The sequence below is a fragment of the Drosophila melanogaster genome, chromosome 3R (assembly GCF_000001215.4).
Source record: "Drosophila melanogaster chromosome 3R".
Classification (NCBI taxonomy): Eukaryota; Metazoa; Arthropoda; class Insecta; order Diptera; family Drosophilidae; genus Drosophila; species Drosophila melanogaster.
The window spans coordinates 7,718,191-8,266,256 of record NT_033777.3 but is presented as its reverse complement, the minus strand read 5'-3'; the positions used below and the strand labels follow the sequence as shown (position 1 = coordinate 8,266,256).

The window sequence follows — 548,066 nt, the reverse complement described above, 5'->3', positions numbered from 1 at the left end:
CAGCGAGCAAAATGACATCCTTGCTGCGAGGAATGCGTCCGGCTGGAATCCTGCCTGGCGACTCCTGCAACGTGATCTTTTGATAATTTCGATACAACGTCTGCTCCATGTTGATTGAGAAGGGTCCAGTGCTCTGGCACTCTGGGCAGGAACCGGGCTTTATCTCCGTATTTTGCGACTGAACGAAGGGACCCAGCACATAGCCGCACTTAACGCAGTCGTACTTGATCACGGATAGCTGGGGAAGAACTCCGGTGGTGGCAGTTACCACGCCCAAAGTGCGAACCAACTGGTTCAGATGCAGTTTTCTGAATGTGCGCAGCTCCTCGATCAGCGGCAGCTCCGAGATGCGCACGTGAATCTCTGTGGTGACACGTTCGTAAGTGGGGAAAATGGAGAGCACCATGTCCTTAGCCACTTTATCGAAAATCTCGAGCATTTGAAAGGGAGCCTCGGGCAGGAAATAGGCCAATACGTGTTCCTTGTTGGCCAGATCAGTGTAGGAGACGACGAACGAAGACATGTTCTGCTCGCACATCCGACGTATGCGATCACGATAGGTGTATGCGCCCCTTTCATCCACAAAAGTTCTCAAAAAGGATTGAAAGCGATTGGCGATTTCCGTGCGTGGTCCTAGCATACTGACCCACTCTTTAGTTGAGTGTCCCTTGGTATCCTCCAGGTTTTCAATAGACTCCACCATCTCGGTGTCCTCTACCTCGCCAACAGCTGCCTTCTCGCCAGCTCGTCTCTTGGCCCGGGGTCCAACGTCGTCCTCATCATCGGACTGACCGAAACCCAGATCACGATCGTCGCGGTGGATTCCGGCGGCCCGGTCGCGTCGACGCATCTCCGACTCGGCGGCAAAGCGATCGCCCTGGGACATCTCCGAGAAGTCATCCTCGTCGTCCAGCAGCGCCGGATCGTAGTGATCCAGCTCAGGCATGGGCCGGTAATCGTTCTCCATGTTGTCCCCGAACAGCTCCTCGCCATCCTCCTCCTCGGCCTCATCGCGAACGGTCTGATCTCCCAGGATCTCGTCCTCGTTCTCGAACGGCTCAAAGTCGCCAACCGGCGACGTCATTGCTGCCCGCAGATCGCGGCGTTCGGCGGCATCGCTGGGCGTATTTGGCGGTGGTGAACTGGGATTGTCCATTACGTGCGTCTGTTGTGCTTAGCGTTTATCTGTAATATGTTTTGTTTTGTACCGCCGATCTTGTTGTGACGACGCGTGCGAAAATGCGCGGGAAAATGTTTGCTAATCGAGCCAACTCAGGGCTGCGGTCTAGTTCCGATAAGCAGTGCTGTTAACGTCTGGGTCATACAGTGGACACCCGCTTCTGCATACATGTTTATAAGAACACCCGACTGTAACAACTTTCCTTGTGTCAATAAAATATCACCGAGTTTAAAGAGCTTACAAAAAATTTTAAATATATATATTACACCATTCAATTTAAAAAGTTTACAAGGCACTGAATGTAGGCTTTAATACAAAGAATGTGTCAATAAAATATCACACAGTTATTAAATATTTATAATTCCATTGAAATAGAAATGCTTACAATAACTAGTTGTGAGCATTAACACAAACAATGTAAGTCAAGCTTAAAGCTATGTGTCAAAATAATAGACAATTATTCTCAATATGTTGCTGTAGGAAATAGTAATAATAAAGTAAAATAAATGTTTTCTCTTAAGCAACCAAAACTTTACTGCCCTGAAATACAGCTCTAACTGGAAAGCAAATTGAACTAGTTCCGCAACAACTGATTCAAAATTACACAGAAGCCCTTCCCGCCTCTTCTAGCTTCACTTTGTACCCAGCCCTCGACGCATGAATTATATTTGCTTGTGAAATTGCCCAACTTATTTTTATAATCAAAATGGTCCTGGCATCTTTGTCCACTGGTGTGATTGCTGTAAGTATGCCAGCTTAAAATAATGGATTGGTATAGTAACACATCGTACTACCGGCCACAGCGCATTATGCATGGCGAGGTTGTGGATGCCCCGGTTCTCCAGATCCTGGCAATCAAGAAGATTAACAGCGCAGCGGACTCAGAGCGCTATCGCATCCTAATCTCCGACGGCAAGTACTTTAACAGCTATGCGATGCTGGCCAGTCAGCTGAACGTGATGCAGCACAATGGAGAATTAGAGGAGTTCACCATTGTCCAGCTAGATAAATATGTGACCTCACTGGTAGGCAAGGACGGAGCCGGAAAGTAAGTACGCTGTAAAACAGACTTTCGACAGTATAGTAACATATGTTTTCCTTTTAGACGCGTTCTCATCATTTCCGAACTAACTGTGGTGAATCCTGGCGCCGAGGTTAAGTCCAAAATTGGCGAACCCGTTACGTATGAAAATGCAGCCAAGCAGGATCTGGCGCCTAAGCCAGCAGTAACATCTAATTCCAAGCCAATTGCCAAAAAGGAACCGAGCCACAACAACAATAATAACATAGTAATGAATTCCTCTATTAATAGTGGAATGACACATCCCATTTCTAGCCTAAGTCCCTACCAAAATAAGTGGGTGATTAAGGCTCGCGTGACCTCAAAATCCGGCATTCGCACCTGGAGCAATGCCCGCGGCGAGGGCAAGTTGTTCAGCATGGATTTAATGGACGAATCGGGCGAAATTCGGGCCACTGCCTTCAAGGAACAGTGCGATAAGTTCTACGACCTCATTCAAGTGGATAGCGTGTACTATATATCAAAGTGTCAATTGAAACCGGCAAACAAGCAGTACTCTTCGCTGAACAACGCCTACGAGATGACTTTTTCCGGTGAAACAGTTGTCCAGCTTTGTGAGGATACCGACGATGATCCCATACCGGAAATTAAGTACAACCTTGTTCCTATTTCCGATGTGTCGGGTATGGAAAATAAAGCAGCGGTAGACACAATAGGAATTTGCAAGGAGGTGGGCGAGTTGCAATCATTCGTAGCTCGCACCACAAACAAGGAATTCAAGAAACGGGACATAACCCTAGTGGACATGAGTAACTCGGCCATCAGCTTGACCCTTTGGGGGGATGATGCCGTTAACTTTGACGGTCATGTGCAGCCTGTGATCCTGGTCAAGGGAACACGCATTAACGAGTTCAATGGCGGAAAGTCCTTGAGCCTCGGCGGTGGCTCAATCATGAAGATTAACCCCGATATACCCGAGGCACATAAGCTGCGCGGCTGGTTCGACAATGGAGGTGGTGACAGTGTCGCCAATATGGTTTCGGCGCGAACGGGCGGAGGAAGCTTCTCTACTGAATGGATGACGCTTAAGGATGCGCGGGCTCGCAATCTCGGCAGCGGCGACAAGCCTGATTACTTCCAGTGCAAGGCAGTGGTGCACATTGTCAAACAGGAAAATGCTTTCTACCGAGCCTGCCCTCAGAGCGACTGCAACAAGAAGGTTGTCGATGAGGGCAACGACCAGTTCCGCTGCGAGAAATGTAACGCACTGTTTCCCAACTTTAAGTACCGACTGCTGATCAACGTATGTATTTGCTGTGAAACATTTAGCTTTCTAACTTTAAATACAATTTCATTAACTGATATCAATACCTTTTTTTTAGATGAGCATCGGGGACTGGACTTCCAACCGTTGGGTCAGCAGTTTTAACGAGGTCGGTGAACAGCTTCTCGGGCACACTTCGCAGGAAGTGGGTGAGGCCCTTGAGAACGACCCTGCCAAAGCCGAGCAGATTTTCTCAGCACTCAACTTCACTTCACACATCTTTAAGCTGCGCTGCAAGAACGAGGTTTACGGGGACATGACTCGCAACAAGCTCACTGTGCAGTCTGTAGCCCCTATCAATCACAAGGAGTACAATAAGCACTTGCTCAAGGAGCTGCAGGAGCTAACCGGCATTGGCTCATCAAACTGAGTTCCATGCGCAGTGCGCCAAAACACGTTTCCCATAAATTAGGAATAGGCTATACATTTATTCATTACATTACATACGTTATTTCCAAATATTGTGAATGGGTTGTTATTCAGCTACGCTTCCCTTAATTAAAATAAAATTAAAAGCATTGGAGAAAGTGGAAGTAAATTGGTTTCGATTCTGAAACATGTAATATTAGCTGAGTACATATAAATAATATAAAATAACCGCCTGGTCTTGATAATATTGTTTTTTTTATTTCGTATTATCCATATGCTATCATCCCATTCTGTATTCCATACATTATATTCCACAAGTATGTATGTACTTATAAAGCTTTTTGCTGTTTGGAGCTTAAAAATAATTGAAATTGCTAGCCGACTACTATTCTCTATTCTCTCACGCTCTCATGTAGCGTTAATAAAATTTGCTCTTCTGGCTTGTTTCCGTTGTTCGTCATTCACAACAAAGCACAGAGTACTGGCCATTACGATTGAAAATAACAAAATTACAAATTCTAGAAATTATAAACGTCTTAAAATGAACTCTAACGCAATTATAGTAAGTATTCGTTACGTGGATTTTTATTAAATCAATTAAGATACCAAAGACACGATACGATTTTTTGGCACACTATTTTTTCGCCGTATCTCTAGAGGTGACTCCAGCCTCTCTCGAATTTTTATTCCAGAGCGAGAGAGAGCGGAAAGTTCTAGCAAAGACACTAGAATAATTTGAATATTCTAGTGTTTTTGGTTCTAGTGTCTTTGCAGATACACTATTCTGAGAGGGATATTTTTCCGTTATTCAGCCCATTTGCAGCTTAAACACCGGATTTAATCTTTCATCCATAAAAGCCCGTGTGCTATGGAAATCAGAGATAACGCAATGGAGTAATGGCAACAAAGGTGGAATAGTTTTTATTATGCATTTATTGGATGAGTCTGGTGAAATAACAGGACTTGTGTTTGCTGACTATGACAATGGACTTTACGGCCAGATTCAAACAGGCCTGGTATACCTTATCTCTGGGTTTGAGGTGGAGAAGGCGATAAGTTCCTATAAAGTTTCAGACAACCCTAATCAATTATTTTTTTGTGCAAATACTGTCCTAGAACTCAGTGCTTGTGACCGCATTCCCCGAGAAAAGTATAGTTTCCTGCCGTTATTAAAGGTTTCTTCAAAAAGAGACCAAGAACCCGTCGACGCAATTGGAATCTGCGCGGAGGTTGGAATGCTGGAAAATAGAGGAGGTTGCTTTATTCGGGAACTCTTACTTGTAGATCCTGATTTCCATCCTGTCATATTAAATCTGTGGCAAAAGGAAGCCGTGAACTTTGTGGGTCAACGTGATGATGTTATCGTGGTCAAAGGGGCGCGTGCCCAGCTTCACAATAATGAAATGAAGCTCAACGCCAGCTGGTACACGAATATGCAGATCAATCCAGATATTCCTGACGCCACTGGCATGTTGGAATGGTACAATAACCAATAATGAACTCTGCAATATTACTGGGATCTACGATAAATTGATAGGTGTGCAATATCAATATATTAAAATTTTAATATTCTTAAACGTTAAGAAGAAACAAATAACTTTTATTATCCATATATCAAATGTATCCATATAAAACAAAGTTTTTGAACATTTTTAAACAAACGACGTTTAATTTGCGGGAAATACTTGTACAATAAATAAATAGTAGAACGTACTAAAAATAAGTGCCCAACTCAAAATGTACTTACTGATGGGACTTAACTAGATATTATCCACCTAATGGCTAGGAAGAGACTAAGTGTAAGGGGCGCTCTGCAGTACAGGAGCTGCCCACAGGAAGTGATGATACTTAACAGAGAAAAAATCATAATAATATCAGTTCCCTAGTGTCCTCTATTTTGCGATCAAAATAATCTTAATCATATATATTATCCATTTTCTTTAATAGATATGGAGAAAATTATTTTGACTCTGTGATACAATATGTTGAAGCGCCACAAATAGGCGTCCTTGAATCGGTATACATATGATCCGGGAATAGTTTTTCTCAGTGATGAGTGTGAAAACCGCTGACTTTAGCAAAGGACTTGACTACGTACGGCTAGTCGACCAGAGGCGCTCGATCGTGAACTCTTAACCTAGATCTCAGATAGCGTTGGGATAGGCCTAGTTAAGCCTAGTTGGATAGCTGCTGCTCTGCCTCCGCGGGCACCACGTGCTCATGGTCCTCCTTGGGCATGCTGCGCTGCTCCTCCACCCTCAGCTCCGCCTTCTTGGCTTGCTCCTGGCGCCGGGCCACGCCCTCCATCGACTCTCTCAGCGAATCGATGTCCAGCGCATTCTCGTCTTTGTCTCCACCCTGCTCGTGCCTCTGACCGCCAGCGTACTTGGAGAAATAGGTGAGCGACTTCATCAGCTGATAGCTCTTTGAGATGGGAATGTTGGAGTCGTAGACGCTCGTGCTAGAGCTGCAGTCGACGTAGAACCACCAGTTGCACTTTAAGATCGTCTGGTCGAAGAGTGTGTTCTCCGGGCAAAGGAACGACTTCCGCACCATGCCGTCATCGGTTAGGGCGCATACGTGGAATACCTGTCATGGATTGTGTTTAACAAGTGGATATAATTCACGGCATCAAAGCACATCAAATGCGTGTAGCTTACCATGCAGCCAAGGTCGGTGTCAGCGTAGAGACCGGGGAAGTGCTTTTGCTTAGCGCAGGAGAAGCTTGTAGGTGGCAGGTCCACCTTGGATTTGAAGTTGTCGTCAAAGTTCTTATCGTAGCCCACTGGATAGTACTCTTTAGGGGCATTCATTACCTAATATAAATTAGTAAACAATTATTTATATTGAATGGTAATTGCAAAACGCCTTATGTACATATATTATGTATCAACGATATACGCACCTTGGACACCTTGTGCTCCGCCAGCGACTTTTGTGGGCGCGGTGTAGTGGTTGTCGTTGTGGTCGTCGTGGTCGTAGTCCTCACAGTGGAGGTGCGCATAAACTCTTCCCTTAGCTTGGCCGCCAGTTGGGCCCGGTGTTCGGCCTTTAGCTGCTGCTCCCGGACGTAAATGGCGTGCTTGATAGTGTCCACTGTTACGTTAGCAGCGGCGGCCAGCTCTTCAACGGTAACATCCTTTAGGTCGAACTTGGGCTCCTCGAACTGAAGGTAATTCGGGTGACTGGACACCGTTCGGTGCTCCTTACCGACATTGGCGATCCTGGCGATGGATTGGGGCATCGCTTGGAACACCGGCACGGCTACTGGTTGGGACACCACCGGGTTGGCCACGTGAAAAGTGCGATTTGAGTGCTATCCAGATGGGGGTGAATTAATATTAAATATTTAATTCTTATTGGTTAAGTTAATAGGTAGTAACTTACCGGCTGATCTATGGAGCTTACTAGCTTGTTGTTGACACTGACCCGAGGCTCTGGGGTGTCCACGGCTACCCGTCTCTCCGCAGGCGTCGAACTCGGAGCAGAGGGCTGTGTGGCGGCCAGTTGCTTCTGGGGAATGGGTCGGAAGGCAGGAACACCCAATGGTAATGGACGAGCCTCGGTCATTAGCTGTTGCTGTTGTTGTTGTTGTTGCTGCAAAAGCAGCAGCTGTTTCAGCTTTAACTGTTGCTGCAACTGCTGTTGCTGCAGTTTTTGCTGCTGAAGTTGAAGTTGCTGCTGCTGTTGCACCTGCTGCAGGTTGTACGGCGCTGCTCCGGTGGACCGTGAACTTATCCGTTTCTCTGGCAATGGATGTTGCACGGGTGGATTGACCTTCGGTAGAGATGTTAGATAATGAGATATTTTAAAATGCAAGCAGACCGTCTAAACTGACCTGTTGCTGGGTGGATGGAAGTACGCCCACCAAGTCGGGAGGCGCTCCGTTTTTGTAGCTAATAGCCCGTCGGCGGTCACTCTCCGTGTTGCCCAGCGATTCCGGAAAGCCCAGCTCGTCGCCCAGACTGAAACCTGTAAGCAGCAAAGGTTTGGGTTAGGTCGGGCCTACGACGGCCCCATCAATCACTTCAATCGTGGTCGAGGGTTGGGCAATGATGTGTTAATTAATGGCTTTTGTTTTACCCTTCACGTGGCTGTTGTAAGGGTCTTATCGAAGTCTTATATCTATGTGGCTTTTATGTACACAGAGCCTAGTAGGATTTATCTATAAGGGGGGGTCAGCGAATGATACACATCTGACCAAAATAATAGCGTATCAAACACTTATTGCTTACATGTTCTCATTACTAAATTGCCAAACTATCATTTAAATTAATAATTTCATTTATAAACTATAATTAAGTTGAAGGCCGCAGCTGCTAATGCTCGTTAAACTATCATTAAGATCCGAACTTAATTGGTTTCAATACAAGATATAAAATAAATACTTTTTCGTTTAAAGCTGCAACAAACTACAAAAAGTGCATATTTATGTCCGATGCGTTTTGTGCTCTTTGGAATCATTAAAGTCCGATCAAACTTGAATCCTAGCAACCCCCCATTCTACGCCCTTGCCAATTGAACTACAGGTCAATCTTCAAGCCGTTTTCTTGTTGGGCTACTCCGCTCAAACGCTCTACTTTATCACAATTGAGTTCATAAATGTGCGGCTGCCACTGACATTGGCATTAATGCATAATGACTTACTTAATCGCTATTCGCTATGCGTTTGAGTTCAGATCGAGTTCGATTACTTGACCAATTAGCTGCACTTGAAATTTGAGGATTAAAAGCCTTGGAATCACTACGTAATCTACGTCTACACCTTGAACTATTTCGGGGCCGTATGTACACTGAGAAAATGAGGGTGAAGGATGATAGGGATGGTGCGAATGGGTTGACAGAACAGTTGAGGAGATTTACCTAAACCGAAATGGGCCTTAAGGCCACCCAAATTTCGCACACGAAACAGTCCAGACTTTTTGAAGTTACAATCGAGAATGAAACCGAAATCGGACGATAAAACACACGTCCCGCAAGCCAATCCTATAAATAAAGAATAGAAAAAGCAAACACAGAATAGGATAGTTCTTTGGTATAATACAATAGTAATGTTACAAATTAGTACATCAAGGGATTAATATTATGTTGAGATCGTTTTGGGTAAGGTATTCTGAGGATTGGGGGGATACGGGAGAGGGCGGAGAAGCTTCTGTGTTGTTTTCTCTATGCAACATTAAACCGCAACCAAAAACTAAAAAAATGTTGGATTAATAACTAAAAGTAGTATTGCTGTGTTAGAAAGGGTGTGGCATTAAATTCGACTTAAATTAATACAATAAAAGTTTTATCACTTTCAAGCGTGAAGTCTTCAAATAAAAATCGGCGCAAAGTTTTAAAGTTATCCCGCATCGAATCGCATTGATTGATGTGCGGATTGACTGATTATATCTCACATAGACATCCGATTCGGCACGTGGAATCCGAGGTATGTGTTTTTTATTATCTTCCATCTGCCAACATAAGGTGTGACCGCAGAATGACCCAGATTGAAGCAGAGAAGATGCCGCAATCGAACCGAAGACATACTAGTAATAAAACCAAGCCGTTAGCATTCTCATCGCGATCTCAACGTGGCCATAATCGATTAACTATGCCGTGAGCAGACCCATTATGGACCGACAAATGGCACTTCCTTATGATTGGGGTCCACAAAACAATTGAGCTCCATAAGTGCCATAGGTTACGCATTAGCTGGGGTTACCCAAGTTATAAAGAGATCGCCCCCAATGACCTGAACCAAGTTGTAGACTTCAATCCGAGCTGGTGAGCCAAATTGCGCGTCTTGGGTTCAAATTAAATTGTTAGCATGTCAAGTGGGACATGAAATACGTGTTTCGAATGAATTCTTTCAAAATTCCCTCGCCACTCGGCATGTCGACCATCCATATTCATGGAGCAGCATTTGAAACCGATTCTAAGGCGGCTAATGGCAAGCCATTATGTGCGAGTGGCACATGTTGCCAATTGTGGTAATCGTTTTAGATGATACACAGGCAAAAATTATGGCTAAAACTATCTTAAAGTTAATTTAATTTCAATTAATACAACTTTGTAATGGGTAAGGAATGTAAAGTTGTGAGAGTTAACTCTTATCCATAAATTAAAATTAATTTGGAGTATAAGGCTACAAAGTACATTAAAGTTGTGAGGCCTAACCAGACTGTTGATAAATTATGAAAGCATACATTTGAGCATTTTTTCTCAGTGTAGAGCCGCTACGGGTCGGATCAGAGTCCGGTCCAACACTTTGGCTTGTGGGTTCAAGGAAAATGGAGCTGGTTTTATAACCGCCCGCCTAATGGAGTGTCAGCATGGCAAGGCAATGTTTGGCCATCTCCGCGGGATCAGATTGCGCACCCGATGTGCTCACTTCCTCGTCTTCGTCAGAGTTATCATCATTATCATCATCATCAGATATACAACTCTACCACTCGAAACCCACAATCGATTGTCCCCCGAATGGTGTTGGTAATGGAACTGGATAGCCTTTTTGCACGCAAATTTGCATTACGCATTCGCCGTGTGGGCGAGCAGTTATTTTAATTGCACCTACGAATGGCCTGCACGACGACAAATTTGAGAAGGGAAACCAGCAATTAGCTAGGGAAAACTATGCAAATAGCCCGGCATGCCGGAGAGCAATATGAAATATGAAATTTATTTCAAATTGTCAGTGGGGGACATCCAGCGACATTTGCAGTTAGTCACAGGCGATCGACAAGCGCTTTCTCTCATCTCGGGTATGAAATGCGAGTTGCGGCTGCTTTACGACTTGTCGTGGCTGCCCGGCATCAAGTGGCCAAATAGAAATCCAAACTAAACAAATAATGAGGCATAAATATGCACGTGGGGCAGTGTTGGCATAGACCAGCCATTGACCATCGGCAGCAAATGTTTAGTTACTTTCCTCGAAGTCCACATCCCGCATCCCATATCTCCCTGATCAGTACAGCCCATCTAGTTAGCACCTCGAACCGCGAAAGTGGGTCATCTGGTCTCAAAAACATTGATATTAATTGCTCACTCGGATGCCAAGACAGAAACCGAAACTGAAACAAAACCATAAACTGGCTGGCCGCGCTCAGTGTTAATTCAATTTGATGATCTCCCTTGGCAGAGGCAAATGCAAATATCTTGTATAAATTATCAAACATCTGCGCCTAGGCCGTCCATTCATTATGGCCGAACCTTAACCCAAACCTTTGAGGTTTCAGACAACGCCTCTCTAAGTGGCTTCCCTTTTAATATTCTGCACTCATATTTAAGGCTTAACATTCCATTGTTGGCAAAACGTTTTACGGTCAATCTTTTTATCTCATCGTCAATGATTTTTTTCGCGAAGGCTCTTTTGGGCGACCACCTTTCGCTTTTTTTCGCTGACATACTGGGCACAACTTTCCATTTCTCCTTAATTTACTTAGCTTACAGGCTTCATACCTTTTGTTCTCATTGTCATGGACAGGAAATCGTTAGTTTAAGTGCTATTAATGACCTTGCCGAGGTGCTACAAGTACCCGATTTAAATGGCGGAGAATGTCTTGAATTTACTAGCATCATAGATGGGCTCTCGTACCTTGTTCTATGCCATGGAGGAAAAATCAAAATGTAATTTCGGGAACTTTACGATCTGCCCCTGACCTTGCCCCTGTGACTCGAATAAGCCGTCCGAATGAAGCCATTATCGCACAGCTTCGGGGGAGATTGTTTCGGATTGGCTTGGATTGTCCAAATGGTCTTTGACAAAGTGTCAGACCCAAAACACGGCTTGCTAATCCCCTTTGCCGGTTAATTATGCTAATTGAACGATGGTCTTGACAGTGAGCGATAGGCCGAGGAAAAAAGAGCCCCGACAGACAAAACTTATGACAAAGACACTTTAAGCCATCGAATTAAATTGCAATTTGAGCGTGTGTGCGTGTGGGCCAAACAATCAACTAGTCACAAAGGTGTGGAATGGAATGCAATACTTTGGATGCCCAGAGATCAGTGCAGCATCTCAGAGGCGAAGGTCTTACGTGAGCGGGTTGCGTGCTCCGAAATAAGGCCCCAACACACTTGACGGGCCGAGAAACACAGTGTTGATATTATGTGAAGATGGGCCCAGACAATAGAAGCGATAATCATGCCTTAATTTATTCCTAATTGCGAACAAAACGTACAAAAGTCTGCAGAGGGCAAGTCGAAAAAGGGAAAGGACACGTCCCTTGTGTGGGAATATGCCCAAACGGAAGTCTCGTTGTGCACTGCCCAAAAAATTTGGAGCTAAAATTATGAGATGTAAAAAACTAGAAAGCTCTTTAAATTGATATTATTTATCACTAAAAAGTTAATATATAAAATGTGCTTTAGAATTTATGGGGCATGTTTTTGCAAGTGCACAGATGCCAGTTCGCCTTTCACTTTGCAAAATACCAGCTCCGAAGAGCCTTTTACTTATTGACCAATGGTATGACAATGCAATTTCTTTTTCTTATTATTTTTTAGTACTTTTAGCCCCTGTGGCATTTGCAACAATGCATTTTAGCCATTCCCAAAGGTTTGGCTAAGAAAAACATTTAACTGCAACGGCTAATTGCCGTTGAAAGTGTGTACATTTTGCCAGAAAACATTTATAATATTTTATGTTTACCTGTCCCACGGGGCGTATACTCACTAACGTATTGGCTATTAGCTGTCAGTTTTGACCAGGAAGGGTCTTCACACCGAAGTCAAGTGTTTCGGCCCAGAAGTATTGCATAAAGCTCACAGACATCGGTCCGAATGTGGGTTATATAAAAACACAGAAAAAGCAACAGCATCAGAAACAACTGAAGATGCCTCCAAAGCGCTGCGTCATTGACCACAAAACAGATATTGAGTTTGAGCCAAACACGAGCGAAAAGAAAAGAAAACAATAAAGAGAAACATCTGCGGCCAACGCATCTCAATAAGTTCGGGTACAAATCAGCGTTATATTGATGATTCATTGTTCACGATTGCTGAAGCCATCAATGGGGACATCAAAAGATTTGGGCAGGGCAATGTCGGTACATATTTATGCGATGCGTGTAAGCATTAGTTCCTCCTGCCCATGGATAGTTTCTTTTTGGCCAAGCAAAGGTCAGAAAACACACCATAAACTTTATGCAAAGTGGGCAGCGAAAATTGTCTGAACCAAAAGCCAGCAATCGCCGTGTTTTTAGACCACTATTGCTCTGATCTTGACCGATATTCTTGCCCAAGACGGTCCTAGCCATATTGAGGTGAGATTGGAACATCGTTACACTCAATCAAATAAAACAGGTTGAATTGTAGTCCGAAGGTTACACGAGGCTAGTTTATGTTTGCAATTTGCAAATTGATTAATTGGCGAATGGTCGATAAATGGATATAAAGCTGCCCTAAATGAATGCACCTTCAACCCAAATATACATACATGTGTATGTGTTCTTAATGAGCTGCGGATTACTTCAGGTCAAGAATGCTCCATGGTACCATGACTAACCTAAAACCAATCCGGTTTCCTCGGCAAGGTTTTTGCATCAAGCGAACCGATTGAGGCGCAGACAATGAACACAAACTCAATCCATACAAAAAAGCGATGCCAATAAACTGCAGCCGCGGATCGGTGGCTAAATATGCATAAACAAATCTATAGATAAGATTGTTACAATGGCTATTTGCCTATTATGGCGCACTTTTTGCTTTGACTTATGTTGATTGGACTTTAAGTGGATGGATGTCCAAATTTTGACGCCAAATTGTCTACCTTACTGTAAAATGTTTATTAGTAAAGACTATGGTTCTGTTTGCGTTTCTCGTTGGACTTGGGTAATTATCGGCCACTAAAATTGGGCAACAAGAGAATCTCCACAACCAGTTATGTGTCTGCAGTCTAGTATTACAGCATATCCATGTGTCATAAGACGCCCCATAAAGTATAACTGCTGTCTTAAGTCTAAAGACTTAAGACACAAACTCGGCAGCGAAAAAAGTTCGTCGCCTAAGTTATTTTAATTTCAGCCTGCTGCCAACCCGAATTAAATAATTGTTATCCGACACCCGTGAAAAGCAATTAAGCCCCAGCCACAGCAACAACAGAAACAGCAATTGTTTGGTAAAATGGAAACGGGAAAAATGAAAACTGCATTTTACTCACTTGCCGCCTGCATGATCAGAAAGCCAATCACAAAAAAGTTCATTTTTGCCACTTTTTTCTCTGTCGAATTTTGCTTGAAAATTTCTTTCTTCGGAAATTACGATGATTAGTTATTTTCGTCGGATGCGAGTAATTTTTCTTTGCTATTTTCCACGTACATATACACTCACTGTGAGGGGGGTAAACGCAAAATGAGGAAAACACAATAAAATTTTATTATCGTTGTGCTCGCGACTCGTGCCGCAGATCGGAAGCGGATAGTTGATTTAATTAAATTTAATGAACTTATTATTTTTATCAATTATTTCAGCATTGCGACTGGAGGAAAGCAATGAAATGTGCGTAAATTGAACGAAAATACAGAAAATGTAAAAAAACCAAAATAAAACCGGTAGACACAAGAAACGCAAATGAGCGGGGCAAACACTCTCACTCTCTCTTTCGGCGGTAAAAGTGAAGATGGGCGGACGGAGGCGGTGACGCGACTGAGATGCGCCGATAATCGCGCTACGCGTGCGTAGGCGCCGGCAGAGGCGGTAACGGTGGCAGAAGCGGCGGCAGAGGCAGCGACAGAGCGCCAGCGACTGGCTGGAATATTTCATTTTCACGACTAGCAGTAAAACCTACCCTACCTGTGAACAGCTATTCCAAACATTAATTCCTATTTTCAACTGTTATTTAAGTGAAATATATGGCATATGCAAGCGCATTTTGATGTTTTTAAGTGTAAATTTTATTGCGAATAATTTTTTGTTGCTTTTTTTCATCTAACAATCAATGTGGAGGCAATCTGTATAGTTCGATAACTTACTTTAATAAAAGGTATACACGGAATTTGAAGCAATTTTATAAATTAAAGCAAAATCACATTTTTATGTTAGATAATGAAAAGGTATTTTACTGATCTGAGTGAAACATTATTAATATTATTCAATATCAAACTAAGTTTTCACTGTATTACCATTTGTCACAAAATTTCATTACACTTTGCTAAAAAGGTAATTAAGAAAAAGCGGAATTAACGTCTTGTGGCGCCATGATTTCTTGACTCAAACGCTGGTGATTTATTTAGCGACACATGAAACGATATTCCAGTCCGGCACTTGGCTCCTTCGCTGCTCTCTTGAGCATAACAACAACTTTCCAATTGCCAGCGCTTTGGTTTTGGTTTGTTGGTCAGCGCTCCATAATTTCCTCGACTGTCTGTCTTTTTCGTCTATTGTCACTGTCAACTTAAGGCGGCTGCGCACATGCCAACTACCAACCACGCCCCCAAAAGCAAACACACCGCGATAACGAACAACACTGCGACCGCACGTTCGGCGGCAACAACTAAAACAACAACAGTTCTGCTTCGTTTTGAAACTGGCAGTATAGGTAAAAGTTGTTTTCGATACGTTTTAATTTCGTTAGCTCTTTTGGCCGCTATAATTTTTTTCCAGAAATTAGCGCAAAACCGATTTACACGCACATACGCTCACAGTCACTTAGCGCTGGCCAAATCAATGTTAACGCGAATTAGCCTCCTGATTTAATTTTGTAATTTTTACCACAGCCCAATAGATGGAGACGGGTCTGATAATATTGCCTTGGCTACACAAAATATTTGGACTGTGTTGCTAAAGCAAAACTAGCGAAGTTAGCGACTTACAACCTGCGAGTATCGCGATCACCTGGCCAGGTGCAAAACTAAACTTGTTGCTCTGGCGCGCGGCCAACGACTGAAAGCCGAAGCAGAAACTGAAACATAGGCGCAATCCGAAACTGAATCGAAGTTGCAATCGCGGTAAGCCGAAGATACGCCAAACAAACTTTTGGCCCTCTCTTCCGCTCTCTCCGTTTACTCAGTTACTTGGCAGCACTGGATGGGCGGATAACTGTAAAAGATATAACGGATATCATGCTGAAAAATGAAAACTAATTTAATCATTAGGATTTCAGTCCAGATTACAGGATTATTCTTTTTGGGGTGGGTGTAGGTTCGAGTCTTTCATACATGGTGTGACAAACATTTGCGGCAGTTCGTTTATCCACTTCGTGAGCACTATAAAAGAAGATCCAGGTGGTACTTTATACAAAACCATTACACTCTAAAGCTCACCGTATTTGGAACCGCTTATCACTGGACATGCTGAGTGCAGGGATTTTAAATTCATAGCTCCGGAATTGTGCAGATTGTACCAGAACACCGCTGATCCCTTCTTGGGCGTAACGGTAATATTAATCATCGGGAAGATTGTGGCGCCACCCGAGTCAACTTCTCCCAGCTGGAAAGGCTTCAAGCTAATACCAAGGATTCTGCGACAAACTGGACTGACTTACGTAGAACAAAACAGTTGCTATACGATCCCCTTGCTTTGGCCTGGTCTAAAAATATATGACAATAATACATATACAAAATAGTTTTAAATTATCCAAAACTCATACCGTATTCGTATATTCATGAAAGTCGTAGTGCAACATGTAGTGCCCACCTAAGCCGTAATTAATCAGCGAAAATGGATCGCTCATCTCCATACTGAATCCGGTCATATCGGTTACGCGCTCATTGAGTGTTTTAGCATCCACTATATATGAGTCCTTGGACGTTCTCACCTCAGACTTCTGGCCTGAATCAGTAAGGGATAATCCGAAATTACTCGAGTTTAGCATCCCATCAATTTCGGTGTCGTAAATCACATCGTGAAAGACCACCATGTACGGATCTAAGCCCAGCTCCTCCATTTTTAGAGGGGCAATCCGCGTGAATGGCGTCGTGGTGGTGTTGTAGCGACAGTGGAGTCGACTTGGTTTTTGGACCACAACAGCGCAGTTCTGCTTGGTCGACAACTCCTCCTTGAAGTGTATGACTTCATTGCTGGCGATTATTCCCTCTGGCTTGTTCTCGAAATGGTAAAAGGCGTCAGTAAGTTGCTTGTTCTTCGCCAAAAGAAGGCCCCACGCCTTGTGCACTCGGTATTTGTCGAATTTATTTTCAAAACGAATCAAAGAAAGGTTATACCAAGCCTCGGCAAGATCGTCCTCTCGTTTTTGAACGCTAAACTCACCAAGGGCTAAACAATCGTAAGCTGTCAGTCCTGTTCTGGAAGTCAGCAATCATGGTCAGCAATCATGGTATACTTTAGGATGGATCTCCTAACTTACCCTGGCTGCGAGTACCCTGCTAAGTTACCAGCTGCCAGTTCTTCTGGCTTCAAATCGTAAAAGGACATCAAGTCATGGATTCCGCGACACGCCTGCTGCAAATCCGACGAGGTTGGTAGCATCTTTCTCATCAGTCGGGCATTTTCAATGTGCCCTACAAACAATTATTTAAAGCTTATTCTTTAACTTAACTAGATATTGACAGTACCTAAAGCATTATTCTCGACCTTAATGGCATATTGATACCATTTTCTCCAACTCGTGTGTAGGCGATGTATTAGTCGAAAGCTGTTCAATGGATTTCCCAAGTACGATTCATAATCACTCTTCATTTCCATGTTCTCTCTACTCATATCTATTAGGGATCTTGATGAAACACGTGAATATAGAATTATTCATGGAGGAATAGCACCTTAGTCCTACCTTTCCATTAAATTGAATTTCATTTTCAGTGTTTTCACATAGCCCTTTAAATTGTCTACCAGTTCATCCTCCACCTCTAGGAGTTTCATCAGTTCCATTGTTGAGGCAGCATAGGATTTCTTTGGGTTCGATTTGACAAATCCTTGGCAGTTAATAAAACAAGCACTCAGAAAGCCAATAAGCGTTAAGTTTTTTAAGATGTACATTTCGCTTGTGGGACGTATTGGCAAATGACTTTACAACTTGGTAATGATAACATTGAAAATAAGAAATTTGTCGCGGCCTAATTAAATTAGCAATGCTATATCTCTGTACGCATTCAGAAAATCTAATAAAGCCAAAATATTAAAGGACGATAGATAAATAGGTAGATAGATAGATAGGAGATAGAAAAACGGTAACTTTATTAAAACGCACTAAACTGAAAAAATTTTCATAGAAAATGGGTTAAATTTCTACTTCCTTTGTATGCCCTATATCAAGCTTGACTAATTATGTTACACCATACCCGCTTATCGTAAAATTATTAGCCTGATATTAATTAATGACCTAAAACCAAAACAACTAGCAGCTGGTATCTAGGAAGGTTCCTTAAATCCAGCGTAAGTTAATGAAGAAAAATAACATCAGTGAAATAAGCCTTTCAGACTTTCAGACCAGCACTATCAGCTCAGGATTGTTATTCTCCATAGCATCGAGTTCTGCTTAAGAAATAGGTAAAAGATCATAATGATTTCAACGCCTCCATGGCACAACTCACTGAAGATAAGTTTTTCCATTGCTCATAAAACGTGGATATCATCCAGAAAAGGGAAAACAAATTTAATTTAAATTTAATTCCATTACAGATTACAGAATTATTCTTTTTGGGGTGGGCGTAGGTTCGAGTCTTTCATACATGGTGTGACAAACATTTGCGGCAGTTCGTTTATCCACTTCGTGAGCACTATAAAAGAAGATCCAGGTGGTACTTTATACAAAACCATTACACTCTAAAGCTCACCGTATTTCGAACCGCTTATCACTGGACAAGCTGTGTGCAAAGTTTTCGAATTTACAGCTCCTGAGTTGTGAAGATTGTACCAGAAAACCGCTGATCCCTTCTTGGGCATAACCGTAATATTAAGCATCGGGAAAACTGTGGCGCCACCCGAGTCAACTTCTCTCAGCTGGAAAGGGTTCAAGCTAATACCAAGGATTCTGCGACAAACTGGACTGACTTACGTAGAACAAAACAGTAGCTATACGATCCCCTTGCTTAAGCCTGGTCTGAAAATGAATGGCAATAATACTTCTAAAAGTAATAGTTTAGTCCAAAAATAATACCGTATTCGTATATTCATGAAAGTCATGGTGCAATATGAAGTGCCCACCTAAGCCGTAATTAATCAGCGAAAATGGATCGCTCATCTCCATACTGAGTCCGGTCATATCGGTTACGCGCTCATTGAGTGTTTTAGCATCTACTATATGTGAGTCCTTGGACGTTCTCACCTCAGACTTCAGACCAGAAACAGACTCGGATAATCCAAAATCACTCGAGTTTAGCATCCCATCAATTTCGGTGTCGTAAATCACATCGTGAAAGACCACCATGTACGGATCTAAGCCCAGCTCCTCCATTTTTAGAGGGGCAATCCGCGTGAAGGGAGTCGTGGAGGTGTTGTAGCGACAGTGGAGTTTTTTACTTGGTTTTTGGACCACAGCAGTGCAGTTTTGCGTAGTCGCCAACACACCCTCAAAGTGTATAACTTCATTACTGGCGACTATTCCCTCAGGCTTGTTCTCGAAATGTTGAAAGGCTTCAGTAAGTTGCTTATTCTTCGCCAGGAGAAGTGCCCATGCCTTGTGCACTTGGTATTTTTCGATTATATTATCAAAACGAGTCAAAGAAAGGTTATACCAAGCCTCGGCAAGATCATCCTTTTGATTTTGGACGCCAAACTCGCCAAGGGCTAAACAATCGTAAGCTGTCAGTCCTGTTCTGGAAGTCAGCAATCATGGTCAGCAATCATGGTATACTTTAGGATGGATCTCCTAACTTACCCTGGCTGCGAGTACCCTGCTAAGTTACCAGCTGCCAGTTCTTCTGGCTTCAAATCGTAAAAGTACATCAAGTCATGGATTCCGCGACACGCCTGCTGCAAATCCGACGAGGTTGGTAGCATCTTTCTCATCAGTCGGGCATTTTCAATGTGCCCTACAAACAATTATTTAAAGCTTATTCTTTAACTTAACTAGATATTGACAGTACCTAAAGCATTATTCTCGACCTTAATGGCATATTGATACCATTTTCTCCAACTCGTGTGTAGGCGATGTATTAGTCGAAAGCTGTTCAACGGATTTCCCAAGTACGATTCATAATCACTCTTCATTTCCATGTTCTCTCTACTCATATCTATTAGGGATCTTGATGAAACACGTGAATATAGAATTATTCATGGAGGAATAGCACCTTAGTCCTACCTTTCCATTAAATTGAATTTCATTTTCAGTGTTTTCACATAGCCCTTTAAATTGTCTACCAGTTCATCCTCCACCTCTAGGAGTTTCATCAGTTCCATTGTTGAGGCAGCATAAGATTTCTTTGGGTTCGAATTGACAAATCCTTGGCAGTTAATAAAACAAGCACTCAGAAAGCCAATAAACGTTAATTTTTTTAAGATGTACATTTCACTTTTGAGATGTATTGGCAAATGAATTTACAACATGGTAATGATAACATTGACAATAAGAAATTTGTCGCGGTCTAATTAAATTAGCAATGCTTTATCACTGCCAGCTCATGATTGTTATGCGATAGTGGATTTTTGTCTAACACATGTTTAAAAAAAAAAAGAACATGTTAAAGCCTGGCTCAGCGTATTACTGTCAGTTTTCCAGTTTCATTTGATAAAGAATATAACGACAATTCTCATTTTATATAAAATGTGTCAAATAAAAAAATATATAGAAATAAAGCGGATTCATTTAATATCACACAGACTGTATGTATGTATCTATTAACTAGACCCTGAGGCCGTTGCACGGGTAAGGCGGTACTTTTGCACTGCGTAGTGCGCTCCCTCCTCGGAGGTCAACTGATCCACGTACTCCTCCTTCACGAATCGATTGCTCACCGCATTGAGCGAGTCCTTGATAAAGCCAAAATGCACGATGGCATTTGGAACAAAATTCAGCTCCAGGAGCGTCTCACCGGAGGGCAGCACCTTCTTCGGTGGAATGGTGAAGAGATGGAATTGCTCACCTGGCTGAACCAAAAACTCCCGAACAAAATCCTCCACCTTGGAAAGGGGCTCGTGCGGCTTAAACATGCCCTGGAGCACGAAGCGATCGGGAAACTGAATGCGCAGCACACAGTCCTTGTACTGGTTAAGCTTAGCCAGCATGGCCTTTTGGCGCTCCAATTCCCTTAGCTTTGCTGTCAGCAAGGGAGCGTCGTCATCTCCGCTCGACGTACGCTTTAAATCACGGAGTACCATCTTCAAATCGTTGACGGTCAAGTCGAAAAATGAGTCCGGCAGGTCATTCGCATTTTTCTTGGATTCGTCCAAGGAAAAGAGTACAGCCTGGCGTGGCCCAATTATTTTCACCACTGGTGGAGCCCTGCCTGGATTCTCTTCGACTTCGTTTTCTGCCTGCTTCTGCTCGGGAGGGTGGTTCATTAAGTATCCGGAACCATTGCCCCAGTCATATTTAGGTGGTTCTGGCTGAGGCTGCTGCTCTTGATTGGATTCCCCTAAGGGCTTGGCTGGTTCGCTACCGCTGGCCTTTTCTTCAGGAGCCGTGCGTTTCAAATTCTTGATCATGTTGCTGGTAAGAGCAAATCCACCTCCTCCTCCGCTGCCACCAGCTGCCATTGCAGAGCGGGAGGTACTGGGCTGGTCGTCATTGTCCACCCGAGGCTTGACAGCGGGAGCTTTATACACATTTGCCTGGGTCTTAAGGTCCTCGGGTTTTTTGTCGATAAGACGCATCATGGCACGACCCTCGAGGATTCCTAGGGACTTAAGAGTGGTCTGTCGCATCTGCTCATGTCCTATGACCTCGCTGCGCATGTAGATGATGACGGGGCTTTCGTAAGCCTTTACATGTGTTTCGCAAAGCTTCTCGACCACCAGCCATATGGTGTCGTTGGGCGAGAAGTCCCCTTGCTGGCGGGAACCGTCGTTCAATTGGACGCAGACAAGAACGTTACTCAGTGTGCGCCGCTTTTCTGTTTGCTCCATCTCCAGGACACAGTTGTTAGGCAGGCCACTAAAACGGAACTGTTGCGTCAATCCGACCACCTTGTTGTGAAACTTGAGGCAGTGCTCCTCCGCATCGTAGCCGTGCTTGAAGCAGGCCGTCTCCAGAATCTCCAACAGCGTCATGTTCGCCGTCACGTTCACATTCTGCCGCCGACCATTGGGCAGCAGGACTGTTACGCGCTTGTCCATCGGATTGGCCACTTCCCTACAAGGATACGTATCTGTATGGCAGCTACGAGGTAGAGGCAAAAAAGACTCACCTCTATAGACTTTTAAAGAAGAGACTACGTTCCGGAACTTGCCGGTTGGAATTGGGGTTGTGGGTGTACGTCTATCGATATACCTTAAATTTGTTTACTGCTTTGCGTGACTTTCGCTTTTCCTATTTTCATTAGAGATGCGCACCGTGATTGATATCGGTTAGCAAGAGTTTAATTTCTAAATTTTTAACTTTTACGTTTATAACCGCCCAGTATAATTACTTGAAATATATTATAGTATAAAAATTAGCAAATTACCGATCGTCAATATAACTCATTAAATTCGAAGCCACTTATCGATAGACTTCTGTTCCTTATATCCCAATCGATAGGAGCAGCCTGTGTATCGGAGTATTATTGATTGCAGCAGGAAGAAGCAAAAGAAAGGCGCAGCTAGCTAAATCAAAACTATTCAAAACGGAATTTGCAATAAAACTAAATTATAATTCAGTAATACGACTGTCAGAGGACATGCTCTAAGTTCCGGGGAAGTCCCCATCTAGTGAGTTTCAGCATTTTGAGTGACGCCCTGCGTGGGAAACTTTTTGATTACCGCCGATCCAGCAAGAGACACTTCGAGAAGTCCATTTAAACTATATAGCCATTATGACCAATTTAGAGAAGCAGCACGAGATGGTGAAGCGTAGCCTGGTGCAGTTTATCAGCGGCCACATTCCGGGTGCCGACTTTAGTGTTGTGGACGAAATCGTGCTTTCGTACATTATTTCGATTTTGGAGGAGGCATCCCAGGATCCATGCTTCGATGTTGAGGGCTTTGTGGAGATGATGGGAGCCTACTTCGAGGAGTTTTCAACCATTGACCAGGGCATCATCTGTGACTGGATCTACAAGCTGGCCAATGAGCTTACCGATATGGAGAAAACCCAGGAAAACCCAGACGCCGTCAACTTATCGCTAAAGTACGTTTTCATTCTCATTCCTATGCCAGAAACATTTAATATAAAATATTTTTACAGCTCCCTGAGCCTCTCCAGCATTATTCCGGAGTCCAAGCTGCGTGCTCGCAACTCGTCAACTTCCGAAAAAGACGAGCTCTCATCGAACAGCAGCAGCAGTGGCGGCTGTGGCGGCAACAAGCGTTCCCAACATCTTTCGGAGACTAGCGATGGAGGTTCCACCGACAGCTCCAGCTCCACTTGCGACTACTTCCTGGACGAGACTGAGGTGCTCCAGGAAATGTTTCCGGATTCGGCAATAGCCGAGGTAAGTATTAGTTTATGGTGAAATTTAAAGAATTTTGTAATACTGTGTAATGAATTTAAATCCATTTCTAGATCAAACACTGCATCGCAATTTCCAAGGGGGACATCGATAGCGCCACCCAGATTCTCTTGCATCGTCAAGAGACGAACCAGTGTATTACTGACAAGTCGCATACTACTTATATGAAGAAGAATGTAATCGTCGACGATAATGAACTCAAGAATCGTATTATCGCTAGGTAAGTGTACACCTTAAAAAGCAAATAAACATAGCAGTATATTGAAGTGGATATCAACTTAAAATAGCCAAACGTAAAATATTATTTTTTTGACCCCATCTAGGTACTCCTATGTTGACAAGAATGCCACCCAGCGCGAGTACAAGCCGGTGGTACCGAAGATGGAGCCTCGCAAGCTGGTTCGCTACCGGGACAATAAGATCGTATCGCTTAAGGGCGAGCGGTACACCGAGATTAAGCGTGACGAAGATGCTGAGTTAAAAAAACCCAAGAAGCAGATTCAACCGTAACTAAAGAGGAACAAAACCCTCTTCAAGTATTTTATCAAAAAGCAAATTAATACACACCCCAATAACTTATCCGCACCCACGAAAACGATCTTCGCCAGTAGCAGTAGCTGCAGATCCAACGTCACCAACAACAGCAGCCATCCCGAAATCGAGCACAGTGTGTGCAATCATATGCATATTGTTGGGCTGAGCGCCGCCAAAAGCCATGTCAGCACCTATTCCAGCTTCACCACACCAGTGATCCCCGCCAAGCTTAGCCAATGTTTAGACGCTTCCCAAGACGATGACGATGAGCAGCGAGAGTTTAGAGACAAAGACGAGACACCGAGCACAGCGAATCGGTTCCCATATCCGAGTGAGTATGGTGCAGAGTTTGTGGCATCTGCCGGCATGTTGGTCATACTGTTGCTAGTTGGCCATTGCCACAGGACCTTGAGCCCTCATCGCGCCAATGCCCATGACAAAGACACAAAGACTTTACATACCAAATTAGTTGATAGTTATGCTTTAGGACTACTCGCTTATGCAAATTTTGAGAGCCCATCCATCGCGGCCGCCTGCTTATGAGTCTCGATGCTGGGAGCAGGCGGTTCAGACGGATCTGGACATGGATCTGTTTCCGTTGCCAGTCGTCAATTATGACGACTGGGGTCGCGCCTGCGCTGTGACTTTTCCTTAGTTCCTTACGCAAGCGAATTCAAATCGAACCGTATCTGTGAAAATCGTGAATCTCAAACTCTTGAATGTCCTCGAACAGTATTGTTAAACATACTTCAGTCCCTAGGATCAGACGCAGGTGCGACACCAAAACCGAATTTGGCGCTCAAATAGACTTATTTAGACGTTTTTAGGTACTCGAATTGATAAATTTTGTTGGCCGTGTGCGTGTTTTTGAAAAGCGCAGCTGCACAAGTAACTTGCCATATCTGTTTAAGATCTGTTAACCCATTTTGTATCGTGTAACTCGTTTTGTTTTTCTCTGGTCCAAGCTAACTAGCAAGAGTAAACTAGCAACAATGCCACCAAAGCCACATGCAACACAAACTAGTCCTCACCGCCCACTGAGATATCTGGAACCCATAACAATTCGGCTACTGCTCGGTGTAAGACAGCAATACTAACAATAATATAAACGTATTCACCATATGAACTAATCGAATAATCAACTATTTATACAGCGTAGCCTACCCCAAATCCTTCCCAATGATTGTAATGATTGTAACCTACAATATCTCGGCAGTCCCACGCCCTATTCATGTTAGATGTAAGCAACCGAAATATTTTTCGGCAGTTATTACTTTTACACTTTTTGTTTGAAACAAAAGATATTTACCCATTTTATATTTTTTTTGTAACTCAGAATTTAGCTTAAGTTTTTAATCCTGACCACCGCTTAAATTTACGTATCGAACTGCATTTAAGCACATGAGTTTTTTATATTTTTATTCAGCACCACGCTACAAATGTTTCAACCATCACATATTCGTATTTATGTTTACCTTGTTTTGGTTTGATATGCACTTCTTTTATTTTAGTTTTATTTTATATATATTAATATTATTTTTTGTGATAATTTAAAAAAGGCAAAACACTCGAATTAAACTTTTAAAATAATTAAATAAACTACTATCAATATTTAACGCATAAACATTAGAGTTTTGAACATGTGCCTAATGTTTGAAATTTGTATTCTATATTTAATGTGTTGGTACTTTTGGTAAGTAGTATAATTTAGAAATTAACTATAATTCAGAGATTCAACAGAATTATGAAAATTAGCTAAAAAGGCTTTAAGACTAGCTATATAGGCGGCACTGTTCCGATGAACTGGTTCGGTTCGTTGGCCGTACATATAAGAATTCTCAGTAGAGCAATATGGCGTTGACTTCGCGTCTGGTCACATTACTGGCATAGGTTTTTTTCGCACAACTCATAATTGTCGTGAAAATCCAGGTTTTGGCCCAAAATGACCACAATCGCGGATTTATTCACAAAGTATAATTGCACAAATTGCCAGGATGATATTCAGGGCATTCGAGTGCACTGCGCGGAGTGCGAAAACTTCGATTTGTGTCTGCAAGTAAGTAACTCACACATACACGCCGTCGAGCGACGCACGTATACATGTTGCAGTAGGGTGGTTCGCTCTTTTTGAGGTTCTAGATACTTGTATATAGATTTGTAAATAATAAAAATCAGTTATTTTAACAAAATATTCTTGAATCACCCTCTTTGGATGGTCAAACTAATGGCCATATGGCCTCAATCCTCTAAATTAACGTCACCCAGATCTTGACAAGAAAAATATTTGCTTTAACTTTTTGTTAATTTAAAGGAAATTTGTTTATTGATTTTGGTAAATAGGTAGACTATCGTAGTTAATTTAATTAAAAATTACTTCCTTACGAATTAGCAGTGTCATTTTTATTTAGTTAAATGCCATAAATTAAAAAGAAAAAAATGTCAAAATAAGTGTCTGAATCTTGTATTAAAAAAAGGCCTGACAAAGCGTAAATTTAGGGAATATGAAATATGTTTCTGTTTTAATTTCCTAATCAAATTATTTTTATCGAGGAACTATTTACACGTTTTCTTTGTCAACATAATCGACCCACCCTGTTACACCCACACTCGTACAATCTAGAGATGCGTCGCCAATTTGGAACCAAAAACTGACTCATCTAGACATTCAAATAATACATACACACAACCGGCAATTTCACCATATTGATTAAAAAACAGCTGACTCTGTATTTATATTGTATTGTTTATTTTTTGCGCAGTGCTTTGCCGCAGGTGCGGAGATCGGCGCCCATCAAAACAACCACTCCTACCAGTTCATGGACACCGGCACTTCCATATTGAGTGTATTTCGTGGAAAGGGGGCGTGGACGGCACGAGAGGAAATCCGCCTGTTGGATGCAATCGAGCAGTACGGCTTTGGAAACTGGGAGGACATTAGCAAGCACATTGAGACGAAGTCAGCGGAGGATGCCAAAGAGGAGTACGTGAATAAGTTTGTAAATGGCACGATTGGAAGGGCCACTTGGACGCCGGCCCAGAGCCAGAGACCCCGCCTTATCGATCACACTGGAGACGACGACGCTGGTCCTCTGGGCACCAATGCTCTCTCTACCTTGCCTCCACTGGAAATCAACTCCGATGAGGCCATGCAGCTGGGCTACATGCCCAACAGGGACAGCTTTGAGCGGGAGTACGATCCCACGGCAGAGCAACTGATCTCGAACATCTCATTAAGCTCCGAGGATACGGAGGTGGATGTGATGCTTAAGCTGGCCCACGTTGACATATACACCCGCCGACTCAGAGAGCGTGCTCGCAGGAAACGGATGGTCAGGGACTATCAATTAGTATCAAATTTCTTCCGAAACAGAAATTACGCTCAGCAACAAGGACTCACCAAGGAGCAGCGCGAGTTTCGGGACAGATTTCGGGTCTACGCCCAGTTCTACACGTGTAACGAGTATGAGCGGCTATTGGGATCACTGGAGCGCGAAAAGGAACTGCGCATTCGACAGTCAGAGCTGTACCGATACCGGTATAATGGCCTGACCAAAATCGCGGAATGCACACATTTCGAGCAGCACGCCGCAACAGCGACGCACCGCTCTACAGGACCATATGGCCATGGCAAGACCGTAAGTTTAAGGCTCCGCAACAGGGGTGCCGAAATCGAACTAACCATTAAATATTTTATTTGGTCTTGAAAATCCGAACTTTTTGGAACTTTGTTATTTTTTTTTTTATTATTAAAATCCAAACATTACCTTTTCTTTCGATTGTTTCACAAAAATTAAAAGAGGTGTTAGGTGACCGGAACCGGTAGCTTTATAATTTTATCAACAATGAGTAGATTAACTTAAATTGAAAGAAAACAAATGATTTAAGTTGAATGTATAGATAAAAGTTTGGATAAATCGATTTGGAATACTTAATACAGAATATTAAATGGTCAAATTGGCTAGTTTCGATTTCATTCCCCTTGGAGTAAGCTTTTCCCACTGAGAATGCATGACGAGTTGAATATCGTGTGTTCTGCCTTGCTTTAACCGTCGTCCTTACCTGAACTGACCCAACTCTTACAATCGCTTTTCCGTCTTGTCTCACGATATTCAGCTCCACTGCATAATAAACGCGCCAAACAACGAGCGTTCGAATGGTTCTATAAGACAATGTTTAACCACAGGACCACACGCATACCTCCAATGGAAGTCATCGGCCGCCAAGCTCTTCCTTGCACTCCCCACAACCGAATCTCAGAAAGGTGTAAGTATTTTGGCAAAAAATTGCAATTACCTTAGAACTTGAATAATTCGGTTTTTCGTTTATTTAGCGAAATGTCAAGCGGCGGCGAGGCAAGTTCAAATTCAATCGCACCAAGAAACACGCTCCACATCGCCGACCCGACCTGCTCCGGCGCATTATTGCCCAGCAAAAACTACTTGGATAGCTGTCGGGGATCGTCGGCAGCTACGATGCTGCAGACGACGGGAATGGTAATGGGGGTAACAGTGGACTCGGGAGCGACGACGGGAGTGACTTCCACGGCTACGACGATGGCGAATCTGCCAACGAACTCGGCGAAGGGAAGCCAACAACATCTGCAGCCGCTGCAGCAGCATCCTCAGCTCCTGCAAAGCGGCAACCAGCACAAAATGCAAAACGAGGCCGCCGGCGGAGGCAGTGATCAGGTGCCCAGCATGAGCCTGAAATTGCGCACCCAGCTGGAGGAACTAAAACATCTGCCACAGCCGCCGGGCAGTGAACTGCTCAGTCACAACGAGCTGGATCTGTGCAAGAAGCATAATATTACGCCCACCACCTACCTCTCGGTTAAGACTGTCTGCTTGAGCGGAGCACCATCGTTGGGTAGTCCTATGGAGACTTCGCTGCGCAAGTTCTTTATCAAGTGCGGCTGGCTGAGCCACTGAACATCTTCCAACTTCCCGCTCCCCTTCGATTAAGAGCCACATGCATTTCCAAGGACTTCACTTTATTTTTGTATTAGTTAGAATAGGTTAAAGACATTTTTATACTGTTCAACTGTCGTTGGCATTTTCATCAAGGTAAAAACTACAAAACTGAAAATCAATTTACTTGTATCAAGTCAAGCTCAATTACAATAAGTGTTGTTCCTTTGTGTGAGATGTCGGGATTCAGATATTGTGTATTAACTAAGCTTAAGTAGGGGACCCAACCAATTGAATATGTATGATATGAATTGTAAATGAAGTAATAAATGTAATAGTGAATGTACAACAAGGACGCGACTTGTTTCTCGGATCTCACAGCTGGGAGACCGCTTTGGACTGAATGCCGCTAGGATATGTAAGAAGTAAGGTATTGAGTAAGCCTCTGATAGCGATAATACCGCGTTGAGTATTTATATTCGTATATTATTTCTTATGGTAGCTAGTTTTCTAGGCAAGATTCTGAACAATGCATTTGAACGTAATTCATTAAAGCCCATGAGAGCATGATAATCAATGTACTAGGCTGAGGAATGGAAAACAATGCTGGAAAAAATATATAAATATCTAATATGTTAACACATATGGAATGTTTTATAAATTAGCGAAGATTAAAACTTGTTAAATGAAAATGCGGTTATCTAATGACATTCTTCGGTATTATAAACTTAACAAAATCACTCATTCAGTTCAAGAAACCCACTAGTTATTTATCCTAGCTTATGTTCGTCCAATGCGGCACCCTAAAGCATGCACTCTGTAACCGTATACCTACAAAAATATATCATATATTTAAACAAATTTATTCTCTTTACCATTATAACTAAAAACGATGTGATGCTCGGATACACTGCATCACTTATTCCGGAGAAAGTAGCGATACAAAGTGTTCTTTTGTCCGCTGGCGGTTGTGGCAGTTGCTGGGGCTCCACTGGCGATAGCTGCGCTTGTAGCGGCACCGGTCCCATTCGTTTGCTCAACAGCCGCCACCAGGGAGCTGCGCCACGATGCGATCAACTCCGTCTGCAGCTCCACGGGTAGCTCTTTGAACACCTCGGCATCCACACCCGCTGGACAAACTATATTCGTTAGGGCATCACACGTGGCCGTACTACTACTGCTGGTGACCACCGCTGTCGTGGTGGGTGAGGGAAATGGCAAGGTTGTTGTGCTGGGTGCGCTCATGGCTATGGAGTCGTCCATGGGAGAAGGAAGCGGCGAGGATGCCGTAGAACTAGCATTTGAGCTCAAGCGACTGGCAGTGCGCGTCGTAACAAAGCGTAGACTGCCGTCGATCCGTTGCAGCAACGTGTTTGGTGGCTGGACGGTGCGGAAGCGAGGCGCAGGCGCGGACGTAGAGGTAGAAGGCGTGGTGCTCATGGGAAAGTCTTTCTCGCTATCCCGCGAGTTGAGGCGCAGATCACAGACACGCAGTTTGCTGGGCGAAGCTACTTCGGCGGCGGAATCTCCCACATCCGCCGCCAAGCGGCTGCGCTTAGAAACAAGTAATCGGCCAATGCGACTCTTTTTCGGCGAGGGTTCCACCTCAGTCTCAGAGAAGTCGCTGAAATCCGAATTGGTGGCCGCTGATTCGGAACCATTATCAAGTAGCATGGGCACAGGTGATGCAGTAGTGGCTCTTCTCCTATAGAACTGATCGCTGGGTTTGAATGTTGTTGGCGAGGAGCGGAAGGCGCACTCGTCTGATGTGGGACTCTCCGCTGTGGGACTTGTGAGACTCGTATTTGTCAGTGAGGTGATAGACTGCACCTCCAGATCCGCCTTTTTGATCAGGAAATTAGCAATTGATGAGGAGCCAACCTTGCGCTCCTGGAACTTGGAGAATGCGAGGCCTAGTAGAGTGATGTTGAAGGGCTTGCTCATATCAACAATTCGCTCAAAAAGTCGCATCACAATCTTGAGGAGTTTATCCTGGGCGCCATCCGCCAGTTGTACCTTGCTCACACCAGTTTCTCCTGGACACATGGAGGTCTTAAAAAGGGAGGGTAGAATGTTGGCCTGTTTGGTCTCACGGTGGCTGCTCTTCTTTTGCGAGTCGAACTTGCGCAACACGACCTTGATGGCAATGGGAACGCGTCCATCCTCTGCAACCTGGGGAATCAAAATGTGTTCGTAAGTTGGCTGTTACTGAACTTATAGATGACTGTCAACTTACTTGCTCCACCAGCCGCTTGAGCAGCATGCGAAACCTTTCCTCCACATCGGTACGCACGGATATTGGCTTACAGGCATCTTCCATTCCAATGGTCTTGGGTTTTCCGCTGGGACGGACTAAGCTCGTGTCACGGCCAAAGGCCAGATCTCGCAGTCGGGTGGCAGTTTCAAATCCAAATTTCTTCCGCATTACGTCCATGTCGCACTGCTGCAGCTGCTCGACGGATGACATACCCGCCTCCAGGAGAAGGCACTGCGTCTTCTGCCCAATCCCAGTGACTCGCTTTAGGTCGCCCAGTTCCCGCATGAACTGCTCTGCATAGGTGGAAACAAGAACGGTCTGCTGATTTGGCTCATGACTACTGCCGACTAGCTTGGCCAGTAGCTTGTTATAGGCGATTCCAGCGCAGCAGGTAATTCCCAGCCGGAGCTTGAGCTCCTCCCTGATTTCCTGGGCGATCCGAGTGCCGATGGCCAGCCGCTGGGCACAGCCACAATCGCAATTTGACAAGGGAGTACCATCCGCCGGATACGTATGACCCACCGGTGGTCTCAACAGGGCCTCAGCAACGTGAGCCTGTCGCAGTTCTACAAGTGCAGTCACATCCATAAAGTTCTCATCGAAGCCTAGCTTCTCCACTAGGGGAGTGTAGTTAAGCAGGAGGTCAAAGATTCTTTGCGACATCTGCCGATAAGGGGCGAGGTCTTCTCCATTGACAAGAACCAAATCGGGACAGATGCGCTGTGCCTCTGCAATAAGCATCAATTTTGTCACTCCTTTGGCCCGCGCCACATAGTTGCAGGTGACCACGATGTTCTTCTGCTGAATGCCCAGGGCCTTCGACCGCAACGTTGGATCCCGAATCTCCTCCACCTGAGCGTAGAAGTAGTCCATGTCCAGGTGGATAATGGTGCGCTGATGCGCCTCGCTCTTACCGAGTACGCTAGCGAAGTCCATAACGGTTCTAAGCGCCTGAAATTGCGAAAGTTCATTAAATAGGATTCATAGAATTGGTCATAATACGGTAATGGGCTAGGGGATACCCTGTAAATAATTGGCCAACATAAATATCCTTTGTACCATTCTGCAATTAAGATTTTAAAGTGTACAGATATAGATAAATATACCAATACTTTTTACAAAACTGTAACTGACAAAATGTAACGGTTAAATAGGAGACGAATACTAAGATTAGTCCAGCAAACCCTCATTTTTACAGGGTATTCTGATGCAAGTTAGGTGGCTGGCGGTGAAACAAAAGAGAGAGAGAGAGAGCATGTGGATGTGAAATTTGTTACTTTGCTGCTGCCACTGTTGCTCCCCGTTTCTTCTTCTTCCACTGGCGCCGCCGACTTTCTAATCAAACATTGCGAAAAACATTCGAGCCAAGCGCAAACGCGCACACACACAACCCAGGAATGAGTGCCGGCTAAACAATTACAACGAACCACAACAAAATATTGCACATAGTTGTCTGTTTGGCGATGACGCATTAGTTTGTGGTCAAAAAAACGACGAATTTCGTACGCCACGGTAAGCCTAACCCTTTCTTGGTTTATCGCTCCCCTTAACTTACCGGTGTATCTAAATAAGACGATTTAAAGACGAAATGCACGGAACTGCAGTAAAATATTACTTTTAATTTTAGGTTTATATTTACCTTGAAATATAGAGATGGGAACACAACGATGACAATGTTGGAATCGATAAGCAATTGGCGGAAATCAAGATGGCAACTCTCAATATATTAGAGATTATGGCTGGCAGCCCCGGACTCGTGTAAAATATTAGGATGGCAACACCCAACATGTGTAGAAGTCTGTTTGGCAACTCAACAAAAGAGACCATTTCCGCAAAAGTACGTTATTTTCAAATTGCCATCAAGGTAATGAATAGATTTGGACAATACATTTGAAAAACGTTTATTTTCATGTAATATTTTTTTATTAAAATGGATACATTTATGAATATAGACTCATATAGCAATATAGCAATGAAATACAATACTGGGTAATATAATTACCTTTTCACGTTTTGTCCAAATTTAAAATTGTGTTTTTTCTAACTTTTATGCTTGGAAGTGTTTTTATATGATTGAAAACCCGAACGTTTTAGGTATACATATATATGATAGACGTATATTGTAAAAGGGCATGCTATATTCATTGAAAAATATGTCACAGGTCCAAGGAGATGTTTCCGACCATATAAAGTATATAAAGTGTGGGTCAGAATCGGGAACTATAAAAGCTAGAAGGTTAAGATTAGGCATTTAGATGTTATTTGTTGCAACGGCCATTCTAACGCCCACAAACCGCCCAGAACTGTCACGCCCACACTTTTGAATGTTAGGATTTTTAAGATTTTACTTTTTTTTTGCCCATAAACATGCGCAGGCATTAAAACTATGACAGTCGATGATGTCGAATATACCGTTCACTATTGTTTGGAAATATTCCTTTAATGAAAATTCACCATTTTTTCATATAATATTGAAAGTCCATATAAGTTAAATATAATCTAAAATATTACATTTCTACACTTGGTTTTTCATGAAAGAAATCACTTCGAAAAAATTAGGAAAATTGTCAAGCTAGCATTTTTAAGTCTAAAATTTCTAAAATTTCACAATAATGTTGAAAAATGGGCAACAATTGACCATGAGAAATTATTAAAATTACATTACTTTAAACAATTCAAGAGTATTGTTTTAAAATAAGGTACACATGTTCAAAGTGGTTTTTTACGCTACGCAAATATATCTGGAGTATCTTGTTTATTAGATAAGTGTGCTAATTAAAACACAAATTAAGCAAATTTTGATCACTGTTACAGTGCTGAGTGTTTGATTGTTAACATTCTAAAGCATTCGTAATCATCGGTCGACTGCATCAATAAAATCATGTCAGTTTAAAAATGATTTGAATATGAAACAGGAATGTACGTAGTACATGCTTAGAAGCCAGTCGGTTTCTATTTTAGGGATATAAAAAGGTGGAACATATAGCAGAGTGCAACACAATCTACTACGATAAAGTTCTTCGCTATCTGCGCTCTTTTGATCCTCGCCCTGGCATCCGTCCAAGGTGATCCCAAGCTCAGATATCCCGGAGTTAAAAGTAATAAAGGACCTATTCAATAAAATAAAGTGCATTATTCAGATTCAGTAAAAATCAGTCGAAATGAGATTCTTTGCGGTCTGCTCTTTTTTACTCCTGACAGTGGTCGTCGGAATGGCGAATCCAAAGCCTTTAACCCCGAAGACGATAAAAGTTGTCCAGTGAACTGGCTGTTTAAATTATAGCTTATAGTCTTAGAAGTTGAATTTACTTAATGCCAATTAGCACCGACAACAACGTTTGTTAACCTGTTTTGATTAATATGCATTGTCATCAACATTCTGCTTAATATAATAATTGAGCCAGTTGTGTTAAAATAATTTCGAAATGGGAAACAGAAATTACGAATACTGGCCTTAGTATGAAGTTTCAGTCTTAAGAATAAGGTTAGAGTGTATAAAATAATAACGAATCCCTTTCAATTTCTGGTGCAACATGTGAAAGTTTTAATCATTTAATGTTGCCTAATAAGAGCAATTAGCAACTTTGAAATCTCAACATCGCATGTCAGCGCAATTGTGGTCATTACGATAATTTAACGAGTGCCCAGCCGTGATTTTTAATGATATTCATGAGTTTTATATTGGCGTAGTCTTCAGCAAGATAAAGGCGCGTAACAAAAAAGAGGGAAAATAATATAATAAAATAAAAGCACCACCCCAGGTGGGTGGGTCTTCAATGGAGAAGGGGGATTTGGGGCGTGGACTTGGCGGTGTGGTCACGCGCTTTCATGCCCGCCAAGAATGTGGGGCAGCTCGGCTTTGTGGTACGAGTATTGCCTGTGGTGTTGTATGAAATGCGCTCGGAATTTGCCAGCAGCAGAACTGAACAAAAAATAAGAAAAATATATATGTATGTATATCGGACAGACCTTGTTGTCCACTCCTCCTAACTCCATCCACCTCCTTCCTCCTGGCAGATCCCTGCCTCGTCCTGCGCCTGTGATAATCGCCCCGCTGGCTGCCTGACAGGCAAACAATGCTGTGAATTTGATTAAAATCAGCCAGCGTGTGCGTCTCCACTTGGCCGCTCCTCGAGCTCCTCCAGTTCTTTTCGTCCGGCTCGGACTTGTGTCGTTATTGGAGCACTAGCAGCCACATGTAGCAGTATTAAGACCGACCCATGACCATCTCGTTTGTTGCCCCACCTGGCTGCAGGCGGTGCTGCGGTGGTTTCACTAATTGCGAATCGCCAAATTTGGCCTGGGAAAGTCGCCCCTCACCCTGGATATATGGATACTTTCTAATAGCTCAGACTGAATTTGGATTGCAATGCATAACCATCATTAGTGGGCTGGGAAGATGGGGCAGTCTGGGGGCAGGAAAATGCATTTCTTTATGCGCTGCTGTGGCTGCTAATGAGCTACAGCAGCCTGGGCGACAATTGGGCCGCTTTTCCTGCACTTTTTCATTGAGAAAAACAGCAGGCTAGAAGGAAGTTAAATATTTAACATTAATTTCAAAAATCATTAAAATTGTAAATGAAGCGCGCTTGAGTCTAAAACGAGTGAAGAAAAGTTTCACTTCGTTTGGTTATAAAGTAGTTTAAGGAATTTTATATTCTGTTTTGGCTGTGTGCAGTGCCAGTTTTTTTTTTTCTCTGGCATCTTGTGCATTTCAAATGAGGCTAAAAGCTAATTAGATGCCAGGAATCAGGCCCACACCCCGCAGCGAAATCCATCGTCCTTTCCTTCAGTTTCGTTGGTGCGCTAAATTTTTCCCCTGGACTGCACACAGGAGGCTCTTCAGATGAATGGTCGGGTGGTGGGGTTTCCTTCTGGACAGAGCCAAGAGTCTCCACCAGGATCATCCACACGGCGAAGCGAAACGGATGTTCTCGCGCAGCGTTGGCTCCGGTCCTGATTTCCCACCCACCCAGTTCATCCGCTTTCCCACACCCACCCAGTCAGGTCATTGTGAATCTCGCTTTTTCCTGCCAGGATGGGTGTGTGTAAATGTATGTGTGTGTGTGAGCGAGATGGCGAGGGGGCAGCAAAATGTTAATAAATCTTATTTTTATCATTTGGCTATAAATACTGAATTTTTAGCTCCGGCCATGCTCAATTTATGGCCATTATTTATGTCGGAAAAGCGAAAACCTCAAACATGTTGCCACACTTTTTGCCCCCTGCCTCCACCGCCGCTTCAGGATCCTTTTTGGCCTGCATTGTGCATCCATTTTATTTGCCGTTTTGGCCAAGAGAAAGAAATATACACAAGCCATATTATTGCAATTTTCCAGTTGCTCCGCCCACGCCGCAGTTTCAAGGAAGCGCAGGCGAGCGAAAGGCAAGAAACCAAACCAAACCGAATGAAATATGAAAAATTGCATTACACCTTAATAAACACCTCACCTGGCGAGCAACTCGGCAGAGTGGGAGTGGGCTTGGAGCTGCTCGAGCTGCATCTGACGGCCTGGTATGGGGCTATATACATATCTCCCCAATCGCGAGCGTAGCTCCAGCTTTTGCAGCTGTGTGCGCTCCAAAGTTTGGCCATAATGAAGATTGTCTGCGGCTTAAGTGGACGCACGTTGCTCAGCCGCTGGATAGCTGGGCACTACACAGATGGATGGCAAGACAGGCACAGTTGATGGACACTAAGAAAAATTGCCAATTCGTGATTTAAACAGATAAAAATCATGAAAATATAATATAATACAATTTATGGAAATATTTGAAGCAGTTAAAGCTTAGTATTCTATCTTCCAAGTTGCTGTGTGAAAAAAAAAACACTTAAAAGTTGGGTTTTATATTTTTTTCCATGTGTATTGAATCTGTACTTCGATGGCCATGGGAAGCAGGTCCTTTCCCCAATCGACGAAGGGAACCCCGAGGGGCAAGGCTGCGATCGCGATCACTTAGGCGCTCATCTGGCATAAAATTGTTAGAAACGCCCCGTGTGTGTGCGCCCCTGGGTAAATTGCCTCCTTCTCCATGATCCTCCTCGATTTCTGGCCATAACGTTTTTGCCATTAAATTAATAAATTAATGCGATCGTGCAACAGTCGATCATGTGGCGGCCAGTTGCCAGTTGCCAGTTGCCAGTTAACATTTCCCCCGCCGCCTGCCTGTCCATTCTTCGATATCCATTTGGCTTGTCAGAATTTCCAAAATCTCAATACAACAGCTCATTCGTCGGTAATCACAAATTTCTGAGCTCTTCTCCTAAGCCAACAGTGTTTCCAAAAGCCTTAAAATGTATAGAAATTGAAAAGACTTATAATGAAATAATTTAAAAAAAAATGTTAAAGTGTTATATGATTTAATGGAGTTCCAAAAAACATACAACCCAGACATATTTGGAGCTTATGTATACATATATTTTAAAGATTTCTTAGACTTATAAAAAGTTTTTTTTTTTTTTTCAAAAGTAGCATACCACTGTGCTGGCAAATGTTCCTGTGCCTCGAGTTTGATTCTCCAAACTGGCGTTGCACACTGCACCCTCGGATTCTGTGGTCGTGATCGAAAAAGTGGGTGTTGCTAAGTGTTTTTTGGGGGCCTGAATGTTGGATGCTGGATACTTGATGCTGGATGCTGGATGGTGGATGCAGCAGACGCAATGGCTGGAGAACCAGTCTGCCATTTTACAGCGCGGCATCATTAACAACTGCAACTGCAACGTGGCGGGGCGTGGTGGGGAAATAATTGCATGGACGGAACTCGAGGCCGTTCCCTGGTTGCAAGTTGCAAGTTGCTGGTTGCCAGTTGCTCCATCGCGGATCGCTGTGTTGCTCTGTTAATTTTACAGCCATGTCTGATATTGCTAAATGGCTGTGAGTGGATTCGTTTAAGCACCAATTTTATTACCAACAAGCATCACGTTGCATCTCTCTCTCCGCTTTTGGCGCAGTTTCGGTCCAATGGGGCATGCCTCTCGGTTGGGGCTCCTTCGCTGGCTTAAACCGACTCCTTCCGTGGCCGCTGCAAGTGAAGAGATCCAATCAGGTTGCGCCTTTTTGCTTCAGTTGCTGGCTGGAGCAAAAACCGAAAGCAACAGAAATAAGTAAGGAACAACCTCCACTTGTGGCCACTATGAGCTGGCAGTTGTTATTGCAGTTGTTATGGTTTTGGTTCGCTGTTTTTTCCGCTGCATATTTTGCATTTGGTTGGAGACTGGGCGAAAAAAAAAAACCAACAAAATAAGCTCCAACCAGAGAGGAAGAAACAAATACGCCCCTGCAGCTGCCATTAATCGTTAATCACTGTGGCATTGCACTCAAATTATATATTTATTATAAGCGAAACAAATTTCTCATTTTGAATGCTACTTAAGGGACTTCAGTGATTGCATGTGATAAGAAACATCTAATTTTTTTGACTAAAACGTTATTAAGAATTAAATCTGAAATAAAATTGATATGAGTGCTAAGATGAATATCTTAAACACTTTGTTTGATTTGATGTTTCGAATGAACAAGTAACTAGGTTCTTTAATTTATTCAGAATTAGTATGTCACCTGATAAGCGTTACTTACAATCAGTATGGGTCAAGTGTTGTATAAACTATAGCTGATGCTACAACTGAGATATGTCAGCAGCTGGACTTAATATTGTAGATAGATCTTGAGTGTCTTGAGTGTTCGGCAGGTATTTGTCGCGTCTTGTCAATCGTCGGCTCACATTACACTTGATTGCTGATTGGCTTTCGTTTGCGGGTTCAGCTGAATTCCCCGTTTGATCCCCTTTATGGGTTAACTAACTTACTCGTTGGAGAAACAAATTACGGCTCATTGTGCGCCAGGGATCAGAGATCAGGTTACGTTGGGAAACGGGGATTCCTCCGGCCAGGACAATGGACCACCCGGCTGGGCTTTGTTTCTGCTGCCTGGGCTTTGGATATATATTTTTTAAAGCCAGTCACGTGCCATCGACGACGACACTTTTGACATATCCGGCGGACCACACGCGCCGCTGCCAACCCTGTACCATATATACTCTGGCTAAGTGGAGACCCCATCCTCTCCAGATCCTGCGGGCAAGTGTCAGGCTAAAAATTAGCGCATCACGTGCGCCTTCGGGGCCGCAAATGTCCTTCGAGCTGCCAGCGTTATCCTTATCGGCAGCGCTATCGATTTCGTTTAATATGTTAATCTGTGCCAAGGCGAGTGGTGGTGTCCCCACCCCATGTCCTAACCTTGGACCTCCCGCTCCTGCATCGCAAGCCACTGCATTGTTATCTGCTAGCCTGTTCATTAGCAGAGGGTATCATTAAAAAGTAGAGAAGAAAATCTCAGCATTTTCGGAGTATTTTTCCAATGCAGCTATCGGAGGCTTCTTTGCGTTTTTATTGAGCAGGCATAAAAATTATTTGTCCTGATCCGATTGGAGTCCATCCACTTAATGGCCAACGAAACGAGCAGCCGGAGAGCATCGAATAAAAATCAACGGTAAAGGCTTTAAACGGCCATAAGAACTGCGTCCACTTATCGCTGGACGAGATGGAGACGGTTTATCTGTGGAGCAGGAGCTAATTACTCCCCTGGATTGGCCTTTCTCCGCCACATTTCTCCGCATCTCTATCGGTTTTATGCCCGCGTTAATTACCTGCCCGGAGATTTCTCACCGCTTACACTTTATTTTTATGGCATTTCCCGGTAAGAGCCGCGTGAAAAGTTCTCCGCACTCGATCGAAATGACTGTGTAACCTTTGACCTTTTTTTAATGCTCTCCATTCTCACAGTAGGTGATTCACGATGCCCATGTCCTCGCCAAAGGCTTGGGAATTCCTCCAAGGATTAGGGGTGGAAATCCTGAAAGTTTATCCGGCGAGGGGAAATTATGATGCCAGTTGAAATCTTATAGAGATTTATGATCTTTTAATGCTTGCGGTGAGTACATAGTTGTTGGACAAATCCCCCCGGTTCAATAAAGTCGACTGTATTTTTCTAAAAATAAACAGATAGAAATGCTAATAGTTAATTTAGTACGATATATATTTATATTTCTTATTAAAATCTTATAATATTTGGCATATTTTCCATGCCTCGTTTTTTTGCCCTTATTTTTTACACTGTTCCAGTCATTCATCTATGAATTGATTGCTCATTTATAAGGCGTCTCCCCTCCAAGCGATGGGCTGTCAAGGGAAATGCAGGAAAACTGCTCGGATGGGCATATTGTGGCAGTCAGTTAGGCAATTTCCCATACGCACACGCCCGTCACAACGGCCACACCCAGGAGCAGCAGAAGTAGCATCACCATCAACTCCACCACCACCACCGCCACCACCCAGTAGTGTCCTTCGGGCTGCAGTTGCCACCACCCAAATCCAGTTACAATTGCAGCATCCAAGGAGCTGCGGCCGAGGCTAACTGAGGGCTAAGCGGATATTCATTACACGAACCGCACGCCGGCACGCGTTACCGCTTTGGACGCTTTAGCACCCTCTTGTCCTTGCCGCGAGTCCTTGCTCCCAGGTCCTTGGACGAGCTTACACTTTACATATGTCACGGATATCCCCGTGGGAGGGTTTTGCGCCGTTTGACTTTTGAGCGGAGTCAGGCCGCTGATCCTGTTTGCTGTAAATAATGCGATTAACGGCATCACGCAGGCCAGCTCTTGATCCTGATTTCGTTGTGTTTGGCGGCGGGGGTGCGTTGGGCCAGCTCCTTGTTAATGAGCCACCGAAGGAACTGCGCTCCAGCGAGAGTTTCCCGGATTAGTGCTACAAATTCGCGCCTAAGCATGGTGTGAAATATGAAAACGTACACTGTGAGAAATTATATCTCTAATCCATCGATTAATGACTATTAAATAAAACAACAAATAACAATAAGCTTCGTATTCATATTCTAACAACGAAGCCACACAATCAAATTTCGAATATGTCTTTATTAACTTGTTTTAAAAAACAAAACACCTTGAAATTTCCTTATTTATAAGTGGTTATTTTTAGTGCATATTTCAACTCATTCCGTTTGGGGGAAAATGAAAAATTATTGCTTTGGTTTCATTTTCGACTGAATTTGGGGTATGGGTTCGTCATTGTCTATCGCCATTAAAGTGTCTTTAGTGCTCCACGACGTATGCCATTCACTGGCTTGGAAGTAATTTTTATTAACTCTGCCAAAAGTGCACAAAATAATCGCATTAACGCCGATCCAGCCCCACACCCCCTAGTTAGCCACGTGTGAGCTGGCTAACCGGCTGAATGACTAACTGAGTGACTGACTGGATGACTGGATGACTGCATGACTGAATGGCCGGATGACTGGTGGACTGGCTGACTGGCTGACTGGCTGGCTGGATGACAGACTGACTGCCAGGTCGCAGTGTCATTGTCGTGCTGTGGCTCAAAAGGTTGGGAAACGCCGGCGGTTGGCATCTGGAGATTTTCCTTGCACTTTTGTCTTTGGGCGTGTCGCCGCCAAAAGGCGTTTTGCCATTTTTGGAAAATCTCATTTTCCAGCCAGGCGCAGTCGGGTCGAGAGCCAAGTGTGCGAAAATTTGATAAACGCCGACCCCCAAAAGGCGCATGATTTATGGATCGGCATCGACAACAGCAAACGGCAAATGGCATCGGTGTGCAGGAAGAACCAGCCCGAATCTCGACCCAATCCAATCCAATCCAATTCACAGACCATAGCCCGTAACCCATAACCTGGCTCTAAGTCGAAATCAGAACGGGGCGAAGGATGGTGGGGGTGTGGCCGCGGTTTGGCAGCATAAAGTGCTAAAAAACGCTCAATAAAACCACACATAAAAATTGACTAAATACAAAACATGACAGACGGCGTGCGAGTATTAATAATAATGCGTTCGGCCGACGGCCCAGTACGCTTTTGGCCTTCTCTTTTTATTTATTTTTTTTTTTTATATCCTTTAGTTGCTGCTGCTGCCTCCGTTGTTTATAAAGTGCAAAAAACGTTGTACTCTTTTTCACATTCACATTCGATAAAAATCGCATGATCATAAATTTACACTTTGCACAGCCTCCGCGGCAACGCCCACCCCGAAAAAAAGGGGGAGAATTTCGAATGCACATCGATAGGGGGTGGCGGGGTGGTGCATGCTCGTCGAGGGGGCGGTGGCGTGCGGAGAGGAGTGGGAGGGACAGGGATATACACGCAATGGCAGGGAGAATCTGGCGGCCCATGGGACGCATGAACGATTGGTAAATTGTTGTGGTCAGGATTGGCCTGGCTCGATTCGGAATCGTGAATCGGTTCGCATTGCCTTCTCAGGGGTCCTCCACGTTATGGTTTGTGGCAATTGCAATCAGTAGGTTCCTAGGGTTCGAGAAGGTATCGAATAGTTGCTACCGTAGAGGGAACAAAAGCGAGGATCGAAGGTTGAAGCTGGTGGAACGAAAAAAAAACAGTTTACAAAAAAGATCCAATTTTAGATCATTGAAATGAAATTGACACATGTTTTTTTATAAAAGTCAACTGACGTATGGCTATTAGCAGCTATGTCCATTGTAATTCGTAACAATATAAATAATTTTACACATCTGTGAGTATTTGTTGATTGTATTCGGATGATTCCAGCATACCCTGGCTCACACCCTTTCGAAAACGAGAGAATTGAGGGATAAAAATGCATTTATTGCCTTTCGATTTTTTACAAATCGTTGAAATATTTTTCACAGAAAAGCCGCGTGCGCTTTACATTTCAAATGCGAAATTTTTGGGCGTGTGTGGGCGTTTGCTGCCACGCCCACTTAGCGCGCGGTGTGAAGTTATTTAATTGCCAAGCGATTTGTGCGCGTTTCGCGGGCGATTTGTGACGCGTTTTCGTTCGCATTCAATCGATGATGCTCTATCGCCCCCTCTCTTTCTTTCTTGCCCCATCTCGCTGTCTCTCTCGCACAGCTTCTGTCTGTCTCTCTCCGCCTCTTTGCCTGCCTTATCGCCTTGACCAAATCTACTGCTGGCGCATAATTAATGAGCTGCACATAATTTGCATATTTCTAATTTAATCAAACTGATTTGATTCGCATGCCCAGTAATAACAAGAACAACAATAACAAGTATCCAAAATGCAACAATAACATCGAGAACAACAACAAGAACAACAACAACAACGTGGTGCCTTTGTGTGATGCATGTGCATGTCGCTGCAACATTATAAATAAATCAAAATACAATTTCTCAGAAATTGCGATGCCCTATCAAAAGCCAGCGAGGAGAGTACCCCCAAACATAAACACGGGCAAAATTTCCACCCGAAACATGTTGATACGTACATATGTGTATGTAGATAGCCCCAATCCTTGCGTTGGTGGGGGGGGGGGGGTGGCGTAGCAAGTCGGGGCTATAATGCCTGCATATAAACAAAGTAAGTATGTAGGCTTGTGGCAAGGTCTACGCAAATGCAAACGCCACATATCCACGGCCTCGAAGCAAACATGCAAGATGTGCCAGCAAAGGAAGGCGGAAAATTCGATGTTCAACCAGGTCTAGCCACTCACTACTCCACTCCACTTCCCCTTCTTGACCAACTTCCAGGCAGAGTACTAACTAGTCTTGGGCCAACAGCAGCCCCACAGCCAGAGAGCACTCCACATGTCCTCCTGTGCATGCCGTGCAATTATTTTGAATTAAATTCGTATTTTGTCCGAATCTTGTAAGTGCATCTTGTTCGCTTGGACCGGTGAGCTCTTCTCTGCACTGAGAGAAATGCTCTCAGTTCGCTATTTGTGTGTCACATTATTTTTAAAGTAATGCCCATATATTACTTCGCATCTCTACCTTTTCGGAGCTCTGGTTTGTAAACTGTTGCTATCCTTTCGCTGCTAAAATGTTATATTCAAAATATATAGCGCATTACTAAATGATACGATAATGACCATACCCTTGAACATAGTGAAAAATACAATACTTTAATCAGCGATGGGAAAATATATGATTAGTGATTAGCCTGATTACAGGTTTATAAGCTTTCATTTATCATTTTTTTAATACCTATGTAAATTTTCTTATCGGTCAAGTAGGTCTAGAAACCAAAAGAGCGATTTATTATTTAAATTTTCATCTATTGCTATCACATTTTTTGTATTGGCAACTTATATCTAACTTCGGCACGCTCCCCTCAAGTGATAAGTACAGGGTAGCAGATGATAGCTGCAAACAAGTAGGTAAGCAACAGCAAAGACTAGCGCTATATTGACATCCAATTGGCGCTTATTTGGCTTACGGAACAGCTTGGCTACATCTCACGTCTATTCACTGGAGCTTTGCTGTTTTGAGAAACGGAGAAAGGATAAGCGAGTAAGCCAAAGTGTCGACCAGGCTCATACTTCGGAGTCCTGCTCGTCGAGGCGACGGCCACTGTTCCTGGTCGTTGAAGTGTTTTGCCCAAGGGTACGAGATCTCCTCCAATGGCGAAACCTTCGCAGACAGCCCTCTTCCTCAAGGATGTGGTAGAGATTCATCAGCAGAATAATCATCACCACCAGGAGCGTAACAAATGCAAGGATATCTCTAAGAGTCCAGTAGGGGTGTATGCCAGTCACTCCCGGCGGATCCATCTTCTGAGCCTCCGCTTGGCCTTCATTCGGTGGCCAATCGATGTCCACTCGGCTACTCTTGTTTAGGACACGGTTTTGGGGCCTCGCCTGCAGATGAACTCCTCTATCGGTGAAGTAGAGAAACATCTTGCGGTATAAGCCGGATGACCAGGGGTTGTCATGAAGCCCCAGCTCTGAGAGATCTGGGTGCTCTTCATGGAGCTTCTGGTAGTTAATGGTATTCAGGCGGTTGCCCTCCACGTACAGGCCCTTCAGAACCGACAGGCTTCTGAGTATCGCGACATCGAGGGTTAGCATCAGATTGTGAGACAAATCCAAATAGCTGAGACGCGATGAGAGGATTGGCGACTCCGGAGGCAAGCGAACCAACTGATTGTTCGCCAAATTCAGAAACTTCAAACTGGGCAAAATCAACAGCTCCTGGGTGCCGGAAGCATCCAATCCGCTTCCATGCTGGGGCAATGCTTCGATCCTATTTTTGGACAGATCCAGCCTTTGCAGATTCCACATTCCCCTGAGAAGGGCGGCCGTATCATTTCCATTCAACAAATTACCATGCAAATCCATCTCAATCACAGAGCTCTTGTTTCCCACTTGCAGATGATTCAGCTCATTGTTCCCCGCCTGCAGTTTGATAAAGCCTCCGTTGATGACTAAACTGCTAAGACTACTCCCCTCCAGAACTAAATTCTGCACATTGGTAAGGTTTAGCGTCATCACCTCCAATTCAGCAGCATGTCCCAAGTCGAGCAGTCGAAGATTGGGTAGAGAGCCTAGTACATCTGGCATTAAAATTCTCAATGGGTTGCCATTGAGTAACAGGGTTTGTAGCTTCTTATTTTTAGCAAAGATGTTTTGTGGCAAAGTTGTGAGCTCATTCCTGCTTAAGTCCAGATGGACTAGCTCCATCAGAGGATCAAGTGTGCTAGACAGGATTTCAGCTATCGCATTCCCTTGCAGACCCAGTAATCTTAGTTTGGATAAGCCCTGGAAGGCGGCTACGTGAACCGTGTGGATGAAGTTCTGACTTAGCTGCAGGATCTCCAAACGAGGCACTGCATTAAAGATCTGATCCCGGAGGACGCCAAGACTAGTGCCCTGCATCTGCAGGGAGGTTAGATTTTCCACTGGCCTCAGACTCTCCTTGCTAATGTGGTAGGTGGCACAGTTGCGGATAACCAAGGTGCGAAGACCAGGTGTAAGTTGCAGAACCAGCCATGTGATCGATTGCCGGCTGCAGTTTCTCAAGTGCAATTCCCGGAGCTGAAGAGCCGGAGTCGCAGAGTATGCCACTGGCCGATCACTTAAGCTGCAGAAGGAATCCGGGCAACTGGCACTGAGATTAAAGCGTCCGGAGGCATCGTACACGGCAAGTGCATCGCTTACCGTTAAGCCGCAAATACCGAGTAAAATGTACTTGTAAAAATGCATGTTATTCCGTATCACTTTGCTCGCGCTTTGTTCGACTGCAAATATTGCACTAGCCCCGATCGAAGCGGCAACAGCATCATGTTCTTATCATCTGGATTTGTGGACCAGCGGGTGGAGCTTTACTCACTGCTGATAGTGGGTAATTTAAATACCCATGGGAGCTTTGCCGAGAGCAACAAAGTAAAGCTTTCGCCTCGTTCAGTTAGTTGATAAGGCAATTCAGAATCAATTCCGTCATATTTCAGATACATATACTGAGATGTTTCAACCTACGTTTACAAACCATTGGGGAAATGCTTGTGTTCAAAATAGATGTGGCCCTGGAAAATAAAATGTAATAATTGATGTTTAAATTTGATGCATTTCAATTATTCGTTATAGTAGTATATATTGTATATATATATCATTCAGCATGTAGGCACATCCAAATGAGTAGCCGGTTATTTAAATGTGCATGGTAGGAAAAACTCAAGAGATTCTTTATTATTATTTAAGGAAAAGTTTAAATATATACATGTTAAGTAGAATGATTATATTACAGGATAATTTCATCATCAGATTCGTTTGAAAACATTTCGATTATGGCAGGTACCGATGATGATTGCGTGAACTGGTTTCTTCCTCTCAAACGAATGAGTTTCACGATTAGAAAAGAGTTTACGAACAAGGAAACAATCAGGGAAACTAGCATCAGTACGTTCCATACATTCCATTGATAAGTGTCGTTGCTTAAAGGATTAACTTTGGTATCTATGGTTTGGTTTGTGTCGGCGCTTATACTCGTAGGAAAATCTCTGGCATCTGGTATGCACGGCTTACAAGTTGGAGTCGTGTTGTTTGATTGACTGTATTGCGTTTTCTCTAAGACGTTTACTCCAATTTCATTGAAGAACTTTGTAATATTTTTATAGCCCTTAGGCTGGAATTTATTATCGTACAGAGCAACCTCTTTCAGACTTGGATGAGGTTTCCAGGGTGTAAGTTCAAAATTGTTAATATAATTTCCCTCCAAATGCAAACTTTGAAGATTGAAAGCTTCGTCAATGCCAACCTTTGCGGGAGCATATATTCTATTGTACGAAGCGTCCAAATGAGTAAGCCTTTCCCATGGAATTGGCGAATCGAAGTGCAGACGCGTCAGGCGATTTGCCGATAGGTTCATATACATAAGATTGGGAAGTATGAAGAGCTCGCTCGTATTGTCGCTTCCGGCGGCTGCGTATATCCCTATGATATTCTCGGATAGATCCAGTCGTTGCAGTCGCCACATGCCCGTTAGAAGTTTGGGAATATCGGTAGCGGTCAGTAAATTGCTATGCAAATCCAGTTCGATAACAGAGCTTTTGTCGGGTAATTTAATCTCGGTTATATGGTTTTTCCTCGCCTGGAGTTTATGGACACTGCCCAAAATGTCCAGGCGCTGCACACCGCTGTTGTCGAGGATCAAGGTATGTGCACCGGGCAATGAAAGATCCGGCAGCGGTCCACAGTTGCTCATGTCCAAAAGGCGTAGGTTACTTAGAGATTTTAGAGACGTAGGCGCTATCCATGTCAAGGGATTCCCATTGAGTAGCAGCATCTCTAGCTTGGGAACGCCTGTAAAAATGTTTTCGTGAAGAGTTTCGATTCTATTGCCACTTAGGTCGAGATGCAGAAGTTCTGGTAGGTTTTGAAATACATCCCATGGCAAACCTTGAATACCATTCCCCGGCAGAGACAGCAGCCAGAGCTGAGCTAGGCCTTTAAAGCATTCATTGGATAGTCTCGTTATGTTGTTCCCCCCCAGCATAAGGATCTTCATGTTTGGCCACTTCGAGAAGTGTTCGTCGTGCAGCCCCAAAAGATTTCCACGTCGCAATTGAAGGCTTGTTAGGTACGGCAGTTGATTCAGGTCGTTCATGGTGAAGTCCGGACTGTCGCAGTTCTCCAGCTCCAGGGTGCGCAGATTGGGCATAAGTTTGAGTACCTTCTTTTCGCAGGAGTCCATGTGGAACTCGGTTAGTTTGGTAGCCTTCTTATCGCTAAACGTCCGGCTCCGACCAAGTAAATGGCAATAGGAATCATTGCAGTAGTCCTCCAAGTCTGGGCGGCCTAAAGCGGATACACTTGCAAGCAGGGCGATGATTATTAGGTACATAGTTGCTTTTCATAACAACTACAACTACTATAACTTTTGAAACCTAACCGCGTTTACAATCTGTTGATATATAGGTAGTACCTGTACTTGCTAAAGATGGAACGAGTCAGCTGTTCGCCCGTATCTATTCATATCGATTACGCAGAAGACACATTAGAAGATCGATTAGATTATCGATTATCGCCGGGCTGTTGAATTTTAAATTAGATTAAACATTTTCTAGTGATTTTAAAATATTTGTTTGTTCCTTTAAAACATTTTTAACCATTCACTATGCTTTTCAATATTGTTACCGGTGGCTAGCTGAATATTTCTATATATATTCTTAAGGAACACCCAACTTATGAGTTTATAAAAAGTGACATAATTAAAACTTCTTAATAAACTTTATGGGACAATTATTTGATGAAAATGTGAAGCCTCTGTGTCTACAGTATTATCTTTCAATACCCAGTGAATACGCCAAATGCCAGGAACATCTTCGCTTATCGGGGACAACAGACCAACATGTTCCACATAAAAAGAAGTTTCTTAGCTTCGCAAATAAAAGATAGCCAAGGGGGGGTGAGATCCTTTAATTCCCTGCATAATTCCAAGTCAGACAAGCGTTAAAAACATTTCATTATAACGCTACACAATCGGAATATTTAATGATTTAATCGGCCAAACGAATCGGGGACAACACCTAAGAAAGGACGAGGAGTCTCGATAAACTGCTTCAAATTCACAGATTTTAAATTTCAAATCGCTGCCACACGGCACAAAACAAGCGAACATGTAAAAAGCAGCCAGGTTCTGGCCAAGATCTGAGCCCCATACCCATACCCATAGCCATACCTCAACCATACCATTCCATTCCATTCTCAACGTTGGCTCGATATAATGGCGCGAGTTTCATGTTTACAGAAAAGATTATGCAGCCCCAAACAAGCGAGGGAAAAGCAGCAAGAACCAAAAGATACAAACGTGCAGAGGTTGCAGGCAACGCGGGATTTGCAGACCTTTGGATGCAACCTGAACACCGAGAACTGAAACTGGAGTTCTAATTAAACAATTCGTAGAATTTCGCGTTAATTGCGAGAAAACGACTTGAACGTGCTCGGCGGATTGGCCAAGGCTCTGGGACTCCGTTCCTCCCCCAATCTCCTTTTGGTTTCCACCATCACTCCACTCCACTTACTCCTCCTTTCCCATTCCCCATTTTAGGTGACACGTTCTGGGAAAGTAATACTGGCAAAGCTACACCCAAAAAAGAGTGTTTTTTTTGCAAATTTAGGATCAAGCTTAAGCCTACGGAGTACGGAGGACACCATTGTAAACTATTTAAAAATAATACTAATACTTATTAACTTAATTATATTTCCCGTAGGTATTAGAAGGTGTATCTTCGATTCCCAAATGAACTACTGTTTGGTTTTGTGTTTTTTTTTCTGAGTGCTGTGGGAAAGCTTTGCACTCCGTCTAGATCTGGTGTCATTTCACATGTGTGCCTTCATTTGACGAGGATGAGCTCTGTTATTAACACGCCTACCGGCATTACCCCTTGGAAGCCTCCTCACCAAAATGGCACAATGCTCTGGACTTTTTACACATGTGAGAAGGCTGGCCAACTTGGAGAGAAAACTCAATTCAAATTATCGCCAAACAAGATCGACAGATGTTCAACGGGCACAACAACAGAAATGCCGAGGTGACGGGGACTGGGATGCGGAAGGGACTAAGGGGCCAAGGGAGCTGGAAGATGAAGGGAGGTCAATGAGGTGCACCGACCGATCGGCCAGATCGATCTTCCTGCAGTCAAAGAAAAAAAAATAAAAAAGAATGCAGAGCATAAAGCCCGAAGCCAGAGTCAAAAGCAGTCGCACGTCTCGCTGAGCAAATAACGCCCCAAAATGAAATAACACAAGGCAGAGAACTAAACCCTTTAATCTAAACCACTTTGGGCCATGGCAGTGCAGATCCCGATCCCGATCCCTCGAGCCGATCCGATCAACAACGCCACGCATATTTCGCATAACCCAGGCACACCTTTTCACCAAAGTCCCAAGTCCAGCCGAAAATGCCACGCAGAGGAGTAGGGGATAGCCCCGAAAAATGAGAATATAAAACAGAAATCGAATCGAACAACAAAGAACATACAGACGAGAGGTATAGTGGTATTGTAAATCCATAGGAAGAGGCACTCCGTTGCGAAGGGCAGAGTGGTTAGGAGCCATGCTACCGTCATCATCATCGCCAGCACTCCATTCTTCTGGTCGATCATCCGCACTCGTCATCGTGCCCGTCATCGTGTCCACATCCCAGGGTTCGGGTTCTTATCGCGGCCGATTAATCTGCCATCACTGTCGCTGATAAGGCCGCCAAATGGACGACCCTCCAGACCAGACCGCAGCTCCTCGCAGCCTGAATCCTCTTCAGAACCGTGGCTGAGCCCAGCCACGAAACCCACCATAAGCCACAGCCGCATCATTGTTAGCCCAGTGCGCAGTGGCAGCCAACACTCATGTTTAAATTATGATGGCTTCTAGCTTGCGCCCCATCCCCCGACCGACCATCCGTCAAATCGAATGTGGGCATATGGGTTACCCTACCCGCCCTGCTCCTCCGATCGTGTCAGAAGTCATGCTGCTGACATGGCTGACGACCCATTGACAAATGCACTGATTGAGGACTCGATCTTCCAGCCGATGAACAATTGCCAATGGCTCGCCAAGAAGTTCAGCAAATGGTAAAGGGTGCATTCGAAGAAATACTCTGGTCTGCCAGGGTGGATCATAGATTAAATCTTAAGTGGTACACAAATGCGAAAATACAACTATTAAAGCAGTTTTGAACAGTGTTCACACATTTACTTCACCGTCAAATGTAAGTATAAGTATTAGTTTGAAACTGATAATATTTATCTTATTTAGAAAAGATCAGTACATCAGTACAACCAGAAAAGTATTTTCATTAACCTGACACATATTTGAGTAAGTTAAAAAGATTTTGTGTTGGCACGGATTAAACTACTTATGATTTAATCATTATTATTATTCAGAATGTAAATGAAAACAGATTATCGCAAGCAAAGCACTGAATAGTAGAGTTAATTGTAAAGTTGGGGAGGATAGAGGAGAGCTATCTGCAATATCTAATCGGCGCCATCTACACGGGTTCATCCTGGCGTATGCGTAATGCGCGTTTGTCACTGGCAGCTGATGATGATGTTGATGATCTGTCCTTCGTTTTTCCCCCGCAAACACGAACACGAACAAAAACCTCTGAATCCGATTCGACTGAGTTTCGCTTTATTTAAACACAATCGCTGATGCATAATTAATTAAAAGGCTTTTCAATGTGATTTTTTCCACCGTGAATGTTTTGTTTACTTTTTGCTCGCTGTCTTCTTTTGACAACACGCCCCAAAAACGGTGGCCGCTTGTTGGTTGGCTGATTCCGATGCCGATTCGAAATCTGGGATCTGGTTCTGGTTATTCAGTCGCCGGGTTGTGGGCCCTTATCTTGTAAATTGAATTATGAAATCGTCAACTTGAAACCGAACTGAATGCAACCGAAAGCCCACGGAGGCTGCTCCTTTTCGTCCATGAATGCCGGGGAATCAGTTAAGGGAGCATGACGACGACGACAACTACAACTACGACGACGGGTAGCAGCTGCCCAATGACCAACCATCCAACCAAGCAACCATCCAGCTATCCAACCAACTCCCCGTCCTCGTCCTGTGCGAGTGAGTGAGCAAACAAAACGGGCATTTAACATAATCATATCATATCGTAGTAGGCATCACATCGCTGCCGAGCTGGAACCACTTAAGTTGGGCCAGGACGATGACGACGATGAGGATGAGCATGATTCGGACCATTTGCATATGTCTTTTGGCCCATTGCCACGCCCCCTGTGGCTTGTTTGCTCGGCAGCAGGAATGAGCAGCATTTAGAAGCTATCTGCCTTTCATTGCTTTATTTGCCCGTGCTGGCCTGCTTTTGACTTCTCCGCTGGAAGGCGCTAATCTGACCATCCTGTCCAAGTTTTTCAAACAGAACCTGGTCAAAACGTCAACAAGCTCAACAAATAAATACACAGGTCAGGTTACATATTTGACTGCTAACAGGACTAACAACTTCATGGGAAACTTTCAATGATTTTTGAAAAGAAAATCAGAAAACGCTTTCGTTTGTCCTAATCACAGCGACCGCATCTGCAAGCTGCTGGGCAGTCCGGGTTTTGGTAATTGAGAATATAATTACACGAATTACGACGCAGTCGCCGTGTTTATCTGACCGTCAGCATCTGCCTTTCATCTCGATGCCTCAGTTGCCTGGAGTTGACAGGGCCAAGTGCGTTTCGCTGCCGATGGGCTCTATTGTGGGTTCACGTCGCGGTCCCCAAGGCGATGTCCATGGCAGCCGGGCCAGCTGGAGTGTGGACTGTGGAATGGACCGGGCCACGCCGACTAAGCCAAGAACTCGTGTCGAGCATGTGGCCACTTTCACAGCGCCGGGCAATTGACAAACACAACTCATATTTACACACACAAGAAGGGATGTCGGACAATTGTCACTTCCCAAAGCAATTACGTTACAATTTAAGCGTGTAAACAAAAAATTACAAAGTTGTTAGGCCAAAATGGCAACAATTCTGCCAGTCATCGCAAGCCGCCAACGATTGGGAATTGGGAACAAAGTTGGTGGCATTGTGTTGGAAACGAAATTAAAGAGCGCAGCCTGGAAAGAAACTTATGTTTGAATAGATTATCTATCCGGGTTGAGCTTAAGAAACTGTATAACATTATTATATATAAAAGCGAGAGTTCTAAAGCCAATCTCTCCTTATAGCTTGTGTATTAATGCCCCTTCCCACCAATCAATTACGTTCGCACCCAACCAGCCAGAAATAATTGGTGCATGCCCCAGGTAGTGGCAGGTAAGCCCGCTTAAATCGACTGGCAGTGCGCCACACATCATCAAACATTTTATTGGTCAATTGGGCGACAGTTCGGAGTTGGCTCAGTCCGTCGTCAGCCGAACCCCTCGGAATCGAACCCTGAACACCAAAACACCAAAACACCTAACACCTAGTTGTAACCCCTCGCAAGTGTTACCGTTCCAATAAATATTTGTTTACGCACAAATAGACTTGTAGAGCATGTTAGAAATTCCTTTGGATGGGGGGAGTAGAGTAAGTGAAGCGAAACCGCAGAGGTTGTCCTGTTGAATGCACTGAAAGAAACAATCTGCATGTTGCATATATGACCTTAAGCTAAAAATGTAAGTGTGCGAAGGCTTTTAAGGACTTATTCCTATGATGTTCTTAGTGTGCTTTATAAGACCTATGGCTTCTTATTTCTTTTCAGTGCATATGCGTATGCCTTATCAATATTAGATAATCGATTCTGATTCTTGTGTTTGCCCTGAACGCCTCGGCCTGCTTGTTTGTCTTCGATTCGTTGGGTGTTTGCTGGACTATGCCACAAAGCCATAATGCCCACGTAAAAACGAAACCAAATACACCGAAAAATGTTTGCTTTATTTATCGCAGTAGCATCGTTTCGAAATTCAATTTAATTGGATGCCGCAGAATTGCTGGAAGTGGGACCCCTATAGCTTGCCCATATATGTATATAGTCATAATTCGGGGCCTCAACTTCCTGCTTCTGAATCTTATCGCTGCGATCATTTCTGGTTCGCACCTATTCAAATGATCTGGTCGAATCGGCAGAAAAATCAGCCACAGGAGCAGCTGATTGACTATAATCTCTGGGTCTCTGGTCGACCAAATACACACGCAAACACACAAAAAAAAATTAGAGAAGAGGAAACAAAAAGTGGAGTCGCTTTTTGTCTGGGTTATCAACCGGGTTTTTGTCGCCACCATCTCGCTTCCGAGGACCATCCGCCCATCACGTGTCTAATTTCTCGCTGTCCAAATAGTCCTCAGGAGAGAATCCATTGTGGCTCGCCTGGTTTTTGCCTTGGTTTGAGCTCCTCCAGTTGTCGGTTGGCCGATTGGTTTTATCTTGATGCTGGCGCGCAAAAATGTTTACAATTTTGCTGCTCATTTTTTGTTTTTTTTTTTTTTGCAGCTCACAATGGCAGGCGAAATTAAAAAGGTTTCCACTCGCTGGCCCGGTTCGGGACTCATTTTTCATCTTGGCCACTCAATTGTGCACGGGCCACATGCCAAAAGGATGAACTGGGCACCTTGGTGAAAGGAAGACTTATTTACTGGAACTGCAGCCTGAATGGGAATTCAGCTAAAGGTGTTGCACGAAACTATTAATGTTGTCCCAACAAAAGTCAAATAGTCGAAACTTTTTTATTCGATTTCCGTCATATCTCGACCACTGTGCTCTGGACCAGCAATCAGCGTTTTGTGTCAACTAACAAATAAATATCACGCATGGCCAAAAGCGGCAATCAAAGTCCATCAACTGGCATCGCGTTGGCAGATGCCAAGCCGTCGATAAGCAAAGACACAAGCATATCCTTTGGCAGTGAGCGAGTCGCCACGTTTCGATCGGTTGGCGATAAAGTGCCTGGCATTGTTTTTTAACCTCAATCAGAGCTGGTTTTGAATGCGTTTTTGGATGGAAACTAAGGCAGGTCTATCATAGGCCATGTTCGATGCCGAAGCGCAGTCATAATTATTTCATTATGGCCCATATGTTTCATCAGACCCCATTGGCCACGACTTCTGTTAACTGTTTGCTGACGATTTGGTCCCCTTACTGGCTGCGTTTTCTGTGTCTCTGGTTTTAGGGCCTTATCGATTGGACGCCATCTTAATTGTTTGTTGTTAAACACGCAGCTCGCTGCTTGGCCACGGATCTTCGAGCCCCATTCCCATTTCGAATCCGAATCCGTTTTGGAACACCAATACGGAATTCGGTTTCTGATTTAGGTGCCCCACTCCCTCGCAGCGAATAGAGTTTTCTGCTTATTGATTTTTCATTCGAAATTCGTCGTCAGCCATTTGATTTATGGTTATCCACTTAATTTGTTAGAGATGCTGTCCAGATACCCCAGACCCGATCTCCGTACCGCTAATTCGCCGAAGATCGTCGTTCGGATGTCGTATTTATGGTCTCCGGCTTATCGCTGGGAAGATTTTAGAATACATCTATGGGTCTGTGGCCAGTCTGCCTGCCCTCCGTTGAACTGAACTACTTTGCTCGGGCGATCTTAAACTGCGTTAAATGCTTCTGGGTGGGGCCCACAAAATGGGGTTTCTCTGCTGATTTGCATAAATAGTTTGTTGCCCTATGGAGCTGCGAGAATGCTTAATGGTTAAAATCATTGTTTTCTTCAGAAAATGGGGCTTGAAGTTTTTGAGCTTGATATTTTTTAACCTAGTCAATCAGTATGCTAATAATTTATGAAGTGGTAACTTTTAATTGTAATCAATAATATACAGCACGATGGACATCAAAGATATTTTCCTGGAAAAATAAAACAGGTATTTGGACAAACCCACATATTTGTTGTCGGTCTCCGAGGAGTTAATTTGCCAAACTTCTGTTCCCGCCCCGGAATTTACGTGCCTCCTCCACAATGGAGTCACCATTTGAATGCAGCAATTAGGAACTGTTGCCAAACAGTGGCCCACGACTGACCCATCCTCCTTCGCTCACCGGCCAGGTGTGTGGTCACAATAGATGACGTTGACCACTACCACGCCGGGGTCCTGACCCAAACGCTCACCCCCTTTCCTTTCGATCGAGTCCTACACTCAGACAATGGCAATTGTGACCGGCTGAGAATGTTGTCATATGTCGCCTCCGTCGCTGTCGTCGCACATCGGTGTGTTTCATGTAAACAAATAACAAATTAAATGAAAATTTAAATAAAGGAGAAGCAGGAGCAGCCCGACGATTTATGTGCCGGTTGCAGGATAAGCCCGAAATCGACTCGACTTGAGGGTATGGAATGGGAAACCCTCTGGCTATGCCGTCAGTCCTTGGCCTTGGTTGTTTTTGTGGTTGATGGAGGCGAAACCCCGCTGATCGAATCAAATGAAGGGAACACACACAGATATATGTACGGGTGGCAAAAAGGACAATCGAAGGCGGCTAGGATTCGCTTTGCCTTGCTTTGCTCTGCTTTGGCCCATGCCCAGAGGGTTGGTCTGTGTTGCCCTCGTCCTTGGTCCTTGGTCCTGGCTCCTCGATTCCGGCAAGGCGGGTGGCAATCGTCCCGTAATTGGGATTTGTATTGAGTTATTATTTATTGCCCCTCGTCTTCTCGTCTTCGGTCGAGTCAAAATAGAGAAATTATCGGCAACAACTTTGCGTGTTGAATTGATTGATTTGCTTTCCTGGGGTCCAAATCCAAACTGCAGTTTTCATTTGTATCTGTATCTAGTGATGAGGAGTATTTTTGCGGTAGTTCCTTGACAGTATAGTCTTTAGGTTTTTTTTTTTTATTTTTTCAGTGTGATTAATATTTTTGAATTCACATATTTCGATAAATAATGAAATCAATATTTTTATGCAATGATTATTTTATTTTCCCATCACTATCCTTGCTTGTGTCTGAAACCCTCGGAATTTGTGGAACGGTATGGGTGTGCGGCATGCGGGTCCTTTGCATGTCAATAGGTGCTAAAAATTGACTTTCGAGCAACGCCCAGACGAAACCTGCTTGAAACTTAATTAACAAGCCTCCGCCGCAGATACAGATACATGTACTGTATCTTTGGCAACAGAAGCCAGGCCCCATCAAAAGATAAACCCCTGACAATCACTCAAAGCTGGAAGGGGTTATGGAGGGGGGCATGGGTTAGGATCCGAGGATTTCGATGTGGAGGGGCATGCAAAATGCAGCTGCAGCCAGCGGCCGTGGCTGCATTTACATACTTACAAGGAAGCCACAGCCAGTCGAATGATATATAAAAACACAAGAAATTTGACATGAACTGTGGAGATTTCAACGCAAAGATAGCGCCAAAAAGATGCCACCGAAACAGAGGGAGAGAGAGAACGAGAGAGATGGAGAGAGCGGGACAAGGAGCTTGGCTGGGCTCCTTGAATAATGGCGGCCTCAATCAGGACCGAACCCAAGCAATTGTAAGAAAAACTCAAGAAGAGCAGACGAGTGGAGTGGAGTGGATTCTTTGGGCCTGAGAAAGGTCTTCTGCTGCCCTTCGTCATTGTGGTTTTCTGGCTGAGACAAAGATGACGCGATTGCTAGATTTGATAAGCAAAATCATTTGTGATAAAATAAATAATTGAGTTCGTTTGCATATCTTGGGAAAGCATCGCTCACCGTCCCCCAGCAAACGCACCAAAATCAACGTATTTACCCAATGTACAGGGGATATGAATGTTAAGGGAAGGCCTCTAATAAATTCATAGGCACACTCATAACTTCATACCAATTGTGTCACAGATTAGAGACGGAGCCCCTTCTGGACAGACTTCAATCAAATCGGACGGCTATCGGTAGCTACTATCTTTCGGATCCCGATCCCCACCTTAAAGTTAAGGCCCCCTACCATAAGGCGCACCTCCAATTGCGATAAAGCGTTAAAATTAATTATCGAGTGCCAGCAGCAGCGCAGCTCAGTGCGTTGTGCTGTCAAATCTTTATCGCATAATTGATTTCATAGCTACTGCGTTTGCTTTCGGCGCTGCTTTCCTCAAATTACATGCCACAACGGCCCTTTTTTTTTTTTATTTTACTTTGCTTTTTATTTATTGAATCTTCTTGTATAAGAACTAACAATAAGTTTAAAAATCTTAACTATAACAAGTATTTTTTGAACAGTTGTATTATTTTTCCAACTGTTCTATGTTTAAACGGCCCTAATAATTTATTCGCTGGGTTGGTAGGTCCTTTCGCCGGAGACGGGAACGGCTGCTGAGCTGGATTAGACCTCGCGCTAGGTGGTTGGGGTGCGTGTGAAGCTTGCTATGGTATTTTTCCTTAAGTTCCGTGATTGCGTTGGTAACTGATGGGATATTTAAGTCTCTTTGGATGTTTTCACTCCGAACGTACCACGGTGCCCCAGTGATGGTTCTCAGAATCTTTGATTGTGCTCGCTGAATGATGTCAATATTGCTGTTGCTGGCATTGCCCCATAACTGTGAGCCATAGGTCCAGATTGGTTTCAATATAGAATTGTAGAGCAAGACCTTGTGATCTAGGCTGAGCGGAGAACCAGAGTTGATGAGCCAGTGTAAGTTGTTGGCTTTGAGTTTAAGTTGGGTTTTTTTTGGCTTCAATGTGCCTGCGCCATGTGAGTCTTCTGTCTAGGTGTACTCCTAGGTACGTTACCTCGTCTGCTTTCGGGAGTGGTATGCTGTTCAACAAGAGCGGAGGACAGTCTTGTCTGTTTAGCGTAAACGTCACGTGCTTGCATTTTTGCTCGTTTACTTTTATTCGCCAGTCAGAGAGCCACTTCTCAATGTCGATGAGGTACAGTGCCAACTGTGCTGTAGCTTGGATACAGCCCTGCCAACCCAAAATTTTCGATGGGCCAAGCAATTGGGGTAAGAAAAAAACCGAGGAAAAAAAAAACAATAACAAAATAAGTTGAGACGAGAAGAACAACAAACGGCAGCCACAAATCAACATCGCGATAAGAAACTGTGATTTTTATTTTTTGAAAAACTGATTTTTGATTTCCTGTACAATTTTGATTAAAAACGTGTGGCTGTCTCTGTCTTCGCGCCTGTCATGTCGTCTCAACTTTGTTTTTTTTTTTTTTGGTTTTCGGTGGGGAACCTTCTTCGCTGACTGTGAATGAACGGCTGAAAGACAAATTGAAAACAAAGTCTAATCAGTTGAGCAATTGAGCAATTTTATATACCCCTTACTTAGCGGATTAGATGGGGGTTACACGTATGACTAGTTCTGGTATTATTCGTTATCCAAGACATCGACTTCGAATGCCCATGCTACTTATAGGAATAACTACAGATTGTGTAGTAGCATTACGAATACTTATATATTATTTTAGAGAATTAGGTAGACTACTAAATATTGATAGTTAGAAACTTACCAATCATCAGCATGCTAATTATCTTTAAGCTTTATACTCCAATTCCAGGGTAGCGTCTAGTCATCCAAAACACCATCCATGCTGAAGGGCTTCTTATAATTTTCTTTGTTGCTTCTGGTGGCATTGTTAAGAGCGCGTTTGGAAATCTAATCACTGACAAGCTATGGCTGCCTGTATTCGATAGATAGTTGCTGATGGCACACACTTGAGGGGATGGATAGTGAGGGGGGAGTGGATCCAAATTGATTCGGACCGAGTTGGGAAATATTTGGAGATTTGGCAGCCGATACGGCTTATGCAAGGTGCGAGGTAGGAAAGTTACCGATGGATTGTTACTGCGATATGGTCTCTGTTCGCCCCCAAGACAGTGCAATATCCTTAAGCCATACACTTCCGACTCACACCTCCAACCAAAAAGGACCACCATGTGTCGTAGCCACTCCTGTTCATTCCTGCGGCCTTTTGTGTCTGGCGTAATTAAAACTTAAAACGCTTTTTGTTTTGCAAGCAGCAGTTGAACCATTGTTCGCCAAACCGAAAAGTTCACAACCCACCACCGCCCACTAACCCCTATTCTGCATGTCTCGACCACAAGAAAAAAAAGGTGGAAATAAGGGGAGAAAGAAAAGTATCTCAAGTGTGCTCATTGTGAAAATTCCAATAGAGAGCGTGCGACTTCGCCGGCATTAAAAAAAACCCTGATTGTTGTCAGCGAACTTTACCAGCCGGCAGGAGTTCATTCAGGAACAGTAACTGAATCAGGACCAAAGGAGCGGGATGCAGTCCTCGAGGTTCTCCGGTTCAAGTGGGCCACGGAGCACGTGCCCGGGCACGGAGAGTCACTTCAAGTGTGCCAATATGTTGCACCTTCGATTCGGGGCACATGCCACCACACGCATCGCATGTGCACCTTTGCATATTTCTCATAACTAAAAAGCTAACTTTTTTTCTTGTAGAAAAAGTACATTGGTTTTTAGTAGTAGTTCTATGAAGCCTTCATCAATTGATTTTTACTTACGCAGGATAACTAATCAAATGCGAAACTGTCAATGCAAATCGGGAATGTAAAGTTGTACCTATTGGATTTTGATTTAATAACATATTTTTGAGTTGGCCTACCTGTAGCTCCGTGCACCTGTAATTCCGACGCATAAATCATCAATGCAACTGCAGCAGGCCAAATAGAAATCGACCAAAATAGGCGCCCGCAGAGATGTACGATTTTCCCTGGCCTACGCCCTCGTTTCCCTTCGACCAACTCGGTATATGTTCTACCTTAGATTCCGAAATTTACCTGAGCCTGTGACGAAATATTTAGTCGAAAATATTGTCCCTAATGCTGGCGCCAGACAAGTCTTATGCTGATGATGATGACAGACTTAGGCACCGTACACAAAACAAATCCAACCTGTCACACTAACGACTTCTGCGAAGACAATGGACCCGGCCTTCTGCGTCCTGGCCAACTACTTCCCCCTCTCCACCAAGGTCTGCAGTCTGCTGCTTTTGGCTTTGTCTATAAGCCAAAAGTGTTGCACTAGTTTCGAAGGGATTTCACCTGAGAGACAAAGGGAACCGGGGATCTGGAGGGCTTTGTTTTCTCATCCATTCCCCGATTCAGCTCCTCGGCTGCTGTGTGGAAATTGTGCATGCATTTTATGGTGCAATTCCTTTGTCCTGCCGGCGAAGGCAGGCCAATATTTTTATTGCCCATGTAGTATATATATATGTACATAGTATCGACGTTCGAGGCGAACAAATAGCTGCCTACAGCCGCTAAGAGTTATGACCCGGCGCCTAGGAGCTCATCTCCCGAACAAAGGGCTGTGAAAGGCACTTTCCGCCTGGGATGGTACTAAATGGGATGGGTTGGTACATATGATCGTGCTTTGAAGATCTTCGATTGAAAGTAGTAGTAGCAAGCAGTTCAATTTTGTAGGGGCCTACTCTCCACGTGAGTCAAATATTAAAAGCAATATTTCGTAGCAACTAATAAATATAGAACAAACAAATTAGATGTCTATAGACTGACGGGAATGAAACTGGTATTTTAAAAATGTTGATAAGCAAGATACAAGTTACGTAGGCAGAATTACATTGCATGACACTATGCTATTTGAACAACATTGTACAGAGATTTACAATGTGCTATTTAAAGATAGCTTGGACCTATAAATATCCAAAATAATTCCGCGCTTATACAGTTTTAAATTCTATTACAACCTAGTAAAACAATGAAGCAGTTTCTATTTTGTGTACTAATAATGCTGATCGGCAAAACTTGCGTAAGAGATTAAAGCCAAAATTATTTTCCATACTATTTGACACTTGATTTTCAGGCATTGATTCCGAGAACCTATGAAACGCGTTTCATTTCGATTACCTCAAATGGCACCAACTTGTTCGATTTCAGCCAAATTAGGTTTTTGGGCCGAGAACGCATGGCAAATGGCACTTTCGAATTGAAGGAGGATCTGGATAATGAATCATTTTCAGTCGTCGGTGAAACTTTCATCGATTCTGTGGGCGATGGCGAGTATAAGCAGCTTCCGTTTACCGCTCCCAAACAATCCGTCTGCACGGCATTGAAGGCCTATTGGTCGTACTTTGAGCCGAGTATAAAGTACGGAGTTAAGACGGACTTTCCCGCTCATACCCATCCATGTCCCCTACCAAAGGGAATATACTATATAAAGGATGTAGTTCTCAAAAACGACAATTGGCCAGTCATAATGCCGCGAGGTTATCTAAAGGCCGTGGCCAATCTTTTCAAAAATGACGAATATGGCGGCAGTCTAGAAATTGTTTCACAAATTAGCGACTTGTCTTAGCCAAGAAATAAACGACAAAATGTAATAATATAACTTATCTACGGACTACCAATTACTATTATATTATAAGGAATTCCACTGAACTAGTATGTGTATGTTTTGTATATAAAGATTTTTATGCGTAGATTAATATCACTATACTTTGGAAAACCAAGAAAATTTGAAACATATTTCCGATGGATTTCCTTTCTTCGAGATTTCCAAGTGCCAAAAACACTTACCACAATGGGTCCACGATTCTGGAAACCCCCTTTTGAGAGTGCCAAAAGATTAGCATATCTCATAGTATCCATCTGCACTCGCAGACAATTTGGCTCGAATTGAAATCTGAAGATCATAGCTAAAATAGCCGCCAACACCTCTTAAATCCATCGATCGATTCAGCTGCATTGATAGGAAAATTCTGGCCAATGATTTCCAGCGAAATCTGATACGACCTGGAGCGATTTTCTGGGCTAAGATTGCGATTGCGATTATTTGTCTCCGATACGGAGATCAACCTCAAAGGATCTCCGGCAAGGATGATGTGCACATTTTTGGTCTAATCCTTGCTCTTCGCTTCGTTTCGTTTCGTTTTGCCTCGGCCAACGCCCAGCACAGACGTGGGAATCGGAATCGAGAATTGCCGTCGCCGCTGTGGCTTTATGCTAATGATCGGTTCTGGGCCAGAAACTAGACCAAAACGAGCAGGACCGCAGCGCTAAAACCACTCATGGCTCATTGTCCGGCGATTGTTTCGTCAAAACGAAACCAGAAAACAAGAGGAAGCCGAGCCTAAATATTGCAAATCTGGCCGGGGCGACTGGGCCATTGTTTTGGCCTGGTTTTTCATCGTAGAGTGTTTGGCAGAGTGGCGAGTGCGAAAATAAAAATCTCTTAATCGGCACTGGCGACAGCATTCAATGAGTTCTGCACTGCCTCCGGCTGAAGAGGAGAGGACTGGCCGGCCAGGCAAACTGGCACTTGAAACATGACAATATCAATTTGTACGTACAATGGCCTAATCTGATAATCAGTGCAAACATGTCCTTTGTGTCCATTGTGCGTGGAACAATGCAAACGGCATAGTTGTGCGCCAGGATTAGGTGCCAAAGCCAGACAAAGTGCAACCAAAAAATAAAAAAATAAAAAAAACAGAAAAGAAGAGAAGCACGGAAATGTTTGTATTTGGCAAACAGCCCGGCTGAAGTTCGAGTTCATTACGCGGCTATATCAAATGATTAATGGACATTTTATGGTAAACTCCCTGGCCCCGGCGATCCCCACAAGACGAGCGATCATAAGAAGGCAGACAAGTAAAAAGCAGCAGCGAGTCCCGAGATGATCGCTGCATGTAAAATGAACTCGGGACTCCGAACTCCGGCTTGTCAATCAAACTGCGAAGGCATACAACATAAAAATGATCGACAACAGTGACACTTTGGGCGGCAGGAATGTCGCGGATAAGCATCAATACAAACACACCGAGATGTGGGTGAGGGCAGGGGAAAATAAGGTTCATTTATCATCGCACAGATTGGGGAAAGGGAAGGGGCATCCGAATGGGAACTACAACGCCAGGATGGTAGGTGTGGCCTATGCCCAGCATGAATTAATCATCGCTCAAATCAAATTGAAATCACGGCAGCTCATGGAAAATAATAAAAAAAAAATATCATAACAAATGCTGAAGACAGGCATTAATGAGCCAGGACAGTCCTGGCCATTAGATATGCGAGTGTATCTGCAATGGAGGGGTTGACTTGACTTTCGCCGAGATACACCGCAAATTGACTTGTTTGGCCGGGTTGAACTCAACTCCCCACAAATTAGCTGCTCAATTGGGTAATAAAACCAAATGTGCCAATTGTGAGTGCACAAACTTTTCCCTTGGCGAGAACTTCGCTTGTAAGTGCGCCCGAAAACAATTGTGCAATTGCATTAATTGCATTGTCGAATGAAAACAAAAGCCACAGGACATCGCCTCAAATGGCTCGTCCATATGCTGGGATTTGTTGGGATTTCTCTTTTAGGGTTCTGGATTTTGTGTTTTGGTTTTTTTTGGTGGTTAGAGATAGCGTCCACTCAATTATGTCATATCGGCGATACTAAATGGACTTTTAACTTGCTTTGATTGTATAATTTGGCCCGCTCTTCTCGGCTTACCTTTTATGGCCGGCCATTAAAAGGGCCAACGAGCTTGCTCAGATTTATCAGCGTGCACGCCATAAAGTAACAAATAAATTTAAATACTAATAATAATAAAAAGTAATACACGCACCACACTCACACATACGCACGTATATCCGACTTCCTTGGTGGCGGTGGCATCCTCGAAAAGGATACACCATGCCCTCCTGTACGCAGGACAAAGCACATTTATGGCCAGCAATTAAATGGGGCTGCCATTTGTTTTATTATAACAGCGAGCGGCATTCAACATCGCCATCATCAGGAGCAAAGCAAAGCAAAGCAGCATCGGCATCAGCGATAAGGCTCCGTTTTATTATTATCCTTTATGCTTTTCGTGTGCTTTTTTTTTCGTCCTTTTGGGGTCTGGGCGTTCCCCCTTGGGGGGCGTGGCCTGGGCTGGGGGCAACACACATTAGAATAGGCAAAGCCAAAATAAGGCAGCTTAAATAATAACGTTACATGGACATTTTAATGCACTATCCTTTTTCTCTAATCAATGAAGTCCTTGTTAGCCATTTAAAAATACATTTAAAAGTCTTGTTAAAATGGTTTACGTTTCAATGTGCCTCAAAACATTTACCCATTACTTTTCTATAAAATTTTCTATTGAATATTTGTATCAAATTACAATGTTTTCTTTGCTAATATGATAACCGAAGTACTCAACTTTTGGCAGTGCATCGGAAGACAAGGCCATAAAAAGTCGCAATGCGCCATAAAAACAGTTAAAGCCAAGACAAAAGTCGCACACACAAATGCGATTTGGGAGTCGTTAAAAGCGCGCATGTGTGTGTGTGTGCGCCGAGTCCTGTACAAATTAAGCCTTTCTACGCAAACAAACGAGGCGCACATCCTTGTCGGGCACACATATATATATATGTATATAGAATATATAACAAAATAAAGCGCCACCGATGAGATCTCTGGTTACCCCCCTTAACCCACCCACGCCCCCTGAGCATGTGCAAAGTAGGTTGCTCAAATCGCGCACAACATAAAACATTTTTAATGCCAAAGAGTAGCAAGCAAAAAAAAAAACAAGGAAACCAGAAGAGCAGACAATAAAAAAAGGCTCACAAAACGAGCATAAAAATGGCAGCTGGCAAAAGAAAATGGCCGCCCCGTGAAGCCCCCATTTTCCTCCAACTCCACTCCCCCGAAAGTCAAACACCCCCGCCATCCAATTGGCGGTCATACGTACAGGATATTGTGTAAAAAGGATTAATGGGCCCCTTTTCTCTCTTTGTTTTAATTGCATTTGAGGTTAAGGGGAACAGGGGATTTGGCCAAAGGGGAATGGGCCCAAACGAAATGTAAAATGCCCAAAAGCGACGGAAAATAAATGTATATATATTACTAGCAGAGGCGTGGGGAATTACATAGGGGTATTATATTGATTAAAAATATCGAATAATGCCTGATAAATATATCCCATTACATTTATGTACATACTGTATTATTATTATATTTAATATTTGTGTTTAACTAGCCCCTTCGCACTACGCCTATGCTCGCTGGGCAAGCGGTGAATAAAATATATATTTGATGCCATAAAAATGTCACAGACGCCTTGAGTTATGCAGCTCGACTGTGGCTTATGTGGCGCCTACAGCCAAATCCCATTCCCGAATCCATTTCCCATCCTTTGTGCCATGCCCATTGCCATTGCCACTTCTTTTTGGCCCACAAAAGACCGGAGCGTAACCCTTTTGTTTTGCACGGATTTAATTTATATACGAATGCGAACGAATTTATGGCTATATTATATTATTGTATTATGTAAGATCCTCCCTTTGGTAGTTAAGATTTCGGATTTCGTAATTTGGAATGTGAGAGTGGTTATCTTATATTTGCGCCTTCAGATTTTGAATGGTAATTAAAGCTAATATATATGTTAACACTTAAACTAAAATGTTTTAAAGTACTTGATACAGTATCTTCTTAATTCAATTGTGCTCCACTTGAATTAAGCATATTCTCTGCCAGTTTGCCCGACCTCCCTTATTTGTTGGCCCAACACCTAACTAACTGGGCCCAAATCAGCGATTCATCTGTGCCCACGCTCCCATCGCCGCCATTGCATGCCCAGCCACTCTCTGTTTTTTTTTTTTTTTTTAGCGTTTTCCCATAATTTGTGTTCATTTTATGCGGAGCCTGTGTGTGTGTCTCTTAGTTAAACATCTCTCATTTATATGCCCCCTGAAACGGGCTTTAACTAAGCGCGGTAGCAGTTTAGCTGTCCGCACACGCAAATTTTCCAGGCGCACACCTGCGGTTTCAGCCAAACTGGGAAGCTGCTTCCGTGGTGGGGAGACTGTGTCCCCGGATCAACGGGGGGAGCAGCTCTTTAATTTATGGCGCTTGTCATATTTTGTTAGACACGGCGATTAATTAAAGTGCAGGGCCCGAGGTCCCTGCCAAAAACAAAAAAAAAAATTCCTTGGCGAAGCCATGGGCTAATTGAAAACTTCGCCTGGAGATGGAAGCCAGAAGGTAACCGCTTATTAAAACAGGCAAAAGCAAATAAAAACACGAGCAAAGGAGACCAACTCAAGTGGCGCTGTTTGAGTAGTTGGCTAATAAATATCCCCTGTCAGTCACACAGTCAGTCAGTTGGTCGGTTGGTCGGTTGGTCGGTTGGTCGGTGGGTAAGATACATATGCCAGCATCCAGGCAGCCACTCAATGGCCAAGTCATCGATATTAGCCCGATTCCGCGTAACCTCCAATCCAAAAAAAAAAACGCCAATCATCGCAGGAGCGGCCCTGAGTGGCAGTCGAGCGACCGTAAAACCACGAAACGTATATATATTTAAAAAGTAAATTGAATTTAGTGCCAGTCATCCAGCGAAATGCACTTCTCCCACCCCTGCCCTTCGTCCAAGAAAAGGGAGGCGTGGCAGGAGACAGCTCAAGTGCACATGACATGCTAATTAAAAGACAGCAGCAGAACAGCCGCCTATGGAAAAGGGTTTTGATATTGGGCACAGGTACACTGAGGTACTTCCAGCCTTATCCGTCTCACGCTGAATGCAATTTGTCAACCGCAATTATAGTGCAGTTGAGCGATGACATCGTGAGTTACAAGGGTCAGTGAAAGAAAGTCATTTATACACTTTCGCAAATAAATAGTAAACCAAAGATGGTTTTTCAGTGTCATCAGTTGTATTTCCAATCATGCAATTTCCTTTGTAGATATAATTCAATATAAATGTATTAATAACAACCAAGATTCTTTGAAACATTCTTTTTTGATTACTTTTTTTATGGAAGTAAGCTCAAGTTGTCGTGACTGGTATCATTTTGATCGCCCATCTCCAGCCCGTTCACCCAATGGGGAATTGTGACTCGTATTTCCCTTCTTTGAGGCCATCTCTAGGGCTCCAACCGGCTGCCCACGCACTTCTCGGTAATCCGCTCCAGTTGCGCTCTCTCATTGCCGGCCAGACCGATTTGATATGCCATATAATTACATAGCTTATTGTCATACGCCTATTCAGCTTATTATCCAAGGAGAAGGCGCGCGCCTTATGCTTAACTGATCGATTTCGGTGATCGGTGCGCGATAATCTAAGCGGGGGAGAACGGCAGAGTTCCAGCTTATTGATCTCCATTGAGAGGCTGGCCAACCTACCTTTAAATTTGATCTGGCTTTGTTTTTGTTTGCCCGGCGCACCGTCGATTGTCACTCGATCGTAGGCGAGAGTTTCCGATCAACAGGCGGCGGTGCGGCCCCAGATTTTGATCGACGGCAGCAGGCCAAACTTAGACCCCTCAACCAGGCGACTCGCACAGGTAAGTCGAAAATCGAGAATCGAGACGAGAGTCAAGAGTCGAGAGCCGAGTTGCCGGGCCAAGATGGATCGTTGACGAAGCCACACAGCGTGTTGATTTATTCCCCACAGACATAGACGCGGTAACTGAGCTGACGAACTACATACTTATATGGGTGTATATAGTGTAGCTTTATGTATATGCTCCTAGCATATTATGGCTCTTTGGCGTAGAACAAATAATAAACCACACCAGGATGACGATTATAAAGTGGAATGACTTAAAAGCGAATGAAAAATGCCCTTATGGAAGTATTGAATGCTGGAAAGTTTGGGTTTCACTTCCAAGAATTACTACGAAGTATATGTTTGTTAAATACCATTCTAGAGAAAGAGGTAAACATTAAACCATAGAATGCTTAGTTTATTCAATGAGCAATCTACTATTTTCATTCGAGAATTTCTTGAACAATCAGATATCAACACCTCTCTTTGCGCTTCTCACTGTGTTTAGCTAACGACGAGAAGCAATTGAAAATTCCTCTTGGAACTCGCCATAACTCACTCTGAATGACTTATTTCGACGGTGTAGCGCCTTGATAAGTAAATATTATGGCATCCTGGGCATTACATTATTCCAACACCCTCTTCAACACGTATATAAGCCTCTTGTACGTATTCATCAGGCGCAGCTAGTTTCGTATGCAGCTCAGGATTGTCGCTTGCTCCTCGTCGCTGTCACTGTCGACATCGTTGATCATTGCCAATGGGCCATGGAAGAGGTGAAGACCACAGGAACAACAAAGGTAAAACCACCAACAGGAACAGCGGCACCAATTGTCAATTCTGATGATGATGATGATGTTGTTCCTTCGAACAGTCGGTTCTTGCACTGAAAGAAATAGGTGTGTCGCTTTAAAAAGCTAGCCCGACTTTAGCATATACATATAAGAAATACCAATAAAAGTTATGATTCACTTTCCTTACTTATTTTGGACTCATTTAATTGGAACTGACACTTGCATTTCGTGCAGTGCATATATGGCCTGCTATTGCCTCTGCGATGGTTTCGTTGATCGCGACTGCAGTTCAGGGCGCGACAAGAATAATTACAAATGTCACATGAAATCAGAAGGCATCATAAATCAAATCAAATTATAATTAAGCATATTTGATCAGTTTGCTCGCCATGGTCCGCAGTATCTGAATGTGTCCGCGCTTATCGGGGAACTCTGGTAATGGTAAATGGTAAATGGTAGCGGAGTTCGGTTCCTTGGACTCCTTCGATTGCCAACCTCCATCTCCATCTCCTTATCTGAGATGCCTGTGTGTGTTATGGGCCTAGTTTCGTTTTGTACGAGTAACTCTGTTTCGTTATTGAATCATTTCTACTTATTTGGCATAAGTAATTGAATTTGTGCTTATTTATGCTGGCACTGATGATGTCGATGATGAGGCGGTCAGGATAATCGCTGGCAATTCATTAATTTCCAAGGCAACGCGCGTGGCTCACACAGTGGAAATTGGCTAAAAGTGAAACTGGTCGGTACAGTAACCCGGCGTTAGTCCCGTCAAGTGCTCACTGTACAATCGTTCCACATTTGCCTTTAATATCATAAACATCACCATTCATTTGTCTCTGACTCATGCGACTTGTTCCAGTTTGTGGGTCGGCTTATGGAGCTCAATGTGTTTGTTTTGACGCCATATCTTATAATTCGATTAATAAAATCCATGTACGCGTATGAGTGTAATTATTTTGTCATTGATTTCGATTGGCGTATTTAAGCCTGCGGCCGCCGGTTTAAGCCAATTTCGGCTCGTTGTTATGTTTATGACCGAAGCCATAAATTGCACAATTTATCAGGGGCGAAATAAAAGCAAATGAAATAAATACAAACGCTGCTCATATGTTTCAACCGGCGAAGAAGGCAGAATATTTATGTTTAGATTTAAGCATTTGCAAAACGAAAAGTCATAAATTACTTCCGCAGCAGCAAGGATGCGCCCAAGGATGCCACAGCCCCTTCTCCACGCCAAAAAGGAACCACTACAATCCTCATGAAAAATCTTCATTTTACGATTTTTGGCGCACGAGGAGAAGGTGGAGAAGGAGATAGAGACGGAGACGGAGAAGGAAGCAGAAAACCAAACACACATATCAAGGAAGAAAGCCAAGGCTTTCCTACGCCTGCCGAGATAAAACGTTGGCATAGAAATCAGTGGCATGTATCTTATGGATACAGCAGCCATTTTTATTGTGGATTCACTTCGGGGGAGTGGGCCAGAATGAAGATGGAGCTGCCTTCAGCCTCGGCCACGGCCTCTGAGGTGGGCACAATTGTAGTCGCTGGGGTTGCCTCAACATTAAAATAAATATGTACAAATGCTTAGATAAATAGATACGCCAGCCAAGTGATGTGACTCCTGCAAAGGATGACAGCCAAAATGGTGCAAAAGGAGAAACTCCAGTCAACTGGGCCATGGGCGTAGTTAAAATGCTTCAAGGGGTGGGGTTAGATAATTTAGATATGCCAGATAAGAAATCCAACGTTTAACTTTCAGCTTAAGTTGTTCAAAAAAAAGTACAGCAAGTTACACATGCTAGAATCTAGTGCAATTTATGATGGAATTGGAAATAAAATCATACAATTAAATTTAAATGATATATTTTTCTTCTTAAAATATGATCATATGATAGCGCTAACGATTTCGGAAAAAGGACGTTTAAAAGAAGTAACAATTGTCTTTTTCAACTCACAAAAAAAATCTAAAAATGTTATTCATCCTATTTTTTACTTTCTTGGTGGGCATAAGGTCCCCCCAGCAGCCGACCATGAAAAAGAGGGGTCCGAAAAGCAGAAGAACAGAGGCACTGCTCATACACACAACATTTATATTTCAGCGGAGAAAGCTCGTATATTATCATAAAACAAGTTGCTGGATGCCATGGGCGGGGTGAGGGGATCGCCGAGGGACGGGGATGAGAAGACAGGGGTGGACGATTGTTGGTTTGTGGGAAGAAGGGGGTGGCGTGTGATGCGCAAAAGTCGGGTCGTAAATCTTTGCGATAACATTTTATGCGAAACATTTCTTTTTCTGGTCCAGAGGGAGCAGCAGCGGCAACAACAACACCAATAGCAACAAAAACAACAGCAAGGACACCCACGCCAAAGGAAGAAGGGGGCGGTGGGCGGCGGACAGTGGGTGGGTAGTTGGTGGTTGCGGGTGGTTTCTGGGTGACTCTCGGGCGCTGCGTTTAACATTGGCAATCGCACGGAAAATGGCGCGTACAGTGTGCTTCTGCCTCGGCTTCTGCTCCATTCTCCTCATCCCCATTCCCCTCCTGCCTTTTTTGTCCTGGCAAAACGAAAAATCCGAAAGAAAACGCCGCAGCTGAAAACAACAAAAATACCAACAAAACTTTTGGGCCGTGACTTGTGGGCCAGGTTAAAGGCAACATTATTTTTTTTTTTGCTCGTTGGGGTTGCACGGATAAAATGGAAGTGGGGGCCGAAAATGGGGCAGGATGCGCCTGCCACGTTTTATTGTTTTTGTTGTATTGCCCCGAATGCGAAGTGGGTGGCTTAGGATCTACTGCTACGCTCTAATGTTTGAAGAATTTATGGCTTTCAGAGATGTATCTATGTATGTGTGGCAAGGGAATACGGCTAAGAAATGGTGGCATATCGAAAGATTTTCTGTGCACAAAGTACTATACTTTAAGACTAGTCATTCTCATGTTTCACGTGTTGACTACCATAAAGATTGGCAGCTCCACATTAACCACAAAGTCACAAAGACAAAAAAGATTATTGAAATTTAAGATGTTAATCAAAATATAAAATACAAAACCATTTACACCATTCTTTTATTTTAAACCAAAAAATATTGATCTTGAATAATAAGTAAGTCTAAGCATTTGGTAGGTTCTCTATAAAGATATGATATTTTGCTTCAAAATGTATAGCTATCAGATATATACTTTAATTTAAATGCGGGTAATAAAAAACAATCTTTTGTGAAATACCAATATTTTATTCAGATTCTGAATCATATTACTTAGCGGTTATTTTTAACTAACTATGTCGAGTGTTTTGAACCAACAATCAACAATAACAAGAAGACATCAAAACAGGTATGTATGTCAAAATGTTAGGGGTCTGCAGGTCCGTGAAACTCAATGCTCCGGAGGGGAATCCTTTTGACAGGATCCCCAAGGACAATGGGATACGCAACATCAAAGCCGCGCGACTGCACCACAAGGAGACCCGATGATGTGACAGTTTTTCATCAATTCCCCTCCACAAACACAAATGGAAAATAATGAAAATATGTAGAGCTCGAAGCGAAATTGTTTTTTTGTTTGTTGTTCATGGATGTCGTGGATGTTTAAGTGCCCGAAATCAGTGCAAGAAATGTTTTTTGTTATCGCTGCATTTTGTCAAACATGAAAGGCACTTTTCACGATTTTCCCCCTTCTGACAGGTGCAGACATTTTGCGCTATTGTTAGGTTGCGGTCGCATAAAAAAGGCACAGAAAGGATTTTCCCAATAAACAGGATTATCATAATTTTCATGGAAATGAGCGCTCCCAGGAAGACACTAACGTAATGGCTCATAATTTTAATTTTGGCCAGACAAATTTCTCACAATTAAAATCGCATCAGGTTAGAGGAAAACTTTCTCACAGTCCTTCGACCGCTGCTCGATCATAAAAATTGCAATAAAATTATGCGCCTAATTTTTGCATAACAACATTCCGAGCCCAAAGTGTCACAACAAATCACAACAAGCGCAGTTTGGGGGTGTATGTATGCCACAGGATATAGTGTGGTGCTGCAGTAACCCTTAACGATGCACAAATTGCTCGCAGGACCTGCGTCCTTTATGGACAATAAAATGCCCAAATCGATTCGTTGCGGTAGCTACTACAATATATCCTCTTCCTATTCCCGACTTCCCCTTCCAGCCGCGGGTACTTCTTTTCTAATTAGCTTGTCTGTCGATTGGTGTTGCTGTTGCTGCTGCTGCGTGTTGCTGCCGTGAAATTGCTGCGGTTTGTTCAAATAATTGCGCATGCAAATTTCTATTAGTCACACGTGGCCTCCGCATTTTGTGTGCGGAACCTGCATCCATTTATGGATTTTACACTGCACAAAATATGGAAATACGAAGTGTTTCTTGCAAATTCCATCCCAATATTATAAAGCGTACTATTTTCACTTATCTAGATGTATAAATCTCATAGTTAAGAAACTTATTTTTACATCTATATTTTCATTGGTATTTCTTATAATATCGGACTTAAAAGAAACGTATTTTCATTGTTGTGCACGTGTAAATCGCATCCTCTGTGGCCCCTTGGAAAACGTCGTTCAATGCATGTTCTATCTTCGATCGGCTGCCTGTCTGCTGTGACTTTTATAATTATTTGCCAGCCAGCCGAGGATGAGAATTTGATGTAATTTGGTTTTGATTCGTTGGTCGTCTCTCTCTTGTGTGCGAGATACATGACATATCTTGTATCTCGGCGCTGGCAATCTTATCTCAATTGTGGACCAGGCAATTCCCCCAGCGCCACCGCTTAAGCCACCACCCACTTTTGGAAGCTGGAAGCATAGGAAGCTTGGAAGCCCAGCACACGTTTGCCGTTTGTCGTTTGCCTTTTGGTAATTTAATAGAACGATGCAATCGCCGATACGAGAATGAGAATCCCAGATTGCCGGGGGAATTTTTTGTGGGGCGGGGAAGGAAAAATCGGATTCAGAACGAGCCCGAGCCTTCGCAGGATTTGTCAGGCCTTAATACCAGTCATCCTCCCCCTTTTCCATATACATAGTTAAATATCCTTTCTGCTGGGGGGTTGCTGCTGCAGGCGAGGGTTGCTGGTGGGATTTTCGGTTTTCGGACTCGGATTTCTCTGAGATTTTCGTGTTTATCGGTGGAATAAAATCTCGACGGCCACTTTTTGCGGCTTTTGCGTTCGCTGCCTGCCAATTGTTGTCAGTTTAATATTTTAACACAATTATTAAATTATTATTTGCTCTTTTTGTTGCCGGTATTAACGCTAAATAGGGGAAATGCAGCTGTGCTCCCTGTGCTCTTTAAATCTGGCAAATCATTTGATTTGATTGTGATTTTTGTCGCAAAAATTATGTGTAGTTATCGGCATATTTTAGCTGTTAGCTTAATAGTTTATAAATGTTATTGATAGCTTTTATTAGAATTTTAATTGATTGTAAAGAAATATTTATTATTTGTAGGTAGCATAAATAAATATATTTTTAATATTAATGGCATTCGGTACAATTGGTATTTATTAAATTGATATATTTATGTTTTCAGATTAAATAAATGTTTAGTTGCTTAACTGTAAGTTTATTTTATACAATATGAAATAATTCACTATTGCAATTCGCTGAATCTATTTATTTAAGTTTATTGAAATTGCACATTTTGACACAAAACGGACTGATTGCTGTTGGGGCATCAGCATATTGTTAATGTTGCCTGGTTCTCCCCATTTTGTTATCAATGAAACCCACACAGAAGCAGTTAAAATGAAGTCAAGCGACAATTTTCATTAAAATTTTCGCATTGTTTCGCTTTTTGTGGCTTGTGTGAATGAGCGAGCAATAATAATGAAAAAGGCGAGCTTATGAAACAAACGGCATTTCAATCAGCAGCAAACTCAATGACAACTCTGGCTGATTGCTAGCAGCTCCCCCCTTTACTTAACCCTTTATAAAGCCCCCTCTTTACCGCCATTTCGCCACCCACCTGTGCAGATTGAACAGGTGAAATGTTAATCTGCATGCGCTGCACGCTTTGTCGGCCAAAGTTGAGCCAAAAAGAAATTGAGGAAAAAAAGTTTGATAAATGACAAAGGAGTGTGTTGATTGGTGAGTACAAGCGAGGGGGCTCGGTTGGCAGGGGCGGAAGGACATATCGCACAAATGCAATTATCATGGCAAACAAAGGCGACAGGTTCACCTAGCCAGCTGATAAAGGACGTCAAAAGGATGCGCCGCAATTGAAATTGAAATCAAATAAGCCAAAGAAAGGATTGCACTGCCAGCAGCAGCAGCAACAGCAGAAACAACAACAGCAAAACAGCAGCAACATCTCCTGCAGGATAATTTCTCTGAATGACCAGCACTGCTTGCACTGCTTGCTTTCTGCTCTGGCTGTCGCTAGAGCGAGACCAACACAGTGCTTGCTAGCATGCCATCCCTCTCTACGACTCGCCATTTTTGATTTGGGCGGCGTTTCGTTTGACACATCATTGACTCTCTCATTGGCCATGCGCAGTTCTCTCTCTCCCTCTCTAATTCTCTTGTTGCAGATGTTTGTTGTTGTCGCGAAAATAGTTTTTCACCCCGCTCCGCTGTCTATCCTTTTGATTTTCGTATTTTGCGAGAAAACTTGGCCTGGCTTTTGTTGTTTGCCATAATTTTTTGTCACACAGCTGTCACACGCACACTCACAAGCACACACGCACACATATGCGCACAGACTGCGGGAAGCTTGGTTAATTTTCTCTTTTGCAAAAGTTCAGTGAACGTCAAAAATATTTGCATTGCACCAACACATGCACATACATCTAGCCCCGTGTATGTGTGACACCTTTTTTGGACAAAGATTTTTCTTACATTTTCTTGAGCTTGAGAAAGTTAAAGATGAGCTTTATGGATATACTTGAAATATTAAGAAAAATGATTTATGATTATCTTTTTTGAGCTGTTTTGAAAAATTTTATAAGGTTTCTGAGAGTTTTTGTTAGTTCTGCATTTTTGTTCAATTAAATTCATAAAAAAAATGTTGCAAACTCAAAGCAAAAGTTATTAAACTTTTTTTTTGAAATTGTTATATATCCTCACATTTGGTCTTGAGGTTATTGCCACAAATGTGGACCCTTCTCTTTAAACCTGAAGCCCGCAACATATTTGCATCTCTGATAAGTTTTTGTGCGGGTTTTTATGCGGGCTGTGGACTTTTTGGGACTAAAACACACACTCATACTGACACACACACACGGACACAATTGCTGTGTTTACATTTTGATGGCCTTTTGCAAAATATTTGTATCAATTCATTTTTCACAGCCTTTGGTTATGTTTTTTAGTTTTTCCTTTTCGGTAAACGTGTTAATTGCTTCATTTGCGAAAAAGTTGAGAAAACTATTCGCCTCTTATTGGGTGTCAATAGTTTTCCATTTATTTTTGTGACGATGCCTCGATGAAATCTAAGCATTTATCGACGGTTTGGGTCTCATTAAAATAGCAATTTAATTTTGTCGATGTAGTGTTGATTCGATTCGATTTAGTGCAGGCAGTAAAAACTAAAACCAGCCATTAAAACTAAGCACAGTCTAAGAGGCACTTTCAGATACAAATCGAACCGCAATTGGAATGCGGCGAACTACTTAAAATGAACTCATTAGCAAGTAAAACAATTCGTCAGATAGCGGCAAATAAAATACGGTTAAAGAAAGTCTTCAGGACACTGAGAATAATATTTTACCATCTTTTAAATAACTAAGAAAATATGAACTAACAAAATTAGATTAAGATATCAAGTTGTATTAATTTTATGGAACTTGTTTATTATTCTCAGTTTATCAGATGGAATATCAACCCTAATGGATTGTACCCTTTTTAAATTTCTTTCAGTGTGCTAATCGGGGGCAAAAAAAAGAGGGGGCGGCTGTTAGCTGTTAACTGTTGGTCAGGGGCCGCCGCTGGCCAAGTGAAATTAGGCAAAAGACAAGCGAGGGCCATTAAAATCAAAGTCAATAGCCGACGACGCGTCAACTCTTTGGCTGGCTGGCTGGCTGGCTGCCTGGCTGCTGTGGCAAATTCTCGGGAAAAGCCATAAAATTAAAAAAAATAAACAATCCAGAGTGACAAATGAAGTAACTCCAAAATCATGCTCGAAAGCAGAGCGGAGTGTGGCTCATGCGATACTCGCATTTCGTTTACCGAAAATCTCAGCCAAATCAAATCATTTGTATGCGCCACGCAAGACCAAAACACTCATACGAAAAGTGAGGAAAAAAACCTGGGACAACCAGCAAATAATCGTAAAGTGACGGCATCGTAAACGTTGAGCGCAGGAGACTGGACTGGAAGACCAAACCCCAAGACATCGAGACTGACCATTAACCATTAAGCATTAAAGAAGCGCCGCAGACGCTCCGAAAAGTGCCCAAAAAACAACACAGTAACAAAGGCCATGAAAATGAACGCGTGCGATGGAAAAAAATCTATAAAAAACAAATCCGTAAAAATAATCCCGTAATCCCAACTCAAAGTAGGAATTACGAGGAAGATGGCCAAATCGGTTGAATTAAACGAATAATTGGAGCGAATAAGTGATGGGTACTTGAAGGTTTGATTACTTGAATTAGTCAAAGTAAAATAATGGTCGTAATTTGCATCTTCGTAATATCCTTCTATATATTTATTACATTGTAAATATATAAATTTGTAATGAAATACATATTTAAATAAGCAGTCAAAGTATATTTTGCTCCTTCTTCAAACTGAATACCGATTTATGAGTTAGTTAACATTCATCAGGCTTCCTAATTAAAAGAAAACAGGAATATAGTAATCGTTAGATGAAAATCAAGCGCGTTGGAAACTTGAACTCCACCTACAAGATAATAAATGTTTTTAAAAGGCATATGTTGTTCAGTTTAAATAGCAATATCTTTCAAATATTCAACTTATTTATAACTGCAACCAAATAAATTATACAAGTCTGACCAAAAATTCGCAACTATCTGAATGTTTTCGGTCCATCAAAAGACTGGCACAAGTCGCTAAAGATTTGTGTGTTTTCGTTGTTATCCCACTCATTAGCCGTCTCGAATTTCGGATTTCCAATGAGTGTATCAGCCGAGTGTTTTCTAATGGATGCTCAGATTTACCGAAAACGCAGACCATATAAACGCCCACAATTATGATATAAACAAAAACAGGAGCAAAACCAACAGATGGCGGCCAACAAGGACTCGTCTTCTGATCATCTCGAATCTACAGAAATCCCCGACAAAGCCAAGGAGTCGGAGCAAGATCAGATGATCGGTCCTGCAATCAGGGTTATACATATATGCGAAGTGCCGTCCCTCTCCACTTGGACCGATTTTATCAGCGAGCATCTATCTCTGGCTCTTTCAAGCAGAGTGTGTGACACAATATGACATCAAATTACTTGCCGCTTGCAGATCCGAACCCCGTACCCCTACCCCTCAAAACATTCCACCCCACCCCTCGCATGACCATCCCCTTTACCGTTCTTTTCCCGCACGCCCCGTCGCACACGATCGCCTATCTGATCGCAGCAATCGCAAAAACGGAGGACAGAGAGAGAGAGAGAGAGAGAGACAAACGTAAGCTCTCTTGTTCTGGTGCACAGCCAGAAAAATAGTTTAATGCATTTCCTAGCATTTCAGTGTGATGATTTTTCCATTCCGTTGGCCATCCAAGATAGACCCAGGCACTATCAACATTTCTTTTGATCTCTACTTTTCGCTGAGTGTACACTTGGCTATTGTTGTTCCGGCCCTACGTGGTCTGTGCCCCTTTTCCTTCCTCTACCCGTCCCGCTGCTCGTCCAGCCTCTTGGCCTGGGATCTGGATGGCGAAATGCGTAAGCGCTTATCGTCCTTATCGCCATCGTCTCATCAGCTCGAGTGGACGGCCATCAGTTGAGATTTTTTCAGCACTCTTCCCCGCCCCTGGTGTACGTATTTTTTTAAGTAATTTGCAAGCGGGAATCTGGATCCGTATCTCTATCTGCGACATCGCAGTGTTCATCATAAAGATGGTGTCTCATCTGAACTCATCGGCTTTCGGCTTTCGGCTTTCGGCTTTCGGTTCGTTTGTAGGTGTTGAAAAGATAGCTGCTACGAACAGGCTGATTGCTTAACGGCCCAGAGGATAGAGTATTGAGGATAGAGGATACCCATACCCCATATATCCTGCTCCCTGCCTGGCTGGCTGGGAAATCGTAAAATTATCCTGGCAGACACGTCGTAATTTCGCCCAGGGAATCGGCCATGTTAACCTTGACGCTCCGCTTCGATCGAACACAATGCGCAGGCTAACAATAAGTTTGCACAGGTGCTTAGCCAAGCTTTCTTTAGCAGGAACAGGAGCACTAGCTCCAACAGGACACACAAACACATGGGCGAACGTGCGGCGGAAGCCGACATCCTGACGGCCAGACATCGTCCTCGTGCCCGCCGTGGAAAAGCGGAAAACTCGCATGCATATGTATGAATCTGAAGAGTCGACGAGCGTCGGCCCTGCCCAGCTATTTGCCAAGCGTATTGGCCAGGACAAAGCCAGCCAGATGGACGAAGGACGATGGTCGATGGACGCAGGACGGGGGCAGACAAAGCTCCATGAATTGGCAAAAAATGAACGAAAGGACGAAAGCCCCCTGCCCAGACGATGGGCAAACAATGGAGGCGCTTCAGGAGCGAACTCATCGTCACCAGAAATGGGCCCGGGTCAAGAAGAAAAATGAGAGATAAGCAAAAATAGTTCTCTAACTCTGGAGGAAATATTATTTAATATTTCCAATAATGTTTAACACATAATATATAAGTTTAATAATGTTGTTTTTGGCCCAAAAAGGAACTGATTTCATTCCGCTCCCTTTTCGAACGTGCTTGAATCGTATGAGACAGCAGACTTGGGCAGTTGCAGGGACCTTAGGCGAGGCCTAGACAGATCCATTGTTTGTGGCACTGCGTCCTGCCGCTCCCCCCCCCCCCTTTACCCGATCACCCCACCAGCACATTCTGCATACGTGCCTGGGCATTTGTTGGGCTGCTAAACTGCAACTTTTTGAGGGTTGCCCTGGCCGAAATGGAAAGCTCTGCTCCGAGTGAAAGTTGAAAATCTCGTCATTGCATTTCGCCGTGGAAAATAGTTTATAAGTTACTTTTCCATAACAGTTCGCATAAATTGAAATGCACTTATGTCTCGTGCCCCACCACCCCCCCCCCCCCACCGGCTAAATTTTCCGCTAAAACACTTAATGGGAAAACAGATTTACACTACCAGGCCACAAATCACTTTCGTTCCGCAGCTGCCATTGCCGAATGTCCTGGCCAGGATACAAAATGCACACGGGTAGCCAGCGGCCAGAAGATATATGTACCAGCAAAGTCGAGTGCAGGACATTTGCATAATTGACCCATGCAGGATTCGCGCACCAACTGATTTCATTTACGATGCAAGTGCCCCAGCTGGATCCTTGCCCCTTGATCCCCCCCTCTCGCTCTCTTCACCACCAGCTACGTATCCATGGCCATGTCCTGGCCAACGTATGCTCGAGCTTTTGCCCATTTAGGCAATTTACATTTATAGCCTGGCGCATGAGGTGCTTACGAGCTGCACAGGATGTGCCGCCATTGGCGGTGTGTACTGCAGTTGGTAACAGTTGTTGGCCAAAGGGGGCTAGGGGGGATTGGCTGATCCAGGGGCGGAGTAACCGAAGGGGGCTCGTGAAATTTACACCCGTTGCGGTTTTGCATCCAGCCAATTTTAGCTGCCGTCGTGTTTCGTTGCTGGCAGCCAAGTTTATTATGAAATTAGAACGCACGGTCGGGATTGGCCAAAAGGGGTAGAGTAAGCGTCATTGTAGGGGGGCCCTTCCATGGAGGGCGGGGTGTTGTAGTTGGCAAATGAGTGGGGGCTATAGGGCCCATACAGGCTCTGGCTGCATTGCAGTCAAAAACTGGCACATGACATATGAACTCAGTTCCGACATTGTTGCTGTTATGTTGTCGCTTTGTTGTTATAGTTATTAAATTATATACTCAGCCTATAACAAAATCAACAGCATTGCAAGTCTTAGAGGGGAAAACACAAGGGCGGGCTGAGGATATTGTGCAGTGGCGAAAATGTTTGGCGATTATTGCCAAGGGAGATGAACGTACACAAATTGCGGAAATTGACAACAAACGCATGGTTTTGTTGTGGATAAAGAAGTCATAAAAACAATACAAGTTTTATATTGACGGTGTACCAATTGCACCAAAGCCCATTAACAACATTAAAATAATAGCATGTTATGGAAATATGACATGATCTTATGTCTTGCAGGTAGAAATAAACACTTTGATTAAATTCTTCTGGCCACATTAGTTATTAAAAAATTGAATTATAGCCTTTCATATGTTCCAAGCAAACATGGCTGGCGTTCTTTAGTTAATTGTGCCGAATCGAGCTAAAAACTACATATGTATTTGGCCCCAATAATTTGCACAATATGCGGAATCACAGCGCGTTAACGAGGGCCATATAATTACAACTGGCGATTTAAATAGAATTTTTATTGTATCTAAAAGTGTGTCTGCCACTGATACTGATTCTGGTTCGGACTGCCCTGATGATGCGGCTGCTCTACTTCAGTCTGTTTATGCAACATGCAGTCGCGTACACTCGCACAAACTAGTACGGATTTTGCCAGAATCCGGCGACCGTTTTGGAACTAAATCAGAATTTATGCTTTGTTTAAATGCTGTAAAAATGTCGCTGATTTCTATCGCATGACAATAATTATAACAACAACCGAGCAGAGTAATAATAACTGTCTATACCAAACCGAGGCATTCATATATACGCATACATATGCAGATAGAGACTGTGCTCGTATTTAAACCAATTTTATGAAGCATTTAATTGTTGCTGCTTATGAACTAACCCGAACAGCAAATAGCCGAAACCACAGCAATAGACGTACAAGCTTAACAACCTGAGCGCCGGCCAAATTAAAAATGGTAACAAAAGGTTAACGTAAATTGTTAAAACTAAATTATACATATAAACAAAACATTTTTATGCGATTAAAATCGGAATTACACGCAACGTGCGTCAGCCTTTAAAAAAAGAGATCTACGTGGGAGGGGGGCAGACATGGTCTATAGTTCGGGCATGACGTTGGCCATGTCTGCCTCTCCATCTGTATATACGAATATATGTGTATGAATATATACCTCCCGATTCATGTACATAATACCCCCTTTGTCTGCTTGACGGCGTTCCACTGGAGGCTTCAGTGTCGGAAAAGTTGCGCACGTGCTGGAAAAGTCTGCATTCGAGGGAAAATTCTAAAACTCAACGCACATGTATACGCGGTACCAAAGTGTTGGGGGGTTACCTGGCATAGGTAAGTCCAAAATCTTCCACCCATAAAAAGGTATTAAGCGGCAAAGGTATAATGTTTGAATATTTTCACTTTAAATATACAACTGTAAGGTTGCATTTAAAAAAACAGAAGCAATTACTTTTGCAAGAGCTATATAATTTATTGCCCTGTTTGATAAATTATAAGTATATTTATTTCACAAGCATATATCTGTTAACTGCGCTCTTCAGCGGTATCTCATCAATTTGAAAATACTGAAATCCTTATCGAAAGGTGCCACCTGTATCTGCTATAACTTCCTCAACCAATTGGGGCTGATGTGTACTTATCATCTGCCGATTAACAGTTGAGTTCACAGTACTTGACAGGCAGACGTGACAATCCATCCATTTTTAAAGCCCATAAGTAGACATGACTGGGGGAATCTTATCGTGAAGCCCAAAAACCCATTGAGATTTCCCTAGCATTCCACGTTGTCCCCAAAGTGCTCAAATTGCTGAGCAAGTGATTTATATCAGTTTAAATATAAATCGTAGTTTTAATTAGCCCAAAAATTAACTTGTACTCTTAGACTCCTATGGCTTATGCTTGTGAATACAGATCAGTATGCATTTGTTGATTAAAATTAGGACTGATTTTCGAACATCTGCCCATCTAGAAAAGAAATCTAATTAATTTGATAATGAACCAAAATGTTGACACTCACTTCTAGAAAGAAATTACCCCGCTTTCAAAATGTGATTGATCAAGTGCGTTTGTTTAATCTGAGGATACAGATCCAGATGCAGTGCCAATTCCATCTGATCGAAGATCTCTCGAAAGCGACGGCTTATTTTCCTATCCATGGTTTTCGGTATCCGTATCCTTTGCACCATAGATTGCTTGGCAGATTGTTTGTGTTGTTCAGTCGGTGACACCAGCACCAATGTTTCTTGTTTGTTTTTCTTTTCTGTATTTTGGTTTTGTTTCTGTTTTTTTTTTTTTTAGTTGTTCTGTGGTTCGTCGCTCGTGTTTGGTGTTCGCACCGTTGGTTGATCTGATTTTGGTTACAGGTTTCTTATTTTGGCAGCCGCTCGTTGTCTTCTGGGTTTCGGGTTGGATTTTTATCTTTATCTCAAATTATGTATCTGTAACTATCAACAGCGCTATCTTATGACCACAGGTATTTACATACATAAACTGCTGCTTAGGTAGTCAGCCCAGGGGCTTTGACAAACGGTTTATTTTAGATTCGTATCGCGACAATATGAACTTATGAAATGCCTCTCGCCCAGCGATCACAAAAATATATTCAAAAATATTCATGTGGAATTAAGTCGGCCTGGGAAACTTTTAAGTTACCAGTTGTCTTTCTCGAACTCTTTTTAAGCACTTCCCCGCTGGAAACCCTCGAATCAGCATCCTTTTTGCCAGTTCACAGGTGCAGCCCCACTTTTAACCCTTTGCGCCAAAAACGATTCATTTTAATGCGAAAATCAATGCGGGGGCAGTAAACAGTATTTAGTCCTTAACTGAAATCTTTTTGATCACAAAAACACGAAGCAGTTGAAGTCAGTATGTAAGTCTAAAGGATATGCTAAAAAATCAATAAAGTCAAATTTTATATGTTCTTATATGTAAGGTAAATATCCAAAAAGCTTTAAATAATCCAAGTTGCAAAAATTCGACACATCAAAGTACAAGTTATGGAAGTTTGACTGTGGCAAAAACTGGCTCACGTATTTGAGACTTTCTTCTTGTTCGCTAGTTTGTATGAGTTGTGTGCATTTGTGCGAGCTGTTTATGCGTACCAGATGTACAATACAAGGGCGGCCCCAAAGGAGCCAACTTGCCGCGAAAATATATGAGCTCCATATTAATAATTTGCATCTAGATATGAGCAAACTATCTTTCGCAGTTCGCATAGTTCGTGTACTTCTCTTAATTTCCAGCTGCTAATTTATGCAAATTTCCCTCTAGTCCTAGTGCCGCCCCACTCGCACACGCACAAGGCGGTTGGCAGCAGGCGTATATAACTCAAAAATCGCCAGACAAATCTGCACACATGTTAAGGCCCATAAATAAAGCACATAATCGCAAACGGAACGATCGATGATTGTTGTCACTGCTTGACAGCGGGCGTGGGAAAGGGACGGGGATAGGGAGTACGAGTGGCAGCCTGCGTGAGAGGGGGATGGGGATGGGAGGGAGCTGAGAGCGCAGCGAACAGACAAGCAAAACGCTGGATTGTCTGGCTATGTGTGTGCGTCAAGTGCAGAGAGGCGTGCCGCTGAGAGATTATTGAACGATGCACTCGAGCGGAGCAAACAAAAACAGGAACAACAAAAATAGCGGACTGCAGTCCACCACAACAACAACAACAACCGGTTACCTGCCCTGCACACACAAAAAAACACGCCCCTCTCACGTTCGGTAAGAGAAAGTGTGACAGGCATATTGTTAGGCCAAGCAACGCTGTATAGCTGCCTCCCTCTCACCCGCAGCGAGCACTGCTTGACAGCGCGACCATCTTGTATGTGCCAGCATACTAGCGCACGCACACTCACACACACACGCACACACGTAGGCTGGGCCTCATGCAAACGGGTTTCTGCGGTGCGCTGCGCATGTATTGGTAGTGCGAGAGCAAGCAGCGCCAGTCTTTCCTGTTTTACGCTCGTGTTCGTTCAGTTCGATTTCAACTGTTGACGTGTTTGCAAGCGTGTTATCGGCGTGCGTCCGCTAGTTTCGTTCGTATTTTGCTATCGATTTTCGTCTCGCCGCGACAATAACAAAGAAAGCTCGAAAAACGCGTCGGCAAAAATACACAAAAAGCGATCAAAGTGTACCAAAAATTAACAACAAATCAAATTATTGTAAAAAAAAACCCCAGTAAAAACAAGCAGAGTGATTGAAACAGTGTGCTTAAAATGTAAGATCAAAAATTTGTGATATCAGTGATCATTCAAAAACAAATTGAGATCTATGATAATCAAAAGTTTTTAACGCTAGCCGCGCGCAAAATTCATTATCCTTATCGAGCGATCAGCCTTTGCAACCAATAGTATGAATATAATAAAAAAGTGCTGACACACGCATACCAAAAATCTGGCACTTGCGCTTATCAATTTATTGCTATCAACTAAAGCGCACGGTAGAGGAAAACAAAAATACAAGAAGACATTTAATGAAAAGTGTCTGCTTCTCATTTTTTTTCATTTTTTTTTTTGTCATATTTTTTCACTTCATTATCGCTGCTTCTGCTGCCGATAGATAGATAAATTGATTGAGTTTTCAAGTCAAAAGGCCCTGGTTATTTACTTTTCTTCCACCATCGGGAGGTAACAAATTATGTTGCCTTATCGCCGTTCTTTTCGTAGCGCAATTGTCAATTGAACGATAGGCATCTGGGCACCTTAAAGATACAGTCCACCGAAAAAACTCGGGTCCAACTTGGCTTGTATTATTAATAATTTCTCGAAGCCATAAGCAAACAATGAAGGCAAATAGAAAACAAAAAATACAGAACTCCCGTTGATAATAATCGTTTGGAAAAGAAATCAACGAGTGCAATGCACACAGCTCGCTATACAAACATATATGCTATCTATTGCTGATAAGCCCAAAAATTCCCCAAAAATTCGGCTACCTGTCTAAATCAATATAGAAGTGTTGTCGTTGTCTCTGCGATATGACTCTTTCGCCTGTCTGCAAGAAACCCCCGACAGATGCCAGTTAGCAATTGAAGCTCTTCGATAAACCTTTAAATCGCGTCTAATTGGGCCCACACACAAAAGTCTGGAAAAGATCTGGGAATACAAAGACACCTGCTCTTCGGGCGCCCGCTTTTGACAGCCCGCAGATCCGAAATCCACAGGATCTATTGTTCTTCGGTGTGTAAACATTGTGACAATGCAATTGTTGGGACTACATGTTTATTAGGTCCCCTGGGCGGGATCTTTGTCATCAATCAATCCGATGAATGCGAAAATACTATACTATACTATACCATACGGTTGCCTTTTCATAGTTTTAGTCAGTTTATTTCCCAAACTACACTACACAGAACGTGGAATACAAAAGTCCAATCGTAAATCAACTCGTGGTTATCCTGTATAACTGTACCGCAACCATAAAGCCATAAAAACAATTGAACAAAAAATGTAAAGCTCGCGATAAGGGAGAGTGAGTGATAACGCCGGCTACCGTTAAAATCTTATCAACAGCAGACACCCAACTTCAGTTGCTAAAGTTGTTCAACATTTTCTTGACTTTCACAGATAGAGAAAGAGTTGAGTTGTTGAGTTGAGTGTTCTTTGTATATGAAAAATGCATAGCTATCACTAAACAAAGAGCTAAATAAAAAGCGAAGACCACCCGACCGCAGAGGGATACAGAACCGTCAGATTCCTGCCCCCCGGTAGAACAGAAAAACATTCAAGATTATACTCGAAATGGATATGACCTCAACAGCGGAGGCTGCCGCTCGCAGCTGGTACGATAGTCCGCGTTTAGGCGGCGGCGGCTCCTCGGGCGGTGGCAATGGGGGCGGCGTCTCGCCCCAAACGAACGGCCTTGGCAGCGCCGGTAGCAGCCTGGCCCACAGCCACCACAGCCTCTCCAGCGGCGCCAGCTCGGCGGGCAGCAGCGTGGGCGTGGGCTCTGCTCTTGGCGGCGGCGGCGGATCCGGACTGGACACCAGCGACATGAGCGCCTTCTACGCGCTGGAGAGCAACGGACACCACCGGCGCTACTATCCCAGCTATCATCAGCACAGTAAGTGTAAAACTTGAAAAACTTAGTTGACAGGCTTTGGGATGGAAAATTCATTGGGGCAGCTGGACGGTTCAGTTGGGATCTGTTAACAAATGGAATTCCATTGAAACGATACTCTTTAAAGTAATCTCATACGAAGGAAATAGAGCATTTCGAATATCGTAGCTGGAATGCCAATTTAAATGAACTGATTACACAGTAAAATTTATACTACACATCCGCTACCACTCAAAACTACGAAAATTAGACGTTATTGGTGTCATGAATTAAGTTCCAGCTGTAAATACTTTCCATAAAATAATTCAGTATTCAGATATTAGGTATTATTTTTCTTAAACCATTCCGGTTATACTTCAAAATACTTTCTTATGATTCTTCGCAATTAATAATAATGTCATATGTAAAATCGATTTATCTCTTCTTAACTCACACATAAAAATTATTGTTTAAGCAGAAACCAACTGAACGTTTGAGAAATCAATGAAAGTTTTCTAAATATATATATTTTAACAAGATTTGGGGGAAATGCCGCAGACCTTAACTACCATTTCGATTTATGCTGTGTTTAAGTAATTTCTTCCATTTTTTTTTTTTTTTTGGTTTCGTTACCCCTTGAACATTTGTTCTAATGTCATTTCTAATGCGTTTTTAATGAATGTATTTTGGCGGGGGTGTGCTCCTCTGATAGTTGCCGCTCTGGTTGGTATTTTACGGAGTGCGTGGGCGTGCATTACCACCCACCACGAACAGCCCACCGCCCACAAATCGATTGCTTCGCGCCTTTTTTGTGTTGTCGAGTGAGCGTTTCCTGTGGGGCGCCATCGAAATGGCTCGATGAAAATCGCCGTTGTCCTGCAGCTAGATTGTATCCCTGGAACATGAAATTAGGCGTCCAGATAAGGACTGAATCAATTGGTTCGAGGCAGAAAACAATGGAACTAGAAAAATACCACTAAAGGCACTACTTAAAACATATCTCACAGACTAATATTAAAAAGTATTTATCATTTATGTGCCTGACCGCAATTCTTGAAATTTAACATAACAAAACGAAAGTTTTAAAAATTGGTCATCTTTTCCCCCGCATTTTTTATAACTCTATTAGGGTGTACCATTTAAAGTTTCTGCCCGGCAACTGAGAATATAAACTCTAACTTTTCTTCTAATTGCCTGAAATTTGTTCCTCGGCCCAAAAGAAAATGATCTGCGCTCATTAGGCACCCAAAAAACTAAAAAGACGACATTATTATTATTATTATTTTTCTTTTTTTTACCAAAGCTCAGGTGTCTGTCTGTGTGTGTGAGAAATTCACACGCCTCCAAAAAAATTCCAGTTCCGCTAAGTTAATTTTCAATTTGAGCCACCGTTGGCTCTGCTTTCTGTTTTCAGTGTTCGGCGCTCAGTTTTCAGTTTTCTGGGCTGCGACGACGACTGTGACTGTGCTGTCACTTTTGACAGTTGATGCCCCAAACCATTTTCACTTGGCACTTAGCCTGGCCCAAGCCCATTGTTGTTGCAGCTTTTGGGCTTTGGTTTTATATATATTTTGGGTTTTTTTTTATTTCGGTTTTATTGCGCTTTGCATTTTGACAGTTCCACGTAAACGCAGCGAACACCCAAACGTGACATGCATCAATGCGGCATGGTCGCTGAATTTATTTCCTGCTCTTGGAGTGTGCAAAATTTTAATTTAAAATCCCGTGTGCAGTCGGTAGTATTGCCCCTGGAATGTCTGGCTAAGTGAGGCTGTGCAACTGCAAAGTGATCAATCAGATCGGTTGAAGGAGCTGAACGATCATTCGATCCAAACCGAACCGACCCGATCCGATGCGATGCGATCCTTTTGCATTTATGTTTAATTCATGTTATTCATATGCCGACTTTATTGATGCTTGATTTGATCCATCCAGCGATCCCCCAGTTGCCGCTGTAATTCATTCATGCACTCCGCGTCTGTGGGATTGTGGGATTCTGGGATTGCGGATTGGGGATTCAAATCGCTTGACAGACAGTTTGTCTGGGGAGTGGAGTGGCATGCTCGCATTCATAACGAACGGGCACCTGTGGCGAGCGTTGATTTTAAAATTCATTAGTCTGCATATGTCACATCTCAGGGGCGGTTGAAGAGAGGGGGTCCAAGGGGGCGAAGCCGTACCAAAAGCCCCCTTGTCAGTCGCCCAATTTAGTTGTCAATTATGAGGGGCTGGAACTTTACCGGCTGTCATTAGTGGCAAATTAAGCAACTAGGTTGGCGCATTAGTTTTTTGGCTTAAACGCAGAGGCCAATGCAGTTTTAATGGCCCAAAACAGCACACACACTTAAGAGCTCACATGCTCGTGAGTCGGAAATTTTTATGATAGCCCAAGCCATAAAAACCAACGACAACAAATGTGAAATTTAAATTTCAAAAGCAAACATGCCGAAAATTTTGGCAATAACTTTTGTCTTGTGACTCCAGTGTGTGTATGTATATGTGGTTTTGTGTTTATCTGCGCTTTTGTTTTATTTTTCTACATTTTTTCATCTTGACTCGCTTTTTTCACAAACATTTGCGATGATAAATATACATACACACAAACTCTTGTTTTGGTAGTTCTTTTTTGTTTTGGTATTTCACTATTTATCTAAGCCATGATTATACACTGGAGACAAAGCGGTATTTGGGTGATGGAAATAAAGAAGGAATTTGCTATATAATTTAAATATTAAATACTGTGAGCAGCCATTAAGATAATCAGCTTTCGATTAGAACTTAAATACCAGCTGTGAAATACATTGTTATTTTAGATAAATTATGAGCTATTCTCCTAATTCTAAACGTGAATGCTTCAATTTTGAAGACATTTCACCGAATTTATGAGGTTTCAATTAAGCCATTAAAATAACTACTTGAAATTAGAGCATCCACAGTTCGTTGCGTCATTTTTGCTATCTCTCTTATGTCTCGTAAATCCGACGGCTGTTAGAGCTTGAGCATAAAATTTATTTTTAATTACCCCAGTCGAGCTTTTGAATATTTTTGCCTGCAATTCGAACTGCCCGATTGTATAGCCATTGCACTCGCACCAAGTGAGTGAGCGATATAGGTATATAGATGCCCCGATAGAGATAGCGATATCTGCGGTCCAAGTTTTTGACAATATTTGTGTGTGTGGTGCATTTTCATTTGTTGTTGGCAACTTTTTTGGCTTATCGGCCGGGCAAAATCGGGCAAATGAAAACTTTTTGCTGGCCGCCCGTTTGTTGGGGCTTCTGTTCATAATTTTTAGCTTTAGCTTTGGCTTCGGATTCAGATTCAGATTCAGATTCAGATTCAGTATTCAGGTTCAACGTCAGCTCGAAAGTTCCCACAGCCACTTAACGCAAATGTCACGCACAGTGGGCTGCCGTTACAAAGGATATCAAATGCGATGCGGGCCCATTGAGTCCGACTTTTGTTCCGTTTCGTTCCTTTCCTTTTCTTGCCTGCAGTTCAGTTGAAAAGCCTCACTCGACGCAGTTCAGCTCGAAACTAGCCTGGCTAGGCTGGCTACCAGGTGTTGCACTTGAAGCGCTGTCCACTCATAAATTTTCATGTGGCCAGGCCCGAAAGCGAACAAAAAAAGTTTTCCAAGAAATTGCCATGGCTTTGGCCTGGGCTTTTGGTGGGGCTGGGCCGTAATAGTTGTTGTAATTTACCGACTGCAAGCACACGGCTTATGGGTTATATAGCGAATATAGCTAGGCATATAGCGATATGGCGATATAGCGTGCCTGGACAGAATCTCGGCGGCAAATCTTAATCCCGGTGCGCAGGTTTTCAGCGAATTGTGTGCGAGTGGATGGCCTATAAAAGTGAGTTATGGTATTGCAATTGAACAGCTGGGCCACCGCTGCGTATGATTGATGTGCACTTTTTGGGTGGCTTACTTGGGCAGCCCTTCTTCTCGACATTTAATTCGCCTTGATTAAAGTGTCTTGCCAAATCATGCCACATTAATTATGACCCAAATTCCTGGAAGCATTCCTTCTTGCCCAGTGCAGCCAGTACAAGTGGTACATCGTACGATCCATTGAGCGGCAAAGTTGAATTGCTGTTTTGTGTTATACATATTGCTCGTTGCATTGACAGTGGCCGGTCATTCATTCCACCGCACATGTTGCTGCTGTGCTTTCGCTGCTGCTGCTGATGCTGCTGCTGCTGCTACTACTGCTGCTGGCGCGATGTTTTAATTAGTCGTGGCACAGCGAACTGTCTTTGCTTAATTAAATGACATAATTATAAGAATGTGCCGGGGGGAGAGAACGGCAGAGCCCAGCCTACGCCAAAATGCCACATGCAACACGTGATGTTGCTGTCGTTGACATTGCCTTGCGATGCTTCAATTAATTTGCACTGCAGCAACAGTTCTTGCAGTTGTTGCTGTGGATGTTGCTCTTGGCTGCTTTGCATGCCGCAGTGCCAAAGGTGCCGCCACAATGTGCATTGTCCGCTGCAGCGGCTACGGCAGCAACTGCATCAGCAGCATTCCCATTGGCAACACGTTTCGCATTCTAATTTGACGTTCGCCGGACTGCGGCTAGTTTGCCTAGTGTGAACAGCTGTCCTTCAATCACTATCAATGTCGCCTGATGTTGCAATGTTGCCGTTGCCGTGTTGCTGCATCAATCTGGCCAAGATGGCGACTGCCAGTTGTGCTCCTTTAATGCTCGCCGCCTGCTTCTGGCGAACTGGGCCGGAAGTCTTGGCTGCCGAGAATCCAGGGCCTGTCATTTGTCAGCCGCGATTTCCAGGAACGCAACACATATATATGTATATATAGCGATGAATACGAATATGGTTATGTATATCTTCTGATGTGGCATCATCAATAAGACGGCTACCGGGCCTCGTTATTAATTTGTTAAATCAAAAAACAGCTCCACTGCGATTTATATCAGGAGGCGAGACAAAAGCTTACGCACGGCAGCAACATGTTGCTGTTGCTGCTGTTGTTGTGATTTGTCTAACACAGCGAGCGGTCAGTTGGCCATACAAAGAGTCCCGGACAGCGGCATTCATTAATTTTGCAGCACCAGCAGCAACAGGAGTCGCAGATGCAACAGCAGCGGCAGCAACATGTTGCCCGTTTGGGGCTTTTTAAGCACCCTCGGCACGATTTGTGAATGCAATTACAATATTGAATATTAGCGCATTGTTGCTGCCCCCGCTGTCAATGCAGCAGCAGCAGTAGGAGCAACTGCAGCAACTGCTGCAACGACGGCGGCAACATTTGTGTGCTGCTGCTGATAAATTGTAGCTAATACATTTGTGCAGCCGTGTTTGGCTTGTGGTCCCATTGCAGTGTCAAGTTTACAAATGACTTTGCGACATTTGCCTGTGCCGATCTTTAGCGCTGATCTCGCCGGGATAAGCAAATCAAACTCGAACTGGCATTCTGGTCGTATTAATCAGACAGAGTCATTGTACTCCCCGGGCAAATTGCTTCCTAGAAAGGCAAGGTTTACCTATCGAAATAGAACAATCTTACCGAGAACTCCGATATTGGACCACCTGTAATGGGCTCTAACAAATGACGTCGCTCTAATTAACATTTGTCAATGTTTGCCCTGTTCGCAGAGCAGTCGAAATTTGTGCGACAAACCAGTTTGAGAGAATCGAAAAATAAACCATAAGAGCAATAAACTGAAAAAAAAAAGAAAACAACTGATTCCCTTGGCCAGATCACAGAAATATGTGTCGCAAGAGACGCCGCCAAAAATTTGTTGCCAATGCGCGTGCAGCATTCAAGATCCGAAGGAGCAACATCACGATTCTCGATTCGTTTGCAGCCTTTTTTGGGGGGCCCAAAAACTGTTTAGCATAATTTTTAGCCGGGGCATCCTCTCATCGCCATCGCCATCATCTTTTGTTGGCGGCGCGTGTGTTTAATAAAATATTTTATTAATATGCGAATATGCCAGCAGTAGTGGACACAACAGCAGCAGCATCATGAGCAACAGCAACTTGGATACAAGAGTCCCAGACGCGAGGTCGCATCAATTGAATTTCTTGAGCTTGCGAGACTTATGAATTTATGCAACGTTTTGCCCGCTTCAGTTGCGCTTTTTTCACTTTTCTGACCCATTGTCTTTGTGTGGCTCGCTTTGTGGCCTGCTGGCTGTTTGGCCCTTTGTTGTGATAAATGTCAACGCGTTCTTATTTATGACATGTGAAGCAGCGCCCGCCGGTGGTCCAATCCCAGCAGCAGAAGCAGCAAAAATCACCGGAAAAAAGTTGGAGCCAACGGCAAACAGCAAAAGCAACTTGTCAGCGAAGAACTGCAAAACACTTCGCGCAATCACTTCAAACGCTGCCTTTGAGTGACCAAATTTGGTTTTGTCATATAAAAACTTGTCAATTTTAATGATTTCGCTGACGCTTCGAACTGTCATAAGTGCGCCCGCAGGCATTTCTGGACAGGATTCGCGCATCCTTTTTGGCTGACTATGTGTAAATGGGGTGTTCGCTCATTAGCCCGAAGTCGGCGAAAAAGCCAAACTGTCAAGCGGTTTGCCTGACTGGCTGACAGGCTGCCGTTGCATTTGCATAAGTTGCAGTTGCAGTTGAAGTTGAAATTAAAGTTAAAGTTGGCTTTGCGTGGCCAGGATTCCAGTTCAATGCACGCGCCTTTTTGTGCCGCTGCAGCCGCATTATTAGCATTTTTTGTATATATATTTTTTTATTATTTTTGTCGCTCACCCACCACCACCAGCAACTGCAAATGGCCACAAAAATGGCGCACTTCAGACCCAGCCCAACTTGCAACTCCCATTGCAGCGCTTGTTGTTGTCAACGTGTTTTCCCATTTCCCTGCCTTTATTTTGTTGTATTTGTTTTTTGTGGCAACCACATTGTGGCACGTATGCAAAAGCTGGGCCAGGCCACGTAATTCACACGTTGGCCCAAACAAGCTGGTTAACTGGTTAGCTCTCATTGTTTTTCCTCTTTGGTACTCCTTTTTTCTTTTATTTTCGAGAGAAATTCCCGTCTCATCGCAGCAGCTCGGGCCTGGTAATACGTCAATTATAAAGCAATTAATAAGCCAGAGAATTCCTCAAAAACAAAAAAAGATGTGTAATAAAAAAACATATATTTTCCAGGGCGGTGCGTTGTGCAACGGCATAACTTACAAGACGCTGCTGGTGCTCCAGCTACTTGAGTTATTAAACGCATTATCATAAATACAATTGACAACTTATGACTAATGATAAGCTGGCATGCAACGCTGATCCGGGGGCTGCAAATAAAGTGTTAATAATATAGATGGCAGCGGCGGTGCAGTTTGCGCTTAATAATGCAGCGTGCCTCTGTCAGTCACTCACTCACTCACTGGGCCATTCCGTCAGTCAGTCAGTCAGTCAGTCAGTCCGTCAGTCTATCAGGCAGTCAGCCAGTCCTGCGGGCAATCTTGCAGTCAGTCAGTCGGAGTCACGCAACTGCAGAAAGCAAAGAAATAATTAAAACAAACAAGCGCGCAAAATGCTAAGCAGTCGAGAGACCCAAGTTTCAGCTTCAATTTTCAGCTTCAAGTTCGGCTACTGTTGGAGGTGCACTGGAAAAAAAAAATGAATACCGTACAGCAAGAGTACCACATATATGGCAAGAAACTTCAAACAGCTTAGTTGGTTCGAAACTCGCTCATAAAAACTATTTTCACATATTAAATTTAGATTGCTTGGTGAGATCAATTTTCTTTAATGGTTCATGGTTCTCAGATACCATTTCTTTTTCCTGTGCACATCTATAACTATCAAGGTGTCTTCGAGCAGCCAAAACTGACCTACCTGCCGAGCTCTCGATCTCGCTGGCGGTGGTGGCTGAAACTGGAATCCGTTATAGTTTATGGCCCGTTGTTGGTTGTTGGTTGCTGCTTAGTTGTTGCTGCCACCGCTGCATGCTTAAACAATTTCCAATTTTGGAGCAGGTGTAACAGCGCCGCCGAGAGACACTTGACCGCATTTTGGAGCCACGCGCCTACAACAGCAACATCAAATCGCCCGTTGAGCAGGTGAAAAGAAAAGTCCTTGTTTCTCGAGGGTAGCTCTGGCTATAAATTAAGCCACCGCCTGCAGACATTGTGCCATCGAGGGGTCACGAAGGAGGGCTCCTTCTGAGCGGCAGGATTGCCTCGTCCTGGCGGTTCGTATGATTGATTGTTGCTGGTCCTTGCTGGCAGGAAGCAGCTGAATCAGCTGAATCGTCAGAATCGTAAGAATAATCGAGTGAAATCCACTAACAAGTCACACAAGTTGTTCGACAAACGGTTAAAGAGTCTCGTTTCACTCATTTGCGGATTTGATTTCCATCGATTGATAAGAACGCCCAGCATCTCGCACCCCTAATCCAATCCCATCCCATTCAATCCTTTTCTGCCGGCATTGGTGTGAATTTAATTTACCAAAGAGACAGAAAACGGAAAATCCTTTTTTGGCCTTATCTAGATGGGCCGCCAGAACCACCCTGCTCTGCTTTGTTGTCCTTTCACATTGAAATTTAAATGATGCGATGGCCGAAATGATAACTTGGCCGGCAGCTGATGCATTTTACTAATTGAAGCCATTTCATCTCTCTGGTTTTCTCTTCGGTTTTCTGGTCTTCAGGCTTCAAGCTTCAGGCTTCACCTGTTTGGCTGTCATCTTCAAATGTCCAACACGTCCGGCTAAGTGCACACGAACCAGCCTACGTACATATATATATATATATATATCCGTATATATATATCTGTACACTCAGATACATTAATTATGTCATTCACGTCGTCGTCAAGCGTCAGCTTCGATTGCAATTAAAAGGCGCTTTAAGCCGGGGATTTCGGTTTCGGAATACGGTTTTTGGATCTGGCTTAGATGGACAGGCGCTGAGAGCGTTGAGCGCTGTCAAACGCTTTTAAAACGCCATAGAAATGTCCAAGAGAGAGAGAGAGAGATAGGAGAACGGGCCAAAAGAGAGCGGCGGCTTTTAAGGCTTTGATCTGTCAGTTTGAAGAAATCAAGCGCAGGCCAAAAGCTTCAAAATGTTGTTTTTTAACCGCTTTTGTGGCTCTTGCTGTTTTTGTTGCTGTGTAGAACGTGTCAGCCTGGTTTTTTGTTTTTTTTTTTTTGGTGTTTTATTTTTTTGCCTGGAGACGACCAAGGGCAGCGTTTTCCACCAGCACGAGCTTTGCATACCGCCAGGTCAACAACAACAATAACATTGGCAGCAAAAAAAATGTCGTTCTTTTTGTTTCAAGTTTGCAACTTTAATTGCTGTGTACTCAGCTTGATTTATTAGCGAATTGTTTTATACGAGCAACAGCAACAGTAAACACAAAAAAGAAGATTAAGAAACGAGTAATCTGTGAGTCATATATACTCGTATATGTGTAATACATTACATACGTTCACATATAACTTGGGATTAACATTAACAGCCCACTGATATCGCCAACACCATCGGCTGGCAAATTGAAAGTTTCGCCATGCCAATTAAAGTGCGCATCGGACATTGATTTGGCAACGGGCTGAAAGATGCAACCATCCTCCGACTATATAATTTGGCATGACCAATGGTATTATTTCACTCGATCTTGGCAAATTACATACAAGCGATTCGAACCGAATCGATCCGATGACGACTTCATATATGGAGGATCTTTGTGTCGTTGGTGCAAAAGTGTGAACTGGGCACAGCAGATCGGGAAAAGCAATAACCACATTTGATTGAGGCATTGCACTGGGAAAAGTCTGGCCAAGATGCCAAACATGTTGCAGTCGTTCCGGTGGTGATGCGTCTGCTTCTGATGCTGCTGCTTCAGCTAATTTCTATAATCAGGCACACGTACATATAATATCGCCACTAAAGCACTGTTATTAGGATAATCAAATGGATATTATCGCAGCCAGCGATCCGGCCAAAGCAGCGATCCAACGATCGGGTTTGGTTATGTTTGCCATCCACCGATCAATAAATACCCTGCCTTGAGGTGGCAGCTACCACTTTGCGGGATAATTTCAGACATCGAGTTGCATAATAATTGGGTCTAAGCAACTAATTATGCTGCTCTTGATTTTTGATTGCAATGCGGAAAATGCAATAGTAAAATCACTTAGTTATGATTTTTTTTTTGATGTTAGAGCATTGCCTATTCTTCCAACCCATCGTTATTTAAAGTTTCCCTCACGCTGTTCCTTTCGACTCTCGTCTTGATTTGGCCTAATCCATCTTGGCGTACAATGAACTGACCTACTGTTGGCCAACCAGCCTGGACCGCTGATGTTGCTGCCGTAGATGTTGCTGCTCCTGCTGCGGCTGCTGCATAATCAAAAATAATTTCACATACAAACAAGCCCCGAGGGCAAGCGACTTGCGACTCTTTGGGGAGCTGCAGCCAATATTAATGATAATAATAAGAATAAGTGCGCCCCAAACAATTGCAACGTGCCTGCCCCCTTTGGGTAGTGCCCCATGCCTACCCCCTCCACCCCTGGAAACTACAAAAAACACCCGCTGCGAGGATATGGGGATCTGTCGGATCCGTCGATCCCAAGCGTTCGGTTGGGCGACTGGGATAGGATAGGCTCGGATCGGATCGATGGAGTAACCGGCAGCATTGGCGCACATAAATCTCACTTGGTGTCTGCTAAATTATACACTGCCAGACATTTAGGCTACACTTTTAGCCCGGCCAAAAGCCGAGGTGAGCCGGCCCGAGCCGTTGATCGATCTTTTTAGCTCTGGGACAAAAGTTTAACGCGATTGTTTATGATACAAATTAAACAATTTATGACAATGCAGAAGTCCCAGTCGCAGTTGCAGTCGCAGCCCCGCAGCACCCTTTGCTCCACCATTTTGGCCAGCTCTTTGGTCTTGGCCATATGCAAAGTTGGCCCGAAGGCCGCGAGCAATGAATGGTGGTTCATTGGCTGAGCGTTGCAGTGGTGGTCAGAGGTTCTGAGGCGGCTCCTTCTCTCTCTTCGCTGGCTGGTGTTTCATAAATTATAACGCAGCTTTTCCGCAAATTTGCGCGGCAGCCACAGAGGATGAAAAAAGGAGAAAATAAAAAAGAAAAACACCTCAAAATCAACGTCATTTATTACGAATTTTGATCGCTTCTGGACGCGGCTTAGTCGGTTAATCTTCGTTATAAATTTGGGCCATAATTGATTTAATGCAGCATTTAACTTAACGCAGCGAGAGTTTATTAAATTCTTAATCCCTTTTCCCTTTCTTTTCAGCATCCCGCATGCCCTCCACCCATGCCTCGCCTCAAGTGTGCCGGCCGCACTTCCACACCCCGCTGAGTCCCTGGCTGACCAGCGAGCACAAGTCCTTCGCCCCCGCCAGCGCCTGGAGCATGGGTCAGTTCGCCTGCCCGCAGGAGCCGCAGGTGGAGCACAAGCTGGGCCAGATGGGCCAGAGCCACCAGACGACGGCCGCCGGCCAGCATTCGTTCCCCTTCCCGCCGACGCCGCCAAAGGACTCCACGCCCGACTCCGTGCAAACCGGTCCATCCGAGTACCAGGTGAGTGGAACCGACATTTTATCGATACGCCTAGCGGCACAATCGAGCGATCGGCGATTATTTCGATTACAAAAGCTCCTTAATGGGAATACAGCAGATATGCACGAATTATATTGATGACTTTTATCGTCATCATTAAATTTGAATATATATTGATATTACATTATTTTTGAACACTCAACAGAGGCATGAAATATTTTGCTGTTGATAAGAGTGCATTAAAGATTTGAGCTTAACAAGCATTTAGGTTTAATGAAACCTCAACTTGGTATACTTAAAAGCAATTTCGATCTCTTGCAGGCCGTGATGAACGCGTTTATGCACCAGCAGGCCACGGGCTCTACCTCACTAACGGACGCCAGCTGTGCGTTGGATATCAAGCCGTCGATCCAGAACGGCAGTGCGAGCGGATCCTCCGGCAGCGGCACCACCCACACGTCGACGCCCAAGCAGCGCGAAGGTACAGCCAGCACCACTAATTCCAGCTCCAACTCTAGCAGCAGTCAGCAGCAGCAACAACAGCAGCAACAGCAGCAGCAGCAGCAACAGCAAAGTAGCAGCAACACCACCGCCAGCAGCAACACATCCGCCTCGTCCTCCGCCGCAGCAGCTTCCCTGTCTGCCGCCGTAGCCGCCTCGGCAGCCACATCCTCGAACGGACTGTTCGACGGAACGGCGCAGGCGTACAGCAGCGGGGGAAGTGGCGGTGGCGGCGGCGGTGGCAGCGGCAGCGGTGGCTACGACACCAGCAGCTATGCCTCCTATCACCATGCGGCGGCGCATCATCAAGCGGCTGCGGTGGCGGCAGCGAATATGTTCCAAAGTTCCTCGGTGGCCGCGGCTGCAGTGCGTCACAGTATGGCCGCGGCGCAGGCGCACCACCACCATCATCACCACCACAGTGGACACCATCACAGTGGCAGCTCGTCCGGATTGCACGGGCTGGGTGGCTCGGTGGGCGGTACCGCCGGCATGGGCAGCATGAGCGGCAACAGCGGCGGAGCGGGATCGCTGAGCGGTCACAGTGGCGCCGGGAGCAATGCGGGCAGCAATTGCCTGGACGTCAAGCCCGTGCGGACCAAGCCGCGGACTAGTGCTGGTAAGCAAGACAAAAGCTTATAGACATTATGCGATCTCGGTGTGGGTGAATAATCATTGTTACTCGCCATCGATTGTTTAACCATTCAATTATTATTACGTCAGTGTTGTGTGCACTGAGGCTGCCTACAAATATGCATCATGTTTATTAAAATTACAATCTATTCAGTTTGTGAAACAAAATGCCTTGATTAAGCATAAGATAAGCCCTTTGTATGCAGTCTCAAAGTGAACCACTTATTGTTTAGTTTTCACTTTAGTTTTAGTTATAATTTTGAATAACCCTTCCATTCCTGCCACCAACACCACCTCCGCTTACTTTGATTGCCATTGCTCTTTCACACGCTCACGTGGGAAGCCCGAATGTGAATCCGCGTCCGAACTCTTCACCACTTAACTCCTGCTCTAAAAACCGAGGGGGGGAAACCGCCAACCCATTCACCGTTCCCCGTACCCCATTTTCCAACCCATTCCCCACTTGACATGTGCTCGGGAGCAGCATGCTGGCCACATTCCCGCCACTTGAGCATGTTTCCTGCCTTCGCTGGCCGCGTAAAAATATGCAGAAAGATCCCAGGGCAAGAGCCCTTCCTCCTCGGCCGTTGCGTATACGCGGTGTATTCGCTTGCCATGAAATCAGCACATTACAATGACAACAACGGCAACAACAATAGCTGCAACTGCGGCAGCAACTTCAATGCTATTGTCAACGCTTTGCTCGGCTCCACTGGCTCATGATGTTGCTGCTGCTGTTGTGGTTGTTAATTACTTCATGTTGCTGGTGCCTCTGTTGCCTCTGCTGCTGCTGCTGTTTGAAAAGACCCACCACACAAACAAGCATACACATTCATTCGCATTCGCTGCGGAAGTTGCAGGCTGCTGCACCTGCTTTAGCGTTGCGTTTTTGCATGGCCCGACAGCAGCAACAACAACGACATCTTTATAGCTGGCACTTGGGCCGTGCGTGAGGGTCGGTCCGCTGCTGCCGCAGCCAACCCCCAAAAACAAGCAGCAAAACCAGCTAAGGAAAACCAGCTGGCAAAGGCACACACAACAGCAACATTAGTCACAGCAGCGATATTAGCCATACTAGCAATATATGCCGCAGCAACAACTCTGTTACCAACTTCTGTTTAGGACGAAGTATGCGAGGCAGCCACTTTTGGACTGAAAATTAACGTTGATATGGAGAAAGCATGTTAATTGGCTTGCAGCAGCAAAGGACAATTATCTGTTGTTGCAGTAGGCAAAGAATTATGAAACCAGCTAAGTAGCAAACGACAGCCTTTTGCCACAAGGCAGCCACATAGCAATCGTGCAACATTTGCAATCTAAAGCACAGCAGCAACACCAACTGTTGACGCCGTCTAACCTCTGTCAAGGGCAAATTGTTAGGCACTTGCCGCACACTTTTCGCACCACCATCGCAATTGTTCGTTTGTTACAACACAAAGAGCACACCTTGCTTTCCAGCTGTACCCACCAAATGCAAATAGATCCGTAGCCATATGAGCCATATAATCATGACTGTATAACAGCCGCAAATGAGGAAGGCAAAGGTACAAAAAAAAAAAAAAAAAAAACAGAAATACCTGAACAGGCAGAAGAAGATGCCTGACAAAACGCTTGCAGATTTTATTTTATTTCATTCTCTTGGCTCGGCGACAGTATGTTTTTTTTTTTTTTTTTGTATTTTCCCTTTAGCCTGGCCTTAACTAACCAAGAGAGATGAAACGGGCTAAAAAAAAAAAAAAAAATGAGAAAAAACATTGTCTGCCTTCGTTAGTCCCGGCAGCATCTTGTTGCCTGTATTTATTTATCGTTTATCGCATCGCTGGCGATAAGTTTTTCGGGCGCAAGAACATGTGTTGTGGCTTTTGTGGCTCGTTGCCACTGCAACTTGGCCAGGGAATTGATTGGATGCCATTTGGGCTTTTGTCAGGTGAAAATAAAAAATGTTGTGAATGAGCTTTAAGTAATTGATATGGGTACGGACACTGGACACTCGCAGCTCGCTGCTCGCTGCTCACTGCTCGCAACCTTCATCTTTCGATTATGGGTTATGGGATATGGAATCCCCCGATCCGCAGATTCCCAGATCCTCTTGCATACCTCACTTCACTCAATCAGGGGGTTTTAAGCCCCGAACAGCGAGCATTGTTCCTTTGTCCGCGCTTTGACAGCTGTGGTCTCAAAATGAGGCGCTTGCCATTTATTTGCGGCATGCACCCCAATCCCCTGCAAACCCTATAAGCCCCTAACCCCCTAACCCCCTAAACCCCCTAAACCCCCTAACCACTAAACCAACGCAATTTATAACCCCTTTTCGATTCAGGCAGCGTGCCGATTATTCATACTAGGCGCATACTTTTCATTTTGCCCTGCCACTTTTGTTCAATTTAATTAATTTCATTAATTCGTTCTTCTTTTCGAGTATTTTATGCATTTTCATTTTGAAATTTTTAAAAAATTTTCAAAATAAACAACAGCAGCAACAACAACTATTTACTCACACATCCATGTGTCTTTTGTCTTGCTCACCAGTAATTGTCTCTATCTTAACTATCCTAACCAGCCCATAAATCTGTATATTAATCCAAACAACTAATTAAAAGGGAGATTCTCAGGATCTCTGTCTATGTGCTCTGTGCTGCTGCCCACATGCATGAAAAGTCCAACAAATTAACGAGAAAAAGGTACAACACATAAATTCTAGACAATTATGGCCCACTGACGCCAAATGTCAAATCAAGCAGCAACAGTTAGTTGGACCTTTAGACCTCGAACGACGATGGCCAAGAGAAGAAGGCTGCCAAATCAGGCCCTAAAAACAGGTTCAGTTTCGGTTTCAGTTTCAGTTTGGGCTCGGATTCGGGATTGGGATTGGGTTCGAGTCACTTTTTTTCCCTCTTATTTTTGGGACCCAGACAATGTCACACCGTAAAAAACAAACGCAGACGAAGAAATACCAAAGTGTGCACAAATTTCCAGGAAATTACAGCCAGATGACTGGGCCCATGGACCACAGAAGATGATGTAAGTGGTGGGGGTAGGTACGAGCATAGGTGGAAAACAGTTATAAGCAGGCTACTAAATCATAGGCCAACCTGCTACGTGTCTTACTGGAAAATGAAAATAAAAAAAAAGTATATAAATAAAAAAATACGGGAGAGGGACAAGCCACAAGAGTGGAGGCAAATTGAAACCAAAACAAAGCCGAGGGAAAATCTAAAACAAATGCCTGTTGGCCATAAAACACAGTCACACACTGCTATAAATAGAAATCGAATCAAAATGTAGTTAAAACCAAGAATTCCCAGTGCGCGTGCGCAGCAGCCAACTTCGTTTCGGGACTTTTATTCCCTTTCAATTTCGGCCAACTTGGCTACTTCTGCTGCTGCTGCTGCTGCTGCTGCCTTTTTGTGTTGTCAAAAGTGGGCACACAGGGTAAAAACATCATTAACACGTTTGATTTATTAACTGCCGAGTGGTTATTCCGATTGGCTGAGGAGCCCCGCAACTTTCCGGGAAGCTGGAAACCCCATAGAAAACCTCCAACAATGGCAAGCCAACCACACTTTATGGCTTAATATGCAACTTGCATGGGGGAGTTCTCCTTTTATGCTAAATGCGCTAACCTTCCGTTGTTCTGCTTTATGACAAACTAATAAATGCATAAAGTTTTCAATTTTCAACTGCTTCTGTTCGAGGCGCAAACCGAAGACAGATGTTGGCATAAATATGCATGACTGGGGCAGGTGAAAATTTATGGCTAGTGAATGATAAAAAAAATGCATAGGAAACGCACAGAAATTCGCAATTTCCCGCTTCTCGAAAGACAAACACCAGAACTTTTCTTCTCCCTGCCATAATTTATGCAATTTTAATTCAGTGGGTGTTGCTCCACTGATTGGCGGCACTTTTGTGCCGTTAAAGAATAAAAACGAAAAAGGAAAACACGCCCTGCGGCAATTAAAAAGTGCCATAAAAACCAAACAAAAATCCACGAAAAATAAACCAAGGCAGCACAAACTTGCGATTAAATGAAAACAAATGAACTGTTTATTTAACGCGCCGGGAGCAGTTCACGAAAAAAAAAACAGACCAAAGAGATTACTTTACCACATGCTGTCGTGGAGTTGGGGAAAAACACGCAGAGCGCTTTATTTAATTTCTTTGAAAGCTCGGAAACAAAATGCTTGGCATGCCAAAGAGACAGGACGCCACAGGACTCCGCAGGACACGTGTGACAATAGCTGCGTGAACTAAATCACGTGAGGCAAACCGCCCGAAAAATGATATTAAAGCCCGGTTCTGTCATCAAAACGCAACTGGAATTCCCCTAATGGCATTTCAGCAGGCGACCGGTTGACAAACGCACTTAATGAGATCCTAACCTTTTGAGTTTTCTGGTTTTTTTTTCTTGTTGGTTTTTTTTTTTTGGTTTTGGGCGCGCCTTTGGCCAGTGGCTAATATTCAATAAAAAGTTATGCTCATGTGGCCATGTAAAAAGGTTGGTTTAATTAATTACGCCAGAGCTACCAAAAAGTAGCGTTAAATCTTTCAGTTTTCTTTTTGGCATAGCTAATGGGGGCTTTTCGGGGGAGTGACTTTATGACTAAATTTCAATTTCAAAACAAGCGCACAAACAACAAAGACACGAAGCATTAAACGCAAAAACAAACCGAAATAATGAAGCCCATTTAGTGGCGTCATTAAATGAGTGAATGGGGGAAAAGTTGGGGGTGTTCCAAAGAGAAAACTCTGGCCCCAAAGAAGACAAGACAACTGTAATATGGAACGTTAATAACGCGTTACATTTGCAACTTCATCTTGCTCTCTCGGGTCAAATCAACTCTGCTTACAAATTATGACTAAACTTATTCAAATGAGGCTGACTTACAGTTAGCCCTAGGGTGCAAACGAGAGGTCTAGCTTCGGTTAGAAAGAGAGGGAGTCGCACCGAACTGCAGTCACTAGAACGGAGCCGCTGTCGCTGCTTAATTAAAATGTGTAAAGTCAGCAGAGGCAATGCGGGAAAGAGACGGAAGCAGGCCCCGCGAAAGAGACGGGGCTACACAGCCGACCCCAGCGAATCCATCATTTCCGCTTCCATGCGTTTGCCCAGCAACCCAAAAAAAAAAAGAATGAGTAAAACCAAGAAAAAACTAAGGAAAAATACAGCACAACCAAGCAACATGCACACAAAAAACAAAAGACATCAAAATGACTGAGAAACAGCTGAAAAATGTTGCCCTCTACTACTACTAAGTTGTTGTTGTTGCTGCCGCTGCTGTGCATCATGTCGTTGTCGCGCGCTTTGGGTTAACATTAACCCATACAAATGTGCGGAGGACAGTCCCCCAAGAAAGTTCGCCAACACAATCGCCCAAGAATGCGACACGGAGAAAAAAAATATCCCATTTAAGACATTTTTTTCAGGTCACATTGTACACAACACCATTAATGCCTGCAACTAATACTTTGATTACAATCCGAGTTTGCTGCAAAGTAATATGTGCAATTCTCCATTTAGACTGTATTTATTGTAACAAATCGTTAAAAATATAAGAGCAATTTTAGTCTTGCGAACGCCATCAACTAATTTTGTGTAATTTTTGCAGAGGGACGCGAGTGTGTGAATTGTGGCGCCACATCGACGCCACTGTGGCGACGCGATGGAACGGGACACTATCTGTGCAACGCCTGTGGCCTGTACTACAAAATGAACGGCCAGAACCGACCCCTGATCAAGCCAAAGCGAAGACTGGTAAGTTAAATAGTTAAATAGTAGATAAACGGATATATGCGACCCGCTGGGCCAAGCATCCACACATTCGATCAAATTAACTAATAAATTCAGCAACTGTATTGGGGAATGGGGCGCAGTTCCTGGGAAATCGCTGCACATGAGCATCAATCTCTGGCCACGTTTCTGTCGCCAAAGGCCATAAAAAGCAGCGTGAAAGTTCTCAAATGTCATAATACGATTCCGGGAACCAGAAACTCTTTACGTTTCCCTGATTGGAGCTGTTTTGGAGCGGTTGTAGGGGTATGGGTATGGGAAAAATGCTTTCGATTTGGATGCTGGCTGATAACGATCGAGGTGCATCATCATTATCACTTAGCGCACTAAAAACATAATCAGACAGCAGCCGGAGTTTGTGTGTGGGTTAGGGGCTACGATTTTTTATCGAGCTGGATCATCAAGAAACTATGAAAATATATGTAACCTTGTCGCGGTCAGGTTCGTTCTTCGTTTTCTTGTCGTTTTATTTCGTTGGCGCCAGTACGCAACGAAACGAAAGACTTAGGCAACGAACGCGAAGAGCCTAACCACACGAAAAATTGGTCTATTAAAGATGCGTAAAAAGGCAGGCAACAACCATAACAACACGGCCACAAACAAACAAACTGTTAAACACTGCCTTCGCGTGGCTCGGCGTTGATTTTTTATTGGCATTTAAATCGTATGCGTTTTGATTGCATAACATTAACATAAATAAACCATTATTATCCCCGCTGATCCCCGCTGACGTAGGGAATTCCCAAGAAATTCACAGCTGGATCCCATCTGAATCCCAGCCATCCGACCAGATCCACTCGCAGATCAACGAGTGTTTGGCCATTCGACTTTTTCGTTGACAAAATATGCAACAAATTAAAATTTATGTGGCACTCAGCTGACTTATGGACCGAATATCGCTCCACTCACTCCTTTCACTACGGTCGCACAGGATGCGGCCCATCAACTTCAAATGTCCTTAGCTGCTTGAAATGCAATTCAATTGTGTTTGCCGGCCTTCGGCGAGGGCTGACCATTGAAATCACAGTGAATTGGCCCCGAAACTCTTTGGGTGGCAATTGTATTGATCTTCGGACGAGAGGCGAGGGTCAAGTTGTGCTTGGATTTCGCTTGTGCTTTTGCTTTTGCTGTCGATTTTTGCATACGATGCGCTGATGCGCTGCTGCGCTGCTGCACCTGCAGCTAAAAGGGGGCGGGGAACCGGTCCTCATTGTCTGCTTTGGGGCCGCCTTTAATTAAATTTCCGAATTGTATGAAAACAGTCAACAAGTCGTTACTCTTTGAGCGCAAAACACTGCAAAATTCTCATTTTCTGTGCTGTGTTGGATTGTGTTTGGTTTTATATATGTATGTAGCTCTTCGAACCTCGAGCGCTTGGAAACAGAACAATGCAAATTTTTAATTTATGTATTTTAGCCCGCAACTCAGTTTCAGTTTCGGTTTCAGTTTTCTGCTTTCAGTTGCCGGCCCCGTTCGCTTACATATGTTTTTCCAGTTGTTCCGCCGTTGTTCTGCTGCTCCTTTGTTGTTGCTCTGAACTCTGGCTAAGCAGCCCGCTGGCGTCGCAATAATTGCATTTAATTATAAGGCCCGAAAACTTTTAAAAGCGTTAAAGTTTCGTTTTGTTTTCGCTTTTAGCCGCCAGGCTGCCCCTGCCCTTACTCTGCTGCCATTCAATAGTAGCCAAGCCTTTACATTTGCAGCCTTGAGCGGCATTTGTCACATTTGTCAGATATTGCAGATCGAAATGGTAGGAAAACATATATATTTTCTTACAAATATCAACAGATATTGGTCGAACATAAATATGATCACCTACCTTAATTTCCTACCATCGTTTCCAATTACTACACCTCAAAAACACTCAGTGTCTATAGCTAATTGCCAATCCATGTTTAAAAGCCGCAAATCCGCAAAGAACACTAAACTTTAGCTGGGGTCAATCACAGTCAACAGGCAGCTGCTCATCTCGCCGATCGTGACTTATATAATCAGTGGGGCTTCGAGGGGGACCGAAAAGGGGCGAGACTCGGCGCTTGCATTTTGCATAATATTTATGCCTCAGTTGCTGCCAGCTTAATTTATGCGAATTTTCACACAGTAAATTGAACAAAACGACGGCCACGTCATGGCAAAAAAAAAGGAAACAAAAACAAAATAACAACAAAGTTAAAAATTATTTATTCTTACGCTTATTACATTGGCTTATGTCACATTTGCATGTCTCTGCTTTGAGCGTTACCAAGAAAAGCGCTGTCGATTGCCATTTGGAAATAGTTAGCAACAATAAACCCATCAACACTTGACACAATCGTTTATGAATGCATTTGGAGAATAGAGCTTAATTAATTAATAATCTGCGGGCGTATATCAACGCTAACAGCTCAACAGCCAGCGGTTAAAGCCATAAACCAGGCTTAAACGATCGCAGCGGGCCAACGGATTTGGTGGCCAACCCACTGAGAAGCTGAGAAAGAGAGAGCCACAGTGAAAACGAAAGAGACGTATAGAGAGAGGGGGAAAACTAATTAACACATTTTGGGGCCAGCTGTGGCATCTCGGGTTCCCCGTGGGAAAATCGAATCGATTGTAGGCTGTGACGCTCAAAAATTAAATGCACAAGGGCAGACGATCGATAATCGAACGACTGACAAATCAAAACTAAAGCAGATCGAAGGGAACAAAATAAAATCACGAAAAAGGAGGCAAGCTGGCAAAAAAAAAGTTCAATGTACGTTACTCCTTTTGGCCTCTTCATCATGATGATCATCGAACGCAGCCAACGGGGCGTATACGCAATCGCGGGCATTAAGCTTGTTTTGCTCGGCGATTTTTTTTTTTTTTTTTTTTTTTTGGTTATTCTTATGTGGGGCGCTAGGAGATCTTGTTAAGTGGGGGCCTAATGTTATTAAAATGCACTTGGGGCCACAAAAGCGAGCTGACGAACCTGATCGGCGAAAAAAAGGGAATGCAGCCGCGCAGATCAATTAAAAATTAACGATACGAAGCGCAACGTAACGCAAAAACGGGGCGTGCCAATAATAATAATGAAAGAGGCTCAAACCAGGGCTCAAATGTTGCTGCAGCCCAGCCAAAGGGTTGCCCTCCGATGATTAAGGCCAAGCCAGTCTTTTGTCTTGTCTTTTTACCTCTCATTTTGTATCAGCTCTTTTTATATATTATGTTTTTTTTTCGTTGTTGATATTTTAGTAAGCTTGTTAAGCGGGAATTCAGCAGCTTTTGAGCTGCTTTCGCTTTTGCTCGCCCTCTCTTTCTATCGACAAAATTTATGGTGACTGTTTAATATGCAAATGCATAATTCTGCACAGGTTACAGCACAAGCCGACAGCACCCCCACCAGAAAAGGGTTGCTTGTGCATTTTCTAACCCTTTTCTCTTTTATTTACAGACAATGAACACGCAGTTAGCTAGGTTGAGCGGTACAGGGGCAGAAGGGCGAGGGGGTGGTGCGCGTGTCTAGCGCACATTCATTTTGGACAGCCACTGACCACGAGGCTCCACCTTGCCTCTTGGCCGGCTCCATAATTTATTTTAGTTCGCGCTGCCCCCATTCAATGGCCAGTGACAAATATTAATGACGATTTTCATGCCTTCCAATGGGAGTTAAGGTTACTGAAGGCGAGATGGGGGGGTTGTCTATTGCAACTTTAGTTCGCTTTATATGCAAGTCACTGCACTAAAAGAAAATTCTGACTTTTTTAAGGTTTTTCTAAGCATTTAAGTATCTATCATCATATCATATATTCTGTATAAGATATTTTAGTTTTCAGTTAGTTTAAAGCCCTCTACTTTTACTGCCAATACCCGCCAATTTCTCCGCGTTTAGGGTCAAACTCTGGTAGCCACTGTTGCTGCTTAAAATTCACAACAAAGGCCCGTTGACATTTTAGCACTTGCATGGGACGAAACTCGAATGTTCGTCCGTTTGTTTGTAAACCTCCCCAGTAAAAGCCTCAGTCTGGATCGTAAAATTCATTGAGCAGCATTAATGAGCGACATTAATGGCTTGTTCTGTTTGCTGGCCATATAACATTTTATTGATTTTTTATAACCAACTCCTCTCTGCAGGGGCAGGTGTGATTTTTAGCAACAGTTTCGTGCCAGGTCGCAGCTTGAGCATGGAAATGAGTTAAGCTGATGTTTTAATTAGTCAAATTAGCTGCAGGGAAAGCCACAAACCGAACTGAGTCACGCCCACTTGCCGCCCCTCAAACAGGAACCATATAGTCCGTAGTATAAATACGTAGAGAAGTAACTGAAAAGGAAAACGGAGACCATAAAATTTGAATTTTTAAATTAAATTTCACAGTCAGAGATATGCGCTCACCGTTCTGAATGTAACTGCCATGTGCCAGACGCAAACTCAACAAACCCCATTTTGTTCGCCCACTTTTTTCTACCGCCCCATCCGATGTACAGCATCAGATATAGAAATTTTCTGCCCCGCTATCTTTAGTTATCTTCCCTTGATATATACTATACATACGTATATATGTGTAAATGTGAGTGGGTGGCTCCAAAACAACCCCCAGATTGAGGGGGCAGCCATGCGCTGTGAGCCAAGTTAAGGGTAGACTGAAAAGCGACTGGGAAAAATTTAATGAATGTTTTGTTAGATAACACAGATACAGATACATCCAAGTGGTGGGGCAGAAGATACTGAAAGGCGAGCTGCAGAGATGCCCCAAGTGAAAGATGTTACACTGAGATACGGATATAACATCCACTGGGCAGAAACTCGTCCCTCCTCCTCCTTAACACCCCAAAGCTCCAACGTTTCCCCACTTTTTCACCAGCATCTTGACTGTGTCCCGTTTCGTATCTCAGATGGCAAAGGGCATTGCCACTGAACGGCGACTCAAAAAGAGAGCGCACAAAAGCTGCGCAATAAATAGCAGTGTAGAGGGGGAGAATCTATTTACTCGGTATATATTTACTTAGCCTTAGCCACTCGTTAACCCCCCTCTTCGCCGAAATCCTCAGAAATCTTTAGCCCTGTGTTTCACTTACAATTAAATATTTAAATGCCTGTGTTTGTGTGGGGGTCTGTTTTGTGTGTGAAATGAAAACGAAATTTGCATAACATCACAAAAGCAAAGAAAAATGTCAGCGATAAGAAGACGAGTCGACCATTTTGTGAGCTTTATTTTCAAAAAATATAAATCACACAAAGCGCAGCAAAAGGTGTCAAATGTTCGGACGCCGCCAGAAGAGCGACAGGGAGCGATATTAAAGCTAAGAAAGAGACAGCGAATACCGGGGAGTATAACAATGCAAACGCATTTTGTCATGCATTGATAAATCACAATTTATGGCCACAACACTGAAAACCACAATGCCAACGGAAAAACAACAGAGGTCACAATTGTAGCAATTTAAAGTCAGTTGTTTTTCAATACTATGGAAATTTATTAAATTGAAAATAAGTTTCATAAATAAAAAATAGTTCGTATTGCAATAGTTTTGAAACTTAGATAATTTCAAGCTTGAAAACGAAAAAAATACCTTTTTGAGATATCCTTTTCTTGTTATAAAGATATTAGTATTTTAATTATTGCATTTTTCTGGTGTGTAATTTTTATACTTTTTATGTTGCGGCACATGAAACATTCCTTGTGTGCCTCTTGCTTTTGTTTATTAATCGGAAGCGCCATCTTGTTTCGGGTGTTTGCTGTCGCTGTTGTTGCTGTTGTTGTTTTGGCGCTTGCGCTTTTTGCATTTCAATTAAACCCCAAACGCCTGTCAATGTCTGACAGTTTGTCAATTTTCCCATCAAAACCCCCGCCCCCGAGAAGTCAATTATGCCCCTCTCGCTCGCACTTTGCATGCAGGCGATGTGACATTGATTTATGCGATTTGCCAGTCCATTGTTGGGTCCGTGATTGTTGTACTTACTGTACCTTATGTTGTGTTACGTTGCATTGCATTACGTCAGTGCACAGAATCAAAGTGACACTGTTGGCCAACAGAAGTTGGTAAAGTTTAAACGCACACCCACCGAATGGGAATGGAATGCCAAGGTGTGATCCTGTTTTTTTTTTTTTTGCTCCTCGAACTGTTTTGTTGCATTGTCATGTTAACAACTTAATTTATATACGCTTAAGCATTTCGGCCAAGTTGTCGTCCCGGCTGCGAGAGAGACAGCCGCATAATTACCACAAAACTTCCAGTTTATCTCACACCCATCGCTCCCCTCGTAGGCGTTGAAATTAATTTTGAATCTCTCACTTTTCGCATTTTGGCCCGGCATTTCGGACCGCGTGCGCTGTCTGCAGAAATTGTTACAAGCTCGTTAACACAAGACAGTGCCACCAAAAAAAAAAAAAAAATGCAGACACCACCAGTTCAGCACAGCCCAGCTCAACTCAGCTCAACTCGGCTCAGCTCGGCTCCCTTGCCATATGACCTCTGATTTATGTTAATCGCCAAATCGGGAACAGGTGAGACACACAGATCAGAGCGGAGCAGAGCAGAGCACAGCCAAACAAAACTGATCGAAATCGAGATCAAGCTGCAGATCGAAGTCGTATTCAAACTCTGCGGAGACGAAGGCGATTCCCTTGTGGCAGAGGCAACAATTAAAAATCAAAGTCAAACATGATCAACGCCAGTTTAAGGCCTCGTAGCCATGTGTTGTACCAGCAGCATGAACAAGCCAAACTGGAAGGCTGCACCGAGCGAAATTTACAGGGTTCTTCAGAAAATCTATAAAATATATGTAGAATTTCAATCAAATTTGTACACAATCTATATATATATAGTATATTTAACTTTTCAAATATTTCCTTATACGGAAGAAACTTTCCAGTGCATTTATAGAGGGGGCCATGCCATAACGAAGACCAAAACGCAGACAAAGTCTGTACTACAGAAATGGGGGGAGGGATCAGGAAGGAACAGAGGCTGGGGTTTGGGGGCTCTCGATTCTTGGCTCTTGGCTCTTGGTGCTCGATTCTCGATTCTTGATTCTCTGGGCTCGTTGCTCGATTCTCGGTTCTTGTAGCCAATTCGTGGAAATTTAAGCGTGGCACAGACATGATCCCAGCTTGTTGTTGCTGTTGTTGCTGCTGTTTTTTTTTGGGCAGTTTTGTAAAAATTGTCATTTTAATGAATTGATGCTGCTGTTAACCCAAGTCGAACGCAAGGCAGCCACAATTCTGTGTCTCCGTCTCCGGAGTTTCAGACTTCTTTGGGCTCAAAACTCTTTCCTTTTTTTTATTTATTTTTTGTTGTTGTTTTGTTTTTTGGTATGCCATCTAAAAAATGTTGTTGGCCAGTGTGTTTAGCAACTTTGTTTTGGAAGGAGACAGAATCGTGGGGAGGGGCCACAGATTCTTGTTCGTGTGGCTGACTTTTGTGCGTTAGTTTTGGCGCTGTTCAATTAGCCGTCGTTGTTGCTGAAACATTAGCATAATACTTCTTAAAGATATGAAAAATACATACAAATAACTATAGTTTCGCCACTATCTAACCCTTTTTTGTATAATTCTTCCTCTATTTACAGACCCTGCAATCGCTGCAGAGTGCGGCCAAAAGGGCGGGCACATCCTGCGCCAACTGCAAGACCACAACCACAACCCTTTGGCGACGCAATGCCAGCGGTGAACCCGTGTGCAACGCCTGCGGATTGTACTATAAGCTTCACAATGTAAGTATCTGCAAAGTACTATATGCTTACAGTATGAAAATAGATACATATACATATGTATATAACATACATACCATACAAAGCATGGTTAGGGAAAAGAAATTAGAGATTTCCGTTAGGGTTCAGATAAAATCAAAGCTATAAATTCACTATTTTCTTTCTAACATAAAGATTTGGTTTGATATGAAGCAGATTTATCAGTGTATATCAGCTCTATTAGCCTGCGAAAGCATCTCAACTCGCACCCCACTATATATTGATTTTCAATCTGTGCGATTTAACGCCACATTTAACATCGAAGTCGGACACTCTCTTCGCGAGTGTTTGGTGGACAGGAAGCGCACGCACCCGGGGATTAAATGTGACTAAAATGAAGTGTCTGGAAAACAGGGCCGCCCCCTTTTCCGTTTTCCGGCCACCCCGGGGGGTTGACTGCCGTTTAGCTTCCACATTTGTTGCCGCAGCAGGTTGCTGTATTGTTACCCTCATGATGATGAATGCCCGATGATTATTTAAAGATGCCAGTTAGCCACCACCCACACAACGCCCAGCAACTTGGTATCGCGCGATAAGCGTCTGGTGTTTGGCTGTGAAAATGCGATAAGCTTTCACCCGATTTCCCAGTTATGGACAACGCGTGGCAGGATGCTAGAAGATCTCCCCTTAACAGAGTTAATTTATGTAATCGACTACCCGGCTAACTGCATTCAATTGAATCATATTTAGACCAGCCATCCCCCCTCAGAATCTCTTATTAAATATTCATTAGCCACGCTTTTCAGGGGATAAGCTCAAGTTTTTCCCCCACCTCAAGGTTTTCCTTCCTTTTTTCGGTTGGTGTCGTTTTTTGGGGTTTGTTTTTCATTTTCCTGTTTTTTTTTTTTTTTTTTTTTGTTTCGTGGCCTGCAGTCAAGTTTTAATGGGTTTTGCGGTTGAACTTTTGGCACATTTACATGTCAGTGGCCCTTAAGTGATGGGCCACCTGTCTGGCCCACTGTATGCCGCACAGTGGCTGTGTGGCAAATTAATTAAGTTGCGGCCGCAACTTGTGGCCACTTGCAAGCAAAGCGGCTGCATTTCGATGGCAATCAGCAAAGGCGAAATATTTTTAATTGAGCCCGTCCATAAAAGGCAAATATCAAAGAGCGAGCATGGCACACACTCGCACATTTGCTCTATTTTCCGTAATCTGATTTACACAAAGTAAAAACTTTTCCGACATACGAGAAAATGCACTTTGGGTGGCTGAAAAGGCGAAATTTATTTTTGCAAAAATTTTCCTTCAATTGGACAGTGGCCCATCTCGATAAGATGCCAATCAGCTCGCATTTTTGCCATTGCCATTCTGCCATCTCTGTCTGCCCAAGCGTGTAGCTCTCTCTCTCTCTCTCTCTTTCCCCACCTCATTCGCTGTCTCTTTCACTGGTTTTTATGCTAGTGGCTTTGGTTGCTTTTCTGGCTTTCAGTTCATTTCAATTCAATTCGTTTGTCATTTCGAGCTGTGCCGCCTGTGTGGGCCTCTAACCAAAGTGATTGGCACATTTTATGGAAATGTTGCAGGCACTTGGCATAGCAGTAGTACAGTGGGGCTTGACTAAGGGGCTTAGAAAATAACCAGAGCACAGTTTAACACTCGACTGCTATAATCATCCATTGGATTAAAAGTACGTCTACCATTTATTTGATCTCTTTAGCAAAATACAATAGTTTCCTTTGGCAACCGGTGGTACAAATATAAATTATAAACGTTATATGCTGCTCTATAAAAACCCACCCACCACTGTAATCTAGAAAACACTCGGTTATGTATCAGCATTTTCCTCATTTCTGGATATGCACTTGCCACACAAATCTTGATTTGTTATCTTCCATCTGCGCGTGTCTGCTTGGGATTTCCTTGAAATCGAAGTGGTATACGTATCTTTGGGAATCAGCATGTTAATTAACGGCAAATGAGACAATTGTTGGTCAGGTCAAATAGTCCAAGTCCTTTGTGACCTGCTGGGCAATATCCTGCGGCGAAGTGGCAATGAAGAAAATATGTTAGAAATCATAAAGGTGACCTAACGGTGACTGGCGCCGCTCTGGTGTCGCCTGTCTCCGGATTTCTAGCTATCTCTTGTTATCCTCCGGATCGGATCTCGGGTGTATCTCCCCCACATGGGTGTGGTCTGTGGGTGGGCTGATGCACTGGCTCCATCCTCCCGGCGGCTGTCAAGTTGCCAGTCAGCTGCAGCGGCGCGTGTTCGCTCCACGCTCGATTTAGATTTTATGCATAAAAAAGTTAATCTGCTGAGCTGATGTGGCTGTTGCTGCTGCGATGTGATGTGCTCCCCTTTGGTGTGGGGGGCTTTCCTCTGAATTCCTTAATGAGCTAGGCCTGGGCATTAACAACTTTATGCTTTGTTGCTGCATATCAATTAAAGCTCAAGAGATTCGCAGCTGCCGTCGAGTTGCTAATTGCCGCAATTTGCGCTAAACGCTAGAGAGACTATCAATTACGTGGGCTGCCCTGAGATCCTCCCATCTCCTCTAAATACCACGGGGTTTCTTTAGTTTTGTATATATTGTACATATTGTACTGTAAGTGATATGTTTTTGTCGTCGAATCAACCCTCCGACGAATCTCGGCTCTTCAAAGTGCTCGCTCGGCAATTTAACAATTTCAGTATTTGCTTTTTTGAGGGCACAATCAAAAAAGAGGCACCAACAATGTCGTAATTCACGCCCAGGTAGCCCTTGGTCCTTTGTAATGTTACTGTTTTTTTTTTTTTCTTTTGGATGGTGGCTTCCCCTTCGGCTTTTGTTGCTAATGTTGCTGCTGCCACTGCTGGGAATGGGTAACCCAATATTGTAATTGTAGCGCAATGAAGCGCATGCTGCCGCTTAGATGTTCGCAAGTGATAAGGAGTTGCATATGAAGAGAGCCCAACAATGGCCAAGGGAATCGCTCTGCTGCTGCAGCACAGCAGCAGCAACAAACGCTTCAAGTAAAAATATACTAAACAGAGAAAAAAAAGGGAAAAAACATTACCCGGGTGCCGTTGGGAGCGCTATCAGCGCCAACTAATCGCATTCGCAAATGTCGCTTATCTGATCGTGTAGAAATGCTTGTAATACTTCATTTTCACTTCCCGGTTGCACTCACTCACACAAAAGCATAGGAGAGAGACACACACACACACACACATGCAACCACCCCTGTCTCACACAGACAGCGTGTGCAGCTAGCGGCATTTCCGGTCGATGAATTTGCATAAATTTGACCCATTTTAGTGGTCAGCCGCTGACTATTTTCGCCCTCTTTTCGGCTCTCTTTTTTTTTATTGATTTTCCACCAGCACGAAGAAAAATAAAAACGTTAAAAAAACTAAATCATAAGCATATTAATTTAAAAATCAAAACCATAAAAGTGACTTAAAGGAGTCAATTTCTTAATATGAAGTATTTATCGATTTGGGTGATATATTTTTCCATTGCACTAAAGCCAATCTAAATTAAATATTTTCCCCTTATTTTTCCAGGTCAATCGTCCACTCACCATGAAAAAGGAGGGCATTCAGACGCGTAATCGCAAGCTGAGCTCCAAGTCCAAAAAGAAGAAGGGTCTCGGTGGTGGCTGCCTGCCAATCGGTGGCCACCTGGGCATGGGCGACTTCAAGCCGCTGGATCCCTCGAAGGGATTCGGCGGTGGCTTCTCTGCCTCCATGGGTAAGCATCTTTAAAGAGCCGCACTCAGTGCCCTTGGAGTTGAAGTAAATAACTTTGGTTTTTTTTCCCATTTTCTTCGCTCATTTTAGCACAACATGGACACCTCTCGAGCGGACTGCATCCGGCACATGCGCACATGCACGGCAGCTGGTACACCGGCGGCATGGGCGCTTTGGGAGCCTCGAGCGGACTCCAGGGCGGCTTCTCCACCGCCGGCTCTCTCAGCGGAGCGGTGGTGCCCCACTCGCAGCCGTACCACTTGGGTCTCAGTTCGATGGTGAGTAGAAGAGAATTCTTATAAGAGTGACAGCTTTGTGGGGAAAGCTTTTCGCACAGAGAAAAATGAAGGAACTAATAAAAGGCTAAGCAACAAGTAAACTATTCAAATTCAAACTAGTTAATATTCAAATTCAAGCTAGCTAGTATTCTATCATGAATGCTTAGGCACTTAAAGCCATTCAGACTAGACTAGACTTTTTCATAATTAAGAAGACTTTTTCTCTGTGCAAACTTATATGTGGATTTTAACTGCTGAGTTTTACTAACCTTCCACCTGGACCTTTCTCCTCCTTCCTCCTTCAGGGCACCTGGCGCACTGACTACACGTGATGGAGCGGGAACAACCTGAACAACAATCTGTTCAGTTAGAGCCGCAAACTTGCCCCCACGCCGGAATCGACTTTTTCGAGTGGCAAATAGATCGGGACAAAACTAATCAAGACAACAAGAAGTAAACTGACAAAACACAATGCCAAACTGAGGACTCCTTGGCCAGCAATTGACAGTGGCACCGAACCCTTGACATCCCAGCGAAAATAATAATAATAATTCGATGGAGTGTGGGTGGTGTGCCAACTGGACGAACGCTGGCTATTCCTAATTGTAAACATTGCGTGCAATTTTTAATTATTTAAGCTTTGTCGCTGTTGTTGCTGCTGATGTTGTTGGCGAGGCAAGAGCCAAAAGGCGAGAGCCGGCAGCAATAACAAAAGCCCCATTAAAATTAATTAAAGGGCTGCACATTACTTTTATTTTATTTTTCCTTTATGGCTTTTCTGTGAGTGTTTGTATAGTGTTTCCTTATGTTTCATATTTCGCTTAATTAATTTAATTTCTCGCCGCAAATTCAGCGTATTTAATTGTGCTTTATGAACTGCCATAAAACAGAATGAGGGAATGTGAGGGGAATTTTCATAAATATTTATTGTGTACATATAACGGAAAACGAGAATCAAGCACACAGAGAACTAAAATTATTATATACAATAAACAAAAACAGTTACAATGCACGTCCAAAAGTAAACATTTTTGTATAAATTAATAAAAAAAAGAAAAGAACGTAGAAGTAAGTGAAGTTGCTTGTCCTAATTCGCAAAATGCAATTGAAAATTGCACAAATACTTTAGAGCGTATGTCTACTGTAAACTAGTTAAATTATTAGACTCTAAACAAAACAGACGTGATAAACAAAAAGTAAAATCTATATATACATAAATACATACATAAACATAACAAATTTCACTAGAGCGCGCCATAAGCAATTGTAAAATAAATAATAACAAAACTAAAACAGTTAAGAAGAAGGAATATCTTTTTGATGTAAAGCAAAGGCCGCCGTCAACTTTTAAAACTAAAAACACACACTTAAATGTTCAATGTTAATGCCTAAGTCTTAAAACTATACACACATAAACATTTGAAAGCCGTACATAGACTTAAAGGTAATGTAATAAATTTAATTAAATTAAATGTTAAAGGCAATTTGTAAAATACATTTGTTAGCAATTTTTGTATAATTATAGTAAAAACCAGAGATGAAAAAAAGCACAAAAAAAAGAAGATAGAATTAAACATAAAAGTAATACCCTAAGTTGTGTGTATAAAGCCAGATTAGTCCTAACCTAATTTATGTATGTTTATAAACAGAATACGATATGTAAAACTATATATATAAATATGATGTATTATGTGCTAAGTGTAAACGATAAATGTATTGTAATTTGGCCATATTGATAGTTGAATATATATAAATCAAAGCAAAACTAATGTTTATTTAAAATCGAAACAAAAAATGGAAAGTTGTATTAAATTTAATGGCAATCACCAGAAAAATACACAAAAAAAAATCACAAAAATAAATAAAAATAATTTATGAAGAAAAAAATATATATAAAAATACAGAAAAAAAACACAAAAACGATTCTAATTGAGGAACGGTAACTGAAGGCTCCGCCGATGATTAATTGCTTTCAGATGAGTGGACAGAAAATGAAAATTGGTTTGGTAATAAATCCAATAAGCAGCCATCGAAACCCGGCCCGCAATGATGTCTCTATAATGGCCATTTATGCTTATGAATTGCTCTTTAAATTTCGATGCGTCTTTGCTACACAAGAAACGTGCCTTGGATTCCTCAATTTTTGATACTCTTGGCCTATGTTGGTCATTTGTTATGCAGCATTTGTTGCTGGCCATTGAACGCATGAATTATGACTTGTTTGGAGGCGTGAAATGGCATGTTCGTAGCGCAGTTGTTGCTGTTTTGGTTATGTGCCATAAGAACCCAGTTCGTTGCCTAAGTCTTTTGTTTTACACCGATGACGAGGCCAGAATGATGGGCCAGAAAAACTCACAAGCCGACGCGTGTTAGCCAGCCATTAATCCGGCATCCAGTCGAGCAAAATGCAATGATGACCCCATTTGGGACTTTTTCGCTCGGCATCCGCTTCCGCTGCACCTTGCCAAGGTTTTTGTTTCGACTTATTTCGTTATCAGTTTTCCCAATTGCAAACAATAAAATAAATGCGAACCTATCGACTCAGTATATCTCTGGGCATTACAATAATTGGGACAGCAATTAGGCGCACGGAATGGCCACGCAGTCAAGCAGGTCCGATCCGTTCAGTTATTGAAATATATATCCATGGTGGGACAGTCCGTAAATGGAGTGTAAATGAAGGTAGAGCGTGTTTGGCACTTGGTATACGCACTAAATTTGTAAATAAAACATATATAGAGATTTCTATTTTATCTACCTTTAGCTACTTTAACATAATCTGTAAATAACTTAGTACTATGTCAGATATGCGATTTTAACGGATGATCAAAGAAGTAAACCAATAAAAATCAGGCTTAATAACGCTTTTCTGCCTTACAAGACCGAAACGCACTGTACCTATATGGATCTGATTCGTCAGCATCACATGAGCTTAACGTACTGGGCCCTGTCCTCTGTCATTATAACAAAGTTAACCGAAAACAAAGTAAAATAAAAAAAGGAAAACCTAATTGCTATATAATTACAAAATAATTGAAACAAAATAAGTCATTCGAGCCGGTGCCTTGGAAATTACCCCAACCCGAACGGCAAGCAGACACATGCAAAAGTGTCGCACATGTCACGGGTCAATTGTAATGGTAACCCAAACTGTTAGTCTAATTCCAATACCAATTTCAAGCGAGTCCATCAGACGAAAAAATACGGTGATCAATGCATAAGCAATGACCAGCCATATAAATCAGTTAATCAGCATCGCAGATAAGCGTGGCAGTGGGCATATGTTCAGCCAATGGGAAACCAATTCACACACCGATACACACTCGCCACGGGATGATAATGGGGCACGCCACCTGAAACCAGTTGTGGAACATGCAACAAACGACATAAATAAACCGCACTAAATATGAACGTAAATCAATGGGTCTGTCTATGGGATTGGGCTGCGGACTGATATAGGGATTGCGTTGTTGTTGGGGCTATGAATGTGGATGGGGTAGGTCTATTAGGGTAAGCTCTTCTCTCTGTTGGTCCCATTAAACATTTGTGGGGATCCATGCATTAACTAATTAGTAAATGTCAAACAACAGCAAATTGAATTTATGATTAAATGCTGGGATAGCTTACTTTTAAAAAGGGCAGTAAGTCTATGAAACTGGAAAGATGATCCATTTGTTCTTGTCTTATTGTAAAATGGTGAATATTTCATTCCTTGCACAATAAAAAAGATAATATTTTCTAGCTTAACCTCTCTACTTATTTAGTCTTCTCTGAACTATCAATTAGAGTGCATTAATTCCAGCAAATCAGTGATTAAATAGTTGAATAGAAATCGAATTTGCCTGAGTGCTTCTGGTTTCCATCGGACTCCTCGCACTCAAGACAGCAGCAAATATTTGGTCATGCATTAACTAATTAGTGACAACGAGGCCGAGGAGCCAGGGAACAATGCTCCTCCGACCACGTCCTCGACCACTTCCTCATTGTCCTGGCAGTCGGAGGTCCTCCTTCTCCCTTCTGTGGATTTCGTAATTCCGTTTGTGTTTCAGTTTCAGTTCGTGCGTTTCGGCTGCGTGTTTATCTGATTGGAAATGTGCACCCAACAATGGCGACACACAAAACACAAACACACACAAAACACTTCTTTAGATGATTAGCTGCGATAGCCAGGTTATGGCTTCAACCATTCGATTCGATTTAAATGAATTTTAATACCGATCCAAGAGGAGCGAGCCTCGATTGCAATTCAATTTAGATGGTAACAAACATTATAATCTGTGAGGGCGACTTCCATTAGCCGTATTTATCATTGGACACCAGCGCATCAATGGGGATTCGGTTTTGGTTTGGGTTGGGCTTTGGATTTTGGGTTTGGGTGCTCGGTCAAGTCGGCTGTTAAATGTAATTGGTTCTCGCGCTGGTTGGCTGCTCCTGGCATTCTGGGTTTCTGGCCTTCTGGCTTTCTGGCCATTCCAATAATTTTACAAAAGCTGCCACAGTTTCAATTAAATTTCCGTTATCACACGCTCACAAACAGTTGCATCCCATTGGCAGAGCTGGCGCTTAGTTAAACGATTGTTCGGCTGTGATAGCACCTACAACTCATTGCCCTAATTAGAATTATTCTAATGAAATTAAATTGCACAAATTGCATTGAGCGAGGAGCGGTGCGGGGTGGGAATTAATTATAGAAATTGCCATATGCCCGGCCATATGCAGCTCTGTCATAATTTGTTTTACATTCGCACAATCAACTGATTAACGTAATGAGTTTCTGCCTCTCGCTGGCCGAACGAACAATTCCATTCCACTGCATTTCTCAGCTAATTTGATTAAATTAGGCACGGATGCCACTGGAACAGAAACTGCAACTGCAACCGTAACTGCATCTCGTTTTGGCCCATGCAATGTCATCACATGTCCAGCACCCAACTCCAAACATGGCCAATGGTCCAGTGGTGCTGTGGCTCTGAGCCTGGTCATATCAAATGCTTAATGGCAACGGCCCATGTCAATTCGTGGCATATTAAATAGGAAAATTGGCATTGGCAATTGCAACAGATATTAGTTACCTCGTTGCCTTCAATGGGAGGATCAGGGCAGGCAGGATATTGCTAGACTGTATAGGTAGGCCTATGAGTGCCACGGAATCACAATACAGGCTACAAGCTTAGCGGTTGCCACAGTGGATGCAAGTCGAGATGGACATTAAATATTTACATTTTTAGTTGTAAACCAATCCTTATGAATTTAATTTTATAACTAAATGGAATATTATGAATATTAGAAAAAAGAAGCTGGATCAAAGAATGGTAGATAAGAAAGTAGTTATTTTAATTGCTTCCGTTGATGCAAATGAGCTGAATTCACGGTTTAATCGGCTTAATTCGAACTCATTAGGAAGGAATAGGTTGTTCAGATCCTTCGGGTTGAGAACATTTTGCACCACTGTCCAGAACCGGCGCTATCTGGGAGTGCGATCAATTTGTCGCTTGATTGTGTGCGTTTTGCATGGCACATGCAATGAGCCTTGCCTTTTTAGCCCTGCTAAAATCCAAAGTCTTGGCCAGTGCTTGCAGTTGGTCCGCCAGATGGAGTAGGAGATGACGATGGAGGCTGTGGAGAGGTTAACTGGCCTTTGGGTTAGTTGTTGACAACCAGCCAGTGGCCATATTTGTGTATTATTGTTAAACAAACGCACAAAACACAAAAGCCCACAAAACGCACAAAAAGCCAAACGAGGCAATGCGATGCTAAGAAGAGCCTGGCAAATATGACAAAGGCACATAAATTCGGAAGCTCTGCGAGTGGCAGGGATTCTATAAATAAGATGAACACGAAAACCGAGGGAAAAACATGCAACATGTTGCCCGTCTGTCTGACCAAGATGCGGTGAAAATTTGTGTCGTCATCCCGGCCAAAAGTGTCAAATTTCACGCAACATGATGCGCTAAATGTGGCCTGAAACTGGCTCCTCTGTTAGCAACTCCTTGGCAATACCTTTGCCTCTTCTGGCTGCAGCTCCACACAGTTGCATGTTTATTGTAAATATTATGAAATGTTGATACCTGCGATTGCTGGTCTTCTGGTCTTCTGTTCTTCTGGCCAGGCTTCTGCCTCGGGAGAATTTATTGATGCTGCACGATAAATGCGCTTTGAGCATGGCCAAGAAGCTGTCCAGCGAACACGGAGGCATAAATTTCCATTTCCCGAGAATTATGCTACAGCGAATTATTGTTCCCGACATAATATCTTGTGTAATTACTCCAGGCAAGGTGATAACCTGGCAACACTTCATAGCCAATTGCGGATAAAGTTGGCTGACTTCGATTTTTTTGGCTTAACTTTCGTCATCATCAGGGGCCAAACAACATCATCGTGTGGCTCTGACAGCCGATAAGTGGTTCGATCTGGTCACGGTCTCCAATACTGATCGCAACTTCAACCCTGGAGGACCGGCCAAAACAATGCATAGTTCTCTCCTTGCTTCATTTTTTTCTTTTTTTTTTACTTTTTTTGGCTTATTCGGACCGTGGACAACATTAACCTGTTAACCCAAACTGACGGCAAACGGCGACGGGCCAAGTCCCCAAGCGAAGTCCCGGGATCCTGAGCTCGGCCTGGTGTCGCCTACTTTTGTGGCCAGGTCCCGGATCGCCGGCCGTTTGGTCGATGGCCCGACTTAGCTGAATGCAGTGCATGAATAATGCGCGCCCACAGCTCAATAAATTTTCACTCTTTTCGCCACAGCCCCAACTTCAGTTTATTCGCAGTCCGAGTTCCAGTCTTAGTACCAAAACCGAAAGCCGAAAAAATTCACACATCTTGTGCAGGTCCACTTCCCCGTTCCCCGTCTATCTGGATTCCCCTCTCTGCACTCAACAAAACATTTTAACTTAAATAAACTTCTAGCATTAAAGTATAGAGTCAATGTTATAGCATTCTCAAAAGTCAGAGCATTTGAGACTCCTGAAATCATAGGATTGTTCACATATACACTCCATAAGTAATGAGAAATATATTCATACAGGGGTTTTTATATTTCTCGCAGTTTATCAAAGGACTGGTCACAGTGCCCGGCACTCGACGCCACAGCAGGGAGGAGCTCCTCCATGCTCCAGCTGGGATGATTCATTTGCTGGCCACAGAAAAATTCTCAACAACAACAAAAAAAAAAAAACGAACAAAAATAATAAGAAGCCAGTGCAGGGAAACACGGATCCAAAGGAGGATAGCGGGGAAAGATTGTTACGAGAACCATTTAAAGGAATTCTCTCGAGTTAGAAGTACGAGACACGATCAGGGGCAGGGATCAGGAATCAAGAATCGGGAATCGGGGACCACGGTCATGGCCAAAACAAAAAGATACAACCGAGCATTAAAAGACCTTAGCAGACTGCTTGGGGTCTGCCACCACCTAACCCGACGCCTCCTCCTCCACCTTAGACGAGTATTCCTCTTCCTCCGATGCAGTTGCATTTCGCGATTCCATTTCCTTTTCGCATGATTTCTCGGTGTGCGCGCCCACAATTGTCGAGAGATTAGAGATGCTGTAATTCCATGGCCTGCGATGCCGATTGGCCTGGCTTACTCGTTTCTGGGATGGAGGCAACTACAGCACCAGCATCTACGATGGCAACAGCTCCAACAACGCCAACACCAGCCACCACGACGACGGCGAAGATGATGATGATGCGGCTGATTCGGGCTTATCACGTTCACGGGAGACTGGAAGACGCTTCACAGGTTTACACGAACCTGGAAATTGGGATATCCACGAAGAACTGCAAAGTATATGTAGATTGACTTCTTGAGTAGCTTTTCTTTTATTGTCAATTAAAATGATATTTTTATTATGAGAAGATTTATTGGCAAAAAAATGTCCATTTAACACTGAAAAGTTATAATTTTCTTTTTTGTAATCCGATATCAAATACTAAAACGATTTCATTCAATAACCAGATCATCTTATAGCCCAGTCTGAAAACGGAAACACCATAATAAAAAACTTTGACGTTCACCCAATGAATCTGAAAGCTTATTTCAATAATAGTTTTTTACGATTACCGAAATTTAATCTATGAGCCGTCCATCAAGAAATTAAGTATGGTAATTTACATAATGAGATTCAGAGTGTCCAAAACAGACGATCAATGAATATTTTGGATCTATTTATAGAAACTAGTTTTCCGGTTTCATGATGGATGGAAGCTTTCGTAAACTCATCGGTCCTGTGGCGCAATGGATAACGCGTCTGACTACGGATCAGAAGATTCCAGGTTCGACTCCTGGCAGGATCGGAACTATACCTTTTTACAATTTTTGGGTTAAATTAGCTTTTTTCTGGTACTGAAGTAATTGAATTCAATTAATTGATAGAAAATATAACTAAGGGCCTATGTTGCTTTTTAATTTAAGTTGTTGTTCTTATTTAAATAAATAAAAATATCGTGTTCAATTAATTAACATCGGTCCTGTGGCGCAATGGATAACGCGTCTGACTACGGATCAGAAGATTCCAGGTTCGACTCCTGGCAGGATCGGGATAAATTATCTTTTTGTGATTAAAATAAGTGCGCGTATATTTTTCGTTACTTATCGGTGGTATATCGGATATGTAATAGATGTTAAAGAATTTAATTTTTATATTTCCCCCTAATTTTATCCATAGATAATCTTCTGTTAATTATTGCAAAAAAGTAATTTCCGTTTTTTTTCAGTGGTCCTGTGGCGCAATGGATAACGCGTCTGACTACGGATCAGAAGATTCCAGGTTCGACTCCTGGCAGGATCGAGTGAGTTGTTAATTTTTGTTTCGTAATTTTAAATTTTTTTTTATTTTTGTATTTTTTAAATTTTTATTAGTCATAGTTTATCGTTTTTTATCCATTTTACCTATTCGTTTTTCTTTCATATAGATCATTTGTTATTTATTTTAATTAATAAAAAATAGTTTTTTCCATTACGAATCAACGGTCCTGTGGCGCAATGGATAACGCGTCTGACTACGGATCAGAAGATTCCAGGTTCGACTCCTGGCAGGATCGTCTATTTTTGGCCTTTTTTGCCCTTTTTAAGTTACGCAACACGTTACCTACCGTATAACTTATAACTTATAACGTGCACATATGTAGATTTTCCTATATTTTTAAGATCATTAGACTAATGTTATTTTTTTCAAATCATGCATATCATAATACCTAATTACCCTATTAACAACAGGTGTTTGGCACAGAAGGTTTCATCGGTCCTGTGGCGCAATGGATAACGCGTCTGACTACGGATCAGAAGATTCCAGGTTCGACTCCTGGCAGGATCGGAATTAAATTTTTTATTGTTTCTTTATTGAAATCAACGGATTATTTAGAAAAATACAGAACTAAATATTTATTTTAGAAAAATGAAACAGCAACCGTTTTATAATTAAACGTTAAATTTCTTCACTCATACATAATTGTACCTATTTTTCAAGCTAACGAATACAATTTTACATTTACATTTATCTTTTTAGCTTGTTTTAAACAAACACAACACATTAACCGAATATGATAAATATTTTAAAATTCTATAATCTCAACCACAACTCTCTTCTTTATTAATCATCGGAGTCTCTCACTGTTTCGCCTTGTGTTCAAGTAGCTATTTTGTCTCATGTTGATCAATGCCTCCGTGGCGCAATTGGTTAGCGCGTTCGGCTGTTAACCGAAAGGTTGGTGGTTCGAGTCCACCCGGGGGCGACTTAAGTATATATTTTGAATACAATATTTTTCTTTGTTATTTCAGCATTTATGAAAATGGAATAGATGGATAACGTATTTTTACATGATTTTATTAGCTTATTGTTTCTAAATCTTCAACTTCTCCGACGTGTAAACCCCCAAGTTGCTGATGCACAAGATCTGCGGCTGTGGTGTCTGCGAGTCTGCGTCTGCATCTGTGTCTGCGTCTAACAATGGCCACACTGCAGCGCGCCTAAACCAACCTCGAGTCTGAGGCTTAGTTACTTAGTTAGTGATCCAGGTGGGGGATCTCTGGCTAGCTATTCTGCCGCTCCCGCGCCACCTTCAGCCAGCTGTATCCCCTTGGTGCATTGCATAAGAGAAATATTTGTGCAATTTGATTTCGCAGAATTGCGAATTCACTGGAATGAATTCCCTTTGCCCCCCGCCCATTTGGGATGGCGGCTTATGCGCATTATGATTATGATGATACCTTTTGCCGCTCTTTGTTTGCTTGTGCCGTTTGTCGTAACTTGTGTTGTTTTCGCCTTGTTTGCTGGTTTGTTAGTCGCTCGCCGCGATTATGGTTGAAATTCTATGCACTTTTTTCGCAGTCCGCCGTCCGCAGGCCCCCGGAGTCATGATCTGAGGGCAACTGAGGGAAATTCTGTGGAAAAGCATTTTCTTTCTTTTCTTTGCCAAGGGAGCGAACCGCAGGCTGGCGAGATCAACATGGTCCGATTGTGTTTGCAATCATTACGAACGACCACGACCAAGAAAGCGGATCAGTTTTGATTGGTCGGTGCACAGTTCGAGCAATTTGTTAAGTTCACCCTACTTACTGTCCCTATTTATTTGCCCCACTCCAACAAAACTGAGTCTTTAATTAGCAGACTCTGCAAGACCAAGGGCACTGGCAAACACTTTAAACTTAAATTTGGTTCGCACATAAACAGTTGGCGATTTTCAAGTTATAATTCCACTCAATCTAAAAGTTGCCCTGTACTTGTCATTTAAATGCAAGTCTAGGACATTCAAGGTCTCCTAAACACCCACTCACCCTCTCTGCTACCCCTCCCCCTGTTTTTATTCTATAGTCCACTACTTTAGGCGACAATTTTTGGTGTGTGTGTGTGTGTGTGTGTGTGGAAAAACACGCCCCTGTGCCACACGAAACTGAAAATGAAATGAAATGGAAAACGCGGAGAGGCCAAAAACGAGAACTGACCAGAGAACTGGACCCTGGGCAAGCTGCTAGGAAAATGAGACGCTTATCTAAATCTTCATAGTTGGCTAAGCGCGGCACAACCCTCCCCCCTCACCTCTCCACCCCCTCTTGGTGTTTTTTGTATTTGGTTCCCTTTCGTTCGTTTTTAATTGCAGCTGAAACGTGAGCGAAATGTAACCAAAAATGCAATTGTGGTAGGAAACCGGGACTGCAACGTTTCCTTCTGCGTTCTTTATGGTTTTTAGTTTTTTGGTCATTCCTATGGCTAGTTAATCGCGCGCATTCGTGCAGCATTCCTTTGGTTCGGTACTTCCCCTCTTACCAAAAATCCATCCCTAATGAAGAAGGTTCCCCGTTTTCTCTTTCGATCCGTCCAGTTGCTGGAGGCCGGACATTTGTCATCGAAACATGTAATTATGCCACTTTGCGTCGAGTTACGAGGCAAACCATTTACAATATGCACATCTAACGCGGGGAAAATGGTTAAAACCTAATAGGGAGGTCTTTAAGCCGAACCAAAAGATCTTGACCACATTAGAAATTTGTTTACCAGCTTGCTACTGCATTCCAATAGAATGCTTCGTGGAAAAAGTGTTTAATTATGAGGGGGAATAAATTTGTACATTGCCGGATTGTTTAGGATAAGTAGATGGCATTATATTTCTCTTAGCTAACTTATATTAGAGAGTTTAATATAATTAATATTACTTAGATCAGAAGCAAGCACTTTTTCTCGAACTCCAACTCCTTCAGGTATTAATAACAAATATTAGCATGTTACTTAATCATACCTACCATCTAAAATATTTGTAATGCCCGGAAGAGGCATCTCTCCCACATCCAAGGCACTTGGCAACATGTTGCAGGCAAATGGGACTGCATAATTGTCGCCTCACGTGCAACTCGGGCATTTCAGTTTTTTTTTTTATAATAATATTAAAGCATTTCAGGGTTTCAGCACCCAAAAAGCTGTCATTCGCCAAACACACAAACTCCGCACATGTCAATTAAGTGGGCGAGTGAACCCGAACCCAAAGGCGACATGCGAGTTGCAGCCAGATCTGCAAAGAGCCCACAATGACAATGGCCTCAATTAGGCCGGTAATAAGCCATAAAAGCACCCAAGCTCCCTCTCCCTCTTCTGGCCTCATAAAAACACCTCCTACTCAGATCATCACGCGATGGCCGTCATTATAAGTGACCCGTACTTCTAGGTTTATAACTTTTCAAGTTTATAGTTTCCCGGCCGTATTCTGATCTCCTGGCCAAGTCAATTACACAGCTGAATGGGCTGAGAAAAAAATCCAATTGCCAAAAGTCCGGCAGCATAAATCCGGAAAAATACAACAAAATCCCTGAAATTGATGTGCGATATATGTGTTTGTGTGTGGGTGGTCAGGATGGAATCTCGAGGCGAGTGTCCAGCTTTCGGTTTCAGCGATAAACAAACATAAAAAGTAAACGTCATTCGCATCGCTTCTTCACAGTTCAATTCCTATTTACACAACAACAACTAGAGGAGAAGCAATAGCAGAAGGAAAGATATATCCCGCTGAGGAAGATATATAGAGTGGAGCTTCCATAATCTACACCCACTCTCAAAATGGAGGTTTAATTAGTTTGGGATTTTCATTTATATTCAAGAATTTCTCGTAATATTAAATCTGTTTCAAGAGAAACAATGCAAATGGAATTTAAAAATAATTATATTGACATTTTTAATTTTAAAACACAGCAGAGCATTTAAATCATTTAGTTCTAATCATTAGCGAAGCTCAGTAACTAAGTTTGAGATAAGGCAATTTGAATTTTGCTTTTACACATGTACAAATGAGTATTTCCCATCTAATCATCCGTGCTAGTGAAGCTCTACTGTATTTGCTATGCATTCTGCGCCTGGACAAAATTGTATTTTATTGCCAGGGATTAGACGCAACCCTTTCGCTGCTGGCCTGGTCACTGATAAAGGCCAGCGGTCAGGTCAAGTGGAAGGGTTCGACTTGCAGCGAAAAGCCAATGGAAAGCAATTTATTTACACGTGCCCTGGCTGCGAGGATTCCTGCGGCTTAACCCCTTATATTTGAGCTGATTTGATTCGATTTTTTATGCCCGTCCATAAAGTTTGACAACGCTAAGAATCAATTTTGGCCGAGGCGAACGTTGTTTATGACCAAACCGGATTTAAGCCACAATTAAGTGTGCATGTGGGTAATGTAAGTCAAGTGGTTATCGCATGGCAAACACTCATCTCTATTCCGATCGTCCACTAATTAATGCCGGCAATTAAAACCACATTTAGATGACAATCGCCGTGAATAATTGTGCAATATTTGCAAAATTTATTGATGAGCACACATCTGTTTATTGTTATTGGTTATATACTTTTTACTGCCATTCCCGTTCCATAGCACGCAGCAAAAAAAAAAAAAGAAATAAAAATCCAAATAGAAACCACCCAGGGAAACGAAATCGAAATCGAATGCGGATCAATTGCCCAAAAGATCAATTGGCAATTGACAAAGCGATCGCTGAGTCGAGATCCGATTAGATCAATTCATCCCACTTCGGGTTGCATTCGAGTGTAAGTGTGTGTACATGTCCACTGGGCCATTAAATCTCTGTACAAATTTCAAATGTGTTGCGGTTTTCGCCATTCAAGCGCAAAACGAGAAATGCATTAATCCGCCTAGGATTGTGGAGTTTTTCGATACTATTTGTTTTTTCTGAGTTTGCCGAGGGTTTTGCGTTTAGGGCTTGCCTTTCGGCTTAGTTCCATTGTAGATCAATGGCTGGGTTTAATTCAATTATCCCGCGCCGATCGCTTTCCCATTCCCATGGCTATTGCCACATTTGAGCCTTGCACCTTGCACTTTCGGTTTCTGGGTTTAATGTTTCCTGGTTTTTCTGCTTTTTTGGCGGTTTTTGTGTGTTTCTACTGTGTCGTTGTTTTTTTTTTTTTTTTTGGGGAATACTCGGCACGCGCTGCATTTTTACTGCTTCATCCTGGCCACAGGTTATCCAGGCAGGTGCAATTCCCTGCCAGTCGAATTTTGAGCACCTAAGAAATGTGTAATTCATGTTTCCGCTGAGGGCAAACATCTTTGACGAGGGGAGCAGCAGAATACATTCGAGGTGGATTTTAATTGTGTGTTTATGTTGGGTATAAATTTAGAAAACAGCCCCAAAAGAGGTCTCGAATATAGTAATTCAACAAGGAATTCCCTTCTTTTGTACTTCATACGATGGCAGGGGCAACGATAAGGTAGGGAAAAGGTTTGAAATCTTGTATTAATAGCAACAAAATGTAACTTTTACATTGATCATTTTCATAATTCAAATATATAATATTTCAATCCTTTGATTAGCGTAGTTCTGTACTCAACATTGAGTCATTAAGCGAAGTTGTGAGTGTACTTATTATAATCGTAATAATATATATATTATTAATATTTTAAAAAAATAAATCTTGTTATTTTGTGAAATCCTGTGGCACAATTCCTAAGACACGTGTAGATGGCGGATGCTCCGCAGGCGTGCGGATGTTTTGAGCCAGCCCTAGACATGGCCAGAAACGCGCCCGCTGATTGGCCAAAAGGCGGAGCCAGTGCCGCGGCATCGAAAGCGAGTTGTGCGCATAAATTATGGCATTAAGCTAGCGTCTGGGATTGGTGCAAGGGGCAGGCGATTCCGGAATCCAGTTGCACCAGAGCACCAGCCTCCGCAGCCTCCAGTCCAAGCAGGTTTTTCGTTCCATCCTGTTTGGGAGGGAAAAACTGTTCCCAGCTAGCGTTCAAATTAGTTGGCCCAAAGCCAAATGCTGAATCTGAATCTTTTGGCCGAGACGCGGGCAAAGATCGAATACTGCGGCTGACATGTTTATTACGAAACGACGGGGAGACATAAATCGGAGCCTTTCGTCAGTGCAAATTCAATTAAAGTTGACATTTTCCAATGAACCCAATGCAAATTGCCGGCCCATGACAAACGTCAGGCGTCAATCAGGCGGCGGCAGCAGCAGGATATTTATGGGCAAATGCATTATTTATCTAGCTGCTCCTCCGCTCGCCAGCTAGCTGAAATTTATTATATTTTATAATGTAACAAATGGCTCGACCACCCGATCGGTCCTCGTAATCGTACGTGAGTCTCGGCCAAGGAATATCCGTCCAACAGCAATCGAATCGAAGACCCGGAGTGGAGTTCGAAAGCCGAAAGTGCATTCAACTTGCTCTGCATCGAAATCGGCGATAACGAAAGCAATTTGTTAACCGCCAGCCAGCAAAGGGAAAGGAAATCCCACCAAAGTATGTGAAAATATTAACAACGTTTTGAAACAAGTCGAAGATAATGGACAGAGGACGAGAACTGGTTACTCTCTCTCTCTTTGGTGAAAGGAATGAATATTTAAAGATTAAAATTTTGTAGATTTTATTCTTATATGCATTATGCTCATGATATATGTACATATTGATCCACTTAATTTATTATCTCCAACATCGTTTCGGTTCGAAAGTAATACATTTATTTTGTTGCCATCAATTTCCCATTTAAGCCATACAATATATTTCCAATACCCCAAAATTGTTAGAGTGCGGAGAATGTAAAATGCTGAAAACATTAAAGTAGCCTAAAGCAGCTTGATTAATTTTATGAGCGATCAGCCGTTAAGTTCAGCGCACATGAAATTCGCGATACTAATCTAGCATTAAGCATACGCCCAGTTAACGTTAACGTGCGCTTATAAGTTATAACCCAACCCCAAATAAGCCGTGTCCAAAGCCGCAGCCCATTCCCAAAAGGTAAATACTCATTAGTGAAATTTCTTATCAAAATGTGGTTTCGTTTTAGGTTTTTGTTTATGCATTTCTTTTGGTCTTAACGCTGACGGCGTTTGCGAGTTGATCTTGATGCAATTAATAAACGGCGTTGGCCATGCATTTTATGGTCTTGGATATCCGGAAGCAGGCAATAAAGGGTTCGAAATCGGGATCGCGGCCAGATCGCGATTATGATTTCGGGCTGAACCCCGAGCGCAGTTAAAACCCAACTAAACCGAAGCGAATTGGGACCACCAGCGCTCCGGGGGCAATTGCCAATTGCATTCATCAACATGACAGCTACTCGTCCGAATCCGCGACCGAAACGGAGTCCTCTACCTTATCCAATACCCCTTTTGCAGAACGAAGGTATGCTCCTTGGTAGCTGGACCTTTGGTAAATTGACAGCCGGCGGTGCTCAATTTGAATGCAAACCACAAAATTGGATAATTTCCCAGTGACAATCGAACGGCTGCTCCTGGCTCCTGCAACCCATTCCTGATATATGCGCCGAGCGAAAAGTTTCCCAGGAGCACTTGCCGGTGACCCCACAGAGTGCTCGCTCCTCCATCCGCATCGTTGTGGCCAAACAAAAGACAATGGCTCCTCTGTGGGGCGAAGGCTCGTATGCAAAATAAATTTCACTTCCGAAACTGAATCTCAATCCGAATGAGAATGCGAACGCGGAGTGTCCTGCTCCCAGCCGGTTGTTTCATGGCTTGTTTTACATATGTCCGCACCTAAGCCAGAGACGCAAGACCACGACGGCGGATGGAGCTGCTCACCCACCATTATATCATTACACTGATATTAAAATGTTTCGATTATAGCCAAGTGGAACAGCTATTTGAAAAAATGTTCCAATTTACTATTTACGAAAAACCATAAGCTAATGATCTATTTTCATGTTTCTTTCTCGCAATAAAGAAGTAAATTAGCACAAGTGAGCTTACATTCGAAATTGATGTCCAACTGCAGTAGTTTTTTCTCCCCGTGCAGTTTCATCTTGGAGCCCTCTGGGGGACACTCGACAATGGGCCAAATGGCTGGCTCGAAAAGGCAAAATGCAGGCAACTCGTAAATCCGCATCGATTGCTTCGCCAGAAATCCATACTGAATTGATTGCATTTGGAGCAGGATCCACGAGCGAGAAAATAGGGGGCGCGGTGGCGGTGGTCCCTGCTCAAAATGTTGCAATTAATTTTTGCACAATGCTCTTTGTGCTATTTAGTTCTCGATTTTGCAGCATTATGGCAGCGACTCTTCGTTGTCTCCGCTTAATTGCCCCCGAAAAAGAAAAAAAAAAAAAAAAGAAAGGATCGCTGACAAAAAGGCGAGGAAAAAGGCAGAACTTCCACTCCAACGCAAAACAGTAGCTGAGCTCAGATCCAGAGAGAGCGAAAGAAATAAGGATGGAAAAAGGCAGAGGACGATGAAGACTCCTTTTGGGTTCTTTTTTTGGGCCCCTTTGATTTGCATATATTTTGGTTTTAATTAGTTAACAAGCTGCTTTCGTTTGTTGCGATTGCATGTTGAACCACGACGCGTATCGTAGATGCTGCAGGTCCCTTCTTTCTCCACCGTACGAAATCCCCCCCAAATTGCATGCATAAGGAGCGGACAACAACAACAGCAACGTATAAAATCAAACACGATTTTTAGCAGTTTTCAATTCCCGGAAATCTTGTACGATATGTAGCACCATACAACTGCGGATTGTGCTGATTGTTGTTGCTCGCTGCCGTTGAGCTGGCCGTTTTAGCCAGTTTTCAATTCCCTATCCTTGGCCAAAGAGCCTGGCTCGAGTTGGCGCGCGATACGATTTCGATTCCGATTCGCCAGTATCGTGCAAATGTTTCATTATTTAACTGATTTCAGTTGGCCAGCCAAGCGGCCAAGCGGCCAAAGAGCCAAGTCAGCGCTAACAGCTGGGCCCAAGAGCAAAAGGCAATCGAAGAAGAACTGGCGGACTGGCGACAACTTCGGATTGGAATACCAACGAAAATTCCAAGATGTTGTCATCAATTAAGCTGCCTCGTATGCAAGTGTAGGCCTTTTCACACCTGAGAGAACTTTATTAGGCCGGGCCTAAAAAAAATGAAAAGAAAAACAGCAACCTCATACATTGGCAGGAGGATGCGTAAATTATGGTCTAGGCCGTCGAGGCTAAGAAGGCAAATGGCGCTGGCCAATAAAATGCCAGATAAATCAAGCCAGAGGTGGAAATCGGCAGTACGGAGTTTAGTGAATTCAACAGAAATGAGCCGGCTACGAGACTTATTTGCATTCGCCCTCTTGTCAGCCAAGTTGTCGTCGCGTTTTGGCCTTCTTACCCTTGCCACCTCCGCGGAAACTTACCATCTCCCGACTCGGCTACTGACAGTCTGCAAGAAAATAAAGCAAAATAAGAGCCAAACATGAAAACTGTTGCCCACGAGTCTGGCGAGTACGCGGTAGAGCCTCACCATCAGCATCAGCCCCCAATCCAATCCAGCCAGACAGCCTTTTGTTCCATCTTGTTAAGACCTGAACTTTATGCCAGCTTCGGGTTATTGTTTCTGGGCAGGGGTCCAATGCCACAGTTCCAGGAACTTTTCAGGTGGCACAGCATGTTCGGGCCAGACACACTTTTGGTGGCCTCGTGCAGCAACCATTGTGGGGGTCTTCAATTAAAATATATTTAAGAACAATTTGGTTAGAAAATGGCGATCGATTGAAGGTTGACTTACTTTAATGGCACTCTGCTAAACTATTTGGTATAGGAGATAACACATATTGAGCTACCTTTTTCTAGTGAAAAGCTATCATCTCAGAAATCAATCACTGAATCTCCACCGACTCGCAGGAACCCCAAGAGAGTGTAATCCACATATTAATAAATTATCTTGAATATATAAATTAGGTATTTCTGCGTAAATTTATGGTCAACACGCCGCCTAGTTTATTTTTTGTCAATGTGATTTGCTCATTCTTTTCTCTATTTTTTTTTATTTCATTTTCATCATTAATTTTTTGTTTTTTTTTGCATTTTTTGACTTGACGGCTTTTCATCAAAGGAGTCACGATGATGGCAACTGTGGCGCATACAAATGAATGGATCTGGCTCGATGGGGTCTGCGAAAATATAAAAAACAGCTACAACAAATTTAAATGTTGTTTGGGAATGTTTTATTTGTCATTATATAATCAGCACAAGTCGCACAAATCGCTGAAAATTAAGCAGAAAGAACTAAGCACCGTCTGCCTTTGTGGCATCAGCAAGAATATCATTTTTATTTTACACGTCGAATACAGTGGGGTTCATAAAGTTAAAGCGAATAGAGTCACAAGCCATTTATTCGAAAGACTTCCACTTGTCTAACCAATTGATTCTGCAATAATTAATCAGCATAAAAAAGTCGATTCAATTTGCTATCGCTGACAACTTCAGATCAGATAAACCCACTTGCAATTAAAGACCAGTCAACTAATCAGTTAATGAATACGTCAATTCAATGACAAACAACGAACCATTTGTTTCATCACTTCTATGTATAGTATATCAATTAGTTGTTTTAAAGCTATGAACCGCACTGTCCATTTGTCTTTACGATTTTATACGACATCTAAGCACAGGGCATATGCGTAATGTTCGCAAATGTTTTCGGCTTGTTGTTGATGCTCGTTTATAGTTTTGGTATGAAAATTTACGAGCACATCGTTAGCGGTATATTTTTCTTTTTTTTTCGGAGATTCGCCTCGAGTTGTGGCCGAATGTTTGGCTTGTGGCAAATGGCTGCGAAGCGAGATGCTTATCGCTGGCCCTGTTAATACCCCGCATTTAAAAGTGTAATTAACGCAATTTGAAATATGAGGCGAGCGACAAAACGAAAGACTTAGGAAACGAACGCGCAATGTGTGCGGCAGGAAGATTGCTACGTATTCGGACTTCCAAAGGAAGCAGGAAGCTACAGAGACATGGGGCATGCAAGCATTTGAGCATGACTCACTCAATCGCACGGCTCGTGCTTGACGCGTATTCCTGGAAGTCGGAGCCCTTGTCCACCTGCTCCCCTCCTCCGTGGCTATCCTCCGGTAGCAGTGACTTGATTCTGCACACAGAATTTCTAATTAGCCAAGGGCCATGGCACCTCGTTTTCCAATATTTATGCGTTCATAGGGCTGTCTGCATCTATCAATTGTTAGCCTGCAACGTCTGCATTTGGGTGGCCGACTAATGCTGGTCGTCTTGACTCTATAAATTACATTCGAACAAGTGTTTGGAATATTTGATGCTTTCAATCGCCGCAATCTCAGTTATTTGTAATTTATGAGACTCACTTGGGGTTTTGTAATGTTTTTATAATTTGTCTTTATTGGTTTTTCATTTATTTTTCGTTTTATTGCTGTTGTTTGTATGCCTTGCTCGTTATCAGTTTTCAAAATTTGGTTATTGTAGTTTATAATTTGCATTGCTGTTTCATATAAATTATCATAATTAACTAGGTGAATGTTAATGAGTATAGGAAAAGCGTGACAAGGCTTAAGAATCGCAATTCGGTTTTTTGGCTGCAGCTAGAAAACCTCAACAATTTTTTTTTTGCATATTTTACAATCAATCATGGAATTTCTTTAACTATGGCTTTCACTTGCTTAATTGAATTTACATTCATATTGTTTTAATATATATTTATAGTTTAAAACGTCTTTATAATTTATGCTTTTCCGCTGCTTTCGCATTCCAGTTTTCGCTAAGCAAAAATTCCAGTTGAAAATAATCCGCATCGAAGCATATAAGCGAAATGTAAAATATATAATGAATACAAAAACAATAAAATTAAAATATGTGTGAGATATAGTGCCTAAGTGTGTGAGTGTAGAGGGTACGGAGTTGTGTGTATGTCGGTGTTCGTTATCTAACGACTTTGGCTTTTCGAATGTTGAATTAACCACTGCAGCGTGATGTCAATGTTGTCCTTCTCCTTGCAGGAAATACTATAACAGCAGATTTCACGGTCCTGTATGCTCGATAGATTCCTGCAATTTATTTTAAATGATTAATTTATAATTTTTAAATAGTTTTAACAATTTTAAGGCGCTCACATTCGTTCGATGAGTCCGGTTTCATCGAGAGCGCCTGGAAGATCTCGTTTATTGCCCAGCACGAGAACTGGAATGCCGGCGAGCTGCGGTTTGTCCAACAGTGAGTGCAGCTCGTTCCTCGAGGCCTCTAATTTGTCCAGATCGGCTGCGTCCACCATGTAGCTGTTGATTAATACATTACAGTGTTACTTGACTACCGATTGTTGCTTAAGTATCATTATTGCTTACACAATCGCATTAACGCCGCGACAATAGCGCTCCCACATGGATCGGAATCGAGGTTGGCCTCCGATGTCCCACACCTTGATAGTCACATTGCCTCTGGTGATCTTGCGCATGTTGAATCCAACTGTGGGTATCATGTCCTCAGCGAATTGGCCGGACTACAAGAAACAAAAATAATTAGTAAGTAATCGTGTCTTAAATAAAATACAACTTTTATATTAGCAAAGAACAAAGCCTAGAAGTATGCAATCCAAAATAATGTAAAACTCGTGTAAAAAATTGATTTTTTACACATGACAGCATCCAAAACCTTAAAAAATTTGTTATTCTTTTTGAAAATGCTCTTAAATAAATAACTATTGTAATATCTTAAAGTATTGATCAAACAATGTCTTTTGGTACTAAATTTAATTCAACATACAACACTTAAATTGATAATTGATTCTAACCCATAAATCTTTGTTCTGTATCAGCATCAATCACCTTACATATGCATTCAATAAGAGAATCGAAAGCTCCTAAAATGGCAAGATGTTACTTCTGTGACTTAGTTTAAATTAAAAAGGTATACTATAGGTTAGCAGTCGCTAGTGAAATGGGAAAAGTGACTAATTGGCGCCACCCACAAGTTTGTTTTCATTCCGAACCTGAACATTACACTAATGCACGAATCTGAATGCAAACACGGAATTGGAGTCTAATAGCAGTGATAAGCAGGGGAATATTTCCGTTTCGGGAGCACTTGAACAAACAAATTTCCCGTAGATGCGGGCAGACATTTGAATCGAATTCACATGACTCATAATAAGTCAGGCGGTCACAAAGGCAGTAGTTACTCCACCTCCCGCAACGACTGGCAAGTGTATGCAACTATCTACGAGTTCCAGTAAATGGTAACTTGAGATCGTCGCATTATCAGCGTGCAGAAATGTGTGAAAAAAACCAGGGAGGCGGTACGGGAATACGGGGTCAGGGGTTGAAGTGCTGATAATGGCGTCATTGTGCGGAGAAACATGCGTATATATGGGCTATATGTAGGTTTATTGATTACAGCGGCAGGAACGGTAAACTTTACCACTAAAAGGAAACGGTTAGCACAGCGTTAATTACGGATGCAGTGAAAGAAACTGGGAGTACGAAAAGATAAGAAATAAACAATGTTAGAGTGGGGGAATCAAGCTAAGACCAATTCCTTTGTCACTGGGGGTTTGTAATGCTTTTTAAGTAGTAGCTGATCCCCCGGCTTTCCGTGAACCCCCTCCCCACCCACACAACAGACAACCACACACAAAAAAAACCACCCTCTCACCCATACACCCACACGAATTCGCACACACCCACTGCGAAAATACTCACTGCAATAACATTGACGAACGTCGTCTTCCCGGAGAACTGCAGCCCCACTAGCGTGAGTTCCATCTCCTCTTTCCAGAAGATGCTCTTGAACCACTCGAGGATCCTGTTGATGAGGGCCAACATCCTGGGGCAGGTGTGTTTCTGGTCGGGATCTGCTTGAAATTCGCGAAAAAAGGTTTCCTTTTCCAAAGAGCGTAAATGTTGTCGTGAAAAAACAACTGGGCAGGTCAGTGTGGCCAAGTGCGCGGTAGTGTACTTAGTAGTATTCGTAGTGAATGGTAATCGTTTATTTCAGCATGTATCCAATTAAGAGAAAATAAAATTCATATGGTATATATATATTAAGTACAAATAAATAATATTATGTCTTCGGGTTTCATCGGGAATATTATTAATAAATTGCATTTAAAATATATGTGAAATCGCTACTGGACAATATTTACTGTACTTGCTATCGATAACGTGTAACCGATTTCCGTATAGTTCGCTGTGACTGGCAATTAAGGCAGAAGAAGTTAGTAAACAAAATGGTAAGATGATGTGAAAATTTTATTAATTTTAATTAAATGAATAATACATGTATATTTTCAGGCGCGCAATGCAGAGAAGGCAATGTAAGTAACCCGGATATACGTATAACATAAGATTTCCAGCACTCATCCGCTTATTTTCGACAGGACAACTTTGGCACGTTGGCGGGCCGCAAAAGAAGTGGAATCTGGTGAAAAGGAACGCCGGCCCTATTTGGCCTCCGAGTGCCACGATTTGCCCAGATGTGAGAAGTTCCGCCTGGAGATAATACGCGACATATCGAAGAAGGTGGCCCAGATACAGAATGGTACCTATTTCGGTTTATTTATTTCTCCCTAACAATATACACTAATAGCGACCACTTATAGCTGGCTTGGGAGAATTCCGGATTCGCGATCTGAACGATGAAATCAACAAGTTATTGCGTGAGAAACGGCATTGGGAAAATCAGATATCCTCATTGGGTGGCCCCCACTATAGACGCTATGGTCCCAAGATGTTCGATGCGGAGGGCCGTGAAGTTCCCGGCAATCGAGGCTACAAATACTTTGGAGCCGCCAAGGATCTGCCGGGTGTTCGCGAGCTCTTTGAACAGGATCCTCCGCCGCCACCCAGGAAATCACGCGCTGAACTAATGAAGGACATAGATGCCGAATACTACGGCTATCGAGATGACGAAGATGGTGTTCTGATCCCTCTGGAGGAACGCATCGAACGAGCGGCCATTCAGAAGGCCGTGCAGGAATGGCGGGAGAAAATGGCCAGAGATGGTCGCATAATCGATGACGAAGAGGAGGATGAAATATATCCCCTTTCGGGACCAGCACGCGAAGCCATCGAGGATGCCAAGGCTCGAGCCGCCGTGGAGGATCCTCATGGCCTATTGGCATCCAAGTTCACCGCTCACGTTCCCGTGCCGACGCAACAAGATGTACAGGAAGCACTGCTGCGCCAGCGGAAACGGGAACTGCTGGAGAAATACGCCGGTGGCACTAACTAAGCTCAATAAACATTCTAAACTCTTAGTTTGATACATTTAAATCGCGTGTTCTTTTAACACGGCATGTTTTGGGTTATGATCATCTATAATTGGAATAGATAAATAGTTAAACAATTTTTGGCAAGGCACTTCAATGCGCTCTAGTCTCTTATAACTAGAAAATGTAGAATGAATCAGTATTGAAATTGATCGAAATTTCGGCGTCCGCCGCCACGTCCGCCTCCAAAACGACCACCTCTTCCTCCAAAACCGCCACCTTCAGCAGCGCGCTTGTCCTTCATGGCTTTAAAGCGTCTAGCCATGTTGTGCAGTTCGTCGGGCACTTCCTGCTCCGCCTCCTGCAGTATCTCAATTAGTTCCTTGGCCATAGCCCAATCCTCGCGCGTAAAAAAGCTTATTGATGTGCCCTGTCGGCCAGCACGTCCGGTGCGACCAACACGGTGCACATACTCCTCGATGTTGTGCGGAAAATCATAGTTGATGACATGTCTTTGTGGATGAAAAAATAATGACTAATGGGTTCCTCGACTCGAAAAATTTGCTTACGTGATATCCTCAATGTCCAGGCCACGTGATGCCACATCGGTAGCAACCAGAATGCGCACGACGCCGGACTTAATATCGGCAATAGCCTGCTCACGATCCATCTGATCGCGATTACCATGAATGCACTGGGTCATGAAACCATCCAGCGTAAGTTCACTGGATAGGTCGTCAGCACGAACCTTGCGTCCACAAAATATGATGATCTTGTCCGTACTGGACATGTTCTTAACGAAAGATGTAATGGTGTTGAATTTGTCCATGTCATCCTCCATCAATTTAATAATTTGTTTCACCGAGTGCGTGGCTGCCAGATCGAGCGATCCGACACACACCTGGATGGGATTCTTCATATAGCTCTGCGCTAAACGACGTACTCCTGGTGGCCAAGTGGCCGACGTCATTATGGTCTGACGGTCCGGACGTATGTCTAGCATCACCTTCCGGATCTGCGGCTCGAAACCCATGTCCAGCATGCGATCTGCCTCGTCAAGCACCAGATAAGTGATGGTGCTTACATCAATGACATTGGCCATTATCAAATCGTTCAGGCGTCCCGGAGTGCAGATAATGATCTCCGCACCGCGCTCCAAGTCGGATATCTGCATGTTGCGATTGCCACCGCCGTACACGCAAACCCTGCAAATTGTGTTATTTTGGTTAAAAAGGGAACTCACTTCATGTTCGATTAGGATAATTACGCTTTCATGCCACGAAAGGAGTACTTCTTGACCTCCATTTCGATTTGCAGAGCCAACTCCCGAGTGGGTGCCAGCACCAGAACGTTAGCTCCGCCCCTCGTGCCCCTGGGCGTGCTCTGGTACTCGGTGTGAATCATTCCGGGCAAAAGGAAGGCTAGTGTTTTGCCAGTGCCTGTTTGGGCGATACCGATCATGTCATGACCTTGGAGGAGAATGGGCCACGCCTGCGATTGGATGGGCGAGGGCTTGGAGAAGCCCATTTTGGTAATCTCCTCAAGCATATCTGGATATTCGGCAAAGCATTGCTCGAAGGTCCAAACTGGATTTGGAATAGGCGGTGACGTTTCCCCCTCCTTTGGCTCGAAAACATAAGAAACTGTTATCTTGTTGTTCTCCTCGCGAATGCGCTCAATCTCCGATTTTGTCAGATTGGCCACTTCAGGAGCCTCCTTGTAAAAGTTCTTTGTTAGCGGTGGACACTTGGACCACCGTGCCGCAGTAGCTGCTATCTGTAAGGATACATCGTTTAGAACGTATAATATCTAATTTTTCTTTTGTACTCACCGAAGCTTTATTCAGGGCTTCCCAATCAATGATGCCCGTAAGATCCCCATTGTCCTTATTGGACTCAGAAGAAGTGGGATTGAACTCGTAGCTATTCCCCTTGTATCTGTCGTATCCGCCTCCGTCATATCTTTCATTGGAACCGTGGTCCCTATTATCGCGATCCTGTCCCCTATCACCCGAATTAGTGACCTGCTTGCGAACGTGATTGATAGCATCGATGACGTTGCTCTGGATGCTACCAGTTATCTTGACTATTAAGTCGCACTTGTCCAATTTGACGCGGACATTGAAGTCGTTCTGGATCCGGGATATATTGGAGCCCCCTCTTCCAATAACTTTTCCGACCATCTCGGAAGCGATGCTCAAGGATTCGCTAAAGTCTCCTCCTCCTCCCCCGGCACTGTCGCGACTATCACGATGCCCTGCTCCGTAATTATCCCGATTGTCGCGACGTCCACCGCCATAATCATTGCGTTTAGCGCGATAGCCTCGTCCTTCTCCGCCGTAGTCATTTCGATCTCCTTTGTATGCACGTGAGTTACCATCTCGCCGGATACTCCTTTCGTACTTATTATTCGGCTTGGAGTACTCCTGATGCACCGCCGGCTTCTCGACATAGTTTGGATCGTCCCAATCGAGATCCGACATATTGGAACCCTTTATTTTGGTGAGATTCGTTGGAAAAAAAACAACAGCACACGTGAAAACGCTGATTTTGCAATTCGCTGACACCGCGTGCGTTTGTGTGTGTGCTATAAACTAACGCTTCTGTCTACGCTCTTAGAAGAGAGTTGTATCGCAACCAGGGAAGATTATCGATTAAATTTGAGCATGTGGTTAATCGTCCTGGAAATCATAAAAACAAACTTAAATTTAAACCTGTGCCTACCATATCTGCTTTTCATCAAGATCAGCTTATCATAAATGTAATTTAATTTTACTATATCCAATGCAGCCTTTAGCAGTAAATGTTAATGAATTATAAAATTCAAATGACAAATATATACAAAAAAAAAATTACTATATTCACAATTCGATATACCCAGTTACTTTGTTATCGATGTTTCCAAGTTTCACCGGCAGGGCTGGCTGCGCTCCAGGGCTACAAAGCAGTGCTTTTATGTTCCATATATTCAAAATATATAACAGTTTTCAACATTTTGGCGGTCCTGTTAAAAAAATGCAAAGGAAAACAGCAGTTGGTTTGGTTACTATTATAATTTCCTTTTACTTAGCATTCGCGTTACACTGCTCAGGTGTAGCTTAGCTTAATAGACTTACGATCTAATACGAAATGAATCATAATCCTCTCACACACTCGCTTCATATAAATAATTAAAACTAGAAAACACAAACTTTTTTCACTTTCAAGAAGTAACTAAACTATTAGAGTGGCTATAGCGGATTGATAAAACTTAGAACAGTTTTGATAAGATCTTTGCTGTGCATATGGCGGGGTTTATAATATTGTTGGGGGAATTGGGTTGGGTTCGATTTGTGTGGCAAGTCAGCAGAAATAGTTGCAGTGCATTTTGGATTTCATTGTTCTATGTGAAGTTTAATATAGTTTACGTGTGTATATATATGTAGGTAGGTAAGTTAAGAATCGCTTACAACTAAATTTAAACTAAATTAACATGTACGAGGTTTTCTTTCTCTTAAACAATTTCTCCAGTTGCTTGTTTTGGATTATTTTAGTGGTTTTCGCTTTGTGGTTGGTTGGTTCAGGGGCGAAAAGGAAATACATTACAAAAGCTCTTAAAAGGTATTGCAAGTACATAGTTTAAGCTGCAATTGGTATTTCTTTCCCTTGTGTTTTGTTTTAGGTACGTTTGTATGTACAGATATTGAACGTTTTTATTTACACGTTGCAGAGGTGGCTTCAGAAACCATTTAGCATCACCTTGTTTAATAGGAAGTATCAGCCCTCTCGCCGTTTCTGACTTAATAAAATCTAAATTTTTTCAGCCAGGTAAAAAATTCCTTAGTTTCAGTAAACAAGTAGTTATAAAATACATCAAAACTTGATCATTTTCTACTAGTCTTCGAAAAACGTACAGCTTTATCAATTTTAGTTTTGATCATAAAGAATGCGGCAATTGGGTGCACATTTTCTTTCTTTTCACTGCTGCTACTTGACGGCGGCTTTCCGCAGGCACCTTATCTCAGTCCCTCGTCAAATTGCTAGCCACATGGTTAATCCTGCTATCCGGTGCCTCCTCGCAGACGGGCGTCGATGGCACCGAAAGCCAGGGCATGGTGTTTGGGATGGGTGACGCAGGCGCATAGCTGGACTCCAGATCCAATCGCAGTTTGGCGGGCGAATTCCGCTTGAACAGAGCCAACTGCCGCGTGGGTGACAGCAGATTTGGCTTGCTGATTGCGCGGGGTGATACGGATGAGCTGGTGGACTGCAGCAGTGAGCAGATGCCACTGCTGCTGCTTGTGGAGCTGGGTGAATCTAGTTCTGAAACCGACGACGCTGCCGCCGAAGTGCTGGGCGCCTCGTCATCCGGGGTAATTGGCGGCGAGGTCAATCTGGATGAGCAGTTACTACCCGCCAGGCTGCCGGAGCCGCTGTCCACATCATCGTAATCAAACCCATCCTCGTCCATAGCCTCGCTATCCGACTTGGATTTACCCCGTTCCCGCTGTTCCCGCTTCTCCTCCTCCTCTGGCTGCTCCACCAGTTGACTAGATTGGGTGCTTAATCCCACAGAAGATGACGAAGGATTGCTAGGACTATTCAGGTGCGGGGTTGCGGGCGCCAGGACTCCGCTCTTGCGCAAATTCTGCTCCAGCTCCAGCAGCTGGCCCATGAAGTTCAGATTGGGCGAGATGATCGGCCGGGCCACTTTCACCAGCTTGTAGGCCTCCAGCAGGGAGAGCGACTTGTACCGCATGACGTAGGCGATGGCAATGGTGGCGCTCCGCGAAATCCCCGCGTGGCAGTGCAGCAGCACTCGGGAACCCGTTTTCCGTGCATCTTCTGCAAAATATCAAGGGGAAAAGGTGCGTTTTAGTCGGCTGATAAAGATGGTAAAAAGTTTATTGCTCGAAAAATATGCTACAATACAATTGGGGGCTCTTAATGATTATGAGCTACTATCTTATCATAGAACACCCTTGCTTGATGATTTTTTTTCTAGCTATTGTGATGTAAGAAATTTAATAATAAAATACAAGTATTATATATTCCCTTGATCACGATTGAGCTGACTTGATCGTTAAGATCAGTTCTTTAGTTTAGAATTGTCTTTTTTTTAGCTTCTTATTTTAGCTATTTTTAGGCCTTGTTTTGCATCTCTAGCGACGGAGAAACTTTTCGAATTTCGAGTGTCGAACGTGGAAGCTTCGATGATGTTGCCGCTGTGTTGATATCGCCCTGTCGATACTTTCAGTGTATTTGTGCCTGCGCTGTGGGCTTTTCGCCGCCTCTCGCTCTTCGAGTTCGCTCTCCCACTCTCTCGCTCGGCAACTCAACTGTGTGAATTTTGCTGATATGAGTCATCATCAACGCCAGAGGCAACAGCAATAGCAACAACAACAAAGTGGTGAGGCTTATTGACAGAACATTTTTATACCCTCACGAGTGCACACTCGCACACTTGCACAGACGCAAGCACACACACACACACGTGGGCACATTAACTCATAATTTACGTTGTTATTTTTGGCCAAAGATAAGCGGCAGAAGGAAGAGAAAGAGAGTCCAGAAGAATCCGCAGCATACGGCGCACTTTTTTCCAAGGCTCACCATACTTAATGTACAGTATCGACTCACCAAAGTGGATGTGTTGTAATACAAAAGAATATAACTGGAGATCGCTTCTTTTTTTTATAAATATATATAATAATATTGTTGTATTTTATACATAGAAACTTTATACTTTTTTTTATATAGAAATTTATCAGCCTGGATGGGAACATTGGTTTTTGATTATAGAAGTATGACTGTAACCATATTAAGCCACCATCGAAAAATAAGCTTTATATCTTATCGCACAGGAATTGGTTGTGGTGTGATTTTGGGTTTGGTGGTGAGCAAAAAAAAAAAAATGGGTGGCTTCCGAGAGGGGTTTTTATAGGGGGAATGGTGCAGCCTTTCCTAATCGATGCGATGCTTACTCATAATACAAACAAGGCAACACACTTGTCTGATTTCCAAACAGCTGATAACCAGCCAGTCGGGCAGAAGCCTTGTTAGTCACCAGGCAGGCGCCTACCCTTGCCACCCCCTCCCCCCCCTCCCATCATCCCAACCGAACCCCGTTTTCGCGCAGTGCACTCTGCACACCCCCATTATAAAATAAACTCCTCTTCTTATCATGTAGCCAGGAGGTGATATCAGCGATAAATCTGGAAGGCGCGTGTAACTCACTACAAATTGCAACCATATTGGCTGCTCGTCAGTCATCACTATACAATATATATAATAACCGCCCGTGACCCACCCCTTTTTCCACTATTTTAGCTAAAGTGGTTAGATAGCAGTGCGCTTTTGATTTATCAATGAACAGTGGGGGCACAAAGTGGACTCCGATAAGGAGACCTTCCCTACTTCGATTTCACAAATTTCGACTACAACTATGAATTGCAGTTTACACAGTAACCAGTCAAGTGACATTAAATCGAGTTAACCGTGTTATCGGTACGATTGTGATGATATAGCAACGATAAGCGCGTCCGGGGAAAATCCATCATAAATAAATAATTAACTACCATTCAAAGATAACCGTAGAAAACAGAGGTTCTGGGTGCTCAAGTACCCAAAGAACGGACGTCAGAGTCTCCAAAATGGATTCTTGCCTCACAAGACAAGCTAGATGAAGCAACCAAAATGAGTAATTTGTCATGGTTTCGACTTAGAAATGGGGTTTACAAAACTATCATACTGAAATCCATAAAAGATTTTCTTAAGCTAGATAGTTTGTTAAACGTAGATATGATGATATTGGAATCATTGACCATCATTCTGTGAGTTTACCAGTGGCAGAATCAAAATTGGCAAATAAAGAGGATGAACAATCTGTAGGCTGGCCAAAAATAGACCTACCGATCGGATCGAATAAAGGGATGGAGGAGGCCAAAACGACAGACGAATAGATAAAGAGAGATGGCCATTAAGCGTACAATGGCAGACAATTGGTCACCGTCCCCGTTCCGTTCCGTTCTGTTCCGTGCCTTTCAGCTGAGTTCCATTCACACGGCGCTCATAAATCCTCTTAGTTAATGACCCCGTCGCTCAGACAGTTAAAATCGCGCATAAAACGCGCCGTAAACGCGCCTGCCACATGACTCATATCATATGTGGGCTAGAACGGTCCAAGATATTATAATGCATAATGACAGGGGGACTAATTCTAAGGAGTTTCGCAAAAACTAGCCACAACTAGCACTAGTTAATGATGAATGAATTTCGCAAAAGTCTAGTTTGAGTCACTATGAAGTTGTTCGGGCTAATTGGACTGGGGTTCAATTTAAGAACTGAGAACTAGAAGTGTTGAGAAATCAAATAAAGTTCATTTTTAGGAAAAACTAGTTTACAATTTTGTAAAATGCTGTATCATTTATAGCATCATATAACTGTTTTCTTTAAACTAGTCATCATGGGTATATGTGCGTAAAGAAAGCCAACAAATAATCTGTTTGTTTATCTTTTTCCGTAATTTTTGCATTTTTCTGTTTAAGTTTCGATCCCAGAGAACGGAACTCAAAGCGGACGCTTTGATCGATTATTGGGAAGCCGGGCTTTGGTAATTGTTTATTGTTCGTGACAAATATGCGGCCATATATGCTGTGGGGAATTACTAATCGCCAATAGAGCCTTGCATGCGTATGACTAAACAACTTAGTTCACCGGAGCACATATTCCGCCGATGACTGTGAATGACTGATGGATCCCGTCGTGTCGTGCCTATAATGGGGCAGTACACGTTGCCACCATTCCAAAGGGCTGAGAGTCGTGACTCCATTTCGGGGGCGATGCGTAATGCCAACTTTGGGTAGTCGTAGTCACCGAATTCTTACACCAATGAATGTATGATTAAGTGCAACAGTAGCGATGTCTCTTTTTTTTCTTCATTTTACTGTCCGGCCCCCGGGTGCGTCATCTGATGATTTCGGCTCAGAAGTGGGCCAAGTGGCAGACGACTGTCTGACAGCTGGGATGCCAGGGCGATGGTATGGGATCAAATGGGGTTATATGGTGGATGGTATCGCCGTCTCGCCAGCCAACGACGATGACGACTTGTCGCGTCGTTTTCGGTTCTTGTTCTCAATGTCCGCTTGCCCAATGCATCATTTCACTTTTTCTCGTGATGATTAAGTCCCGGATCTCGGACCCAAGGGTCAACCAAATGTGTTCGAGGGCGCGAAACTCTCGCAACTCCCTCTGAGTCATGGCCAGAAACAGAAACGGCAACAGAATCGGAATCAGAATCGAAAACAGAAACAACCTTTGAGCAGGAGGAACATGATATATGAATGAGCTGTTTTATGTTTTACAGCAATGTTCAGGGAAATAGCACAAGAGCCAAGGATGCATAGTTGGTAATAACACAAGGAAATGTCCTTAAGGATCATAAGAAAACAATTAAACTAAGAATATTTTTAAAAATATAGTAAATTTTACTTGAATGGCATTTAACACTTCTAATTACCTAATAAAGTAACCATTTTTCAACACTCAGTTTGTTATGAACTTCTTTAGCTTGATGTTATTTTTATACTGCTGGCTGCTTTAACCAAAGCACGTTGTCAAGCAACAAGTAGTTTTGTTTATGTTCGAAATATTTAATTACTTTCGGCGACCGTTTATCATTAAGAATACTCCGCTTACTCATACGGATTTCTGATTCAGCCAGAAAGAGACGGCCGTATGCCGACCGAAAGAGACAGCCGCAGTGTGAGTCTGAGTGCGGCAGGTGCCAGTGCCAGGACACTTAAATGGCGATAAGACCCCGCTGAATCATCGAAAACAAAGAGAGTGGGATCTCAACTTGACCTTCAACTTGGCGAATCTCGACTTTGACGTGTCGAGTCATACGGAAACAACAAAGCCCCCCTAACAAGACAGCCTGCACTTTGAAGTCGCCTTCAACTTAAGCGGGTCGGGTCGGGGTGAATAGTGGGTAGTGAGTGAGTGAGTGAGGGAGGCAGGTAGATGGATCAGGGCTCTCCTCGGGTGATTCACGAAGAGCATGCGCAGCGGCAATAACAACAAACGGAATGTTTCATAAACAAATTGCGCGCAAATCAAACACTTGGAAAATACAGAGTGCGCGGGCGCAAAAGTCTCAAAAGGAAGGTATTGATGAATAAGTACACAATGAGTTGTTTTTGTATACCCTCCCATTGACGAGACTTTTTCGTTGAAGTAATAACGATCCCATCTTACGATCTTAAAAGTGATATTCTAAATAATTCATGTGTATATTAATCATATTTTTTTCTCTGTAGAGAAAAACGAGGAAGTGTGGGCCTCGGGTTCCCTTTTAAAATGATTAAGAGCCTTATACATTCGATACAACAATAAAAAGAACGAAGCCGCAACGCAAATTTCAAATTTGAAATTCCTGTGCGAATATTTTCATTTTTTTTCGCTTGGTCGATTTTTGCATTTTAAAAATAGCCGGCTGACGAATATTGAAATTATGCGCACGGGGGCCAACAAAAATGTCACCTCGGGTTTTTGGTTGTTGTTTCGGTTAATTCTTTTTTGTTTGTTGTCTGCCAACGGATTCTCGATTACTCATTAGCCGAAGGATTTTGATTTTTTTTGGGTTCTCTCATTTTATACTGAGTACTTTTTGGCTGAGTTACTTGGGACAACGATATTGACTTTTTATATTAGAACAATCTATTTTCTAAACTCTCGGTATATATTTGAACATATGCATTCATAGTTTTATCTAATCAGCTGTCCAATTGTATATATGTATGTATATAGAATGTGACTATCGCCAAATGTTCTCGAGGGGCCTCAGCTTTCAGTTTGCTTAGCTGCTTCTACGACCGTGTGTCCACAACCCGTAATTGTACTTCGAATGCCCCGTAAACGTAACCTGTAACCGTATATATACAAATCTATATATGTACATATGTGTGTTTGTATGCTCCGTTGTAGATTAAGTTAGTTCGCCAAAGAGGCCTCTCCGTCGTTGGCAGATAAAAGTTGACGGCTTGATAACTTGATAGCTTGGCGCGCAAATAATATGGGTACAGTCAGTACAGACATCGCGGCGATAAGTTGACAAATTGGATGGCAATCGTAGGAAAGGATGTGGAATCGGCTAGAAAGCCCCTAGATAATAGATAATAGATAATAGATCGAGCATTGCTGTGAGAGATCTCTATTTCGAATTTAAACCTTGCTATTATGTTTATTTACCTCAGCATCTGGTATTCTTGGCCAATTTAAGCGGAACGTTTGTTTATAATTATGGCCTTGTGTTTAAAAATGTCAGATACCTTGAAGGAAGTAAGATTTTACCTCTTTTTCTTGGTTTATGAAACAAAACATTGCATACATATGTACAGAAATAGATGCAAATTTCATTTGTTATTAGTAAATTGGTCTTTAATTTTTTAGTTCTTAACTTTTTGGGATATCTGAAAAATCCTTGTAACGCTTAAATCTCCATTACAAGTAAAATAGAGCGAATACTACCGATTGAAATACCGCTCAATTTCCTGACAATTGAGGCTTTGATTGCTTTCTAGGCCAAGTGGCTCGGTTTGGTTTATCGTTCATGTTAATGACACAGCATAATGACATTAGCATTATCCGACAACTACAACTACAACAACAATTGGGGCCTCGAACTCTACCGTCGCCTAATGAGCCTCTGCCGGTGCCGCTGCCACTGCCGCTGCCTCTGCCGGCGTTGAGTTCATTTTAAGCTCTGCTTCAAAATAGCGGTGCTTCCTCTTTCCCCACATCCCCCAACACCCCGCCACCCCCGCGCACACAAAGTGCTGTTATAATGAATGGAAAACGAAAAGCAGCGGAACAATGAGAAATCATAAGTTGTACGGTAGAAGAGGAAGCTCACTAAGAAGGGGATCAGCATATATTCAGGCGAAATAAAACAATAATAATAGGCATAAGGTGACGACGGCAAACCAAAAACGAATGCGCAAAAGGCCGGGGCAAATACACACAAACTCACAAACACAAACAGAGAAGCGAAATCATGACTCATGCACTCAGTACAAAATTGTACGTATACTTTTCCCTGCTTCTTCTTTCCCGCCGCCGCCGCCACCTCCTTTTGCTTCTTCTTTCTCTTGTCCGTCTCCCCACCCACCGTTACTTCGTGCCTGAGTACTAATGTGTTGCTGCGCGGGTGTGAGTGAGCGAGAGAGGTAGAGCATTTATAAAAATAATACTTAAGCATGTATAAAAGCGGCGAAGTTAAGGAGCAACAATTAATAGAAGCACACTTTAAAATTTTTTTAAAGCTTTAATCCCATTTTAAAAATTTGTTACTTAGATTTCTTTCTGTGTAGCGGTCAAAAGAAGTCTGAACCAAGGATTCTGATCCGACAGATGCAAATAAAATAAAGAGCGCAGGCAAGCGAGAGAGGAAGCGATATTAACCAGCTGTTGCTGCGCCCCGCACCTGAAATCCACAACAACAACAACGACCATAAAACACCAACAGCCGAGGCCGCACGCACAAGGATAACCCACTAAAAGAAGAAAAAACCAAATCGATGACTCATGAACAGGAACCGAAATGTTTACAAAAATAGAACATATGCCAAAACGAAACAGCGCCGGAGGAAAAGAGAGGGGTGAGAAGTGCCGTTGGCGGCGCAATAAATAGCAACAATAAGAAGCCAACAGAAAAATCGATGCGGCTGTACCGTTCACCCAACCATCCATCCATCCACCCACCCACCACCACCTATCGCCCACCCACTCTCTCGCCATCTCGCTCTCTGTGTTCCACATTGCATTGTGAACGAACAACGAAACGTAATGGCGATGAGTCATCATCGAGCCAGGGCACAGTGGTGGCCAAAAATACATTAACACTCGGGCAGCGCAGGAGGCGCGTCGACGACACAACCCTTATCAGAAAGGACGTTTGCGGTTGGCTGGTTGGGTTAGCTAGCCTTGTTGTTGGTGCTGCAATCTGCATAAAGTTTCCATTGCCCGTGCAAACTTGTCTGCACCGACAAAAACGGCTATAGTTGTGGCTCCTATTATCATATTCTACCGAGTTTACTCTATGATAAACTTTTATCTACAAAGATCGACCTTCGCAAGGCTATAGCTTTCAAGTAACTCAGGCGTTTCGTTAAGATTAGACAGAATATTATACCATCTTACGTTTTAAAAAATATTGAAGCACCAAATCTCAGGTGGAACTAAATGAGTAGGTGTGAACTAAAAGAGTAATTTTTTTTCAAATCCTTATTTCTATCAGTTATGTTTTTCAGTGTGGCCAAAGTCGCAACACAGTTACGGCAGCAACAACAATGCGACGACGACGCCGCTGCCGCCATGCTGTCTGCCAACGCCAACACGCAACAGCAACAACAATGCGACGACCAAGAAGAAGAAGGGACAGAGGACGGAAGGAGCGAAGGAGGCGATGAAGAGAGGCGAATGGATAAGCGTAGGAGAAGTCACAACAAAAACTTTTTGAGGTGGAAGGAGCATTGCTCCTTATCAACGCACCCCAATTGCCTCCATGGGAGCGAGGGAGTTGGATAGATATGTACATGTATTCCACGTTGGAAATTACTTTGACTTGAGCTTTGCTTTGAAATTTTTTACGGTTTACTCCAAATTAGCTATTAACTTAAGATTATAACAAAGATTAAAATGGCACATTGAGCCTTTTAACTTTATTTTATGAAGAAGGATTATTGCTGATTTTAAAATAAAATAACTTTATTTAACCTGTAATTCAATTTATAATATGAATAAGGTCTAGGATCCATTTCATACACATAGTTTCTTTTACGAATTTGGCCTGTTCATTCAAGGTACTGAAATATAATCCAACAAATACTCATATTTACTTAAAATAGGGTCAAAGGCATTTAAAATTAAGCATATGCTTTGAAAACCGAGTACGATACAATCCGTGGCTGTGTAGAACAATAATATCACTTTTTAGAGACGTCTAGTTTGGAGGTCGTCGGTCGCTCATACCCGCCCACACTTTTTTTCTCGCGCTTGTTTTAAATGAAATATTTGCACTACTTAAACCACAGACGCTACAAAAAACATTAATAATACCTAGAAACAAAAGCAGCAATAAGAACGACAAAGCTCGTGCACACGTGCCAAGACATTAGCTTGGATGAAAAAAAATATATATACATACATATGTGTATAAAAAAAGCAAAACAAAAATACTTGATGAACAGCTTTGGACATAGAAAATGGAAATGGAAAAATGCGATTGACGTCAGCATTATATTCCACGGCTAAAGTTCTCTCCTCGTTCCCACCTCGTGCCCCCTTTTTTGCGTCTCAGTGAAGCAGGCGGCTACATATTATTATTTTCATTTAAAATTAACAATTTGTATAGTGCGCTTGGTTGTGTGGAAAAAGCGCTGAGGGCAGCACGAAATGCCAAGAGCACACACACAACACAACAAGCCAAAAAAAAGGGGCAAACCAAAAAGTCAATAACGAATTTTCCAAGCAGATCCAAAGAAGAAAGGCGACTGGAAGCCAGACGAAAACCGTTATGCAAAATCCACAAATGAGCCCGCTGACCGCGGAAAAAGCCGCCAGGCATCCAATAACAAGTCACGTTTAGCAATTGGCAATCGCAAATCGCCAAGATGATGACTAAGCGTAACACGGATTCTCCGACTGAATTCGGGGAGCTCTAGCTTCCTCAGAATTTAATATTATTTTTCCAAGATTAGGCTGACATTATAGGAGGCTAATCTCTGTCAAATATTTGGAATCTTTCACGACCATGCGCGTTTTTTTTTTAAATGAGCTAAAAGCATTTGCATCTTCCTAGAACTTTTCTATGGAAAATACTGTTTCTAAAGTAATACTTCTTGTTGGCTAAGTAAAAAAAAAACGTAGCTTTCAGCGTTCATATTACTTGTATCTTTGGAATACATATTATAAATATACAAATTGTTTTTATGGTGATAGTCTGATGTGGTTATGGTTAAACCATGATCGTGGCTCAGATTTTCCCGGGAAACTTACCGATAAAGTCGTAGGCCTCCTGGAAGTACTGCTTGATGTTCTGATGTGGCGTATCGCTGGCAGGTATTTGCATGTACTTGAGGCCCTGCAGATGGCTCTCATTGGGACTTTGGCAGGTAACGTTCAGCACACAGTTGGCGCCCACGCTGCTGGGATCGTCGGCGTCGCGTCCATTGCCCAGCAATAGATGCGGGAAAACGGGCGAGGCGGGGTGTGTTTCTATATCTGCAAAGATACATGCGGATCGGATTGGATTGGATCATTAATTTTTATGAGTAAATAATGGAAAAGTTCTTGCTGCCCTCAAACGCCGTACAAAAAGTGACCATTGTCGGGGATCTCTCTCTCTCTCTCTCTCTCTCACTCGCACTATAAAGCGATGGAAGTTTGCCAATTCGCGATGTCATGCAACAAAAGAGTCTGGGCATATGATCATTGCGATGGGGATGGGGATGGGGATGGGGATGGGGATGGGCATGCCCTGTTTTCTGTATCTATTGTTGTACACAACGTCTAAATTTTGCTACAACAAATTGTTTATTTTTTGTTCACCCCTCTACCCCTACCCTCCTTCTCTTTCACCTACTCCACCACCGCGGAGCGTTTTCGTTTCGTTTCGATTGGATTCGTCTGCTGGGGCCTCTGTTGCTGTTGCATGAGTCATGCCACACACAGAGGCATAGTCTCAGTTCAGTTGGGTTCAGTTTTATTGGCAGTGGGCGAAGCCAAAGGTGGGGGTGGGCAAGGGGGAAGCGACAGGGTGGTCAGCGGGCCGAGGGGTGGCTTCACATTGCCTCATGGCCGTCCCCGAGTTCGTAGCACTCTCAATGAGCCGCGCAATTGTTTTTCCTTCCCTCTCTATGTGTATCTATAATTGTGCACCGTCTAACTACACTCCGAAAAACCAAATTTCACCTTATAAAACTACCATTAAGAGAAAAACTACCCTGGAACTTCTTTCGATGGCGTTTTCGTACAACTCCCCTGTGCAAGAATCGAACTTCTTCTCTAAATGTTACTTTGGAATTGAAATTACACACATTTGGTTCGAACTTTTTTTTGCCAATGTAATGTTTAGATAAAAGTGCTGTCCCAGGGACCAGCATGCCCTGCGGTTTTGGCCATAGACACCCCTCCCCCTTCCCACCTCATCGACTCCCTTCCATCGATTATTTGTCATTTGGCTTGCGTGTTAATTGATAGCACTGAGAGCCATGGCAACGCAACTTCGTGTTTTTCATTTATATTTATTTATTTGGGCTGGCTGCACTTTGTGGGTCACACGGAAATCACTTGCATTAGTCATCGGCAGCACGTTGGAACTTTACTTTACACGTAAAGATGATTGTCATTGCGGCATTTACGCCAGCAAGCCCCTTCTGATAGCACTACATATACAAAAATATACACAAAGTACACAGTAATGTATTAAGAATGCAATTAAAAGATTTCATAAATAATTCCACAGTGACTCAGCTGTCGATTCGATAAACAGGAATCGCTAGTGTTTTACTAACAAACATTGTAATGACGGTGGTCTATAGATCCCCAAACAGAAATCGATCGGTAATTTGTAAGCGCAGGGAATTGCCAATATCGTAAAAAAATATATTATTACATTTTGGAAGTTTCCTTTGTATTGGTGGTGAATAACGATTGATTATAACTGTGACCTATTGTGAGTCATTGCCACCCCTATATCTTATTCACTTTTTTTTTTTACAGATATGTGAAATAATTTTAAATAACTGTTTCATTAGAAACACTTGTCTCCAAATGTTGCATTGGAAATATATTGACCGATAATGTATATTCAAATCAAATGATTTTTAGCATTAGTATAGGCCTGAGATTATGATTGAACTAAAAATTATTTTTAGTTTTTCATCTATAATAATTCATTACTATATGGAAGATACTGAAGCCCATCACGATGTGATCACACCTTTGTCAGGTGGAAAAGCGGTATACATGTACATATGTACATGCATACATACATATGTAAGTATGTATAAGTTGAGGGTTACCCCACTCAAAGCCGAGATTTAGTACGATGCCCAACGTGAGTAACTGAGTAATATGCAAAAGTTTGACATTGAAAATTTCTCTGTATGACAATCGTTGTTGTTGCTACCTTTGTTATTATTGTTTTGCATATGTTTTGCTGCTTTCGCATACTTTTCATACACATGTATGTACATATACGTACACCACATTTCGTAACGTGCAAAAATACGAGTTAAATGTGCGAGCAAGAGAGCGCTACAGAGCGAGCGATTTATCTCACAGCACGTGCCAAAGCAAAAACAAAACTGTTTGTTTTTAATGTTAAAGCAGAGCTCACAAGTGCGAGAAAGAGATGGGGCGAAATGACGGAAAGATTGTATGACAATCTGAGACAATTTATCGCCATGTTGTACTATCAGAACGGTCAGTTTGTAGAGGGGGTGCTGAACTTGGACCAAGTAGGAAATGAAATGCAATGGTAAGCACAAGCAGCACTATTCATACATATGTACATGCAAATATGCAACAGTAGAACAATCGAGCGATTTCCCGATCGGCTGGCGATATGGTGCCCCTTGAGTTCCGTTCTTGATCGCAATGCTTTGTAACTTCCTAACTAGCACAGTTATTGTGATCAGCTTTAGATTGCAATCTATGCAATCTACTATGAGTGATTAGTGTTTGATTATTTGATTATTTTATCATATCTCTAACAGTTTTCAAGATGCAATGCTCTACGTTTGCATGTGGAAATATTAGGTTTTTAACTTCTTGCATACCAAAATACATGACGATTCACGACTTTTCACATAATTGCCAAAAATTTCTAACCGACTCACAGAGAGTATTGTTTGAAACCCGTCTTCGGGTCGCATACCTTTGCGCTGGGTTCCCCATTTAGCCGACTTTCACTTACCGTAGACCGCCGGACTGGAGCAGCTGCGGGTTAGCGCCGGCGTCCGTCCGCCGCCGTTCATTGCCGTTGATGATGACGTCGTCGATGTCACTTCGTCACATGCCAGATTCTCCCTGGACCGCTTGTTGGGATAGTCCTTCTGATTGGCTGCCGAGGGAAGGAGACGAAGACCAGAAAATACGCATTAATGCGGTGATTTAAAAACTGATTTTAATTGGCGGTTAGCGATTTGCTTAATTTTATAACCCATGATGTCAGCACGGACCGTGTATGGACCGCAGTGCGAAAAACTTGTCGCGCCAGGTTCCCCGTTCAAAAAAACCGCAAAAATATTTCGTTTCGATTGCCGCCTGCCAAAACTGACGTAAGACATTTATTTCGGCTCTAGAGTTTTTTTTTCTTCTTTTTCGCCTGATTACGAGCGAATGCAAAGCCAAAGTTTTCCACATTCGCTCGCAGCTCACAAGTCGCTTATCACAGTGAGCAGGCATAATTAGAGAACGCTTTGTAAGCTAGCCCGATACCAATTTGATAGTATATTATAGTAAAACACAATCCAGATTATTCATTTATAGGTAAGTCTGAACAAAAGCTGTCAATAACAAATAGTTGAAAACTTTTTTAGTACGGCAATCTTGGGTTTTTAATGCTGGTATATTTATGTTCTTAGCATCATTCTGATTTCTTCGAATATTATTAAAATTAATCTTGTAGTAAATATTTGTTTTTAAAAACTTCAAGTACGATTTTCCCCCTACACTAAACTTTAATTTTAAGCCATGTTCCTTGATTGAAGGGTATCATTTCAGCCGTCCGTCAAAAGAAAAAACTTGATAAGATAACCAATGCTACAGTTTGTATTATGTTTTCAAAGTGGTCTTAGGAGTTCGGACTGTGCTGACTTGATCAAATCGACTTTATCAGCCTTGCCAGAAAGTATAGTCTCTTTTATGCTGAAAAGCAAAACAACTTCGAGCAAACTACTGGGGTACAAAATTGCTGTTATCAGCCAAGCGACCTCAAAAGCCAAAAAACAACACAGAAAAAAGCAACAGCCTCAAAAAAAGTACAACCAACTTTTCACCGCGGCAGGAAACGTTGGTTATGTTTTTTTTTTGTCGCTGTTGTTGTTGTTTGCGGCTAGTAAAACAAGTAAAATCGCATGCCAATAGTGCATTGCAAACCTCCAGGGGCGTCTGGGTCTGGAGTGTGTGGGTTTCGAAGGGGGCCTATGGTGTGGGAAACGGGGGGAGTGGTGTGAAGTAGAGTAGAAAATAGGAAAGTGCTAATTAGTATACAGTGGCTTGTTTACTTTTGGAAATGAGCTATGCATCAGCTTTCTGTTCACTATTTTGTCCAACTTTTGGGTTGCGATTCGCCATTATGTTTACTGTTATTAGTAATTCGCTGTTTATTGTCTAAAAAAAACTTGGCAACAAGGTAGTAAATCTTTCACTTTAAGATGATATTAATTTTAAGTGATTTATAAAGCGATTGTAATGCTTCAACTTATATTATATTTAATAAATTTCAACTATTCTGTAAATGTTTTGGAACTTTGACTCAACGAGGGCACCCCTTTTTAGTTTCGCCCCTGGCCCTTGCAACTAACCCTTCCTGCTCTTCCGCTCTTTCTTACCGACTCCCAACTTCAGTTTTGAGTTGTTGCCGCGGCTGTTGCTTTTTCTCCTTCTGCTCCCCTTTTGGCCTCCTCCTTCGCACGCTTCTCCCTTCTTCTGTTGTTGTTGTGCCGATGAATTCGTACTCGAAAGGTCGTTTCAAAGCGGGTTTTTCAGCGTTGCCAGGCCGCTTGAGAAACCTGCTTTGCTTTACATTTTTTCTGTTGTTTTATTTTTTTTATTTGTACTCGTATTTTGTTGGACTGACTGATTTTTTTTTTCATTTATCCAGCCAACAGAAACGAATCGAAACGCTTCTTTTGCTTTTATTTTTGAAAGACACGCGAATTGTGAGTCACGTATGGAGCGAAAAAAAGTAACTGACTCTGAGTCTGATCTCTCTCGAGTTCGTTTCTTTTTGCTTGTTTTTGCTTTTGTAGAAATGAAATGGAGACGCTTACGTGTGCTCCCCCTCTCTTTCGCGCCCCAGCAAAAGTAAACAGCATGCCGAGCGGTAAAAATCAAGAGAGCAAGAGAGAGGGATTAATACGTTCTCCCTGTCCCGCTCTTTTGATTGGTTTGAGTGTAATCTTAAATTGTACGATTTTTCTTATTGCTTATTTCTGTTGATTTGATTCTTTTTTTCGCTTCTTTTTGTACTTACCACCAATGCGATTGTTGTTGTTGGTATTTTGGATTGGCATAAATAACAGAAGACACGGCGCTTCTCGCTTTATCCGCATTTTCATTTCACTTTGTATATGACTCACGCTGTCGCCGTCTCCGTCGCACTCACAGCGTCCGTTGTGGCTGTTGTTGTTGCGTGCTGTTGACGTTGCCGTTGTAGTGTTGTTGCTATTATTGTTGCTGCTGCTCTGCGTTTCTCGATTCACACACATATGCACGCGCTCACACTACACACATACACATGGGGGCCTTTGGTTGTTTTAAAATTGATATATGTATATTTTATTTGTTGCTTTCTGCCCGTATAATAATCTATATTATTTAAGTATGATTTTCGGTAGGAGGGCTTTATTAGATAATCCCCGAGCCACTTGTTGAGCCACTTCCCGTTATAAAGTGTGTTGCAACCAAAAGTCGGGGGCCCAGAAATCGAGTTTTATTTCCACTTGTAGCACGCACACTTATTTTTAATTCATTAATCGAAAAACGCGCGGGTTGTAGATCTCGTTTTTATATTTTATTTTAGTATTAATTGTTTGCTTCCTCTTCTCACGATTCGTGTTAAAATTATTGTATCCAATGATAAATGTTTTTACCAGAAATATTCTAGTTTTAATTTCCTACTGTTTTCGCGCGGAGCTTAGTTATTTTTCGAACTCGTTGTGCAAAGATGTAGACACAACCGTTCGAAGCGGTATTCAAAAGGCGAATGAATGACCGAATGAATGAGCGCAAGACGAATGAACGGGCGCAAAACAAATTTGATAACCGAATTTGATAAAGACGCGATTAGTGTGACCAGAGGCTACTACAGTTAAAAAAGGCTAACAAGCTGAAACTTTACTCTACGCTCACCAAATTCACCAACACTGAAGACTTTGCGGTTGAATTTGAAATTAAAGTATATATAATAGCCACAATTGTTGACAAATGAAGTTAAAATAAGCTATTACATACTTTGACCTATGATCATAATACAATTTTTATTTATTTATTTTTTATTTATTACACGTTAAAGGTTAATTATTTTCGAAACATGCTGACATTTGACTTTGTATAATTGCTTTTGACATGCTGTATATATACTAATTTTCTTTTATCTCGGGCTCAAACCTTTTGTTAGTTTATATTGATGAATTCCATTTATTCATTATAATTTTTATGAATATAGCAATGCTCGTTATAAACCTCTTTAAATTCTTCGTTGTCAAAACATTTTATTTGTCACTACAGAGATGCGCTCATGTCTACCCAAGTGCCTCAGCAAACCAATCCCAACCAAACCCGTCAAACCCCACCTGAATCTCCGCAACCCAGTAACATGGAACAAATGTTTGCTCGCTTCGAAGGAATGGTCGAAAGGATGATGGAGAAGATGTTCTCGCAAATGACGCAGCTTGTTGCTTCCATCCTCAACGCAAAAGTATGCAAAGCCTAAAAATAGTTATTTGGAATGCTAACGGCCTGCAGAGGAGCAGAGCCGAGGTGGAACACCTCCTAAAAACAGATGCCATCGATGTACTACTGGTATCAGAAACCCACTTTTGTCCCAGATCCCATTTTAGCATTAGCGGCTACGATGTCATCCCTGCCAACCATCCATCTGGCAGAGCGCGCGGAGGAGCAGCCATGCTCATCAGGAGTGGCATCCAGTACACGGAGCTACCTGCGTTTCAGGAGGAATGGGCCCAGTGTGCCCTGGCCAGAATCTCCAGCCTACATGGAGACATCACCGTTGGAGCGGTCTACTTCCCACCTAGACACTCGATCACCGAGACTCACCTACAAGATTTTTTTGAGTCCTTTGGACCTCGCTTTATAGCAGCTGGTGACTTCAACGCCAAACACTCCTGGTGGGGGTCCCGCTCCATCAACCCCAAAGGCAGAACGCTCCACAGATTCCTGCAGAGCAGAAGACTGGATTGCCACTCCTCTGGTGAGCCTACCCACTGGCCTTCAAACCCTTCCTTGCTGCCCGACCTCCTGGATTTTGCTATCTCCAAAGGCATAGGGCAAGACAGACTAACTTGCTCCAACTATAACAAGCTGATATCCGACCACAGCGCTATAAAAATGCTTCTCAACATCCCCGTCCTCAAAAAAGAGTTGCCCAGAAGACTCACCGGGAAGCACACTGATGCCTCCAAGTTCACACTCTGGATGCTGTCCTCCCTGCACCCGGATCCTCCACTCTCCACTCCAAGCAACATCGATGCGGCAATCAAAACTCTCACGGATGAGATGTACAATGCTGCTGAGTTTGCCAATCCTCCTCCTTCAACGTCCCCAAGAACTCCCGGTAGAGACCTTCACCTCTGGTCTCCAGAAATTGCGGCCTTCGTAGCGGAAAAAAGGCGCCTCAGGAGAATCTGGTTCTTCTCGCGCAACCCAAGGGACAAGGCAGCACTCAACAGAGCCATCAAGGAACTCAAGGACAAGCTGTGTACCCTACGGCAAGACTCCTTCGACAGATTCCTTGAGGAGCTGGAACCTGGTGACCCGCAACATAATCTGTGGCAAGTCACGCGTCATATCAGGAGGCCTGCAAAGAAGGCGTCGCCGGTGCGCAAAGCGGACGGCTCTTGGTGCCGCTCTGAAGCCGAAAGAGCTGAAGCGTTTGCAGATCACCTCCAGAATGCATTCTCACCATTTGACAGATGCACTGGCGAAGAGCGTGCTGCAACCACCAGGTTCCTAGAGAGTCCATGTCCTCCTAGCCTGCCCATAGAGCCCGTCACCCCAGAAGAGGTTGCGCAAGAGATCGCCTCCCTAAAGGCTAGCAAATCCCCAGGACTGGATCGCATCGACGCCACATCCCTTAAAATGCTGCCACCTCCCTGTTCCCAGTTGTTGGCCAACATATACAACAGATGCTTCTCACTAGGGTACTTCCCGAGATCATGGAAACGTGCAGAAGTCATTCTCATCCTCAAACCTGGAAAACCTGAAGCCAATCTTGCCTCATATAGACCGATTAGTCTGCTGACAATCCTCTCCAAAATACTCGAAAGAGTATTTCTGCGCAGAGTCATGCCAGTACTGGACGAGGCTTGACTGATCCCTGATCACCAGTTTGGCTTCAGGCGATCCCACGGAACACCCGAGCAATGCCACCGGCTCGTAGCACGCATCCTAGATGCATTCGAGAACAAACGATACTGTTCGGCCGTATTCCTGGATGTCAAGCAGGCGTTCGACAGAGTGTGGCATCCTGGACTCCTCTACAAACTCAAGTCCCACCTTCCCAGTTCCCACTATGCCCTACTCAAATCGTATACTGAAGGAAGAGAGTTCCAAGTGCGATGCGGTTCCTCAACAAGCACGACAAGGCCTATACGAGCCGGAGTACCTCAAGGCAGCGTCCTTGGTCCCATCCTCTACACCCTGTTTACAGCAGACCTCCCTATCATACCCTCCCGTTACCTCACAGCAGCCACCTATGCAGATGACACGGCGTTCCTTGCCACCGCAACAAACCCTCAATTAGCATCAGCCATCATCCAGAGGCAACTGGATGCACTGGATCCATGGCTGAAACGCTGGAACATCATGATCAACGCTGATAAATCCTCCCACACCACCTTCTCTCTGCGCAGAGGAGAATGCCCCCCGGTCTCACTCGACGGCGACACAATCCCTACCTCCAGCACCCCCAAATATTTAGGGCTGACCCTAGACAGAAGGCTGACTTGGGGCCCCCACATCAACAGTAAGCGTATCCAGGCCAACATACGCCTAAAGCAACTCCACTGGCTCATCGGTAAAAAGTCCAAGCTGCGTGAGAAACTAAAGATTCTCGTCTACAAGACTATTCTCAAGCCAATCTGGACGTACGGAATTCAGCTGTGGGGCACTGCTTGCACATCACATAGAAGGAAGATCCAGCGATTTCAAAACAGATGTTTGAGAATAGTCTCCAACGCCCATCCCTACCACGAAAATTCCGCCATCCACGAGGAGCTCGGGATTCCATGGGTAGACGACGAAATCTACAGACACAGCGTGAGATATGCTAGCAGACTGGAGAACCACCACAACCACCTGGCCGTCAACCTTCTAGACCACAGCCAATCCCTAAGACGCCTGCAGAGAACGCACCCGCTTGACCTTACTCAACATACTTAATCATACTTAACCCCTACCCAAGTACACTTGATGTACTCCCCTTAAGTTAATGTTTCCCTCCAAAAAATTTAATTATTGTCCACTAGGACAGATTTTAAATAATAAATAAAAGGCTACACAAAAAAAAAAAAAACTACAGCTAGTCATCCAGGTCGTGCGGCACGGGTGGCTTCCATCCCCCGAAGGCTCTCTCTAACTCCACGGCCACTCGGAGGCACAACCGATCCTGATTTGGCGCCCCAATCACAGAAAGCCCAATGGGAAGTCCCCGTTCATTTAGACCCATTGGCACATGGGTCACGGGCAGTCCAAGAACATTAAACATCAGGGTATAGTCCACGCCCCAGAGTGATAGGATGGACCACTTGTGTCTCGGAGCAGGTAAATTCAAAGTGGGAAACAGAAGCACTCCGTTATCTCCAAGTAAATTCTAAACAGGGAAACAAGAATTATATTACAAATTATTACAATGTATGTAAGCAATTAGCAAGGGTGTGTTAACAAAGAAATGGATTTATAACTTAAAATTGTCTAACGACTATATACCACTTTGTAGCGGCTGGCTACAAAGGTCAATGTGAATATAAAAACGATTATGAAGATTATTGTCGATGTAATTAAAGTTATTATTACCGGTTTAAGCCGCGAATTCGGCAATGAAAAACTCTTGTTTTATATAAGAATAGCAAGGTTTGCGTGTTAAATAGTAGACCACTTACCTCGAACTCCCCGATCAATTCGCGTGTTTCCTTCATATATTGATTAATCTTCGATTGCGACATAAAGGCCCCTGTGCGTCGCATAAGTTCAAAGATCAGGGCGTTGGTTGTGTATTTCGAGTGACCTCGTACACTTTTAACAATCTCCCAGACAGTCTCACGCACTTTGCCTGAACCCTCTGGGTTTTCATCCGTCAATAGATAATCCATTAAATCCTGTCCGGCGATCCCAGATAAAGCCATTTCAACTGAATTCTCGAGATTGGGTAGTTTCACTTTCTTCACGTTCAAGCCGAGGGTCTTCAAATGAGTTGTGGCTTTGCAAATAGCACCTGTGATGTCCTTATCCACCGCCATATGCATCCATCCATTGATACCTTCGAAAGCCAGAGCATATTGTACTTTAATCTGATTCAGTTGGACGGGTTCATTCAATCGAAGTTTGGATGAATTTTCCTTGCCCGCCATTACTTGAAGTAACTCGGACAGATCCTCTGCGAATCGGGTTATAGGTCCCTCCACAAGATAGTGTCCGATATTCGGATCTAATGAGTTGGGAAAGTGTCCTTTGACGGAGACCACTCCTCCACTTGGCTTGTGACCGAAGATGCCGCAATACAAGCTGGGAATGCGAATAGAACCTCCAATATCTGAGCCAATGCCGAATAGAGAGGCGCCTGCTCCATTCAAAGAACCCTGGAAATATATTTAAAATCGCTAATTATATAATTAATTAGAAACCTTAAAAACGGCCATCTTACCTCGCCACCAGAACTTCCGCCGGATGTCCGTTCAGAATCGTAGGGATTCAGGCATCTTCCATTCAATAAGGTGTCCGTCTCAATGCTAAAGCAATATTCCGGAGTGGCCGAAACCAGGAGAGGAATGGCTCCAGCTAATTTCAAGCGCTTTACTGCTTCGCCATCGGCTTCGGCTTTTATATTCTTTCTGGACAGACTGCCCACTGCAAAGGTCATACCCTCGAGGGCACATGATTCTTTGATGGTCACGGGCAGTCCCAGCAATGGACGTTCTTCGAAGAGCTTCTCCACCTCGGCTGCAGTTTGGCAACTGGCTATGAGGTCATCAGTTTCAGTGGCCTCCTCCAGAGCAGCCGTAAAACGAGATTCGATCAGAGCATTCAAATGCTTATTAACTGCTTCGATACGTTCGATATATGTGCGAACCAACTCCACCGATGTTAGCTGAAATCAGAAAGCATAAAATTTAAATAGTTTCCTAAACATACATATAAGCAAATATTAGCTCGAGATATTATTTGTTATGGTATTTAGACGCGCGGCCGGCTTATCGCCACGAGCTTTGCTTTCTTTCTGATAACGCCGATTAAATAAATTAAAACTTTCAGTACTCAATTTACCCTAAAGCAATTTATGGTTTATTGCTTTTTAATACGTGACCCCTAAAAATCTTGCATATTTTTTTTGCAGTCTACAGGTAATTATAATATTATGTTAATATCTTTTTTAGTGCATGATTCATATTTATTTCTAATATAGTTATGTGGAAGGTTGATAGGGCCTTCCGAGCAGAGACCGTTGTGTCCAAAAGATCGTTGCCTCCAGAAACGACTTCGTTGTCGTCTGTAGGTTGAAGGTTGAACTCCTCAGTTAAGCACCCATCGACTTCTTTGTCGATTAAAGAGGGGTTAAAACAAAACGAAAGGTTTCGCTTAACAAATTGAGGGTTTATTCAATGATGTGTACAGATCGAGGTCTTCTTGTCTACTGACTAAAAATAAAGCTAAGCTCAGACAAAAAGCTTAGCGCCATGTGTATTCTAACATAACTTAATCTAATAAGAGGGTATGTAAGGGTATACATGACTCCCCCAGCGTAAGTTTCAAGTATGTGGTTGAAATTATTTCATTAAGTAATACATATGTAAATAATAGGAGTACAGAAATGTTAGGTTTCACAATCTTCATTTTGATATTTATATTTCCGTTTCACCTGATCCTTATAGATTTTTCGTTTATTGTCTTTATTATTAATCAAGTAGTTACCGTATTGAGTGTAATTACTTATTTCTTTATATTTTGGATTTGATTTTCCTACTTGATTATTTTTTACAAATATATTTGAGAAGTTTGACTCGTTTATGTTATCCTGTTTTGCATTTAAAGTTTGTTTGTTTCTTACTAGCTTTTCGGATAGTTTAGAGATGTCTTCGTGACAAAGTATATTATTAAATAAATCTATCGGTCTAATATTTGTGGTTGAATGAATTGTGTTATTATAGCAAACAATTGCTTTATAAACATTTTCTTGAATAGTGTCAAAATTGTTTGGATCAGCATTATACAATCGCATATGTTCATTTAGGGTTAAGTGCAATCTTTCCACATCAGAGTTTCCAGTTTTCTTATAAGGAGTTGTAAAGTGTATATCTATGTTATTTTCGAGGAGAAATTGCTTAATTACGACAATATCGAATTCGTTATCAGTTACAATCTTTTTCGGCTTTCCTAAGTATTGAATTCTTAATTTGATTGCGTTAAGCAAAGAAATCCAAGATCTGTCTTTAATATGTTGAGCAGTGGCATATTTAGACATTTTGTCAATTGATGTAACGTACATAATGTTTCTTTTAGGATACCAGATGTCTATGTGAATTATATCGTTTATTTTATCTGGCGTTTCTGTAATATTAAAATTATATTTTATAGGTTGTCTATCATATTTGGCTAAATTACAAATTTTACAATTGTTAATATAATTTTGAATAAACTTTTGCATTTTTGGATAATAGTATTTTTCTCTTATAGATATAAAAATTTCGTTAATGCCTCTGTGATTATTCTTTATGTGTTCGTTTTCGATAATCTTCAGGAGTTTTTCTTTATCATTTATGTCTTCTAACAATGTACCTGACTTTAGAATTCTTAAATTTTTATTACTTGAAAAATACTGCCTATAAATTTCTTGAAATTTTACAAATAAACTTAAATTTTCACAAAATATTACAACTAAGCCTTTTTCTGGCAGTTTCTCTTGCATGAACTTAAGCATATTTTCCTGATTTCCGCTTGATTTAAAGATATGTCGTATTTTCTTGTTATGCAAAATTTTGAAGGTACTTAAATCGCTTTCCGCTTCTATTATTTGTATTTGGATTTTAAAAACGTTTAGACAATTAGTTGTAATACTAATAAAATTAAGATCGTCTGAGTCCGCACTGTGAATAGTTTCCAAATCGTCAATATCGTTGGCAAATATATGAATTAGATCTTTCGAGAAATCTTCATTTATAATTTTTGTCTTAGGCGTAACTTCCGGTAATGTGTTAGTGTTCTCTAGCATAAATATATCTAAGTTATTAATTTCTATATTTGTTTGGGCATTTTTATCATACTCTTCTGTTGATGCTTTGACAATTCTGCTAAGTCCGTCTGCTAAAGCGTTTTCTTTACCTTTTATAAATGTTATGTCAAAATCAAACTCGTTTAATTGCACTTTCCAACGTTGTAACTTTAGGTTGGGTTCCTTTAGATTATTAAGCCAAACTAGGGGTCTATGGTCGGTTTTAATTATAAACTTTCTTCCATAAATATAATATTTAAAGAATTTTGTTGACCAATAGATTGCAAGAAGCTCTTTTTCTATTGTACTGTAATTAAGTTCATGATTTTTAAGAGAACGACTAGCATAAGAAATTACTTTATTATCTTGCATGAGCACGGCGCCTAATGCATAGTTACTTGCGTCTGTAACTATCGTGAATTGTTTGTTAAAATCTGGGTAAACGACTATCGGATCGCTTGTTATTAGGATTTTTAGTTTTTGAAAAGCTTCTACGTATTCTTGATCATGTGTGTTTATTTTAGAATTTTTCTTTAAGTATTTTATTAAGGGCTGGGCAATTTTGGAGTAGTCTTTTATGTAGCGCCTCAAATAACCTGTGATGCCTAGAAAACTTTTAATTTGTTTCTGGTTTGTCGGTAAATTTATCTTACAAATTGCGTCAATTTTCTTCTGACTTGGCTTTAGACCTTCTGAATTAATGGTATGTCCGAGAAATTCAATCTCCTCTCTGGCAAACTCGCATTTGTCTGATTGGAGTTTTAAATTTGCCTTAGATAGACAGCTGAAGATACAGCTTAAATGATTGACGTGTTCCCCTATATTCTTAGAAAATATAAGGATGTCATCCATGTAAACAATGCAAAATTGTCCGGTATAGGGGCTAAGGATATTATTCATTAGCCTTTGAAATGTTGAAGGTGCGTTCCGTAGTCCGAAAGGCATACGAAGGAACTCGTAATGGCCACTGGTTGTTGAAAAGGCTGTTTTGTGCACATCTTTGTTGTCCATTTCTATCTGATAGAAACCTTTTGCAAGGTCTAAAGTTGAAAAAATTTTACAGTCGCCCAATTTGTCGAAAATCTCGTCTATATTTGGGATCGGGAATCGATCTTCAATGGTTTCCTTATTAAGTTTACGGTAGTCTACGACGAGCCGCCACTTTTGCTTATTGGACTGGTCCATTTTTTTCTGAACAACCCACAAAGGACTATTATATGGGCTTTTAGAGTGTCTTATAATTCCTTGATCTAACATTTCTGCTATTTGCCGGTTAACTTCGTCTTTGTGAATTTCTGGGTATTTGTATGTTTTCGAATAAATGGGAAGATCATTCTTTGTAATAATCCTGTGTTTGATTTCACTTGTGAAACTTAGGTCTTGGCCTTCTTTGTAAAAAATATGTTCGAATTTTTGTATAAGCTCATTTATTGAGGATCTGGCCTGTGGACAAATTAAGTTCATTGGAATTAAGTTATGTATGCCAAGATCCAAGTGGTTTTCCTGAACTAAAAGATCTAAATAAACATTATTGAGTTGAATCTTTTTTGTTTGAGTAATCGATGACTGCATGCAAGTCATTAAGTATGTTACAGCCAATTAGCCCATCGAAATAGTTGTGAAAATTATACTCTAGAAATTCACAAATATAACCTTCAGCTTCAAATTCTTGAAAACATGGAAACCTGCATAATTTTCTTATTTTAATTTTGTTTCCCATTGCTTTTACTTCTATGTCAATGTCTGTTTTCCACTTCGGGTGACACAAATTATCATTTATTACACTGAATTCTGCTCCAGTGTCAATAATAAATAATAATGGCCTCTTTTTACCTTGAACTTCTATATATGGTATTCGTCTTGATCCTCTATCTGAAAATTTACACTTGATTGATTAATATCCATTGGCTCGAAACTACGCCTGCTTTGCTCAGAGCTTTGCACATTTCGACTATTTGTTGAGACTCGAGCAGAATTAGAAGTTGAGCTATTATTCGATTGATATTGATATCCCTGCCTTCTATTATTTACCCTAGGCGTACCTTCAGTTCTTGAATTTTCTTGTTGTTCAACATTATTTTGTTGAAACCTATTGGCTTCATCAAGGCTTCTTTCTGTAACGACTGGTTCGTTTACATTTCTATTATCATTACTGAAATTGGTTCTGAAGTTGGGTTTATTGTACCTATTATTTCTTCGAATTGGTCCGTATAATGTGTAGCTTTGATGCCGAGCATCTTCAATGATTTTATAGGCATCCTCTACGGAATTTGGGTTTCTCGCGAATATTAACGTTTTTGTAGGTTCAGGCAAGTTGTCTCTAAAAACGCGGAGTGCAATTCGGTTCACTTCTAATGTGGTGTATGTTTTGTCGTCATGGATCAGTATCCGGTTGTGTACCCTATTCGAAATTTCATTAATTTTGTTATAATATTCTTCTATAGTTGATTCCACTCGGCACAATTTTAACATATCCATTAAGACATCGCTTGTTTCTTTTTCCCCGAAATTTTTCAGAATTACACGTTTAAAACTTTCCCACTCTGTCATATTTCCATGCCTATGAATCACTGGCCTGCATAATCCCACAAATTTATTTTTTATAAAGCCAAACAAAATATTTTTTGTATTCGTGTCGAAAACATCAAAAGAAGGAAGGATATTTTCTATTTGTGTAATTAAATCTGGCAATTGATTTGTATCAGTACCATCAAAATTTTGTATTAACTTGATGCAGTTCATTGTTGAGTTAAATGCGGCTAAGCTATTTTCGTTCATTTTAGATTTCTTTGTTTTCTCTCGAGGTTCGCAAGTATTAATAGTTAGCTTTTAGTTTCTTATCTTAGCTAGTATAAAGAGCTTTGTCGAAGAAAAAAAATTTTATCAGCTTAAGTTCTTCTTCTCCAGGTTGGGTTTCGTCACTCCGTACATGCAGGTGTTCCAAAGCTTTCCAGTTATGTTTTATGTTCCTCTTTATACTCGGCCACGTGCATTGGTTAACGTATTGAAGATTTCCGGACTTAAATTACATAAGAACAGCTTACTGTGGTTCCGAATGAATTTCTTGACGTATGGCTGGTTTCCTTATTTTTTCTGTGTTGATCCTCGTCGCCAGTTATGTGGAAGGTTGATAGGGCCTTCCGAGCAGAGACCGTTGTGTCCAAAAGATCGTTGCCTCCAGAAACGACTTCGTTGTCGTCTGTAGGTTGAAGGTTGAACTCCTCAGTTAAGCACCCATCGACTTCTTTGTCGATTAAAGAGGGGTTAAAACAAAACGAAAGGTTTCGCTTAACAAATTGAGGGTTTATTCAATGATGTGTACAGATCGAGGTCTTCTTGTCTACTGACTAAAAATAAAGCTAAGCTCAGACAAAAAGCTTAGCGCCATGTGTATTCTAACATAACTTAATCTAATAAGAGGGTATGTAAGGGTATACATGACTATATGAGATGTGTAAACCTGTGAAATTACATAGTATTCTGGAGAACTGGCAGAATAATAATATCAGTTTGATAAGCTGAACTTTGGAAGTTCCCACGAACTTCACCAGAAACCTTAGTACTTTATTGTGATTACCTGGCGTGATTGAAGGCGTCTGCGCAGTTCCTGAACGCTGAGAGTGAGCAGGCGACTCCTAATTGGTGGTATGAGCGTCCTCTTGGATTTGGGACGATAAACAAATGCCTCCAAAAGCGGAGATACGATCAAAGCGATCACTTTTACTAAGATCACGATGAGCCTCAGAAATATTTCCATTGCGCGCAAGAACCGAATGAGAGGGCGTCCGTGGCGAGAATGAAATAAACTGAGAACGAGCCGAACGATCAAGTCTGTGAATTGGAGAGCAGAGAGTTAAATTTGGCTATGTATGTATGTATGCATGTACATATATAGTGACGTATTTGGGTGGTCCAAACCAGCCACTTCCATTATTTCAAAGAAATCAGTAATGCACTCTAGTAATTTTCCATAACGTATCCCAGCTGCGCAGCATTTGTTTATCTTTGGCAGCGCAGCCGTTCTTGTAAACATCCTAAAGCCTGACCTAAGCAGATTTGACTGCCCTCTTTCAACGCTACCTAATCTTAAGAACCCAAGAGCGAGGCTCTCCCGAAATACAAATATTGTTCAAATACTGAGGCTTCTCCTCAATCCAATTTGCATTTGATTTTTAGTCTTAAGCTGAGATCCAAAGAATAAAGTCGTGAAACTATTTCTCCTAAAAACTATTTTTTATTTCTTGGCGTTGTCCTTAGTCAACTGACGGGACATTAGTTCGACTCATAAATAAAACAACAATTTTACTGGCGCAGTCGGTAGGATACAAAAGTATCCGAAAAAAAGAACCTTCGAGTGGAAAATAAGTTAAATTTTATAGTCCAGTGCTCGAAACATCTCCCAAAATAAATTCGTGAAAACTCTTCAACTTGGATTATAATTCCAATTCGGTTATCCAATAATAAGTGGAAGTGAAATACGAAACAAAAATATTAAGTCCAAAGGCAACTAAGTTTTAAAACCAACATATAAAAATAAAAAATTAAAACAATATAGAATTTTAATAATACAACACAAAAATTTACAAAACAAAAAAAACAAACAAGTGAAACTAGAAAGCTTAAAAATAATAATAACATTGAATCCGAAACAAAACAAAAAAATAAAACACAAAAGTTAAAAATTTTACAATAAAAATGTCACAACCAATTATTGCGCTGAGCGACATAAACCTTGCCGAAGCCCGTCGGCAGCTTAAAGACATTATGCCATTCAAGGGTGATCCAGAAACCCTTCACACCTTTATCAGCAGAGTGGATTACGTAATTTCGCTCTACCAAACAAATGATGTCCGACAACAGAGGATTCTACTGGGAGCCATCGAAAGGAACTTGGACGGACAAATTACACGATCTTTGGGACTTCCGAACATCGAAGATTGGCCTACCCTTAAAGCAAGACTCATCGCGGAATTTAAAATTCAAACACCAAACTACAAACTTCTGGAGAACTTCAGGGAGACACCATACAGAGGAAGCCTAAGAGCATTCTGCGAAGAAGCGGAGAGACGACGTCAATTACTAATTTCGAAACTACACCTGGAAGGTAACCAATCGGATTTTCTTATTTATATTCAGGGTATTAAAGAATCTATTAAGATACTGATAAGGAAACTACCAATACAATTATTCACTATTTTAGCCCATCACGATATTACAGACTTAAGATCCTTAATTACCATTGCACAAAATGAGGGAATTTATGAAGAACACATTAATTTTGAATTTTATGAAAAACCAGAATATCGTAATAAAAATTCAAATTCTAACCAGAATTCGAAAACACAAAAATTCAATACAAATGTTCAAACTCAAAATCGACCAAGTTACTCACAATATTCCCAACCCTTCCAACCTAATTTTAATCAATACATTCAACCATTTAGACCTAGCTATACACAGCAGATAACTAACAACCCACCCATGTGGCACGCACCTAATTATTTCAGACCCAACCAATACATAAACCCACAACCCATTATTCAAAAAAATCATTTCCAACAATATCCCAACAAAGCCCAATTTCCCCAAACAACGCATTTTAGAGGAAATACATACCCTCGACTACAACAACCCTCTACATATAAAAATACTAACTTCCCGATTACTAAACGACTAAGACCATCGGACAGTGAACAAACTAAAATGTCTATTGACGAAATTAGATTCCAAGACGCGCATGAATTCGAACAAGTCCAACCTAATTATTACGAGCAACAGTATTTTAACCAAAATCAATACAATCCGTATCAAAATCATAGCTTCATTAATGAAGGGCAACAACAAGTCCAATCTGTACAAATTAATAACAAACAAAACCAAAATAATTCTGAACTAAACGAAAATTTTCGGTTAACAGCCCCGGAAAATACGGAATGCAAAAAATACAGAATTATGAAAATAACCACACCATCATTGACAGTCTTTTGTTCGAACTAATGCAGTTTACGGAATACATAGAAGATTTGGAAATGGCTATGCAGCTTTCCAGACTTGGACTGTTTAACCCCAAATTACTAAACTACGACAAACTTGAAAATGTGAACAGCCAAAACATTTTGAACATTAAAACATCCACTTGGATTAACTACAATGATAACCAAGTATTAATCATATCCCACATACCCATTTACCTTTCACTAATAAGCACAATTAAAATAATTCCTTACCCAGACTCCAACGGCTATCAGCTAGATTACACAGACACACAATCATATTTTGAAAAAGAAAATAAAGTTTATAATACCGAAAATAAAGAAGTAAAAAATGAATGTGTCACCAATATTATTAAACACTTAAATCCAATTTGTAATTTTAAGCCAGTACACACGAACGAAATAATAAAATACATAGAACCAAACACAATTGTAACCTGGAACTTAACCCAAACAATTCTTAACCAAAATTGCCAAAATTCAATTAATAAAATAAAAATAGAAGGAAACAAAATGATAAGAGTAACGCAATGCAAAATAGAAATCAATAATATAATTTTAAGTGAAAATCTGTTAGAACCAGAAATAGATTTGACACCACTATACACACCACTTAATATAACAAAAATAAAAATTGTAAAACACAACGACATTGTTAAGATGATTTCAGAGAACAATATTACACTTTACATACAAATGATCATTGTAATAATCGCACTAATTTTGTTGTACTCATATTTAAGATATGTATCATTTAAACCATTTATGATGCTGTATGCAAAACTTAAAATAAGAAAAAATCAAAATCAAAACACACCACAACAAACAGAAATAGAAGAAACTCCATTTCCCACACTATATCCATCAATCCCAGCCCAAGTATAGGCTTCTCTTTAAGGGAAGGGGAGTGACGTATTTGGGTGGTCCAAACCAGCCACTTCCATTATTTCAAAGAAATCAGTAATGCACTCTAGTAATTTTCCATAACGTATCCCAGCTGCGCAGCATTTGTTTATCTTTGGCAGCGCAGCCGTTCTTGTAAACATCCTAAAGCCTGACCTAAGCAGATTTGACTGCCCTCTTTCAACGCTACCTAATCTTAAGAACCCAAGAGCGAGGCTCTCCCGAAATACAAATATTGTTCAAATACTGAGGCTTCTCCTCAATCCAATTTGCATTTGATTTTTAGTCTTAAGCTGAGATCCAAAGAATAAAGTCGTGAAACTATTTCTCCTAAAAACTATTTTTTATTTCTTGGCGTTGTCCTTAGTCAACTGACGGGACATTAGTTCGACTCATAAATAAAACAACAATTTTACTATATAGGGTAGGGAAGGTGCTGATAAGGTGGAAGGAAGAGGTGGAGAGTTTTTTACGAAACGTAAACAATTTCGCAGCGAGAGTGGAGTGATTGACTAAGAGAGGCTATAACTAATTCTCTACACTCGCGGTACCGAAACACTGATTGATTCGGGATCTCACTCTTTTACAAAGTCTGGAATAATGGCGGTTAGAATCCCCTGGTGCCTTAGATCTTTCGGCAATGCGGTGAGTACTTCAAAAAGGAGTATTTTTAATACTAAAGAAAATAAATTTTTAATTCTACGAATAGAGTATTTTATATTTTGATTTAACATTTCATATTATTAGCATTATTCGACTTCAAAGTTCTCCCTGTCAGATACGGAATTCAAGTCCTCGACACCCTCATCTTGGTCCGAATCCTCATAGATTGGTTGCACCGATGAATGATGACCACCAAAACCAGGTCTAGTGGTCCTGTGATAGCTCCCATTTCGAATTGGGGCTGGGTTACTCCAAGCAGCATGGTTTATCTCATGATTCACAAAAATGTTCCCATTTTCATCGGGACTTGTCCTTCTTAAGCTATAGATTCCTGGCTCGTCCTTGAGGGCAATCAAACATTAAAGCAATGGCAAATTAAAATTTTAAGCACTTACGGAAATTTCAATTTGGTTTTCCATAGGATTGTCAGTCTGCGATGGAAATGTAATTGACGGGGCTCAGCACATAATGCATTATTTTTGTACTCACTCTATGTTGTCTTCGAAGCCTAAAAATATTACCCATTTCAATGGTTGTAATTGCAAGGTTGATTAAGTTGATTAAAATGCGAAGATTTCAGCTGAAGTGCCGATAGACGTAGGATATTCTATCGCTTCGCAGAGTGCCCATTTGTCTTAGATATCGATTTTGAGTCAAGCTAACGTCAATATAACGTTGTTGCAGGTCAGCTTTAGAGGGACTGTACACAAAACTAAAAAGTTATATTGATCTATCGAAAAATGTTATGGAAATAAAAAAAAAAAAAAACACTCCAATATAAACAAATATTGGTGGTCATTTATTAAACGAAGTTCACTTTAATCTTCACAACTATATTAGCACTTTAAACAAAATTTAACCTTTAACCTTAAATGGAAAACTGAGCAGGTACCCCCGATCCTCGCTTGGTGTTTCATGTGTCATGTGGTACCGGTGGCACCCAGCCGTGAAAAACGGCCTCCAGTTCGGCGGCGACCTTCAGGCAGAGTTTGTCCTGATATTGGGCGGCCACCACCTGCAACCCTATGGGCATTCCCCGTTGATTTGTGCCCATGGGCACATGGGTGGCGGGCAGACCAAGGATGTTGAACAGCAGCAGATTGTCGATCCCCGTCACGTTTAACAGCGAGGTGTGAAAACATAGGGCGCTAGTGTGGAAGGTGGGCATGATGAGGACTCCTTGGGTACCAAGCAATTGCTGTGATGGGTTTTAAATGGTCAGTATAACTTCAAGAATGATTTAATTCGCTTACATTCAGATGGCTCTTTATTTTCTGGGCCTCAACTCGGTATTCTTCCATGTTTCCAGTGGCCATAAGGCCGTTGAATCGCTTCATCACCTCCAGTACCATGGCCTCTTTGGTGAAGATTGAGTGACCTATGATGCTGTTGAAGAGTTCCACCATCAGCAAACGCATCGATGGATCACGATCCGCCCGCTGTGTTACGATACTGGGCAGACCCTTCAAGTCCACCAGGGAAACCAGGGCAATCTCGAGAGAGTTTCTCAGGAATTTAAGATCCAACTGATTGGCAAAATAGCATTAGGTCGAGAAACTCTACAAAGTTGTACTTACCTTCTTGGACTGCACACCTCCTCTTTCCAAGCACGTGACAGCTTTGGTGATGGCCAGTTTTATGTCGAAGTCCACCACGGGATGGGTGAGGCAGTTAAAGCCGGAGTATCCAAAGGCATAGTATACCTAAGCGAAAATAAGCTTTGACTATTATACATTTCCTAGTTTGGGAAATCTCACCTTCATGTCCTTCAGGGCAACTGGTTCAGACATTTTCAGTTTGTGTTTTTTATCGCCCGCCATTATTTCCAACAGCAAGGGCAAATCCCTGGCGAATCTTGTGATGGGACCGATCTGCAGCATCTCGGAGAATTTCTTGTCCGTCAACGAGTAGGGGAAGTGACCCTTGACCGACGTAAGCCCGCCAGTGGGCTTGTGGCCAAAAACGCCGCAGAACAGAGCCGGCAGGCGAATGGAACCACTGATATCGGAGCCCACACCAAAAGTTGTGGCTCCACAGCCATTCAATGATGCCTCGCCGCCAGAAGATCCGGCGGAAGTTCGTTGCAGATCATATGGATTCAAGCAACGTCCTTGGATATTATTGCTGGTTTCGAAACTCATGCAAAACTCTGGATTGGCAGACACCAAAAGGGGTATGCCACCAGCAGCACGGACCAGTTCAACCACATCGCCGTCCTGGGGGGCTTTCATATTTTTGCGAGCAAGACTGCCCACGGCAAAGGATAATCCTATTAACCAGTGAAAAATATAAGTTTCTGCTATATTTTTAGTGATTTTGAGTATCTGAAACATACCTTTAAGACCACATGACTCCTTGACAGTAAACGGTACACCCAGTATGGGATACTTGGTGTACAGGGCCACACGATCGAACTCAGAGCTCGCCTTTTCGATGAACTGATCTGCCAATTTTGCATCTTGGAGGGCAGCCTCGAATCGATCCTCGACAACGGCATTCAGAGAAGGATTCACTTCCTGCACACGTGCTATATAGGCGCTAACCAACTCCACCGAGGTGATCTGGAATCGAACCCCGACATATATGACTTGCAAATGTCCCACACGAATGACGCGATTGGACTTGGAGACTCACCTCGCCGCGTCGCAATTGGGTGACCAATTCAACGACGGACTTCTTCAGCAGGGGATTACGAATGCCCGAAAATTTGGGTTTCTGACGGGGCAATACAAAATCTAGAATCTTATTCACCAACATGCCAAAGGCATTCAGAATGAAGGCCAGCAGTCGTAGAATGATCTCCATGTCGAGCAGGCGTTCGGGTCACAAAAGGTTGGGGTATTCAAATCACTGGACTTTGATCGGACCTCAGCGTAAGTGGGTTAACTATAGCTGACGTTGGTTTGCCTAGGAGGTGGTATGGGGATCGGGAACTGCTGCTGCACCTGGAACACCACCGAACACTTCGACTGCGGATCGTGGACTACGCGTGGCGATTGACACTCGCACTTATCGTCCCTTGTTTTCCATTTCAATTTGAATTTAATTTCAAAGTTAGCTCGGGTTGGCATTAACCAACACTATATAAACTTTGGATGTTCTCGTTTTCGAAAATCATTTTGAAAAAAAAAAATACTTAAAGAAAAAATAGCTCTGGCTTTTAACTCAAATTAATTTAAAGAATTCAATTAACAATAATTTAAAACCAATTGAAAGTAGTCGCTACACTTCTAAAAATAAAATCATTACTTACCTAAAAAAAGCGTCACCCTTCGTATCATAAAAAATGCAATTATTCATTCATTTATTTATTTAGTAATAATTTTAGTTATTGTTACACTTATCACTTACGTGCTAAATGGAAACGTTCAACAAAAGCAAAAACTTGTTTAGCACATTACTCACTGGAAAACGAATCGAATCGGCTAACGAAACGGTTAACAAATAACAAAGTACTTCAACCGAGAACAAAGATTTTCAGAATGAGAGTGAACTCAGTTAGGCAACTTGGCAAAGGCGCTAAGGAGACGTCTATATATCCGTATAAGTATAAGTTGCTGGCTTGCGCAAAAATTGACATCTATGTAGCTATATGTATGTATCTTCGTATGCTCTACACTCATGAATATTCAAACAAAACTCTTCAACTTGTCTGGCATATATCCATAGACAATTACGCGGGTATGTATGCTGGGTTTTGTGTTCTTAAAATCGTATATCTGCTGCAGGATTGACATCGAACTGCTTAACCCCACGACGGCAACCATTCGTCGAAAAAGTTTGAACACAGTTTATATTTTTGCAATATTCTAAGTACTATAACCTACCAAAATAACTGTAAAAGAAAGTTTCTATGAACGTTTGAAATCAAAATTAGGTCCGATTTTGCGTAGTTTTCGACAAAGTGTCACCGTCAAAAGGGCTTCGACTGGCATATCCCTCAAAGGGTTAACATGCTTTTCTTTGGTCTTCTTATGGCCTACCCCCTTCATATGTCTGCTTTTCATTGATATATTCTGCGGAACAACAAAAGAAGTATTATTCTATATTGGGATATGCTTTAGAGTTTTGGTTTGTAGGGTTTTCTAGTCTCGGTAAATGTGTATATCTTATGCTTAATTTATTTTATTAGCTATCATATCATATACTTTGCATGGTTATCATAGATTGGTTATTAACATTAAAATATTTATTGTCTAAAACATTTCGCCCCGCTTAGTGCCACTCTAGACCTATGTATGCATCCCAAATCGGATTGCTTGTTTTCCCCCCCAACGATTCTAACTATAGCACACACCTTTGGCTACTTACAGATAACTCTTCCCTGTCCACCGATTAAATTTTGAATTTAATAAGTGTTTGATTCTAATACTTTGCTGATGGTCGAAATCCAGCAGATATTCCATTAAGCGGAGCACTTTCGTTGGGTATGTATAGAAAACTTATGGGCCTAAGGAGGTGTAAGGGGTTTGGGAATGGAAAAGTTTGCAAGGCGCCAGACTCTCGGGGCTCTGAAGTGTCTGGTCCTTTGCGCAAGTGCAGTGCAAAATGGAAATCTATCAGGGATTTAACTCAACCACCAGCAGCTTAACCACTTCAGATCCCCAAACCATCTTAGGTCATGTGCAGATCCCCCTTGAGGATCCGCGTAAAGGTCTTCTTGAACTGCTGATTGGCCAGAGCGTAGCAAAAAGGATTCATCGGGCTGTTGGCGTAGCAGAGGAAGTACGAGAACATGTAGAGGTGTTCATTGATGCAGGGCGGATGCCGGCAGAATCCCTCGACGAGGGCCAACACATGGTAGGGTGTCCAGCAGGCCACGAAGCAGCCCAAAATGAACGAGATCGTGCGAAACGCTTTGCGAGCACGATTCTCCGACTTGGACTTCTGCCGTCCACCCACTCCAAGGATCAGGGGTAGAGCCTTCTTGCTCTTGAAGTGCTTTCCTATCGAATGAATGAATGCCCTTTTGCTGGAGTTTCGGCTGGCCGCCAAACTCTTCTCCTCCCTGTTGGCATCGTCATCCCCCGCGTTCTTTTTGGTGGCACCAACACCGTCTTGTTCCCCGCCTCCACCCACACCGCCCGTACTGCTGGTGGTGCCCGAGGTGGAGGGCATCTTGTTGGTATTACTGTCCGAGGTTTCTCGCTCCTCAATCCTTTCCAGTGGCACCGGTGGTGTTACACCCGCCGCCGACTGGGGCGTTCCCGTTTGTGGCGTTGAAGTCTTTACCTTGGGTGAGAGTGGCATTGGTGGCATCGGGGAATAGAGTATGGCATCCTTGCTGCTGGTCTCCATAGGACTGGAGGCCCGGCGATGGGGACAGTCCGCAGCTAGCTTTCCGGGCACATCCAACAGGCAGATGGCCTCAATGCAGCTCTCCCGCCTCACCTTAGCAAAGTCCTCGATTCCTGTGTACGAGACGAGAAGACGTTTTTCAATGGCCACCGCCTCCTCGATACTCTGACTCTGACTCTGGTTGTGATTCGGATTCAGGTTGAGGCTCAGGCTTTGGCTGGGACTCTGGTTTTGGCTGGGAGTTTGACTGAGGCTCTGGTTCAGGTTCGATTTTGGTGGATTTCGGCGTGCGGGCGGTGGTGGAGGCAGGACTGGTGGTTTCCCCTGGACGCTGTCATTCGGGGAGGTCGTCGAGTTGGCCGTCACACTGGCCAGCATGGCGGAGCTCTCGTCCATATAGCGTAGCTCCGAGTTCGTCATCAGGTCATAGGTCAGGGCCAGTTCACTGTTACCGGAACTATTCCCAAAGGGACGATCCGAGTAGTCATCGGAGAGCGGGGTGGGGCACTGAAAGGCGTCGGGAGGTGGCAAAATGGTCTGCACCAGACCCTGATGCACTTGATCGCTAGGGACCTCGATGGGTGCCAAGTCCACGGGGGACAGGGGATCACTGGTGTTGAGTAATGTTGGAGGAGCGGACAGGTCGACCAAACGATCATGCTCGGCTATCTGGGACAGTGTGGAGCAGGATGTGCGCTTGGGCCTGTCCAGCGGTGGGTTCGGCTGGTTTTGGTGGTGCTGGTGGTGCGGTTGTTGCTGGTTCTGGTGGTGGTGCAGGGAGCGCATCTCTTCCTTGCTCTGCGCCCGCTGTAACGGACTCTGGTTGTGATGGTGCTGTTGGTGGTGGTGGTACTGGTGCATGGCCTCGATCGACTTGGAGTTAGTGGTGCTCTTCTGCAAGTTACCTTTGCCACGAGTGGCCAGCAGGGCGGCCTGTGCCCCAAAGACCAGACCAATCGATGACCGCTTCCTCATGTTGTTCAATTTCTGCTGGGTGATCAACTGCTGGGCCTGGTTGACGGATGATTCCTCATCGGAATCGAAGGCAGGACTGCTGGATCTCTCGCTCTTTTCCGCATCCACGGCTGCCTCACGTTTTTTCGCCTCCTCCTGGATTTTTGCTGCCGACGCTCTCCTCTGTTCCGGTGTCATCTTCTCCACTTCCTCGGTGGCCACGGCCAGAGGATTTGCCTGACCGGAACCACTTAATCTCTTAATCACTGTGGTGCAGGCACTATCCAAATCGGTTTGATCTCCCGCAAGTTCCACTTTGGTCTTTAGGATTTTCTCCTCAATCACACCAATGCCAGCTGCATGACCTGCCATTCCGGACATCGCTCCAGCACTCAGTGCCACCATGGATTGCATTTTCCGTTGCTTCGCCTCACTGCGCTTTTGCATATCATAGGCTGTTTTGTAGATCCCGGCATATAAGACAAAAAGCACAATTAGTGTGGTCCAATAGTAGCCAATGATTAGGGCCGTATTAAAGATCGGATCCTTGAGAAACTGAACGGCGCACTGGCCAGGAAGTAGATCCCGCTTGCCGGTGAAGTGCTCCCATCCAAAAATCGAGATGAAGAAGAGCAGAGCGGGAATGATCCAAGTGATTGTGACCATATATATCACTCTGGTTCTCGTCCTCCAACTCCGGTACTTGGCGGCAATCTTCACAGAGCAGTAGCGATCTATCGTGATCAACAGCACCGTGTACTGGGACACCAGACACACAGTATAGTCGACGGAAAGCCAGAGATCGCAGAGCATCGGACCCAGGTCCCAATAACCCTTGAGCACGTATATCGTGTAGAAGGGCATCGAAACGGTTCCTGAAATATGGGTTTATAGTACAATTAATAATTTTTTTTTTTTGAATTTAAGGTAAAATAGTTACTACCTATTAGCATATCCGTGGCTGCTAGGGAGGCAATAAAGTAGTTGCTGGGCTGCCGAATATTCCTGTCCACGATGAAGGCCAGTAGCACCAGGATATTACCGCCCACCGTAAGAATGATACAGATCGCCAGGCATATGGCTATCAGGATCGTCTGCCACAGTGCAAATGGTGGCAAAACAGGACCAAGAATCTCCGAGTCGGAACTGGATCCCGACATGGTGGAACCGCCATCAGAGGATTGATTTCTAACAGCCAACAGAAGGTTCGTATTGTTCACATCGAAGTTCCTGTACCATTGCAGCTGTTCATTAACCGGCCAGGAATTGAAGTCACTGCTCTCGCCATAGATCTTGGCCGCCTCCAACAGACGTTTGCACTCCGTGTGCGTCAGGACTCGCTTGAAAATGAAGCTGCACAGCTTATCCCGCTCCCTTCTAAGGCTCCTGGAAGTGCGAAAGTAAATATATGCTTAATTAGAGTTGACATAAAACTATCTCTATCTCTATCTCTATCTCTATCTCTATCTCTATCTCTAAACTAATGTCCTTGAAAACAAATTCTAACAATGTATCTTTTTAAGATCTCCATTTTCTAAAAGCTTTGCCACTGAAATTACTATTCTAATAGGCGCCTTTATTCTATTAAGACAACTCACCAGTCGGTGATCCACTTGTTCTTGATGGTATAGATGGAGTCGCTGGAGTTGCCATTCAGGCCAGTCAGCTCCTCCTCGCCCGCCGACTTGTTAAGCGACCGCATCCTTAACCGCTCCGCCCTCTTCCCGCTCTGGCCACGTCCCGCTCCCTGCTCCCCGCACTTCGCCTCTGCGCTCCACAACCTCTGCGGTTTTTATGGTAATTTCAAGTTGTTCCTCCTTAATGTGCTGTCGACGGCGGTTGTCTCGGAATGCTTACATTGCCTCCATGGAATGCCAAGACTTGTCTCCGGTCAGGTGCAGCATCTGCAAGAGGCAACAAAAGCAGCCACAGTCTTGGTTAGCACTTGAAAAAATATAGAGGTTATTAATATTATATGATATAATATATATATGCATATAAAATATGATATAATATATATATGCATATAAAATATGATATAATTTATATATGTATACATAATATGATAAAAAGTCTGAATTTCAGAATTCTGCCAGAAGTCGTTTTCCATCCAAAAATTAATTGTTTTTTAATCGAATTTTTGGTAATAATAATCCGAATAAGGAATGGAATATTTCGTTGAGATCGTAAATAAATTTTAAATCCGTGTGTGTTTGATTTGGAACCAGTCGTTTTCCATCCAAAAATTAATTGTTTTTTAATCGAATTTTTGGTAATAATAATCCGAATAAGGAATGGAATATCTCGTTGAGATCGTAAATAAATTTTAAAATATATGTGTGTTTGATTTGGAACCATTTATTTTTTTCACGATGTTGCCACTTTCCAAAAATTCGAAAATTGACAAAAAAAATATTTTTCCGTTTTAGTTGCGCGACCATTTTTAGCCAAATAATAGTAAAAAATCTATTTGAAAAATACATTGTCTTCATTAGATGGTGGAAAATAATGAAAATATGAAAATAATGGAAATTAAATTAAATCAAAATTAGTAATGAAAATCAAGTATTTACTAAATAAAGAAACTTTCTTTTCGTGTAGTCTTCGTGGACGTCTTCGCTTCCGCCAAGTTTAAACTAATTTTGCAACCGTTAACTGGCAACCGGCGACTGGCGATGCAATTTGCTTGTGGCAGTTGCTTCCTGCCCGATGCTCCAGCCGGTGCCCGATGTCCTTCCTTTGTCCTGTTCCACTCTGTTATGTTGCCTCATTATGTTACGGCATGATTTGCTTATGGCCCTGCCACTTGAGCTTCGAGCGGCCTTCGCTCGCCGTCGCCTTTTCTATATTTCAATCTCTTGGCTTTTTGTACTCCCTACTCAGTGATTTTCCTGACCTTTTTCTACCCCGACTGCGGGTATTTTAATTTGACTGACATTTGGTAAGCTGAAACTTGATACATTATTGATGAGCGAAATCATTTCGGAGATGGTCTTTTGGGTTGCAATGCGAAGCCCAGTGTAATATTTTTTAATAACCGGCATACACATAACTTATCTTGGCCTATATAATGAGTTTATTTATTTTAAAATTAGCACAAACTTTAACAGAGTATACAACCGTCTTACCCCCGATGCTCAAAGTTAACTTGATGTTATTTAAACTAAATGCTCACATTCACTGGCAGGGCAAAGTTTCTTTCACTGAGGTCAGTCGGAGGCCAGGGGCTTCTCAACTTCTTGGCTGTTGCATTTGGCCCAAAGAATCCGCCAAAGTTGTCCTCGTTGTTTGTTATTTTTCGAGTGCGAGACTGCTTACAGGAACACGGTGGAAGCATAAAGCGGCAGGGCGAAATTGAGTTTTCAACTTTTCAAATATAATTTCAAACAAATCGATAGGACAAACTTGTGGAGCGGCCTCATTGGCAGGCAAATTCCACAAGGGACAATCGAGTTATCCTTGCAAGTGTTGCATCCTTGCAGCGCTGCACGTCTGCCGGCACTTTGATTGAGTGGAAATTGAATTAGTTGGCACAATTTGTTTTCACTTAATTCCCAAAACATTGCCACAGCTAAGATATTCGCCTAACCAAATTAGCTGAAAGACAGGCTGCTTCCTTAATCCGTCAACACATGCGACAATCCCGGTCGACAGCTGTCACCCCGTTTTTTGCCATCGGAAACCGGGTATGGGACCTTGGCCAAACCCAAATCAAGGAGCAGTCCCAATTTCTATGCTAATTGAGGGCTATTTTGAAGAAGAGTGTGCGGGTTAAGCGCTTTGATTGCGTGAAATTCTCACGAGAAATGCTTAAATCTTGAAATGGGTTGGGGCCAAACCCACATAGATTACAAAAAGGTATTACAATTAGCATGTTGATAATGGTGGAGATTTAAGTGGATTAAAATATAACTAGCTGTTATTATTAGCTGTCGAAAGTGGTTTATTGCGTCTTATAGTGATTGTCACTAGAATTTGCCATATAGACCACCTAATTTTTTCTTGTTTTTACCCAGAGCGTTTTTCCCTTTGCTATATTGGCATTCCATTACCAAGAAGTGCTTTATTGACATTTATTCGATAAGTGTTCTGTTATGTCCCCTAGTCCCTGTTGGCAAACAAAGCTCAAAGTGCACTTCCCGACCGTGGTTTTTCCTAACTATGTCGTAATAACCTTTTACCAACTCCCAGCAGCACAGAAGCATTCTGTCCACACAACACGTGAAGTAATAATCCCGCTTAAGGACCTTAATCCTTTGTCTAGTTGACCACCAAGTTGAACGGCGCTTTTCCTGCTCCGGCTGCTGCTCCTGCTCCTTTTCCTGGAAGCCCCGGGGCTCCAAGTTGACCGCACAACAAACACAGAAGGCAGCAGAAGCTGTAAGATCAAAGCGTTGATCTGGAGGGGGTGTCGTGGTCACAGTTTCCGGCTTCCATGGAAACTTAAAGCTGAATGCACTTGGAAGAAAAACGATGTGCATTCCTTACGAGCTACGATACAAACTGATATTTGATATTTTGAGATAAGAGTGCAACTACATTTCAAATGGTAAAATAAAATGAAACTACGAATATGTATATTTTTAGCTGAAATTACCGATTTACATACAAATTTTTGCCAATGCATTGAAGCGAGGCAGTCGTGGGGATTCTGTTGCAATCTGGCCTTTCATATCTCGCATCTCCCTGCAACGGACGCAGCTTGGGCTTAAAACAGAATCGAGGTTACCGCACGAATGACACACGGTCTGGTAACGGGACGGGGTGGTAGTTCGTGGAAAGTAGTGGGTTTTCAGCGGAGCTTTCAGCGGTGACTATGGCCAAGCCGTTGGCTTTGTTTGCTCAACTCAAAGTTGTTGGCATTCTTGGCGTGCGCTCAGAAAATGAAATATGTAAGCAATGTGTTTGCCTGAATGCCTGACAGGACCAAAAAGGATGCGGGGTAAGGCGGAGTGAAATCAGGGAAAAGCAACCGGTAAGGCAGCACCTTAAATCAGCAATTATGTCGCGCAACTTTGGCCAGGCGGCAGGTGCAAAAGGGAGAGCAATAAAAAAGGGATTCAGATCTGAGTCGCAGGATACTCCTTGTTAGATAAGATTTTGCTCTTGTTGCCATAATAACCCGCTTTTGCCTTTTGCCGTTCTGTGCTTGATATTTTTATATTTTTTTTTTTTTTTGCCTCTTAATAAACTTATTAAATGTGTAAGCCAGCCGTTGTCCCAGTCATTGCTGTTCCTCATCCCTTTTCGGCTCTTATTTGGCAAATAACGAAAAGTAATTTAATCAAGGCAACAAAAGGGCTACGAAATTCATCAGGAAAGATAATGGAAGTCCCAAATTTGATTGGCACTTGAACCGGCTCTTGGTTTCGCATCCCAAATATACCAACACACCCCCCCCCCCCCAGGATTTTTCGAGGCACGTGGGCCTCCAATCGGCACTCATTGTGGGCTTGTGTTAATTGCCTGCACAAAGCCCCTGCAATGTCGGTTAGCGGCTTCCAATCATGCGCTAATATCCGCATCACCAAGAGCTTTGAAGGCTGCATCCATAATCCTGGCCAGCCAAAGGTATGATGATGCTGGTTTGGCATTCTGGAGCGTCAAAAACTGTCAACGGCCGTGCCGTTCTTTTGTGCCCCAAAAACCCTGGCCGCAGATTATGATTTTGACAGCATTCTCTTGCCGGAATGGAAAAAAGTGGGTGGTAATGGGAAACGTGGGAGTGGGGATAACGCTCTTTGTGCCGCATAATCAACTTGTGCAAGTGCGCCCGGCAAGTTTTAATTACAAAACGTTCTGGGTCTTTACTCAACTTACTTCCACTGCCACTTTCATTTCAAGCACTTTTCCCGCTGCTGTTTAATTCATCTAGCTTCTAAATTAACATTCTTCACTTCTTTTTTTTTATCCTTCTGCCCGCCTTTTGTTGACTCCCTGGGAACTACTTGGCACGCGCATTTTAATCAAAGTAAAATTTTAAATAAATATTAGAGACGCACAACGTGATGAATAATTTCGCGGTGCCGCCCTGTCAATTGTCTGCCTCGCATGGGCAATTTCAATTTCAGCTACGTCAGCCAGAGAATTGCGGTGTGCACAGTGAGAAAAACTTGTCAATATGTCAACATGATGTGTTTTTGTTTCAATATCTAAATTGCTTACTTCCTCTTACTCATCGAACCTTTTGAATATCATTAGGAATTTTAACCATGTTTCAGTCAAAATCCAACTAAAGACTTTGAAAGTTGTAATCAGTAAATATTGTAGTTACTTAAGATTGACATATCTGGAAATCGATTGAAACTGAAAACTACGATATTTTTTGTTTTTATTTTTCCACCTGTGCTGTTAAAAAATTCACATGGTGGTTGGTGGTTGAGCGAGTGGGTTGGTGTTTCTGTGTCGAGTCGGTGGCTGCATCCGACTTGTCCTTGACACGTTTGCTGCATGCCAAATGAAGGTTGGCCTGCTTCCTTGCCGCAAGTGGCAAAAAAAAAGAACGCTTTCGAAGACAGCCAAAGACCGCAAATCGTTTTCGGAGACTGTTGCGCGTTTACTTTGCTCGCTAGCACACACTCTTACACGTCCTCATCCACATGCCACGCACACACACACACACATACGCACGCATCATCGCATACACGTAAAGGCATGCACATGCAAATTTAACGAGCGCCAATGGCTAAAATTGCGCCCCAGGCCACTTAGCGTTGTCTTTTGTGGCATGAAACATACACACACATGCGCTGGCATATATTCATACATGTCGACATCCTCGTTTATTGCTATGCAATCTGTTGTTGCTTTTATATCCGGCAGCCAGATAGCGAAGGCATAAAAAAACCCCCCGGGCACCATAACAAAATGGTAAGCGACACTTGCTACAAACACGCTGAAGTGCTGAAATAGTGCTGCAGGCAGCCAGGAGATGCCGCAGCGTAAAATCTGCGGCTTAGAACGGTTGGATTTTCAAGATGCAGACCGTTGATCGCAGGGTAAACAAATCCGATTGTTCGCTTATATTCTTGAAGTGAGAAGCGCAGAGAAGGGCTCACAGCAGAGGTGACGAAGTTTGCATTTGCTCTTAAGACTCTTGTAATGATTTACCCAAATATATATCACTTATAAAATCCAATTACCTTGAAGATACCTTTGATAAGTCATAGATAAGCACTTAAGGAATGAAACTAACACTGAGGTTCCCATACGAGCCTGAAATCCCTACACAATACTCCTCTCAATTTGCGCTTCCTTCCGACTCAACGTCCCCATGCTTCTGTCATTGCAATATGTTTTTATGATTATGACAATGATAATACCGTAATCGCTGTTGCCGCCTTCTGGCTTACTGCAACAACTGCAAAATGCGTTTGGGCGACACTTGCAGCAAATTGCCCCACGCGCACACAAGAACTATGAGCACAAGCGATTCAAGCTGAAAATTGCTTGGCACAGTTTGTCGCATTTTTCGTCCTTGTGCCTGCTGCTGCTGCTGTTTTTACTCCTGCCTGCTATTGCCGCCTGCCCGCCTTGTCATTTAGAGCTCATTTCAGGCGAAAAACGAAACGGAATGTAAACAAAAGGCAGTGGCAACTGTGGCAGCAGGGCGGCAAAAGGACGCAGCCACTTCCGTGTCGCAGCAACCATAAAATGACAGAGCAACTGCCTCCTTCTACACTCCAGAAAATTTAGAAATTCAATTTTTGTTATACGTTGGACCTAATAAGAAAATTCCATATTATAATACTTCATATTACAAAGATTGCAATTTCAGGAAGTAATTCGATATTCTAGTTAAGATTTTGTATATTTTTTCCAGTGCATACCCTCTTAAGCGCTCCCTCCCATCGCCCTTTTTCATTCCCCTAATGAGCTTGATGCGTTTTTGATGATGCTGTTGGATCCTGCTGCTGCTGCTGCTGCTGCTGCTGCTGCTGCTGCTGCTGCTGGTTGCTGCCATCCTGCGCTGCCTGTCGCACTAATTGAATGTTTTACCTCTTGGCCAACGCTGCGTATGCGCAATGTGCAGCCTAGCCAGTTGAAATTTGACTTTTATGAGTCGTTTACGGAATACACAATTACGGTGTCGAATTTATTAATGCCATTTATCATGCTGCCCAGAATGTAGAGCGTAGAGGTAACCTCTTTGTCCCGAACACAGTCTTTCATGGCATGTCGGCGGCTTTAATTATGCTGAGGCTGCCGATGTCCTGCTGGGACAGCATCCTGGCCGAGACGTGCTCATATTTTATGCCTTTATAAGCAGTATTTGTGTCGGTTCCCCAGTCACTTGGACCTGAAGGGTGTATTGTTTGGAAGGACAATTAAAGGCTAGAGCGTTCAAATGAAGTTGGGCAACCCTTTTCATCTCATATAAGGAAGGCAGTAGGTAATAGCAAGCAACCTTTTAATCACGCCGACACATAATTTGTCTATCTAATGTTGAAATCATCATCATCAAAAGCGTAAGCTTGGATTTACAAATTTAGAGTCGGTATTCTTTATCAATTTGTAATATCTCATAAATGGAAACTAACACTCTATTTCATTTTCTTTGTAACCGGCAACAAATGTTTGCACCTAAATGAACATAGAAATATCCCCAACAAAATGACTACAATTTAACTCACATTTAATTACACACTTTAAGTGTGGGCTTAATATAGCCCTTATAGCCTATGGGGCTATATTTCTTTTCTGGCTTCTAGGAATTAACACTGGTTCTTTGTTAATCGATAAGCACTCAATTAACAGGACTTAAAGGCTTACTTGGAAAACCAAATTTTGCGTGTAGCTGGCAGTTTACTTCTACGCCCCCTCGAATTTTCCGACCAACCACCACGCCCACTGTTTTCACAGCCACAAAAGCACACTCTTCGGTGGCAAACAGCTGGGGCGTAAATTGATTCAGTGAGCTTAATTGTGCTGACATTTTCATGTGGCAGCGATCGATCAATCGATGTGAATGTGTTTGCATGGCACGCAACTGCAGCTTTAGTTGGCCTAAGCACCAACACCCCCAACATTTTCCATCCAGTAAGCCTAATTTATGCCGTTGCATGGGTCGGGAATTGAATATGACAACTTTATAGAGTTTAGTTTATTATAATCGCATAAAATATTGTGACGTACCGGGGCGCTTGAAACGAGCATGGGGATTTTCCCGAGCCTTCAACACCCGTACCCTCCTGACTGGCTGCTTCATTGTTGTGCGGCTCATGCATCTTTCATGGGGTCATGTTAATGTGCTGGTCCAGCCCGAGCTCCTGCTGCCTGGCTATGATTTTACCTCCCAACGGGTCCTGTGCGCTAAAGTTTATGCAACAGATTTATGAATGCCCAGCTACGTGGCTGAATTAGGCAGCTGAGGGCTTTCCCAGACCATGGAACACTGGTTCCTTAGCTGGCGGGAATTCGCGGGATAATAAGATACACTCAAGAATGTTATACAGTTGGGAAGCCAAGGGATTAAAATTGCATATATAATGTTCTTAAATTCTTCGCTAGCTAGTTACCCTGTATATTGTTATTAAAGAAACTATTGTAATTGATGTAAAATCTGTAAAACTATGCAGAATAATAGAATAAATTTTTTTCTTGCTTGTAAAAATAATTATATATATTAACATATTTATGTGTAATTTTTGGAGTGTAAAAGAATAATCGTTCTTGGCTCATGAATATAAAAATTTCCAGAATTTGCAAATTCGGCTTCTGGATGACGAAAAGTTTCCTTCTAATTGTCAACTTCATTAGCCAACTAAGTCCTGGAGTCCTTGGGTCATCTTGGGTTGGAAAGTTGTGCCTTTGTTAATTAACTGCAACCCAATCTGCTGCCTCTGTGGCAGACATAACTCATTCATTCGGCTGAATCTTAATTGTTTGCAGCAGCTGTTGCCTCCTCCTAAGTGGCTCAGTCATGACAAATGTGTTGCCACCGCCTCCTGTGCAGTTTTCCACGTTTTTCCAATCCCTGCAGATCCTAGAAAACTTTGCCGTTGTATTAATAATTGCTCCATTGTTTGTTTTGACACGGCCCATATTTGTTTATTGGCTGATAATTGGCAATGCAATTGGTTTAATTACAATTGTAATGCTTTCAACTGAATTATTTACAATTAACAGCTGTCGAGTGGCTGTAATTGCCCTCGGATTAATGCAAATCTGCTAAAAGATTTCCCATGGCAAATAGCAAATGCTAAATCCGCTTTTAAATATTTAATGCTCAATTTATAGCTGGAGAATATTTGGACCGCTTCCTCGCGCTTTCGCAATTTTCCTGGGTAAGTTGTTTTTCATGTTTCTGATGTGCGCTACATTGCTGCAATTTTTTTTCGGTTTTTCAACTCCACGGATTGTTTTTTGTTTGACTTTTTAGTTTCAGCCAGGCCAAGGTATCTGCGATTTTCATTTTCCAGCTCCTAGCGAAAAACATACGGTTGCCTTTCGCCATGGGATAAACCTTTTTTCTGAGGAATGTGAATCGATAGTGGGTTTTTCCAGCATTGATATGATTAAGGAATTTATATTGCTTTAATTGAATTTTCAATGTATTTTGAAAATCTCTATAAGAATTTTTTCTATGAAAACTAGTTTTTATTTGTTTATGGTAAAAGCGTTAAAATATGCAATCATGTCCGCGCATTCTTATGATTTTGCATTTCAATGCATACTATTTTTGTGGCACACAAACGCATTACTTAAGCAAAGAAAAGAAGCAAAAAAATATTCGGAAACACTGAAAATGGTTTTTAATTAAAAAAATCTTTTAGCCGCCAACAGCTGTCAAAACAGCTAAAAAACTGGCTCAATACGAACAATGGATGCCCTAGCTAACAATTGCTCATTAAATTGCCCAGTGAATTTCTTAAAGAGCATTGGCCATAAATTGTTTTCCCAGCATCCCAGCACTTGTTTGTGCTTTGCCAAAACGCTGTCAACGCATTACGTAATTATGGATGTATCAAATTATGAAAAATGTGCTCGGTATTCGCCAAGTTACGTGTTGTGGCAACATTTTATGGCTGCCGCGGTGCTGGCGTCCTTCGCCGCAGCGAATTATGTGACAAAAACGCTTCAGTAAACAGCAGACGTACAAATAGATGGGGAAAATGCCACAGAGAGACAACAGAAACGCGGACCCCGCCGTGACAACCAACAGAAACGTGGATGAGACGGTGGCGGAATAGATACACTGAAGAAAAATGATTCGATTTTTAAAGGAAGTGGTTAAGGGACTAGTAACTAGGGCCAGCATTGAATTTTAAGCCATGCTAAATCATTTACTTTCAGTGTTTTAAATGCATTTTAGAAGTATACATATTTTATTTTTTTGGTTACCCACTTCTTTGTCCAGTGTACTTGGTAAACTGGGTAACTGTAACTCGAGAATCATTTCCAGAGCTGGCACGTAAGTTCCTTTACCTTGATTTCAATCCCAGTGCATCGTTAAAGATTTATTTAGAATATTCAGCGGGCACAGTAAACCGTAGCGTGTAATTGTCCATATATGTATGTATATGTATCTCTCTTTCTATCCCTATATCATTGTCCCTTTCCCTTTGCACGGTCAGCATAGCAGACTGTTATGGTAATAATTTCAGTTGTGGCATTAAATCAGCGGAAACGGAAATGTAAAAACGTGTTGCCAGGAAGTCATATTTCAGCTTAGACAAACGAGATACACGAATGGCCAAGCAGAGTGAAAAGGAGAGGGCGATAGAGAGATAGTGAGAGAGAGGGGTGATGAGGCGTGAGATGGAGCCACATGCAACACTGTTGTCAGTTGTTGTTTGTGCTGTGTTGCTGTGGAAGAGACTACATCGCATTAATTCGGTTTTACAACATGGCCACACATAAAAATGAGAAATTGCCGACACACATGACGCCTAAGAGCTATCAGGAGCGAGCGAGAGGGTCCAAGTAATGGGTGAAAGAGAGGCGAACAAGAATTGCCATCAACAATATAGTCGAAATTAGCGCAAAATAAATTATAAATGCTGCCCTAATAAAAAGCTAAAGTACAAAGCGCGCCCAGCAAACATTAGCTCCATAACAAGTGAAGAAGACAGCGGCTAAGTGGTGATAGCCCCAACTGAGTGAAAGAGAGGTCCGAGGAAGTGGCAGAGTGAAGAAGCAACCGCAACTCTCCACAGATGTAAACAGTAAAAATGTTGAATGTTCTTCCGCCGCTTTATGTGCAGCATCAAAAACAGATGCTGAACAAGCCGAGTGCAAAGCAGAACAGAAAAGCGAATGGGATCTGGAACAAGGGGTAGCGGAAGTGCTGGAAAGCCTTGTCCACTGAAATTGCATTAAATAAAGAAGCAAAAGTTCACAGTACCCAGTAATTCATGGGGAGATTGGACGTGTTTTCCTGAAGGATACATTACAAATGTAGATGTAACAATAATGCTATTAGAATTTTTTCAAAATATTTGTTTCTTTTTGAAGCACTTAAGCTAAAAGTGTACGATATAAAGAGTTTTATTAGATTTTTTTTTTTGTTTTGTGATACGGGATATTCTTAGACCTAACCTTTTATATTTTTCTCGTCGTAGAACATCTTTTCTCAAGAGTTTGCTAGCTGTGTACACAATAGTGTAAATTACACAGCGTTATATAATTAAGTACCTGCTAGGAACAGTGATGGTTTTAGTTTATAGCACACCCAGCAACTTTTATTAACCTATCCCTATCTGAACTTCTGTTACAAATACCCCAATAAACATTTTCAATTTAAGTTGTATCTAGACAAGGGCTTTTCGCAGTTTAGTCGCTGCTTTATGAGCAGCTCAATGGCTAATCCCGAACAAAGTCGTCAGCTGGCGGCGCAAAACTTAAATCCCGATGAAATCTTAAAGGCAGATGCCGATTCCCCCATGGATTCTTCTTTTTTAGAAGAGGCTGGTGGTATCGGGTGTTTGGATACTGCTGTTGCTGCTGGCAATTATCACATCGTGTCGCAGTGGCGGCCATAATAACCCTCAGTCCAAAGATGAAGTCAAATGCTGCAAATACAGCCAATCAGACGAACAGCAGCGAGATGCGCCCCTCAACGCCCATTTTAATGTGCACACGACTTGTCCTGGGGGGAAAACGCATATATATATATATATATATATATATGTATATATATATAAGAATATATATCGGGGTATCGGGGAGTATGGAAGTGATATTGGGTCTGGCCTGGTAACTCCATGAATTTTCTTGCGTTTTCAGTGGGGAAACAGCAGTAAATTGACATAAAAACCAAATTGTCCATAAAAATGTATTTCCCTTTAGCCCAGCCAAGGATCTCCCCCAGCAGTTGGTATTTCCTCGATTTTCCCGCTTTTCCTTCAGCTTCTCCCTGCACCTCGAAAAAGTTCAATGGCAGCTTCAGGGGCAACTTGCTCAGTTGGCCGGCGGAATTAGTTTCCTGCGGGGAATCCCTGGGAACGATTCCGTCAACAATTTAATCAGTTCATCGCCTCCTGGCCGCAGCAAATCCCGCTCACCAAAAGGATTTCTGTCTTGTGTTTATTTCAACACCCTTCGGGGCTTCAAGTTTATTTATTTTTTCCTTTCTTTTCTTCGGTTTTTCCTCTGCGGGCTTACATGCTGCCGCCTATTGACACAAAATCAGTTGGCTTTAGTTTTTGGTTTTATTAGCCGCACTCTGCCGGCAGGAAATTAAAAGCCATCTGGCAATGTTTTCATTTCCTCTCGCCACAGTCATTTCATCATCGGTCCCAGAATCGATATTATGCTAATGTCTGTCTAATTATTGCCCATTATCGAAATGAACTGAACACAGTTCTTATCACCATCAAAATTTCTATATAATCGTAGATTGCCGACTGGCTTATTTGATGAGCTGCAAACAAAACGAATGATGTTCTACTTTTGGTGATGGCTTTATTACTTGCAAATTGGCTTTGCTAAGATATCAGCAGGATATCGAGTTTTGTATAATTAACAAATTTGATTAATTGGTGTAGATTGGCTTGAATACTAGAATATTTTATAATTTTCATTCATGTTAGTAAGTTGATGAATGGGTGTTGGTTATTAAAACCTGCCTTTTTGTCATTTGTCCTATGGTTCTCAATGATTGAAATTTTTCGTATACCCCTAATTATTAGCTGCACTGGAGTGGGAAATCATTTCATTTGGCTTCCAGAAGATTTTTCCTCCTGTTTTTCTTTTTTTTTTCTTTTGACATTTTCCACATTGACGTGTAGGGACTTTGAATGGATTTTTAATAACATTGTCAGGGTGACACAGAAATGGCGTCAACATGTGCGCAGCTACCGACCCTGACTGTGATTATCACTCGACCTCCACTTCCCCGCCGCTGGCGTAACCCCCACTTATCCTGCCTCTGACCATCAGGGGTCAGGCTATCACATACGCTACCGAAAGTGTTGGACGTTTTTTGTTTGTTCGGGTTGTGTTTTTGTTGCAGGTTCCAGTTGCCAGTTGCCAATAGCACCGGCAATGTTGGCTTAACGCCTGCTGTTGCTGCTCTTTTCGGCCGGCCAACATGGTCATATTGGCTATGTTTTGTTGGCCCGGCCACTCCAACGCCTCATCATTGGGTCGATCCTTTTTTTTTTTTTTTTGGTTGATGAGCCGTACAACACAAGGCAACTAATTTCAGCCTGACATTTGCCAGCTATAATAATGATGGCGATGATCATTACAATGATGATGGTAATGGTGATGGCTTATGTCGAATGCCGCACATTTCATAAGTTTCGATGGCGGTTAATTTACATGGCCAGTTGCAGGATTTATTGCCTCTCGAACTAGGCCAGCTGTGCGAAGGCAGATATTTATTACGGCCTTTGCCTGTGCGCATGAAATGAGTTAATATCGCTTGACTTCTGGCTGGCCATTTGGGCTCTTGAGGCACCGGACAAAAGATACCACTGAATGAATTCACAGCCAGGCAGTCGAATGAAGTGCCACAACCTGAGTGCAGATACCCAAAAAAAAATGATACATGACGGCATACAGCTGCTGTCGAAATAATAGTACTTCTTCTATAAACAGTAGACCGATAAACCTCTTAAATAGGCTTGAATTTTACAGATTATTTTAGAACTTATTTTAGAAAAAGAAAATTGGGCAAATATGTATGCTCTACCTTTTTAAAGTTAACTTTTCCCAGATATGTACGAATTTCACAGCTCGAATAACCCATATTACTTTTTCCCCATCTGTGTGCAGTGTGAGTGTGTGAAATGAAAGCAGTCGAAAGAGATGTTACATGAGACAAACAAAAGCTGACGAAAACAAATAATCCGTTCTGTGTGCTCCGTTCTCGGTTTTGCTGTTTTGCCGTTTGGATGTTTGAATGCTTGTGTATGCTTGTGTTTTCCTTGCGAGCCACACGGCTCTTATCCTGGCTAAAATCCTTTGTCTGTTTGCCCGACTGTTTGCCTGCGATGCTGATGAGCCTGCAACATGTCGAGTCGAGTTGTTGCCAAAGTAATAATAACAAAAGGGCTAAGACCGAGACAACGAGATGCGAGATGCGGGCTTAAAAACTCATTGACACGTTCTGCTTTAGCCAAGGCAACACTTTCGGTGTTAGCCGTAGTTTTGCATCCAGCCTGAAGGCTTTAAGCCATTTACTTAGCCACACTCGGACAGATGTCAATGGGAATTTGGCTGGGTAAATGGATGCTCGACTGTTCGACCGCTCGACTGGCTGAATGAAATCATGCACGACTGGGCTGACTTAATGCCTTTGGCAGCCAGGCGGCAGGCACTTGGATTCATTTCCATTTAAATGTTACATCAAGCCGGGCTTCCTCTGCGGGGCAACAGTGCGTATGACCGCATCCGAATGTGCATTTAATTGCATTTCAATTTCTCGATTTACAGCTGTTTGAGCGTAGCCTGCCAAATACAGAGCCTGCACATCGAGTGCCCAAATGGAGAATTGAATTAATAAATTATTGGTAAGCTGTTGACGTTGTGGTTGAAGGACACTGTCGATTGCTCTACCACTTAATTAGTAGAATGAAAGACCGAAAGCCTGGCCGAAGTTTTGGCCACAGTTTTACACCCAGTTCATTTGCCTTAGCCGTTTTCCTTTTTTTTTCATCACAGTCGCTCTTTTTCCTTAATTTTCCTATTAGTTTTTTTTCGTTTCGTTGCAAAGGAAAATGAATCACACATAAAACTTAATTAAAATTATCAATCGGAAACAACATCAGCCGGCTAGAAAGAGGAGTGGCGTTGATTGGCATAAAGGGCTTTAATAAGCATAAATTATGGAGAGTATATAATCAATTCCAGCCGCTATTGTTTGTCTGGTCAACATGAAAATGGTTTGCAGCACGCAAGCAAGGTAATAGAATAACAAAATATAGAAAAAACGCAGTGTCGGATACCCTTGATATATTCCATATCTGATATGTTTTTTTAAATCTCCTCGTAAGAGTTTAACCATGATGTGATTTAAATTTAAAGCTAGCAACAATTTAAGTATTTTTTTTTGGCCATTTTACTAGTATTTGGTAAAAGAATCGAAGCGAGATCTGATCAATCCGAAAGGAAAACAAAACTATAGCTTCGTTTTGAGTACAAAAATGAATCTCATGCGTTTTAAGAAGGCTTTCTTTGTCCTGTAACTCAAGCAAATCTAATGAATCATCTTATATTGCTTGATGTGTCCCAAACTTAAGCTCCCTAATGGCACCTTCATTGTCCCGAAATCTAAATATACCCTTCGAAAGGGCAGTTAATATTTGGCTGAAGTCATTGCGAGCAGGCTGCACCTGCCGTAAGATAGTGAGAGTCAGATAACAAAAGCCCTTAACCTGGCTTCCAGAGGTTCGAGTGGCTGGCTGGCCAGTTGCAGTTGAAAACACCTGAGCAAATGCTGTGTAATTACACAGGCCGTCACTCACTGACTGCTTGAGTGGGGCCTGCAATTAGCTGGCCATATAACTCATCCGCCACGTGGCACCGCTCTGGAAATAAAATGCAATTTGCGAAGTGAAATTGCCTGTACTTGTTAAATTAATCTCGCCCTCATCTTAACTCAGCCAGCCGCAGGCAATTTCAAGCTCGACTTGCCAACTCATCAGGCGGCGCCACCAGCATCGCTCAGTTGTCAGCCGCAATCGCTGGCATTCTAATTAAGTCGCGGCTAATCATTAATTAAACACATCGAATAATGTTACTTTTTTATAGGTGCGTGAATACACAATGCGACCCATTTAAGTTTGGTAATCGCAACAGCTTTCTAATGCCGCAAAAGCCAAAAACAAATGTCGCTTTTAATTATAGGCTTTCCTAGGATTTGACAGAAGTGCACTGAGAGAAAGAATTCGGAATTCACACACTTCAAGTATTCAGTTCAGTATATTGGAAACTATCTTCTTCTTAAAAACTCTATTCTATGAGATTTAGATCCATTTTTTTTTTTGACAATTTTGTGCTCAGTGTGTTGGACTTACATTTAGCACCTCAAGCCACGCCACTGGGCACACCCAAGGATATCCGTGGTTGGAGGTGGTCTGTGGGTTGGAAAAGCGGAGTGCGGTTGGGGCGGTGCAGGTCCAACTGCTGGGTGTGCTCAAGGTTATGGCCAAATGGCTAGCCAACTGCTGACCAAGCAGAGTAGAGCCGAACCGCGTTGAGCTAGATGACATGCTCTGATCGACAGGATGTCTGCCGGTGTGTCGTGGTGGTGCGATGGGTTATGGTTATGGGAAATGTGGGTGGAAATGTAGGGTTCGAGGGCTGCGGTCCGGAGCTTATTTATAAAACGACCTTGGCGCAAATCAAATGCAAAACTTTTATGCGGCCAGCGACACGCGTCCGCGTTCGCCTGCCTGCTCATTAAAGGTCAAAGCCGATTTGCTTTTGTTGTTGTCCTGTTTCCCCAAGGTGTGTTCGTTCCTGGGTCCTTTGTAAGGGGAATTGCGAGGAAGCCAACACAAACAAAAATATATTTAAAACAAACACACAAATATCTGCGAAGGCAAAAAGTATCACCAAAGTTGGGCAATTGTTGCCAAAAAAAAAAAAAAAGAAAAGGCTTAAAAGAATTTTTAAAATTCGAGTACAGTATATTGTAATTAATTACCATTTATAGCTAATATACATTTCCGGCATTGCTCGGCTATTTTTCCCTGTGTAAATATTTATATAATTTTTCTGTGTTTTTTGAGGCCTCTTAAGAATTATTTGCATTCGCGCGTTGCTCAATAAACATAATTAGCATTTTGCCACTTTACGTGGCACTGTCACTAATGAATGACTAGGCCAAAAGGGAAACAGTCGACACGAAAATAACAAGGCAAAGTGAGAGGAAAACAAGGCAGTTGGCGACGAAGCCCAGATTGGACCTATTTCATATGCAAAAAGTGGCAAAGAAGTTGATTAAAAATTCGGGTAGAGCTCAACTATTTGACAGGCATGGCGCCATCTGTGGGGCAAATAAATAACAGAGTAAACTGAGCAAAGGCCACAAACAACGACACACACTTACAGTCCACTGTATACACATGTAAAAGGTATGGCATAGACACATCAACACTTGCAGAGATGTATACAAGTGTCACTCGTGTGTAGCGCACTCAACGTCAGCACTTGGCAATTGCCATGTTTCCACACACGCACACCCACAGCAGGCGGCCAAAAGGGCTACACACTCACACACACGCACACTTGCTCACTCATTTAGTGTCACACATGGCGTATACGTGCTGGCTGTGTGTGGCCGTGCCGCAGAGTGTAATTAAATATTTTACAGGCAATCTACATTCTTGAGATAAACTCGGCTTCAAATATATACATATATATATATATATATATATATACGGGTATTTGTGTATGTGTGTCAGCCATCCAAGGCAGGAGCAACAACAGGAGCAACAGCCACAATGGGAAAATGTTTTTAAAAACGGGAAACACGCAAAATGCTAAACAAGGAGCATGTCCTGGTGAGATCAAAACGATTTGGAAATGCTCTTAGCTTGTATCTGAGGCGAAAAGTGACTCTTTATATACCTTGAAATACAAAATTTATATATGATAAATATATCGCTTAGATTTTAAGATCAAGAAAACAATTCTGCTAAAAATTACTCATACGACATGTGTTCAAATGAAATTTAAACAAGTAAAATAAAAAGAAGCAACAAATTTGCGACAAAATATTTGTTAAAGCATGATTGTTGTTAGTTTTCTACGTTTCAAGTCCTCATAGTATCCGTGTATATTTGTAGAATTTTTAAATCGCAATCATCTCTTTGTATCCGCAAAAGCGATCAATTCTTTTCGCAACAAATGCAAATTGATTTGAATCGTTTTATGCAAATTTCATCCAATTGACTACCAAAGTCGACGAACTCTGTTGAATGCCGGGCCCAAAAGGACAACATTATAAGATACCAGATTAATGTTTGCAGCTCCCAAATACACACGCACACACACAAGGATATTTGCGCTTGGGCTGCAATATTTTAGAGGGCTCGTCCTGGGCCCATGTACATATAGATACATACATACGTACATGACTCGTCGAAACATTTTTCGGGGCATAAGTCGTCGTTTTCGTTGTTGTGGAATTTAGATTAGTGTCATTTAACTTTTTAGATTTACAAATGTTGCATGAAAAGATAATCGGCTTGCCCTTGTCCGCCGGCCAGCCACAGGATGCGGTACGGGCTAAGGGATATGGGATCCAGGACCTTGGACATAGTCATGGGCAGTTTTGTGGTTGCTGGCCCCTTTGCAACCTCAGTTCCAGCAACGTCCTCGTCTTCATCCACGTCGGCATCCTGCGCCTCAGATCCTCCGCCTGCGCTTGAGTTGCGGCATCGTAGCAGGTTTTGAGGCATGCTTTGGGTTTCTGCGGCTGGGAGCTGGGGATATGAGGTCCTGAAGCTGGGGCCAGACCTCAAATTGGATTTCGTTGTTGTCTCCCAGTTGGGTTTCCTCCGCATTTGTAGATATATATGTATATGCGTAAATACACATTTATGGATGTTTGGACGCGTGTTGGTAATTGCTCTTTGAGGTTGTAACTTGTGAATTGAAACTGTCAGCGGTAAAATGTGGTGCGTGTGTCGGTGGATTTAATAAGCAAATTAAAAGGCTGCATTGGCCAGACTCGTAACTCTTGGACTCCAGCACTTTATTGGATTTTCATTAACAATTAGCCGGGAATTTAATATGTCCGTCTAATCATTTTGCGTTCAAAAATTTAATTATGCCTGCATTTGCATTGGAATTCCCTCAATGTTCTTAATTAATAAGTTATGCTTTTTCCCCCACTCACTGCTAAGCAACAGAGAATATGAAGGGGCAAAAATAAGGGAAAACTGGTTTTTAATTGCCTGCGAAAGGGGTTTTCAAAAGGTGGGGGCACCTACTTGTAGTAGGCCGCAGCTGTTGCTCCGGCTTAAGAGGATTGCGGAGAAAAGGACGAGCACGGGTCCAGAGTCCACATGAACTGACCACTTGAGTTGGCCTAATTGGATGGCCAAGTGTTGGTTATTTTGGGGCTCCAACTCCAAGCTTTCTGAATGCGGTTTCCACTTACTGGCCAACAAGTTCTAGAGTTCATTTTATTTAGTAGTTTCTTTATGCCTAGTGAATGCGTATCAAAGTATGTAGAGGATAAAACAAACTAAATGAAATAGAATTAGAATTGCTTAGGTAATTCATTTCACGTTTTTGTGCCGTCTTTAAGCATTTGAGATGCATGCATCTTAAGAAGCATGCTTTGTGATTAGCTTCGCCTTCAAGCAGACTCCATTAGTGTGAAGGGGGCGTGGCACAATAGCTTTATCAGCAACACCAAACCAACTAAAATCTGAAAGCAACACTATGCGTGCTCGAAACCCCCATCCATCCATCCATCAGTCTGAGCTGAAATGTGGGCATTTCAAAAGGGTTACGCCCAGTTTTAGTCAAGGACCAACGCCAAAACATTCATGTGAATCAGCAACAGCTCCACCGGAAACGGAAACGCAGGAGCGTGTTTGAGCTGAAGACCATAATTTTGCATTAGCTGCTACCGAAAACGCAAAGGGACAAGGAAAGGTAACACAAACATCAACTGAAACAGCCGCCAAGCAACAAACATTGACAGATAATAGAATGGAGCTCAGTCACATGTGAGTGCACGTGATAAGAATTTACAGGTGAAAACACGCGCATAGAGGTATTAAATATTTTCAACAACGTTCGCAACTCACTCATCCAATAATACTTGGAAATTGAGAGAAATGGTAAATTAGGGAATTAGTTGCAACATTTTTGGTAATGTCGAACTTCGTCATCAAATATTTATTTGCAATTGTGAGGTTACACTTAATAGTTTATTCATGGAAATGGTTGTTAGTAGTCAGGTCGTGTTTTACACTTTAACAGAATGACACAATTACAGTCGCCAAAGGATACATTTATCCCATAATTATATTTAAACACTGTCTATAAACAAGTGGCTTCAGCGTGTATTCTAAAAATATGAGAACATCTTCAAGATTATATTCAAGAAGCTAAAAATGAATGACCTTGGCAAATAAGCCATCCTTCACCGTCGTCCTGCGTCCTAAGTATAATTAGTTTTGCACTAACTGGGGCGTAAAACGAAACTCAGACACTTAACAGAACGGAACGCCCCCATATCGAATCGAACTGAACCGGAGCGAAGTGAAGCCTTTGCCAGCCCAAGAGAAAATCATTAAAAATATTTGCCTGCACGCGCTGAGCCGCCTCGTCATCCAATCAGCCATCGACATGGTAGCACCACCACCACCGCCGACAGCAGCAGGACCAAAATCGGCACCACGACCGCTAGCCATCCAGCTCCTGGGCATCGGGAAAGCAAAAGCGGGCCAAAGGAACCCAATTTGGGGCATAAAAATTGTTGCTTACTTGGCAAAGATGTTTATCACACCGTCGGGTGGCTGGATACAAAAATGTGGGTAAGTTCAGTAAGGACTTTGTCCCAAAACCCTGCACATTGGGCTAATGGCAGCTTCGGAAATGACAGCTTCGGAAATAAAAAGGGATACTCGGCACTTTAAATATTGTGATATAGAGCACAGTATTGGTAGTTCTTTTATAATAATAACAAAGTCATCAGAAATTATCATTTCGTTTTTCTTGTTAACATCTCCCAAAGAGTTCTGCATTCATTATACATTTTTGAGTATGTCCTGACTCACTGTGCTGTGGCAAGTGTGGTTGGCAATGTAAATATTTTGCCATTTGGGCTTTCTCTTGGATTAGTTTCATTTATTTCATCATTTGCGCGTCTCACCAAACGCATGCAGCGCCTTATCCTGCCGCTCCTCGTCCTGCGTTCCGTGTCCTGTCTGGGCAGGAGTATTTCCCAAGCTCAGTGGTCGGTCGGCAGTCCGGTGGGGGGGATGGGAATTTAATCAGGCCGCTGGGGACTGTAAAGCGCCGACGCCCGCTGCTTGCGCAGAAATGTAGGCGCTGCCCAGAAACAGCTCACAAAAAAAAAAAAAAAACCAAAAAAAATTAACAGGAACAGAAAAAACAGAGAACAGGAATTTCCTTCGGCGGAATACTGAGGGACAAGAAGAATACAAAGAACTTCTATAACATTTGTAAAATCTATAAAATGTACATTTATTTGTGAAACTAGCTCTCAAGATACTATCATAATTTCGCAAGTGATACTACAGCTATATGAAATGAGATCTATTCCAGCTACACTTATTATATTTTGCTTGCCTATATGTATGAAATTTTTTGCTGTGTGGAAATGTTGCTCCTGAAATGATGACGATGGCGATGACGAGGTCCGCCCGCCAAAAGTAAAATGTTAGGGGGACTTGGCCTCGTCGCTATTTGATTTTTCCTTTTGCACTCTCCCTTTTTTTCTGCGCTTTTATTATTCGTTACAAGTGTGTGAAGTTGTAATTTAAGTGTGTGTGTGTGGGGGTGGGGCCACTGACACGCCCACCGCCCATTAAAGGCCGCCTTCAAATGCCGCCGGAGGGTACATTGATTTTCCACTCTCTCCATTTGGCCGCTCGACATGCCTTTAAAGCAAATTCCAGCGATGCACAGCAATCAGTTTCAGTTGCGTCTTGATTTTCGCTTTTGATTTCATAGGGATAAGTTGGCAAAAAGGGGGCGTTCGTTATATGGCCAAAGCCGTCTCCGCCTCCCACTCCTTCTCCTCCTCCGTTGAATGCCATCCTATATCCTAGCTGACATTGACGAGTGTCAGGCACATGTCCGCCACACCGGACCGGCTCCGTCCTGATTTGGCTTAAGCGTGGACGCAGCTGGACATCGAATGGCCAAATCGGAAGTGAAAGTCCGGGGGGAGCGGAGATCATTGGCTGCTGCAGGATGATTCACAGGTGGGAGAGGGTACTCCGGCTTCCTGCTCCTCCGATAGTTGGTGAAAAGTTTTCAGTCCAGCTTTTGGCCAACATTTTCCGCACCGCATATTCCATACATTTATTGGTTTTTTTTTCGTCGGCTGCATGTGTGTTTTAGGTTTGGTTTCCTTCAAATGGTTTAATTATTTATAAAACCATTTTGCCACACGTATTTCGTTGTAGATGTTGGAAAAATAAAACGAGAGCCGTTCTTGTCCACTTATTTTAAGCGAAATTTAAATATTTGATAAAAGAAACCCTTAGAAAATTTTTAAAGTATTACTAGTAAGATAAGCAACAATCCATTTGGAGCAGAATTTAAAAATAACGCGAAATTCAGAACATCAGTATTACTTTAAATTATTTGCCACAATATGTAGTTTTTAGAAGGATACATAATAATGTTAGAAAATTGAACATTTTGACGATGAAAGTATTACCACAAAAGAAAAAGCTACCCACTCATCACTTTGCAATCGAATTTAGAAATTTTCAAATAATTTCTTGATTGCATAATGGAAACTCCTCCATTTTGTTCTTTTTCCACAAAGGCATAGTGATTGCCGTTTGAATAATTGAACCGGAAGACTTTTCCTTCCTTGAAAAAAGGTGAAGGAACTCCTGCGAATAGGCCAGTAATTCCTGGAATTGCACCGTATATATGGGGGATTAAATAATGATTGGCTAGTCAGCTAACCAAAATTCATTGGAAGTTTCTTTCTCGAATGTCCATGATCTGTAAGTGGATTTAGTTTCCGCCAGGTAAGGATGATTTTCCAGCTCGTTTACAGGCCCTAATCCCGGGACCTTAAGCTCAATTGGAAGGGGTTCATCGCTGTTCATTGTGGTTCTCTGCCAGTCAGTCAGCTGGTCGGTGGTTGGCAATTATTTTTAGCCCATTGTGTGTATTTGCCTCCACGCGGACCAACTGTCTGGGTAGGCAGGTGAGTGTTTATTTTCGCCAATCAATATTCCACATACTCCCAATCGATACACGGCACTTCATATGGCTGCAGGGCGCACGAGGCGTATGATTGATCTAATTGATAGCCAAGATTGATGGCGCAATCTCGGCAGGTGTGCGGCAGAGTGTCTGCTGTCACCTGAGTTTTTCTGAGTACTTGTGTGTGTGTGTGGTGTACTTGCCCAATGGACAATAAATAAATTGCAATCGACTTACATGCACTGAATTTCCTCAACTTCCAGCTAGCTGCAACAGCAACAGTTAACCCTGAGCACATGCATTAAACTTGAACTTTAACTTGGTAATTTCCCGAAAATACTTTCTGCAATTACAATAGTTTGATTTTTATTTATTGTTTTGTGGTACTGCACTCGAAACCGCGTTTTGTCACCGATTTGCTAGCGGACAGCGAGCGACTGAGAACGCGACTTGGCAGCCCAAAGGACGAGCATGGACTGTGACACTGCGGCGGCTGACGGTGTCTATTATGGAGGCCAAAAGCAGGAGCAACATGGCCAGGAACCCCACAGACACGCGGCCGAGGCGGAGCAACTGTTGGTCGTGCGAATCCCGCATACGATATTCGCACTTCGGCTTGCCAGCTTCGGGTTTTTAGCCATCGCACTTCGTACTTCGTCCTTCGTCCTTATTTTCCTTCCTGTGTCGTCGGCAGCTGTTTAACTATTTTTCGGTTAGTTTTTCGCTGCGCTTGCATTTCAATGACAAATTGTTGCATCTAAAGAAATACCCCTACCTAACCCCCCTTCATTCTCACCTGTGCTTCTGGCATTTGAATCAATATTCCATTTCTCAGGCCCTTTGTCAAGCGAAAAAAAAAATATTGTTTCGAGTGCTTAGACCTTATGTTTCTTGCATATTTTTTTTTTTTAGCGAATGTCTTACTTTTCACCGGCTAGATGAGCGGAAATATGCAGCAGGAACTTTCGCACTTTCTTGGGGCAGACATTTATATTTTTGTTTAAATTTATTGCACAACATTCAGCATTACCAGCGTAGCAGCAACAAAAATAGCATCAGCGGCAACTGATAGCGGAAAGTTTAATGGGAAATGTAAATGTTACGCCATTGTATGACATACGACAATAAAATGGAATGAAACAGAAACAATAAACCGATGGATGCCAGGCCCAGGATTCCTACACAGGTTGTTGGTCCCATTTCCCCTCGCGTTCGACCGCCTTCTTCATCTCTATTATACACTGAGAAAATAATAAGATGGGATTAGAAACAGAATGAAGATTTTGAATGCTTAACCTGTTTAAAAGTCAATTTAAAGCTAGCAAGAAATGTTTTACGTTTTACTGTTGAAGCCAACCAAAATCAAGTTATTTTTTCCACTGATTTTGTATAATTGCAAATAGGCATTTTTTTTAAAAGGTTTTCAATCTCATGTTACGATTTACATATTTTTTCAAGCGAATAAAGACAATAACAATAACCCGCAATTATTCAAAAAGATACCATTTGTTTTATATCTAACCATAAAGTAGTTTATAGAGAAAGCGCAACTCTTGATATTTTTCTCTGTTTAGGCACATCCCTTCGTATTTCCCTAGTCTCCGCTTCTTTTTTATTTGCTGTTATTTTTCTGCGGCTGCGGCCATAATTTACAATAACAACAAACCCAGATAGGGGCGAAGGTGGCTCAAGGGGGCGTGGCACCACCGGTGGGCGTTAGGCGGTTGGCTGTAGGCGGGGTGCTAGGTTGGGGAGGCAGATAGAGAAATGTGAAGCTGAAAATGAAAGAGTCGAACAATGTGGCTGGTCCCGGCTTGTGAGGCTGCCGTTTTGCATTCGATGGTTGAATATAGAGGGGGATGATAGGGTGGTTAGCTTGATTCCATGGGTGGAGGGAGGTGCTGGTAGCTCGAGAGCACCGATAGCAATGCCACCGTTAGCAGTCTAAAACGACGAAGCCATCGAAATCGCGCCATGCAGTTCTTCTGACTTCAGAGTCAGATATTATATTTCATGGCGTCTCGCTCGATATGTCGCCTCTCTACATACGTACATGCTGTGCTGTGTGTGTTCCATAATTCAATTTCAGAGTAAGCCCATCCACCATAACCACCTATGACCACCCACAATCACCCATCGTCACCCATATCCACCCATAACCACCCCGGCTATGCACATAAGGCATTGATCTGGCCTAGCAAAGCGCTTTATGTTTTATGCGTGTGGCTGAAAAGTTTAACGAGGCATAAACAAACATAGGGCCATTGCCGTTGGCCCACTGCTGAACACTGAATGCATGAAAGTTGGCCAGATGATATATGGTCTGTCCAGGAATAGACATTTTTCCTTGGATCTCCCGGAAGCTGGATTAAAATCTTACAATATATGTCAAGGAATTAGATTATATTTTTCTTTCACAGATTTATGAATTCGATTTAAATTAAATGTCCAATCAATTATTTTAGGTTGCATACCCAAGGGCAAGCATTTGGGAGCTCAAACGACCATTGTTTATTAAATGCCAAAGGTTATCTACACAGAATAAATATTGGATAACCAATATTTGTTTGAATGTAGCAAGCTGCTTCTGAGAATTTCATGAAATCGAGATGCATTTATAATTATACATTAGAATCGTAATTAATTAAATAAATGCTTCTCTGATTCGCATGTCCAGACATTCGATATAAGCTACTAATTGGTTTATTGTAAATGTGCGTTTAGTTGATTTAAAAATGTAATTATAATTGCAAATAACGAAATAATTAAATGTTAAATATTTTGAACCAATCTTATTTTAATATATTCGCTATTAAGTATTTGTTGTAAAACTACTTTGGTTATCCATTTTGCGAAAATGTCCTAGAAATAGCAATGGCTGTGCTGAAAATTCTAAATTCGTATGATGTACTTTTGGATTTGATGCTGTGGCAGGGTGGAGCCCATTTTCAAATTGGCTTATCCATAATCCAATTAGCCAGGCAGATAGCGTCGAGTCACGGCCACATCCTTCTTACATAAACCATATGTTTCGTCACATGCAATTTCCAAAGCAATTAACCGGCACACTCGCACCTGCCTGATGCAACATCCTATGCCCCCTATGAATGCCGAGTAAAAGGACCTCCCAAATGCCTGCAGCCTGTTGCTAGATCCTGCCAATGGCAGTGTGTGTGTTGGTGCCAACGAATTGAATTTGTCGCGCATCGAACAAACTTGGCAATTCAATCAACGTGCCAGCTGCTTCTGCCCAACACACCTCATCTCATCTCACCCGATTTCTTTGACCATGAACCTGACCATTGAGCATCGAGAATCGGACATTGGACTATCGACCAGAGGGACATGTCTTGCCTGTCTGCCTCCTCGAATTTTGTCCATCGTTTGTAGTTCACTCTGCTAATTGAATTGCCTTGTTTGTTGCCTCTTCCACCGGCAGTGTCAAAAATTACGCATACGCCCGGTTGGTGCGCATTAAGCCGTTACGGCTAATGAAGCTCACGAGATTGACGGGCCAATTATGGCGATGATGGCATCGCCATTGTTTCCCTCTGCAATTGAATTACATTGAAAACTTCGTTAGGCTCGTTAGCCGAACGCGATTTCCGCGATAAACACGCCCGGCAACTTAAAATGCAATCAATGCCAGCTTGGCTCCCTCGTGCAGACTTAATCTCGATTAAATTGATTTTTATTGATATATTCCCAGAAGTGGTACTCACTTAACACGACGGTATATATACATATATGTTATAATGCACCGCGGAGTAAAAGATCAATAACAAAATGGTGAAATGATAAACAGGAATCTTTGTATAGGTATTTTGGACCAGGATCACTAGCCACTTTAATCACTATTATCTTTTTTAGGATACGGGCGGGGTATGTACTCTTCTGAGTAAGGAGAAGTTATACTTCACCGTGCAAACCTAAATTCCTGGAAATTGGATCACTTTAAGGTAGTTAGGGGGAACAGAAACGTTTTCCTTTCGAGAGGAAAGCGAGTGCCTGAAGTAAATCCCGGTAGATTGTAAGCTCTCGGTACGCTTTTTATTTTCACAACCAATTCTTTTTCTTACTTTTTTTTTAATTGATGTTCAGTGGTGATTGGTTTTCCAGCTGCCTTTCGAGGCGTCGGGATTAAGCGGAGTGCTTTCAATTTGCTGAAATAAAAATAACAATGGGCACTCGGCCATGAGCATAGGTGGTCGCCACTGACAGTCCAAATTGAATGGCAATTTGATTTTATTGAAGTGCAGCAACTGGTTGCGCCTGTCAATACAGGATCCGAGTATAATATTTCAGCTGACCAGGCAGCCGAAGAAAAGCCAAGCCAAATCAGAGCAAATATGTATGTACATGTATTGCGTTTCCAGTTTTCGCCTCCGGGCTGCCCAGTTTTTTATTCCTTCTCATTGTCGCCTGCGGCACGTACTCGTAATTTGCTGTTGGCCAACTTGTCTGCCTAAGGCAGGCACATCCTACTCGTCGTCGTTCTTGTCCTTGTCATGCTGAAAATATAGTTAAAGTTTTTGACAGTTATCTCTGGCCAACAATGAATGAACGTCTGTTCCCAGCGTGATTAATGATGTCGTTTTGGAAAGCGGAAAAATGAAATAGAATTAAATTTGCAATGGGGGGCTGGTACTAACCCATACCCACATGAATTGAATTACTTGATCATTTATGGTTGATTATGATAATCACTTCAAAAATGGCCAACCGCAGAGCAGCAACGGGCCTAAAATCATTTCCCCTCAAATGTTTCGCATCATTTCGAATTCCGCACGTGAGTGCAAGCAATTTGCATTTTCATAGCGTTCAGTGCGGTTGTGGTTGCATTCAAATGAAAGTGGGATGTTTAGTGAACTCTAGTTGGGGCTCAAAAAATAACCGTCAGAAATATGGTCAAAATGGTATATTAGAATTAGTTGGCTATATTTTGATTGGTTGCTATCTTAATAGTTGCATAAATATGCGAGTATTTGTATGATTGTTTAAAAAAAAGGTCCGTAATTCAGAGTAATCGTTGCAGAGAGCAAAGTGTGACCCCTTAAATTACTTGCAACATCCAGTTCTTAACCATGTAGAAACCCCTGACTGACTGGGATTAGGTTTAGGCAAATGTCACTCTCAATTTGTCGGTGAAATCGAGCTGTGTCCTCGCTCCGTGTGTTTGCGCACCTTTGGCAGCGGTTGCAGCTTTGTTAATTAAAAAATCACTTGGAAATCAGACAACTCGGAAGGGTAATTAGAACTGGCAGCCAGCCAAAAGCACACACGCGGTCAGAACCTCGGCTGAGTTGCTTTTCTGTCCGGGACTTGTAGTTAATTGGCTGTCGTTGCGTGGCAACCGGGAGTTGCAACTGCATCTGCAATAAGTGCTGGCACTGGATTGCAAACAAATCGTCGACATAGCCGCACGGCTAAATCGCATAGATGTAAGAGCTTTTCGGGGAAAGGATAACTTTTTTAGTTAACTTTGTCTACGGAAACTGAAGCCGCAAAAGTGGTACCCAAAATTGAGTTGCTGCTGGGAAAAATTGAATTAATAAGTAAAAACAGAATGGGTTTTCTGGGCCAATGTGTAACAGATAATTTCATTAAAACAGTCAGCAGCTCGCACACCGGCACCCGAATGCCCACATTGCGTATGCGCAATGGTTCTCTAACGGACTTAACTTGGCTTTTGTGGCACTTTGTGAATGCGAATGTGTGTGCATGTTTAATATGCAATGGCTAGGCTTATGTTTCGTACAAGGAAATCCTTTTACACCATATTGAGTTCCGCTGTTGCCGCCGTCTGTGTCATATTCTCGAACAACATAGAAAAATGATTTAGGCGACCTGCGTATGTAATTAGATTTAAATATTTATATTTCCAGTGTCAATACAGTCAGCGTCAAGAGTTAGAATATTTTTAGATGTAAGTTTTCGATCTAATTGTTGAAACTGTGTTTAACCGCACCTTAAAGAAACTTGTAGTTCTTACTACAATAGTTGGGGATATCAATTCTTCCATAAAACTTTTTTTTGCCACTTTCAGTTGTCATTCTCCGGACAATTAGCAACCGAAAGTGGGCCAAACAAACTGTCAAGTCGGCAGACATCGAATCAGACCATCGAAGTGAAATGGAAATGAGAAAATGAAACTACTAGTACTAAAAAGGAAACTTGTGTTTGGCATTTTTTGTTTTGCTTGTGGGGTCACGCCTTACCGACTCCCAGAATTCAAAAACACAAAACTAAAATAAAAACAGAAAAAAAAGGAAGATTGACAACGAAGAGCAAACTTCTCGATGATAATGAAACTGCTGACGATAACAATTTGAATGGACAGAAAGTGGGCATGTCAAACAACATCAAGTGTGAAAGTGCACCGAAAACTAATTGTACTTTCAAAATGTGTTTAATTAGTTAGTGTTGTAGTGCAATAAATTAGTCTATGTAAAAGCCATCGATTTACCAACATGATGTCCTATTGACATTATTTTCAACATCTTTGTAGGGCATTTTATTTGTTTCCGAAATAAATATGCATTGATGTCCATTTCCGATGATATTTTTCTCCATGTGCCCGTTGAGTGGCTGCTTTGTTTCGATGTGCGGCAACTGCCACGGGGCATGTTTTGTGTGGCACACGGAGCGTATGCGTAACGAGTACCCAAGTGGACAACGCCAGCTGCCCGTGGGCATACAAAAGGAATCGTTTTGCTTGTCATTTCGCCGATTCAATTAACGGGGCAACAACTCGCAACAAAGATGGGCCGGATACTGAAACAAAAATCCGATACTCCAAAAACAGCAAAGTGGACAAATCACGAAGTCAAGCAGCCTGGTCGCTCATTTAATGGGTAATTACATTTTAATGAGACTTTACCGCCGCTCACCTCCTGTCGATAAATGCAAATTTTCCCGATGAGGGGGTGCTGGTGCTCGCACTCCGCCTCCAAAGTCGTCCAAAGGTCGCCTTAAAGCCGGGGGATCAGGTCCACGATACTCCGATTACATTGTCAGTGGACCGCCTTTGAATGCAAATTTCGCATCCTGTGTTATTAATTTCGTGCCGAGTTTACGGGTTTCGCTCTCCGCCTTCATATCGAACGCTTGACACATCAAAGCGTTTGCCTGACAGTGGCACACTCTGCTCATACAGTTCTTTTTGCATTATATAAGTATGCGTGTTTGCGATTAAAAGAGTAGCAGCAACTGAAACTGAAACAAACATTAAAGGGCCGGCGCTTTCAATTGGAAAAAATAAAAATATGAACGAGGAAAGGAGAACGGCATGCAGAAATATAATGAGTTTTACCCGATGCTCACAAAAAGGCTCCGTTTGGTCATGGTCGTCCTGACAAGCGTTGACACTTCTCCGCTTTTCCGCTTTTCCATTTTCCCGCCCAGTCTGCGGATTCTGGCGAGAGTCTCATAATGTTGATGGACACTCGCTTTGATTTGCTGCTGCTACTGCGGCTTCTGCTGCTCATGTGGCTTTTCCTTTTCCCAGTTAAGTCGGCACTAACGACTTGTCATACGTGCGGTTTCATCCGAGGACAACGACATCGGTGGCTCAACGGCGCGGGTATCATCATCATCATCGCTGCCGACTGTTTGCGCTGTCCTTTGACACACTGTATACCTTGCCCATCCTGTCTCTCGCTCTTTAGTCAGCTCCGCATTTAAAATCAATTTCATGGCCCCGGCCAGACTCGCAAAACACACACCATCTCGTTGGAAATCCCTGTTTTTTGTGCCTCAGCCACAAATGCAAATATAAACATATGTGATGCCTACAAAAAAGAAATCCTTTTCAAGCTGTAAATACTTCACTAATGGGGAAAAGTCAAGCCACTGCATGCTGTCGTTTGAAAATGAAATAGGGTTTTCGAGACGTTGACACCATAAGTTCATTTTTTATTAATTACTATTTTGTATAGTTTTTAATAATAAGAAAAGGTTCATTGTTCTTATTGTCTAAAGCATTTATAGCTTCACAGGAGTTTGTCTACTATATTTATGTACATTAAGAGTATTTAGTCACGTACTTGAAATCCAAACTGTTTGAATATTTTACATTTCGTTTTGATAAACCTTCCACTCCCAGTGAGTAGGTATTTATGTTTGAAAGTCCGCAGAAAGGTCGTTACTGATAAGTCGGTCTGCCTGCTTAGTCAGTCAATTGGCCACTGTCCGCATCACGTATACGCCACGTATCCGTCTTCAATGGCGAATCAGTGCAATGCACTCTACGCAAGAAACTTCCGGTAAGACGGATTTGGCCATCATTTAGTTTGCTGTGAACTCCAATTAAGCAGCTGGCAGATTGCGAATTTCTTTAAGTTATTTGGCAATCCTGCGGCACCTGCTCTGTGTTTTTCTTAGCACTCAGTGCCCGCCAGTCGCTCGTGTGCCAAGAGCAATAAAACTTTGCCGTCTGATGGTGGCAGGCGGAATTATTCATTCGACATTTAAGTGTCTGCCGACACGTGCAATGTAAAAGTTTAACACAGCTGCATACATTACACAATCCAATGGCATAAGCCATTAAAGGAAAGTTGGCCTTAAAGACGCTCCGCGCTGGAAATGAAAAGTGTGTGATGAATTGGCTGCCTTTCCTTGGAGCTGCATACTTTTAGGCCAATGAATCTGCATATGGAATTCGCTGATGGCCAAAAGCAATCGATTTTCATCTTACATCGGTGATTTCCTGCCAGGAATTGCCGCCAAAAACTTCATCAAGCTGGCATCTCTTATCGCTGGAGAAGGGGTGCTGGTAGAATCGACCCCACTTTGGGGGGCTGCATGCCCCGAATATCTTCCGGTTCCGCAGTTCTTGATGTTTTCCTTTTTTGGGTTGGGTAAGAAAAACAGAATACGGCAGCGCCAGTAAGTGCCAAATAATAACCTCATTTTGGGAAACAAGGAATTTCAAATGGAAAAATCGAAAAACCCAAAGAAATTCCTTGTATAAATATTCGATGCAGCCAGAAACACTCAACTATGAATGCGATTTCCATGTAGATCCTGGTGGATTTGGCACGTGCGCCAAACAAACTAGACGATAAGTTAGCAAAAATAATCAATTTTTGAGGGGGACAAAACAACACATAAAATCGGCAGATTGCGGTTAATGGTCGTTTAAGATCGCGTGAAAAGGGTAACCTATACTGCAGTTTTATGTGGCATAGTTTCGGGGGGACGGCCATAAAAAATATATGCCTGCTTCAGTTGGCCATATTTTAATGGGTCTTTTCGGCCATTGTTGATCCAACTGCAGCACTTGTACATATGTATATATGTATGTGTATGGAAAGTCGAGGCGTGACAACAACAAAGGAAGCGGCTAACACGCGCCAAGAAAGCCAAACAATCGCTGTCTAAACTCATTGTGTGCGCTTTGTGTGCACTGAAAGGGGAAAAAGGATCTCTCGGAGACACTCGCTTCCACCATTCACCATCAATCCCATACCATACGAACCCATACTATAAACACCCGTCGCCATCGTCTGTCAATGCAAATGTCTATGAGCAGAAAAAATCGCATTGATGCCGCTTTGTCACATTGTCTGCTCGATTCGATGCTCAATGCTCAGATGTCTCGCTGTGTTTGTGGGCGGAAATATTGTTTGCTGGTAAGCGTAAACGCTGGCAAACACAAGCAGCCGTACATAAGATGATTGTGAGCAGCCAAACACTTCACTTCATACTGTCGGTTGATGCGGCACTGCTTTATTCTTATTGCCGGTCGAATGAATGTGTAACCAGATGAAAGGGTATAAGCTGGCAATATGAGGTGATGCAACAAAAGTTTCTGATTAGTGGCCCAAGACAAACGGCAAGTAATTACCACTGATCTCCCCTTTTGGGTGAACACTGACCCAGTTGGGTCAGGCACATCGTGGAGCAGCAATCCGCATGCGACTTACACTGGTAGTTAAAACATCATTAAAGAAATGGCATAGGTTCTAGTATATTGGGAACTTACACTTTCCCCATTCGTTTGACATATGGCAGTTGCAAGGCCCAATGAGCACAACAAGAATCCAAGTCGGGCAATCAACATCTTTACGTTTCCAAAGCTAAAACTAAACTGATGCTTTTCCCTTTTGTATTTAGCATATGTATGAACGGTGTCAGTAAAGGGCAGCCAATAGAAAAATGGGTACTATTGCTAGGCAACGTTATGAATAAGCAGACGAAGTGCTCATTAAATCTTGGCAGAGCTCTAACACTTTTTTGTTTAGGAATGCACACTTTAAAAAGCCACAAGCACAAACATTTTTATGAACACCCAAAAATTAATATTACCACTCTATTAAATCGTTTTAATATATCAAAATCCGAGCATTTATTCTAGCGACACTCCGCTGACACTTGAATGCACATTCGCGAGCAGCAATCCACATGCATCCGACACTATGGATCAAATATATACATACATATACATAATTTAAATGACTTATTAAATATTGGGGGGCTACATATCCTCCACTTGGCTGACAATAAGGGGCAGACCTCATACTGGTGGTAGTCGTGGAACTGGAAGTGGACTCCAGCCCAACCACAAAGCCCAGAATAGAGATTATCATCTTTCATTGAAAACCATATATTAGCTTGGAAGACATGTTTCGGTATTTAAATTGTTAAGATACACGCGCGTAATTAAGGTTGGAAACATAAACAATAAAACAAGTCTACTGGCAAGTTGCCTCCCACCCTCCATTGGTTCGTGGGACGAAGGTTGGCCAAAATAAATCAGCTAACAAGACCGAACAGCGAAAATCTGCATTCATAGAGATCGGTTGTGTCGCGCGTATGCAAAAGTGATCTATTTTGCTTTATTGTTGCAATTTCTTGGGTGCTTAAAATAGCACTCACCAGTACATTCGGGCGCTGCTTCGTGCGGTGTCGGCATCTGGCCAACAACAAAAAGCGTTAATCGAAGTGCGGTGTAGCTACGATACCTGCCCTTCGGGCAACTTATTCCCCTCACCCCGCGCAAAGCCGCTGAAGGGGGCAATAAAATCTATGCTTATCAGCAAAACTGATCCGTATTTGATCTGTTTTGTGGTCAGTTAAGCAAGCTATTTTGTAAATATTAAGAATTATTATTAAGACAATGGATGAGAACAATTCTGATGACACCCAGCTTTTAAATAAGCAGAGTAACCATAGAACAATGTTCTCAATAGCTGGCAAATTACCTCACGAGATTAGAAACGAGTGCCGATCAGCAATTCAACGCTTTACAAGCAGCGTAACTCAAAGCAGTAGCGTCACCACAACAACGGTGACATTTACTAGTGCCAATAACAGCACCATATATACAATGGCAAATGCCGCAATAAGCAGCCCGTGCCTTGGAACAAGATCCACTCACCAGGAAAGTTCCACATTGATAAACTCCGGAATCGTAGAAGATAATCTCAGCGATGCTGCCAGAAGGTTATTAAATGACCAAAATCAGAGAGCGGGTAAAAGGAAAAATGGAAAGCCCTTGTCCCCCATCTCCAACCCGAAAAGAGGGAGTAGCAGCCAAGTTTTACACTCGCCCCCTACGACTAGCCTGAAGATAAGCTCTAATAATAGGTTTGCCATTCTGGACACGGATATTTCTACTAACGAAGAAAGCGTGGAAGGCATGATGATAGAGGGTGCTGATATTGACAGTGCCCATATGGATGATTCTCAACTCGATGGTTCCAATACTGGTCGAAACTTGCAGGAAACACACAATACAGCCAATCAACTTAATGATCACAAAAAACCACCACAAATTGTTGTAAATATCAGAAACTTGAATGATCTGTTTGAGCTTATAAAAGAAAAGACAAGCTTAGATAACGTTGTCGTTAAAGCTAATCAAGGGGAAACGGTCAGAATATTTCCAAAAGACAGCGACACTTACAGGAAAATAGTGAGCCATATGGATGACATTGGTATTCAGTTTCACACTTACCAAATGCTGACAGATAAGCCACACAGAATTGTAGTAAGGGACTTACATCACAGTACATCAAACAAAGACATAACCGCCGATCTGAAATGTTTAGGCTACGAAGTGCTCCACATTCACAACCCTAGTTCTAGGACTAATAAGGACGAAAAACTAAACATCTTTTTCATTAATATAAAGCCCTGTGCAAAAATTAATGAAATTTACCATGTCAAGACCCTTTGCCGACAGAAAATACGGATTGAAAGGATGAGAAAGTCTTCTGAAATTGCGCAATGTCGTCGTTGTCAGGAGTACGGCCATACAGCTAAATACTGCCGCAGACACCCAAATTGTGCCAGATGTGGCGAAAATCACCAAACCATGCAATGCACCCGACCGATAGACGCACTGCCCACATGTTACCATTGCTCTGAAAATCATACGGCTAGCTTCAAAGGTTGCCTAAAGTATCAGGAGCTTCTTCGCAGATCTATGGGGCCTGCAAGAAATGGAAACAGGTTAAATAAGAACACCCATCATCACTCTCCTAGAGACCGGCAAGAGCTTCCTGCCTTGCAGCCCAATTACCGCAAGAACAACACCCAATCAACAGTACAGCAGTTATCGACACAACCACAGCTTAATTTTGCCCAAAGCCAACCATCTATAGGCACTGGTGGAAACAGAGCAGTATCCTATGCTACAGTAGTAAAAGGATACCCAAAAATAGCGCCCTCCAAGGACGGACCAGCCCAGCGTCAACGCTTAAACAACCCACAAACGAAACAAATACTGCAGCAACACCGATCGAATACACAGCAGAATAACTCATCTGATGTGCAAGTATTCTTACAACAGCAACAACAACAGTTTCTGGAATGGCAACAGCAGATCCAACAACAACAACACCAACAGTTTCTTATGTGGTTGCAACAGCAGCAGCAAGAACAACTACAGTATAAAAGCCAAACCAATCAACGACTGGAAAAGCTTGAAAAAATGGTTCTTGAACTAGCGAATATGTTAAAAGAATGGGCTGGGAGTGAACTTAAGCCCCAGCTCTTTAACAACGTCTCAGCCTCCCTATGAATCCACTAAAGATTCTTATTTGGAATGCTAACGGCATTTCAAGAAAAGCCAAAGATGTTGAGCTGTTCGCGCACAACAAAAAGATAGACATCCTTCTTGTGACTGAACTAAGACTCAAAAGAGGGGAAACTGTAAAGATATATGGATATGCGTACTATCCAGCATATAGGCCATCCCTTAATAATAATAGTGTTGGCGGAGTAGCGGTGTTCGTGAGGACAACTCTTCGCCACTTTCCACAAAGGGTCATTGAGACACGCCACATACAATTGTCATCAGTAAAAGTAGCCACAGGACTCGGGGACCTGCAGTTTAGCGCTATTTACTGCTCCCCAAGTACTAGAATCGAGGAAAGACATTTTACTGACATAATACGCGCCTGCGGCCAAAGGTACTTGGTAGGTGGCGACTGGAATGCCCGCCACTGGCTTTGGGGCGACACTTGCAATTCACCTCGCGGGCGGGAACTAGCAGAAGCCTTGTCCGTGACTGGAGCTAAGATCCTCGCAACTGGCTCTCCGACAAGGTATCCGTATGTGCCCAGCCATACGCCCTCATGCATAGATTTCGCAGTGTATCATGGTATACCAGACCACCTAGCAACTATAACACAAAGCTGGGACTTGGATTCTGATCACTTGCCTCTTATCATTAGCATTGAGACAGACAGTATTCATGTCAATCCAAGTCCCAGGCTAGTCACCAAACACACTGACCTCCTTGCCTTTAGCCGACAATTGGAGAGCCTTATTTCGCTGAACACCACGCTTAATTCTGGTGAGGAAATTGAAATGGCTGTTGACAACCTAACTGAAAGCATACATAGGGCCGCGGCTGTCTCTACTTCTCCCGTCCCTCGGATAGGCACCACATATGGGATAGTCTTGACAAGAGAGGCTAGAGAGCTTCTGACACAGAAAAGAAGACTCCGAAGGCGAGCAATCCGATCTCAAGACCCCTGGGACCGACTTTTATGGAACCGTGCTGCAAAGCAACTACGAAACGTCCTCAGAGAACTTCGAAGCAACTTTTTTGAGCAGAAACTAGCTAGTATGGACTACACAGTGGATGCTGGATACTCGCTATGGAAATGCACCAAGTCCCTTAAAAGACAGCCGTTTAGACAGGTTCCTATAAGGTGTCCGGGAGGCGAACTTGCTAAAAATGAAGAGGAGCAGGCTAATTGTTTTGCAAATCATCTGGAGACAAGGTTCACCCACTTCCAATTCGCTACAACGGAGCAGTATCAAGAGACGCTTGATAGCCTAGAGACACCTCTGCAAATGTCACTACCCATTAAGCCCATCAGGGTTGAGGAAATTGTCGAAGCTATCAAATCTCTTCCGTTAAAGAAGTCTCCTGGCATCGACAACGTTTGCAATGCCACACTAAAAGCACTACCTGTTCGAGCAATTCTCTACTTGGCGCTGATATATAATGCCATACTCAGGGTGCAGTTTTTCCCAAAGCAGTGGAAAATGGCAGCAATCCTAATGATACATAAGCCTGGTAAACCTGAAGAGAGCCCTGAATCGTACCGACCCATAAGTCTTTTATCTTCGCTATCCAAGCTATGGGAACGACTGATTGCCAACAGATTAAATGACATTATGACCGAGCGTCGTATCCTGCCGGATCATCAGTTTGGCTTTCGTCAGGGACACAGTACTGTGGAGCAGGTACACAGACTGACAAAACATATCCTTCAGGCCTTTGATGATAAGGAATACTGCAATGCTGTGTTCATTGACATGCAACAGGCATTCGATAGGGTCTGGCATGACGGCCTTATCAGCAAAGTTAAAAAGTTATTCCCAGCACCATACTATGGAGTCCTAAAATCATACTTGGAAGATCGGAGATTCATGGTCAGGGTCAGAAACTCCTACTCGATTCCCCGCGTTATGAGAGCTGGAGTTCCGCAGGGCAGCGTACTGGGACCGTTGCTCTACTCAGTATTTACTGCAGATCTGCCCTGCCCAAACGCCTATCATATGGCAGATCCCAGGAAGGCCCTTCTTGCTACGTACGCTGACGATATTGCCCTGCTGTACAGCTCTAATTGTTGCAACGAGGCAGCAAGGGGTCTCCAAGAGTACCTCACCACTCTGGCTGCATGGTGCAAAAGATGGAATTTAAAGGTCAATCCGCAAAAGACCATCAATCCCTGCTTCACCTTGAAGACCTTAAGTCCCGTCACCGCACCCATAGAGCTGGAAGGTGTAATCCTAGATCAACCTTCACAGGCTAAGTACCTCGGGATTACCCTTGATAAACGGTTGACTTTCGGCCCGCACCTGAAAGCTACGACTCGGAGATGTTATCAAAGGATGCAACAACTTCGATGGCTGTTAAACAGAAAAAGCACCATGACACTGAGAGCCAAAAGAGCAGTCTACGTCCACTGCGTAGCCCCGATCTGGCTGTACGGAATACAGATCTGGGGTATCGCAGCAAAATCCAACTACAACCGCATTCAGGTATTGCAAAATCGTGCCATGCGTGCAATTACAGACTGCCCATACTATGTACGTGGCACTACCCTTCACCGTGATCTGAATCTTCATACAGTGGAAGAGCAGATCTCCAGGCACACCAGCAGATATAGTGATAGACTAAGACGACACCACAGTATACTTGCTAGACGCTTACTCCCTGCTAGGCCTCTAAGGAGATTAAAAAGGAAGGGTTTCGCCAAAACACTTGGACAACCCTAAAGACCCCCTCGAAATATGAGACAAAGTTGTAAGTCCTCACATGATTAGTGAGAGGTTTGGTTCTATCTTTTATATGTTAATTGCGCTGTTATGTTACTGTTATTGCATTGTATTGATTCATCGCTTCTAAATAAATAATAAAAAAAAAAAAAAAAAAAAAAAAAAAAAAAAAAAAAACCGAACAGCAATTAAACCAAACGCAAAATCATATTTGGTCTTTTTGACCAAATTGGGGAATCTCTAAATTGTCGGCTATACCAAAAATTTTTGAAAATGTTATCACTCCTCATTTGCAGCACCTTTGTAGATCAATCACAATATCACCGTGTCAACACGGTTTTATGAAACGCAAATCAACAACCACTAACCTCTTGGAGCTAACTTCTTTCGTAATACAGGGTTTCAAAAATAATCATCAAACAGATGTCATCTGCACTGATTTTAGTAAAGCAATTGACTCTGTTAATCATTACCTTCAAATAAGAAAACTTGATCTTTTAGGTTTCCCTGTTGATATTTTAAATTGGATTTCAAGCTATCTGAATGGCAGGACACAACAAGTCCTCTTTAAAAATTCTTTATCTTGTATTCTCCGAGTCACATCCGGTGTCCCACAAGGGAGTCATGTTGGGCCGCTTCTTTTTACCTTATTCATTAACGACCTCCCCTTAATAATAAAACATTCGCGTGTACTTATGTACGCAGACGTTGTTAAATTATGCCTCCAGTGCAAGGACACTTCGTGCCATTTAGACTTACAATCCGATCTAGATCGATTTCAAATATGGCTCCAAGTGTAAAGTTATGACTGTATGTCGTGCCAACCCAATACGCATGACTTACACTCTAAGTGGATGCTCTTTGGAAAGAATAACACGAGTTGAAATTAAATTTCTGACCATATTTCGTCTATTTTCAATAAGGCCAGGGGTGTGCTTGGTTTTATAAAAAGGTGGTCTAAGGAATTTGATGATCCTTACTTGACTTAAAACCTTATTTATTTCGTTAGTCCGTCCGATTCTCGAGTACGGATCACCTGTTTTATGTTCTGACTATAATAGACTTTATCCTATTATCTGTAATCTTGACTCTCTGCAATCGATTTTAACTTTTTTATTACATAATTAGATCCTACTAACAGTAATATTTAATATAGTTATTTTACATTATATTCATTTTCTCGTTCCTGTTCTCTTTTTTATATCGCGTCTATATCTTCTCGCGAATCTTCTCGCCGTACGATGCACGGCACCGCCCCTCGGTCGGTTAGGCGGGAGGTATGGCCGTGGGACCCGTGCGAAACAAAAAAAAAAAAAAATAATAATAATAATTACGCATAAATATTTGATGCGATTTTTTTCTTGGTATCAATTTTGTGTCAAGAATAAGCGGAACCACTACTACCACTACCACCATATATTGGGGTTTTTGGTGGATGCGATTTGATTGATTGATTGAAAAATTGATGTCTTAATGGGCGTTTAATTTGTCTTTTGTTTCGTGTGCAGCTTTGATGATTTGCCACAAAATACGAAGAGAACGAATAGATTCATTTCTTATCCGATATAAAATGAAGTTAATTTTAAAACAAAGGGTGAACGACAACCCCGGACTTATCGACTATCAAATACCTGTTACCTTTCGTTGTCATATCGTTAGACATTGGTTAAAGGAAAATATTAAAAACATAAAGAAAGTAAAACTAACAAAACCTAAACGGCATGACGGTAAGAATCAACTTTCACAGCGTAAGAGTCTCCAGAAATTGCTTGCTCAATCTTTCCTTTCTAACCGATAAGTGATCCTGGTCAATTCTTTATCGGATCGGAAACGGTTTCTTTGCATATTATTACCACTATGGTTCCCTTCCCTCCAACCATCCACTGGCACCAATATCCAAGACCAAGTCGCTGCTCAGCAAGTCTGCGGGCAGCAGACGGCCGAAGAGGAATCAAAGCCAAGAAAAACAGAGAACAAATAATAGGCAAACGCACATGGGAGCTTGAGGGGGCGGTAGGGAGATGGGGTGCAGCGGGGAAAGTGAAGCGTTCATCGAGTAGAAGGGCGCACCGCGAATTCTAGGAAACCAAGTAAGGCGCCACTCGACGTCACGTTGGTTGCCAGCCAAAGGAAATCTGAATGACTTCCAAGTCAAGTCCTAAGCTTAGTTCAAAAAACCGCAAAGCATCTTTTTATATTAAAAGACTTAACCACATTGAACAATAAAAAAACTTTCGATGGATCACTCACACGCCTTATTTAAACTTTTAAAAATATGATTGAGACATTTTTAAAGCAATAGTTAATTAATTAAAGAAGTGATTATGTAATAGCTTTAGCTTTTGAAAATCATTTGACATTTGTTGCTTCTTACCAGTTACTCGTTATAATGTGTGAAGAAGTAGCCCCATTTCAACTTTTTGCACCAGCCTTTAAATCTATGATATCATATTTGGATACTCCAACGCTTGGTGGTAGGCCAGCAGATTGTCCTTCATCACGACCGCAAGGTCCTTCGTCATATTGCCCACCTTCACTTTGGTGCTGAGGGTAGTGAAGCCTTATTCCTTCATTGACAATGCCACCAATGTAACCAAAGAGTCTATTCAAATTTGGCTCTGGTGAGTCGGAGAATGTTGGATGGGCTACAGCCCATTGGATGGCCAGAAGTACGCAAATTAAGCACTTCTGCAAATTAATAATAATAATGTTTCTTTTTTTTAAGTAGGTCGATACACCTCTTCAAAATGATTCTACTTACCAACAACTCCATTGTAAACTGATTTCAAAATGAATTTATTTTCATTTTTAAGCCGCATTTATAGGTTCTTCAAAGAAACGGATAGTATACATTGCTATCAGCAAACAAAGTTTGTAGAGGGTGTTTGTCAAATGAAATAAAAAGACTTATTTACATAAGGATGCCGACGTAGTGTTCCAAACTTTTTAAAGAAGCATTTATGTATATATTTTTTTAACCCTAACCTATCCCCCGAGTCCTAATTTATACGCCACTGTTATAATGCTATCAGTAATTGCTATATTTGTTTGCGACAACAAAGAATGTCAGAGATTTCACCCCAAGAGTTGATAACTGTGTGTATTAAAAAGAAATGCATGGCTCGCGTTCTTTTAGTTTTATTGAATTATGAACCCAAAATAGAAAGCAATAGGTTTCCGATCAGCAAATTGTTTTTTGCACATTTCTTTGATATGGTTGCTATTGAGGGAACTCTTATAAAAGCTTATATATTACAGTACATTATTATTAATTTTTTTTTTATTTGCCCAGCATCCAACACATGTGTGTTGATAACACACTTGCTTTATTTCTAACCTAATTAAGTGTTCCCTACTTTTCGTTCAGTTGTTGTAGGCTATCTAACCACTGTGCCAAGGAGGTTGATGGACCCCTCTCGTCAATTGAGATATTATGAAATCCACTGCACTCCCCGCTTCCCCCAGCGAGTGCGTGCGGTTCGCGCTCGCTAATAGAGACGCATTCATGTACATCCTTATGGACCTCGCGCTGAGCTCCACGAACGGTCCGGAGTTGGGGAAGGGAACTGATCTGAGTAGAACTGAGCCGGCATCGCATAGCATTTGCCTTGTTAATGATGTGCGTTAGGGTACATTTTACTTTTTATTAAGGACTCGTGGAAATGTTATAATTCAAACAATAATACATTAATTTTTTCTTAATATATGTATAGTTTTCGAAAGTACCAGTCATAAGAATGTAAATTGACAAACAGCCGATAATTCAAATTTGACAAGCAAATATTCGTCGCAGTGTAGTCCTTACCAACCAAATATATCCATACCAAATATGAAACGCATAATTAAGGCAGCGAAAACTCGCTCCACTGCAGACAGCTATTAAACAAGGGGATAACTCTAACGAATGTTAAAAATGCGTTTAAATATCGAAATTACTAGGAAACAAAACAATATCTTTTTATTTGCGACTGGAAACAAAAAGCTTTCACAGATTTCATCGAGTTTTATTGAGATAACTTGGGTTTTTATAACTTAACCTTTTGGATAATTTTCATTATACTTTTAGAAGCTTTCAAAATAATATGCAAAATATAATTATTAATCGAAAAGAGCTTATTCTTATAAGTTTATTCACCCCAACTACAACTCCTATTGTGTTGTAAAATTTAAAGTGAAACCAATGCAGAAGTATCTTGATTAGGTATCATTAATTTCTAATTATAATACCAATTTAATTTTAATGCTGGTATGGTTTTAATACCAAGCCACTTTTTTAATATGCTTGTATACCCAGAATGTTATTATTAAACGAAAATAAAATGGTGAATTCAATATTCAGGTTAGTGGGTTCTCAGCGACACAAGGCTGGCAGCTGTGATACATCAACATTTGAAAATACCCATTTGAAATGAGGAGGAAAATAAATATTATCGTTTCCAGCCGCTGTCGCAAGTCGCATCTTCAATAAAAAGCAAGCATTTACCGTGGTTTACAGTCCCTGTGCAAATGCGCAAATAGAAAGTTGCCTCTCGCGCCCGCCGAGTGCAACAAAACAATTAAGGCAAGGTGAGAGGACAGTGGAGTGGATGGGTGGGAATCTGAAGCAAAACTGCAAGCTCAGCGAAATGAAAGCAAGTGGCGCAACCTTAATGACAGTGGGCAGTGCACAGTTTGGCCGGCACTGGACCCTCACCGCCCATTTCGGGATCTTCGAGTTGCAGCCCCCTTTCTTGTGTGGTCGGTCGACAATTGTCATAACATAAACATTTGCACTCGGACACCATTTTTGTAGAGGATAAAAGGAGCATGCCAAATTAAAAAAAAAATAATAATTAAGATGAAACTTCTGTTGTTAATTATCCATGAATTGCTTGCCTTAAACTAAATTAGATGCATTTTATTATAAATTAAATTGAAAGGCGTAATGTGCTTTTATAGCTTGCCAATGTGTTTCATTTATTGTAAATGTAGTAGGTAGTAATTTTTATATCTTTTGCCAAGCGATTTTTTTTCCAGTGCACTTTCATGGCTGGCTGACAACATTGTTGCAAGTTTCTGACCATGTTACTAATGGCATTCGATGATTTTGTTGGTTTTGCCTGGATTCTTCCTCCAGTCTGAGATGCTTAGCATATTCAACTATTTGAGGATCAAACGAGTATCTTAACGATTCCGGCCAACGACATTCGATTGATATAAATTTTGAGCCAACTTTCTGGCTATCACCACAACTTGTCCTGGCTCTTTGAATTGTTCGGTCGGTGGTTGCCAGTTTTAAGAGCGATCGATGCACATTTTCGGCTTTCAACGAATTTTTTGCGTTTAGCCATCGATTCAAACGCTTTTCGGCAGATGGCAGCAGTTTGATTAATTACCATGGCCAATGCGAAGAAAAATCGCTGTACGAGTTTTGTTTGGCGGTGCTCTGGCAAATTGTCCACAAGTTCTGGCGAAATGAAAAAAAAAAACCATTGAGAAATGTCTGGCAGGGGAACACTTCACACTTTACATTGTCACAATATTCACATTCAATTCACACACACACTCATCTTTCAACTCAAAGTTCTGCCAGTTGGGAAGAGGAATCTTCCAAAAGGGAAACCACTCGTGCAACCTGAGTTGACACCTGCACCAATCTGATGTCTCCATAACCGTAACCGTCTTACATCGATTCGATCGATCCGCCTAGCCACTTGCACTTTCAGCATCGTCTTTCTACTTGCGGTCAACTTTCATCTTTCATCCCGTATCTTTTGCTGCCTGCACTTTCGTTCAATCGGTCAACGCAACGTCGCTGGCGGTGTATCTGAATCTGTGTTTTTGTGCCCCTGCACCAGCATCAATACACTAAGAAAACAGAATTAGTTCCATTTTTATATATGCTAAATTAATATAAAGCAAGGAATCTACTGGGTATTAGTTAGTTTTCTATTTTGAAACGAGACAATTTCAAATCCAGCATTAGTTAACTGAAAAGTTTATTATTTTTCTCCCAGTGCACATTTGTTGCGCCGCATCGCCTGGGGGGGGGTAATTTGCATATTTTCCGCATGCGCAGACGACTCGAGTCGGCCAGTTTATTAAACAAAAATATTGACATGAAAATCGGCTTTCGATTTCCACGGGACAAATTGGGCGGCACCAACTGTGTTGCACCACACTGAACCGCACCGCGCCACCAAACCGAGATTAAATGGAAAGTGAAGATGCACATATGTACGTCGCCAATCAAGCCGATGAAGCTCTAAGCCAGTGCTTCCGATCCACAGTCTTAGCAAACTCTTTGCCACACGGTCTGTGTCTGTCGTCTGTGTAATTAGGACAAAATGTCTCATTTTGACCAATGCCGAAAAAGTAAATACAACCGAAACCGAAAGTTTCTGCTTCTTGGGGATTAAGTCTGGGATTATTTTCTTTATTATCGATTTCTCAAATGGAAGAAGAGTGTACATTTATTATGAAGTAGCCGAAAAACTCGATTTTCAATATTAAACAACGCTATAGAAATGAATTTCAATTTGCTAATATATTTCCACGGAAATATCCTTTTTACATTTTTTAAAATGTCTTTTTTTACCATTTTTTAAAATGTTTATTCCCCTAACTTAATTGTTTTTATACACCAATTTTTTAAATATATTGCCAAGCATTAGTTTGTTTCCTTCTGGGGTCTTACATCAACATATTTTATTTCAGCTTATATCCCTTTAGCATATAAGGGTCCTGAAGAATTCATCTTCCTCATTACTTTACCTTCTAACCACGTTATTTATATTGGTCAAATTGAGCACAGTATATGGTTTAAGGAGAAGAGGAAAATGCGAAATAATCGCGGGAAAAGGAATGCCAAATGGCCAAAGACAAAAAGCGGGATGGATTTCGGAATAAATGCCGTTAAGTCATGGCAACCGAATCATAGCAACCGAAACCCTCGGCCATTTCCCACTGCGCTGAGCCAAACTAAATTAAAGCAACTATTATTTATTTAATCACACTTCATTGAGATTGAGCAATCAGCTGGAAGAGATGCTCGGCTCGGAATTCCCGGCTACCTGACACTGCAACACTGCCGCATCAGAAGCATCTTCTGCATTAGAGGAAGTCAGCTACCTCGAGCTGGCGACTAATGTGTGGCAATGAATAGAAAACGTACCGAGGCAGTGCACCGGGGAAAATGGAGTCGGTGGGAAAACACTAGGCCATCCTAGTGGCCATCCATATTACAATCCAAATCACATTAGGCCGCAGCAATTAGGCTTGGATTAGGCTTGGTCTGTATTAAATTAGTTAAATTAAAAAATCGCGTATTCATGAAATAACTAAATAATATATTATATTACCCACTAAGGAATAAAACAAACTACCTTTAAAAACGAAATAAATTCGAACAATATTTATAAAACAGTTAAGTACATTTGATATTTTGAAAAATAAGTTAAATTTCGCGATGACACTGTGAGTAAAGTAAAGAAGATGAAATGGAGGAAAAACAAAAGGCACTACAAACGAATTTCGCTTAATCATCGATAATCTCAGATATTTTCGAATTTTCGGCAAACACATCGGGGATTTCCGCGTTGTCGGACCGCTCGATGATCCTATAACGCTCCGCCGCCGCCAGGCACTGGGTGGCCACCTCTCGGGCCTTGGCACGCGTGTCATCGGGCAGCTGCCCCAAACCGCTCAGCAGTTCCATAATGTCCGTTTCAAACAGCTTTTTGGCGATCTCCTCTCCAGCATTGATCATGTTTAGAATAATCACAATGCCTCGATGCTGGACCGCCGGACTGGGATTGGCGATCAGAGTGTGCAGAATGTCCAGCCAGCTGGCGATGGCCAAGATCTTCTCACAGCACTTGACAGACACTGAAGTAATAATGGCCAGAGCTCCGGCACAAGCTGTTGCGGTCTCCTCGTCCTCATCCTCGCAGAGAAGCGCCAAGAACTTCACTCGGTCGTTATTGCCCTCGAACATTTTAATGACATCCTCACTCATAACCAGATTACACAGACACTGGGCAGCTGCACGAGTCAGGTACAGATGGTCCTCCATCAGATAATACTCTATCTTGGAGACCCCCTGCTCCTTGATAATCCTCTGGCGCACGCTCTCGTTCATGCTGGCTAGATTGGTGAGTGCCATTAGCGACTCAAAATTCTCCAGCGCTGTGCAGTCCTGTTGCAAAAGGTTCAACAAAGGACGGATTACATCAAGCGATCGCTGGCCACTGAAAGATACTTCCGGATTAATGGTTATGCCAATCCTAGCCAACGCCTGGGTAGCATGGCGTTTTCCTTTCTCAGTTCCCTCAAGCGCCATACGAAGCAGCGCCTTAACGCCGCCTTCTTGAACCACTTTTCCTCGCAACTCTTTCAGTCCACAAACCGCATTCAAAACCCTGGCAATCAGCTCCTGTGAATTGTGGCTTTCAGTTTTCGCCAGTGCACAAAGAGCAGTTGTTATGCCCTCATTTGCCAGCACAGTAATACGCTTATTGATGAAATCTACGTCGTCCAGCTCGTGCTCCTCCGGTATGTGTTGCTTAGCAAACTTGGCAAGTTCTATCATCTCAGGCAACATCTCCTGCTTCTCATACGCATTGCACAGATTCACAAAAGTAGTGACCACACCATAGAGACAGGACTGATTTCCTCCGCGGGCCAAATCCATTAAAGCGTGAATGGAAGCCTTATCCTCAATGAGCTTCTCCTTACATTCAGCATCCAGTGTTAAATAAGCCAGACCATCGGCAGCCCAACGACGGATATCCTTATCCTTTCCAGGTTTGATCAAAAACCGACGGCATGCCTCCGCCAGCTTAAGGGCAGCTCCATCGCCAAATGGTCGGATGGCCGCGTCCTGACCGCCGTAGCTACCCAGCTTGCAAAGACCCACCAGGGCGCGTACTCTAATACCATCGTTCTTGGAGTGGTAGAGCCGCTTTAAAATATCTACTCCCTGCTCACAAAGAGCCTTGGCCTTGTCCTTTTTAGAGGAAGCGGCGATTAGGCACTCACATGATACTCGCTGCTGCAACTCATCGTCGGTCGTAGCCATTGCTAGAATCATCTGCAGTATTCCTGTTACAAATTTCACCATTAATTAAGTACCATTTTCTAAATCCAATAACAGAACTCACCTTCTCTGGCCACAACCTGATTGCCCACATCCAATGGACCGTTAAGCAGGGCAGTAATCGCAACGGTGACCCGCACCTTGGATTCCATATCAGGCGCCAAAAGCTTGTCCTTAATGTATTCGTCGATCTGGTCCGTGAACCGTGCCTTAGCTTCATCGTAGTACATGTTCTCATATATCCGGGCCAGACAAACGGATGCAATTGTGGATGATGAGCCTGTGATATCCATTGCACTCTCGTACTTATAATCCTCCAGTTCGGAGCACACATCCAGCAGACGGCACAGTCCCCTGATCTCAACCAGGCGTTCGGCCCATTCTAGAGCTGTGTAGTGGACATTCCTGGTTATAAGCTCAATAACGCCATCCCTAGCTGCTCCAGAAATCGTGCGATCCGTGATACTATAAACTAGGCATGTTAGGAGAGTGTCAATTTCCCGGTTGTTCCTAGTGCACAGCTCCTTCTCCGGCTTCGAATCGGGTTTGTTCTTAAGCCCAGACAATGCGTTCAATATTGTTTGTAGGCAAAACTGGGCGGTGGACACACAGTTCTCGTGTTTTTGGTCGAGAACCCTCATGAACCACGGTACTCCGAGTTCAGTTAAAACGCCCTTTGTACGCTCGACGCTATTTTCGCAAAGAGCAGCCACCAAATGCACCATATTCACATAAATGTCCTGATCCTTTTCCACCTTTGTTAGTGAGGCCACTTTGGCGATGCAGTGGTCCTTGTAAAGCAGTTCAGCGCCAGTCTGCTCTTTGGCCAAAACTACTAGGTTATTGGCTGCCGCGCGACGCTTATCGATGGGCGTGGCCAAATCAAAAGTAAGATCCATCATCTGCTTGACTTTTGTGGATGTCTTGGCATTACGGGCAGAGCGCTCTTCCACGACGACATGAAGCCTCTGGAGCATGGGCTGTACGGTTTTGTTGCCGGGATCCGCTTTAAACAAAGCGGTTGCGTCTTTGTAGGCCTCTTCGAACTTCTCCAGAGCTTCGTACGCCTGAGCCCTACGGAACAGTGCCTTGGGATCCCCCGGAGCCGCTTTCAAAGATTCAGTGCAGTCCTCTACCGCATTTTCATACTTTCCTAGCTTCAGATAAGCGGCAGCACGATTCTTATAGAAAACCGCCAGCTCCTTGTGCTTAGAGCCCGCCTTAATGGCTTTGCCATAGTGCTCCACTGCCTCCTCCCAGCGGGAGGCCTTGAACGCCTCGTTGCCCTTATCTTTGTAGCTTCCTGCGTCGGACACTTCCTCGCTGTTGATGGTGTTTGTCATGGTTACACAATTTTCTGTATAAAAAGACAAAAACTGTAGCTGCAACTTTTTATTGTTAACGGATGACTCACTATTCAGTTCGGTTTTGTGCCTTCTGGCCTAAATTTCGACCACCAGAAACTTCTCGATCGCTCTCGAATACACACAGATACAGTTGCAGGCGTTTAGCGGGAAAATCAAGCACGCTGCGTGAGACTATTGAACCGGCTGCTGCCCTGTTCTATATATAAATAAAAATTGAGAAGACTCAAACCAAAATAGTTGCAACAGTTGCCATTCGCAGCGAATCGGCCAAACAGCTGACTGGAACCGTGGAGCTTACGTTTTGCTTTTTTCATCATAGCCCAAACAGCTGACGAATTTCAACTTTACTAAAGTCTTAAATTTTTAACTAAGCCAGGGATTACAAATATTTTTCTGATATATCTGTAAAAACTTTTTTGAAAATCATTTATTCTGTAAATATTTTCAAAATCTATCTTTTATAAATTAATCAATTACAAGCTCTTTTTCCTCTTTCAGCTAATTTTTTGCTGTACCTGCACCATTGGTTCAGAATACTATCGATCTATCGATAACAACGATGGCGAGGGTGAACAAGTTCAAGTTCAAACAGCTGATTCGATTTGTTTTTAATTTTCATGTGATATAACGAAACCAAAACAAGTGAAGCGGGCGAAAGAACACATCCAAGATGTACCAGCACAGCCCAATGTTGTGGCGACCTCTGCTTCTGCTGCGTGGCCTCTACCTCAGTCAACGCCACCAGATGAGCCACTACGACGCACTGGGAATCAGGCGTCAGTGCACGCAGAACGAGATCAAGGCAGCTTACTATAAGCTCTCGATGCTTTATCATCCGGACAGGAACCAAGGAAGTGAGAACGCAGCCAAGAAATTTCGGGAGATCAATCAGGCTTATGAGATTCTGGGAAATTACCGGCTGCGTCGACTTTACGACAAGGGAATCGTACATACGGCAGGCGCCCAATATGCCCAAGATGTCCACGATGTAGCGGAACCCGTAGTCGAGGACGATGCGGAGACTAAGTTTTACAAGTCGCGATTTCAGAAATCGCGTGTATCTGATTCTGCGGGCCGTACGCCCATCTATGACTTCGACGAGTGGTCGCGAAATCACTATGGTAAATCATTTGACCGGAGACAAGCCGCCCAGGCCAAATACGATCGAATAAAAGTGCAAAGGGAGACCAACAGAATATCAGGCCAGACTGACATGGTCCTGCTGGCCTTTATCTTTGCCGGAGTGGCCGTATACCTGATGTTCCTCGCCGAAAGCTCCTACGACACTCCCAAGCAGAAAGCGAAGGAACGATACAGACGCGATCAAGAAGAGCGAGAACAAAAACTAGTCGGGAAGCAATCTTAGAATTCTCTAGTCTTCAGCGTACATAGACTTAAGTTAAATGAATTAAATTCGAAACAATATAATTTTGTGAATTAAAGATGTGTCCGTTTTACTTAAGATGAATAGCAGCGGGACTTATACATATGTATATAAACATCCAACGGCATTGTAATATCCTTAATCTGACTCAAGATCTAAAACATATAGACAAAGCCGCAATTAGAGATTAGGTCTGTCACTAATTTTAAATGTAACAACTTTATTCAAAATTTGCCGCTGCGCTTGCGTGCAGTGTACTTTGTGTCAGGACGGGTTTCCAACCCCTGGCGACGTCGACGCTCTTTCTTGGCTAGGATCCAATCGCGGGATTTCTTTGGCGCTTTTCCCCGAGCCTCACGGCAAGCATCACGTTTCTTTATATAGTTTACACGACGTTCCTCTTCAGGTGAGCCTACAAAAGCAAAGAAAAATGATGTGAAAGTAATTATTAGTTTTCTATAATTATTATTATTAAAACTAACCCAAAGCCTGCGGCAGCTCAGCAGATCCTCCAGTCATGAGCACCAGGTAGTACTTCTTAGCCTTGGCAGAGTTTGGATAGTCGACAACCAATCCTCCGTAGAATCCCGCCTTCATGGCTTGCGAGGTTACCATCTCGATCTGATCGGAGTTCTCCGGATAAAATTGAAAGACAGCTCGCGCGGTGCGTGTCAGACAGGAAAACAAGGTGGTAAAGAACTTCAGCAGGCGCTTGTGGGGATTGTGATACGACTTGTCCGCATTGCAGAGCCATTGGAGGGCAGAGATCGAGATGGCGCCGTCGAAAGTGCCCGGCTTAAAGGGCATTCCCTCGCCCATGTCTCCCAGAATGACATCCCCAGCAACCTCGCGTTCCACGGCGATATCGAGCATAGACTTGGAAATATCTATGCCGATCCACATGTGCTCGCTGTCCTCAAGAACGCTACCTGAGAGTCCAGAACCACAGCCGATGTCCAAAATCAACCGAGACTCATCATCATCCGGGAGCGCCAATAGTTCCAAGGCACGTTCGGCCATTTCTACTTGGATCTCAATGATGCGGGTGCTAAAAAGTTCTGGTTTTTATGAGTTCGAACATATACATACATATCTATCTAATCTACTCACTTTGTGGAATATTTCTTGGCCTCATCATCGTTGTAGAACTAAAGGAATAAAAAATTGGTGAGGGTTCACTTGATGGGCAGTACGTTATGGCGTATACTCACAATTTCTGGCGGCGCCGAATGCTCTGGTCTTCTGGCCATTCTTCCTATATTATTTATCTGTAATTTACAAAGTTGTGCACAGAAATTCTGGAGCGTTTAGGTAAACAAAAAAATAAGCACATGTGCAATCAACAAGCAGCTGTTTCTCATTCACATCGAAACGTAGACAAATGTTTAGACTATCGCCATCGGCCAAAGTTATCGAGCTAGCCTACACAAACCGTATCGCAACGCAGTGAAAATTCGTGAAAAATTCAATTTTTCCAGTAAACTAAAAGCAATAACCATGTGAAGAGAGTGATTTTAATTGTAAACTTGTTTGTGCACGAAGTGAACCGGTGAGTTGAGTCTGAAAGCACGTCGAAATTGAAAACAAAGCAACCATTTGCATGGGGCCAATTTGGGTGTGGGAGTGTGCCAGTGAAATTGTTACCTGTGTGTGTGTCTTGGTTCTGACGCGTCAAAAAATACACATGACACTATTAAGTGCTAATTGGCCAGGCGGAAGTGCAAAAAGTTTAGGTGTGCGAGTGTGAGGCCGTTATGTCTGTGCTAAAAAAGCAGCGGCACGGCTTGCTTAGGAAACCCGTTATGCTAAGTCGTTTACCGTGCTCCAATTTCCTCGAAAAAAGCGAAAACTCATCTAGACGGCAACACAAGAGCAACAACAACAGGTTAATGCTTCTCAAACAGCTGTTTGCCGGGCTCCCTTGCTCTCCTTTTTTGATCGACAGCGGTCATCAATGGCTCTCAAAGTGTCGCACTTGCAAGTGATTCTTAAACTGCACCAAAGATGCATTTAATTTAATGTAAGAGCTTTTGTACTCCTTGCAAATGAATAAAGCACCCAAAATCAGGTTTATGTGCGGTTCGCCTGCTTTCTGCCTGTGTTTGTGCACACTTTGCATATTTATGACCAAACTGGTTGTTCTTTTGGCAACGGAACATCTTTCACTCTTTCCAAGAACAACATTCTCCGCCAAAAGTCGGTGGTTACAAAATTTACGCAACAAGCGGCGATCGCGGTCGCTGGCCTCTCCACTCAACGAGTTTGCTAAAACCCCCAAAAAATCGCATGTGAAAAGTTGAAGCCCAACACCGAAGCTATAAGTATGCTCAGAAATCATTGACGCTATTCCATTAGGGCAAATGATTTAAAAAGGAAAACCGAGAAGTATTGCTTTAATAACATTTATTAATAGAAATAAAAGATTGTGATGATACTCAAATTAATATAAAATCAATACAGATTAGTTGTAATCGTTTGACCCTGAAGATTTTTTTATATTTTCTGCGCGTTAAAATACCTTTTGAAAGAGTATAAGCTAAAGCCGAACCCGCTGTCACCCATTTTGAAAACCAGATACAGATACGGAGACAAAGACAGATGCAGAGCCAACTACAGATGCTCGCTGGTTGCTGGGAAGAGTCGCTTCAGTTGAGTGCCTCCATTCCCCCAGAGTAAACCGTTCCCGCCAGAAGAAAGTAAGAAAAGCGAGAAATGCGCAGTGGGCTAACGGTTCGTCCAATGCTGGTGGTGCTTCTAGTGGGTCACCTAGTGGATCCAGTGGCGCCGGCTAACCTACTGACTAGCTATCTGCCCGCCTCCATGCAGGCCTTGGCATACTATATTGACCTGCTGCAGTACGAGCCACTATCAAGCACAACAGTGGAGCCTCCTTTCAGTGCGGATGAAGAAGGTATGGAATCCACCACTGCAAATCCGCGCCCATCCACACCGTTGCCCACGAGGATGAGAACCACTACCACAAGGCGACCGATTGGAGCAGGTGCGTCTGGATCTGGTGGCATGGGCTGGTGGCAGCCGCCAAGTTGGTGGGAAACGCCGAAGAGATCATCCACAACCGAGAGACCCACATCGCCACCCACTGTGCCGCACCGTCCGGCAATTTTTGCACCAACTGCGCCGCCGGAAAAGTCCCTTGAGGGCAACGATCTATTTGCAGAAATCAAAGATGATAGCGACTTTGATACCCTGCCTTTGTCTTTGATCCGTGATATTCAAAGCGAGCGCTACGACTTTACCAACGATGTGGAGTCACTGGATAACTTTTTGCGCCTCTACGACGATAACTACGGAAGGGCCGCTTTCGGTTCTGAGTCCGCGATGGATCGATGGAGCACCGCCTCGATCGCAGGCAAAAAGAGAGTTCCTCCCACTAAGCCCTATGTGGATTTCCTGCTGGTTTACGATCTGCTAAAGCGCGATGCTAAGGCGGCGAGTCTGAGCAAGTACGAGGGATATTCCGAGAATCTGCTGGTGGAGCTGCATGCCTTGTCACAGGTTTCGGCGGCCAGGCAATTGTATACTCTATTTAAAAGGATGTTGGACCGGGGCGATATCCAGCGCAGTGACGTGGTGGCCCGCGTGCAGGGAATCGCCAAAGATCTGGGGAATCCCAAAAGCCCCACTTCCAAGGCATTGACTTTTATTCCCAGCATGCAGTTTTTACCTTAAGCTCTTAGCATAAGTCGCAATAAAGTCGAAGGACCTACTGACCTTACAATTGTGTGTGTACTTTGATAAATTCGAATTTTTGTTTTGGGGAATAGTCACCCAAAATCAGTTTGAAACAAGAGCTGATAAAATAGTTTATATATTTATTTGAGCACATTTTTTAGAAATATTAGACAGTGTACAAAGTTTTGTTTATACATAATTTGTAGTGCATTGTTGTTTTATTATTGCAGATTAATCGGGGCCTTGTGCAAGGTTTCTAACATTTTCAATAAAATAAAAATCGAAGCAACTATAACGCGATTTGTGCTTCTCACTATATTATGTAACTGTTAAATCAGCCTTGGCACTTATAGATTTGATTAATCTTAGGACATAAGTAAATCAGTGAGTCGCGGTCTGAAATATAATTTGACTTGCAACTGGCGAGGTAGGGTTAATTATTCGCCTTATGTATTATTTTCTCTGGTCTTTAAAAACCTAAATAACCTTTTTTCAGTATCTGCTTTTAAGCAAATTAAGTATAGAACTTTTTTCTGAATGAATTTGGATTTGGGACCGATTCTAAATCATTCGGTAGACCCTTTACGGCCGGAAGTGCCGCCAAACGTGTTCTCTTAGGACAAAGCAAGCGGGACAATTGTCGCAGGACACTGCACCTGGGCTTCCCTTCACCCGAGCGCCGAATCAGCGAAACGACTTAACTGACACATTGACATAGTTCACGCCAATGCGGGTGTGTGCGGACATCGGTGTTAATGTGCCCAAAAGTCTATAACAGTGCTGGCTGCAAATTGTTGCTAAATCAGCTGCGATTCTAGCGTGCGACGTCATCGCCCGCTCTCTCACAAGCCGCTCTCTTCCGGCAGCACTTGCCACCCACTTGTACTCTTCTCGAACGTGCCCCACAGCGGGTGTTTTTCCCGTGTTCTTTGCGCCGCTCTTTGATTTTATTTTGTTTTGGCGCTCTCTCACTTTAAAGTTCGTACATTCGTACACTCGACTTGTGTATACACTTTTAAAGGCCTTTTTTCAAGACATATATTATGCAAATATTTGCAAGGAGGAACACACTAATTTACCAAACGTTATTTTGATATTAAATAATAATAAATAAATTAATAAAATAAAAATTAACTTATTATTAAAAAAAAAACTCATTTTTAAAAGAAAATTCCATTCTATTCGTTGGAAAAAATAAATGAAGAAACACGAACGAAGGCGTTGGATAACATTTGGCAAGACCGATGCTATCCTTAAAAAGTGTATGAAGAGAGAGAGAACACTTTTTACTTGGTGGGTTTGTGCTCGCCAGCGCTCTTTCATTTCATTTTGTTTTTGTACTCGGTGCGCGAAGCAAGTGTAAGCGGATCTGGTCTGGACCTGCATCTTTTCCAGAGTTGCGCCTGTAATCCGCTCTAATTCGGTTTTATTTTTTCGCAACTTATGCTACATCGAGTGACAAGAATGAATTGACCTAGTGTAATTGAAAGCAAAACAGTAATATTAAACAAAATCCATTGGAGCAGTTAAAAACGTGTGCTAAAAGTGCTTTTGTGGAAGTGTTATCGATTTGTGTGAAAGTTGCAGGCTGCTGCAGATTGGCGAGAGAAACGGCGAAGAAAGTTTTCTGGAAATGTGAAGACACAGCAAATCACAACAATGGAAAACTTAAACTTTGCACGCACGCCGCAATTTCTGCGCAAAGTTATCTCCGAGGCGCGCAGGTAATTTCGGGAAAAAAACAAAAACAAAGCTGGAGGGTGGGTTAATCGAGGGAGGGGGGGGGGGGGGTGTGTGTGGAAAGTGGAAAAGTCAACCACCACCACCCAAAAGAATTCACCACTCACCGGCGAACGAGTCACCCTGATGTTCCCGTAGTGCACAGGACAAGTCTAGCCGGGATTTCAGTTCGTGGCTGCTTCTTGGTTTCATTTCCATAGCTGGGCTGCACCTTACAGGTTTTACTTGTTTTCCTTTTGTGGGCGGGAAAGTGGTCGCCAAAGGAGGCGGTGCAGCAGCCCAACGGCGTCTTATGTAACTCGAGCCTGCAGACGTCAATGGTTCGGTGTCCTCACGCCTGAGGATTATTTCGCCTTGTATGTACGCACAGCGGTGGTCAAAATAATAGCACTGAAATACTCATTGAATGTATGTATGTATGAAATCAGTCTGTATTTGGCTGAAGACTAAATAACTCTTTTTGTAATGATTCACAATAGCTATAGGTGGTGAAAAAATGTTGCGTAACTAACTAGCTTAGAGTTGACAATATATATTCCTTTTACTGTACAGTCAACTAAGAATTAATATGTGAAACTTTTTCGAATAAGGGCACTTTTACATGGCTGGATGTTTCCAGTAAAGCAATTACTGCAAACGACCTTCCCCAGCACCATGGTGCTCCAACGCCCCACCATTAAAATTGCAGCGCACCCTCGAACATCCTTCCCATTGTCTTTTCTTACCCTATTACCCATAGCCGGCGGACATCATTTCGCACATAGCACACAAATGACGAGGACAAGAGCCGCCGCCGCCGCTTCGGACCCCTTTGATTTTCCGAAGAAAAGGTCTTTGTTTCGATTTAATAATTTGGCTCCTCTTGACTTTGCCGCCATCTGTGTCAATGGGCGCTGCTATCGAGCCCAAGGCGACAGCTCTTTGCCGCACTTATCAAAGCTGGGTGACAGTGGGAGTGGGTGTGTGGATAAAACAAGAAAATAGAGCGGTTGTGGGTGTGTGGACTTCCTAGTCGCTACCAGTGCAGTTTCCGTTCGAAGCGTGGCGGCGCATCGATACATTTGAATATGTTTCTGGGTTGACTTCATCACCGTCATCATCGCCGTATATATAGATTGAGTGATGCATACTTTTCCACACAATACCACTGGGAAGAGCCGCGCTGGGCCCCTTATCCACATAAATGTGTATTCCGTAAATTGATTGCTCTACTTATTAGTGGCAAGCTTTTAAGACATATTTGCTTTGTTAAGCGGACACAATTTCCAACGTTTCTGTTATAAATAAAAAAAGGTCATCTTCTTAATAGTTATATTTAATGAAGTCGTTTTCTTGACAATTTTTTATCTATTTTACAACTTTATAAATATGGATTGGCAAAACCAATGTTTTTTTTTTTTTCAAGTGGCATACTTACGCACGTATATACATTATATATTTGTTAGACATTGATCTATAAATTTAATGGATATAAAAGTTTAGTATACCACTTAAATAGTAAAAAAATAACAAATTTTGAAATGTGATCAACAAATTGTAATCGATAATGCAGCTGTCCGTACTAGTAGACTCAAATGGCAAGGTCAAAGGCCGACCGATTCGTAGCGAACACAATCATCAACCATATGTTGCGTTTAATTGATGAAACATTCCGCAATTTATATTGTTTTTTTTTCTCGCTTGCTCTGCAGATCGTTTATAAACAGCGACCATTTTTCCGCCTCATCGACAAGGGGACGCTCGGAAACTGAGGAGGAGGCTATATCCGAAATGGAGCTGGCCCACACTTTGATCCTTAATGAGGATGCTCTCAAGCAGTTGCCCGAACACAAGCGGCCTGTGTTCGAGTTGGAATGGCTGCGCTACTTGGAGAAGGCCCTGCCACTGGTGTCCAAAGCGGAGATCAAGGCGAGCCAGAAGAAGCTGGTGCAGCAGCTCTCTGAAAGAATCCAGGGCGCACCAGGTCCGCCCATTCGTAAGCTCATTGCTAGCGCGTTGGCCACGCTATTCTCCGTTGGTGACACCTTCATGCTCTTCGACACCGTCAACGCCTGCAATGACATCCTGAAGAACAAGGACGACTCGCCCAGCTACTTGCCCACAAAGCTGTGAGTAAATTGCATTTATAAAAATATAAAAATCGAAACTGAGTCTCTTTTATCCCTAGTGCCGCCATTTGTGTGCTGGGCTCTATGTATGAGAAGCTGGGCAGGATGATGGGCCGCACCTACGAGGATACGGTGCAGATCCTTATTCGAACGCTTCGCAACGCTGAGTCGCAGGCGCGGATTGAGATCATGCACACGCTGGAGAAGGTGAGCGCTGGCATGGGCACAGCCATTGCCAACGTGCACAAGGATATTTACAAGGCGGCCAAGCATTGCCTGTTGGACCGAGTTATGGCTGTTCGAGTGGCTGCAGCCCGCTGCATCCTTAAAATGATATACAGTGCACCATTCCTGTACCAAACGGAGCTGGAAAGCTTGGGAACATTGTGTTTCCGAGCCTTCGACGGCAGCAACTATGAAGTGCGATGTGCGGTAGCTCAGCTGCTGGGAACACTTCTAGCCTATACTCAACAACTGGCAGAAGCGGCAACAAGCAAAAAGAAACAGGGACAAGCGGTGGCTATTCAAGCGGGCAAGGGAGCTACCCAACGCTTGGTTTCCCTGGATGAAGCTCTGGGCATTCTCATGTCAGGTTTCCTTCGTGGTGGCGCATCTTTTCTCAAGGGTACCGGAGAGATTATCAAAGGCAGCTCAGGTGTCAACCGTGAGGTGCGAGTGGGTGTAACGCATGCATACGTGGTTTTCGTGCAATTCATGGGCAGCGTTTGGTTGGAACGACAGTTAAGCACATTTCTGGCACACGTTTTGGATCTCGTGGCCAATCCAAAGGCAGCGTGCTCCCACGTAGATGCAGTGTATTCACGGAAATGCATTAGCTTTATACTCCGATCAACGATTGGAAAGATGCTAGGCGAGAAGGCGCAGAGCGCTGCCTGCAAGGAACTGGTCCATCTGGTAGCCAAACAGATGAACTCAATTGACTTCAATCCCGAGAACGCCAAGGATTCTAATCAAGAAACACTGTTCAGTCAGCACCTGCTGGTGTGTGCCCTCCAGGAATTGAGTTCTCTACTTATTGGATTAGGAACCACGGCCCAGAACTTGTTGGGAGATCAATCCCTGCAAGCGATCGATGCTACCTGTGCCGTATTGGTACATCCCTGCGCCGCTGCCCGTTTGGCTGCCGCTTGGTGCTTACGATGCGCTTGTGTGGCGGTTCCTGGGCAAATCACGCCACTAATTGATCGCTTTGTGGAGGCCATCGAGCAGATGCGATCCTCGCCAGAAGCAATGGCCGGATATAGCTGCGCTTTGGCGGCAATTTTGGGAAGCGTTCGGTACTCGCCATTGGGCATACCCCACACAAAGGGAAAGGTCGTGTTCAACTGTGCGGAGGAACTGCTGCGATCTGCTTCCCAGAATAGCCGCATGTCGCTGCACCGTACCCAGGCCGGCTGGCTATTAATTGGAGCTATAATGACTTTGGGATCGCCGGTAGTCAAGGGCTTGCTGCCGCGAATGCTGCTACTGTGGCGGAACTCTTTCCCGCGGTCCAACAAAGAGCTTGAATCGGAAAAGGCGCGCGGCGATGCCTTTACCTGGCAGGTGACCCTAGAGGGCAGAGCTGGAGCTCTTTCTGTAATGCACAGCTTCCTGCTTAATTGCCCGGATCTCCTGAACGAAGACATAACCAGACGACTACTCACCCCCATCGAAAGCGCCCTGGCCATGTTGGTCAAGTGAGATTCATCTTTAATATTCAGCTTATCTGTCATGCTAATTGAATCCTTTCTTTTCCAGCTTGGCATCTGTCCTAAAGAGCTATGGAACCCAGCTAAAGGCACCGGCAGCTATGGTGCGGCTTCGTCTCTTTGAAACGCTGACGCTGCTGCCTGCTAATGCGCTAGAGGCCTCCTATACCCATCTTCTTCGCATGCTCGTCTCGGAGTTTACTCTTTCGGATAACGCGGCCAACACTACAAACTCATTGTTGCGGACGCTTTGTCATGGTGATGATTCGATCATACTGGGCACCTGGCTGCAAGAAACTAATCATCGCACCATTGAGGATCAGGTGGGTTTAATTTGGGAGTTTACGTATATCTTCCTGTTCATGTGTGTGTACGCTCAACCAACTGTCTATCCGTGAACCCGAATTCACTTTTTTTCCACCCTTCTCTCTATAATTGTGCATATCCTAAGATGGAGCCCAATCGCAAAGTCGATGGCGAGCATGTAAGTGGAGTGCAATACCAGTGTTTGTTTCGAGTTCTATTAAGTCGTTATATCTTACATTATATTAATTACTCAACATTTTGCGATTGATTTTGATACTTATTTGAGCATGAATTCAAATGTCGAAAATTGGATAAGCTTCCAAGTGTGAGATTTTAATCTGTTCAAATACGTGTACATACAATAAATAAAATAGATGCTTTTGTAAAGAGCAAATTTTATTTTAAAATTCCGATATCGGTTGTTAAGCTTCGATATGCTTTCAGTAAGCGTATTTGTTGTTAATTTTTCAACAATAGCCTTTGATTTTTTGAGAAAATCATTTTAGCAATAAGCCATATCGATTTTGCTTTTTTCTGCATGCATACATTTTGAATAGTTAATTTGAATTGCATTCTTTTTGTCATACCTTGTTACTAAGGTACTACCAAAGACACTAGAATAATGTCTTTGGTACTACATATTAATTGGTAGCATTACTAATTAAAACTTTATTGTTTTTTTTAGCTGCAACCCAATAGCGCCGCGGGATCTGGCGCCTTAGAGCACGATCCATGCTGTTTGTACCGTCCCAGGTCTGCCCAAGGCAATGGATCCAGCTCGAATGGTTCATCAGCAACATCTACTGGTGGAAGCAACGGCGGTGGAGGAAGCAACATTCAGCAGATCAGCAAGGCCCAACAGTGTCCAGGACCATTGCCACTCGGGGTAGCAGTGATCGATATGGCAGTGACTCTGTATGGAACCATTTTTCCCAAAGTGGCAAACAAGCATAGGCTGCAAATGCTGGAGCACTTTACTGAGTGCATTCGCCAGGCCAAGAGCAGTCGCCAAGAAGCCGTTCAAATGAATATCTTTACGGCTCTGCTATGCGCTCTAAAAAATCTGACAGATAGCAAGACAAGCCTAGGACAGGAGGATGTTCGAAAGAGTGCCACGGCATTGATAGTTGCTTCGCTGACGAGTGCCAACTCTACCATACGGTGTGCGGCTGGAGAGGCCTTGGGTCGATTGGCCCAGGTCGTGGGAGATTCTCATTTTACCGCGGAGTTGGCTCAAAATAGTTTTGATAAACTAAAGTCTGCCAGAGATGTGGTCACGAGGACGGGACATTCACATGCCCTGGGCTGCCTGCATCGCTATGTGGGTGGCATGGGCTCGTCGCAGCATCTGAGCACCAGTGTATCTATCCTTTTGGCCTTGGGTCAAGATAGTGCATCGCCAGTGGTACAGGCTTGGTCGCTTTATGCTCTAGCGCAGATTGCCGACTCTGGAGGACCAATGTTCCGCGGCTACGTGGAGGCAACTTTGACGCTGTGTCTGAAACTTTTACTTACCGTACCCCACGCTCATGTTGATGTACATCAGTGTGTGGGCCGTGTAGTCAATGCGTTGATCACCACCGTGGGACCGGAGTTGCAAGGAGGAGGAGGCGCAGTGGCCACCATGAGAGGATCATTCCTCTGCTCAGCAGCTCTTCTTCAATCACATTCGGATCCTCTTGTACAAGCTGAGGCTATTGGCTGCCTGCAGCAGCTACATCTTTTTGCCAGTAAATCTCTGCAACTAGAGGAGTTGGTACCCACGCTGGTTGGAATGCTAGCCTGTAACTATTTCATACTTCGCAAGGCCTCCGTTTCCTGCCTCCGTCAGTTGGCCCATCGAGAAGCTAAGGAAGTGTGTGAATTAGCTTTAACTATTAACGCCGAACAACTTCCGGATTTGGTAATTACGGAGTATGGACTTCCAGGGCTGCTTTTCTCACTGCTCGACACAGAAACGGATGCCGAGATGCTGAGAAACATTCACGATACACTCACATCAATGCTCCAAATGCTGGCTGCAGATAATCTCAGCTCCTGGTTGAGTCTTTGCAAGAATGTGTTAACCGTTGCTGTGGAAGGAGGACTAAATGATGATCCCGCTGCTGGGGAACAAAGCAAGAGCAAGGAGGCTGGTGGAGAAGATGATGAAGAGGACGAGGAGGAAGAGTATGCTGATGATGTAACAGAATACCGAGCAGAGGAGAACACATCCACCCATCCAGCAGTGCAGCCAAGGTGGCCCACTCGTGTTTTCGCCGCCCAGTGCGTGCGGCGGATCATAGCCAGCTGTGAGGCTGCCAGTTCAGTGCACTTTGATCTCCTGCAGGCTAAGGAACAGCAACTTATTCGTTCTCGCGGAGATTACCTCATCCTCCATTTAGCGGAACTTATTCGAATGTCCTTTATGGCTGCCACCTCGGACTCGGATCAATTGAGATTAGAAGGATTGCGCACCCTGCAGGAAATAATCGATCGATTTGCTAACGTTCCGGAACCGGAGTTCCCTGGTCACCTACTCTTGGAGCAGTTCCAGGCTCAGGTGGGAGCTGCCTTGCGCCCTGCTTTCGCGCCGGATACCCCCTCCCATGTGACAGCTGCTGCTTGTGAAGTTTGCTCAGCGTGGATTGGATCTGGAGTGGCTCGCGACATAGGAGATCTAAAAAGAGTTCACCAGCTGTTAGTCAGTTCCCTTGATAAGCTTTCCTCAAAAACCAACAGCACTCAGTTATATAACGAATCCATGGCTACTTTGGAGAAGCTAAGCATTTTAAAGGCGTGGGCAGAGGTTTATATTGTGGCCATGATAGGAAATGGAAAGGCTCCGGCTTCCCTACTGAATCTCCAATCCCAACAATCCGGCTTTCAATCCTTAACCAATCTGGAAACGGACTCGGATGTTCCTGACAGTAGGGGTGAAAGTCTTTTAGGATTAGTGCAACCTGAGCTCCACAATCTTTCAACACACTGGCTGAGTGCTATGAAGGATCACGCCTTGCTGCTTCTACCTGCGGAGTTCCAATCCCAACTACCGCACGACGGAGGAGCCTTTTACACCACGGACACCATTAATTCGTCAAAACCACATTACATGACCAGTTGGCCCCCAATCCTCTATGCCTCCGCACTATGGTTAAGGGATGAAGGGTTCGCCCGTCATCTAGACACAAGTGAAGCCGCAGCTGAGTCCAACAATAATCAGATCACTCATGGATCTTTGTCAGCGGATCGCTTCCATATGATCTTCGGCATCTGCATGGAGGCGCTCTGCAGCATGAGAAGCTCTGAAAGGCCGAGAAACATTGTGAGCTGCCTTCGCTCACTGCACAGCATCTTTGATTCTGATTGGGCTAGGAGGCAGTTGGTCAAGGATCGGGCTTTAACCATTGAACTCTGTCATGTTCTACATCGTCAGATACTGACGAGAGATGAATTACTCGTACAACTTCTGTGCGTAGAAATTTTAAAGCAAACAATCCGCGCTGCTAGGGAAGACTTAGAAAGAAAACGGGACGATAATGCCAATTCTGAGGACGGAAAGGGTGGAGAGCGACATGGAGAAGATGATTCTATGCAGCCAGGAAGCTCGCATGTCTACGCCGTTCTGGAGGTTTGTCTTTGCCTATTTGTTCGCCAAATACCTACGATGAATCCCACGAGGCAGGGAGCTGGTGGCTCCGGCTTACAGCTGGACTTTGCCTATGCCAAAATGGCCACTGGCTCGTCATTCTTCTCGGTGCTCGGCGATGAAAACGGCCTGCTAGTATCCAGCGGACTGCAGTGCGTCGAACAGTTGATGGATTTGTGTACTCCCAAAGGTGCCCTTGCAATCCTGCCCACCGTCCTGTATATGACAACCAGTATCGTTAAAGAAATCGCCAACAAGTCGGCCATAGATAGTACTATCTTGGCAAATACGTGTGCTGTGAAGTCTGCCCTGCAGTGCTTGCGATCCGTTTGTGTCCACAAGTGGGCTAAAGTAGAGGAGACAACCGAGGAATGGCAACAGTTACTGCAAAGTGCACTGGCCACCATTGTGGATCTCACCAAAACGGCTGGCGATAACGAGGAAAGGAAAGTCGACGAGGTCACTATGCTGCTGGCCATCACTGTTTTTATTCTACATACTCCCGCCTCCGTTGTGGCTACACCTTCATTGCAATATCCATGCATTAATCACTTCCGGCAGTGCCTGCAGTCGGAGAACCTCTCGGTGAAGCTGCGCTGCATCGAGACCACGCGATCGATCTTCGCTCGGGCCGAATTGAAGACGGCAACACCCTACATCCACGCACTTGCGCCTAGGATAATCGAATCGTTGTATGCGGAGTCCAGCAAGGTGCCCACAAGCGAACTGGAGCTACAGGTCACCCTGGAGAGCATCGTTACCGTGGAGCAGCTTATAGACTTGTCGGAGCCGCAGAACCGTAAGTAACTGGTTGTATTTGAAAATCATTAAGCTTGGTCCTTCTTTAAATCTCGGGGTACTCCTGTTTGAGAAAGAATACTTAACCTTAAGAACGTGTTTTTGTTTATGTTATATAACTAGATTAAATAATTATACCTTTGGATTTAGGAGGGATATATTTGGAATTATAATTCATGGAAAATAGTGAAAAGTATGAAAGAGGTGGAAGAAAGCGTTTTCGACCCTATAAAGTGTATACATTTTTTTTCAGTATCAGAAGGCAAATCTACTTGGCCGTGTCCATACGTGTCTAACGGATATTAAATAGTCCAGGAACTCGACTATATCATAATTAAATGATTGCTAACTAATAAAAATTGATCATTGATTGATTATAAGGACTTCTTCGAATAATGTTAAATTGTGACTAGAAAGGATAAAATTCGACATAACTTTCATTTGGTGCAGGAGTACCCCATTTTAGAATATAGTTCTAGCAGTTCCCCCTTACCCGCCTTAATAGTTAACACACTCCCCTTTCCAACATAATTAGGCTGTTCTGTCGTATCGATCTGTTTTCTTCAAATATATCTTCGAACGCAGCCAAAGTATTGGTTTAAGTACATTCATTTTAAACTTCACACGATGGGAAGGGAAAACGAAATAAGTTATTATATATTTGCTCTTTTCTCTGTCTTCTCTTTTTATCAAATCACAAATCATTTACAAAACATTAAAAAAAATAATATTTAAAAAAAAACGTTAGGAAACATGAACTTGCTACAAGGTAAATAGAAGAGCTCGATCATAAACTCACACGTTTCATGTCAAAAAAGCGTTTCAGAAATATAAGGCATAACTGTTCACACTTACACACGCGTTGTAAATTTACTCCTTTTTCATCGGTCTGCTAAATGGAAATGAAATTATTTTCCTACCATTAAATATGAACATTCTATTCGTTTTTTTATTTATGTTATCTTAACTGCCTTATAGTCATGAATTGCAACGTTTATTGCACACTCAATGTTTTTCAATGCACCAATCCATAGCATAGTTCCTAGTTCTTGTTGTCAATTAAAATTACGCTTTAAATGTTGCACGTATGAAGTAAAAGTACGGGATGAAGCGACTTGTCCATCTCTGTGAATTGATGTTCCGTTTAGCAAGCCCTTAAACTTAGGATTATAATATTAATTGTTCCTTGTCCACACTTCACAGATATTCAGATGCTGACTCTGTTGGTCCCTGTGCTCATTGGCTTCCTAGCGGAACCCAGTCGACTCCGGACGCTGCCAAAGTATCAACGGCAGCTGCACGACCAGGCGCTGCAGTGGCTACTGAAGATCGGTCCGAAATATCCGCAGGAGTTTAAGGCCCTGATGGGTCAAACACCGGAACTGCGACAAAAACTAGAAGCGGCCATTCGCAGCCAACAGCAGTCGATTAACATTGCCCAAAAAGCAAGCGAGGCGCAGAGGAACCTGCTGGCCAAGCCGCAGAAGCCTACGATCAAGCTGAAGACGGATTTCAGTAACTTCCAATGAGCGCCTCCCCCGGGAATCGAACAAAATAGTTCTCAAGCTGCTAGTGCTATCATAAAAATGCTTTGTAATACATTGTTACCGCATGAACAATAGGATGGATCGGTTCTTTTTATATTGAAAATAAGGTTTAGACAATTTTGCTCTAATAACTAAATATCCGGGATAAAAGTTTTGAAAGGATTGTAAAACGGCAACTAAAATATACATTAGTTTTTTTGACTGCTTGTGTATTAAATTGTTTCGTTTTGCAGGGCGTTTTGCTATAAATATACCTTTTTTCAAACCTAAGCAATATTTTTAAACTACAATCAGAAAAATGAGCCACCCTAATGCACATCGGTCCGGCATTTGATTTTGCTGTATGTGAAATACGTTAAAAGTACCTACAAGTTTATAAATTATTTGTTAGCCATTGTAATGAACTATTATATAACGCGATATGAAGTAAAAAATATAAACTTTTAAAGCTTAAATTAATCAATATTACATATTTACTTATTAGTTCCTATGGAACTGTATATTCCATTTCCAATTCCTGCTTGACTGTATTAATCACTTCATTCTCGCTAAGCGGCTCGGATTTTAGATCATTCTGTGGTGCCGGCTCTGGATCGATTAATTCAACATGTGTACCCATTTTTGCATAATCGTGTTTGGGGCGTGGTAAAGAAACTAATGCTGATGGTAAGTCCGTAAAGAGTTGTGATTCCAAGCGGCTGAGAAGAGTGGTACGATAGAAAAGAGCTTGCAACCGCTTGCGGAAAAGCTGGATGGGTGGTAAAGATTCATTGTATTCGAAGCTACGTGTTTCCGTATCCTTGCGACAATCTCCGGAAAGAATGCATAAGGCTCGAAACCCCATCATAGTTGACCAGTTGGGTGGCAAAAGTGGGCTCTTCATATCACCTTCCTCGTCCGGAAGGTTTCGGATCATGCTGTTGTAGCACTTAAGCACATCATTTGGCATAAATATGTTTTGTAAGAGCGAGGGTCGAATTGGTGGCTTATATGCAAGAGCTCTGATCACGTAGGCAAGGTTATAAACGTCTTTTGGAACTGGAAAAGTTTTTGGAGTGCTCAGCGTCAGATTATAACTAAACTTAAAGAAGTTGCAGAACTCTATATCAACTTTCGAAAGTCTTGAGAAACTCTCTGCCTGTCGCTCGATCCTAGCCTTTTTCGATTTGGGACCGCGCACCCGAGTTCCTTTCGGGGGGTTATCATTAACTAATGACTCTGGGTCCTCTTGCCACTCTTGCAAACGCTGCGCCCAGTTATCAGAGTTAACCAAGGACACCTTCTTCGATCGGCGGCGTGGCAGGTCTTCCACTTTTGCATTGGGATTTTGTTCAAGGAATTTCTTGATGACTAGGAAGCGGGTTCGACAGCTGGTCCGCGTGTGATTGCCCAAGAACGTGGCACAGTTAAGCCACTGGGAAGCCCCGTATTGCGTTACGAAGCTCATCAGCCGTGTGTCGTCCTGAACGGACCAGGAGTCGGTCTTGTTGCGTTGTGCCAGTACATTGTGGTAGCGAGTTCGGAGTTGGGTTAACGACCGGTTTGGGAAAAGAGAACGCGGAAAACAGTGAAACTTTCCATTGTACTCTTCAACGGCGGCGAACAGCATCATGTCCTCCTTGGTAGTGAAGGGTTCTGCAGTTTCAAAGGAGCGAAATAATAAATTAAAAATTATTCAATATATTGGGTACCTACCGTGACTGATGCTAGGATGCAACACGTAGTAGTAACGACCAATCAGCGTTGATTTGGACTTGTCCGGGAAGTATTCCACGACTTTTTTCCAGTTTATTACACTGTTTGCCGTATTCCTATCAACGATCGCCCTTAGTTTATCGTTGTCCTCTTCGCTCCAGCGGTGGCTGTTCTTTGGCTCCAGCAGAAAACGTAGGGCGGTATGAAAGCGTACGAAGCACTGATAGTCGGAACGTCGGTCTAGCGACGCGGCTATCAACTCCCAGTTCTGCATCCTGTTCGCAGTGGCCACCGCCAGTAAAGTTTCGTCCTCCTCGGGTGACCAATCGTCTCGCCTGAGATCTGGTGTTAAGTAGACCCTCCACATTGCCTCACAGCTATATGGTGAGTGCCGATATTCCAAGTCCAGGGTGCTGATCTGGTTCCAGTCGATGCTGAAGCTACTATCCGCAGTTGCCAGCAGACTTACCAGTGTACTTAAGTGTCGCTCGATTGGCTTGCGCTTCAGGCTTCCGCTGGGCAGCGCATTCGTACTGTGGGCCCTATGCTCCAGTAACTGAGAATTGAGTTTTTTATAAAACAGAATATTAGTATTGCTATTTAACTTTTCATTGCTATTAAATGGGTATTTGGCAATCAATCTGAACCACTCGAAGGGTCCACTCACCTGTTGTTTTATACCCATTATCACATTCTTTTTGTCTAGCAATGTCCATACATGTCTGGAGTGCATGTCAAAGTCGGTGGGAAACATCTCCGTGTGGCACCGCGCCTCGTAATCCTCGTTGTTAGGACAGCTTCGACCATCGATGTCTCGGAAAAACAGGTTGCCCTTGAAGCGAAACGTGCCCTTCCGCAGGATCGCCCCGCTAAGATTGAGGGAATTCGGGCCGAAATGGGAACGAGGTCGCAGCCGGCGCACCAGGATGTCCTCGTTCCGAGAGAAGCGGGCCCTTACTACTTGTAACATGGCCAGAATTTTGGTCCGGACTTGCATGAGCCGGCGCTGGAGCTCCTGATTCAGCTGCAGTGCGTTGGCGGCGCTCGGCTTCGCTGTGTTCTGCAAGAGGGCCGAAATCTCGTCCATAAGCTGCTGCTGGTTTATGCGCAGATCATCGGCATCGTCCATTGCTCAGGTTGTTTTGTTTACATTGCCTTTGACTTTAGCGATGAACTATTCCCGGCATCAACTATCGATAAAATGGTTGCAATGGTCGAACTGCATTAAGCAAATTAATACCCTGCAAATAAAGTAACATTGAACATTACATAGGAAATTGCTGTATTATTGGACTAAGACCTATTAAAGAATAGATAGAGATAAAATAGATATCATAACTGCCATTTTTCGTCCTTATTTATTCCCAGAAACTTTGGTTTTATCTAGTGGAAAGAACATGATTTCAATAAACTCAGTTGTAAAAGCGCGGGATTATTTTAAACAAAAGTTTGGTCAAAAATAGTTTTTTAGAATAAAGATCTTAAAACTATCCGCCATGCACTAAATAATGATACCCTTGGTAACAAAAAATATTTAGTATGTCAAAATGTTTTGTAATTTTAATTTTTTTATGTTGTATAACGTGATCTGTAGAAACTATTAATGTATTCCGATTTTTGTTAAGCCTTTCATACGCCCTCAAATTGGCGAAAATTTGGGTAGATTTAATATCAGCTGTTGTCAAACTCGCAACCAAGCCTGAGTACACCTAATTAGGTGAGCATCTCAAGGAAAAACGATATTCAACACTAGTCGAAATTGGCGAATCAGCAGTGACCGATGACAATACCAATCGCCTATCGCTGCTGCTCGAGAAACAACAAAAGAGAACAGAGAAAAAAAAACGCGTAGTAGCAACTTAATTAACAAAATTCGTGGTGAATGCGCTAGCATAACATGGAAGATGTCCCGGTCAAGATAGTCGAGCGCTACAAACCACCGCCTGCCGTGTACCACCTGCCGCAGGCGACCCTCAATCGCCTGTCGCAATTCCGAGAAGGTTTCTACACGGATCATCCGGATTACCAGTATGACTGTCAGCTGGAGAGGGCCGTGCTGAGTCAGGCGCAACGATGGCGCCACCTGCGTCGCCAGCAGCGCGAGGAGCGAGCCAGTCGCCAGGAGCGTCGCAAGGAGGAACGCCAACGGGCGCTGGAGGCGAGACAGAAGGAGATGCTTGGAGCAGTTGATTATCCTAGTGCGGACGACTTGTCATCGGATGAGGACGAGAAGGAGCGAAAGAAGAACGAGCCCGAGCAGAGGGACGAGGAACAGCAACAGCAGCCACCACCTCCAATCACCGCTGAGTCACGCGACTCTTCCCACGAACCAAAGTCAATAAGTGTGTGTAATTTTCACAATATCTTGCAGCCCACCATTCTGAGCACCACTCCAGTGGTCAGTCCGCAGACGCTGCACAAGCGTAACAGCTCCCTAAACTACGCAGACTTTGAGTACAATATGAACTCCACACCTTTCGACAATATCGAGCTGAAGACCATCAACGATCTAGACATACTAGCTCAGGTTCTGCACCAGACACAGCTGGAGAAGCGCATAGATCAACAGCAGCAGGATCAGCAGCAGCAGGAGCCGCCGCATGAGGATCATTCCAAGGAGGAGCAATCTGGCAATGAAGTGCCAGCTCCGGTGGAGCTAGCAATGACTACGCTGGCGGAGACCAAAGCGACGCTCGACAGCGTCAATTTCCATGTTCACTGTGATGATAATGCGGACAGGGGCGAGCCAAGCCACATTCCAACCACGGCTCAATACCTAACGCCCATGTACAGCGCTTCCGCCCAGCAGCCGTTGCATAAACCGGAACACTTTCAGGTGGGACACTTTTAACTAGTTAAAGAGCCTTAATAATATGTTAACTTGATTCTTTTGAATGTCACACTATCCTTGTATTCTCAAAATCCAATCCTCATTACTCATTAAATTGTAATAAAAGAGGAAATTGTTCATTCACTCACAGTATACCATTTAATCGGGATGATTTCTGAGCATTTGCAGGTAGATTACCTAAAAATAAATAACTCATCACAAGTCGAGGGTGGGGCTATTGCTCAAACTAATTAGTACCACAATTGAGGGTGTAATATATTTTGACTGAGCTTGAGTACGATCTTAGCATGGTCTTATAAACCAAGTATTAGTCCGATACCCAATATTTTATTTCAATCGAAAATAAGTTTTTTTCAGACGCTCCGATTTAAAATATGGGCTAATTATTATTTTCGCAGGTGTACCACATGCAGGGCTACAGTCACCAGCCCTTCTACCCTCCGCAGCAGCATTCTTTCCAACAGTTTAGCAACTACCAAGTCAATGGATTCGGGACTCAAAACCTTTTGAAGGCTCCTCCAGCGCCTTCCTCCGTGCATGCGCTCAGCCAGTCGGAGGACGAGGTAGCCACGAAGTCAAGGAGTGTGCCTGACATCCTGCGGGAGCTGAAGACGGAGCTGCAGCAGGCGGAGAAGCGTCGTACCCGCCTGCACAGTCACAACGCGGAGCAGCAGCCAACGGTGGAGTTGGCAGTGGACAGAAACTCCTTTAGGGAGCTGGCTGGTCCGGCACAGAAGTTGGCCCAACGTATCAGTACTATGGGTTTCCCTCTGGAACGGGTGGCAAAGGTGGTTAGTCTATGCGGTATCGACGATAAGAAGGTAAGTCAGTTTCGAAAACTTTTGCAAAATGCATTATTCCGATCTGGGACGTCTTTTCAGATTATCGAACACCTTATTCCACTGGGAGAACTTCTGGACCTCGGTTTTGACGAATCGAAAATCTCGGCGGCGCTACTCAAGTTCAACAATAATAAGGACAAGGCGCTGGACTATCTAATCAACTAGTATAATTTAGTGGAAACCTTTTGTACGGCCGGCTTTTACCCCCATGCCCAAACTCCGCAATCCCACCCCAATTAGCTTACAAAGATGACTCCTCTAAACGTATATTTAATTATTAAAAGTTATTAAGAGATATTCCTTGCTTAAGTTGGGAGTTTAATGCTTCAGAATCCTCAGCAGCAGAATAAATATAAGTCCGTAAAGTAAGCACATTATGTTGGCTTTTTAGTCAATTCCGATCCTTATTAATTCATGCTCAGCATAAGCAGATTAATAGCGTGTTCCACATTCCCATCGGAAAGTTCTAGATAACTAACGTTCTGAGTGTGATTAATGAAGCCCATGGCGGCCATGGTACGCAGTTGTTCGGTGAACCGATGGCGACGGTAGCGGCGTGGCAGCACATCACTGTCGTCTCCACCATCGTCCTCGTCATCTACATCATCGGCTGGTGCTGTGGCGGCTTGCTCTGGTACTGGTCCTTCTCCGGACTCCACCTCCATGTTCTCCACAGGCGCCGGTTGATCCTGCGACAGGGACTGAAAAGCGCGGGCCAGCTCGTTGCGGAGCAACTCTGAGGATATGGATCCGCTGCTGATGGCTCCACTGCTGCTTCCTGCGCCTGTTCCCGCTGCTCCTCCAACGCCTGCTAATGGCGCCGAGGTGGTTCTAGGTCTTTCATCACCCTGCACGGCCTCGTCCGCGTTTCTCTGCGCAATATTCGACAGTGAATTAAACGGGGTCACGTTAGCCAATGCGTTAGCCAGTTGCTGGCGGCTAATCTGACGGATGTTGGCCATCTCATCACGCCGATTGGCGGCCGCGGCAGCTGCCACGGCTGTGCTGCTGCTTCCACCACTGCTGCTGCTGCCTGCACCCAGAGAGTTTTCCTCCTCTGACGAAGTAGTAGACTCCGAAGCAGCTTGCTCCTGCACTAAAAAGGAAGAAACGGGTAAAATATACAAATCAAGAATAGATACGGCATTAGTTACACTGCGTGGCCGAGCTATTTCTGGCTAGCTCCTTGCGAATGGTGTCCACTATGAATGGAGCGGCCTCGCAGATGAGGGGATAATCTTTAACGAGATTTTGGACCACTTCCGGCTCGTGCAGCATGTTGAACAGTACGGAGTCGCGAATAAGGGCCTGGGCGCCCAGATTTCGCCTAAATTCCGGATACTCAGCGAGTATCTTCTGCAGAATGTTGAACCGCGAGGTAACGCTGATTTGCAGGTGCGAGGTCAACGAAAACAGCTCTTGAATATGCTTCGTGTTGATTTCGGCGGCGGCTGGCGGCACATACGGCGAGTAACGTTTAATCTTCTGAAAGCAGTGGATCACGGCGTTGGGCTGCAGCGTTCGGTTGAGGGTGTCTGCGTCCTCCAGCACGCGTCCGTGGTGGATGATCTCTGCAAGTGCGCAGCAAATGACTTGACACAATAGAGACAATGGACAGCGATTTGAATCCCGAGGGTCACTCACCCAACTCGCTGGCGTCGAATTGCAAGTGCATCTCTTTGGTCACCACCGCCTTTAGGTAGGCCACATCCCGCGTCAGATCGATGTTGTGTAGGGGATGCACATCGCTCAGCTTGTTCTTCAGAAGCGCGTACACGGTATGCATAGTGCGTTGATGTAGAATCTGCGTAATATTTGTAATTCACTATTTTGTCTGGGTGATTTTGTTTTGTTCAAAGACAGTTCGGAACTGGTTCCAACGAACCGCCTTGAACACAGGGTGACCCTTACATGCCCCGATAGCCCGAACCAGACTGATCGGGTCGACCGACGATTTAAAAAAGGCTAAAAAAGCTAGATCTAAAAATACCGCTCTAGGATTGCTGTCGAATTTTCAACATAAGTGTTCATTTGTTGACAATAAGAAAACGTAACTTTTGCTATTGTTTTTGTTTTACCTTGTTCAAGTCATTTCATTTAAAATGTACTGTTTTTAAAGCCATTGAAATTCAAGGTGACCCAAAATAAAACCCTCAATCCCTATCGACCTATCGATTTTTGACAGTTTCCGCTCCAAATATGTTAAATATACGAGTTGTAAAATGACCTCCCAAGAAACGCAGACTGAGGGTGAACGTAGGAGGGTAACTCTTCCATCTTCGACACCAGATAAAGGTACACCATCCAAAAAAGGCAGCGAGGAGCCCAACCGAATTTCGAACACAGAGTTCCAAAAAAGAGTAACATCGGACAGAAGCGATGAGCCGGTCTTCAGCTGCCAATTCGAAGTGTTCGGCATTGTGCAAGGTAGGGTATTCACAAATCGTATAGTCGCAATAATTAGTTATCTGGCACCAACAGGCGTTTCATTTCGAATGGTAAGAGCTTGCTGGGAAATGGGATCTTCAAAACCCCTTTGAGCTATGGATTTTCTGCTACCTCTTATTGTATATGTGAAATCTCTTTACTGTAATCCAATTACCATGTTTTAGTACACCTTGCGAAGAGCTCAAAAGCTGGGAGTCCGGGGTTGGTGCAAAAACACCAACGAGAATACGGTGAAGGGCGAAATTCAAGCACACCGACATTCCTTTGAGTCCATGTGAGTGATTTTTTCCATTCAACGTTTAATTATCAAGCCGTTCTTTTACAGGCGCCTCTGGCTAAAGCACACCGGCAGCCCCACCAGTCGAATTGACAAATGCATTTTCAGTGAGACTACAGAACTTTCAGAATTCACGTTCACTAACTTCTCCATAGTGGTGGATTAGTTGTTCTCTAAAAGCTTAAAATCATTTAGAAACGGAATTGAATTTTTCTTACACACACTTATACAGTATTTGGATATGAGCTACAAATTTTTCTATTGTTATAATATTAAATCTAACTAAAATGCAAATAAATTAGTCCGATATTTTATAGTAAACGAGCCTTAAACCATTTATGGTAAGTACATTTATTTTTAAATTCGATTGTTTTGTTAAACAAATATCGACTAGTAAGACCGCGCTTTGCAAAAGGCAGAATCTCATTGGATTGGGTGAGATAAGTGGGCCGGTGACTGGGTCGTAGCTTCTTGTTTAATTTCAATTCAATCCTCGAAGCAACAGGTTGTGCCGCATCTTTTCCATTTAATCTGTTACTCAAGTCTGTTTTAGTGTACAAGTTATCAAAAATCAATACAAAATGGTCAACACCAAGTTCTTAACGTTCAACAATGGAGAGAAGATGCCCGTGATTGGCATCGGCACCTGGCAGGTATTTATAATCACGTTAATTCTGTAATTTCATAGATTGCTTGTAAGTGGTTAAATGGATAGTAGATATTCGAATCTTAATACTATTGTTTCAACTTATTAATGACCTCAACAAATCGCTGACACGTCATTTAAATCTCTTGAAATTCCGATTCCGATGCAATCAACAATTTGGTTGGTGCTGGGGGACTTTAGACCGGTTTTCAAAAACAAACAATAAACCACCATTCATATCCACTGGTGGACTGGACTTTCTCTGGTCACGGGAGAATAAATATCGTTGTAAATCGAGTTTGAAGATTTTCGGGTAGTGTAGATTATGCAAATCCTATAATCAATATATATACAATACCACTAAACCGCACTTTCATCACCACAATGCAGGCATCTGATGAGGAAATCGAAACCGCCATCGATGCGGCTTTGGAAGCTGGGTATCGCCACATAGATACGGCGCCAGTCTACGGCAATGAGAAGGCCATCGGAAGAGTCCTAAAGCGTTGGCTGGACGCCGGCAAGGTCAAGCGGGAGGAGCTGTTCATTGTGACCAAGGTGCCACCCGTTTGTAAGTAGCATTTAGTAGTTGGATGGTATTTCAAAATGCCATATAAACATTTATAAATAGTTCCTATGTTCTATGCCCACAGAATCTTAAGATCCATAGAAACCAAAGCATTTTACACCAGCTACCAATATTCTTTTTGATATCTAGTTGATAAAATAAGACTAGGAACGTGATTTTAAAACACCAACATAGACTCCTTCAGTGTTCATAATTTCAATTTAAAAACATTTTTATTATCACCACATGACTCTTTGATATGATAAATGAACCTGATGTGAATGACTATAAATATAGCTGTGAGAGTTTTCACTATTACGAGTCCAGTTATTTCAAAAATAATATAATAATAATATAATCCTTGTTTTAGCCAACCGCCCCCACGAAGTTGAGCCAACCATCAAAAAGTCACTGGAAGATCTGCAACTGGACTATGTGGACTTATATTTGGTGCACACTCCCTTCACAATTAATATCAACGAGGACGGAAGCTTTAAGGTAGTTGTGCTACGGAATCTAATCCCAACTCCTATACACATCTCGAGCATTAACTTTCAGCTCGACAAGGAGGGCCTAATGGAGGTCGACGTTACCACGAACCACGCAGCCATCTGGGTTGCTATGGAGGCCCTGGTGGAGAAGGGTCTCACCAAGTCCATTGGGGTATCCAACTTCAGCAAGGATCAGGTGGCCCGTCTGTTGAAGAACTGCAAGATCCGGCCGGCCAACAACCAGATTGAGCACCACGTTTATTTGCAGCAGCGAGATCTGGTCGACTTCTGCAAGTCCGAAAACATTACCGTAACTGCCTACTCCCCGTTGGGATCCAAGGGAATCGCCAAGTTTAATGCTGGAGCGGGCATCGTGAGAGATCTGCCGGACCTGATGGACATCCCTGAGGTGAAGGAGATTGCCGCAAGCCATGGCAAGACGCCAGCGCAGGTCCTCCTCCGCTGGATTATCGACACTGGTGTATCCGCCATTCCCAAGAGCACGAATCCCGCTCGCCTTAAACAGAATCTGGACGTCTTCGATTTCGAACTGACGGCCGAGGAGGTGGCCAAGTTGTCTAGCCTGGACCAGAATATTCGAATCTGTGACTTTGCATTCTTCCATGGGTATAAAAATATGACTTAGCTTTAATCCCTCTATTTTATTTATTTATTTATTTTTATTTTGTTTACAGTGTGGAAAGGCATCCTGAGTTTACCTTCAAGAATCAGTACACGAACTAAACGGCATAGCTATATAAAAAGAATTCAAATGAACGCAGTAAATTCTTTTCCAAAACATTACTTTGTGTCGAAAGTATAGAAAAGCAACCATTTATTTTGTAACAGTTATAAAAAAAGTAATTACTCGCAATTCGGTCATTATACACAGATAAAATGTAGTTATGATATTTATATACAAATTCTTTACTGGTTTTCTTTGGTATTCAACAGTTGAAATGTCTTGGTTTTCGTTACGATTTTCAGCTCAACAGGTTTTCCCTCTATGACAGACTTTCCATCCGTGTTATCGTTCGTTTTTATTATACTGTCGTTAACAGTTTCGTTGACCCTTCGAGGAATCGAGCTGGAAAACCACTTTCAAATTCAAAAAAGCTTGCATTCAGCGGTAGTTAGTTAGTACAGAAATATATTTGCAAGACATTTTGTATCTAAGTTTAAACACATCACAATTTTACATTAAGCAATTAGTAGCGAGCACGATATCGGTACTTGAAGGCTTTGGAAATGTTTCGCGACTACAAATAATTCGAGGTACATTTTGTATGTAAGAACACTAAGATCGATAGAATAGATATTAAGGAGCGCTTGCTGCATAGACGGAATATTGAATAATATCATAAAAATCAATGTTCGCAAAGCGGTAAGATTAGCAACTGAGAAACGAACAACAATAGTTAAAGGAAGCTCCAGCCTATGTCTAGGTTATGATATTCGGGCCAATCTCATTTTGATTGTCAGGTATTTGGCCACACAGCTTATGTTAGTTCGCAGTTCGAGTATTAAAAGGAAATTCGTAGTTTCTGGTCCATGCCAACTCACGTGGTCCGCTCCTCGTCCGTACTGTTCCTGAAATTCAGCAAAGGATTTTCATTAAATTAAGATATAACAAGGAAGAAGTAAGTAGCTTCGGCAAGCCGGAGCTTATATACCCTTGCAGTATTTATATACTCTTACTCTTGACGGCGGTATAATAAAATATTCTTTTCTGGACCGTTTCTGCATTGAAAGAAAACTTTTGGAAATTTTTCCTTGACGGACAGACGGACATGGCTAGTGAATCCCTGCATTGTAGACTTCTTACTAAAATCCTCTGCAATGGTATAAAAGATTTTAAATCTAAATAAGCATGCCAGCAAATAACTCACTTTAATCCCTGCCGCACAAGTCTGATGTGGTTCATACTTTGCATGCAAATTAAACAAATTCATCGAATTTGGCTTGGGAAAGTCTAATTACCTGGGCTCTTGATGACTGCGCATGGCCAGCGTGGCCACCTCAAAAAGGCCGATGAAGAAGCAAAGCATAAGGGGTCCGAAAATAGCTCCTTGCCAACCGATCCAATACATTCCGCCTGCTATGGCCAGGCCGTTGAGGTAGGGATGTCCACTGACAAATGTTAGCAAAATGATGAGATATTAAATTCCATTTATCCCACCAAAAAAGTGTACTTACCCTTTGAGGTCCGCATATATAGCAGTTTCAAAAGATGATGGCACGAAAAACTGAAGCAGGAACAATATAAGTCCTGCATAGAAGCGGTCCTGGGCCAGCCAAAGCTCTAGAAAGGCTGGCACCGCACACCAGTAACTGCCTAGGAAAGGAGCAGCAGCCAACATAGCTGCCAAGGCGGACGGCAGGAACACAATCCGGGCCCCGAAAACCGTATGGACTAACCAGGTGAACAGACCCGTAAAGGTGGAGCACCTAAACATTGAGACTAGGACTACGGTAATGGAGTTTTCCAGGGCATCGGCGATTTTGATACCCGAGCTGGAATAGCCCAGGTATTTTGTGATCTGCAGGGGCGCGTACTTCTCCTGACTGCTCGAGAGCAGGTAGAACAGAGCCGTAAAGAATACAATCTAAAGAAAGTGTGATTAAGTAATTAGTATTGATTAAAAGCCTATTTATATACACTTACCATATCTAGAATAAACTCAATGCACGCTTGTCCACCCGAAAGCACAAGGGATAGAATCTCCCCGGTCACGCCCATTATCATGGACATGTTGGTCCGGATGATGTGCCACAACGACTCTGCAACCTCGAGGATCGTCTGCGTATTGCTCTGCGCCCAGCCGATAATGCCCTGTTTTGCCACTAAAACTAGCTCTTTAAAATGTCCTTGGTTAAATAAACGGCCATCGGTTAGCAGATGCACACAGTATGAGTTATTTCATAGACGCAAACGAGTGTTACGGGATGGATGATGGGAGCAAGTACTTAACGAAAGCCCGGACACCCATGCGGAAACCCCGAAAAAGAACTCAAAAAATGTATTAATAAAACGGGAGGAAAGAAAATTGAAAGAAGCCATAGGGAGTGGAACTTATGCTTACCTGGATTGTCGACGATTTCGCCAAATGTGCTTTTCAGGGCATCCGTTGGTACCCGCGGCCCGTACGATGAACCGGCCTTATTGAAATCGATCCAATACTGGATGAGCCGGTCCCACACTTCGAGGATCTGCTCCTTCAACTTGGTGGCGTGCACCTTATCGGCGTCTGCCAGCCAGTCGTCTATGTAGGTTTCAATCTTACGGCGACCATAATGGTGTGCGTTATCAAGAGCATCCTCGATGGACGATTGCATGTTGGCAGGCAAGATGTCAATTAGCTCAGGCCGATCTGTGATCGTCTTGTTAATTAAATCCTTGCCCAGGTAAGCCACCTCAATCGTCTCCGAGTAAATGTTCACGCAGAAGAACACGCTTAGAAACACGATGATAAGCAGCATGAGGATGATCATTAGGATGGAGGTGACTGATTCAACGGAGGCCTTTAGTGAATCCCGCACGATAGTGTTGATTTTATAGTTTAGTTCCAGGACACCAGGTAGACAGAGTGGCAGCACGGCAGAATGGTGTTCGATTGCCCAGAACTGCAAACATAAATATAAAAAATGTAAATTCATAATATACGAATTTTATGTCTAACTCACACGCAGCGCTGCGTAAACTTCGCTAATTTTGTTGCAAACAAATTTAGTAATTCCCGTATACTCTCCTACGGTGTAAATAAGATGCAGAATTACTGGGATTGCCGCTAGGATAAACATCCACACGTTGCGATAGAGGAATGTGCCCAAGCAGGCATAAAAAAGGAGCTTAAAGAATGTGTCGCTCTGGTGACTGGGAACCTCCGTTTCTGGCTTGACATCAAACGTGTCCGTCGAGTCGACAGTGTCACTTAACGATACATCCTCCACATCCGACTGCAGCCCCGGACTCAGTGGCTCGTTGCCTGGTCTGCCACAAATGCTGAAGTTGCTTAGCGATCGCTCAAAATCGTTCTTGTCGAACAACTTTTGCAGGCGGTGAAGATAAGATCCCGAATCATCTAGGGTTTGCAGATGATATGCCGTAGATGCTGTTACATAGGTCATAACCAGTAGAAATACCGGCACCTGCAGGGCGCCAAGAAAGCTACTCAGATAGCCCGCTACAGCTATCCACATGGATTGTCCGGCGACCACGAAGTGGGCACTATTCTCTGGCCTCCAAAAGAAGTGGACGCAGCTCAAGTAGACCACGATCAAGGAAATGAGCTGCAATCAATTAAAAATGTTCTGTTTTTTCGTTCTTTTCTATATCAACTGGTTTTTTTAAGATTTTTTCCTATGATTCACCATCGAAAAATCGACAAGGAACTTACCACGTATACGTTGAGGAATCCAATAATTTGAACGAACAAGCCATGGGAAAAGGTGATCCAATGCCAGATGGCCAGCAGAAAACCCTTCGGTGCATATAAAACCAGCAGCTTAATGCACCCGGCCACTCCGCATCCGGCCAGGAGGAGTTGCCAGTGTTCGCAGAGCCACCCGATCAGCAACCGCCCGCAATGCTCTGTGGCTTCCAGCGGCGATAGGCAGATCGAAACCAGTACATTGGAGTCGCGCACCTCCAAGCGGTGAAACCAACTGTTTACGCTCTCCGCCAAACGTCGCTTGAATGGAAAGAGCACGGCGCCCATGAGGAAGGCCCACAGCAATGGACGGACGAAGGGCCCAAGAATGAAGCACACAGCGACGAATGCCGCAACTCCTGCGGCGATCAGGAAATTGTACATGGCGGCGCGAAAGCTCTCATGATTCTGGGACCTCATACGGAGCAGGCGGTTGATCACACTGTCAAAAGAGCGGTCCCGTCGAATGGGAATCGGTTCGGACCGATTCATTTTGCGTGTGCCCGGAGAAACGGGGAACTGCAGTCGGATAGAGAAAACGGGATTAGAGCTTCATGTCCATATGAGTAGCACAGCCGAATGACTGTTCTCGGAACTGCTCCACTGATGGAAACTCACTTTTGATGAAATGCCTCAGTGTTCAGTGGTCAGCAACAGATGGATTCCTACGGGGCCTGGGTGGGATTCCGACAAGGAGATACTAAATTCCGCAACTAGAGGTGGTCATTGGACGAGCAGCTGGCCACTCACTTTATGAGGGGCGGGGAGCGGACTCACATAAACAAAAATACGTCGTTTCTGCCAAATTACGTCAGGCGGGCAGGGCTGGGAAGTGGGTCGGTTCGCAACACTGGCAGCCAGCCGATACACAGTGCGCATCCCCTAAAACAGAAATAATATCGCATGAAATAATTAATGTTTGTTGTATAAAATATTATAAAAAAAAGTACACATAGATATATCTTAGAAACAATTGCCTAGGAGCATACAAGATATAATCTTTACAAATTGGCTATTGATGCGAAACAGGCGTACGTAAAAAGGGTAATTTTTATCACATACTTACTGTAATGAAGGCCATTGACGCTTTTCAACACAGCCACATTTTCAAAACAAAAAACAGACGCCATGGAAAGTAAGCGCATTAAAATTAATCTTTACTGTTATAGAAATACATTAATACTACAAATTATGTACAGACTTTTCACTGCAGCAGTTGATCGAGTTGCAAAATATCCAGAAGGAACTAAACAGCAACAAGGACACGTACCTAAAAACCTACCGCCAAGTACTCAAAAAGAAATTTAGATCAGAACTGAACAATTTGGTAAGCTGCAATTGTAAAATCTCAAATTTGCAATATTTACTTTATTCACAATTACATATAATCTCGTATAGGTCCGTGCTGATTTCAATATAGTCAAAACCGAGTTAAAGGTTCCACAATTACCACCACTACCTCCAGAAGATGAAAAGACTACAGCCACGGTACAAGTAAGTTTGTCTAAATGTTATTAAGTCTCTAATAAATACTTTAACAGTTCAGCGATATGGCCAAGGACTACGAATTCACTAAGGACTGCTTGTCCTTGCTGTAGGACTCTTCTGACCGGTCTTTGGTGCTGTTCAGCCAATATTTATGCAGCACGTGATATGTGTGCTGCAGACACTCAATTGAGGGGGATTGACTCTGGAAAAAAGGAGCTTAATCATTAAATACATACGTTTACATGAACGAAAGTGAACTCACATTGAATAGGGGTATTATAGGGCGCTTCTTGAATTGACTTCCTTTTGTACGTAATATAAGCATGTACTTTACGTCCAACTGAAAGAGAAACAAAGTGAATAAATATTAGAAACATTAGAACTTGAATCCTTAACGTATGTCTATCAGCAATAGTTCGTACGTCTTCAATAACTTCGTTTAGCACTATGTCCTCGATGTGTCCCCTTTGGACGCAGAGGACCGATTCCCTGCCAAAGGAGCGCACCGTCTCCATTTGGAGTGCCATGTCCCAGCTGTAGAACAACCGCTCAGCCTGCACCAGGTTCAGAGTGGATCGGATGAGCAGGATGGCCACGGAAGCACACGTTATCAGTGGGTACAGAATACGGGGCTGCAGGAAACTAATCGTTCTGTTATCAAACCCGCAGGTCCCCACAAAATAAGCGATAGATAGGAACATGAGCAGCAGTAGTCGACGCAACTTGCGCTGCAGTTGGATTCCATGCAGCCGGTTCACCAGTTCGATGCGAACCACGTCGCCGCCGCAGTGCTTGATGCACAGTTCCAAGTCCGCTTCCACGGCTCCTTCATATTTCGCTTGCCGGCTATAATATCTGTGGATCGTCACTTTGGGCTCCATTCCTCGACCAGGTGTTACCAGATGGTGAAACGGGTTAGTCTCAAGTGGTCAAACAGTTGTGGTGGTTTGCCACTAAATTCAAATGGAACAGTTATCAGCACAGATAACAGTGAATGTATTAAGTCCGTCTATAATTTTATATTTCTTTATATCATTACAAAGAGGACTTGCATCTCATGTATATCTTTTTGATTTAGTATTTGGGAAAAACTAGCTTGTTCCAAAATAGCCATTATATAATATGCTAATAACTTGTTTCCACTACTCGGATTTATGGTATTTGATGTACGCATATTTGCTATATAATTAAGCAGCTATCTGTGCATTTTGAATATTTTTTAATTGTTAAAAAGAAGCTTATATGCATATAATTTAAAATATTTATAAAGTATGCCTTATTAGAGTTCATATCGGTATTTTATCCAGTATCTTTCCGATGCGTTTTGACGAAGTCTTACAAAAGCTACTTGCTGCACATTTTATTGGCGCGAAACATGAATTTGTTTTTCTGAGACTCTGACCAGCAAGTGGAAATATGACCGAGTTCTGAAATATGAATACATATTGATTCGTTACAAGTTGAACTAATTACAATGCTGGCATTGGTATCTTAAATGCATTCCGTTTACCGTTATTCGTGAGTTTTAGGGCCATACTTAGCATGTGAATGAAAACGTGTTTTTGGGCAATCAAAAATAATAAATAAAATGCATATAATATATAGCTTAATTGAATTCATTTAAAATTTTCAACCACTTCTTATGCAAATCCGGAGTGCAGATAATTCCCCCGTGCTGGAAGGCTATTGAATTGCCCGACTTGGAACGCACAGATCCATCAATTAATGTTAGTTAGCTGATTCGTTTGGTTTCTGTGTCAACTAGCTGACCTTGATATATTTTCACGATGGCCGATCAATGTTCAAACACGAACGCCTTGCGCAATTTCTAATGTCTCTCTTGTTTTTATATGCGTACTAAACCCCATCTCCATCTGCACCTTCATCGCCATCTCCAGCTTGTCGTCTTCGTCAGACTCGCCATCGTCGTCAGCAGTTTGCGACTTCTCTGGATTTGTGGAATTTTGGGCGATCGAGCTAGTCGCTGATCGATGTGATCGGAACTTGCTCGGAAAGCAGTCGACAAATTTGAGTGGCTCTGAATGGGAAGCCGTGTTAGTTCAGACTTTATTGTTTTAAATCTTTTTTATACGTGTATGTATTAGATATTGGGAGATCTTGAAGGGGATTTAGTTATAATCACGGGTTCTCTGGGGGCGGGTTGAAAGGAGAATGACTCGTGCATTGGTTTGTTATTCTTGCCTGTCTTTGGTATTTCACACTTTCGATTGCATTGCCTCAGACCTCAAATTCCACGATAATGTACGGGCGAGAATGATTTGCAGAATCGAAAAATGCCACTTGACTTAACCGTTATTTAATAATCAGAAAAGCACCAGCAGAAATAACAATTCCGCCATACACTGAAGTATAAACTAGTATATTTGGAATATAAGTCTATTTCATTAACTTATAAAGATTGAATGGAGTTATTTTTCACATAGAAATTTGTTAAATATACGAATAGGATATAGAACCGTATGGAACTGTATTTTCGGTACCATTTTGTAGATTCTAACCTTTTAATTTTCGAACCGTGTTTAGGTTTTGCAATCCAACGTGTCGGCTGCTTTTGTGGTTTCGAGGGCTTTTGAGACTCCGGCATCGCGAAATCAACGCATCAATCATCTTCGGTTGCACAACTGCAGGGAGGTGCAGTCCAACCAATTGCAGCTTTTCCCAGATGATAATACCAGTTGCCTTCTACCAATATGCTCATTAGCACCAGTCCGATGTAAATTCTACTGCCTTGCTATATAATCGCTAGGGTGATTTTACGAGATTTGCAACCTTGAACTCTGGTTTTTTATTATTGCCAAGTGCGGATAAGGCCAATAATACTAACGAGAGTCCAAAAATAAACAAGCGCCACAAAGAGCTGGATCCGAGTCACAAAAACTCTCCTAAGCTTGGCCCAATAAACAATGGCTTTGGCCGGCGATCGACACCCACCACACCACCACCAAAATTGGTCGTGGTTCATCTGCGTGGCATCATTACGATCGTCATCTGGCGCGGCTCGTCCGATTGAGACTTGAATTGAAGTCGATATTTCTGGGCCGAAGGTTGCGCTATTAAGTATACGCCGCATGTGCTCGCCAAAAACCAAAAGCCAGACTAACGATGAGAAGCATCTCGGAAAAAAGTCATTGTACTCCGCCAGGGAATGAGCTCTGAATAACCTGATGGTTCCGGTCATTAGGTCCCCGTTTATTGCGGTTGGATCGATGGTCGGCAAAGGTGGATAAACGGAGTATATCAAATCGATCGGAAGTCGCGGCCAAGTTCCTTCAACTTTGCGATTATGCAATCGCATTGAGAAATTAACACACTGAACTCAAATGGTGAACTGGTGCACTTTCGTTAATGAATTTAATTAGATTATGAATATTTTTCAGATTGCTTTAACATTTCGATTTGTATGTAAATTTTCTGCAAATGCTCAAGGTTGAATCTCTGGGTATAAAGTGCTTATTTATTTTGATTTTTTGTTCACATAAATTTTACAACTAGGCGTGGCTTGCCGGCACCTAAAACTTGTGTTACAATATATTGTCGTGCGCGGCATTAGTTAAAGGACTAGTGAAGTGCATTCTAACTGGGAAAAACATATCCATGTCTGGTGAGTACAGTCGCAGTCTAAATTCTGATGATCAAATGGAAAATTTCAGAGCAAGCGGAAATATTACCTGCCATCTCTGTCCATATAAGGAGGATCATTCTGATCTAGCATGGTCAATTCATCGTGAGCTTTTCCTCTAGTCATACAGCCACTAGAAAGCCCTTGAATCGATCGTATTCATACTTCCCCCAATATGGCAGACGCGTGTTTCGGATCTGTGAGATGGGATCAGCTTAGGGCGACATGTCTATACATATTCATCGTCTCCCCCGCCGACTGTTTGCACATGTAAATTTGGCGCGGCTAGATTACATGGTCAGTTACGTGTTATTCGGTTAGAATTCCGCAAAAAGATCTTGTGCTCGGCGGCCATGCAGCGGACTTTGAGACGAAAAATGCAAATGTTTGCTTTGTTGCATTGCTTGGGTTTTTTGTCGAAAAACGCATCAAAAGTGCAGGGTAATGGTGAGATTTTTAGCAGGTAAATTAGAATAAAGGTAGTTGAAGGGTCGTTAATTGAGGGTAAGTAAATCGTCAACCAAGCCGCTGTCAAAGTTCGATCTAATTGCTTAGCTCACAAAAATCGACTACGTAACGTTTCAAGCTTGCACAAATAACAAGTAAGCGTCGGGTCCTCCGAAATATTAAGTATCCGCCAGGTTGCCTGCAACATCCAGGTCTCGGTAGCCGCTTTTCCCATTCGGGAATTTGTATGTTTCAGAAGTTCACGGCGCATTTTGGCCATTTATTGGCCATCACGAAGGCAAACGGAGGAAAGCCAAGTATTGGTCATTATAAATATTTAAGAGCCCAAGAGGCAAACTGGTTTGGTCAGCCCCATCTTCTTCTGCTTTTTACCGCATACGTATCCAAAGATTGGGCTTTGTTGCTGGCAACCTTTCCGCCGCTCTCCCTCGCCGTGATTTGATTTGATTTGATTTGATTTGTGGCTACGTTAATTTTTGCACACTTTTCCGATATGAAGGGCCGGGCCTGGGCAGGGGTTAATTAACGGACATTCTTGCCGAACTTTGAACTGTGCAATCATGCGCGCTGCCAAGACGCGGCAAAAGTACCGCTCCGATATTTGGATTGGCGGCAATTAGCGCCGCACTTGGGTGTGGGTGCAAAGGCGGGTGATACCCCCACTGGTGGATACCAAGAATTCGATTCCAAAGGGCCGCTGGCCGATCTCGCTCTCGCTCTGGCATCCTGACGCCCGACCCGATCGCTTCGGCTGTCAGAGCGAGAGCACACATCGACAACCTGTTGCTCAGAACCTGTGGCTAGCGACCGAAGCTTTCGACTTCGGCTCACCTCAACGCCAGCGCCATCGCCACGCTCGCCGAAAATGAGCGGTCGGCGGCGCCGACGATCTGCGTCGACGTCTGCGCCAAGTCCGCTCCTACGACTGCGAGGCGGTATAAAAGTAAAGCGGCAGCGTGAAATCAAACTTATTTCAGTGTTTTTGATTTGAATGTAAAAAGCGCACGCTCGCCCAGTCGCTGTCCAGTTGTTGTCCAGTAAAGTCCAGCGGAGCAGCAGCAGCGGCAGATCGGTCGCATCAGCAGTAGCATCAGCAGCAGTTCCCCGCAACAGTGATGTAGAAACCATAAAACCGTATAACGATGGTCAAACAGTGTGTGCGTGTGTAAAACAATAACTAAAAACCTACAAGCAAGAAAAACGAAAAAAAAAAACGAAACGAAACGAACAAGGATAGTGCGCTAAAAAGTGATAATTCGTATACCAAAGTCGAGAGAATCTCTGTAAATTAGTCAAAAAAAAAAAAAAGAAAAAATAAATAAATACAGTACGCTTCCTTGTAACAAACGGAATATAAACGCGCATTTAGTACCTGTTGAAGCGAATTTTAGCACAATGGTAAGTAGCGGGGGTTCCCGACCGAACACCCAGTGTGACTCAACGGAAAATTGATGCCACTGAAACCTCCTTTATTAAAATGCCTTTGCAACCAGTAATTTCGATGCCGACCCCCAACATGCAAGCCTGAATAAATAAATATACATGATCGTACGTTGACTTGGGCTTTCCGTTAAATCCCACAACCCACAAATGACCCTTTGCACACGACTCGTGTGTGCTGCTGCTGCTATTAAGCAAGAAATTAATAATAAAAAAAAAAATAAATAAAGCTCCTATAATGAATATCCGCAATGCAGCCGTTAAAATTAATTGAGCAAATTATTAATCGAGAAAACCTCTCGAGCACCAGCCATTCCTGGTTCTTATTCGTTTTCTTTGGAAATGGAAAAAAACCGCACGCCAGCAACTGGTTTTCGTTTTCAAGTACACATTCGCTAGCAAGGTTTTCCACTGTTTTTTCCCAAATGCATTTTTGCCGACTCCGCGCAGACCTTTCCACGCTTTTCGCCCACTTTTCCCCCGCTTTCTGCCACAAAACATGAGCGTTTTGCTCTGTTCTGTTTTGCTAGAGCCATTCGCTTTCGAGCTCCGCCAAAAGTGCATACAGAAACTGCAAGTGCTGCACTTATTTCGAAGCTGTCGCTGTGTTATGTCCGCAGTTGCAGCAGCAGCACTTACACCAGCAACATCACTGGCTGGCGGTCAAGTGAAGTGAAGGCTGGCTTTTGGCTTTGACCAGCTCACTAGCCCACCAGCTCACCAGCTCACCAGCTCACCAGCTCACCAGCTCACTGGCATGACAACATTTCACACGGAAATGCAGTGCATCGCTGACCTTGAATCTCGGCCGGGGATATGGGATAACTGGCGATCGGAGCGCAGGTGAAATGATAGCCAGTCAGGGCCAGGCCGACTCATTTGTCCCGTCCACCTTACTTATGCTTTCGGCCCATCATTGCAGATGCTGCTGCTGTGTAGAAATCCAGTGATTTTCATATTCATTCAGCAGCTCTGCAAATTCGAGAGAAAAAACCCCAGTGGGTTAACCAATCGCCGCCGCTACTACCGCTGGCTAATGATCACTGGCATTGCACCATTTCACAAAAAAAAAAAAAAAAGAAAAAAAAAAATAAGCAGGCAACCCAGAAATCGAAACTTATTCAAATCTTCGAGTTGTTTTCTTCTCCTTTTGGCCTCTTACACAATGATTATTACACCTCGATTTTATTTTCGACTGGGACTTTTGCCGCATTTTTGTGTTGCCTCTTTTGACACTGAAAAGTGCAAAGGCGCTGGCGGCGAATTTTACTAGTTGCCAGTTGGCTATGGGCGGCTATGGGCTATCGGGTCTGGGTTGTTTGAGGCTGCTTGTTGGAGCCAGAGCCACTGCCACCCAGCTGCCAAACTGCGCAGCCCCCGCCAAGTGATCATAATAAAAAAAAATGTGCCTTAATCAGCCGATTTGCTTGCATTCCCTGTGGGCCAGTTAGCTACATTGGAGAGCCAGTCTCAGACGCATTGACGTCGCTTTATTGTTGACTGCCGCTCGGCACTCAGCTGTTTTTTGGTAAGAGAATCATGTAGAGAGCATATAGTAAACACAAAACCATAGGCAGAGTGCCCTCTTAGTACTTAGTGTGTGTGTGTGTGTGTGTGTGTGTGTGTGTGAGATAACGCTTGCCGCATGTGACTGAAATCGCAGTGCATTCGCTGCTCCATTTCGATTTGTTTGGCTCCACACGGCGTATGCGCGATTTTCTCAGTAGCTAGCTAGTCTTCGTTCACTTCAATTGCGAATATGCCATTTGGGCAAAGGTTTATTGTTCTACATAAAAAAAGTGCGTGTCTCTCAGCAATTTTTTTACTGGCTGTGTATATTCCCGAGCAAATTAACACTTAAAAACTGATAACGCAAGCGAAGAGAGGAATTCGAGGTAGATAAACGTAAAGAGACCATTAAACGGAGAGTACCTGAAAATGATTACATTTATGGACTCTTATCGGCCCGTGATTGAAGTAAGTGTCATTTGAAATTCAATTATTGCTCGTTGGAGATTAGACAGAAAAGTTATGCCAGTAAAGGTGTTAAAAACACTAAAAATAACAGCTTTTAAATTATTATTCAAACACGCTGGCTTGCATATTTTACAGCTCTTTGAGTGCCTTTTTTTTTTTGCAATTTTATACAAACTCTTCGTTCCCGAAAAAACAATTAATTTATACATATTTGTCGCTTTAAACTGGGTCGGTTGGATGAATTTATTTGTATAAATTAAATTATTTAGTGGGCCATGCTGTCATACCGAATTCGTGATTAAACATATTTCCATTAGTGCGAATTTAGATGGGACTTAGGTGCTAAAGTTGTTCGATTTTGTTTTTAAGTATTTTAAAAATGTTTAATAATATTTTCTAAATAATTTCCTTGTCGTACAACAATAAATTACAAATAAATTCCATTTTAAAGCAACGAACGCATTTGCAGTAATATATTTTCGACACATTTAATCCGAACACAAAATAATTAAATCAACATCAACATTGTGGGGCTAAAGCAAAATTTAAATTAGTGGACAGAAACAACCTGATAAATACGCGAATGTAAAGTGATTGAGGAGCTAAAAGTCATTGCTTGTTTAATTGTGTGGCTAGTGATTTACGGGCTTGGGGGCAGAGAACTTTAGGCTGGGAAATGGCAGCAGGGACGAAAACCAAAGTTCGACATTCCCAATTCGAATTGCATATTATGCCTGAATGCCTGAATCCAAATGGTATGGAACCATTTTTAATGCAATCGTCTAACATAAACGTTCACGAAAAAATCAACATTGGCGGCCTGACAAACGCAATGTAGAATGAATCAGCTAAAATATATCCCCCGAATTGAGGCTTTCAAATGGTATTTGGGGAACTCACTTACACTTACGCACATTTAGCCAACCTGTTGAGTATTTGCAGCTGTGCACTTGACTACTGGCTGAGTTTTTAGTTGCTGCAAAAACTGCTTTGCACTGAAAGAAATTGGTAATCATATAATCTTATTAACCAAAAAATAAAAATGCTCAAAGGTTTCGAATTTTCCAAAACCTATTGAAACTTCTTCATATTACCATATTTCTGACTGACCTAAATAGTTAGTGAATAATGTGGAAAATTAAATCTATTCAATACTTTATTTGCATAATCAAATCATTCAGATGACGAAACACGCCCAAATAAAATGTATATTAGTTAATTAATATTGATACATAATCAGTTAACTTGACTGTTGACCAGATTGATCTTCATTCATTGTAATATTTTAAATATTAAACAAATTGTGTTTTATTTAAAATGTATGCATTCATAAAGAGTTATCTTGATTGTTTTTTGTGTGAATTTCAACAACTTGCAACTTGAAACGCTGCTGCGTTCAGTGAGCGTAGTAAACCGCCCCCGAGAGCAACAACACCACTTCCTTGCGGCAGCACAGCCGTAGCAGCAGCAGCAGCAGCAATACAACAACATACACTCGAAAAAAATTGTCTTGCACTAATTACTGGCGATTTGGGGCCAACGACAAGCGCGCGGCTGGGCAGCAAGAACCACATACAACTCGATTGCCAAATTAACGCGATTTAGCTGCTTTTAAAAGTTGCCGGAGTCAAGACTTCTCTGGCGAAACACACACAAATGCGGATGCATATAGGCCCCGCATACATCTTATTGTTGCGGTGTGGCAAGTGCATTTGGTGCACATGTTGCTGGCGCGTTTTTTTCCGAACTCGGTTAGGAAATCGCCTGCGATTTCAATCGCGTGCAAGTCGCGCGCAGTCTGGTATTCGCTTGAAAGTTTAAAAACGCACGCTGCATTTTCAACTTGACCCACAACAGCCGGGAATCGATCAGCGGGCTGTAATCGGTGCTTTATTGTCTTATTATTAATACTTTATTTTTTTCTGGTGTTTTTTTTTTTAGCGGCTTTCCATTTACCGAAGATTTGTTTACGCATTTAACCAATCGCGGCATGTTGCATCATCGCTTGTCATATTAGACAAGATGCTGCCGGAGTAAAAGTCGCGGTCTGAACCTGAATGTTAACTCCGAAAGCCAGTTGCAGATACAGATTCGTATACACGAGCAAACCCTCCGCGCGCCTCTGTGTTTCTTTTGATCCCCCCTGTTTGTTGGCTGCGCTCAACTTGACCTATAAATTGATTTTTATGTTGCGCAGGTTCGTGCGACTGTGTTTGATTTTTCTTTGGCCCTCCCCATACAAAGCAATTTTTTCTTTAATGATCGAAAATCATTAAGTGCGACACGAGTTTGGGTCTCAGCTCCAATCGGCTTCGATCGATCGCCGATCCCCTGATGCTCCACTCATATGGGTTCAAACCAGTTTGGCCCTTTACATTTATCTCTCATTGCTTTTTCTTTTCCACTGCTGCGGCTGCTCTTGCTGGGAAAGTAAAAGTGTTGAGCTGGACAATTATGCGGCTCTACAAACGGGAAACCATAATTTTTTCTTACTGTGCAAATTGCTTAGTGCCGCCCTGGCAGATGAGACTTATATAAAAGTCGTTAAAATAAATCAAATCAAAGAAAGAGGTTTAGAAATGTAAATGCCGCAAATGCTGAATTTCTCTCACCAGGCCAATTGCAAATATCTCAAAAAGTAACGAAATAAAATCCGAGACCAAAAAGCCAAAATCCCAGTCAGTAAACCGCTCGGCCAGTTGGCCTTGTAAAGAAATACATGTGTACGTACTAAAATGTTAAAGATTTGAACTGATGTCTGTTACTACATCGCAGCCTCAACACCTATATCATCTTCTTCTCTCCGTCAGTCCAGTCGCTCGACGCTCTTTGTTGTCTTCCCAATTATGCATTTGAAACTGAAACCCGTCAGATACTTTTTTTCGGACGGCCTGGGACGGAACTTACAGTCCGCGAGCTGTGAGAGCAGGGGGGGGGGGGGTGCTTCGGTATTCGGGATTTCGGACGCTTGGGTTAATTAATTGCCAACATGTTGAAAAGTGTTAATAACATTTTTGTTGCCCGATTGGGGCTGCTGCTCTATCGCTGATAATTTAATTGCTTTGTCGACTCTGCGTCTCGGCACCAAGCAAATGCAAATGCTAGCAAATATATGTTTTTCTGTCCGCTGCCCATTTGATTTATATTATCTTTTGGGTCAAATTGTGCAAAGCCGAACAAATTTAAATGACCACAAATGCAGTCAACTCGTGGAATTTTTATTTTGCAAGCATAGAGACTTGGGATGAATGCCTTCGACTTCCTCCCCCCGCTCGAATGAATGAATAATAAACTGTAAAAGAAAACAGAGCTAAAAACGCTGCTGGCATTGAAATCGGAATAGTGGTATTAATTAGTTAAATCAACAAATGCCAAGCGGGAATGTGAACCATAAAACCCTGAATACATCTGGGGATTTTCGGCCTAGAAACAGCACTGAGAAAAGCAAAACCCCAAAAGTCAGTTACCTTTTTCGCTTATTCAAAAGAATAAATTGTCATTTAGTATATTTATTAATATAATTAAGTGGGCTTTGATCTTAAATTGAATAAATGAAATTTATGCTTTTTACCTGAATATCCAGATCCAGTGTTTTGGTATCAATCAAATTCTTGATTGCCTCGATTGAGAATATTCAAATACACAGCAAATGGATCACAGCATAATTGACGGCCAGCTAGTCCGGCCACTTGCCCAACACAATGAGCCGTCTCACCGCCAATCGCTTATTACACAGTCACTGGCAACACATTAGGTCGACAATTTGTCGCAGCCAAGTGCGACTAAAAACAATTATTGTCCGTCCAAATGTTCCCAGTCCGGCGGCTTAGTCACCCACCGGTGGGTGAGGGCTGGATGGGGTGTTTTGCTGCCGTCGATGGCGACATCGAACAATGATGATGGATATGAATGGTGAATGGCCAACTCATCGCCGGACAGCCACAGTCTCCGCCGCAGCTGATGCCCCAAATCAGGGGCACTGTACATTTCAGCTCATTTGTCCGGGGCTTTCTGGACCCCGTCCGACTTTATGGCGCATAATGAAGCGTTAAAATGTAACGCACAACAGCAGCGCCTTGGCCACAAACAACAATTACAAATGCCGCTTTACACTTGCCGCTGCTGCCGCTGCTGCCGCCGCTGACGGAAGCATTTTTGTGGGTTTTCAGGGAAAGCATTTGGTGGCGAACGCGTGTGAACCAAAGAAAGCGAAAAAGGGTCAGCATTTGGCCAAGCGTTGGGATGCTGCTGCTGCTGCTGTTGCTGCTGCTGCTGCTGTCTTGCGGCCATGGCTTACGCAAACTGACCAAAGCTAGCCGGCTTTATGTAATGGCAAATACAATACATTTTCAGCTGCCATATTTGCTGGGCCAAAGTCCAAACAGCAGCCGGCAGACTGGCGAGAAGAGACAGCTTGGCAAAAAAGCTAAAATTCTGGACAAGACATCATCATCATCGTGAATCGACAGAATTCGATTAGGGGATTACACAAGCTCCGAAGTCTGCCCAGCGGTATGAATCATTATTTGCCAAATATTGGCCAACCTTTTGCAGATCCGAAACAAACAAAAAAAAAAAAAAAACCCACAAGCAGTCGAACTTTAGAATTTATGCGTGTATATATAATATCTATATCTATATGGCAAATTTGTTGATTCTTACAGATACCGGTTCCCATTTGTTTTGTCCTTATTCCATATGCTGTATTTTATTTAATTTGCTTGGCAAAAACAAAGTTCAACAAACCGCGCGTTTCTCGTCGAAATTATAATTTAAGATTTGCCCCGAGCTTACAGATGGCAAGTTAATTTTGTTTACGTCCCAGCTTCAATTCTCCGACCACCCAGATGGACATTCATTATATTGCAATCGCAGACTCAAATAAATCGCATTCAACGTTGTTGTCGTGCTTGTGTATTCAAAACAGCGCTAGGAACTTAGCTAATGTGGTATATGTGAGTCGCCTCATTAATGCAACTGTGGTGCGCACTAATTGAAACACCATCAGCGGCGATGACTGTCGAACTTTAGCGCCCACGCCCGCGCACTTGCTGCTGCGGCGAGTTTGTGTCTTAAGTCTTTTGTTTGCGCTTTGATAAAATCACGAAAACAAGAAACGACTCGCCAGCTGAGACATGACAAATAATGGCTTCGCATGATAGATCGAATTATGCCAGATCATGGGATAAACTGATCGGCGGCCAAACAAAGCCACGCAATTATGAATGAAATTCCATTTGGTTCCGGAATGGCTCTAAACTTCCTTTTGGCCACTTATCGAAAGCCGGTTGCAAAGGCCGCATACGTCGGTTCTAACTGGGGCAAATCTAAATCCCCCACCCCCCCCCCCCCCCAACCAACAAAAAACAAAGACATGCAGTCGGAAATGCAGCGACATAAACTTACGGTATTTTCGGACATAGCCGCACTAGGCAAATACCGGCGCAGACCGACAATCAAGTTTAATTGCGCTTAGTGGTCGACTCCTATAGTCCGACTTTGACTCCGCCAGCAAGTGCACTATTATACGTGTTAAGTATATACTATTTTCCTCTTAATGGATCTCACCCAGATAGTGTGTGAAAACGGGTTTTATGACGCTCATCGCTAGTAATTTTCCTTAATCAAATGGCATAAAATATGTGAAATTAAAACAGCTGCTGCTAACCTACGTCAGTTGGCCAGGAAGAGCTCAATGCAAATAGCTTAATAAGTACTGTCGGTGTTTGGTATAATAGTGCCTTTAATTGGTCAAATTTACACTTGATTTACACACACCCACACCAGGTGTGATTTCAACATTCCAAAAAGCTGCGAAATACTTCGAAAAAGTTTTCCCACCGGAAGCGGCCAAGCTCTTGCAAGGTCGTAGATTACCATATAGTCCCTATAAATTCGAAAAAATTCTATTATATCATTGATAAGAGAAAGATGAGACATAAAATATGAAAATTTAGATGGGTAAACACTTTTGACTATCACAACTGTGCTATTCAATAGTTCAAGCTCAGCAATTTGCCAAGTGGCACATCAGACTTTTTTTTAATAATTTATGGGAGTTTCGAGGAACATGAATTATGGGGCTTATATGATGTAATTTGTTGCGAGTTATCACCGCTTATGTTTTCGTAATTTTCCCTATCCCGTTAGAGTATTCAAAGACTGCTCTTTGTACTTTCAAGTTTCCCCCTACTGCCTAAAAATTCAATTAACTAGCACGCACCTAAAAAAGTGAAAATCTTGGACAGAGTCTCTGTCGGAAAGTGAATCTTAATTAGATGCAATCAACGGCGACATTGTTGGGATGCGATGCTGTCTCTTCCGGACTTTGTGACCTGGTTAATAGAGCCCAGCCCAGGTACGACCCCGATCTGAATCATCATGCCAACCATCATCGACAAAGTCCATCCTAAGACGCTTCACTGGTTGCCGCCGAGAGTATTCCCAAATTACGTCAGATGTGTAAAAGAAAAATTTGCCAGTCATGTGCCGACAGATGGAGTCCAATCGCCGAAGTGGCTGAAATTTCAATAAATCTTGCAACACGGCTACCATGCGTCAGATAGATGAAATTGTTCGTCTTGGACGGCGCGGTTCTGTCCGAAACCAGCAATTACAGATGGCTGGCCACACCCACAGCCAGACGGTCAGTAAGTTCACCTGGCGGCGTAATGGCAGACTCGTCTTATTAATGAACAAACGACATGACGAGGCTTTCAACGCTCGATCGGCGAACTGCTCGAACTTCCTCCGCTCCTCCGCCGATTATGATTACTGGCGTACTTAGCTGGCTAGGCGACAAATGAGCATTGTTTTTCCCAATCCATCCACCAATTCAGATGTTCATGTCGTGTTGCTGCAGCAAATGCTCGGGACGCTTGCCAGCACAGAATGATTGATGAGCTCTTGGTGGCCAGTGGTGTAGTTGAGACATCTGGTCACTTCGATTCGTGTTTACGTGTTATGCAAAAAAAGAAAAAAAAACGCTTTCGGCAAACTGGGTAAGAATCGGACTACTTTGGTCAGTCAACTTTTTCGCGACTCCGACTAAGTCGAGAGGCAAGGCTTTTGGCCAAAACCAGAGACCAAATTACATACAATTCAGTCCACATAACTCGAACATTTAAAGCCCCCTCAATCGAAAACACACACGAGGCAATTTGTTAATTTATATAATTATAAACTAATAAGCCAATGAACTTTATTGGCTATTGTTATATTCAAGGAAATTGATTTCAGTATTAAATTGGTTAAAACTATGAAAAATATATTTTGCTTTGCAAAATTAACTGGTTGTGCGATTTGTTATTATAAAAATATAGCAGGTATTCTACACTCCATTTCCGCTCGACTTAAAAAGGTATTCTTTACGGATATGGCATTTGGAACAAGGCTGTATAATTGCATTTGTTTTTGTCAGATTAAAACAATAAATTGTTAAACGCCAGTTCTTTCTAGTTTCGCACTGCTTGAAATATTTCCTTAATTACGGACATCACCAAGTCAGGAAAGAGCCCATGCGGAGTTATCGGATTCCAAACGGGGCTAGATTTTCCATTATCATTGCAAATCATTAAGAGTTTTCTCAACTCAATAATTGAGATATTCTGGTATCGATTTAATTGACAGCTTTCAAATCGTGGACTTCCCTTGACATTTCGCTATCCACACATACACCTACGGCCCTGGTTCGTTCAAATCAATTAAGTTAACCCTAACCCCTCTGTGGAAACGGCAGCAACCCCCGCTGCAATTAAGAGTAGCGCTGTTTTCTTTAATTGCCTCCAGTCAGGTATTTAACTATTTAAGCGGCGATTAACACTGGCGGAACTGGTTTAGCTTTTCCTGGCATCCCCTGTAGACTTCCCCAACTTCTATGGCAGTCAGTCAGTCGGTCAGGCGGTCGAATCATTTCTAGATTGTTTTGTTTGGCTATTTATCACATGGACAAGAGGCCATTGCGGATTGCAACATCGCCGCCAGCCGGCTGCACCAGTTTTTCTACAAGATTTTTATTTTTATTTCGATGTATATACTTTTGCGCCTGGCATCGCCGAGTGCTAATCGACAATGGGAAATTACCGCGCACAAATATGATACCAAATCACGGTTTGTCGGCTAATGGGGAGCTTTTTGAGGAAACTCGCGCCAAATGGTTTTTCGGCCAACTAGAATGGTTACGGGTTTCCTTTATTTTTGGCTATTACAGCATGTGTGATTGATTCTCCGAGAGGGAACGTTTAATTAAAACCATAACCCAAAGCCAATCGACCAATACTCATAATCAGTCGGTTGTCTGCCATTCTGAACCTAGCTTGTAAATTGCCTGATTTTGCCTGAAACGGCAGTTTTGCAATAGCAATTCAAATTTATTGATTTGACACTTGATCCCGCTAAGTAGCCTGGGTGATTAGCCACTCCCAGTTAGCACACATGACTTATCTTTCATCTTTTTGGTCTTTACACTTGCAGGATTACCTCACAATGTTCTACGACGGCTGGCGGGATCTGATGGACAACAAATCGGATCCGCGAACACGAGACTACCCGCTCATGAGCTCGCCGTTCCCCACGATAGCTATCAGTCTGACATACGCGTACATCGTAAAGGTAAGTGGTCTGGGTTTGGGGAAGCACCAATCCATAATTATTGGAGTGGGGCCAGGCGCAGCCGAATGGAATCGAACAAAAAACGGACTAAACAGAACGCAACAGAACAGAACAACATCATTCCGATGGGGGTAATTTACGCTGATTTCGGAGACCAGAACTGGCAGATTCTCATCTGCTGATTATGCGGATCCTTTTCGCAAACTAGTTTCGCTTTATTGCATTGCAAAATGACTGTGAAACCCGAGCTAAGGGTTCAGGGCCATCCAATTTCTGCTATGATCGTCTCGAAGAGCTGGTGTCGAAAGGTGACCCAAGCACAGGCGGCGGGAGATTATGCAAAATTTAAAAAATCAATTCCAAAAACGATTTCTATTTAGGTTTCCCGCTTTGCATTGGTTCACATTCATAATTTTACAAAAGCATTTAACTTACTTTCACATGTCTGCTAAATTCGATAGGCGAACGCGCCGGGACGGCGGTTGGCCAAACAAAAGACTTCGGCAACGAACTTGTCACAAAACCAACAGACAAAGTCGGTCGCGACGATTGATTTGATTTGATAATTGCTGCAACAGGCTTCGGCCTCTGTTTGACTATGTAAATGACACGCAAAGACAACGAAGACAAGACGTGAGATTTAAGATTCGAGGTGAAGAGGACGCCTTACACTGAAACTAATCAACATCTTATTGCAGGTACTCGGACCCAAGCTCATGGAAAACAGAAAGCCTTTCGAGCTCCGCAAAGTCTTGATCGTCTACAATGCAGCGCAGGTTATCTTCAGTGCCTGGCTTTTTTACGAGGTAATGTAATACATATATTATAGTTAATTTCCACTTACTCCCTTCTTTTTTTCTTTTTCTTTTTCTTTTATAGTCCTGCATAGGTGGATGGCTCAACGGCTATAACTTGCGATGCGAGCCCGTTAATTATTCCTACTCGCCCAAAGCTATTCGTGTAAGTATTTGTGGAAGCTTCTATATACCGCGCTAAGCTAATATGTATACTCAAACATCGGGCTATAAATTTTGATTTTAGCTTATGGTTGGCAAATAGCAAAGTTCTTTTGTTGACTGGGCCAGATTTTATGTAAGCAACCAGTTTTCGGCCACGAAGAGACAAGATATTAGAAAAACGGCAATGGCGACAGGTTCTCTTATGCTAATCACGAAGAAATGGATACTGAAAGCCGGCCGGCTGTGTGGCCAGTGGATTCTGCGGCTTGAGGAATCTCACGTGTGTCGCCAGGCTGGCTAAAGTGGGTAAATGACCCAAAGAAAGTGGCGGTCTTAGAAAGTTGCCAGGCGAAAGATTTTTGCAAATCGCCCATTTTCTTGTTATTGATAAGCTTGGGATTTGTCCAACCGTTAGTTCCAGGCCAAACGGAATCGATCTACCCAAGCTGTGATTATTTTTAGCATAACAATAAATGCTTGAAATATGGGAGGGGAATGAGCACAGATATTAGTTATGACTAGAATTTGAATTTCTATAAGCATTCTAAGAAATAATCGTAATTTGAGGAAATTATTGCTAGAAAGCATTTGGCAAGTACTTCTGAGGCCAACTGTTTAATTTGTTAAAACCCATCCAATAATGGTAAATAGAAATAACTAATAAAATGACCTTTACATTTTTCAGACCGCTGAGGGCTGCTGGTGGTACTACTTCTCAAAGTTCACCGAGTTCTTCGACACCTTCTTCTTTGTGATGCGTAAGCGGTACGATCAAGTGTCCACGTTGCACGTGATCCACCACGGCATCATGCCCGTCTCCGTCTGGTGGGGCGTCAAGTTCACCCCCGGTGGCCACTCGACCTTCTTTGGCTTCCTGAACACCTTCGTGCACATCTTCATGTACGCCTACTACATGCTGGCCGCCATGGGACCCAAGGTGCAGAAGTACCTGTGGTGGAAGAAGTACCTGACAGTGATGCAGATGATCCAGTTCGTCCTGGTTATGGTGCACTCCTTCCAGCTGTTCTTCAAGAACGACTGCAACTACCCAATTGGCTTCGCCTACTTCATCGGAGCCCATGCGGTTATGTTCTACTTCCTGTTCTCAAACTTCTACAAGCGTGCCTATGTGAAACGCGATGGCAAGGTAAGAATGCTAGCTAGGCTATACTAGAGCCAAAGGCTAGTATGTATAACCATGTATTTTTAAAATTGTTAAAAAGCTTATGACAGCATATATTTAACCAAATGTTCTTTTTTCAGGACAAAGCGTCGGTGAAGGCAAACGGACATGCCAACGGACACGTGAAGGCGCTCAAGGACGGCGATGTGGCGCCAACCAGCAACGGCCAGGCCAACGGCTTCCACAACACCTTCTCCAAGTTCACCACGGATATGTGCAATCCGGCCCTGAACTCCTCGACGAGACAGCGTGTGCTCGTGAACGCCGGCAACAAGTGAGCGCCGCCAGCCAACCAGCCAGCCAGCCAAACATGAAACACACATAAGCATAAATTAATTACGCTACCAATTAAAATACCGTACATTTAAATTAAACGTAAGCATAGGGAGTCCAAGCCTACATCTAAGCCAAATCGAATTCGCACCAAGATCAATTGAAGACAAGGAATCAAAAACATTATTTCATGGACAATCCATGGTGATCGCACGTAAGGATCACAAATCGCTGGCATACCGCTGTCCATCGATCATTTCTTAGCTACAAATATATCCACATTTAGTCCCCAACACTTTCCGCATCCAGTCATCCATGTTCATGTACATAGATCGTATATAGCTGCTGCTAATTTAGTGGTACGGCGTTCATCTACTTTTAATGCTTAAGTACACCCTTTCGGGGACGTGTATTTCCGCTTTTCGTATCTATCGCTCAACAATTTTGTATTTTTCTTTATGCAAGCGACGCTTTTTAATACGTGTATTTTATTTCTATGGATTGTTTTGAACAAAAGAAATGTGTTTTTATTTTATAAATAAATTCGAGATTAAAACGTAGTAAATAATCTTTTATTTCTTATTCCTACATTGATCATTTTTGAAAAAATTATGTTTTCTTTCATAGGGGGATGTTCTACAATAAAGATAAAGAAGGTAATAAAGACTGAATGATTTTCCTTCATTTATTTGATTATCATGAAAATTATTTAACCCATTTTTGTTAAATTTGGTGGCGCCACCTTGAGATCGTCGACAGAACTATAGTGAGCCCAGTTTTTTACATACATCTCCGACTTACACACAAAATAGAGAAGAATACTTTTAGGGTTCACAGTTAAATGAAATGTCAGAACGATCACCAACGTGTAAAAAGTTTTAAGTTCTACCGATCTTATAAATATTTATACTTTTTTAAAATTTCGATGTTTTTATACGGAATGCTGAGTATGATGATATTGTTTTGAACAAGTTAGAACCATACATTTGTCTTAGTCATGACAAATTCAGCTATGCTGAAAGTCCTGGAGTTCTGAGATATATTAAATTATTTTCCGCGGACAAATAGAAAAAACAGATACCCGTAACTCAGCTACTGGGATAAAATTCAATATTTTCTTCGTGCTAGAGAGGACGTGGTGCTCTAGAACAAACTGACGGCGCACCAACATCTCCAAAATCTTATTCTTAACTTTCTAACTTGTATAGTTCTTTTATAATTTATCTCCTTTGATACGGACAGAAAGGAGTACGGACGGTCGGACAGGACTAAATCAACTGGGCTAGGTTCTTGCTGATCGTTGGTTTCCAATGTTATACTACGTTTTTGTAATTTATCTAATTTATCAAACAAATTTCAAACAATATTTAATATTCACCTGTGAAGCCTTGGCCCATGAAAATGTACATATACATCAGAATTAAAAAAGGTTCAACAAAAAGTTTAATATCAAAAGGTATTTGACCTTGCATCGAACTGATGTGAAGTTGCCACGCCTCCAAAAGAAGTCAGAAAAACAAAGTTGACTTATTACAGGAATAGTAGGCATGTCAGGTCATTATGGTTAATGAGAAGATGCATGGGCATGGGTATGTAGACCTTCTGAAGGTTCCTCACAAAATGCGAACCAGCAGAACGGACTTTATGCAAATTATTTACCAATACTTTGTTGGCAGTAAGCAGACAGGAACACGGATACGACGCCATGCATAATTATTTCATTACGACCTAATGAACAGCTTCCGATCGATTCTCATTACCTAGGGCCTGATTTGTGGTAAAATAAATTGCCAATATTAGCCTCAAGAACACGATCACCGAATACTGAGAAGTGCCTGCTTCCAAAGTTACCACATTTCTAACCGAGATGTATTCTTATGCAGGCACTAGCCTGTGGATGGACAAAGCACTTTAAAAACAACATAACTATATTATTAGGACCTTTTAGGTGTCGTATACAAAGAGCACTAACTGAATTAGTTATGAACCACGAAGCGGAAAATCGAAATTTTGCAAAGCGAAAAAGATTTCGAGATCAGCAAAAAAAAAAATCAAAAGCAATTCGATCGGCAAGCGATTAAGATGGTAATGTATTGCCTAAAATCGTTGCCTCAGTTAAATGTATTCTTTTTTAGCGTCACTTTACCGTGCTAGTATCCTGCATCCTGATAGTTATATTGCCATGCGTGTTAGGGGCTCACAGGACAGCTCTCAAGAGTCATTATAGAAGCTTTGTGAAACCAAAGCAGAATGTCATACGGGCTAGAACCAATCAAACAACACAACTTACATTAGGAGACTATACGGAAAACTTTTATAAACACTGCATGGATATTTTCAAAGAGAAAAACTTGGTTGGTAAAGTGATCCATGGCATGATCAGTGGAATTTTAGACAGGCTCAATGAAGTGTGCCTCGACAAGCCCATTCACCCACTTATCCACAAAGTTTTCACGGAAATCCTTCTCTGTGGCGGAAGCATGTCGGATGCAATCGATAGCGTCATTGACATATTATTTGGAAATTTGGAAAGAAATTGCAGGGAGAGGCCTGGATTCAATAGCTATTATATTTTAACCAGTGCGGAAAACGAAATAGTTGAATCAAAAGGTTAAACAACAATCTGAGAGCTTATATATTGATGTAACCAAAATAAAATAATTAGGGGTAGCACTAATACCTCTTATAAGACAATATGTTATACCATGTCTTAATATAATGTAAATATTACTACAACGATATTTAAACAATGATTCTTTTAAGAAACTCAAGAAACCAAACTACATCCAAATATTATTCACTTGTTTAAGATTCACTATGCAGATACAAAAGTCAAATCAATTCCGGTCCAGTTCCTTCAATGGTAGTCACATTAAATTTGGCTCGGCTATTCGTTCTTCTCGACGGCAAACAATTCAGAGCCAGGGGTCAAGTTTTTCAGAAATTGCACAGATCTTGCGAAGCGATCGCCCGCTGCATCCACGCTGGGAAGAATGGCCTCCAAGAGAATGGGGACTACTTGCTCGCCTACGGATTGAAAAAGCTCAGCGATCTTGATTATGGTGGCCGGATCTGGCAAACCTGGAATAACCGCTCGAGCCGATGGCGTGTTGTCCGTATTCACCTCGCGTCGTCTGCGTCTGCTTTCCTCGGAATCCTCGACTGTTTCCTCGGAGGAGGAGTCATCGTCGTCTCCATCGTCATCGCCCTCCCGCTTGATCACCACCTCTGTCTCCTCGCCAGCAACTGTGATCACATCCTGATGGCGGATTGAGTTATGCATGTTCGAACTGATTATACTCGTCAATCACCTGCGGCCTGGCCTGCGTTTGGGTCACCATCTGAAGCATCACCAGCAGGAATCCGGAGAGTAGCAGCTGTCGTCCCATGTGAAAACCCATTTTGTCAACTTGGTTGGGGCTTACGCACCGGCCTGCCATATATATAGCTCCCAGTTAATAGGCTAATGACACTTGCATGTCTCTTAATCGGAAAAAGATAATATGCAGGGTAATGCAGCAATTGGTCAATTTTGGTGTGGCCCAGCTAAACCAATTTGAGTTCTATTCGGCAACCTTGTGGAGTCGGCAGACTCTGACTCTCCAAACACCCGGCAACTCAGCATATTTGGGCCTGGAATGCGCCGACGAGTGCAGTTTGCTCTGCGCTGGTGGCTGGCCACAAAACCCGGTCCACCAACTTGGCTTTTGGTCAAGCGAGAGAGCTCAGGTAAGCTGCCACGCAGACAGGTAGTTTTTTTGGGCCCGGCTCAATCTCAATCGCCGCGAGCCATAAATCGTACTTACGCACACGGAACGCGTTTCTTTCACAGGTATAATTAAATCAAACTCGAGGAGCGGTTCGGATTGGGGCTGCGCCTCTGGGGGCGATGCACTGCCAGAGCGAAACTGCAACTTTAGTTGCGAATCAGACCTCTTATTGGGCAGGTCACAGTGCAAAATACAAGCCAGTGCCAAATATCTCATTTATTGTTTATAGTTTTATTAACAGTCTTTCAAAAAAGCTAAGGGTATGTGTACATATAATATTTTTTAGTGTGTGCCAATACATACCTTGTTACAATGTTTTATATTTATTCGATCCCAATTATCATTATATAATTGTGAGCTGTAACTACAAATGAATTGGTATAAAATTACAATATTTCTTTAAGAGCTTACTTCATCAGAAATACATATCTTCAATACAATACTTAAGTAAAAATTGGTTTTGGGCTAGTCTGTTTGAAGCACAGTAATTTTCATTAATATAAATTAAATTCTTCACTATCTCAGGAAATCACCACTGCCATGAACCTATTCTCGCGCTTGATACGTTTGGGAGGTGGGGCCAGCAAAGTAAGTACATTAAATTCAAATATCTCAGCATTTTAAGTGATTAAAAATATTGCAGAGCTCCGTTACGCTACCAGCTCCTGGTGAGTTTTTCTAAGCTAACAGTTCAAATTTCCCGCCAATCAGTTTTGTAGCAACGAGCATCTGTAAGACAGCGTAAGTAGGCACTGAAAATCGCCGAGGTATTTTATAAAAATATGGAATAAGGTATGACCGATGGGTAGATTAATTCCTGGTAAGCCCGTATTCAATCTATAAAATATTTTACATACCACACAAACGAGGCATTTGTAAGGAATTCTTCACCGCGTTCATTTCGCTAATTCTTGCTGCGGTCTATTTTAGGCGTATGTGATAGTACAATCAACGCAGCTGCTGAATACCCACCCGATTCCACGGAGGTCTACAAAACTATAGCCGAAGATACTTTTGTGGCAGCCAGTTCGAACCCCGAAAAAGGTAATTAAACAAAGAAATTGTGTCTACAGCTGGGGAAAAATGTATGGCTGACGTAACAATGCGTCGAATTTTCACTGGAAGCACTCATGAAAATGTATCTAAGTATCTATATTTAAAAGTGTATATGTGTATTTTTCATGAGTGGCTGGGGTCGTGGTGGGCGTGTGCTTATCAGTACGCGGGAGATAAGAAGAGTATACGGAAAGCGATATCGATTTTAGACCAAGCCACAGGTCCATTTTCCAATGAAGCGCAAACTCGAAGCGTGGCTCGCATCCTGTGACGTCAGCAAGTTCTTCCAGAGAAAATCCCACACACGGAAAACTTCCCTTCTCCTGTGAATCATGAGGAATGTGGCTTCTGATTTCGACTTAACCTTACAAAACCAGCTCGGTTCCCCAGAGAAAGGCTGTTGGCTTGAGATTAACGTGCTTACGCTTAATTGAAACTGATTAGAGCAAATTGAATCATTGTTGAATCATTTACTTTTTAGTCGACATGGTCCAGGATGAGAAGGCGGCCCACGCCGATGGCGCCGACGAACAGATGCTGGGCTCCAACGGAGTGGAGGATAAGCTGGCCGAGCGTCGGGATGAGGTTAAGTTCATCAAGGGCGATCACCAGAACGGAGATGCCAAGATCGACATCGGAACCGTAAACGGAGGCAAGCCCGTGAGTATTAAACATACATACATTTTTGAAAATTAATTTAAAAATGAGAAAGGAAAATAATATATGTAAACGCCATTGGTTAGACCGTTATTTCAAAAGCTGCGCAACTTAAATAATTTAAACAAAATCGCTAGTTATGTACATACATATGTATGTGTGCATGTGGTTATGCTAGAATTCAAGTTACACTTAGTTGAATTTCGTTCTCCGGTTAATGACCTTGGCTTGTCATTCAATAAATATACATATGTATTAATATGTGGGTGCACATGTGCATATATATATATGTGTATATATGTGTGTAACATACATGTGTATTCGCAATTATTGAAATTTATTTGTGCAGTTTTATTGTTATGAAATACTCGTTTTTCATATTACTAATATGTAATTAGTCTCTACTTTCTGCTTTTACCCTGACGCATTTTATTATTTTATAAAATAGTACTTTTAATAATTATTTCTTTTCATTACAGGCCTTCACTGGTATGAGCAAGGAGGAGCTCATGAAGTACGCCAACGACCCTTTCTGGGTGCGACTCCGCTGGATCTTCTTCGTGTGCTTCTGGGCCATTTGGGTGGGCATGCTGGTGGGCGCCATCCTAATCATCATCGGAGCCCCCAAGTGCGCTGCTCCGCAGCCACTTCCATGGTACAAGCGTGGACCACATGCCAAGTTCGCCAGCGTTGAGACCTGTAGGCCAGAGGATGTTCAGGTCGCCAAAAAACTGGTTTCCGCTGGCGCGATTTATGAGCTTCCAGCTGCTCTGACCTACGACGTGAAGAAGCCGGAGGTGGAGGAGAAGATCAAGCATTTGGTGGCTCTGTACCAGGGCAGCGATACCAGGGTTATACTTGACCTGACGCCCAACTACGCGGCAAAGAACTCGCAGCTTGTGCAGGATGCCATTGCAAACCCGGAGAAGAGATCGGCCTTTGTCTGGGTGAGCGGCGGTAAAGCTCTTCCCAACAACTGGCTCAAGGTGGGCGGCAATCGCAGCGCCTGGGAAAAGGTTGGAGACAACTATGTGCTCTCCCAGTTCGAAGACGGGTACTACGACCTCAAGATGAACAGTACCATCATTAGGAACGAGTTCGGAGCAGTCCTAAAGCATCTGGTGGCATTGGGCGTTCGAGGCTTCCGCCTGAAGAATACCAAGTTCTTTGCGCTATTCGATAGCCTCGAGGATGAGCAGATCTCGTCATCGCCGAAGGACTTCAGCCTGGGACCCAATGAATATGGCTTCTACTCCCACAGACAAACAACTTTCCTATCCGGCCTGGGCGATGTGCTCTATGATTACCTGAGCATCGTGAAGAATGCCTCCGACGAGGCTTTCTTCTCGGTTGCCGAAGATGTCATGGAACCACAGGTGTACCAGTTGAGCGGAGATTCTGGAGCATACGGCATCGATCTGCCTATGTACGGAAACTTTGTAAAGGTGCTCAGCAAATCTAAGCCAGACACGTCGCTACAGAAGGAACTGGATAACACACTCGCCCAATCGGGCACGGACAGCTGGCTGCAGTGGAACTTAGCGGACGTCTATGTCGACACCCCACAGGATCCATCTGCTCTGGCCATGTTCCTATCCCTGCTGCCCGGTGTTCCCGTGGTGGCTGTGGATGCTGTGGCTTATCAAAACGTTACCGAGGAGACCTACAGGCAGATCACCTCTCTGCGCAAGACTGCATCCTACATGCATGGAAATCTTAATCTCTACCAGGCCGATCCACTGGTCGCCTTCTCCAGGTAATTGAAGTTGTTTACTTTCTCGATTGTATTTGTCACTAACTTTTGTATAATTCGTTAATGCTTGCCACATGAAGGCAGAGGTAAAAACTTAAACCAAGTGTCCCTATATATTATATATTAGTATTTTAATTTTCGATATTTCTGAATTCATTTATATTCAATCCTACTATAACCTATGCTTAATTTATTAGTTGTGTTATTATGTAGTTAAAAGATTTCAGTTATCTTTTTGTTTTTTTTTTAAACCCATTTTATGTTTTTTCCACAGGATCAAGTCTGGAAACCCTGGCTACTTTGTCATCTTCAATCCCACCGAACTGCCGCAGGCGAGCAACTTTACTATCCCAGACAATCTGCCGGACAAGATGACGGTGTCCTATTTCAGCGAGCAGTACAACAATAACATGGATAACTCCGGAAAGGTTGCTCATGCTGGACGCGTGAATCTCAAGGATCTCAAGGTGGCCCCGCACTCCAGCATTATCCTGACCTATGTGCCAGTGAAGGCGGAGTAATGTGGTAGTACCTGTAACTATCCACCAAAATAAACAATATCGCATAATGGCATATATACAGAAATTGTATAAAAAAGTAACTCGCTTTGTTAACCGTTGAGATTTAAAGCCGCCAAACAAAATTAAAAACTTATTCGCTGAGAACTTTTTAGACTTGCTTGCTTGTTAAATGCGCTTGCTAAGAAATAAATACAATATTTGCTTGCATTTAATATAAACTTGTGTTTTAATGCATATTAGTTTGGACAAAGACCCTAGAATAACAAGATGCGTAACGCCATACGATTTTTTGGCACACGATTTTTTGGCCGTGGCTCTAGAGGTGGCTCCAGGCTCTCTCGAATTTTTGTTAGAGAGCGAGAGAGCGAAGAGCGCTACAGCGAACAGCTCTTTTCAACGCACAAAGTGATAGCAGACATCAGTATGTGTGCACACGTATTCACATGCATTGTAAATTTGACAAAATATGCCCTTCACTTTAGAAGTTCTTTGGCTTTAAATCTATATTATTTTTGATAAATAAATTTCAAAAATGACTTTATATAAGAATATTTGTCATTAGAGTATTCATGTTGCGGCGTGTGAAAAATTAATAAGGCAATTGTTGAGTGCTTGTGTCCGCACTTCGTGCCTCAAGATATGAACAAAGCAAAGACACTAGAATAATTCTATTGTCTTTGATATTACTTTTGCAATTTAATTTAATTGCATATTTAATTATTTAGTATATTTATTAAATCATTTGACTTAATATGATGTAACATTAACATTAAAAGTGTTTCAAAAAAAATATTTCGCTTTTAAAAAATTGTCAGATGAGAGACAAATTAGAATTAAACATAAATATAAATGTGTAAACGGTAGCTAATTCGAGCGGCGATTTTAACAAACAAATTTAAAAAGCTTTAAAATTATAATATTCAGGGCGCGAATTTTTAAAAATTTTTTTATTTTATCATATTGCTAGGAAATTGGCAAAAACTACCCTAATATGTACCATGTAAATTCGTTTCTTCGATCAGAATTGATTTCGGCCCGAAAATCGTCTTCTAGCACAACACGCACACTTATACGCGTTCTCGTCTCTTGTTTTTACTCACACAAGCAAGCAAATTATATTTTTAGATTTCTTACGCTCTCAGCGGGAGTGAGCCGAAAGAGAGTAATTTTGGCCGTCACCAAAAAAGTGGCTGCATAGTGCCAAACCAATGTATGGCCGTTACGCATCTTGTTATTCTAGTGTCTTTGGTTTGGATTAAATTCAATGGGCCTAACATTAAAATATATATTTAAGTATATTAACATTTAACAATGTTTTAAATATCGGTCTGGCAACATCCAGTTTCTGGCAACGCCAGTTTTCGCCAGAATGGCAACTTTATGTAACGTATAATCAAAATTCAAATTCAAAGGTCTTGTGTGCGTTTGTGGACTTGACACTACAACAACATCAACACTACACAATTTTCTAATTTGACATTCTTAAACAAGTTGGTCAAAATGCATCTCTCCTGCTTAAATGTCATACCACACTGAAGAGGAGCAGAACTATTTGGCCTTTGTGGAAAAGTTTAAAGACCTCAAAGAAAACAGCGAATGCATTTGGCATACGTGTGTGGGCCAACTTTGAGATACAAATAGTTGGGGCGAGCTGGCAAAACAAAAGTATGTGCGATGTGTGGGCTGCCAAAGACAAATAATCAAAATCGACAAGCGAAATGAGCCAAAAACAAAGCGGCCAAAATGTTTTTAGTTTGCACAGTCCTCGCTTTGAATGGCAGCCTGGGGAGCAAGAGCTCTCTCCACAAACCTCCTCGCCACTTATGCATGTGTATCACCAAAAGGCCAAAAGGATATGCGCACGTGCTAATGTGATTAGATACACAAACACCAGCATGCTGATGCAGGAAAAGGCGACTTGTTCGAGGAACCGCAACATGCAGTGCAGTTGATTGCGGCAAGCCAGCTACAATAACAAGAAAACTCGACTACCGTGCAGAACAACTTCATTTTGGGTATCTCCGAGATGCAAACTATTGTTGCGCAGGTCATCATCATCGTCCACATCATAATCATCATCACCATCATCATCTGGGAACTGCAAACTTCTCGACCGGTATTCCGCCCCTTCCCACACACATATGTACTTAACACCCACCACCATCCCTGCCAACACTTTGGACCTGGCCTTGTGCGCTGCGAAATTATTTTGTCGCTACAACTTTTCCATCAGGCAGTCATCAAGTGCAGCACCAACCCTTCAGGACAGGTCGACTCCGGCTGACCACTGATTTAATTGCAATGTGCAACACATCTGCTGCGATGTCACCAAATGCGCAGGGGAATGCGTAAAGTGGTTTTTAATAAAGTTTTCACTTGTATCCTGGCTTCGGCCTTGCGAATGATGATGAAAGGGTTAATTGCTCCCCCTGACAATCTGTGGTTGTGACGGATATACATTTTTTTACACTGAAGGTCATAGATGTTTTGTAGGATTAACATTTTGTATTTGGGAAAGTGTGCTTAAGGCTATGGATGTTTTATATGTATATTAATATAAAAAACTTTTTTAAACAACCTTTTGTACATGGATAAGTATCATTAGTATCACTTATTTTATCGCACTATCCCTTTTCAAAATGCAACTAATAAAGTAGGGAAAATTAGGTAGCGGGATTTTTAAAGACCACACACTCGACTATCACGTTCTTAAATGGTGCACATGTACTTGCTGTTGTAATATATTATAATAGCCCAGTAAGAACTTTAATATTCGACTATAATAGCTTTTGTCACGATCTGCACATATTTCACTTACTTTATTTTCTATAATAAACAAGTAATCATGAGCGATAATGCCATGTTTTATGTTGCATGATCAGTGTAATTGCTTTATTAATTGCCGAACGCCGAGCTCTTACTTTGTGTTAATGCAAATTTCGTAATTATATTAAATACAGCCTACGTAGTTAATATATATAATAATATGATATTTAAATACAATGTAGTGCAAGTCACCCCAAATTGAACTATTTCTACGATTAAAACCTTTGCTGGCACATTTATTAGGTGTCACGATATCAGCTTAGGGTTCCTTTGAAGGGCTTACAACGGATTATGGGGCGAATACGCACCAGTGTCAACAACTCAATTCGATGGGCAGAAAAAAAAAAACAGCCAAATGAGTCGGCTAATTTGTATTGATTTTTTATCGGAAAAGCCAACTCCCTTTTTTCTTGCGCCCCATACTTTTTCAGCTCTATGTTGCTGGTGCGTATTTCTGTTTGTTTTGAACTTTCCCATGAATAAATTTTGCATATTAATTGAGCGACTGTCATCAATATGTCTGTGCGCAGAACGGAACCCACCCAATGACCAATGAGCATTCCCTGCGCCAGCCTCATCACAGCATGGCATCATTAGTTGGCCTAAAAAATCCCATCAGGCTTTGATTAACATTTTGTGCACACAAATGCCGGCCAAATGCAAGAGCGTCTAAATGAGTTGCATCTAATTGAGTGACAAACACGCCACGAACAACACAACACCACCGACACACCAGACCCAAGCCCAGACCCAGACCGACAGCAACTGGCCACCTCTCACAAACTGTGCCAATTTGTTTTAAAATGCATCATCCCGGCGCTCAATCAGCTCTGCTCGGTCCAGTCCGGAACTTATCCCACCCCAGGATCCCCCAATGTCCAGTGCCTGCTCTCGACTGTTTTTCAATTTGCATGCAAGCGTAAATTACTCTCGGCTCGAGACCCCTTAACCCCTTCCTGGAACATCGGACCCTCTCCCCGCACGGATTCCGCCCGCTGGTCGGTTAAAAGGTTTGTCCTTTGGTTGTGTTCTATATGCAGATTGCCATCGCTGTCGAGGACTGCTCCGTTCTTGCTCCTCCTTTTGGTGTGCCTGACGGAATCTTGTGCCTGACTGCTTTAAATAACTCTGCGTATCTTGGTTATGAACATAAAACACGTTTTTTGGCACCCCATTTGTCATTAAGCTACCAATTTGCTCGGCTTCAAAAACATCTCAAATTTCCCACCAATCGAACGAGAGGGGGGAGCTGAAAATTAGCCAGGTTAAAAGCCCAAAGAAGTGAGATCAAAAAGCAAGCGATGAGGACGAGGATGGCGAGCCTTTCCCGACGCCGGCCCAAAACTGATAAACACACAAATCTTTAAGACCGCAATTTAAAATTTTGAAATGCATTTTAATTGAGATGTTTCGTAAGTTAAAACAATTTACTTACTGCTGTGTATTTAAACAAAATAATTAACTATAACAAGGATAGCTTGAAAACATTATTTGAAAATCCGATTAGGGCTGCACAAGTGCTCTTTTCTGTGGAATTTAACCATCCACTTGTTTAGTTAAGTGTGGTGTAATCAAAATTGTTTTACATGAACTCCGAAAATTTCCCCATTAATCTTGAATAGCAACTTTAACAATTTCACGGAAGCAGTTTTGACTTCGTGTACATATTCACCCGATCCGTTCGGTGGAAATGCAAACTGACAGCGGTTGATATACATTTGCGATCTGGGCGCCAGACTTGTGTACGATTCGCATGCCTAAGCAACTCGACTGGCTACCCAGTTAAACAGGAGAAAAAATTGGCGATATAGTGAGGATTTTTATGGTTGTACGCAAAAATTGTGATATCTCTGGTAAATATGATTTATAAACTAAAATGAAATATTCCTTATTTTTCATTTGAATACAAATTGCTATTACTCTTTTTCAAAAGCATGATTCATTAAAAAATATGGTAATTCAAGGAAAGTTTGGTTATAAAATTCTAAAAATATTCTATGGTAATAACTTCTTCCGCCACTTTCGACCTAAAGTAATACATTCAAAGTAGATGCAATTTTTCTCAGTGTACTTATCTACCCACTACCGCAAACTAAGCCGAAAGACCTCCTTCCGAGTCGCTAACAATGTACAACAACTTGTAGAATGGCCATAACAATTATAAAACACGAACACGAGTCGCTCGCGGGGAATTGCGATTGCAATGGTAGGCAGCGGGGTGAGGTGTCTGCGGAGGCAGACTGCGGTTGGCAACTTGGATTACCTTTATCTGGCTGCCGGGTCATCCGGAGAATTCTGCGCCCAGCACTTGGCAGCATTCCCCGATGTCGTCGCTGTGTCGTGTATCTTTGGTGCGGCTTTCGAGGTGACAACTGCGACAGCTAAACGTCAATTTGTATAAATGTTTGCAATTGCCACCGATGCGTCGGTTGTGGTGAGTGTGGAGTTGTTAAAAATAAAACACACTGAACGCTGATGATCGATGCGGGGGTCGCAAAGGTCCTACAAGGAAAAAAGAGTATCTGTCAGATGCAGAGAGTGGAACTGGGAGCAAGAGAGCAGATCATAAATAAATATTTCCTTAGCAATTTGCATTTTTTCTGACCGCCCGAGTGTTTGTTGTTTGCCGTTCTGCCCCAAGTTTGTTGGCGTTTTTTGAGAGCGCACTCGGCCAAACGAGTTTCGATTCGGATGCGTATCCGCGAGATACTCTTCCCGCGCCGCTCTTTGCTAATTGATTTATGAGATTGCAAATGCAGATGCCCCCAGCCAAGCTCTTTCGACACTCCGCCATAAAAAGGGCTAAAATTTGTGCGATCCAAGGTACAAGAAATGGTGCAAGAAATGCGCCTTTAAAGCTATGTGAATTTTATCGTTCTACAATCGGCACGGGATCAATTGGTGAAGATGTAAATCGGATTTGGATGAAAAATGTATCCCCTTGCCTATGCAATATATACAGTTTCATGCAAATCAATGACAAAGCCTTCCGCTCTCACTTTCGTAAACATTTTTTAAATAATATGTTGTAGTACCCTAGTATGCAATTATATTAAGTTTTCACATTACCTCGATGATATTGATAGTTAATATAATAAGTAAGTAATTTTCTTTAAATTCAATTTTTGTATGAGCAAGTCAAAATAATTACATAAATTCATTAAATTTAAGTCACTTTATCACTTCATTTATTTAAATATTAAATTAATAACTTTTGTCTCTGAAACACTAAACGAGAATCAAAAACGGTTAATTAATGAGTATTATCTTAATGTTTTCTGATCGCTGAGCCATTCATTCCCCTACAATTTGGTCACCAATGGGAAACTACTGAAGTACCGAAGGCCCTTTCGAAATCGATTCACTGCCCAAAAATCGAACTCTCGACCATTTTTGGTTACCTTTTTGGGAGTTGCGTGCATCGCCTGAGGGAAGTATCTTTTAATGGAGCCGAGCTTCGGCAAAATTATCTCCGCCGTACTGTATAAACGATCCTGACTAATATAACGGCTGACGATGAAAGGGGACCTTTCAATGTGATAAATGCGAGTGCGACACACGCAAATCGCTGCGTCTAAAGGTGGCATAAATACGCGGCGCAGGCCGAAACCCAGCTGAGTGGTTCGACCTATATCGTCGGCTAGACGCCCAAACCCGATTCGATGCTCCCCATATCTGGCGCTTCTTCTTCTCGCGCCACGCGGAAAGAGAACGGAAGAGAGAGAGAGAGCGACCAGAGTGCAAATTTACGATCGGCACATGCAGGCGGGAGACGTCAATGTACGGCAACAAAGTTGCTCCACTCGAGCTTCTCGCAGAGATTCGCAAAAAAACACGCGAACTTCAAGAGAGAATCGCTCAGAGAGGAAGAGCACGTCTTCGATGTTTTATGCTCCCCATTAATGGGGCAAATGCACTTTACACTCTCGCAGACCCGTTTCTCTCCGTAACTCTCTGTTGCCCAAGATGCTTTCGTTTGAGTTCTTCACATACCAACGTTGCTTCGAGCTTATGAGTTTGCTAAAAATCGTGGGAACCGATGAAAGAAATGCCCTTCTATCGTATAAATGTTTCTGTTTAAAAACTATTTACTTAGTATTTAAAATAATTGACCGTTTTTCGTATTTCACATATTAAATAGCAACACAGAAGTAATGAATATTTTAAAACATTTTCCGTTCAAATACATAATTTTTTAAAATACATTTTATTTGGCTGATATTAGCGGAAATTAGCCCTTAAAAGTATGCAACGCAGGTAAGGAGAATTAAGTATCCGCAGTGCGGAACCTATATTTTTCGCGGCGAATTTAGCTCATATTACATACGATTTAATAGTTTGCAATACTTTTTTATAGTTCATAGTTCATATTGTAAGAATTGTGTTTAAATTATGTTATTTTTAGCATGGTTTACTTATGGAAAAGAGCATAGTTAAGGGTTTACAATGAAAACGGTCAAATAAGGGTATCCATATCTGGTACCAAACCAATTTGCTTTCTCCCAGTTGATGTGCAGTGCATCCAGCAGTCGAGCAGGTTGGATGCTCGCACTCGTTTCTTTTTTCGCGGTGCAGCAACCAGAGTGCAAATACAAATAGCAAGAGCGTTGCGTCGCCAGTCGGTGGGCCCGTCTCTGTGCCAGAAACACATGCTCAGTTTTAGGTCCGCCCGTCCGCCTGAATGTCCGTGTATCTGTCCGCTGTCTTTTGGTCTGCTAGTCGGACTGGTACTGGTCCGAGTGTTAGTATCGTGCACGGGGAGCTTTAGCTTTGTGGCCGCAACCAGTTTGCTGGCATCGATCGTCCTTTGCAGGTCGTGCATGTCGCGTTGGCGTCTCGCGCCGTCCGCGTTCCGTGCTCGAAATCACAATCTCAAGCTGAAGTGAAAAGAACTGGAGCGGATTCGGTACAAAATTCTGTGCGATAGTTTTTAGTTGCTGTGCGAGGTCCGAAAATATCTCTAAAATGCGTTGACCTACAGGGAACCAGATCGAGCCGCGAGTGCCATGCTAAACAAAGTCGTTTGCGGCTACAGCTTGTACGGTTTAAGATAACAAATAAAAGAAATAAATTTTTACCGGCTTCACACTCTCACTCTCGGTCCACGAAGCACTCCTGACCGTCTCGTACCCAGCCGATCGGACTCCCCGTATCTCATCGAGTTCGCCGAGTGCTAGTGCTATATTCTCTCACTTTGCTTGCATAACCAAGAGCAAAGCACACCTCGCGGAGGCAGATCGCAGATGCAGATACAGATACATATACTGCTAGTGGTCTAGTAGTGGACCTGGAGATACTCTAGCGAGTGCATGCAATTGGCATTGTACCTGGTAAGTGAACGATGAGTTACGAGCGCTCTGCGGCCAAAATGTGCCACCACTCCGCTCCGTTTTGCCACCTTTTTGCCCGGCATTTGGGGGCGTTGCAAACTGCCTTGTAATTGCCTGACATAAATGCTCGTGTGTACAAGGCTTAATGGCGATAGCAGCAGGTACGCTCAGCGATTGCCATCTACAACTGGCGGTATGACTGCTGAATGGGGGGGAGCCAGGGGTTCAGGCTATTGTCTGACTTCCAAATTAAACAGGAAACGAGCAACAGGTCGCGTTTTACAGCCACACTATGAGACTCCCGCATTAGTTTCTAAGATTGGGATAGCGTAGGCCATTGCCATTGTCGTTTGCGATCGGCTATCCTAGATGACTGCATACATATAAGGCAAATTGGACCAAGGTCTAAGTGGTTATGAGGAAAATGCAAATGACAAATACGGAAACCAACTGGCTTAAAACGATAAACACGTGCTGAATATTTTTATTCAAATTAAAGTTGAAGCGAAGGCGTTTCTTGTTAATTTTAAAGCTTACCATCGATTATTCACGAGTGCTGCAATTATAAAAAATATATGTAAATTAGAACTTAAATTTTTGCCAATGCTCATTGTGTATAGCGCGAAAGGACAGTTTACCTTTAATATTTTGTGTTATCTTGGGGATAATTATTCATTTCTTTTGGCTATTATTCTTGTCATTTGTAGTCGAAATAACATAGTTAGCCTTGCTAAGTTAAAACTCATATTTTAGTGGGCGTAAGAGATCATTAGTAGAAACTGCAGCTTGCTTTCACTCACGAAATCTCGACTTTCATGAAGACGGATGACGCAAATGGCAAGATCGAGTACACCTGTCTGTAGTCTTAAAAAAAAAGGTATAAGAACCTAGCATGCCGTTTGACTCCTCAGCAAACATGCAGACTTTTTACTCATAGATTTATATTAAGTAAGTTATTAAACCATATTAGCAAGACGAATATTTTAGTATAATATAAATCTGAGCTTGGTACATTTTCCCAAGAATATATACAAATATAAAATACCTGTAAATGCATTTTTCTTAGTGCACAGTTATAATGATCTGTACTCAACTTTTTAAGCTGCACCCCACTTGCAATTATCATATAATCGACTTAAGGTGCTTTTGCCATTTATAACGCCGAGCTGTCCTTGGCCCATTAATAACCTGAAGTGGGTTCTTATCGTGATCTCTTCCGCTTTAGACAAATTAATTGAGCATACATGCGCAAGCTGCACATTTTTTATGCTCGCCCGTAATCAATTTAATCCGCTTTTCCTTTGGCAACTTTGACCACTGTTTCCCTGCTTATATTTGTCATTATTTCCACCAAACACAAATATTGAAAACTGATAGCCAGCAGGGTCTTTCTCTTAAAGTGGCTCTTCGGAGGAATTATTTCTCTGCGGGTCTCTCAGCTCATACAAATTAGAGGCGACATGCAAGATAAGCAATCTTGTGCAGTTTTTAAACACACAGGCAAAATAACAACATTTTGCCGTGGCCAGCGGGAGGCGGTGGAAGAAGGGGGCGGGTATCTGGTGCTAGCACGAATGTGAGACCCGTTATCAGCACATCGTTCATGCTCAATTTACCCTCCATTTAAATACAGGGTATTAACTCTTTAGACTCCGAAATTAAGTCATTACAGCAAACGAAAATTGAGACAGACAAACGCTCACACTACATGTCACCTAGCTAATAGATTAAAATTCTCATCGATACTGGCTTTCGTCTATGTCACATATATTTCTCCCTATCTTTCGTTCATTAGGTTCTAATCAATCGTCAAACATTTTGAGTGTGAATCTGTGTGCATAGGCAAGTTCAATGAGTCACCATAATGTCAAACTAAGTGCAAATTAGATTAAACACGAATCAAACACGCCAGCAGGTGTGGAGAAAGTGGACAAGAAGTGTAGAAGAATCTTATATTCCCTATCTATATAATATAGAAATATTAACCACATTCTTCCCATGTATACTTTTTACTTATATTACTTATATTATTTGGTTTTTTTATTATTGATATGTAATTGATTGATGTAAAGCTTTTTTTATTTTTGTGCTTTAGAGGGCCATTTATCGATTTACGAGTATCAACATATTTATAGGCTTAACTTATTTAAGCAGGTAACAATATTTTGGTTCTTTAAGTTTGAGTAAACCCATTAAATTAAAAAAAATGTTTTTTAGAATTCCTCTTTTCCATTAATTGTTATTATATTTTAATATCTTTCTAAAATTGTTATATATCATATGTATATATGTATATAATATATTTACGCACATACATAAGTTAAAAGAGTAATAGAAATGCCACGAATTGCACTTTTATTTCCAACCTAGTTAGATAAGAAGTATATACATATACTATATTTCAATGCCATACCTCTAAAACCCATTTCCAATAGCCCACTTGAAACCATTTCCTCGTATGTAGTGGTTATCGACTGACTGACTGTATATAAATGATTGGAGCTCCTTTGTTAGGTAGTTGCACAAGCCTCTAGAAGACCATTATACCGGAGTACCGTCCACAAATATCCACATCACTCACACGCCCTTTAGAACGAAAAACTAAGCAAAACAAATGCAATAAAATTCGCAGCGCAAAGCGGGCAAGCAGAAATGCAAAAAAGCAATTAAGAGGCGGAAGGCGAAACTAAGACTACGTCGAGCGCACTGCAACTCGAACACAAACAAGTTGCAAGGCGACTGCAACCGGCATCACAACACACTCCAACATTCACAAGTGCAGGGAAAGCAGCGACACCAACGAATCGACAACAACAACGCCAGCCAATGTGTGTGAGGCTGCCTATGTACTAGTCCGTCCGTTTGTCTGCGCGAGTGTGTGTGTGTTTGCTGCATGTGCCAGTATGGTGTATGGTGTATTGGTGTGCAGCCCCCACATTTCTCCAAATGCACGCAACGTCGACGCTGCACAGTGGAGCCAAATCATAGGGCTTTATTCACAAATATTGAAGCCTCCTACATATAAAAAGATATTTTCTGAACTTTTACTTATGTTTTCATGTGTTTCACAGTTACAGTCTTGGGAGTTCAGGAGAAAAACTCTTTTCGATCCACGTTAAACTTAAAAGACGACGATTTTTGAAAACTGGTAACATAGAATAAATCCTAAATTCAAGTAATGAATGGTTCCTTTGGTAATTTGAAGAGACCATAATACGATTTGTTACTTCCTTGGTCCCTTGTTAAAGCTATTTTAGACCAATGAATTAAATAAATCCAACTTCAAGAAATCCAACAAATTCAAGAAATAAATAGTTTCTTTTAAAATATGAAGAAAACGTAATACTAAAAAAATAAATAAAATAAATAAAATTGGAAGCCCAGCGTTACTCAAGCATCCGTCCAAACTCGCAGGATTATCAAGGACTTTCGGCCCACTGTGGCTCAGTTTGGTGCGCTGCTCTTGCTCTCTCGATGCGATTTTCGGTTCCGTTTCGTTGGCGGTGCCCGCTTCCACGCAAACACAGGCAAACATCGCACAAACACCAGCCAACTGGCGCACACACACACCATCGCACATCCGCGGGCCGGGCACCAATACTGACGCATTCGCTCGGCGCTTTTGAGTTCTTTGCATCCGCGTCTTGCGGCCCAATGTGAGTTGCCTTGTGCATGCCAAAGATTTCAGATCGGTCAGCAGCAGCAGAAGCAAAAAGCTCGGCTCGCGACTCGCGCGGAACGTTTTTTAGAAGTTGTGCGGATTAAAAGAGCAGATTTGTATTTGATTGGCCCTATGAATATTGATTTTTGCACGTTGCTATCGGTGCTGAATCAGTCGCTTAATTGGACTACAATCGGATTCTTCAGTCGCGCGTTTTACCGGCGGCTTTTGCAAGTCAGTTGAGATCGTGCAACACTTTCTGTGTGATTTTTTGTTTGTTGTGTGACGACTATTAATTGATATTTTGAAACATACAGCTGAAAGTGACTGTATAATTGGAATTGTGGAAAGCAAGTGTTATGTGTGAAATCAACAAAAGCTAAACATACCAATTATTATTCTAATCCATCAAAAGTAATCCGGCATATTCTTACCCATAATTTAAAAACCTTAAAAGTACATAAATCCAGCTCTTAATATAAAGTTATTACTAATATATAACGTATTTTCAAATATCATTAAAAGTATTTTGACTCTTAAATATAAAGTCTTTTAAAATACACGTAAAACAGGTAAATAAAATGTTTTTAAGTTGTAATTTACTCTATTTTGAATGATCAAATGATCTCGAAAATAAATATAAATGCATTAATTGTAAATTAAAGTACGTGCATTATTGCGAGCATAATAATAAAACATGTTTTAACTATATGAGCTTTTATTTATAAAAAATTGGTTACTCATTGCTAAACATTATTAAAAGGATAAAGAATTCGAAAAATTCGCGTAACCCATTGAAGTAGGGGAATAATTTTTTGGACAGTTTTTATCCAACGACTTTTTTGTATTAAACGTTATATGATTATACAAAAATTTTCTAGTAAATAAATTTTAATTTTTTAGAAATTTATAGGCAAATTTCGGCAATAAATTTACCTTAACTTTTAAAAATTATAAATGTTTTTCATATTAACTTTTGCTCATAGATATTATACTTTATTTTACGATTCATAATTAACCGTATTACGTAAATGTATCTGAGAAATTTTTTACACATCTCTCAAACGAAAAAGACACTTGGAAAATTAATGTGTAGACATTTTAAAGAGTCAAAAGTCGACCATAATTCCAGTACCTCCTCCCATTAACTATTTGCGCATCCGTCGTTTCTGTTTGAGACAGTATTATATAGTATTATATGACACCGGGACAAATTCACTACTCTATCAATACAATGTATCTACGCGTTTGACTCCGCCTTCGAGTTGTTTCTGAAATCCAATACGAGTCCAAGCAATGTAAAGGGGCGTGGTTGATCGAATCTAAATGATTTTTCATACTTTATTGCCATATAACATGCGATGTCCGATGGCCAATAAAAACGAAGTTTTAACATGTGGTCTTGTTTTTAAAAAAATTCCAGAGTGAAGTGTACGCGAAAATATGGCAAACATTTTCTATTGTTACCAATACAAATGTAAATTTTTTGCTACCACTAGCCAAGCATGCAAAAAATATGGCTAAACTAAATTCCTCAATCGTTTATAAACATTTGTGCCTCTTGTTTAGAGTATATGGATGCATTGGAATTGCATCAGCTGAATAAGAGTGGAGTGCATATGGACTAAGACATGACAATTATCTCGTATTAAACAAAAATTTGAACTTTCTCTTTTCAGGTGCTTCTAAAATCAAAAGAAAGCAGCAAAATTTAAAAGTGAGACCTAAAGTCGAAATATTTTCCAATACTCTTCGGACTTACCCAATAACTTAAGCTTACCAATAATTTATGCAAGACTAAATTGCAATAAAGGCATATAATCCCTAACAATATAACTCTCATTGAAAAAATCTTAAATAATTTAAACCCCAGTGAATTAAACAGCAAAAGACAGTTAATAGACACAGAAAATGCTAATAAAAATAGCATAATAAAAGCACGGTTACATAAACTTAGACGCTCGAACATTTACATAGGATATCAGAAGCTGGAATCATGGTTTCGGAGGAGAACTGGAATAGCGACACGATGTCCGACTCGGACATGATCGACTCAAAGAACGACGTCTGTGGCGGAGCCTCCAGTTCCAGCGGCAGCTCGATTTCGCCGAGGACACCACCGAACTGCGCCCGCTGCCGCAATCATGGCCTAAAGATCACCCTAAAGGGACACAAGCGGTACTGCAAGTTCCGCTACTGCACGTGCGAGAAGTGCCGACTGACGGCGGACCGCCAGCGGGTGATGGCTCTGCAAACGGCCTTGAGGCGAGCCCAGGCGCAGGATGAGCAGCGGGCGCTGCACATGCACGAGGTGCCGCCTGCCAATCCGGCGGCCACGACCCTCCTGAGTCATCACCATCATGTCGCAGCTCCCGCTCATGTCCACGCCCACCATGTGCACGCCCATCACGCACACGGAGGACACCACTCGCATCACGGACATGTCCTGCACCACCAGCAGGCAGCGGCGGCCGCAGCAGCAGCTCCGTCGGCTCCAGCCTCCCATCTGGGTGGCTCCAGCACGGCCGCTTCCAGCATCCACGGTCACGCCCACGCGCACCACGTCCACATGGCAGCTGCTGCAGCCGCCTCGGTGGCTCAGCACCAGCACCAAAGCCACCCACACTCGCACCACCACCACCACCAGAACCACCACCAGCATCCGCATCAGCAACCGGCCACGCAGACCGCCCTGCGATCTCCGCCGCACAGCGACCATGGTGGCAGTGTGGGTCCGGCCACCAGCAGCTCCGGCGGTGGAGCACCCAGTTCCAGCAATGCGGCAGCGGCCACCTCGAGCAACGGATCCAGCGGCGGTGGAGGAGGAGGCGGAGGGGGCAGCTCGGGTGGCGGGGCAGGAGGTGGTAGGTCATCGGGAACATCGGTGATCACTAGCGCCGATCACCACATGACCACGGTGCCTACGCCCGCCCAATCGCTGGAGGGGTCCTGCGACTCGTCGTCGCCCTCGCCGTCGTCCACTTCCGGTGCAGCCATTTTGCCGATCTCAGTTTCCGTCAATCGAAAGAACGGCGCCAATGTGCCCTTGGGTAAGTGACTTCATTTACATTCATAAGTCTGAAAATGCATTACTTTATAACAAAACTTTCACCCAACTCAATATCGAACGTGATTCGTTTTGAGCCAAAAGAGCTCAACTCTACCAACCACGAGCTCATAAAAAACTATGTTTATATCTTTTGAGATCACCCATTAGCAACATTACTTATGGAGTGGTTTTTGAAGGTTACCTAATGAAATTTGTTGGTCTAAAAACTTTTTTATGTAAAATCCATCGAATATCAGATACCCGTTACCTTCTAGCTTTTAAAATTTTTAAGATCTCGACATTTATACGGACGAACAGATCGGCATGGCTAGTGATCCTGATCAAGAATATGTTAACTTTATTGGGTCGGACTGCGTAATCCGTTTAAGTCTGACAAAAACAACCTTGTTTTATGACGAGAAATAACAAATGGAATACGTCCTTCACTATTTGTTAAAATCAATTTAAGAACAGACGGACATTGGATGATCTTGCAATGGCCCATTTCATTTAATTAGGGTCATGTCTTATGTTGTATCTGTCATGTAAAGATTCGTCTCTGGGAGCGCCAAAAAATACACGATGTATCGTGTAACTTTCTTAATCTGCGATCTTTGCAAGTATCTAGCCGTATTTATGGCTCATTTAGTAAAATGCACACGGAAAATTGAAAATGAAAAGCGCAAAGAAAATTGCCCAGCCTTTTCATCCTGGCCCTGTCCACGAGGAGCAGTCCACCAAGGAGTGGCCATGCATCTCGCACCACTAAATGATTGCCACCTAATTATAGGCCGCAAATGCCGCCGCTGGGAGTCCCGAGGACAGAACCATGACTCCACGCGGCGTCGCGGCACGTACCATAGGCATCTGGAGCAGGGACGCCTCCGACAGAAGGCCTAATCAAGTTGTTGTTGTTCTCAAAGGCCCAGACTAGTAAATAACAAAGGCAGCCAGCGGGAATGACAATTGCGAATGGAGTCGACATAAAGTTACCCATTGCTCATACACGAATATAATTCATAAAGACTTGCAGCTAAAAAGTTAAATTAGGTGAAGCTATCTGAACAACATACGAGTACATCCCTAGAAGCTAAGGGTATGTTTGGCATACAGTGTTGGCCCGTAGAGTATATCTATGCAAATATACATAATAAAAATGTTTCATTTGAAAAGGAAATAAAAAATAAAAAAAATAAAACACTTAAAACTCTTAGCAATGTTACAGTATTAATGACACGGAATCATGAGACCAAAGCCCTGTACTTGCCGACCAGATGAAAATCCCTGGAAGGACAGGCATTGTGGTGTCGGTGACGGCCAATGACAAAATCAATTAACTTGGATACACTGGCTGTCAACAGTTGACACCTGAAGGCTCCAGTGCCGCCTATTTTTCTAAAGCGATTTGATCGCCCATCTTAAAGCATTTAAGCCCTATTTATGCGTGGGAAAAATACTCTTTTGCTTGGTAAGCCATGTGCGCTTTGCCTTTGCACTAGGCCTTTAAGAATCGTACTGTTTTAAAATCTTATTTCACTTAAATTTACTTATAGATTTAAATTCAAATTTAAGTTTAGTTGCAAAACCTTTTGTACATTGGTTATTAAAGCAATGCAAATAAATGGTTTTATGTCAAAGAGATATTACATTTAAAGCGAGGCAAATTGAATTCCATTAATCTTTATTGTATAAAACATAGTAATGTGATAAGCATATTAAAGTATCTTTGAGATACCGACACCATGGGAGTTGCATTTTTTAGGATCCCCTTTTAAACAATCAGTCTAAAGCTTTAATCTTGCAGACACGCATAAATGAAGGAAAATGGCTCTTTATGAATAATTCGCTGTATTTAGTGAGCCATTATTATCCGATTCCTTGGGACAAGCATTTATGATCGGCGTTCCCAAGAACTTAGAATGGCAATACCTTAGGGTAGCAGATATAAAAGCTGATTAGCAGCTGGTTGCCGATTCCGTCTGGGGGTGTGGACTCCGCCGAATCAGGTGCAATGAGGGCCATCCAACGCTCGGCTGACCACGTTCCCTAATTGCATCGCGGCACACAATGCGGCATACAAATGCAGCACAAACTACGACTACGACTACGGACAATTCCAAGACGCTCTGTCAAGCCAATCCAACATGACCATCCATCAAAGTGCTAAGCAGGCATGAAACTTTTTCACAGTTTCATTTTCCACTCGCCGATGTCTTCTTTATGCATACGAGCATTATCATTATGGGCGCGTAATGGCAGCCAGACATGGATCAGACATTACGGCGATCGTTTAGCAGAAGTGCAGACAATACAAACCGACGTCTGTCAACTGCAGGCAGTTCGTCAATCAATTGAACACCGCTCCACCTCTCCCACCTCACCTAGCGCCTCGAGCTCCTCAGTTGCCGTCGCTGGCAGCCAAGTAGCCAGGTTGTGGCCCCGATGTCTGCAAACATGTAAACCCAAACGTAATCTCGATCGCCGCCACGTAGCTAACTAACCCGTCTTCAAACAGGAACCGAGATCGGGTTTCCAGCCGGCCATGGCAACTTTGTTGCAAATTTCCTAGTCGCCCAAAACAAGTCGGACGGCTCATTAGTTTGGCCTGCTGCCCACGCTGGCGCTGCCCGACTCCGGAATTAGTCATACCGTCTGCGAGTTACCTCCAAACGCGAGGTTAGGCACTTGGCACTTTTCTCTGGGTCTGATGCTTTTCCAGCAGTTGTTTCTGCTCCAGGGCTATAATTTTATCATTAAATCTGATGGCCATCATATCCCACCGATAATAGCTGAGTGCCAATATTGCCCCAGTATCAGTAGGAAACTGCGACTTTCCTGTGCTCAAGATAATTTCCAAAACATAAGGTTATAGTCAGTGTAATGCGTTTAGTGATTTTTAAACATCTGGTTGAACACGTAATTGATTTGAATTTATATCTCACAGCAGTTCTAGGATAGAGATTGTGTAACAAACGGACTGGGCGGTACCTCAGATTTTAAGAAGGTATAACATTCTTAAAATCCGTTTTCTATTTCTATGTTGTGCTATTAAATGTGGTAGTGATTTAACAACAAACATAATCAAAATAAATTGAGTAGTTCTACATTAAAACACCATGACTCGTAAAGTTATTTTTATACCCTACCAAATGAGAATGATAATTTCATCAGATTAATTAATTGTTATTTGAATGCGGCTTGGCAACACTTTGTTGAATATACTGTTCATTTTGCATAGTGCACTAATACACTCAATATTTATTAATTATACATAATTTAACGACATAAAAACAGCCATGCTAGTAAACTGCATATGGGAGAAACATAAAATTTAAAGCAACTTTGAACTCGATGAGAGTCATGTTTGTGTAGCGTGTTCACAAAGTCAAGGTAACCGATAAACTTCGACTTCAGTTAATTAATTTAATGGGTTGTGCTAATTTCGGGCTCTTAAGACAGGCAGCGCCTCCTGGCCAGGCCCAAAAGACCTGGTGCCTGGCCAACAGATCTCCCAGTTGTCTGTCTAGAACATTTAGTGCCGCCAATTCGACTGAAAAACCCCTGGCAGACAACGAAAAACTTTGCTGCGCTCGTAAAATGAAGTTGTAAAATGTATTTTTGGTATATTTCGCGGACTCATACATTCTGGCCGATTTTGTTTTCGATTTCGTTTCAAATGGCTCGTTTGCCGGCTTCCAGCTGGAGAGCGTAGTTTGCATTTTATTATTTCCCATATTTGAGAAATGAGCTCGGGAGCAGCGCTTGGCAGCTTTGACAGGTCATTTGGTTGGATAATTTACGAGATTTCCAGTTAATATGTTGGCATTACTGTTAATACTTATCCGCCGGACTTTGTTCGCGTTGCCCGGCGGTCTGCTCCAAGCCGGGATTATATGCGCCCGAAATGGGGCTTAATTATATGGCCAGAATCTATCCAGGAACAGACCACAAAAAATACTTTTCCGCACGAACAATAAAAATATGGTTTTCTCTTCTCGCAATTAAAGCCGTTTTTACGAGCAGAAAATTAGTGTACGAGTAGTCGCAGCTCGCGATCTGGCCTTTGAATGGGTCTAGAATGGCTCTAAACACGCGGCAGCTGCAGCGGATAAAGGCATAGGGCTAATAAGCTCAGGCCTTCCTTGCTGGCGATATTTACAACCTGCCAAAGTCATTTGCATCGGCGTACAGGCATAATCAGCTTCCATCCAGAAGGCATCAATTATAGGGCTCTCACCGAAGCCCAACCCCCTTTTTTTAAGCCAGGTTCTAAGCCCCGATGTATTCACTTGAGCTGCATCCTCGAAATGCGGGCCATTAGGCTTCGCACTCTTTTTTTTTTTGTTTTTTTTGTTTTTGACAAGTCGAAAGCTTGTGAATCCGTGAAAACGTACTGCCCAAAAAACTAAATTACCCTGTGTGAAGATTCAACGGCTTTTTAATTGAGTAAAATTATGGGGTACGAACAGATTTCAACAAAAAAGATGCAATGCAAGCCGAAACACACACGTTATCTGTTATAAGTTATTGTTTGGCATCAATAAAAAATTTCAAAATGTTCAAACAAAAAAGGAATAGTTTTTTTATGTTTATAATTCAGTTAATTCAGATTATGGAGTTACTGTTGGCCTTCCACCATTCGACTGCCAAAATATTCTCTCCGTGTAGCTATAAAAAAATATCCCGAAGCTTGACCAAATAAGGCCCGCTAAGGCTAAAAACACTTAAACAATTAGGAAACAGAGTTATTTATTTAAAGGAGGGCATTGGCTGTAAGGAAGACATTTTCGATATCATTAATGTAATGTTAATACGGGCATTCCGTTGACAAGATCAACAGCAGGGGGAAGGAGGATGATTGATGCCCTGGCCCTGCTGCTTTTGTTTGTGCGATCAAAATAATTGCTCCTTCGGGCACGATTCTTTGCCACTCAATTTATTAAATTTATAAAATATTTATGAAGCCGTCTCTGAGTACCTTTACTTATAAAAACTTGTTGCTGCAAATGATGTAATTGCATGCGAAGCACTGCTTAAAACAACAATGTTGGACCCCCCGAAAGATTGGGGCGCTGGCTCTCTGTTCCTCTGTTGCCACTTAGTAATCGGACGCCGTCTCCGCTTGGCTTCGACTTCAGAACTGTTTACATTTCCACAGACACGCAATTTATGATCCGGCTTGGGGCAGGCATTGTTCGCAGCATCGGCATCGCTGCTTGCAACTGGCAACTGGCAACCTGCAACTTCCCTGCGGCAAATACAATACGACTGCAAGTGCGCGAAGTGAGCGCATTCGAAACGAACTGGAATTTGGGAATGGGCAGAGCAAAGCACTTGCAGATTTATGGCAGGCATCTGCCCAAAGGTGCCAAGAACTTGCTTCATAAACCGAGTGTGTGATTGGTCTTGCCGCGGGCCAAATTGATTTATGGTCCTCTGCGGATACGTGTTAGCAGTTATCAACTGCTAAATCAGAAGAGTTTGCGCCCGCAAATGATATTTGCCTCGTGGAATTGATGTCCCAATCTATGATTTCTAAGCTTGGTGGTTTAATTATAACAATAAATAACAATGCACTGCAGATGGGGAGCTTAAACTGTTTTAAAACGCTTACAGATGGCAAAAAAGTGCGTTTCACACGAAGTGGGCTTAATTGATTTCTGCGTTCTGTAAATAATGCATGATCTATAAAACTGGGTGCTCAATTATAATAACTAATAGCTAGTCAGTGCTACTAAATATATATTAGAGTGCTTTAATCTGATGGCAAGTAGGGAATCAGTGCATTTCACACGAAGATGGTGGGTCTGTAAGAAAAGCAGAAAAACAGTTTTAATAAGCACATAATGTGCTTTTAATTACGTCTGAAGATTTTTTAACGTAATACCAAGTAAGAAAGGTTTAGATATACATAATAATGAGTTAATGCTAATATGAAAATATTCTATAGCCAAATATTCAGCATTGCACAAATTAAATTCATTTCAAATTTAGGAATTTTTGTTATCTATAAATCTGAATCCAAAAAATAAATGTATTTCGCATACTGCTAGTATCAACTTGAGCTAAGTTCAACGCCCTTCATGATTCCTCTTTTTCTCCGTCAACCTCTTATGCTTCGTATTCGTTTTAATATCCCAACAATTAAAGTTGCATCAACAAAACTGTCAGTAATAATATCCACATCTTATGGGCCAACGGCCCTGGATTCCTTTGAGCCAGTTTTCCCTAGCGAATGCGTATCTGAACTCCAGAGCAAACAGTTACGTGCATAAATAGGTACATTGATCAGCTGATTATAGGGCGCAGGGGAAAACTGGTTTTCCTCTGATCGAATTTAAAGCCGCTTGCCAAATGGTATATCCTTAACTTTAAAGGATGTCACAAAATGTCAACAGCAACAGAGCTCGAAATGAGTGAGGGATCTACTTTTTACACAGTGAAAAATATATGTTTATTAATTTTTATTTCATTCAAAAAATTAAATAAATTGGAAAAATTAATAAATTGATAGGGAAATATGCAAGCACATAATTAAATTATTTTCGATTGCTTGCTAATATACAAATATATTCGTACAGTGTACGTATTTGACTATTTGCACTTTGTTTTTCGTTCAACCCATTTGCAAACCGGCAATTGCCTATAAATAGCAGGAAAAATCATCAAAATATGCAAATTATTAAATTAGATTTTGTATTTATATTGCATTTTATTCGGTGGCTCTGTAAAATATTTTCAAATACCGTCACGCTTTTGCGACGAACAGAATTTCATAAATTCCGAATGCACTTCACTAACTAATCTTAATTAGAAGACTCCAGCCAACTGATGGAGGACCAGCCCCCTTCATTAGTATGCATTGTTCTCAGCCACTTTGCACATCAGGAAAAAAAAGTTTGGCATGCCACTTAGTCATTTCTGAATGCCACCTCCTCCAGTTACGCCGATCCACTTCCTCCGCCGGATAATTGTGCCATCTGATTGTTGGTCTGCCGGTGCGCGAATTCATAAATTACCAAACCAAATCAAAGGGCGGGGCGGAGGCAATGTGATATGATCATGGGAGGCGCACACCTTTGTTTGGTCATGTTCCTGGTCATCTTATCTCGGAACGTCCCCGGTATCGGCAAGTATCTGCATGTGCATCTGCATCTGCAGCGCCGCCCAAGGCTGGTCTAACCGGTATCGAGATCAAGATCGGGATCAAATAGCTGGCCAAACATAAAGACTGATTGATGCACGGTCCGAGTTCTGACCTGGCTGAAGGCGTCTGGCCAAACGACTTTATTTCGTCTTGAATACGGTCTTTAATGTCCAGAATTCAATGATTGATAGGCCATGGCCAGGAGCCCCGACAACGCCGAGCATGTCGATGGCCATTAAGTTAATATGTGAATTTGCATATTCGGCCAAAGCCAGCAACCCACGGCTCTCGGGCGACCAACGCCCTCAACACGCGACCACTCGGTCGGTCGGTCTGTCACTCGCAGGCCTCCACCGCGCTTGTCTATCAGCAGTCCAACAATTTGGACATCGGTGCACCCCATTCACTTCATTAAAAACTTGTTGCCATTTCAATTTGAAGCCGAAACACCGGCTGGACGGAATAACAAAAACAAAAAACACACCAGAACTCACAGCTTCGATCTGCCCGCTGCTGCCCGCTGGCTGCCACAAATTGTTGCATTGAAAATGAAATTGCACACGTTGATTTACATTAATGGAGACGGGCCATACGGAGATACCTGCTCCTCCAGCCGGATTAGCTGTGCGTATCGTGGCCCACAAGTCTGGTCCGCTCCGAGTGTGAATGTCTGGCTGAGAAGTCGTAAATAGCAGCTAAATTGCGGCGCGCAAACTCGAGCATTTGAGCACACTCGAGCTTTAATTGTGTGTATAAATTACATTTGCTGTATAAACCATTCTAGTGGATGTGGCGCTTCCTGTCATATCGCCAGATGATTTAGATAGGACACCATGATCACCTCAACTCAACTGACAGCTCGCCATGGAGATTAGCAGACGGCAAAACATTGTTGGTGCTTCAAAACCGATTGAACATCACGCATTAGTAAAGATACAGTTAAAAGATTAGAAACTTGTCTGGAATCCTTTTTGCAGACACTGCCTTATACTATGTATATAGTCTAACTTGTTTGTTTATGAGAGAAGGAAGAGACTTTAAATTAATTATAAGGAATATGATATCGATATTGATGAATGGTATATTATAGAAGACTTTTAAGGATCCTTACCTCGTTTGTTTAAGCTTTATTCACCATAAAGATAGTATCGATCTAACCAAAGACCTTAGGAAGGAACCATATCCTTAGTTCCAGAATTATTCCATGCATTAAACTAAAACTCATGTGCTCGAACTCATTTGGAAATCGGTTTCTATTGCCTTCATTAAATTCGAAACGATGGCAAAGCTCCGGCCTCGCCCACACGCTTTAATTCCCGCCAACATATATGTACATACATATATAGGAGCTATTAACTAGCCCCAAAATGCTGGCAAAGAGGATCATAAAAGCGCCGTGCCCCCACCGACTTGCCTCCTCCTGCGGCCTGCTCGAGATTTTTAGCACATTTTTAATTTATTTTCAACATTTTTACAATTCTAAAGCATTTTTGCATCTCGTTCCTGGGCATCAAAGTAGTAAATGTCGCGCTGCGTCGTAAACGTGTAGGGTGTTCAGTTGAGTCGTGGAGCGAGTGTGAGTGCTCCCTTGGAAGTGTATGGGTGTACATGGGGAGTAGATGGGGAGTATATGGGCAGTATATGGGGTGTAACGATATGGGAAATACGCCGGGAAACCTGCGCAGGAACTTAACGTTGGAAACGTGCGCGCCTCAAAGGCAAATTACGTTGCGCAGACGCATTTAATGAGCTGCGCGCCGCTGAGTTGCAGCGCTAAGAGCTCAGAGCTGAGTTTCTTTTACGATGTTTTGCTCAATTCCTACAATATTTTTGTTAGGTTCTTTACGACTTACGACTAAGCCGTGCACTGCAAGAAAATGCCCCAGAACCGGCCATTAAGTTGGTCAGTTAAACATGTTTAATTTGCTACGATGGAAACAGCAACTGATTAAGATACATTGGTAACTGTAAGTGTATTTTATTCTTACCTGATTTGTAATTCAAATACATATGGTATACCAAAGTCTGCTAAAATAGATGAGTATATCCACATTATGTACCAATAAATGATTTGCTGATATGCTGAATATTTCTCAGGATCGTAGATCAAACCACTCGCCAATTGGTTACCCTTTCGCAGGCTCTTGGGACTTCACATTATTGGTTTGAGATTTCAAACATAAAATTATAATTTACAACTTTGTTTTTTGTTCGCTGGCTGGAGTGGAGAAACATAAAACTACGTGGAGTCTTTTTTAAGTTGATTTTAACAGCGCGTAATTTCATGAAATGCGCGGCAAACAGATGCGACTGGCGATGGAGATCCATGAAGATGAAGATGAAGATGAAGATGAAGATGAAGATGAAGATGGAGATGGAGTTGGAGGTGGAGATGGAGATGGAAGCATAATATGGCCCTAAACCGGTGGGTCCTCAACCGCCGATCGCCAGTCGGCTTCCGCCACTCCACTTCCCTGAGGTTCGCCATACATCTTGGCAAAATAATTTAAATAGCTTTGCTTGTGGCTTCTCTGATTGCCGGCGAAATGATGGGATTTAATTTTGAACCGTTGCCATTTAGTTTTTTATGTCATATTATAGCAATCCTCTAGGTAGGGTTCACGCTGTAGGTCAAGCCAAAACACGAAATTCCAAACACTTAAGCTTAATCCTGTGAACATAAAATGGAAATCGAAGGTGTAGCAACCTTAAGAAGAAAAGGCAGTGATGAAGTAATAAAACTTCATTAAATAATTTAAACAATCTATATTAACAAAATGTAATATAATAAATAATAATAAAGTTTAAGCTACGCCAAAACGAAATGTTAAGTTTTCCAGTATTTCAACGACTTTACGCATCGTATCTATGCAACCTTCGGTCGATCGGCCATTGAACTCTGGGTATCTGGCACTTGGTCGGCGTACATGATATTTTATACAAATGCAATTCCATTCCATTTGGATAGCCAAACGAGCACTGACAGCTGCAGATGGAACCGAATCATCATCATCATCATCATCATCGTCATCATCATCGCCATCAAAACCGCTGGGCGACGAAAGTCGACGGAACTCACCTTGAACTTGAATTAGTTTCCACTGCATTGCTTATTCATATCGAAGTGTTTATATTTATATTTATATATGTATATGTAACAGTTCTGAACTCAGGTATTTGCATTTAAACAAACAAACGATACCGATACCGATGACGATGCACAAACACACATAGCCAAGGGTGGGCACGTGGGGCAGTTCAATTCCCGGTGGCACATACCGCTAGCATTGGAATTCGAGTGAGGAAAAGTGAAAACGCCTTGTATTTGAAATTGAAATTTTTGCGAACTGTTGCAGCTGATTTTTTAGCAAATTTTCTAAATCATATTCCAACGCTTTTGCAATGAAAATGGATTTCTCAACGGAAATAACAAATGTTTTAGGTACTTAAAACTGGTCTGTAATTAAATGCATTCGCTTCATATTTACTATTTATTTAATCCGTAAAGTAATTGATAGTTCATATATCGCAAGCAAAGGTTTGAGCCATATCTCATAGGATGCAAATTACACTTTTACGATGCACATTAAGAAGCACTCAGCGTGTACATATAATAAAAGATATATTCTTTTAATTTGATCAATTAAAAAGATTATAAATATTACTGTCTGACATGCGCAGTAAAATTAATAATCGCAATTAAAATACATTGTCTTAGTCAAACGCCTTTGATTCAGATACCCAATTAGCCAAACTCGCGCAAATAGATTAGTCTGCATTTTTCAAATGACTAAAGTTAGTACGTATAACATACGTTTTGTGTCAAAACTTTTGACAGCTTGTCCCCAGCCAATTAATTTCAATTTCCAACAAATTCTTGGCCAAGACACTGCCAGACACTATAAAGTCGGTGCGATTTATTTTGTAATTTCAATTTCGCCGCCCCACAGAGTATTGCGCTCGAAATTTACGAGCGCGGTCATGGATTTTAATGAGCCCCGACCACAGACCCTCCATTAACATTTCAGCAAATTCTGCAGTTGTAACAACTTATAGGTATAAAAATAAGATTCGCGAGGCGAACAAATATTTAATTTAATTAGTCCTGTGTCTGTACAAATTGTCTACGCCATTCGGCGATTCAGTTCTTCGACATTGGCATCCCGAAACAAACCCCACAAAACTGAAGAACATCTACCAAACTCAAGCGACCTTTCATTGTTTTCACAGCACTCTTTTATCAGCTTGTCAATTTATCATAGCAACATACACTTCACCGGACCTGCTCAATACGTCTCCTATTTTAGGGCAATGAGTGGGCACGTAGTGGACAGTTTAGTGAGGAATCTCTGGTCCATTCCTATCAGCGGAACTGCAGACACGTCTCAGCGCCGGAAAATTTATTGACTCGGTGTCGACAGGCGCTAAAATTGACCACAGACGATGATGCGGTAGTTCCTTGCCACTGTACATTGCGCAAGAAAAATCACAAATTGCATGATATGAGCTGTATAAAGTGCACTCCATATATATACTCATTGCTTTTACCTCAAAACCTTACAACTAAAATGACTTTTTTAAATGACTGCACAGACAGATATTCATTATTCATTAGGATATGAAAGCTATCAAAATTCTAAATGCTATATAAATTAATATACAAAGTTTGATCTAGAAAGCGGAAAAATTAAAAACCTAAATTTGTATTCCGGATTGGTTGCCCTCACTTTGTTACAGACGAGTTTTATATTCATTAATTTCCTACCATTACCATGATCTTCTCACAGCACATAGAGTGAGGTCTTGAAAAGCCTGTGTCCAATAAAATTGAATAAGCCAAGGACGGGTCTGAAGTGAAGCAGTCGTCTTTGAGCACATGGGAAACTCACATTGCACTTTGCTCGCGTGTGAAGGCAAAGTCAAATGCATTTGTTTATGATAGACATACGCACACCAGCGGGCACCCACAGCTGTCTAGCTCTCGTCCGCTCAACTGCTCAATCGCTCCCTCTCTCTTTCTCTCTGGCGAACATATATAGTATATATAGTGTAGATATAGCTATAGGAATAGGAATAGGTATAGTCGGGCAGACCCGGCCGCGACCCATCCCCGACCACGGCAATCGGCACGTGTCAGCAATTTGTTGGCGTAATCGCAAACAAATGCACTCTCGATGCATTTCTGGCGCTCTCGTTGGCGATGGGCGAACTGCAGTCGGGCGCTCTCGAGTTGCTCTTGATTGTTTGCGGCTCGGACGGGTCTGCCTTGACAACAGAAAGTGCGCAATGAAAATGGTATTTTCCTTATTAATTTATGCTTGACCGACCACCACCGTACGTATGAACGTATACGCAACGTGGGCCGATCGCTTGGGCTTCTGCTTTTGCAAATGAAACATTAAGTGCCGAGAATGTCTTAGACATATTCGCATTTTTCGAGTAATTTAGCTGGTCTTATTTATGAGAGGCGCGCTATCGCAGGGATAATTTATGGGCACTGCTTATTGGATGGGCCTCGGGACAAATTGCGAGAGATGCAACAAAATTATCCAATTATGCTCAGCAGATATAATTAATCCGTTAATTGTCTTGAGACTAGCCTGGATTTATGACGGCCCGCCTGCAGACATGGCTTTGTATCTCTGCAGCCTGATTTATGGCCATCACGGCGTATGCTCAACATTTAATGCCGCTTCCCACTCGACATTTACCGAATGCCATTTTCCAATTGCCAATTGCCGGGCAATAATTCAATATATTTATTTTAATGGCTTACATGCAAATTGTGCACTTTGTTCAATTCTTTCGTTAATTGCTAAATGCAACTGGCTGGCCAAAGCTATTAAAATTGAAAAAAAAAAAATGGAAAACAACCTCGCTGGCTACAACTATTTGACAATTAGGCAGGTTTTTTAATTCGAATAACATGTTGCCTATCACTCAATCGACGCGCAATAAATTCCGATTTTATTTTCATATCCATGCAAATATCCAAATCTGGTTTGTGAAACGTCCGCTGCACAGTGTTTTTTCGCCTTAATTGATTCATTAACTTTACGATTTTTTGTCGCTTCAATTGCGCAAGAATTCTCTACACACGAGTGGGGTGCATAAAAATATCTATATATCTTAATAACAAGAATTTAGCATGCAAACACTGATTGGTTATCTAGGTGCGCTGCTCAGTCAAATGAGAAATTTAATTTAGCCTATGTTTGTTCACGGACGAACTGTTTGCTGCACAAAGCTTTCAAATGGACTATTCAATAAAGCCAACGTTCCTAAATGCGGTAAATAAATGTTATAATGCATAATGAGCACTAGCTAAAGTGCAGTCCGAAATTCATCAAAATATTTAAATTCGGATTCTTTAGATTCTATTGAGGTTAACAAAATTCGTACAACAATAATAATAATAATTTTCATATCAAACTAAAATGCACTTTTCAAAAAGCACACATATTTATATATTTTGATATTCCAATAATCCGCCAAAGTGGCACAAAAATAGACATAACCGATTCGAATTGGCGAATTTAACTGAGTTAAAGATCAAAGAAGGTATTCGCAGCCTACCACATACGTGAACCATACATATTCACAATTCGATGGGGGTTGGACCAAAAATCAATTTTCAGCCAGAACCCTTCATTTGACGGTTCAAAAGGACACGGATGTCATATCAACTGATTTATATCACAGTCCCAGCAATTAACGCGAATGTAACGGGCGGCAGTAAAAACCCAGTTTGGTGGGGAATCTCGTAGGAAAAGAAATCTACGCTCTTTGGGAAAACGTTCTTCCTTTTTTTTTCTTCATTCTTAATTTTACGAGTGCCAAAAACCCTGCGGGCAAAGCCAAATAAATATGTTTGCCGCAGTTGTCGCTGTAGTTGTTCGACTTGGGTCGTCATCATCAACCGACAACTTTGACGTGAACGTGAACGTTTTTCGGGCTGGCTCGTAAAAAGCGCAAGAGAACAAAACTTTACGATGCCACAGTCTAGCAAGCATTCGGCGTCCGTCCAAAGAAGGCTAAGCCCAAAGACAATAGCATTGACTTTCCACTACCTCCGGGAAATCCCCGAACCCACCGATGATGTATGAAATTAGTGGCCCTGCACGGTAGCCAAGGCGAATCTCTCGCTGGCATGGCATTCGCGTACTTAAGACAGAGCCAATTGGCAATTGGGCTTAATGGGGTTCCAGGACCAGACGCAACACGAACGCATCCCGAATTCAATTAAATGCTTCGACGATGCACTAAGAAAAATCAGCCTCAACTCTGGACTATTGTTGCAACTTGCAAGGTAACATTTAGCTTTTAATTCATAGGCATCAATACTTACAGCGATGGTTACACATTATTAAATTTATTTGCTTGTATACATTTATAATTTATACAGGCCCCATGAATTCATCTTTATTGGTTCTTATATCACTAAATACTACAACTTAGAAGACAACACTATGTTATGGAATTCTTAAAGCTGAATATAGTTTGTGAAAAAAATATTTATAAGCCATCACTAACCAGACCTCACAATATTTGTTCAAGTGTAGCAATTGTTACTTTAACTGCCCGTCACGTTCTTCATACACCTGGCAACCCTGGCCGATAAGAACCTAAGCTCCACCCGCTTATCGCGATCATCATCGGTCCGGGAAAAGGGCAAATAGATGGCACAAACGCTGATAACGACGATAAGTGCTGAGTAGGACATGTGCATTTGAAAGTGAAAGTGCCGCACTGTCTCGCTCTCTCTCTCTTTCTCTCTCTCTCTCTTGCCCCTTTCTTCCTTCGAACTTTTCGGCTTGTGCTGACGGATGCATTCGATGCAAATTCATTTTTGGCCAGCTAAAAATACACCCACCGAATACTTGCTGCCAAAATATATCGCCAGGGATGCATCCCGTTGCATTTCTCAGTCCACAGCCGGTCGAGAAATCCACCAGCCCACTATGAGGAATAAAATATGTAAAGACTTGGCAAGCATTTAGTGCAGATTTAATATAAATTTAGGGCCACATTAAATGGCTGATTGTTGGTTCTGTAATTTAGCTAATTAATGTAGGCACGACAAGAAATTCAGTTTTGACAAAGATATTTCGTTTGCATATGTATGGGTTAGACAATTTGATTTCAGTTGAATAAAGAAAATAGCTTGGTTTCTCACTATAATTATTAACTGTGGGACTTTTCTACTGTAAGTTGGTGTAAGTGATTTTCCGATCTAAAATTCCCACATCGAGTGTGCACATTCACTCATCATCGTAGGTGTTTGGGCATGCCAAAGTTTGGCAGAAAAAAACCACGCTAATTGTGCATCGCTGGGACCCGGAAATTAAATATAGCCACTCCTATGCTAATTTGCTCTATAATAAATGGCCAATTCTGAACGAGTTATACTTCATTTGGTGGCGAATATATTTCTGGGTAGGATCTTTTGCCTTCTACCCCCAACTCACCTGTTAGAGAGCTCTCTTTATGCAATTCACGCGCAATTTCCTACGCGTCGTCGGCGGCATTCTCTCTTGAACCAGGGCCAAATTGGACGTTATTGCAAAATTGCAAACTGAGCACAACTTATTTGCACACAAAACAAGCACATTTTATTCAATATATGTATATAGATGCAGATGCCTTATAAGAATGCGCTCGATGTGTAGAATTTGAACGGCCGGAAGATAATTTGTGAATACAGAAAGTAATATTAAAAGTTTACGGTCCAAAGATAATTGCTCTCCTTACTTGCTTGTATTTTATTATTATTATGTATGCTAAACCAAGTGGTTAGCAATGCAAACATTATGTAGCCCCTTAAAGAAATGATTTAGTAATTGGAATATAGATCGCAAAGGCTAAATTTTTTACTACCTCGCCATATTTTCAATTTACATGAAGTTTTATATGGAATTTAAATTTTTAAAAGACTACCCACCCATTCGCCCAAAGCAACTAAATGCGTTATAATATTGAGGAATCATCATTCCTTTCTAGTTGCTAATAGTTCGGCGTTCAAATGTTCTACGTTTGATATTTCACCGACGAGATATCAATCGCCTTGACACTTAATTCAACTTTACATGCCCGCCACGTGTAATCCATAAAAAGTTGACGCAGTCCCGAAACATCGCCACAGTAGTCATTCGGTATGGTGGATTGATGTGGCGTATTGATGGGGCACACTTTTCTTCAACCACTCTGGCGCCCCAAAAACCCAGAACAGCTTGTCGGACTGTGCCAGTTTCCTTGCACTTGGCCGGCTTGCTTTCCGTTTTTGCCCTGTCAGCGATTCTCGCCGGAAAATTGGCGGTTGACGTCTATATTAGCGGGTGTGTCTGCTTCCTTTCACTCTGAATTTTCCGCTTTTCTTGCACGACCTTCAAATTCAATTGGGCTGCGGAATGGCGCGAAGAGCTTATCTAGCAGACACGATAACATATTAGACGTATTTTAATCTTTGTAGCAATTTGTCAGGTTAGAAAAATAAAAAAATATTATTAAGGCAACTTACCCTATTTGATGTTAACAGCTTAAACATGAGTAACTTTACATATACCCTTATTTGCCATCCAATGTATTTAATGTGCCATAAATATACTGAGCAAATTGAGGTGTAAATGGATACTTAAACCTTTTAACCCCGATTTTGCATTAAATACATTGTTGCTTTTTCGTGTTTAGCTCACTTAGAACAAGAAGTATTACATACTTAAGCAGCCAATCTGTTGTAAAATATCTTTATTCGATTCCTAATGAGCTAAAGCCACAATGGACTATACAAAAAATCAGACAAGAGATTTCATTGCGAGACAACTTGGCTCATTTAGCATGCCTATTAGTATGAGCAGGCATTCATTAAAATGTTATAAAATTAGAGGTACCAAAGTTGGACGAGCCAAATATTTGGCAGCTTGAATGCCACATTCGTACGGGCATTTTTGCTGGCAATTTAAATGTGTCCTAATGTGCACATACAGCTTACAACCATATAAGTATAAAATTATGACAGGATCAGCAAAGTTATACAACTGGTACAGTCAATGCAAATATAAATTAAAATATGGTAAAATAGCCAATTTGGCAATGATTTCTTGACCCAATATGAATGATAAGCTAAAGACGTAGAATCATTGCAATAAGCTCGTAGATTAAACGTCATATAAATTTAATATCAGAGTCTTGAGGTCCTAAGGTTCCACTTTTGACTTCCAGAAAAAATTTAGTTTTTGAGAGTTTAATCGATTTCTTTTTTGTGTTATTAGTAAGAACTAGAACTTCAAAAGGCAGTTTCAATATATATATTCTTACATAGATTTAAATATAGATGATTCGGTTATCTAACAATCATTTGTTATAAATCAATTTGAGTTATGTGTAGAACATAGAAAGAAATAAGTATATTTGAACAGTTTCCTATTATATACATACATTCTCTAAGGCCCTGTAAAGAACTTAAGTTAATAAGTCTGCTTTACAATCTACCAATGTAATTTGTAGACTACGCTATATTGACTTTGTTAAATATGTAAGGGATACGTAAGAAATTTTGATAAGCCCATTTTACATCAGAGAATCATTTGATTATGAAGCTAGATCGAAATCAAACATATAAAAAAAGAACCAAACTAGTATATGGCTACCCTAACAAAAGACAAGATGCCAAACTCACACAAATCTAATCAATTTTTTGCTAATTTGTATCGACGAATACTAAAAAAGTGCAAAAAAGAACTAAGAAAAGAAACTTTATTACCGGGAACAAGTTGAAGTCAAATGTTAAGTTCAAACAGTAAAAAAATAGCGACAGCGCGGCGATCATAAAAATAAATCTACAGAAAAAGCTTGTTATTTTCGATAATAAAAATAAAAACTATATAAATGCATGCAAAGTGCAGCAGGAAAGTTGGGATAGAAAAGGCTGTGGGGTATGCGGTACAGCATGGGACATAACTGAAATATGACACAAGTTCAAGTGAATTACGACGACAAGGAAAATGCGACAAGTCAGGAAGGAGCAAGGATACTAGACGGGATAACGACAACGACAAAGGCAACGATTAAGAAAATGGGCACTGAGACGAACAAGACGAGAGCTTCGCCTCTTCTTTATATAACTCGTAAAGTCGCTCGAAAATTGCAAACGTTTTAATTTTGAGATTAAAACGACTTTCGTGCGGAGCTTAACAAGCTTAACTTGGCCAACCGAATGCCAGCCAACCAAACAGGGTCCCCTGTGTCAACGCCAACTTCCAAATTTCAACTTCCGCCTTCTGGCAAGGACGAGCCAAATCGAAGTGCCACTCGCCACTTGCCACTTGCCACCCGAATCCCCTGCTCACTCGCTCACTCGTCTCGTAAAAAGGCTGCATGCTACATGCACTTTTATTGGCCTTTACTGCACTGTGTTGACGAATGCACAAAGAGCTCCTCTGGAACGAGCTGCAGCTTTGAAGGCGATGAAGGCCAGCCAGCGGATATTGGCCAGGGTTTTGTGTTCGGGAATTTAACTCGATTGAAGGTGAGGCAATGAATAACAAATGAAAAGGTAAATGCAATCTGGCGACGGTTACCTCGACGGTTTACTGCTTCAATAGTTATTCACGTGGGAGCTATTGTCCGCACAGAAATGTAACCTATCAATGACTTTTAATCAGTGCAAAGCTGATTCGTGGATTTTCAGTTCCTTTGAAGAAAACCCTTGCATTGCCCGATATATTTCTGCGACGTTATGTATGCCCATTTGCTCTGATTATTTTGATGACAGCTATGGCTAGTGACTATTGAATTCGTTTCAGTAAATTCCTCTAATAAAATAAGGACATCTCTAGTCCACCTACAGCTAGCAAATTATGCCAGCATGCATGCAAAAGTTTTTCCAATTATAAGTTAGTTACTTTTTAGTAGGAAATGCAAATGTAGTTTGTTGCGAAAATACATTAAGTTCATATTTACAACACCAATTAGTGGATTGCAACAGCATAGCAAATCACTCCTAATAAAATAGAATCCATCCATCCACTGCTTGGTCAACTCAACTCCACGGAGCTCATCACATCTGCGTCTGGGGTTGTGGCTCATTAAAACACTGTTTCTGCTCCTTGCATTTGCATTCCGGTTGCCAAAGATTTTATATTGTCTGCTCAGCGCACATTGGCATTACACCCATTCCCCGATTTTGGTCCGGACATGCACATAGATATAGCCCACAGCATTCCGAAGCTCGCTTCATTTACCACATTGCCCCAGTGCAGAAGGATTTCGTCAATTCGCCTTCCTTCCTTCTGGTGGCATTTGCCTGCCACTTACTCCTTTCTGTGCATACTGAGCACTTTGAGTTGCCATTTTGTGGATATGTCGATTTATTATTTTTTATTGTTGTTACGTTTTACGACCTGCCTCGAGCAACTCTGACTGACTGCCGACGAGGCAGATCTGCAGATATTTCGAGAAATTTACGGGTGTTCCTCATCGCTTTGGTAGCCAGGCTTTATCTCCATCCAGCTGCAAAGCGCACGAAATTTTATCAAAATATTTCCAACATCTCGCTTCTGCTCGGTTCTTTATTGCACAAGTTAATTTTACAACGCGATGCCGAAGTGCTCCACACGGAGTGAATCTTTTTTTGGGTTTTCAGCAGCTGAAAAATGAATGCTTTTTATCCGGAAAATACTCGTGCTCATATATATTCTTTTGGGTTTTGGATAAAGAAATAAGATAAAAACTTTACCTAATTAATGCCACACAAAAAAAGGTCGTTTGAATGTTTTTATACGCTGGAAATGATACCAATGTTGTCTTTTAAAGAAGTACAACAATTATGTGTATGAATGATATAGTTTCAACAATTCAATGTTAATAACAATTACTTTCAGTTAAAGACAACGAATTTTCTTCATGTGATTAAAATTTCCCCTCGGTCAATAAGATATGCGTGCTTTAAATTAAGAATTAATCCTGAATTTGTACATATATTTAATCGATAGTTCTTGATTCTTTATCATAAGAAATGTTTCGAAAATTTTTGGTACGATTATCTGACCTATTTTGAATAGTTTTTCAATTCGTAATATCATAAAATGGTTTATTTGCGAACAAGAATAATTTTAATATGCCTTGCAAGCAATACTAAATAACGATATATTTGGGTAAATACTTTTCGAAATTCAGCTTAAAAAATAAGAGATTATGTCTTTTCAAAGGAGAAAATTGCTTGTACGCTGTTTTGTCGAAGTATCTTAAAAATAAGCGACTGCGTAAATTAAATTGAAACCATCGAGATAAACGCAGGAAATGGTTGGAAAAAGAGGCAGCTAGCGAGCGAAGTGGTGCCTTGGCCATGTAATGCCTGCCAATTGGTACAAAGAACTATATATAGGATATATAAAACCTCCTCCAGAAACTGTGCAGCTGCAGCAGGAGCGGCAGAAAGTGCTTCGTGCTGCAGCAACAAACTCATAAAAAGGCGCAGAAGAACGAGCGAGAAAAGCTTGCTAACGACTTAAACGCCGCAGCAAGGAGCTGGGGAAACGAGGTCCTCGTGGAGGACTCGGTATCGTGGAGCTCGGAGATTGCCGAGTGGAAGGTTAGCTGCACTTTGGACAGTAATAAAAGTAATAACAACACCAGTACCCAGTACCAATACCAGTACACAGTACCAGTACACGTGCAACCTGCACATACATATAGCTGCACCATATACATGGGTTGTATATACCTTGCTCCTCACGAAGCTCGGATTTGTGTGCCCCCAGTTCTCCTGCCACATGGCCCTGCGCAGAGTCGCTTTATGCGCGTTAATGGCATCGTTTACTGGCTAACTGTACATGCATATAGATGTGCATCTAGCAGATCTACATGTACACATATACATATACGTAGATAAATACATATATATATATATATATATGTATATTCGTGTTCGGTAGTACATACTTCTGCAGGGGAGGGCGGTGCAACACCGACAGCTGCAGCTTTTCGTGCGCGGATACTTTTCGTGCCAAGTGGGCGTTACCAACGCTTGCCGAGCGTTTTATATAAATATTGTGTAATGTGTGTATTATTTAGGATTGCACTTAAAGTGACTAAAATGTTCGGTGATTAAGTAAATGTAGGATTCAGCGTGACATGCATGTTTGGGCAAGGTTCATTCAGAATCCGATGAATGAACTGAACTACAGTATTCGATTTATTTTTTAGTTTTCAGTTTCATTTCTAAACATGGCACTGTTGCACGAGACTCGAAATGAGACTAATTAGCTGTAAAAATATGCAGTTGTAAAGTGTTATTAACAAGTTTAGATTACAGAAAATTATTGTTGTTGAACATTTTAATTGGTGATTGTTATTTCCTATTTTGTTTTCCACAAATGTATTTAACATTTTTGTTTACGTGAGATGAAACAGATGAAACGTGAGAAGAAATATCACGGAAATGTAACATGAAAATTCCGTTCAAAAGTAATAATTATGGAATCTGTAGCCTTTACCAATCATTAGTTTCAGAGTTAAAAACACGAAAATGAAAGTATTTCAAAAACGGTTAGGTATAACTAAAGGTTATTTGTATGTAGAATTAGTGTGTCTATTTAATAGTCTCAGACCAATACTTAAATTATAAATAAAGGATCAACCGCCCCTAAGTGTAGTTGAAAAATGTTACTTTACTTTACAATTTATACTTAGCAAACGAATGACGTTTTTGTTCACTCAGTAGTAGTAGTAGTTTTAAGTCTGGGCTTTAAATGAATCTTAAAGAGTTTATTCAGGGCTTATACAATATAAACGCTTCTACGAGATGCTAACCTCGAAAGTTTCTTTTTCATATAAGAAGTGAATCGTATACATACGATTAAAAAATGTTTGTTTTCTCCTTATAGTCTCAGACCATAAACGCTGTTAACTGCCTAATTTAAAACTTTAAAATTGACTCTTTGTGGTTTCACGATGTGGTTTTGAATAACAAATTAGAGTTTTATTATTCTAATACTTGATGGCCACTCACATGGGAATGTTTAATATATTCTAATTCAAAAACACTGTCGGCGCTTAGAGGCAATGGCGCTAGCGATAAGTGGGCAGACCGCAGTGAGTAGGGCTAGTAAAATGGTTTTTCAGTTATTGACATGGTCGAGCGTCGGTTGCGGCAGCAATAAATCAATTTATTAGACTTATTTGCGCCCAATAAAATAATTTGCAGGCATAAAATGGTAACAAAACAGCGCCCAAACTGCGGCCAGCCCACTAATGACTTAATTACTAAATTAAAAAGGCGCAGACAGCGCGGCAAATGTTCGTGCAACGCGACCAGCTGAATGAGCATGTGGGCAACACTCGAGTAAAAGTTACAAGCCACAACAGGAAGTAGAGCTGTTCCCAAAACGAGTTTCTAGTCAAGTTCGCACACGCAATCTGAGTGCGCCAATGCAAATCCTGCAACAGCGCTTGTGTTGCATGCAACAGCACCAACAGCGGCAACAGCAGCAACACTTGCACGCCAACAACACCAACACCAACGACCGCATCGCAGGAGCAGCGAGCAGAGAGCCACCATAAAACGGGCCAATGGATATGAAGCTCCGCCTACAACCAAACTACCGACAACGACAACGACGACGGGCCAATGTAGCCGCTGTGTTGTTGCTGCTGTTGGTGTGCTGCTGCTGTTGGTGTGTTGTTGCTGTTGGTGTGTTGTTGCTTTTGGTGCTGGTGGTGCTGGTGGTGCTGGTGTGAGGTAAAAACCAGAAAACGAAAAAAATGGCTGGCGATACGAAGAGCATAATGGCATAAGCTTGGCGAGTAAAAGAGAAAACTGCAAAGTAACACCAGCGGCAAAAATATTAATACGAAGTGAATATTCCGCAAGTAAGCGGATTAATAGTTTTGACACAAGTTTATAAAAAATTGTATGAAAATATTGTATGTCTTCAACGGAATGTATCTCATGTGGCCCAAAAAGAGTCGTACGGTCTTAAATGTAACCTTAGTTACAATAGATGAGGTATATTGGTTAGGTACAGAAGTTCCAAGATTACTGGGATTACTTTTTTATTATTATTAGATTTTATTATTATATTAGATTTTCCTATTTGCTTGTTTTGTTATTTTTTAAAGAAACCAGCTTAATACATAGTAGCTTATACGTTTTTAATAGGAAATACGATATTTACATTTACATCTATTCATTATTTAAGATTAGGATCCTTTGCCTAAAACATTAAGGTGATTCTACTAAATAAAAAAATTATTGCTTTTGTATATTTTTTATGTATGTGTATAGTGCTTAAAAACAATTTAGGTTTTCTTTGTTTGTCTAGACTTGCTGATTTCCGCGTAGCTAACGATTATGCTTATGCTACTGGTTTTCACTGGGATTGGAAATGTTGAACATTCCTGTTTGATATCAATAGGTTTCTCGTATTAAGTTGCAAATTATGCCGACGTTTTTGCAGCCATGTTTACGTTGCACATCGCTGTCTGCCAGTTTTTGCACCATATATAATACTTATGCAAACTGGCGAAATTCAAGATGGAGTGGCACCACGACTCTTGTCGAACCGTTCGTTTATGGGATGGAGCTGATGTCAATGAAGCTGATTGCCAAGTAAATGGGGAGATCGATTGCAGACAGCTGATGATCGAGAAGCATGGGAATAAAAAAAAAAACTAACGACATCTTCTATCTCCGTTTATTCCAGGCCAAGACGTTTTCCTAGACTATTGCCAAAAGCTATTAGAAAAATTCCGCTATCCTTGGGAGCTGATGCCACTCATGTATGTGATATTAAAGGACGCAGACGCCAACATTGAAGAGGCTTCCCGGCGAATCGAAGAGGGTAAGTCTGTTGATCAGTGATTCAGTGATCACTCCACTGCCAAGCCAATCAACTGGCTGTGAAGTGAAATTGTATAATAAAATGCCGAATGTCTCTCGATCTGATCTAAACCAGGCCAATACGTTGTGAATGAGTACTCCCGTCAACATAATTTGAATATCTATGACGGGGGTGAGCTGCGCAACACAACGCGGCAATGTGGATGATAATTTTTCATTAACTAGAGTAACGAATACTACTTTGCCCCGATATTTATTATTGTTCAGCATCACATATTAGCTTAATGCTTCGGTGAAATCGCGCGAATTTAACTTTTATAACTTAGAGTTGAGTAACTTAGAGTTTTATGGAGCAAAACCTCTGTAAATAAATCGAATTTATCGGTAAACTAAAGCGCGACTTGGACTATCTTCAATCAACAAGCCAAATATGTCGATGTGTGACAGCCGTTCTACGCGTCAGCTTTCTTCAATCAACATTACCCCGTGCTGAGATGTCTGGCCTCAATGTTAATAATCTCAATCTACAATCAACATTCTCTTCTCTTCAATCAACAATCCGCAAACGGATCTAATCAACAATCAACATAGCCCTTGCCGCCAACGAATAATATAATCAAAGGACAAAGGACAAAATGTAGTAAACGTTTTTAAAAAATATTCGAAATACGCACGCCAAATCAACGATCAACATTTCAACACGTTCGCATCACAAATCTGCGCATCGGTTGTATAGCTTTAGTTTAACCTTATTTAAGTTTGGCATTACTCAGTTTATTGGGCTAATCACAGTCTAATTAAAGCCATTGAAAGCGCCTCACTTCAGTCATTTATGCTTTTATTGTTTACTTAAGTACTTAACTGAATCTAAGTACAAAATAATGTTTCTTTCGTAAGCAGCACTAAATTGATCAACAAAGGGGATCGAGAAGAAAACTAGGATATACACACTCATTCGAATAGGCATACAAGCCAATCTCAAATTTCTTCTTTGCGTGTGAATTTGTATCTTAGCAAGGCAATTGCATAGTAACCCTTGAAGAAATGATAACTACTTTCCGGGGGTCTGGGTATCAAAACTGTTGTGAGATAGTGCACAAATTATAAATATATTTAAGTTAGTGTTTCATCGATGTCTTGCGAAACTCTAATTGTAATATTGCATTACAACGAAAATTCTTATTGACATTGTAAAATATTGTTACGACCTTAAGTAAGATTTAGCCCAACGGAATATTATAAAAAGGATAAACCTGAAATGTCAGAAATAAACTATTTTCCTTAAACAAAATCGGCCTCGCTGAGATGATGAGATGAGATGATGAATTGGAAACTGAATCTGAAACTGAAACATAAACCCTCGGATATGCGAATTGAATCACTGAACTGGAAGTATCAGCTGTTGTTTGTTTTGTTGATGACATTAAACTGGTAACGATTGCTTTTCAAGTTGTTGCCATTTCTCGAATCCATTACCATTGCACGTCCCAGCATCATCAGCTGAAGTTTTGCCGAGTTGGAGTTGGGAGCCGGGATGAAGGATGTGGGAAGTGGGATCTGGGAGCTGAAAGTAACTTGTGTCGCCACTGCTGCTCGGATCGTAAATGCATCATTAAACCGAAAAATGCATGCGAAAAATTTACGACACTGCCAACACCATTGCCAAAGGCCTGCACTGCGAGAAATGCATTCAGTGAAATCATCTTCGATTTTGTGTTCACCTTCAGTTTAAATCGCATCCATTTATAAGTTGTAGTTTACTAGACTCCCCTTAGAATTGTAAATATTTTTTTTTAATATAGTAACTAGTATATCAGTAATATGGATTAATATGGATATGGATTACTCAAAGTGTACGCCTGAGATTCGCAGATTCGGATTTAGTTTCTCCAGCTGGGTTAAACGACTCTAGTCCGCCACCAGGTAGCTGCAATGCTCCGGCCGTAACAGCTCGACATCGCTCCTCGGCACTAAACACGTCACGATGAAATTTCAGGTATCGCCGGCGATCTGGGAGGGAGAATCTCTGCGTTACCGTGGGTAGGCAATGGCGACGTGTAAATGTGGCCACCATAAAGCTTAAAAGTGTTTATGGTTGAAATGTGCGCAAGTGAAAGAGAGAGAGAGAAAGGAATCGCCGAGCGGTTAAGGTATTTGATGCCAACGAATCGAAAGTTTTATTGCAATATTCAAGGTCCGTTAAAAACTAAATTTGGTTAACCTACCTTTTCTATACAAGAACCCTCTAAAACAGTCCAAGTTAAAAGCTTCTTGGACAATATTTAATAATTAAGCAATAAACAAAATGACATGATACATATCATGTTCTTCCCATTCATAAGGATAACTAGGTTTCATAACGATTTCATATTTCATAATCATATTTTTAAGGCAGGACTTTAAATTTCTTGAAACATTTATACATACATTCATTTACGATCAATGAATTTACCTCACTTTTGTAATTAGATAATAAACCATTAATCTTTAAAATAACTCTCTATGGATATATGTAGATAACTGGATCTTAATATACTGTTTTCAAATAGTGTGATGAGCAAATCATCTTATGACTCAGAGAATATAGTATAGTAAATTCATATGGAATCCAACCGCTCTCCTCGACCCAATTTTACGACGCACTGCCTCATCCTTGCGTTGTCATATTTCCAGCGACGCCTTTCTTTGTTTTCCCATAAAAAATAGACTCGCTAGTATACCATTTTGTACGGGGCGCCATAACGAGCTGCGGGCCGTATCATCATCATCATCGTCAACGTCCTCATATGTGGCTGCCCAGCCCAGCCCGGCCCAACCCAGCAGCTCAGCTCAGCTCGGCTCGGCTCAACGAGTCTAGAACAAATTCCTTGCCACTTTCATCCCAAACATTTACCAATGCTTATTAAAAACTATAGGAAAGCGCAGACCGAGCGGCAGCAGGAAGCAAAAATTTCCAACTTTACGACTTCATATTGTGGGCGGATCGTAAAATATTTGTGCAGCGTCAACTTGCACTCCACTCCACTTCGCGACCGCTCCCCGTTTCCCATCTAGTTTCGCTACTGTCATTTTTACTGCCCCACGACTTACAAGCTGCCACTTGTGCCAGACATCTGATCCACATGCATAGCCATGGCCTCCTTAGGACAATATAGATTCATCATGGCCACGGTCCTGGCTCGCTAAATAATAAGCAAGCAGTTTGTCATAAAGGATTCCAGCGCAATCGGGCTGTACTGGACTGGACTGTCTTGACAGTTCGACTGGAAACTTATTGTCGAGGTTTTGTGGCCTGCAAAAGCATAGATTATAGACCTTTGGATGGAGCAAGCAAAACTAGTTTCTTTAAACGAAGGCTTAGAAAGATTACGGATTAAACGAGGTCATCAAATAGTTTACTACTATTTTAATAACATTGAAAAACCAGTAAAATTTTACCCAATGCAATCAAATCATAGCGTAGACTTTGAACAATACAGTTAACAGTAACTAATTGGTGGACAACGGGCACATATTTAACCAATATTCCGACCAACTTGAAGAACTTCTTATGGCTTAAGAATGATTTCCTTCCTGCTGCAACAACAGTGAAAATACCATGTCCATTTTCACTTGACTTATTTCATTACACCAAGTCAGGAATCGGATTGAGAGGTCGTCACTTCGCTTCCTGGCCAAGCCAAACCTGTTCGAAAATGCATTCCTCTAATTACCCCCAACATCAAGACTCGGTTTATGGACAAACCCAATGAGAGTTGCCTATATATTAACAAGTACCAGAATGCCCGGTCTGGAGGGCAGCTTAACTTGCTCCTTACCCTGACCCGCTCCATCCATCAGCAACCTGGGTCACAACTTTTTACGACTTTTTATTATTTCGTCAAATCGCACAATGGGCGGGCGGCATTAGTTGCGACTAGGTTGGGTCTGGGTCTGGGTCTGGGTCTGGCATGGACTGTACCTTCGACTCCAACTCCACCGATTTCACTCCTTCCACTTCGATACTTGTGCGTCCTCCGAGGAGGGAACTCTTCAACCCAAGAAAGGGGGCCACAAAGGGGAGGCACGCTCATGCGTAATTCTCTCTCGTATGCTCTGGCCCTGTTTAATGCATTCTGCAGTTGGCGGAAGAAAAAATCCCATTAAAATTAAGTAAAATTGCAGCAGCAGCAGCAGCGTAATCGTAAAAACTTGGCATTTTGATGTTGCAGCAAGCAGTAAAATTTTGAAAAGTTTTTGCCACGCAGATAAGGCGGGGAGTCAGCGTAAGACAAAGGCTCTAGCCAGCCGAAGCTCCAACTGGGACTGGAAGCGGGATGTGGTCGTCGATCTGGGGGCGTGGCACTTTGGAGGAAGCAGCGGAGGGTTTATTATGTGAGCACCGTGCGAAGGTTGCACATAAAGTGCATTCCGGGGCCATAGGTGGGCCCGTGCTTGGAGTTCGGGCCTGGGGAACTGGGACCCCAGGTTCCTCATGTGCCTTCCAAAATGGCGCACATCTTGGTCGGGTGGCATAGACATTAAGTGCGGCCATAGTTAATGCCATGGTCGCCAGCCACAACTTTAAACTGCTCTGCTCTATTTTCCATAAAAAGTGTGTTAAATTAACGACGTGGTATACCGTCAAGCAATCACTGGATTATGTTTAAGTTATTAAGGTGTTTTCCGGAAAGTGAACCCTTTTATTTTTTGTTCTCATTTGTAAAGCTATATTTAATTAAGCACGAAAAAGAGAGAACGCTGTAATTGAGGTCCTCAACTACCAGATGCGAAATCAGTTAGGAGAAAAATTATAAACTTTTTCCAATCTTTTAAATTAAACGAATCTTGTATACTATAAAAGTAGATGACATTAAGAAAAGAACGAATTTATTATTACCTTTTTTCGTCTAAATATAGAAATAATAAAAACTCGTATAATTAGTATTAGTATTAGTGTTCCTTTGTGCTTTGTGTACTGTGTATAACGATAAGTATAAGTAATCCCGAAAATTTCACAAGTTTTCAGATGCTTACCATTATTTTGGAGTCAAAAAATACATCTGCCAAGTTTTAATCGCATAACTTCTGTTAATCCCCAGCTCGAGTGGAAATAAATCGCACTGTAGCCCAGATCTACTACAACTACTACACCCCGATGGCCCTGGTGAACGGGGCGCCCATGTACCTGACCTACCCGAGCATCGAACAGGGTCGCTATGGGGCGCACTTCACCCATCTGCCGCTCACACAGATTTGTCCACCGACTCCAGAGCCGCTGGCCCTCAGCCGCTCCCCGAGCAGTCCCAGTGGACCGTCGGCTGTCCACAACCAAAAGCCCTCCCGACCGGGCAGCAGCAATGGCACCGTCCACTCCGCGGCCTCACCCACAATGGTCACCACGATGGCCACGACCTCCTCCACGCCCACGCTCAGCCGCCGTCAGAGATCGCGCTCGGCCACGCCCACCACTCCGCCACCACCGCCACCGGCGCACAGCAGCAGCAACGGAGCCTACCACCACGGCCACCACCTGGTCAGCTCCACGGCTGCCACGTAGCAGTATCGCAACGTTGCTGCCGCCGTGGCAGCAGCAGCAGCGGCCGCTGTCCTCTTCGTGTAAGTATCCACATTGTTCTACAAGTTTCAATATATGTGTATATTTTTACACTTTAGAGAACATTTTCCATCATATATTTTCTAACAATAAACTAACAAATCTGTTTTAAGATTCAAGATATAATGAATAAAGAATAACGTTCTCACTTCCTTACGTTCCTTACCACTTACATATGTATTGAAATCGAGGAACAGATCGACATTTATTCAGATATATTTATATTGGGTACGAAGATTTTGCCTTGAATAAATGTTTTCTCACTAAAAGTCTGAACACAAAATAAGCAATATGTGCTGGCTTTAGAAATGAGTAGTGGAATCCGCATAGTATTAGTAAATTGAGTGCATTTCATTGCCAGAATCTAGAATATGATGATATGAATCTATGAATATGATATGATAATTTGTTGGCGCTTCAAGAACTTATAGTTTCAGTCGTGGCAAAAACATTCCAACTCTCTGTGTAGATTGTTTTTGGTTGCACATGTAGCCAGCTACTCAGTTGTTTAACTCAATTGCGTCGAGAACTAAAGTTAAATCTTAAACTTAGCCCAGCATTAGTACCAATACCCGAAAAGTTTCCGTTTCCGCTTTCACACTTGCAGCTCATTTCGCATGCTGGCCCAGGCGCATTGCCTTTAATCAAATCAATTTCGCAGCATAGTTTTATGTTCACAATTTGGGTTGGCTGGCTGTTTTCAGTCTCGGTCCCTGGTCCCTGGTCCCTGGTCCCTGCTTCCTGGTTTCTGGACCGGATCCCTTCCCATTCCCACTTCCATTCACATTTCCGGTTGCAGGCGAGAGGTCGAGTGTGTAGATGCTGGCTGCACTTCCGTACTGCGCACGAAAGTATGCAATGGCTTTTTCATCATTTGTCCTGATGACTGCAACGTGGGCAACAAAAGCGCTCGAGATGAAAAGCAATTCCTCTTGGACCGACGTGCCACGCCCCCTAATCTCGCACCGCCTGCTCCGGCTGACAATTGAAGCATTTTCCACATTTTCGGCATTTTCTTGGTGCACTCCTGCTGCTGCAGTTGCTTAATTCTGCGAGAGTCGGGCGGGCGGTCGGGTGTTGAATTTCCATGGCTGCTGTCATTGGCATTTTTGTTTATATTTCCATCGAGATGGGCAAGACGAGCTGGTGTTTTGTTCCCAACGTTTGAGCATTTTGTAGCCTTTTGTTTTGCTAAGCGATTTGCCTTAATTAAAAACTCAAGTGGCGCCAGCAGCGGCAAGGGCTTCTCCATTTTCCGCCTCCCCACACCATCGATGATGGGAAGGGGTATTCGGGTGTGGTGTTTAGAGGACGGGCATCCTCCCATCCAAACATCAAAACATACGCTTCGCCAGTCTTCTTTTCTCACTCGGTTTTCTGTTTTACGATTCACGCTGGCAAACCGCGAAGACGACACTTCAGAATGCATATTTCAATGTTTTGGTCTCGTCCAAGGTAATAAAATATTTGCATTGCAGAATTATGAAAGCGCGCCGAATTGGCATCTAAATCTTGTCTAGAAACTGTGCGCATCCGTGGCCCTTCGATTGTTTTGCGGCCATTAAAAACCCCGACTCCCAATCGCCCGAACTCCTAACTCCTGTCACCTCTCGCCGCACTCCTGTGGCATATTTATTCTAGCTTCAAAGGGACGCGGACACGGACGCAGTGCAGCATTCTGTTTTTATGGGTCTGCATCGTAAAACCGAAACTGAACTGAATCGCACGATAGCTGCGTGAAAATATTTTTTCTCTGCCGAGGCGTCTGCTGGCCAACAATTCAGCCCCTTTCTAAGCCTAGAACTGCAATTAAATGTTCCCTTTGAGGGGGCGAGACTACAAAGTCAGGCGGTTGGATCTCGAACTCGTAAAACTATCGCAAATTTCGTTTAACTCTGTGACGGGGATCGGCCAAATCAAACTTATTAAAAAGAGTCGGTCGAGAAAAGGCGAAGCAAATGCATTGGCAGCAGCAAACAATTATTTTGGGCAAAACTCAAAACCATAAAAGCGGGCAAACAATACCGAAAACTTTTACGAGCCTTGGGGAGATCCTGCGAGCAGCATTTCCACAATGCGTTTCATTTCGCCAAGAACAAACGCACACAAGGAGCAAATATCCTTTCAAATGGCACTTCAATTCCGCTGCAACTCGCTTTTGTTGCTCTGTCCAAAATGGCAATAAATGCATAAGTTTCCGTTTTACGATATTTTGTTTCCATTTGCTGCCGTGCCAGTTCCCAGACAATCCTCCTTACCTTTTCACCGGTGCTCCAAGTGCACTGGGAAAATATTTGACGGCCACCGCCAGTCTTCTTTTGGTCTAAATATATTCGCTAACTACAATAATTTGCTTTAGCACGTTTGTGTGGGGTTTCTGCACATGCGTTTAATTAACTGAATCTTTGGCACTTCAAAAGTATTTGGCGAACAGGCGGAGGTATAAAAAGTGCTTCCATCAAAGATTTCCGTCTTCCGAGTGAACATGCAACCACAAACATCAAAGTGACTCATTAACATGGCCGACAAATTTTATTCACTGGCACTGAAAGAGTTAGGCTCTTCCTAATCTCTACTTGGGTATATATGTAATTTAGTTAAGTTTATTCTCCATCAGCCTCAACAATTTAACTTCAAAAATAGAAAAATATTTTGAATATTATATTATTGCATTAGTTAGATTGACAGTTTCGATTCATATTGGTGCAGTAAATTTTAAATGAATATTTTTTGGTTTTATTAAACATTCTTCATGCTGTGCTTCGTCACTACGCGGACTGCCTTTTATAGTGATGCAAGTGTTGTACACAGATCAAATGTCTACATAACTTGCAGCAGAGCGTTCGATAGAATGTTCTTTAAAATAAAGAAAGGGTATATCATAAAGTGTCAGGACATCGATCTATGAAGATGATCAGCTCAAACTTCGGATCTCGCAAAAAGACTGTAAGCCGAGCCGCATCAGACTTCCGGCTTATTTGGCCAGGCGACTACTTTGTAGTGCCCCCATCCAATTCGACCCAAGAGACTCCAAGACTGAGCATAAATGTACAACAAACATTATACAATATATTTTGAATATTATCGTTGCAGTACATTTCCGCCGATTTCTAATTTCCGCTGAGTTGCCATTAAAAAAAGGAGTAAATCCGTCTGCTTTTAATGCCCCCCAGTCATCATCGTCATCGTCGCCTGTTCTCGATACCCGGGGGCTGTCGCAATAAATGCAGTGCTGGCCATAAAAATAAAACACAACAAAATAAGGGAATAAAACGAAAAATGTTATAGTTTTGAGCGAGCGCGGCTCGAGTTTTCAGCTTTGGTTTCGGTTTCAGCTTACGCTGCTCGAATTTCGCCCTAACACTTCGCCCTTGCGACTGCCCCACTTGGACAGCTCCTCCTCCTCCAGTGCCCGATCCAAATCCACATCCACATACCCAGCCACGACACTTTCAATCCGCTGGACGGAGCACAGTCATTGGATTTTCGGGGTTCGTGTTTATTGTTCTTCGACGACTTGCGTGCTGAGCGCCCTTCGTTGTTTATGGAGCCGCGTTACGCTTCCTCTTCTTTTTCGGCTTTTAGTGGACACGCATTATTAAAAAATAAACAATAATGTATGGATGGATGGATGGATGGATGGATGGCTGAATGGAGTATACAAATCCAGAAACCAAAGCAAACCAATCCAAAACGAGCCGAGCCGAGCTGAGCCGCAGTCAGCTTAACTCAAGGGGCTCGAAAATCATTTGCAGCTACTCCTTTTTCAGTGGAAACTTTTTCGAGGCAATCGTAAAACTCGACTCAAACTGCAAAGGCAAATAAAAAACACATTAAGACGCTAAACTCCAGAAGTACAGGGAATAGGGTGTACTCTATGGCCAAAATAATAGGGTCCTTTGCACAATGGCGAACTTTGTTGTATTATATGTGTTTATAAATTTGAGTTCTAAAACTAAGAGCAATTTATATGAAATGTATGGTAAAAAAGTAGCTAAAGCTGTTAGTCCTTATCAATCCAAAAGTGAAAAAAGGATTTTTCGAATTTCACTTTAGCTCACAAAACCCAGGAATGCCATTCCGTGCTTTGATTTTGCTAATTTATTTATTTGTTTAGGGCTTACATCTCATTGTTCATTGACTTGTTCAATGCCCTTAAGGAACTTTGTGCGCTGGGTGGGGGCGAAGTGGTTTCCAATGTTGCCTTAAGCTCAAATGACTGCGACAATTAGAAATCAGGCAAAACGAATCGAGAATCAAGTTTCAGCGCCTGCAGCATTATCTTAAAACGCGTCGTAAAAATCACATTTCGCATTATAAAAATCAAGCTCTCGGGTCGGGACCCAGCTGCTTCCCATATTGTGCGGACATAGCTGCCGCATCGCATCCCATCCCATCCAATCCGAGCCACTCCGATACCTCCATACCTCCCTGGCCACTTGCTTGGTCCGTCCGTGGGCAACGGTGGCTATAAAATTTGCTTTTACGAGCGCCGGAGCGCAGCTCATTGCTCAAGAGTCCGAGGACACGGGCAGGTGAAGGTGAGCTGTCCAGGATAACTTGGTGGGCTCTACGCCTCAGCTGGCTCTGACTGACTGTCGGACATTACAATGATTTTAATGGGCTTTATGGCCGAGACAGTGCACCCATATGGGCGCACTGGGATCATTGGCTTTAAAAATGGTTTTATACAGCACTCGCGAAAGCGGCATGTTGCAAATGCAATATTGAATTTCAAACTAATTAACAAGCCCGCTCACTAATCCTGGCCAACTACAATAATATAATTCATTTCTCTTTGTTCTTCCACAGCGATAATTAAGTAGCAGCACCATTTTCACTGGAGATCAATAAAAAATAGATGACTCTAATTAGCCCCGCGTGGAAGAAACCTGCGGCTTCTGCGGAATGTTATTTAATATTTAACCAGGCTTAAAATAATTCCAGCGAAATGTGAAAATCCTAAAATCCTATACATGTAGACTATCAAAGTGTAATCCCCGAAAAACGTTTCTAATTGATCTCAAGCAACTGAAATAAACAAGCATAAAACAGTGAACTAAGCCACGAGTTATTATAAAAATCGATAAATAGTAGCTCTTCGAGAACACATGTATTGTATATTAGTTATTTTTAAAATTCTTCTGCAAGGAAATAATCAAGAATTTAATATCGATCAGCACAAACTAAAAACATCTTAAACCTAAAATAGGCACGACTACATAATTAACAACTTTTAGTCCTAAGCTTGAGCACTTCGATTCGAAATAATTATTTAACAGCAAGCTATTTGGGAAACGAAAAGATTATCAGATCACTTTATTCAAAATTGTTCTATTTGAGCATACATAAAACATGTGTAATTGATATGAGATTATCAGCCTACAAGATAATCCCTTTGTACTTTACTCTTTAGAATACATACATTACATCTTTCTTGGGCTGTGCGCTGCTATGTGAAGAAAGCATGCGGTTTATTATTACTTCGTGAGAACGAGAACTGATCTGGCTGATCTGGAAATAGTGTAGCGTACGTTTCTAAACATAAGAAAATGATGTTTCCTTAACATTTGAAAAGATTTCTTTTGTACAGTTTGACAAAAACCAAATATGTTATGCTATTCACATTGTAGTGGAATTCGATTGTATCCGCTTAGACAGAAAACGCAAATAATTAAATTAGGATATTAAAACATAGTAGAACACATTTCAATTTTAATGGAACTCATTATAAATCACCAAACAACTTAAATGGTATTCTAGTTAATTTTAATACAAAGCTTTGAAACAAAGAAATGAAAACATTAAACAAAATTTACAATAATCTTGAATAAATATTTCGCTGTAAATAAACATAAAATGGTTATCTATGGAATGCATTTGCAAAACGACAAAAAATAAGTATGGAAGTTGATAAAATACGAAACGTTAAAAGCAAGCTCACATTCCAAACAAACCTTTAAGGTCATCTATAGTAAGTTTAGAGCTAACTTTGGCGCCTGTAAGGACACCATCGGCAAGATCCAATTTTTTATCTTGCAATCCTTTGATCCGCTGCTCAACTGTGTCCACGCACATGAACTTATAAATGATCACGTTCTTTTTTTGGCCAACGCGGTATATACGGTCCTGGGCCTGAGCCTCCAACTGAGGATTCCAGTGCAGATCCAAAAGCAACAGGTGGTTGGCACCAATCAGGTTCAAACCCACACCGCCAGCAGTAAGGGAAAGCAAGAGAACGCGCTTCTGATTGTTGCGATCGTTGAACTCATTAACAATGTCCTGACGGTTTTTAACCGGAATGGTACCGTTTAATGATAAGGTCGCCACACCATCCTTACTCAAATGGTCGCGAAGAATGTCTAACACTGACGTCCACTGAGATACTACTATGGCCTTGTCGTCCGAGCTCTTCAGAATCGATGTCTTAAGGATTTGTATCACCATGTTAATTTTTGAAGAGGGACGATGCAGATTAAATACCGGGTTGCTGCGTTTCAGCAGATTCTTGGAGGCCTTGGCAATGCGGGCTTCATCCGGCAATAGCGGAGGACCGTCGTCACCTGCATTGGCAACCGATTGCTGACCGTCGGTGGAGGTGTCCGTAATTGCGAGTTTATTGAGCTGGGCCAACAAATCGATTTCGGGTGTATCGCTGTCACTACTGTGGTCTCCCATGGTCTGGGATTCCTCTCCATCCAGCATCTTAAAATAATTTTTTTGGACAATTGAAATTATGGTAATGGAACTATTTTTTAATCGAACTCACCGCATCAATAAGGCCAGGATGACAGCAAATTTGTCGAAGACGCAGCAGTAACACCAATATATCATGAGATTTTACCTCCTTTTTGCTTCCAGCCATTCTGGCAAACTTTTCGTGCATTTTGTAATATGCCCCATTGGGATCTTTAATTTGATTGTAGGTTGGTTTATTGGCATCGCTTCTGTAATTAAAATCAGTTTCTCTCTCGGCGCGCTGATGGAGAAACTGAGCGAACAGTGTCCTGGAATAAGTCATTACAGTTTGGTAAACATTCATCTCCTCCTTGTCCAGCGAGATCTCGATCAGGCGCAGCTCTTTATTGGGCAAGCTGTTCAGCTTGCCGTCCGATTGCAACTGTGCTTTGGTGCGCCTTAGCATGAGTGACTTCATTAGCAGATTGAGCCGGTTTTGCCCTCCAGCACTCTTGTTGTCAATCCACTTCTTCCACGTGTGTAAATCATCAAAGGGCGAGCAGCGCAAGAACTTGAGCAGGGCATAGACATCCAGTTCCTTGTTTTGAATAGGAGTGCCAGTCAATGCCCAACGATATTTGCCACGTAAATCACACACCGCCAATGATGACTGCGATTTATGATTGCGCACCACGTGCGCCTCGTCCAAAATGATCCGCCGCCACTTGACACCAAACACAGCACTCAAGCTCTTGTGCTCCCGCGCCACAATTTGGTAGGTTGTCACCACAATATCGTAGTCTCGAAGGTACTTTCCCTTCGTCTCCCGATTGTTGCCATGGTGCACGCAAACGGTCAGCTTCTGACGCGAAACCTTCGACTCCACCTCGCTCTCCCACTGACGCAGCAAGCTGGCAGGGCACACCACCAATGTGCCGCCCCTACGCGCTGGAAAATGTAATATATATTCGCCACTTATATGATGCTATTGAATTTAAGAATATAAAACAGAAACACCCTAACTGCGACTTACTATCTTTACGGCCCTTGGATTTCCATCCGGTCACGCTTTTTCGCTTCTTATTTTTATCATCCTCACTGTCGCTGTCACTGCTCTCATCTTTGCCTTCGGACATTTCTTGGCCATTTTTGCAAGCGAGGACAGACGAGATCATGGTTAGAGTCTTGCCCAAACCCATATCGTCCGCCAGGATTCCTCCCCGAGGTAGTTTACGTTCACGCCAGGACATCCAGGCTAAGGCGTGCTTTTGGTGGTTCATAAGCGATACCTTCAGGCCAACAGGGTCCTCTGCGAGCACTTCGGGTCCAGGAAGGTCCTCGAGTGAGACGTGGAGGTCCTACAAAAACAACCATTAATTTCTGTGCAAATATATGAAAAAAAAAAAATGCACGAATCACTTATTCAGTATTCGAGGTTTTAATCATGGCCTGCTCTTGGACAGCCACCGCACAGTAACTCGTGCCCAGCGACTGCCAAGTATGAGCACGCTTCTCAGATATCCGTTCTGACTCATCACATGGAGTAAGGCAAAAGATAGTCTTTGGTTTTTAGGTACTAGCAATAATTGCATAGGACTTGAAAATACATCCTAAGACTATATATTAGACGAACTAACTTGACAGCCCTATTAACCTTACCTTTAGCGATTCCAGGGTCAGTGCCTTCTGGTTGTTAAATGTGGCCATTCCTTGGGCACCCGTGTAGACGGGCTTTATTTCATTGACCGCCTCCGACAACTCATCCCAGTCAAGAGTATCGATTGATGGAGCTCTGGGTGGATTTAGTGTTGGCTTAACCACTCTGACGGCAGGCACATTACTCTGCTGAACCCTTAGTGCGCTAATCCATTGCTCGTCCATTGCGAGCTCACGGCGCAGGGTGTCAATGCGCTTCATAATCTGGCTGCCCTTATCGGGCAGCTTGTGGGCCACTTTCTCGAAGAGCTTCTCCGCATCGCTTACCTGAACGCGCTTTTCGGCCAGCTTACGCATCTCCTCATCGTAGACCACCTGGCTGACCACCTTCTGGTCCTCGCTCTTAATCCGAGATCGACGTGGAGCGGCAGGAGATGTCTTTTGCTTAAGAACCGCTTGTATTGTTGGCTGACTGAGATTCTTGCTTGTCTTGACCACCGAAGCGCCAGCACTGCTTCTGGGCGACAAAGACTTTGATGGGCGTTCAAACGGCGGGCCGGACATGTTTTCCTTATTGGTGGTGGCATCGTCGTCTGTGCTGGATAGTATCTCAATAGGTGTCTCCTTGTTGCTGAGTATGAGCACATCACTGCCACTGGAGTCGTCCAAGACCTCAGAATCCGCAGCGCCAATCGTCGAATGGAGGTCGTTCTGTATATTACCAGCAAACTGTGTGGTGTAGCGCGGCACGACCGCTTCGGCAGTGGGTGCCTCCGTGGGTCCCTCCTGCACTTCATCGCTGTACTCGATCTCGCTGTCGTCATCGCTGAGATCCTGAGGCCGCACTCCAGTGATGCTCATGCGGGTGCTGGGTGACAAAGCGCGCTGTTCCAGCTCGTCCTCCTCATCCTCGCTATCGGAGGGGATTCCCAAGGGCTTCCTCTTAGTGTTCCTAGCGGACGGACGAACGCTGTCGTCCTCAGAGTCTTCTGACTCCTGGGAATTTTGCGAGTTGTCGGACTCATCGGACTTTTCGGATTCCGCAGTCTCACTCGACTGGGACTCTTCCTCCTCTGATTGCGTTTCATCTATAACCACGCCAGCGCTGCTGGGGCGCGAGGATTTGCTGAGTCGCGACGATTTGCTGAGCCGCGAGGATTTCCTTGATCGGCCTGTATTGCATGTTAAGTGAATGACATGAACTGGGCACCAAACTAAAAGCGATCCAAAAATTACTTACCTAAACTGGAGTTGTTGACCACCGAGTCTTCCTCCTTGTCACTATAATACTCGCTGTTTTCACTGGACATTTTTAGCTATAGGTATTTTACAAAAAATGCTTGTAAATCAGCGCCATTTATTTCAGAATGGAGATGCCACCTGATCAAAACAATGCCACAAACTATCGATATTTTAGAAAGCAGAAGATCGCGCCGAGTCGTGTGGCAGGCCAAATAGTTTAAACATCAAAAATCGAGCCTACTGCACATATTTTGGTACCATCTGCCCACAGTGTGAACGCTTCGCAACGAAATGATCGGTTATAATGCACCTTTTAAAATCGATTATCGATTACCCGGTGTTTATTTTAAAAGATTTAATGAATCTTTTAACTTGTCGCTTCGTTTTTTGAGCTTTTAGTTATCAAATGGAATTAGATCGTAGGTTTTCCGGGAGCATTTACTTTGTTGTTCATCCTAATAGAGTCGTTTTCAGTTCCACGGAGTCCGTGTTCGAGATCGGACTTGCCGCCGTGTTGCAGTTTATCTGTGATCTCAAGCTTAAATAATACCCAATCCAGGTATGGAAGCAGTCCAATATACCCAATGGAATCATCTTCACCATCAGATACAACCGAAATCCACAAACAATCGTGCAGCATTCAAGACCAGAGCAGCGTCCCCGTGCCGGACAGCTCTGGTGAAATTAACAACTGGATGGAGCCTGAGCCAGTTGACAGTCTCGAATTGTCAGGTGGTAAGAACCTGGAACATGCAATGCCACTTCTTCTTACTTACCTCGACCTTTCCCCAACAGAATATGCCGACAATGAAAGTGCAATTTTTGTCAGTGCTTCGGAGTATAACGAAAAAAAAGCACAGATCGATCAGCTGGTGCAAAAGATACTCACAATGGAGCAGCAGCAGCGGCAACTGGAGGAGAACGCGTCCGAAACCAAGGAGCTTTGCGATTTAAAGTTGCACCTGGAGAAGCTCAATGCCCGCCTGGAGGCGCTGGGCGAATTCCTGGACACTTTGCGTTTGCGGGAGGACCAGCAGGAGATCAAAATCGAAGATAACTCGGAACTGGTGGACCACACCGAGCAGCCCAAGTGGAGCAATTTGTACTCCGGTCTGAACCGCTATCGACAAAAGGCCAACCACACTGCAGCGCAGTTCTATCAGCACAAGAGCAACATAATCGACAGTCTGAAGGTAAAATACTGACTATTGCACACCAAGGATTAATGGTTTAATAGCCAGGATTAATTGCTTTTATGCTTTTTATTAGTACTTTTATAAATTGTATATTTTTAAATCTTTAAATGCGCCCTATTCTAGACCCTGTATGAGCCCATTCAGCCACGTCCTGCAATCGATGACTTGGAAAAGCAACCCGCTTTGCTGTTAGTGCGCCTGCTAAAGCATCAGCAGTCTTGCTTGAAATGGATGCAATTTCGTGAGCGTCAGAAGATCTCTGGAGGAATCCTTGCCGACGACATGGGCCTTGGAAAAACTCTATCTATGATAGCCCTAATCTTGGCTTCGGAAGAAACTAAGAACAGAAAACGAGAAGAAAAGAAGAAAGCCTTGACGTTAAAGTGGACTCAGGAGTTTAATCGAGTATATTGTAAGGAAATCCGTAAAATCAGCATGTTTGATGATGAAGAAGAGTCTGGAAAGGAGGAGGAGCAGTACGAGCCGCCGGAGAAGCGCACCTGTCACGTGAAGACTAAAAAAATCAATCAATTTCGAATTTTGGATGATGATGATAATGATGCCGGAGACAAAGCTGTAGTGGAGGATGAACAGAAAGATCTGCTAGCAAAGACTCCCGAACCAGAGGTTTTCAGTTCGGATGAAGAGGAGGAGCACTTATCAAACGGCCGCTATCCCTCGGCAAACACATTAGTTGTTTGCCCCATGAGCGTTATGTGTCAGTGGGCCCATGAGGTGGCCTCCAAGGTAGCGCAAAATGCCATTAGGGTGCTGACTTTTCACGGACCCAATCGCCATGAAATCGGAATAGAGGCATTCAGGAGCTATGATTTAGTCATTACCTCGTATAATCTCGTAGTAAACGAGCTTAAACGATATGGAAACACTTCTCCACTGTTCGCCGTGTACTGGAACCGCGTGATCCTCGACGAAGCTCACATCATTCGGAATTCTAAAACCAACTGCTGTAACTCTGTATGCCAGTTGCGGGCGCATTGTCATTGGGCCCTGACTGGAACGCCTGTCCAGAATCGGGGCGTCGATGTGTTCGCCCTGCTGCGGTTTGTAAATGTACCAAACTTTCAGGACCTCCAGCAGTGGAAAAAGAACCTAAACGAAAGCATGCTCGGACATCGCCGACTTAACTTTATAATAAAACCACTAATGCTGCGCAGGACAAAGCAAAAGCTACAGGCATCTGGCGACATGCCTGCGCTGCCTTCCCTTAAGATTGAACTTATATGCGTACAGCTATCGAAAACTGAAATGGCCGTGTACCAGATCCTGTCTGCCATATCCAAAAAAATCTTTACACAGTTCCTGCTCCAACGCGAGAAGGGCAACAGTGATTTAAATTATTACTCTCTGGAAAGAACCCCACAGTTTATAGCCGGACATATGTCCGACGAAAGGTACAACGAGATCTACGAAAGATTCCTTAAGTCGCTTGGCTACAATCCAGGGGAAAAGATCCTTGGTATCTATATCCTGGTGCTACTGCTGCGGCTACGACAGTTTTGTTGCCATCCGGGACTAATGATTGGGGTAAATATATACATATTTTACTTTATCACCCCACATAATCATACTCAACATCTTTCGTTAGATGCTGCGTGGTGCTTTGACCGCCGAGGACGTCCAGAACGTGAAGGTGGATGCCTCAGACGTGGAGGGCCAGCTCAAGATGGATGTCCTTGCCGAGTTGGATAAGTTTGACGAAACCGATAGCGAAGATGACTGTTGTGACGAGGAGGACAGTACTAGAAGAGATGGCAATTTCAAGTTGGAAGTGATAAAAGATGAAATTAAGGAGGAGAATGTGCCATGGGATTCTGGTGATGACCTGCCAACGGCCAGTTCTTTTGAGGATCAACTAGATAGTGCCAGAGCTCTTAAACTGCTCAATCCCCAGAATCCCATCTTTCAGTTCATACGCCCTTCTGCCAAACTAAAGATGGTCATTGATAAGCTAGAGGAACTGCTCACAGGCACCAACGACAAAATCATTGTTACATCTCAGTGGGTAAGCTATCTCGCAATCGTCCGTAAAAGACTGCAGGATCTATCATGGGAAACACTTGACTTTAATGGCCAGCTGACCGCCAAAGAACGCGAGATTGTACTGCGAGACTTTAACGCGAATAACGAGAAGCGCGTTCTTCTACTCTCCCTCACCGCTGGCGGAGTGGGACTGAATCTGAACGTGGCCAATCATATGCTAATTGTGGACCTCCACTGGAACCCGCAGCTGGAGCGACAGGCTCAGGACCGCATTTATCGATATGGTCAAACTAAGCCTACCTTCATCTACCGCTACATGTGCCAGGACACTGTAGAGCAACGAATTAAGTCCCTGCAAGATTGCAAGCTAGAAATTGCGAAAGTTGTGCTTCCAGAGGAAGGAGGAGAAGTGACCAAATGTGTTGGCGGTGGTCTCAACCTCGCGGAGCTAAAGAAACTCTTCGAGATGTGAGTCGAAGTATTTTAGTTAGTTTTAAGAAGATTATGTTTTTTTTTGTTTAAATTGTTCGCATACAAAAGCTTTACAATTTCACCAAAGTGTTTTTTAACGGATTGAATTCGTTTACAATTGTGTATTAATACTACACAGACTACCTTTAACGTTATACGTTACATTTGATATAGTCGCACGTCCATAAAGCATAAAGCATATATATTCCCTTTTTTTCTATATTAAGAACAAAACGTACTAATAATAAAGCATACTAGTTGTTTTCATGATGTATGGATCATTCTTTTTGTCTATTTTTCCTTTTGTTCTCGCAAAACCACAACAAAGCTAAAAGAAAAAAGTTTGAAGCTCTAAAGATATATAAGAAGGCATTAAGTAGCATGTGGTAGCAATCAATCGATTGTTTAATTATTTTCAGTATAATAATGTATTGTGAAATATACAATTAAAAGGAAATTTCAATAATATAAATTTAGAGCTTATTCTCAGTATATTTGAGTTTCTGTGAAATATATAATTAAAACGAAACTTAAATAATATTAATTTTGAGCTTATGAAAGTAACAAAAGAATCATATTTAAGAAAATTCAAAGTAAGAATCAACAACAGAAGTTTAGACCTGCGGTCATTATAATTATAATGAATAATAAATCGTTTATATTCCTTTCACATATATTAATCTGCTTAATTCAATGGTTGTTTTCCAAGAGTATAACCGGTAGTCACCCGTTTGGACATGATCTTCTCCTACATCGCTATTACGTTGTTGCTGTGAATGCGTTTTTTGTGCTTTCGCAAGTAGTTAACATCTACAAATACCAATGAGCAAAATTCGCAACGAAACAGATCTCCCATGTGACCACGCTCGTGCCTTTTGAGATGTTTTTCTGTTTTGAACTCCTCGGAACAATAGGTACATTTTTTAAGATGATGTTGGCGATTGTGAGTAAGCATATGCCGCTTCAAGGCGTAGACACTACTGAACTTCTTTTGGCAAATATCGCATATCGGTTTCCTGTTGTTAAATAAATAGAAGCAAATGATATTAGTTGATTCGCCTCGACTATCAGATACCCGTTAATCAGCTAGTAAAAGTGCGAGGGTTTTCTATTTCTATAAATTTTACTAAATCTTAGGGATTTAGCTCCTATAGTTAACGGGATCACGGCGTTCTTACGGACACGCAGACGGACGGACAGACTATTGATCCTGTGCAAGATTATTATTTCCTTCTACTAGTAAACCTTTTTATTACTTATCGTGTAACGGGTATACAATTTTAAAGTTTGGTTAAAGTTTGATTATTCAAATTTTCTTCGGCGAAATGGCTATCGCCAAAAATTTAAGTAAAAGAATAAATGAAAACAATAACTTAATGTCCGTTTGTTGGCTTTTTAAAGGTCTGAAACAAACTCAAAACCTTAATTTTCTAGATTTTTAATTCCAGAGATCTCTGCGGACAGACAGACGGAAAAATAGACGAACGGACGGACTGATGAGAACTTATGAACTCGGCTAGTGGTTCCGATTAAGAATATAAAGGGGTCAGATACGCTACCTTCGCTCGTCACAAATTTCTCAGCGGTACTAGGGTATAAGTATAACTATCAGGTATAACTATATTACATAAGACTGGTGGAGTTCCAAACTCACGGCTTTAGCATAGGTGGAATGCTGCACGTGCCATTGAAGGTGTTCTTAGTCCACTTTGGTTTTAGATCCTGCGCTTGATCGCTGTCGTCCGAGTCAGGATCCTTCGTGGACTCCGATTTTGAAGAGCCCGGCCTTTGTTTGTGCTCTCTGCGATGGATTTCCAGCTGAACGTGTTCGATAAATACCGCTGAGCACTGGCTGCAGGAGAGCGGACCGTCACTGTCGTGGGTGCGCAGGTGCCTTTTAAGGTGATCTTTACGCATGAAAGCCTTCGAGCAGTGGAAACACTTGTGCGCTGGCTTGCTTAGGTGGTTTCGCAAATGCCGCTTGAGGTTCGATTTTTGCATATAAGTGCGTGGGCAGTAGGGACACCTGTTGCACAGATCGGTGATGTGGGTCCTTAACTGGGTCTGGGAACAAAATCGCTTAGAACAGTGCGGGCAGTTGTAGTAGCCATCGGCATCGCAGATCATTTTGGTACTTCTGAAAATCGGGAATATAATTATTTAAGCTTATTTAAGTTATTTTTAATTATTCATATAAAAGTATAAGTAATCAAAGATGTACCTTCAAATTTTTATAATTTTTCAATTATTTGTCTATCTTGAGGCTTGATATTTATAACAAATTGCATTACCTTGTAGCTTCCTTTGGGATCATGTCTGCCTGTTCTTCTGTGCGACAAGTCCGCTTACGAGGATGCAGGGTGAAGGACTCCGGTGGGCCATCAATATTTCCCTCTTGGAGCTTCGCTTGGAGTGTTTGTTTTTGACTAAGATCATCATCTGGTTTCTGCGTTTTTGTCATTTGCTGCGTATCCTGTTGACGATCGCTTTTGAGCTGCATTTTCTGGTTTATTATCTGGTTCTTATCCCCATTACATGCAGCTAAGTGCACTTGGTTTTCCGGAGCACCCGACTGGTTTAGGACGCGGAAGAAGTGCTGGTAGCTCTGCTCGCTTTGCCACTTGAACCGGAAAGCATTCTGCACGGCCAGGACGCAGGAAACGCATATGAACTGCGGCAGCAGGTCGCCGCGTTTCACTGGACGTTCGGTACACCTGGCCAGGATGTGCGAGAGGCTCATCTCCGGTTCGTCGAGCACAGGATCCCTTACATTGGCGAATATATCTACCAGGGTGCCGGTCTCGTCCATACAAGTCCGGCACACGTTCTTCGCGCTGTGCATCATCTAAATCAACAACCAAATGCAATGTTTTTTAATAAAAGAACAGTTTACGACATCTTATGAATTGACCATTGACATTGGCCTTGTTTTGCAAACTAATAATCCCGTTTCGCTGGTTTTACAGTTATTGCTGGTAAATTATATGAATAAACGGCACATTTTTTAAAGAGTTCAATTGATTTCTCATTCTACACAAGTGTAAGTGTTCACTTTTTGGAGAATTGGATGATAACTGGAACTGCAAAGAAACCAACCGTCGCACTGATCATTTGTACATTTTTTTTAGTGCTGAATAATACATGTACACATGGAAAACAATTATTCAGAATAAAAAAAATTGAGATTGATATGATATGAAAAAATATGTATATATGTATATATATGTATATATGTATGTATATTTGTATTAATAACACAAATATTTTTCAGGCAAGCTGGCTTTCATTGTAATTTAATTACGATTTGGTGTTCTATTTATTTTGGGAATAGAGTACTAGTATTTACACAAAACATCTGATGATTCATTTATGAAATAAAAATTCAATATTTTCAATAGAAGCTCTACACAGCAAATAAAAGCTTTTGATGAAAATATGTTTAACCCGCCGCTAAAATTTTAAAATCAATCCAATTACATTAATTCTGCATTACAATATAAACCCAAGCTTTATTGATTAAAACCATACTGTGCGTAATATATACATTTCAGTTTCTTACAATTTAAATATCTAGTAAAAAAAATTCGCTAATTGACAGTACTATATAACTGAAACAGGTTGGCAGCCCGAAGGCAACAGCTGATTCGCTTTATGAATGCGGAAAATTTGTCTGTGTGTTTATGAATATTATGCCGATCAATGGAACGAGGAATAGTTATGTGAGTGGCTACGCGGCAATCACAACATACGTACTCTGTAGAAAACCCCGCTTGACTCCTTGCCAGACTCGATAAATTGGCCCGCAGCGCTTTGCGGTTGCACAGAATACCGCAAATCAACCGCCCATTGGCCCCTGATATTCATTTCAAGCGCCAGCACAGCAGATCTGGGTCAGATTGCAAGGAAATCTGGGAAATGCTGAGCCAACTGCCTCTGTTCGCTGGGGGCGAGATTGTTCGGGGCTTCGGACGCGGCTCCAAAGAGCTGGGCATCCCAACAGGTTGGTGGCGACGTTAGGCGAATTGCGAAGGTCATTTCTAATTGATAACCAAACCACTTGTTAGCTAACTTTCCGCTGGAGGTGGTGAAATCGCTGCCGGAATCCCTGCCCACTGGCGCGTACTACGGTTGGGCAAACGTGGATAATGGACCCGTGCACAAGATGGTCCTCAGCATCGGCTGGAATCCCTTCTACAACAACAAGGAGAAGAGCGTGGAGACGCACATGCTACACGACTTTAACTGTGACCTTTACGGCCAGACACTCAAGATATGCATTGTAGGCTACCTGCGACCGGAGCGCAGTTTCGACTCCCTGGAGTCACTGATTGCCGCCATCCGCGGGGACATCGAGCAGGCCAAGGCGTTCCTCGACGAGGCGGACAAGGCCAAGCTGAAGGAGGCTCCGTTCTTTACGGAGAAGCTCTGCTCGTCGAAATAGCGATGGCGTAGGTCAGTCTGGAAAAGGAGGCTTTGCTGAAGGACGCACTACTACTCTTCGCACGGCTTTGAAATAGTTATTCCATCAGTTATCTTATCTCTCAATTTGCGCGATGTGCAAAGCGGAATTCGAATATCGAATCAAGTACTTAAGCTAAACGTTTTCATTAAATTCCTACTGCTCATAATGACACCAACAAATTGAACCAATCGCATTTCAGTTTGATACTTATCAAATGTATAAAAGAAACCGTTTTTGTAAAAATGTTCCTACTGTGAATTTTTTCTAATATATTTATCTCTTAGTGGCGTTTTTATTGAGGGATTGCAGTGAACTTATTTTCAATTGTTATACATATGTAGTTAATTATTATTTATTTATTTCACGAAACATTTTTTATATTTCTGGTTTTAATTGCCTACGTGTTAAAAAAAAAACTGTTAAATATTATATATACGAACATACACATACAATTTTTAATTAATTTTAATTGCGCAAAATAACTTTAATTCAATTTAAAGCTTATTATTTAGTTTGATTGCGTATATTTTATATAAACGAATAAAATCAAATTATAATGTGTATATTGTTTTGTGTACTAAATTACAAATTAGGTAAAATTCCAATTTGAAAATACAGACTATAGAATGCTATCGATCCATCAGCACACCGCACTATCGATATCAGCGACCGATCGATATTGGGCTTGATCTCGACCGATTCGGGAAAAACTGAGCTGCGCGTGCGAGCGTGCGAGGATTTTTCTTGTATAAAACCGTTGCGTAAATCAGCAGGTAAATCAGATCGGCGTCAACTGCGCCACTGCCTGCAATCAGTTGCCTTCAACCAGCATATTGTACCGATTTTTCAGCAGCAACATGTCAGCGCCACAGCAACAACAACAGTCGCAGCAGAAGCAACAACAACATGTGCGCGTGGTCGAGCAACAACAGGTGGAACCAGCTGAGGCGGTGACCTCCAGCATGGAATCGGAATCCATCTCGGCCAGCAAGGAGCTAACCGGTTTGACGCACGAGTGCGGCGTTTTCGGGGCAATCGCTTGCGGAGATTGGCCCACCCAAATGGACATTGCACACGTGATCTGTTTGGGGCTGGTGGCACTGCAGCATCGTGGGCAGGAGTCTGCGGGCATAGCGACCAGCGAGGGAAAGTGCTCCAAGAACTTCAACGTGCACAAGGGCATGGGTATGATCAGCACCCTGTTCAACGACGACTCCATGAAGAAGCTTCGTGGCAACCTGGGCATCGGTCATACACGCTACTCGACCGCTGGCGGATCCGGAGTGGTTAACTGTCAGCCCTTTGAGGTACATACGACACATGGAGCATTGGCCCTGGCCCACAATGGTGAGCTTGTTAACAACGAATCTCTAAGAAGGGAGGTTTTGGCCAGAGGCGTGGGCTTATCCACGCACAGCGACAGTGAGTTGATCGCCCAGTCGTTGTGCTGCGCCCCGGAGGATGTTTCCGAACTGGATGGACCCAACTGGCCAGCTAGGATCAGGCATTTCATGATGCTGGCGCCACTCTCCTACTCGCTGGTCATCATGCTAAAGGACAAAATCTACGCCGTGAGGGACACCTATGGAAATAGGCCGCTATGCATTGGCAAGATAGTGCCCATCAATGCTGGGCACGGAAATAACTTAGACACACCTGCCGATGGTTGGGTGGTGTCCAGTGAGAGCTGTGGCTTCCTGTCGATCGGTGCCAGATACGTCCGCGAAGTGGAGCCTGGAGAGATAGTGGAGCTGTCGCGAAGTGGCTACCGCACGGTGGACATTGTGGAAAGACCCGACTTCAAGCGCATGGCCTTTTGTATATTTGAGTACGTTTACTTCGCCCGCGGAGACAGCATCTTCGAGGGTCAGATGGTGTACACAGTGAGGCTGCAGTGCGGCCGGCAGCTGTGGCGAGAGGCTCCAGTGGAGGCGGATATTGTGAGTTCCGTTCCCGAGTCTGGCACAGCGGCGGCGCATGGCTATGCCCGTGAGTCTGGCATTGAATTTGCCGAGGTTCTCTGCAGGAATCGCTACGTGGGACGGACGTTTATTCAACCCTCTACCCGGCTGCGGCAGTTGGGAGTAGCCAAGAAGTTCGGAGCCCTATCCGAGAACGTGGCTGGCAAGAGATTGGTCCTGATAGACGATTCCATTGTGCGCGGCAACACCATTGGACCAATAATCAAGCTGCTACGGGATGCAGGCGCCCGGGAGGTGCACATCCGCATTGCCAGCCCACCGCTGCAGTACCCATGCTATATGGGTATAAATATTCCAACTCGAGAGGAATTGATTGCCAACAAGCTGAACCCCGACCAACTAGCTAGGCATGTGGGCGCCGACAGTCTGGCTTATCTTAGTGTGGAGGGACTAGTGGAGGCTGTCCAACTAAAGCACCGCGATGCAGGCGATAGTAAATCCAAGGGAACGGGCCACTGCACCGCCTGTCTCACTGGTGAATATCCCGGTGGGCTGCCCGATGAGTTGAGCTGGTGATACCGATTGAAGCTCATAAGTGCCAAAAGACGAAAAAGGCTTTTGGAAACCAGTTTTGCACGCAATTGCCCACTACGAAATAACAAAAATTGCAGTATAAATAGCCATAGAGGGCTCGGAATTACTGTCACAAATTTTGCATTTAGTTTATCTAGCATTACAGCCCACCCATTCCTATTTACACTCTACCTTATTAGATCTTAAGTAAGCAGCCCACGTGCTTCCCCAAGCTAAAAGACACCGATTTATGTCTGGTTTTGCCTCTGGAACTTTACTCATAGTACAAAATACATAACTCTTTGTTGCCCATCTTGAATATCACTAAAATTTGTTGTTTGCAAATGCCAATAATAAAGACACTTAGACTATTGATTAAACAGACTCTATTTTCTCTCTCTAGCTATCGAAGATATGAAATTACGTGCATGATATCGAGCAGTATGCTCCAAGGTCCGAAGGCCAGTTGCTCTGTGCGGCAATGCACCATTTCCTAAGGAGGTCATGGGTTCCACAAGCACTGGAGGCATTCGGATATGATTCTTTTGAATTTTAGATGATTAATTGGTGATAAGTCCACTGCAATAAATACTTAAAAACAGATTCAATTGTCGTGCTCTGTTGCTTTGCAAATAATCATTCTTATCAATACTGAGGAAACACTTTAATTTTACACAAATAATGAGTTGACCAATGATATGGCAAAATTTCTTGTCTAAGGTTTACTTTAACAACAGAAACTGGCGTTGAAGTCGTAAATAGTTTGAAGTAACATCCGAATATGTATGTACATAGTTTTTATTATAACTTATGCTAGTCCACCATTTGTATTATATCTGTATCTTAAGACTCCAGCATATTCTCGAAGTCCTTCAGCTCCAATTCCCTTTCAATAACCTGTGTGTAGAGATTATCAAGCGTTTCCTGCATTCGTTGTTTGAGTGTGGCATTCTGAATGGAAGCAATTTCCGTTGACTTTTGCACCTGCTGCGCTTTCAGTTCACGAATCTGGCGCGTCAGTTGATTGATCTTCTGCTGGACCTGTTGCTGCGTGTACTGCGGCTGCGGTTCGTCTATGAATTCCATGTTCTCGAACTCCTCGCGCTTGGCTAGCATTTGGCTATCGTAGAAGCCACTGGGAGCAGCAAGGTTGGAGCTTGATCCGGCGGCGCTGAGCTTAGGACTGCTGGCTTCATGCCCAAACATAGACTTGCTGAACACGTTCTGCTCCATTTTCACTACGCCCGCTCCAGTATTACTGCCACTAGCGCCAAAGAAGTCCGACATTCGTGAATCATCAGCCGAGAGTCGTGAGGATTCCTCCATCACCCGCCGCTGCATGGTGTTATTGCCCCGATCGGGCTCATCCTCGTCATCCGTGCTGGACACTTCCTCGCCGAAGATGTCGTGGACAGCAACTCCCATGTTCGGCGCCCGGTGTGAGGGAAAGTTGCTGGCTTCGTCATCATCGGACTCCACTTGGAGGTGCCGCTGGGAGCTCATTTCCATGATCGTCTTTTCGCTGGCATGCATGGTGCTTTCGTCCTGCAAATCGTCATCCGCATCGTTGTAGGGTTTGATGTCCGATTGCTCCAGTTCATCCATTGGCTTGTCCTCTTCGTTTATGATTTCATAGTCAACTCTGACAGCCTCGTTGTCAATGCGCAGCAGATGTTTCACTTCCTTCTCAATCTCGGGAGCTTCGACATTCTTTTTCTTCAGAGTTTTGCGGAATCGTCGTTTTCTCACATTCTTGCACGGCGGTGTGATGCCGTGCGGAAAGAGGTATTTTTTGTCCACCTTGTTGGGGTCCTTCTTTTTGTTCTTGTTGGGCGACTCCTTTTCCGTCTCGTCCTCCCGCTCCTCCTTGCAAATGAGTATTTGGCAGATGTCTGCCGACTTGTAGAAGCTCTTGTTGTCAATGGTCTTGTAGCTCTCGACGACGGTGGGCAAATCCACGAGTTTCGTGTACAGTATCTGATCATCTATTCGCACTTCACCGTACCTCAGATCCGGATCCAGTTGGATGGTCAGCCGGTCCTTAATGGTGCCAGCATTTATTGCCTCATGGACCGTGTCCGCCAGTTCCTGCGGAGAATCCGTCAATTTGCACGGCTTGTTGTGATGTTTGTTTGTGCTATGTATGGCTTACCTTCGGCACGCGCATGATAAACTGGCTCTCCAGCTCTACGCCATCATCCCGGGCCTTGTGCTCCGCTTGCTTAACCTTGTCGCTCTTCTTTTCAAACATTTCAATGCGATTTTTCCAGAAAAATACAACTTCTTTTGAAGACACTAAATGCTCATTAGAGATGGGAGTTAGATGGGGCACCGCTAGTGATGGCATTCACGTCACAGTTATCGCTGCGAGCACGACGAATATTTAAAATGGTTCACACTGCAGCCGCATCTGCAGAAATATAAGCCCTGTATACCGCAAAATGGCAAGGCATTTTATTTTTTAATCTTTTTACCAACAAATTTAATCATAAAGGTGAAGACCGAATGGGTTTGCCGTACGTTGAAAGGGGATGAGCCGCACTGCTTTGAATATCGGATGTGAGTCCGCTGAACTATCGATAAGGCAATCGTCAGCCAACCCTGCTCCAATTTCGTCTTCTCATCCCTTTTGCCATGACGGAAAACACGAATTGATGTGGATTTCTACTAATTTATAACATAAAAATACGTCAAAAGTTGAACAATCAGAGATCGAGCTAGTCGAAGGTCAGCAAGCAAGGCGGACGACATGCAGGAGAAGTGGTTACTGCCCGCACTTTCGCTGGCGCTCCTATTGGGCACCTGCTCGGCGCTCTACGAAGACCAGATCAAAAAGTTCGACTGGTGAGTGTGGTACGATATCTGACCATTGACCCGGCGCTAATACGGCGGATATGTGCGGCTTTTGCAGGCGAGGCGTCAATGTGGGAGCACTGAAGCAGTCTCGCGTCGACCTCAACCATTTTCAGCCGCGGATTCTGGTCACCACCTATGAGGGAGTGGTGGCCAGTCTGTGCGTAAAGACCGGCGAATTGGTGTGGCGGCAGGTGCTCGAGCAGAAGCCGCGCGGCGACGTCAAGCTGCTCCAGGTGAGCGGATTCGCCGATGACAGCAGCGACACGGCCGCCGCTCCGATGGGCAGCAACATGGGCTTCGACATGCTCACCGTTCAGGGACACGCTCCTGCTTTGGTGCGCGGCTGGAACACCAATATGGGTGCCCTTGAGTGGGAGTGGTCCATCATGCCCATGAACACGGAGCGGGCCCAGGACGCCATGTGGATCTACAGCAAATCCGTGCTATATCACGTGCTGCCTGCCTGGCGGAGCCACCTCGAGGTGACGGCGTATTTCGCCAGCTCGGGCCACAGCACTGGCAGCACCAGCAAGGTAATAGCTCCTTGGATCACCTCAGAGAGCTGCACCCTTAGCGGCACCTTCTACGTTTGTACGGACGGAAAGCAGTTGATTAGTTTGGATCTCGTTTCCAAAAGCGGTCAAGTAATCCGTACTTCGCTCGAGGCGGAGCCGAAGGGAAAAACTCAGGCCTTGACGGTGAGGAAAAAACTTTGCTATTGCTTTTATTGAAAGTGAAGTAATAGATTGTTGTAAGTGAAGTTATAATTCGTCCAAACATTTCTATAGGGTCTGAATGGTGTTGTGATTGTGGATGGGAAGCCAATTAGTGTCAACAAGGACCAATCGATCTGCGGTGATCTGCGAAGCTCCAGCTTCGCCGTGGGCAGCTTTAACTATCGCAAAGTCTTGGCCTATGCAGATCTGTCCTCTGGAGTACGTTTAAACTTATATTTACTGTTCTATTCTACTATTTCTATGTGAAAACTAATTGTTTCTTTCCCTGTGCGTATGAACAGATCCTCAGGATCAATGCTCTGTATTTGGATAACTGTGCACCGGCAGCGGAGTTGGAGCAGAGTCTGCCATTCCCCGAGCATTTTGGCACTCCGTCGCTGAGCAACTTCGACTGTAAGCAGAAGCGCAATGGCGAGGGCAAGAACTGTCTGTTTTTGTTTAGCAGCACCTCGGAGTCCATCGTGGCAGTGCAGCATGGACGCGTTCGTTGGTCGCGCGAGGAGTCGCTGGCAAATGTGATCGACTCGCAGTTTGTGGATCTACCGCTTGCCGATACTGAGGGCACATTGGAGAACGAGATGAAGGGCAAGGCCGGTGAGTGTACTTGACTTATGCACTACTTTAAGGTGAACTCATAAAATTTATTATTGAAAATTCATACCAAAAGGGGATTTCACAAGTTTTGAGAGTAAGTGAACGTTCACAGCAAACTAATCATGCAATATTGTTTGTTACATGTTTATCACTTTTAATTTTGTGTTTTTTTTTTTAATGTTTATTGAACGTACCACTAATCTAAAAACGAATGTTTACTAACAAATTCAAGCATGCTTCGCTAGTTTAAAGCTAAGTGTATTACTTTTACTTTTTTACTGTCCAATAATTAATTTCCAATGTAAACTAAAATATGAAATATCTTTGGTATATCGTTAATGTTTAAAGATCATATTAAATTGTTCTTTACTAATATTTATGTTTTCACCACGTAAACAGGAGACATTGCCAGTGCCTTTTTGCGTCGCATCACCACTCAAGCTGTTCAGATTCGGAGCTTGTTCCTTCATGTTATCGGACTGGGTCCTCCACCTACAGACACCCAGCGAGCCGGCTTGGTCAGAGACTCCTTTGGCCTCCACAAGATGCTGGTTTTACTGACGCGTGCTGGAAAGATTTTTGGCATTGACAATGTCTCTGGGAAACATCACTGGCAGCTGCATCTTCCCAATGTTATTGGATTCGCTAACGACGAACAGATGCGTCTGATTGTCCAGCGCTCGGCCAAACACTTTCCACTTCAGCCGTTGTGCACTATTTTGGGCAAGAATGCTGTAGGTCTGACTGACAAATCGCATAGTTCCCACGCTAATTCTAATCGTTTATAGGTCAGCGGCAATGGTGTGCTCTATCGTTTTAATCCTATTACCGGCAAAGTAGCCGAAGGTGGCCTTGTTCAGCTGGACTACAGAATTAAGCAGCTTTCGTTGCTGGGAGAAACGGAAAAGGACTTTCTGAAGGGCATTCTGTTACTGGATGCTTCGAATAAGGTACATGTTTATCCCGAACATGCGGCCCCACTGGTAAGATATAAAATTCTATGATATATCAATAGAGTTGAAAATCTTTACATGCACGTACAGGCTGATGGCATGTATCTGTACACCGCCGATTTGAAAACTGCAGAGCTGGCCGGCTACTTTGTTAAATATGCGGGCGGGGTAAGTAATGCAGCCTTTTAATATGAAAGCACTTAACTTATTAAACCATTTCCGTTAGCAACTGTCCAGCACGCACATCTGGAATGCTCGCCTGGGCGGCCACAATTCCGAGCAGCAGATTATCGGCGTTGCCGGCAAGAATCCCATCGAGCATGTCCACTCCCAGGGACGTGTGCTGGGCGATCGATCGGTGCTGTACAAGTACATCAACCCTAATCTAGTGGCTTTCGTCACACAGGCACCGGATTCCACACACAAATGTGAGTCTGCATGCGCTTCGTGTAATTAAGCATTCATTTAAATGGCACTTACTCCATAGCCGTGCTAAATTTGTATCTGGTTGATGTGGTCTCCGGCTCTGTGGTTTTCACCATGACGCATCGTAAGGTCCGTGCACCACTGAGCATTGTCCACTCCGAAAACTGGCTTGCCTACTCCTACTTCAACGAGAAATTGCGTCGCACAGAGATTAGTAAGTTACAACAGCGATAGCCATTGACAAGTACCTATATTTACTAAACTTTATTTACTTGCTACAGCCACAATCGAACTGTACGAGGGCAAGAGTCAGGCAAACAGCAGTGTTTGGAGTTCCTTGCAAGCTCCGCCAATGCCCCTCGTGGAGCGCCAGTCTTATATACTGCCCACAATAGTTGAGGCTCTGCGGGAAACTATCACGGAGCGCGGAATCACCAACAAGCATGTGCTTAGTGAGCATTAACGAAAGTAATTTGAACGCCAAATAGGATGCTAACCATTTGTCATTAATTCTAGTCGGCACTGCCAGTGGTTCCATTGTGGAAATGCCGTGGCATTTGCTGGATCCCCGACGTCCTATCGCATCCACGACTCAGGGACGTGAAGAAGGAGCCATCCCCTACATACCCGAGCTGCCTTTGCCAACAGAGAGCCACATAAATTACAACCAGACGGTTGCCCGTCTGCGTAATATTTACACCGCGCCCAGTGGCTTGGAGAGTACCTGTCTAGTCGTTGCTACGGGCTTAGGTAAGGGAGATTTATCAAACGCGATTTTGGTTAAAGCACTGTAAACCATTTTTATTTGACAGATTTGTTCGTTACGCGCGTGGCGCCATCAAAGACGTTCGACTTGCTGAAGGAGGACTTTGATTATATTCTCATTTCCATAGTGCTAGTCGCGCTCACATCAGGCTCGTTGATTGTTAAGCATTTAGCGTCGCGTAAATTGCTCAAGCAGGCGTGGAAATAGGCTTGGCATTATTATTAAATAATTGCTTTAAATATATATAAATTGTACTGCGACCAAATACCACAAGGGAGGATGGAATGATGATGAGAGAATGTAAATCGGCGAGATACTATTGATATATATAACAGAATTCTGATAGCTGCATTACATCCCACAATGCGAATAAAACCTTTTATCAACGCTAAGCCTAGGCAATTATTTATAACTAATTATATAGCGTTAAACATCAAATAACTATAATTAGCTGTTGAAAGGTTTTCATTGCATGTTCTGTTCCTTTGATTTGTGTTCGTTTAAATTTCCATTTGAAAATATCAGCATTGAAAGAGTGTTTAAAAAGTATAGTCAATAAAAGCATTTGTAAAGGTGGACAACGGTAAAGTAAATAAACAATTTTTTCATCAGAATTAACTGATTGTTGGGATTAATTAGGAGGTGGATTCAAAAAATTTTTGATAATTAAAACAAAAAATATAAATAATAAAAATACAATTAAATCAAAAATTCATAGCGTCTATTACCTGATTTATTTAGGACAATTTTTTTTAGAATTTCCTGTAAAGTATAAAAGGAATTATTATTATAATACTTATCTCAAAAATGAAGTAATTTTCACCGTCTTATAACATTGTAAGAAAGTTGTGGTTTTATAGCTTAATAAATTAAAAATACAAATAAAAAAATTTTTAAATGGGCGCCAAAAATCAGCTGAAAGCTTGTGTGTTTTCCAACACCGACCATCCAACTTTAACCGACTGAAACATATGTTTATTCTCTTCTTCTTCCGCAAAATTGAAAGGATGGCACTGCGTGTTTTTGGCTTAAATATAGTAAAAAATAACAGGAATCTGCTGCAAAATGCATGCAAATCCAGGGCACCGATGCCATGCTACATGGTTGGTACAATAGTCAAGTCAATAGACTTGACACTTTTCACTGTTCCCAATTGTGAGACCAAACGTTTGCATAACCTTTCAGGCAGCGGCTCCATTTGCCACCGATGTGACCGTCCAGGCTGCTCCGGCGGCTGTCCAGAAGCAAAGGGTGAGCAAGGCCATGCGGGCGTACCTGAAAAGAGCCACCGAACACGACGAGTTCATGAAGACCCAGCACCTGGAGTTCCAGATCGGAAAGCGGCACCTGGCCAACATGATGGGCGCCGATGCGGAGACGTTTACCCAGGAGGACATAGACGTGAGATATTTGGCTATGAAAATTTTAAGGGGCTATTTTACCTCATTATCAATTACAGGAGGCGATATCCTATCTGTTCCCTTCCGGATTGTACGACCAAAAGGCCCGGCCGGCTATGAAGTCACCCGAGGTTGTCTTCCCCGCCCGCAAGGCTGCGGAATTCGATGAGACGGGCAGACCATTCCACAGCATGTTCTACACCGGCAAACCCAACTTCTTCCAACTGCTTCATGTGAGTAATTGCGCAACTTGGGAACTTCATTACTTAAGAAAGAAGAATGATGAATTAATTTTAAGTGGTTTGGTAGAAAGGTATTAACTACTTTTCCTTTTTAATTACCAGGACATTGTAGAAGAAACTAACAAGCTGGCGGATCTGGAGGAGCGCATGCTACGGCGCGGCAATAAACCCGATGAGAACCAAAAACTGTAAACAAGCTATGCATTTTTTGAAAATTAAGTACTTTGACCTTGTTTTATATATTTTATTTTAGTGAGATTGCCGGCTTTCAGCTGCTGCCCAAGGACCAGTTGGAACTTTTGCTAGTTGAGAGCATTGCCGATATCGAATACTCCAACTTTACCAACTCCATGGATCGCCTGATCGCATCGCCATATGCTTACAAGAGCAAAGCATTCATCGAGCGATACATGAAACCGCTGATGGACCAGTCCAAGCAGCTGGAGGTGCCCAAACCAAGGATCGATGAAGAGGGTCGCCAGTACATCACCACCTACGAGTGCCTGCGCAAAACTGCTAGAGCCGATGTCACAGTGCGGCTACCCGGAACAGGAAAAATCAGCATTAATGGAAAGGATATCTCATACTTTGAGGACGAAAACTGCAGAGAACAGGTGAGTGAAGTCATGTACAGCTTAAGCTTCTGCTGAGGATAGGTTCCTTGTTGAAATATGAATTCACAACTGCAGTTAAGAGCAATTGAAAATCCTATTGAATTAATATTACGAAAAGTTTATTCTTGAGACTTTATTCAATTGAAATGATATATTATAAAATTTATATCAGTTTATATCAGTTACCTTGACATCGCTCAATTTGGCCGACAGCTGCAAATAAGAACGTCTCTTTTCATAACAATAGATATATAGCATATACTTTATTAAGAGTAATAATTTGCATTAAATTACTATATAAACGATTCTCTGACGACAACGCCAAAACAACAAAGACACAGCCTGGAACCAGCCACAAATCAATCCTGCCAACTGCTCGCCTCTAGTTCAACTAAACGCTAGTTATAGTATTTGTATCAATAGTGTAGTGTATGTAGGATATATGGCTATATAGCGTATGCATATTGCGCCTGGCGCATCGATATCAAAATTGGTTTAACTACAACTCGCTGCTACGATAATATCAACAATGTTCTGGATTCTTTGGGGCCTACACGACCCCCTTACGTCTAAAAAAGGTCAAACTGTGATCTATAAATATTCCGAATGGGGTGCAGTAAATGCTCCTGCTACTTGCGCAGATTCTGTTTCTGCTGATTGGAGATCACAATCAGCAGCTTGTCGATCACCTTGCTGGCTTGCTGTTGCTGCGAGATGAGCGCCTGCTTTAGCTCCTGGATCTCCTGGGTGAGGAACTCGATCCGATCAGCATTGTCATCGATCTTTGTGGTTAGTGTGGTGAATTGCCCGGCATCCGGGTCCGAATCGGGTAGTACATATCCGGTCGTGGCGCCATTATTGTTGTTATACTTGTTCTTGTACGACAAATAGTTTTCGGCTGAGTTCTTTGACGAGATAGTATGACCGAAATGCTTGCGCATTTTTCCTACTTCATAAGCCTTCATTAGGATTTCCCGGGGCAAGCGTTTCTCGCTGGGATTCAGTGGCTTGACGCACAGAACCACTCTATAAGCTTGGGGAGAGACCAGCGCGGTGTAATGGAGCAAGTTGCGCAGCCATGTCGGAAGGTAGCCGTTGAATAGCGCCGACTCTATGTAGCTTATCAGCTTCGTTTGACGCACGAGCTTAGACAACCCCGCCGTCTTCTTCAATCCTTGGATATCATGCACTGCAATGCCCACGAGCAGGTTCATCAGAATGATGGTCACGAACAGCAGGAACAGAACAAAAGTGATTTGTGCGCTGACTTCTAGCAGGAAAGGTGGATCCTTGCCTTCGGGATCGTTGATGAGCAGCGATAAATCCTGTTCACCAATCATCATCACCAGCACTGTTATGAAGCCCATAAACGGATTGGCAAACGACGACGACGATGGGAAGATAACACAGAAACTGATGGTAAAACCAATCAGCATGCAGGAATAGGCCATAAATAGCTTTGCGAATTCCCCCTGGACTCTCGTGTACATGGCCACATAGACATCGAAGACCGGCAGCTGACCTATCATCAACATGAGATTTGTCCAACCGAGCAGCACGGCGAAGGCGCCTATGTGGTTTTGAAACGTGTACGTCTTGTTGGTGTAGATGTAGGATATAACAAACACGCTGGTTATCACGAACCACTCCATTATGTTCTCCACTTGCGTTACGTAGTGCCGAAATGAGGAGTAGCCCGTAATGCCATATAGCTTTCGAAAAATCTCCACTATGGTGATGGCAACCAGAACCCACCATTGCATCTCCATCACAAAGGGGTTGTTTCTGAGCATATCTCCCAGGATGGATTGCTTCTGGCACAACTCCTGCGCTGGAATGGTCGTGTTGTCGTTCTTGCTCCCATTGTAGCAGTTGTGGGCCAAAGCAGTCAGCACGTAAAGCGTGAGGAAAAGCACGAAGCTGAAGCAGAAGATGAGCCTGCCAATGTAGTACTTGCGGATCTTGCCCCACTTGATGTACAGAAACGAGGAGCAGAGCGGGTGCTCCAGTATCTCCTTCTGACCCTCGTCGACGAACGTGTTTAGGTAGCTGATCTCGCGCGGATGACAGTGCTGTAGCAGCTGACGGAAGTCCAGCTCCAATTCCACCTCACGGTTCACGGGGTCCTGTTAGGGAGATAAAGGAAGGGATAATATGCGGAATTCCAATGGGAAAAGAAATAAGACTATTTACCTGCGAGTGGTGCAGCGTAATAGCTGCGTCCAGTTTCTGTCTGATCATGGCCACTGAAGCCGGGGTCTTCCGGGTGATAACGTTCAACGCGGAGGTACCTTTCTTCGATTTGGTGGTCACATCCGCTCCGTGGAATATCAGCATCTCGACGCACTGCACCAGCCCATCCAACGCAGCCAGGTGAAGAGCTGTAAACCCGTAAATGTCCTTATGATTGACATTGGCACCCCACTGGATGAGCGTTTCCATGATGTCATAGGCGTTCTCCGATTTTCCCACCGCCGCGTGAAGCGGAGTACGGTGATCGAAGTCCTCGGCATTGGCGTCGGCATTGCCATTCCTCAGCAACGATTCTACGCAGTCCAGACTGGAAGTTCTAGCTGCCAGGTGGAGCGGTGTGAAACCGCGATGGTTCTTCAACTTCGCATCAGCACCTTTGGCCAGGAGTAAGTCCACACACTCCACGTTGCCCTCATCTGCTGCCAGATGCAAGGCTGTGGACTCCTTTTCGCGGATGCAGATACGCACATTGGCATCTGCATTGGGAGCATTCAGTAAGGCTTCCAGACACTGAATATTGCCCAGATCAGCTGCCAGGTGAATGGCATTGGTGCCATTCGGTTTGAGCGAGTTGACGTCGGCGCCTTCGGCAATGAAGATCTGCAGACACTCCAGGGCATTGGAACGCACGGCGCAGTGCAGCAGGCTCTCCTCGCAGTTTGGCTTGCTGGTGTCCTTGGATATGTCCGCCCCATTGTTGATCAGTAGCTTTGCTGCCTCCGCAGCATTTCCAAAGGCTGCGCAGTGCAGAGGGGTGTAGCACTTGGACTGCAGATTGACATTCAAACCCTTGGCGACCAGAAGGCCCAAGGTGGCCAAGCAGCCACTGAAGGCGCTAAGGTGCAAGGCTGATATTCCGTTCTGATCGCAGAAGTGCAGGTCGGCTCCCGCCTCCAGCAGACTCTCGATCAGATCCCAGCGCTTGAGGTACGCGGCCCACAGGTAGCAGAGATTCTTCTCCAGCTTTGAGGCGGACTCAAAGTGCGTCCGTATGCCCTCGGCCACCACGTTGCTCTGCTCGATGTCCTCGAAGAGCTTGACGCGCCCCGCTGCGCTCTTCATCTGGTCGATCAGGCTTATCCGCAGCGTATCGTTGCATATCTGGACGCTCAGCTCGCTGGTCGGCTCCTCGAAGCTGTCGTACATGCTCGGCGCACTCTCCGCCGGCGGCGACGGTCCACACTCCATGTATTCGAATTCTCCAGCGGTCGGGTACTGGGCTTCGATCATGGCGTCAGTGTTGTTCCGCCATCGCACCATCAAGTTGGGTGGAATCGATTTGAAGCTGTGGAGATGCAAACCGATTAGCGGATGAGTATTAGCGCATTGAAAGATGTCCGGATGTTATACGGTTGGATAATTTCTAACAAAAACTTTGTTTTATTCAAGCTTCCCATGGTATGAACATGGAGTACTTTTTTTTTACCACCGACCAGTACAGTCGAACGTCTATGTGCGTTTCTATGCGTTTAACATTAAAAAAGTAATATTGACCCTAGTTATTTATAGTTTCAGTCATTTGGTTATAAGTTGGTCAAGTAAGTTATTAAGGCTAGGCTTTTATAGTTATTTACTTAAAATGTGCAACTTTTCACAGGGTATCCTAAGATAAATGTAAATTTCTTTATTTTTATTCACCATTGTTAGTCTTTTTGAACAGCGTTTTATCAATTTTGCTTATTTTCAATCACTTTTATTTTATTTCGAGTTGCACGTTGATTAATGATTAGTGGAAAATTTCCATTGCCTTTCGGTTTTCCAAATGATACAACATTTAATTCGAATAAAATTTATTTGTAGTATTTTTTTAGTTTATTTGAATAATTCGGAGAAAGAACATCTATACTTTTCAATGCTAATTCTTTAATTTTAAACAGGTTTTCGTGGGTTTGAGGTGATTTCGATTCGACTGTGAATCAGTTTTTATGGCACTCAAATAATTTGTCAGTGATTAGAGAACATTTTTATATCAGTGGAAGTTTTCTAAATTTAGTTAATGCAGTTAATATATGCCTTGGCTTTGAAATCAACGCATTGATGGACTTGTGTTCGGTGATCATGGATTTAAATTGCGTAGTCATCATGGGAAAACATCACGTCTAGACGATTTACAACTTCAAACTGCGTTGCCTTTTAGTATTTAACTAGTTGACGATTTATGAGAAACTTGTAATTACTATGAAGCTAGAACTCGTAAACAATTTGAAGCTATTCAGCGTTGTTGGGATCGCCCATTCGGCGAACTAAGTTGGCTAAATATATGAAACAAAGCCATTAGATAGACTCGCACTTCTCTTTGTCCAAACTATACTCTCAACTCGCACAGATCACCTTTTTATGGATCTGTACACACATAATCCCCATCGCTCAAATGGCACTGAACAGCGGAGTTCGAGATCTGTTGACTTTTCGAGCATGCATATTTTTAAATAATTATTGTGTGTTATTTTGCATTGGGAGTTATGCTAAGTTGGCCGTTTTGATTGAATCGGTTTTCATATTTCACTGCTCAGTATTCACTGTTCACTGTTATCGTACGTTGATGGTTTCACCGACTGCGCCGGCAGACTTTGTTTTGTTTTCTTGGTCGCCAACTTGGGGCTGCTCAGCATAGTTGCCCGCTGCATAATTTCAGACCTCGTCCATGGTCAGAAGCTGGTGCACTTGTTGTGCAACCAAAGCACTTCGACTGCCCACTACCCACTCACTGCCCAGTGCCACTGCTTTTGTTGGCCACTTAAGCCGGGGATCTCGGCAACCAAGCGACTGGGACCACTGAATACGTACACCGTTTGCAGCCATATCCACGGATGATGCCAATTCGACAGTGAGCTGTTTTCAATTTCTAATTTCATTTCTGAAATACATGGGAGAGCCCGGCGCGCCAGCCGACCGATCCGCCAAATTCGAAATACTGACTACGGATCGGATGGGATCCGATCGGATCGCACTGGATTGGTTGGGGTCAGATGGGATGAGATGGGATGGGATGGGATGGGATGGGGTCGGAACGGGACAAGTGCCTCACAATTAAGGCCTTTTGTGGGAGCCCAGACAATCGCGTCTAACGGGCGGAAAATGCTAAATGTTGTGTGAAAAAACGCGAATTTTTCACTTCCGTTTTGTTGTTGCCGTCGACGGACGTTTTTTCGGACGTTATTTCAGCGTTTATTCCTATTGTTTCTACACCGACGACGATCACTTCGAACGCGTTCTAGCCGTATTTTGTGGCTGCTATTTCGCTGCTTCCGCACTCTTTTGGCCAGCTACAAACGCGTCCGCCTGCATTGTTGTTTCGAAACCGACTGAGCTCGATGAAAATCGGCAAGCGTTGGTTAAGTCGTCGATCGAGATTTAAAGAGAGGTTATCTAGAGAGCGTGGAGATACGCGTACAGGTAGGGTTAAAATAATAGATCTAGGAACGCGAGGTTAAACATTTTTCCAAGTATATGATTGATGATTTGATTTTCAGTCTGCCTCTTATTATTATGTAAGGCTATTTATGATCATTGTCAGTTTTTGATTTTGCCTTAAAAATTGAATATATAAGGTGTCATTTTTAAGTGCCACTATTTTTACCGGAGGTGTAAATAGTATTTGGAGAGGGAGATACTTTAGCGAGTGTGAGAAATCTCCAAAAAGTCTGCAATTTCAACGCGAGTGGGAGTGAAAATCTTTGGTACATCTCACTTTTCAGTATTTATAATTTTTTGTAGGCTTAGTTCTTTCAATGAGATATTGTAAAGATATAAAAATGGCGGCTTAATATGATATTTTAATCAATGAAGAATGCCGTGACCTTTAAAAAGCATTTTAAACTCCCAAAGGCCGTAACTTTTAAATTATAAATACACGAATATGTATAAAATAGTTTATACAAAAGTATACAATCTGTAAAGTAATCCAAATTACACTTGGCAAAAAGGAAGCTGTTCCTTATCATTTTGAAGATTGCGTTGCAATATGATATTTGTGATAATTTCAAGTATTTTATATTCTTTAGCCAAACCTCATATTATTAGCTATCACATGGCTGAAAAGCTTTTTTTCTAACAATTATTATTATTACATTTTTTTGTATTTTCTTTACTACACATAAGGTTTTAACCACCATCCGAAAAATAAATTGTTTGTGTCTTCCTATAATTCTATGCAATTAGCTTTTTACTGCGAAAATCAATTATCAGATGTAGTTATCCCATTTTTTTATGAGTATTACAATACACCCCACACAAAAACTGGCTGACTATTCCTCAAATTTGATAAGCACACATTATATAAATATGACATTGTTGATTTTACGAATAACATGCTGGTTTTCTGGCTGGCAATTCATTTGTCACATAAATCACGGATTTGCTTCCGCGTCTTTGCCTTTTGGGCCCGGCAATCACGCCTATATCTGTGTATATTTTGAGTGTGTTTTATTGTGGCCAGAAATTTCTGCAACTGCAACAGCAACAGGCAACTGAAAACTGGCAACTCCAACTGGCACTTACCGGTTATTTGCATTATTCTCCGTGAGCGGCTGTTCCACTTCGGTCTTGGTAACGACGCTGATCGAACGTGTCATGCGGCGGGGCTTGGTGCTGCCCTCCTTATAGCCAAGATTCTCCATGGTGACGGCCAGAAGTTGCTGCTGCAGTCGTCGTCGCCTCCGCCGCCGGTGTCAATGCTGCTGCTTTCGTGGTTGTGGCAATTAAAACGCGCAAATATGCACAAAAACCTCGGTGCAATGCAACTTCGTTTTTTTGTCACTGCCTGCAATCGGCAAATAAGTATGCGAAAAAGTTACTTTCCAATATCACACGCCAGCGGAGCGCCAATTTATAGCCCAATTTCAGCGACTGATTGACATTTTCAAAGGCCTGCAAAGATAGTTCGATGTGAAGTTTATCGACTGCAACTTTCTACGAGGCATCTATGCTATCAATCGCTCTGAGCTATCCCGAGCCAACTGGACCCAACTGACTGGCTAACTTTCCCAACTGCCTGGATGGATGAACTCCGCCAAAGATAGCCAGTCGTGCGTTGGATGCGACACTCGTGGTCCCAGTTATCAGTTATCTAAGCGTCTTCCTTTTGACGCAGCGATAAGACAGCATCATCACAATCACCAGCATTATCGCCAGACTATCCGGGGATTTATCTTGGAGTGCTACTGGTTCTGACTGCTCATCCCAAGGGGGTTTAAGAAACTACTATCGTTGAGATACATACATATCACTTGAATTAGTAGGGGAATTATGTAATTAATGTGAGTCCAAACTCGATGGGCCTCTTCATGATAGGAGCTATTTTTGGGATAGACAAGTCTATTTGCCACACCCCCCCCTTTGCGATACTCCCATGTTTTATTTGTTTATTTTATTATTTTGATTTTGTTTGTGCATATTATTTACAATTTATGTCAACGTCAGAAGTGGAAGTACTCATTCGTTTAGTATGTAAGCAGATTCCAACGTTCAGGAGCGGTTTACTTCAAAATTCATCTTCTTTATCTTTAGTATAATTTGCCTTGTTATTTTTATAATTTCTATAATGAATTAAAAAAATATGCCAATTTGTTGTTCAGCTGACAGATTTAATTTATTAAAAAAATACATTAAAATGGATTTCAGCTATCGTCTCCCTCTTTTTTTTCGAATTTATTTTATCCTATTATTTTATTTGGCATTCGCTATTAATCTTATTTTGTTTATTTCTGATTTGCTCATCACATCTGTTTGATTGCAAAAATGCAAGTTCTGTGTTTTTCCAGCTTTTTCCCCAGATTATGTAACTTCAGGCAATCGACTGCCAGGAATCCAGAGAGTTACGATGTCACATTAGACTAAATTAGCTAGCGAAGCGTTAAGCTTGTTTAGGTTTTATTTGTTGCATTACTTTCGGCATCGCATTACTGTAAACAATTCTCGAACGATTCTGGGAATCTTTCAAACTTGTTTGCAAAACATAAACAAAAGTTAATAGGAAACGCAAAAAAAGCCTGTGTTTGCCTGACGACAACGCATAAAAAACTTTCTTTGATTAGGCAAACCAAAAATCCGCTGACTGATTAAACATATAGGGCGATAAACAAGGGCCGGCAACAAAAACGGCGGCCAAAATTGAGTTGGCTAAAATATGCGAGCAAATTAATCAAAATCTGTGCGTAGTTGAGAAACCAGTTTTTGGATTTTTGAGCTGTGATGCACAGAAAGATTTTGGATTTTGCAGAATGTTGGAATAGTTTTGCGTTATTGTAAAACTTTACAAATTTAGAGGAATTTTAGTCTACGCCTTGTCTTGGGTAATATGAATATTTCAAATATTTTATAAATATATATTCTGAGATCACTTTATTTCTCGCCGTGTGTGGTTTGTGGGTTGGTGTCTGGAGTCTACGAGGCCCCAAAACTCGCTAACACACTGAGCAAATATTGGCTTAAAAACGCCCCCGTGTGATTACAAATGTGCTGCCACTTTTGGCGCACTGTGTGAATTGCTGGAAATCGGGCAATCAATTAATACGTTCCAATACCTTTTGCAGGTGCAAAAAGTGCTAGATTTTAAGTAGATAGCTGGCTGGCTGGCTTTCGTTAAACTCGAAGGCCCGGAAGTGGCGTATGGCGTATGATTACCCGTTACGACAGACCGCCGCCGGCCATCTTGGAAAACTGCGACGCCATGGAGCCGTGGAAATCGCCGATGGCCGACGGCCGATCGGCCGAACGATCTTCGGGATCGTTCGTTGGCGGGTATCGCTCGGGTGTTTCTTTGCCGCCCGCTGATTCAATTATAATTGAGAGCAATTCGGAGCCTTTTCTTCACTCGCTCGCGCCTTTGTGGGGAACTTAAGGGGGTTATTATCTGAGCGAACGCATTGGGCTTAGTTGGGTTGTACATATTTTTGCGTTGCCACAATGCCCTTGAACCTGAAGCGCATGCCCATTCCCCACACTGCGCCGTACACTAGCTGATTACTAGATCCGAGCTATATTATATATAGTTTTCGTGCGCCTATGCAGTTGCAATTGAATCCGAGAGTCAGAGTGCGCGAATTAAAGGATAATGCAGTCGCCAAATGCCGTGCACCGAGTGTAAACAAACCTCAATTGCTATTCATATGTAAGTTGCACTCGGTTATAGAAATCGTTGATTGTTCACTTGGCTGATTTTGTAAGAGAAAACTTCTAGATACCGCTGATGTGATCCCCCCACTTGTACTTAGGCACTTTGGGGCTATGATTAATGCTAATTTTTTTTTTAGTATTTGCGGATTTAGTTTCGATTCTGCTTGGGGTCTTCAGGTTTCTATCGTCATAGTATCGTAGTCAAGGAAAAAGTTTATTATGATTATAGTATTAAAAGTTCTTAATTGAAATATAGATAGATAATTACTGTTTCAAACGGACGTGAAAACTTCACTTTTGAGACTTTTCAAAAATATAAGCAAAGAATAATATTTTATTAAAGTAGCTTTTAAGTAAAATAATACTTTTTACTTATTCAATTTCAAATTATATTAAAACAGAAGTTATTATTCTGCGTGGGACTGTTTTTTCCTAATATTTACTTGTCAAATTCTATGATAAGACCGATTTTCACGTATTTTGAAACGCTAAACTTAATTTGATCGATAGTTATGGAAAGATCACTTTACATTATGTCAATGTTTTTAACTGCAGAACCCGCGGCGTATCATAATCGATGATCGCGACATTTTGCTTCAGAAAGTATCCTTTTTTGTGAGATGTTATCTGGTGTGGAATTTTCTTGAAGCGATGTAATATTTTCCGACACTTGGCGCACTCTCGACGAAGCGGGATCGACTGATAAAAAGAACTACGCCTAAACGATCTTCTACGCGATATGAGTGTCCAAAAGTGAGCCGCTCGACGAGCGCCAATGAAGAAGGTGTAGTATATATAGAATATATAGTATATATACTATATCCCCCTGAGCCGACACTTTTACACTTGTACACATGTACAGTTGGTCCGCCGAGCGATATCTTCGTGGATCGTGTCGTGTCGACTTCGCTCATGTGTCAAACTATAAAACTCATTTAAATCATAATAAACTATAACCGCGAATTTTCTTGAAGCTCTGAGATGCCGGTAGGCTCCCCACCTCCCCTTAAACCTGAAGCACCACCTCCCTGAAATTCCACACCCACGACAATAGGTCGCACGATGAGGGATTTAGGATTTGGGGAACCCTGAAGTTAAGGCAACCAGTTTTGTTATTCGCCTCGTCACTTTTCTGCAAATCTGGTGCTATTTTTATCGCGGTCAATTAAGACTTTCTGTCGCTCGGATGTCTTTGGCAATCGGTGTTTGTGTGTTGTGTACGTACATTAATTTGAAAATCTTGTTCGTAAGCCTTTTATTATGCTTATTATTGTTGTTACTGTTGCGTGAAGTCATCTAGAAATTTGTTTAAACAAATAAAAGTCTGTCTCTCTCCCCTGTGGCTCTTCATCTGGTGGTATTTCGGTGATTGATAGCAGTTGTCGATTTGGTTTGCCAAAAAAAGGGGGACAGAAGAACAATAGTTTAAAAATTGGTCTTCCACTTTTGTTGTGGCGGGCTTATTGTTTATTGCTTATTGTTTTTTAATCATAACGTTTACTCTCCGCCTGCCAACCTACCATTGTTAGGCGTTACGTTTGTCAAGCCCCTTGACTTTGATTCCCACGCAGTCGAATTCGAAAAATGGCCAAAACGAAAATTGAATTACGATTTGTTTTGATCTTTGGAATCTGTGAACTTTGTGACTGGCGTCATAGCTGTTGCTAAGTATGCGAAAATAATTAATTAATGATTTCTTGACTCGATTCCTACGAAATTAAGACGTATAAATGGGCGAAAATTATTTACATTTTCTTTTGCTGAGAATGATACATACTCTTTTCACTAGAAAGTTAGATATGTATATTGAACTATTTAATATACTATATATATATATACAATGAATAACATGGACTAGCGGCTTAAAAGTAGCTTTTTGCGTTACTCAACCTTCTTTAATTGACTCTCAAAAGAACTCGACTAATTACGTAAAGCCAACTATTATTCAACCTATTAACGGGATAGCGCGTGCTGAACATGCCCGCGGCTCCGCAATTATCCGGTCTTGATGCATTGCTATAATGCGCTTATAATTTGCATCACACCTAGCCCGGCAGACGAACCTTTCAGCTCCCACCCACTCGATTGACGAGTCCACTAATTGCCAGACGGACATGCAACAATCTGTTGCAGTTTAGTGGCCGCGGCCGAGAGACATTTAATTTGGCTAACCATTCCGCCATTATCTATCGGCATTGTTGTACAGGAAGCGCTATCGCAGCGTCATTTGAATACAGAGAGATCATCCGTACAATGGCTGCCTCGGGCGCTCGAACTTGACATCTAACGGCCACGACATTATACCATTCTCATTCGCCGATTCGTTATCTCGATTTTTTCCAGCTGCTCTTCCCGCTGCAATTTAGCGAGCTGCTGGGCAAAGTCGATGTGGAGGCCAACGTCGAGGGAGGCGGACCTTCCGGTCAGGCTGGAGCCATCCGCTGGGGCATCGCCATGAGTTTGCGCAGCTTTGTCGATCAAGAGATGATTGAGTCAATGCGTCTGGGTAAGTGAATGAGGCTCCTATGCAGCCGCAGCAGTTGACTTATTGCCACTAATTGCTATTTATGTTGCAGCCGGCCTGCTGACACGTGACTATCGCCGTCGGGAGCGTAAGAAGTTCGGGCAGGAAGGAGCACGCCGCAAGTACACGTGGAAGAAGCGCTAGACGGGCACGTGCATCTGCAACACTAGGCTGCATTTTATAGCGAAGTGTTTTAATAAATATAAATTGTGTTAACTGCGGTGCCTTAGGTCTAATTGGTCTACATTTGGTTCAGTGGACGCAGGCCAAGGAGCTCCATTCCGTGTCGCAGTGTTTTTTTGGCAGCGTGAAAAAGAAGCAGGCGTTGGAGTTGCTTCTCTAGGCTGGACTCTTGTTTCACAGGCAATCTTTTCAGCGCTTGACTGGTGGCATTGCTGCAGGGAAATTTGAAAAGGGTTCTTTAGTTCTTATGCCTCAGCATTTACTAGTAATTACTAGTTTTTTTTTTTACTAATTAAGTTTTTTTTGTTACGCTTGACTCTTGCAAACATCTCTGGCTTGACACAGTGCAAATTGAAAGTTTACAATTATTTCACTCACCACAATCCAAAGAGATAGTTGACAAGGACACAAGCCTCCAGTTGTTCCTTCGATTGCCAAACGCTTTGATCGAAACGTGCCAGTGCGTAGAGCAGATCCAAAGCATCCGCAGGCTCCGTAGAGAAATGCTTCCAGTCGGGCTTAATGTCGTCCAGATCTACATCTCGGAAATTATCCAGCAAACTGTGCAGGCGGCAGTGTGTGTATTGAAGCTTGATTCCTGTGTCACCATTTACTTGGAGTGCCTGCTGCCAGCTGAACTCGTGATCTCGTTGCCTTCGCTGCTTAAGGACATTGACCAGGACGGCTGACACGCCCAAAATATCACATACATGTTCATCATCCAGATTGTAATTTTCTCTGGTAGCTAAGAAACAATGTTGGACACTCAACGTTCATTAGATTTCGTAAGTATATGATTCACCTACTGGCACTTATGTTTCGCTTTTCCCGCATTATGTCTCGTGCTTCATCTAGGACATCTTTTAGAAAGATTGCCTTTCCCTGACGAGTGCTCATCCCATAAATGCGTCCAAATTTCACATGTTGCAGCTGTTCCAGACTTAGGCGGTCATCCAGGGCTGCCGTTGTTTTAAAAAGGGCATTAAAATGATCCGCTTGACCATTGTCCACGACGTAGAGCAAGCGTGAGAACTGGAACCTGGAGAGTCTCTCCAGCAGGGCAGCTATGTCCCTGGCCAGGTACAAAGTGGATCCATTACTCTTGATCACAGGAATGCGTCGGCCGTCCACCACGACAATCTCACGACCATCGTGCTCCGGCTGGAGGAGTCCAGCGCTTCGCAGTTTGTCCAGAACATCCTGAATTTGCTGCTGGGAGTACTGGGATTCCCATTCGTAGCTATCGAAGTGAACGCCCAATCTGTTATAGACTTTGGATAGATCCTCTATAGTGTAGTTTCTGTATTGCTGCCATTTCTTGGCCATTGATTTATCCGTTCCTCCTTCCAAGGCGGCGAAGAGGTCCCTCGCCTGTTGCGCGATTTCAGGTCTTTGTTCAGCAGCCTTGTTGGCGGCCACGTAGGATTTGTACAGCGTTTCTATTGGGGATAGTTGCATCTCTTTGTCGCTTACATTCAGCAGTTGAACTCCCAATACCAGTAGTCCAAATTGCGTGCCCCAATCCCCCAGATAGTTCAACCGTGTTGTGCGGTAGCCCAAATGCTCATGCAGGTTGGCCAGAACATTGCCGATGATTGTGGAGCGCAGGTGGCCCACGTGGAAGGGTTTGGCTATGTTGGGCGAGCTGTACTCAACCACTATGTGTTCCGCAGCAAAGGGCGAAGGATGTAAAGCAATCTCTTTAGTTTGGAGGAGCTGTTCTACAAAGACCTGTGGCTGCAGCTGAAACTCGATTTTGGCTGCACTGCGCCCAGCGCTAGGTACAATCCGAACGTTTTCCACATAGGCCTCGAATCTGCGCTTCTTCAATGAGTCCAGTAGTTCCACCTCCTGTTGCGCAAACGCAGAGGGCAGAATCCACTCCACAGTTGGACGTCGGCTATTCTGTAGCTGTTGTTTCTTGACAGGCACCTCCAGGGCATAGCAGGCATTCTTGAGATGCGGCAGCTGGAATATGGGAGACAAGTTTGGTCTGACATAATGGGTAGCTCCATTAATATTATGCTCACCTGCTCACAAATTGCTTGCCGTAAGCGAATCATCCTTTCCGTTAGTTCTTTCAATGCATTACAGATTTTACTAGAAATATTTTAAATGTTTTAATTCAAATAGTTAATTATCGAAATCCGCAAAAAATATTTAACTCACTAGGTAAACAAGCCAATGTGTGGCCGTTCCATGAGCCGCCGAAAAATCCAACGGTATCGCTGCACATCAGCTGTTTTGACATCACAGACTAACCGCTGGCAGTGCGCATGTCAGCGTTGCCAGGTTATTGTAAGGCAAACCAACCGAATTAAATTTGCAGACCTAACCTTCTTGCCCAAAAATTTCCCAAGTATCTAAAAGCTTGTTTTGCCTATTGGTAACGCAGTTTCGTGCACCCACCGACGCCCATGCAAACAGATGTTCAGTGTGGCTTCCAATTCGATTCGCGGTTCCATTCCACTTCCAAATCTCTCTCCCCCAAAACTTCCAGGCCCTGCGTCAACTCCAACGCCGTCGCTTTGGCTTCGCTCGCTGGATTATTTGTGGGACCTTTCAGTTCAGGTTCAGTCGTGTTCGTAACGTCGTCGAGTTGAAACCGCCAGAAAAGAGCCATAGCATATTCTCACAGCTACATATACATATGAGCAGGCAGCAGCAGCAGCAGTAGCAGCGGCAGAGAGAAAATCGGTTCAATCTTGAAAAGTGTGTTTCCCAGTGCTTCACCTGAAGTTTTTTGGCACTACCTTGCCTTACCAGAGTAAGGTATTCGCTTCAGTGACCACGAACCACGACCACGCAGGAGAAAGAAGCGGCTGACAGAAGTGCGATATGCAGGCAGCGCGAAGCGGCTAAAAAGTATTGCATACCACGGGGCTGTCATGAAAAATAGATATCGATTGGCTAGGGCAAGAAAATAAGAATCTGAGCGTGGCTCTCGCGCAAGTTTCTGTTTTTAATGTCCAATAAAGTTGTTTGTCCGCTACAAGCGGGTATTATAGGCTAATTGCGGCACTTTTCAGTGGGCCATCAAATTTGTCGGCTGTGTGTGTATGTGGGCATGAGATCATCGCAGGAACAAGGCGCCCGCTGGTATGCAGTACTTTTTCTCACGCCACCATTTTCCCCGCAGCGGAAGTCAATTTGGCCTATGACAATACAAACGCACTTTCTTCGCTACGCATTGTCCAGGTGCGTGTGCGTATAGAGAGAGCGAGCGAGAGGTGAAATATTTAGGTTTAAAGGCCAGGCGCGTGTGTGTGACCCATGAAAAGTTGTTAAACATAAGCAACGTCAATCGCCGCTGATCGAAAGAAGAGAAACCCCTACGCGCGCGTGTTTAATTTGTATTTTTGGCACTTTGGTTGGCAAACAGCAAAAGCATTTCCCTATGATTGGCTCATTCTGGAATCTGTGCAGAGCGTGCCCATCAATGCCGGTAGACAAGGTGAGTAACGTACAATGCCCCCGGAAAAAAGACCCCTCTCCACCCTGCAAAATGTTGTAAAATAATATCCCTAACTGCAAAAGAAATGTTAAGCGTCTATATAATTAAAGTTGATTTGCTAATTGTTGTCGGTAAAAAAAACCATAATAATATACCAAAAGCAGTTAAGTTATATTTTTTTACGGATAAAAGTTCTTTGGTTATTGAGTGTGAGTGCAGGACACATAATAGATTTTTATTGCATACTTGCGGGCGACAAGTGAAAGGGCTGCAGTCGAAAATGGGGTGACTTGGCTTGAATTATGACTTGTTTTGAAGAATTGCGGGATTAGGGTGAATTTTTAATGTGTGGGGACTTTAACATTCCATATTCGGAATTAAATTGGAGGGTTAAATCAGACTCAGGGGACCGAATCAGAAATTTATGGTGAAATATGAGGTGAATAACTCCCAAAATTGCAATTCAAATTTTAATTAATTACGCAAGGGTATGGTATTTTTGGGAAATTGGGATTTACCTTCAATTACAATTCAAATATTAACTGATTATTTATTTTCTTAATTGTCCAATCATAAACACAAAATTAAAGTCCTGTTTAATTATTTCTAGTTTGACTCGACTAGATTTCGGTTCAATTAATGTCATGCGGGAATTCCTTGAACTCTTTCACCTAACTGATTTTCCCTTGGCCACATTTTTTTTTACCAGCTTTCATAATGTTGATCAATATCACCTTACGTCCGCAATCCTTGGAGTGTCGTCACAACTCGTTTGTCCAGAGACATGCAATATTTCTCAGCTTATTTCAGACAATGTAGAGCGAATATATATGGAGTCCCAAAGTAAATAACTAAAATTCGCTGGCAGCGAATAAATTAACTTGCATTACGCCCGACACCAATCGCGTCACCGTAAAGTAACAGCCCACAAAAAATAAAATGAAATACAAAGAGAAACACGGCACCAAGTCAAAAGGAAAGAAAAATGGGTAACAAGGCAGAAAAGGCACAGAAAATCAATAGCATATGGCTTGTGGCTTGTTTGGGCCCACAGCTGTGGCCGGCCGGGGTGCCTTATAGCACCCGGATTTTAATTCCGGTTCGGACCCGGACGCGGACACGGGCACCTACTCCGTCGGAGACGGAAGACCGAAGAAGAACTGGCTCTCTAGCCTTCCAGCGTCGAATTCCAGTCGCTGTGCAAAACAGCTGATTCATCATTTTGCCGTGAAAATATACATATAAGATTGTGGATTGTAGGAGATGCGTTTCCGACACTTGGTTTTCAGTGGAAACACTCTTGTTATATAAATGGATAAATCAAATCAATTAAAAAGTGAACGATTAGGTTCTAGTATGTAAGAAATAAACCTGAAGTCCATTGAAAATATTTTCAAAATATTAAAGCGTTAACTACTATTCTTGTATACTTTGGAAAAACTGTCACATTGCGCACAAATTGAAGGGTACAACATGCCGTCATTCCACGACCTCGCGCATGTGCAGCTGAGAGAGAAATGGGAGGAGAGAGATAGGGATTCGAAGAAAGCGGGCGCTGAGAGAAAGTAAGAGGGAGCGAGGAGAGCGCCTTTTAGCCGGCTTTTGCTTGGGTTTTTTGTTGTTGCTTCCCGCTGCTTGTTCAGCCATATGACGTTCGAAGCAAATTGTCTTGCGGTATTACATCAGCGCAGAGTAGTCAAACTTTTATGGCGGCACCTTCACCGCCCATTCCCACGCCTACTTACCACCCACTTGCCACCCAGCGAGCTACCCATGCACCCATCTTCCTGCCCGGCGGCAACAACAAGTGCCGGCTAAGTGTCGCCAATCGGACGTCGGTTGCATGCCACACGCTTATCGATTCAGCTTGCATATGGTTACTGCCATGCTTAATTCTTAGTCACTCCTCGGATCGATCCAGTGCGATTCGGCAAATCCTTGCAGTCAACTGGGCGTCGCCCCGACGTACACTGAAAGAGATATCAAACGAATAAGGCGGAAATACCATATTGAAAAGCAATTTTTTTCAAGAACGGATTACATGTGATTAAAACTGTGAAAACGATGGTAGTAGGAGTCTCTAACAATTAAGTTACAACTTATGCATATAGGAAATCTTTTTGTTACAGCTTGAGAGTTTTTTGTGGAGTGAATTAAATATAAAATTGTTCTCTGTGTACGTTCACTTAACTTATGCCGAGTTATCTCCCACTGACACTCGCAGCTATATCCGGACTATTGTTTCCTCCATCTATAACCATCCGCAATGTCTTCCGCTGGATTGTGTAGAACGCGAGGCGGCTGCCTTTGTTGCTCGGCTATCTTCTGGATGCAGAAAACTGCCAGGAGTTGGCCACTTCCATGCACAACATAGTTTCCACTCTTTGCCGTGTTTCTAAGTTTGTCTTGACACATTTTCTGCGAGCTGACTGTGGATTAGAACTTATATGTTTTGTAGAATGCAGGATGTGCCAACAATTATACTTGCAAATAATTATTTAAGGACTCAGAGCTTAGACGTATGCATTTTTAACAACTATTATATTATTTATAAAATATGATTTGTTACGCTCATCAACGCAGATTGTGAGATAAATGAAGGAAACCTTAATATTCCTTGTGAATCCTGTTAAGCTTTGATATCAAGGGTATTGGTTTCCCTACCCTTGAAGGGTATTATAATAATTGAGAACTTTGAACTTTTATTTCCTTCTTCTGCGGAAAACCCTTCTTATTGCATCTAACGAGGGCAATTTGCACTTCTCTGCCGCTGTCTTCCCACAACACTCGGCTCAATGGCCAGAACTGAAAATGGGGAAACCAGAGGAAAACTCAACCCACTGCGGCCCAGGAGCCCAGGGAGAAGGAACTTTTTTGTTTTGTCTTTTTGGCGATTGTTGAAAACCGATGTTCATCTCCATGGATTTGGTGGAGGAGCTGCAGCCGGGTGAAAAGTTTTCTAATTACTTGAGGTCAAGTGTTCGGAGGTGGTTGGTGTGAAATCAAAAATGAAAAATACTCTTCTGTAAAATGAAACTTGTTTTCCGTTTATATGAAATTGTACTGGAAAACTGTTCTGAATTGTGCTGACGTGTACACAAAAAACTGACTGACTGGTTTAACATTTGAGCGGCTGGCAGTGGGCGAAGCACATGTCGCATGAGAGATTTTCCTTCTTTTTTTTCCATTTTCCGGACTTGTGTTGTTTTCAGGTTGGCAGTTTCAGAGGCAGTCAGTCATTTGGTTATTTGCATATTTTCAACACAAATCAGTGAATCGCATGCAGAGCGAATATAAAATTTTTACATTTCTCAGAAGTTTTTATTTAATCTGCTGCCGTCTGATGTTTACTCTATTTGGGAGAAATTACTTGTGTTTTTTTTTAAATTCGCAATTGGCTTGCAATGCTGATTGTATTTTTATCGATTACATATTATGACGGAACAGAAGTCTCCTTCATGTTTAAAAACTGGAAATCTAAAAGTAACTGCATAATATAATATAATTGCTTTAAGTAGAATAAAAAGAATGAATTGTTAAATCAATCAACAAAAATCGCACTTCACTTTGCCTGCTCCTGAATATTCCAGGCAACTTTACTATAGCCTTGATTGTTTGATTTTTATGTGCTCGGGCTCTCATAGCGTGTTAATCAGCAACAACTTTTCATATTGATTTTCCTATTCGACAGCCATTAAAAACTATACATGAATGTCGAACGAGCACGAAATGTCTATCAAGTCGTGCTCATCAATGTCAGGCGATTAGAACTTGTATGGGTCCGAACTTCTTCCATTAAAGCCGAAGCTTTTGATACCCGGCAAGAGCGGCGTACATTAGATTCAGCTATGAGAACATCGGTTAAAAGCCAATTATGGCCCATTTGCTGATGATTTCCGTCTTATCTCATTTGGGGCAGGAAGGAACCGAAAAACGCCAAGAAAAAATAATTAATTTTAAAGGCGCATCGCTAACCGAATAGTTGGTCCATTCGACTACGCCCCATCCTTGGCACATTACGTCAACTTTGGCTCCAGTACTGCCACCTTTCAGTGCCTCAAACTTTCCATTCAGCTATACATTCTACCATCCATCCATCAGCATCCTGGAGAGCAGCGGCCGTGCCATCACATCGTCTAACGTATTTCAATTTCAATTTTCTGCCTTTGAACTAATGCAATTATAATAATTTCCCTGCGCAAGTGAATGGATTACAGGGCCGGGCCAACGGCCTGCCAGGTGCCACATGCCACATGGCGCTTGGCACTTGCCGTATGCCATATGCTGTACGCTACACGAGTATACCATATGGATGGGACCCGGCCTGTCACCGCTGCACTGACGCAGTCTTCAAAACCCCTTTTCAACCCTAGCCCCAACCTCTGAACCCTTCACCATGTTGGCTCTTGGCTGGCGACCAAGTTGCAAGGGGCTGTTGATGCTGACAGTGCTGATGGCAATTTTATTGGACAGTTGGTGGAGGGGGGGGAATATCGCAGCTTTGCTGGTTAAGAAGCTCTTAGGGCTCCCAGGCGTCTCACTTTTAATGTCATCACCTAGTATGGCTGCCATCCATTAATTTCCATATGCCGCATTCCTTGGTCAGTTCTATATATCTTGAATTCAAATAGAATAAAAAACAAACAATTCATCATCAAAGATATCCACTATATCCACCTTATACTTTATCAGCCTTATGCTACAAACCAAATATTTAAAATTTAGTTGTCTTATGTCAAAAAAATGCCCATAAAAACTCTGTGTAATTCGTGTGCCACCATAATTTATAACGATGATTACATTCAGGTGGTCTCCTCTACATCACTTAGGCATTTTTTGCCTGATCTAGCTTTTCATGCTTTTAGAATCCTTGGCTGCACTTCCACTTTTTAGCCGCGAATGGAGGAAAGAGGAAATATCGTACTTTTGCATAAAAAGTTAAACGTTCCACGCTTTCAGGCTCTAGTGCTGCGCTTTTGTTTTTAACTTGGCCAACACAAACAAACCCCAAATGTGTGTGTGTGAAAATCCCATTATATAAACGATATGAGAACTTGTGTGCGTATGCATTTTTTATGCGTTTGGCCGGCGGGATGGGGAAAAACTTTTGCTTAACAATACAAAAGCGTAAAATATTTAAGTGGCCCTGAAGGGGATGCGAAGCCAGGGGAGGTGGAAGCGGAAGCAGTGTCCTGCCCCTCTCATCTGACCTTATTTGCTTATAAGTAATGTGTTAGCTTGGTCTTTTGGCAAGCGAACAGGAAGTCGCTGCCAATTGGCCGGGATTAAGTGCATATAATATTCCCAAAATATCGGAGTGATGTCAGCCGAAAAATGCGACTGTATGTTGGAATATTCAACATGTTTTAACAAAGTTGAAGTAAATATTTACATGGCCATAACTCACCAATATTTCGACAACTCATCGTAGCCTCAATTCAAAATTCTAAAAGTTTCTTCAAGGAAAAACTTTGCTGGCACTTTGTCATTCGCTGCCTGGATATAATTTCATATTATTTGCCATTTTATTGCGATGGCAATGGCAATTTGATATGCAGCTAAAGTATAAAAAGAACTGCAACAAAAATAAGTGCCGACAATGGACAATTATGTGCACAGCCAAGAGATCTGTATTCACAGAAGCATTAGCATATATCCATTCAAACATTGATGTTTGTTTTGCATTCTGCAGTGCCATTCTGTGCTGCATTGTCTTAATGGCATTCAACCAACGTTCAGCGTTTTCAATTGCCAGCATTCAGGGACTTGGCCAACTCCGCTCCATCATGAGTAAAGTTCATCTGGGCTTAAGTGGATCCAGCTAGGTCCGCTGATTGCGCAATGTGCCAGACATGTCTGTCGAAAACACGCTGCTGTTTCAGCATAGTTCAATGACTGGATTAAAATGTGGTAATTCGAGAAAATGTGTACAGCAAGGAGAAAATGGTTTTTTAGTTTTAAGCCTAGCGTGGCATTAATAGGGATTTACGCATCAGAAAAGTAACTTTAAATATAGCTAATTCTGTTAGAGAACTAATTAAATGTTTGCCACGCAATAAAGAGAGTTTCTAATTTCTAGACTGAATAGCAAAGCTAACATAACATATTCATACACTTAACAACCCCCATCAAGTTCGTTTACAGGGCTTAAAATCCTTCATCGTCTGACTGCATCAATTTGCCACTAAATTAATACTTCCGATAGCCTATTTCCTGGCTAGACTGCTCTGCTTCTCCGGCCCAAGTTATTTCAGCACTGGCTAGAATGGATCATTTAAAAATATTCAGCTTTAATAGAAGAATATAAGAAAATAGCGTAATTTAATGTTTACGATGATGATGACTTAATTGACGTTATGAATGATGTAACTCAAAATTTGCCTATCTCAAACTACTACATTAATCAAATAAGCTGGACATAGTCCCAAATGGGGCTATATTCAGGAACTGAAAAGGGCACAAAATCTGTCACAAAAAGGAACAACAAATATCACGAAGTTTTCTCACTTTGCATTTCAGCCTCGTTTTTTGTTTATGATTCTTTAGTAAAACTTCGTGCTTGGATAAACAAAGGCTGTGAATAATCTAAACGCGCTGATAAGTGCTAAAGTTTTTTTTTTTGGCATAATGATTCTACTTTGTTCCGTGAAAAGCGGAAATGCGGTAATGCGAGTATTCGAAGGATGCTGAAATGAGTTCACTACTGAGAAGTTGACATCACATTTGTTTGCGGCATTTTAATTTTGTTTTTCGTTTATTTTCCTTTGCGTTTCGTTTCCCATCATGGCTGACGTAAGTTCGGTGTACTTACATAAGCGGAAATTTTCATTCGGAATGCATTTTGATTGCAGCCTGGAGGAGCTTCGAATTGCCAGCAGATTCCGCGGCCAGATAGAGAGACGCCAAAGAAAGTTATGACGAAGTTGAAATTCCTTACTTAACTCACAGTGCTAGTCTCTTCTAGAATTTTAATTTTTTTTAAAGGAAATTAAAAAGAAATGGAAGATACAATTTGGATACTATGGAAGCCAAATTTATAACTATGAACCCTTGCCTTCTTTAAAATTGTACAATATTAAAAAGAGTGTTTAAGCATTTTTTCAATGCAAAAATAAGATTAACAAACTTTCTGATAACATCACATAAGTGTTCTTAGTGTTATTCAGCTATTTATATTTTCTACACAATATATTCTTGTGGTTTTGTGTGATTTTTTTTAAACGCTTTCATGGTATTAGGGGACAGAAAGCTGAGCGCGTGCCATATCGATGGGAAAGTCGCGTTGTCGACAGCGTCGTTACTCACATGAGTGCACTAAGCAGAGCATTTCACACAGATACTCACCCACACAGACGCAGGCAGATTCGTTCACCCGCACACTGACAAAAAGCACTCGTGCGGTAATCGCTGTACAAGGAAAACAAAAGCAACAACCGTTGAAGGCACGCACAAGCGACAGAAAATAGTTTTTCTTTCATTTTCCGACTTTTCCAAGCTTAAAGGCACTATCGAATTTCAATTTAATTGCTCAACATTAAATAACGTTTAGCAGCAGATGCATGCATGTATGGAAATGGAGATGCATTTACGAGTATCTTTCTTGGCGGCTCAGGCATTTGAAGTTTGTCTCGGGGGCAGACGACAGACAGGAAAATGCAATTATAACTGCCCACCCCACCGGACCCCACTGATGTTTTTGTTGCTGCGCCGTTGGAGGGGCACATAATTTCAGATGCATTCTGCTCACAGGTATGACGAATATTTGCCAGGTGGGCGGAAGGTGTCACAAAAGTTTGCCTGCATAAATTGCTCAGGAAGTGCAATTTCTCGGCCCAAGTATGTGTAAAAAGTTGTCATTGTCTGCGGCTGGCAGAGTGTGCGAGGAAAGAATTTGATAACTTAAATGGATTTTAATTTTCATTTGTTTGTGCAAAGCGATTCCAAGGGTTAATGCTTTCGAAACTAACGGAAGTCTTTAGTTTATTTGCACATTCAAAGTTATAAGCCGAAGAATATGCGGAACAATGCACATTGATTTCACTATATGAATGCTCTTAAGTTTATTTAGTTTAGAACAATAAGTTAAGGATACATTTTATTCGAAAAAATTAGCGTAAGTAAGAGAGAACGCTTTTGAGATACACTAGCTCAACTTCGTGGCAGCTTTATTTATGGTAATATGTAATATACTGAAAATTGAAACGTGACTACATATCTGAAAGACACAATGTACGAATCTTATTCCTGATGTACCTCCAAGTGCAACAAAATGTACCTTAGAAAATTAAGGAGTCCGACTGCTTATGCAGAATTTATAGAGCTCGCCGGTGGATTTTTCGCAGTTGCCACAAGCAATTTGATTGAGATTTGCCCAAGGACTGGGCCACATAAATCAGGCTGTCCCACCGACAGCCATGTCAACGCTAAGCCGTCGAATCAAAGCCGAATCCAAAGGCCCCGAGCCATGCGGTCCAAAGGTATAAGGATTAGAATTGAAAAGGACACAGACGATGTGGAGCACATGGGCACATGGGCCGTGGGGAAAGCAATAAAAGCGTCTTAAAAGTTTAATGTCCCTCGATTTGCGGTTGCATACAAATGACTTTTTAGCCGTCGTCTATGTGTCGCCCTCTGCACTCCTGTTTCCTGTCTGTCTTCCTTTTTGCCGTCTGACTTTTGTTTTGGGGCGAAAATAAATCGCTGCACTGAGTTTAACGACTGCCTTCGCCTCGCTATTTTCTAGCTTAATTGTATGTTGACATTAAATTGTTGCATAACTCGTCGGGAGTTCTCCCAAACTTTAGTGGGTGGGGAAAGCTTTTTGGGTAAAATTAATTTAATAAGAAGCACATCAGATCTTAGTTTGTGTGATGTGATTTTTACTTGAGCCATTTTAAATATTAGGTGTTTAAGATAGGAAGAATATTTCTTTAAAATAAGAGGTATATTTAGGGAGTAAAAGATTAAATCCCAAACATATCCATTAAAATTAGTTCATTGTCTACTCTACTAAATACAAGGCTGTATGAATTAGTACTCATTGTTTCATACAGTTTTCCTATATAGTAAATATATTATTAATCAGATTCATTAGTCGAGCCGAGATAGCCATTTCTGTCCATCCGTCCGTATAAATGTCGAACATTTTCTTGCAAATTTCTATCTTTCTGTGAAAATAGCTTGGCCACGCGATCATATCTTTTTCACTCTAACGCTTGTGTTATATGCCTATGTGGTTATTCAATAATTTTCAAATAATTGCATAATTTAAGTGCCTATAAATTATCCCGAACAGCTTTTTTTCCTTAATCAATGTACGAGATGACTTCTTTAAAACACTGGCTGCGGTTGTAAATTATTTGCCACTAATTAAATGTCGTCCGCAGGTTGTTCTGCTTTTATTTGAAAGGAAACTAAATCCATATTTATGGATGAAGGCAAACTGCAAAAGCGGAACGAAGGCGCTCATGCAAATGAGCAGTCTTCTTTAATTTAATGAAGGTGACCTCTAGCCGGGACTTTGCTTGCGCTGGGGTGCACGATGTGCCTCGTTGCCTCGTCGACCTCTTGTGGTGCATTTGTACAGTGGGAAAAACGTGTCTATAAGCAATAAATACCTTAAATAATATATAGCTTCCTAATACTTAATGATAAATATTCGGACCGATGCGTAGCATTTCTAAAGGTTGTGTATACTCCATAGAAAGTACTTTATTTTTAGGGTCGATACATTTATTTTTTAGGACAAATAAAGATTTTATTTTCAAGTCAGTAGAATATTCTTAACTAAGATAAGAAAATCACTCGAGTTGGCTTATATTTCAATATACTTTCTTATTGTTTTCCTTAACTTTTGCAAGTGGTTAGCATTAACTGACTGGTCAATCTGCGTCAGTCAGTCGATCGGGCTGATTCGGGTCGTGTCTCATTCTCAGAAGTGCAGCTGGCAATTAAATTTGTGGCAGCAGCATCATTTCTGCCCGCCTGGGGCACTGCTGAGTGAATTAATTGCCAGACGGCACAGGCCAACGCAAAATGGCAGCAAACATCCCATGGGCCAAGTTAGCTGAGCAATCGAGCAAACTAAGCCGCTGTGGCACAAAGGCACGCACCGGAGAAAAATGCGAACGGGGTGCGGCCAACGTGGAGCGCACCTGATCAGGTGCTTTGTAGGCTCGGCCTGGCCAACGGAAACCATAAAAGCACCGTGTGTATGCGGCTGTTGTCCGTGCCAGACAAAATGGTGTCAAATGGCAAAAATGCATCGTAAACAAAAAGTAAATGAAAAAACTTTTCAAACAAGCCGAGGGCTGCGACAAAAGTAACAGAAGGGGAATAACAACAAAGGAAGTTTTTACCAAACTGCACTTTTAGGATAAGATAGCAATTTGCATAACTTCAATATTTATTTAAGCGGCTTGAATGTGAAAGTTGCACTTGCAACCATACTGAAGAGAAAAAATAAGTTTAGTAATTGAAAATTCTACTATTGTACAATCGGGGAACTTTTTTTTTTAATAAAAATTACAATCGGACAGGAAATTCAGTTTCTAATTCGACATTAATTTAATAATATCGCCAGTTGAAAATAGTATGACTTACAATAGATAATTAAAACAGTATACCGCCCAATGTGCAACAAACTTTGCAGTCTCACCTCTCGAAACGCATAGGACAAAGACATTTTCTTGGTCCCCAGAAATGTGGTTGGCACTTCAAAGGACTATACCAATACTCGGGCAAACATATAAGACCGCAAAACAAGGATCTCCGAGGCGATAACTATGCTTCGAGGTGTCATTTTGCTTGTTTTGCCCGCATAAAACTTAAAAGGTCCCTTCGGGTAGATTAAACACGCACACGAATTTCCCACACACACACACATTTCTGCGGTCAGGGACTTGGGAGTGTGTGAGTGTGTAGATTATGGTGCAAGTGACGCTTGCAAGTATGCTACGAAAAATACTGAAATCCAACGCCCTACACATGAGCCATAAATTTATCTCCAGAATGTGCATCGGATACAGGAAAATCTATACAAGAAATATGTCTGCAGCATGGACATTTATTTATGGGATAGTTAGGAACACCACAAATTGGGCACCGTTCCATGTGCCCAGTATTCATGCCAAATAAGTGGCAATTACCTTTTGGAAAATTCATTAAAAATCACTTGGTGTCAGCGCACTGACCCTTTAAGCCGTACTCTTCTCCCCCTTTTCAATTTTAATTAAACATAATCCAACCAACAGGAGGATTCTGCCGCCCGCCCATCTGTCAGCTGTGGGACAGTTGGGATGTCAGCAGGCTTATCGGGATTTCAACATCACTGCACAGGGAGGCAGTGTCTCGCAGCTGAGGGATTGCCTTCACTCTCGCAAGAAACTCAAATGATTCAAATTTAAAGCCGTATCGCCTACCAGCCCCAAAAGACGCACAACGCTTAAAATTTTATACGCCATTAAAATTTAACACACTATCGAAAAAAGCTACTACACTATTTAAATATTTATGCTGGGGCTCGGGTGCATTTGGTCACCGCAATCAATTGGAGCACCACATTGGACCACAAACATAAATCAGTTGGAGAAATATAAGTTTTTTGCAGTAACCACCTCCCTTGACATGATAAATTGTTGCAGCTGCCGAGAAAATACACTGAAAGTTAGCTGTGTCGTAAATAAGTGTGTATATATGTATGTAGACTCTAACGTTGTGTGCAGGTGCGAGTCTGCCACGTGGCACAAACCTCCCCGCACTTTTGGCAGTGCGAACGAAGGCTACGCTCCTGACATCAACTGCCAATTCATATGAAAAACGAGCCCTCGTAGGCCCGAGTTTTGCCCCAATGAAATGAGCTCTTACTGCTAAATTATGCAAAAGGTGCGTGCCCTCGTGGTATGACGCTACCGAAGGCGTGGCACTCGATCCATTCCGGCCAAGTGAGCCTTATTGATTGCCGTGGAATGATTTGCCACGGCTCCTCTTAATTGGTGCAAAGCGTTGGCAGATATTGGAGTGTGTCTAGACTGAAGGGGTCTTCCCGCAACTGGGTTAAATGCCTCTGGGGTCATTGTTTGGATTATAAGTGTATCCTTGCCGCAGGGCATGTGGAGCGAGGGAGAAAGCTATTGCAGCTTAATTTATTAAGTATTATCACAAGTGATTAGATTTATTAAGCCCATTACGAGGAGAGATTATACGAGTTTACAACTATTCACAGGAAATGCGAAGTTGGGCAAATTAAAAAAAAAAAAAATTGTGTCACTTATTCAAATGGCAAAGGGTAAAATTATTGCCTTTTTATTTATAATGAAGTAAACGACCGAGCCCGATTAGGTGTTTAAAAATTAAAACTAAACCAAGGAAATGGGTGCTGCAAATAATTAATATAATGTTTACTGTCTTTTGACATTGCGTGCCAGTCGGCAATTATTTCATTGTACAAAAGTGGAGCAGGAAACGACGTCGAGACAACGAAAGTTAAGCTCAGTTAGACACACGAAAATTCTGTGGGGCAGGAGGAGAGTTGCAAGCTGGCCATAATTAAATCGAGTGACTTGGCTGCTTCACGAGAATGTCCTGGAAAAGCTGTCTGTCCTGTCGGTCAGGACAGTCGCTGCAGCTGTCTTAACCAGTTGTTGTTTGGAAGAGCTTAACCCAATTTACAGCTTACATGCAACGACTTCTGCTCGAAATGGCCAAGTCCCTTGGCTTAGATCGATACGCGCTGTCGTGGCCATAAAATAAGTCGCAAAATAACACAAACACATGCCGTAACTGCCGAAGTGGCAGCAAGAGTAACTGTTGCAGTAGAAAACAGGCCATTAATATGGATTTTTCTCTGGCCATTGTCGCAATTATCAAATGGCTGCAGTTGTAATGGAGAAAGTGGGTGGACAGACGTACTGCCGCATTGAAATGCGGCAAGCCGCAATTTGGCCGAGAGCCCGAAACGAAACTGTTTGAGTAACCAGCCAATTGGCCAATAGCCCTGGGCCCAAAAGTCTGGCCCTGGCAAATGAAAATATTTACATGTGGCCATATGTGGCAGTGGTTAGCTTTTTGTCGGTCTCATTGTGGTATTTGTCATGCGTCCTGCTGTAATTATTATCCATATTCAAATGCGCCCAATTGTTTAGTTCAGCAGGAAGGGCCACTTAAACGGAATTCATATTTGGATGCAGTTGGAAGAGCTAAGCCTGTTTGATTTTATATGATTTTAATCGCTAAATAAAATGTTATTACTTATAAGGTATTGCCTTTTCCAGCCCCCCACGACTGGAAACCCATATTTCTTTGACTTTGATTTGGTTACTCGACACGCTGCAATGAGGTTTCGGATTAAACTTTGGCTCATATAGAAATATATTTGTTTTTGGTCGAAAGAACAGAATTATCAAGTGTAAGCGTCGCTAGTGCGAATATCTTCCAAATTGCAAATATTGGTATATTATATATATTTTTTTTTTACTTAAGGAATGAGTGATGGGTAGTGAAAAAAAATTTCAACCCTGTATTGTTAAAAGAGACAAATACCCATGTCTAACATCAGTTTTAGCTGATATCCTACGAGTAACTTGTGAATGAAATAGTTTTAAAAAACTCTTTAATTATGCCATATACCTCTGCAATTGTCAAGCTTAACCCAACAACCATATTATCCATTTTGAAATATTACTTTATTGCTTTCTGACTCAACGCACTGTTATCTTTCATCCTTTCCTCCCAGCAGCTCCACTCGGAGTATCGGAGCACTTATCGCTGGCATGAATTTACGGGCAACTCGCGGCCAGAGGTTGTGCGACGGGCGCCTGCCCCAAACCCAAGTCAATTTGTTGGTAAGTTGCGAAGGCATTTGTCTTGCGCCCATTGTCACGGACTATTTATTGATCCCGCTCTGATTCGACTTTCGATTGGATTTTGCGCATCTGCAGGAGCGACAAATGAGCCGCCATTGCCACGCCGGAAAAAATGTCCAGAATTAGCATATAAATCGCACGAGTTTATTATAGGATCGGAGTATACAGATGGACGCCGAGATGCCAGTGCACATCGTTTGGCGAGAGTAAGTGTCGTTTCCCGAATTTCCAATTTTCCACCTTCATAATGGGCAGCTGTAGCGAGCATTAAATATAGAAAATTGCTATAATATGATATATATAAAATAGATTTTATCTCTCATAAGGAATAGGGAAATGAAATGTTCCTTTAGCACAATGAAAAGTAAAAAAATAAAAAATTTCGTATATTACAAATCTATAATATTGGATTTACAAAAAAGTATAATTTTCTATACTTTCTTATATACTAAAGTCCGAAATGTAATTAAGAACCTTTTTGCCACTTTAAGCCAAACTTCCATTTCTGCGCATAAAAAGTTAAGAAGATGTCCGCTTATAAATATGCAAGATTATTGTGCATATTCACGTTCCATGAACGAGCTAAAAAATGCAAATCCCAGCTAGCTTTCAACATGTTATAGTAGTAGTGTATTCAGTTTATGGCCACACAAGCTTTATGCGCTTTTGACATTTGAAGGGGACCATGAAAGAAAAATGAAATGCTCTGAGGTTTTCCAAAAAGTAGAAAACTTTCCTATTTATATACCCTATGTTTCAGTAAGTCGTCGAGGAGGCGAGGAAATAGTCAGCCCTCCTTGCACTGCCTAAAATTAAATCGCGCTAAAAGATGAGCATTTAATTGTACACCTAAATTACGCGTAAATTATTTGTTTTAATTAGGCTTAAAGGGTATAAAGTTTTCATTGAAAGTATACTTTCATATACGATTTTTATGGGCTTCAGAAGCCATTACGGGAGGCTTGGCATTAGGGTTAATGCGTTTAAGCCGCGGCCCTCATAAAAAGTCGACGCTCTCAAATGCCACAGGAAATACACAAAAGCCGTTCAGAAAAGCTCCATGTGAGCTTGGTCCTTTCCTAGTTCATTTTGGGCCCCTCATCTCCAACGGTAGACTAATTAATAATGAGGCACACAGTGGCAAATGTTGCAAGGACATTAAGATACGTGTGCGAAAATCAGTGGCGTACGCGGATGGAAGGTTTTGAGGGAGTTTTGTGCCCTTGGGCATTTATTTTGCTTTCCAAAATGTGTCCATTTGTGCTTTGAAATGTTGAAAAGCGATTGCTTAAATTGTATTAATAATTAGCTTATCATTCGAGTGACTAAATGTTGTTACAATAGAGTCAAAATGTTAATCAATCAAAAGTGCATAAAATGAATGTATAGTATAACTCTCATTAAAATACCCCGCGGCAATATTCTTAGTACGCCACTGACCCAAATACTGGTTTGTGCGTCGAAATGCCGGGGAGAGTGTGCTTTTGACATACTATCATGGGCACCCTGACAATACATAATTAATTGACTTTACCTCATGACGCACGTCAACAGGGCGGATGCGTATTATTTACGAGCAACTAATTAACCAGACATGCCCGTATAACTTTAATGTCCTTAATGCCATCTCTGTCTTTCTGCAGTCGGAGGAGCGCGGTGGCACACCTTCGCGCCGCAGCAAATCGGAGGGACCACCCGTTGTGCCCAATGGACGTGCGTATCCCATTGCCACGGAGATCGACGGAACCACAAGAAAACAGGTACATAATTGTCAGATGGATTGCACTGCACGCAGCCAGAGCATTCGGGTGTCCAATTCAATAGTTGTCTATGGCCTAAACAATTAAGCCAAATACTCGTGTGTGCACTTCAAATTCGGGGAGCCAGGGTGTCTGTGTGTACGTGTGTTTGCAAGTTCAAGTCCCCCCTGCATGCCTGTATTATTTGAAACATTTCAAGGATGAGCACATTGGGGTTGAACATTTGTGTCCAGAAATGTCTATATCAGCGGAAAGTATACAATGGTCAGTCTTACCGCGAAGACTGCACTATAGGTTTTAGATTTAAAACAAACTTATTTAGTTTGACGTTACGTTTTTCAATCAGTTGCTACTTAATTTACTCTCCCTTCAATTATTCCTAAAATAAGTTCACTGTGAGCTAGTTATGATTTTTACGAAATAAAGTTCAGTGAACCTCTGGCTTAAATTTTGAAACGAACTTCATACTTCTTATTAGCAAAATTATAAGCTAGCTGTTCATAAATTTTAAGGCTAACGTAAATGCAATGTGAAGGCCTACTTCAGTCCGATTGAATGCTCGTGGCGCCACATAAACTGTGAAAAAACTTGTTGGGAGATAGGACCTGTCCTGTTTTCCGATCAGAGATAGGACGCGCCTTGGTCCAATGGACCGGAACTTGGTGGCTAGCAACAATTTCTATTAGCTGCGATGCTGTCTCTCAACCAGCTTCCGATATCCCCACCGTGCACTCCGTGCACTGTCTGCAACTTTTCCAGTCCTTTTATTGACAATTTTCCCCGTGCAGGACATGCTGTTGAACATTTGTAGCTCGTCGCGCCTTTTGCGGCTATGGGAAAATTTCATTTACTCACACGAGCATGAGTGCATGTGTCTGCTCACTGCATTTGCAGTGAGTGAGCCAGCACAGCATTGAGTTGTCAGACAGAATGTCAGTTAGTCGGGCGGCTACTCGACCTGAATGTATCGTACAATTTTAATCTGGAAAACCCTTCAACATTTGCATAAGTTGTACATCGATTTTTTCGATGATACTTTTCCTGATACTTTCAATACTTAGTACATATATGGCCGTTCTGATTGTGGCCATTGTGTTTGTATTTTGTAATGCATGTTACAATGGTTTTATGCTAGTTTGTATCTCCCTCTTATTATCTCTGTACGGGTGAAAAGATGTGAAGTTGAGTATGTGTTAGATTCAATTTGATTTTACATATGTTGAGAGAGGAGTTTTATTTGTCCATAAGTTCCGTAGCATACATTTTGGGGCAATGCTCAATACTCGTATTATGTGTTATGACTTATATTTTATCTGTTTTTTTTTTTAAGTTATTATCATTTTATTTTAAACCTTTACTTAATTTAAGTTTGGTAAAACATAGTTGGGGCATACCTAAGTGATTTTACTTACTATAAAGTAGTTAATAGTTTTTAATTATGGCAGCATTGCAGCTTAAACCCTTTTATACTTCCTCCAGTATTAGTCACTTTAAACGTATTTTAAGTATTTTTGGGTCTGTTAACCAACCAATATAACGCAATTAGTAATAGATGTTCAAAATTTACAATTTATACTTGTATTGTGTGTATTTCTTCTCTTTCTCGTTCTCTGTTTCTCCGCCTATGACTAACCGGTATCTTCTTCTCTATGTTAACTGTGCTCTGATCGTTCCAATGAAACCCCGAAAAATATGAAAATAATCCCAATTGAATTAATTAAATTAAACATTAATCTTATCCTTACACTCAATGCGACACTGCGCAATGCTTTCTTTTCTCGTTCTCGTTCTCTTTTCTCGATTATCCATTCTCGTTCTCTTTTTGCCCTCTCATTCTGCTCTTCTCTTCTCTTTCGCAGGCGGGTGAGTCAAATGGGCTATTGAAAAAGACCATCAATAAGTTGAGCACTGAGTACCGCCTGCAATTCGTTTGGCCCACCGTCCGACGCATAAAGGGCGGCGGCGAGGCGACGTCTAGGGCCGCTGCCGGCGACTATCCGAGAAAGTCCATATCGCTGGGCGCCCTTCGGTCCGGCGGCCAAGGTCACTGTCACAGTCACACCCAAAACCAGAATCAGAGCCAGAGTCAGGGTCTGACCCAAGCCCAGAATGGTCACACACATCACACGATGATGGGTGGCGGTGCGGGCTTGCCGACGGTGCATAAAAAACGAACAACAAATCAGAAAGAAGGTGCGACAACAAATTGTCGTCGCTAAGCATTTATTTATCATACTAAAACCAAAACAAAAAACAATAAATTACATATATATGTGAAACAGACGAAACATTTCCTACTAGTGCATAGTTTCTTTCAACTACTATATGTAATACAAAAACAAATTTTTAACAATCAAAAAGCGCGTGCGTACTAAATGAGTTGACATTTGTTTTTTAATTAAACGTTTCGTTACTAAATCAACCTAACAAACTAATTCACGGCAGATTGCGTAATATTTTGTTATATACTAACCTCCGTAACCGTTGCGATTTGTTTATTTTTCAAGATTTTTAAATGAAAATTTGTGCCGTGGCAGCAGCATTGAGCAAAAAAAAAAAAAAAAAAACCAAAAGATAAAAAGCCCTATAGAAAAGTGTTGAATAGTGTTGGTAAATGAACGTAGTCTAAACGATTTTTCTCCTCTCACCGCCGCCATATTAAAAATGCAAACTTGCCACAAAGCAATCAATCGAATTCGAAATCAAGTTTTTATGTACACGTCGTCGTAACTTTCGCTTTATAATCGTACTCGTACCTATAAATATGTATACTACAGTGCTCAAAACTAAGATAGATATTTCCTAGAATAATTATCTTGACCATTTCCGTATGATTTTCCCCTTCTTTCCGTACGTACAAGCAAATGTTTCGTTTAACGCTTTTGTAATTGAAGTTGTATTATTTCAAGCAGTTAGCCAACTTAAATCTATCTCATATAGAACGAAATTATGCTAAATTCCTTTCCAAAAACAAAACTAAACCAGACACTAAAAGGTTAAACACAATCAAGACTATCTTTTTAGCCCAAAGCTGACGTAAGTGTTGAACTAAATTTAAACTTTATTAGTGCTAAGCCAATTCAATTTCCTTTACTGCCGAGCGTAAAATTTGCGTTGATCAATCGAAAATTGATGGAATTATTACCTGGTCGTGCCCATTCTCATCCAAAATTCAAAAAACCCACCAACACGCAGTGTCAATGCAACTTTACGTGACGAACTGATGAATTGATGAATTGAAAATAGCCAAGTGTAGTATGAGCATGTTGTGACCGCAGGTTGTGTGATATATTCCGTTTTCATTTCGATCGAAGCGTAGGAGTTGTTGCATAAGTTGCCTTAGTTTCATTGCATGTGTGAAACGACAACCAATCGAAATTACTTTAGTGTCATGCATCAAACCAGACAACCATCAATCAATCAGTCAACACGGCATCAGCATCAACTCGCTATCAATCGTATATACCAATAATACTCATGTATAACAATTCATCGGCTAGACGAATTGGCAAGCTTAGTGTGGGTTAGTTTAGGCTGTGGGCAGTAAATGTGATTACCACTTTCCAAATACTAACAAAATTTACAGTTCAAGCAAAGCGCATAGGTAAGGTAAACGGAAACGGAAGTGAACAAACCGCAATCGAATAGAATAAAATGAAACCTAACCCCTCTACCCATATGCTAAATCGTTAAGTGCATCTGCATCTAAGTGGCATTTAGTGGCTTCAAGTGCAAAATGCTTTGTCTTGCTTTAGCCCTTGTGCGACGCCTTTAGCTTCCAGCGATAGTGTACAAAATTAGACGTAGTGCTTACAAAAATACAAAAAAAAAAAATATCTAACAATTAAAAAATATAAAATATGCAACGCTGCATTCAACTCGAATTGTAATTACATATTTTGCATAAGAAAGAATACAACAATTGGTTTGAATTTCGTTCTATATTCCAAATAAAAGTTACCCGAAATTGTTCAAACATATCCCCAGAAACTACCAGGAAACCATGCCAAACACGCTTCAACCAAACATTCAACATTATTTTCGGATTTTCGGTTCTGAACTCAATGCCAAAAACACTAATTGATTTTCATTTGAAGTTTACATTTAGCATTTCTCTTAGCCGAGTAAGCTGACCCGACACAAACTAACCACCCAATCACAACCACGACCTCAAAACCACCCACTTAAGCGCTGCTTCCGGCTCATTTATTTGCTGTACTATAATATAAAATCACCTTCTCCTTAACCCTGAGTTGAAGTTTAGCGTATCTGAGACACCTTGCAAAAGAAAACCTAACCTTTGTTTCCACCTTTTTGGCCTTTAGTTTCCTATTGCATTTTCTACAATTAATTATACTTTCCTTAACTAATCTTAATGTACCCACTGATGGCAGACATCAGGCAGAATCTGTATAAAGCTATCGATCGACTTGGATTGCAGCATTAAATTTCGTGTCTGTGTGCTTTCAGCTACTCTACATGAGTTGGAGCCCTTGGTTAGCGATACGGATGATAGAAAAACTCACGAGAAGTATGAACATTTGATTAACCTAGCCCTCAAATCGACTTGCTCATAGCTTCTGCCATCTCATTCAGTGATGTCCTTCATTAGCCCACCCGAAAGAGCAGTATCATCCAAAATATAATAATAGCTTTCAGAACCCACATTCATCCGCACCTGCATGTTGCAAGTGTTGCATGCTGCAGCCATCGAGAAGCACAGCAGTTCCCACTTGAAGCTCAGAATCTCTCAGGAGCCAGCACTACTTCCCATTGCTAATGACTCTCCCGATTCTTGCAGACAAGTGACCATTATGGAGCGCAAGACCACCTCGCGTCCCTTCTCGCAGGCCATCGACCAGGAGCGCCTAAACCACTTCATCACGAAAAAGGAGAACTTTGGCTTCGCCGACGCCGCCGTGGCCGCCGCGGCCCTCAAGGACGAGGTGGACAACCGGCAGGCCGGCGAATCCGGCCAGGTGGTGGTCATGAACGGCTCTGCCCCGCCGCACTCGAAACCGAATTTGGATTTGTGGTTCAAGGAGATGGTGGAGCTGCGCAAAAAAGCCGGCGAATACAAGGTACGACCTAATTGTTTATCTGTTGTATCGTCCTTTAGTAATCAGTGTTCCCTGTCTCCTTAAGTTACTTATCATTAATCATTACATTAAAAACGGTGTAACTTACTATTAGTATATCAAATACTGTTGTAGCCTTATTTATATGTTGGATATTAAATAATTTGGACACTATATATATGTTGGATATTAGTTAATTAGGACATTACCCTAACTCCGTTGATCTTCTTCAATTCCAGTGTCGCGGTTGGGGCATAGAAATTGATCCGGAATTGTATAAGAAACAGAAGGATCTTTGGGATCAGGTTTCAAAGCGCAGCTCACTTTCGGCACTTTCCCTAGCCTCTTCAGTTCATAGGTAAATATAACTCGGGTATTTCATCCAGTGAGGCTTACCTATTATCATTTTTATGTGGCGCTTACCTTAAAAAAAAAAAGAAATCATAATCAAAAAGGTTTTTTTCCATTCCTGCTAGACCTATTACAAAGGAGGAGAAGGAACAGGAGAACAATAAGAAGTCCACGCCATTGCAGAAGGCCCAGAAGCCGCGTGTTCCTGGCCAAGCCTTTTTGATTGATAATAAGGATGAGATTTCAGCACTGCCAGCACGATTTAGCAATATACGCCATCACCTTGAACGCACCACAGGTCCGGGTGAGTGCTTGAGATAAATAAAAGGACTAGCTCAGACTAACTCTTCTATTGATCTTTCTTTCAGATGTGGAAGAGGGAGCTTTGTTGCCCTCGCCAACGCGCGAGAAGCTGATGCCGGCTATTACCAAGCGGGAATCGGAATCTCAGCGAGGAAGTCCCAAGAAGACCGCCTTGTCCAGGCACGGATCGCCTCAGAAGGGCAGTCCTCAAAAGGGCAGCCCCAAGAAGGTCCTTAAAAGTGAGTAGTTCCCCGCTTTTTCCCTCACCTTTGAGCAGAGGATACAAGGAAAGAATGCATACGCATATCCGATTTTAATTCCAAAGTTAACCATATCCGAATAGCAAATTTACTCTTTTGCAACAATGACACAAGTACACAAAATGCACTTACCAATAGAGTTACGAGTTTGGGAACAGAACAAAACATTGTACACGCTCCAACAATAAGTATACGCCCCGTTACCAATACCTTGATTTGGTTTCCTATGATTTTCGTTTTGCCATAGTTTGCTCAACTGCTTCAACCGTTTGATTTGCATTTTCCCCGACAGTCGAAGGAGTCGACTCGTTTTTCATCATTGTCAAGTGCACCGAAGACTTCTTGGGATATGAGATTTGTGCACAATCCTAATGTAGTTTCTATTTACTTACATTTGCCAGTTTTTATCGAGGGTTTGTGTTCTGAATTCGGTTGAAAGTTGATTTTCATGTTCTACGTTTAAGCTATGATTTGTAGAGAACCTTTTGAGAACATATGAGTCAATCCCTTAAAACCACAACTACTTACATTTATATATTGAGGTGGCCAATACTTAGGAAAATCCCACATAATCATTCATTCATATTTCGTATATATAAATCATTTCGGTGTATTGGGGCCATGAGTGTTTTAGTGTGCTGGGATGTAAGTAAGTTCGATAATGGCTGTATATTACTTTGCGTTAAGCTAAGCTTTAAAGACATCTATTTCGCTTTTAATTTATATATATACTTCGATAATTTTAACTAAATAAAAAAGTGTATCTTTCGGTGTCTGATTAGTATTCGGATTTTGTCAGGAATTTGCCAACTTAGTCTTAACCTTAGTATATAATTGGGAGAGATCTATATTATAATCGTTGTGGAAAGGAAAAAGGTTAAATCGTAGCGCATTGCCATGAAAACGTGTACAATAATTCACTTGAAACACCCACACAAATATCACTAGTAGAAAGGCTCTCTCACACCGTCCAACATTTGGAATAAGAATTTCTCTAGTCAATTGCGAATTTAAATTAAAACATACAAATCGTACTTTTGTCATCAATCAAACCGCCACCACCACCAACCAACCATACAACAAAATCGCAAATAATAAAACGAAATGCCAAAACAAAAACCGATTCCGAAAACCGAAAACCGAACCATCCTCCATCCGTTTCCGTGTCCATGTGCGTGCTCAGCCCGGTCGCAATCGGCTGGTCCGGGCGTTGCTGAGAATGAGTCACCGAAGCGGCAGATCCGGTCGGCGAGTCAGGCACCCAGCAGCCGTAAAAAGACGCCGACAACCGGAAGCGGAAGCGAACGCAAGGCACGCCCATGTAAGTAGCCATTTTGGAGAAGGCAAAAGAAAATCCCCCGCCGAATACCCAGAACTCGACGTGAACGATGCGATCATCGTTCATTGCCTTATTTATTTGTTTAGTCCTAGTTTGCATATGTCATGTGTTAATTAGATTGCGTTCCGATTTATCGATTTTTCGTTGCCTTAATTTTGTTTCTTTTGCCAGATTGGTTCCTAGTTTAGTTTAGTTTAGATTATCTTATCACACCTCCAGTTTGTACGTTCTTCCAAGCCCAAAACGTATTTCGATCGACCATCTAGTTGAGTGTCTAATGAAACAAGTAATTCATAGTTGAAACAACTTTCATTTTGGGTTTACAGTATTTGTTAGCTTGGTCTCTGGTCATGCAGTTAAATTTTTTTTAGTTTTTTATTCTAATTCCTTACCCATACACTTTAGTTTCGATCACTGTTCTCTCTGTAATGCAGCGTTTGATTGGTCTTCCGAAATACATAACAATCTATAGTTTAGCATGTTGAGATTCCGTTACTAACAAGACCTACTAAATAATTAACAAACCAACTAAAACAATAAACGAACTAAACTTATCTGTAAGTAAGTAAAAGTAATACTAACAATCCAGTTCAGTGTTGTGCCTAACCGTTCGAGTTTTAATTTGTATTCCGTTATCCTCCTACTAACCATAACTTTGTAACTTTGTTGGCTTCCAACCCGATTATCTGTAACATACATTTATATTCTAATTTATGTGGGACAGGGGCAACCAACTACCTGTTTAATATACTGAAATTCTCCTCTTGCCAAATTTAGGGTCATAAAGCCAACATTGTGTTCTCCCTTCATTAGCAGCCAATTAACGAAATACCGATAGTCTGGTATAAGTAGACTAACGAATTTGAATTGTTAACACAACTAACCGAAAGAAAACTGGAACGCTACTAATAGCATTTTACGTTTGGTTCATTAAGTTCCTTGTTTTGTTTGAACTTTTGTTTTAGGACATTTTAAGCTTTTGCTTTGATTGCATTCTCGACTCGTCACCAACCAAATAAAACATTTTTAATGAAAATACATGTAATAATTTGTTTTTCACCTGCGTTTTGTTTTCGGCAAAAAAATGTAAAAAAAAACTATGACAAACAACAACAAAAATCATCGTAAAACAAACGAAACCGAAAACCGAAAACCGTTTACGTTCTTATAGCCACCCTATCCACAACATTCCAATCCCGCATTAAAAGTAGTTCCTTGCCACCGCCCAACGGTAGAGTAGCCTCAGCGCCGCCAGCCACTGCAGCAGCAGCATCAGCAGCCAAATCAGCATTAAGCGCTAATCAGGCTCATGCTAATCAATCACAATCATCACATGCCAAGAGCGGTAGCATCAGCGGCAGAATTTCAAAGCCATCGGCCTCATCCGCCCAACAGCAACAACAGCAGCAACAGCAACAGCAAATGCGTAAGAAAGACAAAGATAGATCGAATAGTAGTTGCATTGGCAGTGGTAGTCATGTTGGTGCTGGTAGCGGTAGTCAAGCAAATAGTGTCAAGCATCTGCAGAATAAGCAAAAGCAACAACAACTACAGCAGCAACAGCAACAAAAGCAACAACAACAACAGCAACCGCAACAGCAACAGCAAAAGCAGCAGCAAAAACAGCAGCAGCAACTCGATGTTGCAGCAGCAGCAACAGCAGCAGCAGCAACATCGGCACCTCCCCAAAACCCAACCCGGCCTGCCACCATCAACATCAAACGGCTCACGGTACCAGGTCAGGATAGAAAATTGGCTGAAAGTGAGTAAAGTTTCACCGAAAACTTGAACCAATCAAAAACCAAACTCTTCAATAAACCCAAGCTAAACCAAAATTAAAGCCCATTTAAAAAGTAAAATACACGGAAAATGCTGTAAAATGACATCTGATGCGCGAAATGTTTGTGTTGCAACTTTTGTAAAGCCCTAAACTTAAAACAAAAAAAAAAAAAAAAAAAAAAAAAAACGAAAAGACAATCTCTTTTCACGCTATCAATAATTAAGCATTTTACACCTTGGTCAAATCTGTTCGTCCACAATTAGTGAAAAGTGATTAAGCTTATGATTTACCGATTGGCCACATCGATTAGATGGACTTGTGTGTGTGTTTTTGTTTGGGCCAAGCCAGGTGGAATTGTGTATCTGTATTGATAGATTGGTCGTAGAAAGTGTACAAAATTGTAGTTTGATTATAGTTATTCCACTGGCAGCCCGATTCAAAAATGAATATAAAATTCACCGAAAAAGTACGAAAATCAAACAAAATTCCAAATTCTTAATTGCTGTTTATTGTGGCTACACCCAAAGAGCAAAATGCCTTATTAAATGTTATTAAGTGTTAGTTGTTGTTGTAGTCAGTGTATGTATTCGTTGTATATCAGCCGTGCGTCTATATAAATGTATCTGTATAAGCAATTTAAATTTAATGCCCTTGAATGTGCGTCTCATGATTTGTAGATTTTCGTTGTTAAATCACATCTCAGAATTTCAAATATACCTTTGTTTGTTTGTGTACATATGTAAAGTTTGTAGCATTTCTATCTTATCTCATTTTAGATTATATGTCTATGATTATTTCTTTTAAAACAACATAATCTACAAAAAGACACTTAAGCACAGACACTAACAACAATAAGGTAGAAGTGTTAGTTAGTATTTTGATGTTCGAAATGGAGGTTTGGGTTAGTTAAACAGTTTTAGAAGAAAGTAAATCGTTTCTACTAACTACAGTTCACTTTCAAATCAACGTAGGAACGTGTACTTTTGTATCTACTACTTTAATTTCAATATTACCAACTGTTAAAATACATGATGAGTGTTCGATAATATCTAAGCGAACTCGAATTGCCAGGGACTAACTGACAAATCTTTTTTAAGCTGTCGTCGACGCCTTCGTTGTTGCCTGCCAAAAAAAAAGAAACACCAATAAAACATATCCAGCAATGTGCCACACCAGGATTTGTACAGCTATACCAATCTTTTGAAACATAAAACATATATTAGTTTTATTACTCCTCTTCGGATTTTCATGTTGCGTGTCTGTTTGTGTATTTGTGGCATGCTGTTTCTCATGTTGTGCGCTTTATTAAATAAAACAAAAAATAAAAAATAAAAATATTCCTTTGGTTCTACTAACAATATGTTGCCTTTTAAGCTTCTGGCTTAATATTCTTCCGTTGACTTCAGTTTCCTTCAGTTTTCGGTTACCGAACTAAGTTAGAAATATTTATTTGGATTTTATGTTTCAAATACTAACCAGTAAAACTCAAAAACACAAAATTTGCTTAACGAACAAAGGACTTATCCAAAAAAAAATTTATGAAGATCAACAGCTACGGCAGCATAATGAAATAACAGAAACATAAAATGCGCTTATAATTAAGTTAATTCCAAAACGCATAACTTTCCAAACTGAGCAGAACTACCATTTATAAGTATTTTTGAATATTTTCCCAACCAACAGACGAAGGCGAGGATGGTCGTGAGACTGCCATTTCCATTTCCAGCTGTAGTCCCCAGCCTCCGGTGCCGGAGGTGCCCGAGGAGCCCCTGGTGAAGTCGCCACCAGAACCGACCCGGGTCAAATCCCCGGAGCAGATCATAATGCGCTCTCCTGATCCAGTCAACTGGACGGTGCCCCTGGACACTGGCAAAACCTTCACGGTGACGCAGAATGTCAAAGATGGTAGAGTAGACACAAGGTTGTTGACCACTATGTAGAGCAGAAGATTGGAGTACAGATTGGAGTAAGATACTAATTTGAGCGTGACTTTAATTTCTGCCTACGAAGTGCATCACTACCCTGACAAATATGTGCTGCAGCTAAGTAAATTCTTTTTTTTTTTTTAGGGGAGAACTACAGCCGACCTCAGAGCGAGATTAAAGCGTCGACACCGGTGGAGAAGCCCCCACCGCCACCACAATCGGCTCCGCCACAATTAACCGAACAGGCTAAGATGGACGGTAAGCCATTAAGCACGCTTCAATAAAAACGCAAAACTTCCATACCAAAAGCATCAGCAAAACCAAACGAAGTCGACAAACAAAACCAATCCAGAAAAACCAAAAAAGTCAAATCGCTTTTACAAATATTTATATATTAACTCGTATTTAAATATATGTATCTGTATATGTATATGTATGTATCGCTACTCACAAACATCATCAAAAATCCAAAATCGAATCATCGTTAGCCAAACTCCAACTTCTCCAACTCCAAATCCAAAAACCCAAAACGAAAACCAAAACCACACCAGCAAATTAAGCCAATCTCGATAAGCGTAAATATAAAGCAAAGTTCCCCTCTTTCTGTATCAAGCCAAAAGCAATTGTGCAAGCCAATGCAATCACATAGCGTACCCGAAACCGTAGATCCTTGCGTAACATAACGAACACTATTTCCAAAACTATCTCCCCCTCCCCCCACCCTTTCGACCACTGCCATCCCGCCAGCCTGGAAGTCCTGCAGTCCGACCACCAGTGCCGCGATCTACGGCAAAACACTGACGCCCCATGCCACACCCACCGGCCAGCCGGGCGTGGCGGTGCGCTGCACTGTCGCCCATGATCAGCCGCCTCAGCAGCCGGATCCTGCGATGTCGTCCTCCTCGTCGACGGGCACTGCCTCCACCGCCCGGACAACTGCCGCCGAGGTCCTGGAGAAGGCTCGCGACCGATTCGATCGATTCTGGGGCAGCAGCAGCGCCAGCAAGGAGGAGAGCGTCTAGATTCGAGATTCGAGTTTCGAGATCCTGGATCCTAGGTCAGGCACTCAGTGCTTTTGAAGTGCAAAATGTATTCCCCGGGGCAGTTAATTGGGCCCTAAAAGCAAGCAATTATAATACGTAATAGACGTTATGCAATACCTAATCATGTACACCAGCTACCCTATCTAACAGCCTGATGACATTGCGACACAGATTATAATTTCTTATTCTCTAAGGTCTACTATTATTTGTGTATTTTTCATTTAATTTTCAACTAAAGATCAATAACATATTTTTCTGTTAGTTTCAATGAACACCCTGTTAAGTCAAAAAGTTGAATTGAACATCTGAAAATGAATTATGATTTATAGAAAAAATACCATTAAAATATTTTAATTAATCTATTGACATTGTGGATGAATGTGTCGCAATGATATCGGAACCTTAAAGAAGTCCCGCATCGACTTGGCTTGACTTTAAAGCTGAACTCGCTTTGGATTTCTTAGTTAAACTGCTGCAAGCAAATCTAATCAGGCCAAATGTCATCTAACGACACGAGCATTACACAAAAAATTATTTATGTAAGACACTTTCACTGCCTGAACCCAATCCGAATACGAAACCGAACTCAAACAAATGTTGTATACTTTGAAATTCACCCAGAGAACTTTGCAATATTTCGATATCATCCAATCATACAAAATATTCAAATGGGACAAACATCACCGCAATGACCCGTCCAAAAAGTGAGTCCATTCGACAAGAGATATACTCACATTTTTGTAGCTTTCATTAGAGGAGCAACCGTATATCTGGGTAATGCATAAGGTGATCTAAGCTAAACTGCTGATCCGAAAGATACCAAACGTTGAAAATAGATTTTGCACATGAACGACAAAGGGAAAATAACAAAAAGCGACAACATGATGTTAAGAATAATTTAAGAAGACACACTTTGGCTAATAAAAACTTAAGGCAAGAGATGGTTAAAACATGGCAACACGTAACAGAAAACAACAGCAAAACATACTAATACTACACAAAAAATGCGAAACAATGAGATTATGCTTTGAAAAGCTGTGAAACTAGTTTCAGACATGCCTACAATTCTTATATATCTATTATGTGAATGTGAATGAAATAGTCGACAAACAAAAATGAAAACAAAATGATCAAACAAAATGGAAAGACCTAATCGATTTAATCATGTTTTGAGTAAAATTAGCACTAAATAATAAAGACAAATGCTTCCCGAAGGGCAATAGCTTTGAGAAAGTTGATGTTATTTTGACAAGCATTTTGTTGGGCCTTGTTTTTTTAATCTCTCTCAGTGTAGACAGTTTTTCAGTACAAACCAAATACCGATTCAAACTCAGTTTGGCAGAACTTTTCTTTTGCGTAGGAGAAGTGCTTGAATTTAAGCCTTTCTTAAAAATAAACAGAAAATACAAAATCGTGAAAGCTGAAGTTAAATTCCATTACCCATAAGTTATGTGATTAACTTCAGTATTGAGCTTACTTGTTGCTTGCCTATATATATTTTAATATAAAACTCAAATAAACCAACCAAAAAAAAAAATAAGAAGGAAATAACGCCACTTTAATGGTATTTATTAAACAGTTGAGTATTTTTATATGTTTTTCATGAATGGACCCGTTTGTTAGTTGAAATCGATAAGTTGATCACTGAATCTTATAATTACCGAATAGTAACAATGCATATTGTCAAGAGCCCCTAAAATGCAAAATGTTTATTATGCTCAGTCTTTAAAATGGTCACCGATTCGATTCAATCAAATGCATTAGTTAGAAATAAATAAGAAGCTAAACTAACTAAACTCTGGCAATCTCAAAAACCGTAAAAGAAGGAAAAATTCAATGAAAGAGAGAGGAAATGCACACTCACATACACAAACACAACTATATTTCCAGTTGCAATTAAAGGAAAACGGTAACCCAACTGAATGGTCGACTCTTGAACTCATTTAGTTTTATCGTACTTAACAAATTTTAGGCAACTTTAATACGAATCTACTTAAGAACGAACTTGATATTAATTCTAGCTTGTTTACAAAATGATATAAAATGATTAACGAGATAAAAAACCAAAACCTAAACAAAGTATACCCTCAAAATGATTCCAAAATAGGCGCACTAAACGGTTTTCCTTCGACAGCAGTGAAAAAGAAAATCGATTTTTATAAACACTTATACGAAAGTCAAACCAATAAATACTTTCAATTTTCGGTTCCTTCACGAAGCAAAATATTAAAAGTCACCAAACAATTATATAAATTTTAAAAATTGACTTTCACGCCCAAATGCGCCTAAAGTTTTAATGAATTAAAAAAGCCTCATATGAAATGCAATAATACCAGTAACTATACAACCCAATTGATAATTTTTTCTGAATTGTCATAAAAAGGCACACCAAATAGCCTTCATAGAGATGCTAATAACACGATATAATTATAATTATACTTGAGAAAACTGGCCGAATCATATGATAGAGGAGTAATGGAAATAATAAAATAGAATCCGAAAAACAAGTGATGGTAAAATGATTATAACATTAAATGAATCGAATAAATGAAAAATGCATATAAACGTTTTAAATCGATGTTTTAATAACCTCCCTTAATTAAAATAAAACGCATTGGCATTGCTTTTGTTTTGTTTTTATTGCTGTTATTAGGTTTTTCTTCAAGAAAATGTTTTCTATTATAATTGATGTATTATAATTAATAGGAAATATTGTTTGCTTCATGGTTTGCTTTCACTTAACGGTATTATCAATTTTTTGTTTTCATCTGGATATTGCGCACAGACAGTTTTTTACATTTGTTTTTATTTTTAGGATTTGGGAAGAAGGTAGTTTAAATTACATAATTAAGATACATTGTAAAACATTTATTGCTGGTAGATGGTTTTCATAGGCATTACCTATCTTCTGATTGTAGACGAACTATTTATTAGACTATACAGTTGATTTATCATTGCACTTCACAAATCGCGTTCATTATTATGTTGTTGATCTTTGTCGTTTTTTTTATTACAGGAATATAGAAAGCTGTTATCACAGGTTTTTGAAATAATAACAAAAATGTAATGTGGGGTAATGATTAGAGATGGTGTAGAAACCGAAGAAAATAAACCATTTGAGTGGGAATGAGAGTTGCCGATTACGGTTTAACTTTTGTTACATAAATTATATGTTTATTAATTGTCTTAGGATTTTTTTTTTTAATTTTGCTTTTAATTTCTTTAAAGTTTGCTCAAAAATACATGTGTCGAAAAATTTTCGAAAAAATGTGTCTTCAATTTTTAACTTCGTATTTATCGTTTTTTATTATGCAAAAGAGTTCCAATTATCGTTTTCCTTACCTTGTTAATTATATCTAGTATACATAAGCGTACATAGCTCATCAAATATGTGTCGAAATACTTAGAAATCATAGGATTGCTACTGCTGCCGTTTGGAAACAAGTTAGTTCGTGATAGGATCACAACAAATCAATCGAGTTGGTCTGGGCTCATTATACTTATATATTAAAAAATATAATTTATAGACGTGGCTCAAGTGATTTGTTTCAGATTAATCTCAGCTACTGCTGTGCCATTTCAAAAACTCACTCAACTGGAGGCAACTTGAGCAAACATTTGAAGATGGGCTAAAACGTACGGGTCATTTCAAGTCATTGGACTGCTAAACCTACTCATATGCAGCTATATTTATATGTTCATATTTGGACAGGGAGATAGACAGAGGGTAACTTATTTGATCAAATCAAAAGTTTACATATATAAAAAATTTAGCACAATTTCGTTTCTAACACTTTAACGTTATGATAAAAGTGTGTGGGTTTTCACGCGGATTCTCTTAAATGTAAAAAATTAAAAGGAGTACCAAAAAGGTTCCGAACACCATAATTTCGTGTTCCAATGCTAGCTAAGATTTACCATATGCTTGTATATAGTACCAAATAAATTTGTTGGGACCCAGCACCCGGCACTAGGACCCCAAGGATCTAACCTAAACTTATCTTGAAAATCGTCACGGACTTAACAACTAAATTCATTTAAATAATCAAGTTAGAGTTGCTTTTGGTTACCACAAAAACGACACGTTTAACAGACTTTTCTTTGCTGCAATAACGAGAGTTGGACTCGTATTTGCATTAACATAATGTTAGCATCATTTCGATTTAACAATAGTGGGGGAAACATTTAAGTACAGTTTCGAATATCTCTTTGTAGGTATATGTATAAGTATTATTTCTATAAACTTTAGATTGGTTTGTGTCTGCACGTTTATTGTTTCATTTTTGTAAAATATAAATTGCTTTTAAATTTAGAATCGATTTCATGTTTCCGTTACTTGCAGTTTTGAACAGATCTCAAACGGGTTCTCAAAATTGGTAATATAAGCGTAAGTTGAAGGTTAAACACTTAAAATCTAACTGCAGTTACCGTTTTTGTTCTCGTATGTGCCACTACGTTTAAATTCGTTTTAACTGCTAGTGTTTTCTTAAATTTGACATACGTATTTGAAAAACAAAAATCAATTTTGGGTGCTCTTCGTTTTGTCTCGATTTAAAGTGGCTGATAGCCTTAAAAAATTTACATATCCATGCCAATCAAAAGTGGTATATCGAGATAATTTGTTCGAGAGAAAATCAGCTAAGCCTAAATATGTAAAGAGTATCGATAGAAGTATCGTCGTTTCACCGAATGATTTTACTTGCATGTTCGCTGAATCCATTCCCCTATCATTCGGCATGTTAGCTAAGCTAGCCTATAAATTAGTGATTGTTGTATGCATTTTGTCCCATAATAACATAACTTTTCCTGTGATCGCGTACAACTTAATTTTCTACTCCTTTAGCCCTAAGAGCGCGATCCGAGTTGTTGTTGTTTGTACTAGCCGTTAAGTAGACCCAACGGAAGCCTAGTTCTCGCTGAGATCCTTTATTGCCTGCAGTATACGCTTGACGTGTCCCACCTTAACCACGCCAAGATCCTTGAGGTCACGCCTGCCCAGGGTAAGCAGTTCCTTGCCGCGAATGTCGTTCTTCAGGAAGCTGTCCACGTACTCCGACAGCTGCATCGTTTCCAACCAGGTGACCACCTCGTTGACGCTCCAGTTGTTGGCCGCCTCGCGGGTGTTGGTCAAAGGTGGCTTAAACGCCTGCTGACCGGCGGTCGAACCGGAACGCAATCTCACCCAGAAAGGTCGAGACTTTCGGCGGCCATCGGACTGCGGAGGAGCAAAATCATTTTGAAAAATTAGGGAATCATTTTCAATAAATATACTGCACTATATCTAATAGTTTCTGAGTACTTGAGTACTTGAGAAAATTGACTTTTTGTTTTGTATTTGCCTGGGTCGAAGCTTCGAAGTATTGCCCCACTCACCTCTTCGTTGGGCGCCAGAACATTAAAGTAGGCCCGCAGCTTTCCATCAATGCACTTCTGCACGGAGCACTTTTTCAGCTCCATTTCCATGTTGGCCAATGCCGCGCTGAGCTTTGTTTCCAAATCCTCACGGAGAATCAAACTATGACCTCGGTCGCGCAGCAGGGTGCATGCATCATCGTAAAGCTGCCGCGATGAGTCTATGACTTCCACCAACTTGGTGCGCAACGAAGGACCTTCGAGTAGTTTGCCCTGCGGATGAATCGATTCCAGGGCTTCACTGGCCCGGCAGGCCACCTCGTATAGGTCGTGCTGCAGGGCCGGATGCGAGATAATCAGGAACTTGACCCACTTCACCAACGAGCTGACGGCTTCGATGAAGTTGAGGAGCACGTAGCATTCACGTTCGGAGATTACCTCGTCCGTGGAGTTGGCATGCTCTGAAGCTGTAGAAGATGCATCCCTCTGGATGGAGATGCTGTGCTGGCGCTGCTTCTCCTGCCAGCTCTTCAGCGAGAGCTCCAAGCTTCTGTTCCTGCATAGCATCTGCACTCGGTTCTTGTGCAGAATGCGAATCATTCCAGGTGGCTGAAGCCAGGCTTCTCCGTCCACCTGGATGGGTATCTCCTCGTCTCCCAGGATATTGATCTGTACGCTTTGGCACTGGGCGATCCGATGATGTTGTAGATTAATCAGACGCGAGGCAGCCATCTGCACCGATCCGAAGACAGCCACCACTTCTAGCACCCGATCATCGAAGCTGGGCGGCAGGAATATGTCATCCTTCTTGCTACTGCCCCAGAAATTGGTACCGCCCATGAAGCTGGGTATGTTCAGTATCACAATTCCCTGCAGTTCCGGCAGCGGAATCCTCTGACCGTCGCACTCGAGCTGTACTCGCTGCTCCAGATTCTTGCAGGTCTTCTGCAGAAGCTGCTTGGATCCCAGAACCCCATACCACATGTAGTTCCGGGCTCGTGATCGGCACTTTTCGGGGTGTTCCTCACGCTTGTTGTGGAAGTCCAGCGAGATCTTGGCATCGATGCCGATGCCAAAGTAGTTGTTCATCACGCACTTCTCATGGTAACCGGCCAGCAGTGTCTCATCCGGGTCCATTAGGGGACTGACGGCGGCGCAGAGGGTATCAGCATTGGCCAAAAGACATTTGGATATAAAGCCACCGCCATTGGCAAGATCTGGAGAAAAAATATCGTGAATAAATAAAATGATTAAACGCAATAGTATTGTAAAAGCTTATTACGGTCCTTACTTGGCCAGTTGGGCAGTCGCACTAGAGGATTGATGATGGGCAACTTGCGGTTGGTCTCGTCGGTGGGCGTCTTCTCCTTGTCTTTGCCGCTCTTTTCCTCCTTGTCCTTTTCTGCGGAAGCCAAGTGATCGAAACCGAATAAAGTGGACCCCATAAACAAGCTCGACTTGGACCCCTTTAGGGTCTGAAGATTGGGAAGTGCTTCGTTCGGCTGCAAGAGAGAGGCTTTGATTAGTTGCGAAAACCAAAAGTCCGGAAAAGTCGAGTACGTGTCAAAGAGCAACCGGAAAGTCAGCACTAACTACGATACAAAGAAACATGTGGATGTGATTGAGTGTGATTTGTGTGGGTGAGTGTGCCAGTGTTGGGTGGCTTGCAAATAGGGCGCAGGGTTGGTAAGTACTTTTCGAGGGACAGAGCGAGAGAGAGATACGAAGTGAGATTCGGAGTGAGGCAGAGCATAGGAGACAGCACACTACGTAAACGAACAAAAGAATGGAAATCATAGATGGTTGGGTATTAAGCAGGAGCTACGTGTTTTTGTTGTTTTCGTTATGGTTTTGGTTCAGATAGTTTTTTAACTTATTGGTTACTTTGCAACACTACTCAAAAGCGAACTGACGCATGTGCTAAGGATCTGCAACTGCCACTTTAAAAGAGACGCTTTGTACATAGGGATTATTAAATTCAAAGACTGTTGGACCAAAGACCCTAGAATAACAAGATGCGTAACGCCATACGATTTTTTGGCACACGATTTTTTGGCCGTGGCTCTAGAGGTGGCTCCAGGCTCTCTCGAATTTTTGTTAGAGAGCGAGAGAGCGAAGAGCGCTACAGCGAACAGCTCTTTTCAACGCACAAAGTGATAGCAGACATCTGTATGTGTGCACACGTATTCACATGCATTGTAAATTTGACAAAATATGCCCTTCACCTTAGAAGTTCTTTGGCTTTAAATCTATATTATTTTTGATCAATTGGCACCATGCGAAAAATTCTTGTTTTGCATTGCCTTAACGTTATTATTATTTGAAAATAGATTAGAAATAGTCAAATCTATGTACATATTATCACAAAAATATATTTCAAAAATGACTTTATATAAGAATATTTGTCATTAGAGTATTCATCTTGCGGCGTGTGAAAAATTAATAAGGCAATGATTGTTGAGTGCTTGTGTCCGCACTTCGTGCCTCAAGATATGAACAAAGCAAAGACACTAGAATAATTCTATTGTCTTTGATATTACTTTTGCATTTTAATTTAATTGCATATTTAATTATTTAGTATATTTATTAAATCATTTGACTTAATATGATGTAACATTAACATTAAAAGTGTTTCAAAAAAAATATTTCGCTTTTAAAAAATTTTCAGATGAGAGACAAATTAGAATTAAACATAAATATAAATGTGTAAACGGTAGCTAATTCGAGCGGCGATTTTAACAAACAAATTTAAAAAGCTTTAAAATTATAATAGTCAGGGCGCGAATTTTTTAAATTTTTTTTATTTTATCATATTGCTAGGAAATTGGCAAAAACTACCCTAATATGTACAATGTAAATTCGTTTCTTCGATCAGAATTGATTTCGGCCAGAAAATCGTCTTCTAGCACAACACGCACACTTATACGCGTTCTCGTCTCTTGTTTTTACTCACACAAGCAAGCAAATTATATTTTTAGATTTCTTACGCTCTCAGCGGGAGTGAGCCGAAAGAGAGTAATTTTGGCCGTCACCAAAAAAGTGGCTGCATAGTGCCAAACCAATGTATGGCCGTTACGCATCTTGTTATTCTAGTGTCTTTGGTTGGACACCCATGACAGAATTGGCTTATTCATAAAGATTAGATAAAAATTAAAAAAAAAATTATATGTTCAAATTTGAGCACGGACAAGACAAGACATTTTGTAAATTTGTTTCAAAATAAATGATTAAGTTACGCCATCATTTGTCATAGGTTTTTTTCGGTGAGCCCGAAGCTATTACTCGATAAGTTGGTAGATCCGGATATTGGGACTTGCTGGGAAGCTTACACATCGAACGAACGAAGAAACGCAGAAACGGTTTTGGGATCAGAACAGAGGGAGTGGGGAGGGTCCGGAGCCCGAGCACCTGAGACCGCGTCCCGGAATTTTGGACTGGCTTACCAGAGGAATTAGTGGCCTGATCAGCGCCAGGGTGGCCAGGCGAAAATCTGGCTCGGCCACCACAAAGAACCGAACGCTGAACAATCCGTAGCTGCGCTTGGTGCCGATCTTTTTGTTTTTCTTCTAAGAAAATGCATTTATAATGACTTCTTTTATAAATCGTGTTTAGTTTTCAATGTTTTTCATTTACAGTGTGTTGATAATTACAATTAATTACATGTATGGAGTAGAACAGTGTCGTTTTGGTATGGAGTTTAAGATTTGGTTAAGAATATCTAAAACATAAGCTCATATAGGTTAATGAATTTTGAAATACGTACCAATTGTTTTTGTGCTTATGTAAATCATATAGAACATGGTTGTTTTACTTCGTAATATTTTGTGGTGGTTAACTGTTAACTGTCTATTTGAACTAAAGTAACTCAATAATGTGGAAAACATAAAAATTAACCGATAAAAAACACTTGGTACGGTTGTAGATTGTATAAATTGTCTGCAATCTAATATACCTTGATGTTTTATCGGAACAAACCAAATTCCCTAATTAACTAATAAAAAATAACTAAGAAGGCTGCAAAGAATAGATTGTACTCGCACAAAATGTTTCCTAATAAATACATACTGTATAAACTGCAAACTAAAAGTACGTGAATACCTGGAACTGAATCCAGATTTTTTTTCAAAACTCCCTGGTGGTAGGTGGTTGACTGGGAATTATTTGAACGAACCATTACCTACAGTCGCTGTTGTTAGTGCACTTGCACTTGACACCAATTGCTCGACTGACACAATCAAAACTCAAGAACTTGGCAATTGCCGACGATGCGGAGCCAATTTGGATCGAACGTGTGGCACGCACTCAACTAAAGTGGCACAACTCGATTTTTATATGAGGCTGATTATAAAAATGCACACTATGAATGTGCTGTAAATATCATCTTGAAAAGGATTAATCCAAATTGTAATAATATTTTGTTTATCCGTTTCAGTGTTAAATTCAAATTCATAAGATGTTCGTTTTTTTTACAAGTTGCCTGAGGATAATATTCCTTAAAAATTGTTTTAATTCTTTTCTTTATAATGGTATTTCTTTAATTATTGTAGAATGTTTGAAAAAAATATGTTGTGCCACTTTTGTTAAAGGCGTGCAATATAGGGGACTGGTTATAGAGAGACGCTGAGGAGGAGGTGGTTTGCTCGTAGACTCACCTTGAAGAGGCTGCCGCAGCTGATCCTGCGACTAGCCGCCGGCGAGCTGCTGAGGAAGCGGGCGTGCTCAGGATCGAGTGTCAACTGGTTGGGATTGAAACCGGAGTGCCGGCGGTCCTTGTCCTTGTCGAACTCGCGGACAGCCAGACCGGGGGCGTGGCTCGAGTGGCGCCTGATCTCAGAGGCGTTCATGGCTCGCACCCCCAGCATTCCGGAGCAGGTCATGGACACGGTCATGGCTCCGCCGGAGGAGACCGGCAGGAGCGATACCGTGGGCTTGATGCAGTCGCCGCGCAACGGCGTCGGCGGCCTCACAACAACACTAATCTGTGGATAGTTGGGATTTACATCATCAAAGGATTCTTTCTTACACGACTCATCAAAAGTAATGCGCTTTACATCTTGTCCATGGCCCGATTTCTTCGTGGGCGATGTCGACGTGGTCAAGATCGTATTGGGCTTCATGCTGCTGTTGAGGTTGCGCACAGTGGCATCAATGTCTTGTATTTCTATTTTGATGGCCGTCTGCGTGGACAGCTCGTCCTCGCTGGTGGTGGCCAGTAAATTGGCCCCTTTATTCGTTGGAGTTTGCTCGTGCTCCGGATAATCGCTATCGTTGTCTCCACCTCGATGTTGTTCTAGCATAAGCTGCTGTTGAGATACGATTTCAGTGGTTGTAGTTGGTTTCGGTTTTTTCAGTGAGGTGCGCTTTTTGGGACGCTTCAGCGGGAGCGGGATTATAGTAAGTAGTCGATGGTTTTTGTACATTGCAGGATTGGTTATAGTTCGGTTTGGTTTGGTTTTGTTAGTTCGATTTTGGACGGGTTAATATTTTGTTAGATGTTGGTTGATTCGATTGAACAGCCGAAAAAGAAAAGTTTAAGAAAGAAGCAAACGTAGAGCAACAAAGAGTTTACCATAAGTGGCCATATCTCATCACTGCCGACAACCATACAGAACAACTCTAGATACTCTATACGCTATTTACAAACTAGACATACAGCTAATCCAACTTGATCGGCTATACCTACCTTGAAGCTTTGACGCGCTATATCGTTACCTTCCACGAACTGCGCCAGGCTGCAGTAGCGCGGTGGCTCCCGCATCTTCTGGTCGTCACATCTGTTGTCTATCTCGAAAACAATATTTTCAAATCCGAATTGCTGGGGATTATCATCGCTGTCCATTCGCGCCAATCGCGCCATTCTCGGTGGAGAAGAGTTGCGCCGCCGCGGATGAGCCTGGGTTCGGCTTAGGGCGCTCAATGACTTTTTGCGAGGAGGTTTCGGTGGTCCCGCATGCTCTGAGCAGAGAGTGGTGGTGTCGTCGGTAAGTGTGTTGTCCTGAAGGGCATAGGTTATATCGTGACCCAGTACCGAGCTTATGTCGTCCATGATGCTCTCGCCAGGCATCGCCTCCGTTTCATCACTTGTCTCTGGGGAGTCGATGTGCGTAAAGTTGCTGGCATCCATATTCTGGATTAAAGAGAATGTTATAAAAGTAGAAAGAACAAGGTTGGATAAAATAAATGGCGCTCCGGGTGGGACCCATATTCTTGATTGTTATTTACTTAAAAATTGCAGTGCTTAACCCGATTAAACATTTTAAATAATGTAATTGCATTTTAACAAAGTATACCTATTCTCACCTGAATGATATCACCCACGGTTTGTCCTGCGTCCTGCTTGTCAAATATTTCAGAAGCCACGCTGCACTCCTCATTGCTAATGGCAGAAAGGACATCGCTGGCTTCGCCACCCAGATCATCGGAAGAGGATTGCTCCTGTAAGGATTAGAAAGAATTAGTCGATCATGGTGCGGCGATCACATCTCGACAATGAGACACGTACGGTAGTGGTCTGTGCATCGGTGTCAATGATTGTAATGCTGGCGCTTGAGTAAACATTTTGGGGGTTTGGGGTAACGACAACTCCGGGTACCTGAAGGTTGCATGTATGCACCAGCTTTTCGGCGGGCATGCTGCCCTCCTTCTCCACACATGTATCCTTTTCCTTGTCGATCTCCACGGGTTTGTCCTTCTCCTTGTCCTTTTCCTTGCCTTTGTCCATTTCCCGGGTCATGTAGTAGGTACGCTCGAAAACCTCGTGGGGACGATAGTCGCATAAGGGGTCTACTATAGGTTCGCCAGTGTGAATCGGGACCCTCAGAAAGTCCACTTTGCGCTCGGTTGGCGTATTTTCGCCTGCATCGCTGCATGGTGACAAACGATTACCGGCATCGTCGATATTAGCTCCACCGGTCAGGGACATGCGACTTTTTCGATACACGGTCTCCCCATTGGCGCCCTCCTCGATCTCCTGGATCACTTCCACACCAGAGCTTCTACGACTATCCGCAAATTGTCGCGGAGCCGGCAAATTGATGCTGTTAAAGAAGTTCTCATCAACGGAATCTCGTCGGGTATCAGGCAGAGGGGAAATGCAGGTGAGACGTGAGGTTTCCATGGTGGGAGAAATAATATTAATGGGTGGAATTATCGGTAAGGGGGAGGTGCAGGGCGTTGATTCTCCGGATGCGGTAGGGAGCTTCAGGGCCTCAAACGGTGTGATGGACAACTTTCGCTGGTAGCGTTTAGGACGTCCTGGTTCCGAGTGCTCTACAACATTGTAGATGGCTCGCTTGACGCTATTGGCACGGCACTGGAGAGCCTCTTTCTCGCTAGAGCGAAGGGATCGACTATTTCTGCGCTCCTTTGTATTAATTTGATCCTTTTCCGTCTTTTCGATTGATATGTTTGGATTGCTGGTAGTGAGGGGTTATAGATAATAATGTCCAATTATAAATTGATATTAAATTTGATTGAATATTGAGTTGATTTTTGATTAAAATTCGTATAGTTACTTACAGCAGGTAGGCGTTGGATCCTGGTGTCACCGGAATACTTCTCGCAATAAGGCTCCTGATGGTGGCTATCAAATCGTCGCCACTGTGGGCACCGATTTCCTCCTCCTGCAGAGCATCCAGCAGCATGTTAAGCTTCTGCCTGAGAATGTCACACTTCACGGCCAGCTGTTCGTCATCCTTGTGGTGTTCCGAGATCCGGCACACCAAGTCGTCAACGGTGTCGCAGAGATTCCTCGTGGAGCGGATCAGGGTCTGGGTGTCATTGGTTTCCACTATGAAGCGCAGGTGATGGTTGGCCGATGTCACCATGCCAGTGAGCATCGCTTCCTGCTCAGTGCTGATGGACATCTTGGGTGTTTTGGGCACGGGAATAGCCTTTTCGAAGACCATGATGCTCCAGCGATCCAACATCTTGGTGCTGGCCGACTCGTACCGCTCTAGAATCTGCGGCAGGTGGGTGTCGTCGTCGCAGCTGGAGCCCCAACCCAAAACCCTGGCCAGATCGTTGCCCGTCCCTAAAGGCATCACGGCCACCTGACATTGTTTCTGTTCGTTTAGAGAAGAAAATAATATTTTATAAAATACATATGTAAAATTAATCCAGTCTGTGACTTGCTATTTTGTAAAATGTGTCTTTACTAATACTTTTCCAAGAGGGAGAGGCAGTGTATAGTGTATTTTTATACATATAAAAACTTACATGCATGTTAAAGCGATCGATCTCGCTAAGAACCCAGCCTACGGATCCGTCACCGGAGCACACCAGGATTCGAAACATCTCGAAGTGTCGGAAGAGCCGTAATCCTAGACTCGGACCAGTAGAGATTAGATCAAAGACTTGTGCAGGATTCAATAGCTGCTTAAAGCGCCGCAGGAACTTCACTCCTTGATTGTCTCCAGACTTGGAGTTCACGAAGACCAGCAGGGGCGAAAAGTTGCCCTTGGGACTGGCCACATCCCAGGCGTCATCGGTGCTGATGGAGTGGACGCTGGTTGGAGGAACCACAGACAACTTGGCAGGTCCGATTGGACAGGCCACAGCCATTTGGGGACGACAGGCCACATGGACGGTGGCCCGACACCACAGGCACCGCCAATCCTGGAGTCTTAGCACGGACCCGCAGGTCTTTTTGCAGACGGCACACATGGAGGACACCGGCAGGTTGCCCTCCATCCACTGATGCGGCATTATGATGCCGTCCGCCTGCTCGATGATGTCCTTGCCCACACTAGCTAGCGTTGTCCACTTGCAGTTGGCTATCGACTTGGCCGCACACCGCTTGTGCACCTTGCACTTGCACACCTCGCAGCTGAGTCCGTGGGAAGTGACGCCGGAGAGGGCGTCCCTGCACACATTGCAGTAGGTGGGGCGGGCGTGGGAGGTGGCGTACCAGTGGTGGTGGTTGGACAGGATGTCGTGCTGCTCGATAAGAAAGCTGTCACCACGAGGCCTCTGCGGCGCCGTCGCCGTTTTAAGGCTGCCCAGCCAATCCTCCATTTCGCGGCGGGACTCGGCGCAGAGCACCAGCGAACGAGTGGGTGTGATTATCTGTGGGTAATAAAAAAAATTGAGGTTAATATTTAATGCGTTGTGTCCTGGGCAATAGGGATATGGCAAGAAAAGTGTACTCGTCATCAAAATAAAATTACATTATTATTATTATTAAACAATGCATACTGTTAGTAACATTTTATATTCACTTGAAATTATTAAAATATTTTATTATTATTCCTTTTTAAATTTTAAATATCCCATTCCAGTTTCAGTCAACTTAATGGAAAATTTGAAATATGAAAAGTAGATCATTTCATTTGATTGTATTTAGTAAAATATTTTTTTCGAAATAAGGCAAATCTTTGTAGGATATGCTAATGAAATTTACAAGGAATATAAAACCCAAGTGAAAAGCATTCACAAAAAACTTGTTTATTATAGTTGGTAATTTTTTGCCAAAGTAATTTCGCATTATGAACCCACATTCGCTGGAACAAGGTTACCTACCGCGGTCAGCTTATTAGTTGTGTAATCAAATGGGGGTTTATTATGTATTTTGGTGGGCTCATTAATATGCTAATGCTGCTCATGTTAATGATAATACGCGAACAAATGGACCAGCCAAAGGCTTGAGGTCATGTGCCAAGCCCGTAAGTAGGACAAACCGCCGTATAAGCTCGTCCAAGTGGCTCACGCATAGACATCCCATAGACATAGACCACCCATAGCCACACGGCGACCACACACCCTCCCACAAAACAAATATAACCGACCTTCAAAGTTACCTTAGCGGATTATGATTCTAATGCTTCGTTGTTCCGGTAGCCTTGCCTAATTTATGGGGAACATGTTCTTCTAAAATATTTTATGTTCGCTTTTTCCAGTTTTTTCCCTCTATGACTTAACGAATTTTGTATGCAAGGTGATGTTATGACTTTGTTTTTTTTTTACCATTAATTTTAATGCCCGAGCTTAATAAGACTTTCTAATTAACTTTCTGCACCCAAAAGGGTGCCGGATGAGTACAATAAATCAAGCATACCATGTCAGCCGGGTTATGCAAGTGCAGATGACTTAGTTGGAGGACGTTGACAATGACCAGTTGACAAGCCAATGTCATTGGTTGAAACGACCTCTGAACTGTAAATGGAAGTGATGGTGTAAGTTATAGCGTTGATGTCATAAGTCTCACAATGTGCGCTTTGTTGTGACAGCTAAGTGAACTCTTGCCACAGGATAGACAAAATCAGGCAGTAAGGGGTAGACCATGGCCACCCGAAAAAACGAGCCTCACTAATTGCATTCCAAACGCATTAACTCCGTAACGATTCTCGTCGGACCTGAATTTTCAATCAAAGGGATCAGCCCTGTCCTGTTTGCATACTCGATGTTGCAATTAATGTGTAACCGCAACCGCAAACGCAACCGCAAAGTCATTATCGCCATCCATCCTGGCACTCCTTTCTAGCCTGGCTACTGGGTTCGTGGCTCTTCCTGTTTTCAATTAGTATAATGTGCAAGGTTAACTGATTCCCAATGCACGTGCCATTCGATGTGGGTGGTGATGGAGGTGGGGGGCTTCTCGACTCGACGTTTGAAACATGAATGTGCTTTTAAGAGTAAATCCGGGCCAGAACGGTTCGGTTTGGGAAACTGAAACTGAAGTGCAACTTTTGTCAGCGACATTTGGGTATTTCATTGTTAATTCTTGTTTTAATTCAGTTTGGATGGGGACTTAATTAGATTGTCCAGGAATTTTATTATCTCTGACCTTATCTCGCTGCACTTTATTTTATTTCCTCTGAAAACGCAATTTTAAGTAAGTCGGTTAGTGTTCTGAAAATTGCAAGCTCAAGCTGTATCGGAAGTTCTTTAAAAATAGTGAAAAGTTTTGTATGTAAATTTTGTAAATATGTCATTGAGAAAATTACATCACCGCCGTTATCAAGCTTGTTTGCAGGATATTTGCGCTTAGCTTCAATTTTCACTCTTAATCACCATTTCAAATTTCATTGGTCAAAGTGACCAGACACTTTTTACAACCCACGGACACCTCTGGGCGTCCACCAATCAGCGGAGAAAACCAATCTGTTTGCCAGGACTAGTTCTTTGTTTACCCGTTCGCGGTGTTGCATGGCGATTTTCGCTGTTCCAGCACGGCGGGTTTCCACTTGCAAAAAAATAAAACCGTAAAACCGGGACACATCAGTATAAAACAGCAGAGAAAGACGTCGCTGGCCATTCTGCTCGGCAGTGAAAGCGCAATATGCGGGAATTGGCGACGAAATGCAGGATCCTCTCGTCATGTCCTTTTGCCCTCCTGCGGACGATGGAATATTCCAGCAAGGAATACCGCAAGTTTTTGCCATATTTCATAACAATCGATAAAGGCATCTATGACCCTTGATGTGCAAAGTAATGGCCAATCAAGCTTGCAAACTTTGATTAGTGATGCGAATCTAGTTAGTTCTCTGCAAAATCAATAATCTGTACTTAAAAACTGATTTAATAATAACTTTTAAGTGGTACTGACTTTAGTTATAAACATGTGCAAAAACAATTATCAGTGTTTGAAATAAATCCATTCTAATTCCTAAGTCGCATAAAAAACGTATGTGGTAATACTGCTAAATTTTTTGATTACCTTAAAATAGTCTTGTACGTTAGGAAATCACGTATTATATTTCTTTGTCTATACTTTATTTTGGAAATCCAATTTTCTGAAATAATTTTCAATTACCACTGTGCCGCTCCCACTTGAGCCGCCATATGACAGAATTCATGCCGCGATATACCGAAGTGACGCCAAAATATTCATAACAAGGAGCCACAAGGAGCAGGAGTAGAAGCAAACGCCAAATTACGCATACGCCGCGTTATCCCCCAGCGAGCACATCAAAACCGTTTGGCTTTCTCCACCCGGCTCACAGTGAAAATCCTTGTTTCTGTTCCTTATTTAGAAAAAGAGACGAAAAACAAACTGGCCGTTTTTACATAACCATACAAAATGAGAGCGAGAACTTTTAAAATTACTTTTGTAATATTAACAGCCTCCCTTCGGTCATTTGGCTGAATTGTGAAGTTCCAAATTCGGCTTCCGCTCTACTTTTCTCGAAATGAATTCGAAAGTTTTGCTTTTAAGGATTCTTTAAGGCATTAAATATTTATCACTTCTGCGCATATATACTTTATTTAGACTGTAAGTAAATCTATACTTTGGAACGATATTCGCAAGACAAAGTATAAATGTTTTTAAGGGTATAATGGAAACACCGTGAGATATTTTCCATGGTTGCATCAAAGTTAAATTTTTATTCGAGTTTTCCTGGAAAAGAGAATGAAGAAAACAAAGTCTAGTTAAGCCATTAACACATTGGGTTCATCTCTGGTAAATTATATACTTTTCTCCTACAAAGTTCAAGGGCAAGAAAGAGATTTTAGCCTGCTGGATGCCTTGGAATTACCTGAAACAAAGCCATAACAAAGCAAATGCGAAAATTATACATTTTTCAACTTGCCGGATCCCTCAGGGGAAAAACTAATTATCCAGAGCTCTGTGTTTTTCTTGAAAACCAATGTGCTTTAATATTGTAATATTTGCTTTAGCGTGAACAATAAACAAGCGAGGAACGCCTTGCTAAGTAATAAACTTGAATTCATTATTGTATTAAAGTGGAAATTATGAAATGAATATACAAAGACTGAAAGGCTCCTTTATATCATTGAGTTGGCAGTTTCCACGGAATCCATCTGCAAATGTTAATTAATCAAGAAGATTGACTTTATGGTGAGTGCACTAATTATTTACGCATTGCCACATGACATTTAACATCTCTTGACCTTACGGCTCTAAATTGGGATAACGAAACTTCTGATTGGGGTCTGGAATCAGCACTAAATCTGAGCAAACAATTAAACAATTGCGGGTCTTTCTGACGTTGACATTTGCTTAAGAACAACAAAAAGCCAGTGGGGGAAATGCCTTAATTATGAAAATATTTGACGTTGGGGAATAACTTTGTAGACTGCTGTTGTTCTTGGAAATCAATTAAGTTTTGCTAAAAGCGACGAAGAAATTGCTTATTTTTCAAAATATATTCTGGGAGGCCAAGCTGCTCTGATGACTGGCAGTTTACTTTGCTCAATTTGCATGGGAGAACGGCAGTCGATCGAATTGCGCATTACGTATACGCCGCGTGGTGTGGTGCGAAATTAACAGAAGTCGAGCTTCATCTTGCATAATTGATGCCGCTGCTGCTTCCTCGCTTCCGAACGATGTGTGTGGTGAAGACAATCAATCAGCTTGATTGCTATTACAAATTCCCAGAAAGTTTGCTCATCGAAGGGAGGTTGGCGGGGGAATACTTGAAAATTGCCCTCGATAAGTGAAGTACGCAAATTGTGGCTGTCACGCTTGATTGGCCTTTGTTTTAGTCGATTGTCGGTTAGCTTGAGGTCCTTCATAATAAGCCAGTGTTTGGTGTTAATTAGTAGTCCAGTGGATGACTTACAAGTGCACTTAGGCACCACTAATCAGTTCATGAGATTATCTTAGATTTTAATACCCAGTAATGGAAAACTTTGAGAAAAGTCGTAGAAATATAAATTCTTTGGAATCGACACACATTAATGCGGCATCCAAACAAAAGCGGATAAATATATATCTGGTCCTATTTCGTTTGCCTAAACAATTCCCAAATTGATGTTTGAAACGGCAAAAGTTATTTGCAAAGACGGAAACTGAGAGAATAAGAGCCGGTTAAGTGAAGCGAAAATGAAAGTGTTTGGGAACACTAAAGGTTATGCGACTCTTATAAGTGATAAGAAAACTGTCGTTGTTCACCAGCCAGTCACCACACCGAGTACTTACATCGACAATCGGTTTGAGCCACAAAACACTCTGCGTCGGGAATTGGCCCACAATGCGCTTACCACTTACTGCACAAAGTCCTAGTAAACCTTTATGTCATTGTTTATTTGTAACTGAAAAGTTTCGAGGCACGTGGCCACAAGTAAGATGTCGCTTACGTGCCTAAGAAGCCCGTCGCCAGTTTGGAAGGAATAAGACTTTAACAGCTATCAAAGCTTCAACGAGGAGAACGTTAGAGTTAAGTTATTCGACTATCAGATACTCAGAAGGAAAGTATAAGTTTTAAAACTTTTGTGGTGCGTCAATGAAAATTGGCAAGAATACTAATAAAAAAAAAAACAAAAATATGTGTTTACACGGATGGACAGGGCTAGATCGACTCGGCTACTGATTCTCAAGAATCAAGATTAAATATACTTTGTAAATTCGGAATGGCAGGATGCATACTTTTTAATGAATCTAGTATACCCTTTATGTATTCTACGAGGTACGAACAGGTATGAAAAGGGAGTCGTAACATTTAAGGAGTCACGTTCTCAGGAATGGAACTCGCTTTTCAGTAATTTCAGAAGCATTTATATATTTAGCCTCGTTAACAGACTATTAGGTACGTATATGCGATCAAAACCGATTAGAATAGTTATGTCCAGTTATTAATCAGATAAATTCTTTTTTTATAAATAGGGTAAATTTTTTTGTTTCCTAAATGTATATTTTGAGCAAAACTGATTTCAATAGTGTGTGTAGATTTACGAATGAAAGGACACTGCCGAACATTTCTTGTTCGCACTTTTGTGCATCAAGATTGATGGAAAACTTTTCATGGCGCTTTCACGGGAAATTGGTTTTTCCGCGAATGTATTTTCCTATCCGTATTTTTATTGAATGTTCCGCTCATTGGCTTATTTGCTGTTATATTTTCGTGACACTGACGACTGCAACGAGTGAACGCTTTTGTTTGCGGTTTATGGCTGACATTGTTGACAGCCACTAGCCGTACCCTGAGTGCATTGCTTTTGGCAGGACTCTCGACCTGTGGACTGTCGTAGCACATAGCAAATTGAATTTGCTTTGTATTTGGCTAAACAAAGAAAAAATCACTTCAGCTATTCCCTCGACAAAAAAGTTTCGTTATTTAAAAACAAAGGGCTTTGCGCTAGCTTAAACGTTTGACTAGCTTTAAGAGGATTCACCATAAAATGGATTTCTTCCTTTTCCTTTTAGATAACACCTTAAGCATATATTTGCTCAAGGGTGATTTGGAATCACGCCAACCGTCGTGGAAACTCAACTGACAAAAGACAATAAAAACGATGATGGGTACCGCCCTCGCTAATAACATTTTCGCAAAAGTGAAGAGGGAAAAGCCTTTTGGCAATTTCCACTGTTAGGGCTCCCTTATTCGCTCGTCTGGCAATTTTTTTATTTATATCATAAGAAAGTATAAAGTATGTGTATATGGGGATTTTTATTATTTGCAAGGCGCACGGAATTGAGCAACAAGCTGGGCCCAAGCATACTGCTTTCCGAGGATTTCCCGTAAACGTTCTAATTTCCCGCATCAAATGTTGCGCATTCGTGTATGAAGAGAAACCGAAAATTTACATATATCTGTAGGAAAGTATATATATGTATATATATATATATATATCGGATTTCCAACTGGCAGGAGGTCACCTACTTATGCTTATTCAGCGTGCAGACCGCGTTGAATGTTTACGTTTTGCTTCGGTTTCTTTTGTTTTCCGTTTGACTTTTGCTTTGTGGCTCGACTTTTCCCTTTTTTTGGTATAAAGAAATAAAAGAAATCGAAATTGTGTATGTAACCAGTCAGATACACCAGTCAATAGCAAAAAGGATATCAAAGCCAAGACGAGAAGCCCTTTCGTTTCCTATTTACTTTACCACACCTCGAGGAAATGTTCTGGGTTCTCACCTTATTATCAAAAGTTAGTCAAATTAAAAGGCAGTTAATTGTGGGAAACAGAGGGGTAGCAGCCAAATGGGTGAACTAATTAGCGAAAAGCAACCCTGGCAAATGAAATACTCAGCCCAACAAAGTGCGAAACCTGAGCTCGAAGGGCAAACTTTTCACATTACATTTTGATGGTCCTGCATTGTTTAGTTATGACTTACCTGAAAGCTATGATTTACGTTCTTGATGCCGCACTCGAAGTAACACAAGTCCGATAGGTCGATATCGTCGAAAACATCGCACTGCAAGGGAAAATATTTAAGAAAAGATTTAGAATCCAGTTCTTGGAAAGGATAAAATGAGTATGCAAATTGCAACCCTCTCCAGCTACATAACATTTTTTTAATTTTGTGGCAGAAATTCCTTTGGCGGCCTGCATCTTCCTTGGCCTTTCCAAGCAATGGAATGAGTTGGCTCTGAGCCAGGTCAAAAGGAAAAAAAAAAAAAAAACAAATGTATATATGTATATTTACGTATATGGTACATTTCGCCTTGTCTTTGGCCCTAATGGAATGTTTTAAGCTGGCCGGCGGCTATTTTGCTGTGACTCAAACCCTCGACCGGCCTTCCGACTTGTCTGGCCCGCAGGTCCTTTAGGAAATTGAAATGTTTCACACACACAGGCCGGCAAATAAATGGATATTTACCAGCCAACAAAGGCCAGACCAAAGAAATAATATAAATGTGACAATGGAGGGCATCGTGTCCATACGAAGTGAGACCCGAAATCAAGGTGTCCTACTCTGAAACCCGAGCCCCACAAACATGAACCTAAGCTCAATCCCAAACCCAATCCCAATCTGAAGTTCCACGACCATCGAAACGCCAAGGTTTGTGTTTTCAAGTAGTTTTTGAGCATGCCCAAAATTGGTTTTCTTTTGACTCGAGTGGATCAGAAAGTTGGATTTTTGTTTGCGTCCCAAGGTAACTGTGTAGTCTGCTAGGTGGGCAAACATGTTGTATTATTTTTCTATTTTGTTTTATTTGCCTCGATTCCCACAGCAATTAATATTTGATTATTGGCCTGTGCACCGTCCTCTGCGAACTTAAAGTTATCTAAAATCAATTTATATTGCGTGCTGATCTGGTTGCTCCACCTCCTCTGATTGCACCAACAATGTTTCCGTTTCTCACAGAGGGTCACAGCTTCACCTAAATGCTCGCTTTTCTATACACAGCCTTGGCATAATTTATTCATGTGGCGCAAACTTCCTTGACTTTCAGAGTTCCGTTTTGAGGAGCTGTGTCAGTGGCAGGTTGTGAGCTCTTATTGAAGTCTTAAGTCTTATTATGACGCCCAAGTACTGTAGCTTACAAAACCAATACCTATATACCAATACCAGTACTGTTGAATTGCGAACGGAGCCACCGCATTGATTTTCGTGTCTTTCTGGCGAAAGTGCGACGAAGCGAACGGTTTGCCAGTGTGTAATTATAATAAGTTGTTTTGGCACATAATTGATTGAAAACACGGCCATCACTCAAAACCAAGTGGATATGTATGATGGAGCGGCTTAATCCGCCAGAGTGAGCATTACAATAATTAAACGTACACACAGGCAGTTCGAAGTCCCCGCAGATACACTGGGGGAGGGCATTCGGGAAATACGTGAGCTTGGGCTGCGTGGAAAGCACAAGAGATTTTCGAGTACCCACACTTAAGGAAGGAATCTCCTACCGAATCCATAGTCCTCGGTGAATTCAGCCTGCGAAGGGTGAGCTGAAATCGGTGGAAAGCAGAGAGAGCTTCAAGTGCTTTTCCCAGCCAACGTTTTTAACTTTAATTTGTGCTCGAGCCTCACATTCTCTACAGAATTCTACATTTTCACTGAGTTTGTTAAAATGCCTGGACTTTCCTAATTTAATCAAGACCAAAAAGTGAGTAGTCCCAATAGTTCGTTAAATATTTAATCACAGTTGGCTTTAGCAGGCCTTGTTGCTTAATTTTATTTTTAAACAAAAAATAATATACCAAGAGCACCCCGAATTGCGTATAAATTCCATGATTTATTTATTTTTATTCCATCGCTTTTCCTTGCTTGAGGCTAAATGAGCGCGTTTGTGAGAGTGCTTGGGTTTTCCTGTTTTGCGCGCGTTTCCGCACTTGTTAAATTAAGTGAGCACAGACATTTTCCGCTCGAATGGATATCGCAAATCTTAAGCAGAATGGAAAAGCAGAAGCCCTGGCGCGGATCTCATTAAAAATGAGGCGAATAATATGTTGTACGTATTTGCTTATGCTTGTGTGTTTGATTTATATTTTAATACAGCGGGCGATGAGAATCGATAATAAAATAATTATGAGCGCAGGGAAGGGATGCTAAATTTTTGAATTTGATTTATTTCGATGTGTCTGAGGCACACGGCACGTTTGGGAATTGCCTTTTCGACAATCTCCCCACTCGTTTACCAGTTTGTCGCTTCCTCTGGGGTCAATCACAGACACATTAAGGCAAATTGCTAATTTTCTGTGTTATCAGCTCCAGTCCCCAGGCATTAACCCAACTTTGATTGCATTATGCCGAGATTTCTTTCTGCCTCGAGACTGAAGGAAAAACGGCCTCGAATAATCATTAATTTGCGCACTTTCGAGGGTCCGGGGACCAGGTCCTTGCACACCTGGCGCACGAACATACTTTCCTCTGGCCTTTTATTTATTTTATTTTATTTTATTTTTTTGTGGCCGGTACAACTTGCAGAAAAGTTTCGGGACCATTCATATCAATTTCTTTGCATTACTTCTGAACCATTTCGTCTTTTTTCCTAAGCTCTCCCGTTTTCTGCAGGCCAAATCACTTAATGGGAAAAAAGAGCTGGCAGTCATTAGAATTTAGTGTGCTCGAATCGGAAAAGTGCTGAGTTGGGTTGGGCGATGAGACCCTAAGTCCACTAATTGAGCCCCATTCGGCAAGAGATTCTCTTTAAGAAAGTTCAAGGCAAATCAAAGCAATCTTATCAGTGCAGAAACTTAAAGAAAGCAATCCTGGTGGCACATCAATACCGGATTGATGCCTTTGCAGCGCTCAACTTTCGCATCGCAAGTGCCAAGAAGTTCCTGACGACAAAGTTGTTCCTTTTAAATGTCACTTGTCGAACTTTTGTTCGCAGTTGCATTCCAACTATTTGCAAAGTGGGGGTGAGCGACACACAAACATTAAAGACTTTAGCCGCTGACTTTTTTAAATCCTCTTATGCAAAGGATACTTCTGCCACTGCTAAGAAAACAAAACAAGCCCAAGGATATACAGCATACAGGATGGGGCCCGTTTACCTTTGTGCGTTAATGGTGCGAACCAGTTTTGGGTCTAATTATTATTAAATAGCTTTGGCTGCCCGGGTACAAATTACGCTTGGTGGATTCGTCGGGGTTGGGGCTTTGCCAAATATTTCTGGGCGAGTAATCTTCGTGGGCGTTCCGGGGCGTGGCACGTAGGTGTCTGCGTGGGCGTGCCACGTTTCATTTGGCGTGTCAAAGTGGCGCAGCTTGAAATTTTGACATTTTAATGGCATAACTTGCCCGCCACTCCCCCGAGGAACCAGCAGCTCAACTTTCTACGCCCCACTTCGAACACTCCCTCCTAGTTATTAATGTGCCACAACATTGTCCGTCGCCCGCTGTGCTCCACCAATCCATACTGGGAGCCACATTTAAATACTGGCAAAGTATTTATGGCTCGAAGACCCTGGAACGTGCACAGAAAAAAAAATGATGCCCCAGGTGATCATTTGTACCTATAGGAATTGTGAAGACTCTAGTTTGTTCTTAGAAATTTTCAATTGATTATTAAAGTAATTATATTGCTAATTGGAATCAGCGCGCAACACATACTTAAAGTGCAAATGAGGTCCTTATTATTTAGCTTCCAAATAACTTTAAAACTTACTGCCGCTGTGGTTTGTTTTGGTTATTCTCTATTTGCATCCTCTTATTTCTATTGACTTATATGTTATGTTTCTAAATGCAGAAATACATTTTCCCCCGCAGAACGATTCTAATCTATTTGATACCACCTCAACGCCCTGATTTCTGGTCGAACTGAGCATTCTGGATTTGCAATTACAGAGTTTGCTATTTGGCCTTCGGTGTTTAGCAGTATCGATTGTTCCGGGCCAGTCAGCCAGTCAGCCAGCCAGTCAGCCACCCAGCCACCCAGCCAGTTAGCCAGGCAAGCCCGCATTAGCCACACTGGCAATTACATGTGACCCACTCATTGCGAAATGAACATTTTACCCCTGCATGCGTTTTGGGGGAAGGAACAAAAGCCCGCAATTAGAGCGATTTAGAAAGGGGCGAAGGAGACGGCAAAGGAGGAGCCTACTGGCCTACTTGGAGGCTCGGTGTAATTTGTCATGTCCCTGCAACGGGATAACAACTGTGACCCGACTGTGACACTCGGGGAAGCGGCAGATGTCGGTGGGATGAGGCTGCGGAGCCGACAAGCTGGCTGACAATAATTGTGATTAATAGCGTTGGGGCGTCAGCGAATATTTTTCAGGCCATTTCGATGCTATGTGTGGCATTGAGAGCAAATGCAGTATTAATGGCAGGCGCACACGTTAAGTATACGCCCCGAATAACCCATTGTGACAGCGTAATGCTGATGAGTACATATATTGCAATAAAGGTTTGGGCGCGAATTAAGATTTATGGGATTATTCCAACCGCAAGAGTGCCATGCATCAGATAAATAAGCTTATTTTTTGCCATTTTGATGCTCTTGTCTATTGGATCCAGATTTCACACGCCATGATGTGCATAAAAATGCGCATTAATAATTATTAGGTGCAAAAAAATGCAGCTTCTCCTTGTGGCACATTAAATCACAGCTTAAGGATCTCATATGCATTTTGATTGCTTTCTGTTTGCATATGTTAAAAAAAATAATGCATTTCAAGAGAAAATTCTGTTGGAGATGATTCAATTTTGCATAAGGGGCAGTTACCGAAAGAGCTTCCTTAAAAGGTTGATGCATAGAAGATTTTATTAGGATTATTAGAAAATTGTTCACATTTCGTATACTTTCATTAATTTGGACCAAGTTGCCTTGTAATAAAGAAATCAATTAATTTGCGCAACCATTAAAATATTCGCATTTCTGTTTATTTTTGCTTTCGGCAGCAAACTTTTGTTGATTTTATTAATGACATCTGCATATGCTATATATTTCCCTCTTGTGAACGTTATTGGCGTACAACATATCCAACAGAATGTTGAAAACGAGCCGCTGTGCCGTGATTTATGCAACATAATTTATGAGTCTCGTTTTATGTTAAAAAAAAAAGGAAGCGGAAAGCAGGAGGCTAAGAGCGATGTGGAAATTCAACATTTTTCTGGGCCGCGTGGTCTGGGTTTGGTCTGCGAATCGGCGGGAAACTCACATGACCTCGTTTCGGGCTTGATAAAATGATATTTCCCATTTCGAAAGAACACACAGACCCGCTTTCAGCAGTTTGATAAAAACCAAAAACGTTTCCGTCCCAGAAAGGGCGGAGGTCCAAATCCAACTGCCCGGCAACAGCTCCGGCGATTATCTGCCGGACTTTGCACAAAATTCGTATCCTGGCCCGCAGTTTCAGCTTAATAAATGTGCATTAATTTGGACAAAAAGGTTAACTTTTCGTTGCTGGCTATGCCAAGATTGCACATTATAAATTAAACATTTATGATGGCAGTTTTTCCTTGTTGGCTTCAGTAAAACATGCACAGCAAGCAGGCAGTAAAAATTATATGAACGGTGCCCCGTACTCGAATAAATTAGTTGCTAGACAAGTAAAAAGTTTTTTTTGCCGCCCTAGCACGAAGGAAAAGTTTAGTCAACATGCACTTAAAAAAACCCGAACATGACTGCAGTACATATATAAAGCTCATAAAAACATACTTACTTCGAATGTGAAAAACTTTTTTAATCGAATTAAATTAATAGTTCGGAGTAATTATTATATGCATAAGAATGTGATAGTTAAATAACATTGACCAGTTGCTTGTATAAAATTCCATAGTCTAAGTATGTTAAAGTTTTTTTCTCAGTACCCGAAATAATAGTGACTTATGTTCCCTGGCTCATAGCAAGCCTTTGAGGGAACTTTTTCAATAAACAATGGTGTTTGCGGAGCCAAAGACTCGGTCAACTTTGCACGACATTTACCATTAAAGCGCAATACATAAACCACTTAGGGCGAAAAAATATTCAAAACTGAGCATAAAATGGGCGGTAAACAGACCCTAAATCGAGGCCCAGACCGATTCAAGGCGAAAGGAGCAGCTAATGGGAAAACGCCGCAAAGAGCACGCATCTCCTTAATACCACGTGAAGGATTTATTTTCGAGTGTAAATCCTCGCATAAATGTTGATGCCACGTAACCTGAGAGGCCGCCCATCAATTTGGGAAGCACGCGCCCCCAGCAACTGCCAACACCTTTCTATGTCCTGCTCTTCGCCCCCAAACTCCCCAATCTCTCCCCGTATGCCCCATTTCATTTTTTCGTGGTTCAGGGGGGCTGCTGATGGTTGGATCAGCGAGGTGTTAATGATAACTTGCCCCATTTACCTCATGTTCTTGTAACTTGTGCGGTGTGCGTGTACAAACTTTCGCTAAGCCTGGTTATCTTCTATTTTTACTTCTTGTTTACGGCTGCTTAAAGTTAAAATCCCGCCTGCGCGGCAAATCTGTTTTTCAATTTGCCTATAAGGGTACCGAAAACAGAGTTAGTTGCCAACTTACTATTGAGCAACCGAATAAGCCAAAAGCCATTTGCCAGATTTCTACTTCCTGAAAGGTTAAAAGTTTCACTGAAACTTAAATGGCCCTAGGTTTGCTAAAATCCAACGCTGATATTAAGTGTTGATCAAATATGGGGGAAACTAATATAAACTGATGTTCAGGCTGCCAAGTACTCAACTTACTTAAAACTAATTTAATTCGATTAAAACAATTTCTGTTGATAACGTTACTTGGACACAGTGGGTGCAGAAAATGAAGTTCACTTAGCGCTAACAGAAAATTGATTGATTTACGGCAGCTGAATTGGAAATTGAGCTGGCAAGTTCTCTTTTTTCGCCCAGAAACTAAATCGAATCAAGTATATTTCGTTTGCACTAAATGGCCATATAATTGACACATTACAAGGCACTGAACGAATTCCTACCTCCCCCCTGGATTCGAGTATCACCCCCTGAATCATTTATTTCACAGGCTAGAAGTGGCTTTTCGGGAGCGTTACCTATAGCAACGTTGGCCGGAAATTTTAGAAGGACACTGCCTTGCTGGGGAGCCTGTCACACAAAGGATTCCCACTCAATAAAAGGCAAGAAGCAGCCTTTGTTGTGCCCCATTTCTGGTATTACCTTTTGTCGGCAAACCTGTCACTGTGGGTGGCTGGCTGGCCAGAAACTGTCTTTGGGCCCAAAACTTTTCACTAAGCATTTCAAAGTCGCACGAGTGCCCAACCGAAATGAGGGGTAAGAAAGCCGTTTCGACCTTTCCTTTCGCTGCCTTCGACTCAGACCAGTTAACGCTTCTTTGAGCTTGGCGCCGTTTTGTGCGTTATTTAAAACTTCGGGCCTGCTTAGCATGAATGGCAAAAATTGGGTTTCTTTCGGTTTTGAAGTGAAAGTTTTGGAGATGAAACAAACGAAATGTGTATACATTTACATTATATGCATGTATGTATGTATATACATTTTAATGATAAATTAACATTGCCAGTATAAAACCGATGTACTCACACCAACAAAAACCAGTGCTCATCGCTTTGTCTGGGAATTTTCGCAGGAATCAGGAATTATTTGAAAACCTGTACCCTTTTCCGCCTCAGGGCTTGACGTCAATTAAATATTCATGCGCCCCGTTAGTCGTTAGCCTTTGGGCTGCCGGCGGAGCATTTCCAAATGAATCAAATATGTAGGCTCCCATCCGGGCTAAGCCACGACAAAAGATGCGATCCGCTGGCCGTGATTGCTTTCCATTTAAAATGATTTCTATCCGCAATGAGGGAATTAATGCGCCACAATAAATTTGAGGCGCTCACAAAAGACAATGACCTCGTCCTTTAAATTGGCTCGTGGCTCCCTTCTGGCCAGCGAACCGAATCTGGAGCCAGGACCATGATTGAGCTCTCCCAGTCTGCTGACCAGCCCGTGGCCATTAATCAAGGTGAAATGTCAATTTAGTCACACATAACTCAAAATGAGATTGGCAATGGCAGTTGGGACGTCGCTTTGGTCCTTGGGTGGACTTAAATGTTTGGCAGTCATAAAGGTGCCAAGGAAATGTTAATGATTTTCCCTTTGCAGCCTTGAAAGTTGGGCGGAGCCAGGGCGGAAGTTTCACATTTCGCTAACTGCAGCGGTTGGCGGCTGCTTCAACTGTTCAACTAAAACATTTTCCATTTCCGGTGGGCACTAGCACAGGTGTAAGGCCCACGCTGTCCACTCGGAAAATGAGAAATATGATTATTTATTTATTTACGCCTTTAGTGTTGTTATATATCAATAATATATTTACAGAATTTTGAAACCTACATATGATTACTTGTGATTAAGAACAGGAATTTGACTTATGATATTTCTGTTTCTAGAATAATCCGCCTTAAAAAAGTTGAACCAATTCATTTGTATAACCTCCCGTAGACGCTGAGGTTGGGTTTATAGTAAAGGTCGATTTCATATCTTGTCCTTTGCCCTTTGGCATGGGGTGCGGTTGCCCCAACCGAATACACAACCCGTATGCTGAGAAACTGAGTTTCCCAGAAACCTGGTAATAGTGTATATTTTGAGGAACTCACCGCCTTAGTTTGTAGTTCATGCAACACATTTCATTGCATAAGTTTTCCCGACAGCTTTCCCCGTACTCGCACTCTCGTGGGCCAAAGTGTTGGCAACACTTCAGCACCGACGTCATAGCTTCGTTGGTGTCGCTGTCTCGGTGGTTGGTTGTTGCCACGTTTTGTAGTACATTTAGTACGCTTGTTAGCTTAATGCACCCTTGAGGCCGCCCCTCGAAGTCCCCCATTTTGGACACATCAGCGGTGGCGTCCTCGGTCTTCTGGAAAGCTCTGCGGCGGCTCCTCACTTGCTTGTATTTAAATAAACGTTTTTACTTGGGAAGCTTGAGGCGCAGCCAAGCCCGCAGATTTTTCCAATGACGTATTGCGCAGAATTTATGAAATTAAAGCGGTGTAAGGTGATTTAATTTTCGTCTGGCATTCGCATATAACACACAATTTTAGAAGCGAAATGTCTTTGCGGCGATTATGCACTCGGAGCTCTTGGTCATCGATTGATAATCCACAAAATAAACTCACTTTGCATGGAAATTCTATCAGCCCAGTAAGGCGATACCCAGGATTGTTTAAAGACGAAAAGGAGGAGGAAAAAGGGAGTTTCCTACTTATTCCTTGGACACGGAAAAGTTTTCCCCCAACAAAGTAGATCCTGCGGGCTGCATACAAACAGGAGATTAGGCGACCTGAGGCATTCAGCGAGTGAGCTGGACGCAGATGTCGACGACATAAATGATGGCTAAGCTCCGAAAGCATTATGATGATTGGGTGGTGGTGCGGGAAAAGGTCCTGGCCAGGACCAGAGGCCACCGCAATTGACCACTCACTTTGCCCGCCTTGGATTAATATCGCTGCTGTCCCTCTGCGGCAGTAAGCTTTGTTGACGGGCCAACGTGTGGTATGCGTGATATTTCAAATTGCCATTAAATTGGTTTTGGCCATTGTTCGTTGCGTTGTGCGCATTTAAGTGATGGCTATCGTATTAATTCGACAAGTTTTGCCTTAGACAGTGCCGATTTGTTTCATTCGCGCTTGAATTCATTTCGTCCTTTATTTGTATTAATTTCCGCCGTGCCCATAAATACAATATCCTGCCAGTTGTGTCTGAGAGGAAAACAGAAAAGCAAAAGCTGCCGAGCCATTCATGCACTCACAATGCAGCAGCTCAACATCCAGCGTGGACTTAGCACAAAAACCAACCTAAATAAATATGAAATTAAGATAATGCGAAACGAGCCAAGTGACAACCTTCAGTGTCAATGATGAGCACATCTTCGTCATCCTGCCCGTCTTCCACGTCCTGCCTGCTCCCCTCGTCACGTAGCTCTGAATGACAAGGAAAATATAGAAATATACGTAGTGCGTACTGTACACATCCTTAGAGTGCGACACTCAAGGCTTTTATTCCGTTCACGTGCAACAAATGAACAAGTTCATTAAGTGCAGGATGTGGCGGGCGGGAAGATATAGGGGCTCCGTGGATGAGCCAGTGCGCCACTACTGGGTCGATGGTTATGCAGTCATTAAAGTCCGTAAAGCCGCTACAATATGCAAAGTCAGTAGGCCCAGGCGACGCCACATGCGAGGGCAACATTTATGCTGATTAAACTAGCGCCAACTGGCGGCAAATGGAAGCTGTGCGTATCTGCCGCAAGCACTGCGAGAAAAGATCAGGTAGTGAAATATACAAAGAGTGCAAGATTACTTCAATGCTGATTTCACACGATTATGTTTCATCGTTTTCATAGTTTGTGTAGACTTATTGTAGGAATTTGTAATAATTATAAAACAGATTAAAAATCAAAGACCCAAGCTTCTTCAGACATAAATAATGTTAATTAATTTTTTACTTTGAATCCAATCTCTTTATGAAACACATTTCCCAGATCTATAAAATGTGATTAAATAACTTTTTTGAAGTTTCTCATTAAAGTTTAGAAAAACTGATGACGCTGGCATAACTTTCTTGTGTGTGAATGCCATGAAAATTACACATCCACGTCAGCTGGGACTGACTTGAACAAAGGAAAGGGACTGGAACTGAACTGAACTGAAACTGGGCCTGGTTCACGACAATCCCCCAGCTGCTGAAGCCGGATGGCATCCTCCTCCATCTCGTTGACATTTTTCATTTGGCTGCAGCTCGTCATTGGCGAACAGACAGCTCCTCTGTTAGAAATGTTGCCTGTCAGGGCCACGGATATCAGGATATCCCTGCCAGTATCACAAAAATTGTTCAATTGAAAAGTTTTTTCAAAACTAATAGCTGACTAAAAGATAATACTATTTTCGGTGTACAGAGGAATAAATTTACAAATTTTCCATGGCGAATTGTACAAACTTTGTGATTATATTATAGACTATTTTTATTTTTTACAGACTTTGTATCAAGTTATTAGCTAATATTATAATTATATTATAATTATTAGCCATGGAAAATTATTATCATTTTATGCTAAATTAAAATAAATTGTATCTAAAACGGACGATAAAAAGTTATGTGATACGAATAAAATTGGTTTATCATTGTCATGGTCATTATCTGTGCAGCTGCGATGAGTGTAAGTGTTTATCTTTCACACACTTGCAAATGGAATTATTTGTACAACTCAAAATCACTTTAGTGGAATTAATTTGAATTTATTATGACTTTGCATGCAAAATCCTCACATTGTTTATGCAGTTTGTCAAAATATCACATGTGGCTGCGTCCATTGTTTCACTTTCAGACCCATATCAGGCCATCGATTTTGCCCAAAAAACCCGAAACAAATGTAGGCCTTTTTCTGCTGGGGTGTTTGGCACGTGACTGTGAGGAGGGGCCCATGTGTGACCTCATTGAGTTTGATTTGGTTGGGTGTACATAAATTGCCAACAAACCTTTTCGAAAACTAAGCCAACAAATTATGCACTCACAGCTGGTGCCATTAAATCCTCGAGGGAGTTCCGTGGGAAATGGCAGAACAAAATGCAAATAGAGCATATGAAAAATATGTCCTGCGATTTATTCAGCTTTTGGTGCCCACTGTTAGTATTGTATCTTAGCTTGTAGCTTTCTTGGAACTTCGTTGAATGAAATGAAATAAGCACTTCCAGCAAAGGATTATGGCGGTACAATTTTTGATGTTTTAAGTGAAATTGGCATGTCTGAGTCGCCTCAATTTGAACTATTCTCGGATTATCCACACACCTGGCTGAGCAGACAGTTCGCCTCAGCAATGCATATTTCAAGACCCCTGACAGCCACTCGCTCCTTGGCCCCTGCAAACAAGCCCATGTGAAACTTTCGACCTCCGTTGCAGGCAATATAGTCGACCTTTGTGGCTAATTTTAGAGACACACCGAATGGACTTCCAAGGTTGTTTTTCTGTTTATGAAAACTTAATCGCGCTTACCCAAAAAATAGCTGGAAAAACAAAAACCCTCAGACTATTTACCGTCGGAAAGGAAAGTGTCAGGCAAATGTCTACTTATGTAAAATGTGGCTTTGTGTGGGCTACTTCTGATCCTGATTGGATTTTATTTGTTAATTTTTATTGTCACTCATTAAAATTGATAGCGATTATCATTAAATATTAATCTGCGAACAAAGTACCAAGCCTGCAAAAATTCATAAACAATTTAATTAAGGTGATGCATATTTCGATAATGAAATTCCTGTACTTAAATTACTAGAATATTGGTAATATATATGCAAGATATTTGCGCGACTAAACTTGATGTTTAAGGCCACAATGCAGACGGATTTTTATATACATTTATTTAATTTTTCCCAGCTATTTATACATAATTCGACAATCACGCTCGTCCCGAAGTCTTTCATTTCAACATCAACACTCCTGTGTGATTCTGGTTTAATTAATCTCTTCCTAATGCTGCCTAACAATAAAATGCGAACATGATTTGCCAATTTAATGAGCTTACGAGCGCCAAGAACATTTGGTTAATGCCAAACAGAACAAGAAAGCAAGCTAACGTCGGCAAGCCGAAGACTATATACCCTTGCAGTAAATATTTTTATAGAAAAATATGAAAAAAAAAAACATCTAAGGACTTTTTTTTTCCAATATTTTCTAATAATTTTCCATCTGCTCATATGGCACCTATATGGCAAAGCATTCCGATTTTTATCAATTCTAAGCCGACGGACGAACGGACAGGCGGACGTGGGATTATGTGGCCTTTCTTTTCCGAATGAATCGAAATACCTTCTGCAAGGGTAAAAAACAGTCCTTCATGCAGGGAAACCCTAATTCTTCGACAAACACAGCAAACACACCTGGACGCAGGACACTGAATACTGAGTACGGAAAGGACACCCAAATGGCAATGTGCTCATTGTCCACTGCAAACATTACATGCGTTGTTCGGAATGGAGCGGGCTCCCATGTAAATTTTTCAAAACACTACACACAATAAACATTTGCACACGGCCGCAGGACATCATGCTCTATGTAGGTGAGCCCTTGTCTGTGTGTGTGTGTGTGTGTGTGGGACACGCACATGTCAGGACAAAAGTGCTGATAGCATTCGAGGCACGCAATCATTTGCCGCAGGCTAAGCTGCTGTATGCTTATGTGCACACTTAAAAAATTAAGACTAAACAAAGTTTGTTGAAGAAAGTGAGTGAGGTTTCCTGTAACTTACATCATGCAGTGAAGTGAAATCCAAGCCTAGTTACACACTGGAAATGGTGTGACTACAACTTTTCAGTTCGGGGGCTTAAAAGTTGCTTAAAGCAAACGGACCTCTAAAAGGTCTTTTTTTATACCAATAACCTTTTATTTATATTTTATTATATTTATTTATCTATTAAACTCATAATGCTGCGTTTACCATTACTATCATTATGTTTAGGGGTGTCTATAACCTAACATAAGCCTTGTTTGCTTGTGCTTCCCTGGTAAAAGAAACGCAATACTAATAAGCTTTTGCGTCCATCTAGAATGATTTGTTACATGTTAGAGGAATTTTGTCGAGTGCAGACGATAGCAGGACAATATGCTCCAGGTAAGTCGTGCAATCCATTATCGGGCACAGCTTACTCCTGTATCGTTTTCATCATAACACACGAGCTCCATGCCCATCCATGATCCGTATTAATTTGCGCGAGTCTTGCCACTTGTGCCCTTTATAAATATGCGCACAATTATCTCGGTGGAAATGTCACTTTGGCTGATTGTTTGGCAGCCTCATGTTGCCATTTAATACGCATATGCCCGCCGTAGTGGGATGTCTGTGTGCCTAGGTAATTAGACAGAAAGTGTCCCCTTTCCATTCAAGGAGGAGATGGCTCAGACAAAGGGTCAGTGCTCCTAGCTGAATCGAATTGATTGCGTGAGTGTGTGTTAACTGCTCGGAGTCAATTAGATATTTATCTGAGGACGGAACTGCACAAATAGGAAATAAGAAGTGGGGGAATACAAGAACACGTCTTGCCCGAAATACATCAACGTCTGTTCCACTGAAGTTTAAATTAATGTCTTAAGCCCCTATTTGGGGAGCTCAACTAGCGCACATTAATTAAATTAGCCAATTAAAAGTTTTGGCAGGCTCACAAATCTGTTTCCACATAAATATATTTGTTCCAGGATTAATGCGAGCGAAAGCCGACGGAAAGTTTGGTAAGCCCAGGACAAATCACTTGGCCTCCTGAAGCTGTATTGAAACGAGAATAAAATGGAAATGGGCTCGCAAGCTGAACGCCGAATTTCCCCCGAAAAACACGCCGAATATTGATTTAGCGGTGACTTAGGCGTTTAGTTTACGGTTTTGGAACTGTTGCTTCTTTGGTTTACAGCTGAAAGTTCTTATGTTTATTTGGCTCACATTTTACGAACTCACACACAAAACTTGAGGCAATGGCTTAAGGACCACCTCCTTAGCGCCGCCGCCTCGTGGACCACAACAAAATGAATATTTAATTGTTTGCTGAGTCTTGTTTTTTCCTTACACTTATCGTGAATTATTTGTTTAAGTAACTGTATCGACATTGAGCTTGCCCGCGGTTAAATAATTAATTATTTGGCCCGGTGGGCTTTCTCTGGTCTGGCTGTTGATGGTGATGGTTCCGTGGACTTCGCTGTTTTCGCTGACTTGTGGCACATCGCTTCGTTGAGTTAAAACTGAGCTCAGCTCCTGCCAAACATTCGCTTTTATTGGCCGCCCTCCGAAACTCACCACACACAGACATGCTGGCTGCCTGCCGCTGCTCCTCTACATCTGGCTGCCATGCGCCCGAAAGGATACAAATATTTACAGGTGCGCTGGGGTTTGGGGTGGGTACTGTGGCGCCAAAGCTCTTTGGACACGGTAAATAAAATTGAGTGCCTCAGGAGATTTCGTAAGTAATTAAAAAAAAAATAAATAATTGCTGCTTTAGCGCTGAACGAGAAAAGTATACATGAAGAATAGGTAATATAATTTTTTGTCTACACAAAGGACACACAATAGTTTATATTTCATTTGCTTTGGCAATATTTAAGTTAAATGATTTGATGGCAACCCTAAGCGCAGAGCTTTTCCGCTCTCATTCGAGAACTGAAAGCTTTCACGTTTCAAAACAAAACGCACACACATGCACACAGCATCCCCATCCTTTCTGCGTGCGAGCGCGCACATGGCCAAAAGCCGAGTACTACGACTTTACAACTGTGGTGAGTTGGCCCAACGTTGTTGTTCCGGCCGAGTCGCGTGCAGTAAAGTAAGCCGAAATGAGCTTCGCTAGTATGGGCCAAAATGACGAGCACAGGGGAGGCGAGAGTCGGAGGGATACGGGGCCCAAAGGAGCCGTCCAAGGAGAAGGCTGCGATGAAAACAATGCAAACAAAAATTTGCGCTTTTACGAGCAGCACAACCATCATCAACATGAACATCAGTCTCAGCGAGCCGTTCTTCCATCCCGCAAATGCCTTTTATTTTCGTTTTTTTTTACCAGCCCGCCAAAGGATTATCCTTTTTGTGCCTCAGCTTAGGACCAACTTAGGTATGGCCGCGTATTTGTCTGGCACGCGTAGTTTCCTCAGTCCTACGCTCTCGTCCTGGGCTTTCCCGCTCCTTATTCCCTTGCCCTTTTTATTGAAGTTTACTACGGCAACAAATTGCCCACCGTTTAAGCCACTTGGGCACAACATGGCGTATGCGTAATTATAATTGAAATTTCGTGCCTACGCTTAATGCGTTCCCAGGCACCTTTCGGCCAGCCGAAGAATGCTAACGTCGGCGATATTAACCTTTTAATAAGGCAGCAGCTTAAGCTCTATTTATCGGCCATTAAACTGAATTTTTAATAAGAATAAATGCCGTTGGTCGGCAGGCACTAATGGGGCTAATCATTTGGGAGACCGACGAGTCCATGGCAACCTGTCATTACATTACTGAATACTTAATGTCACCAGCTAGGATCCGCTGAGATATGGTGTGAGGTGCTGAAGACGCCTTCGACTTGTTGCGTAACGGTAGCTCTGAAACAAGGCCAGTGTGCAGCATAATGCTTCGCAGCTGAGCCAACGTGAAAGCAACACACGGCGTATACGCAATACGTAATGTTTTCATAGCCCTTACATAACGCAAAGCCGGCGCTGAAGAGGCTACACCATTCTGCCTGCTCCAAAGCTTACAAAATAATTGCATTTTACGCTGTTAGCTAGATTGACGTCAATCGCAATCGGATGAGACGCCATGCACTTGCATCAGAAGAACTTCGGATTAAATACTGAGTGGAGATGAATTCAGTTGAAATGAGTTGAGTAATCCGTTTACGAGTAGTAGTCGCAATTCTGCTCCTGATCACGCTCATTCAAGACCGAAACTTGAACTCGCAGACCGGCCTTAAATAATTGATTTACCTGGCAATTAGCTTCGTTAATATGATTAATGGCAGGGGCACACCGCAATCGAGTTGAATTGACATTGACAGGCGAGACGAGGTTCAATTTATTGAGACACTAAAAGCAACTGCATTCAGCCGGCAACCTTTGGCCCCAATATCGCCACCGAAAATTCACCCGCATTCTGATTGTATTAGGTGGCACGGCCCCATGTAAAGCGGGCATTTTAAAAGCGTACATTATTGATGAAAAGCGCAGTGCACGCAATAAACCAATTTATTGTCCGTCTCACCTGCCTGGTTCCCCCTTTGGCCATCATTTCCTGCACCCTTCGCCTGCTCCATTCGACATTGTTTTGCCTTCTAGCTGCTCGGTAATTTCATTTGGTAATTATATCCTGCAATTTGCTGCAACGCAATTCGAGAGTGCAGAGCACAAGGATCGTGTCAGTCCGCTGGCAACAAATGTGAAGGGTCACAATGAAAAAAGGTTCTAACAAAGTGAGGCCATCCATCGCATCTTCTATTGCTATTCAACGAAAAATGGCAAATTAAAGTACTCCTTTGCAAACCAGTCCACCGAAAACCTTTCAATTGGTACAGCACTTACGCCCCGAGCTGTTGAGTTGTTTGATATTTCACATGCTGATTTTCCTAACACCTGGTCGGATAAAGGTATTCAATTTATTTATTGTTACATGCCAAAAATGTTAATAGCCAAGTCCTAGCATTTAAAGTTAAATAAGTTTTATTTTGATGCCCAACAATGATGTTACTCTTTAGGGTTAGAGTACTTTTTCTTTGAAAACTGAATGATTTGTATATATATTGTGGTAGGATGAACACTCATAAGGCCCACGAAGCATACGAAGAAGCATACGAAGAAGGATACGATCATATCCCCGTTAGGAATAAGAATATTATTGCTATCTCGCTCTTACTTATAAGCTAGCATTAAGAGATAAGAATATACACCTAGCTCACTCTCTCACTCGAGAGAGCATAAGAAAAGAGGAATACGCGATACGCGGCATTCGGTGGCGTGAGCTTGAAGGGAGAAGTCGAATAAAGAGATTGTGAAGTTATTTAAAGGAAGGAGCACATATATTCATTTTTCGGCGTCCACAATATATATTTACTAATTTGCAAATATATGTCAGACATTCATTTTATGATAGTTATTATTACTTCCTTATCAAACAACGCAAGAAATTCTACAGATAAAACTAAACGCATTCCCCAAAAATATATCTTGCTAAATAAATAACAAATGGACATTTAAAAGGTGTGGAAATGCCATGGAATCACTGCATCAAAACCAATTACCGATACTTTGATTTCATTACCAAACTAATTAGCATTTACTATCGAATAGAAAACTAAGGTTAACTGAAACGCACCTTTTCATCCTTGGCGTAGAACAGCATATTCCGCTTGAGCCGAAAGTAACGACGCCGCCAGCGTTGAAAGGACCAAGTGTGCTTCAGCAGGAATCCCTCCTTGATGATGGCAGCCTGAAAAGAGTGCAGAACAAAGTGATTGCAATTTTAGCTTGGCTGTGAAAGTACCCAATCAGTCATGGATTCGCCAGGGGCAATTAGCAATTGATGAGCTGACATAGCACGGACCGGAGTCAATGGGCCGAGGATGATAGTAATGAGGGGCGTGGCATGTAGCAGACGCAAATGGGACTGGGACTGGGCACTCAGGGCACAGGACACAGAACACGCAGGACACTCCGGTCAGCAACTCCGAAGCTCTCTGCGGGACCCGTCACTTGCAATCTTCGACTGAGTGTCAACAAATAATTGGCTGCAGGCGAAGAAGGGGCGAAGGCACGAGGTCCAAAAGTGGGGGCGTCGATATGGCCGGCAATCAATTGTGCAAACAAAGAGCTGCCGCACAGCCTTTGGCGCTGTTCACACATATTTTCGAGCTATAAATGTGTAAATAAGCGGGACGCGAATGGCGACAAAAGTGACAATAATCTGGGGCAATTATACGACAAGTAAACTTCTTGATTCGGTCAAATTCTCCGACTTGGCTTAGCGGGGTCATAGAAATCGATCGGAGTGCAGATGGCTGGGAGCACAAAATTGCAATCCGTTTAGTTTTTGAGCGGGGCCATATCCGTGCATCCTTGCGGCAAGAGGAAATCCAGCGACAAATAATAATGGAAAACCCGCTGGGAAAATCCACGAACACTGCAACCCATCGAGTTGCAGCAAATCCATTTGCTTTCTGTTTGCACAGCAAATGGCAGTGGGAAACGGAAATGTTTACTTAGCCAAGGAACTGAAAGCTTGCTTAAGGATTTACGTCACTTTAAATGATTTTTGGGCAATAAAGGCATAACGTGTATGGGGAACCTTCTTTAAAGTAGGCCGTTGACCTCCCAAGGGAGATGACAAATTGAATTAAATTGATAATGCTCGGCGCACAAGCCAAGCCTAACTGTGACTAAAAATCAAAGCAAGGGACTATCATGCCAAGATAAATCATCGTCAATCAATCATGTGGCACGGCCATGAGGCCAATCGCTGACACATCAAGTATACGCCAAAGTGGCCAAGGATAAAGCCCGCAAAGCCAGAGTCCATCAGCCAGTCGACAACAGACAGCGCGACGATGATAAGCAAGTTTGAAATTTTCGTTAGCCGGGTATTGATTTTGATTTAACGCCACCTGCCCCAAGCTTCTCTCTTTTCCCCACCACTTTCGCTGAGGTAAAAAGATACAAGATAAATAAAAAGGCCGGTCCGTAGATATGAATATGGCTAGCTGTTGTTGCTCACTCAGCCGGGCAACGTAAACAACATAACGTAAGATTTCCCAGCCATGACTTTTACTGACATTTCTGTGCCTTCATTCTATCAGCCGGCAAATACATTATGCATAGGTATTAGACAATCCGCTCCTTTTCTTTTTGCTCAGACTTTTAAGCTTTCTAAGTCAAGCAAAACAGCTTTAAATTAAGGAAATTAGCTTGATGGCTCACGTGAGGCGCAAAACAGTTGGCCAATTGTCTGAGTAAATGGTCGTAAATAATTCAGCCTTTTTTCAACAAGCACGTGGCTTGAAGAATGAAAGTCAGACTCAAGGATATTGCGCCAACAGCCCAGTGAGGAGGATGCACAGAATGGGGCAGAGGTAAAGAGTTGGTAAAACTTCTGGCTTTGTTTGTACAGAATTCTTACTTAATGCTGGATTTAAATGGCTGAAAAGGACTACAATCGCTGGTAAAAATATGTAAACCGGACTAAGAACCTTTTTTTTTTTAATGAAGTTTTATCAAGCTCTTTATTATAGTATAAGAATGTTTTCACCTGTGGATAAAGCCATTGTTCTTTCACATCGCGAATTGTGAACACATAAAATTTGTATAATCTGGGAAATTAATATTGCAATAACAAATTACAACAATTAAATAAACTTTTCATGTAAAATAATAATATTCAAGAAAGTGAACAGATACCATTTCATAACTAAAACCGCTTCAATATCTATCCAAGAAGAAAAAAAACGACCATTTCACGCCAAACTTTTGTAGAGCAATTTGTTTATGGCCAGTTTTCGAGATCCCTTTTCCTAGTCGCTTGCCCCGCACTGTGCTCCAACTGCTGAGGCTCTTTCTATTGTCTTATTGTCGCCGCCTTCAGGGCTGGCAGCACGCTAACCAAAACGCTGCCATCAAGCCCTGCTCTAAGCCGCTTTGTTTAGCGTTCGCTTATTGTTTTGCGGTTTGACATGTGTAAACCCCACACACTGGCAACACACCAGGCCACATGTGAGAGTTGATGGGGCCACGCCCCTCTCCACACGGGAGCACTTGAATGTTGCTTGTCTGTCACAATCAGGCAAATGTGTTTTGCCCAGCTCCCGACTGCTATAAATCACAAATAAGAAATGCCTTCGCTTAAAGCATATATTGCAGTTGGACAGACGAATTGGCGTAACGGTGGCCGAAACTCGGGCGGTGGGGTCATCGGGAGCTGGATAAAAATACAATGGGTTGGCAAAGGCCAAAGTTGGGCGGAAGGGTCAGCGCAGCGATGCGTATAATTAACATCAAATGGCCAGCAACCCGGGAACTGGAACATTGTTCATAGGCGGCCAGCGGCGAGCCTTGGACGCTACAAAGTGACACCAAGGCATAAAGAACTTAATTGAAGCTTTTCTCGGGCTTCGCGGAGTTTTGGGGCTTGCCCTTCTTTAGCTTTTCCATCATTTTGATTCTTTTATTCGCGAAACCTGGCCGCCGGGGAACTATGGCAACGTTTAATTAAAATTCGCCGACCTTCATTTTTTTTTGTGCCGCTGCGAGTCGCAAGTCGATACAATTCTAATTCATTTCGGGCGATGTGGACAGTGTCGTATTACATTTTAATAATGCACTTAAATGGTGATTGAAATGGGCGCCCCCTAAGCCGGCGAAGCAATCTGCAAAGCAATCTAAAATATTTTACCGACTTCTTGAACTGCGCCTCTGACCTTTGGCAGTGGTATAGCTCGCCGAGGTACTTGAAACATAAACTCTCGACACACGCAACTCGCATATAAAGCGGCCGCCCGCAGCTGCTCGCCCCTTTGCATTCAACTTCCGCTCCAGAAACTTTGGCGAGGACGCTCCGGTGCACCACCATGGTTGGTCCCGTGACAAAGCCGCAGGACTCCTGACACACCCAGAAAAGTTGCAGAAATAATTACTGACATATTTGTTAAATATTCATATCCTTCGATAAGGCAAACATATTTAGGACTGTATTATGCTGCATCACTGTTGCAAATCAAGCGTTTCAGAAACGAAATCTCCATGACTATAAAACTAATACCAATTTGTATTAGTGTACAGTACGACTAGATCTTTGAACTTACCAGGTTGTTGGTGCACTTGGTGGACATGCGGCGCTGGAAGAGGCGCGCCGGCTCAGTTTCGATTTCCGACTCCGACTCGGACTCGTCGCCATCGTGACTGATGGAGATGATGGGTATGATGGGCACCGGGGAAATGCTACCGGAACTACAGGCACTGCTTCTTCCGCTGCTCGGACTGCTCCTGCGGGAGCCGCGAGGGCTTCGCTGCACGTGGAGGGTGTCCAGTTTTAAGTGTGCCATTGTCGGGATGTGGGACTTCTTTGCATATCCGGGACACAATCGGACAGTCACGTTGCACGGACACGCAGCACTCAGCGGCGAACAAAGCGAGGGACTCCAGCGTTCAGTAGCCGCGGTGTAGCCGCAGGTGGCTGTCCCATTTGCAGCTTGCCCTTATGCTTATGTAAAAGGACTTCCTAGCCCCCGCTTTGGACACACCCCGTGACAAAGGCAAATGGTCTTACTCCCTTACGGTTTTTGGGAAAAGGGACTCCGATTTCTAGTCCTTTGTCATATTAAAGCGGTCCGAGTTTCTTTATTCAGATAACAATAATTGCACGAGCGTTCGAAAAGCATACATTCAACATCAATTTAATAAATTTAGCAAAAATACTTGCACAACAACACACATGTGTACACCGTTCTATTTAATTATATTTGTATATATATATATATATATATAGTTGATTAGGCCACACTAACTAATTTGCAATGGGAAAAAGTACACCACATCCAGAGTATCTAAGTGTCTAGCAAAAATTGCCGAATATCGTGCACTCACAGTTCACATTTAAATTCACATTCAAGATTACACTAACGATAATTGAAATTGCGTTTTTGTCCTTAATTATCCGCCACTTCCTGATTCCTCCCCTCGTAACTCTATATGTAAAAAATTCTACACTAGCTCGCCGCCTCGAGTTATTGTTTCAGTACTTCGTGTCTATTTTTATGTCCTGCTCGGGCTCCACAGCTCCTTCTGCTCCCCGCCGAAGTTTGCTCGGAACTGAGACTGGAACCGAATCTGAATCTGAGACTCACTCAGAAAGCGAACTGCCGGAGCCGCGCGGCGAACTGAACGAGACCGCAACCCTCACTGTTCGCTGTCAGCTGCCGTGGCCCAAAGCGGAGTGGGTTGCACAGGGTTGCCAGGTGGCGGATGGCAATGCTGAGGTTTCTAAAGCTATTTTAAGTCAAGAAAGGGACTAAACTTTCAATTGTGTATATATGTTATTATAAGTCAGGGAAGGGAACAGTAAAGAAGGCAATTAAGTGACTAATCTTTCAATTGTTTTTAAAAGCTATTTCAAGTCAGCAGAGGAAACAGTTATGTAAGTAATCAGGTGATTCAGGGTGTTCTAGTTTTAATTCTTTGTTACAGCTATGATTTAAAAAAATCTCTTCAGAATTCAGTTATTTGTATAAAATACACATTAAATTACGTTTTCACATATACTTTGTTTTTGACAACATATCTATCTGAGGTTCATTATTTCTTGTTTTGTGTGGACTTTCGACAGCGCTGGCAACCCTATCCAACTGAGCTGGCACGCAACGAAAGTAAGAAATATTCATTATCCTTGCATTTTCCGCGAGCGAGCCGCAGAGAGAGATTGACAGAGAGAGAAAGAGCTAAACACTAACGCTCTGTGCGGGAAAAGCCGAAAAAGGACGAAATAGAACGAGCAAAACAAAACGGCGAGACGAAGGATAAGACAAAGCGCAGACCAAGACAAAGTAAACAGGAAAGGCAAAAACGAACCGTGGAAGGAAGCGAACGACTGACAGAGCGATGGCTACAATTACAAAGGAGTGCAAAGGCAAATTTGTAGAGCGGGCGGAAAATGTGGGTGGTGGCATGGCTGGTATGGCTGGAAGCCGTGTGCTTTTCCGGCCTTGCGCTTGGCTTTCACTATTTGTTGTCTGCTGTCACTGCCGCTTGGCCCTTGTTCCCTGCTCCTCCCTAAACACCACATCCATTCGACCATCTATCCAACATTTCCCAGCGGGCATTACTCTTTGCGCTCGACTGCACTCGCCTATTTATTTTATTAAATTTTCACGTGCCCACACCCACACACGCGTACACTCACCTGCAGTGGGCATTTCAAGGAGCCAAGGACATCCAATTAGGCGGCTACGAGCCGTGCTTTTAATGCATTTTAAATGCGATTGAGGCCAAGCTGAGTGAACTAACGCTTTCACTTAAATCCAATTTGCCACCAATCTGTTAACCACATAAGCTCCCCTGATGGTAAATTAATTTATTTTTTCCCGTTGAAAACGGACTGTTAACAAACAGACCTTAAGATATCCATTTAAAGTATGTTTGAAATTTAAAAAAAACTGCCATCAATTAATTTTTCCAATATGGTAGTTTTTATAGTAACAATATTACTTGAATTACCTTTTTCTCTAAATTCAAGTAAGTAAATTTATAAAACCTGTTAACCTGTTAAACAAATAATTTTATTTGACATAGGATTTAGCTGTAAGGGTACGCTGGTCATAAAACAATTGGTTTTTATACACAGAAGGATTTAGAGTAGAATCATATCCTTGAATAGTTTTGTATCAATTTTCATCACACGAATCATAAACCCAGTCCTGCCTTTCAGCTTGAACGTGACCAACTCTTGTACCCTGGAAGAAATGAATTTATGAAATTGAATATAATTAACTATTTTGCATATTAAAAGAAATTGACAAAATGTATTTACAAAACAAAAAAGTGGAAATTATGATATCTGAGATTAAAGCCAAATAGCGATATATATAAATTAATTAATAGGTTCTACAAGTATATTTAAATTGGCTTATGGCTCATCATCCGGTGCAATAATTATGATTGTACGTACCCTTGGCATTTCAAGACACCGTCGGAATCGCACCCGAGTCCTACCGGCCTTCTCGCCGCTTAGCATTCCGAATTCGTATAGGCTGGGTGTAAGAATATAGCCTCCCCAGTTGTGCGGCATGGGGATCTCCTCCGGTTGCTTGCCAAGCCAGGTGTTCAAGCGCTGTCCGATCCGCGCAAAGAACCCGGATCGGGATTGCCACTCGGCCGCAGCGTATCGTGGTCCATGGGTGATGCTCATCTGGACGTGGCGCGGAAATCGTCGGAACTGGTCCCGAACCTGCTCCTCCGTTAGCTGGTGAGCAGATCCTGCTATGCGAACACTGCGCATGAGCGGCGCCCAGTTGAAGTGTAGCGACACGTGAGGATTGGCGCTTATCTCGCCCGCCTGCCGACTGCCGAGGGTTGTGAAGAAGGTGATTCCATGGGAATTGACCTCCTCGATGCTGGTTAGGCGGGTCACAGGCTCACCGGACTTGTCCACCGTGGCCATGCAGGCCAGTCGAGGCCGCACCTGAGGAGCCTCCTTCTGGGCGGCCATCAGCCAGTTCTGGAAGATTACGTGTGGCTCCTCGTACACCCGCTGCTCCTCGCTGCCTATACAGCTCACCTGGTGGGCAGCGTTGCTCATGTGCTGTGCAAAGCGACCTAGTGATCCTGCTGACCAAAGCGTACACCACAGCTTTTGTGCCAAAACAGTCGACATAGTAATTTTTAATATGCTCTACAATTTATAACGCACTTCAAGGCAACGGATAAAAAATGCTTAGGCTACTTGTCCAACTTTTTTAAGGGCTATAAGCCATATTTTAGGATGTGATCTTAGCTAGTGTACTTTCAAATTTAAAAAGGAATTGTAATTTCACTTACACCTTATGACAATATTTAAAGGCAATCTTAAATTTGTATTTGGTAGTTAAGCTTGTACAGATGTACATAGTTGTTGGTTATGTCTTAACATTTATTTTGAAGCAGCTTTAAACGTTCCTCTATTATCCTGCGCATAACAACTTAATTTGGAAGACATTTTCAATGCATCTGTAGCTGAACTCCAGAACCCAGTGCCTAAGGAGCCAGCCGTTCGTACACCCAACCATCCTCTCCTTTGTGAACCAGTTTGCTGTCGACTTCGGATTCTACTCCTCCACCTCGTCTAAAGCGGATGCGATCGTGGAGCCGATCGGTCTGACCCTGCCAGAACTCAATGAGGTCGGGACGCACCAAGTAGCCACCCCAGTTGGGCAGCGGCACCTCGCCATCGGGACCCAGTTCTAGCTTAATTGCCGCCTCCACGTCGTCCAAGTAGCTGCGCGACGGAATCCGCTGGCTCTGCGGACTGGCAGCGGCTCCGATTTGGCTGGCTCTTGGTCGCTGGTGGAAGTACTTGAGGGAGTCTTCCACCGAGATCTTCTCAGCCACGCCCTCGATGCGGACACTTCGCCGCAAAGGGAGCCAGTAGAAGGATATGGCTACATAGGGATTGGACTTGATGTCCTCAGCCTTGCGGCTACCGTAGTTCGTGAAGAAGGTGAATCCCTCGGCGGTGGCTTCTTTAACCAGCACATAGCGATTGGAAGGCCTACCCTCCGCACTCACGGTAGCCAGGGCGGCGGCATTGGGCTCCAAGATCTCCGGGGTTTTCAGCGCCAACTCCAGCCAGTCTCGGAATACACAGAAGGGATTCTTCACCTTGATGTTATCCTCCAGGAAGGCGTCCTTGCGCTCACAGTACTTCAGACGAAGTGCTAGTTCCACAGAGTTACCAGCAGGCCATTTATTACAACATAATATTAGGTTATTAATGTTACTTACCCGAAAGTGGCACCTCCGAGGCACCTTGGCTCATCCTTCGAATTGTTTGCAGCAACTTCACTGTTTTTGTGGGGTTTACCTACTGATTATTGCCGATTTCGCAGATAAGATTTACACGTACTTATTCAAGGTCAGATATGAGCTTTTCTGCGGTACTTGAGCACCAAAACAATAACAAAACCGGTTAGAGAATTTATTGCAAAATGCAAGACTTGTTTGCGCTTAGTGTAGCCAGTCCCACCTTGTGTGATTAAAACCGCTTTTTAACGGTATTTTTTGGGTATACAAACACGGTTACTCCGTGCGCAAGTAGCAATGTTAATAGTATGTTATCTGGAAGCTGGTTAACAGAGCTAGATGGCGCTAGTGTTGTGGTACTTTTGGATTTAGCACCAGGTGTCGCCACGTGGCATTTTATGAAATCCTCAATAGGTGGCGATGAACTGTTTTGTTGCTAGATGGCACCACTGGGGAAATAGTAATTTGACAATAGATGGTGCGCTTGGGAATATGAATTTTATCGTTAGGTGTCGCCCAGAAACTAGTATTTTGTCCATAGGTGTCGCATAGGTTACCTTGCGAGTCTTAAAGAGATTTTAAATATATGCACAACTTATAATAAATATAAATATAAATATACAACTTTAAGAAGTTGTGTTTCTTGCCGGAATTCTGTTCCTTGTGGCTTGCATTTTTGAAACGCCTATAAAATTGCCTAAACGCCAAGCTCAAAAAATACTATTCGATTCGAAGTCTTGTCAACCCTGGCATTGCGAAAAATGTATACAAAAACAGACAGCGGCAGCACGTGTGCGTGACTCTCAGCTCGGTGGCTTTCTCAGGAGGGGGTTGTTGTTTTGGTGAGCCGCAGGTCCTGTCGGATCTCCCGAGCGACCCGAGTACGTATATCATACGCTCGGCTCTGGGCTTGTACCCTTGCGACATGATGACATGCGGATAGAGTAAATCCAACACGAACGGCTGCTGGACGTGTTAGCCGTGAGCTGCGAGCGAGTTAAATCGAATCGAATCGAAAGAAACCGAAAAGCTAAAAAAAGGAAGCTCAAACCAGAAATCGTTGCGACAGGCGGACGAGCGGACAGACAGACTGACAATCAGGGGGCCACATGAAAACACCAAATATAATTAATATGCCACGGCTGTGTTAATGCTGCGAATAGTTACCAATTTCCATAAGTGATTGCCCCGTCGGTTGAGTGCGTGCAGAGAAAAGTAGGTTACGGCGGAAGGAATTTTGAGGTCGGACGGTCGGTGGCTCGTGGAAAGCGTTCACAAATTCTTCGTGTGCATGTGTGTAGGCCGCTCGGTGCCGAGAAAATGCAGTGCGAGTGCCACAAAGGCGACAAAGGCAAAGAGCAAATGGCATGATGACATATAGCAAATGAACGAAACAGCCCATTTCCCAATTTCTTCAATTCATACTCTCCAGCCAGCAGGGGAAAAGTGATATTTATACATCTGTGGTCTGATTTTTGCACAGGCCACAGTAACAAACTCACACACATACACAAAGACACCACTAACACAGACGGACGAACGGTCGGACGGACAGACGGACAGACGGGCGGGGGAACAAGCGGACGCACAAACACAAACGACAACTATATAGCAATATATGCCCATTGAGTGCCTTATATCATTTGATAATAATCCACAAGGTGTCTACTATGCCGGACAGGAGCTATCCGGCGTTGTTGATCTCAGCGTCGACGCCACGAAGCGCATTAAAGGTGAGCCCCCTAACGTATACTACGAAAACGGTGTCCATGACTCACGGGGCGTATGAGTGATGCGGTCACTTGGCATTTCGGTGCGGTGTGGCGACTCGGTGCATTTAAATGCACGAAGGCCACGAGCTAATGGCAATATTAAAATGTATCTCCCCCCGGACGCCGATTCGAACGTGCTCCACTATTAATCGTTGCTCTTGGCGCCCTGCCCCCAAAAATATGTGGCTGTTGTGACTGTCACTGTGGAATATCCTGCAGTTGTTGTGCTGCTCTTGGCATGCCGCCATTTTCAGTTATCCATGAACTCGTTAAAGGCGTGGTTATTTGTTAGCTTTCCCTTTTGTGGAAATTCGTTTACACTCGCAAAATAGTCGCTCAGACTTTTGAGTTTAGACTAACTTTGAATATTTTGTACTCTTTTTAAACTATCATTTAAATATATAGGCATTGTACAACTTTATAATACATTTATTCTAAGCAAAGGCCATACCTACTGCATTTAATTTAAGCAAGTCTATTTTATAAATTTCCGTCTTGTTACACCCAAATTTTTTGACAAAAAAGATTCATTTATAGATTTAGATTATTCACATTGCCATATATCCCTACTTTAAGTAGGCCGCCTGTAAATTCGATGAGTCGCTGCTCAGCGGTCTCCACTTGCAATTCAATTTGGCAATTCTTATTCACAGCGGGTGGGGCATCCTTGCAGGCATCCACGTCACCGTCAGCGGCTATGCCAAGATACGCTGGATAAAAAAGGGATATCCGCGCGACAGCGAGCGCGCCATGTGCCGTGCCTACCGATCGTATCTGTCCTCGCGGTCCTACGTCCTCGGATCCTGCGCGAACAACTCGAGCATCGACTGGCCGGCCGGCGAGTACTCGTACACCTTCCACGTGATTCTGCCCGACAATCTGCCTACGTCCTTCGACGGCAAGTATGGCCAGATCCACTACGAGATCATAACAACGATCGAAAGGGCCGCTCGCCACCCGAAGGTCTTTAAGCTGCCATTTACCGTAATACAACCGCTGGACCTGAACGCAGATGCAATTTACAGGGTATGTGTTTATTCGACGTAGTAGGGTGATCTACAATAAAATGTTAGTATAATTTGTAGTTTGCTAACCATTTTCAACTTAAAAGTCTACATAGAGAGAACTTAAGAAATTAGTTAGGCACAGTGGTTTAATAATAATGAGCTAATAGAGTTTTTCTTACTATCATGATTGTTCTAAAGTATAACTAATCCACTGGGGTTTTCCAGGTTCCTCTGGAGATCCTCGATCGGAAACGGTTCTGGAGCTTCTGCTGCCCCACAGGCCCGCTGACGGTGAAGTTCTCGACGCCTTACTGCGGATATGCGCCCGGCCAGAAGATCCACTTCGTGCTGTACATCAACAACGAGTCCTCGATCGACATAATCGAATGCGAGGTCAAGCTGAAGCAGGAGGTGAGCTACGAGTCGCACGATCCGCAGCATGAGTACCGCTACGACAAGCACCTGATTGCGCGGAAGCAGTTCGGAAACGTGCTGAGATGGTCGAGAAAGGTGTACCGTGGGTATCTCGACCTGCCGTCGATACCGCCCACTTCGGTGAAGCCCACGTGCCCCATTAGCGTTAACTATTCGATTAAGATCATCGTGAACCCCACGGAGTTTCACTGGAAACTTAAGCTGAAGATTCCGCTGACCATCGGCAGTATACCGATCATGGATGGTCCGGAGGCCCTGTTGCGTTTCAATCGCCAGCAGCAACAGCACCAAGTAGTTAGTCAAAATTTACAAATGTCGACGCAGCAGCGTCAAAGGGATCGGGATCGTGATCGTGATATGAATGTGGATCGCGAAAGAGATCGAGATCGAGATCGGGACCGGATAAGTGCCTCAGTTCAGCAGCGACGTATCAGCAGCATCAACAACAACAACAACAATCATGGACGCCTTGTGGGCGGACTACTGCCGACCAATAGCAATATGAATATGATAACGAATGTCAGTCCCACGCCCACAAGCTCCACGCCCTCATCAACGCCAACAACTGCCGCCCTCAGGCCAACGGCCATGCCAGCGATTTTGGTGACCAGTGATAGCGATAATCCGCCGGACTATATACCCATGAGTAAGAATTATTCAGTTTGCCCACCCAAATGGAATAATTGAATGCTCAGAAACTTTTGTATTTAAATACATCAATATAGTACTATATTTATGTATATTGTTGTGCAATAAAATAGGCTCTATTAAAACTCGTTTCTTTCAGTGCCGCCATCATATGAAGACGCCATGGCTCTAAGTGAGAAGTTCAGCGATGACACTGAGTTCTTGACCAACGTTAGCATGAGCAGCATTTTGTCCGCTCAGGCTGATGTTACCACAAGTGAGCCCTTTAAGCCGCGTTATCCGGTCTATTACGATTATGAGACACCGACCATACCGCCCGGTAGTGATGATTCCAATGAATCCGACACATAAACCACCCATCAAAACAAAAAACCAAAAATTGTTTACCAAAAAAGCGAAAGCTACAAATGAAAAATGATCCAATCAATTGAATGGCTGAGTGGCTTTTTCTGTGTTCTTTTTTATTCCTTTTCCTAATAGTAGTTAGAGCATTTTCATAAATGTACTTTAATATGTTCAAGTAATGAGATCAAGTGCGCAGAGATACAATTCATTCAACTTTGTCCGCCTAAAACCAAAAAATGCAATTTAAACACTACAATTTGTACTTGTCTGATAGAAAGGATTTTGAAATCCAAAGAAAAAAACGTTGGAGTCGTAAAGTTTATTGTTGTCCTTGATCCGAGTGTCTGTTAAGCCTATCTCATTTAAAATGAATCTCATTACTTAGTTGTCAATATCATTTTAATACATTACACTTTATTCCTATTATATAAAATTGTGTATCTAAAATAATTGCACGTTTTATTCCATTACCCTTTTATATATATAAGTATACAAGATATTTTTACCAACTTAAATTAATAAAAATTGTTTTTGATTCTTAATATATATATTTTATACATTACCTTCCATAAAAACATATATTTGTTTTTTATTGTATCTAAAACGATGAACATGTATGCGCCTGAACCAAAATCATTATTAATATTAAATTATATCGAGCCGTTTTCTTCTTCTTTATTATGGCGTCTTTTAATGTTTAAGTCAAAAACATTTATCGAATACCAATTAAGAACGTTTTATAGATTTTTAAAGCTTATCTTAACTTTTTCTACTTTCCTAATATGCATTTCTCTGTTAATCCGAGCAGAAATAATTTCAAAATGTGCTTAACTTGTAAATTTATTCTCTTGTTACCGCCCCGAAACATGCTACATTTTGTACCGTCCATTCACGATCCCCTTTCCTTCGAAACCCGAAAACCGTAGAGACGCTCTACGATGAGTCCAGTTCCCGGCTGCGTCTTACACTCAGCTGCCAGGACTCGGCGGCACCGGAAACGGATGAGGATTTGGCCCCGAACACAAGAGGAGGAGAGCCCCCTTCTTGCGAAAAGAAATGAGATGTCTTTGGACTAAGCGATACGGAAAGAGCTGCATCAAATGTAAACCAATAAGCCAATAAGCGATAACACTTACATATTTAATCGAAATCAAAATACTATAGAATGGAAAATGAAACCCAGTGTGCTAACATGTAGTAGAACTTAAGTCTGGGCGCAATTTAAATTGAAGGTGGCAAATCGAGCCATTTTTTATAGAGCCAAAGCAGAATGGGATATATTTTGGAGAAGAAAGCTATTTAGGCCAAAATGAATTTGATTTATTTAACTATTTTATCCTCCCTTTCTTCTATAGTCCCTATATTTACATTTAAATTTTCTCTCTTCTCATTCTCGTTTTCCCCTTTTTAACTAACCTTATACAATTATTTTTTAAGTATTGCTAATTGTAAGCAGATTGATACTTGATACAGTGGTCGCTGGCTAAATGTATGTGAACAATGTAGTGAGAAGTTAGATGAAATCATTTAGCTCGTAATTTTAACAAAATCTGCACAATTTTACCAAACGGAGAGGGGAAATTAAGCGCGAAACTAACATTTTCCAATATTGAATATTGTATTGACTTTTTCTGTGTATCTATGAGAAATTTACAAGCAAAGATTAGCCAAATTGTGTTTAGTTTTTTATTATTTAAAATCATCACATCATCATAATCTTTAGGTGTCTAAATGAGATATTGTCGAACTAATTATATATATACAAGTGTCTCTTGCTCTAGTTTCTATACAAATTAGATTGTGTTGTCTCACTATATACTTTGTACTTCCTCTTATTTAAGCGCCAGTCTAACCAAAAATCATATAAGTCTATTTCTAAGTCTTAACTGTCTTCAATTCGATTTAATCCGATTCAATAAAGCAAAACAAGCAAAATATATTACGTATACCACAAAAGCTGTAGACACATTTACATCCTGTACACGGTATAATCAGCAAAAAATCTGAGTCGGCTTAGCTGGACCATAAAGCTAAATTTATATATTGTTATCGCTGCGGCCAAAACAGACTTCGGGCCAAATTAGCAGTAAAACAGCAGCCATTTCTCATTCAGACGACTCGTGTGGAAACAGTTTTTCAGACTTCCAACGGCTTCGGATGAAACCTCAAGTTGTCACAGTCACTTGTTTGCCGTTCGTTGGCGAGGTCACAACTAGAGTCTCAGTCGCGTGAATGCGAATTTTCAGAAAAGCACACATATATAAAAAAGCCACTCCAAACCACTGAAAATGCCAATAAATTGCGAATTTAACTTATCGCGTGCCGCTGCCATTTATTACAACGGCGAGCAAATTTCGGGATCACTCACTGTGACAGTCGACGGGAAAAAAAGTTTCAAATTAGAGGGTAAGATGCCATTAGGCAAATGAGTTGGTTTAGTGATTAGATAGGGGAGAGTGCTGCAAATAGATGGGCAATCTGATATGCTGATCGTGTTGTTGTTCCCCATTCGGCAGGCGTAAGTGTCACTCTCCACGGAGTCTCGACGGTCCACTGGCGGGAGTCACTTCGAGGTCCGCCGGAAATCGAACACAATGATAGCACCGGAAACCTGGAGTGCCCCAAAGTGGATTACAACGGCAGCAAGGTGCACATAAATGAAACGAAAAAGTTAAACGAAGTACTTCAGCTAGAGAATGGTACCTTTCGATTGGGTGACTTCAATTTTCAGCTGCCTGAAAATCTGCCAGCCACCTGTAGACTTCCTTTCGGCAATGTGGAGTATGTGCTCAAGGTTGTTCTCGAAAGACGGGGAACACATAACAAATGCTTTCAGCAGCGATTGGTGATACGAAAGTGTGTGGAACTCGCCGATCTCAAGCCCCAATATATGGAGACTGCGAACATGGGACTTACATTGCCGCGAAGTGTTTTTGTTCCGGGTCAAAGTGTAAGCTATGAAATCTGTTCCAAAGATGGAGTCCAGGACTTCCTTACGCGCTTGTGTAAAAAAATCAGCTACACTAGTCAGCAACCAAGTGCCAAAACCAAGAATGTGACACAAGTGTTGTCCGAGAGTTCGGAACTTAATGGCAATCTTCGCCTGCCTCTGACAGCCCCTATTATGAGTCACTCAGATCAGCTGGACCCTATACAAATCAGTTATTACATTGAGACATTCAACTCCTTGAATGCCCCAATCAAAGTACCCATTTTCGTGGCCACTGTTGCACCCCCCGTGAATTCCCAAACGGAATCGTCGCAACTTTGCTTCGTTAATATGGGTAAGTCCATACGCTGCCCATTAAAAGGGGCAACCAGTAATTAACTATTGTCTTCTTTAGCTCTTAGCCAGAGTGAGCTGCTGGGGCCAATTAATCAGTTTCTGGCCAACAGCTGTTCTCGGGAAATCGACGCCTTGGCGCTGAGCAAACATTGTGAACGTGAACGCATCAAGTTGCTAAAAGGCCCGAAGAGAAAAAAGTCGTACGTGCATTTAGCTTTGCAATACTTTTATAAGAAAGTACTAACCTGACACACGTGCAGAGTCTGGAATTTCAGTGCCAAGATATTGAGAATTGTAGAATTCACAATAATTGAACTTGAAATGCGATAAAGGAAAGTAAGCCAAGCAAATAACTGGATTCGATTATCGACTATTACCGACTATCAACGTACACAAAACGAAATTCTTATTTTTATTCTTCCCAATAAACTTGGGTTACGTATAGTACTAGCTAAAAATATATTTTTAAATATGCAAATATATTTCTATGTGAATTTGCCATTTTATGCAGTCCCTTTTCCCCAGGCAAATGGCTCGCTCTCATTATCGCAATTATGCATGCCAGATTAATGGAGTGAGTGCCCAAATAATTTCGAGGTCCTAATTGTGCCACGTTATGCGGCAGCAAAGTGGCCAAGGGGTTACACAGCCAACACCCCGAAAACAAATTGCTTGTTGTGACGCACTGTTCGGTTTTGTTGACATTCTTTCGGCCGTTGTATCGGCGGTTGATATATGGTAATAACAAAAATGTACCCCAGTATATGGTGGATATTGGCTCCTGACCTCGCCAGCATCCGCCCCCTTGGCGTTCGTCCACCATTTCAGCCGCCACATAAGCGAGCGAGTGAGCGAGTGAGTGAGTGTGTGTGTGTGTGTATGTGCGTGTGTGTTGGCCGCAGCGAAACAAAGGAAACCGAAAGGACCCACGGCCAAAAGCTGCTCCATTTCCGAACGATTCGCGCTGCAATATTAGACCAGAAGCAGACAGTAGACGGCTACACAGACGCAAGGCGCCAGCTTATTGATTCGCCCGCCCCCGAAACTCCGCTCCCCGGAAAGCGAAAGCCCGATGGCGTCGGATGCTGACAAAGAACTCGCCGTTCAGAACTCAGTGCGCGTCTGGCTGTGTGGAAGTTGGGTTGCGGTTGTTCGGTGCTCCGTCTCCAGAAGCCCAGCCACGGATATAGTAGTGATGAACTGGCAGTGAAGATTCGGTTAACTCGAGCCGGAAGCAAGTGCAGCAGCCATGCCCACCACCTGTGTCTTTCAGCTGGATCGCCTGAATCCGGTTTACAACAGTGGGGAGTACATCAGTGGTCGCATTTTGCTGCGTACGGACAAGGTGAAGCGAGTCAATGGTGGGTTCAAAGTACTCCTAAGTTCCTATCCCCCTGGGAAGACTACAATTTCCCAAATCCCCAGCCGTATATGTGACTCTGGAGGGCGAGGCCAAGGTTCAGTGGTCGATGAGCGGCAAGAGCGAGACGGCCAACTACTCGGGCCATCAGCAATATTTACACTCACGCACCAATGTGTTCGATAACACCCTCTTCCGGGCCGGAGTCCACGTATACGTCCTCACCCTCAGGATTCCGCCGGACTGTCCCAGTACCTGCAAGGGTCCGTACGGCTATATAGCCTACACTATCTCGCTGACCATCGACAAGCCCTGGGGCTTCGACGAGGTGTTCCGGAAGCCCATCATCGTGGTGCAGACCCTGGATCTCAACTACAATGCAGAGTTTTCAGTAAGTAATTCTACTGTGGTGTAATTGTAGGCAATGAGTTTTGCTTTTTAAGTCGTGCTTTAATGAATAAATTATTAATTTGCAATCAATTTTGGCATACAATGTCATGCTTTAAAGGAAAACTATATAAAGAATTTAAGATATGCTTAAATCACAGTCCAATCATTTAATAATACTTACCCCAAACTAGCTACCTGTCAAGGACGAGAATCTGAAGTATCTCTGCCATTGGCCCTGCATTTCGGGACCCATCTGCTCCACCTTGACCTTGCCCGCCTCCGGATTCACGCCCCTTCAGGAGGTACCCTACAGGCTGGAGGTGGACAACCAGTCGCCACACTACGACATCATCGGCGTGGAGGTGTCCATCAAGCAGCACTTCGTCTTCCTGTCGCGAAAGCCCGTGAAGCGGAACTTCTACTCCAAGACACTGGTCAAGGAGCTGATCTCGGACCGCACCCTGCGCCTGTCCAAGCGGCAGTACGAGTCCAGCATCTGTGTGCCCATGGACACTCCCCGATCCACCCTGAACCCCAACTACATCGTCTTTCTGCACTACACGCTGCAGGTAAAGCTGAAGACGGGTTACTTCCACTACGACACGGACCTCTCAGTGCCCATCATCGTGGGCACCACCTCTTTGCAACACCTCAGGGACTCGGTTCACACCCAGCAGCCTGTGCGGAGGACGCCCACGCCAGAGAGACAGCGCCTGATCGAGCGGGTAACTCCCCGACCGCCAACAGTGGAGGAGGATTCCGCCGGAGAGGCAGATCCGGCTACCGATGAGCCGCACAGGGTGATCGAAGACGACGAGCCACCATCTTACGACAGTTGCCGTAAGTTTTGTTTGTTCTAACTTGCAATTTAAGCAAATGATCGTATTCATTAGAGTAGTTTAAAAAAAAATCTAACATGTTATAAAATATTATTTATAGCACGACACATTTCATTTCACCTAGGATTTGGTTATATGTTGCTTTAAACTTCAATTGTAAGTTTCTGTAACAGTTGCTTAGGATAGACTTTAAATTCATTGATTTTAATTTTCTCATTGTATAGAAATAGTAATACCCATCGATTAAATTATTTCTTTTTGAGAGATGCAGTTCTATTCGTTTTTCTCGACTATCACATTCCCGTTACAGTTCAACATTTTGTTGTGATATCGACACAAATTGTATAGTAAAATTATATCACTTACAGTTCCTGAAGTTTTAAAAAATGTTAGACGGAAAAAACTGCCAAATCAAATCACATGTTGCATATTTATTTTTTTAAAACTCCATAAAATCATCTAAGGAGTATACATATTTGTTTTTCATGCATGTAATGTTAGCTGAATTTTGAATACAAATTTACAAAATTTAATTGGTTAATCGCTTGGTTAATTTCACTATTATAGTAAGGTAATAGTAATAGTACAGTATAGTAAGGTAAAATATAAGGTAGTTCATTTAATGCAACAATGGCAAGGAAAATCCTTCAAGTCCCTAACATTGTTATAAAACTTAAATAGCTTATCAACACTTCCATTCGCAGTTCCGCCCTCCTTCAGTTTTGCTACCCTGGCAGGAAGTCAGCAAACATTAGGGAGTAACGCCGCAGTGGTCCTGCAGCGGATCCACTTGCCCAAGTTTCCTGGATTTTCCACACTCATTGGGACAGCTCCTGCTCACGGAATGGAGGACTCTGGCCTGGACATGCACATGTACAGGTCGTACGGATCGCTTAACACGGATCACACAGGTCGGAGTCTGGACACTTTCGGATCCCTCTGTGGTCCACTGTCCGAACATGTCGAGGAGCAGGAGCAGGAGGCAGAAGAGAACCTGGATGTGACTGCCCAGGTGCATCGGCCGATTCAACGGGCAACGGTTTCGGAGGTCGAGAACGTCCTACAGGACGAGCACCTGTTCTAATGGAAAAGTGTCTTATATACGTATTGCCAACCCCAGTAACAAGTAACATAAGTGTTCAAGACTAAGGCTTATAAAGGATTTTTAGGCCGGGTCCTAGTACGTCGTCTAGTTTTAGTGAGCTTTCATTGCGCAAATTTGTACACTCGCGTACCATCCAAAATTGATCGAATCGAACTTATTGAGTGCCATAATCTCCTTTTTCTAGTATACCTATAACCGCTTTTATACATCCGTCAAACATTTTCGATTTAAATATGTAATCGACTCGATACATATACTAATTATTGTAAGTACCAATTAATGCGTTCTCAAGTGGACAATAAATAATTGCAGTATACAAACAATCAGTTTGTGAATTGTATTTTGTGTTGCGTGGGGATGGAAAGATATTTAAACGAATTCTTGAAAGTTTAGCGAAATATTTGCTTATTGAGTTAGTGGCTTAAAACGTTTGAATGTGAACCAAAATTATTACGTAGCAAAATTGATGAATGTATTAAAATGAAAGGTCGATAACTTTTTCTTGGCTATTTACAGAGAAATTGTACTCATCACTGGTCTTGCGAGTCCTTGAATCCGTCATATAAACGAAGTTTTCGCACATATGTAGGCTACACCTGCCATCGGATGTAACGTATTTTAATTAAATTACAAATTGTTTGGTACGCGATAGCACTCCTCACCCGGCATAAGATAAGATATAGCTCTGGTGATAATAGCCATGGTAGTGGTACCATTCACACCTAGTATATCCGATAAGGCCGCGTCCAGTCCTGTTCTTAATGGGCGGGCATGTTGTCAACAACTGCCAGACATCGGTTAGCAGTCGAGCCGTCAACAGAGTCCAGAGAGCTGAAAATGAGCCACCGCTGTGAGATCCAATTGGACAACCCACGGGGGGTCTATAGGGCCGGCGATACGGTCAATGGTCACGTCTATCTGACCCTTTCGGAGCGGGCCCTAATCAAAGGTAGGTTGGAGCATGACTCATGGGCTATCCCGTATAACATGGCCATCCAGTGGCGCTGATTCACCGATCGAGATCTGGTTTCTTTTATGGACTTCCAAATTGCTGATAGTGTTTGTCGCACTGAAATCAAATTGCTAATACCTTTCAGTGAGCTTATCAACTACCAGGCAAATTTGATTAGTAACTTTTCATAATCGGAACTTGAAAAATATTTGTGCAAATTAATGTGGTATACTTATAAATTATAATAATCTTCATAAATCGTTAATTCTTTTGGCTTATGCTCTTTATTTCAGCAATATGCCTGGAGGCCAATGGATATGCGAGCACTGCCTGGCAGCAGCCCCAAAAGCACAAGAATCAAAAAAAGAACGAGCAGCCAGTGGTGGTTCAGAGTTTGGACTTTGATTATCGCGTGGATTATTTTGCCAAAATCGATTATTTTGTGGGCTCGGAGGCCGCACAGCCACAGATAATGGAGGCGGGCACCTACAATTACGGTTTCCATGTGAAGCTGCCCAAGAACTGTCCGGGGAATTTCGAGGGGGGCCACGGACACATACGGTACACACTCCAAGTGCTCATCCACAGCAGTGCAGATCGTCCGCTGGAGGTGCTCCATGTACGCCAGCTGCAGATTTTCCCGCAGAACTCTCTGAGCCAGGAGACGCGGAGCTGTGAGATCCAGATCTATGAGCAGACTCCTCGCCTTAGATTCTGGATGAAGCCACTTCATCTGCAGCTCCAGATTCCCAGGCAGGGTTATTCGCCAGGAGCAGGTATTTCTGTTCACTTAAAGCTGCATAACCCGGAGAAATTGACACTTCGCGAGGCGGTGTATTCCCTCGTTCAGATCAGCACTTACGTTGCCCATCTAAAGAATAAGCCCAAACGCTTGGAGACCAAGGTGGAGCGACAAACTGTCCTAAGCAGCCGCCACGAGCTCCACAACCTCCCCCGTGGAGAACTGCAGAATTTTCAGCATCTTCACATGCTGCAAGTGCCACAAACAGCGGCCACATTGACTGTGGCAGGATGTGCCTGCCTGCAGCTCAACTACGAGGTGGAGGTGCTGGTCACAACTCAGCAGGAAAAGCGCTTAATTGCGGCCCGGATGCCGGTCATCATTGGAAATGTGACGCCGCCCTGTCCTGGCAAACTCCTAATGCAAGAACCCATTGATGGCACTGCTCCGGAACCAACTCCTCCAGTCGAAACAGCATCAACATTGATTCCGAATTTTAGCATTTCCACCACATCTTTGGGTACGTCTATTCCCGATTTATAGAATATCCGTTTGCATTTTATATTTCGAATTTCTTTCTAGCTTCGAATTTCCGGGAAGCCGAGTTCATGGTAGCCACCAATCTGAATAAGACCAACAAACATTACTTGTCCGGCGAACAGTTGGATTTTAGACCACGCTATGTCTACTACGAAATGGACCAGACTCAATCGGAGGAAGTGAAGTCTCATTAAATGCACGCCACTATTTTATTTTACTAATTTATTTCATTCACTAGCAAAATTACACAAATATATATTATTCCATTATCACAAGTGGTAACTGATACTTTTACTGGTGGCAATTTTAAATCAAGGGAATGATTTATTTTAAGAATCAATATCATATACCTAGAACGATCTTTTAACGCATTCACTTTCAAGTACCAATTTTGAAATTTTGTTTATATTTAATAAAAGAAATATTGATGTGTGGGTATTGATAAGTAAGTGATAAGTATTGATAAGTGTGTTCTATGTGGAATCGAGAATATTAGCGATGTGATTCGATATTGTTGACTTAATTAGAAAGGATTTGCATAGAATCTGATTTATTGCCCATTGCCCAACAAATATATTGTAGTTGAACCTACAGATAGAGTTGGATAATTCGTCACATAAGTGCGAGTGTTACGCTAAGAATTTCGAATTTAAAATATATTTTCAAGGAAATTTTGTTCATTGATGACTTTCTAAACTAGAAAATTTGGTTGGATAACTTATATATATTCCTAAGATTTAGTTTCACGATAAACGGTTAAACTATGTTTATTGGTAACATCCAAAGCTAAATCAAAGTAAAATCATTTTATGAGATTATGTCTTCTTTTTTTTATGAGTTAGTGTTCCAACCGTACGATTGTGTTGGACGGTCAGTATTGTTTTGACCGACCAATGGGGCAGTGGGATCATGAGGTAGTGACAGAACGGGTACTGGTTGATTGGTAGCGAACTCTTCAGGGGGTTGAGGTGGAGCCGATGGCATGGCAAAGTTGGTGTACATGGGGTAACGCGGAATAAAGTCATCCGTGCGATTGTGCTCATCCTGATCGATGTCGATGAACCTTTCACCAAAGTTTGTGGCCTCCTCGAAGGTTGGTGGCTCTAAAAACATGAATAGTATAAGAATTATACAATGATCAAGCACCTTTAAGCATTTACAAATTCAAATGAAGAGTATCTATGATTTCGCTATATACTTACTGCACTTGTCATAACTGGGAGGCAGATCTGCGGCGGCTCCGGCAGGAGTGTCCGGCGTTTCCGGTATCCACTGTGCTGCACTGGCTGGATTCTCGGCACTTTGGATCAATGGTATGGTGCCAATTACAATCGGCACCTCAAAGTCCGAGTCCACGTGGCAGTCGCCAGTGCTGATCGTGAGGATAACTTGGTAACTAACCGAAATGATGCCTTCGGTGCGGGAAGAGGGCGGTACTGCTGGAATAGCCAGGGTTCCTTCAATTTTTTTCTTTGAGAGCCTCAAAACGCGCTCCTGCTGGCAACTTTTGTTGAGGCTGTGCTCCTTTTCGCGAGTTTTGTGGTGCGGCGTTTGAGCCTGGAATTTGTAAATCTGCTTAAGTTTCAGTTCGATCCCATTCAGATCATAGCCACTCGACTGGTTGTCAATCTCCAGAGTAAAGCGTATCTTCTGACCAGGCGCGTAACCACCGAAGGGTATTGTTAATGTCGATAGAACCGGGCCTGAACTGCAGGGCCAACAGCAAAAGTGCTTGATGTCCTCTCGGACTAGGGGCATCTGTCGAAAAAGAGTGTGCATTTATTAGTTCCTAGGAATAACTAATATTACCTAATTACTCTTATTGATATAATTTTAAAGTTTAATTAACATTTTTTTGTTTACATTTCTACAGGTTAGGATCGTAAAAAATTTATTTTTAATTTATTTAAATTTTTTATTTAGTCCCATAGCTTTGGTTTGAATGAACACACCCCTTGTTTGTTTAATAACTTCGGAATTTACGTCCATAAGGCACGCAATGTTTCTATACTTGAATGACTCGTCTAATTGTCCTTAAATATCTGTCGCAGGACAATTTAAAACTGCATTGATTTACTACCGATTAGTGCAATCTAAACTTTTAGTAAACTGTTCCTGTCCTTGGACTCACCAGCAATTGGGGGCTCATGTTGAGGTTGTAGGTCTGTATGACCGTCAGTGGCTGCTTGAAGACGTTGTTGAAGCGCCACTGGCGATCGATGACCACGGAGACCTCGTAGAAGATTTTTCCGTACTGGGCCACCACTGATGAGGGGCATTCCAGGGGCAGTGGAATGCAGAAGTTGTAGGTGTGCGTACCTGGCGGCAGATTCCCGGATCCAAAGACCGATGTCCGGGTGTACAAGTACTGCTGCTTGCCTCGGAAATACTCCGTGTAGTGCTCGGTCTTTCCACCTCTCGTCCTTGTTCGCCGCTCATCCCATCGCACCTTTGCCTCGCCCTCGAAAAGAATGTATACCTCTAATCAGAAAGTGAAAAGAGAGAGAGTGATATTTGAATATGGTTTGTATCCGAAAACGAATCTTTATATGTTGAACGTATGTGAAAGCCTTCTTCGGACTCCGAAGGAGTTGCTGTAAGTGCAGAATGAGATTACGCCAATCAAAAATGGAACTGAACATGGAAATTGATACAGAGCACTGTATCAAATACTTGTTTGCTTGTATACATACTTTTGTTATCTTTTGTAAAGCTTTCAAGTTTGTTTTTAGAATTGGCTATTTGAAAAACGCAAAAATTGATCAATGAATTTGTAGTTAGGGGCGAACTGAGCTCATCAGGGCATGCAATTTAGGATACTAGGAATTAAACATTTGAGACAATTAAAGCCACATAAATGGTCGCTAAAATCCTTCTTATATAAGAAGCAAAACACTTTATGGCGCTACAACAAACTTGTTTGTTTGCTGCATTCTATAAAACCGGCTTGGTGTTATCACAGAGTCAACAGTGATTACGCTCAAATTAAAAACATATCAGTCCATTCGCTTTTTAACGACTAAAACTCACCGTTCACAGACTTTTCGGATGTTGTTGTCAGAATGGCCCTTCCATTGACCGTCTCACCACTGTAGTAAATGGGTTCGCGGCGATCGAGCTCAAAAGAGCAGCTGGAAGGCATTTTGGAAATGCAATCTATTATTTAGTATGTGGGTGCTGGCACATATATTTCGAAATTCCAGATCTTATTCACTGGCGACGCGCAACGTGAATTTATTTAGCACCAGACAAGCGTCGCACCCGAAGTGAGAATTTAGAATGAGAATAGCCGGTCTGCAACAGCTGGGATGTCAGTGACATCATCACTTGGCGAGAGCCAAAGCTTTTCTGGTGAGCGAGCTTTTGGGGCTTCCGCTCACTAAAAAAAAAAAACAAAATTGAGAGGCATCGGATTTTGATAAACGGTTCTCTTTTTTGTTTGTTTTGTTACGAAGAATAAGGCAACAACAAATCTAAAAATTTGTAAACAAAAATCAGGTGGGTTCTGTGAAAGCTCTAGTTTAGTTGAGTTGTTATTATCGCGTTGTTATTATTTTTTGGACGAAATACGGTGAAAAAGAATCACATCAAGTTAAGTCGTCTATGGACTTAAGTCTGTGATAGTTGATTACGTTTGTTAATGATGATTTGTACTCATTTACAAACGCGCAAAAGTCCAAGAAGTTCCTGATTTTCTATCGTGGTGCGTAGCAACCAAAGGGTATCTTGACAGTCGAGAGAATGTTTGATCAGTATTAAGGCGATAAATGCATGTCCGTTTCTATGCTATATATTCTATATAATTCGGAATGGGCCGGATCAGATACCTGTTACTCAGATAGAGAGGAAGTTATACATTTTTTTTTTGCATTTTAATGGAAATTGTCAAGCAATAGAATTAGAAATTGGGAGCATGTATGCGTAAATCAAAATTTCTAGCTCTCATAAGTATTTAAACTCACGGACTGAGCTAGAAGTCCTCCACTCAATTTAATTTATAAATGAATAAATAAATTTGTAGTTCAATGCCTTCATGGACTTGGTTGTCTAGGCTATAGTCGCAATTTATCGCGTATCACCCAGTAGACACTTTTATATTCTGGGTTGTTTATCATTCCGATATACATACATATATAGTAAACATTTTGGTAAGTACACTGGCGAACCGTAAAAGAAATAAATACTGCCGAGATAAGATATAGTCGTGATTTTTCGCGATAACTGCCCTCAGATCTGCACGGGTGACTCCACTGGTTGTTTCTCCGGTTGTTGCTTCGACTGTCCAGGATCGGCAGGACGTCTGCGTCGGCGGCGCCTTTTCTTCTGGGGAGGATTTGGCGGCGGGCTCTGGAAGGTGTCCACATCGAAGACCGGATAGCGTGGAGTAAATCGGGAGGCCTCGCTGACCGTGTTCGCGTCCGTGTCCGCAATATCAGTGGTCATGAACATGGCCTGCTCGTAGGTAGGAGGAGCTATAGAAAAAATGACATAAAAAATATGGAGAATGAAGAATGAAACTATCGCCTCACAATAGCATAACAAAAATATAAAGAACATATACATAAGGGCTCTATTTAACATCTTTCATAACAAAGTCCTAGCTAGAAATATTTTGTTCTCTTGTACTCACGTAAATCTGGTACGAAATCGTCGGCGGCCTCCAACTCATCATCTCCATCCTCTGGAAGCTCGAAGTCCTCTAGATCCTCGGCCATCTCGTAGCCGGAGTTGCTGACCCCGCTTGCGGCCATCTGAGCCAGTTCCATGGCCCTTGTAGAGGTGCATGGCAAGTCGGCAGGCAGCGAACTTCCAGATGGGAAGGCGTTAGTTGGCAGGAAGTCCGGTCCGGACACCGCAGTTGCCAGGGGCACGTTGCCAATAGTCACAGGGATTATGAGCCGGGGATTAGCCATAAGCCAGTTCATAACAGCCACCACACGCACTTCGTAAGATACGCGCACCACCTTGCTTAGGTGCTCGCAGGTGGGCGCCGTTGCCGGAATCCTCAGGGTTTCCGTGTAAGTCCTCTGCGCATTATGAGCCACCGGACCGCACTCGCGCTTCACCAGCATTATCTTCTCGGATGTGGTGCGTAGCGAGGGCGTATCCGCCGTGTATGTGGCTCTCAAATGCAGCATGATCAGTAGCTTCCGACAATCGGAGCTGGAGTCATTACGCACATGGGCGTGGATCAACATGAACTGACCCGGAACATAGCCCTGCTGCTGGAGAGTGACCTTCAACTGCACGGGCTTCGTGTGCATCAGGCAAAAGTGTTCCACGGCTTCATTGCTCGCCGGTTCCCGGAGCATCTTGGTCTCCTGGTTCAAGTCCAGCAGCTTTAGCACAGTGAAGCCCACGTTGTGGGTGCGATTGGAAGCTCCTGGCTTCAAAAAGGTGACCTTGGCCAGATACCGGATGTGTCCATAGGCACCCTCGAAGGACGAGGGGCAGTGGCTGGGAATGGGGCAAGCAAAAGTGTAGGTGTACGTGCCGGCGTCCATGTTAAAGTTGCTGCCCTGCTCGGAACCCATGAGGTAAGTGGTGGAGGCTATATAGTCCTCCCGCCCGCTGTACTGGTGCTTTGATCGCTTCTTGGGGTTTTGGATTGCCACCGCCTTACCATGTCTGCGGATGCGCCACTGGGCTTGCGCATAGCCACTTATTTGCAGTTTTATTCCTAAAAGACAAGAAATATTAGAATATGTAGATCTTCAATAACATGACTTCTTAACAGAGAAATATGAGATGTGCTGACTAACATTTATAATATTTCCATAATAATACTATAATATAGGCTATAATATAGACAAAGAAATCAGTACCTTAATAAAAAAGTTAAAAAAAAATACAACGGGCTTCCTAATAAAACTAGCTCACTTTGTTTATCTCTTTGGGTTACCTCATAAGGTAGGGGTAATATTAGGATAAGATAAAACAAAAGCGAGAAGCACTGAAAGACATTTCCAAAAACAGTTAATAAAAGCGTCTTAGGGGCATTTTAAATTTAACTAATACGGAAACTGTTGACGCACACTATAAAATTATTCAAATTGTTTAAATATTTGATTTGGGCTGCAAGCACGCAGATGCAAAATGGAAATGAAATAACTTAAAGACAAAAATTAACCTTTTTTTTTTTAAATAGAAGTAGAAAACATATATTTCGAAGAATCAACAAAACTTGTTGTCCATATCACTGCAAAGCCCAGACGAAAACCGTGAGTAAGTTCCCTGGTATTTCCTCGAAAGAAAATATAATTCGTTGGGTAGATCCCCAACTATAAGTAAGGTTGTTATCGCTCCCCTTCGGCTCCAGGAATCATCAATTATCGCACATTTGGAGTGTCCGCATAGTTATCACTTAATTACCCATTTCAATGGTTTGTTGAATCTTTTGCTTTTGCCAAACCTGACATTATCCGAAGCGATAAGATACGCCGCGCTCGATAAGCGAAAGCCCCCACTAGTTTCCGTACTGTTGGGGTATCCTAGTTGGTCTTACTTACCTCGCAGTTTCTTGGTCTTGTTCAGATTGACAATCACCTTGCCGGTTATCACCTGGCCGGTGAAGTAGGTGCCGTGCTCATTCTGGTCGAACGTTATCATGCAGTTCTTCGACATGTTGGCGAATAGGTAATGGGCTTATGCCTCTCCAGAGCTTTTAGATTTGCGAGCGATCCTAACGCGCCCGCTGCTAAACACGAACTGGGCCAACTGTATTGCTAACATGGCCTGGACTCTCATTTTCAGTTTTACCGTCGGCTGGCATTATCTTATCGGCTCAACTCAGTACAAAACCCACTGCAATATTTGTCTATCTGGATAGTTGGCAACGCGGCCAGTTGAGAGAAATTCCTTCATTAATTTATTAACAACTTATGCGATAAATCAGGGACTCCATTATCCTCTATTTCTTTATTGGTACAACGCCCTATCATCGCTATCTCAACCTTGGGAAAACTGGCCCTCATCGATCAGTTCTGCCTGCCAATTTCGTACTTCTCAAATTGCTGTCACTTACATATGTAAATACTCCGATAGCAATGGTAAAAATTTGTGTTTAAATACTGAGATACCTATCGCATTGATAAGATAAAATAAAAATGTTGGCCAAATAAATGCTGCACAAAAAATAAAATAAAAATAGCCGCAGCGGGTGACTTCAGTTTGTTGGGAGCCACGACACAGACAGGGCAAAAGTTAAACAGCTCCCGGATTATCATACAAATTATTCCGCACAATGGTAATCTGTGAGATTGAGTTCTGCAATAATTCCCAAGGAATTTTTTATGCAGGCCAGTTGATTTCAGGACAGGTGGTCATTAAAACTGAGAAGGAAAAGTCAGTGAAAGGTAAGGCGCTGATTCATTTTGCTCTACTCAAAACAAACGTTACTTGCTAAAAGACTTAATTGATTTGAAGTGCAAGTGTTGCAGGGGCTTAAAATAGCTTTTATTTTTACTTCAGCTGTAATCCTTAACATCAAGGGATATGCCGAAACCCACTGGGCGGATACCGAACACGATCCGGATGATCAGTCGAATGGTGAATCATTCAACGGACATGTGGACTACTTGGCCACTAGGGCTTATCTGCACGGGTCTAGTTCCAGCATAGGTATGTTCGAAGATGATAAATCACCATAAATCTAGAGATAATGAAATCAAAGCTCCATTTCAGAGGTGCTTATTGAGCCTGGCACCAGCTCGTATAGATTCGCCTGTCAGTTGCCCATCACATGTCCCTCTTCTTTCGAGGGGACACTAGGTCGGATACGTTATCTGGTGAACGTGAGGTTCGTGCGTCCGTGGAAGTTCGATCTGAACTTTAATCGATGCTTCACTGTGATCAAAGTGATGGACCTGAACTCCGAAAGCCTAATGCTGAGGGTATGTTTCTTAGTCTCTCCACACACTATGGAATAGTCCACTGTACCATGTGTTGTACCAAAGACATTAGAATAATGTCTAATTCTAGTGTCTTTGGTTGTACCATGGTCAAGTATAAAATTTTATATTTTTATATTTTATAAATTTTAGGTACCTAGTCAAGTGGAGTCCCAGCGAACTTTCTGCTGTTTTCCCTGCCGCTCGTCGCCACTCAGTATGCGACTTTCTGTTCCACAGAGTGGCTTTGTGCCAGGACAGATCGTGCCGGTGGAGGTGATGGTCTCCAATGACAGTGGTGTAGCCGTGGAGGACATAACCGTAAAACTGACTATGGTGGTGATTTACTACAGTCAACCCCCGTCCGCGGACACCAACAAGGACCGTTTTGAGATGGTCCTGAAAACAGGCGGAGGTGTGTCGACCAAATGCCGGCAGCAGTTTACCTTCGATCTTAAGGTGCCGCCAACTCCGCCAACCTGCTTTAATCTATGCAGCATCATTCAGATCGGCTATCAGGTGGAAGCGGAGGCCAGAGTTAAAGGTTGTCATGGCGGCCAGTCCCTTCACATGCCCATAACTATTGGAAGTGTCCCGCTAACGAAGCAACTCCAAAAAGAACCAAGGACTTGGGGTGAAGTTCTGCCACCCCAGCAGCTAGATGCGAAGGCTTTGATTTTAATTGGCAGCGAACAGAATGGAGAAGCACTCGGAAGCCCCAATCCTTGGGCTGCGGATCCTTCAATTGGTGAGTAAAATAGGAGCTTTAAGGAAATTCATACAAAACTCCATATTCGAATTTAAAGATCATAATTCAAGGAATCACTTATTTATTTTAGCACCGCCGAGTTATGCTGAGGCTAAACACATCTCCCCGGATCCGCACAAGTTCTCGAAATCGAAGAAAAAGTCTCAGAAAAGAGGTGTAAAAGGATCACAAGAGAGGAAAGCTGAAACAATTGTGTTTTCACCCTTATACGCAGTCTTTGATTTGTCAAACCAAGTGGACGAAATGACTTTGAGAGCAAATGAACCCAAGACTGATGGCGGCTATGTCAATGAAGGTGTAGAAAAAAGCACTTGGCTTTAGAAGGGCTTAAAAATGAATGTACCCACTCTGTAAATAATTAATAAGTAATCGAAATACAACAGACATGACAATTACCCTGTGGTTGAACGCAAACTGCGGGAACTTTTCGTCGACCTCAGTGAGCAATATTTGCTGAGTTGTGCGATATCTTATCGATGAGTTAATATATTTATTTGAGTGAAATTGCTATCTTCAGATGCGAGAGCCTCAACTCATTTGGGGGCACTTGTTTTTACACCACAAATATAAGTATCAGCTGTTTTTGGACCTGATAATTCAGTTCTCATGTTAGCTGGTTACGAATGATCTATTTATTGTATAAAAAAATTGTAGGGGGTTTTTGGGTTTACCAATAAATAGATTTATGGGTGTACTGATAAGATAAATTACCAAAAGCTCTCCGTTGCACAAAATAAGTGGTAAGAAACTTTTTAGTTCAGTTTGATTGCGGCAATTGAAGGGAAAACATCTTAACAATTAACGACAGACTTAAATTCATTAAAACTTGTGCTTTAACCATAAAAAACCATGGGAATAATTTGCCAAATTCTTTTTCACAACAACACGCAAGGGGTTTTTTACGCGGGCCAAATGGTTGCTGGTCAAGTGACTCTGAGCACTGATAAGGCGATTCAAATCAAAGGTAAGTACTCAGTTGTGATTGCGATACTTCATATAATTCTCGCAACATTTTACATATTAAGCAATTCGACTTAAGCTAAAAGGTTATGCAGAGACCCATTGGACCGAAAGCAAGACTGATTCGAATAACAAGTCCACTTCAGAGTCGTACAATGGATTTGAGAAATACCTTTCCAGTAAAGTTTATCTTTTGGGTTCCGAAATTAGCCCTGGTAAAATATTGAGTGATAATTTGTTATTGAAATTGGTCAAAATTTCATTTTATGTATTCGCAAAGAAATGGCTTTGGAGCCGGGAACTAGGTCCTACAATTTTGCTTGTCCAATTCCAATCAATTGTCCCTCATCGTTCGAGGGGACTCATGGTCGTATACGTTATATGGTGGATGTCAATATCATTCAGCCGTGGAAGTACGACAGCATTTTCTCAAGAGCTTTCACCGTTATTCAAGTGATGGACATAAACACCTATAACTCTGTTTCACAGGTAAATATAACATGAAACGAAATTTTGGAGGTCTGCTATAACAATGTAATCGCTTTTAAGGTTCCCGTGCAGGCCAAGACTGAGAAAACCTTTGGGGTCTGGCCCTTCCGATCGGATCCTCTAACGCTGGAGCTGAATTTGCCGCAGACTGGCTTTGTGCCTGGTCAGACGGTACCCGCAAATGTTCTGATTGGTAACGAAAGCAAAATTCGGGTGCACGAAGTGAAGGTTGGACTATCAATGATGATCACCTACTACAGTGATCTAAGTTCAGGTTCCAAGTGCGAGCGCAAGTCCGTGGCCAAGTTAAAGGCAGATGGAGTTTTGAGGAACTCCCGGAAAATGTACGACTTCCAACTGATGATACCCTCTACTCCGCCTTCATGTTTCCATCTGTGCCGCATTATCAAGATCGGATACCAGATCGAGGTTGTGGCCAAGGTGAAGGGCATGCATATCAATGGAACTCTGATAATGCCGGTGACTATTTGTGGTGTTCCGATATCGCCGTCAGCGGTGCAATATACGCCGCAGAGCTCTGGGCCAGAGGCTCCAGAACAAAGAGCTTTGACTTTGATTGAGGGAGAGGGAGCTTTTGCTCCAGCTGCTCCCCCATATCCCTGGTCAGAAGGATCCACACTATGTAAGCTGTCCTTGTTTTAATATGTCCATATCAATTATGTAACCATACGATTTTTATAGCGCCACCGAACTACGCCGAGGCCATGCATTCCCATAGTGACTCTGAGAAACAGTCAGAGTCGGGAAATGCGCAAGAGAAGTCTTACAAGCCGTTGTATCCTGTCTTCGATTTGTCTACTTCAACTGTAGAAAAGAGCAAGGAAGCGGCTTTGGATAAAGAGGAAAAGAAATGAAGGCGGGCGAAAAAACTATTCTACATTTGAGAACCATTGGACATCCCATCCCACGCCTGCTTGTCAAGAAGTCCTTGGGATTTTTCCGGAGATATGAGGGCTATTTGCTGCTCGACTGCATTTGGCAAAATGTATAATTCAAAATTGTGACAGCGATAAGATAAAGTTTTTCTGGCCATCGCTACCAATATAGAACAACCGCAATGTTTGTTTTATTCTCAGTTGATTTCTGGCAGCCAAGTGGGCATGTGGGTGCTATCGTCGCGAAAAGCGGTTCCTTCCACTCTGTCTGGAGTTCTCGGAATTTAGGGAGTAAATAACTGAACATTGGCATTAAAATCAAATCAGTCGTGTTTGCAGCGGCATCAGAGTAGGATCGGCCCATAAATACACGATTGCGGTTACAATTACAATTATGACTGTTACCTGTGAAATTGATTTCGATAACAATCCCCATGGCACCTACTTTGGGGGCGAGGTACTCACTGGCAGAGTTACGTTGAAGCTGGACAAGATGAAGTTGGTAAAAGGTGAGGGGCAGTTGATTTGAGATACCTTTGGAATTTGACAATATGCCATGAGTCATTCTTATCTTATCGTCCAACTTAAAAGTGCGGTTGAATGTTTTTAAACGAAGATTTAGTCCGGTGACTCATATATTTATAGTGAGTAGAGAACCACACGTGCGAAATCTAATGTCTACATGAAGGTGTTTGGCGAACATACACAAATGCATCAATGATAATATTTGCGTTCGATAAGATTAAATTATTTTTAAATAATCAATGGGTTTCGCATTAATTAATATTAAATAGGGGTGGATACATATTTGACTTTTTCATATATACAACGATTGCTTTTGTAAGTTTTTATGGATATTTCATGTGAATGCATAACAGTAATTCTGTATGATTAAAAGATTTTAATTTGTCAAAACCATAATCATCGTTTAGATGACTTAAAAAACAATTAAAGAATAAATTCAATTCGTTACAGTACATTGAGCTAAAATACCTTTCTAAGAAATACCTTATCAACTTCTTCTCCGCAGCCATCACCTTGAATATAACCGGATACGCAGAGACGCGTTGGATTGAAAGGGTGACCACAAACAGAAGGAGGAGACGTCGCACATTCTGCGGCCGCGAGGATTACATAGCGTCCAAAACATTTTTGGTGGGATCCAATCTGAGCAGTACGTAAAGCTCCATTTAGGCAAGAAAGTCCATCTAATTGCTAATCATATCTGCAGGCCAAGTATCCATTGAAGCGGGAATTCACACTTACAACTTCGTGTGCCTGATTCCCACCGAATGTCCTTCGTCCTTCGAGGGATCACACGGCAGGGTGCGGTACATGGCAACCGTAACCCTCGTCAGGCCCTGGAAATTCGATCAGAGCTATACCCGATGCTTTACGGTGCTAAAAGTGATGGACTTGAACTTCGATAGTCCACTGCTAAGGGTACGAATCAAAATCAAACACGAATACATATCTGTTAGAACCTAAGCTAATTGAATATGTTATGTAGGTACCCGCCCACAGTGAAACCTCGAAGACCTACTGCTGCTGGCCTTGCCGATCAGATCCGTTGGCCCTCCAACTGACCGTTCCACAGACAGGATTTGTACCTGGCCAGAATGTTCCCCTTAGCGTGCTGGTCACAAACGATAGCCACATTCCGGTGGAGCAGCTCCTCATTAGTTTTGTGATGCTGGTGACATACCACAGTAAGCCACCTTCGATGCCCAATACCACGTCCGAGAGGTTGGTGGTAAACACCTTCAAGGGGGACGCTGTGCAAAGGAACTGCAAGAAGCTATTTAGCTATGAGATCAGAGTCCCGGCCACTCCGCCCACCTGCTTCAACCTGTGCGGCATCATCCAGATCGCCTACCAAGTGGAGGTGGAGGCCAGGGTGAAGGGTTGCCACAACAACGAGGTTGTCACCATTCCGCTGACCATTGGCAGTGTCCCTCTTGCACAACACGTACCAATCCAGCCTCGGGGTTTCGTCCCCCAGCTGAATGTTAATGAGCTGGCTGTTGAAGAAGTAGCCACTGCTCCAAACTCTTCAAGTCCATGGTCTGTCGACGCATCCATTCGTGAGTTTACTAGAATCCATAAACTAATTACAGTATCAATTTATGTTTTTTGTTGGTGTTTTTAGCTCCGCCCAACTATCAGGAGGCTGTTCACATGCGCAGCACGGCTGCAACGAGGTCAGACGACTTAGACGACCCGGAACCAGTACCGCCCAATACTCTCAGTTTGGATGGCGGTGCTTATAAGCCACTCTATCCGGTCTTCGACATACCCAGTCCCTCAGCTCCGCCGCCGACGGATTATACGCAGAATTATATGGCAGAGAGGGCCTTTGTCAATCCGGCCATGGATGTGGACAAAGACAAGGGAACGTGGCTATGAGAACGAAAATAAATACTATACTAGAAATGTAAGGGCGATAAAGCATTTGCACACAAGGCAAAAGTTCCACCTAACACTTTATAATAAACATTTTATCACAATTCCAAGACTGGTACAGGGTGGAGCGATTTTTGAAATTATTCGAAATTATATATATATTACCATATGTAGTCTAAGATTTTCAAACACGACGCTTTTCTTTCCTCTTGAAAACCCCTCGATGAATGCTGGCAATAACTTCCCCAGTGCCAAGGTCTCGACAACCAACTCTGATAACAGACCGAAAACCCCAAGTGAACGTCCGAGTAGTTCGCAAGGGAACTTATTATCGACTCTTATACAGTTTGGACTACGATTCCGTATCGTTCCCGGTGAAATCCGAATCCGACATCGGGTCCAAGTTATGGTTCTTATCGCTTATCTAACGACGCGGTCGCACCGCAAGCAGTCCAGAAGTTTTGTACTTAAATTAGTCGCAGTGAGTTGCCCCATAACATCGGTTTTAGCTTTTTCGCGCTCGGACATTTAATCTTGGGAAAAATGGTTGTTACGTGTGAGATCAGCTTCGATAATAATAAACATGGTACTTTCTACGCCGGTCAGCTGGTAAAAGGATGCGCGACCCTTAAATGTGACAGGTCCAAGGAGGTTCAAGGTAATTATAGTAAACGTTTAATAAACTACATTGAAAACAAATCCCAGAAGTTCGGCTAATTTCTTGAAGTTAGCTCTTCCTAGCGGCAGTATTATAAATATTTGCTCGATAACGATGTGTGTGTATGTAGAAATTGTATATTTTTATGACGACACTGAATTTAGCGGACATTCTTAGACGCGGAATGTGTTCGGTTGATTGATAACACTTTGAAGTGGCTTTGCTTTGGTATTATTTTAATAACGTGATTAGGAGGAAGGTTAGGCCCATCGCAAAATTTATTTTGAATTATATAAGGAATATTTTGATTTTACTGACAATATTTAAATTCTCCTCAAGTATTTATAACAGTTCAGTTGAGATTAGAATTGGCTTAACTATATTGTGCACTCCCAACTTTATTAACAGATTATATAGACACCATGATAACACTATATCCTAACTCTTTTCTTTATTTTCTCTTAAATCGCAGCTGTGCTGCTCAAGGTAGTCGGATATTCTATAACCAAGTGGAGCGAAAAGAGTCTGGGCTCGACAAAACTCTACGTGGGCCGGGAGGATTATCTATCATCAAATACTTATCTCGTGGGTTCCGAGCAAAGTGAGTAGAAACCTCAAAGATGTTTGCTTTTATAAACAATTTTATCTCCCAAAAAAGACAACACTCACAACAACACTCACAGACTCACTATTGAGGCTGGGGTTCACAGCTACAACTTCACCTGCCAGCTGCCCTATCAATGCCCCTCGTCCTTTGAGGGTCGCCATGGATGCATCCGCTATATAGTGAAAGTCCTGCTGATCAGACCGTGGAAGTTCGATCAGGCCTACACAAAGGGCTTCACGGTTCTCAAGATGCTGGATCTCAACTTTGACACTCCCCAGCTAAAGGTTAGTATGCAACTAGCAATGATGTATTTTGTGAAATATAAAATACTTCATAATACACTTAAAATGACTTTTTTTAAGTTGAAGACGTACAGACATTTTAGGTACTTTTAATGAACTATAGTTATATTTTACTTGTGGATTCAAAGTAATCATACTAAGATAATGATAATTCAAATGATTCGGTGTTATAGTGATACAAAAATTATATTTAGGTTAATTATATCGTATCGATTCATCCATTACAGTCCGCTGCCCACAGCGAGGGTTACCGCACCTTTTGCTGTGGTCCATGCAAGACGGATCCTTTAAAACTGGAGCTGCACCTTCCACAAGCAGGCTACGTTCCTGGCCAGAAGATTCCCGTGACCATTGTGGTAGTCAACAACACTGCCGTAGCCGTCTCCGAAATCCGACTCTCTCTGGTAATGCTGGTGAGATACTACAGCGTCAGTCCTGAACACTCTCGAGTGGAGCGATTAATAATATCGCGAGCTAAGGGGGAATCGGTGCTGAAGCAGTGCACCCGATCCCAGACCATCGATTTGCCCGTACCCTCAACGCCGCCCACCTGCGTGGAGTTGAGCAACCTCATCCAGATCGCCTACCAACTGGAGGTTGAGGCGTTGGTTAAGAGTCTACGCGAACAACAGCTGATGGTCATGCCGGTTACCGTTGGCACCATTCCTCTGGCGGTTTCGGGCATTGTGGTTCAACAACCTCCCCGGCGGAGCGCCCACTACGAAGGACCGGATTCCAGAAGGAATCCTCCCGACGAGCTACCCATGGTTACCGCACTTGAGAGCTTGCCCAGCGACCTGGCATCCAGTGCTGCTGATTCAGGTGAGATCATGATTTTGCAGTCTACGTGCCAATGAACTTGTAATGATTGACTGCAATCTTATCAAATTCTTTAACGAACTGAGCACGAAGTTTTTGTAGACATCGCCTATACTTTCAAAACATATGCCAAACGCAAGCTTCAAGTGCCATTACTAGGTAATAATAAAATGGCTAACAAAAGTTCAAAAGAAAATAATAAATAATGTATTACGGCTTATATAGTCACTTTGAGTAGAAGAAAAGGTGCGAAACTTATTTCCAGATTAACAAATATTTTTAAATTTAAACGATAAGAAAAGCTTGCATGGGTAGTATAACTTACTTTATATTTTATTTATAATAGTTATGTTTACTAAACCACGTTATTCTTCTACTTTACAGCGCTCCCCAATTATGAGGAGTCCCGTCACACTCAGCGGGGCAATATCAACGAAGAGGAACTACATGCCTTCGGGAGCAATGAGTTTGCTCCACTTTATCCCGTGTATAGTATACCTAGTCCTACGCCCGTGCTCACGGCAAACGCCCGGAATGCGGGATTCGTCAACCAAAGTTTTGTCAAATAGAGCATTTTAATTTTGAAAAACTTATCACTAAGATGTTTCAATTGGCAATACTTGATTGGATTCATTGTAGACCAAAAACCAAAAAAAATAAACTTATTTAAATGTCCATACAGTACTCAATTTATTTGTACTCTTAAGATACCTTTGACCCTCCTCTCACTTTACATCTTACATTACAGCGCGAAATATTCTAAAAACTTGTATGTTACAGTATAAATATTACTGTAAAGTACAGTATTAAATAATATAATTTTTAACAATACATTCTTCAGTGCAACTATAAATTTAGCTTCTGGTTATACATTATCCTTACTTTCTAAATTGTGCTGTTATAGTAAATATTGCAAGAGCTAACTTTACAGACAATAATAAATAGGTAGGAATAAGAATTAGAAATAATTCATTTAAGTACACTTTTCAGTATGTAATATATTTTGATGTAATATACAGAGGAAACCGAAAAATGTATTCTTACTGCAAATAACTTACATTACGAGGTAAGAAATAATTGGTAGATAACGTGAAAGTTACATTCTATAATATCCTGTACTGTGTATGCTGTTAATATACAAAGAAAACCGAACAATGTATCCTTACTGCTATGTAAGAAGTATTTTGTAACTTACAAATAACTTACATTTCGAGGTAAGAAATAATTGCTAGGTAACGTGAAAGTTACATTCTATAATATCCTGTACTGTGTATGTAAGCTGTTATTATACAGAAAATGAATGAAAAAGGTAACCTTACTGCTATGTAAGAAGTATTTTGTAACTTACAAATAACTTACATTTCGAGGTAAGAAATAATTGGTAGATAACGTTAAAGTTACATTCTATAATATCCTGTAGTGTGTATGTAAGCTGTTATTATACAGAAAATGCCGAAAAATGTAACCTTACTGCTATGTAAGAAGTATTTTGTAACTTACAAATAACTTACATTTCGATGTAAGAAATAATTGGTAGTATCCTGTACTATGTATGTAAGCTGTTAACTTTTTCCGAAAGTATTAAAGTGCTGTTAGTGCATAAGAGCCGTTTTTAACATGGTCTGGTTTTAAATGGTTCGTAGACCGAATTCGCCCTGTATAACACTGTAGTTACTTTTTAAGTTTTTATGGTACAGCTGAATAGTATATGACTTCTTATAGAATACCAATTCGGAGTTAAGTTATAGCAGCAAGCGCATGAACCATTATAGAATGAGTACTTATTATGGCGAGATGTGTATAACATATTTCGTAGCAGAACGATATGACGTATTGGGAAGTGCAATTGAACGTGTTTTCAAAAAAATTTGGTTTACCACTTTGCGGAAAATTAATCTCTTATTCCCAAATAAAAAGGTTTGTATTTTAAATCAATGCATAATATTAAGTTCAATGAATCGTCCCAATTCAAAGAATTCATTTTAATGTCGGACACGCTTACATAGCAAGACTGCAAGGACACTACACGTAAATGCTTAAATTGAGCTCCGGGCACGCTCATGATGCCATCAACCATTAGGGAGAATTTTGGGGACGGAAAACAAAACACCAACCCACGGACATGTTTAGTTTTTATCATTCGCGCATTTGTTCGCGGACTCGTGCTTACCGGTGACCCATTCCCTCAGTCCAAACTTTCAGGTTGGTAATCTGTTGGATTGTCCTTCATAAGCTGAGAGATTTTTTTTGGTCCACAGTCTATTGGTTTCCCTCTCTGGATTCTGGAATTTTACGTTTTAAGTGTAAGCGGATACCGAGCAACTGACACGTGGAATGTAAGCGTTAAAAGCATTTTATCAACTCATAATCCATCTTTTTCTAACTAAAAATTCCTCCTCACTTCAATTAAGTTCAGTTTTATTTGGATCTAATTTGAGCTCTCACTTGAAAGTAGAGCACAAAAGAGGTAAGTGCAGAGGCAAATTAAGAGCTCGTAATTCATTTTTCATTTCACCTAATAGATGGAAAATTAAATTGAAATGTAATTTCCAAACTACTTTATTCTCAATCTTTGCAGTCATATGCCATTTTCCTTTTAGGTATCATAATTCAAAAGTAAACATATATCCGATTTGGGTTTTGATATATTAAAGTTATTAGGCAAGCTATTATTTTGAAAATATTTATTTAATGAAGAGCCTTAAATATACATACAAATACAATTTTAATTTTTTTTTTTGAAGTAGTAAAAGAAAATAAAGAACTTCCCGTTCTAGTACCCGATGTTAAAGACAAGATTTCGACAGATGCTTAGTATATAATTGTTTTTTCAGTGCAGTCGCATTGAGTAGTGTAGACATCGCACCCAGTCGAATCTGGATGGGTAAATTCGCCGAACTAATGACCGCATTAAGTAATTCTCCTCTCACTTCGCCCCGAGAATTACCCAGTCTATTGGGGATATCTGGGTCTGGATTCCCGGCAGTCTCGCAGTCTCATTGGGGAGCGGTTGCTGGCCCTCTGCATTTGAATGGCTTACTCAATGGCGCTTTCGTGGTAATTGGCATTTGGCTTTGGCTTGTCCGAATGCCAAACTGGCTAAACTAAATGCATAACTAGTTTCGGCTTCTTGTTCCGAGTGGATTCTGATGCTTAGACTGTTGTTGCTGAAATTTGGAATTTAGATGTATTTTTCAGGAACAGAAAACACAGAGAACAGAAAAACGAAATTAGTTGAGCTTAGCCAGCGGTAAAACGAATGCAGAAACATGCAGATCGTTAGGCGCTATTTTTTGGTCTTAAAGGCCGGGCTTTATATATTCAAATTGTGCGGGAGTCGAAATCAAATGTGAAATGCCTTGTTCCGCAGTAGAATCATTCGAGTTTTTACGACTTTGGCGCAAACAAATCCCGAGGCATTGTTAAGGTTTTTATTATTTAATTTATTTCGGTGTCAGTTTAAAAGCTATTTATTCATGTGTCAAGTGCCTGCAATTGATTCTGCCCGGGCGCCTAATGGATTATAGATAATGCCAATGTACGTGCCGCATAGATAGACATGCTTAGCCCAATTTGCTGGCCAACATTGTGCATTGCGGACCACCCACAGACGCACAAGAAGCCGAAATAAAATTAGCATTTTTTGTGGATTCGATTTGCTGGTTATTTTTGTGGGCTAGGGTTTTCTCTTTTCCCCAGGGCAAGGCTTTTTTTCCCCCCTTCTCGGTGAAAATCTGTTTCAGTTTTTCTCTACCGTTGGCGAAACGCAACGTATTTCTTGTTTATCCCGGCCGGTTTGCACCTCTGCCCGAGCTGCTTGTCTTTGGCTTCGAGTGTGTGTGCTGCGGATTTCACGCGAATTTCACCGATGGTTGCTCCGGCTAAACCACCTCCCCCAACCTCCCAGACCACCCATACCACCTGAAAACCCCACGCCACATCAACAGCGTTTTCGCGAACAATCGCAAGTGAATTTCGCCCCGCAAACGAATTTCGGCGGCTTTGACGGCAGCAATTTGAGAGGTCCACAAGCCCCCAAATCCTTGTCCTTGTACTCAGTATCCTTGTTCGGGTTCGACAGGCGCTATTTGAGCTCCAGTCGAGCAATAAAGATGATTGGGCACTTGTGATTAGTGGCGGAAATGCGGAAAGGCAATTCCCCCACAACTACCGAAGGTGGTCCAAATAAATCCTCTAAAATTGCCTCGCCTGATGGAAGTTTTCTGTGTTTCGATTTGTTTATGAGACTGGTCATTATTTTGTACAAGTTCCACAGCAAGGCTCATTATGGCTTCATTAACAGGCAGCTCTCCTCGCTCCCTATAAACCGAAAAGTTTTCTCAACTCTGGCTAATGGCAAAAACTCGTCACGCACTCTCAGCCAAAACTAAAAACTTTATTGTCACTTGTGCGATATACAGGAAAACCAGCAGCACACACTCTCGCCCACAGATGAAAAAGACCGAAATTGGAATTGACAAGATTTAAGCCGGCTCTGACTGAAGTTTTGTGTCGACAGTCTAAGCCACTTTTCCGAGTTGCACAGACAACGGCCAAATGCAACCGAAACTTTTTCGTTGCCCCCCAAAAAGATGCAGAGCAATGGGGCATGCACTGGATCCCATTCAATCGACTGCAGGTGGCCACTCGGAGAAAAGTACTCTTTATATCGATTGTTTCAATGAAGCTTCCAGCTTCAGTAATTTCGTTTATACTGAACTATGTTATATTTTTCATAAATATTAAAGACTTCATTTAAGTGTACAAATTTTGTAACTTCCTCTCTCCTATTCAAATTGATGTGAAAGTTCATAATTAATGTAAAAAGCGATTAAATTAATGAAAGTACTTTCGTGTATTACTCTGAAGGCTGTGTAATGACGGGTTGAGATGCCTAGAAAAAAGCCCTTCGAATGCTCTGAAAATCATTTTTATTTTTCCTCCGTGCAGCCGTACATGCCAGTGGCGTCACAAAGTTGGTTAGCAAAGTCAAGTAAAGTCAAGTCAATGACTGACTGGAAATCAAATCTGCCCCATCCGAACCCGAACCCGAACCCAAACCCAGACCCAATCCCAAACCAGAACCAGAAACCCATCGAGGATGGCTGCATTGGCTGGTGCAAAAAGCCGGGGCTGATGCTCGGAAAATTTCATAAATCAAAGTGCCGTCGGAGGTGCGTGCAGCAGGACTCGAGTATCTGAAGGAGCGGCAGGATTCAATGCACGGCGCTGTAATTGCTTTATGCTCTGGAGCGTGATGCGGTCAACAACGCAACGTGAGCGAGCCATTTTGATATGGTCGTAACTCTCATCTCCTGCGACCCGCATTCTCAGCCCAACTGGTGAATTGGAAAAGCTGAAAAGTTTTATGCTATTTTTTGGTTAGCTGGCTGCTCGATGCTTTGCCTTGGGTAATGCTGTTATGCCGTGCGGGCTGGACAAAATTCCAGCTGAGCTAGAAGGCCGGGCATAAGTTGTGTCATTGGGGTCAGCAGACACGATACTTTTATCCGGAAACTTTGAGACAACTATCCATTTCCATACGACATATTCCCAAAATATTGCTGACAAAGTAGCCAAAAGATAAGTGCTTGAAGTTATAAGCTTGAGGGGACTTTACACAATACCTGGTTATCGACAAAAATAACGACTACTTCAGATTTTGTAGTTCACTTATGCTAGCAATTTGGTAGTAACAAAGCAGGTACCGCGTTATCTGCTGTTTATTCAAATTAACAATTATTCAAATTTATTTTTAGAAATAATTTATAAATAGAAGATATCCTTCGCTATCAGATACCCATTACCCAGGTGGGGTGGGGGGGAGACATAATATTTTGAATAACGATTGAAAGGTATGTTTAATCCCACATAAAAACAAAATAAATTAAAACAATACATAACTTTTTGCTTTTTTAATGATACAATTATATTATCAAGACATTATGATGTTTCCTTGCGTTGCAAATATTCACGACATGTTCCACATGTTCTTCTGCGAGCTGCTATTACAAAATTACCCTTGGCAGAAAACTTTAAAAATTGCATGGTAGCGAGTGATAAATTATGCTGTCCCCATCACACTCTGCGTTATGTTTTATGCGGCCCCTAAAAAATGATGTATATGTGGATGATAAAAAGTAGATTGCAAAACATCAAGCGAAACACCTTTCGTCCAGAGTGCATCGCACTCGAATGTCAAAGCTAATAAGCAGCTTCAGTGGAAATATTTTTCCCGGGGGAAAACTCCGTCGCCGTCCTTTTTGCCTTTTTGCCGGCTGTTCTATTTCGTGGCAGATTTATGGGTAAGTATAAAGCAGAGGAGATGACGTTGAGGCTTGGCAGGTGTGAAAGTTTGGTGCCCACATGTGGGTGTAGCTCCCCGTTTTCGCCTTTTCAGTGTTGCAGGATTATTAAGACAACAAAAAGCTGCATACTTTGCGAGTGGCTCTAATTAATGAAAGACTTTGCCGTTACCCTTCTGCCACTGTCAATGCATAAAGAAATTTTGCTAATTAAAAATAATCGCAATAGCAGGGCTGCTCTGCAACTTTGTCTTTGCCTCAGTGGGCCAACCCCTTATGCTTCTCCTATTCTGCCCAGGGGAAAATTTCCGAACTGGTCGGCCATTTCTTGTGATTATTTTAACAACTTGGCCATGTTGCTGCACTCACTAAGGAACCTAAGAACCATTTGCACCATGGACACTTGGAAAAAATGTAGTAAATATTTTTAACCGAGCATTTTGTCTCCAGGGACTCTTTTTTACTCGTAGTCTATTAGTCTATTAAGTCAATTAAAGTTTAGTAATGTACTTTGTTAAGTCACCTTAGCTACCTACATACAAACATTTTATAAATTTCTATTCCTGCTTTGTTTCTCAGTTTCTCAGTTTTTCAGTTTGAGGTTTTTTTTTAATCCCGGAAGGATTACTTCGTATTTCCAATTTAAGTAGACAAACTTTTTTCTCTCTGCATAAGTCGTAGAAAATGCTCGCGGGCTGCAAGTAATTGTCTCTGGCTCGTTGCTTTGGATTTGGATGCGGATTTGGCGGCTTTGGCTGGCAACATCATTAAATGTGTACATAATGGAATTGCTGTGATTTGTTCCAAGCGGAAGATTTATTATCGCCCAGCCATTTTCCAGGCGAAAAAATCGGCATTATGTTCCGCATGCCTGGTGACAAAGTGCAGCCAGACGACGGCTTTCATTTTCTGTTTCTGCACAGCAATCGGGTCGTTTACATAAACACTTTGGAAATTTATTGCTCTTGGTTGGCGTGTGTGTCTGTCAATGGCAAAAGTTTGTGCATTTCATTTGTGCAAAATTTGCTTACAACTCAAATTGAATTAACCTGATGACTCAGTGGAATGTGGGGCGGTGTTCCAACGAATGTTTTCGACCCAATTCCAGCCGATTCCTTAGAACTCATAGCGGCGAAATCTTCGGCTTATAGAAATCCTCATCCGAAACGCCATTGTCGTATATAGTTGTCGTGACAGTTGAGCCATATGCCAACTCATTTGCATTGAAAGTTTTTCCCTCTCACAAGTTTTGCAGTGAAACATATGCTCGAAACCCTATTAGGTCTTCATCAAATTAAAATATGTCGTCCTCGAGGAGAATAATGCTCGGAGCCATGGCTGAAATTAATTGCCTGCAAAACTATACAGAAGTCATCCTGGGACTTCCTCCACTGGAGAAGAAGGTGCACAATTTCGCAGTCATCAAATAAATTAAAACTTGACCATGGACCCACTAACAATGAAGGAAGCAGCAAAGTCTCTAAAGTCTCAGTTGAGTTGCTCAAACATCTGTGCAAAAATGTGTGTGGGCTTGACAGAGATTATGTCTGGATTGCTGAATTTTGGGGACACTGGAGCGAGGGCTTGAAATGAAAATGAATTTGTGACAATATGAAATACTTGTGCATAAGTGAAATTGTTTCATTCTGCCGGGGCGAAGTCCGCCGGCAACCCAGTAAAATAATTGCCCAATAAACAAATGTTTTTGAAAATATGGTCCGAGTGCTCAGCAAACTTATTTCCGTAATGGACTCGGCATCAGGCCCAAAATCAATTTTCATGTCTGGTTCAATGTCATTTCGAAGTGGCGTACAATTACACCCGTAATCCCCTAGCATATGGCAGTAAATCTTGTTGTTTACACTCTCGTTGACCATCGACCATTGTCAATGTTTATTGTTTATTGTTTAACGCTTTTTCTGAATGACGTTTATATTTATATTTATATTAATATTATCAATGGCGGTGAACACATTCTATTAAATGAAATCCGCTATCTTTAAATGCAGTTTGTGGGAATTAGTAGCAGATTGTGTTAGTTTGTGTGCCCAGATTTGACCAACCACTCTGTTATTTGGCCATTTCCCCATTGGCAGATTGAGTTTGCATTTAATACCTTATACGTGATCCATCTGGTAATTAATGTCCCTCGTAGGCCGGTCGGTGAAATAAATTGGATTTGTTGTTAACATTTTAGTCACTGTTTTGTCATTACGCGCTGTGGGAAAGCTGCTGTCAATTTTGTGGCGACCAAAATGACGGTTGGCCAAAAGGCCAAGGGAAAACATCCACAAATTGATGAGATGAGCACTTTAAAGGGAAGTCGACCTGTCTCGGCATTAATAATCCCAGTGCGTGATCAAACTTCAGTCAGCCAATTGCTGGCTACTTATGCCCATAAATAGTTCATTGCATTTCCATTAGGCACTTTGCGGCAATCCGGACGACTGTTCGTTGACCTAATGCGAGCAATTCATTATCTGCAATTAGAGTTCAATTCACAGGCTCTGCCTGGCCAAAGTTCAAGGATCGGCTAGGCCGGCCTCTTGAGGCCATAACACATCATTAATGGTCTCTGCGGCCGGTTGCCAAAGAAAAGTGTAACAATAATGGGCTCGTTTGTTTTCATTGCACACGTGCCGGAGCCCCGACTTTGGTCAAATGTGCTCTTAATAGACCCAGCGTTTTGGGCCATGTTTTTGCTGTGCAAACATTGGCCAACTCTCCTGTCGGCGGCAGCTCCTATTCCCCCTTCAGTGGGCCACTCTTGTGGTCCGGCTGATGGCTCTGTTCCGTCAACTCGGGCGGTTCAAAAAATGAAATTAAATGCGCGAATGCATGTTTAATGGCGCGAAAATGTGTGGAATCTTTTTGAGAATAATTTTCGACCACACCTGGATAATGGGTGCAAATGTGGGTAGATTAGCAGTCGCACTACTCCTCATAGATTATTAGGAGGGACCATTATTAAGGGTACAAATAAGTCAATGAAAGTTCGAACAGGGCCCTGTTAGTTTTTCATTTTTTTAGGGACATCATAATTACAAAGGCTATCCAATCGCATTGAGAACTTTCGAGTTCGCAACTCTATTTCGGGCTCACTTGCAAAGTTTTTTTTACAATGGATATCCTTTAGCATAATTGCATGCATATTGCCTGCAATAATTGCATGTGATATTATTACAGAGATTCCTTTTTTGGTTTTTATTCCACGCCACTTTGAACCAGCCTGATTGTTGAATTAAAAAATTAATGAATGATTTTTGAAATGCCAATGTGAATGGCCGTGTAAATAAAATACAGCAGCCTGACCCCTTTCCATATATCGTCTGATGAATCCTCATGATGTTCTCGGCTGTTTCCATGTATATTTATAAACACCAGCGGCTTAAAACAATAATTCCCCAAGGACTCAGATGTTGTTGACGGTGACAACTATGTGGCGTATTTATTAAAGCGTTAATTGTCGAATCAAAGTAGTCACCGCATAAATAAGCCATTTAATATATCTCAAAAATCTCCAGTTTCCCAAGAGCAGTATCAAATTTTCAACATGTCCGCGACGAGCCTTGTAACCATTAAGTCGATCCCCTCAGCGGGAGATGTCCTGCGGGGTAAAAATGTACCAGTTCACCGCCTCAACGCGAAGTTTGTGGCCAAGGCCCAGGAGAAGGCTAAGAAAGTGGAGGAATTCCTGACTAGGACGAAGACCACTTCGTTGGTTTCCTTGTCAGGACTTGCTTCCCGATATGAGTTCCATCGTCTCCAGGAGCTCGACGAGTGGTATGAGCCAAGGATCAAGTTCCACGACGAGGCCGATGCCAGTTTGCATCCCAGCTACGATATAAAGCACTTTCAGTAGTCAGTTAAGAAAGAACTTGCTGAGTTACTTAGGTTTCCTGACACACCATTATTTCCAGCGATCTTAATTGCTATGTGCGGTATCTGGACTCCAAAGCGAAATATGATAGGCAGTTCCTTCACGAAATGGAGCACATTATTGCCAATCAACGCAATATCTGCGACCAGTTTTTCCTGAAGAAGTAAGCTAAAAGTTAGAAATGATAACATAAATTAACCGGGACTTTCGTGGCTTTTCTAGAATCCTGTGCTATAAAACAATGTGGCCCCCACTGCATACAAAGAGGGAACTGAATAACTTTGTCTCAAAATTCTTTCAACTGCCTCCTAAGGAAAAACGTCGCGTCGAGTATCTGTTGAAAACGGATTTAAGTCTGGGTTGCTAAAACTGATCCAATTGCAAAGTAAATGAGCCTTTTTATTCCACTTGGAAATGGTTTAATTAGCTCATTTAATTTTGCAATTATTCTCTGCAAAACTGATAAAATTACCTTATGGAAAATTGTACAGCCAATAAATTTAATTATGCAATTAAAGCCTTTTTTATAATTTCGCTGCAAAGTTAGTGAGCTAACAAATTGGATGGCTGGCGTAAGAACTGTAAGAAAATGTATTTTATGATTACTTGTTAAATTTTAATAGGATCTCGTTTACAAAAAGGTTAGTCAATCGGACAGCAACTAAATAGTTTTGAATAAAATCCGCATTTGTTTAATTATTCCACTAAATTACATTTAAACAAACTGCCGTTTGTGCATATTAAATATTTGAGCTGCGCTCATAAATAAATTCAAACAATGAATTATTATATTGTTAAACTGTGTAACTATGTGAGCAGATTCATGTTTAAAAGCAATGCAATTGTTTCGACCTCTTTTTACAAGTTACCGATAAGGGATAAATGTGTGCGTGTGTGATTGTATGCGTTTGTGATTGTGTGCGTTGACAGGAAGTGCGTCATTTGTCAAATGCTATTTTATGACCATTTTTTAGCCGTTCAGTCGAGTTTTGTTTGCACCGTGTATACACCTGAAAAAGAGCAAATTTACAAATGTTTACGCAGTGAACAATGACCAGAAACGCCATGTGAATTTGCTCTTTAATTCAGTTATGCCCTTGGCTGAGTTTCTTCTTTAAAATTAATCAAATAGAGTTTCGATTTATTGTTTGGTTTTCGCATAGGCCACAAAAAATAAACAACCATGAATAACTGGTCAGCCGAGGGTAATTTGCAAAGGTTTCACAATTTGAAATCGGAGCTGTGAATGCATTCAGGCCTGTCATTAAATCAAATATTTGTTTTCAATGTGACTTATCAATTTACAGGCATTAGACACAAGGATACAGGGATTTAATCATTTTGCAAGAATTTAGCTCAGGCTAAGCAAACTAGGAATATTTTCCGCTCCAATTCACGCATCACCCGATATTAAATTAAAAACTGAAGAACATCCTTGCGTCCTTTTCGGCGCCCCCAACACTTGGAAACTGTCATCCCATAGACGCTAATTCATGCTCGAGTGGGCTTTCAACCTCGATGGCCAACTTCAATTAATGCCAAAGTTCCAGCGATTTTAAAGTCGGTTCCGGGAAGAAAGCCCTCGCAAGGGCTAAGGGTAAAAAAAATCACTGTGAAGCTCTGGCATCCGCAGCTCACAGCTATAAATTATAATTTCCGCATGCTGAGCCGCCCCAGCCCCGTTTACGCCGCCATTCCATATACCCAATGGCCTGACCATCGTCCGGTCAGTCCTGGTTTTATGATGCTTATGGAAAAAATTCCTGCCACTGCATGGCTGCAAGGTGTGCGCCAATTTCCGGCACATGTGAGCGTGTCCGTATCCGTGTCCGTGTCTGCTCGCTCCCTCTCTTTTTGATACGTATAATTTTAAAAATGTTTGGCCGACACCCCTGTCCGTGCCCATACATACATATGTTGCCAGAATAGCCGGCAGAAAAAATTATAATTAATAGTGCTCGAAAAGAGTGTCGGAAAAAGACATAAAAGGGACAAACTTATGCATAACTTAAAGTCGCAGGCTGCCCACATCGTAAAGCAATGGATTTATATTACCCATACGCACTGTGTAACCAGTGGCTCAATGGGATTTGGACCACACACTCGGTTAAATGTAATGCTTACTGCTCCGACACAGCGGTGCGCTCAGTAGAGTTTTATTATTATTATCCGACCCAATATATATATATATGGATTATACATTTCACGTTAATACATATTTCGTATTTTGTCAAATCAATACAAGTAGATGAGTATTAAACGAAGGGGATTGTTTAATATTCATTGATTACTCCAAGAGAAATGCGTATTCCGTAAATCATACCAAATGGATAGCCATTTGTTTTTATTCATTGAACATGATCGACATTAAGCACGCCCAAAGGATAAGCATTAGCATATTTATCACGCATACGCACTGGGTAACCCTCGTTTGAGTAAACATTGAACTTAAACAAGGTGTAAATCGCGACTCCATCACCGCAACCTTTCAGACTTCGTGTCCCGCGTTTAGCTTTAACCTTTTGGCAATACCATCCGATTTTTACGCTGCGCAGCCAATTTCCCAGCGTTCACGTAGCGATCCTTCATTTCTGCCCCACTCCCTACGCACAAACCCACTTGCCGGGGTAATGAATGTTGTTTGTTTGTGCAACATATTTAACAACAAGTAGCAATGCTGAGCAATCATTGCTTGCCAACTCGTTTGTTTTCTTGACTGGGGTATTTGCACTGGCTGAAGCAGTTTGCTTTGGGGAAAGTATGATTAAGTTCTGCTGGGGACTTGAGTGTAAGTAATGTACATCTTGAATATTTGTTACGCACTTAAGTGCTTGGCTGGTGTTTTCTTATGTTTTGAAGGTTTGAATATTTGTATCATTATCATTAAAGTTACACATTTCAGTACAAGTTCACTCAGACGATTAATAACTTTCTACTTGCGCAGTGTTAAATAAATTTTTAATAACAATAAATATTTATATATTTCTTCATTTATGTTACTTCCGCTTGATTGCCCTGCTCCACATGAATATTATTTAAAAAATGCTATAGCTGGAGTAAGAAATTTCCTGCGATTTCCTTAATTTCGTAGTCCATAACTTCCGACATCAAGATTTCGTGGCGCACACATAAGCACTCACCACCACAGCCGCAAAACCGCCTGTGTGTCTGTCTGTGTATGTGTGTGTGTGTGTGTGCCTGTGGTCCTAGCTCGCTGGTCGTAACTTCCGCTCAGAACGCACACCACTTGAATTTTGTGTGGCATTGCAAAATGCATTTTATACGCAATAAAAATACACTTACGGCGTTTTTTACAGCTCGCTCGCTTTGAGGCTGTCCGCCGCCACGCCCCCACATCCGCCCACTCCACTTTCTCAGGCGATTTCATTTCTTTTGGCGCCGTTTTTCTACTATAATATTTCCTACTTACAAAATAAGAACGAAAAGTCAGTTGGTCTGCCAGTGGCTTGTTTGTGTTGTGTTCTGTTGGTTAAGGAAATTTAATGAGCTACTTAATGCTGTTGTGGTGCACTTCCTACTAGACCCGAACCCATCCCTCTCGCTTTGCGGTTTTAACAAGTCGGTTGTTAAATAAATTTAAATTATATTGTCGCTCCCTTTACAAGCCGTTCTGCGACTCGGTGGTCATTCCTTTGCCACACAAAAACACGTTTTTTCGCTTGGGCTGGAAAAGTGTGTGCCACAAGTTTATTAATACTTGCCCTGCCGGCGAACACTTATTCATCTCAATGCTTCGAGAGTCTGGGGCTCGGCTCCTGTAAAATATCGACAAAGAAGTGAAAAGAACTCGGTGAAAAACGAATGCCTAAAATAAACACAAATAAATTGCCTCATCATCGCATTTACCTGGCGGCCATATTTTAGCCCAAATGATTCGAAACTTTTAAGCCGACGAAGAAGGCCTGTAATGTTTATGAGAAACCGCAAAATGTTGCTCCCGAGAATGAAAATTTAATCAAACATTTTAAGGACGCCGGTGCGGTTTCGACATCGAGAGCCTGAGTCCATAGTTCCGGCATAGAAGGAGTTTTTTAAATTTCACATGTTCAGCAAATTGTTGGAATATTTTCCGACATTCTGTTTGAGTTGCCTGCAAAACGGCTGAGAATGCAAGTTCAAATTTTATTTAGTCCAGCTCACAGAGTTGCAAAACGAAAAGAAAACTGAAGCGACAAATTTCATTTTTCCAGATGAAACTAAAAAGTCTGCACAGAAGGGGTCACAATGAGGACTTTCTAAGCCCTTTGCCGTTTGATTGGCAGCTTGTTTGAAATTTTAAGTCTCAAATTGCCAGAAGGGTAGCACAATTCCAATGGAGAATGGTCAGAGTGCCCTCGGTTATTCTGCAAGTGGATAGTTTGAACCCATTTGATTGCTATTTCGAATTAATTGTGCCATTCATTATTCGGGACCCAATAAGCATAATAGGAGCACAATCAGCAGACGTAAAAATCAACTGTCCTTTGGCATTTCGTGTGTGTTTGCACTGCCAATTGCCAATGCACAGCATGCAAAATTGGAAATGCAAATGCTAAGTAAATAATGTCATTGCAAAAACGGCAAATGCAAATGCAAATAGCAAACGGCAAATGATGTGGCCGAGGCAGAATCGGCGGTAACAATCAGCAGGGCAGGCGCAAATCGCATTAGCCCGCTCCCGTGGCCTTCGAGTCCAGCCGCTGCAGTAATCAAATGTGAAGCAGTGGCATCCACTATACATGTATATGGACTCGACAAAATGGATTTTCAATACTCGATTGCTGGCTAACACGACCAAATTTACCGGGTCCTTTAATTCTCCTGATTTTCTCTCGTTCCAATATTACAAAATGCATAGATTTTCAGATTTTCGAGCAATTGAAGGCCATTCAAATGCACGCGAGAGTCCGCCAAATCGACATTGGCATTTGTGACGAGTGCATCCAGGCCAAAGTCATAAATTGCGCAAGAATCGCGAATCGTTCTGGGCGGTTTGTGCTTTGATATCGGTTTATTTGGTAGGTTTGAGCTAGGGTTCGCGTTGTGACAGTTTGCCAGTTTGGCTATGCATGTTAAATGAAATTATTGCAACTTTTTGCCCAGGCCACATGGCGTATGCGCAACTCTCGCTCAATTCATCAATCACCGAATTTGTCCCGATGCTCATGCTTTCTTCTCGCTTAAAAAAATGGTTTAGATTTATGCGACTGTTGCCGTAGTCCAGTTTATTTTTTGCGTGCAACAACTTTCTGTCTATTTTCCGTTCTTTTCGCTTTTATTGCGCGCTGCACACTACATTTCATTTTGGCCACTTAAGCTTGAATTTTGTTTCAGCCCAGCAAGAGGGGCAAGTATTTTTCTTGCAAATCGTCGGCATTTAATCCAATTTTGTGTTCTGCCGCTTTGGCTTGTGCACCATGGAAAACATAGGGACGTAAAGTGTTCTATTACTCCATTTATTATAAGGAGAAGATTTAAATAACTTTGTGCTACTCCTATATGAATTATCACATACATACTGCTATTCAACTGAAATTTCTCGGTCACATTAAATTTTAACAAAAACACTAGTTTGTTTTGCATTTATGTTGATAATCAAATACCATCTTTTGACGCTCTGATAATTTATGGAAATATAATATTTATTCAACTTATTTTCGTGGTTTTTGGCCATGGTAACGCTGGTCGGATCGTTAGCGCCGTTGGCCATTTTAAATGCTGCGAACACAACTCAATTAAGCCTGTTACTGACGAAGGCAGTGCCAGCCTCCCACTTGGCCATTTCCATTCCGGGCCCAGAGTTAGAGGCGATTCCGGACACACTTCACGCCAATCGACGGCAGGCGGGCGGAGTGGGCATGGAATTGGGATGGCTGGCGGTTGAGTTCGGTTCGGTTGGATTCGGCCGGGTCAGGATGGGCTGGGAATATCTGTCTGCCTGGCTGGCAGGTGTACAAGTCGTTTTGCCACTCCACTGTGCGAGTGTCCGTGTGCGTGTTAATTACATTTGGCTTGCATTTGGGCAAAGTTGCCCTCAAAATTGAATTACAAGTTTTTCGCTCGCCAGCATTTAGCAAAAGGGTTTTTTTCTTTCGTGTTTTCGTTTGCTCAATTTAGCCACACATGGCCAGAGAGCTCGGCTGAATGCGGGAAATTTTCTCTTTATTTCATTTTGGCAAAAGAGTTTAAAGGGATGTACATAAAGCAGGAAGAAAATAATATTGATACCTTTAACATTTTCGTCAGAGACGGTTTTTAAGTATTTCTGGGCCCTTTTTATATGTAATCTTTTTTGGTTTTGTAACTTTATTAACTTTAATGAGTAGTAATTCACAGTCACAAGCGATATAATTAATATTATACCAAAACAGAATGTATATATAGTAAGTTTATATATTTAAAGTATATATATTTTTGATGGAATATATATTTTGGTCGATTTGGCCAAGCCGATACCTCGAAACGTATTTGACCAACGCAGCCACAAACCACCGAAAAATGTTCCGCAGGCTTCTTGAAAAAATGCATTCACTTAGCCTACATGACAAACAAAAAGTTTTTTGGCAAATCAAAAAAAATTTAAAAGACTTATAAAAATATGAAATAATTTTAAAACATTTTTTAAAATTGTGGGCGCGGCAGTTTTTAACAATTTATGTCCGCTACAGTTGTCTCTAAAATCTGTATGCTAAATTTCAACCTTCTAGCTTTTATATCTCCTGAGATCTTCCGTTCATACGGATGGTGAGACGGACTTGGCCAGTTCTACTCGGCTATTGATGCTGATCAATAATATAAGTACTTTATATGGTCGGAAACGCTACCTTCTGCCTGTTACATAATTTTCACTGAGTCTAGTGTTCCGTTTTACTCTACGAGTAACGGGGATAACAAATCATGCATACTAGTTCCTCTATAATAAGTGGATATGGTTTCAAGTACGTTATCTTTTTAAAATGTAATGTATATATATATATATATTACTTATATATGATAATATAACTGAATCAACGTATTTAATTATGCTGAAATAAAAAAGTATTGTACTCAGAATAACACCAATTCGTGGTTTATTCATACAGATTTTTTTAATTATTCCAAGAACCAACATTTTATTAGATAAGTTCTTTCCGTCTTCAATCCAAATTTTTATAGGTTTAAGGAAATGAATGGCTTTCGATCCATTTTTTCCATGTGTACGCAATGAATTTTCTCAAAAATAAAATATAAAAAAGATAAAAGAAAAAATAAAGAAATATTCTTACACAGTGCGTATGTCCAACTAGAGATGGGATTCGGTTATCAGGGCTCGGATTTATTTATTCATTTATTCGGCCGTCTTTAAATCCATCGTGTTAAGAAGGAAAGATGGATATACTATAACTATATATGTTATATAAAACTATAACAACTATATATATATGTTAAGTTGTTTGAAATTCCTTTGCGATCCTCGTTTACTTCTTGCGCTTGTATTTGGATCCGCATTAAAAAGCTGTTATGTGGACTCTGTAAATTTGGTAAAGAAACCCAAGCCCTTTGTCCGTGCTAACCGGTTCCTGCAGGCATCATTAACCTTTCCGCGTGCACACAATTAATGAGCCTAGCCATTGTCTACTTCGTTTTCCAGCCTAGCCACGCCTTCAGTGCAATCAGCCAGCAAACAAGTGAAAACTTTGCGGATGGAGCGCCGGAAGCTCTGAAAAGCACTGCTTCCATAATAGAAATTCATTGCCAAATTGCATAGAAAATAGCTGGGGGCGCTAAGAAGGTGCCTCTGGGCAAGTTGGCCCGCATCTTGAAAGTTATTCCACTGAACTCTCACCATCCCATCCCAGTGGGGAACAGCGATTTTAATTACCGCAAACGGCGCTAGACTGTAAGCGCATTAAGTATACGCAGCGTGGTAAGTGCAGCTGATAAAATCACATTGAATGCAAGTTAATTAAAGGATGGGCGCCCAGCCCAAAGAGCACTCTCGACTTGACTTTAATTAAAACATTATCAGAACAAAAGCGGCCTTCGTTCCGCTGCTCAGGGACGAATGGTCTCCACGATCCAGTCCATGTAGTCGGCTACCCGAGTGTAGACACCTGGCCAACCCTCTAGTCCGCAGCGGTTGCCAAAGGAGACCACGCCCTCCTGGTACCAAGCCTGGTCAAAACCCCTTCGCATCAGCGGTCCGCCGGAGTCGCCATCACAGCTGTCGCGGTAGAATTCCCCGCCAACACAGAGCTGGGAACTGATCAGGTGGATATTCCTCGTGGCGAACTTTCGTGCGCAGTAATCGTGGTCATTCACCGGCAGATCCAATCGCTGCTTTATGGTGCTCTTGCGGGCTATAGAATAAGAATTTGAATCAATTAGTTATGAAATTATAGATTCTTCTTGGTCAAGAGCTTCAATTGATATCTTTAGAATGAATATAAGTATCTTTAATATCCAAACTCACCTGTTGTGGTTCGGCCCCACCCGCTGACCACCAAGAGCTCCCCGGTATTGATTGCCATTCGTGTGCTTACCAAAGGCAAACAAACCGGCTGAATATACTCATTAAGCACAACGGGCCGATCTAATCGCAATAAGGCAATGTCGTGAATGCGGTTCTTGTTGGCAGGATCATATTGGGGATGTACAGTGGCCTGTTCGATGCCCAATTGTAGGATGGGCTGGTTGCAAATGTCATCTATGCAGTCCACGTCCTTGCTGGTATCGTATTCCCCCAACCGAACGGTAGTTCTGTATAGGGGCACAACTCATTTAGTTATTTAAAAACGTGGATAAACATCAAACCACGTAAATACTTACAGGTGACCTACTTCCGTTTCCACCGCACCAATGACGCAATGGGCGGCGGTAAGAACGTAACGATTGTTGATCAAACTGCCACCGCAACTGAGTTCCCGCCGTCCCCTGTCTATCAACATGGATAAAGATGCGTTAACTAAAGTTACATGATTTTATATAAGATGTCACTTACTATCCACGTACTCAAGCAGTGCCATCCAGTTGAACTCGTCAATAGCAGTGTCGTTGCCATTATAGACCTTATTGCTGAAGGAGTGGGGCCCGCACTTGGGTGGCGAGGGCAGCAGGTTGCCCAGACCCGCTTGACCGTCTTGACCTCGTGAACTTGAACTGGTAGTCGTTGGAGGAGGGGCTGCGGAGGTGGCCTCCTGGGATCCAAAGCTGCGATCACTTGTACAGCAAACATATGGCTGGCGACCTACTCCATCGAGGCACTGTGAGTTTCGAAGAAAGGTTCTGTCCTCCGGGCTGACATAAGACTGCTGAATCACGGAAAGCAGACTTTGACAGTCGTATATGGACAAACATTGTCCCTGTTTCTGGTTGGGATTCCTACAACCTACACATAACAATTAAAGACACAAGTAGGAAGATCAGTTACTCCTGTCAAAATGAGTTAAGAGTGGTATAAAACATGAAGGCAACTTGGGAAATTTTGAATTCGGAAATCAACCTGCTGATAAAGCTATTTAAATTAAATATAAATATTTATTTAATTTAAATAAATTAAGCAATAATACTATCAATCAGCACGTCGTTGAATTAAAACAAAACACTTAAGTCAAAAACGACTTCATTAAACATTTTAATTCGCTTGATTATGCTATCAATAATTGTAGTCAATATTAGTGACCTAATTTTGCAGCTTAATTAATTTCAAATTATAAAAATCCTATTAAGAATTTGGTTTATGTTTAATAAACATTTAAATTGCACTTATACGTTATTTCAATTATGTTTCGTTTTTGAGAACACAAGCATTAAGAACGATATTTAAAATTGTCAGGAGTTGCTACTTGATAATAAAAAATACGATTAATTTTTTGACATCAATCAAATCCCTTGATAATGTAATATGTTGTTTGACGAGTGGTCCCATAAAATTTATTGAGGAGAATGAAAGAATACACGAGTGCGCTCAATTAAGTCATTGACATGGGAAATTTGTTCAAGTTCAAGTCTGATAACCGCATTGAATTCTGTTAAGCTATTGCGCTTAACACGGATAAGTACCGGTCTCAATTAATGAGTCAGCTCTGAGTGAATCACATATTTATAGCTCGGTACTTACTTCCTTGTGCCGCAACATTTTGTAGAACGGTGAAAGGCAGCAGGCAGGTGGCCAAAAAAATCCCAACTACTTTGCGTGTTGATTTCATCTTCTGGGATATTTCCCACCAATTTTAATAAGAAATTTCACAGCTTATTTAATAAGAACGCGTCTTTGCGATTACGCGCGTCGACCTCGAACCAGAGAACCGTGAAGAGCGAAATTAAACTACGAACGCCTTCGATACGCAGAGACAACTGATCGCGAATTAACGGGCGAGAGACTTTTTAAATGCGATCGCAGATGATAATCGATTCGTCGTTGAGAGATACTGTCCCAGAGAGGCCGTGAGTAAAGCTTTCAAGCCCATCAAGAGACTTGAGCCGAGCTTATCACAACTAAGAAAGAGATCTTTTGAAAAGCTTTGGTACTCGGATTTTGATGCTTTCTCCCTAGAGTGTACAGATCCTATATACAGGTAGACCTCACTAAGCACGTACTTCTTACAGATCAAAACATTTTTAGATTATTTTTTGCTGGACCCAAAAACAGCCTCGCTCTGAAAATATTATGTTTAAATGTATATATTTTGTACGTAGTGAAATGTATTCAAAAATATTCAAAAATTTGCTTTGTAAGTCGATCCTCAACAGTGATCCAGCCCGATGAACAATGTCTTCATATGTAAAATTCCTAAATACTCATCCACTTAGATTTGTAGCTTTGCAAACTCTATTTGGCTTCTGAAATTTCTCACAACATGGATTCTTTTTCTCCTTTGGTCATGGAAGGGCGAGATACCTCAAGTCACAACAGGCGTTACCCATATTGAAATGTACTTCTGCAACGCTTCACAGGAGACGAATCGAGCTACATCTTTGCTGGATTCGTGTCGTGAACAGATTGCAAGTAGTAGAGACTTCTCGACCCATTGGTAGGCACTAACTAGTTTGTTGACACGATCGATGAATTATTGCACAGAGATGCGGTTTTGGCCGGCTGGATCAAGATGTTTGAAATTTCGGTAGGTCTTCTTAAAAGATACATGTCAACTCCTATTTTGCCGTGCTACACTTCGATGATTTCTTGCTACTGATTATCTGTATTTGTTGTTGCATTTTACCTTTTTCATATCATCCTGCAATTTCCGGTTGTTATGTCACATATAATAGTCTGTGTTCACTAAATAGCTTCACTATTTGCGTTGTTAAGTGCCTTCGTGATTTTGAGTTCCTATTTCAACACCCTCCTTAATGCGCACATGTTTACAAGTGGCATCAAAATTTAACATTTTTGCACAGTCTTCATGTTTTTTATTCAAAAGGCTTTTGGTTAAGATCAGACAGCATTTTATTTTTGCACTCATACCTACCAAAACTTGATCATATTTTACAACCTTTACAAAGTTAAGGAAGCGTGTATTAATCTGGAATCTGAAAAAACTTCGTTTGATATATTTTTTTTATTGCTTATCACGTTTTTGTTAATCACGCCATTTTTAGTAACGTTGCCGTACTAAATGACTTTAAAGTATATATAAAAAATACTGAAATACTGTGAGGGCTTCCGATAATTATTATATTCCCAGAACGATATTGTTTTCATCAACACTTTTGTTGCTTTTATTATTTTATATATTTTTTTTTTAAATTATAAAATTTTATATATTAAAACTTAAAGACTAAGAAAAGTTGGTCGCCATTATTTTGTTATAGCGCTTCTGCTCTTGAGGGTTAAGCTTGCAAAAGTCCAATTCGAAAATCTTGAGCTCTTTTCTTGTGTGCAGCGGCGGCCAAAGTGTGGTATAGGCCATGGTTCTGTAAGAAAATCAAAAGGGAAATAAGTAAAGTAATTTGAAAAGTTGGTATTTACGGTTTCTAATGATTGTCAATTGAAGATGATATGGCTCAAAAGAAATGAAAAACTTTGAAAAACTTTTTAGTATTTTGAATTCAAAATCTTTAGTTTTATCAATTATTAGTGACTGAGGCTAAAGAATATGTTTTTGATCTATTCTTTTCAAAACTATTTTAGCTAAACACAATACATTAAAAACTTTGACGAAAAAATTGTGACGAAACGCACAATGAACGTCTTCTTTTCTATTAACAACAATAACAAAATAGAGAACGGTATACTCGATTTCCCCGACTAACAGATACTTGTTACTCAGCTAGTGGGAGAGCTAGGGATAAATTCCAACACTTTCTTGACAGCATTGTCAAAAACAATATAGAAATACAAGCAAATAAAATCTATTGAAGTGACCCATGAAGAAAAGCTTGAACTGAGAACATTACTTGGGAGTCGAACAATGAACCGATTTCTATTGGAAGCAGGTTCTAATCCTTTTATCTTTATTTATAACTAAAAATAGCGAAATAAAAATGATAGTGAGGACTAAATTAAAAGAGAACTAATACGAATAGTGGCTGATCAATTAAGGGTTTGCCTAAGGCGTGCTTTAATCAAATGAGTATTGGATTGTTACTTTTCAAACCTATTACCTATTATTAAGCGTAACTAAATCTAGATTTTCAGCTTACCTTACGAATTGCCAAGCCTCCTGCGCCGTGGACTGGTTGTCGATCAGAAGTTTGATTTCCCGCTTGAACTGATCGGCGTACTCCCGCTTGGAATTGTGGTAACGTTCCAGACAACGTATCTGACTAATGAAATAAGAAGTATTTTGACCGTAACAAGTTTGGCTGGAAATCTTACAGGGGTATGCGGTGTTTAGAGAATGTGGGCTCGTGCACGGGATCCCGGTCGTCATCGAATACGGTTTGATAAATAGGCACGTACTCCTCCACGGGATCATCAACGTAGTTATTGTTAACATATTGTGCGTCAGCCTTGTGGCGCCTATACATGGCTGCAAACGCGTTCCGCTGCTCATCGCTCATACGAAAAATGCTTCCCATTACCGAGGCATAGAAGGACTTCATTCCCATGCTCATCCTCTTGTCGCCCATGAGCTTCCTCTTTTCCATAATCTGGGTTTTTCTTTCACTGGCGGCTTCCATTTTGGATGTTGTATTGAAGTGCCGGGTATTACGTGTATGAGTTATTATTTTGAATACTTCTGTGGAATTTGTGAATATATTTTTTGGTTAAGGTCTAAATAAATGTTATAGATGATAGTTAAAGCAGTGATTGTTTACACTTTCATAATTTTGATAAAAGCCAAAACTGGCATTTTTTTAGTTCAAGATGACATTAACATTTGATGATTAAGTTGCTCAGCATAAAGTTTTTGTTTTCTTAATTAGGAATGGTGACGAACTTCGTTTTGTTCGGCTTTTTTATTGGCTATATGTTTTTTTTACATGAATATGTTTCTATCTGTTTTTTTTTTTTTTTGAAAAATCTGATTGTATGTAATTTTTGGTTTACGTTGAAATGATTATTATTGGTTTATTCATCAACATAAACATGCCAAACTAATATGCCGTCAATTTGCTCTTGTTATCTTTTCTGTAAAATAAAATCGGCTTACTAACAAAGGGTATTAAACGTTTACGTCATTTTTAAGAACCTTTCCAAATTGAATTGATTAGATAATTTTTGTATCTCGAACTATGAATCCTTGCTTCCTTTTATCCCAATTGCAGGAGCGATCAGAGAGTTTACCATGAAATTTGTATGTTCATCCCCAGCGACTTTGAGTCCTTGCAGATAAACATTTGCATTTCATGCGATGCAGCTTGCCATAAGTAGTGATGTAAATGGAAGCAGAAGAGGACGAGCAGGAGCACTAAAATAGAACACAAATCGAGTACAACTTTCGCAAAAGTTGTTTTCCTTTGCCTGTCGGCATCGAAGCGTAGTCATCCCATCCCAAGCAGTACCATTCCAACCCATCCCATCCCATCCTCTTCGAATCCATTCCGAATCCTGGCCTGCCCGCCCCTCGCCTCGCATCCTGCTTAGCTCCAATGAATGCTCCAACGCTCCGTATAACGCTCGTTAGTCCCTTAACCCATGTCGGGGCCCAGAAAGCCGTTCCACTTGGCCCATTCACGATGTCTTTCTGCTGTTTGCTGCTTTGTTTTTGTGCCGGCCTATTCATAATTCCACAGCCGGCTGCTGGCTGCTGGCTGCTGGCACAAATTGAAAAGCAAACACGTGGCTCTGTAGTTGGCCTTATCACTGGCTACATTGGGATTTCGTTGCTCTGAGCCACTGACACTTCGTCATGTCCATCCGTCCGCCGGTCTGCCCGGGTTCAGTTTCAGTAGTAGTAGTAGTACCAGTACCAGTTCCAGCCGGGGTCGAACTCGGCCGCTTGGAATTTGAGTTTTTGTGTTGAGCTGCTGTGACACTTTTTAGCTGTCTCGTCCTCTGTAGCATGCCATTTTGTTTGTGGGCTTAGGTCAGCACTTTGCTATTTTCGTAACTGCATGCAGCAGGGTCCTCATTGTCATCATGCTCGTCTCACCATCTCCTCGTCCTGCTGCCCCTGGGCATTGTTTAATAATTTTCCTGCTTACGGCAGGATATTCTAGCCGCCCAGAACACGTCGGAACAATTTTTTTTCCCCCAGCGCTGAAACTTTAACTTTGGCTTAACCCTTAATGAGGCCATTATGGTCCAGGAGCCCCTAATCCGACGACTGGGTATCATTGCTAATTTCTTGGCGAGTTGCGAAAGTTTAAGCAAACTTTAAGGTATTTAGGTCTGCTCTTTCAGCTGCTCCCACTTTTTCCGACTTTTCCGGGCAACTGTTGATGGACGACGGTCCAGCATTCAAAGGCAGACGCCACTTGAGTTGATTTCCGTTCGGAGCCATTGAGTTCGAGTTGAGTCCTGGTCAAGGAGCTGAGTGAGTCACTTGTGTGTCGATTTCACTGGCTGTGTATTTTTGCCATCGAGTGTCTTGTATATTAATTGAAATTAAAAACACTTTCGAGTACTCACCAAGTGCCTGCCATTAAAGTTATTATGAATGTATGGCATCAACAGGGAAATCGAGCTGGATATCGAGATTAAATATATGTTGCTAATAATTAAATTTCCATGACAATTTTGTCCAGTTGCTAACAAGGAAATATATATTTTATATTTTAAAATATGAGAATATGAAAATAATATATAACCCAAAAAACATAAAGGTCCCTTTTATCATAGAAAATAAACATTTTCAGCTTCAATAATTTGTCCAAATTATAATTATATTCAAATCGAGTTTGAACTGTAGTCATTTTTTCACAGTCATTAGCTGTGTAAATTAGTAAACTTGTTCAGCTGTCAAAAGATTTTTACCATTAACTTCGCTAAGAAAAATCCGTAATCTGCGTTATATATTTGTAAATGCAATGGCCAAAGCAATGTTTAAATTAACAAAGAAAAAATAGAAACGCAACCGAATTTATGCCTCAATTTGTGTGGTCTCCATTCGCTGTCAGGCATAAATTGCGCAGCCAACAAGCAAAAAATTTAAATTAGCAGGCACCGGGAAAATGGAAAACGGAAAACTGCCGTGGCAAAGAGCGAGTAAAACACAAAAGTGCTAGCTAGAACGCAAATGAAGTTGGCTTTTAATTTCCAATAAACCTTCCCCACTGCGGCCCGCAATATTAATGAACTGTAAAGAGGTGGAGTGGAAACAAAAACCAAATGCAAAAGGGTTACTATGATTGCATGTATGTAGTATGTAGTATGCAGTATGTAGTATGCACCTGGATGATGGACACATGTTCAATTAGGAAAATACTCGTTTTGTGTGGCACTTTTACGGTTAGGTCAGTGCAATGCAGCGCAGCGTTTTCCATTTTCCTCATTTCGAGTTGCACCTTTTTGGCCGGGAATGTAAGTCATAAATCGCTCGCTGTATGCATACCTACGGCTGCTAATTTAATTAGCGATAGAAGGCGCATCGAGTTCCACGAATTTTCCAACGCCTGGCTGCATCGCAACGAAGGTTTTCCACGTGCTCAGAGCGGTCATTAAATTAAATTTCAATTAGCTGTGCAGTCTCTTGTTGCTTTATGCGTGCGAATGCACTTCGAAATTAAACTGCAACTTTTTGTCAACTAAAACGTATAATCTTATTGTTAAGGCTTGTATATGAAAAGAAATTTCATTTTCATATGCTACTCCTTACGTTCCAATAGTGTGAAAAACCAATGCTGACACCAAATTCATTTTTTATATATTATATATTTTCTTGAAGCTGGTGCATATTCTATTTAGTCATCTTTTTTTATAGTGTCCTCACCTGACGTGATTCACATGTTAATAAGCCAAGCGTGAGAAGCGAAACTGTTGCCATTATTATGCGGCTGGAGCTTTGCGGGAATATTGGCTTTCTGTTTTCGGCCAACATAGTAAGATGCTTACCATGGCTAAGGGCACTCAAACTTGCACTGGAACATGGAGGACTCTTGGACCGAATTGGGGAGCTCGTTCAACTTAATTTGATTAGTATTTCGCACAACGAAACAATTTGGCGCGTATGTGCGAGGATGTCTGCTGAGTAATGAAAAGGGCAACTAAAAACCCATTAACCCACATTCTTCCCCGCTTAAATGCTCAGACGTGCCCCACTCAGCTGTCGCCCACAAACAATCAACAACAAGTCCAACAACAATGGCCAGCACACTCGGAATGCAATTCCGTACCCCTCTTCCACCACGGCACCCTTTCATTTGCCAGCCAAATCCCCAAACAGAGAGCGGCGACTAGGAAACAAGTCAACACTGCCTACCAACAATGTCAAATGTTGCATGTGCCACCCGCACACAAACGCAAACGTAGAGGCTACACTTCGGTTTAATTTCGGCTAACTGTGTTGCTAAATAGATAATATTACTAACAATAATAGATAATATTACCGAAAATATGAATTGGTAGTAAAGCAAACCAAAAAATAATAAAAGTAGAACAATGATTTTGTAGCTTAACAATTGCAAAGTGTACATCAAATAAGAATAATAATATTTATTCGTGTTCAATTGTATTAGTTTAATAAATTATAAAAGTTAAATAAATCGTGTGTTTCTCTTACCAAAGCACTGATAACTGATAAAGTTAATTGTCCCTCACATGCTTTTCTGACTATTTTATTTGTTTATTTTGGTCAACTTTATATCTAAACACAACCCAGCAAATTAAACATTAATAAGCTATTGTACATTCATATTCATATTCATGAATATTCATATACATTCATATGAAATAATTTATATATTCATGATGTACAATAGCTTATAAGACATATCCGAATTAATTGTTAATACTGCTAAATAAAATCGTAAGCGACAAAGCCAATTCTCTGGCTTGTACATATTTTTGAAAATTGTCAATTCGTTTACCAAACTTATTTTTAAAATTTTCAGATTTAAAATAGGTCGCTAAAACCTTTAATTTGTATTTAAATGGCTTTGTTTGATTTCTTCGTGTTGGCAAATTGAAGTCAGTTCGCTTTATTTGGTTTTGTTGTTCCATCCTAGGCGTCACAAGTGGCAGATGAGCTTTCGACGTGCGAGCAGTGCGGCCTGACTGAGGCTATCCCGTTTTCGCAGCGCAAGCAATATATCCCCGTTGCACTCGCACAGCGAAGAGAGTCTGCAAAGGCTGGGAAATGTGAAAGAGAACGAAAGCTCCGGGGGCCGAAGTGCCTTCGTCGGAGTCGTGGTCCTTTCGGGAGCTCTCGGGAGCAGCGCTCGGATTTCTCAGTCGACGCCAAGGGACGCACAAAGGCATGCTTCACTTTTCGCAGTGGAAACTTCAGAAACTTTGGACGAGTTTGAGGCAATGACTATGAACCCTGGATCAGAATGTATTGACATAGTTTCGAAGCTGGCTCGAAAGTCATTCAGGTGCAAGTGGCCAACTTTCTCCGGCAGTTCGCCGGAGCCAGGTCTTGTATTTATTTTTATCGCTGTTCATTAGTTGGCAGTTGCCATAATTTCAATTTTAGAGTTTCGCCACCATATTAATTTACGGCACAGGCATTGGTGCTGGTACTTCTACTGGCCACCCCTTTAATGCAGTTTTCGGGTGGAAAATTTTAGATTGCTTTTCGGCGGCAATTGTCTAACCGAAAGCAATTGTTGCGAACATGAAAGGCAACGCTGCTGACGCTTAGCTTCCAATTTATCATAAATAATACCGCGCACCGTAGCGAAATACATCAAACGAAATTTATTTGGCCCCGTTCTGTGAAAACATAATTTAGCAAAATCAAATTAGATGTAAGCCGATTTTCCTGCGAAATACATTGGCTAGCCGTTGAAATATTCATGCCATAACTGAGATGGTCCAATTGAGCCCTTCCGATATTTTGGCCATTAACGCAAATTGAATAGTCGGCCAGCGCTCATTTTACGCCATTTAATAACCGAGTTCGGCCGGGAAAACTCATTTGTTTGCATTTTATTCGTGCTATTTGGTTTGCCAATTTAACTCTTCTCCTACGCTACGTGTGGAAAAAGAAATATTCTCGTCTTTTTCCAGGTGGAGGAGTGCCCAAAAAGTTGCTGGCACGCAAATGCTGCCAGCAACAGCCATAAATTTACCGCTTTTCTGCTAAAAAGTGGCCAACAGTTTTGTTAGCCACGTGCAGGTTCGTTTCTGGCTGCCCGACTTTTGCATATGCAAAAACTGAGTAATGGCATTTGGGGAAAGTCCTGTGATCCTTCTGACAGAGCCGGCAATTGCAGCATATTTAGCCGCTTGTTTTCGAAAACTCTATTTAATTTGGATCCTTGTTTCGCCCGGCTCACGTCTCAGTCAGGCTCAGGCTTTTTGCGTCTCATTTTTCAAGTCGCTGTGTGCGGCCCGATTTTCCTAACTTACCCAAGCGTTTTCCTCGTAGTTTTCCTTTGCGGCTGTCACGAGTCGACACAACTTGGCCATTGCCCAGCCGATTTTGCAGTGCTTAATTTAAGTTACAGCACAAGCTGCCGAGATTTATTACTGACCCTTAACAAGTCTCGCTGGCCCTTCTGGTGTCCCTTTGCTTTTCGTACCCCTGTTTCATTTCTTCCATTTTTTAATGGAGCAGAATGGACGAGCAATGTAAGAGTTGTAATTTTTTTGCTTCCTGTCCTGGTGAGTGTTATATTTTTTATTGGGTATTACACAGGGAAGAAGTTTTGGTAGCTGCTTTTAGCCGGAGTAACAAAAAACTCGGTTAAAGCTTAGCGAATATTATGTACTTATATAAAGAACGTTTGGTAACAGAATTTGTTTATATTTTTGTGTATGACGCCTGATTTCAATAAAATTGTGCTACCCAATAAGTTCTATGTCCAACAATATAATTATACTATCATTTGACATTGTAGAATGAGGCCTTACTCTTTGTTTCATTATAGCAATCTTGTTATGGTTAACCAAATTGATTTATATATTAGCTCTTCTCTCATTGCTTATGGTGATAGAAATAATCAAACTATCAAGCTTATTAAATTTGTTTTTTCCATCTAATACCGCAATTTATTGATTCCATTGCGAGTTTATATGTGACATTTCCATTTATCTTTTTGCAGCTTGGTTTTATGAATAAATGGATGTCATCAAGCTGAAAACTGAAACTTTGGCGAACTTCGGCCTTGGACCTCCCATCGATTCACTCCATTCGGGTCAATCATTTCGAGCAGTGTGTGCCGCAGTGCGACTTTGACCTCGCCAGAAGCCCATAACCAATCTCAGTACAATAAATTAAACCTAAACAATTCATTCGGCTGAGCGAGGCTCGGTTTCTGTTTCAGCTTAAGCTTCAGCTTCTGGGACATCCTGGATGGAGGACGGTGGATTGTGGAAGGCCGACGGAGGATGCTGCGGAATCTCAGGGGCAATAAGGCAGAAAGCCACTTCTTAGTTTGCCTGCAGCTCAAGCGGAAACCATATAAATGCGGAAATGATAAAAATGCCTGCGAACATGTTTCCAAAGCGTATGCGATAAATTGCAATGGCAGAAGGTCCTGGGAAGGTCCTTCCAATGGCACCAGCACTCCCACATGGACAATGCACCCAGACAATAAAATAATAATAAAAATAGTACAAACCCGGCGAGTAGACGACACAGACAATGATGAGGTTCCATTCCGTTCGGATCGGCTTGGGACCGAGTTCAATAAATGAATGTGGCCAAATGGAGGACACTGGGTCCCCAGCGAACTGTTCCGACAAAGCAAACACAAACACACGCGGAGAAAAGTTGGGTGCGAAGGAGGAAACGCGACGACTGTCAATTTAATGAAATTGTTTTACACTCAATTGAGTTGCCAACTGAAAAAGAAAACAAAACGCAGACCAAGAAGCACCAGAACTAGACAAACAAACTGTTTTCGCCGGAGGAAGATTTCGGGTAATTTGCATTGCCTCGAAGCGTCAACGACCCACATTCGGCTCGAAGTTAATCTTTTCTAATACAAAATGGCCCAAACGCTGTCAGCTTTTAAGAAAAGTGGCTGACATCGGAGATGCTCCGGCCGAGGAGATAAGGATATGCGCCGAACCCGCTCAATATTTACTTAAGTTTGACAAAATCAGCTCACGCGGGACTTATCTGCATTTTAAGGAGAGGTCTTAAGATATTTTTGATTTAGAGCCTAGCATGAAATTTGAATAATATCGACCGAAATGTGACCTATCAAACTAAATTTGCCAGCAGAAACAATTTATAAAATTTCTTTTCTCACCAGAAATGATAAGTTTTTATTACTTACAGAAAACTTTTCTCAAGTTTAAATTGACGACAGATCTTTGAAATTCAAATCGTCAAGTATGGTCTCAGAAGGTTTATTTTTGTGATATTTGTAGATTGCTGGATTATAAAATGCCGGTTTCAATGTTATTACTGTTGTTGTTTATCTGTATATATTGCAAGAAAATAAATAAATAAATTGAACATGTAACGAGAGACCTTGCTATAGTCGACACCCTCGACTATCAGATAACTGTTATTTTGAAAGTAATTTTAAAATGATCATAAATTAAAAAAGAAAATGATATAAAATTATTTCTTTATTTCTATTTATATACACAATTAAGAATAATCCCAACACTACACACGTAATTTTCAGTATATGCTTTGTCGGTGAGATTTCATTTCGTATGCTATTCAAATGCCAGCGAGTGTGCTTAAATATGTATGTGTTTTTCACTATTTTTATAACACTTGGGAGAGATGCCGAGAGAAACCCAAGAGAGAGAGAGACGAAAATAGAGAAGTGTAGATAAGATGAGAATCCGATCGTCAGCAGACTCATTTCATATACTGCGGTGGTCGGAGAAGGTTGTTCTATCAATTGAGTCCGATAATTGATGAGATATTTTGTTGCTGTAAAATTGGAAAAATGTCAGCATTTGAACTGAAAAATTTAAATGATTGCTTGGAAAAGCATTTACCACCCGATGAACTAAAGGAGGTTAAGAGAATTTTGTACGGCGTAGAAGAAGAGTGAGTACAGTTAAAAGACCATTAAAATCAAGTAAGAACATCATGTGGGGGTGGGTGCCTATAAAACCTCCAGATTATTCTAAAAATGTTTTAATCTTAATCTTTTCGCAAACAGAAGGGGAGCATACAAAAGCATTTCATTGCTACCTTAAGTTGCCCGTAATGCTTATTTACTACGAGTGGGTTACATTGTATTACATTGCAATAAAGAACTTGCTTTGACAGAGCTACGTTTGCATCTACACATTAACATATATACCCTTGAGAACATCTGGTGATGAAAGTGAAACGATCACGAAGCCGAAGCAAGCAAAATAAAAATAAAAAATTGGATATATTTTTATCAGTATATTGGTTTTATCTGTGTTAGAAAACTATAAAACCATTGTGATGTGAACAAAATTATAGAACATAATTAGTTATTCCATTTTTCCTTTACTTTGTGTTGTCAGTCTAATCACTCCATATTTTCCGACTATCAGAAATACAGATAAGCTTCTGACCACACAGTAAGGATCACAAAAATTTTATTGGGGTCAAAATGGTCAATAAATATATAGCCATAATTAGGAACATCTGTCCATAAAGATAATAAATTAAAAATAATTATTTAAGCTTTATACACAAAGTATTGTATTAAATCGCGGTATAATATAATTTTACTTGGCAGTCAAACGCTTGAGCTGCCCACAAGTGCGAAAGATATTGCCGAACAGAATGGATTCGACATCAAGGGCTATCGCTTCACGGCGCGAGAGGAGCAAACTCGCAAGCGCCGGATAGTCAGAGTTGGCGCCATCCAAAACTCTATCGTAATCCCTACTACGGCGCCCATTGAAAAACAACGAGAGGCCATCTGGAACAAAGTGAAGACTATGATCAAGGCGGCAGCGGAAGCCGGATGCAACATTGTTTGCACCCAAGAAGCGTGGAGTAAGTTTAAATATGAAGCGTGACAAAAAAAGCAAGACTATCGAATATAATTAACCATATTATTTATTTCCGATAGCCATGCCCTTTGCCTTCTGCACTCGCGAGAAGTTTCCTTGGTGTGAGTTTGCCGAAGAAGCCGAAAACGGTCCCACAACCAAGATGCTCGCAGAGCTGGCCAAGGCTTACAACATGGTTATCATCCACTCGATTCTGGAGCGAGATATGGAGCATGGCGAGACCATTTGGAATACGGCAGTGGTCATCTCGAACAGTGGTCGCTACCTGGGCAAGCACCGCAAGAACCACATTCCCCGGGTGGGTGACTTCAATGAGTCCACCTACTACATGGAGGGGAACACCGGTCATCCGGTTTTCGAGACGGAGTTCGGCAAGCTGGCTGTGAACATATGCTACGGGCGCCATCACCCACAGAACTGGATGATGTTCGGTCTGAATGGAGCCGAGATTGTCTTTAATCCCTCGGCTACGATCGGCCGCCTATCGGAGCCATTGTGGAGCATTGAGGCACGTAACGCTGCCATCGCCAATAGCTACTTTACGGTTCCGATTAATCGCGTGGGAACCGAGCAGTTCCCGAACGAATACACATCTGGTGATGGCAACAAGGCGCATAAGGAGTTTGGTCCCTTCTACGGATCTTCTTATGTCGCAGCTCCTGACGGCTCAAGGACACCGGTAAGAAATAACCCAATCAGGGGCTATAAGGACGGTAACGACAATATCGTTTATTTACAGAGCTTATCGCGGGACAAAGACGGCTTGCTTGTCGTTGAACTCGATCTGAACCTGTGTCGCCAGGTGAAGGACTTCTGGGGCTTCCGCATGACGCAGAGAGTTCCGCTGTATGCGGAGTCCTTCAAAAAGGCATCCGAACATGGCTTCAAGCCGCAGATCATCAAGGAAACATAAGAGAAAAGAGTATTTTACGATTGACTTTGTTGATTAGCGGAATTGATTTTGAAGAAAATTGCATTTTGATTTGGACTTTAAATAAAGATAAGCTCATTTTAACACATATAAGGCAATTTACGCTTATTGTATTTATAAATGTGTCATTAATAATCTAATTAAGTTTTTTTGTACAATCAAGTCGGGCCACTTTCTTCAATGATCTTCATTTCATATTATACATTTACTTGATTGGCACTGACAGTGAGCTAAAAATTCGCTAAGTAAATACGTCAAGTATACTTCGTTCTTATTTTGAGAACAGATCTCATTATTTCCGGATTAAATTTAAAAGTCCTTGAAATGCACACATTAAATCTGGCAGAACTTCGAGTCAAATCCCTTGTCAAGAGTCACATCCTCGAGCCTGGAGAGCATCTCTATTATATCTCGTTCCCCGATGGCTGCTTTAAAAATTTCCCTCCGTACAAAACGCTGCAATCTAGCATTGAGCTAAGCTTTGACTTTTACGATTATGTTACGGATGAATGGGAACCGGGAAGGGGAACCGGAGACGGGATATGGGTTCAAGTGTGGGTGCCGGTGGGGATGGGATATAATCTGTTTCTATTACGTTTGCTTATCTGCATGCGACTCACATGTGCGTTGCCTTGCCGACTCCTAATGCAGTAATAATCGTTTGTGCGTTGCCAAAATGACTCGACTGACCTTGTGGAGCGTTGGCAGTAATTGGTTAGATTATTCTAAATTGGTTTCTCTGCCTTCGACCTGACCTTGTGCGGCAATGGAGTTATAAAGCGAAAATTGCTTGTCGAGCCATGCAACAGAAATGGAAATTATAAACTTTTATGCACCAGCCTGGCGGAGGGAATGGAAGGAAGTATGCAAATTGAATTTCGGGCAACATCCAAGTCAAAAGATACAAAGAGACAAATGTGCGAGTTTTGAATATTTATCTACAGCAGAGGGCACAAAAGTACTGGGGTACTAGAATTTGCCTTCTTTACTGGTTCTACTAACTGCTTTATGATAAAACCAGAGTATTCTTGGTCCTATTTTTGTATCCCTCGCTGTGCAAGAAGTGTGGGCTGAAATGTCGGATTTCGTGTGTGTCTATTTGACAAAGGTCACCCGAAAATAAATCAAATATTTACCCAGCCACATTCGTTCATTCAAATTGAAAAGTCACTTTTGCACACAAACTCCTTGCGAAAACTGATTCAAGGCCTCGATTGCATTACCCATTCGACATGTTGCTAATAAATATGTTTTCCGGGGAAAGCCAAATAAAACCCAAAGTGACAGAGGTCCTTCCGAACGAGCCTCACACGGACTTCGGGGAATAGCCAATAAAATGTGGGAGCTGCTCGTTTATGGCCGTGGGTTATCCTCGACCAGTCGAACATATTTTATTCAGTGCCCGGGTTGATTGATTAAGCCCAAGATAAATTCTCAACCGTCGGCACGCTCAAGGTCCTTCAAGATAATCCTCTACATATCGGTTTATAATTTTCAAGCCCGCCTGCAGCACTTACACTAATCATGCCTTCGTATATCTCTGCTCCGCTCAAGGGGCCAGATGGCAATTGTGACAGCTTAGATATCAGAGCGATTTCAATTAAAAGCCAGGCTTTTAATTAAACAGATAAAGTGGCTATAAAATGGCAGATAGGCCAGCTGGTCAGCAGGTTTAATGGGAGAACTCGATTATGAGCTCATATTTAATTAAACATAATATTTCGAGCTAAGCAGCTCCAAGCGAAGACGCTTAAGTGCTCGTTAAGTGTGTGCGATGTATATGTGGGTGTCCTGGATGTCTTAGGATGTCAGAAGCCAACACTTGGACCGCAATCAGGACCCAACAGCCGGATGTGTCTGTGCATTTGCGGCAGGCTGGCTGCAAAAAATGGCGAGGACGTGCATCAATCTGAATGCATAATAATGGTGCCACTGTGGCAATCAGTTACTCCCAAGGCGGCATTAACCACCAGCCAAATGCATATTGAACAGGATGTCGACTTCGCATAGGGAGGATGTATATTCTCCTTAAAGTTCAGGGGTGTCAGCGGATCGAAATTGTTGATTTGTTCAGTTCAGTGGCTCAGCGAATAATTGAACCAGCGCGATGAACGTGTTCGGTTTATCAATAAGCTGTTTCGATAAATATTTTAATTTTCACTGATCCTTGAAATCGAATTTATTCTTAATGAAATGATTTTGAGTAAACAAAAACACTTTATTAGAATACATTTTTGCAACGCATCTTTCGTGCAATATCACGAGGTAGCTGAACATTTTCTATTTTTGATGAGTTGAAATATATAAATCCATATACAATATTTGCTTGACATATTACAGCCAACAAAATAATAATGGTAAAAGTCAAGCAATATACTACAGGGAAAGCAAATCATTCTATATAATAATCAAGTTACGTATTACTTTATATATCCAGCATAGTTTTCCATTCATCTTGCCTTTTAAGGAAGCAGCCGGTTCAGTTCAGTTGAATCGGTTCAGAACTGGTTTGCATCCCTGTTTAAATCATCGGCAGTGGCGCACACGATATGAATGGGAAATCTTGAGCCGCGTACGTGTGCACAACAGCGTCGCGAAATGAAAAGGAAAAGGAGCTGAAAAGGAGCAGAGTCACCAGGAGCAGCAGGAAAAGAAGCAGCAAAATTGGAAAGGAAATGTGATGCCGGGCGGCATTGTTGGTGCTCCGAGTGAAATGCTTTGGTGCTGCTGATGGTGGCGATGGCAATGGCAGTGGCGTTGGCGAACTGAAGATGCGGACGAGGAGGTGGAGGTGCCTCCCAACACGGACTCCCATGACTCCCTCATTCAGAGGCCTTTCCATTAAACGGGATTATTTATTTTATTTCGTTATGCGCGGCAAACAGCTTGTGTAAAGGATTTAAGCTGCTGCTGAATGTGGCGAGCGGCACACAAGCCTGAGCCTTATTACCAATCCCAAACTGTCTTGTAATGAAATACACGAAAACTTAAAACCAACAAACCAGCGAGCAAAACAACAAAGGCGTCCCTCATATTAAATTCCAGCCGCACTTGCACTTGTAAGAGACTGAAAGATTATAATTCTGCCACAAGGATACTCGCAGATAACTGGCAATGAAAGTGGGCTGCTCCGGAGGGAGGTGTCCTGTTGTGCCAGGACAATGCAGATAGGCGTTGGGGATAATAAAATATTATGCATCTGGGAGAGGGAACGAGGTTGGGCGGGCGGCCGTGCTTTGAGGCAGGAAAAAGGCGTCAAAGCGGAAATGGAAAACTTGAATGCAAAAGTGGAAAATGGTTACGTATGAATAGGGTCCTCTTCTCTGAATTATGAGAGAGTGTGTCAGCTGAGGCAGAAAAGTCAATCCCCTCGAGGCAGTTCAAAGTCTGACCTAATAATTGTAACTTGATTATTGGAAAACGCCATTTGGGGGATGCGAACTTTTATAATTATCTTGTAAGCCCCTGATAATGGCTCACTAGTTTTGCCTCAAAATTAGGGGAACAAAACGCAAATTGTAATTATATGTTGATTTTGTCAATGTTGTTTAAATGATTTGTGGATTTCGATAGTGTTATATTGATTGTGGTTAGAATACAAATTGTAATTAGTTTGGTATATTAATGGCCAACTAGGACTCGAGCCTTGAGCTTAATTGTGACGAATGCCTGTGTAAGAGAAGTTCAGCTTAAGCAACAAATTAAAGAGCTTTTTCAATTTTACCTGCATTATTTTCCTACAGAAATATTAATTAAAATGCTTGTTTGCCTTTCGGAAACTTAATTTCGTTGCACTTTGTATTGGTGAGTATCTGTATTTTCTCATTACGATTGCGGTTACTGAGAACCATCGGTTAATGGACCGCAATCCAAGCAGAAAATGGAGTGCAATACGCAAGATGTTCTTTGTTTATGACCAGGTCCCCGTTGGGGCTTTATAATTAATACCTACTCGAATTAACGGCGCAGGTGGAAATACTCGCAATTGTAATGGCAATGTGAAGCGTAGCGTTGCAGGCCATTACATTTTTGCCGAAGACGCACTCGAATTAAGCAATAAAATATTTAAAAATTTTACCCAGCATAAAGAACTCTCCGTTATCCTCCTTGGCTGGTTTTCCCTTTTTTTATTATTCTTATTATGCCTTTATTGTTATGAGCGAGAAGACAAAGGAACTGAAACCGAAACTGTAACTGTAACTGTAATGGTAAGTGTAACTGGAGTGGCTAGTGAGTGGCGGGTGGGTGGAAAATTGGGTGGCAAGTGGCTGGAAAGGGGGTGGCAAAGTGGGCGATAGGGTGGGGTTCAGCTGCGGTTCTGCTCGACTGCAGATCCTGCGGCTACCTGTAAAGTGTGTGCCATGCTCCACTTCTCACCTGCTTACCGCACCAACGGCAAAAGCAACGGCAGCAGGGAAAATCGAGGAAAGTGGGTTTCGCTAGGGAAAGGGTGCGGTCAACGCTCTGACCTGGTCGGACTTTCTCCTTATGGGGCTGTAAAATGAGTTGAGCTTGATTTTTATGCGCGTGTAAACAGTTATAGCATGGACAGTAAATGTTTATATGACCCTTCTAATGGCCATTAAATGTGGTTAAGGGAGTGCGAAGGCCATAGATTTTATATTAGTTCTTATGAATATTAAATATGGTTTTAGTACGGTATTGTTTTTTTAACACTACTTAAACATGTAAAATTATACCAATAATTTCATCTGCAAGATTTAGAAATTATATTAAGGACTCGGCATATTTAGGCATTCCCAAAATGTTGTATGCTGTAAGGATAATATTTAAAAGTCACTTAATGATTCACAAATTTTTTCATATTTAATAGATACATATGTGCATCCCTAGGGACAGAACATTAATGTATAAATAAGTTTTTGAAAAGAGCAGACGTCTTTTAGGAAAATCTGTCAATCTGCTAAAATTCTCTTTTCATTTCCCAACCGGACAAAGAGCAGATGAGCAAACAAAAACATAACAATTTCTAAATTACTCCAGCTTACACTTGCAGTGGCTTCATTTCCCATTCACCTTCACTGACTTTTCCAGTGCCGAGCTGATCCATTCAGACGGACGCATCAAAAAGTGCCAACCCAAGGACAAAACCATAAAAATTAATTATTTCTTTTTGTTTGGCTAAGGCAAAGAGAAATGTGTCGGGCAGGGAAAGAAAACAATCCAAGTGGAGAAAGGATGGCCAAGGAGTGCATTGCAGCGAGAACGACTGATACATGAGGAAATTGTGCTGAGTTCACCAAGCGTTTATTGTTTAAATTTTCCACATTTTCTCCCGCTCGAAAGTACTCCCTCAAAATACATTGGAAAAAAAGAATGAATAATATGTCTACTTTACTTAGATGCATTACTTTTCTATTAAGCATTCTTTTTGTCTCAAAAAGCACACAATGTTTATGTTTAAACGCGATGCTATAAAAATTGTAAACCGTTGACAGCTTTAATTTTAAAGTTATTAGTGTTCCGTTATGATTGTTAAGTAATTCAACTATTTTACTACACAATTTTTCTCTCTCTGTCGAGGACCTCCCGCGTTGGCCCTTTAGCTGGGTTCAGGCCAACCCAGCTGGTGGCCGCCGCTTCCGGGCAACTCGTGCATTTTTCACCAGGATAAGCAACAGTGGTGCAAGCGCAAAAAGTCGAGAACAGGACCGGCAGCAACGGCTAAAACAACAATGTGCATCGGACAGTGACAACGGATTTATGCTTAATTGCCAACGACATGGAGGCGTCTAACGCATCCCCTCCATCGCCGCGCTTTTCCCATGGCAACGGAGGAGCGACATGCTCCTCCGGCACTCGGTGGCCCCATTGATCTGTTTTGAATACGCCAATCTTGCGGACGCCTGCCTCGGACCGACTGGGAGTTAATAAAGTCGGACAGTTGGGTGGCAGTAGTTCTCACTCTGTTTTTCACGATCCTCAGCCACATGCTGCCCATGACGGCGTTGTTATTGCCAGCTGCCAATAACGTTAATTACGACCACGGCTGTTAATTAGGTTTTAAATGTGCAGACGACTAATTAACTCGAGGACGAGGACGCGGCATCCAAATGCAGACTGGCAGCCACGTCAAGGACGTTGGACGAGCTTGAACTCAAAATAAACGAGCTATCAATAACTAACAAGGTGCTAAGTACTTGACTGTGGCGATGCTCGAAGTTTGTGGAGTTCGTCGAGAGATTAATAGAACTCGATTTGGGATCTGTTGAATCCAATTAGTAAAACTTAGTAAACAGCTCTACAAGGTATGTGTTGAACAATGTCTACATCAACTTTTCAAGTGCTTGATGTAAAGTTGAAACTTCGATAGAAATAAAAGAATCTTCATAAGTCATTTAGGGACATTTCCCTTACATTTAAGGAAAAATTGTCAGGAGGCTCTTGTGACAAACCTGGGGAAACATTATCCCAGTTAAACATACATATACACAAAATGGCAACCAATTCATGGGGAAACCGCAGAGGGACCGGCTTGCTCGACCTTCCACAAGGAAAAGGTTCAATCTCTTGATGATGATTACACCTTATATGTTGCTGGAAAAACAAGTCACGCCAACAGCTGCAGACATCAACTAAACAAGGAGGGGCGCCTCGGCTACAAAGTGGAATACCAAACATTTTTGCTTTGTATGCCTTTATTGAAAAATTGCTTTGCCCAAATCGATGCCGCAGTGGATGCAAATGACTGAGACCAAAGGCGGGGAATGCTTGGAAAAAAGATAAAATTTAATGAAATCCGAATACGAGGGATCTAGCCTAGTGCGGTGCGGAAAATCCATTAGCTGGAATTGATTTTTCGGTTTGCTTTTCAATCAACTTAAATCCTTGCGCCTGCTGAGGCCTCGCCGCTGGAAAATGCTGTGGACCCGTTTGACCATCAATCATGATCCGCAGTCTTTTGTGCGGAAGAGCAACAACAGTGATATAATGAAAAGGAACAAAATAAATCATTTAAATTAATGCCAAATTGGACAATGCATAATGGAAGAATTTAAAAAAAAATGTAAGAAATTATATACAGTACACATATTTGACAACCTTTCAATATCACTGCTTGCCGATATTTTTATCGTCGCACAAAAAGAAGGCCCACGGCCACCACTTAAAGCCTTAAAAAGCTTTTAAAATAAAATTTACATTGCATCATTTCAGCCAACTCGCCAGAAAATTGCCAGCGGCCCCTGGCAGCTGAACTAAATAAAAGGCTGTGAAAAGGAAATCTGCACATATTGGTCATTAATAAAAGTTTTTGCATATTGATACAAAAAGCAAATATTGATAAACAAAAAATGAATACGGCTTACATCTGGATGGGTGCGGGAAAACCGAAAGAACCAAGTGGAACAGAGCTTACAAATAAATAAATAAAAAGCGTGTGTGAAAAGGCAACAATAAAACACATCCGACAGGTTCAACAAAACCAGAGATGTCCTCGTGACGTGAATAAATCGAGCCAGGATGTCACGACGAGCATATTTATTTCCTTCCAAGGAATTTAAGCTTGTCTGGGGAGATTTCTCAGGAGTTTCAAATCACAAAGCAGTCTCATTTGACCCCATATGTCAACTGAACACACCACTGGCGCATATAACTGAATATAATGTATTGCAACCATCCGAAGACAACGCTCCTTTGTGGAACAGCATCCCTTTTGCAGTGAGCGTGGTAAAAGCGGTTGCGATTTCAAGTCAATTGCGTCGTTATTTATCAGCCACCATGATTGTATGGTCCTGTGTTCTCCGATGGGAGGCGAAAAATAACCGGCAATGTCAGAACATTGTGATGTTTTAAGCATTGTTGTCTTTACTCGGATGAAATCTGATCGAACTTTTCGTAATGTGTTGTTACTCCGTTTTATTTGTGTGAAATGTTCTCAAAAATAAAGAGCCGAAATAGTTTCTGGTCTGGTCATATGACCAATTAAATGCGAAGTATACTATACCTATACTAACGAATCATGGCTTAGGCAATTTATTTTAATTTAATTTAAAGAGCGAGAGCTTCAACATATTAAATTGCCGGCACTTTTTGCATTGTCTACTTGATTTAAATATATTGGATATGTACTTTAATGGTCGCCAATTTCCGTTGTTCATTAAGGGCATTGTTGAAAAACAAACGGGACATTGTCCTGAATGGGGTTTGCGGTTGCTCTCTTATGACGGTGATTATGTCTTCTGTGTTCAATGTGCAAAGTCGTGAATTGCGTGCGGTAATTAATTGACTTCACCTTTTAGCATAGGTAGTTCGCTTTGATAGTTAATTTTCCTATAGGGCTTAAAGTTATTTAAAGTTTCGAGCATTTCAAATCTATCTTTAAAAGCAAAATCCGTTTGTTACGCTTTAAAAGGCAAATAAATTGAATGGCACTTTTTTAATTAAATCAACGTTGAGTACGGTTCATTGTATCGATCGCTATTGCTATTGGAGATGTCAAGATGGGGCGGTTGCTGTTTGTTCTTCTGATTTGTTCCCCAATACTGTCAATTAAATTCCAAGCAAATGCAGAGGATAACTCAACAAAGAATGGCTTAGATCGAAACAGAGAAGGAGGTAAATCTTATGGTAGGAACTGAAAATATTACGAGTCCATTAAAACATACAAAATCTCTTTCGGAATAGGAGGTCATAAGGCGAATGTACCAGATGTTTCAAGGTTTCAAAGATCATGTTCAACTCAAGGTACTCCTAATAATGGCCTTCTCAGAAAATTCAAGCTTTAATCACTTTCAGAATGTAAGGAAAAGGAATTCAATGATATCCTCGACTCCATTCTGAGCTCGGAAACAACTACGGAGCCTGAACGGGAAGAGGCTCCACCGAGGAATGTTCCACAGAGACCAAATCGACCCTACATGGTTCGACCCAGCAGTAACGGGCACTTTCTTCATGACATTGTAACTTGGGTTGAAAGAACAAAGAGGGCAATATTTGGATTTGGATAACATTTTTTTGCATAGTTACTTTCAAGTGAAATAAAAAGTATTCACCAATATTTAAAATAGGCTCAGCGAAGTGAAACCAATCCATTTAATTCAAAGATCTTTGCCTTTAGATTACAAATCATAAAATTTACGGTGATAAACTGTTTTCTTAGATATTAGAACCTGCTTAAATGATGTTTTGGAATTCATTTTATGTGCTGATAGTTTTTTTTTTGTATAACATTAAGGATATTTCACTATTGAGAGCAAGAAATATCAAATATCATTTACAGCGCTAATTAAAATACATGGCCTAGACAACATCATAAATATACAAAGGCTTTAAATTCCTTAATTTATTTAAATTGCGGTGCATTTCTGCATTTAATTAAAGCTGATAGGTGGTATGAGTGATGTGGCATGGAATTTATCTGTATAACTCATACGTCACGTTGGACGGCTGGCAGGAGGGATAATGTTACTCCCTTTTGTCTGTGTCAGTTAGTTTGTCCCGCACTGTCCTTTGTTCGTCGGCATATGCGAGAGTGTTGGAGAGGCAGCTGCAGCTTAACGATTTTCACGCTTCTGCTGCACTTAAGTTGCAGTTTTCTCTATTTTTCGGCTTGCAAAGGGCGTTAATGGCAAACAGAGGCGACAACAGCTGGCTTACAGAATGTGATAGAGAGCAGAAGAAGGGGGCGAGTGCACACATGCTCATTTGGCTGGCGGGCAACAAATTCCAAGTCATTAGTCGCTGTCCCGTCTCCGCTAACTGGGAAAAACACACTGCAAACTAAATTACAAGGGCTGCCAAAAGTATTACCCGAGATTAGAGGAACGGTGGCAAAAAATGGTGACAACTTTTGCCCGAGGAGCGATTCTCACTTACGGTTTTCGCTCGGCCGTGTTAGATTATATTGAGCATTGCACTTAGAATTCATAGCCTGTCTACTTAAACATAATTTTATGGTTATACAGAAGGAAGCTTTTAAATTATGAATAAGACCTATTTTTTAACATAAGGAGTCTTGTACTCGACCTCTATAGTGATTACAAAAATAACACACAGTGAAAACGAAGGAACAAATTATTCTGGGAACACACGGGATAAGTGCGCCTCCTTATATAAAGGTAGTTCCGCCTGCTCTACTCTGCTCAGCATATTTCATAAGTCAGGAATGTTTCCGGACAGGCTTCTCTCCCTGGTCGTCAGTGGATCGGGTTCGTGCCCGGCGAAAGCTGGCTGTCAGCAGACGGCTGACATCTGCAGGATGTGTCCATGGCGTCGCCATCGCTGTCATTGCCTATCAGGCTCGTGCTGTTGCTGTCGTCCTGGCACCTTTGGAACAGGACCACATGGGTTTGCTAGGGATGGGATATGGAATGTGTGGGATGGGTGCCCCGTTGCCAAGGTAAGCGATGTGAATTTAAGCCACAAAAAGAGAGGGCGTGTGTGCCTGGGCCAGGGCACAATTAAAATGCGAAAGCGAAATTAATATCCGCTTACTGACGTATCTTGCTTGCCTTCTTCTTCTTCACAATGCCATTCTTCAAAGCTGCTTACATAATTATGCACTGACTTTGAGGAATGCTAATGGTTATTATCGGGATTTATGAACAGCTTACCGCACATTTTGCGGATTATTTAATTTTGTAATAAGTAATAAGTAATAGCTCAGTGTAATAGATATTGAATAGCTCAGAGCGTCTGTTCCGTTTGAATCGTTTTATTTGAATGAATTCTATGTTGCTGTCTTTGGGTACAGCTACCCGTACATGGTGTTCTTACATATTGTACATATTGTATATACATATACATGTGTATGCAGAAGGCATACATATGTTATGTATGGCTTGACCACTTGAGCTGCTAAGTGCATGCTCAGCATTCTCACGCTCCGCGATCGGCTTATGTATAAGCGTTAGATCGTATTTCATTGGCTGGAGTGTTTATGTAAGTGCATGTGGTCTTTGATGTGAATTATGTTTATTTGTGTTTGCAACAAAGTGTCACAATGTATGTACGTTACTTATATATATGTAGAGTAGAGTTATAGTGAGGGTAGATACACTACACCTCCCTTTTTAGAGAAATGACGTAATATATGTAGTCATTTAATTAATTAAAACATTTTTTTTTTCTTATATTATTTCTTATTTATCCTTTCTATTAGAAAAAGTTTGGTCTCAGAATAATTTGTGTAAAAGAATTTTTTTTTTTTATATTTTTTTTTTTTGTTGTTTATAATTACGTTATGCTTCTATTTTTAACTTTCTTAGACAAAAACTTATTAAATTTTTTTTTTCGGTTGATCAGACCTTTTTTTTTTTTTTTTTTTTTTTTTTAGTTATTTATTTTGTATAAAACGTTTCATTAATTATATATTTTTAACCTATCCTTATGAACTTTCTGTTCTTTGTTCTTTTTATTCCTAATTACTATGTTATTGTTTTCTTCGATTCTAATTACTTCGAATGGCCCTAGATACGTTGGTTCTAGTTTGTGACCTGTTTCGTTTCTTATTAAAACGTTATCTCCTACTTTTAGTTTAAAATCGCTAACTTTGTTATCATAACTGGTTTTCTGTTTTACTTTATTACTTTCTAATAATATGCGTGCTCTTTTATACGCGTTTTCTAGTCTAAATTTAACTTCTTTAGCGTAATCATCTATGTTATATATAGGGTCTATATTATCTATGTTACTAAATTGTTTTGCTAAATTACTAGTCTTACCAAATACTAGTTCATATGGACAGTAATTATGCGTTACGGATGGTGTAGTGTTAAAACAGTACACAAAATATTGTAACCATATGTCCCAGTCAGTTTTATCTACTGATATATATGAACGAATGTACTCATTGAAGGTTCGATGACTTCTTTCAACGGTACCTAATGTCTGGTGGTGGTGTGCTGTAGACGTTATATTGTCTATTCTCAGATATTTGCATAAGTCGGCTATAATGCTATTCTTGTATTCTGTTCCCATGTCCGTAATGAACGTCTTCATTGGACCGTACTTCAGAATGAATGATTCAAATATAGCTTTTGCGACTGTATTTGCATTTTTGTTGGGAATTGGTATGGCAACTAAATATTTTGTTAAGTCACAGATTAGAGTGACTGCATATTCATTACCATTTTCCGATTTGGGTAGTGGACCTATAGTGTCTACTATCACTCTGTCGAAAGCGCAAGTTGGTGTTTCCGTTATTGTAAGGGGTGTTTTTGTATGCGTCGTTGTTTTAGACGTAAGGCATTTTTGACATTTATTAACGTACTCTTTGATATGACGTGTCATATTTTTCCAATAATAATGTCTTTTAATTTTTGCTAGCGTTCTTGTAATGCCTGTATGACCTCCTTGAATTGGATCGTCATGGTATGTAAACAGTATCGCTTCTTGATCTTTTTGATCATATATTTGGGTCACCGGCTTGAGTAGCGCTACTCTCAATATTTTCAATAATTTATTGCCCATTTTTTTAAAAGAGTCTATTGAAATTGTTTCAAAGATCTTTTCGCTCGGTGCCACTTTGAGTTGGCTGATCTCATGTATACCGGCTTGTGTTTCAAGCCTTTGGAAGAACTGACCTAAGTCTAGAATTCCATTGGTGTACAGATCGCTAACATCAATTCTTGCTATAACTTTATTTCCATGTTTGAATAAACATTTTGATTCAGTTATTCGCAGAGTCACTACTTTTCGTATTTCGTCATTATTAATGACTTCATATACGTTGGGCTTAGAAGCGTTAACAAGAGTTTCTTCTTGTTTATTTATATTAGTATCTGCGCAGATATTTTTCTGTTTACTTTGCTGTCTTGTAGTGACTTTTAGTACATTTGCTGATATGTCTTTCAGCTCGTTTATAGTGATACGTGACAGTGCATCTGCCACAAAATTATCTTTTCCCTTTAGGTATTCTACAGTGAAGTCGTATTCTTCAAGCTCTAGTCGCATGCGAGTTAATTTTGAATTGGGATTGGTCATAGAAAATAGATATGTTAAAGGTCTGTGATCTGTTTTGATTGTGAAATGTTTGCCATAAATGTATGGTCTAAAATGGGTAATTGCCCAATGAATTGCCGCTAACTCTTGTTCCGTTGTACTCTTATTGCTTTCCCCTTTTGTAAACGAACGTGATGCATAAGATATTGGGAGCTGAATTCCGTCTCGGTTCTGGGTTAAAACCGCTCCACAAGCTTGTTTACTAGCATCCGTTATGATGCAAAATTCTTTGCGAAAATCAGGATATTGTAATAATGTGGGGTGCATAAGCTTTTCTTTAAGGTATTCGAATGCGTTTTGGCATTCGCTTGACCATTCAAAAGGAACATTCTTTTTACATAATCTAGTTATGTGCCGTGAATAGTCGGCGAAGTTCTTTATAAATCGACGATAATAGTTGCAGAATGCTACAAATCGTCTTGCGCTGTCCGCATCGTGAGGGACAGGATAATTTTTGATGACGTCATATTTTTTGTCATCTGGCAAAACTCCTTTGTCTGTGCATTTGTGACCTAGGAATGTCACTTCATGCATGAAAAATGAACATTTTTCCGGATGCAACTTTAGGTTATATTTCCTACATATATTAAAAACATCAGTTAAGTTTTTAATCATGTGTTTTTCGGAACATCCTATCACCATTAAGTCATCCATATAAAGGAATGCCTGAGAAGGTTCTAAACCAGAGAATGATATAGTCATCATTCTCTGAAATGAATTTGGTGCTATTTTGAGACCAAATGGTAATCGCGTGAAGCGATATGAGCCATTGCTTGTTGAAAAAGATGTTATATTTCTTGAGTTTTCTTCAAGTTTTATTTGATGGAAACCTGACATCAAGTCAAGGCATGAAAAGTATTTAGCTCGACCTAGTTGATCTAAAATGTCATCAATTCTAGGGAGTGGGAATTTATCAGAAAGTAGTTTCTTATTAATTTGACGATAGTCAATTACTAATCGCCATTTCTTTTGTTCTGAATTCGGTAATGATTTTTTCGGAACTAGCAAGAGTGGGCTGTTATATTCAGATACAGATGGTTCTACGATTTTGTCGTTAATTAATTTCCCTACTTGTTTTTGAATTTCTTCGATATGGCTATGCGGGCTTCTGTAGTTCTTAATATAAATGGGTTCATCATCTTTAAGTCTTAATGTTTGTTTATAAAAATTATTTGTTGATATTGGTTCGGTTTCCAGTCCGAACACATCACTATACTTTGTGCATAATTCAGTTAATTGACTTTTAAATTGTTCTGGAAAATTTTTCTTCAGTAATGATAGTACTTTTTCGCTTCTATCTTCTAGATTGGTATTATGAATGTCATAATCTTTAAGATTTTCATATTTGATTTTGTTTACTTTGACCATTTGGTCGAAATTAGTGGTATTTAGAAGTCGAATATATACATTTTTTGATGCTGCTATTGTATTCGCAACATAAATTCCATTATGTATTTCCTGATTAGGAACGAATATTTGATCATTTACGCTATTGATGTCTATTTTCCGAATAACTTGTGATCTGGCTGGCAGAAGAACTGTATTGTTGCCAGCGCTATATGTTATTGGGACATATATTGGATAATTTAAATTTTGGGGTCTAATTATAAACCAGTCTTCACTTGGTTTGAAGTCAAGTTGGCAATTGAATTTTTTTATAAAGTCAATGCCTATTATTCCATCACATGGTATTGAAAAATTTGAGTTTACCAAATGAAATTCATGTGGAATAATATATTTTGTTGATTGAAGATCTATTAGGGTTGTTCCTTGAGACTTTATTACACCTTGGCCTATGCCTTGGATGTTTATTATTTTGTCATCCTGAATTTTGAAGTTATCTGAATTAACTTTTAAAAGTGAGATATCTGCACCAGTATCAATGAGAAATGTTAACTTGTTATCAGTTGAATTATTGTAAAAAGTTACGAATATATTAAGACTATAATTGATGGAATGAACTCTAGCATTTATTGATTGTTTCCTAAAGGGGTCTGTGAGTTTTCCGACGTGTTTTGCGTCACTCTCACATTGTTGGTATTGTAACCTTGGTTGGAGTTGCCGCGGCCTCTACCTTGGTTTCGGCCTCGTCTTCCTCCACGGTTGTTATAGTTATTACTATTATTGTTGCCTCGGTTGTAATTGTTGCCATTTCTGCCGCGATTATAACCTCGGCCCCCTCTATTATTGTTATTTGCACCTCGTCGATAATAGAGTACAGTGTTACTCTGACCTGTTATCTCCGTGCAGCTGTTTACAAATTTAGATATGGCATCATTCATGTTTGTGAATGTGCCTGCTTGCATGATAAGTTTTACCTTATCAATGGAGCAATTTTTCGTCATGGCCTTTACAGCTGTGGTAGTGCTGTATTTATTGGCAAGAGTTTGGCCTAAACCTTCACTGATATAGGCGCCTTCAAGAGCCTTTGTCAGTTTCTCCACCTCTTGGGTGTATTGGTTGGCCGTTTTACTCTTTTGTTGGAGACTGAGAAGCTTAGCTGATATAACTTCTACCGATTCTCCTTTAACTGCACTTGACAGTTGGGTAATGATTGCAGCAATTGTCTGCTCATTACTTATGAGGTTTCTTGCATGGCCTTTAAGTTTGGTTTTTATAACCGAAACAGCTAGAGACTCATGCTCACCTTTGATTGTATCTACAATGTTTAGAGCATCTATAAAACTTGTTAAGTTTTCAGCCTTACCGTCAAAGTCGGGTATAAGCTTTGATGCTGTATTCAGAAAATCAATATTGGACTGTGCCATTATGTTTTCTGTTTTAAATTTTTCCTGATTAGTGTCTTCAGCTAATGTTAATATAGCTGGAATTGTTAGGTTTAGTAGGTCTTTATCCTCGATGTCGGTATATTTTTCTTCCGACTCGGTGACCTCTAAATCGATTTCTTCTGGTTCTATTGATTCAGATTGTTCGTCTGTATCAATCGTTAAAGGGGTATTTAGTATTGTTGGAATTGAAATTTCCAAACTAAATTTCCTTTTAACTGCTATCAAGTTTAATCGAAGTTTGATTAATAGTCTTGATAACTTAGACCAGTGTTCAGAATTAAGTGTTTCTCTATGTTCGTATATTAGTGTTCGTGCTTCATTAAAGCAGTCGACTAATGTAGATGCATGTTTTTTAATTGTTTCAGCCTGTATAGGCCTATTGGGCGATAAGCATTTATATGTCTTATCGAATTTAGTTTTAATATTTTTAATTGTTGTGCATATTTCATGCCATTCCATGCTCTAATTCTTACGAACTGTTATTATTTCTGTTGACCCTAGTATTGGGTTTGATATTTCTACAACTTCTGCGATAACATTTGGTATTGAATTTAATACCATGATTTCTTGTTCTCTTTCCAACCCGAACATTGGAAAGAACTCGCAGTTGTAGGTGTTAATGTATAATATTTGCAACTCGTAAAGGCTTACGGGTTGCTCGGCAAGTATAAAATATAGTCTACTTGCGAAGTGGGGGTCTCTACTTAATATTTCATTTATAGTATGTTTGATATTCTTTTTTTTTTTTATATATATATGTAAAGATAATTTCTATTTAATTGAATATTCGAAATTTGTACGCAGGGTACTACTTTAGACCTTATCTAGGTCCAATGCCTTACTCAAGTATTTCTTCTTGAGGCATCTGTTATGTAGTTTGTACAATTTCGTTATCATACTCGCACATAGCAGTACTACTATTATTATGAGGAGTACCGTAATTATTTTAAGTTCGGGCTGTGATACCTGAACTGTATTGATTACGTTTGCGGTGGAGTCCGCTATATTGGAATTTTTGTCTAACATAGTAGACAGTTCCGAAATGATTGTCTTTAGGGATTCTATCTTCGGTATGGAATTATCTTTAATGCTCATTCAATTTTAATGACATGTAATATAATTGTTTTACTTATTAGGTTTCCTAATTTTATTTCTAATTTTTGTTTGATTTGTGTAATTTTAAATTGAAGAGAAAATTTATTTTAATTTGTGTTGAATATTTTTATATATTCAATGAAACGTTTTTTTTGAAGTATTATATATAATGTTATTATATATATAATATGAAAAATAAAAATCTATTTTTTCTTGTATTTTTAGAAAGAAAATTCTCTTTAAGAAAGTTATTTTTTTTTTTTTTTTTTTATCCATTTTTAAAATGTTATTCATTTAAATTTAAAATGTAAAATTTTATTTTTGAAATAGAAAATTTAAAGTTGTTAAAGTTACACAAATTATTTGCAACTGAGTATATATACTCAGTGGCAGAGACATGGAAATTTGATAGTGCTAATGTGGTTGGCTCACAAGTCACAATTTACAATTCAATAGGATTTTAAAAAAAAAATCTCCAACCACATTTTTTAGTATAAAGCCTAGCATAAAGTTTTGTTAGTATTTTCAAGCAGCGGTTTCCCGCCTCGGCTTGGGTTTATTTTAATTCTAGGGCAAATTGGGGCATTTGCATTTAAGCAGCCCGTTTGCGTGTCTTCGCACTTTGGCGAAGTTCTTGTTCAATGGCTTCCAAACGCTCTTGGTAGCGTTGTCGTGCTGATTCTTCTTTTGCCAACTGGGTCATTTCCTTGACCAGTCGGCGTTGTTGTAGTAGTTTAATCCTCCGTCCTGAGCGTTTGTGCTTTCGTAGTTGTTTCTTCTCCTGCCGTGCCCGGTACTCAGCTACTGTGAGTGGGCGTGGTCCATCGGCGTTGTTTAACCGCAACGCTTCCTCTAGCGTTGGCTGGTCCCGTTGCACTTGTGGTTGTGCATTGGCGAATTGTGGCTCGTCTGCCATCAATCGCCGCTTGTTCTTCTGTGTGTGCTGTGTTTGCGTGTTTTTGTGCGTTTTTGTGTGTGTTTTTGTGTGTTTTTGTGCTTTGTTTGTTTCAATTGAACATATATTTGCATTTAATGCGTCCAAGTACTACAAGTACATTTTAGTTATGTTTGTGTGTTCACACGTTGAATATAATAGGCACAAGATGTTGTTTTTTTTTTTTTTTTTAACACAAACACAATACACGATACATAATCACAATACACAGAGGCACAACACAGAGGCAGACTCGAGACCAAGTCACGGTCGCCATGTAATAAGTAATAAGTAATAGCTCAGTGTAATAGATATTGAATAGCTCAGAGCGTCTGTTCCGTTTGAATCGTTTTATTTGAATGAATTCTATGTTGCTGTCTTTGGGTACAGCTACCCGTACATGGTGTTCTTACATATTGTACATATTGTATATACATATACATGTGTATGCAGAAGGCATACATATGTTATGTATGGCTTGACCACTTGAGCTGCTAAGTGCATGCTCAGCATTCTCACGCTCCGCGATCGGCTTATGTATAAGCGTTAGATCGTATTTCATTGGCTGGAGTGTTTATGTAAGTGCATGTGGTCTTTGATGTGAATTATGTTTATTTGTGTTTGCAACAAAGTGTCACAATGTATGTACGTTACTTATATATATGTAGAGTAGAGTTATAGTGAGGGTAGATACACTACAATTTCCTTTCGGTTTTCTCGTATAATTATGCGGATGCTGATTTTTGGCTGAAATGGCAATTTAGAAAATGAGTTGCGTTTTATGGATTTATTATTCAATTACCGCAATTAAATTTGACACACGAACGGGCAAACTTTGTGCATTGTTCTAATGGTATCTTAAATATTCATCAACACTCGGTTCCTTAATTAATTAGTTTCCTCCTCCGTTTGTTGTGTACGAGTATCTACCAACGCCGCGGCTCACATAATGAAGCAAATTGTCTAAGAGGAAGTTCCTCCGTTCCGGGTCAACAGGATCCACCGAGTCCAATTCCCCGCAAAACTCATTTGCATGCGAGGTGCTATCAAAATAAAAATTTAACATTTCCAAATGAGGGTGTGAGGCCAACTTGGTATGCAAATTGAACAAACACAAACCGCACCAAAGTTTGCGATGGCCCAAAAAACAAAAAGGTGAAGTTCAAAGTTTTCACTCAGCTTGATATGATATGTTGGAGTATCGTGCGACCCGGGTTCGTTTAAAAAATCTGTTGAATATGCAAATTGCACCCAAACGATTGCGGCAACCATTTTTGCTCTTCGTTCTCTTAAATATATTTAATAATTTATCACATTTTTAAAGCTTTAAGCCGCTTTTCGATTTGCCCCCCCTTTGAGGTCTCTGCATATTTCCATTCACAATAAACCATATTTTGTTCTACACGCACCACACACTGACAAACTGGGATCTTCAATTTCAGATTTTTTAATTTTGGCAGGTAGAGCCAAGTGAAACTTTTATTTCCGCAAACTTTTATTACCCAGACTAGCTTATAGCATCCGTAGGGAAAAAGATAGGAACATTAGCTTGAAGTAAATAATTCCTTCTTCAACAATAACTTAATACTTGCTTTATGGAACAATGTTGCTTGCTTCGTTTAAATGTAAATCAAAAACCAGGTAAAAATCAATATTATTTTGGCATTTTGTGCCTGCACTTCAATTCTTTAACCCTGACATTTTCACCATCACAATTCTGTTCGCTCCACCTCAAACGGTTAAAGGGCATTTAATATTCTGCGTAAAGGCTGGCATTCCACTTGCCTTGTTTTAGTGCCATTTGTGCGTTATTTTTATAAAGTTACCTCATGAATTATTCATAAACGAAGCAGACGTACCGTAACGTAAGAAAAACAGCGAAAAAGAAAAATCTTTAAGTTTTTCTGCTAGGCAAAGTGATGTAGTTGGCAGGAGAAATTCAGCCGTCTGGCAAGCGGACTTCTCTGGCAAATACGAGAATCTGATTAAATTATGGAAAACTTTCTAATTGGTTTGTTATTAAGAGAGAGATTACCATAAATTACATTTGAAATAAGCAAGCCATTTGGCGTGCACACAACAATTGATAATGCCATATCCGAAACGGCTTACCAAATTATCTCAGTCGACTGCGTCGCAGCTCAAAAGCAAAACATAGCAAAACCCTTGCCTCATGTTTAATGCACTTGACAGGACCAGACCCAGGAACCTTCAAGAAGCCCCCAATTTACAGCCCCAAAGTTATGACTTTTACGCCCCATTATCGCTTAAATAATTTAGCCAACCACGAAAAGGAACAGAAAGCGCAAATTGCTGGAAAAACAAGAAAACCTTGCATAACTTATGGTCAACAAAATGGGCGGTAGTGTGAAATGGACGGGGCAGCGTTTACTAAGGACTAAATTAACCGCAATTAGATTTTTACAAGGCGGCCAAAAACATTTAATGAAAGGCTCAAAAAAAAAAAAAAAAAAACAACCACACTGATTGCAATTTATCGCTCCAGTGTGTGGAGTCTGAATAATCAAGTGACTGGCACTAAGTAAGAAATCCACTTGGGTTGCCCAAATTAAAGCCCCGTCGAACAATCATGAACAATCGGGCAGCAGGGTGGCAAAAAGTAAACATTATTTTTTTTTTTATCCTGTCAATTTCGTGATTTTTAATTAAAACCCAGCGTGCTCAGGTACAGTGTAAACAGACCAAGGCCAAAAGGGATAAGCAAAGCAAAAGGTTCGCTAATTAAAAAAATTAGAAATTCGGTTCCCTTTAAAGACGCCCGGGGAATCCACTCCCATCCGTCACTTGATGATGCATGGCCATGAAGTGTGAAAAATTCGGCCTCATTTTTAAATAGACTTAAGTCCGTCCGCGTCGCTCAATCGTTGTAAGCTGGGGAAGGAAATGGTACCGCCTGCCATTTATTTGGCTCAGTTCTCGAAATTAATTAAACACTCGCCAGGCGTAAGGTCAAGAAGGAAATGGTTCTAGCTTCATACACGGGTAGTGCCAACAATTGGCCTTCGAAGGGTCGGATGTTTGGCGAGAAAAAAAAGGAGACTGAGACTGAAACTGAAATAGAATTTTGTCGGTTCGAAGAAAGCGGAAATTTTAACTAACTAGGGGCTGCAAGGCCTTCCGCTTCCTCGCCCGCCAAACGCTACACAATTACGCGTTTTAATAAAGTTTCAGCGAACTCCGCGCATAAAATTAAACAATTAAGCAAATAGTTCTGAAAACTAAGATGCAGCAGCCTTGGGCTCTTTGAAAAATCGCCGCGAGGAAAAGTGAAAGAAATATTTATTTAAGTTCCGGAATTAAGCTCAACATTAAAGAAGCAGTTCGAGCATAACACAAGATCTATTTTTAATTGTTAAAATTAAAGGGTTTGGTAAACAACACGATATTTTAATAAAGTCATAAGGGCACAATATAACTTCAAGGATTAACCAAATTCGTGCATTTATAAGTGAAATATCAAGGTAGGCAAGCAAGGAGCGAAAGAAAGGCTTCGGTTTCTTCAATATTTCAAATACATAATTCTTTTGTTTTTGAATATTATCCAATTATTTTCATATAGTCTGCCGCTATTCAAGAGATCTAAGAATTCCGAGCGCTTAAGCGTGCTTGATTTGATTAGTCAATTAACAGTTCATTAGATTTCAATCGACGGCTCTGTCGCCGATTTAATATCTTCACACTTTGTCACCCAATAATCCAATCTTAAATCATTTTCATGGCCTCCAGTTGCCGTTCGTGGGGATGGGGCAAATAAATCGAATCCATTCACACGGCCACGCCCACTCAATGTCAATGGTGAGCGGAAAAAAACATACCAGAACCAGTACCAATAACAGAACCGGAGTCAGAAATGAGATAGACTGCCGACAGAGACGGACTGGGCCATAAATAAGGATCCGACCAGGACGGGTCCTGTTCCGGTGTATTTTTAATGCCACAATTAAATGCAAATACAATAGGGCGAGGAAAAAAGATGAAGCTCTCGGGCTGACAACACACAGCACGCAGATGTTGAAGGATGGCCCTGGGACAGCTGAAGGACACCCGGGCGGACGGATCTGTTCTCTATCAACAGCTTTTTCCTGCCTGCCGCCGAATTTTTTTCTTTTCTGGTTTTATTTGTTGTTTTTCTTTGCGGCAGGGAAAATATTTTTGATGCTGACAACAAAAAACACTGGCGAGCAACAGCCTGCGGAAAATATATAGACAAGAGCCACGCCCCCGCAACCAACACTGTCACCCGCCCTTGGCAACAACAATGCGCCAAAGTAGCTGCAAGACAAACGATGAGAAAGGAGTGCAGCGTAGCCAGAGGTCCTTGATTGTGGTTGAGCAAAAAATGCGCCACCCATCACGCACACACACACACACGCACCCATTATGTACGCGGACGACACAAATGAGATATTCACTTAAATTTAATTTCCATTATATATTTATGAAAGCATATTTTAATTCGCTTTATTGGCAATTTTCGTCGAGCGGCAAGAATAACAGTATGAAAAAGGGGAATATATAATATTAAGCACTGCGTGAGTCCCTCGGGAGGATGAGGTCGTTAAGTATTTTCAATAATGTGATTTTGCAGAAAAGGAAAATCAGGAAAGGGGGAAATCGGTTCAACAAGCCGTAGTCAATTTTCTTTTATTTAAATACTGGCTTTATTGGCGCACTTTTGCCTAACTAATTAATTAATGGATGGGGAAAAAAAGGTGATATTCAGATTTTTTTGAGAATGTGTGATAAATTCTGTTCGATTTTCCAATTATTTCATCGGCGGTTTTGAGAGCAGAAAGACTGCACAATTAATTGAACTGCCGCAAATACCGCGATGGCTGTGAAAAATACCAGTAATTGTACCCGCCGCAGTTTGACACTTGCAGCGATATGCTTTCAAGTAAGGTAACATAAAAGAACAAACAAAAAATATCACGTTTCACTTGCTGTGACCCCAAACACATCTCTAAAAAGAAATTCATCCATTTTATTTCATCCAGGGAGAACGGAAAAATATATATTTCCCTGTTTTTTTGACAGTCTGCTTCCGTAGTTTGTGTGTGAGAATGCTTTGTGTGCTTTGTTTGGTCTTTAATAAAAACAAAGGGCACATAAAAAAAGAAGTTTCCGCTTGGACAATTTTTTTGTAATAGGCGAATCATTCGAGCAAAATTGCTGTGGGTAAAAGGAATCAAGAGAAGCACAGTCTTGTAGCCAAATGAAATTAAGTTTAGACCAAGGGCCTCGGGGAAAACGAAGCTGTCTTAATTACTCGCCAAAGTTTTTGATATTTCAGACTGTGATTTATAGATTTTCTGCACCATTCTATGACTGAAATACTTTCGGGCCACGGAGCTATGGGCTCAAATGGCATTTGCAGTGGTCGAAATTGTGGCAAAACGTGACTGGCCGGCAAAGGAAATTCGATTACTGCTGCCTGAAAGTGCAGTGAAAACAGCATGTGTGGGAAATCCCAGCACAATTTTTCTTCAGTCCGTTGCAGCTCTGAAGTCGGCTTACCTGCCTCATGGCTCTTTCTTTGGCATTTCCGTTTAATTTGCCTTTGCACTCGCTTTAATTGCAGTTAATGTAAATGAATGAATATTCCATTAAATGTTAACTTGGGGAGTGGCATTCCCGGTATCGCCGGAGCACCAGCAACAGGCAGCCGGAGACTTTAAGCTGCGAAAATGGAAATTGATTTCCCGGCTTCGCCTTATTGACGTAACACGTAACTCGTAAAGCGTTGGGGATATTGAATTCGCCTCGCCACCCGGGGATTACATAAAATATGCGCTCTTTATTTACAAAGGAGCCACCCATCTCTCTACTCAATGTCATCATCTTCGACCGTCGTGTCTTTCGGGTTGTCCAGGAGTAGGGCCTCGTTATGATGCCTCACGTTGTAATGGAAGAAGAAGGACTTGCTGTACTCGAAGGTGGAGATCATAATGGCGCAGGCAGGTGCCACCTTCAGAAGCCTGGGTCCGCATCCTGCGAAGAGTCCCCGCACGCCGTGTGTCCTGTAAATACCCGTTAGTCTGCTGAAGGTCGACTTCTTTCCAAAATCCCTCGCCGGCGAGTCCGTGAAGATGACCCTTTCTCCAAACTCAATCTGCTCATGTGTCTTGACCACGTCGAAAGGAGTGGTCACAATGGCGGCCACTGTCCCTGCCATCACGCCTGCCAAGAAACTCAGACTGAACGAGGGCTGTGAGCCATGGCCGAGATTCTGTTTTAGGCTCTCATAGATGGGCCAGTAAATCCCTGAAAAGGGCACGTCCCTGAGGATCGTGGGACGCAGGCCCCGCCACAAGCCCCACACGCCCTGAAGGGCCACCACACTCCGGACGAACTGCAGCATCTGGGCGTAGGTCTGGCGCTGGGCCTGCATCTTGGTTCTCACCAGCTCGATGGGACTCACCACGGTAACAGCACAAATCCGAGCAGTCACCCCGGACATCATGGGAACCACCGACGGTAGACTTTTCTTGGTATCCCTAGAAGTATGGAAAACGTTTAAACCTGTAAATCCTTAAATCATATTCTTATATAGGTTTATATATAGGTTGTGAAGTTGCGAATAAATCGTACAATACATCAAAACATTTTCTATCCAGTCTAATACAGTGGAAATATGTGTATTGTATGTGCATGTGTATTGATAAACCTTAATTTAGATGTTTTTCATTTGAAATAGCGAAATGAAACGAAAAATAAATATTTTTAAACTAGTATTCCCCAGGTAGTTCTCTGTGAACACAATAACAGCTAGCTGCGGATTATTCTCTTCCATTTGCTAAACTCTGCAGCTTATTTGTTATCTAAAGCTAAAACGATTTTACAATTTATTGAAACTAAATGGTTATTCATGCGCTGGATATGTAAATATTCGCTATGAAGAATTGCTTAATGAGCGCTTCAACAGGTAAACTACATGTATGTATTACACTATGTATTTAAAGGGTTACGTAAGTACCTGATTTCAAGGTGCCGGGGCTCCTGACTCTTATTATAGTGGCTCTCGTAAATCTGGAGGTATCTGGCCTTGAACTGTTCATAGGCCACGAAATAGATTATGGTGGAGGGCAGGGCGGAGACGAGGGTGGGACCCAGGCCGGACCAAAGAGCGGCCAATCCTTCGTGCCGGCTGATTTTCATCAGAGCATCCCAGGAGCTGGAAAACTGTGGTCTTTGCCGCAGGCTCGCCAACTCGGAGCCATTGGGTCCACTTGCGAAGAGGTGGTCCATCAGCCCGTTCGAATAGAAGAAGCACTTGTGGGCCGGCGACTGCTGCGACTGCATGCGAGTCTTGATCACGTCCAGGGGCGTCATGAAGCAGGCCGTGATCATGGCCCCGGTGCAGGCCGAGATTACCTGCTGCAGCGGCCGAATCTGGAATCGCGGATCGCTGAGCAGCTTTCGGTGACTCGACTTCGAGTCCGTCAGACGGTTGATGGCGTCATCTTCCCGGGCGCTTCTTTCGGGCTTGAGATTGTTGCCGCCGGAGGTACCACCACTTCCACCTGATCCACCTGTTCCGCCACCGCCTCCGCCGCCAGTAAAGGACCTTGGGCGGGGTCCTCGACCCATCGAAATTTCCGATTCAGCTGGATTCGCCTCTGCACTGGATGCGCCTGAGTCTTCCTTCGACATGGCGACCGTCTCCGTTGCGCTAGAACAGTTGAGGGAGAGTCGATCTGGTTTCCAGTAGCATTTGTAACTTTACATTTATAAATTTCACATTGCTTGGTGCCAAAAGAATTTTCCGATAAACATGACGTTTACGATGGCAACTCTACAGGGGAAGAAATAGAGTTGGTATACACTTGCCAAAGAGAAAGGATAACTTAATTCTTATGATTAAATTTTAGTTGAAAAAAAAAATAAAACAATAAATTGATGAAAATAAATAAAGTCAATAAAGAGTTCCCCACTTTATTTTTTTTTTTTTAAGTAAACCCCGAACAGACTTTACTTGGTCTAAAAAAATTGACTTCGTTTACACTTGATGGACAATCAAAACGTTGGCAATTGTTAATGTTTTCATTCAATTATTCACGGCGAAAAAAAGTTGCTCATTCACTTTGCTTCGTTTTTAGCGATTATACACTCCATTCAGAAAATTCCTCTTTATTTATATGATTTGCCATTCCATCGTTAGCTCTTCCCGCCTCGCTCCTGCCAAAGCAATTAAAATACTTTTGTACCAAAGTGAATGAAAAAACTTATTCATTCCGGAATTGTTGTCGCTCCTGCTTTACTTTATTTTTGGCAATTAACATGCAGTACTCTCAATGCTGATGGCATTCGCACCGACTGTATCCGTACTTCCGCCCTCGATTTTCCCGGCCCCTGGCACCTCACGCCACCCCGAAATGGGGCGGAGTGTTCATTATGCCAAAGGGGATCCACTCTGCATCGGGAGTTTTGCATCCCACATAGACCGCACCTCAAGTCATCCCGCTTCACATGTAAAAATGTGTCAAAGGTTTGACGTACTCGAAACGGGTTCGTGGGTTTCGGTTTTCTGCTGGGTCGATTTTGAAACTCCACTTGAAACATTTCAGGCAGAAGGAATATTTTAAATATTTAAACCTAAAACGGGTTGATTAAATAAAAATATGTACATTTACATATGTGCCAGTTAAATTTGAAATTAAAGTTTTTCCACAATCAATTCTATCACAGAGATTAATATATGTGAAAAAATAGCTTTAAATATAAGCCAAGTATTTATGTTTGGGTTTAATTCAGACAAACCCGCGTTTTTTTTTGGTGTGTGAGTACCCACAAACCAAGTTGACTGTTGGCGGAAAAATAATTGACATCAAAATGATGACACTATATGGATTCCTGTATGCATCTGACACATGTGCCACCACCTGTCTTCAGTTTATGCGCACTCACATCAGACACTGCGAAAAAATTTGTATTCAATTTTGGCATTGTTTTTCGATTTAGACTTTTCATTAAAGTATTTACAAGCTTTAAATTTTATTGGTAGTTTTTTATTTATTAATCATTATTTGTCAATGATCAGAGTCGTGATTATTTGGCCACTTCAGTCTTCCCTTTGATTAGTTTGTATAAAAGCCGACATCTACTTCTACTTGACTACTAACTACTTGACCAAGTGCACCTTAGCCAACATGTAACCAAATGTGCACTCCAAAAAGCAGTACTTTTTCTAGATTCATATTTCCATCTTTCTGGCCTTTTAACGGGTGTTTGATAGGAGCTCTCTCTTGCTTTAAATTCAATTTTGGTGTTTCTTGACTGGGTTGACTTGTTTTTGAAATCCTTTCTTTCTGCCACCAAGACCAAGCCCAAGACGACAACAACATCAACAAAGAAACCTTGGAGGAACACGTTGTAGCGCTTCTGAAAAACACAAGAAAATACTCGCCGTAGAAAAATGAGGGATGTTAAAGAATATGGGAGGTTGCCGGAATGTTACTCTGATATGATTTCCTTGCTAGACTAGAGCTTTAAAGGTTACGACAAAAAAAAAAATGAGCGAAGTGAACAGCAATAATGGAAACTCACGACAATCATTATACAAAACATTTCCCATGAACATTCATTTCTTTTTTTTTATGACGTTTGCAGTAGTCCCTTGATTAAATGAATTTCCGTAAAATTTTTGTTTTATTCTTAACTATGCTGAGATATAATTATTATATACGTGAATATTTCAATAGACTACAACTTTTTTCTAATAATATGGATCAGAACTCAGAATACCTTCAGGATGGGTATATAATAGTGTGAGAAGGAGCCCAAAGGACTGTGCGTAGGCTGCCTAAAGGTAAGTCTCGAACGAAGTATGCCAACATGCACATGACATACTAACTAGTGCTGCTTTGCATCACCTACACGTCCTCCCCCGTCCAACTTGCCTTCCGGAATCCCATTCGCCTGCGTGACAACGTACCCGTCATCACATCACACGCAGACATTGTCTTACAGTTATGACTGGCGTTGCTATTTGGAATTCGACACGTACGCGGGCATCCCAGGACACGTATAACGGTGTAATCCCGGGGAAGGGATGTTTCAGCGGGGTGGGCGACTGATAAGGGGTGTTCGCGGGTACGCAGCTTGTGCCGGTGTCGATTTTGACACGTTGCCAGTGTGAGGGAACTGGTAATTGTGGTGTAAAACTGTAGAATAACAGCACTTAGCTGGCTGCTAATACGAGCACGTGTCTGCTTTGTTGCACAACACGGCGTATGCACAATGCTCAACCCAATGCCCCGTGTCTATAATAAAAACTGCATACCCAAGAGTAACACAACCGAGTCGAACTCGTTGAGCTTTCAATTTGTCATTAGCATGCTCGATTAATTAGGAATTTCTGCTGTTAATCAAGTTATCAGGCAAATGACTAGTCGGTTGGAATTAGAGAAACATTTGGACATGTTATTATCTACATGCAGCATCTGCCCCAAACAGATAATAATTATAATCAGCTTTGGGTGGGCGTTTTCGATTATCTGCTGCCAATTCATATGCATATTTTTATTTAATTAAAGTCGAGTGTAAACAGCAAAGGAATGTTGACAGGCGCCGGTGAAAAGCGATTGAAAGAACTTCGACGGGTGGATTCGACATATGGCGAGTCAAGGAAAATTCACAGACCCAAAAGTCACAAAGGCCAAAAAGGGAAAAGCAGTAAGGGAAAAGGGAAAGCGACGGCAAGGCAAGGAGAAAATGTGGCACGCGGCATTCACCGCACAATTCCATTACGTAAAGCAAACATCAGATGGCGTTGGCTACGCGGCTTGATTGCGTTTGGTGCTTCTTGCGGCCCCACACCGCCCCCTTCCCTTGTGGGCGTGGCGCCAGTTAAGGCAACATATTGAATATTGATGCGCATCGATTTCGACTTGAAAGCGGAAAAGTTCAAGCAAGCAACCCACACACGCATTCACTCTCTTTGTTTATAATAAAAACATTTGCAATTTCTTGCAGTCACGCATCGAATGGCATTTTACACTATTCAGCGTGGTAATGGTGGGTATAAAAAATTATAAAGTGTGAAATGTCGCATATTAATGTATAATCCGCATACTTACTTCAGATTTTAATAAATTAAGCAGGGAATTTATGTACATACATGATACATACATGAGGAAAGGGTATATACAAACATTATTTTAGTTGAGATGGTATGATATTTTTAAGAGATAAGTCTTAGGAATCAAATCACCAAGCTTCTGCATCTAAATATGTATAATTTAAACAGGCTTTCAGTATCTTTAATAGTTGTTTTTTTTTTTGTCACCCATGCCACTGCTTTCATAAAGAGATAACTCGATTCCGGTCGAACTTTTGACAGCAGAGTGTAAGTGCACTCAACGCAGTTAACTGGCTGCGGCGTCTGCGAAGCAATTTGTGAACGCTCGTCGAGCATTTAAAACAATTGGTGCCAAACAATTACGCGGAGGGTGCTTTTCAGAGGAGAAGGAGCGCATTGCGTGGAAGGAAGCCAAAGACTTCCTCGCCAAATTAGCGACAAATGTGTGGCGGCGGGCTGAGGGGGCGTGGCAAGGGCTGGCGGGCGGGCAGACAGCGACCCAAATTGCAAATTGCAACAAACTTGAACCAAAGTGGGGCAACGATGGCGACAACGAGCGCGACGATGGACGCTTTGTCTGCGTAAGTTCGTAATAAGCAAATTAAATGCCAAGGGAATGCGGCCCTGCAAAGTAGGCAACAATAAAAATCCAGCGGCTGCCAATGCGAACGGAATGACTTGGCGCATTAACACCCCGATGACGCCACATGCCGCCAGCTGCCAGCAGCCACATGCAACCGAAGCGCAATATCATGGGCGTTAATTGCCACCGAATGCATAAAGTTGATGAGGGGAAGGGGCAGTGGTTGAGGGGAAATGGGCGTTGGGACGTGGGAAAAGTCTACCGCCATGCTTGAGTGGAACACACGAAACGATTTTCAGCAGCAGAGATGGCTAAGATTTCTGTCATAGCTTCCATTATTTCCAGT

General features: G+C 42.1%; 71 protein-coding genes, 14 long non-coding RNA genes, 8 other non-coding genes and 1 pseudogene across 183 annotated transcripts in view, besides 19 other annotated features; 49 read left to right on the top strand and 45 right to left on the bottom strand.

Annotated features, from left to right (window-relative positions):
- Mcm2 (Minichromosome maintenance 2) overlaps nt 1–1,287 on the bottom strand; it is a 2,955-nt gene extending 1,668 nt beyond the window's left edge. Inside the window, exon 1 of the mRNA NM_057773.4 lies at nt 1–1,287. This exon is cut by the window's left edge and continues 983 nt beyond it. Coding sequence (NP_477121.1) covers nt 1–1,156 — 1,156 coding nt within the window. The 5' untranslated portion in view covers nt 1,157–1,287.
- A 518-nt stretch (nt 1,288–1,805) lies between these two features.
- Nucleotides 1,806–4,137, top strand: RPA1 (Replication protein A1). The gene is made up of 4 exons (NM_079550.4): nt 1,806–1,922; nt 1,984–2,228; nt 2,286–3,504; nt 3,584–4,137. The coding sequence occupies exons 1-4, from the start codon at nt 1,887–1,889 to the stop codon at nt 3,893–3,895; spliced, it is 1,812 nt and encodes a 603-aa protein (NP_524274.1). The 5' UTR covers nt 1,806–1,886; the 3' UTR covers nt 3,896–4,137.
- Nucleotides 4,138–4,358: 221 nt separating this feature from the next.
- On the top strand, nt 4,359–5,551 carry CR18228 (annotated as a pseudogene).
- Nucleotides 4,506–4,610: a mobile genetic element.
- mtg (mind the gap) lies at nt 5,539–15,760 on the bottom strand. Of its 4 annotated transcripts, NM_169212.3 has the most exons (8): nt 15,690–15,760; nt 14,036–14,204; nt 8,758–8,880; nt 7,733–7,866; nt 7,282–7,671; nt 6,800–7,210; nt 6,555–6,710; nt 5,539–6,483 (listed from the first exon to the last, which is right to left on the bottom strand). In NM_169212.3, exons 2-8 carry the CDS (start codon nt 14,076–14,078, stop codon nt 6,070–6,072), a joined length of 1,671 nt encoding a protein of 556 aa, NP_731221.2. In that variant the 5' UTR covers nt 14,079–14,204; nt 15,690–15,760; the 3' UTR covers nt 5,539–6,069. The 4 variants fall into 4 exon arrangements, with proteins under 4 accessions (NP_731221.2, NP_649775.2, NP_001036686.3 ...); NM_141518.4 differs by lacking the exon at nt 8,758–8,880 and having other exon boundaries at nt 15,687–15,760; NM_001043221.4 differs by lacking the exon at nt 14,036–14,204 and having other exon boundaries at nt 15,687–15,760.
- Nucleotides 15,761–15,932: 172 nt separating this feature from the next.
- On the bottom strand, nt 15,933–17,819 carry CG15864 (uncharacterized protein). Its single transcript, NM_143926.2, has 7 exons — nt 17,603–17,819; nt 17,388–17,545; nt 17,180–17,333; nt 16,463–17,117; nt 16,358–16,402; nt 16,137–16,302; nt 15,933–16,079 (listed from the first exon to the last, which is right to left on the bottom strand). The coding sequence occupies exons 1-7, from the start codon at nt 17,806–17,808 to the stop codon at nt 15,991–15,993; spliced, it is 1,473 nt and encodes a 490-aa protein (NP_652183.2). The 5' UTR covers nt 17,809–17,819; the 3' UTR covers nt 15,933–15,990.
- A 383-nt stretch (nt 17,820–18,202) lies between these two features.
- Nucleotides 18,203–22,202, bottom strand: CG18749 (uncharacterized protein). 2 transcript variants are annotated; one of them, NM_001300299.1, is made up of 9 exons: nt 22,116–22,202; nt 20,072–22,060; nt 19,857–20,014; nt 19,649–19,802; nt 18,929–19,586; nt 18,827–18,871; nt 18,606–18,771; nt 18,363–18,548; nt 18,203–18,303 (listed from the first exon to the last, which is right to left on the bottom strand). In NM_001300299.1, exons 2-8 carry the CDS (start codon nt 20,275–20,277, stop codon nt 18,460–18,462), a joined length of 1,476 nt encoding a protein of 491 aa, NP_001287228.1. In that variant the 5' UTR covers nt 20,278–22,060; nt 22,116–22,202; the 3' UTR covers nt 18,203–18,303; nt 18,363–18,459. The 2 variants fall into 2 exon arrangements, with proteins under 2 accessions (NP_001287228.1, NP_001027154.1); NM_001031983.3 differs by lacking the exon at nt 18,203–18,303 and having other exon boundaries at nt 18,402–18,548.
- On the bottom strand, nt 18,203–22,202 carry CG33722 (uncharacterized protein). Of its 4 annotated transcripts, NM_001300301.1 has the most exons (9): nt 22,116–22,202; nt 20,072–22,060; nt 19,857–20,014; nt 19,649–19,802; nt 18,929–19,586; nt 18,827–18,871; nt 18,606–18,771; nt 18,363–18,548; nt 18,203–18,303 (listed from the first exon to the last, which is right to left on the bottom strand). In NM_001300301.1, exon 2 carries the CDS (start codon nt 22,042–22,044, stop codon nt 20,608–20,610), a length of 1,437 nt encoding a protein of 478 aa, NP_001287230.1. In that variant the 5' UTR covers nt 22,045–22,060; nt 22,116–22,202; the 3' UTR covers nt 18,203–18,303; nt 18,363–18,548; nt 18,606–18,771; nt 18,827–18,871; nt 18,929–19,586; nt 19,649–19,802; nt 19,857–20,014; nt 20,072–20,607. The 4 variants fall into 4 exon arrangements, with proteins under 4 accessions (NP_001287230.1, NP_001027152.1, NP_001287229.1 ...); NM_001031981.3 differs by lacking the exon at nt 18,203–18,303 and having other exon boundaries at nt 18,402–18,548; NM_001300300.1 differs by lacking the exons at nt 18,203–18,303; nt 18,363–18,548; nt 18,606–18,771; ... (2 more) ...; nt 19,649–19,802; nt 19,857–20,014 and having other exon boundaries at nt 20,563–22,060.
- Nucleotides 22,203–22,464: 262 nt separating this feature from the next.
- CG9636 (uncharacterized protein) lies at nt 22,465–25,510 on the top strand. Of its 2 annotated transcripts, NM_169209.3 has the most exons (5): nt 22,465–22,617; nt 22,735–23,035; nt 23,093–23,339; nt 23,411–23,577; nt 23,681–25,348. In NM_169209.3, exons 2-5 carry the CDS (start codon nt 22,749–22,751, stop codon nt 23,865–23,867), a joined length of 888 nt encoding a protein of 295 aa, NP_731216.2. In that variant the 5' UTR covers nt 22,465–22,617; nt 22,735–22,748; the 3' UTR covers nt 23,868–25,348. The 2 variants fall into 2 exon arrangements, with proteins under 2 accessions (NP_731216.2, NP_649774.1); NM_141517.4 differs by having other exon boundaries at nt 22,465–23,035; nt 23,681–25,510.
- A 231-nt stretch (nt 25,511–25,741) lies between these two features.
- On the top strand, nt 25,742–29,625 carry Ada2b (transcriptional Adaptor 2b). Of its 3 annotated transcripts, none has more exons than NM_001275438.1 (4): nt 25,742–25,947; nt 26,651–27,526; nt 28,005–28,154; nt 28,222–29,625. In NM_001275438.1, exons 1-4 carry the CDS (start codon nt 25,834–25,836, stop codon nt 28,336–28,338), a joined length of 1,257 nt encoding a protein of 418 aa, NP_001262367.1. In that variant the 5' UTR covers nt 25,742–25,833; the 3' UTR covers nt 28,339–29,625. The 3 variants fall into 3 exon arrangements, with proteins under 3 accessions (NP_001262367.1, NP_001027151.1, NP_649773.1); NM_001031980.2 differs by having other exon boundaries at nt 28,075–28,154; nt 28,222–29,143; NM_141516.3 differs by having other exon boundaries at nt 28,222–29,143.
- Nucleotides 26,259–26,334: a mobile genetic element.
- On the bottom strand, nt 28,868–32,750 carry PolI (DNA polymerase iota). 3 transcript variants are annotated; one of them, NM_001300298.1, is made up of 3 exons: nt 32,333–32,401; nt 31,035–32,006; nt 28,868–30,970 (listed from the first exon to the last, which is right to left on the bottom strand). In NM_001300298.1, the coding sequence occupies exons 2-3, from the start codon at nt 31,989–31,991 to the stop codon at nt 29,714–29,716; spliced, it is 2,214 nt and encodes a 737-aa protein (NP_001287227.1). In that variant the 5' UTR covers nt 31,992–32,006; nt 32,333–32,401; the 3' UTR covers nt 28,868–29,713. The 3 variants fall into 3 exon arrangements, with proteins under 3 accessions (NP_001287227.1, NP_731214.1, NP_649772.1); NM_169207.2 differs by lacking the exon at nt 32,333–32,401 and adding an exon at nt 32,695–32,750 and having other exon boundaries at nt 29,455–30,970; NM_141515.3 differs by lacking the exon at nt 32,333–32,401 and adding an exon at nt 32,611–32,744 and having other exon boundaries at nt 29,455–30,970.
- On the top strand, nt 32,295–33,029 carry asRNA:CR45549 (antisense RNA:CR45549). The gene is made up of 2 exons (NR_125110.1): nt 32,295–32,567; nt 32,683–33,029.
- Nucleotides 33,030–33,268: 239 nt separating this feature from the next.
- Nucleotides 33,269–33,380: a mobile genetic element.
- A 698-nt stretch (nt 33,381–34,078) lies between these two features.
- lncRNA:CR45551 (long non-coding RNA:CR45551) lies at nt 34,079–40,978 on the top strand. Its single transcript, NR_125108.1, has one exon. It is a non-coding gene; the product is annotated as a long non-coding RNA:CR45551 (long non-coding RNA).
- lncRNA:CR45550 (long non-coding RNA:CR45550) lies at nt 36,809–38,249 on the bottom strand. Its single transcript, NR_125109.1, has 2 exons — nt 37,537–38,249; nt 36,809–37,344 (listed from the first exon to the last, which is right to left on the bottom strand). It is a non-coding gene; the product is annotated as a long non-coding RNA:CR45550 (long non-coding RNA).
- Nucleotides 40,979–44,068: 3,090 nt separating the features above from the next.
- Nucleotides 44,069–46,111, bottom strand: CG18249 (uncharacterized protein). Of its 2 annotated transcripts, NM_001170078.2 has the most exons (2): nt 44,398–46,111; nt 44,069–44,337 (listed from the first exon to the last, which is right to left on the bottom strand). In NM_001170078.2, exons 1-2 carry the CDS (start codon nt 46,057–46,059, stop codon nt 44,320–44,322), a joined length of 1,680 nt encoding a protein of 559 aa, NP_001163549.1. In that variant the 5' UTR covers nt 46,060–46,111; the 3' UTR covers nt 44,069–44,319. The 2 variants fall into 2 exon arrangements, with proteins under 2 accessions (NP_001163549.1, NP_649771.1); NM_141514.3 differs by having other exon boundaries at nt 44,090–46,111.
- Nucleotides 46,112–46,522: 411 nt separating this feature from the next.
- CG7800 (uncharacterized protein) lies at nt 46,523–48,300 on the bottom strand. The gene has a single exon (NM_141513.3). The coding sequence runs from the start codon at nt 48,194–48,196 to the stop codon at nt 46,595–46,597; it is 1,602 nt and encodes a 533-aa protein (NP_649770.1). The 5' UTR covers nt 48,197–48,300; the 3' UTR covers nt 46,523–46,594.
- A 9,559-nt stretch (nt 48,301–57,859) lies between these two features.
- Nucleotides 57,860–58,645: a mobile genetic element.
- A 2,781-nt stretch (nt 58,646–61,426) lies between these two features.
- On the top strand, nt 61,427–62,062 carry CheA84a (Chemosensory protein A 84a). The gene is made up of 2 exons (NM_001031979.2): nt 61,427–61,485; nt 61,540–62,062. The coding sequence occupies exons 1-2, from the start codon at nt 61,435–61,437 to the stop codon at nt 62,029–62,031; spliced, it is 543 nt and encodes a 180-aa protein (NP_001027150.1). The 5' UTR covers nt 61,427–61,434; the 3' UTR covers nt 62,032–62,062.
- Nucleotides 62,063–64,262: 2,200 nt separating this feature from the next.
- Nucleotides 64,263–64,777, bottom strand: lncRNA:CR43303 (long non-coding RNA:CR43303). Its single transcript, NR_048345.1, has 2 exons — nt 64,663–64,777; nt 64,263–64,599 (listed from the first exon to the last, which is right to left on the bottom strand). It is a non-coding gene; the product is annotated as a long non-coding RNA:CR43303 (long non-coding RNA).
- A 3,768-nt stretch (nt 64,778–68,545) lies between these two features.
- Nucleotides 68,546–68,937, top strand: lncRNA:CR43302 (long non-coding RNA:CR43302). 2 transcript variants are annotated; one of them, NR_048343.1, is made up of 2 exons: nt 68,546–68,578; nt 68,662–68,937. It is a non-coding gene; the product is annotated as a long non-coding RNA:CR43302 (long non-coding RNA). The 2 variants fall into 2 exon arrangements; NR_048344.1 differs by having other exon boundaries at nt 68,546–68,937.
- Nucleotides 68,938–84,812: 15,875 nt separating this feature from the next.
- grn (grain) lies at nt 84,813–118,889 on the top strand. 3 transcript variants are annotated; one of them, NM_001144554.3, is made up of 9 exons: nt 84,813–85,058; nt 86,407–86,902; nt 98,140–98,426; nt 98,727–99,525; nt 105,149–105,294; nt 112,856–112,999; nt 116,524–116,710; nt 116,800–116,987; nt 117,293–118,889. In NM_001144554.3, the coding sequence occupies exons 2-9, from the start codon at nt 86,581–86,583 to the stop codon at nt 117,317–117,319; spliced, it is 2,100 nt and encodes a 699-aa protein (NP_001138026.1). In that variant the 5' UTR covers nt 84,813–85,058; nt 86,407–86,580; the 3' UTR covers nt 117,320–118,889. The 3 variants fall into 2 exon arrangements, with proteins under 3 accessions (NP_731211.1, NP_001138026.1, NP_001262366.1); NM_169206.3 differs by having other exon boundaries at nt 98,727–98,886.
- A 6,325-nt stretch (nt 118,890–125,214) lies between these two features.
- On the top strand, nt 125,215–125,287 carry tRNA:Arg-ACG-1-10 (transfer RNA:Arginine-ACG 1-10). The gene has a single exon. It is a non-coding gene; the product is annotated as a tRNA-Arg (tRNA).
- A 170-nt stretch (nt 125,288–125,457) lies between these two features.
- Nucleotides 125,458–125,530, top strand: tRNA:Arg-ACG-1-9 (transfer RNA:Arginine-ACG 1-9). Its single transcript has one exon. It is a non-coding gene; the product is annotated as a tRNA-Arg (tRNA).
- Nucleotides 125,531–125,708: 178 nt separating this feature from the next.
- tRNA:Arg-ACG-1-8 (transfer RNA:Arginine-ACG 1-8) lies at nt 125,709–125,781 on the top strand. The gene has a single exon. It is a non-coding gene; the product is annotated as a tRNA-Arg (tRNA).
- A 180-nt stretch (nt 125,782–125,961) lies between these two features.
- Nucleotides 125,962–126,034, top strand: tRNA:Arg-ACG-1-7 (transfer RNA:Arginine-ACG 1-7). Its single transcript has one exon. It is a non-coding gene; the product is annotated as a tRNA-Arg (tRNA).
- A 199-nt stretch (nt 126,035–126,233) lies between these two features.
- Nucleotides 126,234–126,306, top strand: tRNA:Arg-ACG-1-6 (transfer RNA:Arginine-ACG 1-6). The gene has a single exon. It is a non-coding gene; the product is annotated as a tRNA-Arg (tRNA).
- A 344-nt stretch (nt 126,307–126,650) lies between these two features.
- tRNA:Asn-GTT-1-10 (transfer RNA:Asparagine-GTT 1-10) lies at nt 126,651–126,724 on the top strand. The gene has a single exon. It is a non-coding gene; the product is annotated as a tRNA-Ile (tRNA).
- A 9,697-nt stretch (nt 126,725–136,421) lies between these two features.
- On the bottom strand, nt 136,422–139,652 carry Arl8 (ADP ribosylation factor-like 8). 3 transcript variants are annotated; one of them, NM_001300297.1, is made up of 4 exons: nt 139,415–139,652; nt 138,062–138,216; nt 137,834–137,995; nt 136,422–137,767 (listed from the first exon to the last, which is right to left on the bottom strand). In NM_001300297.1, exons 1-4 carry the CDS (start codon nt 139,535–139,537, stop codon nt 137,647–137,649), a joined length of 561 nt encoding a protein of 186 aa, NP_001287226.1. In that variant the 5' UTR covers nt 139,538–139,652; the 3' UTR covers nt 136,422–137,646. The 3 variants fall into 3 exon arrangements, with proteins under 3 accessions (NP_001287226.1, NP_001287225.1, NP_649769.1); NM_001300296.1 differs by having other exon boundaries at nt 137,082–137,767; NM_141512.3 differs by having other exon boundaries at nt 137,407–137,767.
- Nucleotides 139,653–139,899: 247 nt separating this feature from the next.
- On the top strand, nt 139,900–140,967 carry CG9667 (uncharacterized protein). 2 transcript variants are annotated; one of them, NM_141511.3, is made up of 4 exons: nt 139,900–139,944; nt 140,006–140,028; nt 140,092–140,252; nt 140,314–140,967. In NM_141511.3, the coding sequence occupies exons 1-4, from the start codon at nt 139,942–139,944 to the stop codon at nt 140,943–140,945; spliced, it is 819 nt and encodes a 272-aa protein (NP_649768.2). In that variant the 5' UTR covers nt 139,900–139,941; the 3' UTR covers nt 140,946–140,967. The 2 variants fall into 2 exon arrangements, with proteins under 2 accessions (NP_649768.2, NP_001287224.1); NM_001300295.1 differs by lacking the exon at nt 139,900–139,944.
- Nucleotides 140,968–140,983: 16 nt separating this feature from the next.
- Nucleotides 140,984–143,532, bottom strand: CG7878 (uncharacterized protein). The gene is made up of 4 exons (NM_141510.4): nt 142,754–143,532; nt 142,190–142,698; nt 141,492–142,127; nt 140,984–141,434 (listed from the first exon to the last, which is right to left on the bottom strand). Exons 1-4 carry the CDS (start codon nt 143,402–143,404, stop codon nt 141,119–141,121), a joined length of 2,112 nt encoding a protein of 703 aa, NP_649767.1. The 5' UTR covers nt 143,405–143,532; the 3' UTR covers nt 140,984–141,118.
- A 430-nt stretch (nt 143,533–143,962) lies between these two features.
- On the bottom strand, nt 143,963–160,925 carry puc (puckered). 2 transcript variants are annotated; one of them, NM_079549.3, is made up of 4 exons: nt 160,162–160,925; nt 157,879–158,025; nt 154,956–155,180; nt 143,963–145,745 (listed from the first exon to the last, which is right to left on the bottom strand). In NM_079549.3, exons 1-4 carry the CDS (start codon nt 160,394–160,396, stop codon nt 144,922–144,924), a joined length of 1,431 nt encoding a protein of 476 aa, NP_524273.1. In that variant the 5' UTR covers nt 160,397–160,925; the 3' UTR covers nt 143,963–144,921. The 2 variants fall into 2 exon arrangements, with proteins under 2 accessions (NP_524273.1, NP_001287223.1); NM_001300294.1 differs by lacking the exon at nt 160,162–160,925 and adding an exon at nt 159,518–159,769.
- On the top strand, nt 152,254–153,558 carry lncRNA:CR44331 (long non-coding RNA:CR44331). 2 transcript variants are annotated; one of them, NR_125106.1, is made up of 2 exons: nt 152,254–153,144; nt 153,209–153,558. It is a non-coding gene; the product is annotated as a long non-coding RNA:CR44331 (long non-coding RNA). The 2 variants fall into 2 exon arrangements; NR_125107.1 differs by having other exon boundaries at nt 152,254–153,148.
- Nucleotides 160,926–161,173: 248 nt separating the features above from the next.
- Nucleotides 161,174–172,133, bottom strand: CG7900 (uncharacterized protein). The gene is made up of 5 exons (NM_001104237.2): nt 171,929–172,133; nt 165,790–166,233; nt 165,029–165,724; nt 164,444–164,739; nt 161,174–161,411 (listed from the first exon to the last, which is right to left on the bottom strand). Exons 1-4 carry the CDS (start codon nt 172,106–172,108, stop codon nt 164,449–164,451), a joined length of 1,611 nt encoding a protein of 536 aa, NP_001097707.1. The 5' UTR covers nt 172,109–172,133; the 3' UTR covers nt 161,174–161,411; nt 164,444–164,448.
- Nucleotides 161,412–164,442: a mobile genetic element.
- Nucleotides 166,547–171,794: a mobile genetic element.
- A 111-nt stretch (nt 172,134–172,244) lies between the features above and the next one.
- Nucleotides 172,245–175,664: a mobile genetic element.
- A 307-nt stretch (nt 175,665–175,971) lies between these two features.
- On the bottom strand, nt 175,972–176,500 carry lncRNA:CR44330 (long non-coding RNA:CR44330). Its single transcript, NR_125105.1, has 3 exons — nt 176,400–176,500; nt 176,306–176,341; nt 175,972–176,251 (listed from the first exon to the last, which is right to left on the bottom strand). It is a non-coding gene; the product is annotated as a long non-coding RNA:CR44330 (long non-coding RNA).
- A 230-nt stretch (nt 176,501–176,730) lies between these two features.
- On the bottom strand, nt 176,731–179,005 carry CG7910 (uncharacterized protein). 2 transcript variants are annotated; one of them, NM_141508.2, is made up of 6 exons: nt 178,545–179,005; nt 178,246–178,471; nt 177,668–178,179; nt 177,488–177,613; nt 177,164–177,436; nt 176,731–177,108 (listed from the first exon to the last, which is right to left on the bottom strand). In NM_141508.2, exons 1-6 carry the CDS (start codon nt 178,713–178,715, stop codon nt 176,824–176,826), a joined length of 1,593 nt encoding a protein of 530 aa, NP_649765.1. In that variant the 5' UTR covers nt 178,716–179,005; the 3' UTR covers nt 176,731–176,823. The 2 variants fall into 2 exon arrangements, with proteins under 2 accessions (NP_649765.1, NP_001287222.1); NM_001300293.1 differs by having other exon boundaries at nt 178,545–178,898.
- A 202-nt stretch (nt 179,006–179,207) lies between these two features.
- Nucleotides 179,208–206,973, bottom strand: mAChR-B (muscarinic Acetylcholine Receptor, B-type). Of its 2 annotated transcripts, NM_001300292.1 has the most exons (5): nt 206,730–206,972; nt 183,761–184,066; nt 183,106–183,548; nt 182,114–183,037; nt 179,208–181,321 (listed from the first exon to the last, which is right to left on the bottom strand). In NM_001300292.1, the coding sequence occupies exons 2-5, from the start codon at nt 183,862–183,864 to the stop codon at nt 180,525–180,527; spliced, it is 2,268 nt and encodes a 755-aa protein (NP_001287221.1). In that variant the 5' UTR covers nt 183,865–184,066; nt 206,730–206,972; the 3' UTR covers nt 179,208–180,524. The 2 variants fall into 2 exon arrangements, with proteins under 2 accessions (NP_001287221.1, NP_649764.1); NM_141507.2 differs by having other exon boundaries at nt 179,208–183,037; nt 206,730–206,973.
- A 3,313-nt stretch (nt 206,974–210,286) lies between these two features.
- Nucleotides 210,287–225,033, bottom strand: CG43060 (uncharacterized protein). Of its 2 annotated transcripts, NM_001260050.3 has the most exons (3): nt 224,998–225,033; nt 224,611–224,924; nt 210,287–211,003 (listed from the first exon to the last, which is right to left on the bottom strand). In NM_001260050.3, exons 1-2 carry the CDS (start codon nt 225,007–225,009, stop codon nt 224,649–224,651), a joined length of 288 nt encoding a protein of 95 aa, NP_001246979.1. In that variant the 5' UTR covers nt 225,010–225,033; the 3' UTR covers nt 210,287–211,003; nt 224,611–224,648. The 2 variants fall into 2 exon arrangements, with proteins under 2 accessions (NP_001246979.1, NP_001246980.1); NM_001260051.2 differs by lacking the exon at nt 210,287–211,003 and having other exon boundaries at nt 224,482–224,924.
- CG43061 (uncharacterized protein) lies at nt 216,198–216,584 on the bottom strand. The gene is made up of 2 exons (NM_001260053.1): nt 216,478–216,584; nt 216,198–216,419 (listed from the first exon to the last, which is right to left on the bottom strand). Exons 1-2 carry the CDS (start codon nt 216,553–216,555, stop codon nt 216,336–216,338), a joined length of 162 nt encoding a protein of 53 aa, NP_001246982.1. The 5' UTR covers nt 216,556–216,584; the 3' UTR covers nt 216,198–216,335.
- Nucleotides 216,801–217,090, bottom strand: CG43618 (uncharacterized protein). Its single transcript, NM_001260052.1, has 2 exons — nt 216,974–217,090; nt 216,801–216,908 (listed from the first exon to the last, which is right to left on the bottom strand). The coding sequence occupies exons 1-2, from the start codon at nt 217,079–217,081 to the stop codon at nt 216,846–216,848; spliced, it is 171 nt and encodes a 56-aa protein (NP_001246981.1). The 5' UTR covers nt 217,082–217,090; the 3' UTR covers nt 216,801–216,845.
- Nucleotides 217,272–222,413: a mobile genetic element.
- Nucleotides 222,470–223,543: a mobile genetic element.
- Nucleotides 225,034–226,630: 1,597 nt separating the features above from the next.
- On the bottom strand, nt 226,631–228,007 carry lncRNA:CR44936 (long non-coding RNA:CR44936). Its single transcript, NR_125104.1, has one exon. It is a non-coding gene; the product is annotated as a long non-coding RNA:CR44936 (long non-coding RNA).
- Nucleotides 228,008–228,853: 846 nt separating this feature from the next.
- Nucleotides 228,854–232,956, bottom strand: unc-45 (uncoordinated 45). 2 transcript variants are annotated; one of them, NM_001316496.1, is made up of 3 exons: nt 232,727–232,956; nt 231,377–232,669; nt 228,854–231,317 (listed from the first exon to the last, which is right to left on the bottom strand). In NM_001316496.1, exons 2-3 carry the CDS (start codon nt 232,653–232,655, stop codon nt 229,753–229,755), a joined length of 2,844 nt encoding a protein of 947 aa, NP_001303425.1. In that variant the 5' UTR covers nt 232,656–232,669; nt 232,727–232,956; the 3' UTR covers nt 228,854–229,752. The 2 variants fall into 2 exon arrangements, with proteins under 2 accessions (NP_001303425.1, NP_524796.1); NM_080057.4 differs by having other exon boundaries at nt 229,605–231,317.
- Nucleotides 232,957–233,247: 291 nt separating this feature from the next.
- CG11035 (uncharacterized protein) lies at nt 233,248–235,127 on the top strand. Of its 2 annotated transcripts, none has more exons than NM_001316540.1 (1): nt 233,248–235,127. In NM_001316540.1, the coding sequence occupies exon 1, from the start codon at nt 233,350–233,352 to the stop codon at nt 234,043–234,045; it is 696 nt and encodes a 231-aa protein (NP_001303469.1). In that variant the 5' UTR covers nt 233,248–233,349; the 3' UTR covers nt 234,046–235,127. The 2 variants fall into 2 exon arrangements, with proteins under 2 accessions (NP_001303469.1, NP_649763.1); NM_141506.3 differs by having other exon boundaries at nt 233,248–234,118.
- CG10903 (uncharacterized protein) lies at nt 234,112–235,846 on the bottom strand. Of its 2 annotated transcripts, NM_001275436.1 has the most exons (5): nt 235,708–235,846; nt 235,275–235,331; nt 235,174–235,211; nt 234,546–235,111; nt 234,112–234,475 (listed from the first exon to the last, which is right to left on the bottom strand). In NM_001275436.1, the coding sequence occupies exons 2-5, from the start codon at nt 235,311–235,313 to the stop codon at nt 234,288–234,290; spliced, it is 831 nt and encodes a 276-aa protein (NP_001262365.1). In that variant the 5' UTR covers nt 235,314–235,331; nt 235,708–235,846; the 3' UTR covers nt 234,112–234,287. The 2 variants fall into 2 exon arrangements, with proteins under 2 accessions (NP_001262365.1, NP_649762.1); NM_141505.4 differs by lacking the exon at nt 235,708–235,846 and having other exon boundaries at nt 235,275–235,430.
- Nucleotides 235,467–250,047, top strand: CG2747 (uncharacterized protein). Of its 6 annotated transcripts, NM_001275435.1 has the most exons (8): nt 239,083–239,480; nt 241,188–241,604; nt 241,664–243,304; nt 243,366–243,639; nt 243,768–243,800; nt 244,308–248,049; nt 248,797–248,817; nt 249,252–250,047. In NM_001275435.1, the coding sequence occupies exons 1-8, from the start codon at nt 239,416–239,418 to the stop codon at nt 249,575–249,577; spliced, it is 6,519 nt and encodes a 2,172-aa protein (NP_001262364.1). In that variant the 5' UTR covers nt 239,083–239,415; the 3' UTR covers nt 249,578–250,047. The 6 variants fall into 6 exon arrangements, with proteins under 6 accessions (NP_731206.1, NP_001163548.1, NP_001262364.1 ...); NM_169205.3 differs by lacking the exons at nt 239,083–239,480; nt 248,797–248,817 and adding an exon at nt 235,467–235,612; NM_001275434.1 differs by lacking the exon at nt 243,768–243,800.
- Nucleotides 236,711–237,804, top strand: ImpE3 (Ecdysone-inducible gene E3). Its single transcript, NM_080169.3, has one exon. The coding sequence runs from the start codon at nt 236,776–236,778 to the stop codon at nt 237,751–237,753; it is 978 nt and encodes a 325-aa protein (NP_524908.1). The 5' UTR covers nt 236,711–236,775; the 3' UTR covers nt 237,754–237,804.
- Nucleotides 249,647–252,466, bottom strand: Pbp95 (PSEA-binding protein 95kD). The gene is made up of 3 exons (NM_141503.4): nt 251,958–252,466; nt 251,291–251,846; nt 249,647–251,230 (listed from the first exon to the last, which is right to left on the bottom strand). Exons 1-3 carry the CDS (start codon nt 252,417–252,419, stop codon nt 250,083–250,085), a joined length of 2,166 nt encoding a protein of 721 aa, NP_649760.1. The 5' UTR covers nt 252,420–252,466; the 3' UTR covers nt 249,647–250,082.
- Nucleotides 252,467–253,055: 589 nt separating this feature from the next.
- CG10435 (uncharacterized protein) lies at nt 253,056–255,350 on the top strand. The gene is made up of 3 exons (NM_141502.3): nt 253,056–254,126; nt 254,540–254,962; nt 255,023–255,350. Exons 1-3 carry the CDS (start codon nt 253,188–253,190, stop codon nt 255,146–255,148), a joined length of 1,488 nt encoding a protein of 495 aa, NP_649759.1. The 5' UTR covers nt 253,056–253,187; the 3' UTR covers nt 255,149–255,350.
- Nucleotides 255,239–256,857, bottom strand: CG3223 (uncharacterized protein). Its single transcript, NM_141501.2, has 3 exons — nt 256,628–256,857; nt 256,138–256,554; nt 255,239–256,079 (listed from the first exon to the last, which is right to left on the bottom strand). The coding sequence occupies exons 1-3, from the start codon at nt 256,767–256,769 to the stop codon at nt 255,391–255,393; spliced, it is 1,248 nt and encodes a 415-aa protein (NP_649758.1). The 5' UTR covers nt 256,770–256,857; the 3' UTR covers nt 255,239–255,390.
- A 102-nt stretch (nt 256,858–256,959) lies between these two features.
- Nucleotides 256,960–258,008, top strand: CG11052 (uncharacterized protein). 4 transcript variants are annotated; one of them, NM_001260048.1, is made up of 5 exons: nt 256,960–257,033; nt 257,169–257,410; nt 257,465–257,481; nt 257,596–257,705; nt 257,757–258,008. In NM_001260048.1, exons 2-5 carry the CDS (start codon nt 257,206–257,208, stop codon nt 257,872–257,874), a joined length of 450 nt encoding a protein of 149 aa, NP_001246977.1. In that variant the 5' UTR covers nt 256,960–257,033; nt 257,169–257,205; the 3' UTR covers nt 257,875–258,008. The 4 variants fall into 4 exon arrangements, with proteins under 4 accessions (NP_001246977.1, NP_001246978.1, NP_652181.1 ...); NM_001260049.1 differs by having other exon boundaries at nt 257,103–257,410; NM_143924.2 differs by having other exon boundaries at nt 257,018–257,410.
- Nucleotides 258,009–258,146: 138 nt separating this feature from the next.
- Nucleotides 258,147–260,333, top strand: CG2767 (uncharacterized protein). Its single transcript, NM_141500.2, has 5 exons — nt 258,147–258,361; nt 258,745–258,925; nt 259,293–259,420; nt 259,481–260,040; nt 260,109–260,333. The coding sequence occupies exons 1-5, from the start codon at nt 258,290–258,292 to the stop codon at nt 260,155–260,157; spliced, it is 990 nt and encodes a 329-aa protein (NP_649757.1). The 5' UTR covers nt 258,147–258,289; the 3' UTR covers nt 260,158–260,333.
- CG2698 (uncharacterized protein) lies at nt 260,224–264,695 on the bottom strand. Of its 7 annotated transcripts, none has more exons than NM_001260047.1 (9): nt 264,462–264,695; nt 263,811–264,362; nt 263,098–263,703; nt 262,497–263,037; nt 262,079–262,269; nt 261,610–262,019; nt 261,394–261,543; nt 260,977–261,003; nt 260,224–260,500 (listed from the first exon to the last, which is right to left on the bottom strand). In NM_001260047.1, the coding sequence occupies exons 2-9, from the start codon at nt 264,333–264,335 to the stop codon at nt 260,341–260,343; spliced, it is 2,610 nt and encodes an 869-aa protein (NP_001246976.1). In that variant the 5' UTR covers nt 264,336–264,362; nt 264,462–264,695; the 3' UTR covers nt 260,224–260,340. The 7 variants fall into 7 exon arrangements, with proteins under 7 accessions (NP_001246976.1, NP_001262361.1, NP_001138024.2 ...); NM_001275432.1 differs by having other exon boundaries at nt 262,079–262,257; NM_001144552.3 differs by lacking the exon at nt 260,224–260,500 and adding an exon at nt 261,239–261,247 and having other exon boundaries at nt 260,538–261,003; nt 262,079–262,257.
- A 252-nt stretch (nt 264,696–264,947) lies between these two features.
- On the top strand, nt 264,948–265,709 carry Kmn2 (kinetochore Mis12-Ndc80 network component 2). Of its 2 annotated transcripts, none has more exons than NM_001170075.2 (4): nt 264,948–264,978; nt 265,043–265,170; nt 265,242–265,331; nt 265,385–265,709. In NM_001170075.2, the coding sequence occupies exons 1-4, from the start codon at nt 264,972–264,974 to the stop codon at nt 265,439–265,441; spliced, it is 282 nt and encodes a 93-aa protein (NP_001163546.2). In that variant the 5' UTR covers nt 264,948–264,971; the 3' UTR covers nt 265,442–265,709. The 2 variants fall into 2 exon arrangements, with proteins under 2 accessions (NP_001163546.2, NP_001163545.1); NM_001170074.2 differs by having other exon boundaries at nt 265,242–265,337.
- PIG-H (Phosphatidylinositol glycan anchor biosynthesis class H) lies at nt 265,193–266,425 on the bottom strand. Of its 2 annotated transcripts, none has more exons than NM_001275429.1 (3): nt 265,754–266,425; nt 265,594–265,671; nt 265,193–265,533 (listed from the first exon to the last, which is right to left on the bottom strand). In NM_001275429.1, the coding sequence occupies exons 1-3, from the start codon at nt 266,210–266,212 to the stop codon at nt 265,405–265,407; spliced, it is 666 nt and encodes a 221-aa protein (NP_001262358.1). In that variant the 5' UTR covers nt 266,213–266,425; the 3' UTR covers nt 265,193–265,404. The 2 variants fall into 2 exon arrangements, with proteins under 2 accessions (NP_001262358.1, NP_649755.1); NM_141498.3 differs by having other exon boundaries at nt 265,340–265,533; nt 265,754–266,236.
- A 1,479-nt stretch (nt 266,426–267,904) lies between these two features.
- On the top strand, nt 267,905–268,651 carry lncRNA:CR46142 (long non-coding RNA:CR46142). The gene has a single exon (NR_133363.1). It is a non-coding gene; the product is annotated as a long non-coding RNA:CR46142 (long non-coding RNA).
- Nucleotides 268,652–268,821: 170 nt separating this feature from the next.
- lncRNA:CR46143 (long non-coding RNA:CR46143) lies at nt 268,822–270,272 on the top strand. Of its 2 annotated transcripts, NR_133361.1 has the most exons (2): nt 268,822–268,953; nt 269,003–270,272. It is a non-coding gene; the product is annotated as a long non-coding RNA:CR46143 (long non-coding RNA). The 2 variants fall into 2 exon arrangements; NR_133362.1 differs by having other exon boundaries at nt 268,851–270,272.
- A 132-nt stretch (nt 270,273–270,404) lies between these two features.
- Elovl7 (ELOVL fatty acid elongase 7) lies at nt 270,405–284,440 on the top strand. The gene is made up of 6 exons (NM_141497.2): nt 270,405–270,837; nt 281,329–281,466; nt 282,165–282,272; nt 282,346–282,426; nt 283,111–283,572; nt 283,689–284,440. The coding sequence occupies exons 1-6, from the start codon at nt 270,835–270,837 to the stop codon at nt 283,884–283,886; spliced, it is 990 nt and encodes a 329-aa protein (NP_649754.1). The 5' UTR covers nt 270,405–270,834; the 3' UTR covers nt 283,887–284,440.
- Nucleotides 284,441–285,934: 1,494 nt separating this feature from the next.
- Nucleotides 285,935–286,669, top strand: Sfp84E (Seminal fluid protein 84E). Its single transcript, NM_001170073.1, has 2 exons — nt 285,935–285,966; nt 286,017–286,669. The coding sequence occupies exons 1-2, from the start codon at nt 285,964–285,966 to the stop codon at nt 286,494–286,496; spliced, it is 483 nt and encodes a 160-aa protein (NP_001163544.1). The 5' UTR covers nt 285,935–285,963; the 3' UTR covers nt 286,497–286,669.
- Os-C lies at nt 286,643–287,298 on the bottom strand. Of its 3 annotated transcripts, none has more exons than NM_141496.3 (3): nt 287,193–287,298; nt 286,963–287,140; nt 286,643–286,908 (listed from the first exon to the last, which is right to left on the bottom strand). In NM_141496.3, exons 1-3 carry the CDS (start codon nt 287,280–287,282, stop codon nt 286,769–286,771), a joined length of 408 nt encoding a protein of 135 aa, NP_649753.3. In that variant the 5' UTR covers nt 287,283–287,298; the 3' UTR covers nt 286,643–286,768. The 3 variants fall into 3 exon arrangements, with proteins under 3 accessions (NP_649753.3, NP_001262357.1, NP_001163543.1); NM_001275428.1 differs by having other exon boundaries at nt 286,643–286,896; NM_001170072.2 differs by having other exon boundaries at nt 286,643–287,140.
- A 530-nt stretch (nt 287,299–287,828) lies between these two features.
- CD98hc (CD98 heavy chain) lies at nt 287,829–291,848 on the top strand. 4 transcript variants are annotated; one of them, NM_001275425.1, is made up of 7 exons: nt 287,829–287,911; nt 288,177–288,239; nt 288,295–288,319; nt 288,582–288,695; nt 289,189–289,367; nt 289,844–291,120; nt 291,392–291,848. In NM_001275425.1, the coding sequence occupies exons 2-7, from the start codon at nt 288,192–288,194 to the stop codon at nt 291,636–291,638; spliced, it is 1,890 nt and encodes a 629-aa protein (NP_001262354.2). In that variant the 5' UTR covers nt 287,829–287,911; nt 288,177–288,191; the 3' UTR covers nt 291,639–291,848. The 4 variants fall into 4 exon arrangements, with proteins under 4 accessions (NP_001262354.2, NP_001262355.1, NP_001262356.1 ...); NM_001275426.1 differs by having other exon boundaries at nt 288,295–288,392; NM_001275427.1 differs by lacking the exons at nt 287,829–287,911; nt 288,177–288,239; nt 288,295–288,319 and adding an exon at nt 291,198–291,203 and having other exon boundaries at nt 288,488–288,695.
- Nucleotides 291,849–291,884: 36 nt separating this feature from the next.
- Nucleotides 291,885–292,886: a mobile genetic element.
- A 5,962-nt stretch (nt 292,887–298,848) lies between these two features.
- Nucleotides 298,849–341,934, top strand: dsx (doublesex). Of its 7 annotated transcripts, none has more exons than NM_169202.1 (5): nt 298,849–299,794; nt 305,135–306,505; nt 330,352–330,489; nt 335,570–336,086; nt 340,897–341,934. In NM_169202.1, exons 2-4 carry the CDS (start codon nt 305,452–305,454, stop codon nt 336,025–336,027), a joined length of 1,650 nt encoding a protein of 549 aa, NP_731197.1. In that variant the 5' UTR covers nt 298,849–299,794; nt 305,135–305,451; the 3' UTR covers nt 336,028–336,086; nt 340,897–341,934. The 7 variants fall into 6 exon arrangements, with proteins under 7 accessions (NP_731197.1, NP_001262353.1, NP_001287220.1 ...); NM_001275423.1 differs by lacking the exon at nt 298,849–299,794 and adding an exon at nt 303,471–304,027; NM_001300291.1 differs by lacking the exons at nt 335,570–336,086; nt 340,897–341,934 and adding an exon at nt 330,604–335,089.
- Nucleotides 306,771–306,875: a mobile genetic element.
- Nucleotides 318,437–318,469: a mobile genetic element.
- Nucleotides 341,766–345,826, bottom strand: lds (lodestar). The gene is made up of 5 exons (NM_080111.4): nt 345,659–345,826; nt 344,422–345,590; nt 343,796–344,120; nt 342,854–343,710; nt 341,766–342,789 (listed from the first exon to the last, which is right to left on the bottom strand). Exons 1-5 carry the CDS (start codon nt 345,726–345,728, stop codon nt 342,025–342,027), a joined length of 3,186 nt encoding a protein of 1,061 aa, NP_524850.2. The 5' UTR covers nt 345,729–345,826; the 3' UTR covers nt 341,766–342,024.
- Nucleotides 344,184–344,305, bottom strand: scaRNA:MeU2-C41 (small Cajal body-specific RNA : MeU2-C41). The gene has a single exon (NR_048342.2). It is a non-coding gene; the product is annotated as a small cajal body-specific RNA : MeU2-C41 (small nucleolar RNA).
- Nucleotides 345,827–345,957: 131 nt separating the features above from the next.
- Nucleotides 345,958–349,658, top strand: CG10445 (uncharacterized protein). 3 transcript variants are annotated; one of them, NM_001260045.1, is made up of 5 exons: nt 345,958–346,079; nt 346,135–346,395; nt 346,456–346,853; nt 346,980–348,401; nt 348,463–349,658. In NM_001260045.1, exons 2-5 carry the CDS (start codon nt 346,245–346,247, stop codon nt 349,327–349,329), a joined length of 2,838 nt encoding a protein of 945 aa, NP_001246974.1. In that variant the 5' UTR covers nt 345,958–346,079; nt 346,135–346,244; the 3' UTR covers nt 349,330–349,658. The 3 variants fall into 3 exon arrangements, with proteins under 3 accessions (NP_001246974.1, NP_001287219.1, NP_649751.2); NM_001300290.1 differs by lacking the exon at nt 345,958–346,079 and having other exon boundaries at nt 346,146–346,392; nt 348,463–349,377; NM_141494.3 differs by lacking the exon at nt 345,958–346,079 and having other exon boundaries at nt 346,146–346,395; nt 348,463–349,377.
- A 48-nt stretch (nt 349,659–349,706) lies between these two features.
- kipf (kipferl) lies at nt 349,707–352,406 on the bottom strand. Of its 2 annotated transcripts, none has more exons than NM_001260044.2 (3): nt 351,620–352,406; nt 350,888–351,465; nt 349,707–350,344 (listed from the first exon to the last, which is right to left on the bottom strand). In NM_001260044.2, exons 1-2 carry the CDS (start codon nt 352,171–352,173, stop codon nt 350,979–350,981), a joined length of 1,041 nt encoding a protein of 346 aa, NP_001246973.1. In that variant the 5' UTR covers nt 352,174–352,406; the 3' UTR covers nt 349,707–350,344; nt 350,888–350,978. The 2 variants fall into 2 exon arrangements, with proteins under 2 accessions (NP_001246973.1, NP_649750.1); NM_141493.4 differs by having other exon boundaries at nt 349,804–350,344; nt 350,983–351,465.
- Nucleotides 350,368–350,429: a mobile genetic element.
- A 560-nt stretch (nt 352,407–352,966) lies between the features above and the next one.
- On the top strand, nt 352,967–354,240 carry Rfk (Riboflavin kinase). 2 transcript variants are annotated; one of them, NM_141492.3, is made up of 2 exons: nt 352,967–353,328; nt 353,393–354,240. In NM_141492.3, the coding sequence occupies exons 1-2, from the start codon at nt 353,244–353,246 to the stop codon at nt 353,767–353,769; spliced, it is 462 nt and encodes a 153-aa protein (NP_649749.2). In that variant the 5' UTR covers nt 352,967–353,243; the 3' UTR covers nt 353,770–354,240. The 2 variants fall into 2 exon arrangements, with proteins under 2 accessions (NP_649749.2, NP_001287218.1); NM_001300289.1 differs by having other exon boundaries at nt 353,393–354,027.
- A 237-nt stretch (nt 354,241–354,477) lies between these two features.
- Prat (Phosphoribosylamidotransferase) lies at nt 354,478–356,659 on the top strand. Of its 2 annotated transcripts, none has more exons than NM_079547.3 (2): nt 354,478–354,563; nt 354,644–356,659. In NM_079547.3, exon 2 carries the CDS (start codon nt 354,648–354,650, stop codon nt 356,286–356,288), a length of 1,641 nt encoding a protein of 546 aa, NP_524271.2. In that variant the 5' UTR covers nt 354,478–354,563; nt 354,644–354,647; the 3' UTR covers nt 356,289–356,659. The 2 variants fall into 2 exon arrangements, with proteins under 2 accessions (NP_524271.2, NP_001246972.1); NM_001260043.1 differs by having other exon boundaries at nt 354,641–356,659.
- On the bottom strand, nt 356,536–358,924 carry Taf7 (TBP-associated factor 7). Of its 2 annotated transcripts, NM_141491.3 has the most exons (3): nt 358,760–358,924; nt 358,438–358,695; nt 356,536–358,373 (listed from the first exon to the last, which is right to left on the bottom strand). In NM_141491.3, exons 2-3 carry the CDS (start codon nt 358,630–358,632, stop codon nt 357,129–357,131), a joined length of 1,440 nt encoding a protein of 479 aa, NP_649748.1. In that variant the 5' UTR covers nt 358,633–358,695; nt 358,760–358,924; the 3' UTR covers nt 356,536–357,128. The 2 variants fall into 2 exon arrangements, with proteins under 2 accessions (NP_649748.1, NP_001138023.1); NM_001144551.2 differs by lacking the exon at nt 358,760–358,924 and having other exon boundaries at nt 357,067–358,373; nt 358,438–358,619.
- On the top strand, nt 358,894–363,227 carry EMC1 (ER membrane protein complex subunit 1). 4 transcript variants are annotated; one of them, NM_001300286.1, is made up of 13 exons: nt 358,894–359,129; nt 359,197–359,839; nt 359,930–360,076; nt 360,160–360,472; nt 360,546–360,566; nt 360,872–361,206; nt 361,261–361,455; nt 361,516–361,593; nt 361,652–361,853; nt 361,913–362,065; nt 362,133–362,303; nt 362,368–362,601; nt 362,664–363,227. In NM_001300286.1, exons 1-13 carry the CDS (start codon nt 359,035–359,037, stop codon nt 362,822–362,824), a joined length of 2,748 nt encoding a protein of 915 aa, NP_001287215.1. In that variant the 5' UTR covers nt 358,894–359,034; the 3' UTR covers nt 362,825–363,227. The 4 variants fall into 4 exon arrangements, with proteins under 4 accessions (NP_001287215.1, NP_649747.1, NP_001287216.1 ...); NM_141490.2 differs by having other exon boundaries at nt 362,664–363,007; NM_001300287.1 differs by lacking the exon at nt 360,546–360,566.
- Nucleotides 363,228–363,589: 362 nt separating this feature from the next.
- On the top strand, nt 363,590–376,980 carry mRpS9 (mitochondrial ribosomal protein S9). Its single transcript, NM_079546.3, has 7 exons — nt 363,590–363,720; nt 363,803–364,018; nt 364,077–364,250; nt 364,362–364,447; nt 364,513–364,873; nt 376,586–376,748; nt 376,819–376,980. The coding sequence occupies exons 1-7, from the start codon at nt 363,625–363,627 to the stop codon at nt 376,908–376,910; spliced, it is 1,188 nt and encodes a 395-aa protein (NP_524270.2). The 5' UTR covers nt 363,590–363,624; the 3' UTR covers nt 376,911–376,980.
- wtrw (water witch) lies at nt 365,110–374,926 on the bottom strand. 4 transcript variants are annotated; one of them, NM_169201.2, is made up of 4 exons: nt 374,686–374,926; nt 371,627–371,888; nt 367,067–368,411; nt 365,110–366,999 (listed from the first exon to the last, which is right to left on the bottom strand). In NM_169201.2, the coding sequence occupies exons 2-4, from the start codon at nt 371,743–371,745 to the stop codon at nt 365,503–365,505; spliced, it is 2,961 nt and encodes a 986-aa protein (NP_731194.1). In that variant the 5' UTR covers nt 371,746–371,888; nt 374,686–374,926; the 3' UTR covers nt 365,110–365,502. The 4 variants fall into 4 exon arrangements, with proteins under 4 accessions (NP_731194.1, NP_996181.1, NP_731193.1 ...); NM_206459.2 differs by having other exon boundaries at nt 371,627–371,995; nt 374,773–374,926; NM_169200.2 differs by having other exon boundaries at nt 374,773–374,926.
- Nucleotides 376,107–379,212, bottom strand: ArgRS-m (Arginyl-tRNA synthetase, mitochondrial). Of its 2 annotated transcripts, none has more exons than NM_001275422.1 (5): nt 379,119–379,212; nt 378,980–379,049; nt 377,756–378,917; nt 377,328–377,694; nt 376,107–377,161 (listed from the first exon to the last, which is right to left on the bottom strand). In NM_001275422.1, the coding sequence occupies exons 1-5, from the start codon at nt 379,148–379,150 to the stop codon at nt 377,008–377,010; spliced, it is 1,785 nt and encodes a 594-aa protein (NP_001262351.1). In that variant the 5' UTR covers nt 379,151–379,212; the 3' UTR covers nt 376,107–377,007. The 2 variants fall into 2 exon arrangements, with proteins under 2 accessions (NP_001262351.1, NP_649745.3); NM_141488.3 differs by having other exon boundaries at nt 376,921–377,161.
- A 311-nt stretch (nt 379,213–379,523) lies between these two features.
- CG17816 (uncharacterized protein) lies at nt 379,524–410,675 on the top strand. Of its 8 annotated transcripts, NM_001104235.2 has the most exons (16): nt 379,524–379,661; nt 380,089–380,403; nt 394,139–394,244; nt 394,341–394,471; nt 395,909–396,025; nt 397,885–397,888; nt 400,496–400,556; nt 400,827–401,106; nt 401,343–401,461; nt 401,580–401,758; nt 401,823–401,996; nt 403,201–403,338; nt 404,528–405,118; nt 406,820–407,041; nt 407,206–407,319; nt 407,809–410,675. In NM_001104235.2, exons 2-16 carry the CDS (start codon nt 380,347–380,349, stop codon nt 408,081–408,083), a joined length of 2,568 nt encoding a protein of 855 aa, NP_001097705.1. In that variant the 5' UTR covers nt 379,524–379,661; nt 380,089–380,346; the 3' UTR covers nt 408,084–410,675. The 8 variants fall into 8 exon arrangements, with proteins under 8 accessions (NP_001097705.1, NP_001262350.1, NP_996180.2 ...); NM_001275421.1 differs by having other exon boundaries at nt 379,524–379,814; nt 401,580–401,752; nt 407,206–410,670; NM_206458.3 differs by lacking the exon at nt 407,809–410,675 and having other exon boundaries at nt 407,206–407,490.
- lncRNA:CR46127 (long non-coding RNA:CR46127) lies at nt 381,816–382,564 on the top strand. The gene has a single exon (NR_133360.1). It is a non-coding gene; the product is annotated as a long non-coding RNA:CR46127 (long non-coding RNA).
- Nucleotides 389,474–389,544: a mobile genetic element.
- A 189-nt stretch (nt 410,676–410,864) lies between the features above and the next one.
- CG34384 (uncharacterized protein) lies at nt 410,865–451,896 on the bottom strand. Of its 6 annotated transcripts, none has more exons than NM_001260042.1 (13): nt 450,799–451,896; nt 447,324–447,437; nt 429,475–429,555; nt 421,674–422,522; nt 420,975–421,519; nt 419,959–420,871; nt 419,757–419,891; nt 419,140–419,583; nt 418,109–418,759; nt 416,900–417,022; nt 414,748–414,958; nt 413,478–414,673; nt 412,357–413,319 (listed from the first exon to the last, which is right to left on the bottom strand). In NM_001260042.1, the coding sequence occupies exons 1-13, from the start codon at nt 451,036–451,038 to the stop codon at nt 413,011–413,013; spliced, it is 5,811 nt and encodes a 1,936-aa protein (NP_001246971.1). In that variant the 5' UTR covers nt 451,039–451,896; the 3' UTR covers nt 412,357–413,010. The 6 variants fall into 6 exon arrangements, with proteins under 6 accessions (NP_001246969.1, NP_001246971.1, NP_001246970.1 ...); NM_001260041.1 differs by lacking the exon at nt 416,900–417,022 and having other exon boundaries at nt 418,109–418,435; nt 418,508–418,759; NM_001260040.2 differs by lacking the exon at nt 416,900–417,022 and having other exon boundaries at nt 410,865–413,319; nt 418,109–418,828.
- Nucleotides 415,451–416,557: a mobile genetic element.
- Nucleotides 446,753–447,054: a mobile genetic element.
- A 1,351-nt stretch (nt 451,897–453,247) lies between the features above and the next one.
- Nucleotides 453,248–454,443, bottom strand: CG31473 (uncharacterized protein). The gene is made up of 2 exons (NM_169196.2): nt 453,657–454,443; nt 453,248–453,441 (listed from the first exon to the last, which is right to left on the bottom strand). Exons 1-2 carry the CDS (start codon nt 454,359–454,361, stop codon nt 453,373–453,375), a joined length of 774 nt encoding a protein of 257 aa, NP_731188.1. The 5' UTR covers nt 454,362–454,443; the 3' UTR covers nt 453,248–453,372.
- sgll (sugarlethal) lies at nt 454,345–455,725 on the bottom strand. 2 transcript variants are annotated; one of them, NM_169194.4, is made up of 3 exons: nt 455,589–455,725; nt 455,468–455,527; nt 454,345–455,400 (listed from the first exon to the last, which is right to left on the bottom strand). In NM_169194.4, coding segments are annotated over exons 1-3 (741 nt in total). In that variant the 5' UTR covers nt 455,590–455,725; the 3' UTR covers nt 454,345–454,720. The 2 variants fall into 2 exon arrangements, with proteins under 2 accessions (NP_731186.2, NP_731187.1); NM_169195.4 differs by having other exon boundaries at nt 455,468–455,725.
- Nucleotides 455,726–456,242: 517 nt separating this feature from the next.
- On the top strand, nt 456,243–461,592 carry CG2993 (uncharacterized protein). Of its 3 annotated transcripts, none has more exons than NM_001275418.1 (5): nt 456,243–457,218; nt 457,931–458,283; nt 458,490–459,345; nt 459,487–459,603; nt 460,619–461,592. In NM_001275418.1, the coding sequence occupies exons 1-5, from the start codon at nt 457,104–457,106 to the stop codon at nt 460,750–460,752; spliced, it is 1,575 nt and encodes a 524-aa protein (NP_001262347.1). In that variant the 5' UTR covers nt 456,243–457,103; the 3' UTR covers nt 460,753–461,592. The 3 variants fall into 3 exon arrangements, with proteins under 3 accessions (NP_001262347.1, NP_001262348.1, NP_649740.1); NM_001275419.1 differs by having other exon boundaries at nt 459,487–459,666; NM_141483.3 differs by lacking the exon at nt 460,619–461,592 and having other exon boundaries at nt 459,487–460,262.
- Nucleotides 461,593–461,824: 232 nt separating this feature from the next.
- CG18268 (uncharacterized protein) lies at nt 461,825–463,426 on the top strand. Its single transcript, NM_141482.2, has 3 exons — nt 461,825–462,098; nt 462,209–462,976; nt 463,037–463,426. Exons 1-3 carry the CDS (start codon nt 461,981–461,983, stop codon nt 463,225–463,227), a joined length of 1,077 nt encoding a protein of 358 aa, NP_649739.1. The 5' UTR covers nt 461,825–461,980; the 3' UTR covers nt 463,228–463,426.
- A 37-nt stretch (nt 463,427–463,463) lies between these two features.
- On the top strand, nt 463,464–466,993 carry CG3014 (uncharacterized protein). Of its 2 annotated transcripts, none has more exons than NM_001144550.2 (4): nt 463,464–464,339; nt 464,404–464,729; nt 464,920–465,568; nt 466,272–466,993. In NM_001144550.2, the coding sequence occupies exons 1-4, from the start codon at nt 464,228–464,230 to the stop codon at nt 466,649–466,651; spliced, it is 1,467 nt and encodes a 488-aa protein (NP_001138022.2). In that variant the 5' UTR covers nt 463,464–464,227; the 3' UTR covers nt 466,652–466,993. The 2 variants fall into 2 exon arrangements, with proteins under 2 accessions (NP_001138022.2, NP_649738.1); NM_141481.4 differs by having other exon boundaries at nt 464,079–464,339.
- A 492-nt stretch (nt 466,994–467,485) lies between these two features.
- Nucleotides 467,486–469,179, top strand: CG18744 (uncharacterized protein). Its single transcript, NM_144390.3, has 3 exons — nt 467,486–467,621; nt 467,918–468,886; nt 468,949–469,179. The coding sequence occupies exons 1-3, from the start codon at nt 467,510–467,512 to the stop codon at nt 469,098–469,100; spliced, it is 1,233 nt and encodes a 410-aa protein (NP_652647.2). The 5' UTR covers nt 467,486–467,509; the 3' UTR covers nt 469,101–469,179.
- A 478-nt stretch (nt 469,180–469,657) lies between these two features.
- CG2641 (uncharacterized protein) lies at nt 469,658–472,188 on the bottom strand. Its single transcript, NM_141480.2, has 4 exons — nt 471,937–472,188; nt 471,038–471,387; nt 470,109–470,664; nt 469,658–470,009 (listed from the first exon to the last, which is right to left on the bottom strand). The coding sequence occupies exons 1-4, from the start codon at nt 472,046–472,048 to the stop codon at nt 469,738–469,740; spliced, it is 1,290 nt and encodes a 429-aa protein (NP_649737.1). The 5' UTR covers nt 472,049–472,188; the 3' UTR covers nt 469,658–469,737.
- Nucleotides 472,189–472,773: 585 nt separating this feature from the next.
- Nucleotides 472,774–475,624, bottom strand: CG10086 (uncharacterized protein). The gene is made up of 3 exons (NM_141479.3): nt 475,416–475,624; nt 473,537–474,586; nt 472,774–473,378 (listed from the first exon to the last, which is right to left on the bottom strand). The coding sequence occupies exons 1-3, from the start codon at nt 475,528–475,530 to the stop codon at nt 473,134–473,136; spliced, it is 1,410 nt and encodes a 469-aa protein (NP_649736.3). The 5' UTR covers nt 475,531–475,624; the 3' UTR covers nt 472,774–473,133.
- Nucleotides 475,625–476,069: 445 nt separating this feature from the next.
- CG18746 (uncharacterized protein) lies at nt 476,070–477,975 on the top strand. The gene is made up of 5 exons (NM_144392.2): nt 476,070–476,261; nt 476,377–476,526; nt 476,590–476,798; nt 476,949–477,543; nt 477,635–477,975. The coding sequence occupies exons 1-5, from the start codon at nt 476,150–476,152 to the stop codon at nt 477,883–477,885; spliced, it is 1,317 nt and encodes a 438-aa protein (NP_652649.1). The 5' UTR covers nt 476,070–476,149; the 3' UTR covers nt 477,886–477,975.
- Nucleotides 477,976–478,333: 358 nt separating this feature from the next.
- CG18748 (uncharacterized protein) lies at nt 478,334–480,087 on the top strand. 2 transcript variants are annotated; one of them, NM_001104233.1, is made up of 5 exons: nt 478,334–478,528; nt 478,590–478,739; nt 478,805–479,013; nt 479,074–479,656; nt 479,716–480,087. In NM_001104233.1, the coding sequence occupies exons 1-5, from the start codon at nt 478,414–478,416 to the stop codon at nt 479,886–479,888; spliced, it is 1,230 nt and encodes a 409-aa protein (NP_001097703.1). In that variant the 5' UTR covers nt 478,334–478,413; the 3' UTR covers nt 479,889–480,087. The 2 variants fall into 2 exon arrangements, with proteins under 2 accessions (NP_001097703.1, NP_001097702.1); NM_001104232.1 differs by lacking the exon at nt 478,590–478,739.
- Nucleotides 480,088–480,137: 50 nt separating this feature from the next.
- Nucleotides 480,138–482,414, top strand: CG18745 (uncharacterized protein). The gene is made up of 5 exons (NM_144391.3): nt 480,138–480,418; nt 480,940–481,083; nt 481,141–481,352; nt 481,420–481,993; nt 482,059–482,414. The coding sequence occupies exons 1-5, from the start codon at nt 480,304–480,306 to the stop codon at nt 482,313–482,315; spliced, it is 1,302 nt and encodes a 433-aa protein (NP_652648.1). The 5' UTR covers nt 480,138–480,303; the 3' UTR covers nt 482,316–482,414.
- Nucleotides 482,415–482,810: 396 nt separating this feature from the next.
- On the top strand, nt 482,811–485,373 carry CG18747 (uncharacterized protein). Its single transcript, NM_144393.3, has 5 exons — nt 482,811–482,970; nt 483,443–483,571; nt 483,629–483,861; nt 484,107–484,701; nt 485,083–485,373. The coding sequence occupies exons 1-5, from the start codon at nt 482,856–482,858 to the stop codon at nt 485,265–485,267; spliced, it is 1,257 nt and encodes a 418-aa protein (NP_652650.2). The 5' UTR covers nt 482,811–482,855; the 3' UTR covers nt 485,268–485,373.
- A 5,115-nt stretch (nt 485,374–490,488) lies between these two features.
- lncRNA:CR46226 (long non-coding RNA:CR46226) lies at nt 490,489–490,847 on the top strand. The gene is made up of 2 exons (NR_133359.1): nt 490,489–490,553; nt 490,639–490,847. It is a non-coding gene; the product is annotated as a long non-coding RNA:CR46226 (long non-coding RNA).
- Nucleotides 490,848–491,673: 826 nt separating this feature from the next.
- lncRNA:CR46225 (long non-coding RNA:CR46225) lies at nt 491,674–492,228 on the bottom strand. Its single transcript, NR_133358.1, has one exon. It is a non-coding gene; the product is annotated as a long non-coding RNA:CR46225 (long non-coding RNA).
- Nucleotides 492,229–494,500: 2,272 nt separating this feature from the next.
- Nucleotides 494,501–495,397, top strand: CG11286 (uncharacterized protein). Of its 2 annotated transcripts, NM_141478.2 has the most exons (3): nt 494,501–494,864; nt 494,924–495,046; nt 495,106–495,397. In NM_141478.2, exons 1-3 carry the CDS (start codon nt 494,557–494,559, stop codon nt 495,248–495,250), a joined length of 576 nt encoding a protein of 191 aa, NP_649735.1. In that variant the 5' UTR covers nt 494,501–494,556; the 3' UTR covers nt 495,251–495,397. The 2 variants fall into 2 exon arrangements, with proteins under 2 accessions (NP_649735.1, NP_001246968.1); NM_001260039.1 differs by having other exon boundaries at nt 494,501–495,046.
- A 6,035-nt stretch (nt 495,398–501,432) lies between these two features.
- Nucleotides 501,433–501,742: a mobile genetic element.
- A 567-nt stretch (nt 501,743–502,309) lies between these two features.
- Sp7 (Serine protease 7) lies at nt 502,310–506,471 on the bottom strand. 3 transcript variants are annotated; one of them, NM_141477.2, is made up of 6 exons: nt 506,334–506,471; nt 504,983–505,520; nt 503,864–504,250; nt 503,692–503,800; nt 503,336–503,622; nt 502,831–503,222 (listed from the first exon to the last, which is right to left on the bottom strand). In NM_141477.2, the coding sequence occupies exons 2-6, from the start codon at nt 505,068–505,070 to the stop codon at nt 502,918–502,920; spliced, it is 1,176 nt and encodes a 391-aa protein (NP_649734.2). In that variant the 5' UTR covers nt 505,071–505,520; nt 506,334–506,471; the 3' UTR covers nt 502,831–502,917. The 3 variants fall into 3 exon arrangements, with proteins under 3 accessions (NP_731175.2, NP_649734.2, NP_731174.1); NM_169193.3 differs by lacking the exon at nt 506,334–506,471 and having other exon boundaries at nt 502,310–503,222; nt 504,983–505,225; NM_169192.3 differs by lacking the exon at nt 506,334–506,471 and having other exon boundaries at nt 504,983–505,225.
- A 108-nt stretch (nt 506,472–506,579) lies between these two features.
- Nucleotides 506,580–508,135, bottom strand: CG10919 (uncharacterized protein). The gene is made up of 3 exons (NM_141476.3): nt 507,683–508,135; nt 507,508–507,630; nt 506,580–506,778 (listed from the first exon to the last, which is right to left on the bottom strand). Exons 1-3 carry the CDS (start codon nt 507,985–507,987, stop codon nt 506,643–506,645), a joined length of 564 nt encoding a protein of 187 aa, NP_649733.2. The 5' UTR covers nt 507,988–508,135; the 3' UTR covers nt 506,580–506,642.
- Nucleotides 507,081–507,143: a mobile genetic element.
- Nucleotides 508,136–516,177: 8,042 nt separating the features above from the next.
- pyd3 lies at nt 516,178–518,344 on the top strand. Its single transcript, NM_141475.3, has 4 exons — nt 516,178–516,374; nt 517,045–517,307; nt 517,384–518,003; nt 518,064–518,344. The coding sequence occupies exons 1-4, from the start codon at nt 516,271–516,273 to the stop codon at nt 518,235–518,237; spliced, it is 1,161 nt and encodes a 386-aa protein (NP_649732.1). The 5' UTR covers nt 516,178–516,270; the 3' UTR covers nt 518,238–518,344.
- Nucleotides 518,345–525,478: 7,134 nt separating this feature from the next.
- On the bottom strand, nt 525,479–526,079 carry lncRNA:CR44935 (long non-coding RNA:CR44935). Its single transcript, NR_125103.1, has one exon. It is a non-coding gene; the product is annotated as a long non-coding RNA:CR44935 (long non-coding RNA).
- A 614-nt stretch (nt 526,080–526,693) lies between these two features.
- CG43254 (uncharacterized protein) lies at nt 526,694–527,292 on the top strand. 2 transcript variants are annotated; one of them, NM_001260038.1, is made up of 3 exons: nt 526,694–526,832; nt 526,902–526,961; nt 527,013–527,292. In NM_001260038.1, the coding sequence occupies exons 1-3, from the start codon at nt 526,718–526,720 to the stop codon at nt 527,222–527,224; spliced, it is 387 nt and encodes a 128-aa protein (NP_001246967.1). In that variant the 5' UTR covers nt 526,694–526,717; the 3' UTR covers nt 527,225–527,292. The 2 variants fall into 2 exon arrangements, with proteins under 2 accessions (NP_001246967.1, NP_001262346.1); NM_001275417.1 differs by having other exon boundaries at nt 526,694–526,844.
- A 1,563-nt stretch (nt 527,293–528,855) lies between these two features.
- Nucleotides 528,856–536,736: a mobile genetic element.
- A 4,805-nt stretch (nt 536,737–541,541) lies between these two features.
- Nucleotides 541,542–543,840, bottom strand: CG2616 (uncharacterized protein). 2 transcript variants are annotated; one of them, NM_001300283.1, is made up of 2 exons: nt 543,034–543,840; nt 541,542–542,554 (listed from the first exon to the last, which is right to left on the bottom strand). In NM_001300283.1, exons 1-2 carry the CDS (start codon nt 543,708–543,710, stop codon nt 541,882–541,884), a joined length of 1,350 nt encoding a protein of 449 aa, NP_001287212.1. In that variant the 5' UTR covers nt 543,711–543,840; the 3' UTR covers nt 541,542–541,881. The 2 variants fall into 2 exon arrangements, with proteins under 2 accessions (NP_001287212.1, NP_649731.1); NM_141474.3 differs by having other exon boundaries at nt 541,837–542,554.
- Nucleotides 543,841–545,132: 1,292 nt separating this feature from the next.
- Nucleotides 545,133–546,208, bottom strand: lncRNA:CR44260 (long non-coding RNA:CR44260). Its single transcript, NR_125102.1, has 2 exons — nt 545,802–546,208; nt 545,133–545,438 (listed from the first exon to the last, which is right to left on the bottom strand). It is a non-coding gene; the product is annotated as a long non-coding RNA:CR44260 (long non-coding RNA).
- Between the last annotated feature and the right edge of the window lie 1,858 nt (nt 546,209–548,066).

Coding starts and splice junctions, on each gene's coding strand:
- RPA1 (NM_079550.4), top strand. CDS start 1,887: ATGGTCCTGGCATCTTTGTCCACTGGTGTGATTGCT. Junction 1,923..1,983: donor TGTCCACTGGTGTGATTGCT/GTAAGTATGCCA, acceptor TACCGGCCACAG/CGCATTATGCATGGCGAGGT. Junction 2,229..2,285: donor GGCAAGGACGGAGCCGGAAA/GTAAGTACGCTG, acceptor TTTTCCTTTTAG/ACGCGTTCTCATCATTTCCG.
- mtg (NM_169212.3), bottom strand. CDS start 14,078: ATGAACTTTTTTGTGATTGGCTTTCTGATCATGCAGGCGGCAA. Junction 8,881..14,035: donor TCTGATCATGCAGGCGGCAA/GTGAGTAAAATG, acceptor CTTTATTTATAG/GATTGGCTTGCGGGACGTGT. Junction 6,711..6,799: donor CGGAGCACAAGGTGTCCAAG/GTGCGTATATCG, acceptor AATTTATATTAG/GTAATGAATGCCCCTAAAGA.
- CG15864 (NM_143926.2), bottom strand. CDS start 17,808: ATGTACATCTTAAAAAACTTAACGCTTATTGGCTTTCTGAGTGCTTGT. Junction 17,118..17,179: donor GCAGGGTACTCGCAGCCAGG/GTAAGTTAGGAG, acceptor GCTGACTTCCAG/AACAGGACTGACAGCTTACG. Junction 16,303..16,357: donor TAGCAACTGTTTTGTTCTAC/GTAAGTCAGTCC, acceptor AAGCCTTTCCAG/CTGGGAGAAGTTGACTCGGG.
- CG9636 (NM_141517.4), top strand. CDS start 22,722: ATGACCAATTTAGAGAAGCAGCACGAGATGGTGAAGCGTAGCCTGGTG. Junction 23,036..23,092: donor GCCGTCAACTTATCGCTAAA/GTACGTTTTCAT, acceptor ATATTTTTACAG/CTCCCTGAGCCTCTCCAGCA. Junction 23,578..23,680: donor AAGAATCGTATTATCGCTAG/GTAAGTGTACAC, acceptor GACCCCATCTAG/GTACTCCTATGTTGACAAGA.
- Ada2b (NM_001031980.2), top strand. CDS start 25,834: ATGACCACAATCGCGGATTTATTCACAAAGTATAATTGCACAAATTGC. Junction 25,948..26,650: donor ACTTCGATTTGTGTCTGCAA/GTAAGTAACTCA, acceptor TTTTTTGCGCAG/TGCTTTGCCGCAGGTGCGGA. Junction 27,527..28,074: donor CATATGGCCATGGCAAGACC/GTAAGTTTAAGG, acceptor GTTTAACCACAG/GACCACACGCATACCTCCAA.
- PolI (NM_169207.2), bottom strand. CDS start 31,991: ATGGACTTCGCTAGCGTACTCGGTAAGAGCGAGGCGCATCAGCGCACC. Junction 30,971..31,034: donor TCAAGCGGCTGGTGGAGCAA/GTAAGTTGACAG, acceptor TTGATTCCCCAG/GTTGCAGAGGATGGACGCGT.
- CG18249 (NM_001170078.2), bottom strand. CDS start 46,059: ATGCATTTTTACAAGTACATTTTACTCGGTATTTGCGGCTTAACGGTA.
- CG7800 (NM_141513.3), bottom strand. CDS start 48,196: ATGTACCTAATAATCATCGCCCTGCTTGCAAGTGTATCCGCTTTAGGC.
- CheA84a (NM_001031979.2), top strand. CDS start 61,435: ATGAAGCAGTTTCTATTTTGTGTACTAATAATGCTGATCGGCAAAACT. Junction 61,486..61,539: donor TGCTGATCGGCAAAACTTGC/GTAAGAGATTAA, acceptor CTTGATTTTCAG/GCATTGATTCCGAGAACCTA.
- grn (NM_001144554.3), top strand. CDS start 86,581: ATGGATATGACCTCAACAGCGGAGGCTGCCGCTCGCAGCTGGTACGAT. Junction 98,427..98,726: donor CCGGTCCATCCGAGTACCAG/GTGAGTGGAACC, acceptor GATCTCTTGCAG/GCCGTGATGAACGCGTTTAT. Junction 105,295..112,855: donor TCAAGCCAAAGCGAAGACTG/GTAAGTTAAATA, acceptor CTCTATTTACAG/ACCCTGCAATCGCTGCAGAG.
- Arl8 (NM_001300297.1), bottom strand. CDS start 139,537: ATGTTGGCCCTCATCAACAGGATCCTCGAGTGGTTCAAGAGCATCTTC. Junction 138,217..139,414: donor CGTTCGTCAATGTTATTGCA/GTGAGTATTTTC, acceptor TGTTTCTTGTAG/TCCGGCCAATTCGCTGAGGA. Junction 137,996..138,061: donor CGCGGCGTTAATGCGATTGT/GTAAGCAATAAT, acceptor ATTAATCAACAG/CTACATGGTGGACGCAGCCG.
- CG9667 (NM_141511.3), top strand. Junction 140,029..140,091: donor CGCAATGCAGAGAAGGCAAT/GTAAGTAACCCG, acceptor TATTTTCGACAG/GACAACTTTGGCACGTTGGC. Junction 140,253..140,313: donor GGTGGCCCAGATACAGAATG/GTACCTATTTCG, acceptor GACCACTTATAG/CTGGCTTGGGAGAATTCCGG.
- CG7878 (NM_141510.4), bottom strand. CDS start 143,404: ATGTCGGATCTCGATTGGGACGATCCAAACTATGTCGAGAAGCCGGCG. Junction 142,128..142,189: donor TCCTTTCGTGGCATGAAAGC/GTAATTATCCTA, acceptor CACAATTTGCAG/GGTTTGCGTGTACGGCGGTG. Junction 141,435..141,491: donor CTGGACATTGAGGATATCAC/GTAAGCAAATTT, acceptor TCATCCACAAAG/ACATGTCATCAACTATGATT.
- puc (NM_079549.3), bottom strand. CDS start 160,396: ATGTGTGTGAATCGAGAAACGCAGAGCAGCAGCAACAATAATAGCAAC. Junction 158,026..160,161: donor CAACAACAATCGCATTGGTG/GTAAGTACAAAA, acceptor TTCCCTCGGCAG/CCAATCAGAAGGACTATCCC. Junction 155,181..157,878: donor CTCCAGTCCGGCGGTCTACG/GTAAGTGAAAGT, acceptor GTATCTTTGCAG/ATATAGAAACACACCCCGCC.
- CG7900 (NM_001104237.2), bottom strand. CDS start 172,108: ATGGAAATATTTCTGAGGCTCATCGTGATCTTAGTAAAAGTGATCGCT. Junction 166,234..171,928: donor GACGCCTTCAATCACGCCAG/GTAATCACAATA, acceptor TTCTGATTTCAG/CTAACATCGGTGGAGTTGGT. Junction 165,725..165,789: donor GCGGAAGTTCTGGTGGCGAG/GTAAGATGGCCG, acceptor ATATATTTCCAG/GGTTCTTTGAATGGAGCAGG.
- CG7910 (NM_141508.2), bottom strand. CDS start 178,715: ATGGAGATCATTCTACGACTGCTGGCCTTCATTCTGAATGCCTTTGGC. Junction 178,180..178,245: donor GGAGTCATGTGGTCTTAAAG/GTATGTTTCAGA, acceptor ACTGGTTAATAG/GATTATCCTTTGCCGTGGGC. Junction 177,109..177,163: donor AAATAAAGAGCCATCTGAAT/GTAAGCGAATTA, acceptor AACCCATCACAG/CAATTGCTTGGTACCCAAGG.
- mAChR-B (NM_141507.2), bottom strand. CDS start 183,864: ATGCGGTCGCTTAACAAGTCGGCGGGCGAGGAGGAGCTGACTGGCCTG. Junction 183,549..183,760: donor AACAAGTGGATCACCGACTG/GTGAGTTGTCTT, acceptor TCGCACTTCCAG/GAGCCTTAGAAGGGAGCGGG. Junction 183,038..183,105: donor AGCCACGGATATGCTAATAG/GTAGTAACTATT, acceptor CCCATATTTCAG/GAACCGTTTCGATGCCCTTC.
- CG43061 (NM_001260053.1), bottom strand. CDS start 216,555: ATGTTGATTGCCCGACTTGGATTCTTGTTGTGCTCATTGGGCCTTGCA. Junction 216,420..216,477: donor GTCAAACGAATGGGGAAAGT/GTAAGTTCCCAA, acceptor TTTAACTACCAG/TGTAAGTCGCATGCGGATTG.
- CG43618 (NM_001260052.1), bottom strand. CDS start 217,081: ATGATAATCTCTATTCTGGGCTTTGTGGTTGGGCTGGAGTCCACTTCC. Junction 216,909..216,973: donor GTCAGCCAAGTGGAGGATAT/GTAGCCCCCCAA, acceptor TTTGATCCATAG/TGTCGGATGCATGTGGATTG.
- unc-45 (NM_001316496.1), bottom strand. CDS start 232,655: ATGACAAACACCATCAACAGCGAGGAAGTGTCCGACGCAGGAAGCTAC. Junction 231,318..231,376: donor TCAGGTTGTGGCCAGAGAAG/GTGAGTTCTGTT, acceptor AATTTGTAACAG/GAATACTGCAGATGATTCTA.
- CG11035 (NM_001316540.1), top strand. CDS start 233,350: ATGTACCAGCACAGCCCAATGTTGTGGCGACCTCTGCTTCTGCTGCGT.
- CG10903 (NM_001275436.1), bottom strand. CDS start 235,313: ATGGCCAGAAGACCAGAGCATTCGGCGCCGCCAGAAATT. Junction 235,212..235,274: donor ATTCGGCGCCGCCAGAAATT/GTGAGTATACGC, acceptor TTATTCCTTTAG/TTCTACAACGATGATGAGGC. Junction 234,476..234,545: donor TGAGCTGCCGCAGGCTTTGG/GTTAGTTTTAAT, acceptor TTGCTTTTGTAG/GCTCACCTGAAGAGGAACGT.
- ImpE3 (NM_080169.3), top strand. CDS start 236,776: ATGCGCAGTGGGCTAACGGTTCGTCCAATGCTGGTGGTGCTTCTAGTG.
- CG2747 (NM_001275435.1), top strand. CDS start 239,416: ATGGAAAACTTAAACTTTGCACGCACGCCGCAATTTCTGCGCAAAGTT. Junction 239,481..241,187: donor GTTATCTCCGAGGCGCGCAG/GTAATTTCGGGA, acceptor CTTGCTCTGCAG/ATCGTTTATAAACAGCGACC. Junction 241,605..241,663: donor AGCTACTTGCCCACAAAGCT/GTGAGTAAATTG, acceptor TTTTATCCCTAG/TGCCGCCATTTGTGTGCTGG.
- Pbp95 (NM_141503.4), bottom strand. CDS start 252,419: ATGGACGATGCCGATGATCTGCGCATAAACCAGCAGCAGCTTATGGAC. Junction 251,847..251,957: donor TAATGGGTATAAAACAACAG/GTGAGTGGACCC, acceptor CTCAATTCTCAG/TTACTGGAGCATAGGGCCCA. Junction 251,231..251,290: donor GCATCCTAGCATCAGTCACG/GTAGGTACCCAA, acceptor TTGAAACTGCAG/AACCCTTCACTACCAAGGAG.
- CG10435 (NM_141502.3), top strand. CDS start 253,188: ATGGAAGATGTCCCGGTCAAGATAGTCGAGCGCTACAAACCACCGCCT. Junction 254,127..254,539: donor ATAAACCGGAACACTTTCAG/GTGGGACACTTT, acceptor TTATTTTCGCAG/GTGTACCACATGCAGGGCTA. Junction 254,963..255,022: donor GCGGTATCGACGATAAGAAG/GTAAGTCAGTTT, acceptor ACGTCTTTTCAG/ATTATCGAACACCTTATTCC.
- CG3223 (NM_141501.2), bottom strand. CDS start 256,769: ATGCATACCGTGTACGCGCTTCTGAAGAACAAGCTGAGCGATGTGCAT. Junction 256,555..256,627: donor ATTCGACGCCAGCGAGTTGG/GTGAGTGACCCT, acceptor GCGCACTTGCAG/AGATCATCCACCACGGACGC. Junction 256,080..256,137: donor AAATAGCTCGGCCACGCAGT/GTAACTAATGCC, acceptor CTTCCTTTTTAG/TGCAGGAGCAAGCTGCTTCG.
- CG11052 (NM_001260048.1), top strand. CDS start 257,206: ATGACCTCCCAAGAAACGCAGACTGAGGGTGAACGTAGGAGGGTAACT. Junction 257,706..257,756: donor CGACATTCCTTTGAGTCCAT/GTGAGTGATTTT, acceptor GTTCTTTTACAG/GCGCCTCTGGCTAAAGCACA.
- CG2767 (NM_141500.2), top strand. CDS start 258,290: ATGGTCAACACCAAGTTCTTAACGTTCAACAATGGAGAGAAGATGCCC. Junction 258,926..259,292: donor GACCAAGGTGCCACCCGTTT/GTAAGTAGCATT, acceptor TCCTTGTTTTAG/CCAACCGCCCCCACGAAGTT. Junction 260,041..260,108: donor GACTTTGCATTCTTCCATGG/GTATAAAAATAT, acceptor TTTTGTTTACAG/TGTGGAAAGGCATCCTGAGT.
- CG2698 (NM_001260047.1), bottom strand. CDS start 264,335: ATGAATCGGTCCGAACCGATTCCCATTCGACGGGACCGCTCTTTTGAC. Junction 262,020..262,078: donor TTGAGTTTATTCTAGATATG/GTAAGTGTATAT, acceptor CACTTTCTTTAG/ATTGTATTCTTTACGGCTCT. Junction 261,004..261,393: donor CGCAGTCATCAAGAGCCCAG/GTAATTAGACTT, acceptor GCTGAATTTCAG/GAACAGTACGGACGAGGAGC.
- Kmn2 (NM_001170074.2), top strand. Junction 265,171..265,241: donor GATCAGAACTGAACAATTTG/GTAAGCTGCAAT, acceptor AATCTCGTATAG/GTCCGTGCTGATTTCAATAT. Junction 265,338..265,384: donor AGACTACAGCCACGGTACAA/GTAAGTTTGTCT, acceptor ATACTTTAACAG/TTCAGCGATATGGCCAAGGA.
- PIG-H (NM_001275429.1), bottom strand. CDS start 266,212: ATGGAGCCCAAAGTGACGATCCACAGATATTATAGCCGGCAAGCGAAA. Junction 265,672..265,753: donor TAAACGAAGTTATTGAAGAC/GTACGAACTATT, acceptor TTTCTCTTTCAG/TTGGACGTAAAGTACATGCT. Junction 265,534..265,593: donor CTATAATACCCCTATTCAAT/GTGAGTTCACTT, acceptor CCTTTTTTCCAG/AGTCAATCCCCCTCAATTGA.
- Elovl7 (NM_141497.2), top strand. Junction 281,467..282,164: donor CATACGCGTACATCGTAAAG/GTAAGTGGTCTG, acceptor ATCTTATTGCAG/GTACTCGGACCCAAGCTCAT. Junction 283,573..283,688: donor ATGTGAAACGCGATGGCAAG/GTAAGAATGCTA, acceptor TTCTTTTTTCAG/GACAAAGCGTCGGTGAAGGC.
- Os-C (NM_001170072.2), bottom strand. CDS start 287,282: ATGGGTTTTCACATGGGACGACAGCTGCTACTCTCCGGATTCCTGCTG. Junction 287,141..287,192: donor AAACGCAGGCCAGGCCGCAG/GTGATTGACGAG, acceptor ATCCGCCATCAG/GATGTGATCACAGTTGCTGG.
- CD98hc (NM_001275425.1), top strand. CDS start 288,192: ATGAACCTATTCTCGCGCTTGATACGTTTGGGAGGTGGGGCCAGCAAA. Junction 288,320..288,581: donor CGTTACGCTACCAGCTCCTG/GTGAGTTTTTCT, acceptor GGTCTATTTTAG/GCGTATGTGATAGTACAATC. Junction 291,121..291,391: donor CCACTGGTCGCCTTCTCCAG/GTAATTGAAGTT, acceptor TTTTTTCCACAG/GATCAAGTCTGGAAACCCTG.
- dsx (NM_169202.1), top strand. CDS start 305,452: ATGGTTTCGGAGGAGAACTGGAATAGCGACACGATGTCCGACTCGGAC. Junction 306,506..330,351: donor CGGCGCCAATGTGCCCTTGG/GTAAGTGACTTC, acceptor CGTTTATTCCAG/GCCAAGACGTTTTCCTAGAC. Junction 330,490..335,569: donor TTCCCGGCGAATCGAAGAGG/GTAAGTCTGTTG, acceptor GTTAATCCCCAG/CTCGAGTGGAAATAAATCGC.
- lds (NM_080111.4), bottom strand. CDS start 345,728: ATGTCCAGTGAAAACAGCGAGTATTATAGTGACAAGGAGGAAGACTCG. Junction 345,591..345,658: donor GGTCAACAACTCCAGTTTAG/GTAAGTAATTTT, acceptor CATGCAATACAG/GCCGATCAAGGAAATCCTCG. Junction 342,790..342,853: donor ATCCTGGCCTTATTGATGCG/GTGAGTTCGATT, acceptor AATTATTTTAAG/ATGCTGGATGGAGAGGAATC.
- CG10445 (NM_001260045.1), top strand. CDS start 346,245: ATGGAATCATCTTCACCATCAGATACAACCGAAATCCACAAACAATCG. Junction 346,854..346,979: donor ACATAATCGACAGTCTGAAG/GTAAAATACTGA, acceptor GCCCTATTCTAG/ACCCTGTATGAGCCCATTCA. Junction 348,402..348,462: donor ATCCGGGACTAATGATTGGG/GTAAATATATAC, acceptor ATCTTTCGTTAG/ATGCTGCGTGGTGCTTTGAC.
- kipf (NM_141493.4), bottom strand. CDS start 352,173: ATGATGCACAGCGCGAAGAACGTGTGCCGGACTTGTATGGACGAGACC. Junction 351,466..351,619: donor ATCCCAAAGGAAGCTACAAG/GTAATGCAATTT, acceptor CCCGATTTTCAG/AAGTACCAAAATGATCTGCG. Junction 350,345..350,982: donor ATTCCACCTATGCTAAAGCC/GTGAGTTTGGAA, acceptor ATTTAACAACAG/GAAACCGATATGCGATATTT.
- Rfk (NM_141492.3), top strand. CDS start 353,244: ATGCTGAGCCAACTGCCTCTGTTCGCTGGGGGCGAGATTGTTCGGGGC. Junction 353,329..353,392: donor AGAGCTGGGCATCCCAACAG/GTTGGTGGCGAC, acceptor ACCACTTGTTAG/CTAACTTTCCGCTGGAGGTG.
- Prat (NM_079547.3), top strand. CDS start 354,648: ATGTCAGCGCCACAGCAACAACAACAGTCGCAGCAGAAGCAACAACAA.
- Taf7 (NM_141491.3), bottom strand. CDS start 358,632: ATGCCATCACTAGCGGTGCCCCATCTAACTCCCATCTCTAATGAGCAT. Junction 358,374..358,437: donor TTATCATGCGCGTGCCGAAG/GTAAGCCATACA, acceptor GATTCTCCGCAG/GAACTGGCGGACACGGTCCA.
- EMC1 (NM_001300286.1), top strand. CDS start 359,035: ATGCAGGAGAAGTGGTTACTGCCCGCACTTTCGCTGGCGCTCCTATTG. Junction 360,077..360,159: donor ATGCAGATCTGTCCTCTGGA/GTACGTTTAAAC, acceptor GCGTATGAACAG/ATCCTCAGGATCAATGCTCT. Junction 361,594..361,651: donor TTGTTAAATATGCGGGCGGG/GTAAGTAATGCA, acceptor CATTTCCGTTAG/CAACTGTCCAGCACGCACAT.
- mRpS9 (NM_079546.3), top strand. CDS start 363,625: ATGGCACTGCGTGTTTTTGGCTTAAATATAGTAAAAAATAACAGGAAT. Junction 364,251..364,361: donor ACTTCTTCCAACTGCTTCAT/GTGAGTAATTGC, acceptor TTTAATTACCAG/GACATTGTAGAAGAAACTAA. Junction 364,874..376,585: donor ACGAAAACTGCAGAGAACAG/GTGAGTGAAGTC, acceptor GATTTTTTCCAG/CTGCTCTTCCCGCTGCAATT.
- wtrw (NM_169201.2), bottom strand. CDS start 371,745: ATGGAGAATCTTGGCTATAAGGAGGGCAGCACCAAGCCCCGCCGCATG. Junction 368,412..371,626: donor GAGAATAATGCAAATAACCG/GTAAGTGCCAGT, acceptor GCATCTCCACAG/CTTCAAATCGATTCCACCCA. Junction 367,000..367,066: donor TTACGCTGCACCACTCGCAG/GTAAATAGTCTT, acceptor TCTCCCTAACAG/GACCCCGTGAACCGTGAGGT.
- ArgRS-m (NM_001275422.1), bottom strand. CDS start 379,150: ATGGAACGGCCACACATTGGCTTGTTTACCTA. Junction 378,918..378,979: donor GGCAAGCAATTTGTGAGCAG/GTGAGCATAATA, acceptor CCCATATTCCAG/CTGCCGCATCTCAAGAATGC. Junction 377,162..377,327: donor AACTATCTCTTTGGATTGTG/GTGAGTGAAATA, acceptor ATTTCCCTGCAG/CAATGCCACCAGTCAAGCGC.
- CG17816 (NM_001104236.3), top strand. CDS start 380,347: ATGATTGGCTCATTCTGGAATCTGTGCAGAGCGTGCCCATCAATGCCG. Junction 401,107..401,342: donor AAAAAGCCGGCGAATACAAG/GTACGACCTAAT, acceptor CTTCAATTCCAG/TGTCGCGGTTGGGGCATAGA. Junction 401,759..401,822: donor TGAACGCACCACAGGTCCGG/GTGAGTGCTTGA, acceptor TCTTTCTTTCAG/ATGTGGAAGAGGGAGCTTTG.
- CG34384 (NM_001260042.1), bottom strand. CDS start 451,038: ATGGCACACTTAAAACTGGACACCCTCCACGTGCAGCGAAGCCCTCGC. Junction 447,438..450,798: donor CCAAGTGCACCAACAACCTG/GTAAGTTCAAAG, acceptor CACTCTTTTCAG/GCTGCCATCATCAAGGAGGG. Junction 419,892..419,958: donor CCGATGCACAGACCACTACC/GTACGTGTCTCA, acceptor TAATCCTTACAG/GAGCAATCCTCTTCCGATGA.
- CG31473 (NM_169196.2), bottom strand. CDS start 454,361: ATGTCGACTGTTTTGGCACAAAAGCTGTGGTGTACGCTTTGGTCAGCA. Junction 453,442..453,656: donor GGTGTCTTGAAATGCCAAGG/GTACGTACAATC, acceptor CATTTCTTCCAG/GGTACAAGAGTTGGTCACGT.
- sgll (NM_169194.4), bottom strand. Junction 455,401..455,467: donor CTCGGAGGTGCCACTTTCGG/GTAAGTAACATT, acceptor CTGTGGAACTAG/CACTTCGTCTGAAGTACTGT.
- CG2993 (NM_001275419.1), top strand. CDS start 457,104: ATGCCCATTGAGTGCCTTATATCATTTGATAATAATCCACAAGGTGTC. Junction 457,219..457,930: donor CGCCACGAAGCGCATTAAAG/GTGAGCCCCCTA, acceptor GCATCCTTGCAG/GCATCCACGTCACCGTCAGC. Junction 459,667..460,618: donor GACACCGACCATACCGCCCG/GTAGTGATGATT, acceptor CGAAAACCGTAG/AGACGCTCTACGATGAGTCC.
- CG18268 (NM_141482.2), top strand. CDS start 461,981: ATGCCAATAAATTGCGAATTTAACTTATCGCGTGCCGCTGCCATTTAT. Junction 462,099..462,208: donor AAAAAGTTTCAAATTAGAGG/GTAAGATGCCAT, acceptor CCCATTCGGCAG/GCGTAAGTGTCACTCTCCAC. Junction 462,977..463,036: donor ACTTTGCTTCGTTAATATGG/GTAAGTCCATAC, acceptor TGTCTTCTTTAG/CTCTTAGCCAGAGTGAGCTG.
- CG3014 (NM_001144550.2), top strand. CDS start 464,228: ATGCCCACCACCTGTGTCTTTCAGCTGGATCGCCTGAATCCGGTTTAC. Junction 464,340..464,403: donor CAAGGTGAAGCGAGTCAATG/GTGGGTTCAAAG, acceptor CCAAATCCCCAG/CCGTATATGTGACTCTGGAG. Junction 465,569..466,271: donor ACCATCTTACGACAGTTGCC/GTAAGTTTTGTT, acceptor TTCCATTCGCAG/TTCCGCCCTCCTTCAGTTTT.
- CG18744 (NM_144390.3), top strand. CDS start 467,510: ATGAGCCACCGCTGTGAGATCCAATTGGACAACCCACGGGGGGTCTAT. Junction 467,622..467,917: donor GGAGCGGGCCCTAATCAAAG/GTAGGTTGGAGC, acceptor TCTTTATTTCAG/CAATATGCCTGGAGGCCAAT. Junction 468,887..468,948: donor CATTTCCACCACATCTTTGG/GTACGTCTATTC, acceptor ATTTCTTTCTAG/CTTCGAATTTCCGGGAAGCC.
- CG2641 (NM_141480.2), bottom strand. CDS start 472,048: ATGCCTTCCAGCTGCTCTTTTGAGCTCGATCGCCGCGAACCCATTTAC. Junction 471,388..471,936: donor ATCCGAAAAGTCTGTGAACG/GTGAGTTTTAGT, acceptor CTTTCTGATTAG/AGGTATACATTCTTTTCGAG. Junction 470,665..471,037: donor ACATGAGCCCCCAATTGCTG/GTGAGTCCAAGG, acceptor CTTTTTCGACAG/ATGCCCCTAGTCCGAGAGGA.
- CG10086 (NM_141479.3), bottom strand. CDS start 475,530: ATGTCGAAGAACTGCATGATAACGTTCGACCAGAATGAGCACGGCACC. Junction 474,587..475,415: donor CAAGACCAAGAAACTGCGAG/GTAAGTAAGACC, acceptor CTTGTCTTTTAG/GAATAAAACTGCAAATAAGT. Junction 473,379..473,536: donor CGATTTCGTACCAGATTTAC/GTGAGTACAAGA, acceptor TTTTTTCTATAG/CTCCTCCTACCTACGAGCAG.
- CG18746 (NM_144392.2), top strand. CDS start 476,150: ATGGTAATCTGTGAGATTGAGTTCTGCAATAATTCCCAAGGAATTTTT. Junction 476,527..476,589: donor CGGGTCTAGTTCCAGCATAG/GTATGTTCGAAG, acceptor GCTCCATTTCAG/AGGTGCTTATTGAGCCTGGC. Junction 477,544..477,634: donor GGCTGCGGATCCTTCAATTG/GTGAGTAAAATA, acceptor TATTTATTTTAG/CACCGCCGAGTTATGCTGAG.
- CG18748 (NM_001104233.1), top strand. CDS start 478,414: ATGGGAATAATTTGCCAAATTCTTTTTCACAACAACACGCAAGGGGTT. Junction 478,529..478,589: donor TAAGGCGATTCAAATCAAAG/GTAAGTACTCAG, acceptor TTACATATTAAG/CAATTCGACTTAAGCTAAAA. Junction 478,740..478,804: donor GGGTTCCGAAATTAGCCCTG/GTAAAATATTGA, acceptor GTATTCGCAAAG/AAATGGCTTTGGAGCCGGGA.
- CG18745 (NM_144391.3), top strand. CDS start 480,304: ATGACTGTTACCTGTGAAATTGATTTCGATAACAATCCCCATGGCACC. Junction 480,419..480,939: donor CAAGATGAAGTTGGTAAAAG/GTGAGGGGCAGT, acceptor TCTTCTCCGCAG/CCATCACCTTGAATATAACC. Junction 481,084..481,140: donor GGTGGGATCCAATCTGAGCA/GTACGTAAAGCT, acceptor TCATATCTGCAG/GCCAAGTATCCATTGAAGCG.
- CG18747 (NM_144393.3), top strand. CDS start 482,856: ATGGTTGTTACGTGTGAGATCAGCTTCGATAATAATAAACATGGTACT. Junction 483,572..483,628: donor TCTCGTGGGTTCCGAGCAAA/GTGAGTAGAAAC, acceptor CTCCCAAAAAAG/ACAACACTCACAACAACACT. Junction 483,862..484,106: donor TTGACACTCCCCAGCTAAAG/GTTAGTATGCAA, acceptor CATCCATTACAG/TCCGCTGCCCACAGCGAGGG.
- CG11286 (NM_141478.2), top strand. CDS start 494,557: ATGTCCGCGACGAGCCTTGTAACCATTAAGTCGATCCCCTCAGCGGGA. Junction 494,865..494,923: donor GATATAAAGCACTTTCAGTA/GTCAGTTAAGAA, acceptor CATTATTTCCAG/CGATCTTAATTGCTATGTGC. Junction 495,047..495,105: donor GACCAGTTTTTCCTGAAGAA/GTAAGCTAAAAG, acceptor TGGCTTTTCTAG/AATCCTGTGCTATAAAACAA.
- Sp7 (NM_141477.2), bottom strand. CDS start 505,070: ATGAAATCAACACGCAAAGTAGTTGGGATTTTTTTGGCCACCTGCCTG. Junction 503,623..503,691: donor GAAACGGAAGTAGGTCACCT/GTAAGTATTTAC, acceptor GCCCCTATACAG/AACTACCGTTCGGTTGGGGG. Junction 503,223..503,335: donor GTGGGGCCGAACCACAACAG/GTGAGTTTGGAT, acceptor CTTATTCTATAG/CCCGCAAGAGCACCATAAAG.
- CG10919 (NM_141476.3), bottom strand. CDS start 507,987: ATGGAAGCCGCCAGTGAAAGAAAAACCCAGATTATGGAAAAGAGGAAG. Junction 507,631..507,682: donor TCTAAACACCGCATACCCCT/GTAAGATTTCCA, acceptor TTATTTCATTAG/TCAGATACGTTGTCTGGAAC. Junction 506,779..507,507: donor GAGGCTTGGCAATTCGTAAG/GTAAGCTGAAAA, acceptor ATTTTCTTACAG/AACCATGGCCTATACCACAC.
- pyd3 (NM_141475.3), top strand. CDS start 516,271: ATGTCAGCATTTGAACTGAAAAATTTAAATGATTGCTTGGAAAAGCAT. Junction 517,308..517,383: donor TTGCACCCAAGAAGCGTGGA/GTAAGTTTAAAT, acceptor TATTTCCGATAG/CCATGCCCTTTGCCTTCTGC. Junction 518,004..518,063: donor CTGACGGCTCAAGGACACCG/GTAAGAAATAAC, acceptor GTTTATTTACAG/AGCTTATCGCGGGACAAAGA.
- CG43254 (NM_001275417.1), top strand. CDS start 526,718: ATGGGGCGGTTGCTGTTTGTTCTTCTGATTTGTTCCCCAATACTGTCA. Junction 526,845..526,901: donor AGAAGGAGGTAAATCTTATG/GTAGGAACTGAA, acceptor CTTTCGGAATAG/GAGGTCATAAGGCGAATGTA. Junction 526,962..527,012: donor AAGATCATGTTCAACTCAAG/GTACTCCTAATA, acceptor AATCACTTTCAG/AATGTAAGGAAAAGGAATTC.
- CG2616 (NM_001300283.1), bottom strand. CDS start 543,710: ATGTCGAAGGAAGACTCAGGCGCATCCAGTGCAGAGGCGAATCCAGCT. Junction 542,555..543,033: donor CCCCGGCACCTTGAAATCAG/GTACTTACGTAA, acceptor CCATACTTCTAG/GGATACCAAGAAAAGTCTAC.